Consider the following 467,896-nt stretch of genomic DNA (forward strand, 5'->3'; position numbering starts at 1 on the left):
ACGTTTACGCTTAAACTTTATATGGACTGCTAAGCGTCAAACTTTAAATACACCTCTAAAATTACTGCGCATAAAATTTGTACTACTAAATTTCAATACGCATTGTACTCAGATGTAACTGAAATATGTGTCTATGTTTCACCTCTTCAAATGGTGCGTGTCCACAATTCATCGCAACCGATTCAGCTATATGTTATACATTTTGGCCACCAGAGGTGCGTGTCTCCGATTTTCGATACGCCCTTTTCTGTAGCTAGTTATTTAACCACTTCCGCTAGATGGGTCTCCTCAGCATTATCTAAGCGAGGATAAGCGTTTTTTTTACGCGCAAACGTAAACGTATGCGCTTGTAAAAAAAAAAACACGGAGAATAATAATGAAATATCTATTTGTAGTTTTGTAAAAACAATGGCCTTTAACGCATGCGCATAGATGGTCATAGAATTATCAATCAACTATTGATCAACACTTGTGTTCGCTAAAAGCGCCCATCGATTTCGAATAACTGACATATAATTGTGCCGTGATATTGCTTGGAAGTTATTAAGAAGAAGCAATCAGCTGATGGCATAACACTACCTGGTACTGAATTCGCATTGCGCTTATGATACAAGAAACTAGGTACATAATTTCTCTTTGGCGTATCAGACATAAACAGTGTTACTTGCAAGGCGAGTCTATACAAGGTGGTGGAAAAGCGAATTCAACCCCCAAGAGAATGTCAAATCAAAAGAAAATTTGTGTTGATCTCGACTAACTGACCAAGGCATTGCTTGGAAATTATCAAGAAGAAGCAATCAGCTGATGGGATAACACCACCTGATACTGAATTCGCCGTGGTTATTTGTTAGAAATACAATTAAGGCGAATTCGTTACCAGGTGTTGTTATCCAATCAGCTGATTTCTTCTTGTTGATTATTTTCCAGGCAACGCCTGGCAATACTACATGTCTGTTAATCGAAATGAAAGAAAATTTTCTTTTGACTTGCCATTCTTCTGAATGGCGAATTGGTTGAATGCGCTTTGTCACCACCTGGTATGGTTTCGCCTTGGATACAATTTACCTAATTCTGAAGAAGAATTGCTCCTCAAATAAATTAGGTTTTGGAAATTTTATAATTTTAAATTGGGTATTTTTATTCAACTATCAATATTTAAAAGACTCACTTTTACAGAGCTGTTAAAAGGTATGAACTGATTTTAATATAACTAAAATGCCGCATCCAAAAAGTAAAGCCAAATCTTTAGACACCTTTTAAAAGAGTAGTGCTTCATAAACTGTGACCTCTCAATTGGGGAAACCATCCTATAAATCATTGCTAAGAAGCTTGTTTGTATCCTTCCAACATTTCGTACAATGCGACCACGTCTTTTCTTGCTTTTGGTTCAACAAATACTCCAACACTTTGCATTTTATTTGAATGGATGTATGCGGAGTACCTTTCAATATCGTGTCGGTAAATTGCAACAGGTTCATTGCGTCCTCAGAATTCACCACACCTGGGACTCTTGTACTGCCTTGTGAAGTTTTGGAAAAAAATCCTTTATATATTTCAAAGGTGTTACTACTTTAAAAACCCTTCTCAACTTAACTCCATTGTTTCGATAGACATCTGAACATAGGAGTTCCTACATTTACTAGCGTCACAGTCAGGAACGGATTCAACGCTCCGTCCATCTTCGTATGGACAACTTGACTCGCAACATTTAGCTTTTTATACCCAGCTGTATTTGTACACAGGGTATTACAACTTTGATTGAATAACGGTTGGTTGTACACGTATAAAGGAATCGAGATAGATATAGACTTCCATATATCAAAATCATCAGTATCGAAAAAGGTTTGACTAAGCCATGTCCGTCCGTCCGTCCCTTAACACTATAAATAAAAAAATAAATGTAAGGCGCGATAACCTTCATTTCATGGCAGAAATACACCCGGAGCGCTTGCCAAACACTGCCGAGGGGCGACCCCGCTTAGACAAATTTTCTTCCTTAACACTATAACTTAAGCAAATATTGAGATATCTTCACCAAATTCGGTATACGGGTTTATCTGGACCCAGAATAGGTTGGTATTGAAAATGAGCGAAATTAGACGATAATCATAACTTTTCGATATCGAAAATTTAGAAAAATGAAGAAAATGAGATAATTCAAAAACGAGTACCGCTAAGCTAATGAAATTTGGGTGGATTGGTTTTATGACGTAAAACAAACATTCAGTTCACTATTAACACTATTAACCGCACAAAGCAAACAATAACAGCTTTTCAGGTGCACAGCTGGGTAAGACTAAGACTAAGACTTTCTTATTTGTTCATAATGTTGTTCAATGTATGTTATTCAAAGGGCGCGACCACGCACAAACTGCCATCAAAGTCCTCTAACGGAAGTTCAAAGAAACTAGCAGTTTCAATAGGGGTTGACCACAGGGAGGTTGAATTTAAAAGATAGTTGGTGCCATGTGGGTACACGAGAGTAAAATGGGAGTCTCTGTATCACCACATTTTAGCTTATCAATCACTTCGTACTAGCAGAGTCCTATGCCACGACAAGACCATCGTTACTTCGTAAGGCGGCGAAATTAACATATCCAAGCGCCTAAGCCAGTAAGCTAAATAGTAGATCTAAGCCCTAACAAAAGTGACAAGCTGCCCGTCTTAGCAAGGCTTAAGATCCAACGGGGAAAAAAAATTATGTATGCTTGTGGTAGGGTAAAGTTCAGAGCAACTACTAGTTTGATCAGAATACGAACGATCTAGAGCTGTTTATGTCGGCAGATGAAGTTGCAAGAAGAAGCAATCAGCTGTTGAGATAACAGGAGCGTTCCATTGAGTTATCGGCTCTGGTTCACGTTCAAATCTCATTGGAACGATCTGGATCAACTTTATGAGAGCTGGCAACACTAATATAAACGTCTGTTTTGTTGATGGTGGTGGTCCACATTCTCTTTTCCATAACAGTGAAATTTGTTATATTAACATCTAAATAGTTTCACACGTAAACAAACTATTTATTTCCTTACATTTTCTTCAAGTTGTTTACTCTTTCCGTGTTTTTATACTCAGCTGAGCAGAGCTCAAGGAGTATATTAATTTTGTTCGCATAACGGTACCCTGTAACGGCATAAGCTAATCGAGATAGATATAGACTTCTATATATCAAAATGATCTGGGCGATAAAAGAAATTCATATAGACATGTCCGTCCGTCCGTCCGTACACACGATAGCTTGAGTAAATTTTGAGGTATCTTGATGAAATTTGGTATGTAAGTTCCTGGGCACTCATCTCAGTTCGCTATTAAAATGAACGAAATCGGACTATAACCACGCCCACTTTTTCGATATCGAAAATTGTGAAAACCCGAAAAAGTGCGATAACTCATTACCAAAGACGGATAAAATGATGAAACTTGGTAGTTGGGTTGACCTTATGATGCAGAATAGAAAATTAGCAAAATTTTGGGCAAGGGGGGTGGCAACGCCCACTTTTAAAAGAAGGTAATTTAAAAGATTTGCAAGCTGTAATTTGGAAGTCGATGAATATATCATGATGAAGTTTTGCAGGAACGTTACTCCTATTACTATATGTGTTCTAAATAAGAATTAGCAAAATCGGATGAAGAACACGCCCACTCTTTAAAAAAATTGTTTTTAAGGTAAATTTAAACAAAACTTGATTATCTTTACAATGTATAAGCAAATTTTGTCAAAATTCAATGCCAGGAATGATATGGTGCAAGAAAATACAAAAATAAAAGAAAATTTCAAAATGGGCGTGGCTCCACCCTTTTTCATTTAATTTGTCTAGAATACTTTTAATGCCATAAGTCGAACAAAAATTTACCAATCCTTGTGAAATTTGGTAGGAGCATAGCTTCTATGACCATAACTGTTTTCTGTGAAAATGGGCGAAATCGACTGAAGCCACGCCCAGTTTTATACACAGTCGACCGTCTGTCCTTCCGCTCGGCCGTTAATACGATAACTTGAGCAAAAATCGATATATATTTACTAAACTCAGTTCACGTACTTATATGAACTCACTTTATCTTGGGATTAAAAATGCCATAATTCTAAGCCAAATACGAAAAAAGAGATGAAACATGGTGATTGCATTGGCTTTTTGACGCAAAATATAACTTTAGAACAAACTTTGTAAAATTAGTGTGACACCTATCATATTAAGTAGAAAAAAATGAAATAGTTCTGCAGGGCGAATTCAGAAGCCCTTGGAATCATGGCAGGAATACTCTTCGTGGTATTAAATATATAAATAAATTAGCGATATCCGACAGGTGATGTTCTGGGCCATCCTGGTCCACATTTTGGTCGATATCTCGAAAACGCTTTCACATATACAACTAAGGGCCACTCCCTTTTAAAACCTTCATTAATACCTTTCATATGATACCCATATCGTACAAACGCATTCTAGAGTCACCCCGGTCCACCTCTATGGCGATATCTCGAAAAGGCGTCCACCTATAGAAGAACTATGGCCCACTTCCTTTTAAAATACTCTTTAGTATATTTCATTTGATACCCATGTCATACAAACACATTCCAGGATTACCCTAGGTTAATTTTCCTAAATGATGATTTTCCCTTATTTTGTCTGCTGAGTATGTAATGTTCGGTTACACCCGAACTTAGCCTTCCTTACTTGTTGCTTTTAAATATGGCGAAATCTTTTATGTATACACATATGCAGGCATTAGGCCGGGTCGATTTGTGGGGAGGCAAAAAAATCGCCCATTGCTCTGTGAAAATCATATTCTAGGGAAAATAAGAAACTTTGCCGAAGGAACCATAAAACGAATTCTGATGACCCCCTTTTGGGTCGTAGGGGCAAATTTTGAAAAATCCCACTTTGAAATGCCTATGTTTTTATACTCAGTTGAACAGAGCTCACAGAGTATATTAACTTTGATTGGATAACGGTTGGTTGTACAGGTATAAAGAAATCGAGATATATATAGACTTCCATATATCAAAATCATCAGTATCGAAAAAAAATTTGATTAAGCCATGTCCGTCCGTCCGTCCGTCCGTCTGGCCGTTAACACGATAACTTGAGTAAATTTTGAGATATCTTGACGAAATTTAGTACGTAGGTTCCTGTACGCTCATCTCAGATCGCTATTTAAAATGAACGATATCGGGCTATAACCACGCCCAATTTTTCGATATCGAAAATTTCGAAAAATCGAAAAATTGCGATAATTCATTACCAAAGAGGGATAAAGAGATGAAACATGGTAGATGGGTTGAACTTATGACGCAGAATAGAAGATAAGTAAAATTTTGGACAATGGGCGTGGCACCGCCCACTTTTAAAAGAAGGTAATTTAGAAGTTTTGCTAGCTGTAATTTTGCAGTCGTTGAAGATATCATGATGAAATTTGGCAGGAACGTTACTCCTATTACTATATGTATGCTTAATAAAAATTAGCAAAATCGGAGGACGACCACGCCCACTTTAAACATTTTTTTTTTTAAGTGAAATTTTTACAAAAACTTTAATATCTTTACAGTATATAAGTAAATTACGTCAACATTCAACTCCAGTAATGATATGGTGCAACAAAATACAAAAATGAAAGAAAATTTCAAAATGGGCGTGGCTCCGCCCTTTTTCATTTAATTTGTCTAGGGTACATTTAATGCCATAAGTCGAACAAAAATTTACCAATCCTTGTGAAATTTGGTAGTGGCTTATATTCTAGGACGGTAACTGTTTTCTGTGAAAAAGGGCGAAATCGGTTGAAGCCACGCCCAGTTTTTATACATAGTCGACCGTCTGTCCTTCCGCTCGGCAATTATCACGATAACTTGAGCAAAAATCGATATATCTTGACTAAACTCAGTTCACATAATTATCGGAACTACCTTTCTATTGGTATAAAAAATGGCCGAAATCTGACTATGACCACGCCCAAAAATGAAAAAAGTGCCATAATTCTATACCAAATACGAAAAAAGGGTTGAAACATGGCAATTGGATTGGTTTATTGACGCAAAATATAACTTTAGAAAAAAACTTTGTAAAATAGGAGTGACACCTACCATATTAAGTAGAAGAAAATGAAAAAGTTCTGCAGGGCGAAATCAAAAGCCCATGGAATCATGGCAGGAATACTGTTCGTGGTATTACATATATAAATATATTAGCGGTACCCGACAAATGATGTTCTGGGTCACCCTGGTCCACATTTTGGTCGATATCTCGAAAACGCCTTCACATATACAACTACCACCACTCCCTTTTCAAATTCTTATTAATACCTTTATTTTGACACCCATATTGTACAAACACATTATAGAGTCACCCCTGGTCCACCTTTATGGCGATATATCGAAAAGGCGTCCACCTATGGAACTAAGGCCCACTCCTTTTTAAAATACTCATTATCACCTTTCGTTTGATACCCATAATGTACAAACGCATTCTAGAGTCAACCCTGGTCCGCCTTTATAACGATATCCCGAAAAGGCGTCCACCTATAGAATTAAGGCCCACTCCCTTTTAAAATACTCGTTAACACCTTTCATTTGATACCCATATCGTAAAAAAATTCTAAAATCACCCCTGGTCCACCTATATGGCGATATCTCGAAAAGACGTCCACCTATAGAACTAAGGCCCGCTGCCTTTTAAAATACTCATTAACACCTTTCATTTGATACCCATATCGTACAAACAAATTCTAGAGCCACCCCTGGTCCACCTTTATATCGATATCTCGCAAAGGCGTCCACCCATAGAACTAAGGCTTACTTCCTTTTAAAATACTCATTAACACCTTTCGTTTGATACCCATATCGTACAGACAAATTCTAGAGTCAGCCCTGGTCCACCTTTATGGCGATATCTCGAAATGTGCCCACCTATAGAACTATGGCCCACTCCCTCTTAAAATACTCTTTAATACCTGCCATTTGATACGCATGTCATACAAATACATTCCAGGGTTACCCTAGGTTCATTTTGCTAAATGGTGATTTTCCCTTATTTTGTCTCCATAGCTCTCAACTGAGTATGTAATGTTCGGTTACACCCGAACTTAGCCTTCCTTACTTGTTTCTTTTTGGAGTTTATTTTTCTCTTTAGAAATTTATTTAGTCAGAACATATGTAAATGAAAAAATGAATTTAACTTAGTAATAGAAAAGAAATTAAAAAAAATTATTAGAAATTAGCGTTTTTACAACCCCCTTTTAAAACCAAGGCATCACTGTGACACAACTGCAGATCGTAAAATTGCTTGTGTTGTTTTTTTTAAGCCACCACAGGACACAGCAGGTAGAATTGAAATTGCCCCTACCTAAAAGTTCGACCCAAAGGGGGGGACATCAGAATTCGTTTTAGAGGCAAAAGTTTCTTATTTTGATCCCTAGAATACGATTTTCACAGAGCAATGAGCGATTTTTAAATCGACCCGCCCTAGTACGCATATTTATTTCAGTGCTACCAACTCAAAAGTGGTTAGCTTTCAAAAATCACCTACATAAAACAAAACGATCAGAACTGCTATACGGATCAGCATTCAATCAGATCAATATCAGGATCACAACGATGTTGTTGCATTTGCATGTTAAATTTCTATCCGTATCTGGTTCATGCTTCATTGGAACGTTACTAACAACACCTGGAACTGAATTCCCCTCAGAGTAATAGCGGCATTGGCGGGGAAGAAGAAGAAGGGATGGAACTGGCTCTTTATATTTGTATCATGATTATGACTATAACAGATTTCGAAAAGCAATAAAAAACTTATTAAAGCAATAAAAATACAAATTTATTCGAATTTTATCTAATTAAAAAACTGTTGTTAACACAGATTTTCTATCATAACTTGAAATAAGGCATAATTGCCAAGAATAAAAATAAATTAATAAAAGAAAGTTACATAAAATGTGTAACTGTGTTTCAAACTCAACGCAAATAACTGTACTTAACTGAGAAATTTGATAAGATTTTTCAAGGTCATCTCACTAAATTTGCAAATCAATAGCGCTCGTGTCAAAACCTGTTATGTTTGATGACAGCAAATAAGCCAAAAAAAATTATAATTAATAATATTTGTGGAGGTATGATGTACACACATACCCACACACAAGCCCGTCGAAGTTGTTTTTGGAATTTTACTTATGGTAGTCAAGTTTTACTAAAAAAAAAAATTATTCTACCAGTAACTTATTACTGATTTGGAAGTAATTTATAAAATCGTTTCTGAGAGCGAACTTTTGCTTAACCTTACTCTGTCTTTTAATAACGATAAAACAATCGATAGGTGATCTTATTTCGTTGCTTGGTTAAACTTATCTTGAATTAGCTTCATCATTAATTTGGCCTTTTCGTAAAAAGTCACGCCAACTATCCTTGTTTCGCGATAACTGACGCCAAGTAGGAGCATAAAGGGAGATCAACTTTTCCTCCACTTGCCTCTCCTAACTCAGTGGAGGCGTCCCCTTCCGCTGCTTCCAAATGTCGGTATCAACTGAAACACTTTCTTAGCCGACCATTTTAGTCCATTCGCATAACACGACAAAGCCAGCAAAGCCTTTGGGGCTTTATTCGTTTGTCTGCGTAAATCTCATGCAGCTCGTGATTATAACTCCTACGATACCCATGGTTTGGATCGTGGACAGGATCACAAATCTTCCGGAGAATTTTTTTTTATCGAGCACTCTAAGACATATCTTATCTTCTCTCGATACCGTCCATGATTCCTAGCCAGATATCAGGACAGGTATGATGAGGGACCTGTAGAATGTGATTTTTGTTCGTCGAGAGAGGACTTTACCTCTCAATTGCCTACTCAGCCCAAAGTAGCACTTGTTGGCAAGAGTGATTATCCCTTTGATTTCTATGCTGACATTATTTGTGCTCTTGATGCTCCTTCTAAGATACATGAAGTACTTCACAGTCTCGAATTTTTGTCCGTTTACAGTGATGTTGATGTCGAGGCGCGAATGCACCGATTCTTCCTTGGATGGCAGCAAATACTTGGTCTTGTCTTAATTTATAGCAAACCCCACTTTTTTTTACTCTTTTCCTAACCCAGAGTAGGCAGAACTTACGGCGCGTTTGTTAAGGCTAACGATATCAGCAATTGCAAGCTCTTATAATTGATTGGACCATTGCGGTTTAGATCTTCTGCTAAAATTACCTTCTCCAGCATTAGTTAAAAGATGTCGCATGAAAGGAATTTGCTTTGTCTGAAGCCTCGTTCGGTTTATAATAGCTCAGAGAAATCTTTCTCAATTATTACGGAGCTGGTGGTGTTGCTCAACGTCTCTTGGCAAAGCTTATTAACTTATTAACGCGAAAAGCTGCTTTGAAGTCGACAAAAAATGGTAAGTAATATTTCTCTTTTTGTTAGACTTATGTAGAATCTGGCGCATTGCAAAGATCTGTTCGTCAGTATATTTACCAGAGCTAAAACCGCAGTGATAAGGTCCAATGAATTCGTTGATTTTGGGATCTTGTCTTTTGCACAGTACTCTAGCGCGGTTTGTGGGATCGAAATTCTTATGGATTGGAGGAAGCGTGCACTCGCCCGATTATATTTTGTATGTTAACTGATTTATGCTCGTTACCAACGCTTAGCCTCCCTGTTTGAAGGGCTTGGTGGGTAGCCCGTCATTACCCGGCACTTTATTATGCTTTAGCCGTGACATTGCTATTCTCACTTCGCCATGGTCGGATGCCATTTTTTCGAATTAGAGAACCAATATATTTTCAAAATATCAAGTCAAGCCCCTCTTAGTAAAATACAAACTGCAATTGAAAATATACTGTTGAGTAGAATATCACCCTATCTTAGCTGTCCTTTCGAAGCACTCAGGCTCAGAAAATGTTTCAATAACCCCCCATCTCGGAATTAGTTTCAAATACACCCTATCTCGGAATTTGGTTGAAAAACGCACTATGGCAAAACATTTTTTCACAAGCACCCCATCTAATGTCAAGAGGTATTGAATTTGAGCTCAGATATATTGTTTTTCCACCGAATTCTGAGAAACAAATTCTGAAATGCAGCGTAATTTAAACGTTTTCTGAGATAGGGCGTTCATGAACAGGCAGCCAACATAGGGGTATATGCCACTAAGCAGTCGAAAAAAAATGTCAATTTTGATTAGAATAGAACAATCTGAGCGGGGTGAGACTGAAAAATATGTTTATTCCATTGGTAAGGACCACCCTTTGCCGGTGCTCGAAACATGGTAATATCCAGTACGAGGTTCGTGCATAAAAAGATACATCAAGTTACTTGGCTGTCCTCCGATCGAAATACTCGCAATCAGATCGATCACGTTGTGATAGACGGACGGCATGCCTCCAGTGTTTTAGATATGCGCACGGTCCGAGGACCTAACATCGACTCGGACCATTATCTCACCGCAGCCAAAATACGCACCCTCTTCTGCGCGGCTAAAACCAAGGAACAAAAAACAGAAGGAAAGCTAGACGTAGAAAAGCTGCAATCGTACAGACTGTCGATGATTTCGCAACTCGGCTCTCACGCCTGCTTTCTGAGAGCTCAATCCAGCCTGAAGGAATGCAGGAGCATTCGGAGCATATCTCCAAAACACTTCGTACTGCCACCGAAGAAACAATCGAATGCCGCGTTGCAACTGAAAGAAAAGACGCTGCCTACAGGGCTACGTTAAAAGCGAACGCAAAAAGTGGAGTGTGTGAACGCTATCGCGAGTTAAAAAGGCAAGCGATATGCCTTTACAGGAAGAAAAAAGCAGAGGCAGAAAGGCGCGAGTGTGAGGAGCTTAAGCTGCTAGCCACCAGGAATAACGCCCGAAAATTTTTCGAAAAATTTTTGCCACAGACGGAAGGTTTTAAGACGGGGGCAAACTCCTGTAGGAACGAAAACGGGGACCTTATAATTGATGTCCAGAAAGTACTTAGATTATGGAGGGAACACTTCTCTGCTCTCCTAAATGGAGACAGGGATTTACCGCACAGGGATGACGAACCCGATCCCGTAATCGATGATGATGGCATAAAAGGAGCTGCCTATATGCCGCTATGTCTGAATTTGGTTTCCCCGTAAAACTTATACTGCTGTGCAAAATGATGTTGAGGAACACGATCAGCTCAGTCAGAATTGGGAAGGATCTCTCCGAGCCGTTCGAAACTAAACGAGGTTTTAGACAGGGTGACCCCCTAGCGTGCGATTTCTTTAATGTGATGCTGGATAGAATTATACTAGCTGCAGAACTTAAACGCTCTCGAACAATCTTCTATAAAGGCGCGAAATTACCGCCATATGCTGAGGAAATTAATATCATCGCCCAAAACATCGGCGCTGTTAGTTCTGCTTACTCTAAATTGGAAAAAGAAACGGTAAAGATGGATTAGATGGTGAATGAGCACAAAACGGAGGACCTGTTGTCATCGAGCAAAGAGGCAGCGCATATGCGCCTTGGCAGCCACATCACTGTTGGCAGCCATAATTTTGAAATAGTAAAAAACTTCGTTTATTTGGGATACAGCATCAACACTAGCAACAACATCAGCACTGAAATCCAGCGAAGAATCACTCTTGCCAATAAATGCTACTTTGGACTAGGTAGGCAATTGAAAAGTAAAGTCCTCTCTCGACAAACGAAAATCATACTCTGCAAGTCACTTATCGTACCCGTCCTGCTATATGGGACAGAATCATGGACCATGACAACAGCAGATGAAGCGGCTCTGGGAGTGTTCGAGAGAAAAGTTCTTCAAAAGATTTATGGACATCTACACGTTGACGATGGCGAGTACCGAAGAAGATTTAACGATGAGCTGTACGAGCTATACGCAGACATCAACATATGAAACAAATGAAAGATGACGCTCCGGCCAAGAAGGTGTTTCTATTGGAATCCGCCTATGGAATCAGAGGAAGAGGGCGGCCCCCACTCCGCTGGGAGGACCAGGTGGAAAACGATTTAAACCCCCTTGGTGTGACCAAACTGGCGCCGGTTGGCAGAGAGAAGGAGCGACTGGCGCGCCTTGTTGGATGGCCATAACCGTTTAAACGGTCAGCGCCAATTAAGTAAGTAAGTAAGTAAGGCCCATCCTACTGTATAATTTTGCCTTATATTTTGAAAAAAATTAAAAAAAAATTTTAAATTAAATTTTTCGATAACGTGAATAACCCGAGAAGATTTATAACTTAAAAATTTTAAGAGAACCTGATATAAAAATTTTGTGAATTTGCGTGCTTAAGAGAGCAACGAACTATGTGCTCTTAGCTTACCAAACCTTTTCAAGCATTACAACATTAAAGCTTTTCTGCGAAACTCTTAAGAGCGAATATTACTAAGACATAACAAAAAATCTCTGTCTACTTACACGATTGTCTTCTTCTACGGCTCTCCTTGCAAATGCTGATTGTTTCTTTAAGCAATACTCCATCTATTTCTATTACTTCTTATGCACTTCTTTTACTTTACATCCCTGAGTGTAATGTGCCGAAAGCTACTGTAAACAAAATCAAAAAACAATAAAAAAATATAAACTACACGAAGGAAGTTTGTGGGTGACGACGTGAAACGAAGCTTTGATTGCTGAGCGAGGTACAACAACATTTTTTTGAACATTTTTCAGCTCGACACTAATCCATAAGCGAAACGAAGCGTAGCACAAAACATATGCAATCAAAAGTATTTAAAACAACACGACAAACACGGCGATGAAAGAAAAATACTTAAACTAAAGCATAGCTGCAAGCTCCATGCAACTTAGCTCAGACCACAAATCACAGCTGTTTGTGGCTATGCAAAAAAATTAAAGAAGAAGTAACAGCAGATGTAGGAAAAAAAAACAAAGCAACAAAGCTTAAAATCTTAAAAGTTTGCATTAAGTAAGACGATGTTGTCGGTGGGGGTGATGGGGGCGCAGCAAAAAAAGCTCTTAATGGCCGAAAGCCAAACGAAACGTAAGACTTAAGCAACGAACGTGGCCTAGTATGCGAATTAAAGAAACACGCCAAGCACCTAATATAGGAACACATATACCGAATTACATACATATATACATACATGTATGATATCAATAGCCAACGGTAACAGCAATACTTGTAATTGTACGTATTTATGTATGTGTGTGGTATTGCTTTGTAGGCACATTGTTGTTATTTGGTATACCCAGATGTACCTACTGTGGCACTGAGTATCAAAACGTGGTTCACCTAGTGACCCTCTCCCTTTCAGAGTCCAATAGCAAAACAAATGGAATTATATCTCTTAATTTAGTGGCAATGTGGGAAGTGGTATACGTGGCTCAATATATTGCATACAGTCGCTTAACGAACAAGTCTCTCGGTGCACCACAATGGTGATGTGGGTTCCGGGCCACAAAGGTGTACGTGGGAATTACATTGCTGATGAACTGAAAAGATGGAGGTAATTCAGTTAAGGCACATAGCTTCTCCTCTTTTCATGTGCAAATATTTGCTCATGACTGCATTTAGCGATGGGCGCTGGAACCCATCTTTGGGTGCCTCAACAAACCTGCCCTCGCATGAATGACAACCGAACTAGATTCCTAATCAATATCAATCGCTTCTCCTTAGGTCCATTGATCGGGATATTAAAGGGACACTGTCTGATGGGAGTACATGGCGAACAGTGGGAGGAAGAGTTAGAAAGTGTTCGAAATTTCCTTTGGACATGCCCAGCTCTAACGAGAATACGCATAGAATGTCTCAAAAAGCCTTCATCGGCTATTTGGCGAAGCTTGGCTGAGTTGAAAATGAAGGCATCCAGCGCTAAATATGGTGCACGAATTGGTTCAAATATTTTCGTACAGCAGGAAGGGCTTAGCGCATTTAGTAGACCACAATAGGTGTCAGCTGGGCTAGTAGTAGTACGTATTGGTAATAGCCCGAGGATCAGCTATCGGGTATGTGGATCTTATCACCTCTTACATGCTATTCGCGGCAGTATTCTAAACTCCTTAATCCTCTATGTAAAGTTTCCTTCGAAGGTCGGTAAAATGGCTCATGGGTGAAGCGATTAACATATACTCAAAACTACAGGTGTATCGGAGAATCGTTGAGTGGTGAATAAGTAGCTGTATGCTGGTAGTTGATACATGGTCGGACGGTGAGCGATGAGTAGATGAGTATTGTTATTGGAAAATTTTTAAAAGGAGTCGACAACACGGGAGCAATTATCAGTTTCGACACAGTGTATTTGGCCGACTTCCACAGCCGGGTATACAATTTTCAGCTTTACGCAAACTCAGACTACTTCACTTTTTTCCTTTACTGCTGTTTTCCTTAATTATGCTTAGCTTATTTGTTATTTGTATGTACATATATTCTTCTTATTGTTGTTTTTTATTGGCGGCTTTTTCGGCGGTGGTTTGCTGGTTTTACTGGCTTATACATACATACCTACAAACACATTGACGACTGTGTGTGTATGTTTTAACTTTGGTTAGTGGTCGGCCACTTGCTGCAGCTTTTGGCCAACAGTTGAGTCGCGTAAGTCGTCGAGTGCGTTTGTTGAGTGTGGTATTCGGTTGCCTGTACCGTTAGTTATTGGTCGAATTTCTAATTAACTACATACACACATACTTGTGTATTTTTGTTTAGATATTTTTCATTTGTTGCTTTAACTACAAATTAACGGTACGACGCACCACTCATAATTCATATTGACTTATAGAGCAAATAGTGCGTGGTGAGTGCGTATGTGCGTGTATGCAAACATTACAATAATAACAACTGGAAAAAATAACAACAACAAATAAGTGTACGTATGCGTGCAACAACAAGTGTATTTGATTTATATTTATATTATATAATTTTGTAAATTTTATTTCGCGGAATATTTAATTTGGAATATAGAACGATTTGTAAAACGCAAAAGCGTTTTAACAACAAAGAAAGCTGCAATAACAAATTTTCGGCAGCGCAGCTTTGCCAAAACAATAACTGTTTGTTGGTAATAAATATTGATGTTGCTGCTGATGTTGCGACAACAGGTGTTGCTGAAGATAAGATGGAAAGAAACTTATTTGATAAGTTAAGAGAAACAAACAACAAAACCATTAAAAATAATATATATCTTAAAATAAAAAAATAATAATAATTAATATTGTAATGTAAATTTTTTGTCAGTTATCAACACAAATTTTCATTTATGTTTTATATTTCAATAATTTCTACAAATTTGACAAAACAAATTCATCAAAAATATTATTTATTTTAATTAACTTTAAATTTTACAAATACGATGAAAAAAATATATAAAAACAAATTCATTTGGTTAGCTGAGCTCAAAAAAAAATTATAAAAAAAATGCAAAAAATTTAATTTTTTTACTATAAAAAAAAAAATTATCAAAAAAAAAAAAATGGTTTTGCTAAAAGGAAAGAAAACGTAAAAATTCTCGCTTTTTTGAATCTGAAACGGAAAAAATGCAAAAAAATTCCTTCTGTAGTATTTCAAACTATCACAAAACAAAGAGAAAATATGCGAAAAAAATATAAATATAAAAAACATTACTGAACTCAATTCTAGCTTGTTGAATACGACAACAAACTATCAAAATAAAATTTGGTCTTGCTGGATTAAAAAAAAAAAATGAAAAAAGAATATTTTACTTAAAAAAAAATGTTTCCTTTTTTTTCCTTAACACATTAAATATTTCCAAAGCAGAAAAAATTTTTTGCGGCACCAGAAAAACAAAAAAAAAAAAATTTGATAAAATTAAAAAAAAAATAAAAATGATTTTTTGTTGCATATATGTTCATATACATAAATTGTTAACAAAATTATTTTAATAAATTTTGTTGAATTGAACAAATATTATAAAAAAATTATGCAAAAAGTATCAATAATATTTTAATTTTTTAAAATCAATTTCAAATATTTTTTGTAATTCTGTTTTCTTAGATACTAAAAAAAAATTTCGAAAACTATTTCCTATTTTTAAATATTGAAAAATATTTTAAAACTTCGTTGTTTTGAGCGTGAGGAACATACTTCGAAGCAAGGTTTTTTCAAATGTCAAAGAAACATGGCAATATTCATTGTTAAAGAAATTAAAATTTTATTTCTAAATTTTCGTTGTTACCAAATTTTGCTTTTTTTTCTTGAATATTTGCAAAAATATCAGAAAAGGTTTGTTTTCTTAAATATAGAAAGAGATATCAAAAAAACTTAAGAATTTTCATTTAGTAAAAAAAAAAACAAAAATTATAAGAAAAAGTTGAGAGTTTGAGTATTGAAAAAACAATTTAATGAAAGCTTTGAGTTAAAAAATATTGCAAATCATAAAGTTCTCCACAATATTTTGTTTTAAGTAAAAAAAAAATACTGCAAATTTCCTTTTCAACAAATTTTTTGTTTGTTGAATACAAAAATATGTTTTAATTCCATTTCCTAAAATATAGAAGAAAATTATCAAAAAATATTAAAAATTTCAATATTTTTTTTTTTCTGATACCGAAGCGAATTAGTTAATAGGTATTTTCTGTTGTTGATTATAAAAACAAATCATCAAATTTCCATATCTTAAGTATAAGAAATTTCACAAAGCTTTTTTCTTGAGTTCAAAAATATTGAAAATTTCAATCTCAAAAAAATTTTTCAAACTTTTTAACTATTAAATAATTTTTTTTCTTAATATGAAAGAGAAATATCAAAAAATCTTTAAAATTTGTGCTCTGAAGAAAAAAAAAAATATTAAAAAAAAGTTAAGTTATAATCAAACTTTTTATTGAAAGCCATGAAAACAACTCATATCATAAAATTTGACATGAATACGACACTTTTGTGAATTGCCCAAATATGGTTCCGATTTTAAACGAAAAGCTTATTTTGTTTTGAATTTTTGATCTTCAAAAAACAAAACGAAAATTTGTTTCATAATTTATTTTACTACTCAACGAGTTTTTTGATATTTTTAGAAAAAATACGAAGCATATTTATAAAAAAGAAAAAATATTAAATAGCGCTGGAAATTTTCTTCAAAGCAAAAAAAAAAAACTATTATTGAATGGAAACTATGCACACCTCTAAAAACACTTGCAAATAACACGAAATTAAACAAAATTTAGAAATTTTCGAACAAAAAAAAGTTGTGCTTTTCCTGAGTAGCCATTTTTACTTTTATATCTGGCCATTTGTCCATTTAAACGACTTCACACAATTCGGTAATACCAATTTTTATATATCAAAGTTACCATTCCGGTTGTTTGTGTTGCGCTGTGAAAGTTGCATGTGTTCAGTGTCATTGATGCCAACAACAACAACAACAAAGTAAAACAGAGCAGCAAGAAAACTAACGAAAGAAAAGTGAAATATTTGAAGAAAAAGATGAAAAAAATGGATAGCGTGTGCCAAGTTAATATAACAAGAGAAAAGCTTAGAGTGGAAAAAAACTAATTAAACGAATTAATTGTTCGAAGCGTGAAAACAAAAAGAAATATAACAAAAAAAAAAAAGCAGAAAAACGTTTGATTAATAACAAGCACGGAAAAATGAGGAGATCTAAAATGAAAATTCAAAAAAAGCCAAAAATTAAATGAAACAAAATTTAGTCTCAAATAAATCAAAGCTAAAATGACTACAAATTCAAATAATAAAACAAGAAAAGGAATTAAAGCAAATGTTTACAGGACTGAAAAAACTAGTCTTGAAATGGATTAAAATTACCTCAGAGAAAACAAGTGCCTGCGCCTGCCAATTATATAAGTCTTTTTTTTAAATTTTTTCCTTAATATATTTTTTTAAATAAACAAAATCGGTTCAAAAATATCAGTTTAAAAAATTTTTATTTTTCAACGCCATCTAGTATCAATGTTTTGATGGTTCTTTCTCCAAACAAATACCAAATCCTTTAATAAATATGTTTTTTATTATGAACTTCGATCCTTGCGCCAATTTTCAACATTTTTTCTATGGTTGAATCCAATTTTTAATAAAAGAAAAAAATTTTAACAAAAAATAATTTACCAATCCAAAATATTTAATCTGGCACAATTTTCTTTGACCAAAACGAGCACAAACCAGACACTTGAAAAAAATGTTATAAAAACAAAATCACAAAAATTAGTACCTGGTGCAGAAAATTAAAATATGCACAACCAAAAAATAGCCAGATAAAATGTGTAGAGAAAAAAATTTACCAGCCAACACATAATTACAACAAGACAGACAAACTCCTTCAAGTAACTCCGAACAACAAACAAAAAACCAATAATGAAAATGTAAAATTTTAGTTTTATAAATTTAACCAGCAACAGAAAATAGCGAACCAACAAAAATCCATAAATAAAAATCAAAAATTACAATAACAAATAAGCAGCACGCGAAAATTGTAGTTTTGCTTTCAAGGAAAAAAAGTGAAATTAATTGTGACTGCATGCGGCAGCAACCGCACTAAAATAAGAAAAATAACAAAGAAAAAGAGCAATAAAAAGTGAATACAAATTTATTATATACTAAATACAAACAAGAAACAAATGGAAAAAATAAATTTTTACAACTTTGTGCGCTAAGAAGTACGAAACACTCATCGTCACTGTGCATAATTTTTGATGAAATCGCTTTGCTTTTTTGTGGCCTAAAAAAATATAAACGAAGAACAACTATGAAGAATCGAATATATTATGATATTGTTAAAATCACTCTAATACACTAATGAGCGTTAAAAACATATAGCATGGAGAAAAAAACACAAATTGCTTTGACTGCAATCATTTCATAAATTTTGATTCAAAATGTGTAAAAAAAAAATTATTAAAAAAATTTGCAAACTTTTAAGAAATGCAAACTGAAAGTTATTTAGCCTTTATTATATAACGGGATTTTTACGTCCAGTGTTGCCACTAGAAATAGATGATATCTCCAAAATGCACCAAAGTTTATTAAAATTATAAATTTGTAGGGTAAATTAAAGTACAAAAGGGTGAGACTGAAATATGAGCGAATTGCGATAGTACAGGGTGTCGAAATTTTGTTTACTTTTCTTGGGTTTCCAAATTTCAAGGTACAAAAATTAAGATAATTCTTATATTACGGTTCCCGAACTTTAAGAAAAAAGATCAATTTTTGAACAATTTTTTTGATACTTTTTTACATTTTGCTCTTTTTTTGTATTACGAGGCGACGTCGATTGTTGTTTTTTAGTGTTGCTCAATTTTAAGCTTTTGGGTTCCATCGCGCCATTCCGCCGTTTCGAAGCGCAAGAAAATATTAAAATAGAAGTAACGTGAGCCTTTTTTGTAGTGCAGTAAAAAAGTGTTTATTTTAAAAAACACCAAAATAATCAAAATTGGTTCATTTTGAAAAAATTAAAAAAAGAAGGGAAATTTAAACAAATAAAAATTTATATAAATTCAAGTAAAAAAAAAATTGCTTTATCCAACATGTGTAGGCCGGTTCGAGTTTTTTTATTATTTGTCAAACAAGAGTTCATGTATTGAATACAGTTACATGTCAGTTTATGAGGTCACATCAATCTTTATGTTTTATGGGCTTTGAAGAAACATTGACGATGGCACTTTAGAAAGAGGAAAGAAGTCTTCTCAAGTTTAATTTAGTAAAATATTGTTGTGCCCTCACAAGACTTACTTTTGATTTCTAGTCTTTACTCTTCTTCTGACAAACTTCGTTCATCTATAATTCATATTAAATATTATAAAGCATTATTTTATCTTTTGTAGTAGCTCCTTGTATCCTTTTGTGAAAATGGAATGGTATATTTATATCGCTACGAATCTCAAAATTGTAAGTCCTTAAAGGAAAATAGATAGATCCACCAATAAGTATACCTTCTGTCCGTCTGTCTGTTTGTATGCAAACTAGTCCCTCAATTTTTGAGATATCTTGATAAAATATGGATTGCGGGTATATTTCGCTGTCCGATTAGCCATTTATCGGAACCGTCCGGATCGGACTACTATAACATATATCCCCATACAACCGAGTTTCCAGAAAAGAGGTTTTTTTGTCATATCTTCCTCAATTTATCAGATTGGGGCTTCGAACTTCACCATATGGTTTCGTATATTACATATATTGTTGTCTGAAAAATTCGAAGAGATCGGGCGTATATATAGCATATGTCCCGTACAACCGATTGTTCAGATAAGAAACTTTTCGTAATTTTTGCCCCATTTTAACAGCTAAAAGCTTCAAATTTCATCAAATACTTACGTCTACGTTATGTATTGTTGAGATAAGTGATTTATTGTAATAGCTATTTTTTATACTTTCTCTACTGTACCATGCACCTTACGCTTTCTTTGCCCCATTTTCCATCCTCTGTTGTTCATTCATCTCTCTCTCTACGCTATGTCCTGTGCTTCGTTTATTTTATATGGGGATCTGTGATAACAAATTTATTTCGAGGCATTTGCAAATTTGTTCAACCCACGTATATCGCAATTATTTCTAGTAGTATTATATAAGTAATAAAATGTATTACATTTAAAAAAAATCTGTCAAACTTCTATTGCAAGAACTTCAAATTTACAATTGCATGTTTGACAATGCATCTGTATTCTATGTCCTTAATCTAAGTATTTGCCAACTGCCATATATCATATTTTATCTTTTACATACATATCATCACAGACTCGGTTCCGGCTAACTAAATAAAGTCAAATTCAATTCTTAAAAACTAACAAATCGATTTTCTTCGCACAGATATAAAGTAATGATAATTTAGAATAAACCACCTGGGCGTATGAGCAACTATTTTAACTACCGACTCTATCAAAAATAATATATTATGCAATAAAACAGAAACTACTAAATATAAACAAATTAAAAATTGAAACAAACAACTAAAAAAAAAAAACAATACAAAGAAGTGGACAAACCGCTTTATCCATATCAACAAATATAGTAGGGGCAGTCAAAATAAGTTAACGGAGTGAGAATAATAATCCATACATAAAAGGTAAGTTTAAGTTAAATAAGTTCTAGAATAGATTAATACCCATATGCTGGCTTGCAGTGATTAACAATTGTTTAAAAAATACCAATTGTTTCTAATATTTCAAAGGAGATAGAACTATAGAAATTGACAATCACTTCAAGCCAGCATATGGGTGTAAATTTCTGTTTTAAATAAAGTTCTAAAGTAAGCTTTCATATGGCTGAGTGGATAAACACATATGCCTTTACACTACTATAAAGTATGAATGTTGGAAATTTCGAGTTCAATACTCAGCTCCCGAGAAGCTGGCTGTTGAAGAAGTGAAATTCAGAAACATGTCCTGGTAACCATCGCCGTTTGTAAACTTTGCCAGTTTTCTCTAATATCAATAAAAAAACAGTTCTAAAGTAAGTTTAAAAAAATTTCAATAATTTTATTAAAAATGTTTTCATTGGGGAATGTAAACCAATTTTTTAACACGCAAAGTAAACTAATAACTAAACCACAATAAATTATTTAGGTGATAAAATTGCTAAATTAAGAATGGTAATAGTCAAAAGGGTAGAAAACCTAACAATAAGTTAAAAAATTTAAAATTTGCGAAAACGAAGTAATAGACAGGGTGATAAGAAATTGCATTTAAATTCCATATTCCTTGGACCATGACAAACAAAAAATATTAAATACATTTATTTATCTTTCATACAAGTTTTTCGATAAAGCGGAACACAAAACTATTATTTCAAATGATTTTGACTCATTACATCTTGGTCGATGGCGATCGTATATTTCAACGCAGCAAGATCCGATATGGCGCGCTGCAAAGAATTTTTGATTATTTTTTGCCTCCTGCTATCGGAGCGAATAACTCCTGAAATATTAAAGCATTCGCTCATGTCACTTACAATGCGTTAAAACCAAACTGATTACTCAAACTTTATATTGTGCTCCTTACATACCACTTAGTTGCCTTGTTATTATAACTCCCAGGGTCTAGACTTTTCGCGAACAACTTTCCCGAATAGTTGTTTATTTATTTCTTTTCTTCTGCGTATATGGACTTCCCCTTTATTTGGTGTCAGGTAGACATATTATAACTCACATAGCACTCCAATACCAGTGTGAAAAATATAGGTTAGTTTGAACTGGCCGGTCAATAAAGGTAAAAAATGTAAATAAACATTCAAAAATTTCGAGAAAAATTAAGATGTTGTAAAAATTAATGTTTTTTCAAATTTTGGGAATCTTTTTGTGATCATCGAGAATATATTTAGATTTAGGAATCTTGGGGGAAAATGTGTTTTTATTTTATTTTTGATGTTGCTTTGCCCGGGGTGTGAACCCAGTATCTTCGGCGTGAATGGCGGGGCACGGCGGCTGCCGTGATAGAGATTTTGTTATTATTTAATTTACAGATTCCTTTTTTTATCAAACAAAAAACTTTAATCTTGCTATATACATATATTTCTGCTGTACTTTGTTTATGACCGAACTCCTTCTAAAATACTGAATCGATTTTGATAAAATTTCGGGTACGTGTTCAAGAGGATTTGGGAGTTATTTCAAATTTCAGTTTGGCCTGTCTCGTTCTTATAAAAATTTCTGCAGGGATTTCCTTAAAATTTGGTACAGAGGTTCTTTTGCAAAATTTATTAGTTATTCAAGAAATTTTTTTTTCGGGAAGTGAACAAGAAGCTGACCTATTTCAAAAATTCTTATTCATGGTGCGATTTGCTTAAAATTTAGTACGGGGGCTTCTCTTTGAAAGGCTTTTAATTTGGGCTCCTTTCTTTCCGGCAAGTGGACCAGGGGTCGAGCAATTTTTCGGAAACAAATTATTTAGGCAGCCTTTCGAATATATTGATCTTATATATAAAATCCCATCTCAAATCTGTTGACAACTTTATAACGCAAGATCGTGGATGGTTTGTATGTATAAATTTAGTTGCATATTTTAACCTTTTTCTGAGATATAGACCATATTAAGGAGAAAGGTGGCCCTAGAATGTATTTTTACAAAATTAATATAAAATTGGATCTATTAGTGAGGGTTTTTAGAAGGGTTAAAGAAGAAGAGTGAGAGGGTAAGCGAGAATTTGTCGAAAAGTCATAGGTAGGAAAAAAGAAAAGGGAACAGTTGGCAAAAATTTATACGAATTTTGATAGAAATATATACTACATATACTTTGTTAGACTAAAATTGTTTGGGCTTCAATGCTGCATACTAAAAAAAATCAGAAAACTCTAAATAAAAAGTTCAAAACCCTCTTAAATGTATTGATATTGCGAATTTTCGAAAACATTTTTGCGATTGGTTTGCACAGTTTTAGTTAAAAGCTTATGGAAGTTGTTTCTAAATTAGTGAAATTAAAAAAAGAAGTACTCAATTACGAAATTTCACAGAAATTGCCACTGCTATTTTTATGCTCGCTGTTGTGTGTCTTTAAATGGTTCATTTCATTTTTTCTCTATTTTTAAGCTCTTATTTTTTTGAAAATGTATAAAATCTCTCCTAGCTTTTACTATTTTTTATATGAATATGTAATAATACCAAATAAATTGACATAAGCAACAAGTTCAGATGAATATAATGAAATAAATATTATTTCCGAAAATAACTCCAACATGAACACAAATGCTAATTCCCATTACATGTATGTACATATATCAGCGTTACCTAATATCCCGGCATTAATAGCATATTATGAGAATTGTATTCAAATCCAACAGATTTCATTTAATTCACAGTGAAATAATATGAAAGAAAAACAACTAAGGAAGGCTAAGTTCGGGTGTAACCGAACATTACATACTCAGCTGTGAGCTTTGGAGAAAAAATAAGGGAAAATCACCATGTAGAAAAATGAACATAGGGTAACCCTGGAATGTGTTTGTATGATATGGGTATCAAATGGAAGGTATTAAAGAGTATTTTAAAAGGCAGTGGGCCATAGTTCTATAGGTGGACGCCGTTTCGGAATATCGCCATAAAGGTGGACCAGGGGTGACTCTAGTATTCGTTTGTACGATATGGGTATCAAATTAAAAGTATTAATGAGGGGTTTAAAAGGGAGTAGCCCTTAGTTGTATATGTGAAGACGTTTTCGAGATATCGACCAAAATGTGGACCAGGGTGACCCAGAACATCTTCTGTCGGGCACCGCTAATTTATTTATATATGTCATACCACGAACAGTATTCCTGCCAAGATTCCAAGGGCTTTTGATTTCGCCCCGCTTTTTCATTTGTTCTACTCTTAATATGGTAGGTGACACACCCATTTTACAAAGTTTTTTCTAAAGTTATATTTTGCGTCAAAAATCCAATCCAATCACCATGTTTCATCCCTTTTTTCTTATTTGGTATAGAATTATGGCATTTTTTTCGTTTTTAGTAATTTTCGATATCGAAAAAGTGGACGTGGTTATAGTCTGATTTCTGCCATTTTTAATACTAAGATAAAGTGAGTTCAGATAAATACGTGAAGATATTTCGAGTTTTGCTCAAGTTATCTTGTTAACGGCCGAGCGGAAGGACAGACGGTCGACTGTGTATAAAAACTGGGCGTGGCTCCAACCGATTTCGCCCATTTTCACAGAAAACAGTTATCGTCATAGAATCTATGCCCTGCCAAGGATTGGTAAACTTTTGTTCGACTTATGGAATTAAAATTATTCTAGACAAATTAAACGAAAAAGGGCGGAGCCACGCCCATTTGGAAATTTTCTTTTGTTTTTGTATTTTGTTGCACTATATCAATACTGGAGTTGAATGTTGACATAATTTGCTTATATAATGTAAAGATATTCAATTTTTGTTAAAATTTGACTAAACAAAATTTCATCAGATTTTGCTAATTTTTATTTAGCACAGATACAGTTATAGGAGTAAAGCTTCTGCGAAATTTCATCATGATATCTTCAGCGACTGCCAAATTACAGCTTGCGAAACTTTTATATTACCTTCTTTTAAAATTGGGTGGTGCCCCGCCCATTGTCTAAAATTTTACTAATTTTCTATTCTGCGTCATGAGGTCAACCTATCTACCAAGTTTCATCGCTTTATCCGTCTTTGGTAATGAATTATCGCACTTTTTCCGTTTTTCGAAATTTTCGATATCGAAAAAGTGGGCGTGGTTATAGTCCGATTTCGTTCATCTTAAACAACGATCTGAGACGAGCGCCCAAGAACCTTCATACCAAATTTCATCAAGATACCTCAAAATTTACTCAAGTTATCGTGTTTACGGATAGACGGGCGGATGGACATAGCTAAATGAATTTCTTTTTTCGCCCACATCATTTTGATATATAGAGTCTATATCTATATCGATTAGTTTATGCCGTTATGGATTACCGTTAAGCGAACAAAATTAATATACTCTGTGAGCTCTGATCAGCTGAGTATAATAACAAAAACTACAATTGCAGTCGCAGCAAACATCAAATGCCACAGCAGGCCAATGACATGTTATGGGAAATATAAGCAAACAATATTCAAAAGACTTAAGAAGCGAACTTCATGCATATGCATACAATATACATACATATATACATAAATAGGTATATGAATATTACGTATGACTTTACCAATATGAGCTAAGGTGGGTGTTAACTTCAAAAATAACACATGCTGTGATAAATTACAGCAATAAGCATATTTAAGGCAGCGGAGGTGGAGAGCACCAAAAACAAAAACAAAAAATGCTGTAGCAAAAAAAGTATTAATAATAGTAATATTGAAGGGCGGAGGAGGCATTTAAATACTTATTTTTATTATTTTTTTTATTTTAAAACAAAGAAATAGACATGTAATTAAATAGTTACGAGATGAAGAATACCAAAAGATGACACAAACGTTTGTGCTCTGCGTGAACGTAATGACTTAAAAGTCGATTACATTTTGACGTCGATATTTATTCAAAACTTAAGATGGGGGTGTCGAAATACCACAACGAAACAAATGTTTGTATATGTAAAAATAAACAAATAACGTCACTTGTATATACCACAAATGATGACAACGACCTTGCACACTACAGCCTCAACTGGTGTAGTTAATGTTGTTGCTGTTGGTCGCACAAACTCAAATTGGCTATGCGTGTTTATAGCGTGGTTTCTTCACCAAATACGCTAATTATTTACCTACAGCGACAAACATTTTAAACAACATCACTTCGTCATCAAAGCGGAAGTAGCTACTTCAACGTATATAATATAGGTATTTTATTCTCAAGAACTTGGTAATTTATTTTTATATTAAAACAAAAATGTGTTTTTCTTTTCGATTTTTTTTTGTTGAAAATGTATTAAGAAATATGTTGAAATTTATTACATATTCTACAATTTGGGAAAAATTTAAGCAAAATGACATGAGGACGGACAAAGGGACAGCTGTTTTGTCCGTCCTGATGTCTCGTTGTTTAAAATTTTTCCCAAATTATTAGAAAATTTAAATTGAAAATTGCTTCAAATAAATGTGTTCATACATTTAAAGCAATAAGGGCAACCCCGGATTAATTCATACCAATAATAACAAGTAAGGAAGGCTAAGTTCGGGTGTAACCGTACATTACATCCTCAGCTGAAAGCTTTGGTGACAAAATAAGGGAAAATCACCATGAAAATGAACCTAGGGTAACCCTAGAATTTGTTTGTGCGTTAAAAAACGAATCAGAGCACTATGTTTCATCCCTTTTTTCGTATGTTGTATAGAATCATGGCATTTTTTTTCATTTTTCCAAATTTTCGATATCGAAAAAGTGGGCGTGGTTATTGTTGGATTTCGCTCATTTTTAATACCAAGATAAAGTGAGTTCGGATAAGTACGTGAACTAAGTTTAGTAGAGATACATCGATTTTTGCTCAAGTTATCGTGTTAACGACCGAGCGGAAGGGCCAACGGTAGACTGTGTATAAAAACTGGGCGACACTTCATTCCATTTCGCCCATTTTTACAGAAAACAGTTATCGTCATAGAAGACCCCCAGCGGGTAAGGGGGTTAGAATATACCCGCGGTAGGTATGCCTGTCGTAAGAGGCGACTAAAATACCAGATTCAAGGGGTGTGTAGCGCAACCCTTCAGGTTGCCAGCGCAATATATAGCTTCTCCGAACCTAATTGTCAACCTCACCTATCCGCGGCGAATCCTGTTTCACTAACAGACGAGGCTCTGGCGACCCGAAGCTCCTCATGGAACTTGGGGGTGGGGAGGGAGGTGATGGCCTGAAGGTTTAATGTGGCCACATAAATCGTTCCCGTGATGGTCGGGCTAGCACCTTAATGGTGCTGTGGTACCGGAGCGCACCGTATCTGTATCCGGCAAAGGACCATCACATCGATAACACTCCCCAAAGCCTTCGGGGAGCAACCTTATCGCTACAACAACAACAACAACAACATCGTCATAGAAGCTATGCTCATACCAAATTTCACAAGGATTGGTAAATTTTTTTTCCGCGTATGGCATTAAAGGTATTCTAGAAAAATTAAATGAAAAAGGGCGGAGCGACGCCAATTTTAAAATTATCTTTTATTTTTGTCTTTTGTTCCGCCATATCATTACTGGAGTTGATTGTTGACATAATTTACTTATATACTGTAAAGATATTAAATTTTTTGTTAACATTTGACTTTTAAAATTAAAAAAAAAAAGTGGGCGTGTTCGTTATCCGATTTTGTTAATTTTTATTTAGCACACATATAGTAATAGGAGTAACGTTCTTGCCGAATTTCATCATGATATCTTCAACGACTGCCAAATTACAGCTTTCAAAACTTTTAAGTTACCTGCTTTTAAAAGTGGGCGGTGCCACGCCCATTTTCCAAAATTTAACTAATTTTCTATTCTGCGTCATAGGGTCAACCCACCTACCAAGTTTCATCTCTTTATCCGTCTTTGGTAATGAATTATCGCACTTTTTCTGTTTTTCGAAATTTCCAATATCGAAAAAGTGGGCGTGGTTATTGTCTGATTTCGTTCATTTTAAATAGCGATCTGAGATGGGTGTCAGGGAACTTACATGCCAAATTTCATTGAGATACCTCACAATTCACTCCAGTTATCGTGTTTACGGCAGACGGACGGACATGGCTAAATGAATTTCTTTTTTCGCCCAGATCATTTTGGTATATAGAAGTCTATATCTATCTCTATTAGTTTATACCGTTACGGGGTACAGTTATGAGAACACAATTAATATACTCTGTGAGCTTTGCTCAGCTGAGTATAAAAATAATTTTAATATCCTGAGAACAGAACTTTTATACTAGATTGTTTATAAAAGTAATGACAAATATATTTTTGTGGTCGTTTGTAAGAATTACTTAGCCGCCTAGGCGATTATAGCCAGTGAGTAACAAGCTAGGCACACTATCCCTGATTGCGATAAGTGACGCCAAATTGGAGCACCAGGCGAGTTCATGTCTTTCTTTATCTATATTTCCCAACTGAGTGAAGGACTCCTCCTCTGCTTCAAGTAACTACATATTGTATTCAAGTCATGAAAAATTTTTGAAGGATCGCAGAGTCATCCTAAAAAGATCCCTAAGTGCTTCTAACAAAAATGGTCACATTATTTTGAAAACAACTGAAAAAATCAGAAACTGATTTCGTGGTGAACTTCCACTCTTTCCCTTTCACATACTTTGCGTGAGAAAACTGGAATCGCCAGAGTGATGCATGTAACCCAATAGTTCAATTTAAATAACTAAAAATGCTTCAGTTATGTGTCAAAATTAACTATCCGTCAAACTTGACTACTTAAGTACAACATTAACAACAAAAAAACGCTTTTACTACAAAAGCATAAACGTAAATATTTCTAACAAATATTATACAAGTTTTAGCAATAAAAATTGACGTAGTGTAAAAAATAAAATAAAAAAGGCGCTGCTGTCATTCAGAAATAAACTCCAAGTCTTGCATTTAATTGACCCAATTCCATGCGCTAACCACACGCACTCCAAGCCTTCATTTCAGTGTAAAAACGCACATACTCACACACACGATTTTACTAAAAAAAATTTTTTATTTATTTTTTTGTGTAATATATAACATAGAAATCAATATAATGAAGAACATTCAACTACGTTTTATGCTATATTGTAGACGCAATTCTGATTTGCTGTTATAGCAATTCTTTCTTAAAAACTATATATAAATTTTTTTTTCTAGGCCGAAACAGGCGGCTTAAATGTACAAAACTACAAACAAATACACATACATATTTATAATATCATCACTATTCCACAATACCTAATCAACAATGCTAAGCACATAGTCGTCCAACCACACAATGGCCATTAAGTTTCAGGTTATGGCACGGACAACGTCATTCAAACACACACACACACACAACATAGTTTAAGCAAACGTCAGCTAGACAATCATTAACTGGCTAGTTTGTTGGTTAACTCGCTGGCTGTCCGTCTGAGTCAAGTCAAGTCAATTTGTTTAAAGTTGAAAATGACCCATTCCTTGCCAACGGCAAACCAAATACCACAACTCACAAATTAGACTTAAAATAGAATAATAAGTAGTTGAGTAGCGGTAGTAGAAATATTTATGTGTTTTTTTTCTTAATTTAATTTTACTTGAAATAAAATAAAGAGCGGAGGGGGGGGGGGTAGTCAGAGCGCGCGCTTCTTTGTTCCAAATACAAATTCGTTTGTTAAGCAAAATATTAAGTTAAAGATAGCAGATAAATTTAAACTTCTTTCTTATAATTGTCAATGACATAACTTTTTAATAAAACAATTTTGGGAATTTAAGCAAATGTGTGTTTATATAATAGAAATGATTTTATGTATTTATTTATATATTCAACACACACGCTTAAAGTAAAAATATGGAGGGCACTGTCGAGATTTACATCATCACATTTGTAGTCATGCTGTGTTCTTGTGTTAGCTGCTGTTGGCGCATTAAATGTGTCATAAAATAACAAATTTCAAATAGAAATGATTTAAATTTGTTGTCGGTGATTTAAAGTCACATTATTAATAAAAGAGCTCTGACAAAAGTTTTGACTTTTACGCGGCTATGTCAAGCTGGTACTCCGAAATACAACTTTTTCTAATAAAAGCCAAAGGTTGACTATCCCGAGCCATTCTTGGGCAAAAGTTTTTATTAAAAAATTCGCATTTCTGTGGCAAGCTTCAAAAACCTTGAAAATTTTTTTCCGATATTTTTTTCTAAGCAATCCCAACCTGTCATGTCACTAAACTTACCGAAGTGCAAGTTTATGTATTTTACTAGGAAATCTTTTAAATCCCATCATTGCTTGATAGGCGATTATATCATTAAGCAAGTCACAAACTTTACTGATCTTGGCGTTATAATGAACCCTAAACTGGACTTCAAATTACATATCTAATCGTGTATGAATAGGTATAGAGGGACTTTGGGTTTCGTAAAAAGGTGGGCAAAGGAATTCAATGACACTTATATCAGTAAAACTCTTTTTTTTATCGTTAGTGAGACCTATATGTTCCATTATCTGAAACCCGCGTTATCAGATTTATAGCGAAAAATTGGAATCGGTCCAACAGCAATTATTGCTTTTTGCTTTAAATCATTTGCCCTGGGATCCATCAAGAAATCCACCGTCCTACTGCAGCTGGTTAAAACTTTTACAGCTGCCTCCACTACAGAGCCGTAGGGAGATGCTTGGTGTTTTATTCATGGCAAAACTATTAAGAGGGATGATAAGCAGTCCATTTCTGCTTGGCGAGGTGATGTTTAATGTCCCCTTTAGACCCTCTCTGTATTTCTAACCGCTATATTTAATTACATGTAGATCGAATTTTCAAATGCTTGAACCTCTTCGTTGTCTGCTGTGTCAAGATTTCAATAATCACTGCAATAATATTGATACTTGTGTAGGGTTCTTATTATCTTTATTTAACTTTGTATTTTAGTTACTTTGAACTTTTTAATTTTTAAATGTATTATCAATATTTTTAAGTTTCAATATTGATTTTCAATTTTCAAAAATTTTCATTATGGTGAAAAATATAAAAATAAAATAGACGCATACTTTTAGGCGTGTTTAAAAAAATATAATTTAAATTTTTATTATAAAATAAAAACGTAGTTTCAATTACTACATTGGCGATCTCTGCCTATTTTAAAAATTGTGTTGTGTGCAAATTTAAAAAAAAAAGTTCAAAAATTCGCAACAAAAGTTGTTTACAAAACAGCAAAAATTAACGTGACTTTGGAAGTTAGACGGAGACAAGTGAAAAATAGAAACATAGAAAAATAGAAAAGTGAAAGTAGAAAATTCACAAAAAAGAAAAACTTGAATCAGTGCAGTATTCTGTTGGAAGAACTCAATAAAAAGAAAAGTGTTTTAATGTAAAACCAACCAAAGGCCACATAAAGAGCTTACAACACAGAAACAACTTGATGAAATCCAAATCAAACGTCGAAAATGTGGCTAATTTAAAAAAAAAAATTAAATATTGAACGATGTGACGATTTGTGACAACTTCTAACCTAATTGCAATTTAACAGAAGTAGAAAGTGAAGAAGTAAATAAATATGCAAGTGAATCCAATAACAACAACGATAAATAAAATCTGACATAATCAAATCAATCAGATTGTAATGCAAATCAAGTTGCTGGAACTATTGGTTATTGATATATAAACAGAATGGCGTCTGCTGGGTTTTCCTGTATTTATCAGTTGGAAATACTTGTTTAGTATTGTGTGAAGCTACATATTATATATCATCAGCTGACCAAAGGAATTGTGATTAAATGCATATACATAAAAAACTGGTAAAACAAACAGAGATCTCACAGATCACAATATCGGTTCATATATAGACTAAATAGTCAATAGACTAGACAATAATAGATAATCAAACATCAAATCAAATACGAGGTGTGCTACCCAACGCTGTCTATTATCGGTGCTATTTGTGATGCAACTCTACGACGTATTATTTTGAAGTCTCTTGGTGTGTAGAAACGCAGCGTGAGGAAATTGGAACAAATAAACAAAAACACTTATCAGAGCGTATACAAAAACTGCAATAAAAACAGCAATCATTAAACAAATATCAACCAAAAAGAGCTGGAAGCAGCAGCAACAGTATCAACTACAAACTCAACATCATCAACAGCCATGGCATAAATAAATAAATATTCGCAAGTATTTGAATAATAATATCACCTTTTATGTATGCATATTAAAATATAAAAATATTATTCTTATTATTATTGTAAACTCCTTTTTTATAGAATTACTAATTTATTTTACTCTTTAGTTAGTGAACTCTCTTTTTATTTAATTCAAAATGTTTCGTTCAGCACAACAGAATACACAAACATCTACACTTACTAATAATTTAAATGACTCTTTGATAGATTTATCAAATGACACTTCCCCACAACAAATTACAAATCCGTCTGCAAATATTACTCAAAATGAAATCTTGTCAGTTTCCGTAAAACTTCCACAATTTTGGACTAATTGCCCGGAAGCATGGTTTATTCATGCAGAAACACAATTTAGTACTAAAAAAATTACACAAGAAAACATTAAATACGAACACATCATTACAGCACTTCCGCAGGAAGTGGTAATAACTATTTTGGATTTTGTTCAAAATCCCCCCATTAATAACAAATTTACTGAACTTAAAAAAGTGTTGATAGAAAGATACTCACTTAGCGAAAATTCGAAACTTGATAAAATTTTAAACGATTCTGAGATGGGTGATCGTAAGCCATCAGAATTTTATCGTTCATTAATTATATTAGCCGGATCAAATTTTAGTGAAAATATTTTAAAGAAAATTTGGATGCGTAAACTTCCTAAAAATTTGAGTATGATTTTGGCTAGTTCGAGTTCTAATAATATTACCGAATTAACAAAATTAGCAGATAATATTTGGGAAGTGATAAACAAAAATGAAGTATTTTCGGTTAATAATTTTTCGGATACAAAAGCACAAAATTCTGTTGTTGAAAACTTGGTTAAAACCACTTCTTAATGTTTCAGAAACTTTCTCTGGAGTTAGCTGAAATTAAAACAGAAATGTATAGGAATCAATCTAGGTCGCGTTCCAATTCTAGGAACTATTTTACAAATTCTTTTAGGCGTCGTTCTAGCTCGCGTAATAATCCAAATTGGTCGTGTAGATTTCACTACAAATTTGGAAATTATGCTAGAAGTTGTGAACAACCTTGTTCTTATAACAAAAAACAAAGATTCAGCAAACAAAATTCTTCCGATGTTGCAGCGACGAACAATGGAAATTTAGAATTTTCGACGCGTCGCTTATTTATTTTTGACAGAGAAAACAAACAAAATTTTTTAATTGATAGTGGAGCAGAAATTTCGGTATTACCCGCGTCTAAATTTCCTCATACGAAACGTTCAGACATAATTCTCACTGCAGCTAATGGATCAACAATTGCCACTTACGGGAAAAGGCTTTTAAACGTAAATTTGGATTTAAGACGTGAATTTCCCTTTACATTTTTGATTGCGGATATAGCCAAGCCAATAATTGGCGCTGATTTTCTTTGTAAATATGGTCTTCTTATAGACATTAAACATAAACGTTTAGTAGATCCATTAACCAATCTCTCAGTTAATACAGTATCTTACTTTTGTGATATTCCATTACCCAAATTATTTGTGATTGAAAATAAATTTACAAAATTATTAAAAGAGTTTCCGTCACTTATTTCAGAGCCAGATTATACTAAACCTGTTAAACATACAACAGTACATCGACTTGTAACAGAAGGTAGTCTTCCATTTTCTAAGCCCAGGCGCTTAGATCCGGTAAAATACAAAGTCGCGAAAACGGAGTTTGATTTCTTAGTTAAAACAGGCATTTGTCGGCCTTCAAATTCTTCAGTAGCATCACCACTTCACCTTGTACCTAAAAAAGAGTTGAATGATTGGCGTCCATGTGGTGATTTTAGAAGATTGAATATTGTAACTGTTCCCGATCGTTATCCCTTACCTCACATTCAAGATTTTAATATGAACCTTCATAATAAAAATATATTTTCAAAATTAGATTTAGTTAGGGCATATCACCAAATTCCTATGGCTGAAGAAGATATTTACAAAACTGCTATTACAACTCCTTTCGGTATGTTTGAATTCATGAGAATGCCTTTCGGACTTAGAAATTCTGCACAAACCTTTCAACGATTCATAAATGAGGTAGTAGGTGACTTAGATTTTGTATATGCTTACATCGACGACTTACTTATTGCAAGTACAGACGAAGAACAACATTTAAAAGATTTACGTATCCTTTTTCAACGCCTTACAGAGTACGGTTTAAACATTAAACCAAGTAAATGTACTTTTGGTGTAACGAATATAGATTTTTTAGGACATAACATTTCTGGAACAGGTATTCGACCTTCCGATGAAAAGGTATCAGCTATTCGCAATTTCGAACGTCCAAAATCAGTTAAGCAGGCACAGAAATTTATTGGTATGGTAAATTATTATCATAGATACATTCCAAAACTAGCAGAATTTACAAACAAAATTTATGATCTAATTAACAAAGTAAATAAGAAACGTGACACAACTTTGGTATGGGATGAGAATTCGAATGAAGCTTTTGAATGCATTAAAGATAAATTTGCATCTACGATATTGTTAAATCATTTTAACAAAGATGCTAAATTATCTTTAACAGTAGATGCATCTAACACATCGATTGGGGGCGTTATACAACAAAATTACAATAATAAAATTGAGCCCATTGCATTCTTTTCTAAAAAACTTTCTCCAACTGAAATTAAGTATAGTGCTTTTGATAGGGAATTATTGGCGATTTATTTAAATATAAAACATTTTAGATATCTTTTGGAAGGACGACAATTTACAGTTTATACGGACCATAAACCTTTGACTACTGCTTTAAATTCAAAAACAGAACGAAGTCCTAGACAAACGAGACACTTGGAATTTATAGCACAATTTACTGATGACATACAATATATTAAAGGAGAATCCAATGTTGTAGCAGATACGCTATCTAGAGCTTTTGAGGTTAATGCAATATATAATACAGAACTGAATTTTAAAATTTTACAAACTGAACAACAAAAAGATGATGACTTAAATCAACTTGTATCTGATTCTCAATATCTAAATTTAAAGTTAATTAATATTCCTATTTTAAATTTTAATATTTGGTGTGAAATTTCAGGAGAAACTCCTAGGCCATTTGTACCGAGTAATTTGCGAAAGACAGTATTTGATATTTTACATGGAATAGCACATCCGAGTACAAGAGCTACACGACGGCTCATAGTTAAAAAATATTATTGGCCTAACATGAATAAGGATATTAATATTTGGTCAAAAGAGTGTCTTAATTGTCAAAAGTCTAAAGTTTATCGTCATACAAAATCCCCTGTTGTCAAAATTCAAATTCCTAAGAATAGATTTGAACACATCCATTTAGATATAGTTGGACCATTACCTATTTCAAAAGGACATCGCTATATTTTAACGATTATTGAAAGATTTACTCGTTGGCCTGAGGCATATGCATTAAAAGATATTTCAGCAACTACAATTGCATTTTTTAGAGAATATATTTCTCGGTTTGGAGTTCCGTTAAAGATAACAACTGATCAAGGTAGCCAATTTACATCGAAATTGTTTTCAGAGTTAACTAAATTACTTGGTAGTCACCAAATTACAACATCCGCATATCACCCTCAAGGAAATGGTATGGTTGAAAGGTTTCATAGACAATTAAAGACTACTATAATAGCTAGAGAGGACACAAATAATTGGTATGACGAGTTACCTGTCATATTACTTGGTTTGCGATCTATTTACAAAGAAGATATTTCGGCTACACCAGCGGAAATGGTTTTCGATCAGAATTTACGTTTGCCAGGGGAACTTGTTGTGCCATCAGCTAAAAATTTCTCATCAACTGAAGTTTTAAGTAATTTACGTGAAAATTTTCGAAATGTTAGATCAAATTTAAGTCATCATAAAGATGCTGATACTGGAATTTATGTTCCAAAAGATCTTCAAACTTGTAAATTTGCATTCGTTCGAGTCATTAATAAACATTCATTACAACAACCATATGAAGGACCTTACAAAATTGTGGAAAAAGACCAAAAATGTTTTAAATTTGAAATAGATAATAATATTAAAACTATTCCTATTGATAGATTAAAACCGGCAATAATTGAGACAACAGACACAAACAACACCAAGAATTTACATAAAAAGAGAGTTACATTCAATTTGTTTAATGATAAATTTTCTTGAAGGGGGAGTAATGTAGGGTTCTTATTATCTTTATTTAACTTTGTATTTTAGTTACTTTGAACTTTTTAATTTTTAAATGTATTATCAATATTTTTAAGTTTCAATATTGATTTTCAATTTTCAAAAATTTTCATTATGGTGAAAAATATAAAAATAAAATAGACGCATACTTTTAGGCGTGTTTAAAAAATATAATTTAAATTTTTATTATAAAATAAAAACGTAGTTTCAATTACTACAACTTGTGACACATTTTAGAGTATAAACAAGTAAGGAAGGTTAAGTTCGGGTGTAACCGGACATTACATACTCAGTTGAGAGCTATGGTGGCAACATAAGGGAAAATAACCATGTAGGAAAATGAACCGAAGGAAACCCTGGAATGTGTTTGTATGACATGTGTATCAAATGAAAAGCATTAAAGAGTATTTTATGAGGGAGTGGGCCATAGTTCTATAGGTGGACGCCATTTAGGGATATAGCCATAAAGGTGGAACAGGGTTGACTCTGGAATTCGTTTGTACGATATGGGTATCAAATGAAAGGTGTTAATGAGTATTTTAAAAGGGGGTAATCCTTAGTTCCATAGGTGGACGCCGTTTCGAGATATCGCCATAAAGGTGGACCAGGGTGACCCTAGAATTTGTTTGTACAATATGGGTATAAAAGAAAGGTGTTAATGAGTATTTTAAAAGGGAGTGATCCTTAGTTCCATAGGTGGACGCCGTTTTGATATTCGCAATAAAGGTGGACCAGGTGTGACCCTAGAATTTGTTTGTACGATATGGGTATCAAATTAAAGGTATTGTAACGAATTTTACTTGCAAATCCTCTTATTTGCCCTTCTGCTAAGTTCAAATCACTAAACTGTTGAATAAATAACTCCAATATTGAATAATGGAAGAATGGCCTTTATTAAAGTACTTCACAATGACACTCAAACTGTGCAACGAATAGCTTGCTTAATAACCAAACTGATTGATAGCTCAAATGAAACTCTTCTATTCAAAATAATATTGCTCTTGCTCGCTAGATAGCGTTTTAATCGAAATCTCAAATCAAACTAAATTTTAGCGCCTCTACAATTGCCGCCTTTTATACTCTTTGATTTCAACCTTCGCATCTTCTAGGCGCTTCCAGAATCTGCTAGTCCAGTAGCTCTCAAACTTCTCAGCTGTAACTATAATTGCACAATTTTATAGTTTTTCTCATTGCATACTTATAGGAGTATATCTGATATATGCATGTGTTTGTGCATTGACTCTCCGCTGCTCGTATACGTACATGATACATATGTGTAGACGCAATTATTGTTTCGTTTATGTAGATACATAATGATTGATCTATGGATGTGAATTCGCGTCACTACTTAGCATCGGCTTAGATATAGCAGCACCCCTTAGTTTTGCTAATATTCGTAACACTGCCCCTCCACCTAAGTCTGATCGTCCCGATCAGACAAATCTCTCGATCTAAACGCTGCTAGCACTGCCAAATGTACCACTCTTCTATTTCGTGATTTCCCAATTGTTTGTATGCGGTAGACGACATCACTGATCGTCTTCACAACTCTGTACGGGCCTTCCCATCTGCACCGATATTTGGATGGAACACCTTTCCGCCGGTGAGGGTTGTATAGCAGTACCAAATCTCCCCCCCCCCCCCCCCCCCCCCCCCGGAAACCTTCCAAATTATTTTCCTTGTCGTACCTGTGTTTCATCTTACTACTCATTATCCTGGATCGTTCCCTCGCACTCTGTTGTTTGGCCAATTAACTACTTCGTAGAGCTTGCTCTTGACGGATTGGCTTCGCATAATCAGTATCGTTCCCACATTTCACAACAGTAGGGCGCTCCGGCTTGAAACTACCCTCGCATTATTTCTCGGAAATTCGTTGCTTCGTTTTCCTGCGTCTTTTAGGTTTTGTCAATGCCAGTGTTTCTCTCGCAGGTACTTTTGGTTTTGCTTTATTTGGCCCATTCGACCTATTAACCTTTGCCTTTGACTTCCGTGGTTTTTGTCGAGTGGTTGTTGTTGTTGTTGTAGCGATTAGGTTACTCCCCGAAGGCTTTGGGGAGTGTTATCGATGTGATGGTCCCTTGTCGGATACAGATCCGATACGCTCCGGTAACACAGCACCATTAAGGTGCTGGCCCGACCATCTCGGGAACGATTTATATGGCCAGATTGAACCTTCAGGCCATCCCTCCCTCCCCACCCCCAAGTTCCATGAGGAGCTTGGGGTCGCCAGAGCCTCGTCTGTTAGTGAAACGAGATTCGCCGCTCGAAGGTGAGGTTGACAATTGGGTTGGAGAAGCTATATATTGCGCTACACAACCCCTTGTCGAGTCTTCTCCACCAGTACTCGATTATTACTGAACCTTTTCTCCAACTTGAAGTTAAGTGGTATGTCCTGGTTCTTATAGCGCATAATTTTTCTCCGCATATCGATCCTGATGTCATGGTCAACGAAGAAGTCCACTCCCAATATGACTTCATCAACGATCTCCGCCACAACGAATTTGTGTAAAACCATGACCTTCCCAATTAGGACTTCACATATCACTTCTCCCTGGACTTGGTCCTTGGATCGAATCAAGGAATGCGATGCGCCCGTATCTACAGTCTGTACATGCTCTTTGCCATCCACATTCCCTCTGACAGTAAGACTGCTCGATTTTCTACCAATATGCGACACAGATATCACAGGGCATTCAATAGCTGGATCTAGCTCTCGATCTCTACCTCTTACTCGCTCTTGCTCATCTCCTCCAGCTTTGCGTTTACGGCCACCCACATTGTTGGAACTACTAGGATCAAGATCGCAATGACGTGCCATGTGACCGGACTTCCCGCATTTGAAGCATTTGATAACTTTTTCACTCCGCTTTTGCGATCCTTTCAGCGTCTCCAATATTGCGTCTACCCACTGTGGCCTTTCTACTTCCACACGGCGTGCTTTGAAAACTGGCTTACACAAAAGTGAGGCTGTTTCCTGCACCGTTTGCCAGCACAGAATATATATGTTTGCGACATCCGCCCAATGCAGCTCCTGCCATGGACGGTGCCACTTTCCTAGATGTTCTGGTCTCCGCGACGGCAACCCCCCGATGGGTTTCATTGCGCCATGTTGGCAGGCCCGCATAACCAAACACACCGGGTACCCCAATGCTTACCCAAGGACGTCTAGTCCCAGGGCCATAACAGCAATCGCGTTTTGGCCTTCCACAACCCAGGCGTAGTCACCCGTCACTTACTCCCAGAGTGACGATCGCGAGAGCGGAAATGGAGGCGGCCTCGCGTTTATCATACACCACACAGCGCAATATAATATGTTTGATCCCGACATCGACCGCAGGGACAGTGTCTTAGAACGTCAAGGATTATCTGTCCGGTCGGACGATGCAAGCCTAGAAATCATCAACATCTACATCCCTCCTGTCACCTGTTGCCCCAGTGGACACTGCCTTGATATCAGCGGCGTTACTGCCCTTCCTTCTTTGTGTATGTTAAAAATTGAAGTGCCTATTTAGATACTACTTACGTATCCTTGCTGAAGCCGAGAATCTGAAGGGGAAACGTTCAATACTTTCTATCTTCTCCGCATCTCTTCAGCTCCGAAAGACCAAAAGAGAGACGATTAAGATTGATAAGGAACCTAGGTCAGGTCTCATTTATACGAGGTCACCTCACAAGTGGGTTCCAGTGCCCATCTGAAATTTCGGTGCTCAGTAAATGCAGACATGAGAAAGTGATGTATATTGTTCTTCGAACGATAGTTGACACTGATAATGGCACAACGCCGAAAGCTGTTTGTCTCGAAACCAAATTTGATGACGGAAAATCGTTTCAATATACATCAATTATCCACCCTGTCGGAAAATCAACAAAGCAAAACTAGTCACATGAGGAAGTGTTTGCACACGGCAAGAGTAGCAGCGGGGGAGGGATGTGCCTTAACAAATTTACATCAGTCTGTTCAGTGGCTTTCCTCGCTGGTGTGTCTGCAACACAGTCCTCTCTGACCGGGGACACACATTACCATTGTGCTGCATCTTAGGGCTACTTTATTTAGCTACTATCTGCAATCTATTGCAACCTTTGAGGAAGTGCTGCTGTCTGGAAGAGCCTAATTGTCGGAATACGTGAGTGAAACAGAAACAGAAGTGATATTCTTGAAAAGTAGCCATGACGCACAGTGCAATTGCTCGGTAGTCTAATACTTTAGAAAAGCGAAATATGTGTTGACTATATACCACTGCACACATTGCTATTGAATTTGGAACCATCCGTGAAGACGGCTGTATATTCTGGGTGTGGAGTGTATATAGCAACCAATATATGTCTCTCTGAAATTCTAATGCAGAATGTGTTGTCTAGAAGGAGGGACGGAGTAGTGCAATCTAGTTGACAAGAGTTTTGCTAAGTGATTCCCATTAAGGACAGGGATTCATACATGTCTATTGTGAAAAGTCTGAGTATTACTTCTAGAACCTTTGTGGCTGCCCTAGTGTTCCTGATATAAGCATAGCGGCTGACTGCTGCACTATAGTCAACTTACTGGTTGCGCTGTTTCTTTCGAGCGCCGACCATCAAACCGTAGTACCATAGAGTTTTATGGGTCAAAGACTTTAAACCTCACTAACTTCCTAAGACTGCATTAGCACGTAGAAGGCTGTAATGGCCCTAGTAGATATTTTCTTGATGTTATAGTTTTATTTACTGTCTACTCAGGTATTTAACTTGTGGCGAATCGAGTTTCGCCCGGTTTAATTTTGGTGGTTTGAAATATGGTATTTGAATATGGTGAATTTCAGTCCACGCGGGTTCATTTATTCCTATTGGTGAAGCAATATTTGAGATATACGCCAAATTGTGGTTGCAATAAAGGTTCAATTTCCAAGCACAATATTTACATCTCAGCGAGTGGATGGTAAACTTATAATAATACCGCGAAATATTTATTTTTAACTATGCCAATTGATGGCGCAAACATTGCAAATTGTGACTCACCCATTGCTGATAGCTCAAACACGTTTGATTAATTCGATCTTTAGATGTAAGTATACAATATTGCTTTTTACGTTTTAGTGGGCGATATGTCTGAGTTATATTCTAAGGTAGATGAGTTCGCATTATGGCCCACATTATTTAAAAAATAAACTGTAGCCAAGTTACTTAATTGATATTTAAAAGCTACTAGTAGGGTACACGGCTTTCCTCGGTTTGGCAAGATACTAATCTAAAGAAGAAGGTGTATTTTAACGCATCCCGTTACTCAAAGTCAAGCAATCAGTTTATAAGATTTTATTGATCTTCTTCAAAATGTATCTCCCAATTATTCTCATGCTTATCCTTTATAATTTCCTTATCCCTCCCTCTGCTTTTTTTACACCCTCTACCTCTCTCCTTCTTTTTTCTTAGATCCCTCATTCCTCAAAAAATTAAAATTAATATAAACTTTTAAATCACTCCATGCAATCGCTTTAACTTTTTGTGAATTCAATGCTATGACCAAACAAAAGTTCTGCACTTAAGTACGTACAGGGCGTATGAGTAACTTTTGCTGATATACAAAATTTGTCGCACCACCTAGTGGCGCGAGTGAAATTGAAAAAAAAATATTAAATTTAAAATTCTTAGTTCTGAAATTTAGAAAATCTCTGTCTTGATCGACGGAACCTATAGCCAAAATTTGGTGATGATTGCAGTGCGGAAGTGCATTTTCATAGGGAACACACGCACACACACACAGAACTTGATTTTTATATATATAGATTAAATTTATTGAGCCATCCGTCACAGCACCGAGTCAATAAAATCATAATTTGTGGAGCCGAGTTGCGAAGGTTCCCAAAACCACTAGTCAGAGGGTGATTCCCTTTACAAATCTGTTCAAGTTTTATGCTACTTACGCCAAAGCTTCAACCTATGAAACAAGGTTGCAGCTACCAGTCAGTTGCATAATAAAAAGTTTATAGTGTTTAAACTGTAGCTCCCATCTAAATGTTGGAAAATTATAACTAGTGCATCACATATTGTAGGAGCAGCCCCCATCAGGCTATGTGTGTATATTTATAATACCTCATATGCACTTTTGTTCATTTTCTTAATGCAGTACCAACTCGTACCAACTTGCCTATTATCAATAAATTTCAGGCACATAATTTAAACTCAACCATTTTTTTTTTGCTTGCTCAATTTCCATTTACAACTTCCCCTATCACATCAGTGTTAATGTATGCATGTTTGTATGTATATAATTTGCAAGTAAATTGCCGCCCACATGTAAACAATACAGAAAATGTAAACGCACAGATGATTGTCAGCTTGGAACAGCAACATGAGGTAATAAAATTTAATCAGCAACAGAGCTTCACATTGTTGTAAAATAATGTGAAGCTAAGGTAATGCACAACAACAATGCCATCAATATATTAACGTAAATGGCAATCAACCGGCACGACGCGTCACCAAAATCAACAACAAAAACGCAGCCTGCAATGCGAAAAAAACGTTAAGAACGGCTGTGCATCAATTTTTGGTTTGGTACGCTACGCTGTAAGTAGTAATTTTGACGCTTCTGCAGCTGGCGTGAGCATCGTTGAATGACGCCTCTGCGTAAATTGTTATTAACAAAAAGAATGTAATCTTTTTTTACTGCTGCAAATAAATGCCGCGCAAGGTGTAGAATTTGGTGTTACATCGTGACGTTTTTTGTGCTGTTTTGTTCGCTTAACGGCAGAATACTGAAAAAGTTTTTGAACGGCAGGAATTTTCTTCTCTGGATATAAATATAATATGTTCTTGTTTTTTTTTTTTTGTTTTATTTATTGCAAGAAAAGTTTTTCATAAAATGCTTGATTTTTAACAATTTGTTTACGATTTTCTTCCATATAAAAAATGTTTCTTTACATTTTGTATGGAGCAAATTCTAAATCAGTCCTCACGCAAAAAATTGTTAAAAATCGAATTTTTAGTGACCTGTAAATTGTGCTTTGTTAGACTTAAACTATTGAGGTACAAACCCTAATACTAAAAATAAGTCAAACAAGTAAGGAAGGCTAAGTTCGGGTGTAACCGAACATAACATACTCAGCTGAGAACTTTGAGGACAAAATAAAGGAAAATCACCATGTAGGAATATGAACTTAGGGTATTAATGAGGGTTTTAAAAGGGAGTGTCCCTTATTTGTATATGTGAAGGCGTTTTCGAGATATCGACCAAAATGTGGACCGGGGTGACCCAGAACATCATCTGTCGGGTACCGCTAATTATTTATATATGTAATACCATGAACAGTATTCCTGCCAAGATTCCAAGGGCCTTTGATTTCGCCCTGCAGAACTTTTTCATTTTCTTCTAATTAATATGGTAGGTGGCACACCCATTTTACATAGTTTTTTCTAAAGTTATATATATATTATTTTTTGCTCAAGTTATCGTGTTAACGGCCAAGAAGAAGGACAGACGGTCGACTGTGTATAAAAATTGGGCGTGGCTTCAAACCGATTTCGCCCATTTTCGCAGAAAACATATCGGCATAGAAGCTATGCCCTTACCAAATTTTATCATGATATCTTCAACGACTGCCAAATTACAGCTTGCAAAACTTTTAAATTACCTTCTTTTAAAACTGGGCGGCACCACGCCCATTGTCCAAAATTTTACTAATTGTCTATTCTGCGTCATAAGGTTAACCCATTTACCAAGTTTCATCGCTTTATCCGTCTTTGGTAATGAATTATCACACTTTTTCGGTTTTGCGAAATTTTTGTTTCGAAAAAGTGGGCGTGGTTACAGTCCGATTTCGTTCATTTTAAATAGCGATCTGAGATGAGTGCCCAGGAACTTACATACCAAATTTGATTAAGATACCTCAAAATTTAACCAAGTTATCGTGTTTAGGGGCGGACAGACGGACGGACGGACATCGTTAAATGAATGTCTTTTTTCGCCCAGATCATTTTGATACATAGAAGTCTATATCTATCTCGATTACGTATTACCGTTATGCGAACAAAATTAATATACTCTGTGCGCTCTGCTCAGCTTAGTATAAAAAATTCAAATAAAAAGTAGATCTTTCTCACATTTTTTGAATTTTTTGGAAACGGTTTAAGATTAGTCTGCATGCTTTTGTTAATAAAGTTTATAGATGCCTTTTCCTCAAATAACGAAATAAGAAAGTTGCATTTCTTTCTGTTTGCTGTTATATTTTTATTTCTTTCTCTGGCATTGACTGGCATCATGAAAGTTTCATCTTGGAAATTTTACGCCAGCCAACTCCCTTCTTATCTTCTTAATAGGCCTAGAGCTAAGCACACTATTTCAAGCTCTACTGGGTATGGAGTTCTCTTCCGCGCTCTTCCAGGTTTCCAACTCTAAATAAAATACATTTGTGAGAAGCTCATGTGTGCATACAGAATACAGCAGCGAACAGTAAAAATACCTTTTTTTGTTGTTATATCGGCCTATTGAGTTGTAAGATCGCGGGTTCGAATAGTGCTGAAAACCTAACAATAATTATTTTGTCTTATTATTGTTATGATAAATTTTTTCTTAAATGAAAAACTTGTTTTAAATCGCGATCGTCAAAAAGACCTTTATGATTTATGTAACCGGAGCTATACAAATCAATCCTAAAAACGTTTTCGAAAAAATTCGTTAGTTTGGAATTGGGCTAAAAATCAATTTTAGTTTAACAAAGTACAAGCTAAAGGCCTCTCAAATTTCGCATTGATTTTTCACTATTTATTTATTCCGAAGGGTGTTTTGCAGTGCCGTCTATACAAAGTGTGAAATATTTTTGTATATTAAAAGAAATCTGAAGTACCTTTCGGAAAAAATCAATGAGAATGTTGAAGTAAATTTTTTTTGTTATTACAAAACTGCATTCTCAAAGAAAAATCGGAAAGCTGCAAATACAAGATTTGGAACATTTTTGAGATTGCTTTGTTGGATGTGGAGAAGCGACCGTTTTCAGGAATTTCGCTAACTCGGTAAGATTGTTCCATTCATGTAGTTAACTGTTTGAGAAACGTAGTCAAATAGTTGATGTTAACGCAATATTAACATCTCGCATACTAGGACTACTAAACATATTTATGTTTTGAACCGTGGGCATAAGCAGTTTGCATAGTTTTAGCTACAAAACGCATATACATTTTTTCTCGATATATCGAACAGTTTTGACTAATTTTCTCCGACCATTTGGTAATTCATAAATAATTCGCATTATCAACAACTGCCTGTATTAAGCAACTTACCTACAATTTTGAATTGGGAATTTCCGTTGTCATTAATGCGAAATGTACAAACAAAATATTTAATAGCAAACGGCAAATGCAATCAACAAAATTTAAACGAGCCACTTCCGATACAAAACAAAAAAAAAAGCACACATTTTCTGCGAATTTTGCGTGGTTGCCAAAATTGGCATTTAAGTTGGCTTTGCAAAATCACAGCACCAAAATAGTAAAGCACTGTAAGCGAGTTCGTTGCTTAAGTCTTTTGTTCGCATTTAAGGGCTTTGCTACTAAATACTCACTGGTATTAAATTTTTTTGCAAAAAGCTATTTCAATGTCCAATTCGTTGGTTTTACAACCAAAATAACCTAAATATGCTTAAAAATAAACAGTAGTATTAAAAAAGTTACTTTACACTACTTAAGCACTGTGCCTTCATAGTATGCAACAAAAACATATACATATGTAGGTATAATTATAAATTTTATATATTCAAAAATATGAATTTTGGAATTTCTTGTTGTGTTGCGCGTCAATTTATTTAATCTTTACGTGCAAAAAAAAATCAAAAGATTGGGTGTTGCAAACAAAGCAAAGCAGCACACACAAAATACAACGCGCTTAATTACGCACTAACCGCCGCAGCACCAATGTCAGCAGAGGTCATCTACTTTGTTGTTTAGTTTTTGTTTTGTTGATTTTTATTTATGCAAGTGTTTGTCGTTTTTGTTTTCGTGTATATATTTCCAAGCTTCTCCGTTTTTCTGCAAATTTTAATTTTCTTCTCTTAATTGTTATTGAAATTTTGCATTGCCCCTGAGAAATTGGCGAAAGTTTTTGTATATTATGCAACTTGTGTTCGTTATATAATTTCGATTTATTGTCGTTTTTTAGCAGTGTGCGTTATCTGTGTATTGCATAGCTTATGTTTATGCAAATTTGGTTTGCAACTATTGTTTTGGAACTTAAAGCAAAAATGTGTGTCAACAAAATTTGACGTTTGATGCTCGAAAATCGTTCTAAAATACCTCAAATTCGATTGAAAAGTTCTTTAATCCATCACTGGTCAAAGCGGAATTGATGTGAATATTATTTGAGTGAATAATTGAAAGGAAAAATTTTAGATGATACAACAAAAAAATAAAAAATTTAAAGAACAATTTGACAGCATTTCAGAGGGGTTGTAGCCAAATTGGTACAGTGGATACATACCGTAAATTTTCAGCGGCTTCTATTTTGACAATTGTTAACATTTCCTGCTTAGATTCTGTGTTGCATTTGTTTAATCTCGAGTTGGTTGGCTGGTTGCTGTGCTGTCCGCCGCTCTGGGCACCCCATATAGATGCACGTTCTCCCGGAACCAATTCATTATGTACCCTGTGCGTTAACTTTAAACATGTGGTAAGATCAATAAACATTCTGATATACATTGTGGAGCATTTTGACACTGCCCCTAGGTCAGTTAGCACAAAACTCCTTAGAGTTCGGAACCTAATGTTAGCCAGGGCTGGGCACTTGCAGAGGAAATGAGTTACGACTGTTCACACTACAGCTCCTGTACTTGTCCTTAAAAGGGATACCAACTTTAAGCGCGTATAAGCCAAATGGCCAGTGTCTAGAATAACTCTTTCCTAGATATATTGAGTAGAAAGTCGATTCTTTTCTGTTTGCAGTCAGGCAATGTTTGCTTGATGATTTTGCAGGTAACCGTAGAGTAACAATTGCGAATTGCAGTTTTATTGAGATTGACAAGAACGTCACTTTCCACAGATGCCTAAGGATGCATCGGCCTTTGCCCGTTCAAACGCTTTTTCATTGCCATGAACGCTACTCAAGTGAAGATGATGTACGCTGGGTTTGCTGGTTCACCTAATGCCCTGTTATAGTTTTCGATGCGCATGCTGGCCGCTATATTTCGTTTATTATTTAATTTAGAGTACAGTGACGATATTTGAGGTATAAGATATTTACTGTGGGCTCCTCTAGTCGACAATGGCTCCAGATATCTGCTGTGGGCTGTATCTGAAATATTATCAAAAATTTAAATGCATTCCGAAATCAGCAGGAATACTAGATTTAGCGTTTGCGTCAACAAAACCCACTTCTACTTCAGCAGTAAAACTGGTTTTTGCCATATCTATAGCCAATTCGTATTCCAAACGGGTTATCAGAGTATTTTACGACGGTTCCTTCAAACCTTGAAAGTTCTTACTAGAGTTAAATTTTCGCTTACGACTTATTTTGAAACTATGTAATATGGGGTAAAATTTAGTACACATTTGGCTTCTCTGTCCATATTGAAGCAGTCATGTTTTAAATAAAGCATACAATTATATTCTCTTCCTACGGTACTGCAAGATATTTTTATTGATTAGTTATTTATTGAATTGAATAAATTATAAGAAAAATTATTTAAAATATTTATTTTTGAATAACTATAATTTAAAAGCAAAACAATCTGAAATGTGCATTTTTTAAGAAAATTCAGAAAATAAAAATACTAAGATCAATATCACTATATAATATAAAAAGGAATCACTGAATATGTTGCTAAGTGCAAAACTCGAGAACGTTTGGACCGATTTCGCTATTTCTTTTTTCTTAAATATTCCATGAAGTGCGAGGGTGTTTCTTATGGAAAAAAATTGTAAAAATTTCCTGGAAAAGTCTAAGAATAACACTTTTCGATTCTCCCATACAAAAGATTCGTAAGCATTTGCCAAAATGTGATAAAAAATCATAAAAGTTTGGCTTACGCAGCTATAAATTCCAATCGGATGGATCGATCGGAATATTTCTTCTTTGGCAGTTAGGTCAGGTTAGGTTAGGTGGTAGCTGCCCTAATAAGGGGAGCTCATTTGGACAACATGAAGGTCCGTTGTGATACCATATGCAATAAAATAAAGGTGACGTAGATCTAGCTACTTAGAGAATTGTTGGATGACAACGATAAAGCTCCGAATGATACCGATCTCAACTTTGGATGAATCCTCGGGAGATCCAAGTGAGTCGCGACCGAAGTACTTTCGCCTAGTTCTGGCAAAAGCGGGGCGATCAAGCATAAAGTGATTTGGTGATTCCTCATCATCCACCATACGTCTGCAGCAGGATGGAGTTTCCAGTATATTGAGACGTGCCGCATGGATACCCATGGGACAGTGCCCTGCCAAAATCTCAATAACCGTTGATAGGTGAGCCTTAGTGAACCCAATTATTTCAGCAGACCTCCTGCCATCCACTTTCGGCCAGAAAGATCCTGCTACCCTGCAAGACGTGGTGTCCGCCTAACGTTTGCTGAGCTGACTCGAGGCCCAGCTATGAAGGAGCAATCCACAGGTGGCCAGCGCAATCCCGAAATGCCTACAGCCCTCTTCATCCGATTCAGTTGTACCGATGCGGGCTAAGAGATCCGCTTGACAGTTACCCTGGATATCACTATGGCCCGGAACCCAGATATTCTTAATTGTAAAATAATTCGATGCAATCGCAAGCGAGGTCAGGCACTCCCAGACCACCCTCGATGGCACTGTAGTTGAGCTCAAGGCCTTGATAGCTGCTTGGCTATCAGAGTAGATGTTAAATTCCCTAACCGTAATAGCACTGGATAGCATGTCATCCACTGCATCCTTAATCGCAGCAACTTCTGCTTCGAATATACTGCAGTGATCAGCCAACTTAAACTTGCGGCTTACATTTAGCTCTTGACAAAAGACCCCCACCAATCTTTTCGTCCAACTTCGACCGATCCGTGAACAAGTTTCTCTTCCCCTTCCTCTCTCGGTGGAATGACTGGGGTGAAGGTTGTATGGGAGCAGTTATCGGCATACAGTAGTCCGTCCTGCCCGGGACAAAGTCGAAACTGGTAAGGAGGCTAGAGTGTACGAAGTCAGGAAGCCCATAACCCATATCACGAAGCCTGACTAATGACCGGGCAGCGGCCACCTTTCCGGCAATATCTACTGGATATATGTTCAGCATGACATTCAGTGCCAAGGTAGGTGTTGTTCTGAGAGCGCCACTGATACCGATCAGCGCCGTCCGTTGCATTGACACTAACATTTTGGAGGTGCTCGCCGTGTCCAGTGCTTTTCACTAGACCAGCACCCCATGTGCCCGAACGAGTGATCAATATATGTCGTAAATAACATTTAAGTTATCGCGTACATTTATCAAAATAATTGCAAGATGAACTTTTCTGAAATGAAAAAGAAAGAAAAGGAAAGGAAAGGAAAAGAAAGAAATGAAAGGAGAGGAAAGGAAAGCAAAGAAACTGAGAAACCGATTGAGGTAAATGAAGTTAGAGCGATAGGCCATTTGGAGCGAGGGAGGGGAAGGAGAGGGGCTAGAGAAAAAATAAGGGAAGGAGAAAGAGAGAAGGGCGGATGGAGGAGTAAATAAAATGTTGGAGAAAACGGTAAAAGGGGGAGGGAGAGTAAGAGGTAAAAACTTTGTAAAAGGTATGCAGATAAACCAAAGTTAGGGAAGAACAACGTCTGCCGGGTCTGCTAGTTTGTTAAAAAATACATACATAGTATTAATCACTACCCTTCTGCCTACCCTAAACTGAAATTACTTTTGCACTAGCACCAACATTTTACTTTTCTTTGATTTTGTGTTCAGAAATTGGCACACAGTAGATCGCAAATCTCATTTAAGTTACTTAGGCATCTTCATATTTTGTGTTCTTTTCATAGCTTTAATTTATGCCTGATGTCATTTATCTCTTAAAGAATTTTTGATGTGTTTTTGCAAATCGAAATATCTTTGCTTAAAATAACTAACCTCGAAGCTATTAATTTTAAGTCATTACACTTTTTTTGTTATAATTTTATATAGAAAATTATATACATCTTCTTGCTGTTGGCGTATAAATACAAATTATTCCAAATTATGTTCAATTATCACTAATAATTGCTTAGACTAATACTCATACTATATCAAGATTTTAAAATATCTTTAACGAAATGAAAACGTGCTTCGTTATGTATGATTGAAAAAAATCATTTAATTTATATGTTCTCAAGCACACAAAAGCTTTTTTTTTTTACAAACTTTGTAGAAAATGTCAACATTTGTGGATGGTTTATAATAATGGCTATAGGACCTGAAAGGTCGAGAATGTTTCACTAAAGTTTAATAGCCCAATCAACTTTGATCCAAGAAAGGCCGAAAATCGCACTTGTGTTTGATACATTTTTTACAAGGGTGTTTGTGCTGTGGTTATGTTTCACACTTTGAGTAGATGAAAAGCTAACACAGTTCAGAAAATTATTGCCACATATCAATGTGAGAGACCCATAACTTGTACTTCTTTAAATCAAAATTTCCAGGGGCTAATTGTGGGGGATGTGATCATTTGGCGCCGGCTGGCAGAGAGAATGAGCGACTGGCGCGCCCTGTTGGACGGTCATAACCGTTAAACGGTTAAGCGCCAATTAAGTAAGTAAGTAAGTAAGGGGCTAAAAAACTGCATACTCTAAAAAATTCAGAGAACTCCACTAAACTTTCGAATTTTTTCAAAAACGTTTTTGAGATTGCTTTGCATAGTTTCTATAAAGAACATTATAGAAGTTTTTCTTCAAATATCGAAAATAAGGAAGAATTTAATTACGGAAATTTGATAAAAATAACCACTGCTATTTTTCTATTCATTGATGTATATATGTAAGTATTTCTTTGTTAAGAAATCTTTCGCTGTTGTTCAATTTTAGTTTAATAGACAATTGAATGATTTTTTGTAATTCTACGCCATCGTTTATGCATACAAGGTGGTCCTTATAAATCAAATAAACGATTTGCTTCAGTCTCACCTTAAAGAGTACCAAAGTCAAAAATATTGCATATAATTCTTTGGCCTTGCTTGGTCATGGTTAAAGGGTATCGAAAAGTGGTCAAAGCTAAGAGTTTTTTATTAAGACTCAAGAATAAAAAAAAGTGAGTACTATGTACTCGCCTACTCAGGTGTACTTTAGTCTATAATTTGATGTTTTTAAGTCCCCTAGAGGCCGCCGTGGTGTAATGGTAGCGTGCTCCGCCTACCACACCGAGGATCGTGGGTTCACTCCCCGCGCAAAGTAACATCAAAAATTTTAGAAACAAGCTTTTACAACTAGAAGAAAATTTTTCTAAGCGGGGTCGCCCCTCGGCTGTGTTTGGTAAGCTCTCCGAGTGTATTTTTGAAATGATAAGCTCTCAGTGGAAAATCATCTTCTTTGCAGATCCCGTTCGAAGTCGGCATAAAACAAGTGGGACCTACCCGCCAAATTGTAAGATATATTAAAAGGCGCACGACGCAAATTGAAAGAGAAGCTCGGCCTAAAATCTCTTCGGAGGTTATCGCGCCTTACATTTATTTTTTTTTATTTCTTAGAGGCCGTCAAGTCAAGCCATAAGAGGGGTAACTTTAATTCAACAAATTATTTCGGATTTTTGAGAAAATATTCGTCGGCTTCTTATCGGGAACAATCGATACCGACGAGTTATACTAAATATTTTAGTTACTATTTTATCTGCTTAGTATCGCCGGGTAGCCAGCTTTTTATTAGTTCTTATCAGAATAGAAACATTTAAAGTTTCAATATATGAAACTTCGAAAATAATTCGGATTTCGAAATAGTATAGAAAAAGCTGGTTTCTTGATTTTTATGAAAACTTAAAATTACTTAAATTTTGGTATGAATAAAAATGGATTCTGTAATTTACTAACTGTTTAAGGATCTTAAAAGGGAGTTACCGCTTCCCAGTAAACTAAAAATAAATTTTTCAAATTTCTTATTTCGTAACTTCAAAAATAGTTCAAAATTGAAAAAAAATAACGAAATTATATTTTTTCCTTTCATTATAAACTGCAGTTTATAGAAAAATTGAAAAAAATGCATTTATAGAACTTCGAAAATAACTCGAATATCGAAAAATTATCAAAGTAGCTTGTTTCTTATTTTTTATTATTATTACAATTTATAGCTTCAGAACCCACGTAACACTAAAAATTACTTGAATCACGATATGTATCTTTACTGTTACAAATCTTCGAATCAGACGTCCAAAAATGGAAACAGTTATGTACATACATATATATTTAAAGATGTATATTCTACTTCCTAGTTAACTCAAAATAATCTTTTTCAAGATCAACTCGATCTATACATACATTTTCCAATGCAGTCTTATTTCGTAACATCGAAAATAGTTCGAATTTCGAAAAATTGGCAAAATTGTTTTTCCTTGTTTCAATATACAACAAACTTTATGGAAAAATTAAAAAATTAATATTTATAGAGCTTCGAAAATAATTCGAACTTCGAAAAAATTTCGCAGCCTTGAATATCGAGCTACGCTGTAGTGAACCTTTTTTCTGATGCAGAACTCGCCTCTGCCAGGAAAACAAATCACGCCATATATGTTCATAGGTGCATCTTGTGCGTCTAGCGGCTTGCGCATATTTTCGAGAGATACTTAATCTTCAAGATTTGTAGTTACATTTTCCAAAATTTCTGCTCTGTTCCATTTCTACAGAAACAATTAACACCTTGTACTTATTAATGTCGATTTTTTTTAACTACATAGGTTTGCTTTCTTTTTTTTTTTTAATTGCCTTGGAACAACTTATGAAAATGTGTGCAAAACAATCAAAAACAAAACGCCTAATCATACTCCCCAGCTGACTTTGGTGGAAATTTAATGGATGAGCGCTTGCCAAAGTGGCTGCCACTTTTCTGCAATTTATCTTGCGATGCGAATGCAATAAAAAAAAACAATTTCAGCTTTTCACTCAACAAAAAAACCACGCAGACTGCTTCAAGCCATAATTTACAGTTTGAGGTGTAATGCATGTTTGTTTGTTTGTTTGCCTACATATGGGATGGTGTTGAAAATCTTTTGGCAAAATATTTTCATATAAAAAAAAATTTCAATGAAAATGTGAAAGAAAAGAAAAATTGTTTATTATAAGCCACGGTCATTGCCGTTTTGCCACTCTGCGTTTAGCTTCCAGCTATGGGTGGGTTCATATGTGAGTATACTTAATTGCGAGGTCTTAACTCGCTTTGTTGCACTCGTAATTTTTTTGGGGTCTGTTTTTTATCTTTCGAATTTCTTAAGCTTGTTGTTAACCTATGTTTACAAATAATTTGATGCTACAATTTGCATAAGAAAAGCATGAAAGTATTTTACATACGTATGAAAATGTTATGGATTTTGAAAAACTTAGATATGTATATACAAATATATAGGGTAATTCGTAAATGAATGAGTAGAGGAATTTAAGTTAGGATGTACAGTAATATGATGCCATTATTTATGCAAACAGTTGATGCTTCACAGCGCCATGATATGAAATTAATAAGCCATTTTACAGGTCTGTTTTATGCTTGCGAGACGTGGAAAAGCTCAACTTCAATTCAGAAACGTCTACAAGTTTTTATTAATAAATGTCTGCGCCGAATCCTGAAAATTCGATGGCCGGAAAGAATTTCAAATAACGACTTATGGTGTAGAACAAATCAACCTAAGGCTGCCACAGAAATAACCAAGCGTAAATGGTCGTGGATTGGTCACACTCTAAGAAGACCTCCAGTAAATATAGCCAGACAAGCATTGCGATGGAATCCACAAGGAAGCCGACGACCTGGTGCACCTGCGAAAACTTGGCGCAGAACTGTGGATAAAGAACTCGAAGACGCAGGATATACGTGGAATGACATCACAAGAACTGCACCTAACAGAATAAGATTTAAGTCGGTGGTCGAGGCCCTATGCTCCAATAGGAGTTGAGGAGGATGATGATGATGAAGCCATTTACTTAAATCTGTATATATGCAAATGATTAACAAAAGCCGGCAGAGAAAAGTTTCTTTCACAACAATTATAACATATTTACATAGTGAATTTCAAATTTTTATTTTTTTGCATAATCTCTAATACAAAATATTAGTTTCAAAATTTTAGTATTCATCCTATAAATGTATACCCCATTTTATATACATTCATACAAATACATAATCCACTTGGAATTGGCATAATTTAAACATTTATAAAATTTACCTTTAATTTAAAATTTTTTATAAGCATATACATAATTTAAAATCGGTGCAATTATACATTCCTTACCTATTTCATATCTTTCAATAGTTTAAAAACTTAAAAAAAAAACTCTGATTTTAAATCTCAGAAACGAAAACAAAATTTTTGGTCGCAAAAACTATTTTTAAATTGAAAAGTTTACGGCTTTTTTAAATACATATATATGTATGTAAATAAATTTCAGATTTTAAATCAAAAGTCAAAAAAAAATAGTTTTGTATGACATAAAATAAAATTAAAAATCCTAAAATATTTCAATAAAAAATTGTCTTGTTCAAGGTTTCAATAAAAAAGCCGTAAAGGCAATTTTTTAACCTATAAAAAAAAGCTCGAATTCGAAAAAAATAATCTATTAAAAAAAAAAAAAAAAATAGAAAACAAAAAATAAAATTATAAATTAAAAATTGGTTCAAATAAATGTTTTCATACATCTATTGACATATTGGTTAATTCTTTGCAGTTCTATAAATAGAACAAAAGCAAAAATACCAGTTTCATTGAAACCGCCAACAAAAAGCGTATTTTTAGCACATGATCACATACAAAGTATGTACTGTGTAAAAAGAATAAAATGTGCAAGGAAGGCAATTGGGATAAAGTTTACAACAACTGAGGTACGGCGTGGCTGAATGCACTTATAACAAACACTTAAACCATCGTAGGAAGGCATAATCGAAACAGCTATCGCCTTGTCCGTCCTGATGTCAGGTTGTTTAAATTTTTCCCATCTTATTAAATAAATTGTTAATTAAAAATTGCTTCAAATAAATGTTTTCATACATTTAAAAGCAATGAGGGCAGTCCCTCTTAATTCATAAAAAATACATTGCCTGACGATGATGACGTTGCGGTTTTCGGCATTGGACCATTGCAATATGCCAGTAAATGTTTCTTTATTTTCAGTTTTCTCCAATAAACAGAAGGTATATTTAAATAGCAATTATAATTTCGTTCTTTTGTGAAAATTGTTGCCTGTTCGCAACGTAACCTTCTACCCTGTGGCAGTGCAACTCTGCTAAATCAGCTGATCGTGACAATTCATTTTCGTAACTTCACATATTTTTAGCGAAGAAAATTGAAATGAAGGAAATGATTGCTAATGAATTTTTATTACCAATGACAGCGCATTTGTGAAAATCAGCCAATACACGGAGTATCCATTTATGTCCTTTGCAAGCACTACAAATGTTGAAAATTACCTGGGGTAGGAGTAACTCTATTAAGGCTTTAACATTTACTTAGGTAACAATTTATTTCAGAAAAGAAATCGCTATAAGTGTATAAAAACTGTTTTGTATCGCAAAACAATCAAAATTTAAATAAAATTCCGAAAAAAAAACATATTTGTAACTTATAAAGTAAAAATAAAACATTCTTAATTTTTCGTATTCAAAGCCTTAATCATAAAAAAAAAGAAATAAAATACCGAAAACTTTCAATTTAACCATATTTTTTTATGTAAAATAAAACTTGTTTCAATTACAACGTAGAATAAAACGAAAATAAAATAATAATTTAAATTTTCCAATTAAATTTTTTTTTTTTAATTTAAAAAGGAACAGTAAAAACTATTTTGAACACTAAAACAAGTAAAAAAAATTCGGAACTTTTTCAGCTGAAACCTTTTTCTTTTAACAATTATAATTAAAAAAAAAAAAAATAAAAATTATAATAATAATAAAATCAGTTCTGCAAAATTTAAAGAAATAATTTAAATTAAATAAAGAGAAATAAAGAAAATATCGGAAATTTTAACTGAAATTTTTTGTTACAAATTTTAAATGAAATAACAATAACATCAGTTTTGTAAAAGAAAAGAAAATAAGGAAAACAAAATAAAAATTCAATTAATTAACAATTTTTTAAAAATGATATGAAAAAAATTCGGAAATTTTTCAATTGAAACACTTTTTTTTTACAAAGTTTATATTAGAAAAACAGTTCACCCAGATGCATGAAAGAAATAAACAAAATTAAATTAAAGGTAGGAAAAAATTAGGAGATTTTACAACTGAAACATTTTTTCACAAATAATAAAAAAACCGTAAAACCAATTTTCTTAAATGCAAAGAAAGAAGAAAAACAAAATGAAGATAATTAAAACAAAGTTGAAAGTTTTCCAATTGAATTTTTTTTTGTAAATTTTAAATTAAAAAAAAAACAGAAAAATCAGTTTTGTATTCTAACGTATCAAAAAAAAATACTTGTGTACAGCTTTTAATAAATTTTGTTTGTAGTCCAACAAATTTTAGCCTGAAGAAGAGCAACTTTTAGGTAGTTGATATTTATATTTTTTATTGCCCTCAAAAAAATTTGTTTTGTTTGGAATGATGAATAGTGAAAAAAAAAAAATAAAATAAAAATATTTAAGCACTTCCTTGACATATTCTTGCTGAACTTTGATTTTTAAATTTTGACATAGAAATTGTAAAAATATTTATGAGAAGTAAAAATATAAAAGTGTAACGCACATTACTTGGATTGGAAAGTTGGAAGGAAATTAGTAAATTAATTGCGCTCCACCTTTATATTTTTAATTCTCATAAATATTTTTGCAATTTCTATGTCAATTTAAACATCAAAGTTTAGCAAGAATATGTCTTTATATAAGGAGATATTTTTCAACAATTTTTGCCCATTTATATAAAGGGAGTGCTTAAAATTTTTTTATTTTATTTTTATTTTCTTCTTTTCTTACATTTTCTCGTTGTCTTAACCTACCTGTTAAGTCTTACGCTTGTAGCTCAATTAGAACAAACATAAAAATCAATCGCAAAATTCCCGCGGTGCCGTTTGATTCTTTTAAATATCTCAGTCCGTACGCCCCCTAGCGAATCATATTGTATCGTGTCATCGTGTATCGTGTATCGAGAAGTTACCTAAAAGCTGGTTTGAAAATTTAAAATTTCTTATCTAATTATTTCGATCCGTAGGCCACCTAAAGGATTTTTTTTCTTTTGTTGCACTGTCACGGTGTTCTAAACTATGTGTAAAGTTTGACGTTTGTAGCTCAATGAGAAGTTACTTAAAAATTGATTGCAAGATTTGTATGAAAAGCGGACAATCATTCAACCGACCTAATAATATAAAAGAAGTAAAATGGTTAAGAAGGAAGAAAAATATAATCGAAAATATTTGCATTAAATTTCGCGTATAATCCCTTTCTTGACAAATTTGGTTTCGGACGGTATGATGAAAAAAATAAAAAAAAAGCACAAAAGGAGTAATAAAAAAAAACAATAAAAAATAAACAAAAAATAAGTAAGGAAGGTTAAGTTCGGGTGTAACTGAACATTACATACTCAGTTGAGAGCTATGGTGACAACATAAGGGAAAATAACCATGTAAGAAAATGAACCGAGGGAAACCCTGGAATGTGTTTGTATGATATGTGTATCAAATGAAAGGCATTAAAGAGTATTTTATGAGGGAGTGGGCCATAGTTCTATAGGTGGACGCCATTTAGGGATATCGCCATAAAGGTGGATAAGGGATGACTCTAGAATGTGTGTTGTACGATATGGATATCAAATGAAAGGTGTTAATGAGTATTTTAAAAGGCAGTAATACTTAGTTCCATAGTTGGACGCCGTTTCGAGATATCGCCATAAAGGTGGAACAGGAGTGACCCTAGAATTTGTTTGTACGATATGGGTATCAAATTAAAGGTATTAATGAGGGTTTTAAATGGGAGTGGTGGTAGTTGTATAGGTAGTCGCTTTTTCGAGATATCGCCATAAAGGTGGACCAGGAGTGACTCTAGAATACGTTTGTACAATATGGGTATCAAATGAAAGGTGTTAATGAGTATTTGAAAAGGGCGTGGAGCTTTGTTCTATAGGTGGTCGCGTTTTCGAGATATCGCCATAAAGGTGGACCAGGGGTGACTCTAGAATGTGATTGTACGATACTGGTATCAAATTACAGGTATTAATGAGAGTTTTAAAAGGGAGTGGTGGTAGTTGTATATGTGAAGGCGTTTTCCAGATATCGGCCAAAATGTGGACCAGGGTGACACAGAACATCATCTGTTGGATACCGCTAATTTATTTATATATGTAATACCTGCCAAGATTTCAAGGGTTTTTTATTTCGCCCTGCAGAACTTTTTCGTTTTCTTCTACTTAATATGGTAGGTGTCACAACCATTTTACAAAGTTTTTTCTAGAGTTATATTTCGCGTCAATAAACCAATCCAATTACCATGTTTCATCCCTTTTTCGTATTTGGTATAGAATTATGGCAGTTTTTTTATTTTTCGTAATTTTCGATATCGAAAAAGTGGGCGTGGTCATAGTCGGATTTCGTTCATTTTTTACACCAAGATAAAGTGCGTTGAGATAAGTACGTGAACTAAGTTCAGTAAAGATATGTCGATTTTTGCTCTAGTTATCGTGTTAACGGCATTGCGTAAGGACAGACGGACGAAAGACTGTGTATAAAAACTGGGCGTGGCTTCAACCGATTTCGCCCATTTTCACAGAAAACAGTTAACGTCATAAAATCTATGCCCCTACCAAATTCCAAAAGGATTGGTAAATTTTTGTTCGACTTATGGCATTAAAAGTATCCTGGACAAATTAAATGAAAAAGGGCGGACCCACGCTCATTTTGAAATTTTCTTTTATTTTTGTATTTTGTTGCACCATATCAGTACTGGAGTTGAATGTTGATATAATTTACTTATATACTGTAAAGATATTAATTTTTTTGTTAAAATTTGACTTTAAAAAATTTTTTTTTCTAAAAGTGGGCGTGGTCCTTCTCCGATTTTGCTAATTTTTTTTAGGCGTACATATAGTAATAGGAGTAACGTTCCTGCCAAATTTCATCATGATATCTTCAACGACTGCTAAATTACAGCTTGCAAAATTTTTAAATTACCTTCTTTTAAAAGTGGGCGGTGCCACGCCCATTGTCCAACATTTTATTAATTTTCTATTCTGCGTCATAAGTTCAACTCACCTACCAAATTTCATCGCTTTATCTGTCTTTGGTAATGAATTATTGCACTTTTTCGTTTTTCGAAATTTTCGATATCGAAAAAGTGGGCGTGGTTATATTCCGATATCGTTCATTTTAAATAGCGATCGAGATGAGTGCTCAGCAACCTACATACCAAATTTCATCAAGATACCTCAAAATTTACTCAAGTTATCGTGTTAACGGACTGACGGACGGACGGACGGACATGGCTCAATCAAATTTTTTTCGATACTGATGATTTTGATATATGGAAGTCTATACCTATCTCGATTCCTTTATACCTGTACAACCAACCGTTATCCAATCAAACTTAATATACTATGTGAGCTCTGCTGAACTGAGTATAAAGATAAGAAATATATTGAAGTCGAATATATACAATGTGATGGCAAGACGAATGCAACCAATTCGCCGTGCAGAGGAACGTCAAGTTAGAAGAAAAATTTCATAATTTTCGTTTAACTGACATATTGTTGTATAAATGCGTTGTATGGGAAACCATAAAGAAGTCGCAAATAGCTGTTCAGATCACAACACCGTGTACTGAATTCGCCGTGAATATATTAAAAAAATCCAATATTTTTCTGCTGAATTTTGCGGACGACGGATATTGCCGCAGAACAAAATTCAATAAATTCAAACCTATTTCTGTGTAAGGTAAAAATTGAAATTTAAAAATCTTTTTAAGTTTGTGGACTTTTCAAAAACATTTGGATGCATACTAATTGTTAATAAGATTTCGATAAAAAAAATTTTGGAATTTAAATAAAGTTACATAATTGCTTAAAACATGACAATTCTGTGTTTGTTATATCTATGCATTTGGATATATATGTATTTCTCTAACATTGGTTAATAACATAGTCTGTGTTCATTATGCATATTTCATAACACATATACGAAGGGTAATTAACTAACAGCAATTTGCAGGCCTTCGACCTTATTTATTGCTCATCACCTTATTAGTAATACAATTTTAATAAATCGTTAATAAACTGACGTTTTGCTAATTATGCATGCGTGTTGCATGTCTCTTTATGCTATTCGACTTTATATTTGCCCTGTGGATAGACTAACACATTTTCATTATAAACTAAGATCACTATACAAAAACAATTTGCTCGCTTAAGTCTTTAGATTTGTATGGTATGTTTCCTTGTTTTATTAAATGAGTTTGTAAATGAAAGGTAGGTAGGAGTAGCTAACGTAGAATACTGCAGCATTTCAGCTAAATGATAAAAGAGCTGAAATAACAAACCTATGAAAGAATAACGTAATGCATAATACAATAAATTTACTGGATGTCATTCCAGATGGCAATTTAGTTCGTACATTAACAAATCTTAATGCAGTTTATCCTTAAGTTAATAAACTTGTAAATGAATTCGAGGAAATTAAACTGCTTTTTGATGACCCCAAGTTTTTCATGATCATCTCGCTTAATCAATAAATGTCTCATTTTCGTTAAATTTCATAACTTCGAAAATTGTTCGAATTTCCGAAAATGTACGTAATCTTATTTATTATGTTTCATATTTAGTTATAATAATTGACAAAATTAAAAAAATGTCAAACTTCGAATATTATTCGAACCTCAAAAAAATTTCGAAGTGATGTTTTTTGTTGACATTATTAATCAAAATAACGTTTATCAAAATCATGTCGCTCAATCAAACAATTTCTCATTTTCGTCAAATTTCATAACTTCAAAAATTGTTCGAATTTCCGAAAATGTACATAATTTTATTTACTATGTTTCATGTTTAGTTATAATAATTGGCAAATTAGAAAAATGTAAATGCCAAACTTGGAATATTATTCGAACTTCAAAAAATTTTCGAAGTGATATTTTTTTGCTGACTTATAAATCAATATAACATTTTTCAAAATCATCACGCTCAACCAAAAAATATTTCATAACTTGGAAAGTTGTTCGAAGTTGCAAAAATTGATGAGATTGTATTTTTTATAGTGCATTTTTAAAGTGAGACACTGGAAAAATTAAATATACCAAACTTGGAAAATTATTCAAACTGCGAAAAAATTTCACACTTTTGGCTGCCACCGTGGTGTGATGGTAGCGTGCTCCGCCTATCACACCGTATGCCCTGGGTTCAACTCCCGGGCAAAGCAACATCAAAATTTTAGAAATAAGATTTTTCAATTAGAAGAAAATTTTTCTAAGCGGGGTCGCCCCTCGGCAGTGTCTGGCAAGCGCTCCGATTGTATTTCTGCCATGAAAAGCTCTCAGTGAAAACTCATCTGCCTTGCAGATGCCGTTCGGAGTCGGCATAAAACATGTAGGTCCCGTCCGGCCAATTTGTAGGGAAAAATTAAGAGGAGCACGACGCAACTTGGAAGAGAAGCTCGGCCTTAGATCTCTTCGGAGGTTATCGCGCCTTACATTTATTTTATTTATTTTTTGGTTTTCAATATATACCAAAATTAAGAAAAAGTAAAAATTCAAACACAAAAATTTTAACTTTCATGCAGCGCAAATTAAATAGCAAAATATTAAGCCTATCTTATATACTACAGTTCAAGCGTAGTTGCAAAAAAATCTTATATTTTGATTATAAATAAAAACTGAAAAGCGTCTCAAATATACATACACACATACATAAATCCATATAGTAGTACGATATGTTTTCCATTCGTTGGTGCGTTTACTAGCTAAAATTAATGCATGTTATAGAGTATTCACTGCTCGCTCGCGCCATATAATCAACGGCTTTGTACAATTACGTTTTGTGGCATAGCATTATTTTCCATTTTTGCTATACATTTTATAAACTACACCTGATTTTTTAATTTACTTTTATTATATGAAACTTTGTTGAAATCAAAAATTGTTGGTGTTTTATAAAATGTTCAACAACAATATCGAAAAATGTGCGCGCAATAGCTTTGCTAGTCTGGAGCTTATCTAAAACGTATATTGCTTTTGAATGATCATATTTGCTTATATGGTAAAAACATGAAAATGCGGCAAGTATGCGGAAAACAAAAATGTGTGTGTACGTGTGTATATGTAAAATTTGAGCGAATATATGTAAACATATATGTTTGTTTGTCGGTATGTTTAAAGTCAGTGGTTTATTGCGTGAAGGAAACAAAAATAGGTGGGGATTGTTGTCTATTATTTGAGCAAATCATTTGTTCGCTGTTTTACAGAGTTGTTGCATGCCTATACATATAAATATTTTAAATTACTTAATTTTCTACTACCTTTTTTAGGATTATGTAGTAAGTTTTTATTCAAAAGCCATTAAAAAATATTTTGAAAGTAAAACCATTTGTAAAATTATACAAAAACATCAAAATATTCATAACTTTGAAAGTAGTTAGAATGTAAAAAATAGGCGAAAAGATATAAAAATGATAACAACCCTAAAAAGCTCTTATTTAACATTCTGTGGTAGCTTTAAACTAGTGTTATAGTAAAGAGAGGCAAATATTTAATAATAATAACATAAGAAATATATATTGTTTTTTACTATTATCTAAATTATAATTCAATATGAAAATCAAAAAATAATTATAATTTCGAAATTAATTCGAACTTCAACAAAAAAAAAAAAAAACCCCGAGGAGGCTATTTTCTTTTTCATTAGTAAAACATTGATAAAAAGTGAAAAAAAAAATTATATGTTTTTGAAATTAGGTTTGAAGTCTTTTTGAAATATATCGATATAAACGCAAATTTTTTTTTACATCAAAATATGTCCAAAATAAAATTTTTTTCAAAACAATCTTTCTTTTTTTTAATTACTAGTTGAAATATAAATTTTATGTGAAAAAACTGTCCTTATAACTTCGAAAACTATTCGAACTTCGAAAAAGCTTCGAGTTACCTTTTCTGCTTTAAATTTTTTTCATTAGTTATAGTTTAACATAAAAAGTTTATTTCGGAGTATTTTTAAAAGTATATTATGATAATTGCTTAACGTGAGCACCTGTTCACGAAAACTCCATCCCACGGTGTCAGACACGGATCTAATTGCATTATGAATGGCCCTACTATTAGCTCCATGTTGCCTTCCCTCAACACTTTCTAGCCGAATCATTGGTATCACATTGCTTGTAATCGAGCGATTCAATTACAAGTCCTTACCTAGGTTAGATAGGAATCAATCAAGCTCCAACCATTTTGCATCCGATTGCTGAACAACTCCACACTGAATTCTAATACGTTTTCTCTATGTACAAGTATTTCGCTGTAACATGATCTGACTTTGGCGAAAGCATCAGATACATGATACAATCCCACAATTTTAATGCAAGTATTAATACTAGTATTAGGGAAATGTGAGCAACCCTTTCTGAGCACCAGGAATCTGAACACCTTTGTAAGGCCTTATGATCCATAACGTCCGTTCGCTGTGAACTAACTATCGATGTCATATATCCGTGCAAATGTCTTTCCAGCATGAATAACTACTTAAATGTTCAATGAAGTGAGAGCGCCAATTCCTTGTGAATAAAACTATCTAATATTTGGTATTAGCAGACAGTGATGCTCACAAGTATTTAACCCATTCACTCGCAAGATACATCTTCATCAATCATAAGTACTAACACACCTCACTCAAGATACATCTCATCATTCACAGGTATAAGGGCACATATTTGATCATATGCTTGGTCCAACGAAGTTTCCAAAAATTTCAAAAATAAGGGTGGGCACTAACCCAACCTTACAATTACCATGTTGCAACTGAACTACCAGCTAAACGTTCTTCATTCAATTTTATCTGCAACATTCGACCTGCATTAATTGCTACTTTTATATATAATTCCAATAAACTCGCTATTGTATAATCTTTGTACAATCTTGGGTTTTGACCTCCCGCAGAAGCGTCCTTGAATTACTTGTGCACAGACCAACACGTATTGAAGCAGCTTACTCCATGTGAGAAGAGGGCCATGAGTAAACCTTTTGCCTTCCTCCCACCGAAGGAGACAGCATAACTCCGCAGAGAATGCTATAGTGTCTGGTTCAGTGATAGAAGCGACCGCATTACTCCGAAGAGAATAATTTATTGCCAACTCCAGCAAAGAAGCGACCGCATAACTTCATAAAGCATGCTTTATTGACAACTTCCATGGAGTTAATTCGTCGCATTAAGGGTCCCAATCCAAAAATACGACCTGAAACCACAGGCACCGCGATTTTCCTACAAGGGGTCGAACCCATAGACAGGAAGGTGAGACATGAATATAATGCAATATATTTAGATCACAACTGTCTTTTCCTGCTCCCGCGGTGACAGTTTTTAAAAAATCTTGTTTAGGGTCCCGCGGATGGTACACAGCGTCCATAACTGCTCCCTTTCGAGTAATTGCTACTCATGGATTGGTTAGCCATGGTATTATGGTCGCCCCTTAAGATCGGTACACTTACCGTGGGCATATTCTTGACCCCTAACCGACAGGGGGGTTTTAAAAGTATAGATGGAAGACCAAAATATTGATAACTATGATATGCATTCAAAATATCAAAATGTTTGAAACAGTTTTTCTTATTTTTTGTAATTAGCTGTTATGATCGTTTTATGTAAAAATGAAGCAACAATTTAAAACTTCGAAAATTATTCGAGCCTCGAAAAAATTTCGATTTCATTTTTTATTAGTGATAGTTTGACAGACAAGATAAGAATTATGTTTCAAAATATTTTCGAAATATATCAAGAAAAACAAAATATCGATAACTTCGAAGCATTTTTAAAATTCAGTCATATTCCTAATTATTAGCTTAAATAAAAAAAATTTATGTTAAAAGTAAAAAAAAATTGTTTTCTTTCTCATTATAACATAAAATAATGATTTGAATAACAATGCAAAAATTTAAAAAATATAAAAGTTAGTTAAAAACTGTTCTAGCTCGCGACTTTTTTTGCAGAAACAAAACTTGCTTCCCATGCACTTACTCAGATCTTTGTTGGAAAGTGTTTATTTACGTTCCGTTAAAAATTAAATGTTCTACAAGAAAAATCAAATTTCTTTGATTTCGTGTATGAATTCAATTTCGAAAACTTGTCGAAGTTTTATTCCTATATTTACTACTACGGAACTAAACAATGTTATGACTTCAGAAAAACTATTTAAATATTTAACTCCGCAGACAAAAAAATTGTTAGACAATAAAAAAATGTAAATGTGCTGATCTTTATAGTTAACAGTAGGAGCCGGACCCGTGTGCATCTTTTGCAACCAATCTAAAAGTCTCTTATCAAATATGAACAGAAATCAGCTGTTCTATCAATGAATTAAAACTTACAGCTTGCGCTGCCATCTGGCGAATGGTAGCAACTGCCGGTAGTGCAGTGCCAATATTCACAATAGTGCCATAGTACAAATAGATGCTCACAATCGTTTATTTTAAAAAAATCATTTTAATAAAATATAGCTAAACAAAAGCTCTACGATCAAAATTGCCCAAAGCTCGCTAATAGCCCGAATCTCCGTCTTTACAACCAAAACTTTATTTATAGATTTGGATTCCAAATAAAAGCGAAAAAAGGACCCGTACATTAAAACAGCGATTAGAAATAATATATAAGATGATTTGGTTTAACAGCGTAAAGTTCAAGAAACCTGTTAACGTATTTAGTCTTAGTATTAAATCGAAATTCGAAAATTCTGAAAACTAATAGCTCTCAGTTTTATAATACCCGGTATAAAAATAATCAACTTGTAAATAGTGAAAACAAATGTTAATAACTTCGAAAGTTATTTAAATGTGTAAAACTAGCCGGAGAAGTTTGTCTAAACGTATTACCAAAACAAAGCTTCGAAGACAGGAGTTTTCCAATGAATCGTGCTTTCGTGTACACATACATATAAATAATAAAGAAAATATTTCCCATAGCACTTTTCCGGTTGATTAATGCTGTTTTCCTTATTTCAAACTTGCATGAACATTGAAGATCACGAAAGAAATTTGCAAATGTTGGTTACTTTTTCTTAAGGAAATGAAAAAATTATGAAATTTAATATGAAATTAAATCAATTATTAGTTTCAAGTTTTCTGTTTACCGAATTTAATTATATTATTAATAAATGAGCCAAAATACTTTGACATGCCTCCACATAAATTAAGTAATAAAAGTGAAAGATAAAAAATGTGCATGTGGCATGGCACACGATAAACTTAAGCATTGATGTGGCTGCTCATGCGGTGCAAGTTTTGTATTAATCGCGAAAAAATGTCTGCTTGAGGATTTGTGGAAAGTTGTTATTTGATCAAACGAAAACATTGGCAGTACTGATGACATTACTAGTTCCAATAACGTAAATGGATCCAAAAGTAATTTTTTAAATAACAATAACTGTTCCAAAAAAGTAATCGGTTTAAAAAGACTCAGTTAAAAACAGCCGCTTCACACAAAGTAAATGGGTAACTGGGTTTGAAGAGTAAGTGTGTTCAAAAAAGAGCCGGATTCAGAAGAATTATGGGGTCTAAGAAAGTAACCGGGTTTAATGAACAAGTAACTGGGATTAAAAATGAGCCAGGATTTGATTAAAAGGGAACTGGGAATAAAAATATACCCGGGTTTGATTTAAAGAAAACTGGGATCGAAACTGTACCAGGGCTTGATTAAAAGGAAACTGGGATTAAAAATATTCCCGAGTTTGATTAAAAGGAACTGGGATTAAAGATGTACCAGGGCTTGATTAAGAGGAAACTGGGATTAAAAATTTACCCGGGTTTGATTAAAAACAACTGGGATTAAAAATGCACCAGGGCTTGATTAAAAGGGAACTGGGATTAAAAATATACCCGGGTTTGATTAAAACGTACTGGGATTAAAAATGTACCAGGGCTTGATTAAAAGGAACTGGGTTTAAAAATGTACCCGGATTTGATTAAAAGGAAACTGAGATTTAGAATGAAACCGGGTCTAAAAAAGTTACAAAGTAGCTGGGTTTAAAAACGTCACCGATTCCAAAAGTATAACTGGTTTTTAAAAAGTAACTGGGTTTAAAAATATAACAGCTTCCGAAAACATAACAGGTTTTTAAAAGGCCCCTGTTTAAAAATTCGATTCAAAAACCAACAGTTTGGCCCCGAAAAATTAACCGGTTCCAATAAGTTGGCTGTTCCAAAGAGTAACCAGTTCCAAAAAGTAACCGGTACCAAAATAGTAAACGGTTCCAAAAAAGTAACCGGTACCAAATAAAGTAACCGACTTTAAAAAGTAACTCGTACCAGAATGTAACCGGTTCCAAAAAGTAGCCAAAAAAATATGTAGCCAGGTTTAAAAAGGCAACCGGGTTTAAGAAGTAACCGGGCCTTAAAAGTAAACGGTACTGATAAATAACCGGTTCAAAAAAGGTGCTGGTCCCACATAAGTATAATAACTAGATCTTTAAAAAATGTGACTGGACCAAAAATAGGAGCTGGAAATTATTTGTGCCGCACAAAGTTTATAGAACTACCATGAACTTAACTTTGTCAGTTTTTGATTTCTGTCTTAAAGACGAAAGATCCGATGTTAAACAAACTATATATTTTGAAATTGTAGATATTAGGACCAAGTGATTGGTTAAACATGTTTTTATATAGGTTTAATGGTTGGTTCGAAGTTTTAGTAAGACTTTTATTTTTGACAAAAGATAACAGTCGAAAAAAAATTAAATTTTAAAACAAGTTCGCGTTTAACCGAACATTACATACTCAGTTGAGAGCTATGGAGACAAAATAAGGGAAAATCACCTCGTAGTAAAATGAACCTAGGGTAACCCTGGAATGTGTTTGTATGACATGTGTATCAAATGGAAGGTATTAAAAAGCATTTTAAGAGGGAGTGGGCCATAGTTCTATAGATGGACGCCATTTAGGGATATCGCCATAAAGGTGGACCAGGGGTGACTATAAAATTTGTTTGTACGATATGGGTATCAAATGAAAGGTGTTAATGCGTATTTTAAAAGGGATGGGAGTTAGTTCTATGTGTGGATGCCTTTCGGGATATCGCCATAAACGTGGACCAGGGGTAACTCTAAATTGCGTTTGTACAATATGGGTATCAAATGATAGGTGTTAATAAGTATTTTAAAAGGGAGTGGGCCTTAGTTCTATAAGTGGTCGCCTTTTGGAGATATCGCCATAAAGGTGGACCAGGGGAGACTCTAGAATTTGTTTGTACGATATGGGTATCAAACGAAAGGTGATAATGAGTATTTTAAAAGGGAGTGGGCCTTAGTTCTATAGGTGGACGCCTGTTCGAGATATCGCCAGAAAGGTGGAACAGGGGTGACTCTATAATGTGTTTGTGCGATATGGGTATCAAATTAAAGGTATTGAGAGTTTTAAAAGGGAGTGGTTGTAGTTGTATATATGAAGGCGTTTTCGAGATATCGACCAAAATGTGAACCATCGTGACCCAGAACATCATCTGTCGGGTACCGCTAATTTATTTATATATGTAATATCACGAACAGTTATCCTTCCAAGATTCCAAGGGCTTTTGATTTCGCCCTGCAAAACTTTTTCATTTTCTTCTACTTAATATGGTAGGTGTCACACCCATTTTACAAAGTTTTTTTCTAAAGTTATATTTTGCGTCAATAGACCAATCCAATTACCATGTTTCATCCCTTTTTTCGTATTTGGTATATTATTATGGCATTTTTTTCATTTCTAGTAATTTTCGATATGGGCGTGGTCATAGTCGGATTTCGGTCATTTTTCACACCAATATAAATTGAGTTCAGATAAGTACGTGAACTGTGTTTAGTAAAGATATATCGATTTTTGCTCAAGTTATCTTGTTAACGGCCGAGCGGAAGGACAGACGGTCGACTGTGTATAAAAGCTGGGCGTGGCTTCAACCGATTTCGCTCTTTTTCACAGAAAACAGTTATGGTCATAGAAGCTATGCCCCTACCACAAGGATTGGTAAATTTTTGTTCGACATATGACATTAAAAGTATCCTAGACAAATTAAATGAAAAAGGGCGGAGCCACGCCCATTTTGAAACTTTCTTTTATTTTTGTATTTTGTTGCACCATTACCATTACTACCATTACTGGAGTTGAATGTTGACATAATTTACTTATATACTGTAAAGATATTAACTTTTCTTTTAAAATTTGACTTTAAAAATTTTTTTTTTTTAAAAGTGGGCGTGGTCGTCCTCCGATTTTGCTAATTTTATTTAGACATACATACAGTAATAAGAGTAACGTTCCTGTCAAATTTCATCATGATATCTTCAACGACTGCCAAATTACAGCTTGCAAAACTTCTAAATTACCTTCTTTTAAAAGTGGGCGGTGCCACTCCCGTTGTCCAAAATTTTACTAGTTTTCTATTCTGCATCATAAGTTCAACTCACCTACCAGGTTTCATCCCTTTATCCGTATTTGATATTGAATTATCGCACTTTTTCTATTTTTCGAAATTTCGATATCGAAAAAGTGGTTATAGTCCGATATCGTTCATTTCAAATAGCGATCAAAGATGAGTGCCCAGGAACCTACATAACATATTTCATCAAGATACCTCAAAATTTACTCAAGTTATCGTGTTAACGGACGGACGGACGGACGGACGGACATGGCTCAATCGAATTTTTTTTCGATACTGATGATTTTGATATATGGAAGTCTATATCTATCTCGATTCCTTTATACCTGTACAACCAACCGTTATCCAATCAAAGTTAATATACTATGTGAGCTCTGCTCAACTGAGTATAAAAATTGTAAAATTGCTTTAATAGATATTTTCCTTCATCATAAGCAAAAAAGTACTCCCCGCTTACTAATACAAATAAACATTCATTGATTAATACTTTGTGTTTTTATACTTAGTTGAGCAGAGCTCACATAGGATATTAACTTTGATTGGATAACGGTTGGTTATACAGGTATAAAGGAATCGAGATAGATATAGACTTCCATATATCAAAATTATCAGTATTGTAGCATTCACTCATTAAGTTATTCACTCATTTGTACAAACATATATTTCGACCTGTTTTGGAATGTCTTAAAATACATTGACTCTTACATACATATTAATACATTTGTACATACATATATTTTGGCTCGCTTTGGTACGGCGTGAGATTCAATTGACACATTCATTCATTTGTACAAACATATGTTTTGTACACCGTGCACCGTGCTAACCTGAACCTTGGTATGCGACTGTTTGAAGCTTCGCCCGCGACAAGCCTTAACCTATAAACAAATTATTAACATGATTTATTTATGTTTGCTTTGCAGATTTTTTTTGTGTTTAGAATGCAGTTCCCACGGAACTGAATTGAATGCATATGTGTGTTACAATTAGTTTGTAAGTATTAGTGTAAGTAAGTATTTTAGCTCATTGAAATTTTGTATAAAAGAAAACAACTTTTGAATGAATTCAATCGGCTGCCGCTTCATTGGCAGTCAATTCTATCTGGGCACTGCAACCTAATTTACGGTATTCTCATTATCCTCAAATATTACAGTATCGAAAAGAAATTTGATTGAGCCACGTCCCTCCGTCCGCCCGTTAGCACGATAACTTGAGTAAATTTTGAGGTATCTTGATTAAATTTGGTATCCTGGACACTCATCTCAGATCGCTATTTAAAATGAACGATATCGGACTATAACCACGCCCACTTTTTCGATATCGAAAATTTCGAAAAATCGAAAAAGTGCGATAATTCATTAGTAAAGACGGGTAAAGCGATGAAACTTGGTAGGTGAGTTGAACTTATGACGCGGAATAGGAAATTAGTAAAATTTTGGACAATGGGCGTGGCACCGCCCACTTTTAAAAGAAGGTTATTTAGAAGTTTTGCAAGCTGTAATTTGGCAGTCGTTGAAGGTATTATGATGAAATTTGGCAGGATTGTTACTCCTATTACTGTATATATGCTTGATAAAAATTAGCAAAGTCGGAGATCGAACACGCCCACTTTTAAAAAAACTTTTTTTTTTTAAGTCAAATTAAAAAAAAAAGTTAATATCTTTACAGTATATAAGTAAATTATGTCAACATTCAACTCCAGTAATGATACGGTGCAACAAAATACAAAAATAAAAGGAAATTTCAAAATGGCCGTGGCTCCGCCCTTTTTCATTTAATTTGTCTACGATACTTTTAATGCATAAGTCAAACAAAAATTGACCAATCCTTGTAAAATTTGGTAAGGGCTTAGATTCTAGGGCGATAACTGTTTTCTGTGAAAAAGGGCGCAATCGGTTGAAGCCGCGCCCAGTTTTTATACACAGTCGACCTTCTGTCCGTCCGCTCGGCCGCTAACAAGATAACTTGAGCAAAAATCGATATATCTTTACTAAACACAGTTCACGTACTTATCTGAACTCACTTTATATTGGTGTGAAAAATGACCGAAATCCGACTATGACCACGCCCACTTTTTCGATATCGAAAATTACTAGAAATGAAAAAAATGCCATAATAATATACCAAATACGAAAAAAGGGATGAAACATGGTAATTGGATTGGTTTATTGACGCAAAATGTAACTTAAGAAAAAAACTTTGTAAAATGGGTGTGGCACCTACCATATTAAGTAGAAGAAAATGAAAAAGTTCTACAGGGCGAAATCAAAAGCCCTTGGAATCTTGGCAGGAATACTGTTCATGCTATAAAAAATAAATAAATAAATAAATGTAAGCCGCGATAACCTCCGAAGAGATCTAAGGCAAAGCTTCTCTTCCAATTTGCGTCGTGGTCCTCTTGATTTTCCCTACAAATTGGCCGGACGGGACCTACATGTTTTATGCCGACTCCGAACGGCATCTGCAAGGCAGATGAGTTTTCACTGAAAGCTTTTCATGATAGAAATACACCCGGAGCGCTTGCCAAACACTGCCGAGGGGTGACCCGGCTTAGAAAAATTTTCTTTTAATTTAAAAACTTTATTTATAAAATTTTGATGTTGCTTTACCCGGGGTGTGAACCCAGGGCATACGGTGTGGTAGGCGAAGCACGCTGCCATCACACCACGGTGGCCGCCAATGCTATTAAATATATAAATAAATTAGCGGTACCCGATAGATGATGGTCTGGGTCGCCCTGGTCCACATTTTGTTCGATATCTCGAAAACGCCTTCACATATACAACTACCAACACTCCCTTTTAAAACCCTCATTAATACCTTTAATTTGATACCCATATCGTACAAACACATTATAGAGGCACCCCAGGTCCACCTTTATGGCGATATCTCGAAAAGGTGTCCACCTATAGAATTAAGGCCCACTCCCTTTTAAAATACTCATTAGCACCTTTCATTTGATTCCAATATCGTACAAAAAAATTCTAGAGTCACCCCTGGTCCACCTTTATGGCGATATCTCGAAAAGGCGTCCACCCATAGAACTAATGCCCACTCCCTTTTAAAATACTCATTAACACCTTTCGTTTGATACCCATATCGTACAAACAAATTCTAGAGTCAGCTCTGGTCCACCTTTATGGCGACATCCCTAAATGGCGTCCACCTATAGAACTATGGCCCTCTTAAAATACTCTTTAATACCTTCCATTTGATACCCATGTCATACAAACACATTCCAGGGTTACCCTAGGTTCATTTTCCTACATTTTGATTTTCCCTTACTTTGTCTCCATAGCTCTCAACTGAGTATGTAATGTTCGGTTACACCCGAACTTAGCCTTCCTTACTTGTTATAAATAGAATAGAGCAAAACCAGGCCATAAAATTAACCGCCAACAGCAAGCGGCGTTTTGGTCCAAGCAAACATACAAATTATGACTGTCTAAAGAATAAATCTACGCAAAAGAAGGCGATTGTGAGAAGTTGCACAACAACAAAGGCATAGCTTTGGCTGAATGTGTTTTTCAACAGTTCAACCATCGCAGGAGTGTAGGTTCAATTCGCACTCCCGCAGAAAAGCCTTTGAAGAGATTAACAAGTTATAAAGGGTACCGAAACAGCTGTCGCCTTGTCCGTCCTGACGTTCCTTTTTAGTAAATAAAAAGAAAATTAAAAAAAAAAACGTCTTTGAGACTGCTGTAAGAATTGCTGAACCTTATGAATCCGCTACCTTAATCCAACTGGCAGGTATGTCACCATAACTAAGTACAGAAACCTACTATTAAGTGATTCCAAGGGGACTAGTAAAAAAATTGGCTTCTTGTCTATTTATTTGTATTTTGTAGCACATTAATACATATTACATCATTTATTTTTTAACATATATTTGTTTAAATAATTTTAACGCCATCCGCATCATTTAGCCATTCATGCATTTCTTGTATTTTTTTAAAAATATTTTTTAGTTCTACCAATTTTGACTTTAGTAACTGAGTGGGCTGAAAATTATCTGACTTCAAATCATGTTTGGCATCTGTTGCATGATTTGCCTTTATTTGGTATTTGAATGGTAATTTTGTATGATTGAGTTGACAATTTATTCAATTTTTGTTGAGCATATGTCAATTCTTAAAGTATCCAATTACATGAGTACTTACGTTCGCCCACGTAAACACTTATGCAGACATGGCTAGAAATATCTGGCTATTGTGAATGATAAACAAAAATAAATAAAGATATTTAAACAAGTAAGGACGGGACTATCTTTGCCTGAGCAGAAGACCTCATGCCTTTCATTAACGTGTTGAAATTTCAAAAGCTCGCAAAATCTGACCAATCAGTTGAATGGGATATATAATATATATATGACCCATCGTAACGATTTTTCAAGGAAATAACATATGCAATATTTGTGAGCACCTGAGAAAATTTGAAGCTTCTAGTGATTAAAGTCAGATAGGAATTATGTTGAATTTCTTATATGAACAATCGGTTGTATGGGACATATATTAGTACTACTGAGCTTGACAATTTTTTAAGAAAACAATGTATGCTTTATATGTAATCATCGTGGGAAAATGAGGAATAAATGGCAAATATGAGATATATGCTTTAGTGGTCCGTTCCGCTAGGTTAGGATCAATGATCAATAGGACACTCAAATATACCAGCTCACCGCTTTATTATATCGCAAATATTGAGGGACTAATTTACTTTCAAACAGACAGACAGACAGAGGGACATAGGGACAGACGAACTTGGCTAAATTAACTCAGCTCGTCATCCTGATCACTTCGGTATACTTACTGGTAAGTCTATTCCTTCTCCTTTAAGGATTTACAATTTCGACATTCGTGACAAACTTATTACACTGTGAAGAATTTGAGCAGCTTCGATAAGTTAATATACTTCCAGTAAATAAATACAAAACAACAGTAAAGTAAGCGGCCAAACATAACAAAGCTAAGAGCGGAGAAGAAAGAGAAAACAGACACACATGCGTGTACACTGCAATAAACGACGAATGTAACTCAGTCATATACACACATACATATGTATTGAACGCAACAATGACAGGGCATGCGAGTAACATATCGTTAGCCTAATGTGAAAATGCTAAGTCAACTTTTACGAATTTTACAGAAGACGAAATAAAATGAATAACTTTTGAAATAACCTTCTTTTTTCAAAACTGTGAATGAAGATACATTGAAATGCCTTTGAGTGTGGAAGCTTTGAAAAAGATAAATTAAAATCATGTATGCCAACCCAGCAGCTATTTTATCAATTAGCACAATTTCCGCACACATAACAAATTTTTCTCCTGACTTAGCACTTTTTACTCAATATGTTTGCCCATCACTCCTCACCTTTAATGATTGAAATAAAACACTAAAACTATATATTTCACAAAAAAATTAATTATTTGTCAAACTATTTCTAACGGCTCTGATCTGGACTCTTTTGCCGGATGGTGCGCAAACAATAATTTATATTTAAATTCAAACAAATGCTGTGTTGTGTCTTATTCCAAAAAAATAGCTGCCATATACTTTATATACAAACTAAATACTAAATTTCTTAATCGAGAATAAAGACTTGAGTGTAATTTTTGACTCCAAACTCTCTTTTTCTAGTCACATTGACTTCGTTGTTTCAAAATTTGTTGCAGTGGTTGGCTTCAGTAGACGTAACACCAGTGACTTTAAGGACCCTATGATGTTGAAGGCACTTTATATATCCTTGGTCAGAAGTCGTCTTGAATATTGCTCAATAATATGGAATCCTTTCTATGAATATAACTCCTATAAAATTGAGAGTTCAAAATTTGTTTACAAAAATTGCTTTACGTAGGCTACGTACATGCATATATCTTATCTGAGATACTCCCAAAAGTAGGCAATCATCTGTGAAAGTATCATTCACATATACACGCGCATATATATAGCTATGCGAGAAGCTATAATAATTGTGCATCTGTGTTATAGCTGATAAGGTTATAGCTGGTAGTAAATTCTCGAAGTAGAAACGCCTAGAAATATTCGAGGAAACCAAAGAGTAAAAAAACAGCACCAGCTGAGGCACGACGAATCAGTTTGATTTAAGCACGCTATCTGTCGAGTAGTAGAATTTAGTTGTGAAGTACTTTAATAAATTATGTATATTGGAACGATTTTCCGTCATCTCTTGTCAAATTTGGTTTTGAGACAAACCGGTTTCGGCATTGTGCCACCATCATGTCGAATTTTCGATTTTAATAAAGACCATTTTGCATTATTGAATATTGGAGTTATTTATTCAACAGTTTAGTGATTCGAACGTTAGCAGGAGGTGGCAAATGAGCAGAATTACCCTAAATTCGTTACAATGTAATAAACGCTAGAACGAATTGCTCCGATTTATCTAATTTGTTCATTCCATATATTCCAATGCGTGATCTTCAGCATAATAGATTATTTATCGAAATAAGTTATAAAACTAATTATGCAATGAATGAACCTATAACTAGGACTATACCTCTAGCAAATCGATTCAGTAGTGCTATTAATTTTAATAATAGCTTATATAAGTTTAAGCTTGAATTGTTTTCAATTTTTAACTAGTCTTTAACAAAGCATGTAGTTATCGACATGTAAGAATTGAAGTAGATTATAGTCAGCGCAAAGCATTTATCAAACACCAAAGGTATGTATGTCTCAATTGGGTGAATCCTATTTCAAGGGGTTGTGTAGGCAACCCTCTCAAGGGTTCCCAGCGTAATTTATGGCTTCTCCAACCCAATTGCCAACCTCAACTACCCGTGTCGAATTCTGTTTCATTGACAGCCGAGGCTCTGGCGACCCCAAGTTCCTCATGGAACTAGGGGGTAGGGAGGACGCGATGGCCTAGAAGGTTTAATGTGGTCATATAAATCGGTCACGAGATGGTCGGACTAGTACCTTAATGGTGCTTTGTTACCGATACGTACCGGATCTATATGCGCCAAAGGACCATCAACATCGGCCACAAGCCTTCGGGGCGTGTGTTTATCGTTAATACTACAACAACAAAGCATGAATTATAAATGTTACGTATACGCACCGGCAGTCACATTTTCAGGTGGTGCGGATATACTTCCGTGTAATTGGTTGGTGTTTAATTAAACAACTTGCTTATCAATAAAAAATATTATAGCGAATGATATCAAGCATAGCACATCACCAGGCGCGCCGAGAAGGGGGGGGGGGTTTAGCCCCAGGCCCGGGGTTTCGGAGGATGCCCGCGATTTAGAGGACTATGACATTTTGTTAATTCAGCAGCGTCTTTAGTTGTTCCATGTGCAAGTTTTAAGCCGAATTTCAAAAGCAACGAAAATCTGCATTTCGTTTTAATATTATAGTGAAGTGTGAAAAATAAAAATCTATATATATAAAAAGAAAGGCTAAAATGTGTTAGTTGGTCGCCGGTGTTTGAAGAGATGCGTCGGTCGATTTTGTTCAAACTTTCACAAAAGTTGCGTAAACCCCACGCGGTTGGTACTACACAGGTTTGGTTGCGATTGACGTACAGGGTCTCGAGATATAGGCCGTAACGTAGACCCGAGTACTCCTAGAATGTGTTTATAGAATATGGATAGCAAAAGAAAACTGTAGATGAGTGCTTTAGTAGAGGGTAATTTTCATACCCCTGGGTGACTAGAGTCTCGAGATATAGGCCAAAACGTGGGCCAGTGAATGCCTATACAGTGTTTATACAATATGGATATCAAATGAAAGCTGTTCATGAGTGCTTTAGTACAGAGTAATATATTATCCAGAGACGGACTGGGAATAGGACTAGGACTGGGACTGAGACCCGGGGTGGGACTGGAACGGGGAGTGGAATAAAATACATACCACCCTCTGGAACAGGCAATAAGGGATGCAGAAGAATGAGAAGAAATTGAGAGAAGAGAAAAGAGAGAAGGAGATTGAGAAAGAGATATAATGAAACGAAGATGGAGATAGCTGAAGCGAAAAAGACGGAGGGAGGAGTGAATAAAAGTATTAGGAAAAAGTGAAGAGGGGGGAGGGCAGAGTCAGACGGAAAAAGCTTATTAAAACATATGCAGATAGGCCAAATTTAGGGCAGGACAACGTCTGCCGGGTCTTCTAGTAAGTAAATAAAATGCGCGCACAAAGAAATTACTAGTAGTTCACATTGATATTATTGACTGGTTGACTTAGCACATTTTTTTTGAACAGTTGACGACTTAGCACATTTACACATCAATGCAAACAGCACGTAAAAATTAAAAATTAAAATATTTTTTTCTTGTCATCGATCTATTTTGAATTCAGTTTTAAAACTGCATTAAAATACAATTTTTCAAAAAAAAAAGTGACTTAGGCTGTTCGTGAAAAGGCTAGAACGTAGGAGAAATAGGCGAACGATTCAAGAGAGAGTATAAAAGCAGCGCAAGGTGAGGAATCAGTTTGATTTTAACACGCTGTTAGTACGTTAGTAATTCAATTGTGAACTACTACTACCACAATAGTTTTGTGAATATAAAACATTTTGCTATACTGAATATTTGAGTTATTTATTCGACAGTTCAGCGATTTGAACTATAAAAGAAGGTGCAGAGTAATCAGAATTTCCCAAAATTTCTTATAATACCATTGTATTTTCACGAAAGGTATAAATATGTCATTGTACAGCAAATATAAAGGAATACGTCAAAGTACGTCAAGTTTCTTCAATTGAGTGAAGAATTGCAGATTTGTTACTGTAACTAATGTGAATGCATACTGATTTCATACTTTCCTTTTTTGTTAGATATCTGCGCTGATACGCATAAATTTGTAATAAAAAATTATGTATTTAAGTAAATTTAGTAGTTTTAAGCACTCACATGTGGGCGAATTATGTAGTTTTCTATCAAAAAGTATTGCGCGCCTGGATTTTATTTGGCAGCTGCACCCTCCGACATAGCGTAAACCTGCAATTGTCTGCCATAAAAATTGGCATGTGTCAGCAATATTTGGCAATAACAGCAACAAATATGCAATGCAATGAGCATTTGCGCTCATGTTAGAGTTATGTTATTATTATAAGACTTATCACAAATGGAATAGCTGCGACATATAATAGCAGTAGTGACAGATTTTGGTTTGAAATGTTCAAAAAGCTCTCGATTGCTAAATTGTGTAACACCCACATGCAGCATGCAAGTCAATGTACCTACACTGCCGTGCAAAAAAACTGTAATTTAAATTTCTGCATTGAAGAAAGTTTGATACCAATAATTTTTTGCGATGTATATCCGTTACGTTCCGGTAACATGCACTATTAAGGTACTATTAAAACCATCTTAATAACGATTTAATATGGCTACGTTGAACTTTCAAAGTCAAAAAGAAATAACAAAGTTAATTGGAAGAAGCTTAAAGATCATCCCTTATCATATTCTTATCATCAAATATTGGTTCTTCATGTATCCCGAAGTTCTCCGTCCTTTATCATGGATAAGTCATTGTTCCATAATTGGTAAGACGTAATTTTGGACCTCTGCTCTGACAAAAAAGTCAGATATATCTGTGGAACAGAGCAACAATGGCAAGCAGTTTTGGCTTTTGTATCATTATGAGACTAAAATTGTTTTTGTTGGGATTGTTTTAACATCCTTTCGGCCTAACTATTCAAAAGGAGTGGAACTCAGCTGACTCTCATTCATATCTTCGAAACAAAGACTAAGCAAAAAAGAAGAAGGGAGTAAAGGTTTTGAAGAGATTTACAAGGTATAATCGAAACTGTTGTTGCTGTCCTGATGTCACTATGTTAAATTTTTTCCCTAATTATTGAAGAAATTAGTTTTACAATATTTGCGCAGTTGTGAGGCTGTTATTAACACGCTTATATTAGCTTCACTTGTATGTTTGTAGCTCTATAGGCTAGGCGCGCAAAGAGGCCCATCTAGCGGCAATTATTGGCGAATGCAGTGGTTAAATAACTCGCTACAAAATGAGTTGTGCTTAATAGCGGAGACACGAACCTCTGTGCTACGGACGGTTTGTTGTTTGCCTTTTTTAGGCCCGGTTTTTCTGTACAAGTTCAACTCAGTTTGTCAGTTAAACTACGCTTAAACTTATTCTGCAATTTTTCAGTCACCTTTAACTAAAGTTTAAGCTGAGCTTAAACGGCGAGTTAAACTCTAGTTAACCTATCGGTAATTTGCGTTCGTTCGAAATGGCGTCGAATAAACCAACAAGCATTTGGGCTTGCAGTCCATTAAGGCTCATGTGGATAACTAGGCATACTTCTAAAATCTCAAGAGTTGTTTCGAAATAGTGGCTGAACTCAAGAATCATTGCGTACTCATCAAAAGAGGGAATTTTTTATAAAGCAAAAAATGCTATTACTTAGTTGAAGAACTTTAATTAACAACTTGTGGTTCTCTAACTAGACTCAAATGTAAGATTCTATAATACAGTATTTTCACGAAAATAAAATGAAATATATATATATATATATATAAATGTGACGCTCTAACCACCGAAGAGATTTTAGACCGAGATTCTCTTCCAATTTGCGTTGTGCTTCTTTTAATTTTCCCTACAAATTGGCGGAACGGGACCTACTTGTTTTATCCCGACTCCGAACGGTATCTGCAAGGCAGATGAGTTTCCACTGAGAGCTTTTCATGGCAGAAATACAATCGGAGTGCTTGCCGAACACTGCCGAGGGCCAACCCCGCTTAGAAAAACTTTCTACTAACCTTGTTTCTAAAATTTAGATGTTGCTTTGCCAGGTGCGTTCGGTGTGGTAGGCGGAGTGCGTTACCACCACACCACGGCGGCCGCCTATATAATTTATTTCTGATTAATTACGCTTCGTTACTGCTATCAACCAGGTGGTTATTTCTAACAATAAACAGCTGTTGGTTTTGGTGGTACCACCTTGGAGATTTTTTTCAACTCCACCTCAAATCGATTTGCAATGTAGGATATCAACTGGAGAAAGGTGTTGAATGGGATATTAATTGGAAAATATTAATGACGTCGGAGATCAACTCGAAAACTTTTAATTTTACAAAATTTCTCAAAGGTTGGATAGTGATTGGAGAATGAATTTGGATATCAACTCGAGAACTGTAAGAACTATTAAGAATAAATAAATAATGATGTTGGATATCACTACCGGAATCTATCTATAAATGTTATAAAATAAAGTCACTAAATGCCATGTGCGCACATAACTTCACACAGAATGCTCCAATTTTAAAACGGTTGTTTGCATTTGGAAGCTTAGCTACGTGAGATGGTACAGTTAATATAATTTGATGGTATATATTATAGGGGCGTGAAAAACTGCCAAAATGTAGTAAAAAATCATAAAATTTTTGTTTACACAGGTATAACTCACAAACGGAAGGATGGGTTTGAAAAATTCTACTTTTCAGTAAAACCTTGAAATATTTACCTTCGTTCTACGTCAAACAAAATACTTGATTCCTTTCTTATATCAGCCAAATTGTTTAAACAAAAGCAGCATTTTTACCAAAAAAATTCTTTGGGTGATTGTTCGTTGTCAACTGTGCGCGCTAATTGCTTTTGAGTGAGGCATGATGCGACACATACGTACATATGTCCATAGCATTCGCTGCGTTATTTAACTTCGGGCGTAGGCTTATAGGCATGTATGAAAGAATGTACATATGTATGTATTTTCATATCATATCAGCTTGACATAGGTATGTACATACATATTTATGCAACATAAATGGTTAATTGTTAATGCAACATAAATGGTTAAGAATGCAGACATCTATTGCAAAATAATCTTTCTTTAAAAATATTAAACATTTCCTTAAATCACTATCACTACATAGTATAAAACAAAGTCGCTTTTGCTGTCCCATGTCCCTTTGAATGCTTAAACCTTTAAAACTACGCAACGGATTTGCATGCGCTTTTTTTTAATAGATAGAGTGATTGAAGTTTCTAGATTGTATAATAACATCCATTAAATAATGGAGAAATACTGTTATTTTTGAAGTTTCTAATGCGATGTATATACATATGTATATAAGAGAAAGTGGTGTTAGTTACACTATTTATAACTCAAGAACGGATGAACAGATTAGGCTGAAAATTGGTGGAGGGGTAGCTTAGAACCAGGAGACAGACATAGGATACTTTTTACCCCGTTTTGTATAGGGTCTTGAGATCAAAACGTGGACCTGTGTAATCCTGGGATATGTTTGTACAATGTGGGCATCAAATGGAAGCTGTTGATGAGTGCTTTAGTGCAGGGTAGTTTTCATACCTATAGGTGACTAGGGTATCGATATATAGGCCAAAACGTGGACCCGGATACCCCTAGAATGTGTGTGTAATATGGATATCAAATGAAAGCTGTTGCTCGGAGCTTTCAAGACATTTTCATTGTGATATTCGATTTAGTCGCATCAACCTGGCAAAACTGATAAATATGCATGCGAAGCCCAAAAAAGCATGAAGTGATAACACCAACATACCTATTTACATACGTCCTATTCGATTTGCCTGAAATTTGTTATATACATTTGCCTATTTTAGTATTTACGATCCTTTTTTCGGGGAAGTAGACCAGAGACGGGCTGGGAATGAGATTAGGACTAGGATAGGGACTGAGAATCGAAATGGGACTGGAATTCGGAATTGGACTGGAACAAAAAAAAAACCACCCTCTGGGACTGGCAATAAGGGATGAAGAAGAATGGGAAAAACTTGAGAGAAGAGAAAAGAGGGAAGGATAAGGAGACTGAGAAATAGATATAGTGAGACGAAAATAGAGATAGATGCAGCGAAAAAGACGAAGGGAGGAGTGAATAAAAGGATTAAGAAGAAGTAAAGAGGGGAGGGAGGGCAGAGTTAGACGGAAAAGCTTATTAAAATGTATGCAGATAGACCAAATTTAGGGCAGAACAATGTCTGCCGGGTCTGCTAGTTGTATATATAATTTCGCTGGAGAATTTTTTCCATGTTTTTTGGGTAAACAAAATCCAGCTGTGTGCTCCTCTACAAATTACCTAGATAATAAAAACCAATGTTGCCGCATAAAAACCATACCCCAAAGTGGCATTAAACTGTGACTGAAAAACTGCTTAGTAGTTTAACTGGAGTTTAAATTTGACTAGAGTTTAAGCAAACTTAGTTTAAGCTTAGCTTAACCAACTACTGAAAAACTGGGCCATAAACAATATTTGTGTTATTTCAATAATTGGTTTCACAGAAGTACTGAAATCGTACATCGGAGTTTAGTCTAGTTAGTTAGATAAGGAAAGGCAAGAAAAAGGGAAATATGGGAGAGGAAAGATAGGTTGGGAAACCAAAACCGAAAGCTTACACGTGTTATAGGTATGTTATCGAAATTGTTAACGATTTGTTATCGATAGCAATAGTGATCAACGAGCTATCGCCTTGTTACCTATTTTTGATCTATTTATTGTCGACTTGCTATAGACAAGTTGTAGATGAGTTTCCGACTTTTTCAAATGAGTGTATATCTGTTATCGATAAAAAAAAGTTTTAGATGAGCTATAATAAAATTTTATATTTTTAACGAAAACTTATCGGGTTGATACCGAAACATATCGATTTTTTATCTACTTATTAACGATTACATTATCACATCGATAACCAACCGATCACTTTTCGATAACATGTCGATATTTATTCAAAACAAACTTTTTGATAAGCAACTGACAGTTTTTTGAAAACAAATCGAAAAACTATCCCCTTAAGAAATACAAGAGAGTCGTAGTATAATTTTTCTGGTTAAAATTTTGAAACAAAAAACAATTATTTGCAGATCCTGAAAATAAATTAACGTAATGTGACCTCTAACAGTGCAGTCCATTCCTATAACTTATATAGGACATTGTGGATACGACAAGTGTGATAACTTCTGTATAAACACCAAAATTACAAATAGAATCGATTACCTGATTTTTAATTGACTATCGTGGTCTCATCCTGTATCTCTTTCTATCACCCGCTGAATATAGCCGGCCAATATTGAACATCCTGTCAAAGCGCTACCAAAACGCTAAAAAGTAGCCATCTTGAACATTCTGTCAGGCAGTTGACGGACAAGATATCACACTTGTTTTATTCATAATGATTTCGGATGCAAACTAACAGTTTTAAAGATTTTTTTTTTGGCAATAAATCACACTAAACAGGTATAGTGAGAAAATACTTGAAAATAAACATAAATCACTTTGGAAAACCGAAAAATTCAATAATATACATATCTTACTGAAAAAGCAGTTTTTTGTGCTTGGAAATCGGTTGTTATCCGCGATAACCCGGTTGCTTTCTGTGGTTAATAAGAAAATCTGGTTTAAGTTAAAAAGTGTCAAAAAAGTAAAATGTTAAATCCTAAATCTTTCCAAATTTTAACTATTCAGTACTAAGTACAGAAATATACAAACTTCCCTGCGAAAAATCGTGTGACTAATCTCTAAAAAGATTGGTCTCCGATTGATCTCTTTTGTCTACATCTGGGCATAATTGATCCACTTTTGTCCCTTTCGGGTACATTTGGGATTAGCGGTTTGATATCTATGTAGTCCATTTTAAGAAATATAAAAAAAACTGCAACGAAATGAGTAAAATAAAAAGATTACAGGTGATTCAATCGAATTATTTAAGAAAAATTCGGAGCACTATACCGAACCAAAATTACTAGGCCGGAGTTAGGGTTAAATTTTCGAATAATCTTTTTTATTCCATTTTGAAAAGCAGGCGGAACAACGTACATCAAGTAGATTTGATGAAAAAGGTGACTGGACGCTATTTGAGTTCTTATTGAATCGAAAAGGGACAGGTCTTTTTATGTTCTCATATGGGTGCAAAGGGGATTGGTTCTATCGATCCCTTTCGGGTATGAACGGGTACAATTAATCTCTTCATAGGACATGCTCAAACAAGAGGGAACAGCTCAACTCATACAAAGAGATTAAAACTGGCATTAGTCATACACTCCTTTGCGACTCATGCCGGATTTATACTAGACTAATCGTATTTTTTGCAGGATTACGTTTACAACATTACAAGCCGTTTTATATCACTCTTAAAAGCACGTGCAGCTCATAAAAATTATCTTTGTAGTAAATTTGTACTTATTTAGTAAATAGCAGTTATAATAAAAAAAAACCTATAAATGAGAAGAAAGCAAACAATTTAAACGTCAAATGACGCATGCAAAGACAACATTTCTGTAAGTGCGGTTGATATATAAATGTAAAGCTCTCTGAATAGTGAAGTAGATATTGAATAGCTTTCTTACAACAAAAAACATTGACACCAGTCGTTAAACAGCCTAAAGAGATAAATGCGTACACACACACACATACTTACACACAATCGTAAAAGTGCACGAGCGCAGGTGATTGACCGTTTAACTTCGAATGTTTCTAATAATGTAAGGAAAAAGCAAAACAGTTACAACAACAAGGCATCTGATGAATTGATTATATGCGCATATCTGTGTGTGTGTGTGTTTACGTTAAATGCATTTGCAATGGAATATTATTGCTGCTTGTTAAATATAAAAAACAAAAAGTCGTTAGAAAATAATTGAAAAAAGTTTAATATAAACAAAAATGTTAAAGAAGAAGCAGCAAATAACAATAATTGCAATATATAAATTTATGCTTAAAATAAATATTTATAGGAAGACCTAGCATTTACTAAAAACACTTCAAACGACACAGTAAAGAAAGCTAAGCGTTCAACAAACTTCATAAATAAGTGGTCAAATAGTAAAGACTACGTCCAACTTACTGACAGTCGCCCAATTTTCTGAATAACTCAACGTTTGAAAAATATTGACAATAAATTATGTATGCAACGAGCATAAAAAGGCAAGAAAGTTTTTGTGAAGACAAAATTGTTCGTAGTACAAGAATAACACAAAGGTAGTATTACACATCAAGCCTTATTCTACGTTTTCACCAAATCCAAATGACGTGTTTCAGAATTGTTTTGTGCAAATTACATCTGAATAGAAGTTAAATTTTTTATTTTCGCTTTAGAATTTCTGATACCGAGGCTATAACGCGTCTTTTGATATCTCTTACGATACATGTATTTGGGCGTGTTTTAGCAGATGATCGAGGCAAGCAACATGGAGTTTGGATTTGGTGGAAATTTAGTATGATGCAGGTGCTTATATGAATTGGCAAGGGCAATTGACGCTAAATGAAACCAGAAAAATGCTAAAGGATTAGCTTGCTTACTTTCTTAAGAAAACGTGAAAATCAAGATGACTACCTTTCAATTGAATTGAACAAGAACCCCACCATAGAACAGTACCCGTATCGGTAGAATTATAAAAAGTTTTTGGCACAGTGAATATCAAAACACGTGACTGGAACTCTTGTAAGAGCCTTCTTCTCCACCTAGTCTTGAAAAGTGGAAAACAAGTCAAATGTGTGGCCGATAGGAAACGGTTCCATTCAGGAGCGTAATATCAAAACCAAGAAGAGGCGCAAGCTGTGCATTTACTCAGATAGTCAAGCAGCGCTCATGGATTTTAATTTGATCAGCAGCTGCATGAGGTCACTTCAAGCCGCAGGGTATATGGGTACCTGTTCACAGGAACATCGTGGGCAATGAGAAAGCAGACTAACTTGCAAAGGCAGCAACTCTGCTGTGGTTACGGTGGCGGTCCAGATGCATCGTCCACTTACGCCAATCAAAAGAAACATGCATAGCAGATTTAAGAAGTTAGCAGTCTCAAACTGGTACTCCTCGGACACTTAAGGTAAACCAAGCAAACCTCGCGTAATTACGGCAGTAAGAGAAAGGACCTACTAAATAATTAAAGGAAAGAAATCTTTATGATCACTTTCACAATCACAGGCTGCTGGCCGTTTGGCCTGCTTACTGAGAGAATGGGGATCCTTTTTGACAGCATTTGCAAGACCTGTGGCTAGGGAGCAGCAAAGAGACATGCCCAGTTCTAGCACACTGTAATGATGAGAGAGAGAGAGATAGAGAGAGAAAGAGAGGTGTCATTGATCAAACGTTGTTTTTCTCTTCAGTTAGATTTGAAGGATGGCTTGCAAGATTCAGGTTTTTGTGAGTGCATGATCTAAGTATAGCAGCGCTCCATATTTCTATCCGTCCAAGGATTGCCGCTCCAAAGTATTCGGGTGATCCGTTGGTAAAATTCGTACTAGTACTTGAGGGTAAAGGGGACAAATGTTCTCTCAGGGTATCAGAAAAAAGTAAATATTTATCGATTATTTACATTATTTAATCATTAATGAAACTTTTGCTGTATAATGCCAATAATATCAATGAATCTTAAAAGCAGTTAGGCAATGTTAGGCTTATGAAGGTTTCACACTACGAAGAACTTCTGCTAAGGAAACGTTATAAATGTTTTACCTGTCAAGTTTGTTACTTAAGTCTTTTGTGTTTTTGCTACTTGTGACAAGCAGTTAGATTTATAATAAAATTTGTTTGGCATTTATAGCTGTCGCTTTCATTATTATAAAAAAATGTAAATATATATAACTTAGCTAAAAAATACCGTAAACAATTCGCATTCAAAAGACTGAAGACAGAAACTTGCAACCAGAAATATTTGCAAAAAAGTTGATATATTACGGAAATCATGCAGCACGATTTTTTTAGCAATCGAATACCGTTTGACAACGACAGATGATTGTGATTTGTGCGTCAGATAAGCGCATCTTCGTTGTTGTTGGCGCTGTTGTTGTCGTTACAGTCTTCGTCACACGCTACAAATACTTTCTATTTCATATGAACAGCCAGATTTCTGAGAGCAATACAGAGCAATCAATAATGCAAACATGCACATGCACGCAAACAAATATACTTTTTACTTGCTGCAATTACATCAGTATCTGCAGTTAGGAGCTAAGCAGATTCGTTCAAAATTGCTGTGCTAGCAAAAGGCGCTAAGAAATTAATGCAATACAAATGTGCAATTCATGAGAATTTGCAGCAAATACTAGTACTTTAATTCATATAAATATACATATATGTGTGTGTGTGATCGTACACATACACCCTGCAAAAAATGTGACTAGTCTGGGGTGAATCTGGGATGACTCGCAATGGAGTATGCGACTATAGCCAGTTATGATCTCTTTGTATGAGTTGAACTGTTCCCATAGTTTGAACATGTCCTATGAAGAGACTGCCCATTTGTACCCGAAAGGGGTCGGAAGGATCAATCCTCTTTGCACCCATATGGGAGCATATGAAGGCTAGTCCCATTTCGGTTCAATAAGGACTCACATAAGGCCCATTCGCATTTTTCATGGCAGAAACAAAATCTAAGAGTTTGCCAAGCCACCAAATATATTTGATGTAAATTGTTTGCCCGCTTTTCAAAAAGGAATAAAAAATATTCTTGGAAAATTTAACTCTAACTAAGGTGTAATCGTTAAGTCCTAGTAATTTAGGTTCGGTATAGGGCTCGGCATTTTTCTTAAATAATTCGATTCAATTACCTGGATCTTTTTTATACTCACTTCCTTGCCGTTTGCTTAATATTCCTTAAAATGGGCTATATAGATTTCAAACTGACTAATCCTAAAGGTCCCCGAAACGGACTAAAGGGGATCAATTATGCCCAAATGTAGATAAAAGAGTTCAATCGGAGATCAATCTCTTTAGGGATTAATGGCACGATTTTTTGCAGCGACATGTAAGTATCAGCATACACTAAACGTTTAACACACACACCCTCCTACATCAAAGCTCATACAGCTTGTCAATCGTGCTTTGCGTGCTTTGTTTTCTAGTAATCCTCGCACCATTATTACGATTACTACGTCTATGTTCTTGCTTAACGTTTTTTTTTTTTATTAGCACTGTTTCTTTTTTTTTTTGCTTTTGTTTTAACTATGTTATTTAGCGTTTGTTGACAAAATGTCAACAATACGATTAGCTGCAGTAATTGGACTATAAAAAGGGGCATACAAATATGTATGAATGTGTGTGCTTTTGGCGTGGGATTTGGCGACAAGGCGTATTGTAATGCACAGTGTCGTTGTTAACTCAAAATATGCAATACATTATTGAAGAGCTTACTTACATCGGATGCAATTGTTTGCCATGAAAATGCACTTTTTTATATAAAAAGTAGCTTAAAGGCTCTCTACAAAAATTTTATTTTAAATATTACATCAATTATCCGATGACCTAACAGTTGGCTTTTTACATTAAAAATGCTCAAAGCCTTGGGCCTCAGGAAATGGTAGCCCTTAATAACATAAATCGAGAGGTAGCGGTGTAGTGAACATGGAAACTTCTGCATAGTATTATGATTGATGTTACGTATTTTTTTATAGATACCAAATCTGCATTCCCCAGCAGCTAGGTTAGATGAGGTTGAACTGGGCGGTGAACAAAGAACTCACATAGAATGAATGTGCCCATATTAATACCAGAATTTGTTTGATGGCTATACGGAAGAGCCCCAATCAGGTACCAGGACTTATATAATTATAGAACAACCCCTCTTGACAAATAATATGAATTTTCTAAGTCCTAGCTCTAGTGCTGCCTCAAGATCTGACAACTCTGCCACCCCTAATAGCTGGAGACGAGACCTGACCAGCACAGGATAGGAACACAGAACGTGCTCAACCGTGCTGTTACTGACAAGGTCTAACTTATAAGCAGGCGACGACGCCAGAAGGCAGTGCCAGTTAGTTTGCACATCGTGAGCCTAAAGTTTTCTGTCTTCAGAGAGATGAGTGGCTTTATGAGTATAATATCGTAGGATTTGATTAGGCTACTCCTGTTTCCTTTTGATTTCTTTCAAACAGATTGGAACGTCTATTAAGCGAGTGCTGCATCCTCTTTTGCCAACTTATCAGCTATTTCGTTACTGTGTATCCCTTTATGAGCGGTAACTCGAATATAGTCCGGCCTGAGCGAAGTTTTCCCAATGATTATTTGCATTCCAGGACACTTTTTGATGAAATACTGTGTGAGGTTATTGCCTTCATCAACGCCTGACAATATTGACATAACCACGCTTCCTACAGAATTTCTGCTGCTTTCTTCCTAAAGCATCTACTTTTTCTGAAACGCCACAGTACGTGCTCAGCAGACCCGATTCTTTGCATTAATTAAAAACCATCGACATTGAGTACCTACTTTTATTCCAAACTATTAACCTGGTGTGATGGTAGCGTGCCCCGCCTGCCACACCGTATGCCCTGGGTTCGCATCCCGGGCAAAGCAACATCAAAATTTTAGAAATAATGTTTTTCAATTAGAAGAAAATTTTTCTAAGCGGAGTCGCCCCTCGGCAGTGTTTGGCAAGCGCTCCGGGTGTATTTTTGCCATGAAAAGCTCTGAGTGAATACTCATCTGCCTTGCAGATACCGTTCGGAGTCGGCATAAAACAAGTAGGTCCCGTCCCGCCAATTTGTGGGGAAAATCAAGAGGAGCACGACGCAAATTGGAAGAGAAGCTCGGCCTTAGATCTCTTCGGAGGTTATCGCGCCTTACATTTAGTTTTTTTTTTATTAACCTAACAGTCACATTTTAGCAAAAATTTTTTTATTAATAAAAATTTTGATCGTTTTTCTTGCAGGTAAATACAGTTTTTAAGGAAAAGGTTACTATAACATCTATCTCGTGGTAAGTACGTTTAAAAAATTATATTGTTTTCATTGACTGGGATCGGCCGCCATAGTGCGGTGGTAGCATGTTCCGCCTACGGCGGCGAAGATCCTGGGCTCAAGTCACGGGAAAAGCAGCATCAAAAATTTAGAAAAAATTTTTTTTAATTGGACAAGGATTCCATAGTACAGAATTGGCTGTACAATCGTAGTTAATACCCAATGAGAGAGAGAGGGCGATAAACCCCATATACACCCAAGCGTTCTTTTGCAAGGAAAAAGTTCCGTCGAGGCCTTTTTAAATATCTCTTCCACGTTGAGCTTCCATTATAACTTACTGTCTGGAATTACTCCCAGATGTTATTTGCAAGGTTTTTCCTGCAGAGTCAACCCTCTTAGTAAACAAGCCCATATCTGTCTTCTCTGCATTGGCTATCAGTACGACATTAGACAAGCATGCCCGATATGTATATTCCAAAAGCGCCCGATCCCACAAAGAGCTAATCATTGGAAGGCGATTGGAGAAAGTTTTGACTGCTCATTCGTTCTTGGTAACGGTCATCAGCCCGGCACTACTCGCTCCGTGATCTAAGTATAAGAGCTGACTGATGGCTCCTCTTAATCATCTCCCGATGAGAAATATGTGTCGAAAAGCACCTCTAGGACTCCTCACTATCACGTGACCATTCTCCATTCTCCTTCTTTATAGGTTGCTGGACTATGTTTCCCCTTGCTTTTGACTTTCCTCAAACACGTTATTTCGCTGGAGCACTCGATGTCCGCACAGAAATTTTCCCATGCGATCTCTTCTCTTGGAAATTTCACGTTTGAAGAGTCTCAACAGATCCCTATACTCAACCTGGCATGCTTCATTTGCCGCGGTCTTTGCCAGCCCTAACATTGCTTTTACCTGCCTTCTTAGTAGACTCAATTCATTTCTCCACCATGGCGGCTTTGCTTTTCCTCTGAATCTTCTTAGAGAGCAAGCTCTGTTAAACACAGTCTTTGTTCTGAAGTCGTTGGACTCCTCCAGTTCCTCCACATTGGCAACCTCTTTGGGTTGTCCCAGTTTTGTTTCTACATGTTTCTGGAATTTCCGCAGTTCGTTAACCTAAAGTTTCTTAGGGTTTCTCTCTTCTCCACCCTCTTTAGGGCGATGCTATTTTGTTTTTACATATTTCTGGAATTTCCCCAGTTCGTTAACCTAAAGTTTCTTAGGGTTTCTCTCTTCTCCACCCTCTTTAGGGCGATGCTGAAACTGATATACGCATGGTCGCAGAAGGATGTCCTAGCAAGAACCATTCAATCATACCTTGATATATCACGTTCAGAGCTCAATGCAATATCAAGAGCATTGCTGCGTGTTGGCCAACATATGCAGGAACACTTCCTCTGTTGGCTATCTGCAAATTGGTTTGCAGGTTGTAACAAAATAGGTATTCGCGTCTCTCATTCGCATCTCCTCATCCCGACGCATTATGGTGCGCATTTGCATCCGCGCCAATGACTAACCGCCCTTTGCGCCCATCCTCCTGCACTAGCCTTTTGCACTCCACCGGTGTACACTAGTCGATCTTATATGGAGTTGGTGGCCAAAAATACTTCCAGTAGAGATATCAACGGGAAGCTTTGGTCACGGCTTTACAAAGATGTGAGAATTATTTTTGCATAAAATTGGTGCGGGTGATACCTTCATACCGACCCACAACCACCCAATTTCACCGCATGCATACACATGCGCGATAGTTCGCATTGGTAAGATGTGTCTATCTCAAATACAATGTTTAATAGGATTAAATAAAGACATTAAGGCTTTTAAAAGATCTTGCATACATAAAAATAATAAAACAACAAACACACACTAAAGTGTACATTTGCATATCGTCGACTGCATAAAATAATGTAGTATGTTACATGGGAGGACATATAACATACGACAATAATTTATCTTTGTGACGCTATCAGAAATCTGTCGCAAAACATAGTTAGTGGCAGAAAGTGGCAGCTGATCTTAACACTTAAGAATCTTAGAACTTTGAATAATAACAAAGTATAAGTTCCAACGTGATGATCGGTGAGGAATCCAACTAAAACTTTAGCTGAAGTTGAAATATTTGTGCAAATAAATACTAATAAAGGCACTGGTGAAGTTTTAAATAACAAAAAAGAACACAACAAGCTAGAGACACTAAAATTATATCAAAATGAAGTAAATACCTTTGACTTCAATATTCATTTTTACCTATTTCAATATAATGATATTTTATGTATTTGTAAATAGCTTAAACTTGGACTTTATTTTTAACTTGCTCACACTGCAAAAACCAACTAATACCATAACCTCACTTTTGAAGCTATGCTTAAAAAGTACAGTTCGAATACAACAAAAACAAGTATACCTTTTAAAAGGCTGTTCTAATAAGATATACTAACGACACATTTTGTGACAAACTTTTCAGTTTGATTTTTTATTTTTGGCCTACGGATCCGACCACTGTGCGGTGGCAGTATGGGCCATATAACAGGATGCCAGGATAAATGCCTGCTTATTATTCTGCTCGACGACTACCACTGCGAGGTCCCGGGCAAAGCAAAATCGAAAATTTTGAAACAGGTTTTTTCAAGTTGTTCTAAGCGGGATCGCCCGCCTTGCAGATGACGTTCGGAGTCGGCGTAAAACATGTAGAGCCTCCCCGCTAATTTTTAGTTAAAACTAAAAGGAGCACGATGCAAATTGGAAGAGAAGCTCGGCTTAAAATCTTTTCGGAGTTTATTGTGCCTTACATTTATTTATTTTAGGAGGTAAATTTCCAAAACTATAAAATCAAATTTAACAAAATTGTTAATAAGCAGACAATATTTTGACAACTGCAGTTGCCAAAACTAACTGTATTACTTCAAAGCAAATAATAAACAAAAAATTCAAAAAACACAACGCATCGCCTACAAAATATCTGCCGACATTCTTGCGTGTATGAGTTTGATTATATTCACATTCACGCACTCAGGGATGCACCTTAATGTTAAGCTAATCGTTTATCAAAAAATTTCCACCGTTTTCGTTGAAACACTTCGAAATATTATCGATAAAGAAATTATCAAGATAAATTGTATCTCGTTTTTAACCGAAACGAAAAACGTTAACAAAAACGTGATACTTTATGTTTGAAATGTGCTGGCAATGCTATAGCCATGGTGAAGCCGTAAGGTGGTAACAGCGAGGGGACATACACACAAACTCCTTGTAATTTGTTTGTGTAATTCGTTGGTGGTAATGTCAAAAATACTCTGAGAAATGTTTAAACTGTTACAATTCATCAGAAAAGTTGCAAGCAGCTTGGCTAATGCTTTCACCGTTAATGACTCCGCCATCAATCAGCTTTGCCAGCATAGTTTGAAAATAATAATCAACATAGACGATTTGATTTCGTTTTGATATGGCAGAAAACGAAAAAAAATCATATCGTTAATTTGACGTTCTTAACGTTAGTAAACGAAACGAAATTACTTTGTTTCGTTTATTAACGTTACTTATCGTAACGAAATGATATAGGTTCGTTGGTTAAGCATACCTGCACGCACTTTATTTATTTTTTGCGAAAATTGAAAAAAAAATATTATTACTATTTTCTTATTTGTTAAACACAAATATTATTTGTTTTGAATGTTTACGAGTCTCCTTTTTGTTTTGCTTGTAAAATTCGCACTTAGCGAGAATAAAGAAAAATATAAATGATTTGTCATTTGACAATTGGAAATGGCAGTTAGTTAGTGGACGTCGATGTGAATGTACACACAAGTGTTTACATAGTAAAGTGGCAGATAGTAGCCGCATTTTTTTGTAGACGAGCTGGAAAAGCACGCCGAAAATAGCCGTGTTTTTTTTTACACGTAAACGTCTACACGCTTAAACTTTATATGAACTGCTAAGCGTCAAACTTTAAATACACCTCTGAAATAGCTGCGCATAAAATGTGTACTACTAAATTTCAATACGCATTATACTCAGATGCAACTGAAATATGTGTTTATGTTTCACCCTCTACATTAATTCTATGTGTGTCCACAATTCGTCGCAACTGATTCAGCTATATGGTATACCCTATGGCCATCAGAGGGTTGTGTCTCCGCTTTTCGGTACACCCTGTGGCTGTAGCTAGTTATTTAACCACTACCGATAGATGGGTCTCCTAAGCATTATCTAAGCGAGGATAGGCGTTTTTTTCACCCGCAAACGTAAACGTATACGCGTGTATAAAAAAACACGGCCAAAATTATGAAAGTATTTATTATAAGTATCACCTAATAAATAACAGGACTCTACAAAAAAAATGTTTCTGTGTCCTAAAGTTTATTTCATGATTTTCTGTTTTATTGTAAACAAAAACAAAAAGAAAATACTTTTTTTCGATATAAAGTTTGCTTTCATAATATGCTTTTGCTGATGCCACCGAAAAAATTATCGCGGAGAAATGGATCATCTCTTAGTACTTATAAAAGCAATGCCGATAAGGAGTTTCTACCGACACCCGAACAACCAATACATCATTTCATCACTACTGAAAATTTTAATGATTTGATTGGAGATTCAAATTTACCAAAAAGTAAAGCAGAGCCTTTTAGGCTCTTGTTCGAACAACGTTGTCATGGCCAATATAATGAAAACATGATGGGAGACTATATTTGCGGTTTATTGAGGGATAGTACTTATGAACATAAAAGAAATGGTAAAAGTGTACACTTTTATATCATTTTCCACTTTTTTGTAAGTTATTTCGATATTAAAATTTAATAAAAATATTTATTTGAATTGTTTCATTTTCAAGTAAAAATTAAAACCACAGATTTTGAAAAATTTCGTTCAAGCGGTTTCCTAAATAGGAAAGCAAACTTTTTCATGCCATATATTTTTTTTTTCGTCAAATTACGACCTAAAGTATTGAAATTTAATGCTTTGAAGTCAAAGTCCAATTTTGTGTTGACCCGTGTAATAGAGGTCACCTTATTTTGCTCCACCTAATATTTTTGCATTACACGTTGAAAATAACAAGGTATTCCAAATCCTGAAATCAACATAGATATGGTCCAATTCATCTCGTTAACCCAATTTGCTGTTGCCTCAGCGAACGAAACCGCAGCGGCTACGCTGGATAGGCCTGTTGTGCAAAGGAAAGATGATGCTCCGTCTAAGAAACTATATGGCGCCAATTGGCGCGCCTTGTTGGACCGTCATAATCGTTTAAATGGTTAAGCGCCAATTCACCTCGCGCAACCTGGCATTATTACCGACAAAACCCACGGCCACTCTTTTTACGACGTGGAAGGAACAGATGTCGTAAATATTTGACGTACGTGTCGATGGTGTCATACTACCGATTTTCAGTCACCCAAAGATCTTAGGGGCAATGTGCGATAATACTCTAACCTCATGCCTTGCCAAGCACGTACAAAGCAATTGGCCGGCCGCTCCTGAGCTAAGCATCACCAGTTTGGTCGCCTGGTTGTAAAAATACACACTGGAAAAGGTTACATGCCTTTAAAAATGCTGCAATCAGAACTGCCACCTGATGTCTCCCTATGATCCCCGAACACCACCTATATAGTGAGGCACCGAAATGCTGAACAGGCAGTTTTTGCTAAATTGCCACAAAGCAGGACATCCTAGCAAACAACTGCTTGATATAGTACCGCCTCCACGTGGATTAATGGAGCATCTCTATAAGCACTATGACGAGACCCGGCACCTGCCAACACAGTCGTTTGATCCAGACAAGCATAAGTAGGCCCTAAGCCAAATCCTCACAGAATCGGTAAAAGCCTTTGCACGGACGCGCCCGATGAACCACGTTTTTAATATGCAATATCCCACAGTTGCAGAAGAAGAAAGCGCATTACCAAGGGAGACACGAGTCAGCCTGGCCCAACTTCGTTCTGGACACTGTAACAGGTTAAACTCCCACTTGCCCAGAATCAACCTCGACAAACATAATGTATGTCCTGCATGCGATGTGTTCCCACATGACAACAGCCATCTTTTCAATTATAATGTGGAACCCACATCTCTAACACCTATCTCCCCATGGTCCGCCACTGTTGAAACAGCCAGTTTCTTTGGGCTACCGTTAGAATCTTTGTGAGTGGTCGTGCCCTTTGAATGGGACGAAACACTGTTAATACAAAAACAACAGCGCCAACTGAGTCAGTTAATACCAGGGGATCAAATAAGGCTAAATATCTGGAATCTTAATATTTTGGCTTAGGACGTTTACGGACTTGTAGCATCTAATATCGTCGGATGCATTTGTTTTGTAGGTGAGGCGAAAGGCAATACTGCTGATTAAAAGTAGTTTTCGTGAGTTTTTTTATAGCCAACATAGACTTCGCAGGTCTACTGTTGCCGTTATTTTCGACAAATCTAAAAAGGAGCTTCTTCACATTTGTAACAGAGCATAAGCATACACAGAGTTTCCGATGCATTTATTTTCTGAACCATTTAGCAATATCCTCTTTTACTTACAATTATGATGAGTAAACAATTGAAGAGAGTTACTCACTAAGGATCTTATTGGAGTTATTCCTTTTTGTCGCACTAACTTATAAGAAGGGTATTTTTTTGTTAGCCAACGTACTCAAAAATGCTTTCTAGTAGATTGTGAAAGTCCCTGAATGTGGCGTATGATATATAGGATTCCTAGAGATGTAAATTAATTCTATCCCTTCTGTCGGTTACCTAGATTCCAGCTCCGCTACGGGGACGTTTACGACTTGAGCGGTAATGACTGCACCATTGAAAATTGCATCACAACTTATGTGCTATCACTCCAATGAATAACTGTCTACTCTGTATGTAACTTTCATTATCTGGCCACGATCAAAAGTTTGGTGTATGAGGTTTTCCTTTCTAAGATAGCTTTCGCCAGCTTTAGGCTGTCAGAGTATCTGCCCATCTCCCGGGGTTTAAATCTTACTACTAAGCTTGCATGGAGGGAATTTGCTTGAAGTTGGCATTTCTTCATTCTGCTACTTCTAAGCTTGTCCGGCTGCACAGCTATAGTTATCCTTCCTATATTACGGTGGCTAAAACTCGTGACTTTAGGAGCATTCCAAAAAGTTTTTCTTTGGTATCGCGCATGCATAGTGGTGGTTATGTTGATGTCATATTTGGACTCCCTTTACTCTTTGCAACTCACCCAAGCTGTTGCTTATTCCATGTGACAGAAATATAAAACACTTATCCCACAAAATTTCCTTTTGCATTATTGAAAATTCTTTAATAGGTTCTGTGGAATGCCGTCAATCTTTGTGCTTCATTGGTTTTCAGGCTCTTTGCTGGAAGTTCATCATTCATGATATTCTGGTTGCATTTAAGTTTTATCTAACACTGCTGCTATCATCCTGGTTCTGGTCTTTTATAAAAGTATCTTGTAGCCCACGTCCCATGAATAGCAGTTGGAATCTTCTGGAAGCTTCTCTCATTTTTGTTTCCTAATATTCATGATAGAGGCCTTTAACTGCCTTTTCTCTGTTTGTATACCTGTTTTTCGATTTTGGAATGTACTTTGTGTATTCATTTTGTCCCGTCTTAAGCGAAAGTAGTTTCATCCTATTTCTGCTTTGTTTCACAACAATTCCTCTCGTGGAGAGTTAGCTCAAAGCGAGAAAATTATAGCAATAAGTGCATTACTGTTTAGTTTCGACATGCTTCATCTACGGGGACGTACTAAGCTATTTCTATATGCCTTCTATGAAACAATTATTGATCGTAGTCAGTGAAGTCTTCCAGTATTTTAAAATTTTGAATGGATTCGAAGATGTCATCATCATAACAGGTACTGATTCTTTGCAGATTTTTCTCCCGAGTGTGATCAATAATCAGATATTTTTTGATTATTCATACCAATCTAGTCGCCATGTCAAGAATTCGCTTTCCTCTCGTGCTAGTTGTCGACATTCGTCATTCACCATTCGTTGTATTATGAGTTAATAAACAAATAAATAAGTACAATTCGCAATGTACCTCCGTGAAGATTTAGGCGGATCTTCTCTTCCACTTTGGGTCGTGCTACTTAATAATTTGTCCTACGAAATTGTGTAGCGGGATCTTCATGTTTGATGCCAAACCCCGACGGCATCTTCAAGCAGAACAATTTCCGCTGAGAAACGTTTCATGGCAGAAATACACTCAGGGTGTTTACCAAAGCCTCGCCGAGGGGCGGTGCCGCTTTGAAATATTTTCCTAATTGAAGAATATTTTTCCCTATAAAATCGCTGAATGGTAGGCATGTCAAGATCCCGTTGGCTCCTCCAAATAGCGCTGATGCGTCTCATGTTAATCCAGTTAAATTTAGATACCTGAGTTCATACAGGATCTCTTGTAATCTCCCATCCTCTGCATCCATTTTCAACAATGTGCTGAAAAAATTTAAATATTTGTGCAGCAGATACTTCACTGTTCTATCTGCTTCCAAAAAATTTGCAACTTTAATATGAGTAGAAATGGCTGAAGATTGTTTGTCGTCATAACATGTATACATACATTTGTATTTTCAATAGCTATTTATTAATAAGTGGACCCTTCGAATTTCAAGAATTTCCGCTTATACTGCTGGTACTTAGTTAGGCATTCAATGGGGCTCGTCAAACTAAGAATCCAATTTCTTGTATGCCTCGTAGACCAAATCAACGGTTGATCGAGACATCTAGATACAGATATGCAAATTTCTTTGTCAACAACTGCAATTTTAGTTCATGAATGAGGTACGCATATCTAAATGCTTACAAATATTTAAGGGTAGAAGCCCTGTAGAGATAATCAATCCTTCTGAGTTGGTGTGCTTCTCGTGCTGCTGGTGTCGAACCAGAATTTTTGGTTCAAAAGTTGAGAATTTCCTGGCAGGTATACTTACAAATCAGTTCTTACTTATAAACGCAAAATCTCCTACGCATGGTAACCTATATGTACGCATACATATATGTATGTTGATGAAGTTTTTCACTCACTTCAATTGGCAACATTTTGCCTCATTTGTATGCTTGAATACCTTGAGTTCTGAATGTTGACATTGTATAAAATTATATTTTCTTTTGCTTTTTTTTTCACAAATAAATATCTCAACTTATGGATAACTGTTCTGCAATGCAAATGTATATATTATATGTATATTAGTGTGTGTGAGCATTCTAGATGCAAATTTAGTGTAGGTGTTTCACTACACACAATAGTTGCGCTAATTGACTAGCTGCTATGTTGATTGGTTGTGATAGCGGTTTTTAGTCTTCTGTTTTGGAATGCGCCTTCGCATCAAAGTCGTATCAACTATTTACATGTACATATTTATATATTGAAAATAAAAATACTTTAGGTTTTTAGGTTTTTAGCTTTAAGCTTATCTTAATATGCATTACGCATATGAAAACTACATCATGTTTCTGCCTGCAAGTTTGTTGCTTAAGTCTTCAGTTTTTTTTTTTAATTACTTCAGAAAGGACAGCATGCTAACACATGTTTTAATTTAATTATGCCAGTATCTTTTCCTTGTTATTATTCGTTTATTTTAAACGTGATTTCAATAAGAATATGATACTCCGGATTTATGTTAGCAGATAAGTAAGTTAACTGCATTTCCGTGCGACTTGTGTGTGGTATTACACTGCCTAGACTCGGGAAAAGGGGGTATTCCGGTGAACGTGGGCAAGACAAAGCACTTGATGTCATCTAAAAAAATGAATACGCGTTTTTTCATATACGTCACTCTTGGTAGATAAAAAATCGAGATGCGAAAATAGCGTCAGCCCAGAAATCAAAGAGGGAACCATTGTAGATAACAAGTGCTAATTTGGGCTGAATAAAAAATAAGAAATAAAATTTTGGAGCGCCGCCGAGGCACGACCATGCTTAGAAAAACGTTTTTCTAATTGAAAAAAAAAAATCAGTTTTTAAATTTTTGATCTGGTTTTGACCGGCTCTTTGGTGTGATAGGGGGACCACACTACCACCGCACTACGACGGCTGCCAGTATTTGGAAGTAGAGAGAAATTAAGAACTCCATTAAGTTCGGAGGGACAGATAGAGGATGATCTAGTCTCCCTTGAAATAACGCAACGTCCAGAGTCGTCCGGGCGTTTAGGCGGAAATCAATAAATAGTGATGACCTTTGAAAAAAATGTTTTCTCTTCCATTCAGTTCTTCTTCTTATTCCCGTGTTTCTTCCATTCTTCCTTCCCATTTTCCTGCCACATTCTCAGTCTCACTCCCACTCCTACTCCCACTCCCTTTCTCTCTTCAAATTCATCTCCCTATCCCACTCCAAAGCCAATCTAAAAACCTACGTACATTGGCTTTCAACTATGAGTTTGAAAAAACGCCGTCTTAAAATTATAATAAGTTAAAATAATTACTGAGCCATAGAGTACATCTCCAGCATCTGGGTGGTATCATCATCATTTATTGGCGCTTAAGCAGCTGGGTGATTTTGCTATAACTGCCACTAGTCGGTAGCATCAAGATTAAATTTTTTCCAACTGCCTTTTCCAAGTCAGAAAAGCTCATCTACATCTGGGCTAGAAAGTCATAATCCATTCCAAAATTAAGACCGTCGACCCTGTGTTTGGTATCAATTGTTACAAAGCTGGATACAAGGCAAATAGCACTTCAAAAGTGAACTTCCGTTAACTTAATGGCAAAATATGTTGATATGAAGCATAACCGAAATATTATATTTCAATTAAGAAGGAGAAAGCACTTGAAAGCCTGAAGTAGGCAAAAAATCGTAGAGTAATTATCTGAATTAATTCCTTCTTGCTTGGTGGTAAGCAAAACTGCAGTCTTTCGCAACAAAATATCCATCCATGTTGAGTGATTCGTTTTATTTATGCAGCCCACTTTGAGGCTGAAGAGCCCTTGAAGAAAAGGTTAATAGAGCAAAACTTAAGGGCGACTTCAAGTGTCATAAGCAATAAATTCTAGAAGAGAAATCAAAAAAAAATTAAGTTATCAAGAAGTTGTATTTATTTTGCATTTTGATTAAATTTTCAGAATTTGCGTACGTGTGACTTAAGTAGTCAGCCCGCAACTGAAGTGCGTCGATGAGCCCTTGAAGGCTGAGTGTAATTTTCAGATGCACTAAAGCAGTTACCCTTTTTAATTATGCATGCAGCAAATGCAAATAAATTCTGTTTTATATACAAGACTGTAATTCCGAATAAAGTTCTTTAGCTCAAAGAATGATTCGTTGTTCATGTTTAAATGAGACTCATTTAATTGTTTTATTATTTTATGTTCAGTTTTTTGTTGATACAAGAGTTTACCTTTAGTGGCCAAAGAAGCCTTTTGTTCTGCGAGTAACGTCCAAATTCATATAAATTGCTTAAGTGGGTGTTTTTTCTGGTGCTTATTTAAGCTTTTTTGCAAATACGTATAAATTCCGTATGATATTTTTTTTTGTGACAAATCCTCAGAGACCTTATAATATAAGCCTTCACTTTAAAAATTCTTTCTTTGGTTTTACAGGCAGCTTTATGCAAATTTGTTTTTTTTTAGCATGTGCTCATAAAATTCGATGTATTTTCTTTGTTGCAAATATTTAATGAAGTATCATTTGTTTGTACTAATTTGTCAAATTTTATTACTAAGAAAATTTATTGAGAAATAAAAAGATTCCTACAGCATATATATTTCAAGTATTTCTGAAGAAATTGTAGTTATAAGTTTTGATCCTCAAAATAAACTCATAAGATAACACTTCAATTAGGTGCCCTAAGCCCGCTTTTATGCAAAGGAATAACTGAGTGCGAAGTAAAAAGTGTGAAAAAGGACCAAATATTATTCCAGTCGACATCATAAAAAAGCTGGCAGACTCCGTGTCTTATGGCTGTGTCTTCTCAGTCACAGTGATTTTTTGTCATAACTATTATTAAACGAGTCTCAAAAAGTAATATGGTCTTAAGCGAAGCATAAATACTCGGTTGCTTATAATAGCTATCATAGACCTTATCACAACGCTACACTCTGCAGATTAATAAGCAATGACACAAAGATAACAAAAGAGTACGTGATTTGTGTTTCCACCCCCTTCTAGATGTCGCAGTAAATGGCCACAAAGGGGGGCTATGCAAATTCCATCTCTAGCAGTTTTCTACGACATCTAGCATTGTACTGCAGGACGCATCGTGGGTTTGTCGATTGGAGGGCGCTTACTTAGGCACCTATGTAGCCGCTCGCTGCGACATCTAACGCGTTTTAGTCACAGCACAAATTACAAGTCTATTAGTATTCCGGCTAAAGGATTCTTTGAAGACAGCTGTAGTTGAGTCTGTAAATTGCATTAAAGTCACAGTCAATGCTGTGTGATGTTTTCCCCTCAGCTTTCGCTACGAGTGATCTTTCAATTACTTTGAGAAAACCACGGGGCTGTTGTTATTGGTAAATTCTACATCGTATTTAACTTTTATAGCTTTCAGTTTTCGTGTTGATAGGTTTAAAATATCTTGTATGGATTCAGGTACGAACATTAAATGAGAAGAATGTAACAGACAGGTAGCCAGATAAATGTCTTCCAGAACCGAAACATCGGACTCCTTGCAATAAATGTATACTGTTCCTGTACTACGAACCAGAAATAATACAAAAATATATAAAATAACAATTTCCAAAACATCTTAAACCCTTCGTAGATATTGGGTGGAGAAAGAGTCGGATATCTACAGGTGCTTGTTCAGCTCACGCTGAGGCCAATGGTGTAACGACAGACCGCCAATGCACATATGCTTGGTTATAGCGACCACCCAGTGAACGATTATATATTGCTGGGATAATCTGAACCCTCTATCTTCCTTATAGAATGTGCCTCGCAAATCCCTCCCCTCTTGTCCCTTTACGACTACATTTCACCATTTCACTCTATTCTACTTTATCTTTATTATTTATTTATTCTTTTCATTCTTGCGATACTTTCTTTTATTTATCTCCGTACAAATCCCTCTCTTACTCCCCTCTCCCCTCCCCATCCCACTACTACTCGCATTTCTACTTATTCCTACTCCATCTACCGCCTCCACTTCAGTTTCACCATATATATTGTAACAAATTTAGGAAAATCCTGGTTAATGTGCACCTTCTGCAAACATTCGAATCACTAAATTGTCGAATAAATCACACCAATATTTAGTATAGCAAACTGGTATTTATTTAGATTACTTTGAGAGTAGTGCTTCATAAGTATACTTTACAGCCAATAGAGTGTTTAAATCAAAACTGATTAATTATTACTCAGCTGCCCTGCTTTCATACCCTCGGTTTCTTCGCTTACCCATTTCTCCTAAAGTCTAGTAATTTCGCGAACAGTTGTCGCTCATGCTTGGTTAGTTACCAGCTATATAAATTCATTTATTTGTAGTTTATAGCCATATGCGAATGTGTGTGCGAATAACTACTTCGGCTGATGACTACATCTGTGTGTGTGAGATAGCTCTTCGTTGATGTCTACATAAGTGGTGCTAGCTTTAATGTGTACACATACATAAGAGTGGCTGTTTCAGGTTTTTTTTTTTTTGTTTGTTGCGTGATTATTTATTAACAGCTCAGTGATGTTAAAATTCGTCACAATATGTAGAATAATATTATGTGCATACCAAATATTGAATACCTGGCTGAATATATACATATAAAAAGTGGGATTTATTATCGTCCGTTTTTTCTGATTTAACGATCGGTAACGAGTGCCAACGAACCTATATAGCAAATTCTATTGAGATACCTAAAAATTTGCTTAGGTCATCGTGGTTTGAAGAATATATGTAACCTGAGTATAAAATTTTAAAAACTTATTGGTTGATAACACGAAATGTAAACTCCCCCGTACTTAGGCTCAAAAACAAGTTTTCAACCAGCAAAGTTGCCTACAACAGTTCGTAAGCACTTTCTTTATATGAGCATTTTGATTGTACTTTGAGGATTTTATGATCTGCATCAAATCAATATTCCAGCAAAAGCATTAAGACTATGTAGTCTACGATATATTATTTTAGATTCTTACATATTATTATCTAAAAATAAATGGATTTAGTTTGAACAATCTTGAATTTCGAAGATATGAAACTTTTTTCACAAAGCTAATCTCACCATCGCAAAATAGAAAAAAAAGAACGAAGCGGAATAATATTCGCTTCTGTGATATATATATTGACGAGTTATGTCAGCTTAAAATAAGATTTTCGAAACCTTTAAAAAAATTTTACTTGACAAAGTGTTTGAACATGGTCTGGATTTTGTAACTATCGCTTTTCAAACAAATAATAAAAGAAAATGTTACAATTACACGTTGGTACCCGTTTATTAAGGTTGTATGGATTGATTTGTGTGTAACTTGTAACTGTAACAACGTGCATCTTAGACTTTCATCGGATATTTCGTCTGCTTATATTCTCGGTGATTCATATTTTCATTCATAAAATTTTTGATAGTAACGCTCACCTTCAGTTAAACGTTGCTTCCATAGAAAAAACGCGCGGGAGTGCAATGCTATTATTTACTATATTTATATAAAAGTAGTTAGATATTTTTGTACAGGAAAACACAAATTTACATGCTAACAGATAATAGCCTAGGGTGGTCCTCAAAAATCAAATGAAAAATTTATTGAAATCTTTAGGCTCCGGTCTAAGATATTACGTACAAATTTTGTGGTCCCTATTTGTGGCGGTTAGCTTATATGGTAGGGGTCTAAATTCAGGCTACGTAGCATTAATTAACTAGAGCTCAGGCAGGAGCTGCAGTTAAAGCTCAATGCAGGTAACTTCACAAGAAAAAATAATTTCGGGCTTTTTAGGAGGAGCTTCGTCGGCTTCTTACCGGTAACCAGTGATACCGACAAGTTATTGTTTCATTATCATCTTATTCTCGATAGCAAAATATTATCGTTGAGTTATTGGTTTCTTATCGACTTGCTGCCACCCAGTCAGCGGCTCCTTATTTGCTTCTTATAGGCGTTAACAAGTCGATAACACGCCGATAAGAAATCGACAACTTGTCGGTAGTAAGACGATGTCTTTCGGATTCCAAATCTGATGAATTTTCGATAAATAAACGACCACTTTCGATAAAAAGTCAAATGCTCGCCGATAACAAATTGGTAACACTCCGATAATAAATTTATAAGTTTTTCAAAACATATAGGAAATTTTCAAGAGGTTTTCGACGGATAATCGATAAACTTTCGATAGATAATCGAATACCTTTGAAGACATAGCATATCGATATTGATAACAAATCGTTAACTTTTCAATTGATTTCGAATTTTCGATAGCTTTTTGACAATAAGTTGATAAATTTTCAATAAAAAACTCATAACTCTTTGCAAAATCAGCGGCTCACTAAAAGCCTTTGGTATCTCAGGAAAATTAGCAACACTTCGATTACAAATCGACAACTCCTCCTAAGAACGCCGATAACACACCTACATATGTATACCGATAGCTCGTCGATAAGAAATAGATGACTCACCCATCAATGACAAACCGATAACAAATCGTTAACCCTTCGCTAACAAATTGATTATACGCCGTCTGGTTTCTGTTCTGGTTCGGATTTTTGACTTCTCATCTTTCCTTTCTTACGTATTTGTGCCTAATTCAATTTGATTTTGCTCCTCCCTAATGCATGTCCGTCGTCATAGCATATGTGATGTACGGGAGCGGTGAATTTATTTCTGCTTCTATATTGCATTTATTAACAAATACATAAGTTGAAGGTTGGTCTTGCACATACTCATTTGGGCGGACGATGCGACGTTAACGCTTTCCTTCTGCCTCTCCTTTAACGCCTTCTATGCGTTGTTTTTTGTTTTTTCTATGCACATTTATGGGCAGGCGGCCAAAACTTTACTCAATTTTTTGCTATGAGTATTCATTGAACAAATGCCACATAATACAACTCATTGACTGTCAGTTGGTGAGGAACGCGTACGCGTTTAACGTTTCAACGCAGCGGAAATTGATTTTAAAACTAAAAATTAAAAACTTTTACTACGAAAAGTTGCATTGCCAGCAAGAATTCTTAATTTGATATAAGCGATGAATATATTAAAAGTGCATAAAAATCGAATAAAGCAAATATCCTAGCATTCCTGTTTATATAAGTGTGCGAGTATGTGTGTGTGTTTCTAATAAATATCCCGCTTATGCATTAAAAATGGAGAAATAATAAAAGAAAGTGCTTAACAATTTCCAAGCAAGTGCCATCTGTTTATATTTGCTTTGCGCTCAAGACTGTAAATTTTTTCCTTAATTTCCGCGTAAATTTCGTTTATTTATTACTTTGCTTTTGCCTCAAATTACAAAAAAAATTCCTTTACCCACTTTTGCTTAAAATTCTACGTGCGCCGGTTCGTCGCTTTAGTCTTTTGATTTGTCTACTGATTGTGAAGAACATTGCATAGCTTTTTTTCGTCACCACAATCGGCCATTAAACATCAACGTTCTTGTTGTTTTTAGTGATTTATTACCTTTGGCTAGTCGAAGCTTCAGTTTTTGCTTTGCCTTGTCACCGTCAACGAGAAATGGGAGTGCTATGGCTCATCGCAAAGTACCTGCCATGTTTTGGGTAAAGCTTTTTATAATATGTTTATATACCCAGCTGTACTTGTACACAGGGTATTATAGCTTTGATTAGATAACCGTTGGTTGTACAGGTATAAAGGAATCGACATAGATATAGAATTCCATATATCAAAATCATGAGTATCGAAAAAAAATTTTATTGAGCCATGTCCGTCCGTCCGTCTGCCCTTTAACACGATAACTTGAGCAAATATTGAGATATCTTCACCAAATTTGGTACACGAGCTTACCAGGACCAAGAATAGATTGATATTGAAAATGAGCAAAATGGGATGATAACCCCGTCAACTTTTTATATATATAACATTTTGGAAAACACAAAAAACCTGATTAATTTGTAAATAATACACCCAGAGTGTTTAAATTTGACGTGTGGATATTGAGACTCTTAATAAAAATGTTTCAACATTTTTTTATATGGGCGTGGCACCACCCACTTGTGATAAAATCAATTTTACAAATATTATTAATCATAAATCAAAAATCGTTAAACCTATCGTAACAAAATTCGGCAGAGAGGTTGGCTTTACTATAAGAAATGCTTTGAAGAAAAATGAACGAAATCGGTTAAGTGGCACGCCCACTTTTATATAAAAGATTTTGAAAATGGTCGCGGACGAATAAAATAAGCTATATCTTTGCAAAAAAGAGCTTTATATCAATGGTATTTCGTTTCCCATGTGGATTTATAACAATGAATAGGAAAAACTTCAAATTAAAAAAAATGGGCGTGGCACCGCCCCTTTTATGACTAAGCAATTTTCTATGTTTCGGGAGCTATAACTCGAAGAAAAATTATTTCAGAATAGAACCATATGTATATGTATTAGTGCGCAGCCTTGTAACACTATTAAGCAAACAAAACAAACAACAAAAGCATTTCAAGTGTACAGCTGAGTATGTAATGTTCGGTTTCACCCGAACTTAGACTTCCTTACTTGTTTTATTATTATCTTTACGTTATGTGTTTTGCAAATCATTCTTACTGTAATGTTCTACATATGCACACCTGCTCGAAGCGGGTGATTGACTGATGTGTATTCATACTCATATACATATATATGCACTTGCTCTCTTTAGGGACAACAAATATTTTACTTTGACTTCGTTGAGTATTTTTGGGCTATAGAGCCAACTTTCACCGCATTCACAGGTGTTTCATAGCTAACGGTAATTTTTTAAATAACGCTTAATATGCATTTATTGAGTATTTTCTTTGTAACATTTCATTGATAATAAGCAAAAGTTGAAGCAAACAATATATACCCAGCTGCAAAATTTTTTTATCGTTTAATCAACTGAAAAAAAGACGTGAGTACCAATTACTCGTGAAGTTCGATGTCTCAGCATACAGGTGTGCATATAAAAAAATTAAGTTTTTAAATTAACTAGAGCTCGCTAAGGGGTTGAAGTTAAACCACAAGAGAAGTATAAAATTGTATTTTTTTATGAAACATCATTCAAAAATAGGTACAACGCTCAGGGACTGGGATCGGGGCTGGGAAGAAGCAGAGGGAGCTGGAGAGAAAATAAGGAAAATAAAGTACGAGCAGGGAGAAAGAAACGCAGAGAGAGGAGTGAATAAAGGATACAAAAAAGGAAGCCAAAGTAAGAGGTAAAAACTTCTTAAAGTTTATGCACATAGGGCAGAACAACTTCAGGCGGGTAATACAATTGTTCGCGAAATTACTAGACCTTAGGAGAAATGGGTGAACGAGGAAACCGATAGTATAAAAGCAGCGCAAGCTGAGTAATAACTAATCAGTTTTGATTTAAACACGCTATTGGTTGCGAAGTATAATTGTGAAGTACTACTCCCAAAATAATATAAATAAAGACCAGTTTGCAATACTGAATATTGTAGTGATTTATTCAACAGTTTAGCGATTCGAACGTTGGCAGAAAGTGCATAAATATCAGAGATACCCAGAATTTGTCACAATGTATAATGAAGGATGTACGTATTTTTTTATACAACTTATAGACTCCTATACCACTACGCTGTATTTATTGGAACATGCAGGATAGCTTCACAGTGAACCGGAGAGTGTTACTGTGAAGTTTCTCTCCGGAAAGTGGCTCGGGGACCAATCTTTTCGAACAAGCTCTATTCACGGACCGATCTGCCTGAAATTTGATAGATAGGTAGCCTTTTGCGCATAAAATAGTACACATACGGTTTTTTCTAAAAAGAAGTATGTATATGTTAAATATGAAATATAAAAACACACTTTCGATTTGTGAACAAGAATAAACCCGATGAATACGTGAACCAGGATGGAGACGTAGACAGGGACGGATATACCGACGGATATAGATGGACGGGGGCGGAGATGAGATGAAAACAGATACGGATATGGGGACGGTGATGAAGACGTGGGCCCAGATGAAGTAGTCAGAAACGTTGATGGAGACAGAGACGGAGATGAAAATGGAGACATGGGCAGAGACGGAGATGAAAAAGTCGATGGATACGGAGATGGAGAAGTGGGCGGAAATGAAGACGTAGACAGAGATGTTGACGGAGGCAGAGATGACGATGAAGATGGAGATGTGGACAAAGACGGAAATGAATAAGTCACTTGTAAAGTATGGTTTCGTCAAACTCTTTTTTCGATCTAGATCTCACCCGACGGTAGCCCCATAAATTCCAGGCACCACTAACATTCACCGTGGTTTCGCGCTTCCCAAGGCAGCCGGTTCTATGTACCGGAGCGACTCGGGATTTTTCCCGACCAAGGGCTGTCATTTCAGTGTGACCCCATCTAATTTGTTTCGTCCCTCCCACAAATTGTCATTCTCCCAGCAGCTCCTTGCAGCAGGACTGCTCCATATTCTCTTACTCCGGGAAGGCATCGAATCCAATCCGGGTCCGTCTCCTGACCCCGGTCCTGAGAAATGGTTTTGCTGCATCTGCCGGAAAAGAATCTTTTTAGGACGGTCATACTCTGTTCAGTGTGTCTCGTGCAAGGAATGGTTGCATCGGACAGGTTGTTCTGGGCTTGATCCCAAAACCCGACGTCCACGTAACTTTTATAAATCTTTTGTGGCCCCTTTGCTGTTCACGCCCAAGGGCGTCCCGTAGTCTACGCCTTAGCGCCCCCCCCCAACTACCTCCCAGCAGCCCCGCTACTCAGCAAGCCACAACAAGTACCCGCTGCTGCTCGCGCCCCACGGCGCCAACAACTCAAACAGCTGATACCACTCATAACTACTACCGTCGTAGTAGAGTTGGTAGCAATGCTGAGCATCAGACCCTGCCCCCGCCCCCGTCTTCTCCCCCCCTTTTTTCCGGCAGCAATCGTGCAGGTCAGGGAAACAGACTCTTAGTCCCTACCTCCGTTTGCACCGTCTGCCAGCACAGAATATATAGGTTTGCGACATCCGCCCAATGCAGCTCCTGCCTTGGGTGGTGCCACTTTCCCAGATGTTCTGGTCTCCGCGACGGTAACCACCCGACGGGTTTCATCGCGCCATGTTGCCAGGTCGCAAACCCAAATCATCCGGGTACCCCAATGCTTGCCCAAGGACGCCCAGTCCCAGGGCCACAACAGCAATTGCGTCCTGGCCTTCCACAACCCAGGCGTAGTCACCCGTCAATTACCCCCAGAGTGGCGACGTCTCCCCTTATGCACTTCAGAATCCTGCAGTTAAACTGTAATGGACTAACTTTGAAGATTACGGAGATAGTCGATTTCATGAAGCGGCACAACATCCGCATTGCTGCGATTCAAGAGACTAAACTCACAGCAAGATCTGCATTGCAGACCTGCTCTGGGTATTACGTCCACAGGAAAGACCGCGAGAGCGGAAATGGAGGCGGTCTCGCGTTTATCATACACCACTCCGTGCAATATTATATATTTGATCCTGGCATCGACCGCAGGGACAATGTCTTAGAACGTCAAGGCCTATCTGTCCGTTCAGGCGATGCAAACCTAGAAATCATCAACATCTACATCCCTCCTGCCACCTGTTGCCCCAGTGGATACCGCCCTAATATCAGGGCCTTACTCACTGGCAACAATCGCATTATCTTAGGTGATTTCAATGCCCATCATGATCTATGGCATTCAAACTTGCGGGCGACAGTAGGGGTGAGATGTTGGCGGATCAAATAGAAGAAACGACGTTCTGCACAATAAACGGAGACGCCCCCACACGTATGGTAGGAAGCTGTCATAGCTCGCCAGATATCTCAATCGTGAGCGCAGAACTCGTAAACTGCGTCAACTGGCAGCCGATGGTAACATTGGCATCCGACCACCTGCCCATACTTATTTCGCAGACTTCATCGTCACTGAAAAACGCACTTTCATAAACTTCAAAAAAGGAAAGTGGGAAGAATATAAATCCTTTACAGACAGCCGCTTTGCTGCCCTCCCTATCCCGACTGATGCCCGCCAAGGGGAGTATGCCTTCCGTAAGGTCATTAAATCCGCCTCGGCACATTTCATTCCCGCCGGGAGAATTCCCGAAATTCGGCCCCACTTCCCGGCGGAGGCCGCAAACTTAGCGAGAGAACGTGACCTTATAAGACAGCTTGATCCAGGCGACCCCCAAATAAGGGATATAAACCAACGCATCAGATTGCTTGTGGATGAACACAAGCGGGCGAAATATGAGGAGCACCTAAGAGGTTGTAACCTCTCTACCGGTGTGGGTAAACTTTGGTCCACCGTAAAGTCACTATCGAATCCGAATAAGCACAAAGACAAAGTTTCCATCACCTTTGGCGACAAAGTGCTGTCGGACGCGGAAAAATGCGCGAGCGCTTTCTGCCGACAATATATAATGCATCCTACGGTCGACAAAGATAGATGGAGAGCCAATAGACACGCACATAAACACAAATTCAGGGCGTCACCAATCACAATGACCGCTGAAGAGGTTGAGGACGCCATTGGTCGTGCTAAACTATCCAAAGCAGTGGGCCCAGACGGCATAGCCATGCCGATGCTTAAAAGCTTAGGGAAAGAGGGTTTCAAATATTTAGCGCATGTCTTCAATCTGTCTCTTTACACCTTTGTCATACCTGAGAAATGGAAAATCTCCAAGGTGGTCCCGCTACTAAAGCCTGGGAAACCAGCTAACATAGGTGAGTCGTATCGTCCGATATCTCTCCTATCGCCAGTGGCAAAGTCGCTTGAAGCCGTTTTGCTCCCTTATTTCCAAGCAAATTTGCAGCTAGCCCCTCATCAGCATGGCTTCAGAAAACTCCATAGCACTACCACCGCGCTAAATGCCATTAGCACCCAGATAAATTGCGGTTTAAATCAATACCCCACCATAGAACAGTACTTGTAGCGCTAAACCTATCAAAAGCTTTCGATACGGTCAACCATGGCTCGTTACTGCAGGACCTGGAAGGGTCTACCCTTCCCCCATGTCTTAAAAGGTGGACCGCAAATTATCTGGGTGGTCGGCAGGCATCGGTGCAATTTAGAAACGAAGCATCAAAACCAAGGAGAATTAAACAAGGGGTGACACACGGTGGTGTCCTATCCCCACTTTTGTTTAATTTCTACATATCTAAGCTACCTTCACCACCGGAAGGAGTCACAATCGTTTCCTACGTCGATGACTGCACAATAATGGTCACAGGCCCAGGCCCAAAGATCGGTGCGCTATGCAATAAAATAAACGGCTACCTCCCTGATCTCTCCAGTTTTTTCGCCTCGCGAAACCTGGCATTATCACCTGCTAAATCTTCCGCGACCTTATTTACAACATGGACGCCCCAAATGTCGACCATTTTGAACATCCACGTCGATGGCACTACGCTACCGACTGTCCTACACCCCAAAATCTTGGGTGTGACGTTTGACAGGGTCTACATTTTGGTGAGCACGCAGCCGCAATTGTTCTGAGAATTCAGAGCCGTAACAAAATCCTCAAATCCCTCGCTGGCAGTACTTGGGGAAAAGATAAGAAAACGCTCATGACTACATACAAAGCAAATAGCCAGCCGATTACGTACTATGCGTCACCCATATGGTCGCCAAGCCTAAAAATCACCCACTGGAAGAAACTACAGGCCTGCCAAAATACTGCTCTCAGAATCGCCACGGGCTGTCTTCTTATGTCCCCAGAACACCATCTGCATAATGAGGCGAGAATACTCCCCATCAGGGAGAGAAATGAGATGCTGACCAAACAGTTCCTGTTGAATACCCAGAAACCTGGGCATCCCAACAGACATCTGATTGATGAACCAGCACCGCCTAGGGGCTTAAGGAGTCATCTCCGTAAGCATTTTGAGGAAATACGGCACCTGAGAACCCAGCCGTATGAAGTGAAAAACACAAGCAGGTCCTTGGTGAACTCCATAAACAGGCGTCGGACATTTATGCCGGGAATTGCCCGGTGAATCCAGTGCTTAACGAAAATTATCCAAAACTTGCGGAAGAGGAACGCATACTCCCCAGGGAAACGCGTGTCACTCTTGCTCAACTTCGTTCTGGATACTGTAACAGGTTAAACTCTTACCTATCCAGAATCAACCCCGACATACAAAATGTATGCCCCGCTTGCAACGTGTCCTCACATGACACCAACCATCTCTTCAATTGTAATGTGGAACCAACGCCTCTAACACCCCTTTCCTTATGGTCCACCCCTGTTGTAACGGCAAGTTTCCTTGGACTCCCGTTAGAGGATATTGATGACAATTTGTGATCGGTCGCGGCTATTAGGTGGGGCGAGCATTGCTACAACAACAACAACAACCGCGGTTTCGCATAGATGAAATCTCTAGAATACGGTTTTTGGCCTATGTGTGCCGGATTTCCTCCAAATCCGTTTCACTTTCCTGCGCGATTAAGTCACACGAGTGATCACAAAATTTTTAAAAAATAACTGTTCCCAGATGGCTTCGGTTTCTTTTATTTAACAAAAAAAAATTCAGCTAGTTGAATCCTCCAGGCTGTTGGGGTTCAAATTTCATCCAAATCGATTGTTTGTTTTGAACCAGGTCTGAAGATTGATTGTTCGTTATTCTGGAGCTTTTCGGTGGATTCTAATAATAAAACAAGCGTATATTATTTCTACTACCAGTTTCAACGTATTTTTGCATCTTATTCAAGGGAAACTTGTTTGATGAAAAAGTCTGTTAGAAAGACAAGCATCAGGGCAGCCAAATATTCAGACATTAAATAGCAAAATAAAAGAAATGGCTTCTTGTGAATCAGAAGGAATAAAGCGCTTGGCTAAGACCTATAGTAACACAATGAATCACACCTTCCATGAATCAGTCACCCTATCCTAAAACTAGCCATGGGATTTAAAAAGACATTAAGTTTTAATTTGTTAACACTAACAAACTGATATTGAACTAATTTTACTTTACAAGTCTGTTTGTAAACAAAAGATATCTCCCGTTTCAAAAATTACAACAAGCTCAATGACATCTCGTCGAATAATAAACGTATCAAATTACCAGCAGCAGGCGCTTGAGCGTATGTATGTGTTTGAAGCTGCACGCATGTCAGGCATATATATTCCGAAAACAGAGCGTTTTCTCACTCCAAGCTTAGGCACACTTCATTGGTTCACTACTACATATATGAGCAAATGTACTACGGCCAGCAGATGGGGCAAGTACGTGCGTGTTGAACGTATGTCACATGAGCTGTGCAATACCTAAAAATGCACGGCATAAATTGAAATAGTTAAGTTGCGTTGATTTGCGATATTTTGGTAGCCTAAAATTTACTTAAATGCTGTTACTCTGTTGAAAGCCTAATCGAGCTGCGATGACAGTACTACTATCGAACTAGTTGTTATTTGGTACATTAGGTCTAGTTCTGTACAAGAAATTTGTATCACTAGTTACCGACATTCCTACGGGGACTTTAACGTTACATAAACCAACATTATAACTTATACCTAATCATCATTTTAGGTTGATGGTTTAAGTGAATATCAAACACATTCAACACATTCTTCATAAATAAGTATTTATGCACATATGCACATAAGTATATAGTTATGTAAGTCGCAACTGCACTTTCTCACAAATGTTAAATTGTCATCAGAAATCTGTGTGGCACGCTCATGTCAACAGTAAATCATCAAAATTGGCGGCATACACTTTGATTATTTATTTTCTACAAAATAACAAAGAAGGATAACGCTGCCGCGGTGTACGAGCATTGGACTTTCCGGTGCACACATACCTAAAAGTTCAATCACCTTTACAATTCAGTTAATGCCAACTTCGTAAGGGGCAAATGTTTAAAATCAACGAAGATATTTCACAAAATAAATATTTATATTTTTGTTTACATCTTAAGCAACGGTCAAGCAAATAAATTTAAAAAGAAAAAAAATGCGTTAAAAAGAATGGCCAACATACAAAACTGTGAAAGAATATCCACTTTTTTTAGTATAAAGTTCTTTTTGAATATGTAGAAGAGATTATATTAATAAAGGCCAGCAAAGAACTTTGCAAGAATTTTGGTTGTATTATTTTTTGGGTTTTTTTTCGTTTCTGTATTTTTGCAAATTTCTTGTGCTGCTTTGGTGTCTGCAGAATTTATTAATGCGCTCAATAAAAAAATAAAATAAAAACAAGTAAGGACGGACTGTCTTCGGCTGTGCCGAAGACTTCATACCTTTCATGAATGGGGCTGAACAATAATATTATCCCGATCGTAATCTCCAAATAATCGGATGTTTAAGATAAGAAATATACATATAGTGAACAGATGTACATACCTAAACGATTTTTAAGATAAATATAAAATAAAAAATGGCGAAAAACCCTCTTATCTGAACAATCGGTTGTATCGGATATATATTATATATAGCTCCGATCGAAATGATTTTTACAGGAAATCTTCTATGATATATTAGAATATATATCATCAAGTTTCACGTTTTTATTATGGAAACTAAGGGAGAAATGACCAAAAATCTTTCTATCTGAACGACCGGTTGTATGGGATAGGTATATACTATATACATATAGCTCCGATCAAAGTTATTTTTTCAGGAAATCTTCTATGATATATTAGAATAAATATCACCAAGTTTAATGTTTTTATAATGGAAATTAAGGGAGAAAATGCCAAAAATCTTTCTATCTGAACGACCGGTTGTATGGGATAGGTATATACTATATACATATAGCTCCGATCAAAGTGATTTTTTCTGGATATCTTCTATGATATATTAGAATATATACCACCGAGTTTCACGTTTATACTTTCTAAATTCGTCTTATCTGAACGATCGGTTGTATGGGAGATATATGTTATAGTGGTCCGATCCTACCCGATCCGACAAATGTCTAATATAATATAAAAATACATCCTTGTGCCAAATTTCATTGAGATATCTCAAAATTTGAGAGACCAGTTTGCGTTCAAACAGACAGACGGACAGACGAAAGAACGTGAATTACGGGAGTCCCTGTCGTGAAGACTTACCTCCGGTGTAAAACACAGATCAATGTCCGTTGATCTTCGGCCCAACAAGTTGGTACCAATGCGGTGCGCTGGGGTGTTCAAGTCAACCAGCCTTGGTTTGGCCGAGGAGGACTATCCATCCTCCTCTTCCATTTTCGGGTAATGGCACCCGGTTGCACGGCAACTCCACCGCGAGTTCCGTGCTTGCCTCAGGGTCCCTCTTTCATTGATTTTGATATCTCAGTATCTGGTTAACAAGTTAACCAGATTGAGATATTTAGCGGCGCTTGGTTTTGCTTAGATGTTGCTTAAGGGCCGCACTACGTTGACAAACGAAGTGAGCTTGGCATCCAATTATGCGCCGTCCTCAACACCAACACCATCACAATTTAAATCAAGGGATGTGACCAACCTTTTCCGCACACAGACCTGTGAGTGCCGAGTGCCCGCCTCAACAATGCCCCTCGACATCGCTTGAGGCCACACTACGTTGACAAACATTGTGTGCCATATCGTCTTCTATTGGCTTCCATTTTCGCTACTAATTTCGCTCCAATTTCCACTCAATTACACAACAATTATGCACCAATTTGCCTCCAAATACACTCCACTCCTTCCAAATACACTCCTACCACAATTAAGGGATGTGGCCAACCTTTTCCGCTCACAGACCTGTAAGTACCGAGTACCTGCCCCAGCAACATCTTTGCATTGCAGTCCGCCACACTGCAGTGATTTGACAACGTCAAACCTTGCCACATATAGGGTGTGGCCAGCCACACAGCGAACGCCTTCTATTCGCTTGCGCAGTCTAAAGCAGCCTCAAAACATCTCAAAAGACGAGATGAGCACCGGCCCACTCGTACAATTATCGATTGCTTTTTGGCTCATGATAGACATGCGCTCTTACACCATCTTTCGTCAACTATTTTTCAGCATTTGTCACAATTTAAGGGATGTGACCAACCTATCATCTGCCCCTCAGGGTCAGCTTCTCAATGAAATTGGGACCGCCGTGGCAAGCATGAGACCGAATTCCCTTGGGTCTTGGGTCCCCAAGGGAAAACAAGTATACTCAGAGCGTGTGTCATAAGTGAACTCTGTTTGAAACCACAGCCACCGCGATGCTCCCACAAGGGGGCCATCCCAGGACAGGAGGTGAGACCTGAGTACAAAGCATCGTTCGATGCAGTGCAACAGATCACACTGGCTTCTCCTGCTCCCGCGGTAGCACTTTTTATAAAGACCTTGCCTAGGGTCCCACAGGGTTATACACTGCGTCCACCCTGCTACCTTTCGAGTAAAACACCTTACTCATGGATTGGGTACCCATGGTATTATGGTCGCCTTTTACGACCGGTATACCTACCGTGGGCATATTCTAACCCCTAACCCACAGGGGGAAGACAGACGGACAGACGGACATGGCTATATCAACTCAGTTCGTCGCCCTGATGAATTCGGTATACTTAGTGGTGAGTCTATCTTCTATATTTCTCAACGCTACAAACATCGGATCAAAGTTAATATACCATTTCATAATATAAACAAGTAAGGAAGTCTAAGTTCGGGTGAAGCCGAATATTACACACCCAGCTGTACACTTGAAATGCTGCTGTTATTTGTTTTGTGTTCTTAATAGTGTTACAAGGCTGCGCACTAATATATATACATATGGTTCTATGCTGAACTAATTTTTCTTCCAGTTATGGCTCTCGAAATTTGGAAATTTCTTAGTCATAAAAGGGGCGGTGCCACGCCCATTTTTTTTAAGTTTGAAGTTTTTCCTATTTATTGTTATAAATCCACTAGGGAAATGAAATACCATTGATATAAACCTCTTCTTTGCAAAGATATAGCTTATTTTATTCGTTCACGACCCTTTTAAAAATCTTTTATATAAAAGTGGGCGTGGTCCTTAACCGATTTCGTTAATTTTTCTTCAAAGCATTCCCTATAGTAAATGCAACCTCTGTGCCGAAAGTTGTTACAATAGGTTTAACGATTTTTGATTTATGATAAATAATATTTGTAAAATTGATTTTATCAGAAGTGGACCGTGCCACGCCCATTATAAACAATTTTTCAAATTTTTATCAAGAGTCTCAATATCATTTCAGACGTGAAATTTCAACATTCTAGGTGTATTATTTACTAAATAATCAGGTTTTTTTGTGTTTTCCAAAATGTTATATATATAAAAAGTGGGCGTGGTTATCATACGATTTTGCTCATTTCCAATACCAATATATTCTGGGTTCAGATAAGCTCGTGTACCAACTTTGGTGAAGATATCTCAATATTTACTCAAGTTATCGTGTTAACGGACAGACGGACAGACGGACGGACGGACGGACATGGCTCAATCAAATTTTTTTTCGATACTGATGATTTTGATATATGGAAGTCTATATCTATCTCGATTCCAACCAACCGTTATCCAATCAAAGTTATAATACCCTGTATACAAGTACAGCTGGGTATAAAATATCAAAATATTTATAAATTGTCATTAGCGTTGCTGCGCCATTTTTACCGTTATATGATATTTTTATAAAGTGTCACATTTATTGCAATAAATGTTATTTGGCACAATCGCAATTTAAGTAAAATTATTATTTTCATTTGTTCTCGTTCTGGGAAAATTAGGTCACCGTTATTTTAATTTTTGGTTTTTGTATGGTTGATACTTTTTGAAACAATTTTTTAAATGTTTCTCCCTTTTGTTTTCAGCATCATGGTGTCACGGCGTAAAATACTTTCGCGTTCTAGAGATGATCTGAATTTGGATCAAACTTTTAGTCCACAGGAAGAGGAAGAGGATGTGTGGTATCAGAAAGAGAAATTATATAAGGTAAGCAAAAAAAAAAAAAACAATTGGTGCTTTTACTTAGGTGCGCGCGGGAGAAGCTATACTTATTTTTCTTTAAGAAATGTTTTTAATTGTATGCAAATAATTAATTACAATAAACTAATACAGGAATTGGAAAAAGATAGTCAACATAGTCAATAACGCTCAGTTTACATTTGAAAAATTAACTAAATAAATATTTATTTTCTCACATTAAGGCCAGATTATGCATAAAGCCGTGACACTTTGCTTCGAAGTCACTCACATTCATAGTCATCACTATATAATACCAAAAATTTCATAAAGGCATTCAGGTTTACTCTCACTCACAGAAGTGAATTAATTCTCTTATTTGATAGGAAGTTTAGTTCACACGAGAATGAAAACCCTCGTTGCATTATACATAATTTCCCCCTTAAATAAAAAAAAATAAATGTAAGGCGCGATAACCTCCGAAGAGATCTAAGGCCGAGCTTCTCTTCCAATTTGCGTCGTGCTCCTCTTGATTTTCCCTACAAATTGGCCGGACGGGACCTACATGCTTTATGCCGACTCCGAACGGCATCTGCAAGGCAGATGAGTTTTCACTGAGAGCTTTTTCATGGCAGAAATACACCCGGAGCGCTTGCCAAACACTGCCGAGGTGCGACCCCGCTTAGAAAAATTGTCTTCTAATTGAAAAACCTTATTTCTAAAATTTTGATGTTGCTTTGCCCGGGAGTTGAACCCAGGGCATACGGTGTGATAGGCGGAGCACGCTACCATCACACCACGGTGGCCGCCCCCCTTAGTGTAGCATAAATTCGCTAATTAATCGAATGTTATTATTTTTGTATTATGTCCACTGCTATCACATCTTCCTGTAATGACTCACTCGGGACATGAGTTATCAGTGGCTTATGATACAAATCATACCACATACCAAATTTCAGGCAAATCGAATAGTGAATAGAATTTGAATGAATAGATCGGTGCCTGGTACACTTCCCCGACAGAAACTTCACTCTTCAGTTTCGCACAATAAATATGAGTTATTATTGTAAGGCCAGACCCTGGTCCACTTTCCGAAAAGAAAGGAAGTAAGGGGTACCGAATTTTAAGCAAATCGCTCTATAAATTGTTTTATGTAGAATAGGTTGGCCCCTGATCCACCTCACGTAATGAAATATTTCCCAAATATCATCTTTGTCAAAGAGGTACTCTGGCATCAAATTTCGAACAAATCGCGCCATATATAAGAGTTTTTTGAATAGGACGATCCCTGGTCCACTTCCTGGAAAGAAAAATATCACAAATAAAGAGCTGGTCACCGAAATATCACTATACTCAATTTTAAGCAAATCACACCATACACTTTTTTATTTAGGAAAATTCGGCCCCTGGTCCACTTACCGGGAGTAATAGTCTCTCAAAATTATCTGTGTCACAGAAGTACCCCCGTACCATAAAGAATAGCACCATAAAAAAGTTTATTTTGAATTAGTCGTTTTTGGTCCACTTCCCGAACCAAATTGTGAATCGAAAGCATCCTCAAACCCTCTTGAACATACACACAATATTTTATGAAAATCGGCCCAGTCTTTAAAAATCAGTTCAGTGACAAACACACGTACAGAGGAAATACATATATATAAGATAGATTAGTGCACAAACAATATACATATTCATACACACATACAAACATACCAAAAATAAACGAGCTATTTGTATTTAGTTAGTAACATTTTTCGAATAAATACATAAATCCATATACGTATATACATTCATCCCACTGAAAGCAAGTTTGCTCGTACACTCAGGGAAAAAACATTGTAAAATCAATGAAAACGTGCTTAATCCAAGCAAAAACGTATTTAAAAGTGACGTAAATATGAAAATTTTTATTTTAAAAATGTGCATTATAAAGTTGTAAAATCAAGTAAAAAGATATTTGATTTAAACATTTTCCAATTTCATTTTAAATACATCACGATTTTGAATCAAAAATGATCACATTTAATTTAAAAATTGTCCTTTTTGATTCAAGCATGGGTTTTGTTAATTTAAATAACAAACGCATTTGATTTAAAAATATTTATATTTAAATCAAATATGAGTTATATCGAATCAAATACCTAAATTGCTGAATTAAAAATGCACGTATTCGTTTTGATAATGAAACATTTTACTTTTCGACTTCACCACACTTTATTTATTCACCTTTTTTAAGCCATACAAAAATTGTTAGTTATAATCAAAAACTTAAATCTAAAATCGTACTATCAAAAATGCCTTATTATAATTTTATCATATTAAATTCGGCATTTAAATGAAATGAGCTACATATATATTTATATATAATAAAGTTATGTGTATTATTCAAACAAGTTAAGATAATCAAAACTGATCAAAACATCACATGTCTATTGTTTTGTTACAGAATAAATACATGATAAATACAACGTTTAAAGATATTTTGGTTTTGCGTATGATTTGCCATTATTTATAGAATATAAATGTAATGGTTGACTTGTAAACATAGATATATTTATAACTTTTAAAACGTCTTATTTCAAGCCAACTTCATAGGAATGAAAATGTTGGTCGAAGCTTTTAATATATATAGGATAGCATATAATATAAAGATTATTATTTTGATACAGAAATGATTTAATTTTGAATAATTCAGAATTATTTTGAGAACATAAATAATAATTGCTTTTATAATAAGTGCCTTTATAATGTATTTCATTTAACAACATTACAGTTTTAAAATTAATGGGTTGATTGATATTTATTTTTAAAAAAAAATTGATTCAAATGATTTTTCATTATCTAACAAAAATTTAGAAAATTTTATACTTGACTTTATTGTTATAGAATATGGAGGATTAACTCTCGAAGTAATGCTGTTAAAATATACTTTAGCTTCTTTATGCTTCGCTTCGAAACGCATACTCCAAATATATTTAAGAGGTCCGCAGTTTTTAATAGCTGTGGGGTAGTGCACAAGAAAATGATGTTTGGGCTTTAATGTCCCAAAAAGCCGAATATGAATAGAGTGATGCGATTTAATTAGCTCTTCCAAGACAACCAGCTCTTCAGTAGCTATTTGAGGTTTTAATATGTATTCTATTATTTGCGTTAAAATTAAAAAAAACTCCCAGTGCTCGTTATCGCGTGGTATTAAGTCGCCTATCATTAGGGGTAAAAAATGAATAAAACATGCCACTTCAGATGCGGACATTTTTAAATTATAATTACTTAATTTTCCGGCTTCTAAAGGGGGAGATTTATTGCCTATTTCTATTTCGCCAAACTGAAAAAATTGTTTTCTACTGTTAATAATATCGAGTGTTATGACTTCGTCTTTAATCAAATTTAGCAAAACATTACAAATATCATATATGCAAACTCCTTCGAAAACAACACGCATTAAATCAAATGTAAAATTTTCAGTCACACTAAAATATTTTAAGTTATCAAAAACGCAAACTTCCCTTATTCCTGTTTCCTGATAATTATTTTCTGATAAGTCTTTGTAATAGTTCTCTTCATTTCTCAAAGCTTCTTGCTCCTCTGACACATCGCTTCTCATTTGGTCTTTTGTTCTAGTGCAAACACGACAGAATCTCTTAGAATTGAATGATTGAACAAACCCCATTATGCTATTAACGGCTAAATTGTCTCCTATTACTAAACCTAGCACAAAATGAACTTTTTTACTTCCATTTTCCGTCACAATTTCAATACCTTCTTCAAGGAGCTTTAACTCATGTACAAGGTATAGAAATGAGTTCTCAACACCGCTGGATTTAACTGTTTTTGTTGAAATGAAAGCTCCATGGAAAATGTACTGTAGTTTGGACAACAGGTGTTTTGGCATTGATGGAAAACTATAATAACATCCACATATCGAGTACGTATGACTGCCGAGACCATTGTTGATTTGGAAATCATCAAAATAAAGAATGTATGGTATAACTAATTCAGATTGAATTTTATCTTTTCGTGCTTTAAATATTCTGCCGCTGACAAAGTTTTGTATACTACTTTCTTTTAAGTATTTTTCTGTATTCTGTAATGTGCTCTGCAAAAGGCATGGAATCTCAAAAATAGCTTTGAACTGAAAATTTAATGGCATAATGTATATGTCGAATGATTTAGGAGCTAAGGTTGGGATACCGTATTTTGTTGTTTCAGTAACAGATTCTTTGATGGTGATAGTCTTTGGATGTTCATATAAGTTAAGTTCCTTTAATATCTTAAAGAGTCTATGCTCAGAGCTTATATCCTGAAAAGGGTTTTTACAAAATTCTAGTAGTAGTTCCAAGTCATCATTAATATCACTAATAGCCTCTGACTTTAATACATTATGTATAATAAAGGATATAGACGAAAGTAGAGAAGATACCATAGACTGAATATCGATTACTTGTTTTCGTGGCAAATTGTTTTGAGCATACAAACTTAAAGATAAATACAGCGCCTTCTTCTTTAGATTTTTAGTTTCATTAGCAATATTTTGCACTGATAAATTAGCACCATCTTGTGTACTTGAACTATTACTTAAAATCGGTAACAACATATCTTCCGTTGGAGCTACGTTTTATGCGGATGTGCTTTCAAATTTTGTATGAATATTTTGCAAATGATTGCGAAAAGAAGAAAATTTTGTGAATAATTGATTGCAGTTATCTTGCTTACAACGCAGTCGTAAAAGTTTCGTAGAAAGCTTATGATATACTTTAAAATGTCATATTAAGGCGTCAGCTTCTGAAAAATTTTTGTGACACTTAAAGCAAAAAAAAATTTTGAACGAATTAATTATTTGTCATAAAACTCAAAAGGAACGTCAGGTTTGCCGACTTGCAGTCATATGAAGTATAAATTTCAAAAAAAAAGTGTTGTATGAAAGTTCAAGAAGTTTCACATGCCTGACGATATTTTAGAGAAAGTGTGTGAAAGATTTTGAAACAGATATCTAAACATTCTAGAAAGGACTCAAATTTATATAATGTTTTATCAAAATATATATAAAATCCTATAATATCTTCCTCAACTATTCCTTCGACAATTATGAAAGGCTGTATTGTCATTCGTACAGAGTAGTACATACTTATTAACTCAGTAATTTTTCTTTCGTAATCGTTGATTGAAGTTAATAGCAAAACAAAGCTTTCTTGTGCGTCTGCTATTGTGGCCTTTTTCCTTATTTTCCCGCACGAACTTTGAAACCTCGACGAAGGTGGAAGAACTCCATTTAGAAGCGTTGTAAGAATGTAGTCTTGTGTATCTAAAAAAAAAACATAAATTAACGTAAGCGCATGGATTTTGTAGTGTTTTGTTTTTGTTTCATTACACTTGATCAGCGTTTATGTACCTTTTTTCGTTGAAGCTTTAGCGAGAGAAAAGAGCTGCTTGCAAAAATCGTTGTGTAGATTAACTTCATAAAAGCGTTGTATTTTTTCGGTAAAAATTTCCCATTTCGAATATAAACAATTCTCCTTACCAGGATACATGATCTTAAAATCAAGGTATATCTGCAATGTGTGGATGTGTTGCTGGGAAATTCAAACTAAGTATGTATGTATGTATTTTCATAGTTACCAGTTCAGGAGCCCGCGAATCAGTATATTTCGGCCAGGTTTGGAGAAAATCAATATTTGTTAGTTCTTTTAAGTCATTCTGTCTCAAGTTAAATGTTTTTTGCCATTTATCTTTGACTTCATTCCAATCAGCAATGCTTCTACTGAGAGATGTTTTCAATGCTCTACATATAGTAACATCAATTTCAGGAACTTCGTCATTTTCGGTGGGGGCCCCAGTATTATCACTAGCAGGTGATGGTGTGTTTTGCTCAAAGCACATGCTCTTCCTTTTCTTACTGCGTTGGTTAACATATTTCCCATATAACTTTCCACTAGGGCATTTTTTACCCTTGCGCGGAATATAATAGTATTCCTGGCAAATTAGAAAAACAGGTGGCAGAATTAGTTATATTTTTTAATCAATTTTATAATAAATATATTACCCGAGCACCATTTTCGTTTGGAAAGAGATTTATAATCTGCTCGAGCAAATTTGCAAAATCCTTGGCTTTTAGTACAATGTCATTTGCTATAACTTCGTCAATAACTATGCTTATGAGGTCGTCACGGTTTCTGTTGGTCAAATGTTGATTTTTTTTGTAGGATTCTAATAAAAGCTTCCCCTTGCAAGTTTGTTGGAGTAAACTTAGTAAATCCTTGTTCAAGAAAGGATAGTTATTAGGGGTATTTAGATCGAAAATAATTTATTAAACTTACTTCGTTGAGACAGTGAGGCGAAGAAGATGATTGACTTGACGGCATAAAGTTATTACTTTGTAACCATTCAGTTACTTTGCTTGGCATCGACATGGTTTCATCATCTATTCCATACTATTAACAAAATAAAATATGTGAACGGATAAAGATTTTTTAAGAATTTACCAATGTACATACGCACCTCTTTTTTCTTCCAAATAAATAATTTCTCTCTAAACTCTACACGTAGACCCAGCGGCGGAATGGCTTCCTGTAGGTCAGCAGCCTTTAGAAATTGCAGGCTTCTGAAAGTTATCTGCGAAGCTGCAGGTCGTTGTCAGATATATGTAATAATAGCAAGTTATTAGCTCGATACAAATATTTATTTGTTAAGTAGTTACTCACCTTTTAGGAATGGCAAAACGTCGACCAAATCAAACTCTTTCAGCAGCTCTACCAACTTCTCCTCATCCTGATTGTCAACAATTTGTCTGGTAGTAACAACTACTCCTTCTAAATTTGTACACACTTCAGATTCCACGTTCTCGAAATTATAAATAAAATCATCAATTTGCAACGAGTTGTTCATTTTGTTCACAATATATCAAGCAAAATCCACAAAATAAATTTTTTGTCAGAACGGACAGCAAATAAAATCAACTAAACTCAGCAAACTGCTTCTTCTTACTTATGCATGAGCCATACTTTTAAATATGAACATGTTTAAAATAAAGACGTTTATGTTTGAACTAAAGTGGTACATTTTTGATTCAAGTATGGAACGTTGTAATCGCACGCAATTTTTAAAATGAATATGTCAATATTAGAATTAAAAATGCAACATTATTAATTCAAATATGAAACATTTTAAAATCTAAAATACACTTTAATTTTAAAAATGACATATTTAATTTAAAAATATTTTGATTTGTTTTGAAAATCTTCATTTTTAAAATAATAATGTCCTCGTTAAAAACGTGCATATTAAAAATAAAAATTTTATTTTTGATTTTAAAATGCAATTTTTCTCTGAGTGTACAATTAACAGCAAACATAAACACGAACTGCATTTTCAACCTGTGAATTTTTTGTCACATTTTTTAAAACTTCACTCTCATCACTTTTTCATAATGCGCCTGAGGAAGTATGGCTTCAAAAATCTCTTTGATTATTTTCAATAATTGTGCTCAACTAATTTAGTACTTTGCTAATAATTGCACGAGAAGATGAAGTACGCTTCATTCACTTGGATAGCATGCAGGTCTGTTGTGATACCACATAAAAATAATGGCGACATAAGCTATAGCTAACACCTTGGTTAAATCCCCTGGAGATCCAATGGGATCGAAACCGAAATACTTTTGCCTAGTCTTGGCAAAAGCTCTACAGTCAAGCATAAAGTGACTCGATGATTCCACTTCATCATCGCTCATACAACTGCAGCAGGATAGGGTTTTCAGTATACTGAGACGTAGCACATGGATTTCTATTGCACCGTATCCTGCCAAAACTACAAGGACCATTAATAGATATATCAAAAACAAAAAGATTAATTGTATAAAGAAATATGATCCCGCCTCGCTAATAAATGACTTTCCATTTTCTTGCTTTCTTCTCTTGTTGGCTGATCAGTTTAAGAAAAAAACGTAACAAAAGTTAGAATAGTAGCAATGTTGCAGTTTATTCAACATTTTGCTCGAAACAGATGTGCTATAAATAATTTCTAGACAAAGTAAATATGCAAAATTCAATGGTTTTACTATGTTTCAAAGGCACCTTATATTTAAATTTTAAAACCGACGTACATACTATCATTAGAGATAACGGATCCTCCTATCATTCGCCGATATAATATTAGAATGATAAAAGTATTGTGATGAATATTAGCATCACTAAGCGATACTATCATCACTAAGCCGATACTAAGCAGCCACTTATATGTACGTAAACAAATCAATCATCATTTACACACATACATACAAGGCAGCGGAGAGATACTCAAAAACGAATGTCAACATCAGCTGACATAGTACTATATACACACGCATATAGCTACAAACTACAAATATTCAGGTATATGGTTGGTAACCAAGCATAAAGTTCACAAAATTACTAAACCTTAAGAGAAATGGGTGAACGAGGAAACCGAGAGTATAAAAGCAGTGCAAGATGGCGCATGACTAATCAGGTTTATTTAAACACACTATTAGTTGCGAAGTGAAGTATAATTGTGAAGTATAATTGTACTACTCCCAAATTAGTCTAATAAAGACTATTTTGCAATACAGAATATTGAAGTGATTTGTTAAACAGTTTAGCGATTCGAACGTTAGCAGAAGGTTTCAAATAAGCAGAATTGCCCAAAGTTAGTTACAGTATGAAATTGTGTGGTGCTTTACGTATATTTGGCCTATTTGCTTAATATCATGAAATACAAAAATCAAAAATTCACACACATATACATATATAAGTATATTAATATATTTAAGTATTTGAAATGTGCTTCAACACTATTGACCTCATTAACGATATGTCACGTTCATAATAAAAAATGGCATAAAATAAATAATGAATTGGTGGATTTTTGAAGCTAGAAACTGGATGCAATTAGTCAATAAGCGAGTTGTAAAAATTTACAGTCATTTTACAATTACATTTACAATCAAGGATTGTACTGCCACAGATATATGTACAAACGTTTAACATATTACATTTTACCTCTAAGTTCAGATGTACCCAAAATTCTGCGTGTGTAGATGATGTCTTCCTTAACATGGCTTTTCACTGGCATGACGTGCTTTTATGGCACAAAGTTGAATGCAAAATCAAAAATCATGTAATCTTCTAATCATAAAATCAAGGCTAACTCTTTTTAAATTTAAATATAAATTCCAATGAAATGTCAAAAGATTTACAAAATAATAATGGTTGAATGTTAAAACCCGTCTTTTGTTAAATATGCAGCGGACGTAACTTCCATACTAATAATATTAAGCTTAAATGCAAAAAAATTACTGTAATTTATTTAAAAATGTATTTGAAAATATTTAATCATGATTAAATGTTATAATCAATACAACTTTGCGTTAAAAATCACATACGCGTAGATGGAGCATTCCATGCCAGCTCATGCTACCGATGTACCTCTCAAAAAACCTTTATTCGCATGTGGTTGATTTGTTTTCATAAGCGGCGCGAATTTCATTTTTAATAGTCGAACAAAGCAGGTTTTTTTTATTCCTCATCGGTGGCAAATACTTTAGTTATTGTTATTGGTTTTTAACAACCACTCCTAAATGCTTTTAAATTGCTTTTAGCAATAAAATACAATATTCTTGTTTTTTAAACGGTTTTATTTAGCTTGACTTGACAGGCCGGCCGGCCGTTGTGAAAGAATTTTGTGATTAAAATAGTAATTTCCCGATAAGCTACAAGCTTGAATCTTGGAATATAACTCAGAACCCGATGACAATGCAAAAATAAGATAAAAAATCCGATAGGGGGCGCATGGCTCGAAATATTTCAAAAAATCGTATTTTCGATCCGATTTGTTTCATATTTGGAACACATAATACATACTTGTATAGAAAGCGACATATGAAAACAATCGCCGCTAGGTGGCGCAAGGATCGAGAAATTCAAAAAGATCGTATTTGTGCTCCGATTAGGCCCATATTTGGAACAAGTATTACATACAGTCCGGTAGAAATGACATCAAAATACTTTGGAGTTCGAGGAGGGACAAGCATACGTGGCGCCGAGTTGAGTAAAGTCTTTGGAAGGATTATGTATTGAGGATTTAGATTGTAACAAATTGTCAGAAAAGAGTTCATGTAATAATGAGTCACTAAACGAAACGCCGTGGTGTGATGGTAGCGTGCTCCGCCTAACACATAGAAGATCCTGGGTTCACGCCCTGGGAAGAGCAACATCAAAAATTTTAGAAACAAGTATTTTCAATTAGAGGAAAGTTTTTCTAAGCGGTGTCGCCCCTCGGCAGTATTTGGCAAGCTTTCCGAGTGTATTTCTGCCATGAAAAGCTCTCAGTGAAAACTCATCTGCCTTGCAGATGCCGTCCGGAGTCGGCATAGAACAAGTAGGCCCCATCCCGCCAATTTGTAGGGAAAAATGGGAGCCCAGGACATTCGGTGTGGTAGGCGGAGCACGCCACCATCACACCACGGTGGTCGGCCACTGTTACTTAGAAGAAATAGATGCCAATCACAAAGCGAAAGAGAACGACGGGAAGGCCCTGGCGAAAATTGTTGAGTTTTGATTTTTTGTATTATTTTTAAATAATAAACATTAACGCAAAAACTTATTTACTTATTACAATGTTTTTCCTTCGAAGTTGAAAAGGTTAAGGAAGATTTTAATATCGTTTGTGTTTTTAATTTTTCAAAAATAAAATAAACATTTAAATCAATTAGATAAATTACTTTTTGCCTCGAATTTTTTAGTTTCTCTAAATACCTGATAGGTTATAAGTAATGGACAAGAGTATTCATTTTGCGGGACTAGGGTTAAAGTTGGCATTTTTGTTGAAATTACTTTTGAAAATGTTTATAAAAAAATTATTTAAAAAAAAGGTGGCTTATGCCACCTTTTCATAGACCGGGTCACATATAACAAAATTTCTAACTAAAAATTATTTCCTTTTTTATTTTATTTAGCAACTAAAAAAAAATTAATAAAAAATAAAAAGTATAAAAACAAAGAACACAATTCCAATAAAGACATTAAACAGATGTTAAAAAAATCGGAAGTTCCACCAAATTCATAACCTTAGATTGGTGGCGAGAAAGAAAGAAACTTTTGTCAGAGATTTCAAAATGATGTCTTTATTACTTCAAAATCTATTATGCTAAGCACAAAAGAAAGCTAGGTTGTCATGGAATGCTCCATGTGTATGTGATAATTGCATCATTAATCACCTCTGTGTGCATGCTTTGTAGTAAAATTGGCAATTTTAAACTTAAAATTTGTCATTTCAAATCGCGCAATACAAACAAGTTCACAAGTTTTACGAATTCAGTATGGAAGTGTAAAAGAAAAGAGCTAAAAAATTGAGAAAAAATGTATGTAAAATCGATTAGCAAATTTAAAACAAGCGACCAAACTTTTGCCTTTTTTTATACACAGCTGAGCAGAGCTCAGAGAGTATATTAACTTTGTTCGCATAACGGTAATCCGTAACGGCATAAACTAATCGAGAAAGATATATAGACGTCTATATATTAAATGATCAGGGCGAAAAAGAAATTCATTTAGCCATGTCCGTCCGTCCGTCCGTCCGCCCGTAAACACGATAACTTGAGTAAATTTTGAGGTATCTTGATGAAATTTGGTATGTAGGTTCCTGGGCGCTCATCTCAGATCGCTATTTAAAATGAACGAAATCGGACTATAACCACGCCCAATTTTTCGATATCGAAAATTTCGAAAAACCGAAAAAGTGCGATAATTCATTACCAAAAACAAATATAGCGATGAAACTTGGTAGGTGCGTTGACCTTATGGTAAAATTTTTGACAATGGGCATGGAACCGCCCACTTTTGAAAGAAGGTAATTTTTGCAAGCTGTAATTTCGCAGAAGATATCATGATGAAATTTGGCAGGAACGTTCCTCCTGTTACTATGTGTTTGCTAAACAAAAATTAGTAAAATCGGATGACGAACACGCCCTCTTTTAAAAAAAAATTGTTTTAAGTAAAATTTTAACAAAAAATTTAATATCTTTACAGTATATAAGTAAATTATGTCAACATCCAACTCCAGTAATGATATGGTGCAAGAAAATACAAAAATAAAAGAAAATTTCAAAATGGGCGTGGCTCCGCCCTTTTTCATTTAATTCGTCTAGAATACTTTTAAGGCTATAAATCGAACAAAAATTTACCAATCCTTGTGAAATTTGGTAGGGCCATAGATTCTATTACGATAACTGTTTTCTGTGAAAATGGGCAAAATCGGTTAAAGCCACACCCAGTTTTTATACACAGTCCACCGTCTGCCTTCCGTTCGGCCTTTAAAATGATAACTTGAGCAAAAATCGATATATCTCTACTAAACATAGTTCACGTACTTATCTGAACTAACCTTATCTTGGTATAAAAATGACCGAAATCCGACTATGACCACGCCCACTTTTCGATATCAAAAATTACGAAAAATGAAAAAAATGCCATAATTCTATACCAAATATGAAAGAAGAGATGAAACATTGTAATTGGATTGGTTTATTGACGCAAAATATAACTTTAGAAAAAACTTTGTAAAATGGGTGTGACACCTTCCCTATTAAGTAGAATAAAATGAAAAAGTTCTGCAAGGCAAAACCAAAAGCCCTTGGAATCTTGGCAGGAATACTGTTCGTGGTATTACATATATAAATAAATTAGCGGTACCCGACAGATGATGTTCTGGGTCACCCTGGTCCACATTTTGGTCGATACCTCGAAAACGCCTTCACATATATAATTAAGGGCCACTCCCTTTTAAAACCCTCATTAATACCTTTAATTTGATACCCATATCGTACATTCTAGAGTCACCCCTGGTCCACCTTTATGGCGATATCCCGAAATGACGTCCACCTATATAACTATGGCCCACTCCCTTTTACAATACTCTTTAATACCTGCAATTTCATACGCATGTCATACAAACACATTCCAGGGTTACCCTAGGTTCATTTTCCTAAATGGTGATTTTCCCTTATTTTGTCTCCAAAGCTCTCAGCTGAGTATGTAATGTTCGGTTACACCCGAACTTAGCTTTCCTTACTTGTTTTGTATATGTACATATACGCACAGACATGCATATATGCTCATGTATGTGTTTCTTTCTACTTGTATTCACATTTCTTCATATTTTCGCATTTTTGTATGCGAATTGCGAAATTTGTCATTTCACCTGCCAATAAATATTTTATTCAATCCGTTTTATCGCCATAATCATCATCATCGTCTTCAACCAAACTTGCTATTGTTGCTTCTATAAATGCGAAAGAAACGCGCAAGCTTTGTTAGTCTGCATTAACGCTTTTTAACTTTTTATACTCAGCGTGCTTTGCACACAGGGTATATTAACTTTGGTAACATAACGGTTGGTTGTACAGGTAGAAAGGAATCGAGATAGATTGGACTTCCATATATCAAAATCAACAGTACTGAAAAAAATTTGATCAATGCCTGCCCCTCTGTCCTTCCGTCCGTCCGTTAACACGATAACTTGAGCAAATATTGAGATATCTTTATCAAATTCGTTCGACATAAGCCCGTATATATCGAGCCAGAATAGATTGGTGTTTAAAATGAGAGAAATCGGATGATAACCACGCCCACTTTTTATATGTATAACATTTTGAAAACACAAAAAACCTGATTATTTGGTAAATAATACACCTAGAATGTTGAAATCTGACGTGTGAGATGATATTGAGACTCTTGATAAAAATTTGAAAAATTGTTTATAATGGGCGTGGCTTCACCCACTTGTGATAAAATCAATTTTACAAATATTATTAATCATAAATCAAAAATCGTTAAACCTATCGTATCAAAATTCGGCAGAGAGATTGCCTTTACGATAAGAAATGCTTTGAAGAAGAATTAACGAAATCGGTTAAGGACCCGCCCACTTTTATATAAAAGATTTTTAAAGGGGTCATGTACGTATAAAATAAGTTATATCTTTGCAAAAACGAGCTTTTCACCAATTATATTTCTTTTGCCAAGTGGAATTATAACAAAAAATAGGAAAGAATTAAAATCTTTTAAAATGGGCGTGGCATCGCTCCTTTTATGACTAAGCAATTTCTATATTTTTTTTTAAACTTAACAACACGCAAATATCGGGCAGTTTTACTATCTACAATCCACTTAGATATTTGATGTTGATAGCACCGTAGCACAGACAGAGTTTCGTGTCCCCACAATTAAGCACAACTCGTTTTCTATCAAGTTATTCAACCACGCGAGTCTTCAATAATTGCCGCTAGATGGGTCTAACTCTCCTTTGCGCGCCTAGCCTAGAGGGTTACAAACAAGTGTACATACAAACGAAACTAATATAAGCGTATTAAAAATGGACGGGATCGGTTAAAAACACGACCACTTTAATGTTTAGCGGGTCGTAAACTAGAATAAAAAGCCATATCTTAGGCCCGGTTTTTCAGTATTTGGTTAAGTTAAGCTCAAACCAAGTTTTCTTAAACTCTGGTCAAATTTAAACTCCAGTTAAACTACTGAGCAGTTTTACAGTCATAATTTAAGGCCGCTTTTGGGGTTGGCTTTTTTGTTCGCCAACATTGGCTTTTTTATTATCTAGATAATTTGTAGATACGGCAACAGCTAGATTTTGTTTACCCAACACACTTGGAGAAAAAAATTCTCCCGCGAAATGTATATCTAATTTCGGAGGTGATATCCAACATCATTATCTAGTTATTCTAGTTATTTTTATTCTTACAGTTAGTTCTCAAGTTGATAACCAACTTCATTCTTCAATCACTATCCAGCCTTTCAAAATTTTTGTAAAATTTATAATTCTCGAGTTGATCTCCATCATTATTAGCATTTTCAAATAATTATCCAATCTTTTGGAGATTTTTAGAAATGTACAGTTATCAAATGAATATTCAAAGGTGAAAAAAAATCTCCAAGGTGGTACCAACAAAGCAAACAGCTATTTATTGTGAGATATAAACACCTGGTTGATAGCAGTAATGAAGCGTAATTAATCAAAAATAAAGTATACATACTTTATGCTCAAGATTGAATAATGACTTAACATCCATATTTGAATGGGCTAGGAAAAATGGCTTATGCATGAACAGTGAGAAATCATACGTGTTGCCTATATCTAAAAAACGAATAAGTTTCTCAAGTATTCCGCCCTTGCGCGTTGCCAGTAAATGTCTCAAACTCGTTTCAAAATTGACTAATCTTGGTTTTGTTATTAACACGACGCTGTCCTGTGATGATCATGTAAATTCGGTGGTTAAGAAAGTATACTATATCTTAAGAAACTTACGAATGTCTGCTATTTATACTCCGGTCAATGTTAGAAGAAAACTTGCAATTCAATTGATTATGCCGATCATTTGCTACTCTGAGCTAGTGTACAGTAAACTGAGCTCCCAGTCTGCTCATAAAATTGATGTAGCATTTAATCATGTTACACGTTATGTATTCGGCTTAGCTAGATTTGATCATATATCCAGCTGGAGAGCGCTTCTACTGGGCTGTGAAATCTTGGAATATCTGAAAGCTAGAACCAGCATTTTCCTTTGTCAACTTATCATGTATAAGGAGCCTAGTTACCTATATGATAAGCTAATATTCCCCAGGTCTGCTCGAATCAACGACCTAATAGTACCAACTTATAACTATCTAACATCTGGACGGCTATTCTTTGTCAGTGCCATTCGCCTATGGAACTCTATTCCAGTATCCGTACGTAGTAGTCTAAATAAAAGCAACTTTAAAAATGTTCTTTATGCTCATTTTAGTTGAAACGATTATACTTCTTGAGTTTTCGCCATCAATATGTATGAGTGTATACAATGTTTTGTTATTGAATTTAATTATTTGTTTATTTTAGATACTAGTAAATTACGATACTTCTCTATGTTTGATGTGATAATTTAACATACATAACCCTCTGTTATGACTTTTGTTCTTTTTTACATTGCGATTTATCTTTTTGTTGTACTACAAAAGATCCTAGATCTTATTGTACTAATACTATTTTTGCAATAAATGATGAAATGATGATATAGTAGTATGGAGTTTTACATTTGAGTCCAGTTAGAGAACCACAAGTTGTTAATTAAATTTTTTCAACTTCTGTAATAGCATTTTTTGCTTTGTAAAAAATTTCCTCTTTTGCTGATTACACTATGATTCTCAAGTTGAGCCACTGTTTCTGAACAACTCTTTAGATTTAAGAAGTATGCCTAGTTATCAACATGAGCTCTAATAGTACTCAACAACAAATCGCTCATTTACTTCAATAGTGTCATAACCAAAAAACACAATTTTCCAGTAGAGCCATTCAAACATTTTAACTGCCATATGTTGCGCATATAAAGGCATATTTTCAGTTTTATAGCACGTGGTAAATTTTTAACTGATCACAAAAATTTTTTTATACAACCTGAATCATGATATTGGGTACGTTTATATGTTATTAACCCAAAATTCATGTTTTTTGAGTTATGATACTATTGAAGTAAATGAGAGAAATGCTTGTTGGGTATATTGGACGCCATTTCGAACGAATGTAAACCACCGATGGGTTAACCCTGCCAAATCGGCCGCTTAAGCTCAACTTAAACTTTAGTTAAAGTAGACTGAGAAACTGCAGAATAAGTTTAAGGGTAGTTTAACTGACAAACTGAGTTGACCTTGTACTGCAAAACCGGGCATTAGGGAAAAATTGTTTCATATGGCTGAGTGTATAAAGTATGAATGTCGGAGATTTCGAGTTCAATACTCAGCTCCCGAGAAGCTAGCTGATGAAGAAGTGAAATTCAGAAACATGTCCTGGTAACCATCACCGTTTATAAACTGTATAATTTTTCTCTAATATCAATAACGAAAAATAATTTCGTATCAATGGTATTTCACTTACCAAATTTTAATGTAAGAGAAAATTGGGAAACATTTTTTTTTAAATGCAGAAAAGTTATCTGAGATGAACTTTACAATTGAAGTTCGCGCTGAGTATATAATGTACGGTTACACCCGAACTTAGACACTTTTACTTGTTTTCTTTTCTATTTTTCTAAATTCGTTATCGTGAAGGTGTTTTGACTGCAGCATTAACGTTAAGTTATTGTTGGGGAAGCTAATTTTGTGTCGCTTCGTTTTATCGTGTGATTGTTGATGAAAAAAAGAGCGCATCGCTTTCAATGGCATAACGGATTTCGTAGAGCGCTAATAAATAAATATTTCTTACGTAATTTAACTTTGTCCACAAAGCTATAAGTGCACAGACCCTTGTTCACTTATACACTTTGTCAATTGTAGATTTATTTTATTTCTTATTCACGACCAATCACTCAGCCATTCATTGGCTTAGCTAAGCTTCCGCTTCATGCTCAATTCCAGGTATTGAGTATGTAATGCCTAAATATTTCACTCATTGTATTCACTAAATGTGAAAAAAATTTAATATGCGCTCTTAATTGCAATTTTGCATTTTCCGCCAAAGTCTGCGCAAGCGCATAGCTCGCTCACATTCATTGTTTAGATTGTTTTATTTCATTCTTTTAAATACTTTTGGTATACATTTTTCTTTTTTTTAAATCAAGTTTTTTGTATTTGCTGCGTATTTTTAGTTTTTGTAACAATTTTCTTCTTTCAATTCACGCCTTGTGCTTATTTGTTAAATTTCGTTTATTGCCATCTAATGATCACTCTGATTTTTTTTTTTTATGTCTTACTTTTACCATTTCACATTGTCTTTTAATTCTTCTTACTGTTTATGGTCATGCTTTGTTATAATTGCCTGTAACAAACCTCTAAATCGATGCAATTAATTTCACTTAATTGGATTTGATTAACGATGCGAAACAGGTGGCCAAAAAGACATTGACAATCTGCTTGTCAGTGCAGTGATATGCACGAAAGATTATCGAAAATATTGTTATCTTTTTTTATTACGAAATTTCATGCACATTTTCCTGGAACCAATTCTTTCTACGCATACACCTAACGGCCAAAGGCCTGTTAGGTTAGGTTAGTTTGAACTAACTTGTTCATGAGGAACTTACATAGACTGAATGAGTCCGTAGTGTTACCAGAAGTTTATTTTAACGACCAAACTGGAAAATCCTATCAAAAACCAGGTCCTATATTATAAAATAATTCCGTCCTCTTGGCAAATACTAGACGCTTTCTAGGATTTAAGCCACTTGCTGCTGCTAAACCTGACAGCTGTACCACTCCTAATAGCTGGAGCCTTAGCCTGGCAAGCGCAGGGCACGAGCACAAAACGTGCTCGATCGTTTCCTCCTCCAACCAGCACATCGTAAATCTGCTATCATTAAAAGGCATGTGATGCCAGAAGGCAGTGTCCAGTCAGAATACCCGTCATAAGTCTTCAGTCCTGTCTTTTTAATGATAGAAACAGCTTTGTTAATCTAAGGTTGTTAGAATTACACATAATCTTCGACACTTTACAGCTCCGCGCTTGAACCCACGCCTTTCCCGCTTGTTCGAACATGTGCACCTATCGCCTTCTCTTAATCTCGCCCAATCTAATTGGGACATCTACGGAGCAAGCTTCAAGGGATGCGCCCTTTTTAGCTAGTTCATCTGCTTTTTCATTCCCATCAATTCTCATATGCCTTGGGACCCAATATAGATGTATGCTTCTCCCTGTCTCGATTCTTTCCAGAGACTGCTTACACACCAACATATCTTTATATGCGGTGCTATGTGAGATTATTGCCTTAATTGCTGCTTGACTGTCAATATAAAAGTTAACACGGTTGAAGTTTAAGCTATTCTCTCCTAGTGTTGCTACTGCTTTGGTTACGACTAATATTTCCGCACAGTATACTGCAAACCCTACTCCTTCCACTACTTTAGAACCATGTATCGCCTCATCCACCATTTGAGCACCCTTGGGCAAACCATCCACCACTATTGTGACTTTAAGATCTCCCACGATGCGCAGATAGGGAATCAGGTAGTATGTTCGTCCTGTAATTGATGACGGTATACTGTCATGGCCATAAGGTCGGCGATCAAGCTGCACCGAGGCACTGAGCCTGGTTGCCGTTGTTAACACTATGTTCTTCATGCATAAAGTGCCGTTGAGGCCTTCTTCACCCTCTCCTCCACGTTGAACTTCGATGACAGTTTACTGTCTAGGATGATTCCTAGTTATTTTGTGCAAGGTTTCTCCTGTAGGGTCACCCCTCCTAACTTAGGCCTGATCCAATTTTGGACTTTGCACCTCTTTGCAAACGATACCATATCCGTCTTCTGGCTATCAACCCGATATTAGGTGCCTGTAATTGTGTATGTGATCCTGAATATCTGGACATGTTCAGTAGAAAACACCATTTTTTTCTGGTTGTAATCAGGCTGACCAAGTAACATTTTACAGTGTCCGAAGAACACCAACTGTGAATTTCGGTTTTAATGAGTTTGGTAAGAATGTCACTCTTTCTTAATGGAATTAGCAGATGCATCGTGACTGTCTCAAAAATGTCTAACGATACACCGGTTCTTGCCAGTTCATCCGCTTTTTCATTGCTATCAATGTTCCTGTAACCGGGTACACAAGTGAGTGTGCTGCACGGAATGCTCGCTGCTACGCATAGAACTCTCTTACAGTATTTTACAGCCTTTAAGCACGTATATGACGAATCTAGCGCTTTGAGCTCGGACAATTCTCTAACAGGAAATTACAGACCTAAACCTAGTAGCTCAGCTAGGAAATACTAGCTGATTTTTGAAAACGTCAAATAACCCCAGCGGGTTAGGGGGTCAGAATATACCCCCGTTAGGTATGCCTGTCGTAAGAGGCGACTAAGTTCCGGATTCAAGAGGTTTGTGCAGAGCAGCCCTTTCAGGTTTCCAGCGCAATACATAGCTTCTCCAAACCCAATTGTCAACCTCTCCTATCCGTGGCGAATGCTGTTGGATTAACAGCCGAGGGTCTGGCGACCCTGAACTCCTCATGGATCTAGGAGGTGGGAGGGCGTTATGGCCTAGAAGGTCGCATGTGGTCATAACAAATCGTTCCCGATGTGGTCGGGCTTGGTACCGGAATGTAGCGAATCTACATTCGGCGAAGGACCATCAACATCGATAAGGCCAACATCCCCAAGGCCTTCGGGGAGTGTCCTTATCGCTACAACAACCATAACACAAACAATCCCGGTGAATTTAAGCTGTTCGTAGAAAACCTACGCGCCAACAACGAAGCCTTTTTTGAACCCGCCTGGGTAAAGCGAGGTAACGCCCTCCTTGCAAGCTATGACGGTTGACCAAACCGTTCGTGAGGGAAACATCATCTTGAAATCACTATCAAAGTTTAAAGTGAGTGAAAGATAATCTGTTGTTATATCCATGATGAGGTGCGTTCGAAGGACACCACTGCGCCCACACAGCTTTTCGTTCCAGCTACTAGATCCCCTTAGTCTGATGGTTGCGCTTGTAGCAGGCAAGCGTATGTGCAAATACAAGGGCAGCTAGTTACCTCTGCACAGTTCCCTACTGCATCTTGCTTGTCCAGTGCTGGCCACTACACTAATGATCCGCCAGCTGGGGTGGGCCTTATGACAGCTGTCCATCAGTCCATCATACAAAAAATATTTCACAGCACAGGGTTTACGAAGTAGCTAAATCAAAACGTGTTAGCTTTTACACCAAGAAAGTTATGGCCAACCGTGAAAGCACTTTGCTTTTTGGTCTTAGAATTTTCCACAACGGGTACAGGAGCTTAAAATGAAAGGCATGCTTGTCCTAAGAGACGACTTTAATCCATAGGTCTGCGGGTTGAGGAGTTAAAAAAAATCGTTCCCATGTACGTCGGGTTGCTACCAGGACGTCTAAAAACCGGAGCGTACCGCATTCAATCATGCAAGGGACTTCCCACTTCCGCAATACTTCTGAAGACTTCCGGGAATGTTTTTGCGATTCCAATTAACAACAATTCTAAAGCCTTCTTTCCTGAAATATGCAAGAAGAGAGTTTATTATGCGTTATCTCTGGTGTAAACAGTTAGGCCCTAAACCTGTTTTAAACATTTTTTTGTTCTTTGCAAATACTTCAGTTCTAGAACATTTACAACCAGGAACGTTGGGGCTGACATTAAATGCCGCGGAGGCTTTCTTCTTCCCCTGCCTACACGGCAGGAGTTACTGAGTACCTTCCTGGTAGGGGCATCTTCTTTATTAGCAAAGCGTTTCTCACTTTTACAATACCATTTACTGTCTTTTTGAAAAATACGTACCTAAGCGGATTTGTGTACACTCCGATACAAGCCAAGTATGGTTCACTAAAGAGCTGAAAATTTTAAAGAATAAAAAATCTCGATCTTTCAAGTTGTTCAAAAAGACGGGTTTACATAACCATTATTTACAGTACTCGATTCTACGCTGCAAGTATTTTCAATTGAACAAAAAGTGTTACAAAGCTTATCTTTGTAAAATGAAAAGAAATATAACTTGCAACCCGAAGGCATTTTACGGATTCGTAAACTCTAAACGCAGGGTGAAAGGGTTTCCATCATCCATGAAATTCCAAGATAATATTTCCAGCGATGATCAAGAGATCGCCGACTTCTTTGCGGAATTTTTCAAATCAAATTACTCTATTGAGACCAACGTTTCACCTAATGAATACCCATACCATATTGATTCATGTTATTCAATCAGAGCTTCATTTATATCTTCAGAAGATGTATTATCTTATTTAAAAACTTTAAAAGTATCATATTCATACGGCCCCGACAGGATCCCGACACACTTTCTTAAAAAATGTGCTGCAAGCATCTATCAGCCGCTAACAGATTTATTTAATTTATCTTTAATTTATGGCGTTTTCCCAACAATATGGAAGGAATCTTTTCTTATTCCGCTTCATAAAAATGGAAGCAGGTCTTCAATAGAAAACTACCGGGGCATAGCAAAGTTATCCGCTATCCCAAAGTTATTTGAGGCTATTGTTACCCACCACCTAACATTCTCTATTTCCCCCATAATTGCAAGCTCGCAGCATGGGTTCTGTAAGGGCAAATCACCTATCACCAATTTACTAGAATTTACCACCCACGTTTCTAATGGATTTAGAAAAGGCCTTCACACTGATGTAATTTACACCGATTTCAGTAAAGCTTTCGACAAAGTATCACACCCATTACTTATTCATAAGCTCAGTCAACTCGGGTTTCAACCCCGTCTTATATGTTGGATTTCTTCGTATCTTGGTTATCGTACGCAAAAAGTAATCTTTAAAAATACACTTTCTGGGGTCATCAATGTTTCTTCTGGTGTTCCTCAGGGCAGCCATCTTGGTCCGATTCTGTTCTTGTTGTTCATAAACGATATATCTGGTACAATTAAAAACTCAAAAATCTTGATGTACGCAGACGATGTAAAACTTTTCAAATCATGTGCCTCGGTTGAGGAACATTCCTTGCTTCAAATGGATTTAAATCACTTGGTTACCTGGTGCAATGTAAATTATATGCCGCTCAATCTCAAAAAATGTAAATTCATGTGTTTTTCTCGGAGAGTTTCGCCACCAGCTTCATATACAATTAACAACTATATTCTAGAAACTGTAAATAATTTTATTGACTTGGGAGTCATGATGGATTCCAAACTTAGTTTCAATCTTCATATTAATGCTACAGTGAATAAATGCAAAGGTGTTTTTGCATTTGTTAAACGGTGGTCAAAAGAATTTAATGACCCTTACATAACTAAAGCACTTTTTACAACATTAGTTAGGCCAATATTAGAATACGGCTCGATAATTTGGAATCCGCGTTATCAAGTCCATGCAGTCTCGAATCAATACAAAAACAATTTTTACTATTTGCCTTAATAAATTTCCAATGGGACTCTTTAACTAATCTTCCACCTTATACTAATCGATTAAAGCTTATCAATCTTCCAACTCTTGCTAGTCGAAGGGAAATGCTTGGTGTAATATTTATGACAAAACTTTTAAATGGATCAATTTCGAGCCCATTCCTTCTGAATGAAGTGAACTTTTGCGTTCCCTCTCGGACATCGAGACACTTCAAACCTCTTCTGCTGAAACAACGTAGAACGAATTTCGAACAAAATGAACCTTTTCGGCGTTTATGCCAAGATTATAACACTCACTCAAACACATTTGATATCTCGGACTCCCTTTTTTTATAAAAAAAGATTGTTCTCACCTCTCTAAATTAATGTATAATACGTTTGCTTCTGTTCTCTTTAAGTATTACGCTTGGCTGATGAAATTTCTTCTGTAGCTGAGCAGTCTCAGATCGTGACGCTTGACAAACCGCTGCCCATCAAAGACTCGGCAAAATAAAAAAAAAAAAAAAAAGTTATTATATATATATATAAATCGATCGCGTGAACAGGATTAGCCTGGTTTCATTGGGCCACTTGAGGGCAGCGCGCTGCCACAACGTCCATTTAAAAAAAAAAAAAAAAAAGATGTCTGACTTGTTGAGTCATATTTTTATATGCAGAGACATGACTCTATTTCTGAATTGCCCACTTTTTCTAAAGTAGTATTTATAGTCAAGAGTATAAATAAAGCGGAGGCTATTTCTAAAATTCTTCTCATTAATTTTCGTACGGTTCGGAGGAGTCCTTCACAATTCTGATTAAACTGGAGGTGTTCCTGGACATCATCTTGCACAGCCCCATACGTTTTATGGCGAAACCAAGTACAAGCTAAGGCGGCTTTGAAATCGAAGACATGGTGATGAAGGCAGCATACACAAACTCCTTTTATAGCGATCGATCTCAACGCGTTGCGAATATAGCGTCCATTTTTACTGTTCTTTATCTGCCCAAATGCTCGCATTCCAAAATTTGGGTATGAAGCTGAATCACCGCTGAAGTTCCTAAGTCCATTAATAAATATGTGGAATCGTTGTTTTCATTTGTTTAAAAAAAATATATTTTTTCTCAAATTCTCTTGCACAGCCATATAGGTTTCGCAGGGAAACCAAATTCAGACATATAGGCGTATAGGCAACTTTAAAATCGAAGAGCGGTGATGTATGTCAATTATTTTTTCCCGGATTATTTTCTAAGATTTAGCGCATAAAAATCTGGTCGACGGAACATTTACGTGGTCTGAAGCCGTACTGAATAGGTCCAATTCGCACAATACGCGTGATAGGACCTTATATGCGACACGAAGAAAGCTGATTCCGCGATAGTTGGCAAAAGTTGGGCAACGACCACTTAGAATCCAACTGCCGGGCATGCGCCTACCCGACCATATTTTGCACAGAAATTGATGCATGTGCCTCACCAACTCCTCGGCGCTGTATTTGAATAGCTCCACATTAGCGCCCGCGGCCTAATTGCTTTTAAATTTAGCTCTCGTTATTCTTACTTTGTCAAAGTCGGGTGGGGAATAATCGATTGCGGTCTCGGGTTCATTATCTTCCTAAGGTGTTTATCGAATGCATGGAAGTGTTTCCTCCCTAATCTCAGCACTCTCTTGGACATCAGTTACCAGGTCGGAGACAACAGCTGCTTATTGATGCAGAGCGGGACATTTGGTACCCACAATTGTACCAACAATTTAAATAAAGGAAAATCATTCCAATATACGTCAACTTCCTTATTTCGACCCCTGAGTGGAATATCATGTAATATATGGAATTTGAGCTCAGATAGGGCATTTTTGAAACAAATTCTGAAATAGGGCTTTCTTCAATCGAATTCTGAGATAGGGCGTTTTTGAAACGGCTGCCGAGATAGGGTGATGTCCTTTCAGCAATCGATTTGCTATTGCTTAAGTTCATATAAATAATAAAAACATTACCACACCCACCCAGTAAAATTCCCATCATAACACCACCATCTCAAACCGATTCCTCCCTTCGGGTAAGGGGGAAAACAATATGCCCGCGGTAGGTATACCGATCGTAAAAGGCGATCATAATACCATTTAGCCGATGTCCGTCATCTTATTAGTGTCACTTAAAAACGTAGAAAAGTTTCTTCATTTTATTAGTAATGCTTAAAACGTGATGCCTATTATTACAAAGGCTACTCAATCCTGGATTTGTGTTTGCTCAAAAGAGAGCAGTGTGGACGTGGTGTATTACCTGCCCGATCCTATCACGGCCGTAAAAAACTGTACGGCGTGGAGCAGGATATGCCAGTAGTGACCTTATATAATGTGACGCATTGTCTTGTATTCAGGTCTTCACAACTGCCCTTAGGATTCGGATGTATTGCGGGGGTTGTAGTTTCATATCGCATCTTGGATTCCTTGTTTTTTCCTGAATGCGAAGAAGTCACTTTCGTGGATATTGACAATAATGCATACTTAATGAAGCTATGCAGTCTCTATTTCACTTGAGTTAGCAATAAAGGACTCTCTTCTTTCTTGAGTCGGACAATAAAGCATTTCTTTTTGGAGTAATGTTCTATTCTTCGTTGGAAAATTGGCCCACAAGGGTAAACTGCCTCTTAACTTATTCTAACCTAAGCATAAATATCTCAAAGACTCGTATGCGGAAAATGAAAGAAAATGTTGATCACATCCCAAAATGATGACACTGTTAATAAGCCCGTTGTAACCTGTTGAGAAATTTGTGGATAACAATTGATAATTGTAAGAGAGAGTTTTTGCTCACTTCTCTATTTGAAATGTTTGAAACTAAGTTAGGCTATGCTGACCGATGGTATCTGATCTAGGGTAAATGTGATCAGCGTCCGTGATTAATGAAGATGTATCATAGATAACGTCGAAGTAGTTATTCACAGTGAAAAGGACATAGTAAGGGCATAGTAATGGAATTCAAGGTAGAGTTCCCTTGCAACCAGATGCTATAAAACTTACTTAAAATGGTGAGAGCTTGGGTAGACTCTATATCATACCAAGGTAAGACCGTGTGATCGAAAACCCCGATTACAAGCTAATTTGGTACCAATAGTACGGCTGCAAAGTGTTGAAGTTGGCTGCAAAAAGCCAATAGTTGGGCAAATGATCATGCAATTAGATCCGTGTTTGACACTGTGGGGTTGAGTCTTCCATTAACAATTACTGACGTTAAATCATATTAATTCTCAAAGCGATTCAATTACACAATACACAAATCATAACTTTCGTGCTGTCCATCGTGTTGATTTTGATTGATTTGAAATTGAATTCATTGCATTCAGATAAACAACGTGAGGGTGAAAACAATAAATTTTCCAAATTTTATAACTCATACAAATGTTCACCTTTAGCACCTAAAGTGAATAACATAACTGTTCATGCATGATCTGCCAAAATTTGTATTGTATTGAGTTGAATGATTTTTATTAATATTAATTGAAAAAGGATGCAGCTGCAAAGCTTTGAAGTATCTAAAACACTTTGATTTAGTATTTGTTCGAGTGTCTGCATGTGTATTAGTGATGGTGATTGAATAAAACCCAGTGTGGTTATATATCTGAAAAGACAAAAATGTAAAAATTTACATAATGATTACATTAAAGAAATATGCAAATGTAAGCCGTTTTGCATATGTGTGTGTTTGTGCCTGACACCCTGAACTTTTGACGCTTTCCTTTTTAGCTTTTTTTGTTTTTTTTTTTTAATCAAAACCAAATTGTTAGCCATGGATTTTATGCCTTCATTTGTTGTTGGGTCAAAATGTCAAAAGCTTAAAATTTCTTTGTTTAAAAAGAAAAATACACTTACCAAATAAATTGTATTGCGCCACTGCATCTAGTGATGAAATATTGCTTTTATAGAAAGAAAATATAAAATTTTTTGTATAAATTTATTAGTATTTTGTCTATTATTTTTAACTTTGTTTGCAAGCATTTTGAGCAAGGCGAATTCAGTACCAGGTGTTGTTATCTCAACAGCTGGTTGCTTCTTCTTCATTATTTGCCATACAGCACCTTGTACTTTAATATGCCAGTTAATCGAAATCAATTCAAATTTTCTATTGGCTTGACCTTCTTCTGCACGGCGAATTGGTTGAATTCGATTTGCCACCACCTAATATGGATTCGCCTTGATTTTGAGCATAAATTTCTTTACCTGCTAGCGCGGTGAAAAATAGTCAACATATTTTTGTGGCTTAGTAGTTTTTATATTTGTCAATAGGCGTTTCATTTTCTGTCATTTTTTTTCGAATACGATCATAATGTAATGATAGAAGGTGGCGGAAGATTTGACAGCTTCCCACGCGCTTCAGTGCGCTCCAGGTTGTATTTTGGAAGTACAAGAGAATGGGGGCATAAAAAAGGTCCCCTTTTTGAAATGGTGCTTAAATTGCTACTTTTTCAATAACGATGAAAGGAGTGTATTTAGATTGATTTTTGCGCACGTTAATCATAAAAGTTATGAAATGAAGATTGCGTTTTTAAATTTTGAAACGTTCGCAGCATATATATTTCTTTTGAACGCATCAATTTTGCTGGTATAATTCGAGTACAGTGGTCGAATGCTAATAAACGACCAAAAATGCCGGCAGAGGTGTCAAAATACATGTTTTTACTTCGGTATCAATAACTTCAAAGATTTCACTAATGCCAAAAGATATTTGCAAAAAAAAACGTTTAAATTTTTATGCACAAAAGTGTTCTGCGAAAAAGAGACCTGGATCTTATCCCCGGTTTTGAAGCGGTCCGGGGTCATTGTCAGATTATTTGTACGGAGGTCAAAACGTATCTTTTGAACACTTTCTCGATATTTTTGGACGTGACTCTTCTGGAGTATTAACTAAGGTAGTTTTTAATATATTGCATTATGGGAAAAGATATTCAACACACAACAGGGGGACGAACAAGGCAGCAGGTATACTAATTTGGTGGAATATTAATTGAGGTTCTGGCGTTAGTCTTGATCACTTAATCCTGAGATGTTTGAGCTGTGAAAGATCCGTTTTTGGTCACCTAACATTGAATTCGACGCTGCGGTGAACTGTAGGCAGGGGCTCCGGAGCCGAATAGATCGTGTACACATCTGAGCAAGCCTTCGCTGACAGTAAAGATATCAAGCGAGCTGCTACAACTTTTCAGATGTCCGCTCGGGGCATTGTCATTTGTATGTTCTAATGAGCATAACGTCTTTATTATATAGCGCACGTGAATTAGCAAATACTCCGATTGTATTTCTGCAATGGAAGTTTCTCAGTGAAAACTCAACTACCTTGCAGCTGCTGTTCGTTGTCGACATAGAAAAAAATTGAAGGTGTCGTCCTGCCTATTTGTAGGAAAAATTAAATAGGAGTACAACGCAAATTAGAGGAGAAGCGTTTGTTAAAACTAGAACTACGTCTACATTATATAGCGAAAGTTGTGGTTCTTTTGATGATAAAGACATTCCCCGAATGTTTTGGGGAGTAATATCCTTTGCAGGATGTAGTTCCATTTCAGTAACTACTACCATTAAGGTACTAGCACGATCATCTCGGGAACGATTTGATATGAGCAAGTTGGTCTTTATAGGTCCCTCCACAAAAGTAGAAAAGTTTCAGTTCGTCATTCACATGGAAACACCACCATGGGTGGCTGACTTATAGATCAATCGGATCACTATACAAAGGTATAATGTACTGGGCGTGGGGCCCGCCACATAAAAGAACATTAAAATAACAACAAAAGAAAAGCTACTTGGCTTAGAGAGGGCATATAATATCCTATTAGAGAATCATATAAGCATATCTCACGCATATATTTGGACAGCCGTCGATAGATGTAAGAACTATTACACTCGCTTGGTTACTCGGTCACAGGAACATTGACGGCAATGAAAAAGTGTATGGACTAGCAAGGGCCCATGCTTCGTTAGACATTTCTGAGGCAGAATCGGCGCACGAAGTAAACTTGGCCCTTCAATGCGAGGTGTAGGAGCTGTAGTGCGGAAAGTCACCAATTTCATCTGCGAGAGTCCAGTCCTAGGAAAAAGTAGGTGCCGAACTTTAGGCAGTATGTGCTACCTGATTAAAGGGCGGAATCAAAATGCCCCATAAAGAACATCAGAAGGTATATTGACCAAACCAAACAGTTTGAGTAAAACAGTAACAAAGTATATTAAGCATGGTTTCTTAAACCACCACAGAAGCCCCGGCTACTTCCTCTTTTGAATAAGAAGGAATGTGCTGGTATTTTGATTAGGTCATGATTAGTTCGTTATTTACTGATGCAACGGTATGGTGTTTAGCGTTTTCGCTACAGACAAAGGTAGGAGTATCTATCGATTTGATTCAGCTGAACAGATACAAGTAGAAAATATTCGTTGATAATTTCCTCACAGCCAAGAAGGTCGGGGACGTCTATCTTTACGAAACAAGCACATACATTTCCGCGAGAGTATATCGCAGTGTTAATTTCAGTGTTGAGTTTGTTATTTTGAAGATCACGTTGACTGAAGTGGGAAGGGTAGCGAAGATGATCTTCGTAGATTCTAGGAAGCTATCTCAGGGGACAAATATGGTTAGCCGATCAATTTAGAAAGCCCGATGCAAGAGAATGCACTTGTAGCCAGTAAACGCAATACGCATTCGTGGTCCTGGGTGCAAAGCGCGTCCTTGGACACCACTCCCGATATGTTTGGACCAGTTTTAGTAGTTGTAGCAAAACTAAAGAATTACCGCAAAACCTAAAAGGAAACCAACAAAAATATATTTAAAACATTAATCATCTGTTTTATATTGTGACGAATATTCGCATCACTAAATAAATGCACAACAACAAAAACCTTAAAGCAAGCTATATAAAAACATTAATCATCATGTACACACATACATACAAGCAGCAGAGAGATACTCACAAACGCATGTCATCATCAGCCGAAGTAGTACTCACATATACACGCGTACTTGAGTCTTGGCAACCACGTCACTGTTGGGAACCATAATTTCGAAAGAGTAAAGGACTTCGTTTATTTGGTAACCAGCATTAACACAAACCACAATGTCAGCCCTGAAATCCAGCGAAGAATAGTTCTTGCCAATAAATGCCACTTTTGAATAATTAGTCAATTGAAAAGTAAAGTTCTCTCTCGGCAAATGAAAATCATGCTCTACAAGTCACTCATCGTACCCGTCCTGCTATATGGTGCAGAAGCATGGACCATGACAACATAAGACAAGGCGGCACTGGTAGTGTTCGAGAGAAAAGTTCTTCAAAAGATTTACGGACCTCTACCCCTTGAAGACTGCGAATAGTAAAGAAGATATAACGATGAGCTGTACGAGCTTTACGCAGACATCAACATAGTCCAGCTAATTAAAATGCAGCGGCTACGCTGGCTAGGCCATGTTATGGGAATGAAAGATGATGCCCCGGCTAAGAAAGTATTTCTATCGGAACCCGCCAATGGAGGCGGAGAAAGAGGTTGCCCGCCTTCGCAGGAAGGATGAGTCGGAAAATTATTTGAATTCCTTTGGTGTGGCCAATTGGCTCCAGTTAGCCCAACGATGAAGCGACTTATTGGCGCGCCTTATTAGCCGGTTAAAACCATTAAAGCGGTTAAGCGACAATTTAGTAAGTAAGTAAGAATATGAGAGAGCTTCCAAAGGTTTGCAGCGACCAAGTTTCAACGGCCCTTGAAGCTTTGTGGTAATGGATCTAAAGTTATGCAGGATTCCTCCTTAAGTAGAGCCTTAACTATATTTGCTAAAAGGAACTGAGAAAATCTCCCAAAGTGTTGGAAAATGGGTTCTTTCGAACGAAACCGTAGTCCCAAAAAAAAGAATAGTGCTGGCGTGTCCTACTGGGAGCAAGTTAAGGGAGCTTATAGGCCTTTTTATGAGTAGCCGCGATAGCTTTACAAAGAGAGCAGAGAGAAAGAGGAAGAGAAAGTTCTAGGAATTTCTGTGAAGAGTTTTTTCAGCACACATGCGGCGTAAACACAATTAATATAGTATAAACATAACAAAAAAATTCTAAATTCATTGCAGATAAACACCGCAATATTTATTTTTTTTTGTGTTTACAAATTATAAATACATACATACATATATTTTTATGTATGAAGTACATTACAAAACCCTGCCAGCAGTTTTATGATAATTTTATCGTCTATCGCCAAGAAGTAACTAATTCGATACATTTTGCAGTTAATAAGGCGATAGAAATTCGTTTGATTCATTAATTTTTTCTCCAAGAAGATATTTTGGCGATGGAGATCTGTAACGTTTTGAATTTTCCTTTTTTCAATTATTTTGAGAACTTTTGCAGATTGCTTTCGTAGTTTCCTTCTATTCAATAGCTATATTAGTGATATTATTCCATTGCGATATTTTCTCATCGTCGGTTCACTGCCAGATCTAGGTTTTTCATGTAAATATTTTATTACCGACGGCTTTTGCACGGTAGTTGAAGACCTAAGCCTCTGTGCCACTGATGTGCATGAGAAGTTGTTGTAAAATTCGCAATATAACATTAACTTGATTAGAATAGAAAGAAGATATGAAAACACAATGCAAATAGAAGTGTACCGTTAGGTTATTCCCCATCATTTTACTTTATGCTTATATATTTTATCATACTTAAATAAAAATAATAATAAATGTAAGGCGCGATAACCTCCGAAGAGATCTAAGGCCGAGCTTCTCTTCCAATATGCGTCGTGCTCCTCTTGATTTTCCCTACAAATTGGCCGGATGGGACCAATATGTTTTATGCCGACTCCGAACAGCAGCTGCAAGGCAGATGAATTTTCACTGAGACCTTTTCATGGCAGAAATACACCCGGAGCGCTTTCCAAACACTGCCGAGGGGCGACCCAGCTTAGAAAAATTTTCTTCTCATTGAAAAACCTTATTTCTAAAATTTTGATGTTACTTTGCCCGGGGTGCGAACCCAGGGCATACGGTGTGATGGGCGGAGCACGCTACCATCACACCACGGTGGCCGCCATTTTATTTTACTTACATATATATAAATACGTAATTATATTTAGACGCGACATAACTTTATGATTTAATTAAAATATTTGTGATTTTGTGCTCGAGGTTTTTTGATATTTCCTCAAAAAAGGTTTGGGGATTTAGCACCAAAAAAGTGCAGGGATTTTGTGTTTGGGATTTTGGTTATGGGATTTTAAATTTGGGGATTATGCATTTGGGATTTTTGTTTTTGGCTGGGGATTCTGTGTTTGGGGATTTTTTTCTGGGATTTAGGGGCACTCCGCAATTTCAAACCTTAAATAAAATAGTATTCAGTGGAACGCATCTTTTAGATAAATGAAAGGTTTCAAAGCATAGGCTTCCAATGATTCGAGCTTGAAAGCCTAGAAGAAAAAACAAGCTTATATTTTTCAAAGCTGAATAGCTTCAATGTATTTATAACCAAAAATTTGCTGTCGATATTTAAATATATTAATAATTTTTATCAGCTGAACTTCATAAATTTAAGTTAAATATAAGCTCTAGCACCTTCGAGCGCATGCAAATCCACCAACTTGAAACAATTCGACAACGTGTCACGAACATTGATAAGGCCTACATGAAATGGGGTCAACCAGTTTATTAATATTCACGCTTTTGCAAAACTTTAAAAACCATTTTGGGTTTCGCTATACAGACTATCATCCAACAGACGGACACAACAATCTTTTTTCAAAATAAAAAATAAAAACAAAATTAACAACTGTTAGTTGAATTTACAGGTTTTCGGTTTGTACATTAGGCTGGAAAAAAAATTCCTCTATTTTGCATAGTAATCCCGTGCCAGAGTTTCGAAAGAGATATTGGGGCCAGAATTGATCCAGAGGGTTGGTGCCGGGGTGCGGAAATGGCAGAACATACTATACACGTCTATACGTATGGTTCCAAATTAATGAAGGGAGTTGGGTGTGCTGTTTACTGTGTCGACGAAGAAATAAGTAGATCCTACAGGTTGCCAGATTACTGCAGCGTTTTTCAAGCGGAAATTATAGCAATGAAGAAAACAGCAGAAATTCTGAATGAAGCATGCATAAGCTGCGGTCGCGTCAATTTATATATTGATAGTCAGGCTGCGATTAAGGCAATAATATCACACAGTACTTCATCAAAAAGAGTTTTGGAATGCAAAGAAGCATTGGAAACACTTCGCTCAGGCCGTACAATACATCTTTACTGGGTTCCCGGTCATAAAGGGATAGAAGGTAACGAAAAGGCCTATGAGTTGGCAAAGGAGGTTGCAACACTCGCTGAGTTGACGATAAACGTCCCAATTCGCTTGGGAGAAATCAAAAGGAGACATTGCATAGGATCCATCAAGCATGGCTCATACCTCTGAAGAAGGAAGACTTAAGGCTCACGATGGGCATACTGACTAGACACTGCCTTCTGTCGTAGCATGCTTATAAGTTAGGACCCGTCAGTAACAGCAAGTGCAGGAAGTCTGAGCTGCTGAAAGAAATGGTTGAGCACATTCAGTTGCCAGATCTCGAGGCAGCAATTGATCTTAGTCCTATAAAACTACTGGTATTTGCAAAGAGGACGGAGTTATTCTATAACGTATGTCCTGGCACCTGATTGGGGTTCTTCCATTTGGTCGTCGAACAAATTCCGGTAACACTATGGGCACATTCAGTCGATGTGAGGTCTTTATTGACCGGTCAGTTCAACGTAATCTAACCTTGGTATAGTGATAATATTGCTCAGGACATCTAAAAAGTAAGCCTATAAAAGAGTCAGTTTTTTATTTTAAAGTTGCCTAATCGCCGCTTTGTGTTTAACATACAAATCGGAGCCTCTGACCCTTATTACCCGAAGCAATAGCTACATATAATCTAATAGATAATTGGCCAGTCTATAAAAATTGTCCCAAAACATGTTTTGCTGCGTTGACACGTTTAGCAGTTATACGAAGTTAAAGCTCAACCTCAAAACGTATGGAATCACGATTGATATTTTTTTTTTTTTTTTTTTTTTTTTGATATGGTGGCAATATTTCTCCGGACATCCAAAAGGAAGCCTGTAAAAAGTTCAGCTTTTCATTACAACATTAAGAGTTAACACATCGCGACTTCAGTTTTTCTATATGGAAACTATGGGGAATTCAATTTGAGATTGAATCCTAACCTCGAATATCTAATTAACGAGCCAACTTAGCACAGCATCTTTTTAAATTTTTTTTTGTATACCGTTCAGTTTTCTATAAGAATATGCATAGCTAGTTATTTGAGTACTAAGGGTTAGAGCTCTCTTAATTTTTTTATAAAAAACTTTAAAACTCCCGGCGGCAGAATTGTCGCAGCGGAGTGGGGAGGGACCATAATTGAGAGGAAGGTGTGCGGGGCACGCCACAGGGGGTGTCCAATCTCCTCTGCTCTGGGTTGTGGTAGTCAACGATCTTCTTGTGGAGCTGGAAGCCAATGGTTGTCGGGTGGTTGCCGATGCAGATGACTTCGCTATCCTAGTCAGAGGGAAATTTCTGGGCACCCTGCGTGATGTTCTGCAAGGCTACCTGGATACTGTGGTTAGGTGGGCTGAATCATGTGGATTGGTGGTCAACACGGGAAAACGGAATTGCTTCTTTTTACAAGGAGATACAAGATGCCCGATTTCAGAACTCCCTCGATTGGAGGGGTACCGTTGGTACTTTCTGATAGGGTTAAATATTTGGGAATTGTTTTGGGCAAGAAACTGTCCTGGAGACCCAATGTGGAAGATAGGGCCAGGAAGGCCATGGTTGCCTTGTACTGGTGCAGAGGGGCTATCGGAAAGGGATGTGGACTCTCGCCAGGAGTAGTACACTGGCTTTATGAGATGGTGGTCGAACCGATTCTGCTATATGGGGTGCTGGTCTGGTGGAAAGCACTGGACACGGCGAGCACCTCAAAAATGTTAGTGTCCGTGCAACAGACGGCGGTGATTGGTATCAGTAGCGCTCTCAGAACAACAATTACCGTGGCACCGAAGAGCTAAATGTATGCCGCAAATTTAAGTTGGCTGATCACTGCAGTGTACTCCAAGCGGAAGTTGCTGCGATTAAGGATGCGGTGGATGAAATGCTACCCAGTCCTACTACGGTTAGGGAATTTAGCATCTACTCTGATAGGCAAGCGGATATCAAGGGCTTGAGCTCAACTTCAGTGCGATCGAGGGTGGTCTGGGAGTGCCTGACCTCGCTTGCGATTGCATCGAATTATTTTACAATTAAAATTATCTGGGTCACGGGCCATAGTGATATCCCGGGTAACTGTCAAGCGGATCTCTGAGCCTGCATCGGTACAACTGAACCGGAAGAAAATGGCTGAAGGGATTTCGGTATTCCGCTGGCTACCTGCGGATTGGTCCTCCATAGCTGGGCCTCGAGTCCGCTCTGCAAACGTTGGGTAGAAAGACCTTTCTGGCCGAAAGTGGATGGCAGGATGTCTGCTGAAATAATTGGGTTCACTAAGGCTCACCTATCAATGGTCATTGGGGTTTGGACAGGGCACTGTCCCATGGATATCCATGCGGTATGTCTCAATATACTGGAAACTCACTTGGATCTCCCGAGGATTTACCCAAAGTTGAGATCGGTATCATTCGGAGCTTTATCATTGCTACCCAACGATTCTCTAAGTAAGTAGGTCTAAGTCACCATTTATTTTTATTTTTTAGATATAACGTTGCTTGTATGTAAATATATCTTGTACTACGTACATTCATTTTATAGTTGATTGCACTTTTGTAAATAATCTTTTTTACAATTTATATTTCGTTGTTGCTTTTTGACAAAAACAACTTTCGTTTTCATATCAAGTTGCGCGATTGTGACTGGCAAACTTTGAAATATTCAATCAACTTAATAGTTCCTTGGTTACCACATACACACACACATACAACAAGTACTACAAAGCGGTAAGTGGCAATTGCTGAGATAGTAGCAATAAACAGATATGTGTAACAACGGTAGCAGCAACAACGACAACCAGGACATATGCATACAATTGTCATAAATTTTAAACTTTTATAGCAAAAGTCATAAATTGTAAAGACTGTGGTGTAAGTGACTTTTATTACAACAAAATAAACAAAGCAAAAGATAAAATTTATTTATGAAACTAAATGTGGTTAAAAAGTAAATCCATCAGACAAAGTAAAAAAATTTGAATTGCAACACAAAGTTTGGCGCTTAAGTCTTTCGTTTATTGCATGCTATTAGAACTTGTCTAGCAAATATGTATTTATATGGCGAAGGAGTGTTACAGCTGCAAGCAGGCTGCGTTCACTGAGGAATATTTTGCATATATTTAACGTTGCTTGTATATATATTAGGGCGTTGCTTTTTGAGGTGACTATTTTTATCGAAAACAAGTAAGGAAGGCTAAGTACGGGTGTAACCGAACATTACATACTCAGCTGAGAGCTTTGGAGACAAAATAAGGGAAAATCACCATTAAGCAAAATGAACCCAGGGTAATCTTGGAATGTGTTTGTATGACATGTGTATCAAATGAAACATGGTAATGCTTATTTAAAACGTAGTGGGCCTTAGTTCTATAGGTGGACGCCTTTTCGAGATATCGCAATAAGGGTGGACCAGGGGTGACTCTAGAATGTGTTTGTACGATATCGGTATCAAGTTAAAAGTATTAATGATGGTTTTAAAATGGAGTAGCCCTTAGTTGTATATGTGAAGACGTTTTCGAGGTATCGACCAAAATGTGGACCAGAATGACCCAGAACATCTTCTGTCGGGTACCGTTAATTTATTTATATATGTCATACCATGAAGAGTATTACTGCCAAGATTTCAAGGGCTTTTGACTTCGCCTTTGCAGAACTTTTTCATTTTATTCTACTTAATATGGAAGGTGTCTCACCCATTTTACAAAGTTTTTTCTAAAGTTATATTTTGCGTCACTAAACCAATCCAATTACAATGTTTCATCCCTTTTTTCATATTTGGTATTGATTTATGGCATTTTTTGATTTTTCGTAATTTTCGATATCGAAAAGTGGACGTGGTCATAGTCGGATTTCGGCCATTTTTCATACCAAGATAAAGTGAGTTCAGGTAAGTACGTGAACTAAATTTAGTAAAGGTATATCGATTATTGCTCAAGTTATCGTGTTAACGGCCGAGCGGAAGGACAGACGGCCGACTGTGTATAAAAACTGGGCGTGGCTTCAACCGATTTTGCCCATTTTCACAGAAAACCGTTATCGTCATAGAATCTATGCACCTACCAAATTTCACAAGGATTGGTAAATTTTTTTCGACTTATAGCCTTAAAAGTGTTCTAAACGAATTAAATGAAAAAGGGCGGAGCCACGCCCATTTTGAAATTTTCTTTTATTTTTGTATTTTGTTGAATCATATAATTACTGTAGTTGAATGTTGACATAATTTACTTATATACTGTAAAGATATTGATTTTTTTCTTAAAATTTGGCTTCAAAAACAATTTTTTTTTAAAGTGGGCGTGTTCGTCATATGATTTTGCTAATCTTTATTTAGCATACATATAGTAATAGGAGGAACGTCCCTGCCAAACTTCATCATGATATCTTCAAAGACTGCGAAATTACAGCTTGCAAAACTTTTAAATTACCTTCTTTTCAAAGTGGGCGGTGCCACGCCCAAAAGATTACTAATTTTCTATTTTGCGTCATAAGTAAGACCAACTGAAGCTTAGTCAGGTTATGCTACGCCTCACATTTTCAGAAATTTCACGCGCCCAACGCTTTTATTTAGTTGTCTGGTCAACGCCCTAAATTGATGAGGAGTGTGATGACTAGTACCTAGGACCTACCTAATTATTTTCTATCTTTTAGTATTATTACTACTTAATGTAAGTATTGTTTTCAATAAAACCGTTTAACTTAAAATTTTTTTTTATTTATTTTATTATAATGAAATTTCACTAGCAAAGTTTGAATTTATGTGCTCCAAAGCATTTTGACGTCTCTTCTAACGGGACTAGAATTTTTATACTGAAACTTCACTAGCAAAATTTGCACTTATGTGCTCCAAAGTATTTTGATGTCACTTCTACCGGACTGTATATAATATTTGTTCAAAGAGCCAAATCGGACAGACAAGTACGAGGTTTTTGAATATCTCAATTTCTGCAACACCTAGCGTGAATTTTTTTGACTAAAGCGGTTTCTATTTCTGTATGTCAAATATGATTTCCAAATATGAGCGAAATTGGACCACAAATACGATTTTTGAATATTAATTTGTGAATATCTCGATCCGTGCGCCACCTAGCGACAGGTCGCTTTCTAGTCTGGTATGTATTATGTGTTCCAAATATGAGCGAAATCGGACCACAAATACGATTTTTGTGAATATCTCGATCTTTGCGCCACCTAGCGGCGATTTTTTCTTATTATTACATTGTCATCGGGTTCCGAACTATATTCCAAGTTTCAAGCTTGTAGCTTATCGGCCGGCCGGCCGTGCACCCTGTCAAGTCAACCTAAATAAAACCTTTCGAAGTAATATTTTGACAGCAAAGTTTTTTTTAAATTCTTAACATTTCTTTTTTTTTCAGTTTTTATAAAAACTTTCACTTAATTCCATCTCACTCATCGTGCAAATATATATAATTAATAAATTGAAATTAATATTACTTAGTATAATCATAAGACCTCAATGCACAGCGAACTTTATTATGATCTAGTGTGCTTGACTTTTCAGCCTATTACCCTATGTGGAGGCTTTAAAAGTGCTTAAATACCTCTTCAGGATTTTTATTCGATATCACGAAAGGATTAACAGAATCACGTCAGCTAGATGGCAAAGCCTCTGCCTTGCCTGAGCAACGTATTCGCAAGGCATGTGAAACGGTATTTCATCCTCCAACTCACAAAAGCGACAGACTTGTGTGTCAGATAGATTTAACTTAAGTACTTAGGTGATTGTAGACAACAGTGTCCCGTATGGTACAAAGTGCCTTTGTGGGTCCATAGAAGAGCTCTGGACCATAGAATACCGCTTAAGCACACTTATTGGCTAGATAGTATGCCTCTTCATTACTTGCCTGTTCCTGATGGCCGGGGAACCCATCCCAAAAAACTTCGTTTTTGGTTCCCAGATCATTTAGGACACCAATGTATTCATCCAGTAGCTAAAAAGTAATTGTGTAAGAGTGCAAGGTACGTGAGGATACCTGGCTGTCTGACATGATGAGCATACTCCTCGAGGATAAGCCACTTCGTAGACATTTTCCTCCGCAAACTTCTCTTGCGAGGATTTATCCTTAAAATATAGTGGGGTTGCGTCCCATTGCTCCTATCGATTTCTTGAAGTTCAGATCATAGATGCCAGCTCTCGTTCTTCGTCATCAAATTTTGATCCAGCCATGAAACAGACCTCTGAGTCAGGGTTGGTATATGGATTCCCTGTTTCCCAAAGAGTTCCTTCTACAAAGTACACCTCAAAATTCCGTGAGATTCTGAGCACATTGGCCTTATTACTTTATACCTTGTCATGTTTCCGCTCTTGAGCTCAGAGATATTCTTAAGTCCTAGTGCAGCAAATGTTCCCTGTTCTCTATTAAACTTGGGAAGTGAGGTATGCCCAATAAGGCTCTAAATGCGTTAGCATAGAACATTCTCATCGCACCCGTAATGTCAATGCAAACTAGTCGATGTAGTTTGCTAAATTTCGTTATTGTTGTACTTTGCATGATCTTCGGTCACCAAACAAAGGAAGCATAGGTGACTACTGGCTCCACAGCCGTATTTTGTATGTCCAGTATTCAATTCAGCGAGATAACCGCCTTATTTTGTCCTAGATTCGAGAGCAGACGAAGAAACCGTTTGTTGCTTTGTTTAAGGTAGCATCTAGATTCCATGTGAGAGTTCTGTCTGTATTTTCCTTCCATCGAAAATCGGATTTAGGTGCACCCAGGGATGGTTATAGCATGAGTAGTTTTCCTCTCCTAGATCAGTTTTAGTAGAATTGATCCTTTGGTATCACATTTTTGAGGCGCAGGGCTTGTTGCATGCGATGGGATATTGTTTCCTGGTGCATTCCTGTGATGCAGATTACTAAGCCATCAGCATACCCTTATGGGTCAAATGCATTAGATTTCAGTAACTGAAGGAGGTCATTTATGACTAGGGCCCACAAAAGCCCTGAGAATTCCTTGGTGGCCATAATTGACTCAGTTTTCGCTCCCAGCGCAAATATAACTCAGCGAATAATCATTGGGCTTATATCCTTGCCAGTCATAGCTTGTTCGATAACTTGATGTATCGTGCTATGGAAAGCCCCTGAAATTTCAATAAAAGCGCTCTTTGAAGAAGAAAAATTACACCGAATTTTTTTATCGATTTTTTTTTTCATGTTTATAACTTTTATTTACTTTGAAAATTAGGGTTTTTTAAAGTTTCAACCAATTTTTATGGATTACTTTTTCTACCTTTATATTAAGTCGCTTTCATGTTTGTCCCCTCATTTCCATACGAATTTTTGACCCACGGAAAAGTATTTTTCGGTAACTTCCCGTTGAGCTAGACACTTGATACTTAGAACATAGTTCAGATCAGGGAGACATTACAATGCAAGTGAAAAAATCCGCTAGGTGTCGCACGGATCGAGATATACAGAAATTTAATTTTAAAATGGAAATTTTGCGATCAACTTTTAACTAACTTCTCGATGATCCAGAGACTTGAAACACATAGTTTGCGAGTCGATGGCACTACAATTCGTGGAAAAGAAAATGCCGCCAAGTGGCAGACGAATCGAGATAAACGAAAATCCCTCAAAATCCCTGAAAAACCGCAGGGAATCGTGCAATCGATTTTTAAGTAACTTCCCGGTGAGCTAGAGACTTGAAACTTGGGCCGTGAGTCAGAACCCGGTGACAATGCAATATTTGATCAAAAAAATTTCGCTAGGTGACGCATGTATCGAGATATTAGGAAAATTAATTTTAATTTGGGAATCTTTCAATCCATTTTTGACTAACTTCCCGATTACATAGAGACTTTTAACTTTCATGTAGATCGAAATCTGGTGACTATACAATTTATAGAGAACAAAGTTCCGCTAGGTGGCGTGCTAATTGAGATAACTACTACTAACTTATCACGTAGTTCGAAATCCGGTGACAATATAATTTATAGAAGACAAAGTTCCGCTAGGTGGCGTGCTAATTGAGATAACTACAAATCCCTGAAAAACGAGGGGAATATTGCGATCTATTTTTGAGTAACTTGCCGGTGAGCTAGAGACTTGAAACTTGGGCCGTTAGTCAGAACCCGGTAAAAATACAACATTTGATCAAAACAATTCCGCTAGGTGGGGCATGGATCGAGATATTAGGAAAATTTATTTTAATTTGGAAACCTTTCAATCCATTTTTAACTAACTTCCCGGTTACCTAGAGACTTTTAACTTAGCACATAGTTCGAAACCCGGTGAAAATACAATCTACAGAAAACAAAATTTCGCTAGGTGGCGCGCTAAGTGAGAGAACTACAAATCCTTGAAAAACGAGGGGAATCTTGCAATCGATTTTTGAGTAACTTCCCGGTGAGCTGGAGATATGAAACTTGAGCAGTAAGTCAGAACCCGGTGACAATGCAATATTTTATCAAAAAAATTCCGCTAGGTGGCCCATGGATCGAGATATTGAGAAAACTAATTTTAAATTGGGAATCTTGCCATCGATTTTTAACTCACTTCCTCGATATCTAGAGACTTGAAACCTGAAATATAGTTTATAACTCGGTGACAGTTCAATGTTTGATCAAAAAATTTGAGCTACGAAACGCACAAGTCGAACTATTTAGAAGATTAGGCCATACCTCATGGCTAGCCTCCTGAGTGTTGCAGGCGTTGTAGAATTTCACCTCGTTGAAGGTCCAACTCAATGCACGTTCTTGTATACTTTTAAGCGTACGCGACTTTCACCACGATACTTTTAGACTTTCAGGCGTATGCGAATTTCAACACGATTTTCAGCTGTGAAAATTAAGTAGCTGACAAACGAGATGGAATTCTCTTGTTATGATGCGAGGTGGAATTCTGTTGTTTTCGCCAGTGTTGTCAGCGAAAATTCCACTAATTCTCTGAAATCTTGCTATTTTGAACAAATAAATAAAGATAAGAATTTTCACTTAGGAATTACTTAAATTACTAATGAAAGATGGTAAAAAAATTTTAAGGACTACCTTTATATAAATGGACCAAAAAATTGAACGTAATTTTCTTTTAATACAGACATAGTCTTGTTGAATTTTGACTAAAAAACTTAATAGCACTTGTAAAAAAATTTTGGGATTTAAAATTATAAACGTAGAGCGCGTGTTTTAATTTTAAATAATCAATTAGTTAATCCCAAGTACATGGTTTTCCTTAAATTGAAAGTTTGCGCTCCATCTTTATAATTTTAAATCCCAAAATTCTTTTACAAGAACTATTGTTAAAGTTTTTTAGTCAAAATTCAACAAGACTATGTCTGTATTAAAGGAAAAATTACCTTTTATTTTTTGGTCCATTTATATAAAGGTAGGCCTTGAAATTTTTTTATCATCTTTTTTTTATTTTATAATGAGAAACAGAGTTCTCACTTGGCAAAAAAAAAAAATTGCACACCATAGAAAAAAGGTCCTTATGTAAATAATTGTTTGCTCATAAAAATAAAGGGGTAAATTTTTGGAAATTATTGTGGCGAATATAAGAAGTTTCGAAAAGTCACTATGCTGGTAGTAAATAAATGCACAACAAAAGCGCAGCAAACAGCCACACATACATGTACACAGCAATAAACGGCGCCTTTTACTCAGCCATATACACACATATGCATAGAAGAAAACAGTTAGGGCACATAAGAGCTCCGAGGTTATAGCACATGCATGTAAACGACAGCTAAAACGTAGAGGTTGTCACTCACACATACACATGCATATAACAAGAAGAAAAACGCGACTATGCGTAAAGAACTGAGTAATAAATAAGCAACTGTTCGAAAATGATGTTCGTGAGAAGTATAGACCATTGGAAAAATATACTAATGAGTGAACAGAGTGTATAAAAGCAGCGCAAGCTAAGGAAGAATCAAACAGGTCGATTTTAACACGCTGTAGCTGGAGTACGCGAGTATTCTTATAGTGAAGTAATACTACCACAGTAGTGTTGTCAATAAAGAACATTTTGCTATGCTGAATATTTATGCTATTTATTCGACAGTCCCGCGAATCGAACTATAACGTAAGGTGCAAAATATTCAAGAATTTTTAAATGTCCTAAAATTGGTGTTAGAAGGGGAATTGTTGAATAAATTCCAGAGTTGCAGAGGACAACAAGGGCCATGCCAAGTTGAGTGAGTTGAGGATCCAGCAACTGAAAAAGGAGTTGGACAACCGTGGATTGAATACAACCGGCAATAAACCCGAGCCTCAAGCACGACTACGATTTTAACGCGCTGTAGCTGAAGTACGCGAGTATTCTAATAGTGAAGTAATACTACCACAGTAGTGTTGTCAATAAAGAACATTTTGCTATGCTGAATATTTATGCTATTTATTCGACAGTCCAGCGAATCGAACTATAACAGAAGGTGCAAAATATTCAAGAATTTTTTAAATGTCCTAAAATTGGTGTTAGAAGAGGAATTGTTGAATAAATTCCAGAGTTGCAGAGGACAACAAGGGCATTGCCAAGTTGAGTGAGTTGAGGATCCAGCAACTGAAAACGGAGTTGGACAACCGTGGATTGAATACAACCGGCAATAAACCCGAGCCTCAAGCACGACTACGATTTTAACACGCTGTAGCTGAAGTACGCGAGTATTCTAATAGTGAAGTAATACTACCACAGTAGTGTTGTCAATAAAGAACATTTTGCTATGCTGAATATTTATGCTATTTATTCGACAGTCCAGCGAATCGAACTATAACAGAAGGTGCAAAATATTCAAGAAATTTTTAAATGTCCTAAAATTGGTGTTAGAAGAGGAATTGTTGAATAAATTCCAGAGTTGCAGAGGACAACAAGGGCATTGCCAAGTTGAGTGAGTTGAGGATCCAGCAACTGAAAAAGGAGTTGGACAACCGTGGATTGAATACAGCCGGCAATAAACCCGAGCCCCAAGCACGACTACGCGAGGTTAGTAGTCGGAAGGAATTAATGTGAAGCAGTATGTTTTCCACCTTGATGTAGAACAGGCAACATCAAAAATGTAAGAGAACAACGAAATGCCGCCGACAGTGACGAACACAGACTTGTTGAACATGATATTGGCAGCAATATCTGCACAAACGTCGACAATGGCGTCCCAACTGGAATCACAGGAGATTCGTATAACAACCAAGATGGAAACCAACTAAAAGTATATATGTGACATCTCAACTTTACGAGTTTTTTATGTAGCAGAATTTTCAATTTGTTGTGTGTTTTTTTGTTTTTTTTTTTTTTTTTGAAGGCGTTTCTGTATTGCTCAATAATTGTGTAGACTTGAGAGCGTTTTGAACCAAGTCTTTAATATGTTTACCTTTTTACGCTAGATTTCATCTCAAAGCATAACAAACTTATGTTTTCACACATAAATCTTTTAAAGTGATTTTTTTTTATTTTTCAAGAAAATTAGAAACGGTAAAATATCTATTTAAATGAACTAAGTAGGAAAAGACTTGAAAAACTAAACAAAGGCGAAGCAAAACAAAATGGCGAGAAAAATGAAATCGAAACCAAAGCCGAGTTGAATGAACAATAACAAAAGCAAGAACTTAAACGAAAAAACGAACAAAAAATCAAAAGTTATAAAGCAGAAACGTAAAATCGGCGCGGCGAAATTACTCAATCAGCAGTTGCTGGGCTGACGTTAAATGACAACGCTTTCCACCAAACAAAAAAATTTGCAAAACCTACAATAACAACAGTAAGAAAAAGAAGCACGTTGTATTAGAGCAGACAAAAGCTGAAGGCGTGCAAAATTTCCAAACAAACTGAGACACAGTTCTCAGGCGCAAATGTTTACGATGGGAATAAAAAGGGCAAGCAAAACAAAAATACAAAAACAAACATGATTAAAACAAAACAAAAAAACTTAAGAAAAATAGTACATAAGAAACTAAGTCAAGCACGAATACAAAAGGAAGCAAAAAAATACGCAGATAAAAATAAATAACAAACAGGAAACAAAGCACTGACAGTCAGCTGGGAAACACAAAACACACACAAGCTCAAATAAACCTAACAAAATACGAAAGCTAAACAACAGTTAACAAAGCCCTTTTAAGTCAACGAAATTAGTGACTGCATTTGGTGCCACAATGGCTGTTCGTGAATGCGACACAAATAATGGAAGTCAATGAAAAATATAGATAAAATTAGTCAAGCGGGCTTACAGATAGACTAACCGAACAACATACATGCATATATCTTATCTGAGATGCTCACAAAAGTAGGCAATCATTTGTGCAAGTATCACTCACATATATACGCGCACATTTGAAGCTATAACGTGTATCTGTAGTTATAGCTCGTAACTGAGTTAAATTCTAGAAACGCCTAGAAGTATGCGAATGCGGAAATCACAGAGTACAAAAGGAGGTAAAGCTGAGAATCAGTAATCAGTTTGATTTAAGCAAGCTATCTGTTGAGAAGTAGAAGTGTTATTGTGAAAGTAGTCTAATAAAGACCAATTTTCATTATTGAATATTGGAGTTATTTATTCAACAGTTTAGTGATTCGAACGTTAGCGGAAGGTTGCAAATATGCGGAATTGCACTAAAATCGTTACAATACTTAGTAACTCTATCATATCCTTATACTTGGAGTTGAAATGGGACATACATTTTTGTATAATGGTGTTAATTTTATTTTGTTGAAGTTCCTTGGTCTTCCCCGACAAGGTAATAAATCAAGTATTTTGAACTCTTTATCCACTTCCATAGCTTCTTTATAAAGCATTTTATAGGGTGCAGTTTTTATAAATCGCATCCAACGTATCCTCAGCTAATTTACACGTTCGCCACTAGAGTTTTTTAATCTTTTCTGAATTGCTTCTTCTATATAATAATTAATAATAATAAATCTATCTTAATATATAAAAAACACATGTCACACAATTGAGGCCAATGGACTCCTAAACTACTGAACCGATTTTGAATTTGTTTTGCACCCCGTGTGTAGTTTGATCTAACTTGAAATATAGGATAGGTGACTGGGTGACTAGGGTCTCGAGATATAGGCCAAAACGTGGACCCGGGTACCCGTAGAATGTGTTTATAGAATATGTAAATCAAATGAAAGCTGTTGATGAGTGCTTTATGAGAGAGTAATTCATACCCCTGGGTGACTAGGGTCTCGAGATATATGCCAAACGTGGACCCGGGTACCCCTAGAGTGTGTTTATAGAATATGGATATCAAACAAAAGCTGTTGATGACTGCTTTAGAAGAGGGTAAGTTTCATACATACCCCTGGGTGACTCGGGTCTCGAGGTTTAGGCCAAAACGTTGACCCGGGTACCCCTAGAATGTGTTTATAGAAAATGGATATCAAATGAAAGCTGTGGATTAGTGCTTTAGTAGAGGGTAATTTTCATACCCCTGGGTGACTAGGGTCTCGAGGTATAGGCCAAAACGTGGACCCGGGTACCCCTAGAATGTGTTTATAGAATGTGGATATCAAATGAAAGCTGTTGATGCGTGCTTTAGTAGATGGTAATTTTCATACCCCTGGGTGACTCGGGTCTCGAGATATAGGCCACAACGTGGACCCGGGTACCCCTAGAATGTGTTTATAGAATATGGATATCAAATGAAAGCTGTTGATGAGTGCTTTAGTAGAGGGTAATTTTCATACCCCTGGGTGACTCGGGTCTCGAGATATAGGCCAAAACGTGGACCCGGGTACCCCTAGAATGTGTTTATAGAATATGGATATCAAATGAAAGCTGTTGATGAGTGCTTTAGTAGCGGGTAATTTTCATACCCCTGGGTGACTAGGATCTCGGGATATAGGCCAAAACGTGGACCCGGGTACCCCTAGAATGTGTTTATATAATGTGGATATCAAATGAAAGCTGTTGATGAGTGCTTTAGTAATATATTATCTAGAGACGGACTGATACTTGGATTAGGACTAGGACTGGGACTGAGACTCGTAGTGGGACTGGGACTGGGACTGGAATAAAATTCATACCACCCTCTGGGACAGGCAATAAGGGATGCAGAAGAATGAGAAGGAATTGAGGAAGAGAAAAGAAAGAAGGAGAAGGAGATTGAGAAAGAGATAGAGATAGAATGAGACGAAGATGGAGATAGATGGAGATAGATGAAAAAGACGGAGGGAGGAGTGAATAAAAGGATTAAGGAAAAGTGAAGAGGGGGGGAGGGCAGAGTCAGACGGAAAAAGCTTATTAAAATGTATGCAGATAGGCCAAATTTAGGGCTGGACAACGTCTGCCGGGTCTTCTAGTATATATATAAAAATGAATGTCCGTTTGTGTGAGGCTTATAGAATCAAAAACTATCCGGTCGACTTTGTTCAAACTTCCACATAAGTTGCGTATACCTCACGCGGTAGTTTGCACATAGGTTTGGTTGCGATCGATGTGCAGGGTCTCGAGATATAGGCCAAAACTTGGACCCGGCTACCCCTAGAATGTGTTTATAGAATATGGATATCAAATGAAATCTGGTGATGAGTGCTTTAGTTGAGGGTAATTTTCATACCTCTGGGTGACTAGGGTCTCGAGATATAGGCCAAAACGTGGACCCGGGTACCAATAGAATGTGTTTATAGAATATGGTTAACAAATGAAAGCTGTTGATGAGTGCTTTAGTTGAGGGTAATTTTCATACTTCTGGGTGACTAGGGTCTCGATATATAGGCCAAAATGTGGGCCCGTGAATGCCTAGATAGTGTTTTTATATTATGGGTATCAAATTGAAGCTATTGATGAGTACTTTAATACAGGGTAGTTTCCATAACTATTGGTGACTAGGGTCTGCAGATATAGGCAAAAACGTGGATCAGGGTAACACTAGGATGTGTTTTTACATTGTGGATATCAAATGAAAGCTGTTGCTGAGAGCTTTAAAGTAATTTTCGTTGTGATATTCGATTTAGTCGCATAAACCTGGCAAAACTGATAAATATGCATGCGAAACCGAAATAAAGACATGAATTAATAATACACACATACCTATTTAGATAGATAGATAATTAATTGAGGATCGCACTGCGACCATTGGTCTATTGTGCCCTCAACTGCTTCACAGCACCTCATCCAAGCCGACTTCTCTGATGAACCCTAGCAGTTCACCTGGCTTGAGGGATTTGATGTGAGAGTGCTCTGGCCATGGTGAGCCCAAAAACTTAGCCCTACGTCTTGAGATTGCGTCACATTCCAGGAGTATATGTTCCGCCGTCTCCGCTGATCGATCACAAAATCGGCATGTGTTGTTCGATAGGATGCCCAGCTTCTGCATGTGGCTGTTCAGTCTGGTGTGTCCTGTAAGAATAGCTGTTAGGATCCTCAGGTTATCTTTCGACAGGCCCATTAATGCCCTATATCGAGTTGGGCTGTAGCCCCCCAGTAGTAACTTAGATTGCCTCAAGCCTGGCATATTGCGCCAGTGTTCTTCCCTCTTATCCCTTTCTTCTAATAGTAGATGCCCTCTGATTTCCTGCGGGCCTACTGGCAGGAACGGCTCAGGACCAATAGGTCGTGTCATTGCTGCCTCCCTTGCCAGGCTGTCCGCTTGCTCATTGCCCTCCACTCCCCGGTGGCCAGGAACCCAGGCCAACAACAGTTTGTTGTGTGCTCCTAGTTGATTTAGCTTTTCAACGCACTCAAGTACTAGTGCTGATTTTATTTCAGACGCCGAGATCGCCTTGAGGGCGGCCTGACTGTCACTGAGTATGGCAATTGTCTCGTTGGAGTATTCGCGCTGAAGGTTCAGGCCAGCACACTGGCTTATAGCGAACACTTCCGCTTGGAAAATGCTCGGGTGTGCTCCCAGAGGCGTTGATATCTTGGCTCTGGGTCCAATGACTCCAGATCCAATCCCCTCTGGCGTCTTCGAGCCATCTGTGTACCATACTATTTTATTTAGCTGATGAATGTACACAATTCTGCTTTCCTCCCACGTACCCTTGTCTCCCAATTCTACTTTGTACCTTCTCTCATAGACTATCTGCCTGAGGATATCATCCCTCGGGAGTTGAGAGATTGGGATCTTCTCTCTCAATTCCTCCATGTTTCGGGACGATATAACTTTACCTATGCCCGAGCCCTCCTTAGCAATATTCAGGTGGGTTCTCTTGGCTGACTGCTCTATTGATATATGCAGCGGGGTCAGATCAAGGATAGCCTCCAGCGCTGCTGTAGGGCATGTGCGCATAGCTCCCGTGATGCATACACATGCCAGTCGCTGAAGTTTTGACAGCGCTTGCCTCGTCGTCGCCCGAGTTGTTTTCGATGCCCATTACATTACGATACCTATTTACATACGTCCTATTCGATTTGCCTGAAATTTGGTATATAAATTTGCCTGAATTAGTATTTGCGATGCTTTTTTCCGGGAAGTAGGCCAGAGACGGACTGGAACTAGGACTGGTGCTGAGAATGACTCAGATTAGGACTGGGACTGAGACTCGGAATGGGATTGGAACAAAATACATACCACCCTCTGGGACTGGCAATAACAGATGAAGAAGAATGAGAAAAAATTTGAGCGAAGAGAAAAGAGAGAGAGAAGAAGACTGAGAAAGAGATAGAATGAGACGAATATGGAGATAGATGAAGCGAAAAATACGGAGGGAGGAGTGAATACAAAGATTAGGAAAAAGTGTAGAGGTGGAGAGAAGATTTAGACGGAAAAAGCTTATTAAAATGTATGCAGATAGACAAAATTTAGGGCAGAACAACGTCTGCCGGGTCTGCTTGTTTTAAATAAATATTAAATAATAAGTTTTATTTCAGTGGACTTAAACCCGTTTCAAAATAATTTTTTTTTGGATTTTGTTAGCTAAGTAATTTTCAAGTCCCCAAAGTCATAGCGATTTTAATAATACTAGATTTAAATTGTTTATAAAAAAAAAAGATTATATACTATTGTGATTATTGTTATCATTAACTCCATTTTTTTTTTAATGGACTTAAACCACTTTCAAAATAAACGACTATATATATGTGCGCACTTGGAAAGCAATGATCTGTGAAAAAGTTTAAAGTTTGTGTGCTAACGTACTTATTTAGTAGCATTTTCAGAAAAGACAGTACTTAAAGCACAACTACAGCAACAACAACTACTGCTCGTGCACGTTCTCGCATGTAGGTTTCAAAATTGAAATCGAATGACATAGTGAGTACTTGTATATGTGTATGTGCAGCTTCAGCGTTTAGTATGTCAAATTAGAGTTGACACCACGCAAAAAGAGGATTGATTTGATGTAATTCCAAATAACATACACACGCAAAACAGATATTAGCAAATGGAGGCATAACGAAGTGATTTGTTTTGGGGGCGTATTTTATGTCAGATAAAAATCAGCGTTGACTGCAAGTATAGCAAAAATCTTTCTAATTGCTGCTACGATAGATTCAAAAACATTATACAATACCTATGTATGTATAATAATTCAACATAAAGAACTTAGCTTAGATTTAATTTACCTAATTTAACATAACCTTAGAAACCGAAAAATAACACTGAGGATGACACAACGCACAAACCGGTTTGTTTCCAAACCAAACTTGACTAGGCAAAAAATCGTTCAAATATACATACATACATCAACTTGACTTGGTTTTACTTGACTTGAGTTGGGTTGACTATTTTCAATTTTTTTTTTTTTTACATTGCGGCATCGATGTTTTTGGTGTTGTAGCAATAAGGACAATCCCAAATGGTCTATGGAAGTTTTATCGATGTTGATGGTCCGTTGCCGGATATAAACCCGTTACGTTCCGGTAACAAGCACCATTAAAGCACCAGCCCTACCATCTCGGGAACGATTTAGAATAACCACATGAAACCTTCTAAGCCGTACCGCTCACCCGCGTCCTAGATTCATGAGGAAATCGGTGTCCCCAGAGGCTCGGCTGTTAAAGAAACAGGTTTGGCCACAGGTAAGTGAGGCTGACAATTAGGTTGGAGAAGCTATATATTATTGTTGCGCTCCACAACGCCTTGAATCAGTTTGGCATTTCCGTCTCCTTTTACGACAGGCGTACCTTCCGCGAGTATATTCTAAGCCCCATAAACCTGCTGGGGGTTGTTGGACACTGCCCTCAAGTGGCCCAATGAAACCACGCTAATGATTTTCATGTACCCACACCCAGCGGTACCACCGTTAGGCATAACGTCACAGGGAGGAAAGGCGATTTAGTCGTCACTGCTTCGCATGCTCATTTCTCTGCATCCGCCATAACTAGAACCGCTATTTTACTCATAGCAGTCCAACAGTGTACATCTTTGCACATATGGGGAACTGATTTCCTAATGGAAGGCTCTTCTCCAAAATCTCGGTGTACAAAGATTATTTCGCTTTGAAAGAGAGGGCAACGAAACATTACGTGCTCTGCGTTTTCCAATTAGGTGGGATAGTGTGGAAAGAAAGGAAAAACCGCCGCGCCCAATATCTGCATGAGGTGGTAGTTTAGTTCGCCGTTCTTCCGCTCGTACCATTCTGCTATATTCCGAACCAAAATGAAGGTACGGGCGCTTTTCCTCGATCCTTCCTACCGTTCTTGCCACCTAACTTTTGTTCGTGACCTTGCGCTTTTCTTGGCATCTTCAGATGGTCGGATGATTCCAATGCCATACAGATAGGCCATTTCACTCGTCAGTGGATCTACTCGGATTTGCTTTTTGGTAGATTATTTTAGATCCATGTCATACTAGTGCTGTATACAATATTATCGAGTTGGTAACGTTGGAAAAAAGTTGACGGGTACCTTCGCCCAGGCCGCCAATGCTGGGCATTATTCGCGTTAGGGCTCACTAACTCTAGAAAGTGCTCGCATAAAGTTCGTTTTGAGTCAGGGTTTACTCTTAAATAAAATCAAGAAGTGCCTTTAATTTATTTCATAATCTCCTATGGTTAGGACAAACTTATACACAGTCTGCCTTGAGCTCACTCAAACCACTTCTGTCTTGTTGCTTTGCCATCTTCAGTCCCATGTTCGTCAGTCATTCCTTTATTCTTCCTACGGCGTCATTACAGAATGCTTGGAGCAGATCCAGTTTCTTGGCCACTGCTACTATAATATAATCTGCATAGCCGACTTGGCTTGATTTGACTCTTTTTTACTCGAGTTTATTTAACTTGATTTGAGATAACGTTTTCTTTTTTTTTTAGTTTCGTGGAAGGGGAAATGCTTTGTGCACTGACCTGGATATTTAAGCCTCACTGGATAACTATCCGAGGCCAGGATACTTTTTCTACCCACTTAAACCTAATCTCTCACAGCCCGCGCAATTATCCGTACCTGGGACCGCGTTTGGCCTTACTTCGGGTACGAGTGCGCGCTTCGTGGCTAATGGCGTAGACATTCATCTTCTCGTTTTCTTAGAAGTATATGCTTGACATATGTACTGACCTTATCCCATATGTAACTTCGGCAGAGCATCCTATTATTGACAGTGCTTGGGGATAGGTTGCAAAGTACCTATCCCTTCTACCCTCCTTACCTTGACTTGACTTGACTTGAATTGAGTTGAATTGACTGGTCTTTTTGGGTTTTGTGGAAGTGGGGAATGCTTCGCGCAATGACCGGAAATTTTATGAAATGGGAGACTGTCTGGGTGTAGGAATCTCTTCCTCATTTTAAGTGCTTTCCAATAAAAAGAAGATACTGAATAAAAAATATGGGAAACATTTCGGATGTTTTGCCAAATGTCAAATAAATGTCCTGAAGTAAGAGTGTTCCACACCGTCACGGCTAATTTTCATTTCGATGGGCAAAGCGATCTCTGACCTACCGTAGCCTGTCCACGCAGTGTGTGCGCTGGACATTGTATTGCTGCAGAGCCGTTCGCAGTATTGAACAACGGTAACAATAGAGGATGGGGGGAGGGCCCCACTGGTAGCATCAGCATGCAACCTACAATACTGATAGTCTTGCTGGTCACGCTGTACGCCAAAAATGTTTTTTGGTATGACATGTTAAATATTATTTTAAGACACCATAATAAGCGTGTCAGTTTAACATGACCTTACTGCTTTTGTCACAATTCCAGAAATTGCGGTTTTAACCTATACTAGCTCCAATATTTTGTTTTTGCTAGTGTCAGCTCCGTCTTTCTTAGGTTTATATCAAGCCCACTTTTGGAATCACAGACATGTAGACGAAACTCTTTCTAACCCAGAAGTTACCTCGAGAGGAGGCCTCAAATCCCCGCTAGTCCACAAGCAGTTTTTTGTTTAAACAGTTTTTTTTTTTTTGTAGAATGTGAAATTATCAATTTGGCGCAAAAATCAGCATGGCTCTATATAACATTTTAAGAAATCTTTCAATTATAGCTTTAATTTGACAAAACACGCTTACGAAATGGCACCCATACACCAAGAGTATTTCACAATTACTAGAAAATTCGTAACGCAGCATCAGCGCATAAAAGGTGTGTCTGTAGTTTATGACAGTTTGCGTAATTCTCGTACTGCGCAGTCGCACAGAATGACGCGATTTGTCAGCAAATTTCCCAAAGGCATTCGTTGTGGTATTGTAAGTAAATGCGTGAGTACGATGGCTGTTGTCATCTAACTAACTGTTTTCAATTCTACACGCAATTTGACAATAGTGACTTCGACAATATGTTGAAATCACAAAACTTATGCACTTATACAAGCCCGAGCACAAGCACACTTCCGCGTGCAACACAAGCCATAGAGGAGCTGAGGAAAAAAAGTTGGAAAAAACCAACTCGATGTGTGGCGACTTTGATGCCGACAACAACTGATTTGGCGCGTGGAATGAGTGGCTAAAGTAGTATAAATTTGCAATGCGTATTGTTTTTGTTATTTCTTCTATTTAATTCATGTTTTTATACCTGTTTGGCTATTATTGGTCATGGCTTCTCTTGTCATACTATCGCTTTTGTTTGAGAAAAAATCTTGGCAATCAGGCAATAAGCGAAAGTTGTAAAACTTATTGTTATTTTTTTTACAGCTGTATGGCTTAAAATCGTATTAGTGCTAACAAGCAGCATAAGTATATGGAAGATTTTGTGAATTCTTAACTTAACCGCCTACATAAGTGCTGGCACTAAGAAAAATTTTACAAGGTTGCCACAAGTTTGAATTTGTTAAGAAATTAGAAAAGAAACAAATAATAGAATTTGCAATTGGGTTGCCCTCTGCTTACTGGTCTTTTTATTTATAACATCGACCAATTAAATATTTTTAAAACATGTTTTAGTTGCTTTATGGCCTCAAGCTCATCAAATATACATATCTCTTGTAAAAGTTCTAAATTTTCTTCTCTTAAATAAAAAAAGCTAAAATTTGTTTCCTGAATTATCCAGGACGAATAGGGGCAGGAAAACCTTAAAAACCTGTTCGACCGATCACAACAAAATTTGCACAAACCACTAGAAACCTTCCAAGGATGGTAATAGGCTAAAAATAATACCGATATAGAAAAGGGGCGTGGCACCTCCTATGCAAAATAAATATTTGGTACTACATAACTCTGAAGGTATTCATGCTAGAACATTGAAATTCAGTAAGGAGTTATATGAGGTCAATCCCTAACACCCCCAAGAAAATGTGGGGTTGAGGAGAAGGGGGCGTGGCACCTCCCATATAAATGTAATTTATCATACTGCATATCTCTGGATGTAGTTATGGTAGTATAGTGAAAATTGGTAAGGAGCTACATGAGGTTAAGTCCTAACACCTCCTGTAAAATGTGGAATTGGAGAAAAGGGGGCGTTGCACCTCCTTAAATGGGATTTTTCAGGACTATCGACATCTTCTATCTATATATATATAAAGTTAAAATTATGAATGGTTGTATGTAGGTATAAATCGGGATGCGCCCTAAACGTATCAGCCGATCACAACTAAGTTTGAATCACTCACTAGAAACCTTCCAAATATGGTCATAGGCTAAACATAACTTCAATATAAAAAAGGGGATGGCACCTACCATACAAATGGATTCTGTGATACAGCATAACTCTGGAAGAGTTCATGCAATAACATTGAAATCCAGTAAAGAGTTAAATTGGATCAATCCCTAACACCACTAAGAAAATAAGGGGTGAATAAGAAGAGGCATGGCACCTCCCATACAAATGGAATATCGAAAATTGGTAAGGAGCTAAATGACGCTAAGTCCTAACAGCACCAATAATATATGGAAGTGAAAAAAAAACAAGACAAATGGGGCTTTCAGAACTATGGCTGCTTTAAAAACTTCGGTTATTTCAACATGTAAAGTTTGATTGCAGTTTTGGGTTTGGCTGTTATTCTTTTAGCATTCTTTTATGCTACCTTCAGGGTTGGTATTTTTGGATACGCCGGAGGAACCGGAAAAAAACATTTCTGTTTAGTTTGATATTAATTGATGTAAGAGCAAAAAGAGAAATCACTATTGCAGTTGCTTTCTCAGATACCGCGGATACCCTTTGTGTGGTGGACGTACAACTCCGCATTTAAATGACCACCGTCGGCAAACATCTGATAAACCGATGTGCAACATAAGTAAACGGTCAGGCCAAAGTGAGGGTGTGCGATGTGTGCACCATGACTCATAAGCAGTCGGTGCAAGTTTTAGACCAAACCCCTAAGAATTTAAGGTGTAATCACCGTCCTAAAGGTGGTGCCTTCCTGCTACTTGCTGGAACAGCCGTAGTTGAAGTAAATGCGTGCTTTTTCGTCTATAGATGGGTTTACGTACAAAAATTTACTCTCTTTAGAAATATGAGATGGCGATTTGGCGGAAACACTTCAGAAGCAGCTTTTGCTAAACAACTTCTTGAAATTAATTATGCCAAAATTCCTATTTCCTTAATAACAGATTTGATTTATTTTCCTGCAAGTTTTTGAAAAATTATGACATCACCTGAAGCTTTAATAGCTAATGTTCCTTCCAAATATTGAATCTATCTTTACAAACTATAAATAGCTTTGAGAAAAGGCATTTTAGGCACCTTAAAATGTGGATGTTAATATCACTAGAACCAAGACAACTTATCACTCTATTAACACAGTCATGGAAGAGTCCCAAGCTGTGCATATCCGATTAAGTCTATTTTCTCTTTTGGAGCATCAGAAATTTCTTCTCATCGATTGATCCTTAAAAAAGCGCCCATTATATCATAATATTTATGCTTCGTTATTTCGATTCTCCACGCTTATGTAGTGAGAAAGGCTTTTCATCACAAAACTATTACGAATGTCATTGAAGCAATTAATTTTATCGGAAAATTTCGAAAACAAGAAACATAAAATTAGAAAACAAGAAAGTTTAAAACCAAGGATTCCATTGATACCGATAGATTTGTCTTTTCATTTTTAAATGCCTCAAATTTCCTATCCCTTTCAATGAAGCTCAAGGACGATCATTAGCTACGAATCAAGGGATTGATGAGCGCAGTATAAAGCTTTATAACTTCAGGGCTTCTGCAACTCAATTGTCAACCTCACCTACGCGAGGGGAATCCTGTTACAAATATGAATATATCACACAATAACAGTCATTAGCTGTAGCAGAAATTAATCTTACCAACTCACGTTTTATCCATGGCCAGTTACGCGTAGCCCGCAAATGTTTATAGAAATGTGGGGTAAAACCCACGGGCATAAGCTAGTTCTTTAATAAATAACTAAAATATACGAAACATTTTGTTCAGAAAGTTGCAATTGAAGTTCAAAATTTTCAATTTAAATTGAGAAAATTACACTAAAGTGCGGGAAATTAAAATTGAAGTTCTGAATTTCTTTTTGTAGTTCAATTGTAATTTTCTGAACTAAAACTGAAAAAGGTGTAGTCTTGATTGCAAATTTCAGTGAAGATTCGTTAAAAGCTTAAAAAATATTTATAATATATAATTTAAAAGAAATTTAAAATTTTCAAGTTCTTTTTTTAAAAATGTTTTCTCAAATTTGTTTATATACTTTTCATTACAAATCATTAATGTATAGCTTCAAACATATTTTATATTCTCGAATTTTAAAAACGTTTTTGAAGTTGATTTATGTAGTTTTCATTATATAATTTTTTTCCTAAATTAACAAAAAGAAATAATGAAATGAATTTTTAAAATTTTCAAAGTTTCACGTTCACGCGATTTTTTTTTTTTTTTTCAAATTCGTTAGCATAGATACTTAATTTTCACTATAAAATTAGCTAATTTTCTTTATATGGTTAACAAAAGCAACAATTTTTGAAAACTTTTAAAACTAACATTTTTTCTAAAACATTTTCTAAAATTGATTCACATTAATTTCGCCATATATTTAAGTACAAATTGTTCTGCAACTAAAAACAATGAATTAATAAAATGAATTTGAAAAATAATTTATAATTCGCAAAGTTTTTTCAAAAATATTTTTGAATTTGACAGTCATTAAACAATTTATTAACGTTTTTGTCCTAAAATTTACAAAAATCTAAGAAAACGTTTTTGAAATGAGTTTTATTGCTTCCATTACACATAAAAATTATTAAAAATCCATAGCAAGGCGAAACCATAAAATGTGATGGCAAAGCGAATTCAACCAAATCGCATCGCCGTGTAGAAGAATGTCAGTTCAAAAAAATTTGCTTTGATTTCGATTAACTGACATTTTGTTTGGATAACAACACCTGTTACTGAATTCGTATTAATCTAAAGTTAGAAAAATACAAAAAAAAATTCAAATTTTTAAGTTTTTCGAAACATTTTTCATTACTATCATTTCAAAATTTTTCATAAGCTAACAAAACAAAGCAAATAAAGCTTTTGAAAATTAAATTTTTTACAAAAATAAATCAGCGACCAATTTTAGAATTTTTTTTTTTTTTTTTGAAATTTCAAGTTTTTTTTTTTTTACTTTTCCATTATTTCTATTTCAGAATTCTAGAATAAACAGAAGACTGAAAAAAAATTAATTTTTCAAAATTTGGAATTTTTTTCAAAACCTTTTTTAAATTGGTTTACAAAGTTTTTTTTTTAATTTGTTTAAGTTTTTATTTCTAATATTACCAAAAATAAATGAAAAGTTGTACTTTCTCAAACTGTCAAGTTTTTGTTAGCTTGAAAAACTCTACAAAATTTAAAGAAATTTTAAATCATTCAAGTTTTTTCGAAAACGTTTCTGAAATGAAATTTGTTCTTTTTTCACTATGCAATTTGCTAAAAATACAAAATTAACAAAAATAAAAAAGTCATACTTTCAAAATGTTCGAAATTTCAAGTTTTTCGAAAACGTTTTTGAAATGTGTTTACATTTTTTTCATTAGCCAACAAAACAAAGCAAATGAAACTTTTCAAATTTCATTTTTTTTTACAAAAGTAAATCAATGAAGCAATTTAGGATTTATTTTGAAATTTCAAGTTTTTTATTTCACAATTGTACTAGAATAAACAAACGACAGAAAAAAAATTGATTTTTCAAAATTTAGAATTTTTTCGGAAAACCTTTTTTAAATTGGTCCACAAAGTTTTTTTTTAATTTATTTAATTTTTTTTTCTAATATTAACAAAAATATATAAAAAATTGTACTTTCTCCAATTTTCAAGTTTTTGTTAGCTTAAAAAGGTCTACAAAATTTAAAGAAACTTTCAATCATGCAAGTTTTTCGAAAACGTTTTTGAAATTAAATTTTTTTCACTATTCAATTTGCTAAAAATCCAAAATTAACAAAAATAAAAAAAGTTACACTTTCAAAATGTGCGAAATTTCAAGTTTTTCGAAAGTATTTTTGAAATGTGTTTGCATTTTTATCACTATGCAATTCATCAGATTTTTCGACTTTCCAATTTTTCCTAAAACTTTTTTGAATTTGCTTACATAGTTTTTACCTATAATTCAGTATAATTTCTTCTTGAGTTCGTAAAAGCAACTAAATGAAAAAAACTGTATTTAAATTTACAACCTTTCAAGTTTTTTCGAAAACGTTTTCGAGGCTGTTTTTAAATATTTTACTGAAAAACTCGTTAAAATATATTCTATAGTTATTAAAAATAAAAAAATAGACTTTTAAAAAATTCAAAATTTCAATTCTTTTCGGAACTTTTTTTGAAATGGATTTATTTTGTACTCTTAATGACACAATTATCAACGCTTTTTCTATAGCAAACAAAGGTAAATAATTCAAAATTTTTTTTTGTAAGATTTTTTGTGTTTTACAGTTTATTCGAGGTGTTTTTGACATTTCCAAAATTAAAAAATTTTGGTATAGTAGCGGTGACGCACTAAGTTAGGTTAGGTTAAGAGGGCGTGCCCTCAGTATGTGCAGGGTGGCGGCACATTCGTTTAACCTCGTTACCTCCTAGTGGTCCTCAATGAACCACTTGCTTTCCCCGATGAACCCAAGAAGAAGCGAGACGTCCACCTTCCAAACCTCTGTCAGGCTGTCGAAGGACCGTGAGCCCAGAAACCTGGGCTTTGTTCTTTGAAGCGCCGGACATCGGCATAGAAAGTGGTACGTCGACTCCTCTTCTTCCTAATCCTGACAGCTTCTGCAGAGGAAGGTATTCGCCACCGTCGTAGCATTAGTGCGATAGCTGTGATGACACCCCTAACTACCCTCACCGCAGATTTGTTCAGTTTGAGAAGAAAGCTGGTGCCTTTCCTATCCAAGCATGGCCATAAGGACCTTGAGACTTAGCAGTCAACCCTTTTGGTCCATAGCAAGTCCGTTGCCCTGTTCTCATATTCTTCGATTCTCCCAGGAGATAACTCAGTGGTGGTTGGACGGAGCTGTCCACCTCACTTATGTCCAAATCGGAACCTTGACTCAATTAAATACACCGGATTATTTTGTGACTATATAAGGGATATTTTAGCATCTTTTCGAAACTATCTACGGATCATATCGTTGTTTTTTTCGTTATTATTTCAACACTATTTTGCAAAAGTTTCGAGTCTTTCAGGATAATTTCCGGATATTAAATATGATATTTTTAGGCTTTTTTTTAGTTTTTGGTATGATTTCAGTACTCTCGGCGAATAATCCTGGAATTCGCGGTACTTATCGGAATAACGTAGCGGTAATTTTGTAACTGTTACTTCCGGATTATTTCAAATTGATTTCTCAACTTTTTCGGGATTATTTTAAGCACAATATTGAGGCTATATTTGGTACGTGGGTTAGTTATTGGTCCAAGAAATATTGAAATATACCAAAATTTTATGTTCTTATAGCAGACGGATCTGCGGATGTGATCTTTGATATATTAAAATTGAAAGCCTCCTCAAAAATTTTGGTTTGAATTCACAGCGCATCTTTTCGCTTACTATTACTTTGGGTTATAAATATTTATGATTGTAATAAATAGTTAATTAATTAAATATATTGCATGCGCACTTTCACATCAGCATCTCAAAATATATAACATCAATAATCACATAATAAATTATTTATTCGAAACACATCTCCATGAACTGTGAACTATCAAATATTTAATGAAAGATATTAAAGTTAAAAAAATGGCAATTGCTACACAAATAAATTTATCTCATCTCTCACATTCGCACACGTCAAATATTTCATAAATTTGTGTTGCATTTTTCACATCAAATTTTTAAGCGGCTATTGCACTTTACGCTACAACATTTAAACGCGCTTAACTATCACAAATGGCATAATTCGAAAAGCAATACATCAAAATTTGTGAGATTGTGAGAAAATCTGGCATTTGAGTTCAACAACATTTGTGGTTTTATATATATGTATGTATATTGCACGTGCCGCCTAAATATGCATATGTATGTATGTGAGTATGCTATTGTGTACCTGCAGATGATTACTTACAACTGCTGCTGCACTGACAACAACAACAACAACGTTGAATACCTTGTGTGGCTGCAACAAACAAAATTGCACACAAAACTTCAAATTAATTTATGCAATGTGCTTATATGTACTTAGCTATGTGTATATGTGTGTAAGTGTGCATACACCTGTAGGTTTTGACTCTTAAATGGTGTCAATTACTTTGCTTGAAGCATTTTCGGAAGTAAAAAAACTCGTACATAAATAGCCGTATTAAATACAAAAAAATTACAAAATCTATACAAAACTTAGTCTAGCGCATGCATCATTAAAATATTTGTAATTAATTCCCATTGATTGAATATTAATAGCCAGACCTTATTATTAGCTCACGCTAGAAGAAAAATCGGCAAAATTAAAATTTTTACATTTTTTTTTGTTCGCGATGTTTCGACATTTCTTGTATTTGAATAGAAACAGAATTAAGAATTGGCAAAAGCCAGCTTTTTTTACTGTTATTGTTGTTTTTGTTTTTTCTTTAATCCGTTAATGTGCAAAGTTTAACAAACAAACTAAGCATTTTCGATGGAGTAGTCGTCGATGGAAAATTAAGCTCTTAAAGACTTAAATTTTTATTATAATTTTTTTAATGAAATTCTTTAAAAGGTTTTGTCTGCGACGCACTGTGGTAAAAATTGCAAAAATGTGTACGAAAATTATATTATTTATCACCAAATATATTTAGAAGAAAATCGTTTTTTAATAAAAAAAAAATGTAAAATAAAATCTTCAAAAACTTTCTTAAAATTAAAAAAAAATTGAAACTTTCAAAGAAATACTTTCAAAGAATTTAAAAATTTGCGCTAAAAATGTTTAGAAACTTTAAGAGAATCTATCAAACTAAATTTGGGAGGACTTTGAAAACCTTAATTTGAATTTCCTAATCTAAAAATGATTACAAATTTACACTTGTGTGCGAAAAAATATCAGCAAACATTATTAACAAATATCTGGTTTTTTACTATTTGTTTTAGTTAGTTTAAAGAAAAACTTAAACATTTATGTAACATATGTAAAGTTTTTGGAAAATTAAAAATAAAATTGAAATTAAAAAAAATTTTAATTGTCTTATCTTTAAAAATTCAAAAATCTAATATGGGTTTGAAAATTTTAGTGGAATTTTTAATATTTATACGATGTATTTTCAACACTTTTTTTTGGTAGCATGTTAGTCTTCTTATTCCTGTACTTTACAAATTTCAAAAACGCCTTCTGACAAATTTTAAAAATCTGAGAGGTCTTTCAGCATTTCAATATACATAAAAAGTTTTTAAATCAAATTTTATTAATTTTCCTAAGTATGCAGTTTTGTAGTCCATTAAATATTTTTCTAGCTAACTGCAATCGATTTCAAAAGCGTTTTTTTTAAGTTTTTTAAGATTTAATAAAATTTTCAACATTTTTTTCGTTAATTTAAGAATTTCAACGAGTCTTCAAAATGTTCGAAAATTTAATATGAGTTTGAAAATTTTAATGAAAGTTTCAAAATTTAAACGGAAATTTTTCAATGTTGTTTTGAGTGTGTAGTTTTGTAGTACAATCATTTTGTCTAACAAAGTAATAACCACTTATGAAAACGCGATTTTCAATTTACGCCGATTTTCAATTTACAAACTGGAATCAATTTCAAAAACTGTTTTTGATAGTTTTTTAAGATTTTAGAGAGTTTTGAAAATTGAAATTTAATGGAAGTTACAATATTCAGAAATTTGGTTGAGTATGTAATTTTGTACTTAGTCCAATGAATATGAGTTAAACAACACAAAAAATTTCAACGTTTTCTGAAAAATCTAAAAAATAAAAAAGGGGTATTTGAAAGTCTTAATAAAATGTTTCAAGTTTTTCCATAGAATTTTCAGATTTTTTTTTTTGAACATAAAAAATATTCAAACACTTTTTTTTTGAAAAATTAAAAAATTTTGACAGGATTTCGATAATCTATTGAAAGTTTCAGAATTTTCAAAAAATTTTCGAGCATGTAAGTAAATGTATACATTTATGTACTGTAGGCTAATTGCAACTAAAATGTTCTCAAAAATAAAATAATTTTAATGTATTAATGTAAGTGTCTTACTAAGTGGTGTATAATTTTATTTATAAAAAAAAAAGAAACAATTGTAAGGCGCCATAACTTCCGAAGAGATCTTAGGCCGAGCTTCTCTTCCAATTTGCGTCGTGCTCCTTTTAGTTTTTCTTACAATTTGGAGGGACGGGACCTACTTGTTTAATGCCGACTCCGAACGGCATCTGTAAGGTAGATGAGTTTTCACTGAAAAGCTTTTCATGGCAGAAATACACTCGGAGTGCTTGCCAAACACTGCCGAGGGGCGACCCAGGTTAAACAAATTTTCTTCTAAAAACTTGTTTCTAAAATTTTGATGTTGCTTTGCCCGGGGCGTGAACCCAGGATATTCGGAGCGGTAGGCGGAGCACGCTACCATCACACGACGACGGTCATTGCTGTTGTTAATAACTGTGCTTTTAAAATGAAATTGTAAGACTCCCTGAAGAAGACGCGAAAGCGTCGAAACGCATAGCAGAGTAAAAGAAAACTTAGCCTTGCCTTCTAGTATGCTAAAATTTCTGGCCCAAAAATAAAACATTACATGATAGTATTAGATTAAATAAAACTAGATTAGAATATGTAACATTAATTAAATAAGGTGATCTATCAGTTCTAGTTAGGTATTCAATATTCTGACTTATCTTTTTTGGTTTATTTTCCGACAGGGTGGATAAATGATGTATGTTGGAACGATTTTCCGTCATCCCTTGTCAAATTTGGTTTTGAGACAAACCGGTTTCGGCGTTGTGCCATCATCAGTGTCGATTTTCGTTCTGATCTGTTGTTTTCGTTTGTCCTGTATTTATAGTTCGTAGGTATATGAGCAGGTATTGTCAAATTGATGCTTGTGTATATTTAGTTATGTGTATGTGCTGTGTGTTCATTCAGAACCGAGGGTGGTTTACTAATCGATTTGTGTGGCTGACTGGGGTAGGTAGAAATCTGTGATTTTAGTCGTTTGACCTTCTTTGTCGGTTTTTTGTTTTGGTGTGTTAATTGTTTTGTGTTTATTTTTTGTTGTGTGTTTGTCTGTTGTACCTGTGTGATTAAGTTGTTTCCTGTAAACAAGTTTTAAAAGCTCGAATATTGTGTCAGAAATTGTGTTTATCTGTTCGTTTATTATTCTACCGTCGAATGTTTTTTGTTTGTAGATTTCCATGTTTTCGAGTACGTTGAGACGTCGGCCCTTTTCTTGTATGCGAAGAACCCTAACTGTTTTATTGATGTTTGCTGGGGAACATTCATTCTCGACCATGTGATTCGCGAAGTTAGACTCGGGTATAATGTTTGGATTCCGTATTTTTTTGTTGTAATCTCTAATATGTTCTCTGAACCTCGTTCTTATTTGCCTTCCTGTTTGTCCTATGTAACTATGCTGGCATTCGCAGGTAAGCTTGTATACGCCGTGGCTGCTAAACGGATCCTCTGAGTTAATGTTAGTTCTTAGTTTTCGCCCTAGATTGTTCGATATTTTGAATGCTGTGTTAATGTTGTATTTTTTAAAGAAGTTTGCCAATTTATATGTTGCTTTTCCAGTATATGTCATAGTCGTCCAGCTATTATTTTCCTTTTCATTATTTCTTTTTGGTTCTCCATTTGTCCTTCTGAGCTTATCTACTAGTGCTTTTTTATATCCGTTGTTTGCAGCGATATTATATATGACCTGAAGTTCTCTCTTATATGCCTCTTGTGTAAGAGGTGTTCTTTCAAGTACATGTATCAAGTGCCTTAATGCTGCATTTTTATGCTGTTGAGGGTGATTTGAGGTATTGTGTATTATTGTGTCGGTGGCCGTTGAATTTCTATATATGTCATAGTTAAATCTTTTGGCTTCTTTATCAATATTTATCGTGAGGTCTAGATAGTTGATTCCTCCGTCTTTTTCGGTTTCCATTGTAAATTTTATATTTCCGTGCTGCTTGTTGAGGTACTCCAGTACAAGCTCTTCGTTATTAGTAGTTAAAACGCATATTATATCATCCACGTATCTAGAATAAAATGACACGCCTAATTTGGACTTCAGCTCCTGTATGTACCTTTCTTCCAGATTTTGCATGAACACTTCCATAAGAATTGCTGATGTGGGGCTTCCCATTCCAAGACCATTTGTTTGTCTATATATTTTGTTGTTGAATTGAAAATAGTTTTAACGTAAAGTGGTTCTTAGCGTATTTGTGATTTGCATACTTTTCACTTTGTTTTTTGTGTTATGAACTATTGTTGAGCTAACTATGTCCAAAGTCTCCGATAGTGGTATAGATGGGTATAAATCTTTTATGTCAAAAGATACCAATTTGCTGTTTCTTGTTAGCTCTACGGTCTCGAGTCTCTCAATTAGTTCTGTTGTGTTAGCTATTGCATATTCGTTCCTTAGCTCCAGAGTATCTATCAATATCGTTTTTAAATATTTGGATAGTTTGTAACATGGTGCGGATTTAAAATTAATGATGGGCCTCATTAGCGTGTCCGGCTTGTGGATTTTTGGTAGCACGACTAGTGGAGGAGCCGAAGGGTTCATTTGGACCAATCTATGTGCCATGTTAGAATCTCCTATATTTGTTGCACTTTTTATAGCAACTTTGATTTGTTTTTGGTATTCATCTGTGGGATCCTCTCTCATTCTACGGCATTTCATTTCCTCTATGAGATCCTCGGTTTTGGATATATATTGCTCTTTTTCGATTAGCACAGTGGTGTTTCCTTTGTCCGGTTTCGTTGTGACAATATTGTTTCTTAGTTTATGCTGTAGGTTCTTTATTGTTTTCTCCTCTGTATTCGTTTTTTGTCCTTCCTGTGCTTTCACCTCCTTTTTTATGATTTCCCTGCACATGTGTCTTGCGTGCTCCTGTTCTTCCTGTGGTACCAACGATATTGCGATCTCCGCATCTACAATCGCTTGCTCCGTTTTTCTTACTGTATTCTGGTCCATGATATTGTGCTTCAGGCCCTTTTCGAGAAGTTGTGCCTCTTCCTTGGTAATGGCCACTGTCGTGAGGTTAACGAACTTGTCATGAAACTGGTGAGTGTTTTGGTTTTGGTTACCCTCTCGTCGTCCTGCCAGCTTGTCCAATTTTCGGTTCAGCGACCTGTATTTTTGTTGTAGTTCCTGATCGACCTCTGTCTTAATGCGGTCGAAACATTCCATTAATGCAGTCGTAGGTAGTTGTTCTGCCAATCTTAAATGGATAGATAATAACTCGGCATTTATCTCATCCTTCTTCGAGTATAAGCTTTCCAACTCATATTTTAAAAAATCCTTTTCCGCTTTTCTAACTGTTTTCCTGCTAGATTTGGTATTTGCCTTTATTGTTATTTTTGCGAATTTCGGAGTAACATTCAATTCCAGGCATTGTTTGTTGAACCAAATGCTCGCCTTTGCTTTATATATTTTCAGTAGGCATCGCTTGTAAATTGTTAGTAGTCCGTTCGCGTTCAAGTTAAAAGCCTCACAAGCAATAACTGACTTATCTTGTTTGGTTGATTTTCCGACAGGGTGGATAAATGATGTATATTGGAACGGTTTTCCGTCATCCCTTGTCAAATTTGGTTTTGAGACAAACCGGTTTCGGCGTTGTGCCATCATCAGTGTCGATTTTCGTTCTGATCTGTTGTTGTCGTTTGTCCTGTATTTATAGTTCGTAGGTATATGAGCAGGTATTGTCAAATTGATGCTTGTGTATATTTAGTTATGTGTATGTGCTGTGTGTTCATTCAGAACCGAGGGTGGTTTACTAATCGATTTGTGTGGCTGACTGGGGTAGGTAGAAATCTGTGATTTTAGTCGTTTGACCTTCTTTATCGGTTTTTTGTTTTGGTGTGTTAATTGTTTTGTGTTTATTTGTTGTTGTGTGTTTGTCTGTTGTACCTGTGTGATTAAGTTGTTTCCTGTAAACAAGTTTTAAAGGCTCGAATATTGTGTCAGAAATTGCGTTTATCTGTTCGTTTATTATTCTACCGTCGAATGTTTTCTGTTTGTAGATTTCCATGTTTTCGAGTACGTTGAGACGTCGGCCCTTTTCTTGTATGCGAAGAACCCTAACTGTTTTATTGATTTTTGCTGGGGAACTTCTTTAAAAAATACAACATTAACACAGCATTCAAATATCGAACAATCTAGGGCGAAAACTAAGAACTAACATTAACTCAGAGGATCCGTTTAGCAGCCACGGCGTATACAAGCTTACCTGCGAATGCCAGCATAGTTACATAGGACAAACAGGAAGGCAAATAAGAACGAGGTTCAGAGAACATATTAGAGATTACAACAAAAAAATACGGAATCCAAACATTATACCCGAGTCTAACTTCGCGAATCACATGGTCGAGAATGAATGTTCCCCAGCAAACATCAATAAAACAGTTAGGGTTCTTCGCATACAAGAAAAGTGCCGACGTCTCAACGTACTCGAAAACATGGAAATCTACAAACAGAAAACATTCGACGGTAGAATAATAAACGAACAGATAAACACAATTTCTGACACAATATTCGAGCTTTTAAAACTTGTTTACAGGAAACAACTTAATCACACAGGTACAACAGACAAACACACAACAACAAATAAACACAAAACAATTAACACACCAAAACAAAAAACCGACAAAGAAGGTCAAACGACTAAAATCACAGATTTCTACCTACCCCAGTCAGCCACACAAATCGATTAGTAAACCACCCTCGGTTCTGAATGAACACACAGCACATACACATAACTAAATATACACAAGCATCAATTTGACAATACCTGCTCATATACCTACGAACTATAAATACAGGACAAACGACAACAACAGATCGGAACGAAAATCGACACTGATGATGGCACAACGCCGAAACCGGTTTGTCTCAAAACCAAATATGACAAGGGATGACGGAAAGTCGTTCCAATATACATCATTTATTCAATATTCCATTTTTATGAAACTGCTTCTTTTGCATGCACACTGTAAGAAATATACATCGGATCACATACTAAATCTTATAATAATTAAATGCATAACTTTGATATCTACTTTTGCTTTTAATCAAACCTTTTAATCATTGCAAGTAAGAGATCGTTACCATAACAAGTTTTACAAACAAGTTTCCTACTGGATCGAATGAGCGCGCATGGCGGTAGTGGTTGAGATATATTTTTAATAAAACCAAACTTTTAAAACCACAATAAGAATGTCATACAGTCATATAGCTTGAAATGGAAAAACATGTTTATTATTTTTTTTTTACTTACCTTTTGTTTGCATTTGTGTTAAGAACAAGAGAGAGAATTTATGAAGCGCTATAATTATAGTTAAAAGGAGAAAAAATATGGTGATAAAATAATTTCCTAAATAAATAAATAAGATTTAGTATGCATATTTGGATACATAAATAATTTATGGATAATTCAATTACATAAATTTATTTTTTATATTTCCTTGTAATCAAAAATAAAATTTGTGTAAATTCGTAGTTAATATTTTCAACATGTTGGTTGTTTAGAAGAAGATTGCAGTTTAAATGTGTAGTGACTAGAGGTTAACGCCGATCACTTTATCGGTGGCGGCGGCGTAGGAACAATTTTATACTGGCGGCGGCGGCGAACCATCGTGGCGGCGCACAGTGGACCGAAATTTAAAAGTTGGGACTTAGGACTTTAAATGTACATTTTCGTATTCTGTGATCTTTTTCCATAATTTATTGTTATATAACATTTTTTCGTAAAACCTAATTTAAAAAGTTATGACACTTTTAGTAACCGGGTTTCATATCGACATACCCTAAGGAGCATATGTGTACATCTAGGTATTTTTTCCAATTTCCAGCAATTTTGGCTTCACTAAAATAATTTTTACTATTTATCAATAAAAATATGTATCAGAAGCTTTCGATTTTGTTTTAAAAATGTGTACGAAATTCGCGAAAACTCGACGAATCTTAGAGGTTATACAAAGTTAATAGTTGGCCATGAAATCAAAGTGACGTTTAGATTTAGTTGCTATAAAAAAGGTTGCAAAGAGTTGATAGTAGACCATGAAACAAAATTTGAGAAAATTATTGAATTTTTTTTTTTTTTTGGTTATATACCTATATGCATGTTTGGAAATTTCATGGACTATTGACCGATCGAATAATTTTTGCTTTTAATTACTCTTTTGGTACTAACGAACAAGCTAGTAAGATAGTAAGCATCATATAAAAAAAAAAAAATTTACGAACTAGCTAAATTTTTGATTTGAACCTTTTTGGATTGTTAAATGAAAATTCAATATAAAAAATTAAATGTATAATATGAATTATCAAACATTTTTGTTTGTAAATATTACCCAGAATTAAAAAGTGATTCGCAATACTAACATAAAAAAAAAAACAAAAAACAAAAAAAAATATTTTTGTTTTTAAATTCTACCCAACATTAAAAAGTGATTCGCAATTCAAAAAAAACACGCGAATCTTTTCCAACCATGAAACCGAGTACATTGCATAGTATAAAACCCTAACTAAATAAATAAATTAATCAAGTTTTGAGGAAATGTGAGGAAAATGAGTTAACAGTAAAAATATGATTTTTTCCATACATAAAATTTTTTTATTTGCTATAACTTTTTTGTTTAAGACTTTATGAAAAAATACTCATATATAAAAACGTCATTTAATGAGACTTAAAATCGATCCCCATCAAAGTTTTTGTGTTATTACCTAATATTTTTTTCATTTCCCTGAGTCCACTGAAATCCAAATCCAGAGCACTATGCGGCGCGCCAGCATTCTTACTTTAAAAAACTTGATTATTCTATTTAAAATAATAATATTTTGGAAGGGTTTTCTTTAGATGTATTTAAGGAAATCAACGTTTTGATCATTTCGGGAAGATCTGGGGTTTTTGCTTCAAATTTCGGCGGATAGTTCAAAAAATTTCACGAGTAGCTCCTTGCGGAGTTCACACTTACTCCACGGAGGCTTCGAATCTAACCCCGGTCTGAGGTACTGATATTGCTGCGTCTGCCGAAAAAAATTGATATACTTAAAATGATCACAAGTTTGTCTGCATATCTCATGCAAAGCGTAGTTTCACCGAAGGAGATGTTCTGGGCTAACATCTAATATTCGTTGTCGACACGATTTCTTTAAATCATTTGTAGCTTCTTGTTGTCCCCGAACTACGGTTGCTGTTTAATGGTCTTTTAATACTTATGACTCTCGTGGCACAGTTTTAATGATTAGCATCAACGCTGGCCTGTTGTTGATCGCGCCAAAGGGCGCATCCAGTTTTCTCGGCTGTTTTACGAGCTATAATTTCCGAAGTGCAAACAGTAGGTGTCCTGACCACCAAACACTACCACGTATTCGGGCACTCACACCATATGCCAGCACAGAAGCTATAGGACAGCGACATCGAACTCATACCTTCGTCGACGTCACTTTCCTAGAAGCTCTAGGTGTAGCTCCTAAGACTTTCCAACGGATGATTTTTGAGGCGCTATACTGCGGATCAGTATCAGAGAAACACCTTGAAACGTTAGAGAGTAATTATTCGGCCAAGGATGCCGCCCTCGAAATCATAAGCAGTCCAAGTTGTATCATTGCGTACCGCATCTAGCACCAAATCCCAAATTATCCCGAATAAGACTACGAAATAGATCTGAAATAGTCCGGAAACAGCCCCAAAATTATCTGGAGATAATCAACAAACTATTCGAGAAAAACCGCAAAATGCTCGAAATAGTTCCGATAATATCACGAAAGTTATTCCGACATTATCCTGAAATAGAAAAGAAATGATCTCATTATGAAACGAACAGGTGACTGCTGGAATTTAGCTAGTTTGTACTTTTTTAATATTATTTACACTTCAGTACTAACATTAGGCCATCGATTTACAAAAACAAACTACATGGTTGCTGTTGTTGTTGTAGCGATAAGGACACACACCGAAGGCCTTTGGGAGTGTTATCGATTTTGATGGTCCCTTGCCGGATACACATCCGGTACGTTGCGGTACCAAGCCTGAACATCTCGGGAACGATTTGGTATGATCACATGCAACCCTCTAGGCCATTCCGCCCTTCCACCCCCTAGATCCATGAGGAGTTTGGGGTTACCAGAGCCTCGGCTGTTAATGAAACAGGTTGACAATTGCGTTGGAGAAGCTATATATTGCACTGCCACAAAAGTTCAGGATTTATCCCAAAATATTCCAAAAACTATTCTGAAATAACAACGAAATGATGCAGTGAATCACAGAAAGATCGCGAAGCAGTTCCAATTATATCCCGAAAACCATTGCGAAATGGACCCGAAAAGATCTCAAAATTTTTTCGGGAAAATCTCGAAATAAGGGCGAAATGAGTAAGGTATCATTCTTAAATGGGCACAAAATAGTTCCGATATGATCCCAAAAACGATTTCGTGTGCTGTGTTACTTTTCAAATTTGTTCATACCTCGTTCTATATTTATTACCCATATACAAAATGTTATTGGACTAGGTCCAATATGCCAAGGGTTATATCGATTGAGAAAAGAATATGGTGGTGGTTTTGCCGAAGTAAAGTGGTTTGGCACTGCTCATTTTGCCAGAAAAGTTAGACCTGAATTTGCATGACCCATAAACGAATCATTTATGGCAAAGTCATTTTAATTAATGGTATAACGAATAAAAATTCTCGCTGAGGGCCTTTGACTCTCTCCCCTTCAAAACTATATGTATATATATTAGAGTGGGTCGATTTGTATAGACGAAAGTTAACCGATATCGCCCCATCGATTTTTCGATAGGATTTAGGCTCAGGAAAAAAAGTTCGACTACGCATACCCAAAAATATAATTTTCGAGCCTGCGAAATTTCATTTTTTTTTTACTTTTTTACGACTTTGATTTTTAAGGTTTTTTTCATGACCTACTAAAAACATTTTCATATTGTAACGAATTTACTGCAAATCCTCTTATTTACAACCTTCTGCTAAGTTCGAATCACTAAACTGTTGAATAAATAATTCCAATATTGAATAATATATTAATGGTCTTTATTAGACTACTTGAAAATAACACTTATAATTAGCAACTGATAGTTTGCTTAAACGAACCCGATTTTCAAAATAATACTGCTATTGCTCGCTAGGTAGCGTGTTAAATCCAACTGATTATCGCGGCTCTACTGTTGCTGCCTTTTATACTCTCTGATTTCCTCGTTCGCACCTTCTAGGCGCTTCCATTTCCAGAATCTAGTAGTTGGCCATCAGCTATCAAATTTCTCAGCTGTAACTACAGATGCACGATTTTATAGCTTCTCTCATTGCATACTTTCGGGAGTATCTCAGATACTCTGCTGCGTTGCTTCTCTGCTGCGTGTACGTACATATGTGTAGACTTAATGATTGATTCGTTTATGTATATACAAGTGACTGTCTGCATTATTGTTGTTGTGACTTCATTTACTTAGCATCAGACTAGGGATGTGAGTATCACTTAGTGTCTTTAATATTCGTCACAATATGTATACCCTGTCCCATCCAAAAATGTCCGCTAAAAACGTTGGTGATAACAGTTTTTTGAAAAAAAAAATATTATCGACAAGGTTTTTAGCGGACATTTTTGGGTCGGACAGGTTATACATGAAAAGTTTACAATCAAATGAAAACTTTTTTTAGTAGGTCATGAAAAAACCTTAAAAATCAAAGTCGAAAAAAAGTAAAAAAATGAAATTTCGCAGGCTCCAAAATTATATTTTTGGGTATGCGTAGTGGAAATTTTTTTCCTGAGCCCAAATCCTCTCGAAAAATCGATGGCGCGATATCGGTTAATAAATCGACCCAGTCTAATATATATTTATACATATATATGTAGGAACGGATAATACTGTACACGGAAATACTGTGATTTTAGATAGAAAAGCAACACGAACAGGAAAAAACTATTAAGAAAATATTGTAGTTTTGAAATTTAATTATTTATTGTCTTGGATGTGAAAAAACGTTTTTGTTAAAAATCTTAAAAAAAAATACTTAAACATTAATTTACATTCGTTAAATCACATAACTGTTTAATTGTAACATGAACAATTAACTAAAAAATAAACGAGATTTAATAACTTTAAACTTTAAACAATTATTTGTGTAAACCCACAAATAAATTGGGGGCTCAACCGGGATAGTGCCGTCAAGCCAACATTCCCAACGGAAGACTATGCAAATATTTGCATGTGTCAAACTTTGTACGTAAAAATTGTGAAAAAATGTCTTTAAAAGTTGTAAGACGAAATACGTGTGTGGTGCGAAATACCACAATTTTCCGGAATAACCAAATAGCAGCTGGAAATGTGCAAAAAATTAATCGAAAGCGAGTGGGCAAGCATGTTCTATATGTGAAGAAAAAGGTGGTGGCAAGAAATAATAAGTAGAGACGATAGCTAAATTGATAGCTGAAAGAAACGAAAGTAACAAATAAAAATGATGTCAAACTGAAAACATAAAGAAGCAAAAGAAGTAAGAGGAAAATGAAAATATAAATCCAAAGAAGAGAAAAGGCATGAAACATCAAAGGAGGTAAGAAGAAAAGTAGTTAAAAATAAAGGAGTTAAAAATCGAAAAAGCATCAAGGAAGTTGAGAATAAAAAACAAAGAAAAAGTCGCAGTCAAGCGTTATAAGGAAAACGAATCCAAAGAAGAATTAGCAAATTTGTCAAGCTGAAAAGAAGAAGAAAGAATGTTTCATAAGCCCTTGGCAACAAAAGAAAAAATTTAGATAAGTACACAAACGAAAATTTTGTTACAATTTGAGAGAAAGAAAATTTAAAATTTGAATTTGAAAAAAAAAAAAAAAAAATTAAGATTGAATGAAAGAAATTTTCAACATTTCAAATTTGATTAAAAGAAAGTTTTATTATTTTTTTTCTTCCTCTCGTTTGTGAAAGTTGACGTTTGTCAGATAAAATTTTGAAATGTACATTTCAAAGAGCGAATGAAAAAAAATTTACGACATTTAAGCATATGTATGTATACACGGATCATACAAATATTTGCAATTAACAGCATATGAAACATTGAATTATACACATACATACATATTACTCTCACATTATTGCATATATTCGTCATTATACATACATATATATACATTCATTCAATTCTTTTTTTTTTTTTTTGTTAAAATGGACAAACATACAATCTTAGATATGAATTGCGAGTCTCTAAGGAATACGCTTAGAGAGCTTAACTTAGAAACCACAGGATTAAAAAAGGTTTTGCAAGATAGGCTAATGCTACATTATGGTATTAATAATGATGATGATGATGTGGTCTCAAATGCTTCCGTTTATGAAGATGTCCCTGTCGGCAGTCACCCCAACCTGACAAGATCGGTATTCACTTTTAAAGATATTGAAGAGAGTTTATCTAGATTCAATGGTACAGATACAGTTGATATTAGGCAGTGGATAAAAGAATTCGAAGAAAATGCTTGTGCGGTTGGGTGGAATGAGGTACAGAAATTTATTTATAGCAAGCAATTGCTAAAAGGTGCAGCAAAATTATTTATAAGAAGTGAAAGAGGTTTGGTGGATTGGGAATCTTTGAAAAACGCTTTATTGGATGAGTTTGGAGCGCAAGTTTGTGCGTCGGAAGTCCACAAAAAATTACGTAATAGGAAAAAGAAATTTGGTGAAACTTTGCGAGAGTACTTGTACATATTGATGGAAATTTCAAAACCAATACGATGAAAGCATTATTGACTACTTTATCGAGGGCATACCAGACTCGAAGACAAACAAAATTGCGCTTTATCAGTCCAAATCTATTGCTGCGCTAAAAACTCAAATTAAGGTCTATGAGAAAAAAAGGGAGCAAGAGGTTTTTCGAGTAATTTTAATAAACAAAGTAATCAGGTGGCTGGGAAAGAGGAAGGAGATGAGCGGGTGGTTTCAAACCAAAATGTAAAAAATTGTTTTAAGTGTGGGTTAAATACTCATTTAGCCAAAGAATGTACAAACCGTCAGTATAAGTGTTTTAAATGTAATGGTATGGGGCATAGATCATTTGAATGCAAAAAGGAAGTGAAGTCAATGCAGGAACAGAGTAATATGATGGACGGAAGTAGTGTACTTAAATTTAAGAAAATATTTATTAAAAATTTTGTTTTTAACGCTTTGGTGGATACGGGCTCCAGTTTGTGTTTATTGAGGGAAGATGTTTTAAAAAAGATAATGTTGAAAGAAGGTGTGCAGGAAGATAAAATTGTTCTCCGTGGTTTATGCCACAGCGAAGTGGCTACTATAGGGTTCGTTATAATAAAAGTCAGGATTGATAAGATGGAGCTATCTATGAAATTTTATATTTTGAATGCAGGTACAATCGACTACGAGGTTATCTTGGGAAACACAATACTGGAGCACGTTGATATCAAAGTAAGTCAGAAGGGAGTCGAGTTTATTTTTAAAAATGATGTGAGTGTAGATTTAGGGGAAAAACAGTGCAAGGAAGTTACCAATGAAACAATTCTTGCGAATGAAAAAGATATGAATTGTGATTTGTTTACGGAGTTTGAATGTCTTTGTGCCGAAGTTCAAATGGGAGATTTAGCGCATGAGTTTGTTGATCTAATCCATTTGAAGGAGAATCATTCGTGTATAGTTAAAGATCTAATCGATAAATATAACCCAAAGCAAGATATTAAAAGCCCAATAGAAATGAAAATTATTGTGAATGACGAAATACCTGTTTATCAGCGACCTAGAAGAATTTCTTATGAGAGCCAACGCATAGTTGATAAACAAATTTCGGAATGGTTAGATGAATGTATTATACAGCCAAGCTCATCATGCTATGCGTCTCCAATAGTTATAGTAAACAAGAAGGATGGAAGCAAGCGTTTGTGCTGCGATTACCGTAAGCTTAATCTAAAAATTGTCAAAGACAACTTTCCAATGACATTGATGGATGATGTTGTCGATAGATTGCAGGGGGCAAAGTTATTTTCGACCTTAGATCTGAAGGATGGGTTCTTTCATGTGCCGATGCATAAGGATTCAAAAAAGTACACAGCTTTTGTTACGCATGCTGGTCAGTATGAATTTTTATTCGCGCCTTTTGGTATAAAGAACTCTCCTTCGAATAATGAAGACGAAGGAATAGAAAAGCTGAAGAGGGTTTTAAGTGTTGGTGAGGCACATGGCATACGATTTAAATGGAAAATATGTAAGTTTTTACAAAAAAGTGTAGATTTTTTAAGGTATGTCATAAAAAATGGCACAATTCAACCATCGGAAGAGTAGATAAAGGCGATAAAAAATTATCCCATGCCAAAGGACAGGAAAGCAGTAGAACGGTTTTTAGGATTAATGTCTTATTTTAGGCGATTTATTCAAAATTATGCGTTATTAGCAAAACCGTGGTCGGATTTGTTAAGGAAAGATGAAGTTTTTAAAATCGGAGATGAGCAATTAGCATCATTTCAGCAACTTAGGGAGGCACTCATAAAGAAGCCAGTGCTTAGACTTTTTAATCCGAATGCGGAAACAGAGGTACATACGGGCGCGTCAAAATATAGCTATGGAGCAGTATTGTTGCAAAAATGGTCGGAGGATCAAAATTTTCACCCAGTCCAGTTCTTAAGTCGTAAAACAAGCTCTTCAGAACAAAAGTATAGTTCGTATGAGCTCGAGGTTTTAGCTATAGTCGGGGCACTTAAAAAGTGGAGAGTTTATTTGTTGGGATCTAAATTCAAAATCGTAACTGATTGTAACGCTTTCGCAATGACCATGCGCAAAGACGATATTCCTTCTAGAATCGCAAGGTGGGCAATGTTTCTACAAGAGTTTGATCATCAAATCGAGCATCGATCAGGGTCTCAAATGAGACACGTAGATGCGCTAAGTCGGGTACATTGTTTGCTTGCTGAAGACACATTGCGGCATAGGTTGATGAAAGCGCAGCAAGAGGACAGTTGGACTAAAGCAGTTTTAAAAATTTTAGAAAATGACAGATACGATGATTTTTATACGTTTCGTGATGTCCTCTACAAGGATCCAACAAGAGAGCTTATTGTTGTTCCGGAACAAATGGAAGAAGAGATTATGAAACTAGCTCATAGGCAGGGTCATTTTTCAGCACGTAGGACACAAGAGGTTATAGAGAAGTCATATTTTATACCGAAACTGTCCTCAAAAGTAGGGAAGGTAGTATCTAGCTGTATTAAGTGCATCGTAGTTAATGCAAAAGCAGGTAAAAAGGAAGGTTTTTTGTCACCAATTGATAAAGACGGTGAACCGCTTTCTACATTACATGTAGATCATTTAGGTCCCATGACAACAACGAACAAACAATATAATTATATTTTTGTAGTAGTAGACGGATTTTCAAAGTTCGTTTGGTTATATCCAACTAAATACACAGGAACTTCCGCGGTGGTAGAAAAATTGAGGAGGCAAACTAGTATTTTTGGAAATCCCAGAAAAATCGTTTCGGATAGGGGTTCGGCTTTCACATCTAATTTGTTCAAGGACTATTGCGAGGAAGAAGGTATACAACATTATACTATAACTACAGGTGTACCAAGAGGAAATTGGCAGGTCGAGAGGATGCACCGTGTAGTGGTGCCAATGTTGGCGTAACTTAGTCAGGAAAACCCGGAACAATGGTACCGGCATGTGGATAAAGTCCAGCAATTTATCAACAGTATTCCCGCAAGAAGTACTAAGTACTCTCCATTTAAAATTTTAACCGGATGTGACATGCGTTTAAGGGACCTACCAGCACTAAATGAGTTTATACAAGAAGCAAGTTTTGAGGATCTAGATTTTGCACGCAACGAAATTCGAGATGAAGCTAGAGAAAATATACTGAGAATTCAGCAAGAAAATCGGGAAAACTTTAACTCTAAACGTAGGTCTGCAATAAATTATAAAGTGAATGACTTAGTTGCTATTAAACGCACTCAGTTTGGTAGTGGTCTCAAACTTAAGGCAAAGTATTTAGGTCCTTATAAAGTAATAAAAAAACTTCATCATGATCGATATGAAGTAGAAAAATAGGTGAGCATGAGGGTCCAGGGTGTACGTCGACAGTGGCAGAATTCATGAAGCCGTGGGGATCATCATTCGGGACGAATGAATCGTCAGAACGGCCGAATGTAGGAACGGATAATACTGTACACGGAAATACTGTGCTTTTAGGTAGAAAAGCAACACGAACAGGAAAAAACTATTAAGAAAATATTGTAGTTTTGAAATTTAATTATTTATTGTCTTGGATATGAAAAAATGTTTTTGTTAAAATCTTAAAAAAAATATTTAAACATTAATTTACATTCGTTAAATCACATAACTGTTTAATTGTAACATGAACAATTAACTAAAAAATAAACGAGATTTAATAACTTTAAACTTTAAAACAATTATTTGTGTAAACCCACATATATATCAATATAGCGTTCCAAACTACTGTCTATATTTGTCAACATTCATCAAAATCCCACGGATTCTGTATCACAAAAAATTTATAAACAATTAAAAACTAAGTTCTTCTAGGAGGGCAAAAAAAAAAAAACATGTACATCCATAAATCTTTAAAATTCTTTTATGGCCCTAGTCTTGCACAAAACACTTGGAGCACAAATTTAAACGAATTTTTTTTTGTATGAATACACATGTTTCTAGCGTATTTTGAAGAAAAACAACAGAACATATATATTTTGAAACCGTCTAATGTGCTAACGCTCATATATATGCACGAATATCACTATCGCGCTTGCAGTTATGACACTCTTTTGGTTCTTTGTATGGCATATTCAACTCACTCAATGACATTTATTTCTGTAGTATTAATAGCATGTTACATTGTTAAAATCTTGAAACTAGGGTTTTCCGCTTTTTTTTTTTTTTTGCTTTTTGCATATTTATTATGGTATTTGAATTTTTTTTAACATATGTTATTTGTATGTTATTGTAATTGCGGTTTATCTTTTTAATTGTTGTTAGTTGTATTCGTCTGCAATTCTGCGCAATTCTTCATTTATTCTCAAATACTGGAACAGGTGTTTAAATTCAATTAACATTTTTAATTACATTTTTTATTAATATTCATATTTTATGACTTTTTTTTAGTTTAAGAATTTTTCTAAGGAGTGGTCATTTTACTGACAAATGCTAAATTTCATGAATATGGTGAAGGTTAAACACAGCATTCATCTTTTTTTAATACATGGTGTGATTGTCTGAGATCTATTTTACACATAACGAGATTACCTTCATTTGTACTTAACTCTTAATCGATATGTGAATAACTACATAGATTCCGTATATAAATTTTACCCTTCGATAATCGGTAATTAAGAAAAAAAATTAGATGGCGATTTTTTGTGTTTTATCCTAATAAAAATAAATATAGTTTAAAAAAACTAAAAAAAACACGCACGCAGATTTTTGATTTATCGAAGAAGCATTTCCTGAAGTAATAAGTTTTTTGAATAATTTTGCAAAATGAAATATGTAATTCATGCAGTTAAATTATTAGTTACCTATTTAGCATTTAATTTAATGACAATGTATCCGATCGCGATCACAAGAACCAATTTCACATTATACAAAATTTATTTCTTTTTTTAATATTTCAATTTCGTAGCATTTGAATGAGCGTCTTTTAATTTATTAGTTTCAAAATTACTTATGTCATTTCCAGTTTTGATTAATCTAAATCATGGATATTCAAGCAATCTCTAAATAAAACAGTTGCACAATTAATTGAATGAAGACAAAGTCCCAGTTTTTTCTTATATTAATTTGAAATTTTTAATAACGGATATATATATATATTTTTAATAAGCTTATTATTTTATATGCCTTGTTTTTTCAAATAATTTCTTTTTTTTTTTAGATTTTAGTAATTCATTTTTTTAACCAACAATAATTGCTTTCATTATTATTGTAATTATTACTATACAATATACTATACTACCATTACGATTATTACTATAAATTATATATATAATTAAGCAATCAATTACTTTTATTACTCATATTTCTTAATTAAATATTGGCTATTTTTAAAAATTCATTTACTATAATAAATTCTTTATTTTATATATATACTAGAAGACCCGGCAAACGTTGTCCTGCCCTAAATTTCGCCAATCTGCATACATTTTAATAAGCCTTTTCCGTCTGACTCTCCCCTCCCCCCTCTTCACTTTTTCCTAATCCTTTTATTCACTCCTCCCCCGTCTTTTTCGCTTCATCTATCTCCATCTTCGTCTCATTCTATTTCTTTCTCAATCTCTTTCTCTCTTTTCTCTTCTCCCAATTTCTTCTCATTCTTCTGCATCTCTTATTGCCTGTCCCAGAAGTTGGTATGTATTTTATTCCAGTCCCAGTCCCACTCCGAGTCTCAGTCCCAGTCCTAGTCTTAATCCCAGTCCCAGTCCGTCTCTGGATAATATATTACTCTGTACTAAAGCACTCATCCACAGCTTTCATTTGATATCCATATTCTATAAACACATTTTAGGGATGCCCGGGTCCACGTTTTGGCCTATATCTCGAGACCCCAGTCACCCAGAGGTATGAAGATTACCCTCTACTAAAGCACTCATCAACAGCTTTCATTTGATATCCATATTCTATGAACACACTGTAGGGGTACCCGGGTCCACATTTTGGCCTATATCTCGAGACCCTAGTCAACCAGTCACCTATCCTATATTTCAAGTTAGATCAAACTACACACGGGGTGCAAAACAAATTCAAAATCGGTTCAGTAGTTTAGGAGTCCATTAGCCTCAATTTTGTGACACGTGTTTTTTATATATTAAGATTTTTTTCTAAATTAATTATTACTTTCACATAATAACGATTATAAATTATTAAATAACTATATTAAATAATTTAATTACTCTTAATCAATTGCTTATCTTATGCAACTAATTTTTTTAATTAACTATTTCTTTCATATAACACAACAGCTCATTCACTGTATTGCTTTCGTATAATGACGATTATTAATAACTATAAATTATTAATTGATTGTTTCAAGCAACGGAATTAAGATTAATCAATTGATTATTTTATATCACTCACTCTTCTTAGCTAATAAATGCTTGTACATGTAATAATAATTTTGTAATTAATGATTTCTAATCACGAATAATATCAAATTTTTGTTAAATTTTTTTATAAAATAAAAAATTACAATAATCAATAATAAAGATTTGAAATGATTTACCATTAATTGTTCAGTTAATATTATTATTTATTTTATGTAACTAATTTTTCTAAATCAGTTGTGGTGATGTCACGTTGTTTAAATTTTTCCCCAAATTATTAAATTAATTAAAATAAACAAATTTTTTCAATTAAATGTTTTCACACATTTAAAAGCAATTAGGGTAATCCCCGCTAAATTCATATTAATATTTTTTGATTATTTATGTTAACCGGTTTTTTTTTATTTATTAAGGAATAATTTTAGTTAAAAAAATTTCAAATCATAAAAAAACTCCCTGATTTATTTATTTTTAATATTTTTCACTATTTTTATTGACTTATACTGAATACTTTGAATATTTTTGGTTATATATTTTTTCATAAAAAAAATAAAATCAATATGTTAAACGATTAATATAATTAATTTAATTTTTGTTATTATATCGTCCTACTTATTTGTAAGATCGCGGGTTCGAATCGAGCTCAAGGCCTAACAATAATTTTTATCATTATTATTGTTATGATAAATTTTTTCTTAATTGAAAAAATTTTTTAAATTAGAATAGTAGAAAGAAAAAATGTTTAGACAACTGCCAAAGCTCGTTGTATAGATCCATTTCGGGAACTGCTAAATTCCTTCATCGGCAACGTTTGGGCGCCACTGCTATAACAATTCAGCCATCACAGCGGTTTTTTGTTTGTCTTCATTAATGCTACTTCTATTCTGGTTCGTGCCAATTGATATTCACAACACTGCGACATCTGTTGCAGAATGGATGTGAAAATTGGACTTGTTTGATGGCAATGCTGCCATAGTGTCATATTTTATTGACACTTTTTTTTCCCCGTGCTCTGGGATGTATTAACAATTTTTGTTATTATATCGGCCTACTTATTTGTAAGATCGCGGGTTCGAATCGAGCTCAAGGCCTAACAATAATTTTTATCATTATTATTGTTATGATAAATTTTTTCTTAATTGAAAAAATTTTTAAATTAGAATAGTAGAAAGAAAAAATTTAGACAACTGCCAAAGCTCGTTGTATATATCCATTTCGGGAACTGCTAAATTCCTTCATCGGCAACGTTTAGGCGCCATGATAAAAATTATTGTTAGGCCTTGAGCTCGATTCGAACCCGCGATCTTACAAATAAGTAGGCCGATATAATAACTAAAATTGTTAATACATCCCAGAGCACGGGGGAAAAAAAAGTGTCAATAAAATATGACACTATGGCAGCATTGCCATCAAACAAGTCCAATTTTCACATCCATTCTGCAACAGATGTCGCAGTGTTGTGAATATCAATTGGCACGAACCAGAATAGAAGTAGCATTAATGAAGACAAACAAAAAACCGCTGTGATGGCTGAATGGTTATAGCAGTGGCGCCTAAACGTTGCCGATGAAGGAATTTAGCAGTTCCCGAAATGGATCTATACAACGAGCTTTGGCAGTTGTCTAAATTTTTTCTTTCTACTATTCTAATTTAAAAATTTTTTCAATTAAGAAAAAATTTATCATAACAATAATAATGATAAAAATTATTGTTAGGCCTTGAGCTCGTTTCGAACCCGCGATCTTATAATTAATTTAACTTGAAACAAACAAACTTAATTATTTTATCGAGTGAAAATCCTGTATTACTGTTATAGATATTATATTTAAATACCTGTGGGAAAGCTTACAATATTTTCAATTCAATTTCATAATCTTTTCAGGTTGTAATACCAACAAATATTTTCATTGCGCAATAACTAATCCACTTTAACAACACAATCTGCAAATTTATTATCACCAAAAACTTAAAGTGTTATATTAGCCACAACATCGTGTTTTTTTAACACAATCAGTAAATATTCATGACATACTATTTACGGAGCATCCGCCATCATTCTTAACTTTAAAAATCGACAACATCGCAACACTTGCTTTGCCTTGCCTTACCCTAAAGCCTAACGTTAGCTGCACAAGCAATATTTTTTTTCATCCATTTTGATTAGCTATTTGACAGTTTAAGGTGGTCATCTTTTTATATTATTATTATTCTTTTTTTTTTGTATAATAGATTACCCTTCTTGCTCTTCTGCGCTTCAAATGTCTCATCTCATTTATTTGGCTCAAAAATTAATAAAAATGTAAATAAATCAACTCAAGCAAAACTAGTTAACCTTTTCATATAATTTGATATTATTAGAAGAAGTTGAAAAAATTTGATACTTTGTTTATGTTGTTGCTTCAACTACAAGCAGGTGTGCAAATGGAGCATTCCAAAGTTGTTATAAGAAAAATCGTACACATTTTTTACAGTTTTCAGAACATAGCTAAAAATAAACTATAACTTTGCCGAACTAAGTATTAAATATCCATAGAAAAATATAAACTTGCTTTAGGATTATGTGCCTGAGAATTAAAACAAAAAAAGAAATACATGCCTTTGTACGGGACAGCTTCAGAGCACATTGTCTCTTTGTAATTGTGAATCAGATGAAATTTTGTTATAATTAAAAATACTTGAAATAACATTGTCTTAAATATTAAGTTTTTCAAAGTTGACTAGAACAACTCAAAAATAGCATTGTATTCATAAAGAAGTCTCAACGCTGCAAGAAATTGTTTGTACGGAACAGGGGCATTTTTGAAAGGGACACGCAATTAATTTACTTCTTAAGTTTTTAAATTTCTTTTTATTATTATAATTATGAGGCCTCTATGCACTGCGACCTCTAATAATAACTATTGTGTTTGACCTTTCAGCTTATTACTGTATATGTAGGGTTTTAATATATTTGAGTACCTCTTCAAGCCTTTTACTCCATACCACGAAGGGATTAACAACACCTTGAAGCGAGAGTTTTTGAATCGGCGTACCACGGCTACAGCTCACAAAATCCACAGATCTGTTTATCGTATAGATTTAACTTACGTAAGTGTGCCGTATAGTACCCAGTGAGAGCGCTTAGAGTAATCAGTTTGGCTAATATTCTCGTTGCAGGAAGTATAAACAATTTAAACTGTTTGCGCCGTGGGCACTCAAATCATTGTTGTCTAAAACGCTTTGTTCCCCAGTTACTTATGGTTTCCATAGTGTGTGCCTTTGTGAGTCCACAGAACGGCTCTGGGCTATAGAATGCTCCTAAAGCACTCTGCTTGGCTAGGTTGGATTCCTATCTTTCGAAAAAGTTAATGCTATAGGTATCTTAAGCATTTTTATGCACTGAACTCCAATCTCAGGGGTTTCCTTAGTCAAATTTAAAGGCCTCGAACTTTTTAGTTGTTTGGCATTTAAAACTACAAAAAAAAAAGCTGTTAAGAATGAAACTAGGATGGTTGATTATGCGGGTTTAAGTATTTATACCAATTTTTTTCTTTTTATAATTTTATTTTCTTCTATTGTTTTTATAAATGATAAAATAAATTTTTATATTTTTTGTTATATAAACTTAAAATTTTTTTTCTTCTTTACAATGAGATGTTGTTATTTAATTTTTTTTTTTTTTTCTTATATATTTTTTATATTTTATTTTTTGCTGTTCTATTTGTTTATAATTGCTTATCTAATTATATTTAATTATTTATTATTTTTATTTAAAATGCCTCTTCTTCTATATATTTTTTTATAGTTTTGTGTTTTTTATATTTTTTCCGGTTTTTATTAAATAAAATTTCTTCTGTACATTGAGTTGTGATATTTTTCTTTTCCATAAATTTTTCTCTGGTTTGGGGTGTGTTATATTTCTTTTCTTTTTTTTTTTTTGTACAGTAATATTTTTTGCAACTTCATAAATTTCAATGCCAAAAAATTCCGAAAGAATAATTTATTTCTTATTTTTCAGGAATATTTCCTATAGTTTTTGATTGTCTCACTACGTGTTTGTTGCTGACGTTTGTTTTGGCATTGCTTTTGTTGCGATAATTAAAAAAATTATTTGTTCGAAAACTCTGGATGAATAGCTAATTCTTTTTTTGCGTTCTTATTATTACGAGCCGGACCCGTGCGCATTTCGCGCAACCAATATAAAAGTATCTTATCAAATATCAACATAAATCAGCTGTTCTATCAATCAGTTAAAACTTACAGCTTGCGCTACCATCTGCCTTACGATATCAACTGTCGGCAATGCAGTACAAATATTCACAATAGTGCCATAGTACAAATAGATTTCTTTGTGTGCCCACAATCGTTTACTTTTAACAAATTATTTTAATAAAAGGAAGCTAAAAAATCCAAATCTCCATCTTTACAACCAAAACTTTATTTATAGATTTCGATTCCAAATAAGAGCGAAAAAGGGACCCGTACATAAAAACAGCAATTAGAAATAATATATATGATGACTTTTAATTTTTTCTTTTTTTTTTTTTATTTATATTCATACATTCTTCCTTTATTTTTTAAACTATATTTAAATAATTCTGCTTTTGTGCATTTAGTGTGGCGTGTTTTGTTTTTCGACAAACACTTTATTTCGTTTTCCTCTTTTTATATTTAAATTTTTGTTTTATAATTTTTTTTTTTTTTTTTTTTTTTTGTTGTTGTACTGTACTATTTTCAGTTTGTTGTTGTACTGTACTATTTTCAGTTCCTCTTCGTCAGCGCGTTGACTGGCGGCAAATTTTCATGTTTACTATTCTGTCACATACATGTTTTTCTATTACATTTTTCAAAGAAATTTTGAGCATTCCATTGTTTTAATTTTCTAATATTTTTTTTCTATTTTTTTGTTTTAATATAAAACCTGGAATTCATTTCATTTTCATTTGAAGAATTTATGAGGCAACTCAAATAAGTAAGTTTTGTTGCTATTTTTGTTTTTATAGTACTTTGTAAGCACCAGCAACAGCAACATCAAACAGCAACAATGACCATTAAAAAAAAATAATAATAAAAAAACAACAACATTAATAGCATTAAAATAATAATCTTGCTATCTATCTTGTCGTTGCTCTTCTTCTTCTTGTTTATGTGATTGCTGTTGTTTGTTTTTTTTTACACTTTACTACTTGTTAACAACAAAACTTGAAACTGAAAACAAAACCACTTTTGATTTTTATGAACTGAAGATGAGCCATCAAGCACATTAATGGTTCATATATATAAACATGTATCCATACATACAATATAAGCCATGAACAAACATACAAATATATATTAATACATGAATGCACTGTAGCCGCTTCTTTCAAGTGTCTTCTATGGAAATATGCCGTTTTTCTTGTTATAACCGTTTTTTCTTCCATATCTCAATGTTGTTTTTGGATATAGTACAGCTTATTGTTTTTGTTGCACTCTACATATACATAGTTGTTATTCTTATCTTTTTGTTATTTTTGATTTGTGAATGTGGCAGCAGCAGCAGCAGGTTTTCGTTCGTTTTCATTTTCGTTTGTAATTTTTTTTCTTTAATAATATTTTGCGTTAAAAGCAACAGTAAAACTTGTACTATAAAAATATAAGTTTGCATAAATGTTTGTTTGTGAGTATGTACTACATGCATTTATGCGTAAGAGCGAGGATTTATAGCGCTTGGTATGTTTGGCTATTTCAGTTGTTCTTCAGTATTTTTTTCTGCTGCTGCTGTTGGTGATGCTTCTCTTATTTTGTGGTGTTAGCTTTAGGCCTGTTTAGTGTTCGTGTTAATACAACAAAATCGAAAATTCGTTTTCGTTTATGATTTTTTCTGCTTCAACGCTTGAACCCGTCGACCTTCTTTTCGAACAAATTTTTTATTTCTTTTGTGGTTTCTGCTTTCAGTTTAATGTGTTTTTTCGGTTGGTATTTTTAAAGCTATGTAGCGCCTTAACCGCACTTCCGTTGCCCGCAAATGCTGCAAGTGCAAACGTTGATATATATAAATATACATACATATTACAATTATTATTTTCGATTTTTATACTCAGCTGTGCATAGTACATCCTCTACTAAAATTCGAATTCGCAACATTCAAGTTTAAAGATTGAAAATTAAAGATGAAAGATTACAAATTAATATAAAATATATATTATTATTAAATATATAATTTCAGAGATTAAAGATTTAAGATTAAAGACTGAAAAATAAAGATTATAGAACTGAGATAAAATTTCAAATTCTAAAGATAAAATTGAAAGAATTAAGAATTTTGGTTTAAAGACTAAACAATAAATATTGAAGATTTAAAACAAAAGTTTAAAGACCACCGCCCAAAGATTGAAAATTTAAAAATTAAATTTTATGATTAAAGATTTATGATTAAAAATTAAACGTTAAATGGTAAATATCAGAGATTAAAAATGAAAGATTAAGGATTAAATATTAAATATCAAAGATTAAAAATAAAGATTTAAAATTTAAGAAAAATTACAGATAAAATATTAAATATATATTAATATTACATGTATAATTTCAGAGATTAAAGATTTAAATTAGAGACTGAAAAAAAAAATATTAAAAAACTAAAATAAAATTGTGAACACTAACGATTTAAGATTGAAAGTTAAAGACTAACAATTTTGATTTAAAGACTAAACAATAAACATTGAAAATTTAAAACAAAAGTTTAAAGACAAACAGCCAAAGATTAAAAATTTAAAACTACAATTTTAAGATTAAAAATTAAATGTTAAATACCTAAAATTAAAGATGAAAGATTAATTTTAAATATCAAAAATTAAAGATGGAAGATTAAAGATTAAAGTTTAAAGATGAAAAATTAAATATTATATACCAAAGATTAAAGGTTTAATAGCAAATGATAAAGATTAAAGATTAAATTAAAAGATAAAGATTAAATATTATATTTTGTAAACTAAAGAATAAAGGTTTAAGAAAAAGGATAAAGATTAAAAATTTTAGACTACAGATTAAAAATTAATGGTTCAAGGTTAATGATTTAGAATTAAAGACTAAGATCAAAGACCAAGGATTGAAGATTAAAAAACCAATATTTAAGATTCAAAGATTAAGGATTAAAGACAAAAACGAAGGACTAAAAATTAAAGAATTAAGATAAAATATTCATGAATAAGAATCAGAACCAAGAAACATACAACATAGGACGAAAGATTAAAATTACTGAGTTCTTAATAACTCAATTTTCTGTACAGGTCAGCCGACGGTTTCTCCACACAGAAGCCTCGAGTTTTATCTTATTCCCTTACTATCTAATCTAATATCTATCTAATCTAATATCTAATCTAATATATATTATAAATGGGAAAGTTTGGATGTTAAGATGTTTGGATGTTTAGATGTTTGGATGTTTGGATGTTTAGATGTTTGGATGTTTGGATGTTTGGATGTTTGTCCAGACGTTTGTCTTTGTGACTCAATAACGCAAGAACGGCTGGACCGATTTGGATGAAATTTTGCATATAGCCAATAGTCTAGAAGGATCTACTAGCTATATATTTTTCAAAAGGGGCGTGGTCCCCGCCCCCTAGGGAAAAGTTATAATTTAATTATTATATTTTTTCGTCTTTGCGTCTGAATCACGCCAGAATGGCTACACGGATTTTGATGAAATTTGGGACACAGACAGTAGTCTACTAGCGAAATTTTTTTCGAACATGGAAAGAGGGGTGGGGGTCCCACGACCCTTCGAGAAATTATTTTTCATAATTTTTACACATTATAACTTTACGTATACTGGCCTTCACCAATATCACAGACTCAAGGGGTCAAATAAGTCGAGGGCTTACAAAGTAAGCAGTGACACCCTCCGCCCGCCCCCCTTTATCACCACCTCTGGTGTAAAATCCATAAATTGTTATAACTCAATCTAAATTTTCTCCTAAATCAATAGTTTTTGGTATCTGGTACATACAGAACCAGATCTAGACAATTTTGGAGGAACGATCAGTGGTCCTCTCCTCTACTCCCGCCATCCGCCCTCCATCAACTGTTTTTATTAGCACGCTTTTATTAGCTTTACCTGTATGTTTCTATCTAACTTTTTATTCGCTCCTATGCGCCTGCTGCCTTATTAACATGGTTTTATAATTAGCTTCACCTTATTTGTAATCCCGTAAGGGTCATATCGAGACCCTTCCGGGATCATTTCTGGATGGTTTTCGGGATCGGTCCGGGATTACGCCGGGGTAATTTCGGGACTTTTTCGGGACTATTTCGGGATCATTTTGGGACCCTTCCGGGATCATTTCTGTATAGTTTACGGGATCCGTCCGGGATCCCGTCGGGGTTATTTTGGAACATTTTCGGGACTATTCCGGAATCATTTCGGGACTATTTCGCGATCATTTGGGGACCCTTCCGGCATCATTTCTGGATGGTTTTCGGGATCCGTCCGGGATATCGTCGGGGTCATTTGGGGACTTTTTCGGGATCATTTTGGGGCTCATCCGGCATCATTTCTGGATGGTTTTCGGGATCCGTCCGGGATCCCGTCGGGGTCATTTCGGGACTTTTTCGCGACTAATACGGGAACATTTGGGAACCCTTTCGGCATCATTTCTGGATGGTTTTCGGGATCCGTCCGGGATCCCGTCGGGGTCATTTCGGGACTTTTTCGCGACTAATACGGGATCATTTGGGAACCCTTTCGGCATCATTTCTGGATGGTTTTCGGGATCCGTCCGGGATCCCATTAGGGTAATTTCGGGACTATTAGGGGATCATTTGGGAACCTTTCCGGCATCATTTCTGGATAATTTTCGGGATCCGTCCGGGATGCCGACGAGGTCATTTCGGGCCTATTTCGGGATCATTTGGGATACCTACTGGCATCATTTCTGGATGGTTTTTGGGATTCGTTCGGGATCCCGTCGTGGTCCTTTCGGGACTTTTTTTCGACTAATACGGGATCATTTGCGGACCCATTCGGCATCATTTCTGGATAGTTGTCGGGATCCCGTCACGGTAATTTCGGGACTATTAGGGGATCATTTGAGGACCTTTCCGGCATCATTTCTGTCCTTTCGGGATCCCGTCAGGGTCATTTTGGGACTTTTTTGGGGCTAATACGGGATCATTCGGGGATCCTCTAGGGATCGTTTCGTGACTTTTTCTGTTTTATTTCGGGATCATTTGGGGACCCTTCCGGCATAATTTCTTGATGGTTTGCCGGATCCATCAGGGTCATTTCGGGACCATTTTGGGATCATTTGGGGACCCTTCCGAGATCACTTCTGGATCCGTCCGGAATGCCTTAGGAGCCATTTCGGGATTTTTGGTTACTTTTCCGGGATAGTTTTTGGACCCTTCCGGGATCATTTCTGGATCTGTGCGGGATCCCATCTGGGTCATTTCCGGACTATTTCGGGATCATTTTGGGATCCTTCCGGAATCATTTCTGTATGGTTTTCGCGATCCGTCGTTGATTCCCTCAGAGCCATTTCGGAACCTTTTCTGGAGTATGTCGGGGTCATTTGGGGACTTTTTCGGGATCATTTGGGGCTCTTCCGGCATCATTTCTGGATGGTTTTCGGGATCCGTGCGGGATCTCGTCGGGGTCATTTGGGGACTTTTTCGGGATCATTTGGGGGCTCTTCCGGGATCATTTCTGAATGGTTTTCGGGATCCGTCCGGGATATCGTCGGGGTCATTTGGGGACTTTTTCGGGATCATTTGGGGGCTCTTCCGGCATCATTTCTGGATGGTTTTCGGGATCCGTCCGGGATCCCGTCAGGGTAATTTCGGGACTATTAGGGGATCATTTGTGGACCTTTCCGGCATCATTCCTGGATAATTTTCGGCATCCGTCCGGGATGCCGACGAGGTCATTTCGGGATTATTTCGGGATCATTTGGGATACCTACCGGCATCATTTCTGGATGGTTTTTGGGATTCGTCCGGGATCCCGTCGGGGTCATTTCGGGACTTTTTCTCGACTAATACGGGATCATTTGCGGACCCTTTCGGCATAATTTCTGGATAGTTGTCGGGATCCGTTCGGGATCCCGTCACGGTCATTTCGGAACTATTAGGGGATCATTTGAGGACCTTTCCGGCATCATTTCTGGATAGTTTTTGGAATCCTTTCGGGATCCCGTCAGGGTCATTTCGGGGCTTTTTCGGAATCATTTCAGGATTCGTCCGGGAACCCGTCAGGGTAATTTCTGGACTTTTCCGAGACTATTTCGGGATCATTTTGGGACCTTCCCAAGATCATTTCTGGATGGATTTCGGGATTTGTCCGGGATGCCCTCAGGGTCATTTTGGGACTATTAGGTGAGCATTTGAGGACCGTTCCGGCATCACTTCTGGATGGTTTTCGGTATCCGTTCAGATTCCCGTCGGAATAATTGCGGGACTTTTTCGGGATCATTGGGGTCCCTTCCAAAATCATTTCTGGATGGTTTTTGGGATTCGTCCGGCATCCCGTCGGGGTCATTTCGGGACTTTTTCTCGACTAATACGGGATCATTTGAGGGCCCTTTCGGTATCATTTCTGGATAGTTGTCGGGATCCGTTCGGGATCCCGTCAGGGTCTTTTCGGAACTATTGGGAGATCATTTGAGGACCTTTCCGGCATCATTTCTGGTTAGTTTTCGGGATCCTTTCCGGGTCCCATCAGGGACATTTCGGGACCATTTTGGGATCATTTGGGGACCCTTCCGAGATCATTTCTGGATCCGTCCGGGATGCCGTAGGAGCCATTTCGGGATTTTTTGTTACTTTTCCGGGATAGTTTTTGCACCCCTCCGGGATCATTTCTGGATCTATGCGGGATCCCATCTGGGTCAATTCCGGACTATTTCGGGATCATTTTGGAATCCTTCCGGAATCATTTCTGTATGGTTTTCGCGATCCATCGTGGATCCCCTCGGAGCCATTTCGGAACTTTTTCTGGAGTTAGTCGGGATAATTTAGGGACCCTTCCTGGATATTTTCTGGATGGTTTCTGATATCCGTCCGGGAGCCCGTCAGGGTAATTTCGGAACTTTTTCGGGACTATTTCGGGATCAATTTGGTACCCTTCAGGCATCATTTCTGTGTGGTTATCTGGATAAATCTAGAATCGTGTCGTTGTCATTTCGGGTTTTTTTGGGACTACTTCGGGAACTTTTGGAAACACTTCCGGGGCGTTTCTGGATGGTTTTCGGGATCCGTCCGCGATAGCGTCGGGGTCATTTCGTGGCTTTTTCTGGATAATTTCGTTATCATTTTGGGATCCTATCAGGTTATCAGCTCATAAAGTTCTTTTTTTTACTCAATTACAAAAATAAAATGCATTAGACAGAAAAAAATTTTAAACAGATAACTTTATAAGCAAGCTAACGTGAATAGCCCACATATTTCATTTTCTCCTTGCGGACGGGGCCGCGGGTAAAGGCTAGTATATTATAAATGGGAAAGTTTGGATGTGAAGATGTTTGGATGTTTGTCCAGACGTTTGTCTTTGTGACTCAATCACCCAAGAACGGCTGGACCGATTTGGATGAAATTTTGCACACATCTAGCCAATAGTCTAGAAGGATCTACTAGCTATATATTTTTTAAAAGGGGCGTGGTCACCGCCCCCTAGAAGCAGTTATAATATAATTATTACATTATTACAGGCTACACGGATTTTGATGAAATTTGGGACACAGACAGTAGTCTACTAGCGAAATCTTTTTCGAACATGGAAAGAGGGGTGGGGGTCCCACGACACCTTCGAGCAATTACTTTTTAATAATTTTTACACATTATAACTTTACGTATACTGGCCTTCACCAATATCACAGACTCAAGGGTTCAAAAAAGTCGAGGGCTTACAAAGTGAGCAGTGACACCCTCCGTGTCCCTCCCCCTTCTATCCACCTCTGGTGTAAAATCTATAAATTGTTATAACTCAAAATAAATTTTCTCCAAAATCAAGAGTTTTTGGTATCTGGCACATACAGATCGAGATCTAAACAATTTTGGAAAAACGATCTGTGGTCCTCTCCTTCTCCTCCCGCCATCCGCCCTCCTTCAGTTGTTTTTATTAGCACGCTCTTATTAGCTTTACCTGTATGTTTCAATGTAACTCTTCATTCGCTCCAACGCGCCTGCTGCCTTATTAACATGGTTAGGGTCGTATCGAAACCCTTCCGGGATCATTTCTGGATGGTTTTCGGGATCCGTCCAGGATCCCGCCGGGGTCATTTCGGGACTTTTTCGGGACTATTTCGAGACTTTTTCGGGATCGTTTTGGGACCATTCCGGGATCATTTCTGTATAGTCTTCGGGATCCGTCCGGGATTCCGTCGGAGTATTTTCGGGATCATTTGCGTACCTTTGAGAGATAAATTCCTGATGGTTTCCGGGATAACTACGGGACCTTTCGGGGTTATTTTGGATCCCCTCCGTAATCATTTCTAGATGGTTTTCGGGATCCGTCCGGGATCCCGTCAGGGTCATTTCAGGACTATTAGGGGATCATTTGAAGACCGTTCCGGCATCATTTCTGAATAGTTTTCGAGATTCGTCCGAGATCGCGACGGGGTCATTTCGGGATCATTTGGGGCACCTAGCGGCATCATTTCTGGATGGTTTTCGGTATCCGTCCGGGATCCCGTCGCGGTCATTTCGGGACTTTTTCGGGATCATTTGGGGTCCCTTCCGTCATCATTTGTGCATGGTTTTCGTGATCCGTCCGGGATCCCGTCGGGTTCATTTCGGAACTAATTCGGGATCATTTGGGGTACATTCTGGCATCATTTCTAGATGGTTTTCGGGATCCGTGAGGTTTCCCGTCGGGCCATTTTAGGACTTTTTCGGGATCATTTGGGGTACCTTCCGGCATCATTTCTAGATGGTTTTCGGTATCCGTCCGGGATCCCGTCGGGGTCATTTCGGGACTTTTTCGGGATCAATTGGGGCCCCTTCCGGCATCATTTCTGGATGGTTTTCGGGATTCGTCCGGGACCCGTCGGGGTCATTTTAGGACTTTTTCGGGATCATTTGGGGTACCTTCCGGCATCATTTCTAGATGGTTTTCGGGATCCCGTCGGCGTCATTTCGTGACTTTTTCTCGACTGATACGGGCTCATTTGGGGACCCTTTCGGCATCATTTCTGGATAGTTTTCGGGATCTGTCCGGGATCAGGGTCATTTCGGAACTGTTCAGAGATCTTTTGAGAACCTTTCCGGCATCATTTCTGGATAGTTTTTCGGGATCCGTCCTGGATCCCGTCGGGATCATTTCGGGACTATTTCGGGATCATTTGGGGTATTTTCCGACATCATTTCTGTATGGTTTTCGGGATCCATCCGGGATCCCGTCGGGGTCATTTCGTGACTTTTTCGGGATCATTTGCCGACCCTTCAAAGATCAATTCTGGATGGTTTTCGGGATCCGTCCGGGATCCCGTCAGTGCCATTTCGGGAATTTTTCGGGACTATTTCGGAATCATTTAGGACCCCTCCTTGATAATTTCTGCATGATTTTCGGGATCAGTCCGGGATCCCGTCGGAGTTATTTCGGGACTTTTTCGGGACTATTTTGGGATCATTTTGGGACCATTTCGTGATAATTTCTGAATGATTTTCGGAATGCGTCCGGGATCCCGTCGGAGTTATTTCAGGACTTTTCCGGGATCATTTGGGGATCCCTCCAGATTCATTGATGGTTTTCGTGATCACGTCAGGGTCAAATCGGGTCTTCTTCGGGACTATTTCGAGATCATTTGGAGACCCTTCCGGCATTATTTCGGGATGTTTTTCGGGATCCATACGGAATCCCGTCAGCGTATTTTCGGAACTTTTTCAGGGCTATATCGGGTTCCGTCAAAAACATTTTGGAACTTTTTTGGGAGTATTTCGGACCATTTGAGAATAGATACTTCAGGGATAATTTGTGGATGACTTTCGGATTCCTGCAGGATCCCGTCAGGATCATTTTGGGACCCCTCCGGGATAATTTCTGGGTCATTTTCGGGATCTGACCGGGATCCCGGCGGAGTTATTTCTGGACTTTTCTGGGACTCTTTTCCGGATTATTTCGGGATCATTTTGGGACCCTTCCGGGATAATTTCTGTATGATTTTCGGGATCTGTCCGGGATTCCGTCGGAGTTTTTTCGAGGCTCTTTCCAGACTATTTCGAAATCATTTGCGGATCCTTCAGAGATCAATTGTGGATGGTTTTCTGGATCCCGTCAGGGTCATTTCACGAATTTTTCGGGACTATTTCGGAATCATTTTGGGACCCCTCATGGTTAATTTCTGGATGATTTTCGGGATCTGTCCGGGAATTTTATTATCATCTTGGGACCCTTCTGGGATCATTTTAGGTCTCTTCGCAACCGGTAGTTCAGCACACATGCCTTTTTAAATTATGAGCTTTTATGGCCGTGGATTTGTTACTAATTATTCGTAATTAAAATTCGGTATGTTTCATCTTCAATCTAAAACAGCTTTTTCGTTCTATTTTTGAGTTTTTTAAATGAATCGTGTAACGAAATGTTATAACTATGATTACGCTTTTTGTAATATTTTAACCAACTAAATACCCCAAAAAGTAACACTATTTTCATCTAAAAATTCTCTTTGGTTTTAGCTAATTGTAGTTTCACTCCTTTGTTCTATGAGTAGTAATTCTATTTTTTTAATTCGAGAAAACTGTATTGTGCTATTCATGAAAGCGTGCCGTTCAGCTTATCTTCTAATTTAGTTCTTTTTTTTTACTAAATTACAACAATAAAATACATTAGACAAAAATAATTTTTAAACCGATAACTTGATAAGCAGGCTAACGTGAATAGCACATATATTTTATTTTCTCCTTGCGGACGGGGCCGCGGGTAAAGGCAAGTTATCTATAAATCTTATAAAATAAAGTCGCTAAATGCCATGTATGCACATAACTTCACACAGATTGCTCCTATTTTAAAACGGTTTTTTGCATTTGAAAGCTTAGCTACGTGAGATGGTACAGTTAATATCATTTGAAGATATATATTATAGGGGCGTGGCAAATTTCCAAAATGTAGTAAAAAATCATAAAATTTTTGTTTACACAGCTATAACTCATAAACGGATGGATGGATTTAAAAAATTCTACTTTTCGGTAAAACTTTGAAATATTTACCTTCGATCTGCATGAAAAAAATACTTGATTCCTTTCTTATATCAGCCAAATTGTTTAAACAAAAGTAACATTTTTACCAAAAAATTCGTATGTGTGATTGATCGGTGTCAACTGTTCTCGCTAATTGCTTTTGAGTTAGGTATGATGCCACACATACGTACATATGTACATAGCATTCGCTGCGTTATTTAAATTCGGGCGTAGGTTGTGGTGTTAGTTACACTATTTATAACTCAAGAACGGATGAACAGATTTGGCTGAAAATTGGTAGAGGAAAATTGGGTAGCTTAGAACCAGGAGACAGACATAGGATACTTTGTATCCCGTTCTGGATAGGCTCTTGAGATCACAACGTGTAAAATGTGGGCATCAACTGGAAGCTGTGTATGGGTACTTTGATACGGGGTATTTTTCGTACCCGTGGGTGACTAGGGTCTCGATATTGAGGCCAAAACGTGGACCCTGATACCCCTAGAAAGTGTTTATACAAGAAGGATAACAAATGAAAGCTGTTGATGAGTCCTTTAGTACAGGGTAATTTTCATATCTGTTTGTGACTAGGGTCTTGAGATATAGCCCAAAATGTGGACCAGGGTAACACTAGGATGTGTTTTTACATTATGGTTATCAAATTGAAGCTGTTGATGAGTGCTTTAGTGCAGGGTAGTTTTCATACCTATAGGTGACTAGGGTCTCGAGATATAGGCCAAAACGTGGACCAGGGTAACACTTGGATGTGTTTTTACATTATGGGTATCAAACTGAAGCTGTTGATGTGTGCTTTAGTACAGAGTAATTTATACCGCTGGGTGACTAGGGTCTCGAGATATAGGCCAAAACGTGGAACCGGATACCCCTAGAATGTGTGTGTAATATGGATATCAAATGAAAGCTGTAGCTGAGAGCTCTAAAGTTCATTGTGATATTTGATTTAGTCGCATCAACCTGGCAAAACTGATAAATATGCATGCGAAGCCGAAATAAAGACAAGAATTAATAATACCCACATACCTATTTACATACGTCCTATTCGCTTTGTCTGAAATTTGGTATATAAATTTGCCTATATTAGTATTTACGATCCTACGGGCTGGGAATGCGATTAGGACTAGGATTGGGACTGAGACTCGGAGTGGGAATGGAACTCGGAATGGGACTGGAACAAAATACATACCACCCTCTGAAGGGAAGTTAAAGGAGACTGAGAAAGAATATAGTGAGGCGAAAATAGAGATAGATGAAGCGAAAAAGACGGAGGGAGGAGTGAATAAAATGATTAAGAAGAAGTGAAGAGGGGAGGGCAGAGTTTGAGAGAAAAGCTTATTAAAATGTATGCAGGTAGACCAAATTTAGGGCAGAACAACGTCTGACGGGTCTGCTATACTTATATAAATTGAAAATTTATTCAGACATTTTCGCTTAATCGCTCTGCAAACTGGCGCCAATTGGTCACACCAAGGGAGTTTAAATCATTTTCCAGCTGGTCCCACCAGCATAGTGGTTGGCGCACTCTTCCTCTACTTTCATAGACGGATTCCGATAAAAAAAATTTCTTAACAGTGGCGTCATCTTTCATTCGAATAACATGGCCTAGCCAGCGTAGCCACCGCGTTTTAATTCGCTGGACCATGTTGGTGTCTGCGTAAAGCTCATCATTAAATCTTCATTTCATCATTTAAATATACATACATTTCACATTAATTAAGTATTACTTAATATAATTTCGTTACTAATCCTAAAGTTAATTTTACGACTAAGGTTATACTACTCAATTATTTATGGCATATATGTTTGTAAATATATGAAATACGCTAGACGGTAATAACAAAGCTATAAAAAAATCTTTGCGAATAACATAAAATATTTGGCGAAAACAAAATTGCTTAAAGCGCATAAATTTTCTGGGCGTGCTCATAAAAATCGTGCAGCTGCTGCACCTTAAAATCCACGCTTCTAGCTTAGATGTGCCCAAATTGATGCTTACGAAAAAGTAGAACTACTACAGGCAGAGGTTAAGCAAAAAGTGCAATAATGTTAGACAAGTCATCACTATAGTAAATCATAGAATTCATAGCAATTTACAAAAATCAAATAAAATGAGTTAAATTTGTTGAAGCCGATTTTTTTAGGTGGAATTTTGTACATACAAATAATTTAAAATTTTTTATGGGCACGGTATGATAACCATGTTTAAAAGCGTCTTTTGAAAATCGTTTTATTTTAATTTATTTAATTTGAAAACTTTTAGTTTTATTTATTTTTTAATTTTTATTTAATTCCCAAACTAGTATTGATAAGATTAAGTGCCCCTACTGCTTGAGCTCATATCGACATTTTCATTACAACGATGAAGTTCGTTTCTTAAGTCTAAAGCTTGAGGCAGCGCAGTACGCACACAAAGTACTAAGAAGAAAAGGAAAAATATCCACACGTACACCATCCAACAGTGAACATTTTAGCTAAAATAAATATTTTTCAACTATTATATTACAATTAACAATAACTAAAAAAAGCAGTGAAGTAAAATAAAGCTAAATAAATAAATTTGTGCTACGAAATCCTGCAAAAAAAACTTTACTTAACAAAAAAAGCGGCATAAGTAAAATAGAAGAAATGAAAATGAAATGAAATTAGTGCAGCTGAGCATGACGAGTACTTAAATATCTGCCGCATGCATTTTATCTAACAGCTGCTACAAGCCACAACTGCAAACTTTTTCACACTCAATATATTTAGTAAAAATATTTAACTTGACAGACTTTTGCTGTGATCGCTGCGAAAAGAAAATGAAAATTTTACAGGTACGAAAAAGTGAACTAAAGTTTGTATAAAATGAGAAGTAAACGATTTTGGTGGGCCGTCAAGGAAACACAAGCGTTTAATTTCAACGTACAGGTTATATGAAGCAATTAATTTATATGACATTTTGTTGATTATTTGTCGCGAGCCACGTTAAATTTACATACATATTCAATTCATATATTTTGTTGTTTTGTTCTTGCTATATCTATAAAATATTAATCGGATTACAATTCAAATCTATAATATTGTCCTATCTTCGTTCATTTTCCAATTTCATAGGCATTTATAAACTTTAATGGATTTTCGATTATAACAGCGAATAGATTATAGATAATCTTCTATAATTTTCGATTACCTACCAATATTGATATTCTAACCTGCAAGCATGGAGTACCGTAACTACCCACACAATAATAAAAACCTCAAAACCACTAACACCATTGAACTGATAAAATACATAATCTTTCACCTTGTTACTTTACAACGTTCATATTATCTTTATTTCTACAGACATTTATATATTACAGTTAGTTTTTAATTATAATGGATATTCTTTCATTATTTTCGAGTGCATCAAAATTTTTCTTTTCTATTTGGCTTTGTCGACATGTCTACGTTTAGTCGCTTTTCAGCTATTGAAGACATTTAGATAATTTAACTATACCAAACATTTACGACCGGGCCGCAGCCGCCTTTCTCGCAATTTCTACTGGATATATGTTCAGCATGACGTTCATTGTCAAGGTAGGTGTTGTTCTGAGAGCGCCACTGATACCTATCAGCGCCGTCCGTTGCACTGACACTAACACTTTGGAGGTGCTCGCCGTGTCCAGTGCTTTCCATCAGCCCAGCACCCCATATAGCAGAATCGATTTGACCACCATCTCATAAAGCCAGTGTACAACTCTTGGCGAGAGTCCCCATCTGTTTCCGATAGCCCCTCCTAGCAGTACAATGTTACCGCAGCCTTCCTGGCTCTACCTTCCACATTGGGTCTCCAGGAAAGTTTCTTGTCCAAAACAATTCCCAAATATTTAACCCTATCAGAAAGTACCTACGGTACCCCTCCAATCGAGGGAGTTCTGAAATCGGGCATCTTGTATCTCCTTGTAAAAAGAATCAATTCCGGTTTTCCCGGGTTGACCGCCAATCCACATGATTCAGCCCACCTAGCCACAATATTCAGGTAGCCCTGCAGAACATCGCGCAGGGTGCCCAGAAATATGCACTAGAATAGCGAGGTCATCTGCATAGGCAACCACCCGACAACCATTGGCTTCCAGCTCCACAAGAAGCTCGTTGACTACCACAAACCAGAGCAGAAGAGATAGGACACCCCCCTGTGACATGCCCCTGTACACATTCCTTTCAATTATGGCCGCTCCCTACTCCGCTGCGACAATTCTGCCGCATAGAAGTTTGCTAATAAATTCAACCAGAGCCGCCTCGACTCCTAAATCCACCATAGCTCTTTCGATTGCCCCCCGGTAAGACATTGTTAAAACCCCTCGATGTGTTGAAGGGCACCCAGAGCAAACTCTTTGTGTTCAAGGGACCCCTCTATTTGCTTTACAATCGAATGGAGAGTCATTTCCGTCGACCTGCCCCTGCAGTACGCATGTTGTGAAGCCGACAGTAACCCCCGAGAAATCTTCTCCCGTAGGTACAAGTCAATCAACCGCTCAAACTTCTTAATAAAAAATGACGAGAGACTGGTTGCCAGGAATCCTTAGGTGATACATGAGATTTAAAGTTTATAAGATACAAACAGTTTTTTTTTTTTTTATTTACTTTTGTACATCAAGTTTTGTCGATTTTTATTTAGCGTTATCATAGACACATATATTCATCGATAATACTTAAGCTTGGCATTCACTTTATTCCTCGATAAATTTTCCATTTTTCTAGGATGAGTCGCAAAAAAGAATGTGACTATAGCCACGTTTGACCTCTTTATATGCGTTGGAGTGATCCCCTTTGTTTGGTCATGTCCTTTGCGGAGACCAATTGTACCTATTTATGCCTGAATGTTTAGTTTTATTTTACTTGTTGTCGGACAAATTCTTTTTTATCTCTCTTTTATACTTCTGCAGGTAATATCCGACACCATCTTCGCCAGGTTTGCTCTAATCTAACTTTTCCAATTTTTATCGAATTTTTGCAGTTATTATCGAATTTTTGGCAAATTTGTGTAATTGTTGTCAATTTGGTTTGACCAAAAATAGCATTCATCTTTTTCGTATAAAATTTCGGTTATTTGCAATTACTTTTCATAAACTTTTATTGGCTGCAAATTCGTTTTCGACTATTAATCATACATTTCGATTCGCATTTGTTCAACTCGTGTTTTTTCCATTTTTATCGGATTTAAACAAATTTTAACAATTTCTCGATTACCATTAATTAATCGAGTCGCTTTGAAATTTCTCCAACTTTTTGAACTAGTTCGCTTTTATCGGTTTCGATGGATTTCAAACGGGTTTTCTATCGAGCTTATGCGCTTTGTACATTATTTTATCAATTTCTATTGACCTTTATCGTTTATTACAAATTTTCCAAGCTTAATCGACAATTATCGATCTTTTCATTATCATGCCAATTATTCAGTTTTTATTGATTTTTTCGGATTATTTGTTTATGTCGCACAATATCGATTTCTATCGATTTTTTTTATTTTGCAGTACTTTATCAATTGTATCGAGCTCGTTTGCTCTATATCGAGACTAGCAAACAAACTGAAACGTTAAATGCTTCTTTCTTTAACTTCAGGCCACACCTATCGATTTTAGAATAAAGTTTTCGCTTTTGATGGATATTTCTAACCTATTTTGTTTTGTTGATTTTCCGACAGGGTGAATAAATGATGTAGATTGGAACGATTTTCCGTCATCCCTTGTCAAATTTGGTTTCGAAACAAACCGGCTTCGGCGTTGTGCCATCATAAGTGTCGATTTTCGTTCTGATCTGTTGTTGTCGTTTATCTTGTATTCCAATATACATTTCTCGATTTTTTCATTATCATTATTTTGAACTTAACACAATTTCTTTCATTGATTTTAGATGACATCCATCGAAATCTATTAAACCTATCGATTTTATTGTATGCTTATCTTTTTTAATAGATAATAATCAATTTTTCAATTATCGTGTCGATTATTGAATTTTGTTCGCTTGTATCAATATGTATCGAAATATTTGCCGAACTAAATTGTTGTAAATAGATTCTCAATATAAACTGAACATTTACCGGCTTCTTTTCTCGCTTTTAAATGATATTGTGAAGAATATTAGCATCACTAAGCTGTTAGTAAATAAAGGTACAACAACAATAAAGCAAGCTGCCACTCTTGTGTACATAAACAAATCAATCATCATTTACACACATACATACAGGGTAACGAAGAAATACTCACAAACACATGTAATCATCATCCGAAGTAGTTGCTCACACATGCACCCGCATATGGCTATAAGATAAACATAAACTACAAATATACATGTATATAGAAATTACCAAGTAGGAGATACAACTATTGTAGAAAGCCAAACGGCTATACCTTAGTAGAAAAATGCAGATGATGCAACAGAGAGTATAAAAGCAGCGCAAGCTGAGGTATGACTAATCAGTTTGATTTAAACATGCTATCAGCTGCGAAGTGAAGTATAATTATGAAGTATAATTGTACTGCTCACAAAGTAGTATAATAAAGCCGATTTTGCAATACAGAATATTGGAGTGATTTATTAAACAGTTTAGCGGTTCGAACGTTAGTAGAAGGTTTCAAATAAGCGGAATTTCCCAAAATTCGTTATAATCTATATATTAATACGCTAACAAAATTTCCATACAATCAATTGACAGGCTGTTTCGCATACTTAGCATACGTAAAATCATATTAAAGTGAATTGATTCGTATTGATCAGCCGCAGTGGATAGGCCTATTTTTGTTAAAAAATATTACTCTATTTCTTTATAATTAATAGAAAAAGTTTTTTTGTAAATTCGAACAATTCATACAAATATCGTACATCATTTTCGTGCACAAGGGCGCCATCTTTGGGAACAATTATCTAAGTGTTCTAATGCGAATTTCAAAGACCTAAACCTTTATGCACAAGCGCGCCGTCTTTGGGAACAACTATCTAAGTTTTCTTATGTGAATTTCAAATTTTATGTATACTCGCTAAATTCGAAAGCACAAATGTTTCACCTACATACAAATATGGTTCCCAATTATTGCCGCTTACCTATAATAGTCTCTACCAAAATTGTTCCAAAATAATTTGTAGCATACCAAAAAATCTTAAATAGAATTAATTTTTGACCGGCCCATTTTTTGTGGCAAATTTCACTTAAACGTAAATACATAAGTCTTTATTTAACAGATTCTTTGTTTTTTATTTTAGCTGTTTTCAAGAAAACATGAAATCACAAATAATGAGTTAAGTTTTGTTGAAACTAACTAATTTATTTATACAAATTAATGGCAAATTTTCCCGAAAATGTTTTTGAATTTGCAGATTTAATCCTCATTTTAGATAAAGTACGTCTTATACTGAACAAAAAAAAGTTACAAAAATATAACATAAAATTTTTTATATTGCCTTTTATGCTAATTTATTTTAGTTCTTATTTTATTATACTCAGTTGAGCAGAGCTCACAGAGTATATTAAGTTTGATTGGATAACGGTTGGTTGTACATATATAAAAGAATCGAGATAGATATAGACTTCCATATATCAAAATAATCAGGATCGAAAAAAAATTTGATTGAGCCATGTCCGTCCGTCCGTCCGTCGGTCCGTCCGTCCGTCCGTCCGTCCGTCCGTCCGTCCGTTAACACGATAACTTGAGTAAATTTTGAGGTATCTTGATGAAATTTGGTATGTAGATTCCTGGGCACTCATCTCAGATCGCTATTTAAAATGAACGATATCGGACTATAACCACGCCCACTTTTTCGATATCGAAAATTTCGAAAAACCGAAAAAATGCGATAATTCATTGCCAAAGGCGGTTAAAGCGATGAAACTTGGCAGATGGGTTGACGTTATGACACAGAATAGAAAATTAGTAAGATTTTGGACAATGGGCGTGGCACCGCCCACTTTTACAAGAAGGTAATTTAAAAGTTTTGCACGCTGTAATTTGGCAGTCGTTGAAGATATCATGATAAAATTTGGCAGGAACGCTACTACTATTACTATATATGTGCTAAATAAAAATTAGCAAAATTGGATGAAGAACACGCCCACTTTTTAAAAAAAATTTTTTTTTAATTCAAATTTTAACAAAAAAATTAATATCTTTACTGTATATAAGTAAATTAAGTCAAAATTCAACTCCTGTAATGATATGATGCAACAAAATACAAAAATAAAAGAAAATTTCAAAATGGGCGTGGCTCCGCCCAGTTTCATTTAGTTTGTCTAGAATACTTTTAATGCCATAAGCCGAACAAAAATTTACCAATCCTTCTCAAATTTGGTAGGGACATAGATTCTATGACGGTAACTGTTCTCTGTGAAAATGGGCGAAATCGGTGGAAGCCACGCCCAGTTTTTATACACAGTCCACCGTCTGTCCTTCCGCTCGGCCGTTAACACAATAACTTGAGCAAACAACGATATATCTTTACTAAACTTAGCCCACCTACTTATCTGAACTCACTTTATCTTGGTATAAAAAATGGCCGAAATCCGACCATAACCACGCCCACTTTATCGATATCGAAAATTACGAGAAATGAAAAAAATGCCATAATTCTATACCAAATACGAAAAAAGGGATGAAACATGGTAACTGGATTGGTTTATTGACGCAAAATATAACTTTGGAAAAAACTTTGTAAAATGGGTGTGACACCTACCATATTAAGTAGAAGAAAATGAAAAAGTTCTACAAGGCGAAATCAATAGCCCTTGGAATCTTGGCAGGAATACTGTTAGTGGTATTGCATATATAAATAAATTAGCAGTGCCCGACAGATGATTTTCTGGATCACCTGGTCCACATTTTGGTCGATATCGCGAGAACATATTCACATATACATCTAAGGGCCACTCGCTTTTAAAACCCTCATTAATACCTTTAATTTGATATCCATATCGTACAAACACATTCTAGAGTCACCCTTGGCCCACCCTAATGGCGATATCTCGAAAAGGCGTCCACCTATAGACCTAATACCCACTCCCTCTTAAAATGCTCAGTAACACCTTTCGTTTGATACCCATATCGTACAAACATTCTAGAGTCACCTCTGGCCCACCCTAATGGCGATATCTCGAAAAGGCGTCCACCTATAGACCTAATGTCCACTCCCTCTTAAAATGCTCAGTAACACCTTTCATTTGATACCCATATCGTACAAACATTCTAGAGTCACCCCTGGCCCACCCTATTGGCGATATCTCGAAAAGGCATCCACCTATAGACCTAATGCCCACTCCCTCTTAAAATGCTCAGTAACACATTTCGTTTGATACCCATATCGTACAAACATTCTAGAGTCACCCCTGGCCCACCCTAATGGCGATATCTCGAAAAGGCGTCCACCTATAGACCTAATGCCCACTCCCTCTTAAAATGCTCAGTAACACCTTTCGTTTGATACCCATATCGTACAAACATTCTAGAGTCACCCTTGGTCCACCTTTATGGCGATATCTCGAAAAGGCGTCCACCTATAGAACTAAGGATTATTCCCTTTTAAAATACTCATTACCACCTTTCATTTAATACCCATATCGTACAAACACATTCTAGAGTCACCCTGGCCCACCCTAATGGCGATAACTCTAAAAGGTGTCCACCTATAGACCTAATGCCCACTCCCTCTTAAAATGCTCAGTAACACCTTTCGTTTGATACCCATATCGTACAAACATTCTAGAGTCACCCTTGGTCCACCTTTATAGCGATATCTCGAAAAGGCGTCCACATATAGAACTAAGGATTACTCCCTTTTAAAATACTCATTACCACCTTTCATTTGATACCCATATCGTACAAACACATTCTAGAGTCAAACCTGGCCCACCCTAATGGCGATATCTCGAAAAGGCGTCCACCTATAGACCTAATGCCCACTCACTCTTAAAATGCTCAGTAACACCTTTCGTTTGATACCCATATCGTACAAACATTCTAGAGTCACCCTTGGTCCACCTTTATGGCGATATCTCGAAAAGGCGTCCACCTATAGAACTAAGGATTACTCCCTTTTAAATTACTCATTACCATCTTTCATTTGATACCCATATCATACAAACACATTCTAGAGTCACCCCTGGCCCACCCTAATGGCGACATTTCGAAAAGGCGTCCACCTATAGACCTATTGCCCACTCCCTCTTAAAATGCTCAGTAACACTTTTCGTTTGATACCCATATCGTACAAACAAATTCTAGAGTCAGCCCTGGTCCACCTTTATGGCGATATCCCTAAATGGCGTCCATCCATAGAACTATGGCCTACTCTCTCTTAAAATACTCTTTAATACCTTCCATTTGATACACATGACATACAACCACATTCCAGGGTTCCCTAGGTTCATTTTCCTACATGGTGATTTTCCTTATTTTGTCTCCATAGCTCTCAACTGAGTATGTAATGTTCGGTTGCACCCGAACTTAGCCTTCCCTACTTGTTTTATTATATATTCTCTTATTTCAAATTGGTTTGTTATTATTTAAATGCAACTTGACTGAATCGGAAAATTTCACGTTGTATATTAAACGAAGCAAAAAAACGTCCCAAAAACGTTTTTGATTTTAGGTCAAAACGGCAACCGGCATCATATCGTGCATAGTCAGTATATTACCCACTATATATTTATTATTAGGCTAACTTTGTTGGATTATATATCCATTAATCGGATGCTTAGATCCCATAACCCTAATTTTTTTATGTCGCTTAAAGTTATGAAATCAATTTTATTTTAGTAAATATGTTTGCGTGAAAACTTTAATGTTTTTGTTTGTTTTTCTTTTCTTTCTAATTTATTCTGCTTTGTTATATCTTAGTATTGCATTGCTCACAGCCGATATTTTGTCGTAGATATGGTCACATATATTCATGAAATTGAGTGTTTACAAATTTAATACAAATTAATTACGTACATAGATCTCAATGGGAATCCCAACATTAAATATCCGAACATTAGAATCTTCATATTTCCACAATGATCACATTAAACCCCGGAAAATGTATATGTGCACTTATTGCGTTTTTATATGGAACTGTTTGTTCACTTCACTTAATTTTTTCGCAATTTAAGTACTTTATTTTTTTCTTTAATTAAACATTTTGTAGTAAACTCTGCTTTCTTTCTCATTACATAATTTTTGTATATTTTAATTTTATTTTTTATGAAGGTATCCGCTATTCTACTCGAAATTTTTGTTTTGTGTCACACTTACATATTATATATGTATTTATACAAAATAAAACGGGTGGCGTGAAATAGTCTAAATTCCTTTAGCAAATTTCTTCGTTTTTAACTAAAAGTTGGTTTTTTTTTTTTTTTTAATTATGACACAATTGAAGTAAATGGGCGATATATGTATATGGGTTATATAGGCCTACTGGGGAACCGAGCTCCCAAAACTAACTTCGGTAGCGCGTCAACGGGGAACTTCCGGGTGGTGTGGAAAAACCTATTTTTCAATTCAATTTCAAGTAACTTCACCAAAATTCTATGTCAATTTCATTTGATTTTACATAATTTTTATATTTTTGTTGGAGGAACTCCATACCAAAATGTTATAATTACACGCGAAAAGTTTGTAGAAAATTTAAGAAAATACAATCAAAAAGTACAAGGTCTTAGATCAAATTCAAAATTTTAAGGAAAAAGTTAAGTAAGTTAGACCAGTTTGCTATATTTCCAACACTTGATGCATAGACTGAGTTGAAAAAAATACACGTTGGTCGAATTTCGACCACAGGCGATACTAATATCTATTGATTTAAGTTTTTGGCCATCTATTTTAGTGGATGCTTATCAATTTACTACATACTTATCGACTTTTTAATATTTGTACGGATTATTGGGTTTTGTTAACGTTCAATGATATCCATCTAGATTTATCGATTCTCATAGATTGTTTTCATTGAATCTTTATTAACGATTGGTATCAAGCTTTAACTACTATATGTTCCAAACTGTTTGTTTATTTTTTTCAACTATTATTTCTATCAAACTATTTTATGAGCTCGAGGCCTTATCCAAATAAAAACGCAGTATAAATATTTTATATTTGTATTTTTATTTTGCATGGATATTTCGACTTCAGTCTGAAGTCAACATCAGGAACAATTGAGTATGTTATACAGAAATATCGAATTCAAAATAAGAATACAAATATAAAATATTTATACTGCGTTTTCATTTGGATAAGGCCTCGAGCTCATAAAATAGTTTAATAAATTTTAAAGATTAAAGGCCAATAATAACTTTTAAAAAATATTATTTCTATCGATTTTTTTAAATTTATTAGTGCATATTATTTCCCTCATCGGAATACTTTTCAGTTTATATAGACTTCACAGTATCTCTGTGGATTTTTATTGTTTTTGGTATTTTGTAAGTTATCGACAATAAGTTAGAGATAAACTTTTTTACTGTTTTCTATTCTAATTGATTAATTTCGAATAAAAATAATATTTGTTTCTGTTATTCTTTGGACTGCGGATTTTAACGGTTTATTGTCTTTTTGTACCCCTTCCCTTCTTAGTTAACTCATGTTAAGCATATTCTACGTCGAAACAAATATCCACCACAACAACAATATCATTTCAAACATTGAACAGCTGTAGGCGCTGTATCGTAGATACATCATACAAACACATGTTTGCAATTGGCTGCTTAGACAACTATCAAACGGTAATAGCGAAAACTTAAGCAAAACTAGCAACAAAACAGGGCACGTAATGCATAACGATCGAAATAAAAACAAACCGAACGAAAAGGTGCAACAAAGGTGCAAGCTGGCACATTTTGACATACAAAAGTATTTGATATCATTTTGCAACGACTGATTGGCGGCATTTCGTTTGTCGTTGGTTTTTTGATGCTTTTTATTTTGGCTACACCTACAGACAACAAAAAAAAGTAATGTTTTTATTTTCTTAGGAGCGAGTAAAAGTTAGCTGGCACTCACAAGGCCGTTCACGGCAATAGAAACAACAACAATTTGAACGAATTAATATACCATAAAGCGCTGCAAGCACAGGTCTTAGGTGTGGCTTGGGTTTGAGTAAAAATTTTTTGGTATAAATTTAATATTATTTGCCATGCAAATGAAAACGAAAATGAAACTTTTTCAGTTTTTTTTTACTTTTATAAAACGAACACAAAAAAACTATAAGTATAAGTATTATAACAACAAAAAATAAAAGCAGTTTGTTTCCTAAGTCTTTCATATTAATGTGTTAATAGCCGTGTTTTTTAACACGCGTATATCCGTTTACGCTTAAACTTTATATTGACTGCTAAGAGACAAACTATAAATACACCTCTGAAATTGCTGCGCATAAATTTTGTCCTACTAAATTTCAATACGCATTATACTCAGATGTAACTGAAATATGTGTCTTTGTTTCACCCTGTACACTAATTCTATGTATTATATGTGTGTCCACAATTCATCGCAACTGATTCAGCTATATGTTATACCCTATGGCCATCAGAGCGTTGCGTCTCCGCTTTTCGGTACACCCTGTTGCTGTAGCTAGTTGTTTTACCACAGCCGCTAGATGGGTCTCCTAAGCATTATCTAAGCGAAGATAGGCGTTTTTTAACACGCGCAAACGAAACGTATACGCGCGTGTTAAAAAACACGGCTAATATATCGAGTTTTGTTTCCACACGTGCTATCTTTTTGAAAAACGTTTCGTTTGTGTTTTTTTTTCAGGAGCATATACAAGAAGTACTAGACAAATGGACACAAATCGATGATGAGATTTGGGCAAAAGTAATTGTCTTTGAACGCAATAGGCGTGTAGCAAAAGCCTATGCACGCGCACCAGTGCTTACGATAAATGGCTCCGATGATGGTTTTGATGGAATGCGGTAAGTGAATAAAGGCATTTGTTTATACCAATGTTCTTTAATCGATTAATAAGTTTAAAAGGAATGAAATTTTAAATCTTAATAATGAGTGTAAAAATTTTCTTATGAAAGAGAAAAGCCAAAGCCTCTCTAGAAGGAAATTTGAATTTACGAAAAAAAAAAACTGAAAAGATGCTGACATAGCAAACTTTTGTCTAAGAAAAACCCTTTAACAATGGTAAACAGTTCTGCTCAAAAATATGACTATAATCTTAAATTTCTAGCCTTGCAATAAAACTCCACCTTGAAATCTGCTACTTCCGGATTGGAAATAAGCAAGGCGTTGAGTATGCTACGAGCCGATACAAATTGCTTTTCAAAGCTCAGCAAATCAATACAAGGTGCTCTAATATCCCTCGTAAATTCTTATCCAAGATCAGAATGGACAAAATGAAAGTTTCTCTAAATGTAAACCGCTTCCTAGAGGAATTTGAGCCCAAATTTTCAAGTGACATTAAATTCCTGTATATTTCTTGGGTCGTCAACTTAATTGGACATATCGATTTCAGTGGGTGACGAAGTTTATAACGTAGCTTGTAGCTGTTCGTCCAAAAATTTTAGTACAAAAATTTCCAATTTTGTTCTTATTTTTGTGTTTTTTACTGCCATTCTCCAATCGTAAGAAACAGCTACTTCACATCAAATAAAATTCCAATTTACAACATGATGAAATGAGTAACACTTTGATTCATTAATCCACACGGAATATATTGAAGGTACACAGGAGTATAATACACACATTTTCTACAATACCTTGGGATTTTGCCCAGCACTCAGCACAGATGATTGCTTACATAAGTTTAAGAAGATGAAGTGATAAAATTTCAAAAAAAAAACTTCCTCAAAACCAGGTCATACTACACTCCACACACTTTGATAAGTAATTTACAGCGCGAGTAATACGTAAAGTTAGGTTGAACTGGCCGGTCCATGAGGACCTCACATAGACTGAATGAATCCGTAGTGTTACAAGAAATTTATTATAATGACCAAACTGAAAAATCCTATCATAAACCAGGACCTATGTTATAAAATAACTCCGTCATCTTGGCAAATACTAGAAGCTTTCTAGGACTTAAGCCACTTGCTACTTCTAAATCTGACAGCTGTATCACTCCTAATAGCTGAAATCTAATCCTGGCAAGAGCAGGCCATGAGCACTAAACGTGCTCGATCGTTTCCCCCTCCATGTGATGCCAGAAGGCAGTTTCCAATCAGAATACCCATCATGAGTCTAAAGTCCTCTATTTTTAATGATAGAAACAACTTTTTTAGTCCAAAGTTTTAAGACCTACACATAATCTTCGACACTTTACAGCCCCGCGCTTGAACCCACGCCTTTCCCGCTTGGTCGAACGTGTGCACCTCTCGCGTTCTCTTTGTCTTGTCAAATTTAATTGGGACGTTTAGGAAGCAAGTTTCAGGGGATGCGCCCTTTTTAGCTAGTTCATCTGCTTTTTCATTCCCATCTATTCCCATTTGCCTTGGGACCTAATATAGAGGTATGCTTCTCCCTTTCCCGATTCTTTCCAGAGACTGCTGAGTTAGAGTGTAACACACGAGTAATAAAGAAGGGCGAATCTAAAAACATGGGACATTGAACCTAATTCAATCAGAATGAAGGGTAAAGTGCGCTTTTCACCGTAAATATTTGCCTATAAGGCTATTTGAGCACTTTAAAACATCGACTCATAGTTTCATTACGTGCTTTTATTTATTTTCCAGAAACGCTCATTTTATGGACAGCTATGCTTCGATCTTCAAAAGCTATTAACCTCGTTTTGTTTCGATATTCGAAGGCATATAACTTCATTTAGAAAGGGCCAAAGACCTCGAAAAAATACTGTGATGATATAAGTTACCTCCCACTGAGATCGGTTACCTTCACTGACTCTGGTATATTTTGAAGGATCAACCAAATTCCATGATTTATTACGAAGAAATAAGGAGGGAGAAATAAAAAGCTCTAAACACCACTCGTTGTTGACCTGGTATTTATACTCAGTTGAGTAGAGCTCACAGAGTATGGATAACGGTTGGTTGTACAGGTATAAAGGAATCGAGATAGATATAGACTTCCATATATCAAAATCATCAGTATCGAAAAAAAATTTGATTGAGCCATGTCCGTCCGTCCGCCGTCTGTCCGTTAACACGATAACTTGAGTAAATTTTGAGATATCTTGATGAAATTTGGTACGTAGATTCCTGGGCAATCATCTCAGATCGCTGTTTAAAATGAACGATAGCGGACTATAACCACGCCCAATTTTTCGATATCGAAAATTTCGAAAAACCGAAAAATGCGATAATTCATTGCCAAAGACGGAAAAAGCGATGAAACTTGGTAGATGGGTTTACCTTATGACGCAGAATAGAAATTTATTAAGATTTTGGACAATGGGCGTGGCACTACCCACTTTTAAAAGAAGGTAATTTAAAAGTTTTGCAAGCTGTAATTTGGCAGTGGTTGAAGATATCATGATGACATTTGGCAGCAACATTGCTACTATTACTGTATATGTGCTAAATAAAAAGTAGCAAAATCGGATGAAGAACACGCCCACTTTTTAAAAAAAAAATTTTTAAAAGTCAAATTTTAACAAAAAATTTACTATCTTTACTGTATAGAGTTAATTAAGTCAACATTCAACCCCAGTAATAATATGATGCAGCAAAAGACAAAAATAAAAGAAATTTTCAAAATGGGCGTGGCTCCGCCCATTTTCATTTAGTTTGTCTAGAATACTTTTAATGCCATAAGTCGAACAAAAATTTACCAATCCTTTTTAATTTGGTAGGGGCATAGATTCTATGACGGTAACTGTTTTCTGTGAAAATGGGCGAAATCGGTTGAAGCCACGCCCAGTTTTTATACACAGTCCACCGTCTGTCCTTCCGCTCGGCCGCTAACCCGATAACTTGAGCAAAAACTGATATATCTTTACTAAACTAAGTCCACGTACTTATCTGAACTCACTTTATCTGGGTATAAAAAATGGCCGAAATCCGACTATAACCACGCCCACTTTTTCGATATCGAAAATTACGAAAAATGAAAAAAATTCCATAATTCTATACCAAATACTAAAAAGGGATGAAACATGGTAATTTGATTGCTTTAATGACGCAAAATATAACTTTAGAAAAAAATTTGTAAAATGGGTGTGACATCTACCATATTAAGTAGAGAAAATGAAAAAGTTCTACATGGCGAAATCAACAGCCCTTGGAATATTGGCAGGAATAATGTTCGTGATATTGCATATATAAATAAATTAGCAGTACCCGACAGATGATTTTCTGGATCATCCTGGTCCACATTTTGGTCGATATCGCGAAAACTCCTTCACATATACATCTAAGGGTCACTCGCTTTTAAAACCCTCATTAATACCTTTCGTTTGATACCCATACCGTACAAACATTCTAGAGTCACCCTTGGTTCACCTTTATGGCGATATCTCGAAAAGGCGTCCACCTATAGAACTAAGGATTACTCCCTTTTAAAATACTCATTACCACCTTTCATTTGATACCCATATCGCACAAACACATTCTAGAGTCACCCCTGGCCCACCCTAATAGCGATATCTCGAAAAGGCGTCCACCTATAGACCTAATGCCCACTCCCTCTTAAAATGCTCAGTAACACCTTTCATTTGATTCCCATATCATACAAACACATTCTAGAGTCACCCCTGGTCCACCTTTATGGCGATATCTCGAAACGGCATCCACCTATGGAACTAAGGATCACTCCCTTTTAAAATACTCATTAACACCTTTCCTTTGATGCCCATATCGTACAAACACATTCTAGAGTCACATTCTGATCCACCTTTATGGCGATATCTCGAAAAGGCGTTCACCTATAGAACTAAGGCCCATTCTCTTTTAAAATGCTCATTAACATCTTTCATTCATACCGATATCGTACGAGCACATTCTAGAGTCACCCCTGGCCCACCTTAATGGCGATATCTCGAAAAAGCGTCCACCTATAGACCTAATGCACACTCCCTCTTAAAATGGTCAGTAACACCTTTCATTTGATACCCATATCGTACAAACACATTCTAGAGTCACCACTGGTCCACCTTTATGGCGATATCTCGAAAACGCCTTTAGATATACAACTAAGGCACAGTCCCTTTTAAAATACTCATTAACACCTTTCATTTGATACCTATATCGTACAAACAAATTCTAGAGTCAACCCTGGTCTACCTTTATGGAGATATCCCTAAATGGCGTCCATCCATAGAACTATGGCCTACTCTCTCTTAAAATAATCTTTAATACCTTCCATTTGATACACATGTCATACAACCACATTCCAGGGTTACCCTGGGTTCATTTTCCTACATGGTGATTTTCCTTATTTTGTCTCCATAGCTCTCAACTGAGTATGTAATGTTCGGTTACACCCGAACTTAGCCTTCCTTACTTGTTTTAAATTAACTTTGCAAAAATCGATAACCTCTCAAAATATGCTAACCTAATCCGATGACTCAGTTTCTATTGTCTTTGATAAATGTGCCAAATTTGGGCACGATCAAGCAAATTACAGCAGCAGGGCACACCTAGACCAAACTCAAATAATTTTTGTACAGCTCTGAAAATCCCTTCATTTCCAAACAATTAAAAAAGTCATCCAAAGCTTAAGCGGCCGCCGCTGTGTGGTGCTCCGCCTACCATGCCGTATATCGTGGGTTCTACTCCCGGCCAAAGCAAAATCGAAAACATAGAAACAAAAATTTTTCAACTAGAAGAAATATTTTTTCTAAGAGGGGTTGCCCCTCGGCAGTATTTCTGCCATGAAAAGCTTCTCAGTGAAAATTCAAGAAAATTTAAGAAATTCGAAAAAATTTTACGAATAATTCGAATTTTTTATTTGGTTTTTTATTTTTTTTAATTATGCGGTTTTATAAACCAATCTATTTTAGTCCAACAAAGCACAAGTCATTACTTACTTACTTGATTGACGCTTAAGCATTTAAACGCTTCTTCGCTCTGCCAACTGACGCCAATTGGTCACACCTGGTCCTTCCAGCGGAGTGGGGGCTGCCCCCTTCCTCTGCTTCCATTGGCGGGTAGCCGGAGCGTCATCTTTCATTCGCATAACATGGCCTAGCCAGCGTAATCGCTGCGTTTTAATTTGCTGGACATTGTTGATGTCTGCGTATAGCTCGTACAGCTCATCATTAAATTTTTTTTGTACTCGCCATCGCCAACGCGTAGAGGTCCATAAATCTTTCGAAGAACTTTTCTCTCGAAGACTCCCAGAGCTGTTTCATCTGCTGTTGTCATGGTCCATGCTTCTGCACCATATGGCAGGACGGGTACGATAAGTGACTTGTAGAGAATGATTTTCGTTTTCCGAGAGAGGACTTAACTTTTCAATTGCCTAACTAGTCCAAAGTAGCTTTGATTGGCAAGAGTACAAGTCATAGGTCTCCCAAAAGTAGCATTGGTTTTTGCTAATTTTTTTACCGAAGACTATTTTGGATTTTCTTCCATATAAAAAAATTGTTCAGACTCTGTATGGAGAAAAATATAAACACTATTATTGCCATGTTACCATTTTTTATCGGCTTGTTATCGCTGTTGTTATATGCAAATTGCAGACGTGTCATTGATTTTATATTAAAGTTTTCTCAGTATCAGAGGCACATAAAGTCAATAAGAAGTCGATAGCAAATCGATAACAGGCCAATAAGAAATTGGTAACGCTCCGATAAAAAATCAAAATTTTTTTAACAAATCGATAACACTACGATAACAGAAATCTAACACCCTGACAACAAATCGATGACCTTGCGATAACATATCGATTAATTAACGATAACTCTTCGATAAATGATCGATGAATTTGCGATTATAAATCAATAAATTTTATATAACACATACTAGAAGACCCGGCAGACATTGTCCTGCCCTAAATTTGGCTTATCTGCATACATTTTAATAAGCTTTTTCCGTCTGACTCTGCCCTCCCCCCCCCCCCCCCCTCTTCACTTTTTCCTAATCCTTTTATTCACTCCTCCCTCCGTCTTTTTCGCTTCATCTATCTCCATCTTCGTCTCATTCTATATCTTTCTCAATCTCCTTCTCTCTTTTCTCTTCTCTCAATTCCTTCTCATTTTTCTGCATCCCTTATTGCCTGTCCAAGAGGGTGTTATGTATTTTATTCCAGTCCCAGTCCCACTCCGAGTCCCAGTCCCACTCCGAGTCCCAGTCCCAGTCCTAGTCCTAATCCCAGTCCCAGTCCGTCTCTGGATAATATATTACTCTGTACTAAAGCACTCATCAACAGCTTTCATTTGATATCCATATTGTATAAGCCCTTTCGACTATAAACTAACCTATCCTATGTTTCAAGTTAGATCAAACTACACACGGGGTGGAAAACAAATTCAAAATCGGTTCAGAAGTTTAGGGGTACATCGCGGCCGAAAAGGTCGTGACACGTGTTTTTTATATATTAAGATTTGATGTCAAATCGAACGCTTGTCGATAACTGTCGTAATATATCTATAACTTTTCAATAAAAAATCTGTATCTCATTATTTATCTCCATAACAAATCGGTAACTTGTCTATATCTCGTCGATAAATTACTTACAGCTAGCTATCGATAACAATGAAACCAGGCTAAGCTTGTTTTTGTTTTTTTTTTTAATTCATACATACTTTTTTTTTTTGTATCCTAATTCTTATTTATGTGGTATTTATCATTTTTTTGTTAGAGGCAGTGGCTTCTTAAGCGCCGAGATGTAAAACCGCTCAGCTACAGAGAAACTCATCAGCGATTCACAAAATACAATAGATTAAAAGTATAAATATAATTTTTTAATTATTAAGAGAAGATAGAACTGTCTTTTTTATGGCAAAGAGCGAGTCCGAAACATCAATTATTCTCGAGTGAGAGTTATAATCTTCACACAAATATAGAAAAGGTTCGTGTAGTTGGAAATTGCTTCTGCATTGTTTAAGAATTATAGCTTTATAATGCCTTGAAACTCGGCATGGAACATTCAAGTTTACTTCGTTCACAAGAAATTGGCTTGAAATCGATCCATTTAAAAGTTTAGCCATAAATAGTACACCTAGCATTTCTCTGCGACTTGCAAGGGTAGGAAGATTTATTAGTTTTAATCGATTAGTGTAAGGAGGAAGATTATACGGAGAGTCCCATTGAAGATTTCTCAAGGCGAAAAGTAAAAACTGTTTTCGAATTGGTTCTAGTCTATCCACATGAACTTGATAACGCGGATTCCAAATTATTGATCCATATTCTAATATCGGCCTCACAAATGATGTAAAAAGGGTTTTTGTAACGTAAGGATCACTAAACTCTTTTGCCCATCTTTTCACAAATGCTAAAACTCCTCCCGCTTTATTGACTGTGACATTAATATGAGGGTTCAAACTAAGTTTGCAATTCATTGTAACCCCCAATTCGACAAAAACATCAACGCTTTCCATTGTTTGGCCATTAATTGTGTAGGAAGCTGGCTGTATGTTCCCACGTGAAAAACACATGGATTTACATTTGTCTATGTTGAGAGGCATAAATTCGCATCACACCAAGTAACTTAACGATTTAAATCCGCCTGGAGTGCAGAACGTTCTTCAACCGTCGCGTATGACTTAAAATGTTTTACGTCGGCGGCATACATTAAAATTTAAGAATATTTTATAGTTGTGGAAACATAGTTTATAAAGATCAAAAACAGAATAGGACCGAGATGGCTGCCCTGAGGCACACCGGAGGGAACATCGATGACATTCGAACAAATGCTTTTAAAAATGACTCTTTGAGTTCTACCGCAAAGATAGGAGGAGATCCAGCGAGTTAGGCCGGGTTGAAAACCAAGCAATTCGAGTTTATAAACAAGTAATGAGTGGCGTACTTTGTCGAATGCTTTGCTGAAATCAGTGTATATAACGTCGGTATGATGATTGTTTCTAAACCCATTAAAGACGTGAGTTGTAAATTCAAGCAAATTGGTTGTGGTTGATTTGGCTCTACAAAAGCCATGCTGAGAACTATCTATCAATGCAGAAATCGAAAATGTAAGGTGATTAGTAACGATTGCTTCGAAAAGCTTAGGGATAGCGGAGAGCTTTGCTATTCCACGATAGTTTTCAATAGACGACTTGCTTCCTTTTTTATGGAGTGGGATAAGAAAAGATTCCTTCCAAGCCGTCGGGAAAATGCCATTTTTTAAAGAGAGGTTAAACAGATCAGTAAAGGGGCTGGTAAATGTATTCCGCACATTTTTTAAGAAAACATGTTGGGATCACATCGGGACCGTATTTGAAGGATTATTTTAGGGCCTTTAGATGTAGTAGAACATCTTCAGGCAACAAATGTGGGGCATATATTGTGTTACTAGAATGGAGCTCATACGGATATTTTGTAGGTGATGAATCAAACACAGCAGAGTAATTAGAGTGAAAGATTTGAGCGAAGAAGTTTGCAATCTCTTCATCGTCGCTGGAAATGCTGTTTCTAAACTTCATGGCAGAAGGAAACCCGTTAGTTCTGCGTTTAGAATTTACGAAATCATAAAAAGACTTCGGGTTGCAAATAATGTTTCTTTTAATTTTAAATATGTAAGCTTTATAACACTTTTTATTAAGTTCAAAATACTTATGACGGAAAATAGCGTACTGTGCATAATGAGAATGTAAACCGGTTCTCTTATATAATTTGAATAAACGTGATTTCTTATTTTTAAAGCTTTTAAATCTTTAGTAAACCAGGCTTGCACTGGTTCAGTGTACGAGCATGTGCGTTTGGGCACATGTTTTTCAAATAAAGTATAAATGGTTTTATTAAAATGTAAAACGTTTTCCTCTACATTCTCTTTATATCGAGGCCACGTTATCTCAGAAAGCTCTTTATTCAAATTGTTGAAATTAGTTTTGGAAAAATCAAAGCATCTGGTAGAGACACGTGTTTTGTTAGGGCAACCGACTTCGTTGCTTATGATTTCGTAAGTTATCTCAAGAGAAGGATGGTAAACGTCTTCCGGCAAAACAAGAGGTTCACACAGATTTATAGAGAATTTAGATATGTCGTCAACAAATGCTAAATCTAAGAATTTTTCATACTTATTCGGAAAGAAGTTGATCTGATTAAGGCAAAGATCAGTAATTCCATCCAAAAGGCATTGTTATGCCTCTTGGATGATACGGGGAAAATATTGTGATCAACGGTATTCCAAGATATATGTGGCAGGTTAAAGTCGCCTAAAACAATCATTGAGTCCGTGGGCTTTATCATCGAATTGACTGATTTTAACAGTGAAATATGGTGCATATACACTGATAGATCAGAAGACGGTGGAATATAGCAAACGGCTAAGTAAATATGACCCCGCCGTAGTAAGATTCGGATGCATTTAAACTCGATGGAATCAGCTTCTGCTAAATTAACATCTTGAGATGGAATTGAAGAATGTACAGCTAGAAAGACACCACCTCCGGTCCTATTTAAGCGATCATTTCTATAGGTCTGATACTCACCGCAAAAAATTTCGGAAAATCAAAAATAACATAATATTTTTATTGGAACAGATGATCAACTCATTCCACATTATTGTATGTATTTAGCGCAATAAAATCAATGCCTTTGTATTTTTGGATTTATTTTTATTACTTTGATGATTTCACTCGTTCGGCTATTAGGTAGCTTTTAGATCAATTAACTTATTAGCTTTAATCACATAACACTTAACAACAAAATAACATATCAAAGCTAAATATGCGGCTATGTCACGTGCTTGTGCTTGTGAGGCTTGGCTGCCATGTTTGGAGCATTCAGTTCCTTGAACTCTAATTCTTCAAACAAGTCCTATAAAGTATATGTTTTGCAATTGCCGCGCTTTAAAAATAGATTAAGCTGCAAGCATTTTCCTTCATGAAACGATTCAAACTCAGAATGTCTTATGTTAGAGCTGATATGATTATGTGAATCAATACTACAGAACGTCAAACTGGAAGAAAATTTGCATTATAGCAAGTACAAGCAATCATCCAGCATTTAGAAGAAATTCATATACCAGTGATTTCGCCAGAGTCACTAAATTATCAAAGTAAAACGCAGCGACAAACCCGAAGCAATGGGCGTGACTGATTGACTGTGATCTCACCCTAACTTGGCTCGAAATCAAGCTTATCAATAATGGAAACCAAATCACGGCTTTCATCACAGACACAATTAGCGGCGATAAAATGAGCCGAATTCTAATGTGCTTGTTATTTGTGCTGCATTAAATTGTGGTAGATGTCGCAGTCAACCACGACTACGACATCCAGCAGTTAATAGGAACATATTCCAAGATCTAGCAGTGAAAAGCTACACAAATCACGGATTCACTTGTTCCGCTGTGACGAACGTTGTGATTGTATCTGTAATCACGGAATTACTGATTAGCTTGATTGAGAACTGCGATTTAGATCACATTACTCTGCTATCAATGTATAGTCACAATCACGGAGAAAAATTTTAGTGCGACTTAGAAATCACAATCTCTAATCACATGTTCTACTCATCTACTTGGACGTATGCTTTTTCTAAAAATCGCAGTGAGAGGTGGAGGTATAGTGCCGAGATAAGCGTCCCCGAAATTTTGCCAAACGTAGGTGCCAACTCCACAATCATCTGATGGCATTCCATCACCTCTACTTAATAAGGGAATAATCGAACAAAATACCTTTTCTATCAGAAATGCTGTTGTCTAGTGTATTTATACCATTTTTAGCATTGAAATAAAAATGTGTTTAAAATTTTGATTTTTTAAAATTGCTGCAATCACATATTTCATCCGAAAGCAAACACGTTCGGTTTGAAAAAAAAAAATGCTACTGGACTGGTTTTTGGTTTCGATTTCATAATGCTCGTACATAATAAGTAAGTAACTGACTTGCAGCAGCCAAATGAAGTTGACGTCAATGCAAATGAATTGTAGAAGTAGAAATAAGTCTATAGAGCTATATAAGTATGCATATATAAAGTAAATGTTGAAGTATTAAACTCATTAGCAATCTAATATATTCTTAGCTAAACCTTCACGAAGCACATGCTTTGGTTTCTCCAGATCAGGCTATTTACTCATTTCAAATATTAAATATTAAAATCATTCGCAGAAACATTTCACCTTTGATTTGTGGCATTAGTTTTTTCTTCGTGTAAATCAAAATGTCTTCCATCTAAAAAATATACCGTAACCCTCTGATAAGCTGCAGAATTATCACTTTGCAATGGGTTTTTATACGGAGCCGCATAATCTGTAAACAGGGCAACGCAGCAGGATGTAGTATTATTACCAATGCCGTGGACGGTGACTAATAGGCGGTTGCACAGTGGACCAGTCAAATTCATGGCGTATGCAGATGACGTTTCAGTCATCATAAGCGGAAGATGTCTACTAACAAACAGCTCTCTGATGGATCAAGCGCTTCGGGATGTATAACCCTGCGCAACTGGATTTGGGTTAACCGCTGAGGCAGAAACAACTTATCTGGTACTATATACTAGGAAACCTAGTACTATATATAGGTGTAACCCAAAGATATAACTAGGAATAACACTAGATAATAAGTTGTCATGGAAACTTCATGTAGAATAAAGTGCGAAGAGAAACTCCGTGGCACTGTATGCATGGGAAGGGATGTTAGGTTGCATGTGACTTTGGATATTCACGACAATTTTCAAGCCCATACTTTACTAGGGGGTCCGTATTTGGTGCACCGTCTCACAAAAAAAGTACGTTTTCAAAAAAGTTGAGCGAGTGTGGGGTTTATCAATGATTGCAATAATGGGAGCCCTTAAAACTACTTTGACAGTAGCATTGCATGCCATTCTGTACCTCACATCTGCAGACCAAATTATAGCGCTATTTACTGAAACAATGCTTAAGGCCGCGGGGCAGCTTTAGCGCAATTCGTACAGCCACAGTAGTATAACGCCATTAAATATAGGGCGAATAGACTACTTGGTATAGCGCCTGCGCTTCAAAAGAGAAATCGGAGTCACAATGGAGCCGGAGAGTTATAGCAAGAGTGTGAAAGTGGCAGAACATACTATACACGTGCATACCGATAATTCCAAATTAACAAAAGGGGTCGGGTCTGCTGTTTACTGGGTCGATACAGAAATAAGTAGATCCTACAGGCTGCCAGATCGCTGAAGTATCTTTCAGGCGAAGATTGTAGCCGTGCAGAAAGCAGCAGAAATTCTGGAGGAAGCTTGCTTAAGCTACAGTCGCATCAATATATATAATGATTGTCAGGCGGCAATAATCTAACACAGTACTTGATCAAAAAATGTCCTGGAATGCAAATAAGCACTGGAGAGACTTCGCTTAGGCCACACCAACATCTATACAGAGTTCCCGGTCATAAAGGTATAGAAGATAAGGAAAAGGTTGAGTTGGCAAACGAGGGTGCTGTATTCGATTAATCGACGGTAAACTTCTCAATCCGTTTGTGAGAAATCAAAAGGAGACAGGAGTTGCATATGATCCAACAAACTTAAAACTCACGATGGGCATACTTATTGGACATTGCCTTCTGCGTTTAAGGCTTATAAGTTAGGTCTCGTCAATAACAGCAGATGTAGGAAGTGCAAGCGATTAGCCGCGAACTATTTCGGTATAATTTTAAGACACTCCAGCCTTTGAAAACATATTCCCATAGATCCTTTCTGACTGGGTATAACCTATCCGTGAGTCAAGTGATTTATTTCATTTGTTCTGGTGTGATTAAAAAACGAAGACAACATCTGGTCATTTCGACATCGAAACATCATTTATATTATATGTACATATGTGTGGTTTATGGTTCATCGCGATTTTAGTCTTAATAATTTTGAATTGATCGGAACAATTGGGCCAGTTTTAGACTATATTTGGACTCATTTCGAGACTCATATCTAGAGTACTGGAGGATTATATCGAAATCATTTCAGGATTGTATTCGAAATAGTTTAGGGATTATTTTTAGATTACTTCCGGACTATTTTATAGCCGCTTTTGTATTGTTTTGGTGACCTTTTTGGGATAATTTCAAAACTTTTTCGAAGTATTTCGCGACCCTCTGTTACAGATCAATTTATTGGTTGTTTTCGTAATGATACCGCCGAGACTATTTCTAGATTATTTGCGCTAAGTTTCAATATTATTTTCAGTATTATTTCGGCATAATTTCCGATTGTTTCGTTAATGGTTTCGGAAAAGTATCTAGATTCGTATCCAAAGGATTGTTAAGAAATATTTTTTAGTAATCTCCGGATTATTTCGAGATTGTTTGCGCAACTCTTTTAAAACCATTTATTTAAAAAGAATTTTAGGGGAATATTGGGATCTTGCTATTTATTTTGCGGGTGGGTGCGCTAACATGTGGGGATCTTTTCGTTCGTATTGTCTCCGAACTGTTTTCGGGATAATATTGGGGGTATATCGCAATAATTATACCTTTCATGGAAATGAAATGGTATATTAAGTTTGTCACGAATCTCAAAATTTTAAGTCCTTAAAGGAGAAGAAATAGATCCACCGATAAGTCTACCGAAATGATCAGGATGAAGAGCTGAGTTCATTTAGCCATGTCCGTCTGTCTGTTTGTATGCAAACAGTCCCTCAATTTTTGAGATATCTTGATAAAATTTTATGAGCGGGTATATTAAGGTGTTCAATTGGACATTTGTCGAAACCGGTCGGATCGGACCACTACAGCGTATATCCCCCATACAACGGATTTTTCAGAAAAGAGGATATTTGTCATATCTTTCTCAATTTATCAGATTAAAATTTCCAACTTCACTATATGCTTTCGTATATTGCACATATTGTTGTCTGAAAAAATGGATCAGATCGGGCGTATATATAGTATATATCCTCCATACAACCGATTGTTCAGATAAGATGCTTTTCGTAATTTCTGCCCCATTTTGGTAGCTAGAAGCCTCAAATTACGCCAAATGCTTTCGTATATAGCATATATTGTTGTCTGAAAAAATTATAGAGATCGGTGGCATATATAGCATATACCCAATATAAACTTTAACTTCTATACCCTTTTTAACGGCACAGCCGAAGACAGTCACGTCCTTACTTCTTTTATATTATTTTTTCTTCGTGCGGACTGGTTTGCGGGTTAAGGCTAGTAAACATAAATCTCAAAGAGTATTATTCAGACAATAGCTTTATTAAAAAAAGTTGCAAAATTATCATTTTACCCCAAATTATTTTCTTATAAATCATATTTATTTCCTTTATATTAGGTCGGTTGAATGTTTGTCCGCTTTTCATACAGATCTTGCAATCAATTTTTAAGTAACTTATCTTTGAGCTAGAAACGTGAAACTTTACACATCGGTTAGAACACCATGACAATGCAACAAAAGGAAAAAAATCCGTTAGGTGGCGCACGGATCGAAATATTTAGATGATAATTTGGAAATTTGGAGTTTTGAGATCGATTTTTAAGTAACTTCTCATTGAGCTACAAACATTAAACTTCACAGAGAGGTTAAGACGCAGTGACAAAGGAACAAAAGGAGAAAAACATCCGTAAGGTGGCGCACGGATCGAAATAATTAGATAATAGATAAGAATTTCGAAATTGGGAATTAAGAGATCGGTTTTTAATTCTAAGTTAATAAAAGTAAGTTTTTCACCTTGCAAATCATAAGGCAGTACTATTTTCCAGCTAGAACTAAAAAGGGGAAAATAAAAATAAAATAAAAAAAATTTGAGCACTTCGTTTATATAAATGAACAAAAATCAGCGAAAAATGTCTCCTTATATAAGACATATTCTTGCTAAACTTTGACTTTTAAATTTTGACATAGAAATTGCAAAAATATTTATGAGAATTCAAAATATAAAGGTGTAGCGCTATTGATTGACCAATAATATCTCCTTTCCTACCAACTTTTCAATCCAATTTCTATGTCAAATTTCAAAAATCAAAGTTTTGCAAGAATTTGTCTTTATATAAGGACACATTTTTCGCTGATTTTTGTCCATTTATATAAAGGAAGTGGTTAAAATTTTTTGTTTTATTTTATTAATTTTTATGCAAAAAATCTATAGCGCGTTTGAATACTTTTTCACAGTTATTGAAATGTTTTTTTTTTTTTCAAATCATTTAAACCAGCAGCACTCAAGTCACTTGGGCACTCTTTCAATCAGGTGTCTACTCTTAATGCTGTCAAAGGCTGTTTACTAATTTTACCAATTGAGGTAGCTACGATAAACAACTCAATTAAAGGAAAGAAACAAGATGCTTTTTATTAAAAATAAATTTTAAAACATAAAACAAATGTGAATATCACTAACGCTCAGCAGTCATCCTTGGCCTAGAAGATCCTAACAAAAGAAGTAAAATATGCATAAAAAATTAAAACAAACAAACTTAAGCCTCACGCAACAAACGGACAGCAGCTTGCCTTATTTGCGTATATTTATTACCAGTTTTTGGTTTAGTAACTTTTTTTTTTTTTTTTTTTTGATATCTAATAATATTTTATGATTTTTGCGACCACTTCTATGGTTTCCTAAGCATTTCTTAGATAATCAGTGATGCCTTTTGAATAGCCATCATTAGTTGTACACTCTTCAATTGGCATTTCACACATACATATGCGAGTAAATCTAGGACATGCAATGCAGCTTAGCACATTACAGGTTAACATGAAATCACAGCAAGCAAGCGCGCTGGACACTAACAACGAGCTGCCCAATGAATGCGTGCCATCAATCCATCATTCGGTCGACCGCATAAAAACTGCACTTGACCAAAAAAAAAAAGAAAAAGATGGGCAAGCGTACATAAAGCGCGCGAGCAGTTCAGTGACAAATATCAACCTCGGCCGGAGATTTATTTTACATTTAACTTTTTTTAATTTTTTTTTTATTTTTTTTTTTTTTATAATTTCTTATTTTTCAATAATTTGTTTATTTTTTATCAGATTTTTCAAAGTCACACAAAAGTCACTGATGTCGCTTTATCCATAACTGCGACATAACGGCGATAGCAGAGCAATATGCTCTAAATCGCAGCTCAAAAACCGGGGTTTTCAGTACAAGTTGAAGCTCCAGTTAAAGCTCCGTCACATAAGCAGTTTTTCATATAGATGCGTTTAACTCAATCTTATGCATTATGAGTAGATTGTATGTATTTTTATGGAGAACGGTATATTGAGCGACACTGGCGTCATCTGACAGGAAAAATTAGCCAAATTGCGAATTATGATGCAAGCAAAGCATAAGAAGCAGAATTTGACATTTGCTTTGGCTAAGGGTGCTGGCACACTTTGCAAGTGAAATTATTTTTCCCACTCGTTGGTAACTTTTCCAACATTTTTCGCAATTAAAAACTGCAATATAATAAATGAATACGACACAAAATACGTTAGCAAGAATTTTTGTTGTATAGGCAGAATGTTTATAACAGTGCTTCGCGAAATTTTATAAGTGAATAGGCAAGGCGAAACAAACTTCAATCGCCAAGTCTGAAGTTCCTTCATATTTATAAACGCAATATCTCGGTTGATTGTAGCGATGTTACTGGAATGCATAAGCTTATGTTAAAGACATCTATATGAAAAATTTCAGTGTGCCGCGGCCTTTAAAATTGACTACAGTTTAACCATGCCACTGCGACCGCTTAAGCTGAGATGAGCAGCAAAATTTTATATTATCGATTAAAGTGACAAGGTTAAACTCTATTCAAATTTAACTTGAGTTTAAAATCGCACTAAAAACCCCCGCCAAAATCACGTAACTAATAATCGCAATCACAGTCCAAGTTAAAGCTTTCCACGCAGCAAAGCAATTAACTGCAACAATATGAATCCGTGATTTCTGATACTACCTAGCGGTAGATGTCGCAGTAAACTGCTATTTGCAAGACGAATCACGGATTCATTTATTTATAGTGCCACATTTGCATAGCCGCCTATGCGGGCAGCTTGCTGCGACATCTAGTGATATTGGTAAAGAGTCGCAAGACAGGGAAGATATCGATAAAAGCGATAAGTCAGAGGGACGTAACGAATGCAGCGAAAAGTCATTGAGCTTGGTGATCGGTTCGCAAAAGAGAAGAATAGTTGAGAAGGCACGAAGTAAAAGGAGTAAGAGAGTCCTCTTACAGCAAATGATATCAATGAGAATTGTAAAGTGCTTAGAAGCCAAAGTCGACCAAATCGACGTATAGAATCCGAATATTCTGACACAGGATTGAAAGGTATTGCGCTTATCTCGGCCTGCAGAGGAAGGTGCCAACAATTGGTCTTCCAAATAAACACAAAGACAAAGGATTAGCCCAGCCTTGAAAAGTATTCTGGCACACAGACACAGTTTATCTATCGCCAGGAAAAGAATTTCCAAGGACAATACTCATAGCATGCCAGAACGGAGTGAGGTAGAAAGGCACCCTAGAGCAAGGCGTTATAGGGGGACTAATAGCTCACTGATGCTGTGGGTTCTATAAATGAACCTTCAACCAAGAGCCATAGCTCTCGTCGAAAGGTAATGACGATCACATTTTCTTCTATATAGAAAAGTTTGGCAAAAAAATTCAGTAAATATTATCAATTACCGTTAAAATATCCACAAAGAAAAATTAAAAAAAAACGATCCGATTGCACACCTGCAACTTAAATATTAAAATATTAAATATCTGCAAACTCATTTTGTTTTAATTATCTTTTTCTTCGTCTCATATTCGCCATAGACTTCTTTTTTCATCTCATTTTTCATTTGTGATTATTCATGCGTTGACGTCCATCAATTATGTTAATCAAAATCCAATTTCGTACATGTCTACATTGGACACAGTTACTAATTGAGTCCGCCCTAAACTCTTGAGGTGTTAAAAGAAAGGCCTTGGTTCATTCTAAAAAATTCAAAAAATTAAAAAGTTCGTAACAACAACTAAGCTAAATACTTGTAGACGTGTTGGCCTTCACTTGTTAAACTGTGGAAAAAAATCTTAAGTATGGGTATATTAAGGTGGGTCAGCTTTTTATTAAAATTCAAATTAAACACAAAGTATCGGTCAGAACTAACCTCTGCATAAAATAGTTTTTTCGATAATTCTTTCATTTTAATCAGTTTTCTAGGGGTTTTAAATGATAACCAATTTTATTATTTTTATTTTTTTCCCCTTAAGCTTCAAAATTTTTCTGCTCGCTTAGAAAAAAGTTTTAACTGGAAAACAAAAACAAATTAATCGAGTTTTCTAATTGCTTTTTGCTTTTTAATTAAACTTTTTTCTAAGCGAGCAGAAAAAATTTTGAAGCTCAAACAAAGCGAATTTATACAAAGCGATTGCAAAGCGAATTCAACCAACTCGCCGTGCAGAAGAATGCCAAGTGAAAAGAAAATTTTCATTGATTCCGATTAACTGACATATTAAAGTACAAGGCGCTGTATGGAAAATAATCAAGAAGAGGCAATCAGCTGTTGGGATAGCACGCCTGGTATTGAACTCCTTGGGGAATTGTAGATTAGACTAGATTAGATTAGATTAGATTTGATTATATAAGATTAGATTAGATTAGATTAGATTAGATTTGATTAATTTATATTAGATTAGATTAGATTAGATTAAATTATTTTAGATTAGATTAGATTACATTAGATTAGATCAGCTTAGATTAGATTTGATTAGATTAGATTAGATTAGATTGATATTTATTATTAATAGGTTTTTTATGGAAAATAATCAAGAAGAAGCAAACAGCTGTAGAGATAACAGCACCTGGTACTGAATTCGCCTTGCCTCCAACTGTCAAAATTTTTTCATTAATTCCGATCTTTTTTTTCAGCTTTAATTTTTTATAATCGTTTTTGTATGCTCATGCATACTAGTTAACCAACTGTTGTTGATTTTTATAGAGAATTAAAAATTGTAGACGATTTTTTAACATCGATCTTTTTTCGATTATTTTTTATCAATTTTTATCAATTTTTCTACCTTCTATGTTCCTTTTTCGAATTTGGCTATGGAATAATTATCATCGCTCATTTGATACTTATGTAGTTCGAGGTTGCACTTAACTAATTGTATTTTTTATACCTTTCATGTCAGTATAATATATGGGCGATTCCCCACGAGCTCTCAGTTTTACTAACCCAAAATTTTGGAAAAAAATATTCGATTTTCAAATATTTTCAATCATTTTTCTATGAGTTTTTATAGCTAAAAACATTCCCAAAGTGGACGAGCTACAGCTATTAATTTCTGTTCTTGATACTGAAACCTGGCACGGTTGTGACATTTTGACAATAAATTGCTCATTAAAAAATGCTAGTATGACTCGCAATATTTTCCGTAAAATTTTAAGGTTATGTCAGCAAACTTTAAAGAAAAATGGAACAATAGACGGTACTTAACTTAAAACTACAAAGATACAAGTACCACGGTTGTGACATGATTTTTTGATACGTAGCGTTTTTCCAGTTCTTCAGTGTTTAAGAATGGATATTAGTTATTTTAAGACTGCAAACATTAACATGGAAATATGCGGGGACACTTGCTGATTAAAATTCACAGTCACATGTCACAAACCAGTGTGCAATAAAGCACTACCAACCTAACGATTTGAATAACATGCTTTACTCAAAACTCATGGACACTTTTCGAAATCAAACTACAAAGCGAAAACAGAAATGTTGTCATTAAACAACATTTAATATTACAGATTAAGTCAAGTAGTTAATATAATGACGGTTTATTACTCGTGTAATTAAAGATTAAAAAATTTGCCACCTAAAATGTTATGAAAAATGTGGTTGTGACATTTGTAGGGTATTATGAACTGTAACTTCATAAAACTGATGACCAGTCAATAACATTCAATATGAAACTTTAAAATAAACATAATTTCAACTCAATTACATAATTTAATTCATAGAAAATGCTTCAATATATTTCAAATTTCGAAAAGACACAAAACTGTAAGCTCGCGGAGAATCACCTATATATCCCATACAACCGATTTTTCAGATAAGAAACTTTTCGTAATTTAAAAATTTAATCAAATACTTACGGTTACGCCATATATTGTTGAGATAAGTGATTCATGGTCACAGCTATTTCATGCACACCACAAAAATCCTGAAACTTTCCATCCTCACACAAGGTACATACCTATTTTTAATTTTTTATTTTTTATTTTATATATATCTTGAAAATCGTTTAGGTATGTACATCTGTTCACCATATATTTTTTGTTAACTATTATCGACTTTTCTCTTATCCTACCCTGGGTCACCCAGTTCCTACGAAATTTTTACTATTTTTCTTATTTGTACTGGTTCTTCCGAAGCTATTGAAATTCTTGATAGTATCTAGATTTGTAAATTTAAATATGCTTTAAAAATATACTTATCGATTTTTTTTGCTTTGCTTCAATATTAAACAAAATTTTTCGATTTTAACTGTTTTCTATCCATTTTAGTCGATTGTTATTGGTTCGTACTGATTTTATCGGGTTTTAGCACTTCTCGCTTTTTACTGCACTTGCATCAATTTTAATCGATATTTAATGTTTTTTGCTATTTTTTATTGAATTTTTTCTTACTTGCCTAACTTAATATTTATCGATGTTAAATGTTATTTGCATCCGATTTTTGCTCATGTTTTATCGAACTTTCGATTCTTTGCTATAGTTTATACTTATCGATTTTATTGTTTTCCATGCATTTTTTGTTGTTATATCGGCCTACTGATTTGTAAGATCGCGGGTTTGAATCGAGCTCAAAGCCTAACAATAATTATTTTATCATTATAGATCCATTGCCGGAACTGCTAAATTCCTTCATCGGCAAAGTTTAGGCGCCGCTGCTATAACCATTCAGCCATCACAGCAGTTTTTTGTTTGCCTTCATTATTCCTACTTCTATTCTGGTCTGTCTTCTTCTTCTAATTTAATAATTCTTTCAATTAAGAAAAAGTTTATCATAACAATAATAATGATAAATAATTATTGTTGGGCCTTCAGCTTGATTCAAACCCGCGGATTTCCATATATTTTAGTCGACTCCTGCCGGTTTGTGCGGATTTTTTATCGATTTTTTCCTTCTTTGCTTTAATTTATACCTTTCGAGTTTTGCTACTGGTTTTAATCGATACTTATCAATTTCGATTAATTTTAGCCAAAACTTTTGCTTGCTTTGTTGATTTGTATATATTTTATTCAATACCTCTCGATGTTTTCTGATCGCATTTTTGCCCACTTTAAATGAAACTTATCGTCCTCTATGACTTCCATTTTATTGTAAACATATTGACTTGCGTTCATTTTAATCGGTATTTATGGTTTTTTAGCTGATATTTTATCTAATTTTCACTTGCTTTCTATAATTGATTTTTATCGATTTTTATTTTTCTCCACTCATTTTAATTGATTGTTATCGGGTTTTTATCAGTTTTTCTGATTTTCCCTCAATGTTTTCTTTAATTGATAATCATTTGCACAAGCATTGTAATCGACACGCATTAATGTTTACTGACGAGCATTAACAGAGAGATGTGTTGAGACTTTTATTCTCAGCAGAAAAAATAAAAAACCGGTCATATTAATTATTTATGCACTTGAAAAACAAAAGTATTCGTTTAACTGTTATTTTTTTCTTCAAAGATTGAAAAAAAAAACAGAACAGTTGGAAAAAACTCAATGACAAACATACAATACAATAATGTTAAAGACAAATACACTACACTCGCCATTGAGAAAAGCAACCACATAAGAGCGATACGCTTCGCTCTTACTTATCTGGAATGAACCCCGACATACCCAATGTATGTTCCGCTTATAATATGTCTCCACATGGACCAACCATCTTTTCAAATGCAATGTGGAACCAACGCGGCGAACAGCCTTATCTTACTGGTTCAATTCTAATGAAGCTGCAATTTTCCCCGGACACCCGTTTGAGGATATTGTTGACAATTAGTGAGTTATCGCATCTTTTGTATGCGAAGAAGCACCGCTACAACAACAACACCAACAACAGTAATATTATGACAAAAAATTTGATCACATTATGCAAAAATTATGCTACCTTAATAAAACTTAATGGTAAGGAAATGATCGCATGTGAAGTCTTTATAAATTACAAGAAAAATAAAATGAAAATAAATGTAAGGCGCGATAACCTCCGAAGAGATCTAAGGCCGAGCTTCTCTTCCAATTTGCGTCGTGCTCCTCTTGATTTTTCCCTACAAATTGGCCGGACGGGACCTACATGTTTTATGCCGACTCCGAACGGCATCTGCAAGGCAGATGAGTTTTCACTGAGAGCTTTTCATGGCAGAAATACAATCGGAGCGCTTGCCAGACACTTCCGAGGGGCGACCCCGCTTAGAAAAATTTTCTTCTAATTGAAAAATCTTATTTCTAAAATTTTGATGTTGCTTTGCCCGGGAGTTGAACCCAGGGCATACGGTGTGATAGGCGGAGCACGCTACCATCACACCACGGTGGCCGCCTCAAGAATAAAGCTACAAGAATAAAGCGAAAATTAACTATTTCCGTTGTAAAAAAAAAAATTTTAAATACAACTAAGGCATGTCTGCATTCTTCTTTTACGTGCTTATGTAAACATTTTCATTTGGGCTATTGCTATCATCATTTTTGTTTACTATTTTTTTTTTAATTTGAAACCACTAAAATAATGTTTGTGTCATTGAAAACGCTTCTCACTCAAAACAGAAAAAAACGAATGACTGGGCAGATTTTGGTTGCAATGAAGTGCTAACAACGGAACCAGAAACCAATTTGTAAAATGATATAACAAAATTAGCTGCAACTGTCAAATTAAAGACTTAGACAATATTCAAAAAAAAAAAAAAACAAACGGCAGCCGAAATATTGTGTGGACATGAAAATCAAGCTAATCAGTGAAGTTATGAAAAAAATTTAATATTTTAAAAATTTATTTTGTAAGTAATTTTGCTCTTCAGATTTTGAGATTTTGGCACATTTTCCTCCATAACCAAAAAATTATATTCTTAGGTTCGAAAATTTCCCATTAAATTAATGTTTTCTAGTAACACAGCTCCACGAGATCGCCTTTTGCTATGCTTCAATAAAAATGACTTAGTGGCGCTGGTAATTGTAATTATAGTAATTTCAAAATGCACATTAAGATTTGAGATAGACTTTGTGGAGAGCAGATTTGCTCACATTTTGTTGAACTAAATTTTCAATGTCGTTGTTACGAATAGTTAAATTAAGTGATAGTGTAATTTGTTTTTAATAATACTTAATTTTGTAATTAGCATATTTTTCAATCACTAGTACAGCACTTAGTTATTTATACTTTGAAGAGTATATCAAGACTTGAAAAACCATCAAAAATATGTTAATTGAAAGAAACTCGCTGCAAGCAAATAACAAATGAGATTAATGCATATTTAAATAATTTTGACATATGGAAAATATATTGCCTTCAATAAAAATAATAATAAATAATGGAAGACGGACAAGGTAATAGAAAGGTACGGAGGAATAGAGGTATTGGCCAAGTGAGAGAGGTTGAGTGAGTAATGAGAGGATAAAATCAGCTGGAGAGAAATAAGATAAAGGAAAAGATTAAAACAAAAAATTATGTATACCGAATAAGAATAAGTAAGAGAAAAAGAAGTAGAGAAAGAAGGTGAAAGAGAAAGAGGGAGAAAGGTCGGGAGACAATAAGGGGAAATTTTCAAATAAATAACATGTTTAACTTTGACTTTTATTATAGAAGCCAAAAATAGGAAAATTTTGACATTATTATTATTAAACATTTTTAATTAGATTTGTTGAGCTGAAAGGCCGCGGTACTGAATGAGACTTCCCTTTGGCTTGTTTTATATTCATAAGTTTTAATTTTGGTCGATATTTCCACTTCAATCTGAAGTCATCATCAGGGACATATGGACATGTATGATCGACTCACATTTTTGACATTTATTGCAGTAATTGAAAATTAGTCGAATTTCGACAGTTTTTGAAAGTAAGATGAAGCAGTAACAGTTTGATATATAATAAAAAATTATTTAAGAAAAGTAGTAGCATCTTCACATTTATTGAAAAAATTAAGAATAGTAGTAAAATTTTAAAAAATATGGAAGACTTCAAAAAGTAGTAAAATGTTGACTTAATCTTATTACTAAAGTAGCACAGTATTTACAATTTTTGTAGAAGTCAAAAAAAATATTAGTTTTTATATAAATGACAAAAGTCAAAATGTATTAAAATCTTTACATTTTTTACAGAAAGGAAAAATAACGTCCAATTTTGTAATTTCTTGAAAAGGTGAAAAAATAGTCAAATTCCAAAGTCAGAAAATAGTAATACAGTAGTAAAAACATTATCAAGTCGCGAAAGATTTCGAAAAAGAAGAAGTCAAAGAAATGTAGTTGCATCTTGATATTCATTTAAAAAATCAAAAAGAGTAGTAAAGCTTTTAAAAATATCAAAGTATCAAAAAGTAGTAAAGTTTTAATATTTTTAAAAGTACCAAAATAGTTATTTCTTATAAAAAATCAAATATATTTTCCAAAATTTTGTATTAATATAAAGAGTTAATAAGTAATAAAATGTTCGCATTTATTGTAGAAGTCATAAATGCTAGAAAAAATGTTTAGACATTCATTTAAAAAATCAAAAAAAGTAGCAAATTTGTGAAAAATATGGGGTCAATTTTTTTTATATTTATTGAAGAAGTAGCAAAATAGTTACTTTTATTGAAAAAGTCAAACAAAGTCAGTCATTTTTTGGCAGAAGTGAAAAATGTTGTAAAATTTTTAAAGGTAGTAAAAAAACTATTAAAATTCAGAAGTCAAAAAAGTGGTACTGAATAAAAAAGTCAAAAAAAACACACACTCATTGAAAGGGTCAGCATTATTAAACTTTTAATAGTTTTAGAAAAATTAAAAAAAGTAGTAGAATATAAAGGTATAAAGTTTTGCCATTTATTGCAAAAGTCAAAAAACGCTGGTAATATTTAAAGCTTTTACATGTTTTCAAGGAGTCAAAAAAGGAGTATTATTTGAATATTTGTTGAAAATATCCTAAAAAGTAATAATAAGTTCCTATTTATTATACGAATCAAAAAAAGTAGTATAGTTTTTAGTTATATGGAAAACGTTAAAAGGCAGTAAATTTTTTTTAAATGTACATTATTTTTTACAAAATTTTACCACTTATTAAATAAAATAAAAATACAAGGAGCGATATACCTCTTAAGATATTTGAGTCGAGATTTTCTTCCAATTTGGAGTGATGGGACCGACAAGTCTTACGCCGACTCATTTTTTGATGCTGCTTTGCCAGGGGCTTGAACCCAGGATCTTCGGTATGGTAGGCGGAGCACGCTACCACCACACTACGGTAGTCTCCCAATAAAGGAGAAAGTTTCGAAATATATAGAAAAAAAATAAGAAGCAGTAAAATTTTTAGACTGGAGTAGTAAAAAGTACAATTTTGACATATGTGTGAAAGTGAAAAAGTGGAAAGTGAAGACAGTCATAATATTTTAATATTTATTGAAAAAGTCTTAAAAGGTTAGTAATTGGTCAAACGTTGACAACTTTTGAAAGAGTCAAAAGTGTAGTGAAACCTCAGGATTTATTAAAAAAGTAGTAATATAGTAGTAACAATCAAAAAAGTAATAAAATGTTTAATATATCGGTCAAATTAAAAAGCCAGTAAAATTTTGACATTTATTGCAGAAATGAAAAAAGTAAATAAATTTTGACATTTATTAAAAGAGTAAATAGTAATATCTTCTACACACAAAATAAAGACACTGACTTTCTTAAAGCTAAACAGTGGACTTACTAGGCCGATTTTCCCAACTGAGTCTTAGAATGACATATGTCAGCCTCAGAGTTATATAGGGATATTTTTAAATAGCAGGATGAGGGGCAAGGCCGGGAAGAGGTAGTGAAAGAACTATATGCAGGCAGGAAGTAAGAGTGAGGGGAAGGGAAGATAGATAAGGCGAGGGAGGGGAACTCAGAGAACTAAAGGGAATAAAGGGGTATATGGATAGATTGAGAAGAAGAAAGGAAGTGGGTGAAAGGAGAGGGGAAGAGGAGAGTAGAAGGGAGAAATGTATGTATCACAAGCGTTGCCAAATGTCCCGTATTGGCCGGAACATTCCGTATATTCCAGAAATTTGAAAGTGTCCCGCCGGGCAATGCTATGTCCCGGCATTTTCACAATATCAAAATTAATAAATTATAATCTGCTACGAAACATGGCCATATTCGGGTTCGATTGTATTCAGGTCATTAGCATATTGCATGCAATTCTATAAAGAAGAAAAATTCATCCTTACTGTGGTTCTGAATATTGTAAGTGTTTGACATTTCGCACACCTAAATAATCATTTTGCAAGACAAGTATTGTGTTTTAAAATAACGTTTGCTAAATGAATCCATAGAATATTGAATTTGCAATAAACACAGTAAACGTATTAATTGTTGGCCTGTTTCATAAAAATAGTTGTTATAAATAAATGAGTTTAAAAAGTTTAATTCTATCTAAAAATTATTTCGCCGAAATGAGCAACGCATACAAATATATAGTGTTTCTTATTTTTCAAATGTCCCGGCAATTTTTTAAAAATTCTAGGAATTTTGCTCAAATTTGAGGTTTGTCCCGGGAACCCGAAATAAAAATCTGTCAACCCTAGTATTCACCATAAATAACATCTAAGCCAAATAGCTTTCCCAAAAAAATATAAATTTCTAAAATAGCTTTTCCGCGTCAGCAACGCGTGTAATAGATAGTATGTACATAAAAAAATTATACAAACATTTTGCCAGTTCCCAATAAGTTGAAATCTTAGTTTAAAATCTAAAAATTGGGCAGATTAATAAAAACTGCGCAATTATTTTTGTTCAAGTCTCAAACCTTTTAAGTTCTCTTTTAAATTTCCTTCATAAAAATCTACGTGAAATTTTCGAAATATGGTCCAATGTTGGATTTATTGCATGCTACTCTGGAAATACAGCTAAAGTTAGATCGAGATAACAATGCTGTCTCGCATTTGATTTTCATAAATATGGTCACCATTCCACATACTTGTACAGCAAGTTCGTGTCTTAAGTCATTTGATTTGCATGCCTGAAAATGCTCATAAATTGTTACTAAATACAAAAGTGGCAATCCACCTATTTTATCACTCTAATTGCAAGGTTTATTTGCCAATTATGTACACAAATAGTTTATCATTTAGATTTTATGCATACGTACATACATATTTACCTAAATTAGATATACATATCGCAACCCACAAGCAAACAATTATTGAGTCTACATATGGATATGCTTATGTGGGTCTGCATTACCAATAAATACTAGAGATGCCACGAATAGTGAATTGGCCGAATACCGAATACCGAATATTTGGCAACGCTGTCGGCCGAAGCGCCGAATATTCGGCACGAAATACATGCTTGTCGGGGCGCGTTAGCTGAATTAAGACAAGTGGACACCTGTTTTCCTGCTTATACATAACAGATCATGAAACTTTAATAAATCTGACAATGGGAACTATTGGAACAATGTATCAAACTCCTCAAACCATTCGAAGAGATTACAAAAATAAGGAGCTCAGGTATCTGTTGCATCTCTGAAGTGATTCCACATGCAGTAAATTTATTAAAATATCTGGGAAAAGCAAAGACAGCTGAGAAAGTACCAAATTTAGTAACAATGAGATCTTCACTGCAAAGCAAGTTTGAAAGGCGATTCAGCTTCGATGAAAAAAACAAATATCTGGTTGCTGCTTTTCTGGATCCTCGCTTCAAACCGTGTTTCCTAAGATTGGTTCAAGCAGAAAGAGCAAGACAAAAAATTCTTCTAGAAGCTCTGAAAATAGTACCGATGACGATTCTTCTCCAATTTGTAAGAAAAGAAACCTGAATGAAAATGATAGGACTACTGAAATACACGACAGTTTCTGGAACTGCTTTGAGGAAGTCGCTACAGATAATATGCGAAATGCTAATAATGAGGAGGACGTGGAGAAGAATGCTGTGGCAAAGTTTAAAAGTTTGCTAAAGTTTATCTTTCTTCTCCTGCAAGTAGCGAGTATAATGAGACCTTATTTTCTGATGCTGGTAACATTTACGATGAAAAGCATAATCGTTTACTACCCAAAAATGATTAAAAGCTTATTTTTATCTAACATAACTTACCACTGATCAATTTTAAATACTAAGGTGTTGTAATTTGCAAATAAGTACATACTTTTGAGTAATATAGCGTGTCTTTTTTACATGATTTGGTATTCGGTATTCGGCCGAATAGTATAGCAAAAAAAGTGGCCGAATAGGCCGAATACCGAATAGTTGCCGAATATTCGTGAAAACTCTAATAAATACTACCAATAAAGTAAAACTTTGTTCTACAACATTTTGTCTGCATTCTAAGAAACTCTTCCACATTTCATATTTATCTGATAGAATTTTGTCCTTTTATGAATTTGCATGCTTATTTACCGGCAAATATGCGGTATTGCTTTTGCCCTGCCACCAACAACCTTTATTTTTTGGTTAGCATGATCACGCAATTATTTTTCCACTAACGTTGGTTCGGAAGGGGTAAGAGTGCCAATATATCAACACACAGTTTTTGAAAAATAAGTTTGCGCTAAAAATAAGTAATCGATGGTCTTCACATTTAACTCTTAAGAAATTGGAGTATAATAGTAAGAGACCCGATGTCCAATGAGAGCACCAAGGGAGCTCAAATCTATTTCCGTCTTTCCCTTAAAACTAGGCGGAGGCTTCCCCTTTCGTTTATGCTAATGAACTATTCTCATATTTGCTCATAAATATCGCTATTAAACCTCCTTTCTTACCAGTTCTCTGAGCTTTAAATCTTCCATATAACTTTACTCTCGATTATCTCAATCAAACTAGATTCCTTATTAAACCAATTATCTCTCCTGAAATCCATTAAATGGGATATAAGTGGGTCATTGAGTGATTGGATCACCGTGCATGCATGGAAATTCCAAAAAACTATTTCTGTCGGAGATGTAGGACAAGTATGAGCTAGATAGTTTTGAATATATTCTTTACAGGTGTGCAGGCCAGGTCACATAAGCAAGTTCCAAGCAAGCACTCGATTCACTTATATTGGCACGTTTTTCCGCCATAACTTGTCGAATTCGGTTAAAAGACTAACCGGGTTCGGCGTTGTACCATCGTCATTACCATTTTTAGTTCACGACTCTAAAGCTTTTTGCCATCTTTGCTCCATTTTCCGTTCTTGACTGTTTAGCCCAGCTTGGATCTCGAGGACATTCTGCGCTACATTCGTCGGAGTAACTGGCTTCCCTTTAAGGCTTTTTGCCATCTTAATTGCCATTTAAGTGCTCTCGTCTGTTTTGGTATTGCTGAAGAAACTGAAGATATTCTAAGCCATATTGAGCGGAGAAATTATCACAACTTTTGTGGCGCTGGGACATCATCAGTGCAATATTTTGCTCGCTATTGCTAAGTAAAACTAAGCTCTGCTGAAATCGAGAACATTATGCATTTAATAATTATTTGATTTTTCCATTTCTAAAGGAAACCTTTCATTGATCCAAGCGGTCTAAATTTGTCTCTTAGCTTTGCTGCGGCACAGTCTCAGTAGGCTGATTTAACCTTAACAATATCTCACTAGCACACAAACATAAAATTCACCTGCTTTGTAAGGCAACGTTTGAAAGAGAAAATCCACAAAATGAAAAAATATTAAATTCCGCCTAGAACAACATTCACAGCCTTCAAAATCTTCAAAGACTTCCGTCTGCCACGTTGCTTTCATCGTGCCACAAGTAGCAATGACAGCCGCAAGCCGTAACCTGTCTGCCTAACAAACCATTGCATAAAAACAATAGACAATACCAGGCTAAAACAATAAAGCAACTAAAATAAAAATATACAAATCATCATTCTCATCAAAATAGATACTGCTGACGCAACAAACAACAACTACAACATTGAAAAACAAGAACTACACTGCTTTGCCTCTTCTGACCTCGTCAACGTCCGCGTGACTTTCGATTTTTTTCCAAATACTACCAAGACTAAAAAGACAAAGTTGAAGAAGAAGAAGCTGCAGTGGATAAAGAAGAAGAAAATATATATCTGAAAATCTAAACAACAAAAGCTAATATTTTAAGATGCTCCAATCCTCATGTTTTCAACTACGGAATATGCAAAATAATTCGTGCACTTTGTTGTGACCACAGAAGTGCCATGACAGTCAAGTCAATAAATGGCAGCTAACAAAGTGCACTTTTGCTTTTTTTATTAATAAATATGTGTTGGTTTATTTTGGGTGCATTTATGCTGGTGCAAAGTTCATCTAGCACTAGCAACAACAACAATTTTAAAAAGGTAAGGCAGTCAATCAGACAAGTAGCCAGTAAATTCTTGTTAGTTACAAATATGCTTGCATTTCAACATTCGCATGCATATTAGGGTGGGGCGTAATTAACATTCGTGGCCCAAAATCAATTAATCAAACAATTTTTTTTTCTTGGAAAATATTTATTTTCCATCTATTATTAGCTTAATGCTGAAACAATGTGTGTCGTTGATTTCTAGACGAGTTGACGCCTTGTTAGCGAAGTGTTTTAATTTGTTATCGCTAGCAAAGATTATAAATGAGTTCGCGAGTTTTAAGCGACGAATTATCGGTATGTTATCGAAATATTTTCAATTCCTTTTCTAAAAGTTATCGTTTTGCCATCGGAAATTTATCGATTTGTTACCAAAGGGCTATTCATATATTATTAACTGCTTATCGACAACTCATCTGGTAGCTGTACAACAGTTACCGATAAAACTTAAGTGTAAAGTCGTTACATATCTGTAACCCGTTCATTAACAAGCCGATAAATAACCAAAACGGAGCCGAGAGCAAACCGATAAACTGTTGGTCTCATTGTTGCCGATAAGAGGTTGACGAAGCTCTTCTCAGAAAGCCCAAGATTATTTGTTTCTGTTAAAGTTACCTCCTTTGTAATCAAACTTGCGAGCTGGAGTTAACTTAAAAGCATTGTTTTACTAGATTTACACTGAACATCGAACTTCGCAAGTTTTTGGTAATCCTGCGTTTTTTTTGTTTTTAGAAACCTCCATCCCACACACTGCAGATATTAGATTACACATTTTCCATATAATTTAAAAGCGTGTTTTTAATTTTTTTTTAACTATATTTGCCTTATTTTTTCCTAAATCCGATGCTTATGACTCACCAATGTTCAAAAATATTCGTACATATTTGTTACTTGTTTATTTGGATGTTTATCGATTATTTGTTTATTTAAATTGTTATCGATTTTATCAATTTCAATAGATTATTTCTCGATTAAGGACCCAATGATTTGTAAAAACTTTTTTTTTTATCTTACAATTTCTTCTAGTTTTATCGATACTTCTCGGGCTTCGCAACCTTTCATTTCAGACTTGCAATAATCCTTTTAACGCTTAATCGATATTTATCGCTGGAATTAATCAGAGCTTTTTCTTAGTTTCGTCAATTTGATTTATTTTAAACTACAAATTTTATTGATTGTTGGCTTGCGTTAACTTTTATAAATTGGTATTAATTTAATCAAGCTCTCTCTCGATTTTTTCAGCTTTAAATTGTGTTTGTAGTTAAGAACAATATTTATCGTCTTCACGCACTGTTATATTCTTAACGCCTTCCGCAGTTTTTGTATTGGTATACACATAAGAACATTTTGCAAAATCAGTTTCAGAAATAATAAATAAAATTTTTCTCGCTCAAGGATTCTTCCTCTCTACTCCTACCTCTCAAAACTTATTCAGCATCCTGGGTTACAGAGTCGCGGAGAGATGGTAGGTGTGTTATTCTTAGCAAAACTTATTAGTGGGTTGATAAATAGCCGCTTTCTGCTTGGCGAAGTTTTATTCAGTGCTTCCTGGACATCTTCAACCACTTCATATAAGCACATGCAGATCGAAATTTGAAATGCACGAACCTCATCATTGTCTGTGTACTGATTTCAATAAGCACAACAAAAGCATTGATACGTGCGAGAGAGAGAAGTGTCTATTAATAAAAAATATCTACTGGCTACCTTAAATACGCCATGTTTTATGTGGCTAGCTTGGAATCACGTCCTTTCTAACCTCTCAGACAATGCAGTCTTCGTTACTCGGAATCACAGTTCATCCCGAGAACTGATTTAATAATATATGCTTCTGTATAGTAAATCCCTAAATATATTTAGTCTGATTAATTGTTATATTTTTAGACTAATAAGTAAGTAAATAAATAAAAAAAAAAACTGGACCTATTCTTCCGATTGGGTTGTCTTGCACAAAAAGGGAACAATAACCCATAAACCCTTCTTACAAACAACTCCTCAATTTTTATCGCTTCAAACTCTCTTTTTTGCACCTTATCGATACTTATCGCATTAGTCCATTAATATAAATACTGTAACGAATTCTGGAAAATTCCTGATAATTATACCCCTTATACTAACGCTCGAATCGCTGAACTATCGCATAAATAACCCCAATATTTAGTATTGTAAAATGATCTTTATTAGACAATTTTGGGAGCAGAACTTCACAATTACAAATATACTTCACTAATAGCGTGTTAAAATCAAACTGATTCATTATTCCTCAGATTGCGCTGCTTTCATACCCTCTGTTGCCTCGTTCACATATTTCTCCTAAGGTCTAGAATTTTCCCGAACATGTCTTCTAGAACAGTTGTATCCCATACTTATTTATTTAGCTATGTATATGAGTTTGTATGTGTGAGTAACAACTTCTGCTCTTAGCTGATGATAACGTGATGTGTATGTGAAATAATTTTTTTGCTTGAAGCTGCTGGTTATGTGTATGTGTGGCTGCTTGATTTAATATGTACATATACATAAGTGTGGCTCCTTGCTTTGTTGTTGTTGTGCATTTATTTACTAGCAGCATAGAGATGTATAAATATGCCACAATACTTATCGGTTATAGTGAGCTGTCCATACATTAAAGACTTTCGTTGACATGTGGCGAAGCTTTAAATTAACTTACTACTTAACTGTGAGCCCTATTTTTTGGTTTATTCGACTTGTAACGCCTTCATAATTTTTATAAACTTATAATATTTTTCCCAATTATATTAGTTTTTACCTATTTTTATTGATTGTTATCAATTTTAATCGATCCCCATATATCATCCCATCCTAATTAAAACAAATATATTGCTCACATTAGTACAACAATAATTTATTTGGAATCATAATGTCATATTGTCAGTTTTACTACATTGACATAGCGATATTGTAATGCGCTTTTATATGGCATGTGCTTATGCTTACAATGCTAGATACAAGAAGACAAGCACACACACACATAAGTGTGTACCTTTGCTTGTTTGTGTCAACTAAACAGGGCCAGTTTGACATTTTGTGATTTGATGCTGTGGTTATCCCTAGCCTAACACTGCATTGGTGTGCGCTATTGTGATGCTGTTCATCAAAGCATTGGAGGGCTGTTTTGATTGTACTTTAGTGATTACTTTAATGAAATAAAATGACAAACGAAAACAAAGTGAAAAAACAAATGTTTTGTTGATATGTATGCTATTCTTTTTAATTGGAAAAAATGCATGCGCCAAGGCTTGGTCTAAAGGTGCGTTCGCATTGTTACAAAAAAGAAGAGCCAATGACTAAAAGCAGCGAAAGGAAAGCGATAATTGTGCAGAGCTTCTGATTTTAACAAAAACATAGGCAAATTATGTCATTATAACCTTCAAATTTATTGTTATGTATTTTAAATTATAAACACGTAAAACTGCCTACATTATTGTTATTATTATTAATAGGTCTGGAAGCACAGCGACCTTTGTGCACATCTATTGTGCAATACCTTTCAGCCTAATTTTGTATCTGGAGGCTTTTGTATGTATCTAGGTACCTCTGCAGGCTTTTTACTCCATATCACATAGGGATTAAGACTCCCACCACCTAGATGGGATAGTCTCTGCCTAGCTAGAGAGAAGTATTCGCAGAGATTGTGAACCGGCGCTTCATCATCCAGCTCTTACCTCCTCCCTGCTTAGATTAATGAGTTCAATCCAGTGACGTCTGAATTGTTTAGTTTCCCAGTTACATATAGTTTAACTGGTGTGTGCTTTTGTAAGTCCACAAAAGGGCTCTGCACCAAAGAATGCTGCTGTAGCACCCTGCTTGGGCAGGTAATCTGCATGTTCATTACCTTCATGTCCCTGATGTCCGGGAACCCATCCTAACAAAACCTTGTTTTTGGCTCCCAGGGCATTATGGATTTCAGTGTATTCCCTATCATATTTACTTGCTTCAACTCAGAAATACTGCCTACTATTTAGCTATTTACCAAACCGGCGTAGTGTAGAGGTAAATTAAATGACTCAAGGGACGGGATGAATAAAATGCTGTAAACTTATTTTTATAAAATCAAGTCGCCCCCCAGCTTCTCTGCAAAATTCAACAGTCTTCGCAGATTTTATTATACTATGATGCTATCAATGCAAAAGTAATGTAACCCCAGTATAGGGCATTTATATCGAGTACTGGTGTCAATAAAACTAATATTTTTTAAGTTAACTAGAGCCCGCCCAGGGGTTGAAGTTAAAGCACAACAGAGGTTACTTTACCAAAAACAAATAAATTTGTGTTTTTGAGAAAAACTTCGTCAGCCTCTATTCGATAAATTTTTGTTTTATTATCGTCTGATTATCTACAAACAATTATTATCATCAAAATATCGGTTTGTTATTGCCAAGTCACCCGCCTCCCGATTTTATATGGAACTTTTATTTAACAGATACCGTTTCATAACAACCCGATGAGTCGTTGAAAACAAATCGGTAAAACACCATTAGAAAATTAATAAAACTGAAACTTTTTGATAACAAATCTATAGCTTTTGATAAAAAAAAATCATAACTTCCCGATAAATTTCCGATTAAAAAGCCATAGCTCATTCATAATATTTTGATTACTTATGGATTTATATTTCGATAATAAGTCGTTAAAAATTTGAAAATTTTTGAATTCATATAGATGTTTTTTGATGAATACTCAATAACTTTTCGAAAATAAATCGATAAATTCTCCATAACAGACTGATAACAAATCTAATATTTTTTGATAAAAAATGCATAATGTTTTGATAACATCGCGGTATATAATTGATAACTTTTTGAAAATAAATCGGTAACTTCTCGATAATCAATCGATTTTTTCGATATTAAATCGATAAATTTTCTATAAATATTCGATAACTCGCGTATGAACATTCTATAACTCAACGCTAAACGTGTTTTCAATAGAAAATTCACAACACTTCGATAAAACGATAACTCACCTATGCCCCATCGATAACACAACTTGTACAAACCGATAATTCATCGATAAGTAGTGGATAGCAGGCTAATAGCTCGTGGATGACAAAGCGATAACGCATCGATAACAAAATATTAACACTTATAGCGTTTTCTTTTCTGGCAAAAAAGTTACGGTTTTTGTACGCTGCGCAAGGGTTGTAAATATATTTTGTTCTATTCTAAAAAAACAGGCAGTGTAGGAGTAACTCTATTAAGGTTTTACCATTTATTAGGTAACAATTTTCTTGAGAAAAGAAAACGCTAGGAGATAATACTTAGATAACAAATTGATAACCCGCCACCAGGTTTCAGTTTCGGTACGAATTGTGTTTACTTCTAAAAATTGCTTCCCTTTCCCCATCTCCTCCTACCAGAAACCACAGAAGTTCCAAAAATGTTTGACGTAAGGAACCAATTTTTATACAACATTATTTTTATGTTAAATTTTAAAGAATGAAACTGAAATACTTAATAATTTGGGAAAAATTTAAACAACGTGACATCAGGACGGACAAGGCGACAGCTGTTTCGATTATACCTTGTAAATCTCTTCAAAGCCTTTTCTCTCGGGAGTGGGAGTCGAACCCGCGCTCCTACGATAGTTGAAGTGGTTACAAACGCATTCAGCTCCGTCATGCCTTAGTTGTTGTAAAGTGTTTCCCAATTGCTTTCTTTCGCATATATGTAATTATGTGTTGAAGTTATGCATGTTTGTAAGGCGGCTTCAGAGAAACTTGGTATTTTTGCTGTTTTTGTTCTATTTATAGAACTACAACGAACCAAATATTGTCTGTTTGTATGAAATTAAATAAATTATAAAATCAAAAATTGTTAGAAATAAATGTTTTCATGCATTTAAAGCAATACGGGCAATCCCCGATTAACTCATACAAACTGAAATACTTTTCAACAAGAAAACTAAAAACGATAGATTTTTAATAAGTTTCAGAAATCGGACTACAACCACGCCCACTTTTTCGATATCGAAAATTTCGAAAAATCGAAAAAGTGTGATAATTCATTACCAAAGCCGGATAAAGCGATGAAAGTTGGTAGGTGGGTTCACCTTACGACGCAAAATAGAAAATTAGTAAAATTTTGGACAATGGGCGTTGGTCCGCCCACTTTTAAAAGAAGGTAATTTAAAAATTTTGCAAGCTGTAATTTGGCAGTCGTTGAAGATATCATGATGAAATTAAGCAGGAACGTTACTCCTATTACTATATGTATGCTTAATAAAAATTTGCGAAATCGGATGACGAACACGCCCACTTTTTAAAAAAAAATTTTTTTAAGTCAAATTTTAACAAAAAATTTAATATCTTTACAGTATATAAGTAAATTATGACAAAATTCAACTCCAATAATTATATGGTGTAACAAAATACAAAAACAAAAGAAAATTTCAAAATGAGCGTGGCTCCGCCCCTTTTCATTTAATTTGTCTAGGATACTTTTAATGCCAAGTCGAACAAAAATTTACCAATCTTCGTGAAATTTGGTAGGGGAATAGATTCCATGAGGATAACTGTGAATTCTGTGAAAAAGGGCGAATTCGGTTAAAGCCACGCCCATTTTTTATACACAGTCGACCGTCTGTCCTTCCGTTCGGCCGTTAACATGATAACCTTAGGAAAAATCGACATATCTTTACTAAACTCAGTTCACATACTTATCCGAACTCACTTTATCTTGGTATAAAAAACGGCCGAAATCCAACTATGACCACGCCCACTTTTTCGATATCGAAAATTACGAAAAATTAAAAAATGTCATAATTCTATACCAAATATGGAGAAAGGGATGAAACATGGTAATTGGATTGGTTTATTGACGCAAAATTTAACTATAGAAAAAACTTTGCAAAATGGTTGTGATACCTACCATATTAAGTAAAATAAAATGAAAAAGTTCTGTAGGGCGAAATCAAAAGCCCTTGGAATCTTGGCAGGAATACTGTTCGTGGTATTGCATTTATAAATAAATTAGCGGTACCCGACAGAAAATGTTCTGGGTCACCCTGGTCCACATTTTGGTCGATATCTCGAAACCGCCTTCACATATACAACTAAGGGCTACTCCCTTTTAAAACCCTCATTAATACTTTTAATTTGATACCCATATCGTACAAACATATTCTAGAGTCTCCCCTGGTCCACCCTTATTGCGATATCTCGAAAAGGCGTCCACCTATAGAACTAAGGCCCACTACGTTTTAAATAATCATTAACACCTTTCAGTTGATATCCATATCGTACAAACGCATTCTAGAGTCACCCCTGGTCCACCTTTATGGCGATATCCCGAAATGGCGTCCACCTATAGAACTAAGGCCCAATCCCTTTTAAAATTCTCATTAACAGCTTTCATTTGATACCCATACTGGTCCACCTTTATGGCGATATCCCGAAATGGCGTCCACCTATAGAACTATGGCCCACTCCCTTTTAAAATACTCTTTAATACCTTCCATTTGATACCCATGCCATACAAACACATTCCAGGGTTACCCTAGGTTAATTTTCTTTGATACCCATACTGGTCCACCTTTATGGCGATATCCCGAAATGGCGTCCACCTATAGAACTATGGCCCACTCCCTTTTAAAATACTCTTTAATACCTTCCATTTGATACCCATGTCATACAAACACATTCCAGGGTTACCCTAGGTTAATTTTCCTACATGGTGATTTTCCCTTATTTTGTCTCCAAAGCTCTCAGCTGAGTATGTAATGTTCGGTTACACCCGAACTTGGCCTTCCTTACTTGTTACGTATATATTTGCCAAGGAATGCTTAAGTTGAGTTAAGTATGTGTAAGCTTCTTGCGAACTGTCCGAACTTACATAATCTCTGCGGTGGATGCCAGCCGGCATACTGCCATGGCGCAATAGCCTAAGTGAGTTCAGTTCCATTCATTATTTGTATTTAAAGAAAACTCCGAAAACTTTTTATTTTCCCACAACTGTTTGCAATCGTTGCCACCTTCTTCATTAATTTTTACTTTTGTTTTTTTTTTTTAACAAAAATCACGTTTTAACTAAAAATAGTTCGTCTTCACCACATAACTAACTAATAATGATAATATACGAAATTTAAGTTGTTGTTGCCCTCAGACGCGTGCTACCACCTCTGACCTGTAGTTTTTGTTGTTTCGTTTACCACCATAACTTCATTCATCTTGCACAGTACAAACAACAAAAGCCAGTAGTTAAAAACAGTTACATCTTCCTAAGTTATACAATTGGCAAAATTAGCTAATAAACGTGAGTCAATCAATAAAATTTTATTTTTTTTTTATTTAGAGAATTCAATCGATCATAATTCAAGTCGTGATGGCTTTTACTTTCATAATTTTGTGTTGTGTATGTTTTTTTTTTTTTTGTGGTTTGTATGACCGGAGATTTTTGGCAGATTATACAATTAAAATGTATGCCATTTCTTTTTCTTTTCTTACGACAATTAGATGTAAAGTCTTTTGAATATATAATTGATGACTTTAGAAAAAATTAGTGGTTAAATAATGAGCATTTGTACTTATATGGAACTAGCCTTTAGCTTCACCCAGTCCACACAAAGAAAATAACACATAAAATTACTGCGATATACCCCGACATGATCCTCAAAACAGTTCTTAAAATAATTTTTAAACAATCCGGAAATAAGCGCGCAATGATTCATAGAAGTAAGAATATTCTAGATTTTTTTAAATGGTTGGGTCAAGCTTTCCTAAAATACTTTTTTACCAAATGACCTTAACTGCTCTTAGAAAGTTCTGAAGACAACCAAGAATATACCGTTGCAATCCTCTCGCTGTAATTCCCGAACAGGCGCGAAATAACCTCGCCGAAACAGTATGAAACATTTCCGAACTAATTTCGAAACCATAAGCAGATAATCCCATAATAGTCATGAAATTATCTTGGCGATATTTTAACGAAAACAGCCAAGAACCCGATCCGAAACAGTGCCGAGAAATTCTGTATCACAATACCAAAACGGACCATAAATTGCCGAAAACCTCTTAAATTAGCACCGAAGATTTTCGTTAAACAATCGCCAAATTGCTCCCAAATAGTCCTGAAATAATCCAGAAATAGTCCCGGTCCAAAAAGTCCCCAACTTATTCCAAAAATAGTAATCAAATGGTCCGGAAGCAGCCATTTGCAAAACAAGCAAAAAATGCAAGGCACGATATACATCCGTGGAGAATTTAGGCCGAGCTTCTTTTCCAATTTGCGTCATGCTCATTTTAATTGCTCCGAGCGGCATTTGCAAAGTAAATAAGTTTTGACTGAGAAATTTTTCTTGGCAGAAATACATTCGGAGTGTTTGCCAACTCACTGTCAAGAGGCGGAAACTTATTTCTAAATATTTGTTTCGGTGTGGTAGCCGGAGCAAGCTACCACCACACCACGGCGGCCGCAAATACGAAAAACAATCCGAGATCTATTTCGAAATTGATCCCAAATAGTCCCGTTTCGATCCATAAATAGCTATAAAATAGCCAACAACACGGAATGATCCCGAACTATCCTGTAAGTAACCCAAAAACTGGTAACTTTCCAAAATTATTTCAACCAAAATCTATATGAGTCATGAAGCACACATACATATATTATAAATAGAGGATGTATGGATATCTGTATGATTCATTGTCGGGAAGACAAGTTTTTGCTTTCTCACTAAATCACACCAGAGCGGATGAACTTATTTCAATGAAACTTAGCTCACAGACAGCTTATACTCAAGATGGATCTACTACCACAAAAACAAACCCATAATGAGACATAAGGTAGTTTCGAAATAATCGCAATCATCTTGAAATATCAATGAAATAATCCAGAAAACAATCCTGAATGATGACAAAAACATACCCAACATTATATTCAAGAAGTTTCGGAAATATTCTTAAACAATTCCAAAGAAGTTCCCAAAACAATCTAATCAAATTTCTCTACAAATGATGTCGAGCTTGCGAACCCGCCGAATGTATGAAGCTATCAGCGCGAAAGTGGTGTAATCCATCACCGAAATCTTTCGGTTTTGGTTTTCATATTTTTGCAATGGGCTTGAGTTTCTGTTTTATTTTGATTTCGGTTTCCTGTTTTGGAATCAGTTTCGGTTTCTCATTTACTCCGGATTATGCCGGCCATTTTTTTTTCTTGAAATCTGTTTCGGTTAATGTTTTGTTTCGATTTCGGGTTTAACGATTGGAAACAGTTTCGGTTTCTTATTTATTACGGACTCGAATTATGTACCCGGTTTCAGTATTATTCATATTCCGTTTCTCGTAATCGGTTCAATTTTGTTTCGATTTCAGAATCACTTACGGTCTCTTTTTTTGTTTTGGATTCAAGTTACCCGTGATGTGATGGTAGCATGCTTCGCCTACCACACCGAAGGTCCTGGGCTCAAGTCCCAGACAAAACAACATCAAGAATAACAGAAAAGCATTTTTTCAATTAGAAAAAGTTTTTCTACGCAGGGTCGCCACTCGGCAATAGTTCTGAAAGCACTCCCTTACATAGGGAGGGAATGAAAAGCTTTTCACTGACAATGCATCTGCCTTGCAGGTGCCATTAGGAGTAGACATAAAGCGAATGGGACCCTGTGTTGTCAAATTTGAAGAAAATCATACATACTTTAGCGACCGCCGTGGTGTGATGGTAGCGTGCTACGCCTACCACACAGAAGATCCTGGGTTCACGCCCCGGGCATAGCAACATCAAAATGTTAGAAACAAGTTTTTTTCAATTTGAAGAAAATTTTTCTAAACGAGGTCGCTCCGCGGCAGTGTTTTCCAAGCACTCCGATTGTATATCTGCCATGAAAAGCTTTTCTTGTTTTTTTTTCTCGGACGCACTACATACATACTTTTTTTTTTTTTTTTTTGTATCCTAATTCTTATTTATGTGTTATTTATATTTTCTTGTAACCGAGTCTTTGAGAGGCAGTGGCAGATCTAAAACCGCTCAGCTACACAGAAACTCATCAGCTGAGAAATATAGATTCACAAAATACAATAGACTAAAAGTATAAATATAATTTTTTAATTATTAAGAGAAAATAGAACCGTCTTTTTTATGGCAAAGAGCGAGTCCGAAACATCAGTTATTCTCGAGTGAGAGTTATAATCTTCACACAAACATAGAAAAGGTTCGTGTAGTTGGAAATTGCTTCTGCATTGTTTAAGAATTATAGGTTTATAATGCCTTGAAACTCGGCATGGAACATTCAAGTTTACTTCGTTCACAAGAAATGGGCTTGAAACCGATCCATTTAAACGTCTAGCCATAAATAGTACACCTAGCATTTCTCTACGACTTGCAAGTGTAGGAAGATTTATTAGTTTTAATCGATTAGTATAAGGAGGAAGATTATACGGAGAGTCCCATTGAAGATTTCTCAAGGCGAAAAGTAAAAACCGTTTTTGAATTGATTCTAGTCTATCCACATGAACTTGATAACGCGGATTCCAAATTATCGATACATATTCTAATATCGGCCTCACCAATGATTTAAAAGGGTTTTTGTAACTTAAGGATCACTAAACTCTTTTACCCACGACTGTGGCATTAATATGAGGGTTCAAACTAAGTTTGCAATTCATTGTGACTCCCAAGTCGACAAAAACATCAACGCTTTCCAGAGTTTGGCCATTAATTGTGTAGGAAGCTGGCTGTATGTTCCCACGTGAAAAGCACATGGATTTACATTTGTCTATGTTGAGAGGAATAAATTCGCATCACACCAAGTAACTTAACGATTTAAATCCGCCTGGAGTACAGAACGTTCTTCAACCGACGCGTATGACTTAAAAAGTTTTACGTCGTCGGCATACATTAAAATTTTAGAATATTTTATAGTTGTGAAAACATCGTTTATACAGATCAAAAACAGAATAGGACCGAGATGGCTGCCCTGAGGCACACCGGAGGGAACATCGATGACATTCGAACAAATGTTTTTAAAAATTACTCTTTGAGTTCTACCGCAAAGATAGGAGGAGATCCAGCGAGTTAGGCCAGGTTGAAAACCAAGCAATTCGAGTTTATAAACAAGTAATGAGTGGCGTACTTTGTCGAACGCTTTTCTGAAATCAGTCTATATTACGTCGGTATGATGATTGTTTCTAAACCCATTAAAGACGTGAGTTGTAAATTCAAGCAAGTTGGTTGTGGTTGATTTGGCTCTACAAAAGCCATGCTGAGTACTATCTATCAATGTAGAAATCGAAAATGTAAGGTGATTAGTAACGATTGCTTCGAAAAGCTTAGGGATAGCGGAGAGCTTTGCTATTCCACAATAGTTTTCAATAGACGTCTTGCTTCCTTTTTTATGGAGTGGGATAAGAAAAGATTCCTTCCAAGCCGTTGGGAAAATGCCATTTTTTAAAGAGAGGTTAAACAGATCAGTAAGGGGCTGGTAAATGTATTCCGCACAATTTTTAAGAAAACATGTTGGGATCAAACCGTGACCGTAGTTGAAGGATTCTTTTAGGGTCTTTAGATGTAGTAGAACATCTTCAGGCAGCAAATGTAGGGCATATATTGAGTTACTAGAATGGAGCCCATACGGATAATTTGTAGGTGATGAATCAACCACAGCAGAGTAATTAGAGTGAAAGAATTGAGCGCTGGAAATGCTATTTCTAAACTTCATGGCAGAAGGAAACCCGTTAGTTCTGCGTTTAGAATTTACGAAATCATAAAAAGACTTCGGGTGGCAAATAATGTTTCTTTTAATCTTACATATGTAAGCTTTATAACACTTTTTATTAAGTTCAAAATACTTCTGACTGTGTATAATGAGAATGTAAACCGGTTCTCTTATATAATTTGAATAAACGTGATTTCTTATTTTTTAAAGCTTTTAAATCTTTAGTAAACCAGGCTTCCACTGGTTCAATGTACGAGCATGTGCGTTTGGGCACATGTTTTTCAAATAAAGTATAAATGGTTTTATTAAAATGTAAAACATTTTCCTCTACATCCTCTTTATATCGAAGCCACGTTATCTCAGAAAGCTCTTTATTTAAATTGTTTTGTTTAAATTAGTTTTGGAAAAATCAAAGCATCTGGTAAAGACACGTGTTTTGTTAGTGTAGCCAACTTCGTTGCTTATGATTTCGTAAGTTATATCAAGAGAAGTATGGTAAACGTCTTCTGGCAAAACAAGAGGTTTACACCGATTTATAGAGAATTTAGATATGCCGTCAACAAATGCTAAGTCTAAGAATTTTCCATACTTATTCGGAAAGAAGTTGATCTGATTAAGGCAAAGGTCAGTAACTGCATCCAAAAAGTCATTGTTATGCATCTTGGATGATACAGGGACAATATTGTGATCAACGGTATTCCAAGATATATGTGGCAGGTTAAAGTCGCCTAAAATAATCATTGAGTCCGTGGGCTTTATCATCGAATTGACTGATTGTAACAGTGAAATATGGTGCATATACACTGATAGATCAGAAGACGGTGGAATATAGCAAACGGCTAAGTAAATATGACCCCGGCCTAGTAAGATTCGGATGCATTTAAACTCGATGGAATCAACTTCGGCTAAATTAACATCTTCAGATGGAATTGAAGAATGTACAGCTAGCAAGACACCACCTCCGGTCCTATTTAAGCGATCATTTCTATAGGTCTGATACTCACCGCAAAAAAATTTCGGAATTTAAAACATTCGGTTTCAGCCATGTTTCGGTAAAAGCAATAATATTATAGTTACAGTGAATGGTTTTTCAAATATAAGTCAGTTAATTGAGTATTTAAGCCTCTAACGTTTTGATAGTAAATGATGTTAAATTAAGTTTTTTGGATCGGTACTTTGAGGAGGAATTTTTGCTACATTTTGAGTAATCTCAATAGTCTTATGCACAAATTCGCGAACAAAAGCCCCTGGCGGCCAAAATGCGCTGTCCAAAAGTTTACCAAAATCTTTTGAGTAGACATCAATTCTAAATGAAGAAATGTTTCTTTCGTAATTAAATTTAAATTTTCTTAAAGTCATGCCGTCAGCCTTAATTTTCGAAGTGACATAAGACTTGATATCCTCAACAGAAGTGTCTTTGTCAAAGCGAGATACAAAAATCGATTTTTTGAGCGGGACTACAACCAGTTTCTTAGGCGGTGCTTCTGAATAAGAAGTTACAGTTTCAGAAGTTACAGTTTGAGACTGTAAGGTTTTTTCCGCGGCCTTAGAAATGGATGGAACCACAGCTTGCGGATTAGGGGAAGCCAAGTCTATGAGCTCCACTTGCGGAAGATTAATGTTCTGAGCAGGATTAAGATTCAAATTGTTAGGTGAGTCTTCAGAGTGTTTTTGTTTATTATCGCGGTTGCCTTTATTTCTATTTAAACAATGCGGTAACTAATCCAAACACTTGAAGGATTTGAACAAGCTATCGTATTGATTGAACCTTTCCGTGATTATGGAAAACTCTTTGGCAATTTCAGAATACGCATTTCATATTTGTCTAAACAGTTTAAATAGGTCAACCTCAGTTGATCTGCATTTAATGCATGACCAACTTACTCCCTTCTCCCTATCATTGACAGTGTCAACAACTCTAGCCGTCAGTCCCGCGCACTTTCCATGGGCGAGCCCATCGCAAAGCCAGCAAGAGACAAAACGTTCGGATTCGCTTTTTACCTGACAGTTTTTGAAAATGTAAGTCATTTTTTATAGAAAGGTGAAAATAGACTAGTATAAGAATATAGAAATGGTAAAGATATGTTTGTAAATTACAAAGAAAAAACAGTTAAAATAGCACTGAGAATGAGAAAGGTTATATATAAAGCAACTCTGAAAGTTTGGGAGCTTAGCGGTAGCTAGCAGTTTTAGAGTCACTGTCACTTGACACTTAAAAAGCAACGCAAACAGCTGCGAAGACAGTAAATTGCGAGAAAAACAAAAAGCGTGTGCACAAAAAACAATTGCAAGGTGAAAAAGTGCCAACCAAAATTGCAACAAAAATACAAATGCACAATGACTCGGCAAACACAAAATGAATAATAAGAAATTGATTAAAAACTTTAAAAATTCCCAAAATCTTAACTTTTCAAAGCAAACCAATTGTATAAAAATGAACTCTAGGTTTTCGCACTTAATTTTGTCACAAACTAGTATTACAATTTATATATTATAATTTAAAACTCCCAAAATAAACACAGCAAAATAAAATGCAACTTCACAGCTATAATGACGTTTGCGTCATTTTCAATGGAAACTCATCTGCCATGCCATTCGGAGTCGGCATTAAACAAGTAGGTCCCAAACCGCGAATTTGTGGGAAAAACTAAAAGGAGCACGATGCAATTGGAAGAGAGCTCGGCCTAAAATCTCTTCGGAGGTTATAACGCTTTACTTTTATTTGTTTATCATACATACTTTGCCATCTAATTCCAGCTCCAAGTTTTGATAAACTTTGGATAAATGTATGTTTCATAAGTAGCAATTAATCATGGGACTTACTCTAAAAGTAAAGGGCTCAACTAAGCTAATGTGTGAGTGTTGTATATATGTTTTTATATCAAATGCATTCAAAGCCCAAACCAAGTACCATACATGGGCACATTGCATCATCCTTGCAATGGTATTTGAATTAAATTGTAATGTTAACCATGTAAGAGTATTTAAAAATGAAATTTACGCCAAAAGTGTCTAAAGCGTTTTGCAAATAAAGTTTCATTATCAGGGGTTAGTGTACTACATATCTAATATAATATGCCTTTGTATGCTAAATATGTAGGAATAAAAACTTAAGTACTTAACAAATAAATATTGTAACGAATTCAGTGAAATTGCGCTTATTCCAAATCTTCTGCTTACATGCGGATGACTAAACTATTGAATAAATAACTCCAATATTCAATAATGAAAATTGGGCTTTATTAGGCTACTTTGATAGTACTTCACAATACTTCACTTATACTTCACAACCAATAACGTGTTTAAATCAAACCGCTTCGTCATGCCTCAGTTTGCGCTGCTTTTATACTCTCGGTTTCCTCGTTCACCCATTTCTCCTAAAGTCTAGTAATTTCGTGAACTTTATGCTTGGTTACCAGCCATATACATGTATATTTGTAGTATGTAGCCATATGCGGGTGTATATGTGATTACTACTTCGGCTGATGATGACAAGGGGTTGTGTAGCGCAATATATAGCTTCTCCAACCCAATTGTCAACCTCACCTTCGAGCGGCGAATCCCGTTTCACTAACAGACGAGGCTCTGGCGAACCCAAGCTCCTCATGGAACTTGGGGGTGGGGAGGGAGGGTTGGCCTGAAGGTTTAATGTGGCCATATAAATCGTTCCCGAGATGGTCGGGCCAGCACCTTAATGGTGCTGTGTTACCGGAGCGTATCGGATCTGTATCCGACAAAGGACCATCACATCGATAACACTCCCCAAAGCCTTCGGGGAGTAACCTAATCGCTACAACAACAACAATAACAACATGACACGCGTTTGTGAGTATCTCTCTGCTGCCTTGTATGTATGTGTGTAAATGATTATTGATCTGTATATGTGCATACGAGTGGCTGCTTAGTATCGGCTTAGTGATTGTAGTATCGCTTAGTGATGATAATATTATTACCTAGCTCGGACAAGCCTCTAGCGCAAATGGCGCCCAAGTTGTGCCCAATTATTAAACGCTCGCTCTTTTTTTTGCTTGCACATTTAATCATATTGCACATTCTGTGACAATTTCAATGCAATTTTAGTTATCTACTATGACCAGATAAGGTATTGATTGTCGTTGTCTGTCGCCGTCGCCGCTAACACCGTAACTTATTATGATCAAACTTACAATAACAATTTGAGGTAGTGAGTGGCAGCATAACGTAACTATGTCACAGCAAAGCATTGATAGCAAAAGTAGTAAAGTATATATGCTTGTATGTGTGGGTTATGGCAATAGTACGTACGTGTGTACAGATGTAATTACCCTATTTGGGAGCGGACTTTGATTTATGATTTTACAGTTAGCAGCCATGTGACGCCCATGGCAACATGGGCTGAACCGGACTACATTAACGGGCTAACTGAACGAACAGTGGGGTAGAATGAATTTGAAGGGACTTGTGATCTCGTTTTTTGTACCAAAAACCTAACAATTATGTATTCTTAAAATGGCAAGGCTACGGGATAGTAATACAGGACTTGTCTTTGATACACAGCTTCAGAGTTCAGCTCAGACATTTACAACGACGCAGTCAAAGATGAGCGCATACCCAAACTGCACTTTTAGAATTTCCATAAGCAAACTCCTTCGGCAATGCTAGAAAAAGTTATGTAACGGAATCATTACTTAAATTCAATACCACTGCAGAATTTGCCTTTACAAAGGATTTTAAATATATGGGTCATATAAATCGAGATCTAACAATTTCAAAACTGTGGGAAGTACTATACCCTCTCCTAATAGTCAGGGAATAGTTTTTTGGGCAGAAAGTTCTAGTCAATTTGAGTCTTTTTTAAAAGATATTAGAGCAGAAGTATTGTCCGGACTATTTTACAAAAGTATCTCCCCGAGGCACTCAAAGGCAAACGAGGCTTCAGACAAGGCGTTGGAGAAGATAATTCTAGCAGAGGATCGAACCTACTAAGTATGAAAAGTATTTACCCTCAGCGGGTTAGGGGGCTTAGGATATACCCGCGGCAGGTATGCCTGCCGTAAGAGGCGACTATAACACCAAATTAATTCAAAGGCTTGTGTAGCGCAACCCTTTCAAGGGCTTGCCAGCGCAATTTCTAGCTTCTCCAACACAATTGTCAACCTCGCCTAACCGTTTCTTTAGCAGCCGAGGCTATGGCGACTCCATGTTCGTCATGGATTTAGGACGGTGTGGCCTAGAAGGTTTTATGTGGTCATACTACATCGTTCCCGAGATAGTCGGGCTAGGACCTTAATTGTGATTGTCACCGGAGCGTACCGGATCTATATCCGGCAAAGTACTATCAACATCGATAACACTTTCTACAACCTTCGGGAAGTGTCCTTATTTCTATCTACACCCATATTTCGAATCATAGAAGGAGGGAGACTTCCATATATTTGGAAGAAAGAAGATCTAATCTTCCTAAGTGCTCCCAACTGTAGTCTCAGTTATCACAAAACAGGGATAGCCTTGCCTAAAAGCAGCTAAAGTCATACTCATTTCTATACCTTTTTCTCTTGATTCACCTAAATAACTTCGCTGCTGGGTTCAAGTCATGGGCAAAGCAACAACAAAAAATTTCAAAATAAGTTTTTTCAATCAGAGGAAAGTTTTTTCCAAAAGCTTTTCAGTAAAAATGCATCGGCTTTGCAGATTGCGCTTGGAGTCTGCATAAAGCATAAGGTTTCCTTCCCGCCCGCCAATTTGTAGGAAAAATTAAAAAGAAACAGTACGAAAATTGGAAGAAAAGCATGGCTTAAGTCTACTCGGAGCTAAATCGCACCAAGTATTTGTTTTTTTCCTTGAGCCTTTATCTCCATCTTTTTTTCAGTATCAATCTCTAACTCTTTACCTCTATCTTCATTTTCATCTATAATTCTTTATCTGAATTGTGGCGAATGTTGACATCACTAGGCTGGTGTACATGAACACATAAATCATCATTTATACACATACATACAAGGCAACGAAGAAGTGAAGGATAAGTGTTATTGTGAAGTACTCTCAAAGTAGTCTAATAAAGGCCATTTTGCATTATTGAATATTGGAGTTATTTATTCAATAGTTTAGCGAATCGAACGTTAGCAGAAGGTTTGGAATAAGCGGAATTTCCCCAGAATTCGTTACAGTATTTATCTCTATCTCTACCTATATCTCCACCACGATATCTCCCTCTATTTACTACCGTTTCTATCTCTATGTCATTACTTATCTCCATCCCTATCACTGCCGATATCTTTTTCTCCATCTCTGTCCTTATCTCCATCCCTATCACCTTGTTCATTTCAATCTCCTTCACCATCTCTATCTCTACATTCATCCTTATCTCAACCACTATATCTATATCCATATCTATATCTCTAAATCCACCTCTATCCTGCCCCATCCTCTACTTGCATTTCCATGTCCTTCTTCATATATGTATTTATCTCAATCTCTCTATCTCTTTCTCTCTCTCTCTATCCACTGTGCAGCAGGGAAACTGCAGAATTATGCATACATATATTGATTTAGCTAAGCCAAAAAAAGTAGTACAGCCGCCCTAATATTTAATTTATATTGAGATTATGCAAAATCTATCTGCATGCAAGATTTGATTCTATTCCTGCATTTTAAAGTTTATGTGAAAATGTCAATTTCCGGCGTCTAACTATAATTTAGACAGGCGCCAGTGGCATATTAATGAATTTGATTGATAGGCAAAATATTGATTTAACAATAAGATAGCATTTAACAAACAGAAAAAAAACCAAAAAAATAGCAAAAAAATTAAACATCACTTCATGTGCTTTATGCAAGTACACAAAAGACTTAAGCAACAAACTCGCTACTATAATAGAGAAGCAGAGTGGAAAAAGTGGCCAATATTTTCGCATAACACAAATTAATTGTTATGCATAAGGCGCAATATGCAATTGCAAAACATTAAATCAAATCTAGCGCAAACATAAAAGCAAAAACAACAACAAAAACAACAAACAACATCTCTGTAAATATAATTTGCAGACAATCTATCAATTGGCAACTGTTTGCTTTGGCTGTTTGCTGCTGCCTGCTGCTGTAACTAAAGATTATCGTGTGGCAGCGGTCAGCACACAAGTCAACAACAATTGGACACGACATGACATATGTGTGTTGTTTGTAGACGATGGTGTTTTTATAATTTTTTATTTTTTAGTGTTATTCTTAATAGTTTTATTATCTTTTTTGTTGTTGCTTTGAAATAGAAAAATCAATATTGTATTGTGCCTTAATTTCTGAGGATTTTCAGTTTTTAGATATAATACCCACTCAGCATTTAGGTTGTTAAATTTTTTATTTCCCTACATATTAATACAATTTGATTACTCTTTCTGAATAAATAATGAGCTATCATACAATTCAACAAAAGAAATAATCAAATATGTATACTTTTGATGATCAAAAACTGAATTTAAAAACTATATATTTTGGAATCATATTTGAATCAAATGTGTTTACTTTAGGTGATCAAAAATCTTTAATGGTTTTTCGTTCATTTTTCTGAATCTTTTCTGACTATCTTTGTTGACTGAATAATGAATTTTATACTTGTTAAAATTTTACTTTTCATTGAAGATCTTATTTTTTCACATGCACACACTTTTTCAGTCATGAAGTTCAGAAAAAATATACATATTAATATTTTATTCTTCAAGACAAGAAATAATGTAAATACTGTTCGTAACCGAAGATATCCCCAACCATTTCTCCACTTTCGGCTTCCCAGAAAATACAAATCCAACCATTAGACAATACAAAGGTTGTGAGCTATTTGAACAGGTAGCTGAAACTCTCTTGACATATGTACCTGGATATATCTACAACATCCCGTACCGTATCTTATTTTAAGATATTGATGCTCACAGCTGATGTTGGATGTTTTATTCGCAGGTGTATATCGGTCAAGCTTATTTGCGAATAACCTTTGGTTCAAATAGCTCACTTCTACATGCTTTCGTCCCCTGATGAAATAAGATTATGATGTACATAGTATCTTATTTTGTGTGAGATATGAAGAACAATTGTATGATAATCGTATCCGAAAATCATTCAAAACTCTCAACCAAAACGATTGAAATATGTTCATGAATATGATCAGAAAATGACTGTGAAAAGCATTATTACTCTAAAACAATTAAAGTTCAATTTTACAATGATATCAATTATGAATAAAAAGCGTCACGAAATATGAATCATAAATTATTATTCAAGAACAATCACATTAATGGTACATTTTTCTCCCGACGACACATTAATTTTCGAATAGAATATAAAGTATATTCTGAACGTTGGGGTATAATATTTAAATATTTTTTGCTCAAAATTTTCAAAAAATGCTGGCTGGGTAGTTGTTTAGTATTTGTTGTTGTTGACAAATGTTATTGGTTTGAGGTCTGTGTATAAAATAATACAACATCTTTAATTCTCATACTTTGTTTATTTGTTGCTCTTACGACTCGTTTGCCACGAAAGCGTTTACTTAATGTGCTTAAATCAAACAAAATATCTGATACACACAAACCCAAGTTTGTATTCGAAATCATACAAATACACAAGTAAATTTATAAGCAAATCAAGCACGCAATTCCAGGATATGCAGCAAAGGAAGCAAATAAACCGATTGGCATCTAACCTTTTGCGAATTAGAAAAAACATTTTTTTCAAATCACCTACTCAAAGGCGAAAACTTTGTAGAGCGATTCTTCCGATTTTCAATGGAAAAAAAATACATAGGGGTTATACTAAACAGAGCTCTCAGGTGGAATACTCATCTAGATGCTACCCTTAAAGAAAGCAGCAACAGCTTTCTTCTCCTATCCACGACTCTATAGCAAAACATGGGGATAACTCCCACAGTGGTATACTGGAATTTTAATATTGTTGTGAAGCCATTAGTCATAAACATTTCCTTAGATTGATGGTCGGAGATTATGCAAAGAAGATCAATAACAAAATCAAGCACACTACCTCAACTACCAATACATCGCGAGTGCGATGAGAATGATCTCTTTCGATGCACTTAGTGCTTAAGTGGGAATACCTCCCTTCCCTATTCTAATAGAGAAAGAATTAACAAAATCTGCACGAAGACTGCAATAGATATTTACGGTAGAGTATGTCTACGAGGAGGCTTATCCTCGAGGAGTATCCTCATTATGTCAGGCACCCAGGCTGCCTTACGTGCTTTGTAATCTTACACAAATACTTCTTAGCTAGTGGATGAATACATTTTGTGTCCCAAATGATCCAGAAATTAAAAACGAAATTTGGTTAGGATGGATTCCCGGGCATCAGGAAAATGAAGGTAATAAACAGGCAGAGATTACCTAGCCAAGCGGGTGCTTTAGCAATATATTATGGCTCAGAGCCCATCGTGAACTCACAGAGACACACATTAGAGGAACCATAAGTAACTGGGTTGCAAACCAGTTCATACATCACTGGATTAAATGTCCAGCGCAAAGACAGGTTAAGAAGAATATCGACCAAACTCATTAATCTAACATAGAGTAGCCACGAACTCTCACTGGGTACTGTATGGCATACTATAGTCTACGATATAGTCTAAGTATGTTAAATATATGCGATACACAAACCTGTCGCTTTTGTGAGCTCGAGGTTGAAACACATTCTCTGCGAACGCGTCGCTCTGGCAAGGCAGGGACTCTCCCATCTAGATGGTGTCACTCTTAATAGCTTCGCTACATGGAGTCAAAATCCTGAAGAGGTACTTAAAACATTAAAGGCCTCGATATACAGCAATATGCTGAAAGGTATTGCATAATATATAACTATATACAAGGCACGATATACCTCTTAAGAGAATTTAGGCCGAGTTTCTCTTTCAATTTGCGTCTTGCTCCTTTTTGCTTGGTCCCACATGTTTTACTATATTCTATATTATGGATTTATTGTTTGGTGGAAAGCCACACAAAAAACAACCTACCTCAAAAAATTAGAGGGGATATGTAGATTATCAATGCTTAGCATTACGGGAGCCCTGAAAATAACCCCGACGGCTGCACTGTATGCCATTCTGCATATTCGACCTGGTAGAACTGGTAGCAAAGAACATAGCGTTAACAACTGCAACCAAGCTCAATGCCTCGGAGAAGCTTGAGCGCCATAGTAGTATAGCGTCATCAGTCACAAGACGAACAGACTATCTGATTCCCCATCTGCGCTTCGAGGGCGATCTTAAGGCCACAATAGAGGTGGACGGTTGGCGAAAGAGTGCTCAAATGGCGGACAAGGCGATACATGTGTACACAGATGCTTCCAAAATAGTGAAAGGAGAAGGGTATGCGATATACTGTGCTCATCCTGAAATAAACAGATCCTACAAGCTGCCAGATCACTGTAGCCTCTTTAAAGCGGAAGTATTAGCCGTAACCAAAGCAGTAGAAACACTGGAAGAGAATGGCTTAAACTGTAGCCGTGTTAACTTTTATATTGACAGCCAAGCAAAAATTAAGACAATAATCTCGCATAGCACAGCACCTAAATGCGTATTAGGGTGAAAGCAGTATCTGGAAAGAATCTGTACAGGGAGAAGCATACATATATATTGGGTCCCAGGGCATATGGGAATAGATGGGAATGAAAAAGCGGATGAACTAGCTAAAAAGGGTGCATCCCTTGAAGCTTGCTCCGTAGACGTCCCAATTAAACTAGGAGAGCTTAAGCGAAGGCGAGAGGTGCACATGTTTGACCAAGCAGGAAAGGCGTGGGTTCAAGCGCGAGGCTGTAAAGTGTCGAAAATTATGTGTAGGTCTTACAACCTTAGACTAACAAAGTTGCTCCTATCATTAAAAAGAGAGGACTGTAGATTCATGACGGGTATTCTGACTGGAAACTGCCTTCTGGCGTCACATGCCTGTAAATTAGGCTTGGTCGGTGATAGCAAATATAGGAAGTGCGGGTTGGAGGAGGAAACGATCGAGCACATTTTGTGCTCGTGCCCTGCGCTTTCCAGGCTAAGACTCCAGGTTTAAGTCCTAGGAAGCTTCTAGTATTTGCCAAGTGGACTGAGTTACTTTATAACATAGGTCTTGGTTTTTGATAGAGTTTTTCAGTTTGGTCGTTAAAACATACTTCTGGTAACACTACGGACTCATTCAGTCTATGTAAGGTCCTCACGGACCTACCAGTTCAACCCAACCTAACCTAATCTAAATCAGCATCTACAAGACAGATGAGTTTGCACTAAGAAGCTTTTTTGATTTTGCTTTGCCAGCCAGTTGAACCCGGCATCTTCGGTGGGCGACGGAGCACGCCACCACCACATCATGGCGGTCATACACAATAGATCTACATAAAGAACACGCAGTGCATCGTGGCCTAATAGGCAGATCTGATTTCACATATAATTTTGCAGTTGAATCATCAGAAGAAAACTTTTGGTAACACTATGGATGTGACAGTATGTAGGTGTTATAAGAAAAAAGTTAACTAACAGCTAAGAAGGTTTCTTTTTCAGTTGCTTAATTCTTGTTATTTGTATTTTTATTTTTTATTTTTTTGTTACTCTGTTGCTTAATTTGCATGACAAAAGAATTTAGCCATGCCTGTATAATTTTATATAGTTAACGTTTTCCCTACATGTAACTTCAGTCTTATGTTGTTCTTGTTTTTTTTTCAATTTAAGCAAACATACGTCACTAATTAAATTACATGGCTAGTTAGCACATTTAACATTGTTAAGCCAGCAGATGAGCTACACAACCACAATGTAATCAAAAGTTGTGGCCAACATATGAAATTAATGAACTTTGATTAGTTTTGTGATACGAAAGTCATTTGAGAACTAACATTCAGGAGGACTTTTGTGCTTACGCGAGTTAATTTTGTATTGTGAAAAAGTAAAAGTTCAAAAAAAATGTTTCTTTTGTTTTTTGAAAAATTTTTAATGAGCTGATATGCGGAAAAATTAAGCAATTAAGCCCCACAAAATGTTATTACACAAATCAGCACTTGCCTTCAACACTTAAAGTTCACGTTTTTACAAGAAAAAAAACTATTTTCCCTGAAACAATAGTCGATAACTATTAATAACAAAATTACAATGCCATAACATCATCATCAACACGCCCATTGCCTGTGGCTTTGCAAACAAATTATTTTAATCTTACAAACGCTTCAAATGCGTTCAAACGCTTCTCTTCGACTTCATCACTTCATTTCATTTCTGCTTCAGTGCACCACATTTCCGGTCTGCCATCATCGCTTTGTTGTTGTACGTCATTCACTCACAGATCATTGCATCGCTTCATCATTAGCTTATTTGCAATTAAATTAATCAAATTCGGCAACTTGCCACACTTGTTGTTGAGGGATGCGGTGTGCATTTACTCAGATAGCCATGGCGCTTAACGCCCCCATCACTTCATCTAAGGCCATCAGCAGCTGTAAATGGTCGATGATTCAAGCCTTCGCGAACTTCGCAAATATAACTTGTATACGGGTGCCTGATTACATAAACATCGAGTGCAACGAGAAGCCAGACCGACTTGCAAGGGCAGGGGCATTGCTGAAGGCTGGCGAGATGTATCATTTACTTACTTAAATCAATCAACATACATGGCAGACTCAAGAAGTTAACAGTTTCCAACTGGCACTTCTCACACAATTGTAAGATAATCAAGCAAATCTGGCCGAATGACGATAGTAAAAGCACAGAGGACCTGCTAAATAGTTGAAGGAAGAAACGCTTTAGGACCACTGCCACAATTACGTAATACTGTCAGCTTGTCCTGCAAGATGAGAGAATGGGCATACATTTTAACAGCATTTGCTGTAGTTGCGACGTGCAAATGAGCAAAGAAATCGTCGCGCACCATCTGTGTATATACCCATCTCTAGCATACACTAGGTTTCTAACTATGGACAGTTAGATACTGATGCAACTTAGGGAAGTAGCTAAATGCTCTGTAAAAGATAGCAGCAAGCTCACTTTCTGTATCGAATGTTTCAAACGCAGTACCGACTAGCCAAACTAAAACAGCAGCAATTGGTTCCAGGAGAAATGCACTACTTGGGCTCGGATCAACCAACCAACCAACCAACTAGGTGACCGAACTTAACTTGACGTGGCTAAATTTTGCGTCAGAAATTTTTCAGCGTCACTGTATACATTTATACAAAAATATAACAACGGTTAGGTGACAGTCCTATATTTCTTTTTGGAAAAGACTGGTAAATATCTTTCGTTTAATATAAGTATGGTTAGGTTAAGAGCATGTGCATGAAAACTTCCTACACTTCGAAGTGGAGACATTTTTGTCAGCGTGGGGCTTTAATTCCACAAAACTTTGTGTCTTAGTACTATTTCCTTCCGGTTGGGGGGTCACGTTGTAAGTAAACTGGGGTTATAACTCGTATGTGTATACGCCCGTTTAATCCCACCCTTGCACACTGGTCGGTCTTATATGGAGTTGGGGGCCAAAAATACTTCCAGTAGAGATATCAATGTGAAACTTTTGTCACTTGTGAGAATTATTTTTTCATAAAATTGGTGCGGGTGATACCTTTATACCGACACACAACCACCGACTTTGCCCACACGCATGCATACAAAAAGTAAGTAGATGTGGGGGGAAAAGTGGTAAGATGCGTCTAACGCAAATACAATGTTTAATAGGATTAAATAAAGAAATTAAAGATATGAAAAGATCTTGAATACATAACAATAACTAAACAATAAACACACACAAAAGTTTACATTTGCATATCGTTGACTGGATAAAGTAATGTCGTATGTTACATGTGAGCACGTATATTATACGACAATAATTTATCAGGGTGACGCTATCAGAAAACTGTTGCAAAACATAGTTAGTGACAGAAAGTGGCAGCTGATATCAACACTTTAGAATCTTAAAACTTTGACTAATATCAAGACATAAATCCCAACGTGGGGATCGGTGAGGAACCCATATAAAACTTTAGCTCAATTTAAAATATTTGTGCAAATAAACACTAATAAAGGCACTGGTGAAATTTTATATAACAAAAAAAACACAACAAACTAAAGACTTTAAAATTATTTCAAAACAAAGTAAATACCTTTGACTTCAATATTCATTTTTATTTATTTCAATACAATAATATTTTATTTATTTTTAAATAGCTTAAACTTTATTTTTAACTTGCTCACACTGCAAAAACCAACTAATACCATAACCTCACTTTTGAAGCTATTCTCAAAGAGTACAGTTCGAATACAACAAACAAAAATATACCTTTTAAAAGGCTTTTCTAATAAGAGATACTAACGACACATTTGGTGACAAACTTTTCACTTAGATTTTTTATTTTTGGCCTATGGAACCGACCACTGTGCCTTACTGGCTACATGCCTTCATGTGCCTGTTTCCTACACTATTAACCAAGTGTGCATGCTGGGAACAATTCTCCTCATTGCTAGCTAGCTGCATTAAAGCTAGCAACACTTATGTAGAAGGCGACGAAGAGATATCTCTTACAAACATAGATGTAGTTATCAGCCGAAGTAGTTACTCACACATACACACGCATATGGCTATAAACTACAAATATGCGTGTACTCAAATAACTATTTACCAAGCAGGAGATACAAGAGTTCTAGAAGGTGAAACGTCTAGACCTTTGGAGAAATGTACGAACAAAGCAACGGAGAGTATAAAAGCAGCGCAAGCTGAACAATCAAGTCAGTTTGATTTAAACATGCTATCAATTGCGAAGTGAAGTATAATTGTACTATTCCCAAAGTAGTCTAATAAAGGCCATCTTGCAATACAGAATATTGGAGTGATTTATTCAACAGTTTAGTGATTCGAACGTTAGCAGAGGGTTTGAAATAAGCGGAATTTCCTGAAATTCGTTACAATATGTTGCTTGTATGCTGCTGTGACTGTTAAATGTTCCCTGCAAAGTTAATGAGGCTCTACTAAATGACCTCCCCAAACCATTGGAAACCAAAACGATCTTGAGACAAAGCGACTGCCTTTCGTGCGATTTTTGTAACCTTATGCTGGGGAAGATAATTCTAGCAGCGGAACTAAACCGTAATGGCGTAATTATTATAGGAGCGTTAAATTACTGGCGTATGCTGATAATGTTGAGAGTATTGGCCTTAGCAAACGCGCCTTGAGTACGGCCTTATCTGGATTAGATAAAGAGGCAAAAAAAGAGGGTATTGCGTTTAATAAGAACAAGATGAGTCACTTGATGTAATCCAAAAAATAATCGGTGCATTCGCACCTTAGCAGCCACGTCACTGTTGACCGATTTAAATTCGTGGTTGTGAAGGACTTCGTCTATTTGGGAACCAGCGGCAAGAACGAAAACAATTTCAGCTTCGAAAAAAAATGGCCAATAACATTTGCCAGCAAGTGCTACTTTGGGCTGAGTAGGCAATCGAAAAATAAAGTCCACTCTCTACGAAAAAATAACGCTTTATAGGCCGCTCATCCTACTTATCCTGTTTCATGGCTCGGAATTATGAACGGTGACGACTGTTTATGAGATGGCTCTTGGAGTGTTCGAGAAAAAAGGTTCTCCGGAAAATGTATGGTCCTGCTCGTGATGCCGACAGCGAGTATCGAAGAAGATATAATGACGAGCTGTGTGAGACCCCCAGCTGGTTTTGGTACTTCGAGTATACCCGCAGCAGGTGTGCCTATAATAACAGGTAACTAAAATACCAAATGTATTCAAGGGGTTGTGTAGGGCAACACTTTGAAAGGGTTGCCAACGCAATTTATAGCTTCTCCAACCCAATTGTCAACCTCACCTACCCGTGCCGAATCCTGTTTCTTTAGCAACCTAGGCTCTGACCACTCCAATTTCCTCATAGATCTAAGAGGTGGGAGGCCGGTATAGCCTAGAAGGTTTCATGTAGTCATACTAAATCGTTCCCGAGATGGTCGGGCTAGTACCTTGATGGTGGACAATGAACATCGATAACACTCCCCAAAAACCTTCGGGGAGTGCCCTTATCGCAACAACAACAACATAAGCTTGTGTAAGCTTTACGGAGATATATGAAGATAATGCAGCGAATAAAAGCCCAAAGGCTTTTGCTGGCTAGACTATGTTATGGGAATGGAAGAAAAAGCTCCGGCTAAGAAAATATTTCAGTCGATACCGCAGTTTGGAAGCGGACGAAGAATCTCCGCTGAGTTGGGAGAGGCAGGAGGATAAATACTTCACCTCAGTTGACATGACTTTTTAGAAAAAAATAGCCAAAACGCTCAGACGGTTAAGCCCCAATTACTGATGATGATGATGATGATATCGTTGCTGTTGCATTCACGTGCAAAATTGTTTATCTGGCCTCAAATCATTACCACGTGATCCTTCAGGATGAGAACGCAATGGTCATATACAAGTAAATACTGGAAAAGAGAGCTACCGAAAAAGTGAGGCTATGTTGTTGACATCACCATTATTATTACATCATTATGGATTCATTTATAATGTACTTCTTAGCCACATTCTGACTGAATAAATTATTCTTGCTAAATATTTTAAAATTTATGTTTCAATTAATGTGAGAACTAACTAATTATTGCAGTTGTATTTGAAAGTTGCTCATTATCTGCTGAGTTGTAAGCTACACTGGTGGCTACACACCAAACGGCAAACGGCGAGCCCCTACTGTTCGATGAGGTCAAAGGCCTACATAATCGTATATTCTGAAGGTAGTGGTTAAAAAAAATTGCATGAAAAAAAATTTGCTAATACTAATTAAAAATCAATTTTAAATTCTGTTCGTTTTAACACAAAAAAGTTTTTAATAAATAATTGATTTTCCATTTCAACCAAATAAGGAATTTTCTTACCAATTACTTGGCATACAAAATTTTTTAAAGTTAAGAGTTTTTCTTTTAAATATTGCTACAAAAATGATGAGAAAATCATGAGCAAATTTTGTTTAACAACAATCCTGAATATAAAAACAAGTCCAATGAATAGAATTGGAAAATAAAATATGCAGCTTAGCGAAATTTTTTGTGCAGTTATGATTTGTTTTTTTTTTTTTTTTCTGAAGCAAAAAAGTACGAACTTAATAAATAAAATTGCAAAAACTGATTTTTGCGGCAAAAATATTGCAAACAGCCTTTTTAGGCGCGTCAAAACAAGTTTAAGCTGTTTTTATTATACATTTTTTTAACGAAAAGTCAAAATTTTTCAAATAAATAAAATTATATACCCAATAGTACCAGAAAACAAACTATCTCAAAACTTTAAGTGAGCAGTTTTTCTTATATTTGTTTATCCACTAGTGGCGGAGCTGAAAACTATCCATACCAAAACTATCCCTGAGTGGCACCATTATCCGATTTTCAATGGAAGCAAAATATATGTGGGTTACACTGGATAGAACCCTCACATAGTTGTAGTATTAACGATAAATACACTCCCTGAAGGTTTTGGGGAGCGTTATCGATGTTGAGGTTCACGAGGAACTTGGGATCGTGAGAGCCTCGCCTTCTAAATATGTGTATGATATATTAATATTTGTAATAGGATTCCCCTCGCGTAGGTGAGGTTGACAATTGGGTTGCGGAAGCTTTGAAGTTATAAGGCTTTGTATTACGCTTATAAACCCCAACCCTCACGTGGAATGGTCATCTAGATGCGACATGAGCTTTCTTCGCCTACACACTGCTCTATAGCAAAACATGGGGATATCTTCCAAAATGGTATACAGGATATTTAATACAGTTGTGAAGCCAATAGTCAACTATGCTGCATGGGCTAGTTTGGATTGGCATAACGGATGCGATGAAAATGTCCTCTGCTGATGCACTTAGTGCTTTAGTGGAAATACCTCTCTTCAAAACTTCAAAATATCTCTAGGCTTCAGAGCGGAAATATGACAGAGCATATAAAAATTCAAAGGAAACTCCGTCTTGCAACTACGTCATCCAATTGCCCCCACGCTGAGTATCTCACGATTTTTGAGATATTCATTGTGGTCAGAACTCTTATGAAAACAAGCCAAACATATACTGACTCTGACTCAGAGGTCTGGTACATGGATGGATCCAAAATTTATTATGGAAAAACGGGAGCTGGTATCTTTCAAGAAAAGAAATCGAGTCCAATGATATACTACCCCACTATTTTTTAGACAATATAAGTTTGTGGTAGAGGATGCCTACACTGAAAGAAATGGTGCTAGTAAAATCAACAATTCGGTTCTGTTGTTCTTGACTTAACGGAGATTCGGTGAAATTGATCGAATTATGGTTAATTCGACCGAGTTCTTTGTCAAGCGAATAAATTAGTTTAGTCTTTTCAACAGAAGAGAAATGTTCGTTCTTAAGTTAACAAAATTTTGTAAAGTTGACAGATTCCTAATGAATCTAACTGATTTTTCTGTTAACGCAACTCATCTTACAGGTCATTTCAACGGCGATCAACTGTCAATACATGAGCACATTTCAAAAAAAATTTTACGCTCACTGCGCTCTCTATTTTGTACTTATGACGATGGTGCCACTTTAAAAAAAAAAACACCAAAATAAGAAAACCATCAAATCTAAAAAACACACAAAATGGGAAAACAATAAAAAACTAGTTTTTCAGTTATCAATACAAAACGAAAAAACCCTTTTTGAATTTACTGTGCAAAAAATTATTATATACCGGGACACCTATTTATCGGGTACAATTTTGCAACTTCTTGTCCAAGCGAAATGCAAAATTGCGCCCTCTTGTTGCAAAAGTTTTGCTTGAACGAACAGGATTTTTCCAAAGTTTTGTTCAATTTTCACTCGCGCGAACGTATCTAATAAGATAATAAAAAACATCCTTTTTTAATGTTGATGTTTCCGACAAAATAAAAGTTTGAGTTGTTTTGGAATCGTTTCAACTTGAAGTGTTACGAAAATTAAACTTGCCGAATTCCATGTAAAGTTATTCCAGTGGTGAATTACCTTCCTGCGATTTGATTCTTTACTTTTCCATAACTTACAATTCTCTTTTTAAAATGTTACGTCAAACATTTATACTACAAGTTTTGTTCGAAACAATCAAGTGTGGCAACTACATACGAGAGAAGAAATTGAGAATGAGCTCAGCTGCAACTGAAAGAATTGAGAATCAGTTTTGTGACTACTATTTTCATTTCTATATTCATATATGTGTAATGTAGCAATCATGCGTATTTATGTATTCACATATTTACGTATTGATATAGCGGCCGCCGTGGTGTTATGGTAGCGTGCTCCGCCTACCACACCGAAGGCCCTGGGTTCCCACCCCGGGAAAAGTAACAACAAAATTTTAGAAACAAGCTTTTTCAATTAGAAGAACAATTTTCTAAGCGGAGTCGCCCCTCGGCAGTGCTCGGCAAGCACTCCGAGTGTATTTCTGCTATGAAATGCTCTCAGTGAAAGCTCATATGCCTTGCAGATGCCGTTCGGAGTCGGCATAAAACAAGTAGGTCGCGTCCCGCCAATTTGTAAGAAAAATTAAAAAGGAGCCCGACACAAATTGGAAGAGAAGTTCGAAGTTAACGCACCTTACATTTATTTATTTATATGGCAAAATAGATACTAAAGCGGTCAATTACGAATCAACGATTTGTGCGTAGTTGATTCAACATCTTGTTGCGATAGACAAAAATTCACAGAAATTTCGGTCGAATGAACCGTATTTCGGTTGATTTTACTAGTATTTTTCTTTCAGTGTACGAAGAGCTTTATTCACGAAGAGTATCTTCATTATGTTAGACAGCCAGGCAGCCTTACATGCCTTGCAGTCTTACGCAATTACCTCTAAGTTAGTGGAAGAACGTATTATAATCCAAAATGATCTCAGCGCCAAAAACAAAGTTTTGTTAGGATGAGTTCCGGGCCTCAGAGATACGAAGGTAATGAGCTAGCAGGCAACCCAGCCAAGCAGGGTGCCGTCCTGTGCAGTATTTTGCCGTCCTGTGCCCTTCTGTGCACTCACAAAGGCACACAATGGTAACTGAGAAACAAAGCAGTTCAGACGACTCTTGACTGAATACCCAGGGCAAAGATAAGTCAAATTGTTTGTACTCCCAGCAAAGACAGTATCATCCAAACTTATTTATCTAAGCAGAGCGGACCTACGAACTCTCACTATCAAATCCATCCAATACACAAATCTGTCGCTTTTGTGAGCTGGAGGAGGATCTAGTTGGCGTGGCCCTTAATCGCTTCGTCATATGGATTAAAAGGCCTGAAGAGTTATTTAAATACACTAAAACCTTCTACACACAGTAATGCTATAAGGTCAGGCACAATAGATCAGTACATCGGTGTTTAATAATGTAACGAATTTTGGGAAATTCCGCTTATTTGCAACCTTCTGCTAACGTTCGTATCGCTAAACTGTTGAATAAATCACTCCAATATTCAGTATTGCAAACTGGTCTTTATTTTGATTACTTTGAGAGTAGTACTTCACAATTATACTTCACAACCAATAGCGTGCTTTAATCAAATTAGTCATTCCGCAACTTGCGCTGCTTTTATACTCTCTGTTGCCTCGTCAGCATATTTCTCCAAAGGTCTAGACGTTTCACCTTCTAGAATCTCCTGCTTGGTTACCAGCGATATACATGTATATTTGTGGTTTATGATTATCTTATAGCCATATTCGGGTGTATGTGTGAGCAACTACTTCGGCTGATGATTACATGTGTTTTTGAGTGTCTCTTCGTTGCCTTGTATGTATGTGTTGCTAGCTTTAATGTGGACATGTATATAAGCATGGCTGCTTCATGTTTTTGTTGTTGGGTGATTATTTAATAACAGCCTAGTGATGTCAACATTAGCCGCAATAATAATAACAAATTAAAGTTTTTTCAGTTAGAAATAAGTTTTTCTAAGCGCCAATTTCTAGGAGAAGTTATATAGGAGCACGATGGAAATCGAAAGTGAAACCCGTGCTAAATCTCTTCGCAAGTAAATTGCGCCAAGTGTTTTTATATTTTATTTTTTTTTAGACTTTAGTGTTGTTTGGTATATAATGTCAGGCTTAACTGAACTAAGACTTCCTAGCTTGCTTTTTATAGCATTACCAGTCGCTGTCATACAGTCCAACAATTCGCATTTTATTGCCAAACGGAAACGTTTATGCGGCCATACGTGCTGCACGCTGGTTGTTAACAGCAGTTTTAATAGTACTACGCTACGCCATCGCTCGTTCCATGAACTGCTCAACTGCTTACTTGTATTCCTAGCCTAGCTAGAGCAGCACGAACATACCTACCTTAATATAACTTAGTAGATCCGTCAGCAAGACTGCGCCCACACTTTAGCTAATTTATATATGTATATTTTTTTAAAAGTATCAAAATACCTGCACGTATGTATGTATGTATGGCGCGCACTCGCTCTCACTTCCATTTAATACTGGACGACCTTGCAACCAATCCATGATATTGTTTTTCTTTCATTACATACATAAGTATAATACACCAGGTGATCCGGTCAGCCAAGATAGTTCATATAGGAATCTACTTTATGCTGATGGACTTTGGCAGTTCAAGTTACTCTGCTTGAAGTTGTTTTTGTAGTAATCGTGTTGCAGCGTTGTTAAAGCGTTTGTGTTAAACTCAAAGCTAATTTATATTTCAGTGGTTGTTTTTGTTACTTTATACCTTAAGTATGATTTTTTCTTTGTTTTAACCAAACTGCTGCAATTCAGCGTCAAGCATCGGTCAACAGCTAAAAGCTTGAAGCCTCAAGCCATCAAAAAGCTAACCACCAACAGCGGGGTCCGCGAATCGCCAATCACTAGCCGATAGCCGCCAGCGTAGCAACACCACAATGGCAGTTTGTGGAGTTTTAGTTTTGGGCCAGGTTTATGCTTCGCTGATGTTCTCATTTTGTCATTTTTTTATGGCCATAATATGCTCTGTGCTTTTTCTGTTTTTTTTTTTAATTTTTCTTCTTCTTCTACTGACAATTTTCTTTGCATTTTGCAAGTTTCGTGCAATCACCTTCTGAAGTGCATACATTTTTTTGTTTTTGGTGTAAATTTATTTGAAAAGTAAAAGTTGTTTTTACTTATACACACAGAGGGTAGTGAATTGTTTTATTTTTGACTTCTCTTAACCCATATTGCGTCCTTGTGTAAATTGAGATGTAAATAGACGATCTCGCTCCATGTAGGAAGATTACTTTTTATACCTTTCATGAACATGAAATGGTATATTAACTTTGGTCCGATGTTTGTAACGTTGAGAAATATAGAAGATAGACCCACCATTAAGTGTACCGAATTGATCAGGGCGACGAACTGAGCTGATATAGCCATGTCCGTCTGTCTGTTTGAACGCAAACTAGTCCCTCAAATTTTGAGATATCTCAATGAATTTTGGCACTAGGATGTATTTTTGTATTATATTAGACATTTGTCGAATCCGGTAGGATCGAACCACTATATTATATATCTACCATACAACCGATCGTTCAGATAAGACGATTTTGGTAATTTCTGCCGCAATTTAGAAAGTATAAACGTGAAACTCGGTGATATATATTCTAATATATCATAGAAGATATCTTGAAAAAATCACTTTGATCGGAGCTATATATAGTTATATCCCATATAACCGATAGTTCATATAGAAAGATTTTTGGCCATTTCTCCCTTAATTTAGAAAGTGTAAACGTGAAACTCAGTGATATATATTCTAATATATCATAGAAGATATCCTGAAAAAATCACTTTGATCGGAGCTATATATAGTATATATCTCATACAACCGATCGTTCAGATAGAAAGATTGTTGGTCATTTCTTCCTTAGTTTCCAATATAAAAACGTGAAACTTGGTGATATATATTCTAATATATCATAGAAGATTTTCTGTAAAAATCATTTCGATCGGAGCTATATATATTATATATCTCATACAACCGATCGTTCAGATAAGGGGGTTTTTCGCCATTTTTTATTTTATATTTATCTTAAAAATCATTTAGGTATGTACATCTGTTCACTATATATTTCTTATCTTATACATCCTATTATTTGGAGATTACGAACGGGATAAGATTATTGTTCAGCCCCATTCATGAAAGGTATGAAGTCTTCGGCACAGCCGAAGACAGTCCCGTCCTTACTTGTTTTTATTGCTCTTTTACGCTTGTAAAAATGTGTAGAGTATCAGATTTAGTGACCTCGATTCTAACATTTTCTTAAAATGTTTCCCGAAAGATCATAACGTTGCAGCTTGTTCATTCAGCCCGTTGCTAATATAGGGTTTCCATTTCTTCGACCGGAATGGATAAGATTTAACATTTTGCTTGTGATTTCCTCGTGATTTCTACTTCTCTGACGAAGATTAGGTCAGGTAAAACTGGCCGTTCAATGAAGACCTCACATAGAATGAATATGTTCATAGTGTTGTCAGAATTTGTTTGACGACCAAAAAATATAAATCCCAACTATGTACCAGGACTTAAGTTATAAAACAATTTCGCCCTCTTGGAGAATGCTAAAAGTTCTTCTAGGACCTAGCTTAACAGCTGACTTGAGATCTGACAACTCTGCCACTCCTTGTAGCTGGAGCCTTGATCTGTCGATCGCAGGACATGAACACAGAACATGCTCAACCGTTTCGTCCTCCTGCTCGCACTTCTTACATCTGTTGTCACTGACGAGGCGTAAGTTATAAGCATATGACGTACAAGGCATTATCCATAATTAATATGCCCATCGCGAGCCCTAAGACTGCTCTTTTTAGAAATATAAACAACTTTGTCGGTCTAAAATCGTAGAATTTGTTCATGATCCTAGCAATTTTGCAGCATCGCGCTTCTGTCCACGCCTTTCCTGCTTGGATCATATGCAACTTCAGTTTGCTTTTGATTTCTCCCAAACGGGACATCTACCGGCGAATTATCCAGTGCTGCACCCTCCTTTGCCAACTCATCCGCCTTTTAGTTACCCTCTATACCTTTATGGCCGGAAACCCTGTATAGATGTATGAACCGGTCTCCCTAATGCTTCCTTGCATTTCAGGACACTTCTAGATAAAGTAATGTGTGAGATTATTGCCTTGATCGCAGGCTTATTGACCTGTAAACCTTGGGGTGCAGATGAATGGTTCCGCCCGCTTTTGGAATGATGAATAGTCGAGCCGTTCACCAACGTTGCGGGACGTGGTACAGTGTTAAGCAACCTTCAAATAATATCCTAAGCAATTCTACAATCGTTCCATCAGTCATATGCAACATACCAGGAAATATCTCATCGGGACCCTGCGACTTGAAATTGGTGAAAGTTTTTATCGACCATTCAATTTTGGTATTTGTCTTGAACTCTGCTACTGCTTGCTCCGTATTTGGAGTGTAGATGTTGTTACACAACTCTTCCATATCATCTCCTGATGGGAAGTGTGTGTTAAGTATCGCCTCAAGGGACTCTTCACTACTGTGTGACCATTCCTTGTCGTCCTTTGTTATCAGTCTTCTCTGACGAAATAAATACGAAAAATATTGCAATATTGCAAAAATAAATTCTAAATTTTCGATAATGCTTTGCCCGGGACTTGTGCCCAGAACCTTCTGTGTTATAGATGGAGCACTCTACCACTACTCCGTGGCAGCCGCCTTGATGGTTTGAGCTTTAATTAGATTAATAAATGAGTAGTGACACAACTCCTCTTCAAATTCCTTTTGGTATATACAGCTGCGAACAGAAAAATAGCAGCGTTAACTTTAATAAAATTTCGCCAATTACATCCTGACGTGTGTAAGTGAAGTTATGCAAATTAATCTCAAAAACGTTTTTTGTTGAAAACTCAGAAATTCGAAAAAATTTTACGTAAATTTTGAAATTTTTTTAAACTAAGCACTTCTGGCGCCCAATAAATTTCAGTGTGACAAAGAACAAGTTACAGGTATCCCGAAATTCGCATTGATTTGATTATTTTTTTACGGAGGTTCTCTACAATGTGGGAATTTTTCATACGGGAGAAAATGCATGGAAGAAAATTCCGCTTATTCCAAACCTTCTGCTAACTCTCGAATAGCTAAACTGCTGAATAAATAGCTCCAATATTCAATAATGCAAAATGGTCTTTATTATACTACTTTGACAGTACTTCACAATAACACTTATACTTCACAACCAATAGTGTGCTTAAGTCAAAACTGATGACTGACTACTCAGCTTTCGCTGATTTTATACTCTCCGTTGCTTCATTCGCAAATTTCTACTAAAGTCTAGACGTTTCGCTCTATAGAACTGCTGTATCTTCTGCTTGGTAATTGAGCTACATATATGTATACCTATTTGTAGTTTATAATGTTTCTGCATAGGCGTGTGTATGAGTGAGTAACACTTCGGCTGGTGACTACATTTGTGTGTGAGTTATCTCTTCGTTGCCTTGTATGTATGTGGGTAAATGATGATTGATTTGATGTACACAAGGGTGGCAGCTTGCTTTATTGCTGTTGTGCCTTTATATAATAACCCTTAGTGATGCTAATATTAGTCACAATATTTTGTATGTGAATAATCAATATGTGTGGAATATTTTTAAGCACAATCAACACAACTGTTTTGGGGCATTTCTCCAAAACAAATATACTTACAATATTCATATATTGAAGAACAGCGTAAGCAAAATAAAAAATTAATATTTTTCTTAATTTTTCTGTTTTGCTAACATCAAATTAATTAAAGATTTTAACTGTCGGTTCATTTTCAAAGCGTATTCCATCAACAAGTTGTCCTACGTATTATGCTAATTTTGTTAATTAAACGTTTACAACTTTGATTGTTTTCATTATGTGAATGTATTTGTGTCGATGTGTGTTGATATTCTGTTGCCACAGTTTTTTTACGCCATTGGCAATGCCACTGCTGTGATTACTGCTAATACTGCTACTGTAGCTATCAGGGCCGGGTTAACCATGAACGGGGCCCTAGGCAATCATCAATTTGGGGGCCCTTTTTTCACGTCCGTTTCCTTCTTTTTTTCGATTAAAGAATGCAAACTTATATCTTGCGTAAACATTTTATTGTCACAATGTAATAATTTCAATAAAATTACTATCTACATTTTAAACATGTCGTTTTCTACATTTTTTTTCAGCAAACTCATCAATTATATCATCAATATAGATTTTGTTCAATAAATCTGACTCAACGCAAAGTATACCTAACATCTCTAGTCGCTCTTGTCGCGTTGTAGCAGCTTTGATTCTTTTTAATTGCGAGTGGGGTCGTTCGGCAGAACAACTTGTGATCATTAGTGTGAAAAAAATCCGAAGAGCTATTTCTGTGTTAGGAAATACATCGGCTAATTGATCCTCCATTGGAATCTTATACAAATTACTATGAGTTTTTTGTGCATCAGTGTATCTGGAGTTCACGTAACTTTGGAATTGTTTCATTTCAATGAAAATTCTTCCAAATCTCTAGAACAAAAAAATAACTAAGCTATTTATAGCTTCGTGGAGGTCTCCATAATTTAGAGAAATGTTTATGAGAAATGCAAATCTCTCTGAAACTTCCATATACACTTTCGCACGTCGATTGATTTCACTGTGAAGGTTGTCGATGATTTCCAGGAAAGTTTTTGTTCTCAAATCATCGCGAGGCGAAAATTCTACTTCTTGAGCTTTTCCGTCATTAGGTAGTTTTTTTCTACGACGAGTGCGTTTTACGATTTCTATATAACTTACACCAGGTAATAACTATTTTATTTTTCCTCGAAATCACTGAACTTTTCATGGAATGAAACTAACCTCTTCTCCAACGATCCGTACAACAAAGCACACGTTTGCAAATCTGGTTTCTTACTTTGCAATGACTTAATCACTGAACGCATAGCAGTCAAAATAGAGTTGAAAGCTTCTACACCCCCTGTTCCAAAATAACCGAAATTTTTCAAAATAAAAACAACCGGTGTATATTTTGAGATAATTCTTTTTTATTATTCAATATACTCTCCTTTCACTTCGATACACTTCTTTGCATGCTAATACAACTTGACAAATTAATCGGAACCTTGTCTAGTTCGGCGATCGTCGCCTTTTGAATGCGGTCAATTGAGTTTTATTTATTTGAGTAAAAATTATTTTCAATTCTGATTATATTTTTCTTTCGCTATCTAGAATTTTGTATTTGTAAGAAAATTTTAGCAGTATTTTTGATTTTTCGGGGCCCCTTAAAATCGGGGGCCAGACGCAACTGCCTATTCTGCCCACTTGTTAATCTGACCCTGGTAGCTATGAATGTTGCCACTCTTTATTGTTGCTACCAAATCTAAATCTAAAAATCTAAATCTTAACTGCATTTGCATCAAAATATCTTTGCTTGTTTGTGTGTATCTGCATGTTTGGTCTGACATCTGAATGCCGCGCTTGATTTATTGGCTAAGCACAATTCTACAGCGACCACAACGCGCCTCATCACTTTAATGATACTGCTGTTGTTGTTTTTTTTTATTATTGTTGGTGTTGCTATTGCTTTCAATTCTTGTGTTTTTAGTGATGATGATGTTAATGGTATATGTTTATGCAGCCCACTTGCTTTAGCTTTTGTTGCTGCTGTCATTTTATTATTGTCTATGTTCTAGGTACTCATTCTATTTGTGTTGGTGCTATTGTACTGTTATTTCGCCTGCAATTACCTCTTTTTTTGTGATTCGAAGTGGCGAGTGGCGAGTGGCAAGTGGAAAGCAAAACATTGAAGAGGTGCGCTGGAAACTGTGTCAAAGTTGTTGTTAATTTTATTGCTGGTTTTTTGTTTTGTTTTTGTTTTTATCTTCTGTTTCGGTCTTCTTCATAATGTTTTTATTTTTTTTAGAATTTTTTCTGAAATTGTAACTCAGCTATTGCTGGATTTGTTTTTGTTGAATTTTTCAGTTAGTTTTCAAGGTGTTATTTTTTATGCTAAATACTATTAATAGCTAGATCTAATACGAAAAATATCAACGCGCTGAAAAATGAAGAGTACTTACTGATTTATTCGCGAAGATACTCGTATTAGTACTCTAGTTGACACAGCAGACAATGTTATGCCATATAAATTACTGATTAATTTCAAGCTGATGTTCCTTTACTGCTATGTATAATCGATATTTGTTCGAAAACAAATCGATAGCATCTCAATAATAAACCGAAAACACGTCGATAACTCGCCAATAATATACCAATAACACTACAATAACAGTTGTTAGCGATAACAAGCCAATATGATGGCATGCGGAACCCAATACTATAATAATAACAGTCCGATAACTTTTCGTATACATTTTCTCGAATCCTGCTTAATGATTCCAAAATGGTCCAAAAATTACGCGGAATTAGCTGATAATACAGTCCCATAATTATCTCGATATGACACTGGAATGCTCCCAAGATAATCTTGCGACGATCTAAAAAATAAAAAAAATAAATGTAAGGCGCGATCACCTCCGAAGAGATTTTAGGATGAGCTTCTCTTCCAATTTGCGTCGTGCTCCTATTGTTGTTTCCTAAAAATTGGCGATACGTGACCTACTTGTTTTATGCCGACTCCGAACGGCATCTGTAAGGCAGATGAATTATTACTGAGAGCTTTTCATGGCATATATACACTCCTAGTGCTTGCAAAACACTGCCGAGGGGCGACCCCGCTTAGAAAAATTTCCTTCTAATTGAAAAATACTTGTTTCTAAAATTATGATATTGCTTTGCCTGGGGCGTGAACCCAGGATATTCGCTGTGGATGGCGGAGCACGCTACCATCATACCACGGCGGCCACCTAATGATCTAAAAATAGTACCAATATAATCCCGAAATTACTACGAAATACTCGTGCAAATAATCCCGATATGTTCCATGCCACCTTCCCAATATGATCTTGAAATAGTACCCAAAACGATACGGAAGAAGCCAAAACAATCCCGAAATGATTTCAAAGAAGTCTAGGAATGATCCCGGCCTTACTATAAAAAAGTCTTGAATTGATCCCGAATAGTTCAGCAATTGAATTCTAACAAAATATACGAGATATAATTACTGTGAAAGACCGAAAGTATTCAAAATTAAAATTATCACACTGAGGAAGCCCCTTTTTGTTCTTGGTTATTGGTTTTTATCCGTGAAAAGCCGAATCCTTGAATGCAATATTTGCCCCTTAGTATTCAAATAAAATTTTCCAACTAACCCGGCGATTAAGGAAATAATCTGACACAATACCACATCAAGAAGCTTTCTGGAATGCAACAAATGCATTGGATAGACTTCGATCAGGCTGGATCATGCATCTATACTGGGATTACGGCCATAAATAGATAGAAGGTAACGAAAAGGCCGATGAGTTGACACAAAAGAACACCGCATTTGATGAATCGACGTTAGGTGGAGAAAAAAGTTGCATATAATCCATGAAACAGGAAAGGTGTGGACAGAAGCGCGGGCCGGAAATTTTTCTAAAATCACGTGCGAGTCCTACGTTATTAGACTTGCGAAGCTGCTCATATTTCTAAAGAGAAAAGACTTGAGGATTATGATGGACACTGTCTTGTGGCGTCAGATGGTTATAAGTACGGCCTCGTGAGTAATAGTAGATGTAGGAAGTACACAGGTCCTGTGTTCGTGTCCTGTCCTAGCCATGTCAAGGCTCCGGCTTTTAGGGATGGCAGAAATGATAGGTCTAGAGGCAGCAATTAAGCTAGATCCCAGAGTTATTTAATATAAGTACATGGTAGCTTATTGTGTTTCTTTAGTTTGGTCATCCAACAAATTTTGGTGACACTATGGACATATTTAGTCTATATGAGGTAATTATTGACCGGCCAGTTACGCCTAACCTACTTATTTTTTGTACCTGTTCATAAAATTAGGAATAGGTTAGGTTTAAGTGGCTGCCACCCACATCGGAGCGGCACACCTAGGCCTTTATAGGCCCATTGTAAAACCACACGGATTTGTTCCTAACTCTCTCAATCAAACACTTCGTTGAGTTTGTGATGCTAACTAAGCGTCGTGTATTGATCTCAGTTATATCAGTCAGATCTACGAGAAACATCTTGCCCATAAAACGTTACCTTCGCTGGACTTTCGAGCGCTGGACATTCGCAGAGTAGATGCCTAACGGTTTCAGGCTCTTCTTCGTTGCCGCAGCTTCTACAATAATCATTAAATGGAGCGCCAATCCTTTCCGTATGCGGTCCAATACAAACGTCCTCACTGGTCACCTACAACTAAGGAAAGATACCTCTTACGGAATGTGAGAAGCTTTCGCGATCCCTTCTCATTCCATTCCGGCCATGTAGGTTTTGCCGTGTGGCATCTATCATGATGCTTCCACGTAGGAAAAATAAAATTAAAAAATTTCCATCAAAAGCCACACTCCCCCTCCACAACAGAACACTTCATTAATAGTGCTATTTTATTCTTGTATTGATTCGACGTCGTTGTTGCTTTATGCCTATCGAAATGGGAATACCGATAACCGTTATCCATATATTCCATATTATTAGCTGTCTCAGATCACGAACAACCGAAAGCAACGGACTTAATTTTAATATAAATTTTATGTGAAACAAGCTAATTGGGACATAAAAACGTTCCCATATGACTGGTATTTAACGGTAATTTTAATTAAGAAGCCAATAAAAAGTGTAATAAAATTTTGTCTACAAAAAAAATGTTCTCAGTAAAGTAGAATATGCAAACCATTTTCACTTTGTTACATATTTGGCAAAAGGCTGGTTTAAGATAAGATTTTACGATTGAAACGCCTAATTGACTTTTGCATGAATATCAAGCCCCATTTACAACGGTTTTAATCGTAAAATAATTCACAGTTCATTGCAAACATTTGAGTTCCAAGAACTCTTGTTAAGATGCTGATCAACGCACTCAGGGCCGCATTAACAAGTAAGGTAGAATAGGCAGTTGCCGAAAAATTAAAAAGACTTCTAAAATGTTTTTACAAACATAAAATTCTAGAGAGTGAAAGAAAAATATAATCAGAACTGTAAATAAATTTTACTCAAACAAATAAAACTCAATTGACCGCATTCAAAAGGCGACGACCGACAAACTAGACAAGGTTCCTAAAAAGCACATTTCCAACTCATTTGACAAATTGTATGAGTGTGCAAAGAAGTGTATCGAAGTGAAAGGAGAGTATATTGAATAATAAAAAAGGTTTATAACTTTTCTTCAGTTGGAAGGTGGTACTGCTAAAAGTCAAGCGCATCAAACTTTAAAGTTTCTTACTGAAGACTGTGGTATAGATATTCAAAATTGTAGAGGACAATAATATGACAACACATTAAACATGTCCGGAAAGTATAAAGGTGTGTAAGCAAACATATTGAGTTTGAATGAGAATGCGATCTATGTTCCCTGTTCCGCGCATTCCCTTAATTTTGTTGAAGAGCATGCTGTGAAATGCTGTTTTTATACAGTAGATTTTTTCGCCATTATGCAGATATTATATAATTTTTTTCGGCTTCCACCTATCGTTGGGGTGTACTAAAAAATAAAATAAACAATGAGAAAACTTTGAAGACAATGTCAACTACACGCTGGGAAGCACATTCGAATGCGACGAATGCAGTTAACGATTCATTTCATATCATATTAGAGGCTCTAGAAATCATTGCTGATGATGAATCACATAATACTGATTGATACTCGTTATGGGGCGACGTGTATCGCGAATTAAGTGCAAAAATTCGAATTTGGTTTCATGTTGATTTTATGGAACTCTATTTTGACTGCTATGCGTTCAGTGAGAAAGTCATTGCAAAGTGAAAAAGCAGATTAACTTGTGGTTTTTTGTACGGATTGTTAGTTTTCATTTGAAAAGTTAATAATTTCGAGGAAAAAACAAAACAATTATTACCTGGTGTAGGTTATACAGAAATTGCAAAACGTACTTGTCGTAGATAAAACCAACCAAATGACGGAAATACTCCCGAAGTCCAGAAGTATAATTTTCGAATCGTGATGATTTTAGGACAAAACATTTCCTCGAAATCATCGACAATCTACACAGTGAAATCAAACGACGTGCGAAAGTGTATATGGAAGTTTCAGAGAGATTTGCATTTCTCATCAACTTTTCTCTTTCATTGAAATGAAACAATTCCAAAGTTACGTGAACTCCAGATACACCGATGCACAAAAAACTCATAGTCATTTGTATAAAATTCTAATGGAAGATCAATTAGCGGACAAAAAAAGCTCTTCGGATTTTTTTAACATTAATGATCACAAATTGTTCTGCCGAACGACCCGAAATTTGATAAAAAGTTTGCCACTGCTATTTTCGCGTTCGCAATAAAATGAATGAAGAATAGCTGCTAGAATGCTTGCTAAAATGTGGCAAACAATCATTAAATTGTATTTCACATAGCCATAAATCCACAACGACTTACTTAATTGAAATATAAGCTACTAGAATAAACTTTCAAATTCTTACTTTCATTCTGCTTCTTATATAACCAAATTTAGTCAAGAAAATTACAATTTTTTAAAATACAATAAAATAAAATAAAATAAAATAAAATAAAACAAAATAAAATGAAATAAAATAACATTAAATAAAATAAAATTTTAAAAAATTTCAAAAAATAAAATTAAATAAAACAATATACATACATAAAAATAAAATAAAATGAAGTTAATTAAATAAAATTAAATAAGATGTAATTTCAAATGAAATAAAATAATATATGTATTAGGCCGTGTCGATTTGTGGGGAGGCAAAAAAATTGCCCATTGCTCTCTGAAAATCAAATTCTAGGGATCAAAATAAGAAACTTTGCCGAAGGAACCATAACTCTAAAACGAATTCTGATGTCCCCCCCCCCCCCTTTGGGTCGTAGGGGCAAATTTTGAAAAATTCCACTTTGAAATGCCTATGTTTTTTCTTTTTGGAGCTTATTTTTCTCTTTAGAAATTTATTTAGTCAGAACATATGTAAATGAAAAAGTGAATTTAACTTAGTAATAGAAAAGAAATTAAAAAAAAATATTATAAATTAGCGTTTTTACAACCCCCTTTTAAAACCAAGGCATCACTGTGATCCATTTGCATTTTAAAAAATGAAGGTATCACTGTGACACAATTGCAGAACGTAAAATTGCTTGTGTTGTTTTTTTTAAGCCACCACAAGACACAGCAGGTAGAATTGAAATTGTCCCTACCCAAAAGTTCGACACAAAGAAAGGGGGGGGGGGGGGGGGGGGGGACATCAGAATTCGTTCTAGAGGTATGGTTCCTTCGGAAAAGTTTCTTATTTTGATCCCTAAAAATCGATTTTCACAGAGCAATGAGCGATTTTAAAATCGACCCGCCCTAATATGTATATATATAATAAAATAAGAAAAAAAAATAAAAAAATAAGAATAAATTGAATTAAATTAAACTAAATTAGTATGAATTAAGCAGGGACTGCCCTCATTCCCTTTAAATGTATGAAAAGATCCTTTTAAGCAACTTTTTGTTTTCAATTTATTGAATAATTTGGGAAAAATTTAAACAACGTGATACAGGACAAATAAGGTGAGAGCTGCTTCGATTACACCTTATAAACCTGTTCAAAGCCTTTTGTCCCGGGAGTGGGACTCGAACCCTCCTAACGTGGCTGAATGCATTTGTAACACTGAACTTACTTGTATTTTAATAACTATTTTAATAACTAGCTATCAATAATTGTTTGGGTGACTTGAACTATGAACATTTTTCGTTCGTTTGTTCCATTGCTCATTGAGGGTGCTTGTAATTCTCAACTGGTTAGTGAAATATTCTAAAGACATAGTTTAAATTTTTTATCCCAAAGCGGGGTTTTTCAAGGCAAAACAAGGTGCCTCAACCCGCAGCCAATGCCTTGGAGCCCCCCGGTGCTCGCCCCCAATGAATAAATACAAGGTGTAACGGATCCATAGCAACCCCCCTCTCTCTAAACAATAAAATAATATACAGTGCACTAAAAATAACAAAATGGTATAATGGCAGGAAACCGATTCGCCCGTCGAATCACCAAAGCTTAGACAATAATAAACAGATAAGAAAGCAATAACTTGTTATTATCGGGTCTTTCCGATAAGAAACCGACGAAGCTCTTCTCAAAAAGCCCGAAACTATTTGTTTCTGGTAAAGTAACCGCTGTCGTAGGTTTGCTTCAACCCCTGATCGATTTTTGGTTAACTTAAAAATATTATTTTCCTAGACATATTTTTACTAATCGAACTTTACGAGTCCTTGGTGCTCACGCCTTTTTTTATTCTCAGTATTTTGCACACAGAGTATATAAACTTTGGTAACATAACGGTTGATCGTAACGGCATAAACCAATCGAAATAAATATAAACTTCTACATCTATATCTAAATTCTCAGTTTGAATAAAGTAATTTAAAAAAATAATTTTAAGTTAAACGGTTTTATTGAAAACAATACTTACGTTAAGTAATAATAATACTAAAAGTTAGAAAATAATTAGGTAGGTCCTAGGTACTAGTCAGCACACTCCTCATCAATCTAGGGCGTTGATCAGACAATTAAATAAAAGGGTTGGACGCGTCAAATTTCTATTGATAGTCATAAGTAAGACCAACTGAACCTTAATCAGGTTATGCTACACCTCACACAATATCTCAAGTTATCGTGATCACAGACAGACGAACGGACAGATGGACGGACGGACGGGCATGGCTAAATTAATTCCTTTTTTCATCCTAAGCATTTTATTTTACCAAAGTGCATAATATTGAAACATATCGAAAGCTTTAAATTTTAGGTGGGTTTCTTTATAAAGCAGATATATAAATAAATATCTAAAATGAACAGCAGCGTTAATCCAACATCGGTTACACCCGAATTTAGACACCCATAGTTTTTAAACGGTTTTATTTAGCTTGACTCTGTGTAGCGAGCGAAGAGAATTTTGTAATTGGAATTTAAATAACTTCCAGATAAGCTACAAGCTTGAAACTTGGAATATACATAGTTCAGAACCCGATGACATTGCAATAATAAGAAAAAAACTCCGATAGTTGGCGCATGGATCGAAATATTTCAAAACATCGTATTTGTGGTCCAATTTGGCTCATATCTGGAACACATATTACATACGGGAATAAAACTCCCGCTAGGTGGCGTAAGGATCGAGATATTCAAAAATATCGTATTTGTGGTCTGATCTGGCTCATATTTGGAACACATATTACATACGGGAATAGAAATCGCTTTGTGAAAAAACTCCCGCCAGGTGGCGCAAGGAAGGAGATATTAAAAAATCGTATTTGTGGTCCGATTTGGCTCATATTTGGAACACATATTACATACGGGAATAGAAATCACTCTGTGAAAAAACTCCCACCAGATGGCGCAATAATCGCTATGTATATTAAAAAAAAATCGTATTTGTGGTCCGATTTGACTCGTATTTGGAACACATATTACATAAGGGAATAGAAATCGCTTTGTGAAAAAACTCCCGCCAGGTGGCGTAAGGATCTAGATATTAAAAAAATCGTATTTGTGGTCCGATTTGGCTCGTATTTGGAACACATATTACATACGGGAATAGAAATCGCAACAAATCGTATTTGTGGTCCGATTTGACCCATATTTGGAACACATATTACACCCTGGAATAGAAATCGCTTTGTGAAAAAAGCTCCCGCTAGGTGGCGTAAGGATCGAGATATTCAATAATCGTATTCGTGGTCCGATTTGGCTCATGCTTGGAACAAATATTACATACAGTCCGTTGGAGGTGACATCAGAATACTTTGAAATTCGAAAAGGGACAAGCATACCTAGCGCAGAGTCGAGTAAAGTCTTTGGAAGGATTATGTATTCAGGACTTAGATTGTAACAAATTGTCAGGAAAGAGTCCTTGTAATAATGAGTCACTAAATGAACTAAATAGAATGAGAAATAATAGTCAATTAAATAAAGACTAAAAACTGGAGAATAAAATTTAAAAAAAAATGTTTAATTTTACGGTTTTATTAAAAATAATACTTACATTACGAAGTAATAATACTAAACTAGAAAATAATTAGGTACAGATGGTGTTACTTATGAATATCAATAGAAATTTGACGCGTCCAACGCTTTTATTTAATTGTCTGATCAACGCCCTAGATTGGTGAGGAGTGTGTTGACCTACCTAATTATTTTCTAACTTTTAGTATTATTATTACTTAACGTAAGTATTCTTTTCAATAAAACCGTTTAACTTAAAAAATGTATGTTTAAATATTGTCTAAATCCTTCGGTGTAAAAAAAGATAATCCTAAAAACCTAGAAATTTACCAAAAATGGGTAAGCGTATGATGCTACGATGACTTTACTCGATGCAACCTAGACGTCGTGGTAATTGTTAGAAATAAGATACAAAGACGTTAGAATACAGAGATGTTGGATGCGTGAAATTCAGTGTAAAGCAGCGAAGCGTAGCCAAATTCTAGTGGAACACTTTCACCATATCAAAAATTTTACACAATTTTTAACATAATTTAAGCTTACAAAATACACTAACTGGAGTTTTAGAGAGTGAAAACGAAAATTCTGCACATATTATATATAAATAATAAATACAGATAGTGGTAGTTTAACATATTTTACTGTGGTGTGTGGTGAAAGTGTTCTACTAAAACTTTTGGAAGCTTGCCTCACACGATTTTTCGCGCATGCAACATCTTTGTAAGATACCTTAAGGACCAATTAATGGTAACGTAGTCATAACGCCATAGTCATAACCATATCTTTACTTCTCCGTATCAATTGGCATTAGTTATTGGTGCCTTAACCTAAAAATCGCGAACAAAAAATGAAGAAAACACAAAAATTACAAACATATACCACAAAAAATAAATCTCTTAATCAAAACGTATACAAAACAATAAATAAATCTACAAAAAGTTAATAAATTCTCCAACTCAAATATTTTTAGGTTTTGGATATGGCGAAAAACCAATTGGTTGGCTATGGTATGGTTATGGCTTTAGCGTTATGGTATGGCACCATTAATCTATTACATTGATTTCCATAAGGTTGGTTCGATCAGCTGTTTTATCTGGTTATAGTTGTGTCACCATTAACTGGCCCTTTACCCACTCGTGCAGCACTCTAGTCCTTATGTACTTATTTGTTTTAACAAATTACTCATACGCCCTTTCTGATGTGGATAAGCATGAACCACTTAAATTTTGACACACAAACTATGAACTGTGTTTCATATATGTCACATATAACTGTTTTCAACTATGTGATAAACTCGCGTATGCATGTGTGTTCATTTATCCCTTCACTATGACTCATAAAATAAAAAATTAAAAAAACATTTCTAAATTAAAAACAAACAAAAAACTATGCCATCATTTATAGTCAATTGGTGAATAGAACGAGCGTTGCACTGAATGTGAATGTATGTCTATATATGTACATTGGGTTGGGTCGATTTTTATTTTTTTGGGTATGCGTAGTGGAACTTTTTTTTCCTGAGCCAAAATCCTATCGAAAAATCGATGGCGCGAAATCGGTTAATAAGTCGACCCAGTCTAATATACAAATAGACAGATATTTATATGACAAACTGCAAATTACAAAAATTTGCTACAGTTTTAACACTACTTACAATAACAACGACAGAATCAACAAGCCAAACAATGTCATGTATAATTAATACAATTTATGCTTGCAATAAATTCGATAAACTCGCCCACAGTGCCGAAAGGAGAACTTGCCACCATTTTACATAAATGGCGAGTAAATTTAACTTAATAATTTTTTTTTTTTACTACAAGGCAGTGCTCATTGCACGTGCAAACCTTTGACTTCAATGGAAATAAGATAAGATTTACACATGTGCTTGCGTGACTAGATATTGTCGGTTTCTCGAAAATTTTTAAACAAATTTGCAAAAAAAATTAATTTTTCAAATAAAAAAATAGGTGTCGCTTCGTTTAGACATTTTGTTCCATAGTCACATTAATCATTCACACTGCATAAAAACGCTTGCGGTGGCGCAATCGGTGGCGGTGGTACTCAATCAAGGCTTATATGCAAATTTTGGTTGTGCGAATAAAACAAAAACATATTTTTAAATTTAACTGGAAAAAATTAAATTTGTATTTTGATTCTTTTTTAAAATATATACATATTGTAACGAATGTTAGCAGCACTGAGCGATGCTATCGTCTCTAATGCGGCAGTTACCCACCGACGTGTGCCGTACGTAAGGACGTTTGTCGTACGAAGCTCGTTTGACCGAACTCTCAAGCCCGTAGGAATCAATGTGTGCGTCTGTGTACATGTACATAACATATTTGTGTGTGTATTGTTTACAGATAAGCACTGTTGCCATTGACCATTTTGCATGTATGCTTATGGAAACATCAACTTTTTCCAATTTAATTTTTGATATTGTAAAAGGCCGGAATACATATTAAATAAGTATAAATAGATTAAATATTTATAATCAGCACTTTTACATAATTATTTCGAATTATTTCCACAATTTTTCAATCTTGAATTAGGCGTTTTTGCATAAAATTGCAAACGGTCAAAAATTAGCGCACAAAAGTTTACTAGGCAACTCTGTCTAGTGAGAGGGCGATCAGCTGACACGTTCTTACGGAAAAAATCAAAATTGTTTTGATTTCTACGTTCCGGGCTACGTACGTACGGGCGTTGCACGTCGGTGAGTTTTCGTTTACATTGCACACTCATAAGATAGGTCGTGTCAGCTGACACGTTTTTTCTACGTACGTTCGTGGGTAACTGCCGCATAAGCCGATGCTAACCAGCGACGTGAATGCACATCAATAATTCAATCATTATGTATCTACATAAACGAATAAATAATTGCGTCTACACATATGTACGTATACGAACATCGGAGCGGCAATGCACAAATACATGCATATATCTTATCTGAGTTGTCACAAGAGAGAGCAATAATTTGTGCACGTAGTTGTGGCTGGCGATTTTGTAGCCGAACTAACTAGTAACTTCTGGAAATCGAAGAGCCTAGAAGTATGCAGCGTAAACTATAAAAGCGGGGCAAGCGAGTAAGAAGTAATTCAGTTTGATTTGAGTTGTCAAGCAGTTGCGATTAAGACGATATCTAGCGAGCAATAGCAGTATTATTTTGAATAGTAGAGTTTCATTGAGCTATCAATCAGTGTGGTTATTAAGCAAGCTATTCGTTGCACAGTTTGAGTGTATTGTGAAGTACTTTAATAAAGGCCATTTTTCCATTATTCAATATTGGAGTTATTTATTCAACAGTTTAGTGATTCGAACTTAGCAGAGGATTGCAAATAAGAGGATTTGCAAGCAAATTCGTTACAATATGTATGTACAGAACATTCATTTTGTAGCATTTAGTGTAGCAAAAATTAAAATTTTGAAAACTCGAAAACAAAAACAAAATCATTTGCCACATACCAATATGTGGCTTTGTGTAAAAGCCGCTAGCAGCTCATGTTGCAACATGTGAAATGATAATGTGCAACGTGCCAAGTGGTAAATGCACAAGTGTTGTTGCACCAATTGCATTGGCGTTGGTGGCAGCTGCAATATTTGCAAGTAAGGCGGCTGGCTTTTTATTTTTCTAAGCCAACTTTGAAAGTTTTATTAATAAGTATTTTTAATATTTTTTTATTTTGTGTTAAAATTTTTTTGTTTTTTTTTTTTTCAATTTGCGTACATATATATTTTCTTTTATTTTTTGAAATATTAAATTTTTGTAGTTCTGTTTAAAGTTAACTTTTTATGAATCATATTATACTCTACCGACGGCTCTGTCCGCAAAGAGAAAATAAAACAAAAGATTTCTTTGAACTTAGAATCCAAAATTACTTAGAATTCGATTTTGGTCAAATATACTCACAGTTATATTGCTTTAAGCGAAAAAACAGTCTGAGAGAGGCCCCAAAAGCCATTTCAAAATATCGTTTGAAAAAGTTAAAAAATCTTCACAGTAAATTTTACAAGAAGTATAAGGCAACCAACAGTCAATGCCATTATAATACCTATAAGCGTTTGCTGAAAGAGTTTAACTGTCTGGATAAGTTTTTGTATAGAAATTATATTCTTAATATCGAAAATAGCATCAACCCTAATCCCAAGACCTTTTGAAACTTTTTGAAGTCGAAAAAGTCCTGTTCTATAATATCATCAACCGTTTTTCTTAATGACAAATCAGCTCCTACTCCTGCAGATGTGGCAAATTTGTTTGCCGACTTCTTCAAGTCTAATTTTGATAACAATTATTCTGAGTGAGACCTTGATCTCATTTTTCTTCTGATGCAAATTTATCGTCAGGGTTTGGATCGCTTTTTCTCACATATGGAGATGTTTCTAATGGTATTTCGAAATTGAAGCCTTCCTCACGTACTGACGTAGATGGAATATCTGCAGTGTTATTAAGGAATTGTCCAGTTTTGATATTCCCTTTACTAACTATCTTTAACAGATCGCTATACACGGGTGTCTTTATAGATGCTTCGAAATTGGCATCCATAACCCCGGTTTTTAAATGTGGTAGCAAAAACCATGTAAGCAATTATAGACCAATTTCCAAACTATCTACTGTTTCAAAGCTATTTGAATGCATTATTAAGGACGAAATGTATTTTTCAGACAAAAGTTTAATTGTTCCAAACCAGATGGTTATATTCCAGGACGCTCTACTGTTTCAAATTTGACAGTGTTTAGTGAGTTTTGTCTATCGGCTTTTTCTAGCAGATGTCAGGTTGACTGTAACTACACGGACTTTTAGAAAGCCTTTGACAAAGTGTTTCATAGCATTCTGATTGCGAAGCTTGCGTGCCTTGGCTTTCATTGTGGATTTTTAAATTGGCTTAAGTCGTACTTATGTCATAGACCATGCGTGGTTATGATTGATAATGCCTCCTTTTATACGTATGTTGCGACATCGGGTGTCCCACAAGGTAGCATTTTTGGTCCATTGCTCTTTGTGTTGTTTATAAATAATATTTCCTCCTTTTTAAGTTCTGTTACTTTTTGCTATATGCCGATGACTTGAAGATATTTTCGAACGTTACCAATCTAACTGGCATGGCTAAAATTCCATTAGACCTTAACAATTTATACTGGTGGTGCGTGAAGTCGCACCTTTCGCTTAATATCAGCAAATGTTTTCATGTTTCTTTTTCAAAATCTAATAATCTTTTAGCATCATCTTACAGTATTTCAACTCATACTCTGCAAATATCTAGTGAAATAAAGGATCTTGGCGTTATTTTTGATGCCAAGCTCTCTTTCAACAGCCACATTGATTTTATAATATCGAAGTCATATGCTATGCTAGGTTTCCTTAGAAGAAATAGCTCTGAGTTCTCAAATCCCTATACATTAAAGTTGCTTTACACCACTTTTGTACGTCCCTATCTGGAGTATGCGGCCTTCATCTGGCGTCCATTTCATCAATTTAGGATAGACAGGATAGAACGTGTTCAAAAAGTGTTTCTTAAATACGCTTTGCGTTGCCTTCGCTTCTCGGAACCAGTTCCTTCCTACAGGTCTTGACCATTGTTAATAAATCTTAAATCCTTAGAAAAATGAAGGTCTGTCCTCTCGCTAACTTTTGTTTTTGGCATTATACAAGGGACTGTTGACTGTACTTACCTTCTGGAGCGCATTTATCTTAATGTCACGCAAAGGACACCGCGATATTCAAAAATTTTTTATTGCGAAAACTTTAAGACAAACTATCTTCGGTATGCCCCTTTGTCAAGGGCTTTTAATGAATTCAATATAATCTCTAATTCTATCGATATTGATTTTTCAGTCTCGAAATCATGTTTTCTGTATACTTTAAATTTAATATAATCTATTAATTTGCTAAATTTTAATTTTCTCATAGTCTGTAAGAATATTTGTCATGTTCGTAGACTAATTCGAATAAATAAAAAAAAATAGTCCTAAAATGTTCTTAAAATCATCCCCAATTATTTCCAAAATTTTCCCTAAAGCAATCCCGCGATATATTCGAAATAGTCCAGAATCGATCAATTTCGATATATATCCGAAATAGCACTGAGATGATACTTAAAACAAAACCGAAATGATTCTTAAATAGTCCAAAATGATTTCAAAATAGTATTAAAGTGATACTGAAATAGCTCCGAAAGATTCTTTGAAATAGTCTTAAATATATCCCGAACATAATCCTAGAATATTCCCAAATGATTCGGTAAAAGTCCGAAAACTATTCATAAAACCATGCCGAAATATTTCCAAAGTGATCCAGGAAACACCTAGAAATAGTTCGGAATCGGTCGTGGAAACAATCCTAAAATGATCTCAAAATAGTCCAGACATAATCGTGGAAGCAACCGCAAAAACGCTCCGAAACAGTTCGACACGATACCAAAACCGAAATCGAAATCGCAGAATTCGAATCGATTTCGAAATGGTATCGAAGTCATAATGAAATACCTTCGAAAACAATCCCGAAATAGCGTCGAAATAATCTATAATCGGTGGCGAGAGCCATCTAGAAATAAATCGAAGTTGAACTACCTTGATTTCGATTTCGAAATGGCACCGAGGCGATGGCGAAAGAGTCCCGAAAACAATCCCTGAGCTCACCAGAGATAGTCCCAAACAGTCCGCGGCCACAATCCTGAAACGATATCGAAATGGTATTAATAATCCCGAAATTGTGCCAAAATGACCCCGAAACAATCCCGAAATTATCCCAAAAACAACCCCGAAGGGATTTTCTCCACATTAAACCCGAAATGATATAGAAATGGTCCAGAAATTTAGAAAAATCCTTGGTGCAGTTAACCTCCGAGGATACTTAGGCAGAACTTTTCTGCTAATTTGCGAAACGGAATCTACATGTTATGCCGACTCCCAACGGCAGCAGCAAGGCAGATGAATATTTCACTGAAATGCCTCGCATGGCAGAAAAGCACTGAGAAAAAGCAACTTCCGACGAGCGACCACGCTTATAAAAACTCTCTAATAAAAATTTGTATTTAATAAAGTAAATATTTTGTTTTGTCTTTGCTTAATTAATATAATTTTTTATTTCAGCATCGGCTTATGTGGTTTTGATAATCCAATGCGCGATCAGAAGACCGAGGAATATAAACGTCACATCGGACAGGTGAGTAAATTAATTAGATAAGTGTTTTCAGACAAAATCTCTGTAAAAAGATCGTGAGAGACTAGAAGGAGTAGAAAAGAAAGCATATCCCTCTAAAAAATGCAACATATTTGCCAGCTATCGCCGGAATGAACTTTTGTTTAAAGTAACATTGCAGCAACGTTTTTTTGCACTACAAATGCGCGATAAAACAAAAAAATTGTTCCCTATATGGCAGTGTTTCGCGGGTAAACACAAAAAAAACTCCTCACAGATGCAAGCGTGATAGAAAGGTTGGGTTAGGTTATTGGGGCTGCCCGAGAGTACACATAGGCTTATTGTGGTACCACAAAAACACCATTACCTTTCCTCTTCGAACCATTTTGAAAACCTGATAAAGGCTACCAAGTGCTTGATGTCATGCCCCGCAACCTGGCGCAGATTATCTAGAAAAGGAGCTCCTAGGAAGCGCTGTCTCGCACAACTTAGCGCCAGGCAGTTTTAAACGGAGTGAAGCAACGCTTCATCCTCAGACACTCTGGTTTTAGTCGCCGTCTTTCGATAGCTTGACTGTAGATGTACACTTTTAGCGTAAGCTTACATGTGGAAAGCGTTGTTTGTCAAGAAGGATCTGCATAGTTTTACTTTGCCTAGCTAGCTTTTCTGCAATGCAGTTTTCCATTATGTCCTTGATCGGCGATAGTTTGGCGTTAGTTCAGAATTGAACGAGTAAGAGCCATATATATTTGATAGACGAATAGTTGTATACGAAAATAAAAATTTCGTTGCCAATATTATGTATCCCCATTCTAACTACCCTGCAAAAATCGCGAGTACTCCATGCATGCATGTATGGAGTACTCGCTATGGACCAAGCGAGTGCTCCAAAATTAACCACAATTCATACAAAAAATATGGTCCAATTAACATTGCGATGTCCTAGGACCGGACCATATACTCCAGCTCCGCATTACGCAGAGTAATCCATGGAGTACCCACAGTCCAATAAACATCGTGTAGTGATTACAATCGTTAAAAACGAGCAATGATCGGCTTACAACATGTTCGTGTAGAAAAATGAGTTGGTCCATCGCTGCATTACGGTGGAGTAGAATGGTAAGTACTCCAGTGGACCACATGGTCCAACGATTTTTGCAGGGTACGGCTAATGGCTGATACTTCTGCCTAAAATACTATGGCGAATGTCGACGTCACTAAGCTGTTAGTAAATAATCAACAACAACAAATACAGTAAGCAGCCAAACTTATGTACATGCACACATGACCGGCAGCAAAAAGTGAAGAGATATCTCACACATATACACATGTAGTCATCATCCGAAGTAGTTACTCACACATACACACTCATATGACTATGATAAACTTTGGGAAATATGCTGACGAGGCAACAGTTATTGAAGTGTAATTGTACTACTCCCAAGTAGACTAAATAAAGACCATATTGCAATACTGAATATTGAAGTGATTTATTCAACAGTTTAGCGATTCGAACGTTAGCAGAAGGTTTGGAATTCGTTACAATATGTTACACATGCTATGGTCGCACGGAATCTGTTCTAGGAGGAAGAACCCCGTATACGTTTATCTTAGAGTAAGATGTCAAGAACGATCTGAATATCTTCGCTTGGCGTTGCTCTTAAAGTACCATTTATACTTATCATACTACATCTTGGCCTAAGAAGTTTGGGTTTAACGCTGATTACCATACGACTAACCCATACAGCAGTAGCGTCGGATAAACTCGGTTCAAACCACAAATTGTTTCTCAATGGCTCATTCGCAAGTGGAATGTGCGCTTTCATTTGGCACTGAGTGACCCCTACAGGTTAGCGTTTTGTACAAAATTAAGCCTAGAAATGTGTCCCTATCTGCCATTCAGTCCTGGTAAGTTCAACGATGGTATTTGTTTCGTTTGGTATATTAGAAAGCTCAACTTTATCGAAATTGACGAAAAGTCCGCATTGGGAAACTCAAAAAGAAACCTCTCGAAATGCTATCTGCATCAGGTACCATAAAGTTTAAGGGAACTTGCCTCTGCAGGTGATATCTAGGTCATCAGCATATGCCACAAACTTTGTCGCTGCTCCACTTTGTATCTTTTAATAACGAGAAAGAATACCACCCAGGAAAAGAGGTGTGCCCCTTGCCACATACATACGTATAGCAATAGTTTTTTGATGTGATCACTGGTGGTACACTGGCATCTAGTGTGTTAAGCAAAGTCTGACCAATTATTGCATTTCTTAGGCGAACAATTGTTTCCTAATTCTCTGTGGTCTGAGTTTTTGTACAAAGATTTTCTTCTAAAGCAACTCGGCAAATTTTTCTGGTAAATAATATTCTATACATCTCAACCCTCTAGCTAATTGCATTAAAAAGTCGTTTTTGACAGAAATGATATTTAGCAGGTTTACTCTCTAACCGACGATATGGCTAAAAGCCGGACGTAGTTTTTTGATGTGAATAGTGGTGATAAAATTGCAGCTAAAGTGTTAAACTTAGACTTTCTAAGAAATTATTGCATACTTTCCAAGTTTTTTTTTGTACAATGAGCCTCTTCGCAAACAACTCAGTGAATACTTCGAGCAAATTAGTTTTCTAAAATATTTCAAGCCTATAGCTAGATTAGGTTAGGCTGAACTGGCCGGTCCATGAGGACCTCACATAGAATGAATTAGTCCGCAGTGTTACCCGAAGTTTGTTAAACGACCAAACTGAAAAACCCTATCAAAAACCAGGACCTATGTTACAAAATAACTCCGCCCTCTTGGCAAATACTAGAAGCTTCCTAGGACTTAAGCCACTCGCTGCTTCTAGATCTGACAACTGTATCTCTTCTAATAGCTGGAGTCTTAGCCCGGCAAACGCAGGGCTTGAGCACGGAACGTGCTCGATCGTTTCCTCCTCCAACCCACACTTCCTACATCTGCTATCACTGACTAAGCCTAATTTAAAGGCATGTGACGCCAGAAGGCAGTGTCCAGTCAGAATACCCGTCATGAGTCTACAGGCCCCTCTTTTTCATGATTGATGCAACTTTGTTAGTCTAAAGTTGTAAGACCTACTCATAATCTTCGACACTTTGCAGTCCCGCAGTTGAAGCCACGCCTTTCCCGCTTGGTCGATCATGTGCACCTCTCGCCTTCGCTTAATCCCGCTCAGTCTAATTGGGACGTCTACGGAGAAAGCTCAAGGGGCGCGTCCTTTTGAGCTAGTTCATCCGCTTTTTCATTCCCATCGATTCCCATATGGCCTGCGGCCCAATATATATGTATGCTTCTCCCTGTCCCGATTCTCTCCAGCTTACACTATAATACGCATTTAGATGCTGTGCTATGCGAGATTATTGCCTTATTAATCAATATAAAATTTAACACGGTTTCTACTGCTTTGGTTACGGCTAATATTTCCGCTTGAAAAATGCTACAGTAATCCGGCAGCCTGTAGGATCTGCTTATTTCCGGATCAGCACAGTATACCGCGGACCCTACTTCTTCCACTACTTTGGAACCATCTGTGTACACATGTATAGCCTCGTCCGCCATTTGAGCACCCTTGCGCCAACCGTCCACCTCTATTGTGGCCTTAAGATCTCCCTCGAAGCGCAGATAGGGAATCAGGTAGTCCGTTCGTCTTGTGATTTATACTACTATGGCCGTATGGTTGCAGTTGTTAACGCTATGTTCTTTTCTACCAGGTCTACAGATGGAATGTGCAGAATGCCATACAGTACAGCTGTCGGGGTTGCTTTTAGGGCTCCCGTAATGCTAAGCACTGATAGTCTGCATACCCCCTCTAATTTTTTGAGGTAGGTTGTTTTTGTGTGTCTTTCCACCAAACAATAACTCCATGTATAGAATAGGGCTTACAATCGCTGTAAAAACATAATGAGAAAGAGAGGGCGATAAGCCCCACGTACACCCAAGCATTCTTTTACATGCATAAAGTCCCGTTGAAGCCTTCTTCAACCTCTCCTCCACGTTGAGCTTCCATTACAGCTTACTGTCTAGGATGATTCCTAGATACTTTGTGCAAGGTTTTCCCTGTGGGGTCACCCCTGCTAACTTGGGCCTGATCCAATTTGGGACATTGTACCTCTTTGTAAACAAGACCATATCCGTCTTATCCGCGTTGACTTTCAACCCGACATTTGATTCCCGATTCATCAAAGAACTAATCGTCTGAAGGTACCTTCCACTTATGACAATTGCAACGTGATAGCACCCCTCCCTGCGGCGTTCCCCTGTCCACTGATTTCTTGGGCTCGTACAATCCCCATTGTGGTGTGATCTTCCTGCAATTTAACATGCAGCCGATCCATCTGGTTAAGGCTGGATGTACTTTAATGTAATTAAGACCATCCTTAATCGCCCATTTAGAGACATTATTGAAAGCCCCGGCAATGTCTAAGAAGACTCATAGAGCATATTCCTTATATTCCAGGGCTTTCTCTATGCTTATTACCACCCTATGCAATGCGGTATTTAGCAAAAGAACATTAAACAGTGGGTGTTTAGAAAAAATGAATATGTTATTAAAGGCTTGTGCAAAAAAACAGAATTCCATAGCAAAAGCTACAAACGCTAAATTAGGTCAGCCATGTTCAATTAAAGAAATACAAATATTATCCATTAAGCCTAAAAATTGCTTTGCTATCAAACTTTGATTTTGCAAAATCGAAGCCGCATTTAACCTCACAGCAAACATAAAAATACATTATTAGATTTTTTAAGTTCTAAATGAGTTTATTTACTTGATATTGACAATATCTTGTAGTTGTACAAAAAAAACAAAAATATTTATGTAATTATTGATCATAAATGCGAGAGTTATCGTACAGCAGGAGAGCTTTAGTGTGGTATAAAAAAATTTTAGCTGAAAGCTATATTGGCAGTTAAGTGTTAATCAGTTTCCTCATAATAGCATCCCGTTAGAACGGTATTTGCTTTTTAAATAGATATTTAGAATATTTTATGGCGATTTCTATTTCATGACCTAATTGTTTTCTTAAGAGAATAATGTGCACTGGTGTAAGAAAAAAATTGTTAATAATTCATAAATTAATTTATGAAAATATTTTATTTTAATAAAATTTTTTTTATATGGGAGATAAATATTAGTTTTAGCGGTGGCCTTAAACCACTTTTTGATATGTAAACATCTTTTTTCACGGTATGGGGGAATGTTGAATGCAAGGGTAAAGACTTTTAAAGATGTACGAGCCGTACTCGTGCGCATCTTGCGCAACCAATCTAAAAGTCTCTTATCAAATATCAACAGAAATCAGCTGTTCTATCAATCAATTAAAACTTACAGCTTGCGCTGCTATCTGGCGTATGAGAGCAATTGCACTTAATGCAGTGCAAATATTCTCAATAGGGACATAGTACAAATACATTTCTTTGGGTGCTCACAATTGTTTATTTTTAGCGAAATTAATTCAATAAAATATATATATATAATATATATTTACAACCAAGACTTTATTTGTAGATTTGTATTCCAAATAAGAGCGAAAAAGAACCCGTATATAAAAACAGCAATTAGAAATAATATATATGATGGTATACGGGGATACGAGTATGTGTAGAATATAAGTGCAAGCGTAGTGTGGCGTATTGGTTTACAGTATGCAGTACTAGAGAGAGATTCATCACTACACTGTAGTGTAATGTGGGAACATGGCCCGTGATAGAGTTGAAATGAGCGAAATCACTCAGCAACTCAAGATAAATCTATCACTCACTTTTGTATAAACTAGTGTTCGAAGAGATATATACACTGCTGGTTTGTTGGAATAAATGTTTTTTTTTTATTACTGATGCACAAAGTGTTTACAAAAACAAACCACGATTCGGGATTCGAACCCGCTCTCCTCTTACTCCCAGCAGAAAGGCTTTGAAGAGATTTACAAGGTATAATCGAAACAGCTGTCACCTTGTCCGTCCTGATGTCACGTTGTTTAAATTTATCCCAAAAATTGCTTGAAATAAACGTTTTTATACATTTAAAAGCAATGGGGGCAATCCCCGCTTAATTCATACAAAAAAAAATATTAATAAAACCAAATAAAATAAAATTAAATTAAATTAAATTAAACAAAACTAAATTAAATTATATCGATTAAACTATATTAAATTACACAAAACTAAATTAAAATAAGTTAAATTAAATTAAAATATATAGAATTAAATTAAATAAAACAAAATTAAATAATATAAAAAAAATTTTAATTAAAAAAATAATAAAATAAAATGAAACAAAACAAAATAAAATTAAAAAAATTAAGTGAAATAAATTAAAACTGAAATTCAATTAAATTAAATTAAATTACATTAAAATAAAAAAAATCAAATCAAATTAAATTAGATTAAATCAAATCAAATCAAATAAAATAAAACAAAGTGAAATAAAACTACATTAAATTAAAGTAATTGAAATCAATTTTTAATCGACGAGATATCGCCTTGAAAAGCTGTTGATTTATTAAATAAAAGTTATAGATAGGTTACCCAAATATGATCGATTTGTTATAGAATTTTTACCAATATCTTATAAGAGTGTTATCGAAAAGCTATCGATTCCTAAACAGAAAAGTGATCGCTGTTTCATCAAAAAGCTCATATCTTTGTTCCCGGAAACTCATATGTTTGTTATCGGAGTGTTACCAATTTCATATCGGCGTGTTATCCTTATTTTATAAACTTATTGCCGATGACTAATCAGTTTGTTTTGAAACAGATACCGATAAAACCTCAATACAAAATCGATGACATACCAAAAACAATACGATGAAAAGCTAAATAATAAATCAATAATAAACAAATAGAAAACTGGACAGTAATAATTCGGTATTAATAAATCGATAATAAATCAATAACTTGCCGGTAACGGTTATCACCAATAAGAAGCCAACGGAGCTCTTCTCAAAAAACACGAAACTATTTGCTTTTGGTAAAGTTACCTCTGTTGTGGCTGAACTTCAACCCCGAGATAACTTAAAAACATTAGCTAACTATCTCCAGTTAAATTAAAAACATGAGTTTCCAAGACGTACACCTGTATATTTACACATCGAACTTCTCGAGTAATTGGTACTGACTCCCTGTTTCATATCGTGCTGGGACCATCTCATTCAATCTACGTATGTGATATCTTTATTGATCCCGGACAGCCAACAAGAAGCGGATTGTTCCAATCTAATATACATGTGCCTATGTAAATTCTAAAATATCTTCAAACTTTTTTGCAGGGTGTCAAAATAAAAATGGATGACGCTGGCAATATACTCATACGTCGCTATGCCAAAAGTAATGTTTTCATTAAGAGCACAGCAAGTAATCCCAATGAGGAGACATCAATTAGTGCCGATATACTCAAATTGCCAAACCAAGCATTGGAAAGTGAAAAAATAGTCAAAGTGAGTAATGCATATAATTTTTTCACAATTACAATTACCAGTACATTTACCATTATAATCTATATATTAATACGCTAACAAAATTTCCATACAATCAATTGACGGGCTGTTTCGCATACTTAGCATACGTAAAATCATATAAAAGTTATATGAATCGATTCGTATTGATCAGCCGCAGTGCATAGGCCTATTTTTGTTAACAAATATTACTCTATTTGTTTATAATTAATAGAAACAGTTTTTTGTAAATTCGAACAATTCATACAAATATCGTAATTAATTATCATGCACAAGCGCGCCATCTTTGGAAACAATTACCTAAGTTTGCTAATGCGAATTTCAAAGACCTTAGCCCTTATGGACAAGCGCGCCGTCTTTGGGAACAATTATCTAAGTGTTTAATGTGAATTTCAAATTTTATGTATCCCCGCTAAATTCGAAGGCACAAATGTTTCACCTGCAAACAAATATGGTTTCCCATTGTTGCCGCTTACCTATAATAGCCTCTACCAAAATCCTAAAAAATTGTTCCAAAATAATTTATAACGTACCAAAAATCTTAAATAGAATTAATTTTTGACCGGCCCATTTTTTTGGCAAATTTTACCTACACGTAAATACATGTCTTTATTTAAAAGATTCTTTGTTTTTTATTTTAGTTGTTTTCAAAAAAACATGTAATCATAAATAATGAGTTAACTTTTGTTGAAACTAACTAATTTATTTATAACAATTAATGGCAAATTTGCTCGAAAATGTTGTTGCATTTGCAGATTTAATCCTCATTTTAGATAAAGCACGTCTTATACTGAACAAAAAAAAAAGTTACAAAAATATAACATTACATTTTTTATATTACCTTTTATGCTAATTACGAAACAAAAAAACGTCCCAAAAACTTTTTTGATTTTAGGTCAGAGCGGCAACCGGCATCATAGCGGCCGTCTTTCATAGGCAGTATATTACCCACTTCTATATATTAATACGCTAACAAAATTTCCATACAATCAATTGACAGGCTGTTTCGCATACTTAGCATACGTAAAATCATATAAAAGTTATATGAATCGATTCGTATTGATCAGTCGCAGTGCATAGGCCTATTTTTGTTAACAAATATTACTCTATTTGTTTATAATTAATAGAAACAGTTTTTTGTAAATTCGAAAAATTCATACAAATATCGTAGTTCATTATCGTGCACAAGCGCGCCATCTTTGGGAACAATTACCTAAGTTTGCTAATGCGAATTTCAAAGACCTAAACCTTTATGCACAAGCGCGCCGTCTTTGGGAACAATTATCTGAGTGTTTAATGTGAATTTCAAATTTTATGTATCCCCGCTAAATTCGAAGGCACAAATGTTTCACCTGCAAACAAATATGGTTTCCCATTGTTGCCGCTTACCTATAATAGCCTCTACCAAAATCCAAAAAAATTGTTCCAAAATAATTTATAGCGTACCAAAAATCTTAAATAAAATTAATTTTTGACCGGCCCATTTTTTTGGCAAATTTTACCTACACGTAAATACATAAGTCTTTATTTAAAAGATTCTTTGTTTTTTATTTTGGTTGTTTTCAAAAAAACATGAAATCATAAATAATGAGTTAACTTTTGTTGAAACTAACTAATTTATTTATAACAATTAATGGCAAATTTGCTCGAAAATGTTGTTGCATTTGCAGATTCAATCCTCATTTTAGATAAAGTACGTCTTATACTGAACAAAAAAAAAACGTTACAAAAATATAACATTACATTTTTTATATTGCCTTTTATGCTAATTACGAAACAAAAAAACGTCCCAAAAACTTTTTTGATTTTAGGTCAGAGCGGCAACCGGCATCATAGCGGCCGTCTTGCATAGGCAGTATATTACCCACTATATTTATTATTAGGCTAACTTTGTTGGATTATATGTCCATTAATCGGATGCTTAGATCCCAAAACCCTAATTGGTTTATGTCGCTTAAAGTTATGAAATCAATTTTATTTTAGTAAATATGATTGCGTGAATAATTTCAATGTTTTTGTTTGTTTTTCCTTTCTTCCTAATTTATTCTGCTCTGTTATATCTTAGTATTATATTTTTCACAGACGATATTTTATGGTAGATATGGTCATATATATTCATGAAATGGAGTGTTTACAAACTTAATACAAATTAATTACCTACATAGATCTCAATGGGATCCCAACATTAAATATCCGAATATTATAATCTTCATATTTCCACAATGATCACATTAAAAACCGGAAAAAAGTATAAGTGCACTTATTGCGTTTTTATATGGAACTGTTTGTTCACTTCACTTAATTTTTCGCAATTTAAGTACTTTATTTTTTTTTTCTTTAATTAAACATTTTTTTAGTAAACTCTGCCTTCTTTCTCATTACATAATTTTTTTATATTTTTATTTTTTATTTTATTTTTTATCAAGGTATCCTCTATTTTACTCGAAATTTTTGTTTTGTGTCACACTTACATATTAGATATGTATTTATACCAACTTAAAGGGGTGGCGTGAAATAGGCTAAATTCCTTTAGCAAATTTCTTAATTTTTAACTAAAAGTTCGTGCTTTTTGAATTATGACACTATTGACGTAAATGGGCGATATGTGTATATGGGTGATATAGGCCTACTGGGGAACCGAGCTCCCAAAACTAACTTCGGTAGCGCGCCAGCGGGGACCTTCCGGGTGGTGTGGAAAAACCTATTTTTCAATTCAATTTCAAGTAATTTCACCATAATTCTATGTCAATTTCATATGATTTTACATAATTTTTATATTTTTGTTTAAGGAGCTCCATACCAAAACGTTATAATTACATGTGAAAAGTTTGTAGAAAATTTAAGAAAATACAATCAAAAAGTACAAAGTCTTAGATCAAATTTAAAATTTTAAAGAAAAAGTTAAGTAAGTTAGACCAGTTTGCTATATTTACAACACTTGATGCATAGACTGAGTTGAAAAAAATACACGTTGGTCGAATTTCGACCACAGGCGATACTAGGTTCAATTAAAATAACTATTAATAAAATTACAATTACGACTAATAACAGTGACAAGTTCAAAGTAGGTACTGTACTAATCCAAGTAGTTGTAGTTATAATTACAATTTCTATTATATCTACCACTGGAATTGTAATTGTAATTACGGTTACTATATATTACGATTACGAAATAATAATTACAATGAAAATAATGGTAACGATACAATTACTATTCATATAGAACGAAAAAAGATTTCCGTATAAATAGCCCCTCTGCCATGTTTATCACAATGGAATTGATTGCTCAAAATATAGATATTCACATTTTCAATAGCTCAGCTTATTGAATAAATTTTGTTTTTGATTTATTTACTTAATCGAGTAATCATTATACCTTTCGTGAACATGAAATGGTATATTAACTTTGGCCCGATGTTTGTAACGTTGAGAAATATAGAAGATAGACTCACCATTAAGGATACCGAATTGATCAGGGCGACGAACTGAGTTGATATAGTCATGTCCGTCTGTCTGTTTGAACGCAAACTAGTCCCTCAAATTTTGTATCTCAATGAAATTTAACACAAGGATGTATTTTTGTATTATATTAGACATTTGTCGGATCCGGTAGGATCGGACCACTATAACATATATCTCCCATACAACCGATCGTTCAGATAAGACGAGTTTGGTCATTCCTGCAGCAATTTAGAAAGTATAAAAGTGAAACTCGGTGATATATATTCTAATATATCATAGAAGATATCCCGAAAAAATCACTTTGATCGGAGCTATATATAGTTATATCCCATACGACCGATCGTTCAGATAGAAAGATTTTTTGCCATTTCTGCCTTAATTTAGAAAGTATAAACGTGAAACTCGGTGATATATATTTTAATATATTGTAACGAATTTAGTGCAATTCCTCTTATATGCAACCTTCTGCTAACGTTCTAATCACTAAACTGTTGAATAAATAACTCCACTTTTCAATAATGCAAAATGGTCTTTATTAAAGTACTTCACAATAACACTACTATTGCTCGCCAGATAGCGTCCTAAATCAAACTGATTGTCGTGCCTCTACTGTTTCTGCCTTTTGTGCTGTCCTTCTGCTAACGTTCGAATCACTAAACTGTTGAATTAATAACTCCACTTTTCAATAATTCAAAATGGCCTTTATTAAAGTACTTCACAATAACACTACTATTGCCCGCCAGATAGCGTCTTAAATCAAACTGATTGTCGTGCCTCTACTTTTGCTGCCTTTTATACTGTCTGATTTCCTCGTTGCATGTTTCTAGGCTTTTCTATTTCCAGAACTTACTAGTTAGTTATCAGCTATAAAATTACTCAGCTGTAACTACAGATGCATGATTTTATAGCTTCTGTCAAACCCCATGGGCTTGTATGTGTAAGCGACACTTGCACAACCATTGCATACTTTCGGGAGTATCTCAGATTTATGCATGTGGTTGTGCGTTGCTTCTCCGCTGCGTGTACGTACATATGTGTAGACATAATGATTGAATTATTGATGTGCATAAAAGTCACTGCTTAGTATCGGCTTAGAGATGATAGTATCCCTTAGTGCTGCTAACATTCGTTATAATATCATAGAAGATTTTCTGAAACAATCACTTTGATCGGAGCTATATATAGTATATATCCCATACAACCGAGCGTTCAGATAGAAAAATTTTTGGGAATTTCTCCCTTAATTTCCAATATAAAAACGTTAAACTTGGTGATATTTATTCTAACATATCATAGAAGATTTCATGAAAAAATTATTTCGATCGGAGCTATATATAATATATATCCCATACAACAGATCGTTCAGATAAAAAGATTTTTAGCCATTTCTCCCTTAATTTCCAATATAAAAACGTTAAACTTGGTGATGTTTATTCTAATATATCATAGAAGATTCCTGAAAAAATCACTTTGATCGGAGCTATATGTATATAGTATATACCTATCCCATACAACCGATCGTTCAGATAGAAAGATTTTTGGCCATTTCTCCCTTAGTTTCGAATATAAAAACATTAAACTTGGTGATATTTATTCTAATATATCATAGAAGATTTCCTATAAAAATCATTTCGATCGGAGCTATATATAATGTATATCCCATACAACCGATCGTTCAGATAAGGGGGTTTTTGCCAATTTTTTTATATTTATCTTAAAAATTGTTTAGGTATGTACATCTGTTCACTATATATTTCTTATCTTATACATCCAATTATTTGGAGATCACGAACATGATAAGATTATTTGCGGTCATCCAGTGAGTTTTACAGCTCCGCCTCACGCTCATTTCTCACGAGAATACTCTGGATCATTGAGAGACTTGAGAAGCAGATGTCGTGATATTTTCGCACACGTGAAATGTGATAGGCAGATGTCGCCGGTGTTTTTCATTTAACTCATACGGCGAAAGACTAAGCAGCGACATCTATTTTTGAAAAAGGAGGTTTATTAAAGGCAGCGTTGCCAAAATAAAGACAAGTAATTAACACATCATCTGGCTCACAAATTGAACCAGACTTCAATCTGGATTTATCTGGCTCAAATTGTTGTTGTTGCATTTACATGCAAAATTATTTATTTGGCTCAGGCTCTTTGCCACCGGAAGATGGCTATTGTTCAGCCGAAGACAGTCCCGTCCTTACTTGTTTTTTATTAATTTTTAATTCAATGATTAATTTCATTCCGTTAGTGATTTTCAGTCATCAAACAAATAAGCCATTGATTGTGCAACTGATTATTCCAATTAATCGTTTATTCGATCTTAGATACACCTCTTTTAAAATCCTAAAATAAATGGTTCTTCGCAATTATTTATAAATTTAAAATGCGGTTAATCGAATAATCATTTTTTCATTATTTAATTGAATAACCTTTTTGATTAATAAAAATTTTGAATAAATTGATAAAACTCATTCGGAAAAAGTGTTCAGTGATTGATTGAACAAGCGAGTAATTGCGCAGCTAATTATTCCAATTAATTGTTCATTCGATCTAAGGCATATCTTGATTAAAATGATATTTCATAGTACTTAACATTTTTAAAAACAAATTTTGAAATTTCCGAGTGATTTTTGTATTTGTAAATAAATTTTTGAGTTTTGAATAAAAAAAGTTAATGCTATAAAATACGAAAGCTAATGCGAACGCTTAGTAGGAATAAAAATAATAATCCAAATATTAGAAATATTAATTCGAACACGGATACAATTTTTTTACAAAAAAAAAACAAGAACGAATACACCTAGATATACCATTACTAATACTTATAGGCTCAAATACGAACGCGGCCGCGAAAAACGAATACGAATGATAATATGAATACGAACTCTAATAGAAAAACGAATGTTAATACGAATAAAAATTTGAGCACGACAATGATTCAATAGAGTTGGCAAATAAGCTCGTACCCATGTTTTTATTCCAGTGACTGAAAGATTACAGTAAATCGCAGTGACAGCTTGACATAAATAACCGTGGCTGAAGTGACCACGACGTCATCTGCGCCCTATTGGACATCACACTTACCAGTAATGACACTCACAAAAGCATTTACAGCTCTCAATTAACTATAATATGAACCAACGAGCCTATGGTATTTGTTGCGACTAAATAGAACTAGATTTCGCAGTAAACTGCTGCTTAGGGGATTTTGCAAGCACTCTCGAATCTCGAATCTTTGTGACTGTTCTACTACCTCTAGCCGCGTTTTGGTCGGGGACTACGCGATTACTGGTAAGCGTAATTGTGTGCTGCGATGTATGGCATACTGCTCCTCTGTCACTGTTCAGTCACAATAACGAAAAAAATCACTTGCGGTATCTGCAAACTGTAATTTTATTATTTTTTTTTTATAATCCAATTCTAAATGTTTCCTTCTCTCTCTCTCTCTCTCTCTCTCCTACCCACTAGTTATTCGATATGAAAAAATTTCAATCAAATGTAAATCGTGAACTTCGACGTGCCTATCCCGATCGACGTCGCCTAGAGACACAATGCCTATCCGTAGTCGCGTTTGTCAAATCGGAGAACGATATATTAGATTGTCCCATTTGGGTGCTAATTGTAAATGTTGTAGCAATGGATATGCTCAAAAGTAAATTGCCGCCAGGTAAGTAAGAAGTGAAATTTTTATTTTTTTTTTCAAAGAACGTTAAAAAAAATTTACGTTTGGGTAAAAAGATTTCGATGTTTTTAATAATGTTTATTTTTTATGTGAATAATGAAGCTCTGTATATAGAAATTTGTACATGTTATATAATTGGTTTTGTTTTTGTAAACATTAAACCAACAATGCTGCATAAATTTTGTATTGAACTATTCATTTATTATGCTGCAAAATGTTAGTAATTTATTAAGTTGGGCTGCGCTTTTGTCTTGCCTTTAAATCGAGTTGCTGTTGTTGTATATAAGTAGTTATGTATAGCTGTCGAGGTTAAAAGTGCATGTGCATAGAGATCATGCATGTATACGAGGATTTTTTTATTGTAGCGGTACTGTGGATACTTATAGGCTCCATAGCTAGGCATTTTGCATAACTAGTAAAAATTATGATGAACATGAGACTGATTTTACTTAGCAATGTCAAAATACATTTGAATACCATTTTTCAATTCAGTAAGTGCTCCGACTACCACACAGAATATCCTGGGTTCAAATCCTGCCCAAAGCAATATCAAAAGTTTAGAAACAAGTTTACTAAAAAACAAAAGAAACAAGTTTTTCTAAGCAGGGTCGCCCCTCAGCGATGACTTGGAATTTCTTGAGAAAAATTAAAAGAAGCACGATGGAAATTGAATGAGAAGCTCAGTTTAAATTTTTTTGTTGTTTAAGCAATAAAAATTCATTTGTAATGCAAATATTGGGGAAACTCCGTTTATTTTTACACCTTCTGCAAACGTTCGTATCGCTAAACTGTTTAATAAATAACTCCAATATTCAATAATCCAAAATGGTCTTTACTAGACTACTTTGAGTGTACTTCACAATAACTTTTACTTCACAACTAATTGCGTGTTTAAATCAACTGCTTACTGACTACTCAGCTTTCGCTGCTTTGATACTCTCTGTTGCCTCGTTCACCCATTTCTCCTAAAGTCTAGTAACTTCGCGAATTTCATGCTTGGTTAACAGCAATATATGTACATGTATATTTGTAGTTTATAGTATCTCGCATAGCCATATGCGTGTGTATATGTAAGTACTACTTCGGCTGATGTTTATGAGTATCCCTCCGTTGCCTTGTATGTAAGTGTATAGATGATGATTGATTTGTTAAGGTACATACGAGTGGCTGCTTAGTATCGGCTTAGGGATGCTAGTATCGCTTAGTGATTATAATATTCGTCACAATATTAGTACTAGGCTTGATATGTACTGCAGCGTGCCCATGCACGATGAGCAAAGATAAAAGCATATTAAAGTTTTGATGTAGCATTGTGTATGCATTCTGCAAATTTTAATTTATTTTCTTTTTATTTTTTGTTACTTCTTTACGTTTTACTCCCCATTTGCTAGACAAGCAGTTCAAGGTTGCCACCGTTCACAAGTAGTTTTGGTGTGCCGTTTGTGGCACCAATTCTGCTGTTAGCCTTTTCGCTTTTGCCACGGTGCTAAAGTGAAGCATATGTGCATGCATTAGAGTGGAGCGAAAATATGTACGCATACATACACTTTTAATTAAAGGAGGATTTCGTTATGCGCTAATAGTCTAACTTCGAAAATTTTCAAGAAATCGCCATATTTGATTTGAGTTTAAAAAAAATATAGACATGTTGTTAAAATTTTAAAAAGTTGAAAAAAGCTTTAAATTTAATTTTTTTTAACTATTGCAACGAAAGGGCGATTTCATATGTGTGACAAAAAAAGTTAGTTATTTAATTAGTTTCTTTTTTTTTTGAATTTAATATGTTTTTTTTTTTTTAATTGGTTTTTTTTTATTTATTTATTCCCTCTCTTAAATTTTTATTTCAATTATATATTTTGTTTACCATTTGATTAATTTCTTGTTTTCATATGCATTTTGAAGTTTTTACTGACACAACTCTTTATTTTATTTATCATTATTATTATTATTATTTTTTTTTTTTTTTCAATTAAAAAACACCTAGAAAAAGAAATTCTAATATTCATATTCATTTTCAACTTTTAGTTTTTAAAAAAATGCAATATTACAATTTTTACACCATTTTTTATATGCAGGTTTAAAACTGAAAAGAAAAAAACAGGTATCTACCCTAATATATATACATTCATACATAAGTACATATGCTCCTTAAAAGGCATTTATACTTTTTTACGAACAAGCCCACAATCTATCAGTTTGGTGTAGTTTTTTAATTAAAGAATGGCGTATTTATGAAAAAAAATGTTTAATAAAATAAAATGTTTTAATAAAAATAAAAATTTAAGATACATAAATGAAAAAAGAAGCTCAGCCAAGTCTGCTGGGATGTAGAGCGAGCCAATGTGTTTTTTTTTTTAATTTGAATTTATAAGTTTTTAATTCTTAAATCTTACATTTTTCTATTGTTAAAAACTTACTTTTTAACACTTATTTAATTTTCTAATTTTACTTTAAATTTTAGGTTTAATTTTTTTATCTCTTATTTTGATAAAACCTTGAATTTAAGCTTTGCTTTACTCTACAAATTTCGAACAAACAAATTTTAAACTATAAAAATTAAAAAAATCTTGCCTAAACTTTTTGCGAGGAAGCCTACCACTTCACAATTCCGTAAACTTAAATTTTTTAATTTTTTTGTTTTAAATTTTTAATATTTCTAATTTTAATATTTTTTATTATTTTTGGGATGGCACATAACTTCTCAGTTTGGTTAGTTTAAATTTTTAGTTTTCGAATTCTTAATATCTCTAATTTAAATTTTTTAAATTTTTGTAATTTTAGATTTTTTAATTTTTATTTTTAATTTACATTTTTGGAACTTTTTTAAATAAATATGTGACTACAATTTTTATTTTTTATTTTTATACACTCACTGATTTATTTTTGTTGAAGAAAAATTTGATGGTAGGTACATACATATGTACCTATGAGGAAGCCCACAATTTCACAAATTTGTAAAGTTAAATTTTTATTTTTTTTTATTTTTAATATAGCAAATTTCACATTTTATAGTAAATTTCACACTTTTTTTATATAATATTTGTTTTTTTTTATAAAACTTGGAATTTTATTTTAAATTTTCTATGAGTCTATAGTTTGGTTAATTTTACTTTTTTAAACTTTTTAAAATTTTTAAACTCTTTATTTTTTTTTTTTATTCTACATTTTTTAGTTTTTTAGTATTTAACCTTTTTAAACCTGTAATACTTCATATTTTATTTTTAATATTAATTCGATATTTTAATTTATAATTAAAATATTTTTTTTATATTTCTACTTAAAAGCAAAAAAATGTTTAACCCGTTTAATATCATTTAAAGCCTGGTTAGTTTAACTCTTTATTTTGCTATTTTTTTTAATTAAGCATGTTTCAATTATTTTTAGTTTTTAAGTTTTTATAAAAAAGTGTTTATAAAACTTATAATTGTATCTAAATTTTTTATGAGGAAGCCTTGAAAGAGCGTATCCAAAAACGTTTGGATGTTAGGGCAGGACAAATATTTATTTCTTCGGTTGAAATTTGTTGAGTATAAAAACACAAACTCATGCTTTCATTACTTATTTATTTATATTTTTGATTGTCAGAGAAAACAAAACTGTAAGGAAATGCCAATTTTTTGAAATCTTTAACTGGAAATTGTAACATATTGTCACGGATATTAGCATCACTAAGCTATACCATCACTAAGGCCATGCTAAGCAGTATTTACGTCAATAATCAAATCATGTATACACATATATAAGGCAGCCGAGAGATGTCACACACAGATGCATTTACGCCTATGTGTGCGCGAGAGACTGTAAACTACAAACATTCACATCAATAATTCAATCATTATGTATCTACATAAACGAATCAATCATTATGTCTACACATATGTAGGTACACGCAGCTGAGAAGCAAGGCACAACCATATGCAGACATCTTATTTGAGATGCTCCTAAATGTAGGCAATTATAATTGTGGAAGTGTCACTCACACATACAAGCATGGGGTATGAGAGAAGCTATAAAATCGTGCAATTGTAGTTACAGCTGAGAAGTTTGAGAGATACTGGACTAGTAGATTCTGGAAGCGTCTAGAAAAGGCGAACGAGGAAACCAAAGAGCATAAAAGGCGACAGATGTAGAGGCGCTGTAATTCAGTTTGAGTTGAGCTATCAATCGGTTTGCTTAAGCACGCGATCTGGCGGCCAATAGTAGAGTTTCATTTGAGTTATCAATCAGTTTGGTTATTAAGCCAGCGAGTAGGAAAGTATAAGTGTTACTGTGAAGTACTTTAATAAAGGCCATTTTTCCATTATTCAATATTGGAGTTATTTATTCAACAGTTTAGTGATTCGAACTTAGCAGAGGATTGCAAATAAGAGGATTTGCAGCAAATTCGTTACAATATCTAAATAAAGGTTTAGTAAAATAAAAAGTTTAAACATTTAAAAAATTTTAAAAATTTCTAACTAAAATCAACATTTGGAGGTCAACAACTTTGCGTTTTTATTAAAAACTTTTTATTTTTCGATTGTCTTTGTTTTATCGGCCTAGTGATAAAGTATTCAAGGTTCGAAACGAGCTCAAGGCCAGAACAATAATTTTTTTTTTTTGTAATTATTATTGTTTTTTTAATTTCTCTATAATTGAAAAATTTTTATTTTGTTTTTGGAATAGTAAGTAGAAAATTTTTCAGACAGCCTGCCAGAGCTGCGCAGATAGATCCATTTCGAAGGTGCTAAGCCTTCATCATCGGTTCTGGCCTTGAGCTCGTTTCGAACTTTGAATACTTTTTATTTTTCTTTCGTGAATTTTTAATTTTTATAATTTGTTCTTTATTTAACTTTTTTATCTTTTACGTTTTTAATTTTTTTTTATTTCACCGATTGTATTTCTTTGTTTTTTATAAAAGTTTTAATAAAAGAAAAAATTTAATTAAAAACTGTTTTTAATCAAATGGCTGAAATTTTTACCCAATACGAAAAAATATCGATCCATCCTAATGTACATAAATTCTAAAGTAGATTCTTTAAAATGCATAAATAACTTTTTATTCGGTGAGTTTCAAATGCTAGCAGCCACGTATATTTCTTTTTTTTTTTTAATTGAAATTTTTTCATAGAAACTAAAATGAATAGGTAAAAAAAAACGAGAAGTTTAAGAATTATAAAAATAAATATAATAATTTAACCAAACCACAAATGAATAGGCTTTCGCGCTAAAAATTCCAACATTAAATTGATGAATAAATTCAACCCACCCTAATGTATATTAATGCACAAGTATTCACTTTAAAATGCAAAATTTACATTTTTTGCGGTAAGTTTCAAATGCCAACAGCAAACATTTTCATTTCGCTTTTTAAATGTCAACGTGTCAGCTGATGGCCTCTGTTCAGTCAGCCTAAATAAGATAAAGGGCGGTAATAAAAAGGCGCGCGCATGCGCCCCACACGCACTGCTACTTTTGAATATTGTCTCAAATCGTTTGCATCATAAATCAAAAATACATGTATGTATATAGTACATATGTAAATGCTTCTATTCGTAGAACGCATGTCAACGCATTTTTCAATAGCAAAATATGTAACAACAACAGCAGCAACAATAAGCAACTGGCGCGCGCTTAAAAATTTACATATCTCTTTATAGAGCAAAGAATAAATGACAAAAAAATTTAAAAAAGGTGAAATGTTCCAACAAACAATTGGCAGCAATACTTAAGTGATTTATGTATGTAATAAGCGATTTTCAAAACAATCTAGAATTACAGAGTCTCACCATTTTTCATATAAATGTACTTTACAATTCAAGCAATTCATACAGCCTATATTTACCTAAATGTTTATTTGCTTTCTCAACTCTTTCCTATGTTTTCACAACAGTACAACGCCCAATTGTTGACATTAAGAATCGTCCCAGAATTCCAATACCCGATGAGGATCCCTACAGCGTTGCCGGTAATGGTAGTGGCGGTAGTTCGGGTAGCTCTGGTTTCGGTGCTGGCAGCAGTTCCGGTCATCAACAACAGGCAGCAATTGGTATGGGCAGCGGCGGCGTCGCTTTGCATGGTATGAATGGCGTCGGTACCATTAATGGTGGTTCAGTTATCGGTGGTGGTCATGTTGCAGCAACGCGTGAACAATTGTTACTGCAGCCGCAGCAATTGGCACATAAACGTAGCGAAAGGCCACCAAAATTGCCACCACGCGATAATATCTACGCTCATGATGTAATACCGAAGGTAAGTACTTCATACAAATTTTAAAACGGCTACTTCTAAACTTTAAAAATTACGAAATAAGGTTTGATAAGTGTAGAATTCGCAAGTATTAATGTGCTTGCGATTTTGTCACAGCGACTGAAATGTCACAACAAATCGCACTGACAGCTTAGAAGAAATCGCAGTCACTAACCGACTCTGATCTGCGTCCCGTTCGTGATTACACTTGCCAATCACAGCTCTCAATTAGCTGCGACAATATTGTAACGAATTTTGCGGAAATTCCACTTATTCCAAACCTTCTTCTAACGTTCGAATCGCTAAACTGTTGAATAAATAACTCCAATATTCAATAATGCAAAATGGTCTTTATTAGACTACTTTGAGAGTACTTCACAATAACACTTAACTTCACAACCAATAGTGTGCTTAAATCAAAACTGATTAGTTTCTTCGTTCATCCATTTCTTCTAAGGTCTAGTAATTTCGTGAACTTCATGCTTGGTTACCAGCCATATATGTACATTGTACATGTATATTTGTAGTTTGTAGCCATATGCGTGTGTGAGTGCTACTTCGACTGATGGTGAGTATCTCTCTGTTGTCTTGTATGTACATGTGTAAATGATGACTGATTTGTTTACTTACATACGAGTGGCTGCTTAGTATCGGCTTAGGGATGCTGGTATCACTTAGTGATGTTAATATTCGTCACAATATGAACCAATGTGCCTGTGATTTGTGCTGGACTATATAGCACTAGATGTCGAATCTATAAAGCACGGCTGCTTGATGTCGCAGTAATCTGCGTTTGCATAGCCGCTTACGTAGCAATTTACGGTGCAGTGAAATAACTCCCAAATGCAATAACTCCCAACAAAAAAATGAAATAACTCCCAAATATTTTCCATACAAATTGGGACTTATTTCATTATCAAATAGCTCCCAATTCATTGGGACTTATTTCATAATTTTTGCTGGTAATTATTTCATAATGAAATAACTCCCAAATGAAATAATCCCCAATAAAATTTCTTTGGGAGTTATTTCATAATTTTTTGAGATTGGGAGTTATTTCATTTTTATTGGGACTTACTTCATTGTTTGTAATTCAGGCATTGGGAGTTATTTCATTTTTGTTGGGAGTTATTTCATTTTCTTAAAAACACAATTTTATCAAACTTTGACGTTCTTCTAACAGTTCCTATAACTGGTGTAAAGAAATCTGTATCAAAACAATGAGTTATTTTTCAATTATCAATCTGTACGCCATCAGTTCTTGTTAGAATTTTACTATTATAGATCGGTGCTTAGTGAGAGTGCAAAAAAATGTCAAGTCTTGATTTTGAAGTAGTGAGTGGAAAAAGAAGAAATAGCAAATTATTGTACATAAAAAATGAAAAACAATTTTATTTAAAAAAACCTGAAAGTAATGGTAAAATATTCTATACGTGTTACGAAACAAATTGTAAATCGCGAGTATCTTTGGAAAACGGACAGTGTCGAAAGGTCCGAAACTTCATAGAGCATAACCATAATGACCAACATGAGCTATATGAATAACTCAAAGCCCTTAATGAAATAAAGGATAGATGTTTACATTCCACAAGTACTTTTGGTGCATCTAGTACTGTCAGCGCAATCCAAGAGAATTTTCAAGAAATATGCATGAGGTAAGTTAATAGTGTTACATGCATGTGTAAACTCGCATTGGGTGTTAAAAAATGTCTTTTGTTAATAAAGCCAGCAGGAATCGACGAAAAATATTGATACGAGCTAATACCAAACCACTTGGCGAACACTGTAAAATACATAAAAACACAAACAACGTCCGAAAGAGTAAAAACAAAAATTGAAAAGACCAAACAGAAATTTCTCTCGAAGATATTAAACATAGAACTCACACAAACCAACATCAATATCAAAACAACAAAAGATCTAATTTTTCACGCACAACAACAATTAAAACATGCATTAGGCGAACAGGAGTTTGACCAGTTCATCACCAAACAAAACATTCTGAGTAAGAAGATAGCAAAAGAGAAAGAAGCAACACTAGAAGCGAAAATGAAAAAACTTAAATACGAAAAAATAAGAAAACTAGGGATCAACATAAACAGCAATTGGTTTGTGAACAAAACCAACATCGAATTTCCCGAAGATGTGATGTGGCTGCTATCCCTGGGACGAAAATTCACACTACCTACAACAAATACTAATTTTTCACCCATACATACAATTGCAGAAATAGAACAAGTAATTCAAACTATAGATAACGAAAAAGACAAAGAAGTCGCGAGAAGCCAAGTTAGCCACAGAATCTTACAGTTCAAAAGTAATATAAAACAAAACTCAGGCGAAAAATTTATCATAGAGACATGCAACAAAACTAGAACATTTCTACATTTACACATAGACAACATAGTTATTACGGATGCAGATAAAGGAAATAGAACTGTTGCGCTATACAAGACAGACTATATGGAGAAAATGAACCAACTACTAGGAGACAAGAACACATACAAAGTCGTCAGAGTCGATCCCACAACAAAACTGCAAAAGAAAAACAATAGCATTGTGAACGAATTATACAAAGGAAAGCACATAAACTACAGAGAAAAACAACAGCGCGCAAGCTCGGCAGCAACCGCACCGAGACTTTATGGTTTACCTAAAATCCACAAACCCGAATGCCCCTTACGTCCAATTTCGTCTTCTATAAGTGTTCCATGTTATGAATTGTCCATATATTTAGGAAAAATCTTGACGCCACTAATATCAGAAGACTACAACATTAAAAATTCATTTGACTTGAAAAATAGATTAGTTGATGTAAAGTTATGCAATGATGATGTGTTAGTATCGTTCGATGTCTTCTCGCTCTTCACCAACATACCGACGGCTTTAGCAATAAAGATAGTCATGAAAAAATGGGAAAAAGTCCAACAACACACAACCATACCGAAAAACAAGGTTTTATTTCATGTACAATAACAATAACAATATTTATCAACAAACATTTGGAATGCCGATGGATAACCCACTTTCCCCCACCATAGCAGACATTGTGATGGACGACCTTATACAAAATATGTACTCTGAGCTGAACCAACAACAAAACACTGGTATCAAATTTCTTGTCAAATACGTAGACGACGTATTTGCAATAATAAGACGAAGCGACACGGAAATTGTCTTAAGCACACTCAACAAATACCACAATTTACGATTGAAATGGAAAAAAACAACAACATCCCCTTCTTAGCCACCCGCTTATATAGAGCTAACAATAATATTATACTTGACTGGTACACAAAACCTACATCGTCTGGTCACCTAATAAATTTCTTTTCATCACAACGCTTTAAGTATAAATTAAATACCGCCAAAAATTTTATACATAAAGTACTGACCATCAGCAATCAATGTTTTCATAACGCTAATATAGAAAAAATCAAAATGACGGTAAGAAGTAACAATTATCCCAATAAATTAATATGTAATCTAATTGGCCGTAAACAACAAGAATTAATAAATATTCCCACACAAACCACAACGAACGAGTCGCCGAATGAGCCAAAACAATATTTCAGTACGACCTATATTCCCAGGCTCTCAGAAAATCTAGCGCAACACATAACAAAAAACCCAAAAGTAACACTGGCTTACAAATCCAACCACACTCTGTCAACATTCTTTACAAAAACAAAAAGCCCGATCGACATACAACAACAAAGTAACGTGGTATACCAAATAGAGTGCAAAGGAAATGAAACTGAACATTGGAACAAAATATATATTGGCACTACGAAGAGGGCGCTAAACACACGACTTGCAGAGCACCAAGCCGATATCAACAAAGAAAAACACAGCACGGCATTATCACAACACACGGTAAACAACAAACACACAGTAGGTTTCACAACAACAAAAATAATAGACAAAGAGGCGAGAGAAAGAACAAGGTACACACTCGAGAGCCTAAGAATAATGCAAAACAAAGAAAAGGCAATGAACAAGAAAGAAGATACACAAGACATAGCCGCGACTTACTTATTATGCCTATGACACAGATAATTAGTTTTAGTTTGACAAGTTTACCATATAGTGATGGTAGCATTGAAATTTTTTTGTAAAGTAATAATAAAATCGTTTCTTAAATACCAATGTGAGTGAATATAAATAATTGTTTGTGGAGTAATATTTCATGTAAAATTCAAATTTATAATTGTGCAATACTTTGTTTGAAACTATGTAATTTAGATCGTGTAATTTTATTTCTAATGTTGTTTTTGTCTTTTGTATTTTGTTATAAACAAATATAGACCGCCCCTGAAGAAGATAAGGATAATTATCGAAACGTTGGGCTAAATGGTGGAATAAATCGCATTTTATTTGCACTTGACCCTAATAGATCAGTAAAGCTGAAAAACTACATAAAAATATTGATTTTAATAAAAATCAAGCGTGGTCTCCAATATTTGACAGCCAAAGTGTTTGCAGCATCTCCGAAAACCCCAACTGATGTTGTTAATATGTTTACAAAAGAACCGCCAGGATGCTGCGCGGCGCGTTACGCCCGCGCCGCCCACCCCCTTCCTCACCCTTTTTTATATATTAATTAATAAGGTACCAAAATAATTTCGAGTTACTTTTACTAGGTTTTTCCAGTATTTTTTATTTTGACAAATAAAAAGTCAACAAAATGCTATACACATTTATTCAACTACATAAATTCAAATCTTTTGAACTTAAATGGTGCGACCTTCATCGCCGATTATGAAGCGGGCCTATGGAAGGCTATTAAGGCCTCATTTTTAGATTCAAAATTGTACGGCCGTTGGTTCCATTTTTGCCACGCGGTACGACGCCAAATAACTACAAAGCATAAACAACTTGCTCAATTGATTCGACAAAACAGTAAGGCGTCATTGGAGTACCACAAGCTTCTGTCACTTCCTCTGTTGCCCGCCGAGCATATAGTGGCCACCGTTCTAAAAATTAAGGACGATATTAGAAATTTATTGAAAAGCTGAACTGATTGCGAAAGCCAACGAAAATCTACGTTCTGGAATCATAACAGCTACTGCGTTTGTTAATCGAATGGCGTATCCAAAAAATAAAATTGTCAGTGAAATGGAGTCAGAAGAAGATTTTTTTGAAGATCAACCGTATCTTGAAGAAGAGGAGGAGGAAGAACAAGATTCCGCATCAAAGCCATCAGAAATACCGCGCTCTCAAATTTTATGCGTAATTTGTTTCGAGGTTGAGCCCAATGTACTACTGATGCCGTGCAAACATTTAAAAATATGCATCGCTTGTGTTCTAATGCTGCAAGCTAAGAGTATTTCCGAAGGACTAGAAAGCTTTAACTGTCGAATTTGCCGTGAAAAGGTCGATGAAACTATTAAAGTTTTCTTGTAATTGTAACTTTTACATATGTACATAATAGTTTGCTGTATTTTTCAAATCTCATTGTAACTGATTATATAGTATAAAGATACCATTTCAAATTTTGATTTGGGATTTGTTTCATTTTTTGGGACTTATTTCATTTGGGAGTTATTTCATTTTTTCTTTGGGACTTGTGGTTTCATTATGAAATAACTGGCAAATATTGGGAGTTATTTCATTTCCTTCTTTGGGAGTTATTTCATTTATTAAAGTTGGGAGTTATTTCATTTTTATTGGGACTTATTTCATTGGGACTTATTTCATGGGAGTTATTTCATTTAGGAGTTATTTCACTGCACCGCAATTTACTACACCCTCTAGCAGTAGAAAGCAGCAGAAACAGAAATTCATTGATTCATTTGGTCTTAGCTAACTCTACTGTGATGAGAGCTGTGATTTGGATTTTTGGTTAGCGTTATTGTATGTATCGTATTGCTAAGCTATCACTTTTTAGTCACACTCTCGACTGAAAAACCAAAATCATAGATCGCATTGTTTTTGAAAACCGTGGGGTCTGACAACTCTGCTGTTGAGTGCTTTCTGGAGCAGGAATTCGATTTGCTTATCGTGGGTACCAGGCCCGAGGACGATAAGGTCCAAATAATTCGTTGACTTTGAACTTCAATCTTTTGCTTCAATATGCACTTGTTCTCCTTATCATTCTAGCAGGAATCTGCCACGGTCTTGAAACCATCTACAGATATGTGCGATATGTGCTCTTTATACTCGATTACATGGACAAGTCATATAAAAAATAAATAAATAAATGTAAGGCGCGATAACCTTCGCCTGCTCCCATTAATCTGTGCCGAAGCGTCTGCGTATCTACGCTGCCCCAAAGTAGTGGTTCGAGCGTCCTATCATGCTTACAACCAAGAAACTGATGGTATTAGTGTCCCCAATCACGAGGTGATTCATTAAGTTTCGAGGGCTTCGAACAGTACAACATCATAGTGAGGAAGACATCGCTCCACGAAGTTACAAGTACTGAGAGACTTCATATTTCGCTCAAAACTGTATTCGATTTCATTTTAAGCAGCTCGAAATTGCTTTAACCAAAGAAGGGGCATGCTTCGATTAAATCCGAAGCACTAAAATTTAATACATGCAAATATGATCGCAATTCCATTGACAGTGCAATAATTTATTTGTTAATGCAAAGCTCGATTTTTCAACTATATTACATACTAGCGCGAAGTATATAACTTTAATATATGGTATTTAATACATATTTATAAAGTTGTTAGTATGTCAAAATAACTGCGTTTTCCGCTTGATGTCGCGTGTAATTAATATGCGAAGAATGTTGTATTTTTATTGCGCATGCGCGCGCACATACAAACCCAAACCTACAAGGTTTTCATAACCAGTGCACTGTAGACGTATAAGAAGTAGCCCACATGTATGGTTGTACTGGCTATTTTATTGCATTTTAAAATTATTGGTGCTATTGCTTCAAGCTAAATATGTATAGTTAATAATAAAATAACTGATGCCTTGTAACCACATTTACTCTTCGCCCATTGACACACTCCAGTTGGAAAATGTGAAGCCAAATTATCATTTCACTATGATAAGTGAATTTTTTTCTTTGTTTGGTCAAGTGTTGAATCTCTTTTTCTATAAACAACTTCCTATTTGCTATTAATTTTTTTCTGTTGTATGCTTTTAAAAATAAATAAAAGATGCCCCTGATGAAGGTACAAAATGTACCGAAACGCGTAGGAGCAAAAAGCAAACACTGTTTTGCTTCAACCGCCACCAGCCAAAAATCTTCAATAAAAAACTTGAAACTTATTTGTTTTGCTGTTTTTCGATGCGTTTGCTTTTCATTGCAAAAGATAAAGTTTCAAATTTGTGATTGTAGCTTTTAGAATCTCCTCCGTATAGGTAAAATTTTAACCTTCCATATAACTCTTACAAAAAGGGTTCAAAAAGGGTTCCAAAATAACTGTTATTGAAAGAGAAATAAATTTCGCTCTGCAAGTACTTGTTAAACTTTTCAAAATTATTTTACGGTTAGGCTCAAACCCGAGTATCTCTTGAGTAAAGCGAGATAGGAGAGAGTAATATAAAATAAATCTCCTGCAAGGAGAGAAAAACTATATAAAAATGTTTAAATCCCATTTTTAGCAGCACATAAATTTCTTTTTTTCGTTTTTTCGCTTATAGCCTGATTATGATGACATCGAAATTGATACTAGAATCAAATTAGCACGTGGAAAATCAGACAAAGGCAAAGATAACAATAAATACGGTAAGTAATTACAAATACCGGCGTTAATGTAATGAAATTCTTTAAAGCATGAGAAACATTGTTTTTGTTATAAAAAAGGAAACTTTGAACATTTTAAAGTTATCTTTTGATTTTTGAAAAATTATGTTATTTTGTTTTTTACATTTAATTAAATTTATTAAATAAGTTTGGTGTGTCCGAAAAGTGGTTTCCGTACATTCAAAAATTGATCTTTGCTTCCCCTCTTCTGGCTTTTCACCTTTATCGTCTACTTTATCTTAAATTTTTCTTGTCCATCCTTGTTTCATTTAACTTTCGCCAAATCCTACTCGGACTTCCACTGCCACCCCATTCTCACTCCATTTCCAACTCCAACTCCCACTCCCACTTTTTCGAGCCTAAAATTGGAACACATTTTTTTTTTTTTTTTTTCACATGAGAATTTTTACTTCAACTTTAATTGAAAACATTTAAAATAAATACTGTCTTAATAAATAAAGTTATATATATTTTTTCAAAATGCGAACAATAATCAAATCTCAAATTTTATCTTAGAAAAAAAATCTGAAATTTGCTTAATCCTAAATTATTTTTTAATTTATTGAAAAGAATTACAAATTCTGTTTTGAATTCAGAGCTCAAAGTAAGAGCTGAAAAAGCTTTTTTACTTGCTTGAAGCCTTGACAAATATTGTTGCTTGAATTTTTATTTTTTTTTTTTAAATCCAAAATTCGAAACTTTGAAAAACAAATATTTTTGATATATATTTTTTTTAATCTGAACTTTCTTCTTAAAAGGCAAAAAGTTTTACTATAACATTAATTAAAAACACTTAAAACGAAAAATATAGTGTTTTCAAATTAAATTATATTCATATATTTTTTTTCAGATCTGAACAAAAATTTATTAAATCTAAAATTTTGTCTTAAAAAGCAAAATAACAAATTCCATATTTTCTGTCAAAAAGTTCTTAAATTGTTTTTATCCTAAATTATTTTTAATTAATTTAAAAAAATCTTTTTTTTATTGAAATGAAAACTCAAAGCTAGGGTTGAAAAATCCTTTTTTATTTGCTTGAAGTCTGAACAAATATTGTTGCTTGAAATATTTTTAACCCAAAATTCAAATTTCTTTTTTTTTAAATGAGAACTTTTTCCTTAAACTGCAAACATTTTAATTTTTCATTTATTTAAAACATTTGAAACGAAAAATATTGTCTTAATGAATCAACATAAATTTTTTTCAAAAATTGAGCAATAACTTTTTAAATCTTAATTTTTATCTTCTAAAAAATATGCTATCAAAAAAATTAAAAAAAAAAATTTATTTGGGTTTTTATTTTTTTTTTTCAGTTTTATTTACAAAAAGAAAAAAAATTTTTTGATATAACATTTTTTTAAATTCTCTTTTCTCCTCCTAGATGACCCCTACTATTGTGGCTTACGTGCACGTGTACCAAACTTTGTAAAATCATCAAAGTCTTCCAAGGAACACAAGGATCATGCCACAAACGGCGGTAGCATTGCTAATGGCAGCATTAGCAACAGTAATGGCAACATAAACATGAACACACTCAGCCAAAAGAAGACTTCAATGATTCATATGTCAATGACAGCACCTAATTTGCAACACGCCATGCATGTGGCACCGCCGCCACCACCACATATGCATCCGCATCATATACAGCAACAACAAATGATGGCCGCTGCTGCAGCACATGCCGTACATCATCATCATCCGGCAGTGAATCATCCAATGTGGCAAGCGCGCAGCTACGAAAGCGGCATAGGTATTTATAGTAATAGTAGTGGTATTGGTGGTAATAAGGTTGGTTGTCATCAGCAGCAGCAACAAATGAATGCAGCTTTGGCTGTGAATTATCTATTGGACCATGCACCACCACCAACGAAGAATGATAATAACAAAAATCAACAACTGAATCATATACATGATGCAACAACAACAACTACTACAAAAACATTACAAGCACATGCACAGTCACAACTTCATGCACAACAACAGCAACTGCACAATGCACCGCCACAGCTGTTGTCTGCTGCTGCGCTACCACAGCGCATGCATGCGGACGCAGCCTATGGCAACGACGGACATAATAACGTAACTTGTAACAATAAAACACATCACTTACGACATCATCACCATCATCACAATCATGAACATAATGCTAATCGTCATCATCATCGTCATCATAATCACAATTGTACAGCGCGACGTCATATGTCATTTAATATGCACGACAATTATGGTTTACTACCAGCGCCACGGCGCAATTTCAATAGCAAATATGGACCAGATGATTTCGATTATCCTAGCGATGCGTCCGACCAGAAGCTAAATGAAATTCGCGCTCGAACACAGCTCTTAAATAAACGCGTTAGCCGCTCGCCGACGCGTCATATCACCCGTCAACTGCAACAAACGCTTTCACCGCATCGTTTGCAATCTGCGACGCGTACTCAACGTGACACCATCAGCAGCGCGATGGGTGGCGATTGTAATTGCGTTAGCTGTTATACGCTAGCCCCGCTATTTGGCGTCGCACAGCCAAAGCGCCCACCGCGTAGTCTTAGTCAACAGCAATTGCGTTTGCATCAGGAATTAAGTGGCAGTTTAGCTGATATACCGCCGCCGCCACCGCCACCGCCCCCATTGCAGCAGGCAACGCGTATGCATACAGCAAAAAGCATTGAAAATGCAGGCGCTGATAGAAGCGTCGCACACGCTGTGGACAGTGGGGGCGGTTGTATACAGCGTTTGCCCGATGCATTGGGCACGCGCAGTGGGCGCTTAACGAAATGGTGTAGCGAAAACGATATATCATTGTTTAAGCAACAACGACGCATGCGTTATATGGCGCCAAGCGATTGCTTTACATTTGATGAAGGCTTTGGTGAGGCTGAGGGCACCGATGACTTTTATGACATTGGTGGCAGCGACGCATTTCAAAATAACAATGATGAGTATCTTTATATATCACATGAAAGTGTTGGCGCGCCGCTCTACGCCAATGACTTAAACTTAGGTTACGATGATTATGTTATGCACTACGACATGCGCAGACCACAAAATCAATACAATGCGCACGCACTACAAACGCCACAAGGTACGTATGCATACAAAGATGAGATGGAGCTGGACGCGCCACACTTGAAACGTCACACAAATCGGTTGCGCCAAATGCGTTCGCCAACGCCACCACATTCACCGTATGAAAAGTGCACAGCCAACGGTGGCTTCTCACGCTCACCCTTGCAGTTGCGCCAAAAGTCGCTTTCAAACGAAAGCTTTTTCGAGCAACCAAATGAGGAGGGTTCGTTATACCTGTATGGCGGTCGCAAACGTATCGTCAAAACGCCGTCAACAACAAATCTCTACGATCGGCTAAAATGTAAAAGCACGCATAAAATTGATACAATAATGGATATTGAAAATGCGCGCGCCGGAATTAGAAATGAGAATCGTGTTGATGCGGCAAATGAAAAGGCGCGCTTACGTGAAGCGGATGACCGAGAACTGCTGAGCTTTCAACGTCATAAACTGGGCTTACGCATGTCAAAAAACAACAAACCGACAGCCGATCAGCCAAAAACGAAATTTAAAATGCATTCAACAAGCATTGACGAAAAACCTGTGCTGCCGCCGCCGCGTTGGCGTGACAGAAAAAATTTGGATGATAAAATGCAAGTTCAGCATGCTAAAGATGAACAAAATACAAGCGCTGCCAAAAAAACTATACCAACAAATAATAAAACAACAACAACAGCTGAAAGCGGGGCGCGCTCAACGGCAGCCACAAAACAGCTAAATGCCAGCAAAGTGGCTGCTGCTAAAGCGGCTTTCGAAATGAAAATGCAGCATGAAAAGCGTCAAGAACAGCAGCAGCAAAAACCAAAACAACAAGCAGAAGCGCAACCAGTGCAAAAACAAACGCAAAAACAAAAACGGCATGTGAAAAGTGATGTTTCCGCGGCGAACGAGACGCATAACATGAAAACAAAAGTAGGTACTTTAGATAGCAACAACAACAATAAAAGTATAAATAGCAACAACAATAAAGTCGAAAATAAAGAGTTTACTTTAAATAATAATAGGCGTGATAATAACAAGAACAACGTTGTTAATAATACAAGCTATGATACGCCACAACAACACCAACAACATGCACGTGAAGAACGCATCAGCCGCCCTGCAAGTTGCGTGGAAGTTAGTGATATGGAATCGATTTACGGCTATTTGAAGCCACGCAAACCACGCAGTCTTAGCCTCAAGAAAATTCAAATAATGGATTATTAAATAAAAATACAACAAAAATGATATTTAGACAGTATTTCCCTTCGACAGCACACATATAAAGATATACAATAACAACTACTTAGTAGTGCGCAATATTTACCGCTTGAACATCCTAACAGCACTGTTACCTGACTGCCTAAGGCCAAACAACCATGGAACGTCAATTTAACGCAAAATCAGAAATAATTAAAACATGGTATCAATTAGGTTTGACTTTATTACTAAAAAATTTACAATAAGAAAGTAAATGTAGGGTTGCGGTTTTGGTAGTTGGATTACAATTTTTTTTTAAGAATATCCCACTTATGTAAGTATGTCTTATCAAATTGTATTCTAATAGACCTCAGTATGAACAACTAGAATCCTTTTAAGCAAAGTAAAATAGAAAAAGATGATAATTCAATTAGCTGGGTAATCCAAATTCACGCGGCACCTGTTTTGGGACGGTAACGAAAATTTTCAATTAAATTAACGGCCGTCTAACATGGCCATAACGAAAAAGTTTCAATCAGCTGGGTAATGGAGATTAAAGGGCCAATTAATGGAGACTTATAATGTGATCGATTAATGGTGCCATACCATAACGCTAAAGCCATAACCATACCATAGCCAACCAATTGGTTTTTGGTTTCTCGCCATATCCATAACCTAAAAATATTTGAATTGGTGAATTTAATAACTTTTTATAGATTTTATTCATTGTTTTGGATACGTTATGACTAAGAGACTTATTTTTTGTGGAATATGTTTGTAATTTTTTGCGTTTTCTTCATTTTTATGAAATTTTCACGATTTTTAGGTTAAGGCACCATTAATCGATCACGTTGGAGATGGTTATGGATATGGGTATGATTACGACTATGGCATTAGGGTTAAGGAAGTTTAATTGGCCCTTAGCGCGCTGTGTGTCAGGGCTAATACGAAAATTTTTATAATGTACGGTGGCATTGTATATCTTGTTAATATTAGCTGTGTTTTTTTTTACATCTATATACGTTTACGCTTAAACTTTATATGGACTGCTAAGCGTTAAACTTTATCTACTCTTCTGAAATTGCTGTGCAGGAAATTAGTATGTACTCCTTAATTTCAATACGCATAATACTCAGATGCAACTGAAATATGCGTCTATGTTTCACCTCTACACTAATTCTACATATCACCTCTAAAATGGTGTGTGTCCACTATTCATCGCAACAGATTCAGCTATAGCTTATACACTACGGCCAATAGAGGCTTGTGTCTCCGCTTTTCGGTACGACATGTTCTGCAGCTAGTTGCCGCTAGATGGGTCTCCTAAACATTATCTAAGTGGGAATAAGCGTTTTTTTCGCGCAAGCGTAGACGTATATACATGTAAAAAAAACACGGCTATGTATATGTACATCAGATTTCACCAAAATTATATGCTTACATTTTTACTGATATGTCCTACAAATTCTTACTTACATTTTAGAAGATCGGCTCAAAACTCGACAACTGCTCAATTCTTGCCAAATATACAAATAATTCGAATAAAATGCACTGTTAGTTACTGTATGTATCCATTACATATTGCCGAAAATTCGCTTAGAAAAACAATTATAAAAATCATGATTTGATACTCACAACCAAGTTTACTTCCTTCCTTCAAATATGTTGTTCGTTTCTTTAAGCTAGCTGTGGTTCCACTGTTGGGAAATTTCAAATAGGGTGACGTTCTATCGTATTAAGCAGAGTTGCTATTAATTACATAATATTTCGATGCTGTTAGCACTCGGAAATTTGATCTGCCCCTAAATACCAACAATCGCTAACGTTAAAACTCCATCACCAAAAAATCTAAAACAGTATGAAGTGCGCAAAAAAGTATGCAACATTTAGAGCCATATGATAATAAGGAATAACCGCTTAAAGGGCCAATTAATGGTGACTTATCCATAACCAGATAAAAGATTTATTAACTTTTTATAGATTTTATTTATTGTTTTTAATACTTAACTAAGTTACGACAATGTCGTTAGAATTAAGGAAGTTTAACTTGCCCTTAGGTCCTATGTACAAGTAAGGAGTTAAGCTGGAGTCATTGGCGCCGTTTGTCGTATCGCTGTAGTCGTATCCCTAACGTAATCAGCTGTTTATCTTTACGACGGTAAACCAAAACCCAATTGGTTGGCTACGATACGGTTACGACATTAGCGGCACCAATAATCGATTGCATTGATTCTCATAAGGTTGGTCGAATCAGCTGTTAAAAGGTTACCGATATTTTTAGCGAAGGAGTTTTAGCGTTAGCGAATGTTGGAATTCGGGGGCTGGACAAACGCATACTTTAAAGCATGGCGGAACGATACCTACGAACATAAATAAAAATTCCATGTACTTTGTTTTTGTAAATTCAACGGACAAATGTCAAAATCGTACTACGCCGGAAGTTGATGTATCAAATCAAATTAAAAAAAAGTTTATAATCAGCTGTCCCATGCTGTCACCTTGTATCGTTCCGCCATGCTTCTAAGCAGGGATGCACCTTAACGTTAAGCTAATCGTTTATCAAAAAATTTCCACCGTTTCCGTTGAAACACTTCGAAATATTATCGATAAAGAAATTATCAAGATAAATTGTATCTCGTTTTTAACCGAAACGAAAAGCTTTCGTTTGCGTTAAAATCGTTAACAAAAACGTGATACTTTATGTTTGAATTGTGCTGGCAATGCTATAGCCATGGTGAAGCCGTAAGGTGGTAACAACGAGCGCACATACACACACAAACTCCATGTAATTTGTTTGTGTAATTCGTTGGTGGTAATGTCAAAAATACTCTGAGAAATGTTCGTACTGTCAAAATTCATGAGAAAAGTTGCAATCAGCTTGGATAATGCTTTCACCTTTAATGACTCCGCCATCAATCAGCTTTGCCAGCATAGTTTTAAATTAATAATCAACATAAACGATTTGATTTCGTTTTGATATGGCAGAAAACGAAACGAAATCATTTCGTTAATTTGACGTTTTTAACGTTAATAAACGAAACGAAATGACTTTGTTTCGTTTATTAACGTTAATTATCGTAACGAAATGATATCGGTTCGTTGGTTAAGCATGCCTGCTTCTAAGTGAAACGATAAGTAATTACAAATATATTTATTGAGTAATATAATTTCGGAAGAAGTTCTGTCTTAACAAAAAACAACTGATAAGGCAACTTTTACATTTTTCCTTAAGTTTTTGGGGATAACACAAATAATAAATATAAAAATAACACAAATTACAGATGCAGTCAATACATATTAGGGGGACTCATGAAAGCATATAAACTTATAAGGTGTAAAATTATATCCATTTACACACGCTGTTATATGAACGCACCTAGTAATATTCTTGATAAACTTAATTGTTTATCATCTGTATTATTGGCAAAAAAAATTTTTTGATATACAAATTAAAAAATTCCAAGATTAAGTGAAAAAAAACTAAAACGTCTTTAATAAGATATACTTGTAAATGGCTTGCTGATGTTGGAGATTTCTGATGAAAATGCCTGCTGTAATGTCTGCAAGGTTGCATTCCTTGAGTTTACCGCGTTTACACAATGAAATGTGCGCGTAAATGTATACAAATTGTGTAAATGATTTTTCATACAAAATTTGACAGCTCGTTTACGCACTAGATAAATTTACACGTTTACACACTTTATAAGGCATTTATAAGGTTACATGAGTCCCCCTATTATCTTAAATAAAAGTAGTTATAATCTTATTATTATTAATTGTAAATATATTTTAAACAAATTATTTTGTAACCCTGTTATGTTTAATTTTAGGTTTAAAAAAGTATATATTCAAGAAATAAAAATTAACAAAAAAAATATTTATTTTGCGGACCAAGAACGAAACCTGGACAATTGTGGTTGCTGAACATTTACCCCCCTCCCCCCTTTTACAACAATTACACATGTTTACGCTTACACACTCCAAAGTACTGTTGTTGTTACATGCATTACATGTATATTGCTTATAAATATTTTTTTTTGAACAATTTTCTATACAAATTCAATTAATTGTGATGTTTACCGTTTTCAGATGCCGATTTAGTTGAATCCCCATATAATCACATCTATGGACGTTTACCTTTGCCAACACGCGGTTATGTGCCGACTCCTCGTACCATGTATATTGGCGAATGGGATTGATGAGTAAAACGAGCAATAAATATGATGGAAATAGTTAATCTATGCATAACTAAGGCATAATGATTTTGTGTTTGTAGTATGTCTTTAATAAATTATAAACAAATTAAGTATATAACTAGTATTGTATTTACATATGTAGATGTTTTGCATACACACATGTATATTTTTGTATAAAGAAGGTATGCTGTTTGTAAAAATATTTTTATTATTAGTACTGTTCTTTTATCAAACCTAAGTAGCCCGATGTTAAACAAGCTATGTTTTTTATGCGAGAATTATTGAAAAAGATACAATTTTTGGCTAACTCATTGCGGTTTGGAAAACGAAAATAGAAATTATTATTAAATAATTTTAAGTAAATTAAGCAAAACAACTTTAAATTTAATTGCACATATGTATATGAAAGTGTGAGTGCAGAATGGAAAAGCTAAAAAAAAAATTTGCGCAACTTTTTATGACGTAATTCAAACAATTTTCTACTGCACGGTTTACATCTATAATTTCTTTACACTTACAAACTAAAAATTATTGGGCCTGATTCAAAAAATCTAAATTCTAAATAAAACTGCTCTTTTTCCATCTTACTTTCTACAAACTCGAACCTGAGACAAATGTTAGTGGATCTTTCTGGAAGGTATTTAAACATACCTGAAAAGGGCAACCTAAATCCCCTGCACGCTATTGATAGAATATAATTGATTTTTTATTCTCAAAGTACTGTCCTTTATACAAAATATTTAGATTTTACTAATACGTATCTACAATAATACTTACAATCTAGAAGTACATATAGCATATTATAATGCCCCATTGATGTACATATGTATATAGTTCGACAGTCAATATGACCACTAGACAAATATGTCGATCAGCGTGACTGATCAATAAGTGTGTTGGTCAATGTGGCGGATTGACAAATGTAAGCAAATATGTGTCGTGTGTGTTGGCATGCACATATGATGTTGAACTCCTGCTGAGTTCAAGTAATTATGTGGGTCAGTATAACTTGACTACTTGTGTGGTCTATATGTGTGTATGTATATTATACCATCAAATACATTGAAAGTGAAACGCATTCCAAGTAACGCTAAACTTTCAATTTTATAAGCAATCAAAAATGCTTCAAAATGTAGTTATGCCACATTAGTTTTCCGTAACCAACCAGTGTTTTTCTAACACGTAAACACTCTCAGAAAAAGATCATCTGCCGTTCGAAGTCGGCATAAAAACCGGCAGTTTGTAGGAATTTGAATGTATAGTCAGCAGATGTAAATATCTACATAAACCAAATTTAAATAGATACAATTTCTCCGAGAAGATCGAGGCAGAACTTCTCTTCCAATTCGATGGTGTCACTTTCTTCAATTTTCCATATAAATTGGAAATGTGATGAATTTTCGCTGAGAAGCTATTCATGGCAGAAATACACTCGCTTGGAAAAACTTTTTCTGAATATTTTGATGTTGATTTTCATGGGACTTGAGTCCAGCAACTTTGGTTTAAATGCGAGTTTAAGTACTGGCGTTTAACCTGCCACTTTGGCCAATTTAATTGAGAATAGCAATTAAATAATCTGTCACAGTGTAATGCCGGAACTGACAACATAAATTTTTTCAGGCGGAAAATTGTCACTAATGGCTACGCCACATTTTTCATATAGATGCATTCACATCAATCTTATGCATGCTGAGGAGGTTGTATATTTTTATGGAAAACCACAGATCGGGCGACACTAGCGTCATCTCAGATACAAAAGTTGGCAATCCTCAACTTTTGCTACATGTAAAGCATAAGAAGAATAATTCGACAGTTGCTTTGGCTATGGGTGCTTTCACACTTTGCAAGGAAACTTATTTGTCCCACTCTTTGGTACTTTTCAACGTTTTTTACATATAAAAACTGCATTTTAGCAAAAGAATAGAAGACAAAATACGTTAGTAAATATATTTGTGGTATATTGAGAATGTTTATAACAGTGCTTCGCAAAATTTTGTATGTTAATTGGCAAGGCGAAATAAGTTTCAATTGCTAAGTCTGGAGCTTATTTTTATTTACAAACGCACAAACGCACCACCTTGCGAGATTGTGGCGATGTTACTGTCATACATAAAATTGAGTTGAACGCACCTACATGAAAAAGTTGATTGTGACCCGGCCATAAGAGGTTACGGAATTCACTATTATTGGGGCCAATTAATGGTGACTTATGACCATATAACCATAACAAGATAAAACAGCTAGCTGATCGAACCTACCTTAGGGAAATAATGTAATCGATTAATGGTGCCATACCATAACGCCAACGCCATGAACATACCATAGCCAACCAATTGGTTTTTGGTTTCTCGCCATATCCATAACCTAAAAATATTTGAGTTGGTGAATTTAATAACTTTTTGTAGATTTTATTCATTGTTTTGAATACGTTATGGCTAATAGACTTCTTTTTTGTGGAATATGTATGTAATTTTTTGCGTTTTCTTCATTATTATGAAATTTTCACGATTTTTAGGTTAAGGCGCCATTAATCCATCACATTGGAGATGGTTATGGATATGGGTATGGTTACGACTATGGCGTTAGGGTTAAGGAAGTTTAATTGGCCTTTAAAGTAGAGTTAAGTTTAAGATTTGATTGCAACTGTTTTTCAAATTTTATTTATTTTATCTACTTCCATGCGATTCTAGAAAATCCCCTGCATCAAAAAAAATATACGCCCTACATAGATAAAGCGCATTATATTTTCTTAACATCAAATATTTACATTATTAATGTACACTACGTCTGCATAACGAGATTAAACTCATAGGCCCATATTATAGTCAAAATAAAATTGGTTTTACATTTAGTTGCAACTTTTTTGTCAGGTAGCTCATTGAAAATAATGTCAAAATGCTGCAACTAAATTTAAAACCTATTTATTTTGACTATGACTACGCGCCATAAGATTTAGGCAACGTTTACACAGTCTCTAATAAATCCACAAAAGTTTATCAGCTCGTTCACATATGGCCCATTCCTATGAATAAATATCTAGACTTCTCAAATAAAGCTTCCACTTCCATACTCGGTAATATGCTGTTCTTACCCAGAGATGGTTTTCGTGTTTCATCTTTAGTACGAAGCACGAAATAAAAGAAATGCGTCAAAAAATTAGTTTGAGAGCTAATATTATAGTTACTGGGGGTGGAACACATGCGAACGTGAATATTAACTTTTATGGATTTATTGTAGATTATTGGATGTGTAAATATGGTCTTGAACTCTATTCAACTTAAGCTCACATTGAAAAACCTGGCCTGAGTGTGGTATTGTTAAAGGACCAATTAATGGTGACTTATAACCATAAAACCATAACCAGATAAAAGAGGTTATAGAACCTACCTTATGGAAATCAATGTAATCGATTAATAGTGCCATACCATAACGCTAATGCCACAGCCAACTAATTGGTTTTGGTGTTTCGCCATATCCATAACCTAAAAATATTTGAGTTGGTGAATTTAATAACTTTTTGTAGATTTTATTCATTGTTTTGGATACGTTATGACTAAGAGTCTTATTTTTTGGGGAATATGTTTGTAATTTTTTGCGTTTTCTTAATTTTTATGAAATTTTCACGATTTTTAGGTTAAGGCACCATTAATCGATCACATTGGGGATGGTTATGGATATGGGTATGGTTACGACTATGGCGTTAGGGTTAAGGAAGCTTAATTGGCCCTCGAGTAGATAAACTTCAAGGTTACAAGCGCAACTGCCTTAAATATTTTCCGAAACCTAAATCTCTATTAAACCTATTAATTACATAAATATGTATAAGCCAATATATATGTAGGTATGAACGTAGCATTAGCTAATCGCCATTGTTTTTATTCAATAATATATATAAGGTAAACAAATATAATACAATTTTGTACATTAGACGGTATCGAAAAAAATATTACACCAAAATGACACAATTTGCAAAAAATCTTTTAAGAAATGTACGGCTAGATTGCCCACAAAAAAATTGGACTGCATTATAAAATTACTACATATTGGGTGTATACGTTCTAAGGAACGTATTTATTTTTTTTATTTTTATATTAACTTTAGGTGGTTACTTACTATATTCTTCCATACAACTTTGTAATTAATCATTTTTATTATAAAAACAATTTTTAAAAGTTAAATAAACAACGAAAGTCAAAAAAATACATAAAAATTTATGTTCCCTTAAAAAAAAGTTGAAAAAAATATAAAACTAACTGTTGAAATTCGTCCTCATATTACATACATTCATTCATATTCAGTTGTGAATATAACAAACAATTTGCTTGAGTAATGCAGCATTCACACTGATGACTGTTTGAGTTTTCAAATGCTTAATTGCTTATAATGATCATACTTTTATTACTTAAATTTAAACAATTTTTTTATTTAATCTCAAAGTATATATAAGATACACATATCTAGCTGATGACTGCCTAAATAATGATTTGAAATATTATTATAAATTTAACTAAAGCAAGAGTTATAAAATGTAAACATTATTTCACTAGAAAATTTTAGATTTAAGTTAATTTTTGTATGTTGATAACGATCAATGTGGATTCCTACAAGTGGTGAATGTTTGCAAAAACGTTCACAATAGTAAACAGCCTGGATCACCTGTTAAATCGCTGTTTGATTTTTGAGATAATTTGCTCGCTTCCCACGGCAACCGGAGTACCGGAGCGACTCGGGATTTTTGTTCCCGACCAAGGGCTGTCATTTCAGTGTAACCCAATTTAATTTGTTGCGTCCCTCCCACAAATTGTCATCCTCGAAGCAGCTCTTTGCATCTGGATTGCACCATACCATTGAATCTAGCCCCGGCCCCATGATGTGGTTCGACTGCATAAGCCGGAAAAGGATCTACCTGTAAAAGATAGTTGTTCTGGGTTAGAACCCAACGTTCGTCCTCTCTGCAATTTCTACAAAACTTTTGTGCCTCACTGCTGTTCGCATCCAAGGACGCCCAGCGGCCCACGCTCAAGCGTACCGCCGCCACATCTAGCAGCAACGCTGCCCAGCAAGCCACATCAGGCTCCAACCCATCACTACAAACTACGTAGCATGGATAGAAGCAATGCTGTGCACAAGCCCTTACCCCCGTCCCGCCCTTCTTTTCCGACACAGGCACTCGCACATCATGTGCCAGCTAAGAATATCTATGATCGCGACATCGGTACAATGTAGTTTATGCCTTGGATGATGCCACCTTCATAGATGTACCGGGCTTAGCAATGGCAACCGTCCGACGCATTCGTTGCACCGTACTGCCAAAATATAAGTACCAATCCACCAACACCAGGTACTGCAGTAGAAGTCGGACAGCACACAGGACAAAGCCTAAAACCTTCAAGGCGTGTCCACCCATCTCTTACCCACAAAGTGACGACTGTCTCCCGGTTGCACTTCAGAATTCTGACACTAAATTGTAACGGGTTTACCGTAAAGATCGCGTTTAGCCGCAATTCAAGAAGCACAGCTAACTGCCAAATCGGGCCTCCGAACTTGGGATGGCTACAACATATACAACATCAGCCGCAGGGACAAAATTTTAAAAAGTCAATGCATAACTATGCGGTCAGGTGATGTTGACCAGAAATAATTAGTATCTATATTTCTTCTGCCACCTGCTGTCCTAGTGGCTATCGCCCTGATATCAGCGTGCTACTTAGTGGCGAAAACCATCTGTTTCGTGGCAATTACAGCGCACACCACGACCTCTGGCTTCCGAGCCTGCCAGTCGAGGTCAGAGGCAGGCAGCTGGCACAATAATTTGACAATATGACTTTCTGCATGACAAACGGCGATGCTTCCACTCGAATCGCAAGTAACTGTCACAGCTTGGCAAACATTTCCATCGTCAACATAGGGCTCATAAAATGCGTCGAAGTGCAGCCGATGCTTACTTTAGATCTGACCACCTTTCCATACTTCTTTCAATACAACGACCAGCTAATTTTATCGACAATTTGTTTTGCATCCTTCAGTAGACAAAGCCAGACATCGTGCAAACAGACGGGCACATAAACACAAACACGACGTGTCGCCAGTTACCATTTCCCCAGAGATTTTGAAGAAGCCATCAAAAAGGCCTTCTAAATCAATAGGCCCAGAAGGAATAGCCATGCCAATTCTAAAAAACATTGGTGCTAACGTACGCTTTCAACCTTCCGTTAAATTCCTTTGTCATTCCCGAACAATGGAAAATGGCAAGGATAATTCCACTACTAAAGCCTGGAAAACCAGCTAACAAAGGCAACTCATATCGACTTATATCACTCCTTTATACGGCAGCGAAGACATTGGAAACAGTCCTGCTCCCTCATTTCATTGCGAATCTTCGCCTAGGCACCCATCAACATGGCTTCCGCCTCACTACCACCGCGCTAAACACCATAAACACTCAGATAAATTACGGACTAAATCAGGAAAAATTCCATCACTGGACAGTGCTCATAGCACTCGTCCTGTCAAAAGCTTTTGACACATTCAACACTCCAAGACGTAGAAGGTTCACCCCTTCTCCCTTGCCTAAAAAGATGAACCTCAAATAATCAGAATGGTCGGCAAGCGTTGGTTCAATTTAAGAACGAAATCTCAAAGTCTAGGAGAATTTAACAGGGGTACCACAGGGTGGTGTCCTATCTCCACTTCTGTTTAACTTCTACACATTAAAGCTCCCTTTCCCGCCAGAAGAATTTACAATAATTTCCTATGCCGACGACTGCATGATAATGGCAACGGGACCTGACCCTCCAAAAGATGAATTCGTTTCTAGAATAGCAGCTATCTCCCCAGTCTCTCTAGTTTCTTAACCTCGCGCAACCTGGCATTATTACCAACCAAATCCAATGCCACTCTGTTCACGAAGTGGAAGGAACAGATAATGCAAATATTGGACGTTCACGTTGATGGTGTTACGCTACCGACTGCCATTCACCCAAAGATCTTAGGGGTAAGGTTCGATAATACTCTCACCATTAAGGCGCGTGCCACCGAAAGTTGAAATCCGAAACGAAATCCTCTAGTCGCTTGCCGACTCAAGTCCTTGGGGAAAAGATAAAGAAGCGTTGATAACCATGCACAAAGCAATTGGCCGACCGCTCATGTGCTACTGGTCACCAGTTTCGTCGCTTGGTGTTAAAAACACATACTGGAAAAGACTACAGGCCTGTCAAAATGCTGCAATCAGAACTGCCACGGGATCTCGCTTTTGACTCCTGAACACTAAATAGTGACCCCAAAGAGCTCAACATTGAAGAGCATAACGAAATTCTGAACAGACACTTTTTACTTAATTGTCAAAGGCCTATACACCCTAGCAAACAACTGGTTCATCTAGCCCCACCTTCAAGAGGGTTAAGGGAATATCTCCATAAGTACTATGATGAGATCTGGCACCTGCCAACACAGCCGTGTGATCCCGGCAAGTATAAGAAGGCCCTAGGCAAAATCCACACAGAATCGGTAGACGCCTTTGCCAGGACGCACCGGGTAAGCTCCGTTATCAATACACACTATCCTACTCTACCAAGGGAGATACGAGTCACCCTGCCCAAACTTCGTTCTGAATATTTTAATAGGTTAAACTCTTACTTTTCCAGAATTAACCCCTACATGCGTAATGTATGTCCTGCATGCGACGTGTCCCGACATGACTCCATGATGAGTTTGATGGTGAATAAGAACAAAACGGAGTACCTACTGTCATCGAGCAAAGAGTCAGCGCCTTTGCGCTTTGGTAACCACGCTACTGGTGGCATCCATAATTTCGAAATAGTAAAAGACCTCGTTTATTGGGGCACCAACATTAACACAAACAACATTAAATAAGTAAATGCTACTTTGGAATAGGTGGCAATTGAAAAATAGAGTAATCTATTGACAAACGAAAATAATTCTCTTTAAGTAACCGTCCTGCTATATGGTGCAGAAGCATTGACCATGACAACGTCAGAGGAAGCGGCTATACGAGAGTTCGTTCTATACTTTTATCAGAACCGGCCTATGGGAGCAGAGGAAGAAGGCGGCTACCACTCCCCTAGAAGGAGCAGATGGAGAACGACTTAAATTCCCTTGGTCTGACCAGTTGGCGCCAGTTTACTCAACGAAGCGTCTGGCGCGCCTTGTTGGACGGCCATAACCGTTTAAATGGCTAAATGCCAATTAAGTACAAAAGTAAAGTGTGAGCAGCCAAACAAACATTTTAAATTATATGTATAAGGCCCGGTTTATCAGTGGTTGGTTAAGCTAAGCTTAAACTAAGCTTGCTTAAACTCTTGTCAAATTTAAACACCAGTTAAACTACTGAGCATTTTACAGTCACAGTTTAAGGCCGCCTTTGGGGTATGCTGTTTTATGCGGCAACATTGGTTTTTTATTATCTAGATAATTTGTAGATACGGCACAGCTGAATTTTGTTTACCCAAAAACATGGAACAAAAATTTCCGGCGAAATATATATCTAGTTCCGGAAGTGATATCCAACATCATTATTTAATTATTATGATTAAACCAGATAGTTCTAGAATTGATATCCAACTTCATTCTCCAGTCACTATCCAACCTTTGAGAAATTTTGTAAATTTAAAAGTTTTCCAGTTGATCTCCAACGTCATTAATATTTTCCAATTATTATCCTAATTTCGAGAGATTTTGAGAAATGTACAGTTCTCAAATGAATATTCAACCCATTTCTCCAGTTGATATCTTACATTATATATCGAGTTGAGGTGGAGTTGAAAAAAATCTCCAAGGTGGTACCACCAAAACCAACAGCTGTTTATTGTGAGAAAAAACACCTGGTTGATAGCAGTAATGAAGCGTAATCAATCTAATCTAATATCTAATCTAATCTAATCTAATATCTAATCTAATCTAATATATATTATAAATGGGAAAGTTTGGATGTTAAGATGTTTGGATGTTTGGATGTTTAGATGTTTGGATGTTTGGATGTTTGTCCAGACGTTTGTCTTTGTGACTCAATAACGCAAGAACGGCTGGACCGATTTGGATGAAATTTTGCACACATATAGCCAATAGTCTAGAAGGATCTACTAGCTATATATGTTTCAAAAGGGGCGTGGTCCCCGCCCCTTAGGAACAGTTATAATTTAATTATTATATTTTTTCGTCTTTGCGACTGAATCACGCCAGAATGGCTACACGGATTTTGATGAAATTTGGGACACAGACAGTAGTCTACTAGCGAAATTTTTTTCGAACATGGAAAGAGGGGTGGGGGTCCCACGACCCTTCGAGAAATTATTTTTCATAATTTTTACACATTATAACTTTACGTATACTGGCCTTCACCAATATCACAGACTCAAGGGGTCAAATAATTCGAGGGCTTACAAAGTAAGCAGTGACACCCTCCGCCCGCCCCCCTTTATCACCCCCTCGGGTGTAAAATCCATAAATTGTTATAACTCAATCTAAATTTTCTCCTAAATCAATAGTTTTTGGTATCTGGTACATACAGAACGAGATCTAGACAATTTTGGAGGAACGATCAGTGGTCCTCTCCTCTACTCCCGCCATCCGCCCTCCATCAATTGTTTTTATTAGCACGCTTTTATTAGTTTTACCTGTATGTTTCTATCTAACTTTTTATTCGCTCCAATGCGCCTGCTGCCTTATTAACATGGTTTTATAATTAGCTTCACCTTATTTGTAATCCCGTAAGGGTCATATCGAGGCCCTTCCGGCATCATTTCTGGATGGTTTTCGGGATCGGTCCGGGATCCCGCCGGGGTAATTTCGGGACTTTTTCGGGATCATTTTGGGACCCTTCCGGGATCATTTCTGTATAGTTTTCGGGATCCGTCCGGGATCCCGTCGGGGTTATTTTGAGACATTTTCGGGACTATTCCGGAATCATTTCGGGACTATTTCGCGATCATTTGGGGACCCTTCCGGCATCATTTCTGAATGGTTTTCGGGATCCGTCCGGGATCCCGTCGGGGTACTTTCGGGATTATTTGCGTACCTTCGAGAGATAAATTCTTGATTGTTTCCGGGATCATTACGGGACTTTTTCGGGGTTATTTGGAGTCCCTTTAGGCATCATTTCTGGATGGTCTTCGGGATTCGTCCGGCATCCCGTCGGGGTTATTTCGGGACTTTTTCGCGACTAATACGGGATCATTTGGGGACCCTTTCGGCATCATTTCTGGATAGTTTTCGGGATCCGGACGGGGTCATTTCGGGACTATTTCGGGATCATTTGGGGTACCAACCGGCATCATTTCTGGATGGTTTTCGGTATCCGTCCGGGATCTCGTCGGGGTCGTTTGGGGACCTTTTCGGGATCATTTGGGGTCTCTTCCGGCATCATTTCTGGATGGTTTTCGGAATCCGTCCGGGATCCCGTCGCGGTAATTTCGGTACTTTTTCGCAACTAATACGGGATCATTTGGGAACCCTTTCGGCATCATTTCTGGATGGTTTTCGGGATCCGTCCGGGATCCCATCAGGGTAATTTCGGGACTATTAGGGGATCATTTGGGGACCTTTCCGGCATCATTTCTGGATAATTTTCGGGATCCGTCCGGGATGCCGACGAGGTCATTTCGGTCCTATTTCGGGATCATTTGGGATACCTACCGGCATCATTTCTGGATGGTTTTTGGGATTCGTCCGGGATCCCGTGGGGGTCATTTCGGGACTTTTTCTCGACTAATACGGGATCATTTGCGGGCCCTTTCGGCATCATTTCTAGATAGTTGTCGGGATCCGTTCGGGCATCATTTCTGGATAGTTTTCGGGATCCTTTCGGGGTCCCGTCAGGTTCATTTCGGGACTTTTTCGTGATCATTTAAGGATTCGTCCGGGAACCCGTCAGGGTAATTTCCGGACTTTTCCGAGACTATTTCGGGATCATTATGGGACCTTCTCAAGATCATTTCTGGATGGATTTCGGGATCAGTCCGGGATGCCGTCATGGTCATTTGGGACTATTAGGTGTACATTTGAGGACCTTTCCGGCATGACTTCTGGATGGTTTTCGGTATCCGTTCAGGATCCCGTCGGAATCATTGCGGGAATTTTTCGGAATCATTTGGGGTCCCTCCCAAGATCATTTCTGGATGGATTTCGGCATCTGTCCGGGATCCCGTCAGGGTCATTTAGGAATGCGATCGAGATCCCGTTAGGGTCTTTTCCGGACTTCTTCGGGACTATATCGGGATCATTTCTGGATGGTTTACGGGATCCGTCTAGGATCCCTTAAGGGTCATTTCGGGACTATTAGGTGATCATTTGAGGACCTTTCCGGCATCACTTCTGGATGATTTTCTGTATCCGTTCGGGATCCCGTCGGGATCATTTCGGGAGTTTTTCGGGATCATTTGGGTTCCCTTTCGGCATCATTTCTGGATGGTTTTCGAAATTCGTCCGGGATCCCGTCGGGGTCATTTCAGGACTTTTTCGCCACTAATACGGGATCATTTGGGGGCCCTTTCGCCATCATTTCTGGATGGTTTTCGGGATCCGTCCGGGATCTCGTCATGGTCATTTCGGCACTATTTGGGGATCATTTGGGAACCTTTCCGGCATAATTTCTGGATAGTTTCCGGGATCCGTCGGGGATCCCTTCAGGGTCATTTCGGGACTATTAAGAGATCATTTGAGGAACTTTCCGGCATCATTTCTGGATAGCTTTCGGGATCAGTCCGGGATCCCGTCGGGGTCATTCCGGGACTTTTTCTCGACCAATGCGGGATTATTTGAGGACCTTTCCCGCATCATTTCTAGATGGTTTTTGGGACCCGTCCGGGATCCCGTCGGGGTCATTTCGGGACTTTTTCTCGACTAATACGGGATGATTTGGGGACTTTTCGGCATCATTTCTGGATGGTTTTCGGGATCCGTCCGGGATCCCGTCATAGTCATTTCGGGACTATTAGGTGATCATTTAGGACTTTTCCGGCATCATTTCTGGATGGTTTTCGGTATCCGTTAGGGTCATTTCGAGACTTTTTCGGTATCATTTGGGTTCCCTTCCTGCAGCATTTCTGGATGGTTTCGGGATTCATCCGGGATCCCGTCGGATTCAGTTCAAGACTTTTTCGGGATCATTTGAGGACCTTTCCGACATCATTTCTGGATAATTTTCGGGATCAGTCCGGGATCCCGTCGGGGTCATTTCGGGACTATTTCGGGATCAGTTGGTGTTCCTTTCGGCATCATTTCTGGATAGTTTTGGGGATCCGTCCGAGATCCCGTCGGGCTCATTTCGGGACTTTTTCGGGACTATTTCGGGATCATTTCTGGATGGTTTTCGGGATCCGTCCGGAATCCGTCGGGGTTATTTCACAACTTTTTCGGAATCATTTTGGGTACCTTCCTTCATAATTTTTAGATAGTTTTGGGGATCCGTCCGGGATCCCGTCGGGGTCATTTAGGGACTTTTTCGGGGACAATACTGGATCATTTTTGGACCCTTCCGGCATCACTTCTGGATGGATTTCGGGATCTGTACGGGAACCCATCAGGGTAATTTCGGGACTTTTTCGGTACTATTTCGGGATCATTTGGGGACCACTTAGGGGTCATTCCATGACTTTATCTGTATTGTTTCGTGATCATTTGAATACACTTCCGGCATCAATTCTTGATCGTTTGACGGATCCATCAGGGTCATTTCGGGACCATGTTGCAATCATTTCTGGATCCGTCCAGGATGCCGTAAGATTCATTTTGAGATTTTTTTTGTTACTTTTTCGGGATAGTTTTGAAACCCTTCCGGGATCACATTTGGATCCGTGCGGGATTCCATCGGGGTAATTTTCGACCTATTTCGGAAACATTTTGGGACCCTTTCGGAATCATTTCTTTATGGTTTTCGCTATCCGTTGTGGATCCCTCGGGGTCATTTCGGAACTTTTTCGGAGCTTTTTCTGGACTATGTCGGGATAATTTAGGAACCCTTCCTGGATGGTTTTTGAGATCCGTCCGGGAGCCCGTCAGGGTAATTTCGGAACTTTTTCGGGACTATTTCGGGATCAATTTGGTACCCTTCAGGCATCATTTCTGTGTGGTTCTCTGGATAAGTCTAGAATCGTGTCGTTGTCATTTCGGGTTTTTTTGGGACTACTTCGGGAACTTTTGGAAACATTTCCGGGGCGTTTCTGGATGGTTTTCGGGATCCGTCCGCGATAGCTTCGGGGTCATTTCGTGGCTTTTTCTGGATAATTTCGTTATCATTTTGGGATCCTATCAGGTTATCAGCTCATAAAGTTCTTTTTGTTACTCAATTACAAAAATAAAATGCATTAGGCAGAAAAAAAATTTTAAACAGATAACTTTATAAGCAGGCTAACGTGAATAGCCCACATATTTCATTTTCTCCTTGCGGACGGGGCCGCGGGTAAAGGCTAGTATATTATAAATGGGAAAGTTTGGATGTTAAGATGTTTGGATGTTTGGATGTTTGTCCAGACGTTTGTCTTTGTGACTCAATAACGTAAGAACGGCTGGACCGATTTGGATGAAATTTTGCACACATATAGCCAATAGTCTAGAAGGATCTACTAGCTATATATTTTTCAAAAGGGGCGTGGTCCCCGCCCCCTAGGAACAGTTATAATTTAATTATTATATTTTTTCGTCTTTGCGACTGAATCACGCCAGAATGGCTACACGGATTTTGATGAAATTTGGGACACAGACAGTAGTCTACTAGCGAAATATTATTCGAGCATGGAAAGAGGGGTGGGGGTCCCACGACCCCTTCGAGAAATTATTTTTCATAATTTTTACACATTATAACTTTACGTATACTGGCCTTCACCAATATCACAGACTCAAGGGGTCAAATAAGTCGAGGGCTTACAAAGTAAGCAGTGACACGCTCCGCCCGCCCCCCTTTATCTCCCCTCTGGTGTAAAATCCATAAATTGTTATAACTCAATCTAAATTTTCTCCTAAATCAATAGTTTTTGGTATCTGGTACATCCAGAACGAGATCTAGACAATTTTGGAGGAACGATCAGTGGTCCTCTCCTCTACTCCCGCCATCCGCCCTCCATCAATTGTTTTTATTAGCACGCTTTTATTAGCTTTACCTGTATGTTTCTATCTAACTTTTTATTCGCTCCAATGCGCCTGCTGCCTTATTAACATGGTTTTATAATTAGCTTCACCTTATTTGTAATCCCGTAAGGGTCATATCGAGACCCTTCCGGGATCATTTCTGGATGGTTTTCGGGATCGGTCCGGGATTACGCCGGGGTAATTTCGGGACTTTTTCGGGACTATTTCGGGATCATTTTGGGACCCTTCCGGGATCATTTCTGTATAGTTTGCGGGATCCGTTCGGGATCCCGTCGGGGTTATTTTGGAACATTTTCGGGACTATTCCGGAATCATTTCGGGACTATTTCGCGATCATTTGGGGACCCTTCCGGCATCATTTCTGGATGGTTTTCGGGATCCGTGCGGGATCTCGTCGGGGTCATATGGGGACTTTTTGGGGATCATTTGGGGGCTCTTCCGGCATCATTTCTGGATGGTTTTCGGGATCCGTCCGGGATATCGTCGGGGTCATTTGGGGACTTTTTCGGGATCATTTGGGGGCTCTTCCGGCATCATTTCTGGATGGTTTTCGGGATCCGTCCGGGATCTCGTCGGGGTCATTTGGGGACTTTTTCGGGATCATTTTGGGGCTCATCCGGCATCATTTCTGGATGGTTTTCGGGATCCGTCCGGGATCCCGTCGGGGTCATTTCTGAACTTTTCCGAGACTAATACGGGATCATTTGGGAACCCTTTAGGCATCATTTCTGGATGGTTTTCGGGATCCGTTCGGGATCCCGTCGGGGTAATTTCGGGACTTTTTCGCGACTAATACGGGATCATTTGGGGACCCTTTCGGCATCATTTCTGGATGGTTTTCGGGATCCGTCCGGGATCCCGTCGGGGTCATTTCTGAACTTTTCCGAGACTAATACGGGATCATTTGGGAACCCTTTAGGCATCATTTCTGGATGGTTTTCGGGATCCGTCCGGGATCCCGTCGGGGTCATTTCTGAACTTTTCCGAGACTAATACGGGATCATTTGGGAACCCTTTAGGCATCATTTCTGGATGGTTTTCGGGATCCGTCCGGGATCCCATTAGGGTAATTTCGGGACTATTAGGGGATCATTTGGGAACCTTTCCGGCATCATTTCTGGATAATTTTCGGGATCCGTCCGGGATGCCGACGAGGTCATTTCGGGACTATTTCGGGATCATTTGGGATACCTACCGGCATCATTTCTGTATGGTTTTTGGGATTCGTCCGGGATCCCGTCGTGGTCCTTTCGGGACTTTTTTTCGACTAATACGGGATAATTTGCGGACCCTTTCGGCATCATTTCTGGATATTTGTCGGGATCCCGTTACGGTCATTTCGGGACTATTAGGGGATCATTTGAGGACCTTTCCGGCATCATTTCTGTATTGTTTTCGGAATCCTTTCGGGATCCCGTCAGGGTCATTTTGGGACTTTTTCGGGGCTAATACGGGATCATTTGGGGATCCTCTAGGGGTCGTTTCGTGACTTTTTCTGTTTTATTTCGGGATCATTTGGGGACCCTTCCGGCATAATTTCTTGATGGTTTGCCGGATCCATCAGGGTCATTTCGGGACCATTTTGGGATCATTTGGGGACCCTTCCGAGATCATTTCTGAATCCGTCCGGGATGCCGTAGGAGCCATTTCGGGATTTTTTGTTACTTTTCCGGGATAGTTTTTGGACCCTTCCGGGATCATTTCTGGATCTGTGCGGGATCCCATCTGGGTCATTTCCGGACTATTTCGGAATCATTTTGGGATCCTTCCGGAATCATTTCTGTATGGTTTTCGCGATCCGTCGTTGATTCCCTCGGAGCCATTTCGGAACCTTTTCTGGAGTATGTCGGGGTCATTTGGGGACTTTTTCGGGATCATTTGAGGCTCTTCCGGCATCATTTCTGGATGGTTTTCGGGATCCGTGCGGGATCTCGTCGGGGTCATTTGGGGACTTTTTCGGGATCATTTGGGGGCTCTTCCGGCATCATTTCTGGGTGGTTTTCGGGATCCGTCCGGGATATCGTCGGGGTCATTTGGGGACTTTTTCGGGATCATTTGGGGGCTCTTCCGGCATCATTTCTGGATGGTTTTCGGGATCCGTACGGGATCCCATTAGGGTAATTTCGGGACTATTAGGGGATCATTTGTGGACCTTTCCGGCATCATTTCTGGATAATTTTCGGTATCCGTCCGGGATGCCGACGAGGTCATTTCGGGATTATTTCGGGATCATTTGGGATACCTACCGGCATCATTTCTGGATGGTTTTTGGGATTCGTCTGGGATCCCGTCGGGGTCATTTCGGGACTTTTTCTCGACTAATACGGGATCATTTGCGGACCCTTTCGGCATAATTTCTGGATAGTTGTAGGGATCCGTTCGGGATCCCGTCACGGTCATTTCGGAACTATTAGGGGATCATTTGAGGACCTTTCCGGCATCATTTCTGGATAGTTTTTGGAATCCTTTCGGGATCCCGTCAGGGTCATTTCGGGGCTTTTTCGGGATCATTTATGGATGGCTTTCAGGATTCCTAGACTATTTCGGGATCATTTTGGGACCTTCCCAAGATCATTTCTTGATGGATTTCGGGATTTGTCCGGGATGCCCTCAGGGTCATTTTGGGACTATTAGGTGAGCATTTGAGGACCGTTCCGGCATCACTTCTGGATGGTTTTCGGTATCCGTTCAGATTCCCGTTGGAATAATTGCGGGACTTTTTCGGCATCATTGGGGTCCCTTCCGACATCATTTCTGGATGGTTTTTGGTATTCGTCCGGCATCCCGTCGGGGTCATTTCGGGACTTTTTCTCGACTAATACGGGATCATTTGCGGGCCCTTTCGGTATCATTTCTGGATAGTTGTCGGGATCCGTTCGGGATCCCGTCAGGGTCTTTTCGGAACTATTGGGAGATCATTTGAGGACCTTTCCGGCATCATTTCTGGTTAGTTTTCGGGATCCTTTCCGGGTCCCATCAGGGTCATTTCGGGACTTTTTCGGCATCATTTAAGATTGGTTTTCAGGATTCGTCCGGGATCCGTCAGGGTAATTTCTGGACTTTTCCCAGACTATTTCGGGATAATTTTGGGACCCTCCCAAGATCATTTCTGGATGGATTTCGGGATCTGTCCGGGATGCCGTCAGGGTCATTTTGGGACTATTAGGTGATCATTTGAGGACCTTTTCGGCACCACTTCTGGATGGTTTTCGGTATCCGCTCAGGATCCCGTAGGAATTATTGCGGGACTTTTTCGGGATCATTTGGTGTCCCTTCCGGCATCATTTCTGGATGGTTTTTGGGATTCGTCCGGCATCCCGTCGGGTTAATTTCGGGACTTTTTCTCGACTAATACGGGATCATTTGCGGGCCCTTTCGGCATCATTTCTAGATAGTTGTCGGGATCCGTTCGGGATCCCGTCAGGGTCTTTTCGGAACTATTAGGTGATCATTTGAGGACATTTCCGGCATCATTTCTGGATAGTTTTCGGGATCCTTTCGGCGTCCAGTCAGGGTCATTTCGGGACTTTTTCGGGATCGTTTAGAGATGGCTTTCAAGATTCGTCCGGGACCCGTCAGGGTAATTTCTGAACTTTTCCGAGACTATTTCGGGATAATTTTGGGACCTTCCCAAGATCATTTCTGGATGGATTTTGGGATCAGTCCGGGATGCCGTCAGGGTCATTTTGGTATTAGGTGATCATTTGAGGACCTTTCCGGCATCACTTCTGGATGGTTTTCGGTATCCGATCAGGATCCACTCGGAATCATTGCGGGACTTTTCGGGATCATTTGGGGTCCCTCCCAAGATCATTTCTGGATGGATTTCGGGATCTGTCCGGGATCCCGTCAGGGTCATTTAGGGGTGCGTTCGAGATCCCGTCAGGGTCATTTCGGGACTTCTTCGGGACTATATCGGGATCATTTCTGGATGGTTTATGGGATCCGTCCATGACCCCTTAGGGGTCATTTCGGGACTATTAGGTGATCATTTGAGGACCTTTCCGGCATCACTTCTGGATGATTTTCGGTATCCGTTCGGGATCCCGTCGGAATCAATGCGGGATTTTTACGGAATCATTTGGGATTCCTTCCGGCATCATTTCTGGATGGTTTTCGGGATTTGTCCGGGATCCCGTCGTGGTTATTTCGGGACCTTTTCGGGGCTAATACGGGATTATTTGGGGATCCTCTAGGGGTCGTTTCGTGACTTTTTCTGTATTATTTCGGGATCATTTTGGGACCCTTTCGGCATAATTTCTTGATGGTTTGCCGGATCCATCAGGGTCATTTCGGGACCATTTTGGGATCATTTGGGGACACTTCGGAGATCATTTCTGGATCCGTCCGGGATGCCGTAGGAGCCATTTCGGGATTTTTTGTTACTTTTCCGGGATAGTTTTTGCACCCTTCCGGGATCATTTCTGAATCTGTGCGGGATCCCATCTGGGTCAATTCCGGACTATTTCAGGATCATTCCGGAATCATTTCTGTATGGTTTTCGCGATCCATCGTGGATCCCCTCGGAGCCATTTCGGAACTTTTTCTGCAGTTAGTCGGGATAATTTAGGGACCCTTCCTGGATATTTTCTGGATGGTTTTTGAGATCCGCCCGGGAGCCCGTCAGGGTCATTTCGGAACCTTTTCGGGATCATTTTGGAACACCTTCAGGGATCATTTCTGTGTGGTTCTCTGGATACGTCTAGAATCGTGTCGCTCTCATTTCGGGTTTTTTTGGGACTATTCGGGGAACTTTTGGAGACCCGTTCGGGGCATTTCTGGACGGTTTTCGGGATCCGTCCGCGATAGCGTTGGGGTCATATCGTAGCTTTTTCTGGATAATTTCGGGATCATTTGGGATCCTATCAGGTTATCAGCTCATTTAGTTCTTTTTTTTACTCAATTACAAAAATAAAATGCATTAGACAGAAAACAAAATTTTAAACAGATAATAAGCAGGCTAACGCGAATAGCCCATATATTTAAAATTTTCCTTGCGGACGGGGCCGCGGGTAAAGGCTAGTATATTATAAATGGCAAAGTTTGGATGTGAAGATGTTTGGATGTTTGTCCAGACGTTTGTCTTTGTGACTCAATCACGCAAGAACGGCTGGACCGATTTGGATGAAATTTTGCACACATATATCCAATAGTCTAGAAGGATCTACTACCTATATTTTTTTGAAAAGAGGGAGGTCCCCGCCCCCTAGGAACAGTTATAATTTAATTATTGTATTTTTTCGTCTTTGTGACTGAATCACGCCAGAACGGCTACACGGATGTTGATGAAATTTGGGACACAGACAATAGTCTACTAGCGAAATTTTTTTCGAACATGGAAAGGGGGGGTAGGGGACCCACCACCCCTTCGAACAAATACTTTTTAATAATTTTTACACATTATAACTTTACCTATATTGACGTTCACCAATATTACAAACTCAATGGGTCAAATAAGTCGAGGGCTTACAAAATGAGCAGTGACACCCTACGTCCCCCTCCCCCTTTCTCTCACCCTCTGGTGTAAAATCTATAAATTGTTATAACTCAATATAAATGTTCTCCTAAATCAATAATTTTTGGTATATGGCTCATAGAGATCGAGATCTAAACAATTTTGGAAAAACGATCGGTGGTGCTCTCCATCTCCTCCCACCATCCGCCCTCCATCAATTGTTTTTATTAGCACGCTTTTATTAGCTTTACCTGTATGTTTCTTTGTAACTTTTCATTCGCTCCAACGCGCCTGCTGCCTTATTAACATGGTTTTATAATTAGCTTCACCTTATTTGTAATCCCGTTAGGGTCATATCGAGACCCTTCCGGGATCATTTCTGGATGGTTTTCGGGATCCGTCCGGCATCCCGCCGGGGTAATTTCGGGACTTTTTCGGGACTATTTCGGGATCATTTTGGGACCATTCCCGGATCATTTCTGTACAGTTTCCGGGATCCTTTCGGGATCCCGTCGGGGTTGTTTTGGGACATTTTCGGGACTATTCCGCGATCATTTCGGGACAATTTCGCGATCATTTGAGGACCCTTCCGGCATCATATCTGGATGGGTTTCGGGATCCGTCCGGCATCCCGTCGAGGTATTTTCGGGATCATTTGCGTACCTTTGAGAGATAAATTCTTGATGGTTTCCGGGATCATTATGGGACTTTTTCGGTGTCATTTTGGGTCTCTTCCGGCATCATTTCTGGATGGTTTTCGGCATCCGTCCGGGATCCCGTCGGGGCCATTTCTGGGCTATTTTGGGATCATTTGGGGTATCTTCCGGCATCATTTCTGGATGGTTTTTGAGATCCGTCTAGGATCCCGTCGGGGTAATTTCGGGACTTTTTCTCTACTAATACGGGATCATTTGGGCTCCCTTCCGGCACCATTTCTGGATGGTTTTCGGGATTCGTGTGGGATTCCGTCGGGGTAATTTCGGGATCCCTGACGGATCCCGTTAGCATCATTTCTGGATGGTTTTCGGTATCCGTCCGGGATGCCGTCGGGGTCATTTCGGGAGATTTTCGGGAGCATTTGGGGTCCCTTACAAAATCATTTCTGGATGGTTTTCGGGATTCGTCCTGGATCTCGACGGGGTCATTTCGGGACTATATCGGTATCATTTTGAGGTACCCACCGGCATCATTTCTGGATGGTTTTCGGGATCCGTCCGGTATCCCGTCGGGGTCAATTCTGAACTTTTTCTCAACTAATACGGGATCATTTGGGACCCTTTTGGCACCATTTCTGGATGGTTTTCGGGATCCGTCCGGGATCCCGTCAGCGTCATTTCGAGACCATTAAGGGATCATTTGAGGACCTTTCCGGTATCATTTCTGGATAGTTTTCGGGATCCGTCCGGCATCCCGAGGGGTCATTTCGGTACTATTTCGGGATCATTTGGGGTACCTACCGGCATCATTTCTGGATGGTTTTCGGGATCCGTCAGGGATCCCGTTAGCGTCATTTTGGGACTATTAGGGGATCATTTGGGGTACCTACCGGCATCATTTCTGGATCGTTTTCGGTATCCTTCCGGGATGCCGTAGGGGTCATTTCGGGACATTTTCGGGAGCATTTGGGGTCCCTTCCGGCATCATTTCGGGATGGTTTTCGGGATTCGTCCGGGATCCCGTCGGGGTAATTTCATGACTTTTTCGGGATCATTTGGGGTTCCTCCCAGCATCATTTCTAGATGGTTTTCGGCATCCGTCCGGGATGCCGTCGGGGTCATTTCGGGACTTTTTCGCTACTAATACGGGATCTTTTGGGGACCCTTTCGCCATCATTTCTGGATGGTTTTCGAGATCCCGGGATCCCGTCAGGTTCATTTCGGGACTATTTGGGGATCATTTTGGAACCTCTCCGGCATCATTTCTGGATAGTTTCCTGAATCCGTCGGGGATCCCGTCGGGGTCATTTCAGGACCTTTTCGGGATCATTTGGGGTCCCTTACAAAATCATTTCTGGATGGTTTTCGGGATTCGTCCTGGAACCCGACGGGGTCATTTCGGGACTATATCGGGATCATTGTGGGGTACCCACCGGCATCATTTCTGGATGGTTTTCGGGATCCGTCCGGTATCCCGTCGGGGTCAATTCTGGACTTTTTCTCAACTAATACGGGATCATTTGGGACCCTTTTGGCATCATTTCTGGATGGTTTTCGGGATCCGTCGGGGATCCCGCCGGGCTAATTTGGGGACTTTTTCGGGATTATTTGGTGTCTCATCCGGCATAATTTCTGTATAGTTTTCGGGTTCCGTCCGGTATCCCGTCGGGGTCAATTCTGGACTTATTGTCAACTAATACGGGATTATTTGGGACCCTTTTGGCATCATTTCTGGATGGTTTCCGGGATCCGTCGGGGATCCCATCGGGGTACTTTCGGGACTTTTTCGGGATTATTTGGTGTCCCATCCGGCATCATTTCTGGATGGTTTTCGGGATCCGTCCGGTATCCCGTCGGGGTCAATTCCGGACTTTTTCTCAACTAATACGGGATCATTTGGGACCCTTTTGGCATCATTTCTGGATGGTTTCCGGGATCCGTCGGGGATCCCGTCGGGGTACTTTCGGGACTTTTTCGGGATTATTTGGTGTCCCATCCGGCATCATTTCTGGATGGTTTTCGGGATCCGTCCGGTATCCCGTCGGGTCAATTCTGGACTTTTTCTCAACTAATACGGGATCATTTGGGACCCTTTTGGCATCATTTCTGGATGGTTTCCGGGATCCGTCGGGGATCCCGTCGGGTGCTTTCGGGACTTTTTCGGGATTATTTGGTGTCCCATCCGGCATCATTTCTGGATAGTTTTCGGGATTCGTCCTGGATCCCGACGGGGTCATTTCGGGACTATATCGGGATCATTTTGGGGTACCCACCGGCATCATTTCTGGATGGTTTTCGGGATCCGTCCGGTATCCCGTCGGGGTCAATTCTGGACTTTTTCTCAACTAATACGGGATCATTTGGGACCCTTTTGGCATCATTTCTGGATGGTTTTCGGGATCCGTCGGGGATCCCGCCGGGCTAATTTGGGGACTTTTTCGGGATTATTTGGTGTCTCATCCGGCATCATTTCTGTATAGTTTTCGGGTTCCGTCCGGTATCCCGTCGGGGTCAATTCTGGACTTATTGTCAACTAATACGGGATTATTTGGGACCCTTTTGGCATCATTTCTGGATTTCCGGGATCCGTCGGGGATCCCATCGGGGTACTTTCGGGACTTTTTCGGGATTATTTGGTGTCCCATTCGGCATCATTTCTGGATGGTTTTCGGGATTCGTCCGGTATCCCGTCGGGGTCAATTCCGGACTTTTTCTCAACTAATACGGGATCATTTGGGACCCTTTTGGCATCATTTCTGGATGGTTTCCGGGATCCGTCGGGGATTCCGTCGGGGTACTTTCGGGACTTTTTCGAGATTATTTGGTGTCCCATCCGGCATCATTTCTGGATGGTTTTCGGGATCCGTCCGGTATCCCGTCCGGTCAATTCTGGACTTTTTCTCAACTAATACGGGATCATTTGGGACCCTTTTGGCATCATTTCTGGATGGTTTCCGGGATCCGTCGGGGATCCCGTCGGGTGCTTTCGGGACTTTTTCGGGATTATTTGGTGTCCCATCCGGCATCATTTCTGGATAGTTTTCGGGATTCGTCCTGGATCCCGACGGGGTCATTTCGGGACTATATCGGGATCATTTTGGGGTGCCCACCGGCATCATTTCTGGATGGTTTTCGGGATCCGTCCGGTATCCCGTCGGGGTCAATTTTTGACTTTTTCTCAACTAATACGGGATCATTTTGGCCATTTTGGCATCATTTCTGGATGGTTTTCGGGATCCGTCCGGAACCCCGTTAGGGTGATTTTGGGACTATTAGGGGATCATTTGAGGGCCTTTCCGGCATCATATCTGGATGGTTTTCGGTATCCGTCCGGGATCTCGTCGGGGTCATTTCGGGACTTTTTCGGGATTATTCGGGGTCCCATCCGGCATCATTTCTGACCCGTCAGGGTCATTTAGGGATCCGTTAATACGGGATCATTTGGGGACCCTTCCGGCATCACTTCTGGATGTATTTAGGGATCTGTACGGGAACCCATCAGGGTAATTTCGGGACTATTTCGGGATCATTTGGGGGCCCTTTAAGGGTCATTTCATGACTTTTTCTGTATTTTTTCGGGATCATTTGGGGACCCTTCCGAGGCCATTTCTGGATCCTTCCGGGATGCCGTAGGAGTAATTTCGAGATTTTTTTGTTACTTTTTCGGGATAGTTATGGGACCCTTCCAGGATCAATTCGGGATCCGTGCGGGATCCCATCGGGGTAATTTCTGTATGGTATTCGCGATCCGTCGTGGATCCCCTCGGGGTCATTTCGGAACTTTTTCAGGACTATGTCGGGATAATTTGCGAACCCTTCCCGGCTATTTTCTGGATGGTTTTCGAGATCCGTCCGGGAGTCCGTCAGAGTCACTTCGGAAATTTTTCGGGACTATTTCGGGATCATTTTGGAACACCTTCAGGGATCATTTCTGTGTTGTTCTCTGGATACGTCTAGAATCGTGTCGTTGTCATTTCGGTGTTTCTTGGGACTATTCCGGGAAATTTTGGAGACCCTTCCGGGGCATTTCTGGATGGTTTTCGGGATCCGTCCGCGATAGCGTGGGGGTCATTTCGTAGTTTTTTCTGGATAATTTCGGGATCATTTGGGATCCTATCAGGTTATCAGCTCATTTAGTTCTTTTTTTACTCAATTACAAAAATAAAATGCATTAGACAGACAGCAAAATTTTAAACAGATATCTTGATATGTGAATAGCCCATATATTTAAATTTATCCTTGCGGACGGGGCCGCGGGTAAAGGCTAGTCAAGAATAAATTATATAGGCGGCCGCCGTGGTGTGATGGTAGCGTACTCCGCCTACCACACCGAAGATCCTACATCAACATCATTGAATCTTACATTTGAGTCCAGTTAGAGAACCACAAGTTGTTAATTACATTTTTTCAACTTAAGCATATTTTGTTTTATAAAAAGCTCCCTCTTTTGCTGAGTACACTATGATTCTCGAGTTGAGCCACTGTTTCGAAACAAATTTTGAGATTTTAGAAGTATGCCTAGTTATCAACATGAGCTCTAATGGTACTCAAGCCCAAATGCTTTTTGGGTATATTCGACGAGTTTAACCCTGGCAGATCGACCGCTTAAGGTTAGCTTCAACTTCAGTTAAAGTAGACTGAAAAACTGCAGAATAAGTTAAAGCTGAAAAACCGGGCCTAAGTAATGCAATATACCAGTCGTTTACCAAAAGTTTCGAAGGATACTATTGAGCAAAATGATTTAAGTAATCGAACAGCAATGTAACAGGTGATCAAGGCTCTTGGCTGTTGTGAACGTTTTTTCCAACATTCACCACTTGTAGGAATTAACAATGGGAGGATAAAAAAAAGATTCTTCACTTGTAAGAATTCATAATGTTAACGACGAGTAAATTAGTTTTTTAGGAATATAAATATAATGCATAATGCAAAGGTACATTAGATCGTTTCAAAAAATGTTTGTTTTATGAAAGCGTTTAATCTCCCTACAGGAGAAACCTTGCACAAAATATCTAGGAATCATTGTAGACAGTAAGCTGTCATGGAAGCTCAACGTGAAGGAGATTGTGAAGAAGGCTTCAACGGTACTTTATGCATGTAAAAGAATACTGGGGTGTACGTGGGGCTTATCGCCCTCTCTTTCTCATTGGGTTTTCACAGCGATTGTAAGCCCTACCCTTTACTATGGAGTTCTTGTTTGGTGGAAAGCCACACAAAAAGCAACATACCTCAAAAAATTTGACGTGGTATGCAGACTATCAATGCTTAGCATTACGGGAGCCCTGAAAACAACCCCAACAGCTGCACTGTATGCCATTCTGCACATTCCACCTGTAGACCTGGTAGCAAAGAACATAGCGTTAACAACTGCAACCAGGCTCGGTGCCTCGGGGCAGCTTGAGCGCCGACCATACGGCCATAGTAGTATAGCGTCATCAATCACAAGACGAACAGACTACCTGATTCCCTATCTGCGCTTCGGGAGCGATCTTAAGGCCGCAATAGAGATGGACGGTTGGCGCAAGGGTGCTCAAATGGCGGACGAGGCGATACATGTGTACACGGATGGTTCCAAAGTAGTGGAAGGAGTAGGGTCTGCGGTATAATGTGCTGATCCGGAAATAAACAGATCCTACAGGCTGCCGGATTACTGTAGCATTTTCCAAGCAAAAATAGTAGCCTTAACCAAAGCAGTAGAAAGCCTGGAAGAAAATAGCCCAAGCTGCAATCGTGTTAACTTTTATATTGACAGTCAAGCAGCAATTAATTAAATGATCTCGCATAGCATAGCATCTAAATGTGTTCTAGGGTGTAAGCAGTCCCTGGAGAGAATCGGGACAGGGAGAAGCATGCATCTATATTGGGTCTCAGGGCATATGGGAATAGATGGGAATGAAAAAGTGGATGAACTAGCTAAAAAGGACGCTTCCCTTGAAGCTTGCTCCGTAGACGTCCCAATTAGACTGGGCGAAATTAAGCGAAGGCGAGAGGTGCACATGATCGACCAAGCAGGAAAGGCGTGGGTTCAAGCGCGGGGCTGTAAAGTGTCGAAGATTATGTGTAGGTCTTACAACCTTAGACTAAAAAAGTTGCTTCTATCGTTAAAAAGAGAGGACTGTAGACTCATGACGGGTATTCTGACTGCAAACTGCCTTCTGGCTTCACATGCCTTTAAATTAGGCTTGGTCACTGATAGCAGATGTAGGAATTGCGGGCTGGAGGAGGAAACGATCGAACACGTTCTGTGCTCGTGCCCTGCGCTTACCAGACTAAGACTCCAGCTATTAAAAGTGATACAGCTGTCAGATCTATAAGCAGCAAGTGGCTTAAGTCCTAGGAAGCTTCTAGTATTTGCCAAGAGGACGGAGTTATTTTATAACATAGGTTCTGGCTTTTGATAGGGTTTCTCACTTTGGTCGTTAAGACAAACTTCTGGTAACACTACGAACTTATTCAGTCTATGTGAGGTTCTCATGGACCGGCCAGTTCAATCTAACCTAACCTAGTGAAAAATCGGTAAAAAACTGGCCCGATGAGGTCCTCTCTGTGACAGGACTTATTTAACTAAAAGTTTGGAGAAAATATAGAGGGTATGGTCTGGGACAAGAAAGCATAGAAAACGTAGAAAGATTTCCATTTCAGTGTCAAAAGTTTTCTATACGCAACAACAAAATACATTTGTGAAAACTTTTCTACGGTTTTCACATTTTCTATATTCCCATGTAGTATATTTAAATAGCAAATTTATAATTTTGACAAAAATCTAAAAAAAAAAAATAAAGAATTTTTGTGCGGGCCAGCTTTTAGAAATTTTTCATTGCAGAAAATATGCATTTAATATCTGTTGTTGTTGGCGGCAGCCGTGGTGTGATTTTAGCGTGATCCGTCTACCACACTGAAGATCCTGGGTTCACGCCGCGGGCAAAGCAACATGAAAATTTTAGAAACAAAGTTTTTCAATTAGACGAAATTTGTCTAAGCGGGGTCACCCCTCAGCAGTGTTTGACAAGCACCCCGAGTGTATTTCTGCCATGAAAAGCTCTCAGTGAAAACTCATCTGCCGTTCGGAGTCGGCATAAAACAAGTAGGTCCCGTCCCGCCAATTTGCAGGGAAAATTAAAAGGGGCACGATGTAAATTGGAAGAGAAGCTCGGTCTAAAATCTCTTCGGAGGTTATCACGCCTTACATTTATTTATTTATTTTTTGTTTTTGTAGCAGTTAATATCTCATCTTCGCCGCTAAATATATTTTTAAATCGAAAGGAGTGTGCTTGTATAAATGGTGCGTTCTCCTAGAAAAGGCGTTTAAGCCTAGAAAATGTGTAAAATATTCTGTCCTTTTTACGAATACTAGACTAAGTGAATTGCCCTAGAGCATTTTTGAGGTATTTTAAAACCCGGGTAATTAAGTATAAAAAACTAAGTTTTCTTTTCCACCTGCGCGTTTCGATACTATTCGTACCCTCTTCAGGGAGTCAACTTTATATACCAAAACATAAAGCAATCAAATAAAGGATTTTTGTTTTTTGAAACGGTCTAATATAGCGATGTTCTACTTATGTAAATGAATACGCATACAAATTTAAAAGATGTTTTATAAAACAAAAAACGTACATATCTAGCGTCCCATATTATCTAGTATCTATTGTAATATCCTTAATTAGTGAATCCGTCTAATGTTCAAATAATTTCATACAAACATGTTTGTATAGCTTATGTATTCCTAATGATATTTGTATCTTAAATTTCGCAATAAATCATATATTTAATAAAAAAGTATTTTGCTATAAACTATTTTTAGTTAAAAATTTTAATTAGACCAAGTTTACATAAGGCAAGATTATCTTAATTTTCGTACTTAACCCTAATCGGTTATTAAATAACTATATTTCCCATATAAATTTTAACCTTCGGTAATCGGTAATTATGAACATGTTTCAGAGATGGCGATTTTGTTTCATAAACTTGGAACCTTCTCTAGGGTGCCATCTCTAACTGGAAGCAAGTGAAAACTTTGTCTCGTACACTTCCCCACTCTTTTTCTCTGTTGCTGTTGTTGTTGTTGTAACGCTAAGAACACTTCCCGAAGGCCTTGGGGAGTGTTATCGATGTTGATGGTGCTTTGCCGGATGCAGATCCGGTACGCTCCGGTAACAAGCGCCATTAAGGTACTAGCCCGACCATCTCGGGGACAATTTGGTATGACCACATGAAAACTTCTAGGCTAGTTCAGCTCTAGAGCAATTTTTTTCTGTGGGGGGCCACCGTTATTTCCCGAAACGGCTCGGTGACGAGAACTCTGCAAATCATCCAATAACCACTGGCCGCATGACACTCAGCTTTCCATCGCGTTTGGAAAATAGATAACTAAGTTGTGTCAACCCGAAGGTTCGAGAATTCAAACATATTGTTCCCCGGCAATTGGAATAGTATCAGAAGCTGAGGATGAGGTTATCGCCTGCTCTCAGCTAAGCTCGATTTCTTGTTGAAGAAAAATTTCGCCCCTCTTAGTCGGCAGGTTCAATTCTAGGTGGTACGTGATGGACGAATCAGGATTTTACTGTAAAGATAACACTATTTACAACTTTTAACTGAAAATTGTTTCCTTATGTGACTCCTCAAGCCGACGGATGGCGTGGTTCACACTACGCCATATATGGAGAATTTTTCATTTCTCATTATGCGATCAGTATCCGGCAAAGGTCCATCAACGTCGATGAAACTGCCCAAAACATTCGAGGAAGCTCCTTATCGCTACAAGAGAAAAAAGAAGATAAACTCGGCAGTGCCAGCAGCATAATGCATGTCTGAATGGAAAAAGGCCACTGCAGCTGATTTATACTATCGCGCAGCCTTCTTGTTCTGTTGGTGTTTTGATTGACAGTACTTCGTCCATTCAATAGGTGCGGCCACTCACTAAATTGACATGAAAGTCCTCTGACGGGAGTCCAAGGAAACTAGCAGTTTCAACTATTACCGGCGACTGCACGATAATGAAAACAGAACCTGGCCCTGCAATAGACGAATTAGTTTCTAGAATGAGCAGCTATCTCCCCAGTCCTTCTGATTTCTTCACCTCGCGCGGCCTGGTACTATCACCGATGAAATCCACGGCCACTCGGTTTACAACGTGAAGGGAACAGATTGCGGAAATATTGGACGTTTACATCGATGGTTTTACGCTACCGACAGTCAGCGTTCGATAACACTCTCATCCTCAAGACGTATGCCTCCGAAAGTGTATCCAAAGTACTAGGCCGCATCGACCAACTACTCCGCCTCATGGAATCAGAAGGTCACCAAGTGATCGCGGATGCAGATGACATCTGCGTCACCATGCGGGGGAAATTTCCGCAAACTCTTTGCATCAGCGGGGGCTCTCGGCTCCACTCCATCTGAAGAACTCAACACAATGCTATACCTTCCACCTCTTGACCTGGTGGCGAAGGAAATAACGGTCATCGCCGCTCTACGCATAAGGGAAACAGGTCTCTGTCAAATGGATCTAGTGGACACGCAACAATCCTGGGCACGAGCGCCCCAGTCCCAATACCGGTGCGCACTGACTACTGCACGCCAAAAAACGTCTTCGTTAAAAATTATAGTATATATATACCATCGCGACGGGACTGGAATACCAGACAACATACGGCACCGGGTGCCATCAACATATTCACGGATGGTTCTAAGCTTGACGGGAAGGTGGGAGCAGGCCTCTTTTCGCCGAATCTGGGTCTAGAGGTCTTTTTTCGCCTACCAGATTACTGTAGTGTTTACCAAGCGGAAATGCTGGCGATACACAGGGCTGTGAACCATCTTGAGTCTATGCCTAAGGAAGGTAAACGGGTGTTTATTTTCTCAGACAGCCAGGCCGCTTTAAAGGCCGTGGACTCATTCGTCGACAACGCAGTCGGCCACTGAATGCCGCAGATCTCTTAACGATATGGCTCAGCACTTCAGTATCAGCCTTATATGGGTACCTGGGCATAGGGATATCGAAGGCAATTGCAGAGCAGACGAGCTGGCCAGAAGAGGCACCACCGACGATATCCTTCCGGGAAATGATTCGGTAGGCATACCCATGGCCACTTTCAGGCTTCGTGTGAACACAAGCACTATAAGAATCGCAAATGGACTATGGTCAGCCATATCATCGTGTGAGACATCCAGGCAAACCTGGCCCTCATATGACAAGGGGCGCACAGAAGCGCTTCTGATTTTAAACAAATCAGTTCTATCGTCCCTGATAAGGGTTCTAACAGGGCATTGCTTAATAGGCACGCTCGAATGGGGGTAACGACCTTCGACTATTGTCGCAGCTGCAGATATACAGAAGAGGAAGAGCACTTCTCTGTCAGTGTCCAGCGCTTAGTAGGCGTAGGATGGCTATCCTTGGTAAACCTTTTCTACATGACCTCGCTGAGGTCTCTTGCTATGAAGTAAAGGATCTGGCAAAATTTATAATTTCCACGAGGTGGTTTGACCCGCTTTAGGTAGGGTAGGGGTCCTCTTTTGAGACCGTATAGGGTATTATAATGGGCCCACTGGTGGCCTAAGTAGTGAGCTGTTATCATAGTGCTCAGCTCAGCCCTTGCAACCTAACCTAACCTACTAGGCCGCAACAAAATCCGCCTGGTCTCAAAAACAAACACTGGAAAAGGCTGAAGGTCTGCCAAAATTTTGCACTCAAAACTGCGACGGGATGTCTTCTTGTGACCCCTGAACATCATCTGCATAGAGGCAAAAGAGCTCAACACTAAAGAGCATAACGAAATGCTGAAGGGATTCAAGGGGTTGTGTAGCGTAACATATAGCTTCTCCAACCCAATTGTCAACCTCACCTTCGAGCGGCGAATCCCGTTTCACTAACAGACGAGGCTCTGGCGACCCCAAGCTCCTCATGGAACTTGGGGGTGGGGAGGGAGGGATGGCCTGAAGGTTCAATGTGGCCATATAAATCGTTCCCGAGATGGTCGGGCCAGCACCTTAATGGTGCTGTGTTACCGGAGCGTATCGGATCTGTATCCGAAAAAGGACCATCATATCGATAACACTCCCCAAAGCCTTCGGGGAGTAACCTAATCGCTACAACAACAACAACAACAACAACACGAAATGCTGAACAGAAAGTTTTTGATAAATTGTAACAAACCGGAACACCCTAGCAAACAACTACTCGATGTAACATCATCTGCATAGAGGCAAAAGAGCTCAACACTAAAGAGCATAACGAAATGCTGAACAGAAAGTTGTTGATAAATTGCCACAAACCGGAACACCCTAGCAAACAACTGCTTGATGTAACCCCGCCTCCAAGGGGGATAAGGAAATATCTCCGTTTGATACAGAAAAGCATAAGGGGCCTAGTCCACACAGAATCGGTAGAAACCTTTGCTAGGTCTCGTCCAGTTAACCCCCTTATGAATACACACTATCCAACACTTGCGGAAGAAGAAAGCAAGTCACGAGTCACCCTGGCTCAACTTCGTTCTGGATACACTATAACAGGTTTAACTCTTATTATTTCCATGCGATGTGTTCCCACATGACACCAATTATATTTTCAATTAATTTTAATTAAACAACAATGAACTTCTCTATGGTCTACTCCTGTTATGTGTATGAAATGCGTTATTTTTCCGACAATTTGAAACAAATTCGTCACAAGAATAAAGCTTTGGTATTGTTTAACAAAAACAGATGGGCAATTCACAAGAGTGTCGTACTCACGTAAAATTTTAAGATTTCAGTTTTTTCCATGGTTTTCAGTATAAAATTTGAGTAAAGCATAGCATATTCTGCGACATGGACGTCCCAAATGTTGACCATTTCGAACATCCACGTCGATGGCACCACGCTACCGACTGTCCTACACCCCAAAATCTTGGGTGTGACGTTTGATCAGGATCTACATTTTGGTGAGCTTGCAGCTGCAATTGTACCAAAAATCCAGAGCCGTAATAAAATTCTCAAATCTCTTGCTGGTAGTACTTGGGGAAAAGACAAAGAAACGCTCATTTCCACTTACAAAGCAATTGGCCAGCCGATTGCATGCTACGTCCCCTATATGGTCGCCAAGCCTAAAGCATATGTCCCCAGAACACCATCTACATAATGAAGTGAGAGTAGTCCCCATCAGGGAGATAAATGAGATGCTAACCAAACAGTTTCTGTTTAATACCCAGAAACCTGGACATCCCAACAGACATTTGATTGATGAGCCAACACCGCCCAGGGGCTTAAGGAGTCATCTCCGTAAGCATTATGAGGAAATACGGCGCCTGAGAACTCAGCCGTATGAAGCCAAAAAACACAAGCAGGCCGTCAGTGAACTCCACAAACAGGTGTCGGACCTTTATGCCAGGAACTGCCCGGTTAATCCAGTACTCAAACAACAGTATCCAAAACTTGCGGAAGAGGAACGCACACTCCCCAGGGAAACGCGAGTCACTCTAGCTCAATTTCGATCTGGATACTGTAACAGGTTAAACTCTTACCTATCCAGAATCAACCCCGACATACAAAATGTATGCCCTGTTTGCAATGTGTCACCACATGACACCAAACATCTCTTTAATTGTAATATGGAACCAACGCCTCGAACACCCCTCTCCTTATGGTCCACCCTTGTTGAAACAGAAAGTTTCCTTGGACTCCCGGTAGAGGATATTGATGACAATTTGTGATCGGTCACCTATTGGATGGGGCGAAGCAGTGCTACAACAACAACAGCGAACTTGTGTACCTTTTGAATTGTCTAAGCAATGCGCAAGAATGCCATTTGGTAAAACAGCTCACATTGAAAATCTCGAAATTTCTATACACCAATTATTGTTCTCCCCGAATATTTTGAATTAGGCTGTATATATACCGATTTTGTGAACGCTACCTATTTTTTGTACAATTTATGCTAACCCTGACAGTTTTGAGTAAAAGAAAAACTCTCTAAAAGCTCTGTTAAGGAGTTACAAAACCAAACTATTTTATTAGAGAATAATAAATATTAATTTCAATCCCTTCAAATGAAATACATTTCAAATGTTTAACCGTATCCGCTATAGATACATATGCGAATTGTTTATAAAAGCCTTCTAACATAAACTTTTGCTTCTGCATACTTAATTTGGTAATGCAATCGATAGTTAAAGCCACAGTCAAACAAAATTTAATATCGAATGCGAAGCTTGTAAATTTTAATTTTACAAAATCTAGCTATAATCAGTCAACCCGTTACTTTGGAAAAAAAATTAAAAACGGCCTTAACGCCTTTTGTAACAATTTCATTTTATAAATTTATTAGGCATTTGTATAATAAGGTATTATTTTCGAAAAAAAAGTAAGTTAATTTCTTTGTTCGCATTCCTTGTTTATATTATAGTTTGTATGAGCTTTAACAATTGATTCCAATATCCCTGTCTCGCATGCCATTAAGTTTCTTCTTATAAAAAATGTACGCGATTTTTGTGCTGCATTCTTTTACATATAATAATCAAAACCAAAATTTGGTGGTTGGAAATGATCCGGATTAGGATCAGGTCGTAAAATACGTCCGTCCGGACCAACAGGATCGAAGCGCGGATTTAAGCCGGCATTGATGTCGGGACGTGAAGGCATTGGAAAGAGATTACCAGGACCACCACGACCCAAAGGATCTAAGTCTCCACGGCCAACGTCTGGAAACCCAAATGGGCGTGGTTCCATTGGAAATGAACTGGAATTATGGAAAAATACAATAACAAATTAGTTTAATGCATTCGAGATTTTTTTTGTCTCGTTATTTAGCTACATACTTCACTGATTTCAGCAAATGAATTTAAAAAATGACTACTCCAATTTTGTTGTTATTGATCATTATTCAACTGACAAATGAACTGAGCACAAGAAAAATGACAAATAGGTATTTACTAAGCAAACACAGGACGTACATATGTGTGAGACTTAAATAACACTATACAACAAAGTCACTGCTTTTTGAACCAACCGAATATTTTTTTGAGATTGACCCATAAGCACAAAAAGTAATTTCTCCATTTTTCAAAAAATACTGCCGTCCATAGCAAAAAGGCTGTTAGGTTGACTTACTCCCTTTTAGAAAATTTTAGGCAAATAAATTTCTACGATTTTAGTTTACTCACTAACCAGTTTAAGTTCAGAATTTCTAATTTAAATTCAGAAATTTAAAATTCAAGTTCAGAGTTTCCAAATTCAAGTTCAGAAAATTACAATTCAAGTTCAGAAATTCCATTTTAAATTCAGAAGTTTACAATTCATATTCAGTAAGTTACAATTCAAGTTCAGAAATTCCAATTTAAGTTCAGAAAATTACAAATCAAGTTTAGAAAAATACATTTCAAGTTCAGATATTTACAATTCAAGTTTAGAAAATTACGATTCAAGTTCAGAAAGTTTGTCAGGATTTTTTTCTTTCATGGAATCTGTTAAGATAGCATTGGTCTTCTTAACTCACTTAAATCAATTTTGCTCACATGAAGGAGATAGCGAAAAAACCCGTTTCCTCTCTTCTCTCTTCTCCTCTCATAAGAGGTCAGTTACAAGGACACCAAGCTATATTCTACATAAAGGCGGAGCGTTAACAATCCCGCACGTAACGTATAAGTGCTGTGTGCACAGATCAAGTCTTCCTCCACCTGCCTCTCGCAACTCTGTGGAGGTCTCCCCCTTCCACTGCTTCCAAACTGCGGTGTCGACTGTAGTACTTTCATGGCCGTAGCGTCCTCTTGCACTTATTGTAAAGAGTTATCCTCCGTTTTATTAGCTCGGGATGTACACGCCTTGGAGAAAACTTTGGGTACAGTATATCCAAGCCATCATTGTCAACGAAGCATCAACACTTCCGCAAATAACATATTATGTAGTATTGCATTACGTATTATGAATAGGAATAACTTTTGAAAAATAACACCCTACTTATAATTTTCCAAATTTGAGTTGTAATTTTCTGCGCTTGAAATGCAATTTTCTGAAATTGAATTGTAATTTTCTGAATTTAGATTGGAAAATCTGACCTTGAATTGTAAATTTCTGAACTTGAATTGTAAATTTCTGAAATTAAATTGGAAATTCTGAACTTGAATTGTAATTTTCTGAACTTGAATTGCAATTTTCTGAACTTGAGTTGTAAATTTCTGAACTTAAACTGGAAAAGGTGTAAACGAAATTGGGCCTATCCTTATATAATTTGTTTATTTATTTGATTTCAATACATTATTTGAGTTCAATACATTTGAAAAGAATTTTAAGCTTATACAACAGGTATTATAAGGGTAAACAGCTTCACAAAAAAAAAATGGCAGATCTGGTAATGCGACGCGCCTACTCACATTTGGCTGCTCGACTCCGCCGGTAATGTTCTTGGGTGAGTCCCCTATAATCGTCTCGAAATAGAAATCGAAGATGTGGGGGGTATTTCCGATAACCAGTTTGGATTTAAGAAAGGAAGATCTACCATCCAAGCTGCGAACATGGTGAATAAAGTGGTCCAAGAGGCCATAAGTGGCACTCGATGGCTCGAAGGCTCTAAGGAATATTGCCTTATCGTCACTTTAGATGTGAAAAATGCCTTCAACACCCCCAATTGGCCAAACATTCTAGATACGCTGGACCAGATAAGCATATCTTTCCCTTTGCCTACGTAGGATCATAAGCAACTACTTTGAAGGTAGAGTGCTGGAATATGAAATGGCTGCTGGCGTAGAAAAGCTTCACGTCACAGGCGGTGTTCCTCAAGGCTCCGTGCTCGGCCCACTGCTTTGGAACGTTATGTACGACGGAGTATTGCGCCTCCAGGTACCCAATGGGGTGAAAATTATCAGATTGCCAAAAAGTATTTGGGGGGGACTCCTGTTTGGCACCAGGCCACGGAGTATAAATCATAATTCCGCGGGGTAAAGTCAACCTACCGCCTATGCGCGCTACTCGTCTGTAGCTCCTTTAAAACTGTGTCTGACGACGCAGCACTAATCATCGCAAGAATGTGTCCTATAGACATATTAGAAAAAAAAGCAGCGACGATTTATCAGGATCAAAACTCACGTGATGGAGCACGAGAGCTAAGCGTGCAGAACTGGCAGCTCAGGTGGAATGCCTCAACAAAGGGACGCTGCACATACCGATATATCCTAGGTATTAATATATGGATATCGAGTAAGCACGGCGAGGTAGATTTCTACCTCACACAGTTTCTGTGTGGTCACGGATGCTTTAGGGAATACCTGCACCGATTCAATCATAAGCCTAACAACGCATACAGAGTTCCTGCTATAAGCAATGCTAGGCGAGAACCGATATTGTTTTCGGTATACATATATCAAACTTGAAACTTTGCAGGCACTCTGAAAACTATTACATTTTTCCATAAGAAATAATGTTCATAGAGATTCAAGGGGTTTTGTAGCGCAATTTATAGCTTCTCTAACCCAATTGTCGACTTCACCTATCCGTGGCGAATCATGTCTCGGGCGAGAAGGTTCAATGTGGTTTTTGTAGCAGTGGTCATATTAAATCGTTCCAGAGAGGTCCGACTTGTGCCTTAATTGCGCTCGTTACCGGAACCATCAACATCGATAACACACTCGAAAACCTTCTGTGAGCGACTTTATTGCTACAACAACAAACAAATTACAACATTCATAGCTTTCTACCTTTATATTATACCCACGCTTCCCGCGGCCCCTCTGTCTTTAGTCTTTCGAAACGACGTGTGAGGGTATGCCATAAGAAAAGTTAAAAGCTTTGACCCACACACTACTGGGCATAAACGTTTTTATCGCGATGCTTCCCTTTGACATCGCCATAAAGGCGCTTGGTCGCGTTGCTTTCCTTTCACACATTGTCAGCGCCATAAGATAACAATGAAACGCATCGTCGCTTTTTTCGTTTTGAAGCTACCAAATCGTTTTTAATGTAAATCCGTCTTATATGTAATTCCATGTCAAGTCAAACAGTTTAAAAAAAAAAACTAAAAGAACTTATTATAAGCTAACTTGGTCGTTTCAAACAAAAATCAAATTCTACTTACTTTCTTGGTCGCAATGGCGGTCCAATCGCTAATGGATCTCTGTAGTTTGAGGAGCGTGGTTCTTGATTTGCAGTTGTTTGTGTAGTTACCTCGCGTGTATTTCCTGTAAACACCTGCAAATTTCAAAACGAGTGTGAGAAACGAATTCGTCATTAAGTTCAGTACTACTGGGTTTATAATTACCGGATCAATGAGTTCTTTACGATAACGATCAAATATTGATGATGCTTCAGGCATTAATGTGCTCAGTGATCCTTTGAGCCCCTTAACCCATTCTTGCGGATTTAAAGTTATGTTAGTCACCTTGGTATCTTTGACATCAAGCAAATTCATTGTTATAAAATCTTCTGTATTATGTCCTATTAGAAGATATAAACGACCATTGTGCAAATAGCGTAAGGCATATCTCTTGCCTCTTTCATTCCAACCATCTGGTAAAAGTTCGGAGCCAATATCATCTTTCGTTAACGTTTTCTGTTGGAAAAACAATACAGTTACCATTTAAAACTATTAACTATAAGATTTTGCCATTTACTCACATCCTCACCAACTCCAAGGCATCGCATCTTATATTGCTTTACAAGCAGAAAATGTACCAATGCTATTAATACATCGGTCTTTTTATCAACAGTTTTTTCAATCGTTTTATATAACAAATCCCAACCGAAAAAATCATTGGCGTTTACGCCACCAGTTGACGAGGATCCTGCTCCTCCAAACGACATTTCTGCGAAAATTTCCGAATTTTATTGCTTGCTTTTGTACTTTTTTCTGTAGTTGTCAACTTCTGTAGTTTGTTTATCTGTTTAAAAGGAAATTAAAAATATTTTCGGCATTTTAGTTTTAATATTATGAATTTCGAAAAGTGGCAAAGTGAAATGTTTATTTTGATGGTTTGATGAAGTTTTTGCTATGAATGCGAGTTATTACATGTAGGTATGTGTGGTATTCATAGCATTTCCATTTATGCATTGATAAGCATGTTTAAGTACGTGGGAGGCAATTGGAAGTTTGTTATAAAAACATGTATGAATGTAACAAAATTATACTTTTTTGTTTTCTTAGATCTAGTGAACTCGCTGTCACTTCGTTTGAAGTTTGATAAGCGAAATATCATAAATGCATATATTAATATATATAATTCTTAGATAATTGCTTGAATTTCAATGTAGTATAATCCTTAAAATTATTAAATAATCAGTAGAATTAAAACAATAAATAAAAAAAAAAAAAACAACCTTACGCTTTTTGCCTTTCCTGCTGTTTCTTCAATCATTCACAATGCACAAAACGTCATCGTTGTCAGCTAGTGCTGTTGCCAAGGCGAATTCATTAAAGGTGGTGTTATCCCATCAGCTGATTGCTTCTTCTTGATAATTTTCCATACAAAGCCTTGTACAACAAAATTTCAGTTAATAGAAATCTATGAAAATTTTCTTTTGACTTGACATTCATCTGCACGGCGAATTGATTGAATTCGCTTTGCCACCACCTGATATAGATTCGCCTTGGCTGTTGCCCACATCACATACACAAGCATTGTGAATGATAACAAAGTGTGATATCATCTGCATAGACGTCAAAATTCCAAAGTGATTGGATGACCTGATTTGTAATTGACTATCGCTGTCTCTTTCTATCACCCGCTGAAGATAGGCGCCGCCATATTTAACACCCTGTCAAAACGCTAAAAAGTAGCCATATTGAACATCCTGTCGGACAGTTGACAGATAAGATATCACACTTAGTTATCATTCACAATATACACAAGATTGCGCATTGCGGATGTAAAGAAAAGATCAGCTGTTTTTTATGTGTAATTTTTACCATTGTAAATTATACCAAGTAGCGCAACTAACAGCTGATCGGTGAAAATTCGCACAATCACACGCACAGTTCTTGGATCAGTTTCAAAAAAAATTGATATTATTTAACTCAAATTTTAAAGTGAAATAATCCTTTCGAATTTATGTATATAGAATATATAAGGCATTTTTGTTGTTATAAAAACAATATTTTTATTTATATTAAAGCTTTTATCATTTTTTTTTTAACTTGTAGTTGTGCAGAAGCAATTTTGAACTCGTAAATGCGCAATTTCTGTGTGTGATTTGTGGTCGAAACCATAACCATAAAAGTGCGTACACACTAAGCGACGCGACACGTTCCACAAAAAATTCGCGGCATTTTTGCCTAATTGGCCAACTTTGTCGTGTCGTGTCGTCCGACTGTCGCTAAGTTTGAGAACACATTCAAAGAATATTTTGTCGGTACGTGTCGCGTCGCTTAGTGTGCACGGACTTAACCCTACAGCCAGAGGTAACTACCCTACAAGAAACGCTGATATTTTTACTAATACATTCACACTTGTAATTGACAATGCTGATCCTGCGATGACGTAAACATTGATACTCAAATTTATGTATGTTCCTTTGTTCGCTCACGCATGTCCGCATGTTCCCAACGACAGCCTATAATCATGAAAAAGGACTCAAACTGAACGGAATTTTATGCATGCGAGAACAGTTTATCCGATTTAGTCATGTTGTCACTACTGACTGTGATATGACAATGAAATGATTATCACGGTTGTTTTGTTATTTTTTAAATTCCGCCATTTTGAACCGACGAAAACCATATAAAAAATAAGTTTAAAAAATGAAAAAGAGAGTATTTCAAAGCTCCATGCTAAAAGAAAAAAAATCGAAAATAATATTAAAAAATACAAAAGCTGTCGGAATGTATGGGGCGCACTCAAAAATTGATACGCGAAAAATAATTGTGGTTAGTGGTGATTCATTTTTAAATGTGTTTCCGCACGAGGAAAGCGCTCTTCTGTTGGTTTATATTTTCTGAATTTAAATTGAACATTCTGAACTCGAATTCTTATAAAACTATTTGTTTAAAAAAAAAAACACGTATGCTTTTATCACGTACAAAATTAAAAACGTAATGAAATAAAGTAAATAAAAAGCAAAAAGCATTGTTTCATTTTTGGCGGAATATAACAATGGTCATTTATGATAGTATAACAGTCAAACCGGATATCTACAGTAAAATATCATATCAAGAAAAGGAATGATAGTGAGCAGTACGGCTATATACTTCATCAGTAGGCCATGTTGGTGTATAAGAAGGAGACAAAAACTCACACGTACACAGTTGTTTACATCACATTTGCGCAAGTCCCCTTAAGTTCGTGATAGAAAGTTTGTATGAGGCGCTGATCGTTAGGTTGACATTGCTGACAATCAGATGATAGTCATATGATAGTCAGTGTTCTTGTAGGGGCATGCGTTACCTTTTTCACGACAGCAATGTAAAAGTCATTAAGTCGATAATTGCTGACCAAGTTATTGGTGACGATTAAGTAATCGATTAGGTAACTGGTACTTGTCTTGTAGAGTAAATTGGTCAACTTGGTCGTGTCGTGTCGGCCGACTGTCGCTATATGTGCATGGTTCCATAAGAATACATGAAAAGAATATTTTGTCGCTACGTGTCGCGTCGCTTAGTGTGCACGCACTTTAAAGCGGAGTCATTGGTGCCGTTTGTCGTATCGCTGTAGTCGTATCCCTAACGTAAACAGCTCTTTATCGTTACGACGGAAAACCAAACAGCTTTAAGCTGCAGACATTGGTGCTTTATCGGTAACCGTATCGGTAACCTTATAACAGCTGATTCGACCAACCTTATGGGAATCAATTCAATCGATTATTGGTGCCGCTAAGGTCGTAGCCAACCAATTGGGTTTTGGTTTACCGTGGTAACGATAAACAGCTGATTACGTTAGTGATACGGATACAGCGATAAGACATACGGCACCAATGACTCCGGCTTTATCCGTCACAAATCACACATACAATATTGCGCATTGCGCATGTAAACAAAAGATCAGCTGTTTTTATGGGCAATTTTTACGTCATTTTCCTTTAGCTATTGTTTTTTCTCTTTCTTTCATTCGCTCAAGCAGTCAAGTGTAACGTAGTTGCGCAGAACGAAGCAATTTTGGACTCGCGAATGTGCAATCTTATGTGTGTGATTGTGCATATCCATAACCATCTCCATTGTGATCGATTAATGGTGCCATAACCTTAAACATCTGACGTTCGCGTATTTTTCCAACAGAAACTTACAAACAGCCAAAATCCTCTCAACTATCAGCTGTTTCCTCTCATAGAGAAAAATATGTAAAAAAGTACGCAAACAGAAATTCATCAAAAACTATCATAATTTGCGAACAGCTGATAAATTATTTAGCGGTTTGTTTGTCCATCTTGTTCCCGCGAGAGTCACCAATTCATCCAGATGTTCGCCCTGATTATTTTCATTATATATACCTTTCCCATGCTTTACTTTCCGGCTGCAATACTTGAATTAAATTTCGCAATTTGCGTAAATTACAACCAGCAGTTTTACGATCAGATATTTTTCTGTTTTTAAATTCCTGTTGGCAAAAATTTTACCAACAGAAAATTGCAGCTCTCAGCAAAATGAAATGTCACTTTACTCTCTCTTTTTCTTCATTTTTTGTTGGAGAGCCGGGTACGCGAACAGAAAAACCTGCAAAATTTGCAAAATCAACAGAAAACTAGAGTACCCGAACGAAGCTATTTTCATAAAAATGAGGAAGACGCAAAAGATGACAAACATATTCCACAAACAATAAGTCTCAAAACGTATCCAAAACAATAAATAAAATATACAAAAAGCTAACAAATTTACCAACTCACATATTTTTAGGTTATGGATATGGCAAAAAACCAAAAACCAATTGGTTGGCTATGATATGGTTATAGCTTTAGTTTTATGGTATGGCACCATTAATCGTTTAAATTGATTTCCATAAGGTTGGTTCGATCAGCTTTTTTATCCGTAGTGGAATTCACTAACTTATAACGATGCGATTTGTCGAGATTTTAATTAACGATTTTGTCGCTTGCCTTATCGATTGTACTATTCATTAACTTAGTTTTAACGACTGGAAATAAATGACATTTAATTTCGTTTTAGTAGTATAAAGGTGGCAGCACAGCTTAACGAAAGCTAAAAAATTCGAAAAGCAAAAAAGGAAGGCCCAAAATAAAATAAATTCTGTATACTAACTGCTTTTAAGTCATTATTGTTCAAGTTTTTACATATTTTAACAAAAGGTAAGTACATGCGGTATTAATTTCAATTTTTTCTCTGTTGATATCTCAGTTATTCCTGTACCCCTTAATTGACCGTCAAGTAAAGCAGCTTTTCGTGTTTGAAAGTGTTCTTTTTTTTAACTAAAATTTCCAGAAATATTAATTTCGTGATTTTTAACGCAGCCAATTTACTTGCCGTTTATTTAACAACACAGCTCGTCGATAAACAAATACCGAAACAAAATAGTAACGAAATCGTTATAGTTATCGATTCGCAAATAAAGCAATGGCAAACGTGGTTAAAAAGTTAATGAATTCCTACTGGTATGGCTTGCTTTTCTTCCATTGCCATATCTACCTGTCAAATAATTGGTGACAGGGAGAACGGCCAGAGAATGGAAGAAAGGTTTGTTTTTTGCTCGCCGCTATTAAATTGTAGTATTATAAATCGCCCATTTGTGTTTCAAATCAGCTTTTCTTTTAATTGTTTATACAGAAAGTCAGACTTTATATTGGCGAATTGTCATAGTCAATAGGGGGACTTATTAAAGCATATAAATTTATAAGGTGTAAAATTATATCCATTTACACACGCTTTTATATGAACGCACCTAGTAATATTCTTCATAAACTTAATTGTCCAAGATTAAGTGAAAAATCAAAACTATAACATTTTTACTAAGAAATTTTTGGGTAATTCTTTACTTTAGCTCACAACTGCTAAAACTCGACCACAAATATCGGGAGGGGAGGAAATTGGAAATTTTAATCCTTTTCGGAGATATTTGCAAACAAAATTGAAAATTTTCATGTGGTTCTTGTAATTTTGATGATTTTGTTTACCCACAAGAATAACTGGGTAAAAGTGTTTTGCGCGGATATAGTTTTGGTCTCCAAACCGGTGTTGGACACACCCAGGGTATTTTTTATAAGCGCGGCCGAAGACCGCCAATGGTGTTCTGCGCAAAAATACTATGAATCCCAGCCCCGGTTTCGGAGCGCTCCGGGGCCATTTTTTAATTTTTTGGAAATATCTGTTGACAGAAATAAAATTTTGAATTTTCGGATTCGTGGTCCTGGGATCAAAACGCGTCTTTTGAAACATCTCCCGATATTTTTGGACGAGTTTTAGCAGTTGTGAGCTAAAGTAAAGAATTACCAATTTTTGTAAATGACTTGCTGATGTCGGAGATTTCTGATGAAAAGGACGGCAATTGTGTTTGCAAGGTTGCATTCCTTTGAGTTTACCATGAAATGTGAGCGTAAAGCTGGAGACATTGGTGCTTTATCGGTAACCGTATCGGTAACCTTTTAACAGCTGATTCGACCAACCTTATGAGAATCAATGCAATCGATTATTGGTGCCGCTAAGGTTGTAACCGTATCGTAGCCAACCAATTGGGTTTTGGTTTACCGTCGTAACGATAAACAGCTGATTACGTTAGGGATACGGATACAGCGATACGACATACGGCACCAATGACTCCGGCTTAAGTTTCTACAAATTGTGTAAATGATTTTTCATACAAAATTTGACAGTTCATTTACGCACTAGATAAATTTATACGTTTACACACTTTATAACGCATTTATAAGGTTAAATTAGTCCCCCTAACTGTGTTGCCAGGTTAGCCTTTTCGAGGCTAGATTTAGCCTTTTTTTTTTTGCCTTTAGCCTCGAAATTTTGTGTTTAGCTTCGTGACTTTTTTCTAGCCTTTTTTACTCCGAATATATTTTTAAAAATTTCTAAAATAAAATAATTTTAATAGTTCCTGTGAACACCTAATACCTAATAATATGAGTTATCTACAAAAGATTAATTCTTTTTCTGCTGAAAATTCGTTGAAAATTTCAAAGCCAGATGTATATTCTTACTTTGAAAAAGAGAAGTATAGTTATTCTTCAAGTCAAATAGCATTAATAGAGCTGCAGTGGTGAAAACTTGTAACTATACAATGGAAAAATATACACTCCACCATGGAATTTTGGTCGGAAGTCGGAGAACATAAAAATGCATTAAACGAACCTCCTTTTTAGAACTTGTCGAATTCATATTTAGTTTTTTAGTATTACCACTCAGTAACGCGGAGGTTGAAAGAGTTTTTAGTGGCATGAAAATTCTGAAGACTAAATTAAGGAACAAACTAAAAATTTAAATGCTTAATGCGCTGCTTAATATTTTATGCTCGTTAAAACGCTTATCTAAATGTTGTAATGACTTTGAAATTACCTATGATCTCATATCTATGGTAAATAGCCAAACTTTATACCCAGACATAAGCTCTTCTGATTCTTCAGACGGGGAATATTTTATATAAATAATTAGTTTGTAATATTTTTTTTATGTATATACACATATGCAATCATTTAAAGTAATTCCATGTGCTAGTCAAAGAAAATGTACCTGATATGTTTTGAAACAGGAAGTTATGCTTAAGTTATGTTTATAAAATTTAATGAATTAACCAAAAAATTTCTGGCCTTTTTTTAGCTTCTTCTTTTTCTAAATTTAACCTTTTCTAACCTTTTTTTTGCCAATCTAGCTTCTTTTTTTTGCATCACCTGGCAACACTGCCCCCTAATATAAAATGGGTTATGTATTTAGTTTTTTTTTTTTTTTTATGTATTTAGTTACAGCTTTTTTGACAGATAGCTTATAGAAATTTATGGCAAACAGCTGCAACTACATTTAAAACCTATTTCATTTTGTCTACGACTATGTCAACTTTCACAGGCTCTTGGTTAAGAGCCAATTAATGGTAACTTATCCATAAGCAGTCTGAGGTCTCTTATTATATCTATCCTCTTTGATTGCAGTTTTTAATTGCGAAAAATGATAGAAAAGTTACCAACGAGTGGAAAACATAAATTTCACTTGCAAAATGTGCCAGCGTCCTTAGCCAAAGCAAATGTCAAATTCTTCTTCTTATGCTTTGCTTGCAACAAAATTTGCAAGTTGCCTACTTTTTCATATCAGATGACGCCAGTGTTGCTTATCTACCGTTGTCCATAAAAATATGTGCAATCTACTCATAATGCATAAAGCGGCAGTTACCCACGAACGTACGTAGAAAAAACGTGTCAGTGACACGACCTATCTTATGAATGTGCAATGTAAACGAAAACTCACCGACGTGCAACGCCCGTACGTACCTAGCCCGGAACGTAGAAATCAAAACAATTTTGATTTTTTCCGTAAGAACGTGTCAGCTGATCGCTCTCTCACTAGACAGAGTTGCCTAGTAAACTTTTGTGCGCTAATTTTTGACCGTTTACAGTATTATGCAGAAACACCTAATTAAAGTTTGAAAAATTGTGAAAATAAATCGAAATAATTATGTAAAAGTGCAGATTATAAACATACAATCTATTTCTATTTATTTAATATTAATTCCAGCCTTTTACAACATCAAAAATTAAAGTGGAAAAAGTTGATGTTTCCATAAGCATGCATGCAAACTGGTCAATGGCAACAGTGCTTTGCTCTAAACAATACACACACAAATATGTTATGTACATGTACACAGACGCACACACTGATTCCTACGGGCTTGAGGGTTCGGTCAAACGTGTTTTGTACGTCAAACGTCCGTACGTACGGCACACGTCGGTGGGTAACTGCCGCTTAAGATTGAGTTAAACGCATGTATGAAAAACTGCTTATGCCTTGAACACGTCGTTCATTGTGTCCTTACCTTAACAATAAAGACATCACAAGAGAGTTTTTAGAGAGAAGTTTAGATAACTTTCGCTGGGAAACTTTCACAGGATCTTCATACGGCATATGATTCCATTGTGGATAAGTTTTATCCACAATGTATGATTCTCTTGTAGCCGATAATTAGCACTGAAATAATAATAGTTTCGGTTCAAATGTAATTGCAGGCAAACAAATTATCGGGGTGGATAATATCTACCGGGAGTGATATTTTGTTGTTTCAACCGTAAAAACACTTATCGAAGGCTGAGAGAATGTCTCGGATATTGCTAGTCCGATTGAATGCGGTACCATCGCCTTTTGGTTCTAGCTTGACTGCCTCGGGAAGGCTGCTTTTGTGCATGTTTTCCACGAAAACATTTTTTGCCCTTAACCCGTCGAAGTTAGCTGATATTCGGAGAGTAGAATAGAGGTCCACCGGCATTGTGATCGACCTCTAACTACCCTGCCCATAATACTTTGTAATATTAATATTGCTAGTCCGATTGAATCCGGTACCATCGCCTTTTGGTTCTAGCTTGACTGCCTCGGGAAGGCTGCTTTTGTGCATGTTTTCCACGAAAACATTTTTTGCCCTTAACCCGTCGAAGTTAGCTGATATTCGGAGAGTAGAATAGAGGTCCACCGGCATTGTGGTCGACCTCTAACTACCCTGCCCATAATACTTTGTAATATTTGATCCTGATACTCCAGTTACCTTAGTCTAGATCATTTTGATCTTTATAATGGATCAATTCTAATTCTAATTCTAGGTTAAATATCGACTTACCACACTTTGTATATATAGATAATAGATATATTTGCCTTCCAGCTGATCATTCAAAACAAAATTTTATTTCAAATTTTTTCAAGTAGGTCCCCATTTTTCTTGTGTATGTATACATACATAAACTTGATATGTGCGGCTCTACACGATTGCTACCTCCGATGGTTCAACAATGACATCAATATGGCGCTTGCAACGAATTGCACACGAATGCCATCGGACATATGACGTTTCCTATGCGCTTACTCACTCGCACCCAGTTTTTTGTTTTCTTCCAGCACAAGACCGGCTATTTAATTAACCCAAGCGAATACTGTCGAACCAAGTCGAACAAGGTTTGGCCAGTTTCGCCACGAACTGATATGAATTTTTTTATTCATGTACGACAAAACGAAGCATTATTCGTAGTCGCCATATTGAAATCTAACTGAGTCGTGTTAAGTTGTTTGCTGTGTACAGAGAAAATTTTGCAGTTTTCTAATCATTTCGATTTTACATAAAAAATATTAAATATAAACAATATAAATACACAATAAATTTGTGTTGCTGCATTTGGTATGTGTGAACGTGTGCTAATCCACATACAAAACTATTTGTAAATTGTAGTCACAAAGCAGAAAGAATTGTACGTAAAGCATTTGTGTGTGTGTTTATGCAAAAAAATTAACACCGGAATTGTGTTGGGAGGTAGTGTTATAAGGCTTGACCAGTGAATATCTAGACCCTTGTAAATTGATTGTAGTGATTTGGCATTAAGATTGCCCTGGAAAACAACAGTGAAAAATATTTGTGTCTGAAACATAACCTATAATTGGTGTAAGGCAAGATGGAGGCAGCAGGCACCACCTCGGTGGCGGCGATGGCGGTAGTTCCAACAGAGACACCTTCCACAAAGGACTACGATGGTAAGTAGCTAAGTAGGGGTGCCAAAAAATTTACGCATTTATGTTAAGCGATTTTGATTTAATGGAGGAACACTGAATGGGTTTCTTCGTAAAAATTGTTTACCATACTATTATTTACTATTTAAATCGCTTGTAATATTGACTATCATCACTGCTATAAAAATTACAAAAACCATTAAAGTGGCAACTACTCCAGTGCATTGGTTTATGCATTCCACAACTTCCAAGTTTCTAGCAAGTTTCTAAACCTATGAAAAGTTCGTGCAAAAACATGGCTAAAAGGCGAGCTTAATTTTTCACTCTGTATATTTAGCCGGGAAACTTAACTTTTTCCACAGACTGGTTCACATGAAAAAAGTTCACTTATATTCCCTATAGATGGTGCTAATGAGTCGCTTTTTCAACCGTGCTTTCGTGCGATTACCGATAAGTTTCATACGATTGAGGTTATTATGGATACAAGGTGTCAAATTAGTCGTTCTGTTCAATGTTTGTGCGATTTCCGATAAGTTTCATGTGGATGAGAGATGCTGATACAGGGTTGCAAGTTTGCCGTTTTATTAAACAGTGAAATAATTTTAATCAATATTTGATTTAAAAAAAAACGTACCAATTGATATCTCGATAACCATAGATAACTCGATAATTGGTAAAAATTTGTTATTAGTTGATAATTTTTAATTTATCGATTTTGGTTAAATTTTATCGATTGTATTTCCGATTTCAAATTTTATTCATGATATATTTTTTATATGTACATATGTATATATATTTGAATATATCGATATGTGGACGTGAGATTATTTAAGATTTTGTAGTTAACCATTTCTGCTCAGTCTTGAAAAAATTTTGATTGTTATAGCAACTTGATTTGAGAAATTGGATAAAAATGAATGAATCGATATATTGGGAAACATAAATGTTTTTATTTATCGACTATTTTGTTAAACTGTTGTAAATATTTAATATTTGTTTATCGGTTTTCGAAATCGATAAATTTTAATACTCGATAAATATTACTCTACATAACTGCAAAGGACAGCACAAATGCTTTCACATTGAAACTAGTTAAGCAAGGTAACACAAATCGTCGAAATAACAGAATATAAATATGTTTTAATCAATATATCGAGACAGGGGCTCCGATTATACATATATAGTCCCCGATTTCGATTTATTAAAAAATGAAGTACTTTATAGATGTTTTTCTACATCTATTTATGTATATACATACATGTTAAGGCATTGAGTCCCGAGGATATTTTACAATCCCGGGATGTCGGGATTTGAAAATGACAATCTCGTGACCCCGGGATTTTAGCGATTATGCAGAGACTGTTGTTTTTGAATTTGATTAAAAAATAATGTAACTTAAATGCTTACGAGTTTTTAAACATAAATTTTGATTATTTATTTATTTGTTAGTCTACAAATTTTACAATCAATCAGACTAAATATGAATTAATGAATGAACATAAATGCGGATTACAGTGTAAAATTAACAAGCATACATAGTGAGCAAAATTATATTATAAAATATGTATATACATATATGTATATACATATATTATTGTACATATTTATTCAGTCCAATGTTATACAAATAATTTAAGACAATTTTTTTAAGTTTTTTGTTGTTGTTGTTGTGGTTGTAGCGATAAGGTTACTCCCCGATGGCTTTGGGGAGTGTTATCGATGTGTGATGGTCCTTTGCCGGATACAGATCCGGTACGCTCCGGTAACACAGCACCATTAAGGTGCTACCCCGACCATCTCAGGAACGATTTATATGGCCACATTAAACCTTCAGGCCATCCCTCCCTCCCCTCCCCCAAGTTCCATGAGCTTGGGGTCGCCAGAGCCTCGTCTGTTAGTGAAACTGGACTCGTCGCGGATAGGTGAGGTTGACAATTGTGTTTGGAGAAGCTATATATTGCGCTGGCAACCTGAAGGGTTGCGCTACACAGCCCCTTGAATCTGGTATTTTAGTCACCTCTTACGACATTTCATTTATTTATTACGGCAAAAAAGCCTAATTCATGAATTAAATTATATTACAATTTACTATCTTATTGCTAAGGTTTTACAATATTCATAAAGTTTTGCTTTAAAAGCTACGATTTCATTACAACTTTTTATATCTATAGGCAGATCATTGAAACTTTTTAGACCTTTATAAAAAATATTTTGCTGATCTATTTCAGTTCTGAATAAAGGCAGTTTGAAATTGTGTTTATTCCTTGTATTAATTTTATGTGTTTGCTTAACTAATACTACGTTTTTACTTAGATATTCAGGTACATTTTCACTTTTAATATTAAATATAAACTTCATAGCGTGAAAAAAAATCTTTTGCTTGACACTTAACCAGCTCAAATTTCTCAGCATATCAGCCGTACGAGTATCTAGGTTTTTTAAGAATATATCTCATACATCTGTTTTGCATCTTTTGAAGTTTATCTATTTCTTTGTCTGACACAATGAATAGAATAGATGGGCAGTTTACAAAGTGCGGTTCTATAATGGACTTATATATAATTATTTTGTACTTTTGTACGGCGGGTATATTCTGACCCCTCCCGGGGTCGTGATCCATAGTATTTTCACGCATAACTACTGCGTTGGCGGCCCCGGGTCGCTGTTATGAAAAATAACCCTGTCCGATCCACTAATGGGAAGGGATCAAAATTAAATCAGAGCAAAATTCCTTTGTACGCAAAACTTTCCTCTGTGTATAACAACATTACAACAACCACCTGAAAAGTATTTCAGCCCAATTCTAAACGAAAATTCCGTGCGAGTTTTTTCCCTTCTCCCATTCCTCGTATTCTAAATAAAAATTCCTTGTGAGTTTTTTCACTTCTCCCTTTCCTCCTATTCTGAACAATGTTCGAAAAAGCGGAAACCAGTTATGGGAGAAAAGTAGGTATGAATGTGAGGGAGAGGGAGATTTCTCTGCCATTTCATAGGAGTTTTTTCACCAGTTAAATTAAAGGGAATGCATCAATGCATAAAGGAAATTGGTTATTTTAAGAAAGATCACTTATTTGTACAAATTTGTGCTAAAATATATATTTACATTCTACCACAATATTCTCACTTTTAATACAAACAACAACAACCACAATGTTCTTTATTTTAAGTCGAAAAGTATATCATAAGCAACGGAACAACTCTTCGCATATTTGATGCAGCCATCCAGAAATAGTGCAAGGATTTTTAAGAAGGCTTAAATAGATTTTGGCATATGACGAAAGGCGAACTCAACTCGACTTGGCCGCCAGAAATTTGCTTTGCAGAATGAATGCAGGCAACTCCGGTGGATTTGTGTTATCCCGCCGGTCTTCTTCTTATGCTACTCTGTTGATGTTGCTGTGGCACCAATTCATCACTCATTTCAGTGAATACCACATGAAATGCAATAATGTGCATTGTTTATAGCTTATTTCTTAATTTCAAACAAATTGGCAACAATAATTAAACTTTAAAATTTTTTTAAACAAAATAAGAAATGCGCAACGAAATTTCAATTGACAAAACAGCTGACTTCGAAAATTCGAAATTCCTATTCCCCAATTATTCTTCTCCCTAGGAGTAAAGAATTGGAGGAATTTTTCCGCGGGAGTAAAAAAATCCGCGAGAACAAAATTCCGCGAGAATATTTAGAATCGGTATGTTTGTATTTGTATTTATTAGGAAATTCATCCCAGCACAACAATTTGGCAAAAAATTATTTTATAGTGCTAGTCGGCAAAAGGCATAAAATAGGAACAATTTAAACTTGAAACTTAAAGCTAATGACTATGACTAAGAAAAGGTTACAATAAATAATATATTTAATAAATAGTAAATAAACGAATGATAGAGTACATTTGCTTAGAAGAAATCAGTATTTTAATTGTCTAGTTTATTATAGAAACTTGTTAATTCTTTATTGAAGAGCAGAGCATTGCTTATAAGCCTAAGTCTAGAAGGGAGCGAGTTCCAAAGACGTATGGAAGTAATGAAGAACTGGCGATAATTCCTGCTCCTCGAATTTTACATTTTAAAATGGTAAAACTATATTCAAATACTTTTTAAGAATAAATAATGTGTGAGACAGAGACTCAAAAAGCGTACTCAGAAGATGGTTTCAAGAATATTATACCAAATAAAGTTTGATTTTTTAAATTTAATATATTTGCGAGAAAGTGACTCTAAATAAAGAAAGCAAAACACATACACTTACAAAGTTTGATACATACATATACATACATATATTCATTGTATATAAAAAATGGAGAGTAAATGCGACAAGTGCAAAAGTACAATACGTGGAGAAGTGTCAAAAATTCGTTGCGAAGGGGTGTGTGGGAAACCAAAATTGCTCTGGCATAGACCAATACAGTGTTAATAAATTAGAAGAATGTGAAATGCTTATACTGTTTTCACACAGAAACTTAATGATCTCATTTCACCTGCTAATGAAATCGTAAATTTTTTGCTTTCACACAGAAGTAACTGCTCGATTAGTATGAAGGATGAGACAGACAATCATGGCGGAACGATACAAGGTGGGAGCATGGTGACATACCTACAAACAAAAAAATTCCATGTACTTGTAAATTCGATGGACAAATGTCAAAATCGTACTGCGCCGGTAGATGATGTATCAAATCAAATAAAAAAGGTTATAATCAGCTGTTCGATGCGGCCACCTTGTATCGTTCCGCCATGCAGACAATGACTTTTGATTTCATTGTAAATTTTACCAAGTAGCGCAACTAACAGCTGATCGGTGAAAATTTGCACATTCACACGCACAGTTCTCGACTCAGTTTCAAAACAAAACTTTAGATTATTTAATTCAAATTTTAAAGTGAGATAATCCTTACAAATTTATGTATACAGAATATGTATGGCGTTTTGTTGTTATTAAAACAATAGTTTTATTTATATTAAAGCTTTTACCATTTTTTTTTAACTTTGAAATCTCCGAACACCATTCCTTCATTATATGACATTCGACTGCCTAGTACACTGCCTTCCACTCTATTCGCAACATAACCTCTACTTAAGCTGCCAAACTATATAGTAAACAATGTTTGCTTTGAAAACTAAGAAGCGGAACGCTGCCAACAGAGTTGCATTGTGCTTTTGACTTCATTAGGCATTCGATTAGCTACTAATGAAATAATAATAGATTTGAATTTTGTAGGGAAGATTGAGCTCAATAAGCGTCTTAATGTAGAAAACTGCCTTTATTATTCAATAAGCCGTCTGTGTGAAAACAGTATTAGATTTATGTGTATTGATTGTGTGCAGTATGTTCATAACGTAGATGACATTCTAAAAGATATGCAGATGGTAGTGAGCAAAAATGGCAAACAACTATCTGAGTACAGGAATGAATTTGATAATGCTCTCAAGAAACATGAAAGAGAAATAAAGCAAGTTTTAAAAGCAGTGGAAGTTGCATTTAGCGACAGAATTAAGGCAATGCAAAAAGCGCAAGAATCATGCGAAAAGAGTGTTGTAGAAGTGAACAAAATACGGGAAATTGCTGAAGACTTCAAGCGAAGCAGCGAGCAGGTCTGTGATGAATTGAAAACAAACAAGGATGACAATAAGAAAATGATTGAAGAAATAAGTAAAAAGAATAAAAAAATGTGCAATGAAATAAAGAAAAATGTTAATAGTGTTGAAGCCAAAGTGTCATACGCAGCGATAACAAAAAATGGTGGACAAAAAAAAGAAGTGTTGCCAGACATTAGAAAGAATCATCCCTTAATTGTCAAGCCGAATAAAAGGCAAAATATAGAAATACCCAAAACTGACCTAAACTCGAAAGTTGATCCTAAAGGGCTGCAAATAACTAATATAGTAGCAAGGCAAAGCGGAGTTGTTATTGTTGAAAGCGAAAATGACCATGAGCGTGACAAAATAAAAAATGCCATTGAGAATAATCTGGGAAATAACTATGAGGTTAAGATTCCCAAAAAAGTGAAACCAGCAGTCATGGTGACTGGTATAAATTTTAAATATAGCGACGAGGAACTGGTGCAAAGGATTAAACGACAAAATATTTGTTTAATTGAAACGGACATCAAAATTGTTAAGCAATATGAAGTGAAAAAGAACGCGAAAAACTATTATAATGCTGTGATAGAAATGAATGTTGAAGCGTTCGCAAATGTACTAGCTGGAGAGAGGCTTAATGTAGGTTGGGAACGTTGCCGAGTATATGATGCAGTGCAGGTTTTGTATTGTTTTAAGTGCAAAGGTTTCAATCATAAAGCTAAAGACTGTAAAGAAACGGAAGTGTGCAGAAAATGTCATGGCGCACATTTTTCCAAAGAATGCAATGAGACAGCAATTAATAAATATATCAACTGCATTAGAGCAAACAAAGATCTGAATATGGGACTAGATATAAACCACGATACTATGGATAGATTTTGCCCTGTATATCAGCAGATGCTGAATGTTAGGAAAAAACATATGGGATACCTTCAACAAACCAAATATAATGTGACTATATCACGGAAAACTAAAGCGTATACTACACGTACTAAGGAAGGCTGAATACTGCAGTGCATATATCTTAATATTAATAGTATTGTTTCAAATAAAGTAGAACTAGAACGTCTTATTGAAGTTAAACAACCAGCCTTAGTAGTGTGCTCCGAAACCTGTACAACAGATAATATAATGGACTCCGAGTTAAATATTTCTACATATAAATTAATCCGTTGTGATTCACACAGTAGGCACACGGGTGGTGTGTTATTTTATATACATGAACAAGTAGAATTCAACGTTGTATGCAATAAGTCTTTCGACATGAACATATGGTGTATTATTATAAAAATTAAAAAATGCACTCTAAAGTGGAAATTTGTAGTAATCTACCACTCACCTAGTAGCAGCGATGCAGATTTTGTTAAATATTTAAATGAGATCGTCACAGAGCATCTTAAAGATTCGGATAATAATCTCATTATTGGGGACTTTAATATAAACATGAATATACCATCCACGTACTCTAACCAGCTTAGAAGTGTGTTTGCACAAATGGCCATGGTACAAAAAATTGATTTTAATACGAGATTAACGGAGCACTCAGCCACAAATTTGCCAATAATGATCAGATCAAAATTGAATGTGCCAGCGAATATAAAATATCTGATCATGAGACAATCTGCTTTCAAATACCTACTTCAAAATATTGCAGAATGAGAAAATATGCTAATGCCGTCTGTTGGGAAAATTACAGCGCGGAGAACCTGATAAATCTGCTGCGGATATGTGATATAAGTTCTATATCTAATATAGTGTTAGAAAATAGGGTCAGGCTTTGAATGATATCTTGTCTGAAGCCATGCAAACGTTGACATACGAGAAGAGGATCAATATAAAATTGCAAAATAAGTGGTACGACCGTGAATTAACAGTACTACATAAAAGAAAATTTGAATTATATAAAATTGCGATTAGCACAGGTCATTGTGATGATTATAATGCCGTTAAAAAAATATATAAAAAATCTATAATACTTAAAAAGAAGAAATACATGGAAGATCAAGTGATTATTAATAAAGGAAATATGAAATCCATGTGAAAATGTTTGAAAGATGCTGTGGAACTTGCAGATAATAAAGAGCATATTAAAAAAATAGTATTTAACGGTGAATGTCTAGAAAATAGCAACGATATAGCTAAGGTTACTTTGTTCAGAGTATAATTCAAATCAATGATAGTATTGAAACAATTGAACTTGTTGATGAAAGTGAAACAACCAACTCGGTAGCAACATTTGAACTCACCAGTATCGAGTTAGAGATATAATGAACATAACAAAATCGTTTAAAAACAAATATAGCGGTAAAAACCTATTGTCAGAGGGTGTTATCAAGGACTCTATGGTTTACATTGCACACTTATATAAGGACATTATAAACGAATCGTTTGATAGTGGCATTGTTCCCAGCTGCTGGAAGATATCCACAATAATAACAGTGGAAAAGTAAAAAATACAATGAAACCTGACGAGCTGCGTCCGATTAATACCCTACCTATTGATGAAAAAATTGTGGCAACAGTGGTGAAAAAGCAACTAGTAGCATACCTAGACGATCATAATATAATCATACCAGAGCAGTCAGGCTTCAGTTCAGTTCAGGAAAGGCCACTCCTGCGAAACAGCATTGAATATGGTAATTGCAGAGTGGAAAGAAGCTGTTGCTGATAAAAAGGTAGTAGTATCTTGCTTCTTAGACTTAAAGAGGGCGTTTGAAACAATCGATCGAAATGAATTGCTGAAGTTAATGGATAAAATTGGGATCAAGGGAAAAGCTTTGGAATGGTTTCGTAGTTACCTGAGTAACAGAAAGCAGAGGACGGTAATTGGAGACGCAGTTTCATTGGTTGTTGATGTTAACATTGGGCTGCCACAAGGCTCAGTACTTGCTCCGATATTGTTTATAATTTACATCAATGATATAAAAACTTGCTTGAGAAATTGTAAAATGACTGATTGACAACTGTCAAAGAGTGAAGACGTGTTTTTTTACTGCTCGTATTCTTTTATTGTTTTTGCGTTTAATTTATCGTTTTGCTTGTTATAAACAATGGATGATTCCTGTGGAAAGTGCAATAAAGGTTTCGGTAGATCTGATTCTATGATTGTCCCATGTAGGAGCTATTGCAAACAGCTCTTCCATCGCGCCTGCTGTGCAGGGCCTATCGCCGAATATGACGTGAACCTGATGAAATCTAACCATAATATTTGGTACCTGTGCCCAGACTATGCTAATGGGCCTGAAAAACTCTGTAAACTATTTGAGTCTGTGATTGCTACACAAAAAAGTGTGTTAGAAGCACTGATGACTGCCTTTGAAATTAAATTCAAGAAATTGATACTCTGAAAGCTAATATGAACATAGTGCCGTTGCATTACAACAACTAAACCAATAAAAGTAATGTGACTGACAATAATGGTTCAAAAATAGCAAAAAACACCAAAAAAGAGCAAAACAACACGAAAATAATATTAATACGGCTTTATTAGCCGCAGAAATAAATGCCCCAAAGACAGATGTAGTTAGCTCTCGTACTTTTAGTGCTAAAAGCAATCATAATATTAATTCTGATAGTTGTCGCTCTGCAGATGTCGATTTCTTGGCATTCTCGCCTTTGCCCAGTACCTCACACACTCTCCCTACTCCACATCTGGCTACCACTCCTGCTAATAAACCTGTTAACACCGATCCTAAAATTAATGCTGCTACAAATACAGACAATACTAATACTGCCGCGATCAGTAGTGCGCTGTCAATTAACCATGCTACTAATACGGTTGAATCTATTTCTGCTGCTCCGTCTGCAGGGCCTTCTGCAGTTTCTACTGACGGCTGCCCTGTCTCTCCGGCTGCGTCCCGACGAATAGACTCTGGCACTGCTGGCATTTTGGGCCAAGATCTTAATCATTTGGCCTCCATTTCAACACAGCCTGCTGTTTTTCAGAATGTTCGAAGGGAAGTGACAGCCGTTCCGCCTCGTAAAGTGATCTTTGTATCAAGGTTGCATGCATCACTATCGGAAGAAGACATTTCTAATTATATCTGCACTAAGCTTGGAGTTGAAAATAGTGGCATCAATGTCTTCAAGTTTACTTTTAAATAAATATGCGAGAGATATATCTTCCTTCAAAATATCGGTTCCTGATAAATATTTTGATAAGGTACTGGATACTTCCTTTTGGCCGACTCATTCTGTGGTTCATGTATACTCTAAAAAGAATGTCAATACGTCAAACAAGTAAGAGTCCTTGCTGTGAGAGCAGCACATACCTTGATAGCTGTCTACCGTTCTGTTCAAAAGGTCAAGGAGTTGATAATATTTCCATAAATGGCACCCAAATGCAATTGAGTGTCTACTTTCAAAATGTCTCCGGAATGCGAACTAAGTCTAACGTAATGTACAATATGAGTTCGCTTGTGTACTATGACGTGTTCGTTCTTATTGAAACCTGGCTAAATCCTGAGTTCCTTGATGCTGAGTTTTTTGACTCTAATCTGTACACTGTCTATCGCAAGGATCGCGTTTTTTCCAAAACTGGACTCTCTAGAGGCGGTGGAGTTTTAATTGCCATACGCCGGCACATCAACTCGTCGCTTGTGGAGCTGAAGGATCAAGACTCGCTTTTGGACCAACTGTTTGTCTCAGTTCGCGGCATCTCTCAAATTTGTATCTGTGTGTCATACATTCCACCGTCTAGTCTAGACTCACTTTATAAGTCTCATATAGATAATATTACTGATTTAGTTCGTTCTTGTGATAGTGGTAACCTTTGCATATTGGGTGACTTTAATTTACCTAATATTGAATGGTCTTACGTCGATAATGACTACTCATTAGTTCCGAACAATGTAAACACCACTTCTGAGATTTACCTTATTGACAGTTTCTCAAGTGTTAGTCTTTCTCAGATCAACGGCTTCACCAATCAACTGTCGAGAATTCTTGATCTTGTCTTTCTTATTGATAATTTTAGCTGTACGGTCAACGAATGCCTGGAACCGTTGTCGTGCTCTGGTTTGCACCACATTCCGCTTATCCTCGAAGTAGAATTCTATAACTTCGAAAGTATTGGATCTCTGAATGAGGATCCTACTTTTTCATTTAGACGTGGAAATTATGACTGTATATATCAGGAAGTTTCTTCCGTTGATTGGGAAGCCCTGTTTTGGGGATGTGATCTTGCTCGATGCTTCAGCTTATTTAAAAACGTTGTAAATCAAATATGCATAAACAATATACCTCAGAAAATGAAGCGGTGTTACAGAATAACATGGTATACTAGAAAACTAAAGAGGCTTAGAATCAAAGGAATAGGTTTTACAAAAAGTTCAAGGCCACTAAGCTAATGGCGTATAAAGAAAAATACCTGCATTATTCCAAATCGTTCAAAGCGTTAGGCAAGAGGCTCCATGGTAACTATGTTCGTAATTTTGAATCCGACATTAAGGAAAACCCTAGGGCATTCTGGACTTATGTAAAATCCAAAAAACGATGCTCAAGTATCCCTGCCTCAGTCATCTATAATTCTGAGCATGCTTCATCAACAGCTGAAGCGGCCAACCTTTTTGCAGCCTTCTTCTGCTCCAATTTCGTGACACCACCGGAAGACCCGCAGGAGTTGCCCACTGTGGTTGACAGTCCCATTAACTTTGGTGCGCTGACTCTATCAATTGAGGATATGGTCGATGGAATCCAGAATATTAAATCATCTACCCATACTGATATTGACGGCTTATCGTCTTATCTTTTGAAAAATTGTTTGGCTCTGGCATTTCCCCTCCTTTTAATTTTCAACAAATCTTTAGAGTGCGGCGAATTTATTGATGCGTGGAAGATAACCTTCATCAGCCCTATTTTCAAGTGTGGTAGCAAGAACAATGTCGCGAATTATAGGCCCATTGCAAAATTATCATCTGTTTCAAAATTATTCGAGTACGTTGTGAAACAAAAAATGTACTTTGCTGTTAAACCTCTAATCACTGAAAATCAGCATGGTTTTATGGCCGGTAGATCCACTGTAACAAACCTATCTATATTCTCTGATTTTTGCATATCTTCTTTTAATGACCGTTGTCAAGTTGATACTGTGTACACCGACTTCTCAAAAGCATTTGATAAAGTTAGTCATTCTATCCTGATTTCTAAATTGACTCGCGTGGGCTTCCACTCGATGTTTTTATCATGGATTAAATCATACCTCCACCAGCGTAGCTGTGTTGTGGTTATTGACAATAACTCTACAAACACATTCACAGCCACCTCCGGGGTGCCCAATACTTTTTGTAATTTTTATAAACGATATTTCCACCTGCTTCCAGCTCTCTAATTTTCTATTATACGCCGATGACCTAAAGATTTTTAATACCATCGCAAACAGACGACGTGAGTAAAATGCAATTTGATTTAGATAACGTTGCTGTTTGGTGTCGTGCCAATAACTTGTCACTAAATGTTAGCAAATGCTTTCTTGTAAGCTTTTCTAAATCACGTGGCCTCATTCCCACTTCCTACTCTCTCGATGGTACCCACCTCTCAACTCTTAACGAGATAAAGGACTTGGGGGTTGTCTTCGATTCGAAATTTTCTTTCACGACTCATATAAATTCTACTATTGCTAAGGCGTATTCACTTCTGGCTTTTATTAGGCGTTCCTGCACAGACTTCACGGATCCCTACACCCTCAAGTTATTGTTCACTGCACTAATTCGTTCGAAGCTGGAATATGCCTGTTTTATTTGGAGGCCGTATCATGAATGCCATATTGTTAGGCTTGAACGTGTGCAGAAAGCGTTTTTCGGTTCGCGCTGCGCTCGATGAACTTTTCTGAACCGATTCCATCTTATGAATCCAGGTGCTCACTTATCAAATTAGAGTCCCTGGAATGCAGAAGAACTGTCCTATCGCTCACGTTTGTTTATGACATCATTAATGGTGTAGTTGATGCACCTTGTCTCCTCAGGAGTCTCCAATTCCATATCCCTATAAGGCCTCTTCGCAATATACCGATTTTCTATACAGATTGTGTCCGAACCCTCTATGCCTCAAACGCACCTTTGCTTAGAGCTATGACCGACTTTAATCGCATCTCTGATTCTTCAGCTATTGATTTTGCTCTTTCTAAGTTTACTTTTAAAACTATACTTACTGATATCTTTTCAAACAGATAAATGTACTGGTCAATCTCCTATAGCATGTAAGTTTTATTGTGTCTATGTTCAACTTATGTACTATACTATTAAATATTTATCTAATTTTAATTCAACATTGTTATCTAGTCTGTAAGGGCTTTAAATGCCATAGACTGAAATAAAGAAATAAATATGAAATAAAAAAATAAGTCTTTTTGCGGATGATGCATTAGTTAGCATTAGTGACAAAAATGTAGATTGCGCTGTCATGAAAATACAAGAAGACTGAAATAATTTATTTAAGTGGCTATGCAGTAGAAAGCTAAAACTTAATATTGATAAAACTAAGTATATGATATTTAACAAGAACCATAATAACTTAATCCAATCTATTCTGAAAATAAAAACCAATGCAATTGAAAGAGTAGATCAAATGAAGTACCTAGGTGTAATAATTGATTAGAAACTAAGTTTCACAGAACACATAAATCATTTAGAGAAGAAAATTGCACAGAAAAGAGGATTTATGTATCGAACATGTAAGCATATTAGCCAACATCACAAAATATTAGTATATAGATCAATTGTAGAACCACATTTTATTTACTGCCCATCAATACTACTAGTAACAAATGATACGTTAATTAATAAGCTCCAAATACAGCAAAACAAAGCAATGCGATTGATACTAAATGCTCTTATAGAACATCAAAAAGTATTATGCTTCCTATGTTAAATTGGCTTAGTATTAAACAATCTGTTATTACTCTTTGAAGTTTATACATTACATAACACAGGGAATGTTACCAAATTATCTGAGTGATAGGATACAGTACAATCATGAGATCCATAACTATGGAACTAGGAGTAGCAGAAATTTAAGACTGCCCAAAGTAAGAACAGAGTTCGCAAAAAAGACCTTAGAATACGTAGGCTATAAAATGTATAACTACCAGCAGAGATAAAAGACTGGGAATACGTTGTTAAGTTTAAAGAAAAACTATTTCTATATTGTAAAAATTTAAATACTTAATACTAGTTAAACAATAAATTTACTCATTTCTTTTTGATGAAATAGTTTTAAGAAACTATTATGAATTTTGTAAATCGTACTATACAATGAATTAGGCTTTTTTGGCCGTAATAAATAAAATAATAATAATAATAATAATAACTTGTTAACATGTAACAGGAAGCTCAGAAACATCTTTCAGACTCCCCTTTAGAAAGGAAAATTGTTGATAGCATGTTATACATCAGTTCTAAATTTATAACACGATGATCTGATTTCAAAGGAAATAGAAATTTTTCTTTCCTGCGGATGAGCTAATAAAAGCCGTGTTTTTTTTACAAGACGTTTCGTTTGCGCGTGAAAAAAACGCCTATCCTCGCTTAGATAATGCTTAGGAGATCCATCTAGCGGCAGTGGTTGAAACAATTAGCTACAGCTACAGGGTGTACCGAAAAGCGGAGACACAACCCTCTGTTGTATTTCTGTGTATAACATATAGCTTAATCAGTTGTGATAGATAGTGGACGCGCATAGAATACATGGAATTAGTGCAGAGGGTGAAACATGGACACATACATATTTCAGTTACATCTGAGTATAATGCGTATTGAAATTTAGTAGTACTAATATTATGCGTAGCAATTTCAGAGGTGTATTTAAAGTTTGTCGCTTAGCAATCTATATAAAGTTTAAAGCGTAAACGTATATAGATTGAAAAAAAACAGCTAAAGTCAATCGAAATTCGATAAGATCAAATCTATGTACATATGTATATTTCGGAAAACATTTCGGGTTTAAAAATTTATACTTTTTTACTTTTGGATAAATATTTGACATACATATATCTGACTGAATAAATATCGGATATCCAATACAAAATTCTATAAATTGCATCTTAAATTGCATAATTTATTGTTTTTTTTTTATATAATACAGCCCAATTCTAAATAAAAATTTCTTGTGAGTTTTTTCACTTCTCCCTTTCCTCCTATTCTGAACAATGTTCGAAAAGGCGGAAACCGGTTATGGGAGAAAAGTAGGTATTATGAATGTGAGGGAGGGAGAGGGAGATTTCTCTGCCATTTCATAGGAGTTTTTTCACTAGTTAAATTAAAGGGAATGTATAAAAATAGTTAAAGGAAATTGGTTCTTTTAAGAAAGAACAATTATTTGTACAAATTTGTGCTAAAATATGTATTTACATTCTACCACAATATTCTCCCTGTTAATACAACAACAACACCAACAACAACCACAATATTCTTTATTTTAAGTAGAAAAGTATATCATAAGCAACAGAAGAGCTCTTTGTATATTTGATGCAGCCATCCAGAAATTGCGCAAGGATTTTTAAGAAGGCTTAAATGGATTTTGGCATTTGATGAAAGACGAATTCAACTCAACTTGGCCGCCAGAAAATTGCTTTGCAGAATGGAAGGAGGCAACTCCGGCGGATTTGTGTTACCCCGACGTCTTCTTTTTCTTATGCTCCTCTGTTGATGTTGCTGTGGCACCAATTCATTACTTATTTCAGTGAATACCACATGTAATGCTATACTGTGCATTGTTTATATATTATTTCAAAATTTTATTGAGCTCAATAAAATTTTAAAATATTTTATATTAACGGCCGAAAACATTTTACATTATATATTATTTCTTAATTTCAAACAAATTCTCAACAATAACACTGTGGCAACAGCCAGCAGGGTATTGGGCCAAACCCACTTTTTTGTAGAGATTGAGGCTTAAGTAGACAATGTACTATCTCCGTTTTTCGAAGTTATCTTCCAAAAAATAGATATCGGCTTTCTACATTTCGAAAATATGAAAAAAAAAAAATTAGTTCTAACGTTTCACCTCGTATAACAGCTGTTTTACTAAATTTCTCAAAAAAAGAATTCAGCCCTTCAAATAAGGGAAAAGAGCGGACCACGACAACATTTTTACTTTTTTAATTTGCTGAACGCGTTAACAAAAAAAATTTTTTTTTTTTGAAATGTAAAATTTCGAATTTCGAAAGCCGATATCTGTTTTTTGGAGGCTAACTTAGGAAAACGGAGATAGTACTTTTTATACCTAAGCCTCAATCTCCTCAAAAAAGTTGGTTTCGTCCAATACCCCAAAAAAGTTGATTTTGTCGCATAGTGTAATTAAACTTTTAAATTTTCTAAACAAAATAAGAAACGAAATTTCAATTAACAAAACAGCTGACTTCGAAAATTTGAAATTCCTGTTCCCCAATTATTGTTCTCCCTATGAGAAAAGTATTGGAGGAATTTTTCCGCGGGATTAAAAAAATCCGCGAGAACAAAATTCCGAGGGAATATTTAGAATTGGGCTGATAATATTTATCGATTTTCAAAAAAGATTTATCTATATTTAATTTGCTTAAAATTAACGAGCGGACCTTTAACTTTTTTTTATCGCAGACGCTCCAGTTTTCGATCCTAGCTTATCTGAAGAAGAACGCCGCTTTTACGTTCGCGCCTATCCAAATGTGGATTTGGTGCGTGAACGCAAAGTACATTGTACTACCTGTAAGATACATGTTGGCACAGCACCGTCCCAAGAGGAGAATATACGAATGCATCCAGTTTTGCGTGTTACTCATTGTTTGAAATGCCACGATTTTTATAATAGCGGAGAATTTAGCAAAGGTGAAGATGGTTCTGAACTATATTGCCGTTGGTGTGGTCAAGGTGGCGAGGTTTACTGTTGCTCAAGCTGTCCCTACGTCTTCTGTAAGTCGTGTATAGTAAAGAATCTTTCACGTGGTGTAGTGGTCGATATCGAACAAAATGAAAATTGGAATTGCTTCAGTTGTGCACCAAAAATTCTTTGGCCATTACGAGCACAACATTGGGCATTGATACGTTACATAGACAAACAAAAAAAGTAATATAAATTTATAATTAAAACTGTTTTAATATTTACATTTATCTTTTTTTTTAATTTTAAGGTACATTGAGTCAGGATCCTATAGTGAGGCTGAAAAGAAAAATCTTTGGTCACAAGATCGTTCCACTTGCTGTCGTCTAGCCAAATCCAAATGTGGTAATATGTCGGATTCTTTGGAGAGTTTAGATTCAACGGCATCGCGTCGTAGTCATGGCAGTGCTAGCGCAAAGAAGCAATCGAAATCACCTGGTTCATCCAGTCATACACCACCTGCGAAACGTGCAAAAACTTCAAACGATGAAGTCGTCTGCACACCAGATTTAATGAGCATGTTAGAACCAGACTGTCAACTAACAGTACAGTCAAAATCACGTCCTTCCGCACCTACAACATCGACACCAAAAATTATATCATTGCAAACACATCATGCAACATATAGTGGAGGTGTCCAAATTAAAGCTCACACCAATACACCACCGCCATTAGTTTTACGCAATACCGGTCTACCCATGCGACATCCCTCACCTACTCCAGTTGTACGTCGTACGGTGATTGGTGCACGGAATAATACTACACCAGTTACTGGTAGTAGTCATACACCTGTTTATCATACGATTAACGGTTATCGTATTGATTTAAATTCAGCCGCTCAACAAGAAACATTCCGTTTACCAAATGGCAAGCTGATACAAGTTAAACGCCAAGGTACGAACTCAAATCTAGCATCGGGCAATCAATCCCCAAATAATCCATGGATGCGCCAACCAAGTCCAATAACAACTATACAACATGCTGCTGCAGGTCGACCCATACAAATAGCGCCAGCAAGTGCTCATGCCACACAACATTATTATACAGTGCAACAACAACAACAACAAAATACAATGCATCAACCGCAAATGTTACGATATAGCAATACGACAGTAACACCAGTTGGTGGACAAAACGGTGCTGTAAGAAATGCACAAATACAGCTAGTTAATGGCATACCTGTAGCACCAACGGCTCAACCTACAGCTGTTGCACAAGCACCTAATGTGGCAACAACAGTACGTGCACCACTTATGGTACGTCATGTATTTCCCGACACTGCCATCGGTCAGGCACGCACCCAGTTACAAGATCAAGTCTTTAATGCTATGGAGATATGCCAACATTTAACTGGCAAAGTGCAAACGTTAACCAATTCGAATGCGTATAAACAGGCACGCAATTATCTTGAAGTAAAAGAGCTCTACATACATTTGTCTTATTTGTTGACATATGCAATTGGACGTTTTAAGGGCTTGCAAGATAAATGTTTAGGAGATATGAGACAATTGGGTTTTGTTAGTGATGCAGATAGCTTGGAGAATGGACAATTAGCAGCAGGTATGTTAACGTTACTGTAAAATTTGATATTGTGTAAAAAAGAAATTTACGAACTATAGAATAGTATTGTTTAAATGTTTATGTTAAACAAGTGCAATATTTAAGCACACTTCCGCTAGAGATAGAATGTCAAACCTAAATATTCACTTTAATGTGAGCTTTTCAGTCTTCTTGAGTTATAAATTTTGTACGACTTATTTAAAGGAAATCGGTTTTTTACGAACATTTTCGCTTAAGACAGATTACTCTTCTGTCCAGAGCCCTTGTCTTGAGTCATTTTTTGTGCACATGGACTGCGTATTCTTTTTTTATTTAGTTTTCAAGTGTTAAATAAAAAACAGTGAAACTATGCATAAATCAGAAATGCAGGGCTTTATTGCCAGTGAAAAATGTAAGTACGAAGCATTGGCGAATATTTGATGCATTTTGAGTACAATTTCATTGTCTTTCAGCAGAGGCACAACTCTTTTATCGCTATAATTTTCACACGAAGGGTTTAAACATGGACTACTTTTATTTTAAGTACGCTAACATTTTTAAATTAGTTTAAAAACGTCTTGCCGAAAAATATTGAATGCAAGATGCCAAGCATTATTAATGCAGAAAAACTTGTTATTAAAAAATTATTTGCAAGGGATTCTAAAGTCTTTTGTATCTTTAAATAATATGATATGACGTGGTATGAATTTTATTATAATGCAACCAAATTTATTAGTACGATGTACATGTATGCTTGTAAAATTAAATAGAGAAGATGCACTGTGATACTATGGGCTATTATAAATCGTAATTCTCTACAGCGGGTTAGGGGGCTTAGAATATACCTCCGACAGGTATGCCTGTCTCAACAGGCTAGGGCAAGCTAGGCAAAGCTAGACAAAGGCAAAGCTTCTCCAATCCAATTGTCAACCTCACGTACCCATGGCGAAGCCTGTTTCTTTAGCAGCTCTGGCGACCCCAAACTCCTCATGGATCTAGGGGGTTGGAGAGCGATATGACCTAGAAGGTTCCATGTGGTCATAATACATCGTTCCCGAGATGGTCAGGCTTGTACCATAATTTTGCTTGTTACCGGAAAGTACCGGATTTGCATCTGGCAAAGGACTATCAACATCGACAACACTCCCCAAAACATTCGGGCATAGTCGCTATCGCTACAACAACAACAACGTAGTTCTAAAGGTTGATCTTCCCAATACTAATGCCTTATGGATGACGCCAGACAAACGGCAAGCAAGATGCTCCACCATGGCAGTCTATTATATTGGAAGGCACTACGCAAGCATGACTTGGAGTCTCAGCTACAACAGCAGCGTTTTTTAGGAATAGAATTCGAGGGGTTGATAAGCGCAATTCAGAGCTTTCGTACAAGAGGCGAATATGAATTTATTATACAAATATTTAGCGAGGCTCTGGCGCCCCTAGGTTCCTCATGGAACTAGGTAGTAGGGGGTAGGATGGCCTATAAAATCGATCTCGAATTGTTGTGGTCCCTAAATTGTGCTTGTTACCGGATCTATATCCGGCAAAGGACCATCAACATCGATAATACTCCCCAAAACCGATAACACTCCCTGCAAACACAACAACAACAACAGGAATTGCTAAACTACATCCTTTTCTTGTTTTTGCAACTGCTAGTAAAGACTTTAATTGCGAAGAGGGCTCTCAGACTTACAGAATTCAATATGTGAAAACAAGCTGAATACGGGCACGCGTCGATGTTATGAGACAGGGAAAAATGTAGAATAAACGGTGTCGAAACTCGCCTAACTTCCAGTTCGTGCTATATTACGATAGCTTGCAACTTCCAGGTACAGTACATAAGGTATGCTTCGGGGAAGGAATGAAATGGGGATTAGATAAACAGTGGTAGAAATTGTTGTCTTCACAGACGGCTCCCAATTTTAACGCAGGCTGGTCTACACTCGAAATATATGGATCAGTCAGTCGAATCGATTTTCTGGCTCTTTCTGTATCAACCAGACTTCTATGCCATAGCGAGAGCAGCTGGAATGCTTTAGAACAGTGAATAAATCAATAAAAAGGCGGACATTACAACCTAGCTTGACAATGTAAGCCGACTCTCCAGCGTCTATAGGGCACCTCGAATGTTTTCCTCTTTGAAACTCGGAGCGTAGCAGTATTGCTGAAGATACGGCTAAGGAAGGTTCCTACCCCAGCGGGTTAGGGGATCAGAATATACCCGCGGTAGGTATGCCTGTCGTAAGAGGCGACTAAAATACCAAATTCAAGGGGCTGTGTAGCGCAACCTTTCAGGTTGCCAGCGCAATATATAGCTTCTCCAAACCCAATTGTCAACCTCACCTATCCGCGGCGAATCCTGTTTCACTAACAGACGAGGCTCTGGCGACCCCAAGCTCCTCATGGAACTTGGGGGTAGGGAGGGAGGGAATGGCCTGAAGGTTTAATGTGGCCACATAAATCGTTCCCGAGATGGTCGGGCTAGCACCTTAATGGTGCTATGGTACCGGAGCGTACCGGATTTGTTTCCGGCAAAGGACCATCACATCGATAACACTCCCCAAAGCCTTCGGGGAGCAACCTTATCGCTACAACAACAACAACAACAAGGTTCCAAAATTGATATAAAGAAGTGAGTTATCTCCTGAGGAAAATCGAGGAGTACACTGTACGGGCAACGAAATTTCTGTAGAGTGTTTCTCGTAATGTGGCTCTTTCGCTTTTCCTTAAATTCATATAAAAAAGCAAGTTTTCTGTTGAAGACTAGGAAGCACTTGCCAAGAGCATTCACAATAACTTGGTCAAAAATGTATCCGGGTGAAAGTGTGGAGTGCTTCTATGCACGCCATCTAAACTTAATCTAAACTATATGTGTTATGTCAACTTGGAATTATATCCCCTTGGTTAGGTTAGGCTGCAAGGGCTGAGATGGACTCTATGGTAACGGCTCACTACTTACGGTCTCAAGAGAACCCCTACCCTGCCTAAAGCGGGTCAAACCACTTCGTGGAAATTATATATATCTTGCTAGAGCCTTGGCTTCATAGCTAGAGACCTCAACAAGGTCATGTAGAAAATGATTACCAAGGATGGCCAACCTACGCCTATTAAGCGCTGGACAATGACAGAGAAGGTGCTGGACACTCTCCTCCTCTTCTGTATATCTGCAGCTGCGACAATAGTCGAAGGTCGTTGCCCCCATGCTAGCACCATGCGTGGCTATTAAACAATGCCCTGTTAGAACCCTTATCAGGGACTATAGAATTGATTTGTTTAAAATCAGAAGCGCTCCTGTGCGCCCCTTGTCATATGAGGGCCAGGTTAGCCTGGATGTCTGACACGATGATATGGCTGACCATAGTCCATTTTCATTTCTTATAGTGCTTGTGTTCACACGAAGCGTGAAAGTGGTCATGGGTATACTTACTAAATCATTTCCCGGAAGGAAATGGTCGGCGGTGCTTCTTCTGCCCAGCTCGTCTGCTCTGCAGTTGCCTTCAATATCCCTGTGCCCAGGTACCCACATAAGGCTGATACTGAAGTGCTGAGCCATTTCGTTAAGAGATGTGCGGCATTCAGTGACCGACTTTGCGTTGTTGACGAATAAGTCCAGGGCCTTTAATGAGGCCTGGTTGTCTGAGAAAATGAACACACGTTTACCATCCTTAGGCATAGACCCGAGATGATTCAAGACCATGTGTATTGCCAGGATTTCTGCTTGGTAAATACTACAGTGATCTGGTAGGCAAAAAAAGAGACCTCTAGACCCAGATCCGGTGCTTCCCGTCAAGCTTAGAACCATCCTGAATATGTTGATAGCAACTGGTACCGTATGTTGTCTGGTATTCCAGTCTTGTCGCGATCATCATATCTCATAAGGCTCATGCATTTTTATTGATAAACCTTTCATGGAAGAAAAAATACTAGGGTTGCTAAACTACTGCCGTGTCGACCAAGTCTAGAATATTCTGATGTATTGAAATAAAGCAAATGCAATTTTTTTCCTCCCACGCGCCTCTAAATATGTTTGGAATAACTTATATGGAAAATCGTTTTTATTCACAACCCGTATTCTTTAAGGGCGCATTTCAATTCTTTATGAATTTTACCAGCCCAACGGACAAATATTACAAAGCTGGTTCAAGTTATTTATACAATTATGTTATAATTTATACATTCAAACATACTTAATTTTTTTATGTTGAAGTGGTCCATGTGTTAGCAAAATGTCTGAAGGCAAATGAAATTCGCAACTCGATTGAGCACTTGTTGCAGCATCAAATATGATCGTTTAATTACAGTTGTATGTACTCACTATGTTTAACAATAATTTTTCTAAATAAAAATCTGATTCCAGGCGTCGATTATGTACGTTATGGACAACTTGAAGATATAGACCTTTTCAATATCAACTCCAACAGTTTTCATAATCAAGTATATGAGTATCGCAAAAGTTTATACGCGAATTTGGAAAAAGGCGAAGGTGCTGCTGATAAAAAACCACCACTATCACCACTCATGCCATTGGGACAACATAAACGAAACGGTGCTGATGCCGTTGACGCTGATGAAGACGATGATGATGAAGATTTTAGAGGTGGTGGGGATGAACTAAATGAGACGTGCGATAATAGTTGGATTCGTGGTAATAATGATACAACAAGAACACAACAAATGGACTCGACAACCTACAATGAAGCAGAACAATCCTTTTATGACGATAGTAACATAAATGATGCAGATGATGCTGATATGGATGATGATGATTTTGACAATGATGGCGGTGGTGGTAGTGGTCACGTCGGAAGTTTCGAACAATTCACATCACATCAATCACTATACTATGCGAACAAAGCACATTATGGAACTGAAGATTACATGAGCCAAGAAGAGGAAACGCATGCGCGGGATCGCAAACTGGCACGTCTCATAGAAAAATATCCAGCAATTTGGTGTACACGCCATCCAGATTATGGTAATTTCGAAGTGACACGCAAACATTGGAACACCGTAGCATCACATTTCAAACGTACCGAAAATATCAAATTACGTTGGAAGAACATACGTAAACGTTTTGTACGAGTGGAGAGGCGTGTACGCGAGGGCAAACGTTTTAATGGTTACTTTGATAAAACAACTAATTTTCTAGCGAATCGTGAACTGCCCGAAGATCAATGGGTTGAAGTTGATTGCGGCAGTGATAATGAAGCTTTCAATCGTGCAGATCTTGATGAAATTGAAAAGAAATTGCATAATCTTGTTCAAACACAGAATGACGATGCGGGTAATGGTGATGATAACTTCAATATACCCTCGGCAGATTGTGAAAAACCAATTGAAATACGTCCTCTGGATTTAAAAATTATAAATTTTGTTAAATGTAATCCAGTGTTGTGGCGTAAATCTTGCGATTCACAGTATAATCACATCGATGAGCAATCACGCAAATCACTTTGGACTCATTTGTGGAGAAGCACGCGTTTGCAAGGTAAATAATATAGTACATGCTGCTAGGTTAGGTTAGGTTGCGAGGGCTGAGCTGAACACTATGGTAACAGTTCACTACTTAGGCCGCCAATGGGCCCATTGTAATACCCTATACGGTCTCAAAGAGGACCCCTACCCTGCCCAAAGCGGGTCGAACCACTTCGCGGAATTTATATATTTTGCTAGAGCCTTGACTTCATAACTAGAGACCTCAGCAAGATCACATAGAAAAGGTTTACCAAGGATGGCCAACCTATGCCTACTAAGCGCTGGACACTGACAGAGAAGGTGTTGGACGCTCCTCCTCTTCTGTACATCTGCAGCTGCGACAATAGTCGAAGGTCGTTGCCCCCATTCTAGCACCATGCGTGCCTATTAAGCAATGTCCTGTTAGAACTCCTATCAGGGACGATAGAACAGATTTGTTTAAAATCAGAAGCGCTCTTGTGCGCCCCTTGTCATATGAGGACCAGGTTAGCCTGGATGTCTCACACGATGATATGGCTGACCATAGTCCATTTGCATTTCTTATAGTGCTTGTGTTCACACGAAGCCTGACAGTGGCCATGGGTATACCTACAGAATTATTTCCCGGAACGATCCGGTCGGTGGTGCCTCTTCTGGCCAGCTCGTCTGCCTGCAGTTGCCTTCAATATCCCTGTTACCGGGTACCCATATAAGGCTGATACTGAAGTGCTGAGCCATCTGGTTAAGAGATCTGCGATATTCAGTGACCGACTTTGCGTTGTCGACGAATGAGTCCAGCACCTTTAATGCGGCCTGGATGAGAAAATAAACACCCGTTTACCATCATTATGCATAGACCCGAGATGATACACAGCCCTATGTATTGCCAGGATTTCTGCTTGGTAAACACTACAGTGATCTGGTAGGCGAAAAGAGACCTCTAGACCCAGATCCGGTGAAAAGAGGCCTGCTCCCACCTTCCCGTCAAGCTTAGAACAATCCGTGAATATGTTGATGGCACCCGGTACCGTATGTTGTCTGGTATTCCAGTCTTGTCGCGATGGTATATATGGGGTATTCCATCCCATTTCGACCAATTTTGAACCCGACCCCTTTAGAATTGGCTGAAAGTTTTTCTTCTTTTTCTAGCTTACGAAAGACGTTTTTCAGAATTTTTTCAAATTTTTTCATCCAACTCAGAAAAAGTTATGAATTTTAAAAAAAAACACCGTTTTTGTCTTCAAAATGCTATAACTTTTTCAAAAATTGACCGTTTGGGATCTTTTTTTTTTTTTTAAAATTTGTTTTTAAATGTACTTTTCGGAAAAAATACAAAAAAATTTTTAAAGTTTTTTTTTGTAATTTTTCAGTTTTTCGAGATTTTTCGAATTTCGCCATTTTTTTTTCATAAAAAAATTTCAATCAATTCTGCAATCATCCCCACTAATCCCGGAGTGGACCGATTTTTTTTTTTTATTTATTTTAATTGAAAAAAAAACTTTAAAAATTTTTTTGTAGTTTTTCCGAAACGTACATTTAAAAACAAATAAAAAAAAAAAGATCCCAAACGGTCAATTTTTGAAAAAGTTATAGCATTTTGAAAAAAAACACGGTTTTTTTTTTTAAATTCATAACTTATTTTGAGTTGGAAACGGGTGTTTTTTTCAAAATGCTATAACTTTTTCAAAACATAGCTAAAAGTGCCTATCTTAAAATGCTTCAAAAGGAGTTCGGAGCTCTGCATTACCGGATCTCTCAGCTCCACTCCGTCTGAAGCACTCAACATAATGCTATACTTTCCACCTCTTGACCTAGAAAAAAGCGGTCATCGCCGCTCTACGCATAAGGGAAATAGGTCTCTGGTGAAATAGATCTAGTGGACACGCAACAATCCTGGGCACGAACGCCCCGGTCCCAATACTGGTGCGCACTCACTACTGCACGCCAAAGACCGTCTTCGTTAAAAACTATAGTATATATGGGGTATTCCATCCCATTTCGACCAATTTTGAACCCGACCCCTTTAGAATTGGCTGAAAGTTTTTCTTACAAAAAAATACAAAAAAATGTTTAGTTTTTTTTTTTCAATTCAATAAAAAAAAAAAATCGGCCCACTCCGGGATTAGTGGGGATGATTGCAGAATTGATTGAAGTTTTTTATGAGAAAAAAAAAAATGGCGAAATTCGAAAAATCTCGAAAAACTGAAAAATTACAAAAAAAATTTTTTTTAGTTTTTTTTGTATTTTTTCCGAAAAGTACATTTAAAAACAAATTTCACTAAAAAGAGATCCCAAACGGTTAATTTTTGAAAAAGTTATAGCATTTTGAAAACAAAAACGGTGTTTTTTTTTAAATTCATAACTTTTTTTGAGTTGGATGAAAAAATTTGAAAAAATTCTGAAAAACGTCTTTCGTAAGCTAGAAAAAGAAGAAAAACTTTCAGCCAATTCTAAAGGGGTCGGGTTCAAAATTGGTCGAAATGGGATGGAATACCCCATATATACTATAGTTTTTAAAGACGTTCTTTGACGTGCAGTAGTCTAGTCAGTGCGCACCAGTATTGTGACCGGGGCGTTCGTGCCCAGGATTGTTGCGTGTCCACTAGATCTATTTCACCAGAGACCTGTTTCCCTTATGCGTAGAGCAGCGATGATCGGTTTTTTCTAGATCAAGAGGTGGAAGGTATAGCATTGTGTTGAGTGCTTCAGACGGAGTGGAGCTGAGAGCTCCGGTAATGCAGAGCTCCGAACTCCTTTTGAAGCATTTTAAGATAGGCACTTTTGGCTAGTGCAGGCCACCTGACCAAGGCACTCTAAAGAAGAATCGGGCGCACAATGGCTGTGTAAATCCAGTAGGCCACCTTAGGGGAGAATCCCCAGGAGGCGCCATTTGCCGTCTTGCAGGTGAACAGCGCTGCTGCTGCCTTCTTGGGTCGCTCCACTATATGGTCACTCCATAATAGCTTACTATCCAGAATTACTCCCAAATACTTGATCGCTAAACGCTAAAAACGTACCCCCAATTCTTGATGGTGATAGATTTGGTACTTTTTACCTCCTCGTGAAGAGGACAAGCTCGGTTTTATCCGGGCGTTTTTATCCAAACCTGTGGCTGTGGCCCAGTGCGAAATTTTGAATAGTGCCCCTTCCATTAGGTTGCAAAGAGTTCGCGGAAATTTCCCCCGCATGGTGATGCAGATGTCATCTGCATACGCGATCACTTGGGGACCTTCTGATTACATGAGGCGTAGTAGTTGGTTGACGGTAACCACCCAAAGTAGCGGAGAGAGAACGCTTCCCTGCGGAGTGTCTCTGCCGACCGGTCTGCGGATCACGCATCCACCTAGCTGAGTTTCAATTTGCCTACACGTAAGCAGATTGTATATAAACTCCATCAGGCACGCGTCGACCCCCAGATCGATCAGCGCCGAGGTGATTGAAAGGTGTCCATCTTAGACACCAAAAATGTTCTGCACACACACACACGCCGCTATGTGCACACTTACTTCCTTTTGAGTTTCCTTTTTTAAATAAATGTTTATTTTAATGTTTTAAATTTAATTGTTTTTATTTACAACTTGGTTCTTTACACGTTTTAGTTTCTTCTTAGTTTCTAGTTTTAACTTTAATTTAATTTCTCTAGTCACTTATTTTTTTCACTTTAATTTTCGTGCCTGTCATTTACCGGTTCTATATCAACTCTAAAAATATGTACCCACGCTGCGTTGCCATTTTTCCATCTCTCTGAATGCCATTGCCACTGCTGAGTGCAATTGGCATTGCTGTTCAGCAACAGCTGACGGCGATGCCACTTGCACGCAGGGGTATGTTTTGTTGCGTAAAGGCGGGTAACGCAGTGCGGTTATATGATGGCCTCCGGGAGAACGTTCTTGAAGGCACCCGCTATGTCTAGAAATGCCACCAATGTATATTCCTTGAGGTCTAGTGACCTTTCGATAACGGATACCAGTCAGTGCAAGGCCGTGTCAGTTGACCTGTCCTTAGTATAGGCATGTTGAGATTGCGAAATCACATACACATCCCTTTTATTCAGGGCCTTTTAAGTTCGGCAGTATACTGTAGCTGAGCCGGAATAATTCCATCCGGCCCCGGCGATTTATAGGGCTTAAAGATCCGTAAAGCCCAATCTATGCTTTTATCATCTGTGATTTCGCTTATTAGCTAATCATTAGGTGACCCTCCGCTGTCAATATTTGAAGACACGCCCGCGCTTGCTGGGAAGTGTGTATCCATAAGCAAGTTTATGGTTTCAACGCTAGAGTCCGTCCAGTGCCCATCCGCATTTTCGATGTAATTTAGCTGAGTTGGAGATTCTAGGTCTTTTATCCTATTTAAAAAAAAATATGACTCCAAACAAAACCGCAGACAATGTTGCCTTATCTGGCTAGTAGACATAATAATCTATTTTTCAATTTTTTGTTTTGTTTTTCAGACATGACTTGTGAGGACATAATTGATCGTTGGACGAATTTATATGAAATGTATAAATCTTTTCGGTTAAAAACTATCAAAGACGAAACAAAGCGCGCCAATATGGAAGTAAAATATTCAAAATATTTGGCAAAACTTTATTTTCTCTATAAGATACTTGAAGAAGAATTACGTAAAGAAGATTTGAATAATATTGATATTGATTTAACAAAAGATTTTCCTGAGAGTGAAAAACGTTTGCAGGATGAACCAGACGATAAAAAGTTTATGGTGCAATTAGTGCGTTCTATACAACGTTATCCAATGCTATGGGATAAATCAAATATCGACTATTATGATACAATATTACGTGAAAATATTTGGCAAGACATCGCCAGTGAGCTGAAAGATTACAAGCGTAAGCTGTTTGTTAGGTTCCAAAAACAAAAAAAAAATAGTGAATTAATTTTTATTATTTTTTAGGTGGTGCCGAAACTATTAAAATGCGTTGGCAGTTGGCTATGTTCAGTCATCAACGTTACTGTCGAGAGCGTCGTACATTGCCGAAGGATGAACCATTACCGAAATATTGTCGAAATTTACCATTAGATGAAATGTTTTTTCTTCATAATAAATAAGTGAATACATCTCTTTAATTTTTTTTATAAGATCAATTTTTAAGGAATAAATAAATTAACAATTCATGTAATGATAGTGCTGGCATTAAATGTTGCCATGCGCATTTCGCTAATTGAGCTGCACTTTTTTAACAAAAGCTATATCGTTATGCTAGAAACTGGCAGGCTGTCTAAAAATGCTTTGACGGTGCCAAATTTGGTTAAGCTTAAAGTTTTCATAATTATGTATTTTCAAAATAAAGTAAATAAATTTAAGGCGCGATAACCTCCGAAGTGATTTTAGAACGAGCTTCTCTTCCAATTTGCGCCGTACTCCTTTTTAACTTTTCCTACAAATTGGTGGGACGCGACTCACATATATTACGCCAGATAAGTTTTCAAGCTTTTAATGGCAGAAATACACTTGGAGTGCTTGTCAAATGGCGACCCCGATTGGTAAAACTTTTTTTCTAAATTTTTGTTGCCCGGGGGTTGAAGCCAGTACCCTCGGTGTAGTAGTCGGAGCACGCTACCACCTATACATATTGAAAGTTAAATAAAACGATAAAATTGTATTTATTTTATTTGCATTGCGTGCTCCGCCTGCCACGGCGAAGATTTCTGTGTTCACCCCCCGGGCAAAGCAACATCAACATTTTAGAAGAAACTAAAAGCACAACAAAAATTGGAGGAGAAGCGCTGCCTAAATCTCTTCGGTGGTTATTGCGCTTTGCATTTCTTTATTTGTTTATTATTAGATATTACTACAATGTTGAAACCAGACCTCTTAAATAATGATTACTAATGGTAATGATTAGCCGTTCCATTGATTATTTTCTTTAAACGCCATGTAATGATTACTTGCCATTACTTTCTATTTTTAATGATTACTTTTCAATTGATTAAAAAATAATCAAAAAAAACATGATTTTTTACGATTATTGAAAAAAATCAAAAATATTCAAAAGTAATCAAAATTTTTTGTAATGGTAATCTATTAGTAATTGCTCTTTTCGGAAAACAATTGAAATAATCATTGGCCATTAAAAGAGGCATCTAATTAATTGATTACAAATGCTAATTCAAATTTAACAGGTCTGGTTGAAACTAAGAAATATCTTGTTAAGTTCATAAGCCAAGTAAATCTCGTAAGCTTATAATTGAATTTTGTTGGGCAAATATATCTAGTGTTTTTGAGGAGCTTTAAGCTTACAATTATAGGCAAAAAACAAAGTTTACCTTTTTCTCCTTGGCGTTTCTTCGCAACCATTCGTTCTTTCTTCAAGAAGTCTACCGTATTTCGCAAATTACTTATAAAATGTAATGAACTCCCTGAATAGTACTGAAACGCGTAGGAAATAAATTAAAGCTTTGAAGGGCTTCAAAACTTTTCTAAAATACTATACTCGTAAGCTTATATGAAGAAATTCAACGAAAAAGTTATGTCTTTATCAAAATTTGTAATCAACTATGTGTTTACTATTATGTTTCTATAAAACATGCATATGTATTATCATCATCTATATATATATATATAATTATGAGCTATTGACTTGTAGAAAATAATTTATACGCAATAAATTTCTTGATTTTAGAATGTAACCTTTTTGGTATTTGAAAATTATGTAGGTCTTTTTACTGCAAGAGTCATGAACGGTGTTACCCGGGAAATAGGAATCGGATTAGGAAAATTTTGCTATTCTCATAATCGATCGACAAAGCAGTTCTCGTATAAAAATATGTGAATAAAGCATTTAACGTAATCTTTTTTTTCTATAAACGTAATAGAAATGCTTAAGTTGTCGTTTGGAGATACTCACCTACGCGAGGGGAATCCTGTTACAAATATGAATGTATCATACACACATTTAGCTGACGAGGCTCTGGCGACGCAATGTTCCTCATGGAACCTAGGGGTGGGGGGCGGCGCGATGGCCTAGAAGGCCATCAACATAGACAAAACTCCCCAAAACCTTCGGGGAGTGTCTTTGTCGTTAATAAGACAACAACAACATACATTCATATTTGAAACAAGACTCCCGTCGCGTAGGGAGGTTGACAATTGGGTAGCGTATGCTGTGAATTGCGCTTGTCCAGCCCAACTTATACGCATGTGAAGCCAGAAGGTCGTGTCCAGTTAATATGCCCATCGTGAGCCTTAAGTCGTCTCACGATAGAGATATAAGCAACTTTGTGAGTCTAACGTCGCTGGATTTGCACATGATGCCAAAACTTTTTCTTGAATACTCGAAATTACTGCGCCACTAACAAAAACAAATATTTACTTTTTATTTTCAACAGATAAACAAGCAAGTGACGACGAGGACAACGAAATAGAGATTGTTGAACCCCAAACTGATACCATAACACTCGACTCGGACAATGAAGAAGACGGGACAACCACCAACAAACAAGTAACACCCAAAAAGCCAACAACGGTCCCCAACAACAATGCAACAACTAATGCAGCCTCATTGTTACGACAAAACTTAACTGAAGGCAACATTAACCAAAGCCCATATGGAAATGAACTACTTATGTTACCCAATAGCACAACAGCAAGTGCAGCAGCCATTTCCACTATGCCAGGTTTATCAAATCTAACTTCATTTGCCAACACCAGAGGCATAACGGTAAATAAACCAGCCGATAAAATGGAGGAAGTGGATATGATGACAGCAGCGCGAACTTTTCTTGTTAGTCTATTAGAAGTCGATTCAGATCAGGCAGATGGCGGCAGCGATTCACAACAAAAACCCAAACAACCACGTAAGAAAACGACAAACAAACCAAATCCGACATTGCTTAAGCAAAAAGAAATGCTCGAACGTGAACGTTTAGAAGAAATGAAACGCAATGATCAAAAGTTAAAAATGAAATGCGCAATTTCGTTGAAAAAGGCTGAAGAAGAATTTCCCTTTGCCAAGGATATGTTGGAGAAGCACGAAAGTTTAACAAAGACTGATAGAGAAGCAGCAAACAAGGAAACTGATGAAAAAATGGAAATGGAGAATGCAGAAGATGCAAAAGAAAAACCGAACAACCAAGAGGAAGTTACAGAAGAGAATAAGAAGCAAAATGATTCGGGTGAAGTAGAGATATTAACTGTAGAGTTAGAGAGTTCTGCTGACGATGGCAAGGAAGATCAGAAGTCAGCGTCAACAGAAAAATCTGAAGCGGATAATAATAGCAAACAATATACGATTGTCATGGGTGGTGATGATGATGATGACGATGATGAAGATGTTAATAGTGGCAACAAAAGCAAATCCTTAATTATAGAAGTTGAAGGTGGTAGTACTAGCAATGAAAAGGAACCACTCAAAGTGGTAATCGATGCCGAGTCTGTAGACGCCGATAATGTTGATAAGGTAAGCGCCGCCAGCGAAAAGCCTGCTAATAAAGAAAAATTCGAAACAGTAAGCGAATGTGCAAAACGTGTAATTGAGAGCGTAAAAGCTAGTGAGAAGAAAGCAGAAATGGAGAAGAAAGAGCAAGCAATAAAAGTGGCAGCTTTAGTAACGCCTACAACAACAACAACGACGACGCTAACATTATCAACTAACGATAACAAAGCAAATGGTGACAGCAGTGCCGACATACCTGCCGATGATACGATCGAGCCAATTATGATCGAGGAAACAGATATATCAGATTCTATAGAATCCCCCATAAAAGTAAGGCCTCAAACCGGTTGTGATAACGTAGAGAAAGCATTTGCTACTAAAGAGAAAGAAGACAACATAGCAAACATTGAAAAGAAAGATGATGCTGCAGCATTTGCTGAGGATAAAACAAAAACTGAATTGCCTGCAGTGTCCAATATTGGAGAAAATAAATATAGTACCAGCGTGGTAGCTGCTGCTGAACAGCCAACTCCTGCTGCGGAATTGAATGAACCGGAAATTGATGTTGAAAAGGAAATTGAAAAACTTTTGAGTAAAGTGCCGGAAGAAACGGCGGCAGATAATGGAGCGTCAGATGCCAAAACAATAGACGCGGTTGAAATACAAATCACGCAAAATGAAAGCGCTGCGTCACAAGACACAGAAATGGCAGAAACGCAAGACACAACCACGGCTACTGCCACAACTACTATTACTAGTACAACAACAACGTCTGAAGCAGAAGCGCCTGAGCTTATAACTGAACTAGTAAATGATTTAATAGAAAGCGCAAGCGCTGCAACGGCGCCTTGAGCGGAGCAAAGTTAAATTGATGATTTTGCAAAATTGCAGTTTCACAGCCAGCTAATTTTTACTTACATATATAGGTATTCAATATTTGTAATATTTCGTATCTATATACATAGAAATATATGGATTAGCTTGTATGAATGTATGTACATTGAATGCATACGATTAACTTAAAAAAAAATATTAAGGTTTAGAATATATACGTTTGCGCATATATGCATATACCACGTAAATATATAAATACATACATACCACCTTAGTTAACCGCTTTGCGTTATAATCAATATGAAAACTTTTGCCAAGCATATTTTTTGCTGAATTTTGTATTGTATGTATCTATTATAAGCACGTAGCTTTTATGTATGTTATATAATAGTTTTTTTTTTTTTTTTAATTATGGTGTGTACAAACTGACGGCCTCGGGTGTCATATTAAAATCGTCTGATCTTAGCAAATGCTAAATTTTACTCATCTTAAAGCTATCATTCCCTAAGTGAGATTAACAGGCATTTATATATATCCCGAAGTGTGTGATCCATCGCAGAGAGCTACTTGTTGACGTACATTTGCTAACAATGATAACTGAAACGCCCTAGGGCGTTTTATTATCGCACCATTAATAACATTTTTGTACGTCGGTCATACATCCTATGTCCGAAAATAAAGTTGCTATATTTTAGGCCAGAATCGACTTAAAATCATGCATTAAGTAATTTTTGTTTGAATAGGTCGCGCACCTCTTCTCACTTACTTACTTAATTAGCTCACTTTATTTACTTAATTGGCGCTTAACCGTCTAAACGGTTATGGCCGTCCAACAAGGCGAGCCAGTCGCTCCTCTCTGCCAACCGGCGCCAATTAGTCACACCAAGGGAGTTTAAAATGTTTTCCACCTGGTCCTTCCAACGGAGTGGGGGCCGCCCTCTACCTCTGCTCCCAAAGCCGGGTTCCGATAGAAACACTTTCTTGGCCGGATCATCATCTTTCATTCGCATAACATGGCCTAGCCAGCGCAGCCGCTGTGTTTTAATTCGCTTGTTTATGTTGATGTCTTCGTATAGCTCGTACAGCTCATCATTAAATCTTTTTCGGTACTTGCCATCGCCAACGCGTAGAGGTCCGTAAATCCTTCGAAGAACTTTTCTCTCGAACACTCCCAGAGCCGCTTCATCTGCTGTTGTCATGGCCCATGCTTCTGCCCCATATAGCAGGACGGGTACGATAAGTGACATGTAGAGTATGATTTTCGCTTGCCGAGAGAGGACTTTACTTTTCAATTGCCTACCTAGTCCAAAGTAGCATTTATTGGCAAGATTTATTCTTCGCTGTATTTCAGAGCTGATGTTGCTAGTGTTGATGCTGGTTTCCAGATAAACGAAGTCTTTTACTATTTCGAAATTATGGCTGCCAACAGTAGCGTGGTTGCCAAGCGCATATGCGCTGACTCTTTGCTCGATGACAGCAGGTACTTCGTTTTGTCCTCATTCACGCACGCGCACCACTTCACTTACCAGAAAAACAAATTACGTCAGTACCAAATTTCAGCAATAAAGATTTGTTTTGGATTAGGTCGAAGCATTTTTTTTCAACTATTTGCTAAGATGAACGGATTAAACTGGAAAGCGAGGGAGGACGATTTTCTAGTCAGCGGTTTTGAAAATATTTCAATCATCAGCGTGTGACTAAAATGAAGTTTGTTTTATTTGCCTCATTTATTCTCATTTCTTCAATTAAGGTACTGAATTCTATTAATTAGGGCTGGGACTATCCGCATACTCGAATATCCGGATATCCATACGGATATCCGTTGACACGGATAAAATCCGGACGGCATGGATATCCGGTTAATATTCGTTTGGGAAGCTATCCGGATTTATGAAGATCCGGTTAGTAACCGTATTTTTGGATATCCAGTGAAAGCAACAAATTGATGTACCATATATGTTTATTTAACATTAATAACAATAAATTCGTGGGGCATTTAAATCAATTAACAGCGTTTTTTCACAATATAAACAAATGGCACTGTTCTTATTTTCACTTGTTTGTAAAATTGTAGCTTTTTAATTTTTGACGTTAATTTAATAATCTATCATGGTTCAATTATATGGTTGGCTCATCTCATCAGCTGTTTTTATTTATTTCATTGCATAGCCGATGGGATCGTCAAAAGGAGATGGCAAACTCAAAATGAAACCAACACATTGGCAACATTTTCTTACACATACAAAATCTGCTAAGTTTTATGTTTCCAATCCATACCATTCGCACTAACACCAATATACAGATTTTGAAAATTTGAACAGACATATTTTGTTATTGCACAGATTGTCCAACCATATAGTTGAACCGTGTAATCTACAAACATATTTTGTGAATAATTTTTCGATGTTTACTTCGTTCAATTCTGATATGCAGATATTCAACTTTTATATTCCAGTATCCGGACATACCGATATCCAGATTTTCCGTTTACGTATCCGGTTAGCCGAACAGCGGATATCCGGATTTCCCATTTATGAATCCGGATAGCCGTTTTTTTGCTTAGCTATCCGGTTATTCGAATATCCGGTTTATCCGGATAGTTGAAAAATCCGGATGCAGTTCACAGCCCTACTATTAATGATTATTCATTTATGTATGTCATATTATAAAATAATTATTTGGTCACATCAAGTTTTCGATTCCGCATACATGTCTACGAATGTACGTTTTTATATGCATTGAATTGAGTGTTTGAGATTGCGAAAAACCCTATGCAATTGTAAATAAGGTGGCATTTAAAATTCAAAGTGTGCATCTTCAGGCCTTTGTATTGCTTCTTAAAACATATATAAATTGATGATTTTTGTTTCGAATCTGTTGCTTTTCATTCTGCAAATGTTTGGTGTTGAGCTGTCATGGCATCATATTGTAACATAACATATACAGTAGAGAATAACAACAACCCGAATTCAACCAAATAAGTTTTCGTATCGATTTAAAGCCACATTTCGTATAAGCGTAGTTGAGTGCAATTATTAGGTGGGCAGCTTGCTTTTGCAAGTTATTTCCAATTCAACCACAATATAATTATTGTTAAAAAATTGCATTATTATTTAACATATAATTTCAATTAAAATTTTTTAATTAATAGCATAGTATTTCCTGAATGAAATCAAAAACATAAAAATTCTTCAATAAAATAAATAATAATTACAGCAAAAAGTGTATTTTTTTTACTACCTCTATATTAAGTACCTCTCATGTTTGTCCCCTCATTTCCATACGAATTTTTGACCCACGGAAGTCTTTTTCGGTAACTTCCCGTTGAGCTACACACTTGATACTTAGAACATAGTTCCAGATCTGGGGGACATTACACTGCAAGTGAAAAAAATCCGCTAGGTGGCGCACGGATATACAGAAAATTGATTTTAAAATGGAAATTTTGCGATCGACTTTTAACTAACTTCTCGGTGATCCATAGACTTGAAACTTAGCACATAGTTTGCGAGTCTATGGCACTACAATTCGTGGAAAACAAAATGCCGCCAGGTGGCAGACGAATCGAGATAAACGAAAATCCTGAAAAAATGCAGGGAATCTTGCGATCGATTTTTAAGTAACTTCCCGGTGAGCTAGAGACTTGAAACTGGGCCGTGAGTCAGAATCCGGTGACAATGCAATATTTGATCAAACAAATTTTGCTTGGTGGCGCATGGATCGAGATATTAAGAAAGTTAGTTTTGATTTGGGAATCTTTGAATCCATTTTTAACTAAGTTCCCGGTGACCTAGATACTTGAAACTTGGCACACAATTCGGGGCTTGGTGACAATACAATTTACAGAAAACAAAATTGCGCTAGGTGGCGCACTAAGTGAGATAACTACAAATCCTTGAAAAACGAGGGGAATCTTGCAATCGATTTTTGAGTAACTTCCCGGTGAGCTGGAGTTATGAAACTTGAGCCGTAAGTCAGAACACGGTGACAATGCAATATTTTATCAAAAACGTTCCGCTAGGTGGCGCATGGATCGAGATATTAGGAAAATTTATTTTAATTAAGGAATCTTTCAATCCATTTTTAACTAACTTCCCGGTTACCTAGAGACTTGTAACTTAGCACATAGTCCCAGACCCGGTGACAATACAATTTATAGAAAACAAAATTCCGCTAGGTGGCGCGCTAAGTGAGATAACTACAAATTCTTGAAAAACGAGGGGAATCTTGCCATCGATTTTTGAACAACTTCCCGGTGAGCTGGAGATATGATCCTCGAGCAGCAAGTCAGAACCCGGTGAAAATGCAATATTTTATCAAAAAAATTCCGCTAGGTGGCGCATGGATCGTGATATTAGGAACATTAATTTTAATTTGGGAATCTTTCAATCCATTTTTAACTAACTTCCCGGTTACCTAGAGACTTGTAACTTAGCACATAGTTCGAGACCCGGCGACAATACAATTTATAGAAAACAAAGTTCCGCTAGGTGGCGTGCTAATTGAGATAACTACAAATTCCCGAAAACCGGTTAGATTTTTGAGTAACTTGCCGCTGAGCTGGAGACTTCAAACTTGGCCCGTGGGTCAGAACCTAGTGACAATGCAACATTTGATCACAAAATATTCGCTAGGTGGCACGCGGACCGAGATAGTAAGAAAAAAAATTTTAATTTGGGAATCTTTCAATCCATTTTAACTAACTTCCCGGTTACCTAGGGACTTGAAACTTGGCACTTTGTTAGAGGCCTGGTGACAATACAACTTATAGAAAACAAAGTTCCGCTAGGTGGCGCGCTAGTCAAGATAACTGCAAATCCTTTAAAAACGGGGGGAATCTTGCGATCGATTTTCGAGTAATTTCGAGACATGAAACTTGGGCACTAAGTCAGAATCCGATGACAATGCAATATTTAATCAAAAACATCCGCTAGGTGGCGCATGGATCGAGATATTGAGAAAACTAGTTTTAAATTAGGAATCTTGCAATCGATTTTTAACTAACTTCCTGGATGTCTAGAGACTTGAAACCTGAAATATAGTTTAAAACTCGGTGACAGTGCAATGTTTGATACAAAAGTTTGATCTACGTAACGCACGAGTCGAACTATTTAGAATATTAGGCCATACCTCGATGGCTAGCCACCTGAGTGTTGCAGGCGTTGTATAATTCCACCTCGTTGAAAGCCCAACTCAATGCACTTCCTTGCATACTTTTAGGCGTACGCGACTTTCACCACGATTCTTTAAGACTTTCAGGCGTATGCGAATTTCACCACGATTTTCAGTTGTGCAAATTAAGTAGCTGACAAACAAGGTGGAATTCTCTTGGCCCAAGTCCTTTCAGGCGTTCGTAACTTTCACCACACGGAGGGAAATCTATGGCTCGATCACATACAACTATTGATACTACATTAAACAAAAATTGTTAATCCCGAATGATGAATCAGTATTGAACTGGTATTCAAACAAAGTATACGTAAGAAATCAATTAACTATTGACAAATTCGGTATTCTTTAAAAAAAAGTTAAATTTGACATCTGGCTTCAGCATGATTCGAACGCTGTTCGTCTGGGCTATGAGCCCAGTGCTCTACTATTATTCAAATATATGAAATATAAAAAAATTTTAAATCCAAAAAGCATTTCAACAAGTTGTAATATTGCTCTCACGAATATGAAACAGTACAGTGCCGTATAAGATATGGACAAATAAAAAAAGTAAAGTCATAAAAAGAAATTTTAAATTGCGATATGACTTTTTATTAGTTGCAAATAAGATTTGATAGTGGATCCATTCCAAATAGATATCGCACGAAATACGTCGCTATGAATAGCAAAAATGCTATAGCAACCCAAGCATTTACCTCAGTTCACGATTTTTAAATGTGTATATTTAATAGCTGAAAGCTGTGAAACTAACCATAGCAATACAAGACACAACCCCTTCTGGTTAAGCCCTTATATCCAACAGATGTCGCTGGGTGATGCACCACAGCCAAGAGAATTACGGTGACATCTGCTGGATATAATGGTCATATACATATAACCAGAAGGGTTTGTGTCTTGTATTTGCAGATTTAGCTATTTTGAACAAATACATAAAGATAAGAATTTTCACTTAGGAATTACTTAAATTACTAATTTGTAGGCAGTACTAAAAAGTTTAAAATAAAAGGATGATAAAAAAATTTTAAGGACTACCTTTATATAAATGGACCAAAAAATAGAAAGCAATGTTTCCTTTAATACAGAGATAATATTGTTGAATTTTGACTAAAAACTTTAACAATAGCTCTTGTAAAAGAACTTTGGGATTTAAAATTATATACCGGTAAGGGCCAACACCTACCGAGCACTAACTTCGAAGGGGAAAAACTCGATGAAAGTGGGCTATCGGCAGGTGCCGCGGATTTTTATTGACGACACTCTTCTTTTTTGCAACGTTCACGAGCCAGCAGCTATCCCCAGGTGGATTATCCTACCACACATATTTTCTCATTTACAGTGTAATTAATTTCACAATTTGTGATTATCTTAAATTAACTTGCCGATTGTATTTGCAATAATTAATTCCTATCCCACACAGCAATTATTATTAGTGTTTATATCTTTCAATAAACACGAGCAGGACCTGTGCGCATCTTGCGCAACCAATATAAAAGTCTCTTATCAAATATCAACAGAAATCAGCTGTTCTATCAATCAATTAAAACTTACACTTGCGCTGCCATCTAGCGTATGATAGCAACTGCCGGTAATGCAGTGCAAATATTCACAATATTGCCATAGGGGAGCGTGTCATTATTCTGTATTACAAAAGTCTGGGTGACAAAATTCTGTAAATTGCAAAAAAATTCTGCTTGTTTTTTTTTAAATTCTGCTTTTTAAAATTCTGCTTTTTCAAAATTCTGCATGTTTAATTCTGGAAGTCAAAATTCCGGAATCATGGAATGGCGTAGCCGGTGTTGGATCGGGTAAGGGTTATTTTTTTAAAGTGCGGCCGAAGGCCGCCTACGCAGAAGGGTATACTACGCAGAAGGACATCACCGTGGCGGTAGCCACGGTTATACCACACACCCGGACTTGGCATGGCATAGCCCAGGGTTATTTTTTATAAGCGAAAGGTGTTCTACGCAGAATTACTGTGCATGGCGCACTTTTTCAAAATAATTACATGACCTCTTTAACATTGTTAACATTATATTTTAATACAGAATTTTGTAATACAGAATTTTGAAAGCAGAATTTTAGAAAGCAGAATTTTGTTTTTAGAATTTTGTACATACAGAATTTCGACACCAACCATGTGCCATAGTACAAATAGATTTCTTTGTGTGCTCACAATCGTTTATTTTTAGCAAATTATTTTAATAAAATATAGCTAAACAAAAGCACAACGCCCAAAATTGCACAAAGCTCGCTAATAGCCCGAATCTCCATCTTTACAACCAAAACTTTATAGATTTGGAATACAAATAAGAGCGAAAAAGGGACCCGACCATAAAAAAACAGCAATTTGAAATAATATATATGATTGTTACTAGTTACTAATTCTTGTTTCTATTTCTTTTTATTTGCGTGCACCGCGCCCGATTATCCTGGGTGCCACATCCCCCGCAAACAGTATGAGTTCGAAGTCGCAGTCCTATAGTTTCTGTGCTGGCATGTGGTGCGAGGACCAGGAGGAGTGGTTGTTGTTGTAGCAGTGCTTCGCCCCATCCAACAAGGTGCGACCGATCACAAATTGACATCAATGTCCTCTAACGGGAGTCCAAGGAAACATGCAGTTTTAACAGGGGTGGACCATAGTGATAGTGACAACAACAACAAAACATTTTGTATGTAGGGTGATTCTGGATAGGTAAGAGTTTAACCAGATCGAAGTTGAGCTAGAGTGACGCGTGTTTTCCTAGGAAGAGTGCGTTTCTCTTCTGCGAGTTCTGGGAATTTTTCTTTAAGAACTGGATTCGCCGGCAATTCCCGACATAGAGGTCAGACGTCTGTTTGTGGTTATCACTTAGAACCTGCCTGTGCTTCTTTGCTTCATACGGCTGTGTTCTCAGGTGCCGTATTTCCTCATAATGCTTACGAAGATGATGAAGCACCTGGGAGGTGTAGCCTCATCAATCAGATGGCTGTTGGGATGCCCAGGTTTCTGAAGAGAGACATACAGACAAAAGTGGGACCATTTCAAGTACTTAAACTTTTTTCGGCAGACGCAGCAGTGCCAGCCCCTTAGACCGGGATTAAGTTCGAAACGTCCCTGGAGTAAGTGAACGAAGGACAGTCCCTCCGCAAGGAGCTACTCCTGAAACTTTTTGAACGATCCGCGAGATTTTGAGGCAAAAACCCGTGATCTTTCCGGAATGGCCAAAACGTTCATTTCCTTAAATACATACAAACAAACCCTTTTCTAAATATTATTATTTTTTAAATAGAAAAATCAATCTTTTTAAAGTAAGAACGTCGGCGTACGACAGCGCGCCGTCACACCGGCCACGCCACCGGCATATAATAGTGCCGCCGCGCCGAGAAACTGATGGGCGTAAACTTCTAGTTCAGACCCTGGACGTGCTTGGGGCTATAAATAGCTTTTCATCCTACAAATCACCTCGGGTAGATTGTATTATCCACATAATGCTGCGGGAAGCCCGGGAATATTTGGTTCTTGAACTAGGAGATCTGCACTGCATGCCCTTTACATTGCAGATAACATACAAACCTCCGGCTGGCTTAATGAAACTGCCCTTCCTGGCTTTCTGAATAACCTCATAACAAGCACAATTAAGGCGCTAGTCCTACCATCTCGGGAACGATTCAGTATGACCAAATGAAACCTTCTTAGCCATCCCGCCCACCCACATTCTAGATCCATGAGGAGCTTGGGGTCGCCAGAGCCTCGGCTGGTAAAGAAACAGGATTCGCCATGGGTAGGTGTGGTTGACAATTGGGCTGGAGAAGCTATAAATTGCGCCGGCAACCCCTTGAAAGGGTTGCGTTACACAACGCCTTGAATCAGTTTGGTATATTAGTCGCCTCTTGTGACAGGCATACCTGCCGCGGGCATATTCTAAGCCCCTAACCGATGGTTCCAAATTAACGGAAGTGGTCGGGTTTGCTATTTATATAAGCAGATACTACAGCCTGCCAGATCAGTGCAGTGTCTTTCAGGCGGAAATTGTCGCCGTGAAGAAAGTAGCAGAAATTCTGGAGGAATAGTGTTTAAGGTGCAGTCTCGTTAATATATATATTGATAGTCAGGCGGCGGTTAAGGTCGTAATCTCAAACAGTACTTCATTAAGAAGTGTCCTGGAATGCAAAGAAGCATTGGAGACACTTCGCTAGGCGGAACCATACCTCTATACTGGGTTTCCGGTTGTAAAGGAATAGAAGGCCGATGAGTTGGTAAGGGAGGGTGCAGCACTCGATGGAGCGACGGTGGACGTCCCAAACCATTTGCTTATACATATATGTAAAGAGCATTGTTCATTGCTGGTCAAGATAACCAGTGTAGAGCATATAAAACCACCTTCTATGGGCCGCTTAAGACTACTAAAAATAAATAGGCAGATTGGAACAACATTTGGATCGAATTTTAGCAGATTACCGTAATAAGCTGCTGCCTGACACCCAGTTTAGGTTAGGTTGAACTTGCCGGTCCATGAAGACCTCACATAGACTGAAGGTGTCCGTAGTGTTTCCGGATATTTGTTGACGGGCAAACGAAAAAACTCCAATTAGGCACCAATACTTATGTTATAAAATAACTCTGTCCTCTTGGCAAATACAAGTGGTTTTCTAGGACCAAGCCGAATTGCCTTGAAATCTGGTAACTCTGTCGCCCCTAGTACCTGGAGCCTTGACCTCGCGAGCGCAGCACTCGAAGACAGTATACTCGTCGTGAGCCTTAAGTCACGTCTCTTTAGAGATATGAGCAAACGATTTGTGACGTCCACCGTCAACCCATCGACTTTAATTTCAAAACCATTGAAATAGGAACCAAGAAGAAGAGTAAGAAAGCCCAACGACGAAGCCAAGAGAAAGGTTATCACTTAACATGGTAGCTAAACTAATGTTCGGTTTTTCAGTGCAAGTTTAAACTCCAGTTAAAGTTGACTACAGTTTAACCCTTCCATTGCGGCCGCTTAAGCTGAGATGAGCAGACAAATTTTATGTTATCGAACAAAGTGGCAAGGTTAAATTGTAGTCAAATTTAACTGGAGTGTAAACCGGGGTACAAGTCTAGTTGAGGGGGCGACTGCTAATATGCTACCAAAAATATCGAGAGAGGTGTCAAACGACGCGTCTTGGCATCAGTATTAATAATCCGAAGGCAAAAAACAATTTCAACTCGTTCAAAAGATATTAAAGAAAAACCGAAAAAGACCCCTAGGTCCCTCCAAAGCCGGGGGTGGGATCCATAGTATTTTTGCGCAGAACACCTTTCTGCATTGGCGGCCTTCGGCCCAGGGTGGGTTCAACACCGGTTTGGAGACCAAAAATATATCCCCGCAAAACACTTATGTTCACAATTTTTTTGTGGGCACAACAACATTACACAACCACGTGAAAATCGCCAACTTCCACTGCACATATCTCCGGACAGAGATAAAACTTTTCTTTTCTGCCTTCGGATGATTGTTGTCGAGGTCAATATGGTCTTTTCACACCTATCTCGATATTTTTGGTAGCGTATTAGCAGTCGACCCCTCAACTGGACTTTTACCAAAACCGGGCATATGACTAACATTCATAAACCTCGACTCATGCCGACACCATCAATATATCGACTAGGCTCGACAAAAAAGCGGAAAAAAATCTCTTGAATAATTAGAAATATGGAATGCCCCTCTGAAGCATTGCGAAGGCGCTTTCAAAACTGACGTTTTTCATAATATCCAAGAGAAATGTTTTCTTTTGTTTACAGAAATGTAACAAAATTTAAATTCGTGTATAAAAAAATATTTTATTTGTAAATTTAAAATCATTAAAACTGTTGACATATCTGTTATACAATCCACGCGGTTACTCAACGACATATATTGTTGCGAACACAGAAGATCCTTGCTTGAAATCGTACTGCCGTTAGGTATTAATTGCATCCCTTTGGAAAAGACTACAGCCGATTTAGTATCGCCTCGGATTAGTGTGCTATGAGCAACAATTTAGCAGGGATACCCGGCACACGAGCTCAGTAAGACCATATGCTGTTGAGTTAAAAAAAAATTTATTCTAAGCTTGTATTCGTTACCCATAGCGTGGACGTAGAAAACCTTTTCGATGTCTATTGTGAGCTTCAACGGCCTGTTGTGGCTAATAACAAAAATTCTAGCAATCAAAATTTGGGTTCCGTTACCGAAACCTTCCCAACCAGTTTTCGTGATGATAAAACAATAAAAATGCTGCAACTGTTCGCGACTATTCCCAGTGAATTTGAAAAGTGAGTTTGCGTTGATTGCTTCAAGACCGTATCTAGATAAGCCAACTTGCCTTTCATCAACGCCTTGTAGTTTGTAGTGGAGGGAGACGTGGAGAGGCCTTTTTAGTAGCCGTCATGTGAAACAAAGTCCTCGAAAAGGCGAAATTCAAGGGAAGAAATAAAGAAATAAATAAAATAATAAAAAAAAAATTGTAAGTTAAACGGTTGGGCGTTGGGCGCGTGAAATTTTTAAAAATGTGAGGCCTAGCATAACCTGATTCAGGTTCAGTTGGTCTTACTTATGACTATCAATAGAAATTTTACGCGTCCAACGCTTTTATTTAATTGTCTGATCAACGCCCTAGATTGATGAGGAGTGTGATGACTAATACCTAAGTCCTACCTAATTGTTTTCTAGCTTTTAGTATTATTATTACTTCATATAAGTATTGTTTTCAATAAAACCGTTTAACTTAATATTTTTTTTAAATTATCCAACTCCAAAATATTTTGATGTCAACGATGAGCCAAATCGGACCACAAATACGATTTTTTTGAATATCTCGATCCTTGCGTCACCTGGCGGCGATTTTTTTCATAGGTCTCCTTCTATTCTTGTATGCATTATGTTGTCCAAATATGAGCCAAATCGGACCACAAATACGATTTTTTTTGAATATCTCGATCCTTGCGCCACTTATCGGAGTTTTTTCTTATTATTGCATTGTCATCGGGTTTTGAACTATATTCCTAGTTTCAAGCTTGTAGCTTATCGGGAAGTTACTTAAATTTCAATTACAAAATTCGTGTCAACCAACCAGCCTGTCAAGTCAAGCTAAATAAAACCGTTTAAAAAGTAGCAGCATGACGCAAATTGGAAGAGAAACTCGACCCTAATCTCCTTGAACGTTTTCGCACCCTTTTTTTAAGTTTTCTGGAAGGTTTATGTACGTTCCGTAATGCCAACGGCGTGTATCGAAGGAAATTTAATTATGAGTTGCACGAGTTTTACACAGATATGAGTATAATATAGCGTATAAAAGCCTAGGTCTGCGCTGGCTAGGACGTGACATGTAAATACCCGAATTTGGCAGGACGAGAAAATAGATAGGGAAAAACTCGTTCTCCTTTGGTATTTTAAATTGGCGTACATTTGTCTGCCAACGAGTTGTCATATCTGGACTCGGTCTTATGGAGAGCTAAAATAAATAAAAATATTCTTGTTTGCAGTAACGAAGTGATATTTTATTCATTTGTTTTAACTTCGGAGGACCCTCATTGGAGGTTTTGTTTTTGTCGTTCGGAAGGAAAATCAATAATGCTTGTATTCTCTCGTCTGCCTTGGCATGACATCTTTTACAAAATGTTAGCGGCACTCGCAGATGTAAAGGCACAAACTCCAAATGACTTTAAAACGTTCCTCGCGAACTGTTATAGGGCAAAGGTGCCGGTAAAAGGCCAGATTACCAGTGTACAAGTAGGCGGCCGAATTCAAAAGGTAAGAATGCAGTTGTTTTAAATTAAGATGTGTTTGATTATTTGTGAGTTAGAGTAGCGAAAATGAAATTTTTACAGTAATTTCTATCTTCCTATATTTCTAGGTATTATCGTTAGAGCAACCGTCTTTTTACAAATTACCCAGTATTCCTGATAATGTAAGTATGATCCCGATATATTTTGATATATATTTATTTATTTTATTTTTTATACCGGTACTCGAAGATCGAGTATACTCTATACAAGTGAGTACTTCGAATTATTTAAAGAGAATAAAGAAACTGTACTTTTTTCCATGAGATCGTATATTTTAAATTTATTGAGTAGTTGTAGAATTCAATTACTCTGCAGAAATCGCGAGTACTCCATGCATGCATGTATGGAGTACTCGCTATGGACCAACCGAGTGCTCCAAAATTAACCACAATTCATACAAAAAATATGGTCCATATATGGACCATATACTCCAGCTCCGCATTACATCAAAGTAATCCATGGAGTACCCACAGTCCAATAAACATCGTGTAGTGCCCTGTAAAAATCGTTGGATCATGTGGTCCACTGGAGTACTTACCATTATACTCCACTGTAATGCAGCAATGGACCAACTCATGTTTCTACACGAACATATTGTTAGCCGATCATTGCTCGTTTTTAACGATTGTAATCACTACACGATGTTTATCGGACTGTGGGTACTCCATGGATTACTTTGATGTAATGCGGAGCTGGAGTATATGGTCCAGTTCTAGGACATCGCAATGTTAATTGGACCATATTTTTTGTTTGAATTGTGGTTAATTTTGGAGCACTCGGTTGGTCCATAGCGAGTACTCCATACATGCATGCATGGAGTACTCGCGATTTCTGCAGGGTGATTACAATCGTTAAAAACGAGCAATGATCGGCTAACAATATGTTCGTGTAGAAACATGAGTTGGTCCATTGCTGCATTACAGTGGAGTATAATGGTAAGTACTTCAGTGGACCACATGATCCAACGATTTTTACAGGGTATCTGAAGTTTTTTCGATAGCATTCACAAAGTTTGAAAGGAAAAAAATATATGCGCAAAAAAGACAGAAGAGATCTTTACAATCATTAGCTGAGATAGGGAGTTTTCAAACAGACATTCATAATGTTTTCATATAATGTTTTTTTTTTGTTACAGCAAAATTTGACTATATTTCACAATCTCGCAACACCTTACATTGTGTTATCGATAATCGCATCACTTATATTTGAGCGACGCGTCATAATCACATCACGATATCCCGATAGGCATTCCGCTTGCATACAAGCGGTTAATGCACTACTCTATCCTATGGAATGGCAACATATTTTTATTCCAATATTGCCTGCACAATTGCGAGATTACCTTATGGGTCCTATGCCATATTTAATCGGTGTGCCTTTATCGATTTTGGAAACGGTAAGTTTAACAACTTTTTATAAATTAAAAAACCTGCTATGTGAGAATCTTTGAATACTCATTCCAATATAAAATTTCCAAATGTAACCGAGTATGAAAGCCAAGTAAATCAAAGGCGAACAGTTTACGGATTTATCTTTTTTTATTAACGAATGTGCTGAGATATGACCTTAGTAACAGAATATCTGACATACATCCGTGTTAACAAAACTTTCAAGCTACGATCTTTCTATTAGGAGAGATCAAAGACCCTAGCAGCTCAATGCAGCTACAACTGAATAACGAGGGTAATGTGATTGAAAGTTGATGTATATTGTAACGGATTTCCAATATACATCAATTATCCACCCTGTCTGAAAATCAACAAAATAAATGAATAAATTTTTGTCTTGTGGAAAGTTACTTCAAGAGTAAATATGGAAAAGCTTTTAAAACCGGGTCGCCTTTCGTAAAATGATTTGTAGACGAACTAATTATTTTTACTCATTTTATTTTGCTGATTTTCTGACAGGGTGGATAATTGATGAATATTGGAACGATTTGCCATCATCTCTTGACAAATTTGACAAGGGATGACGGAAAATCGTTCCAATATAGATCTAATTACTTCCCAAAATTATCCCTCACTAGGGTAGGCACCTTATCGTTGGTGTGAGGGCTTAGCCGAACTCCATAGCGCCCGACTATGAGGCGGAGCTGTTTAGGACTGACATCTACGCGGTTTCGCATCATACTAGGGCGGCGGGATGTCGGTGACCAAGAACTGCCAACCCCCTAATCCAGGGTGTTATGTGGACCGTGCCTATTGGACGATTTGCAGCCAGGGGATAAATTCGGCTGTATTCGAACGGAGACTTCCCGATACCGGGCCACCTCGGGAAGTATTAATGGCCTTACCACAGTAAGGGGCGCTGCTGTGGCGTACGGTTCTTTCCCCGTATATAATACTGGACCGCTGAGCCCGCCTTGTCGGGTGGTCGTACGACCAAGATGAACGACTCATTACCTGACTGTAATAAGGACGATGTAAAGAGGAGGACTAAGTCGCAATCCAAGGACGACAAATACGAATTAAGCGATGCGTCGGACTCGGGGAGCGAGAGTAGTGCTGATTCAATGAACTCCGTGTTGGAGAAGCACACAAATGAAACCGGGGTAGAAGAGTGGAGAAGGGTACGGAGCAGAGGAAGTAAAAGAGCTCTCTCGCACTACCGTGCAGCACTAAGAATTGTACAACGCTTAGGAGCAGTGGTCGACCCAACAGAAGTGGAGATCGAGCGCTTGGAATGGGCCCATGAAGCGGTAGAAGTAGGTCGAAGGCAGTTCAAAAGGTTTGCTGCGAGAAACCCTCGGTTCTGCAACCGGTACGAGGAGGAAGAAGCGTCGAATGGCAGAATGAAGAGGCAGCGTTCGGCGGAAGGCGACAAGCCTGCTTTCAAGAGGCAGAAAGGACCCAGTCCTAGAGCCGCGAGGCAGGGCAGTCGCATAGACAAGACAAGTAGGCCCAAAGCTGTAAGACAGATGGGCTCCAAAGCGAGGTAGCAGCTACCTCGAAAGCTGCGAGTCAGAGGGAAGTTCCAATTAAGGAAGTAGGAGATAAGCCAAAGGGAGATAACGCTAAGACTCCGGCTTTCTCGGAGGCGCTAAAGGGAGTTAACGCTAAGACTCCGGCTTTCTCGGAGGTGCCAAAGGGAGATAACACTAAGACTCCTGCTTTTCCCGAGAAGATGAGTGATGTGTCAAAGCAGTCACTGACTGTGGCGCTGGTTGATCGTAGCAGTCCTTTCGGACAAATGACTACTGAAAGGTGGAGATCTGTGGAAAGGGAGCTTATTAGCTTAATGCTTAAGATGATGCGGGAACAATCAAGTAAGCCCCTTCCAACCTTTGATTCGGGGGGATGGTATAATGGTGTGAAGATGATAGCGTGCGACAACATCGCGAGCTTGCGGTGGCTGGAGGAAGTGGTTCCAAACCTCCAAAGGCAAGGCACGAACGCGCGGTTTGAGGTGGTGGATAAAGCGCAAATCCCCACGGTACCAAAAGTTAAGGTATTGATACCATGCGTGATGAAGTCGGAGGATACACTGCGACTTCTGCAGAATCAGAATCCGAACATACCGACACAGGATTGGAAGGTACTTACTGTATCTCGGCCTACCGAGGATGGTCAGTTCTACATCTTCCAAATAAACAAGCAGGCGGAGGATATTTTGTACACGCAGCTTGGTAAAATGTCCTTTGGCACTGGCAGAATTTACATGCGACTCAGGAAAAGAAGTCTCGAGGATAAAAACCCTAACACGCTAGAGGTGGGCGAAGTCGAAAAGTACCTCAAAAGCCTAAGGGAAAAAAGACAGGTGGAGGTCCCCGACGTCACCACGAACGTGCTAGAAGATGACCAACCGCTAAATGGTGCTGTGACTCGCACAGAGGAACACCCTGCACAACAGTCACGAGAGGCTGAAGGGGGTCTCGAATACTCTAAACCAAAAGGGCAAGGGGAGGACGACGACGTCAAGACGAAGGTGCTGGAGGGGGACAAACAGCCCAATGGTGCTGCGAGTCCTACAGATAAACCTCCAACACAGTAAAGTGGCGTCGAGCAAACTCCTCCTAACCCTTGAGGAGGGTTCGTTTGACGTGGCGCTGATCCAGGAGCCGTGGCTCTCATCGGGAGGAAAGGTCTCTGGACTTAGCGCGCGCGGGTTTGGCGTTTACTACGCGCAAACGGAAGGACGGGTGCGAGCTGTAGTAATGGTAAGGAAACAGCTGCATTCATATATGCTGCCTAATTACACCACTGAGGATCTCGTAGCGGTGGCCGTTGAGCAAAAGAATAAGCAGGCATTTATCCTGGCGTCCTGCTACATGGCCCATGCTGCGGAGGTCCCACCGATGGAGTGCAAAAGGCTAGTACAGGAGGAAGGGCGCAAAGGGCGGTTGGTCATAGGCGCAGATGCAAATGCGCACCACAATGCGTGGGGAAGAGCAGATACGAACGAGAGAGGCGAATCTCTGTTTTGTTACATCCTGCAAACCAATTTGCAGATAGCCAACAGGGGAAATGTCCCTACATACATTGGTCCAACATCCAGCAATGTTCTGGATATTACATTGAGATCTGAGCGTGATATATCAAGGTATGATTGGATGGTTCTTGATAGACCATCCTTCTCCGACCATGCGTATATCAGCTTCAACATCCCCCTAAAGAGGGTAGAGAAGGAAGGAACCTTTAGAAACCCTAGGTCAACGAACTGGACTAAATTCCAGAAACATGTAGAAACAAAACTGGGACAACCCAAAGAGGTTGCTAATGTAGAGGAACTGGAGGAGTCGAATGAATTCCTAACAAGGACGCTTATGACTGCGTATAACAAAGCTTGCCCTCTAAGAAGATTCAGAGGAAAAGCAAAGCCGCCATGGCAATGAGCTGAGTCTTCTAAGAAGACAGGTAAAAGAAATGTTTAAGCTCGCAAAGACCGCGGAAAGCGAAGCGTGTCGAGTACAGGGATCTACTGAGGATCTACAAGCGCGAAATTACCAGGGCGAAGAGAAACTCATGGAAAAGTTTCTGTACGGACATAGAGCGCTCCAGCGAAACAGCACGTTTGAAAAAAGTCCTAGCAAAGTGAAACATAGTCCAGGGACTAATAAAGAAAGAGAACGGGGAATGGTCACGTAATAGTGAGGAATCCCTTGAGGTGCTTCTCGATACACATTTCCCATCGGGAGACGGTTTAGAGGAGCCAGCAGACGTCACCCACACTCCGATCACGGAGCTAGTAGTGCCGGGCTTGGTGACCGATACCAAGATCGAGTGGGCAGTGAAGACGTTTTCTAAGTTTAAATCGCCGGGCCCAGATGGTATATTCCCGGCCATGCTACAAGTCTCAAGTAGGGCGGTCGTGGAATGGCTTAAAATAATATTCGATGGGTGCATACGACTGAATCATGTACCGCACTCTTGGAGAACTGCTCGTGTAGCTTTTCTACCAAAGGCGGGGAAGATCGGTCACATGTATTCCAAAGACTATAGACCCATTAGCTTAACATCATTTCTGCTCAAAACCTTTGAGAGGCTGATAGATGTGCACATAAAGTCCAACGTGGATGAAAAGCTGCTCTCCACAACACAGCATGCGTACACCAAAGGCAAGTCGGTAGACACCGCATTGCATAGGGTGGTAATAAGCATAGAGAAATCCCTGGAATATAAGGAGTATGCTCTAGGAGTCTTCTTGGACATTGCCGGGGCTTTCAATAATGTTGCAAAATGGGCGATTATGGATGATCTTAATTACATTAAAGTACATCCTGCCTTAAGCTGGAGACATTGGTGCTTTATCTGCAACCGTATCGGTAACCTTATAACAGCTGATTCGACCAACCTTATGAGAATCAATGCAATCGATTATTGGTGCCGCTAAGGTCGTAACCGTATTGGTTTTTGGTTTACCGTCGTAACGATAAACAGCTGATTACGTTAGGGATACGGATACAGCGATACGACATACGGCACCAATGACTCCAGCTTTAATCAGATGGATTGGCTGCATGTTAAATTGCAGAAAGATTACATTAAAATGGGGATTGTACGAGGCCACGAAATCAGTGGACAGGGGCACGCCGCAGGGAGGGGTGCTATCACCTCTGCTGTGGACGCTGGTCATCAACCAACTGCTCAGGCAATTCGATGAGGGACCCGTAAAACTTACGGCTTACGCAGATGACGTTGCAATTGTCATAAGTGGAAAGTGCCTTCCAACGATTAGTTCTTTGATGGATCGGGCGCTTCGCGATATTCATACCTGGGCATCTAATGTCGGGTTGAAAGTCAATGCGGAGAAGACGGATATGGTCTTCTTTACAAAGAGGTACAAGGTCCCAAATTGGGCAAGGCCTAAGTTAGGAGGGGTGACCTTACAGGAAAAACCTTGCACAAAATATTTAGGAATCATCGTAGACAGTAAGCTGTCATGGAAGCTCGACGTGGAGGAGAGGGTCAAGAAGGCCTCAACGACACTCTATGCATGTAAAAGAATGCTGGGGTGTACGTGGGGCCTATCGCCCTCTCTTTCTCATTGGGTTTTTACAGCGATTGTAAGCCCTATTCTATACTATGGAGTTCTTGTTTGGTGGAAAGCCACACAAAAAACAACATACCTCAAAAAATTAGAGGGGGTATGCAGACTATCGATGCTTAGCATTACGGGAGCCCTGAAAACAACCCCGACGGCTGCACTGTATGCCATTTTGCACATCCCACCTGTAGACCTGGTAGCAAAGAACAAAGCGTTAACGACTGCAACCAGGCTCGGTGCTTCGGGGCAGCTTGAGCGCCGACCATATGGCCATAGTAGTATAGCGTCATCAATCACAAGACGAACAGACTACATGATTCCCTATCTGCGCTTCGAGGGAGATCTTAAGGCCACAATAGAGGTGGACGGTTGGCGCAAGGGTGCGCAAATGGCGGACGAGACGATACATGTGTACACCGATGGTTCCAAAGTAGTGGAAGGAGTAGGGTCTGCGGTATACTGCGCTGATCCGGAAATAAGCAGATCCTACAGGCTGCCGGATTACTGTAGCGTTTTCCAAGCGGAAATATTAGCCGTAACCAAAGCAGTAGAAACCCTGGAAGAGAATAGCTTAAGCTGCAACCGTGTTAACTTTTATATTGACAGTCAAGCAGCAATTAAGGCAATAATCTCGCATAGCACAGCATCTAAATGCGTGTTAGAGTGTAAGCAGTCTCTGGAGAGAATCGGGACAGGGAGAAGCATACATCTATATTGGGTCCCAGGTCATATGGGAATAGATGGGAATGAAAAAGCGGACGAACTAGCTAAAAAGGGCGCATCCCTTGAAGCTTGCTCCGTAGATGTCCCAATTAGATTGGGCGAGATTAAGCGAAGGCGAGAGGTGCACATGATCGACCAAGCGGGAAAGGCGTGGGTTCAAGCGCGGGGCTGTAAAGTGTAGAAGATTATGTGTAAGTCTTACAACCTTAGACTAACACAGTTGGTCCTCTCATTAAAAAGAGAGGACTGTAGACTCATGACGGGTATTCTGACTGGACACTGCCTTCTGGCGTCACATGCCTTTAAACTAGGCTTGGTCAGTGATAGCAGATGTAGGAAGTGCGTGTTGGAGGAGGAAACGATCGAACACGTTCTGTGCTCGTGCCCTGCACTTGCCAGGCTAAGACTCCAGCTATTAGGAGTGATACAGCTGTCAGATCTAGAAGCAGCAAGTGGCTTAAGTCCTAGGAAGCTTCTAATATTTGCCAAGAGGACGGAGTTATTTTATAACATAGGTCCTGGTTTTTGATAGGGTTTTTCAGTTTGGTCGTTAAAACAAACTTCTGGTAACACTACGGACTCAATCAGTCTATGTGAGGTCCTCATGGACCGGCCAGTTCAACCTACCTACCTTCCCAAAATTATACCAGTTCAAGTTTCAAACGACCGCTGTCGTGTGGTGGTGGCGTGCTGATTCCCGGGCAAAGAAACATCAATCAGAAAAAAAGTTTTTCTAAGCGGGATCGCCCCTCGGCAGTGATTTGGCAAACACTCCGAGTGTACTTCTGCCGTAAAAAGCTTCTCAAAGAAAACTCATCTGCTTTGCAGATGCCGTTCGGAATCGGGGTAAAACGTATAGGTTCCGTCCCGCCAATTTGTAGGAAAAATTGAAAGAAGCACGATGTAAATTGGAATAGAATCTCGGCGTAAACTCTCTTCCAAAATATTTGGCGCCTTGTATTTTATTAAAACTTTAATTAGATACATAACAAACTTAAATCTCGAATCCAGCTTGGGTCTTTAATTCGAATTCATTGAAAAGATGTACCTTGGAAAGGTTGCTCAAATACCGAATTTCAGATTTCCTACCGACTAATGCTATTTTAATGAATTCGGTTTCAGACTTGCAGAGCTGAAATTGGCGATGCGATAATATTCAATTGTGATGCTGGGACATATGAAACCAGCTATAATGATGCACAACGCTTACCAACACGTATAATGGCGAATACGGAAAAGCAATTACGTATTGGTTACCATAAAGGACACGAGCATATTTCATATGTTTTTCTTTTAATGATGGTCCGTTTAATGGGTCAATATCGTGATGGTATACAATTTGAATCGAACACCCCGTATTTTTGTGATTTTGCTTTTTTGTCCAAACGACATGCGAGCAAACGATCATTTTTGCTTCAATTTTTATCCACTTCCATGTGTGTTCACTTCATAAACGTACGTTTAAACATGCTGAAGCAGGAATCAATGGTATGGGATCGTTTTGAAATGGAGAGTGTACTACATTCACGACGTAAACGCTGGCCAAAAAAAAACTATAAAGAAACTGACGAAATATGTGTGCCTCGTAATAGTCTTCAAGATCAATTATTCAATGCTATGGGTGTAACTGAGTCGATTAAGATGCAATTAGAACGTTTTCAAAAATCTCGAGATTATAAGAATGCGAAAACGCATCAGGAAATGAAGGAGTTGTTTGGAAAATATCGTTACATACTTAGCTTTGCAACAGCTGCATACAACAGTATACAAGCACAAAGTATCGAGGAAATTAATAATATAGGATATGTTGAAATAAGTTGGTGTTTTTTAAAGAATTTTACCGAAGGTATTAATTGTTCACTCTTTCTTTTATTATTATAGGCTCTCGGGTGCGAACAACGGATGTAACAATGAATGACAAGCAGCAAAGTTCTAATAACGCTCTAAATAAGTATTTTGGATAATTGATAAATAAAATTTTAATAACTGTATTGAATTGGTAAATAATGTTTTGTAAAAAGTTTCTCTATTTTCTTAGTTATCTGAAATCAAAAATTACTTGTTTTCTAAATGCTTGCGCGTAAAAAACGCATATCCTCGCTTAGATAATGCTTAGGAGACCCATCTAGCGGCAGTGGTTAAATAACTAGCTACATCACAGGGTGTACCGAAAAGTGGAGACACAACCCTCTGATGGCCATAGGGTATAACATAAAGCGGAATCAGTTGCGATGAATTGTGGACACGCATGGAATACATAGAATTAGTGTAGAGGGTGAAACATAGACACATATTTCATTACATCTGAGTATAATGCGTAATGAAATTTAAGCAGCAGTTACCCACCGACGTGTGGCGTACGTATGGACGTTTGTCGTACGAAACACGTTTGACCAAACCCTCAAGCCCGTAGGAATCAATGTGTGCGTCTGTGTACATGAACATAACATATTTGTGTGTGGATTGTTTAGAGCAAAGCACTGTTGCCATTGACCAGTTTGCATGCATGTGTATGGAAACATCAACTTTTTCCATTTCAATTTTTGATGTTGTAAAAGGCTGGAATTAATATTAAATAAATAAAAATAGATTGCATATTTATAATCTGCACTTTTACCTAATTATTTCGAATTATTTTCACAATTTTTCAAACTTTAATTAGGTGTTTTTGCAAAAAACTGCAAACGGTCAAAAATTAGCGCACAAAAGTTTACTAGTTTACAGGTTCTTACGGAAAAAATCAAAAAATTATTAAATAAATTACAAAATTGTTTTGGTTTCTACGTTCCGGGCTACGTACGTACGGGCGTTGCACGTCGGTGAGTTTTCGTTTACATTGCACATTCATAAGATAGGTCGTGTCAGCTGACACGTTTTTTCTACATACGTTCGTGGGTAACTGCCGCTTTAGTAGGACAAATTTTATGCGCAGCAATTTCAGAGGTGTATTTAAAGTTTAACGCTTAGCAGTCCACATAAAGTTTAAGCCTAAACATCTATAGATGTAAAAAAAACAGCTATACTACCGAAGAATGAAGAAATATGATAACTATAGTTAAGTAGTCACGAAGTTCCACTACAGGTTACGCTGGAATGTGTATTGGGAGGGGGGGTCTTTGATAGCCACTCCTTCTCAGAGAATGCTTAAACATACCCTAAAAAAGGGACGGTGTTCTAAGAAGGAGACCCAGAGAAAAAGCAAAGGCCTCATGGAGGGGCAAAGAGCTTAGAGGAGCATTCGAGGGACACTTTTAAGCCAAGGAAATTCGTGAAACGCAAAGAGTGTCAGGGAAAAATTCTATGAGGACATAGAATACTTCACCGAAACGGCGGAGCAAAAGAGCTCAGCATTGTTCAGAAGCATTTGAGGGATACTTTTAAGCTGCCGAAATTGGTGAAACGCAAATAGTGTCATGAGAAAAATTATGTGAGGGCATGGAACTTAATAAAGACCTATATAGGGCTGAAATAATATAAAGATTGATAAAGGTAATGTAATGAATAGTCTCATAAGACCTCACCTATCCGCGGCGAATCCTGTTTAACTAACAGAAGAGGCTCTGGCGACCCCAAGCTCCTCATGGAACTTGCAGGTGGGGAGGGAGGGATGGCCTGAAGGTTTAATGTGGCCACATAAATCGTTCCCGAGATGGTCGAGCTGGCGCCTTTACGGTGCTGTGTTACCGGAGCGTACCGGATCTGTATCCGGCAAAGGACCATCACATCGATAACAATCCCCAAAGCGTTCGGGGAGCAACCTTATCGCTACAACAACAACAACGCTAGTTGACGCGCGTTTTCCATCGGTAAATTATTTGAAAGTTCGCATTAAAAAAATAATAACAAAAGATATTGTCTTGATGCTAATAAGCGAATAAACTGCGCAAAACGATGCATCAAGTGATGTGCGCGATCATCGCGCTCTCACTAAAGGACCCATTACTGATACTTAGCATATACTTGACTTGACTTGGCGTAAACTTGGCAACTTAACCCCGATTATACTCCACTTAGCGCATACAATCAATTGTTTGACAAAATGTCAAAATGAAATGGAAACAAACAAATGGCATCTCAAAATGTAAACGGAATCATCAAATCAAATAAAAAAAGTTTATAATCAGCTGTTCCATGCTACCCCCTTGTATCGTTGCGCCGTGATATGAGCATGGTACAATTACCAGGCAAAAGCATCAGAGTTGCATTTTACATGTTTTTTCATTCGAAGTTGTTATAAAATGTCAAACTTTGTTTATGTTTACATTTTTTGTTTATTTACTTTTAGTGTGAAAATTTATTACTACGCAGTTTTTTGAATGTTTTGCAAATTTTTGTAAAAAAAAAGAATTTTCTTATGCTTTGTATGTATTAAAAAATTGGAAAGTGTTGTTTGTGCAACGTTAGAAGGGAGAAAGCGGGTGTGAAGCTTTTCACAGTCCCGCAAGAGGTAATTTTTTACTTTAGCTCACAACTACTAAATTCGTCCAAAAATATCATGAGGGGTGTCAAAATACGCGCCTTGGACCCATGACCACGAATCCGAAAACGGAAATTGAAAATTTTATTCCTTTCCAATTATATTAAACAAACAAAATTGAAAATTTTCATGTGGTTGTGTAATTTTGAGGGGTTTGCGTACCCACAAAAAAAACTGTGGGTAAACGTGTTTTGCGCGGATATAGATTTGGTCTCCCAGGGTCATTTCTTATAAGCGCGGCCGAAGGCCGCCAATGCAGTTCTGCGCAAAAATACTATGGATTTCACCACCGGTTTCGGAGCGCTCCGGGCCATTTTTCATTTCGTTTCGGGAATATTTTTTGACAGAAATAAAATTTTTAATTTTCGCTTTCGGATTCGTCGTCCTGAGTCCAAAACGCATCTTTTGACACCTCTCCCGATATTTTTGGACGAGTTTTTGCAGTTGTGAGCTAAAGTAAAGTATAACCCCGCAAGATCAAGGAAGAGGAAAAAATTTGAAAAAAGCTTGTGGCGTTCAGCTTTCCCAAAATGGCTTAATTTGCTCGATCCATTTGCAGGCCTGCGCCCTTATGGTCTGGGTTAGTTTACAAAGAACACCATTAGTTTACAAAGATCAAAAATATGCTATACAAATATACGCAAAACGGTCCTTATCAGGGCCACCACTAGTCAACAAAGAGAAAAAATTTGCTAAACAATTACTTACTTAATTGGCGCTTAACCGTCTAAACGGTTATGACCGTCCAACAAGGCGCGCCAGTCGCTCTGCCAACCGGCGCCAATTGGTCACACCAAGGGAGTTTAAATCGTTTTCCACCTGGTCCTTCCAACGGAGTGGGGTCCGCCCTCTACCTCTGCTTCCATAGGCGGGTTCCGACTTTCTTGGCCGGAACATCATCTTTCATTCGCATAACCTGGCCTATCCAGCGCAGCCGTTGCGTTTTAATTCGCTGGACTATGTTGATGTCTGCGTATAGCTCGTACAGCTCGGCATTAAATCTTCTTTGGTACTTGCCATCGCCAACGCGTAGAGGTCCATAAATCTTTCGAAGAACTTTTCTCTCGAACACTCCCAAAGCCGCTTCATTTGCTGTTGTCATGGTCCATGCTTCTGTCCCATATAGCAGGACGGGAACGATAAGTGACTTGTAGAGTATGATTTTCGTTCGCCGAGAGAGGACTTTACTTTTCAATTGCCTACCAAGTCCAAAGTAGCATTTATTGGCAAGATTGATTCTTCGCTGGAATTCAGTACTGATATTGTTTCTAGTGTTGATGCTGGTTCCCAAATAAACGGTCTTTTACTATTTCGAAATTGTGGCTGCTAACAGCAGCGTGGATGCCAAGGCGCGTATGCGCTGACTCTTTGCTCAATGACAGCAGGTACTTCGTTTTGTCCTCATTCACCATCAAACCCATTTTTATCGCTTCTTTTTCCAGTTTGGAGTAAGCAGAACTAACAGCGCGGGTGTTTAGGCCGATGATATCAATGTCATCAGCATATGCCAGTAATTGCCATCATATGCTAAACAATTATACCTACGAAAAACGGTCCTTATCAGGGCCACAAACAGTTTACGAAGAGAAAAATTTGCTAGACAATTATGTTGTACATATTGTTACGAATATTAGCAAAACTAAGGGGTGCTGCTATTTCTAAGCCGATGCTAAGCAGTGACGCGAATTCACATCAATAATTCAATCATTATGTACCTACATAAACGAAACAATAATTGCGTCTACACATATGTACCATGTACGTATACGAGCAGCGGAGAGTCAATGCACAAGCACATGCATATATCTGAGATACTCCTATAAGTATGCAATGAGAAAAACTATAAAATTGTGCAATTGTAGTTACAACTGAGAAGTTTGAGAGCTACTGGACTAGTAGATTCTGGAAGCGCCTAGAATATGTATAAAATTGTGCAATTGTAGTTACAGCTGAGAAGTTTGAGAGCTGCTGGACTAGTAGATTCTGGAAGCACCTAGAAAAAGCGAAGGTTGAAATCAAAGAGTATAAAAGGCGACAATTGTAGAGGCGCTGAAATTCAGTTTGATTTGAGTTGTCAAGCAGTTACGACTAAGACGATATCTAGCGAGCAATAGCAGTATTATTTTGAAAGTCAGTTTCATTTAAGCTATCAGTTTGGTTATTAAGCAAGCTATTCGTTGCACAGTTTGAGTGTTATTGTGAAGTACTTTAATAAAGGCCATTTTGCATTATTATAAATTGGAGTTATTTATTCAACATTTTAGTGATTCGAACTTAGCAGAGGATTGCAAATAAGAGGATTTGCAGCAAATTCGTTACAATTGGTGTCAGAAGTGGGATTGTTGAATAAATTCCAGAAGACAACAAGGAAATGGCAAAGTTCAGTGAATTGAAGATCCAGCAACTAAGGAAGGAGTTGGAGAGCCGTGGATTGAATACAAGCGACGTTAAACTCGAACTTCAGGCACGGCTACGAGAGGCAATGGAAGCAGAAGGAATTTATGTGGACGAGGATGTCTTTTATCCTGATGGGGACGGAACAACAACAAAAATTGAAGAGAAAAACGAAACATCGCAGACAGTTAAGAGCACAGACTTGAATATGATTTTGGCTGCAATATCTGCTCAAACATCGACAATGTCATCTCAACTAGAAGAACAGAAAACGTATATGACATCTCAACTAGAAGCACAAGAAACGCATATGTCAGAAATGTCGACACAGATAACATCCAAGATGGAAGCACAGGAGGCACATATTGCAGAAATGTCGTCAGAAATAACATCGAAGATTGAAGCACAAGAAACGCGTATGTCAGAAATGTCGACACAGATTACATCCAATATGGCATCCCAACTGGAATCGCAGGAGACACGCATAACATCCAAAATGGAAGAACAAGAGGAGCGCTTATCATTACAGGTGGCACAAATGTCTTCACAGTTAGAAGCACAGGAAGCAAGGGTAACATCAAAGCTGGAAGCGCAGGATGCAAAAATCGTTCAATTTCAGGCAGAAGTCGATGATTTGAAGGGTCGTATGGAGCAGTTACAACTAAATCGCCCAGCTGTTTCAGCGAGTAAACCAAAGGTAAAAACACCACCCTTTGACGGTTCTGTTCCTTTCCAGGTCTTTAAGCTACAATTTGAAAAGACCTCAACAGTGAACAACTGGAATACTGAAGATAAAGTTGCTGCATTTTTCGTAGCTTTAAAAGGACCAGCTGCGGAAATCTTACAGACCATCCCAGAGTACGAGCGGGACAACTATGAAACATTGATGAGCGCTTTAGAGAGACGTTACGGAAGCGAGCATAGGAAACAGATATTCCAAATTGAGTTGCAAAACCGTCACCAAAGAGCAAATGAGACTTTGCAGGAGTTTGCCTCGTATGTTGAAAGGTTGGCTCATCTCGCAAATGCGGACGCACCCGTGGAATACACCGAGAGGGTAAAAATCCAGAGTTTTATAAATGGCATACGGGACGTGGAAACGAAGCGAGCTACATACGCAAACCCAAAGCTGACATTTGCTGAAACGGTATCACATGCATTGACTCAGGAAACGGCCTCACTTCTGTGTAAGCCAGTTTTCAAAGCACGCCGTGTGGAGGTAGAAAGGCCAGAGTGGGTAGACGCAATATTGGAGGCGCTGAAAGGATCGCAAAAGCGGAGTGAAAAAGTTATTAAATGTTTCAAGTGCGGCAACACAGGTCACCTTGCACGTCATTGCGATCTTGGTCCTAATAGTTCCAACAATGTGGGTGGCCGTAAACGCAAAGCTGGCGGAAATGAGCAAGAGCGTGTCGAATGTAAAGAACGAAAACTTGCCCCGGATATTGAATGTCCTGTGATATCTGTGTCGCAAATTGGAAGGAAATCAAGCAGTCTTACCGTCAGAGGGAATGTGGATTAGAGATATACGCCGCCGATAAACGCCGCCGCCGCCGCCGATTTTGGTCGTTTTTCGCACGCCGCCGCCGAATGTCAAAAATATCGGCGCGTCGGCGCGGTACTATATTTTGTACTTATTTTAGGCTATATAATGCTGATTATCTACATCGAAAATGGGTTCGATGTTATAAAAATGGGTATCAAATGACTCGTGTTGCTATCAGCATTAAGAACACTAATACCAAAATAAATTTGTTTAGATCGGCTTAAAGTTATTTTCTAAAAACAACATATATTAGGTATGCATTTCAAACCCAGAGGTCTGAATAAAAATTTAAAATATAAGATCTCTTTTAAGTGGAATTTAGTGGAAAAATAAATGAACAATTTCTTGTCACTTTCTTACATTTTTTATTATAGTACTTAAGTAAATTGTTAAAGGTAAGGTAAAAGTATACAACAGCGGTCGACTGCAAAATCGCGTCCGAAAATATCGGGAGGGGTGTCAAACTGCCCGTCTTGAACTCGTCAACAACAATCCGAAGGTGGAAAAGAAAAACTTCAACTCTGTCAGGAGATAGGAGTAAACCGCTGTTCTAGACATTAACAAATAAATAAAATTTAATTTTACAAGAACTAGAAGCATCCGGAAGGTGAAGCATTTGATTTTGTCATCTGGGAGGGTTTCTCTACCAAATATTGGTAATTTTTTACGACAGCATGACACTGCTAATACGCGTCCAAAAACATTGAGAGAGGTATCAAACGGCGCTTCTTGACATTAGTATTAATAATCCGAAGGCGGAGAATACAAATTTTAACTCGTTCAAAAGATATTAACGAAAAACCGAAAAAAGACCCACGGGTCCCTCCGAAACCGGGGTTGAAATCCATAGTATTTTTGCGCAGAACATCTTTCTGCGTTGGCGGCCTTCGGCCACGGTGATGCACAATTTTTTTTGTGGGTACGACACAACAAAAACCACATGAAAATCGCCAACTTCAACTGCGAATATCTCCGGACAGAGATACAATTTTTCTTTTCCTTCGGATTATTGTTCTCGAGATTAATGCGCGTCTTTTGATACCTCTCTCCATAGTTTTGGTAGCGTATTAGCAGTCGACCCCTCAACTAGACTTTTACCTTGACCAGTTATAAATAATATATTAGCAATTTGTTCCTATAGTTACTATGTAAATAGCATCAGTTTTCTTTTTTGATCGAACTATTCAACTAGATGTTTTTACATAAATACAAAAGTTAGTATGAATAAAAGAGTTATACTATTTTCACACAGACGGCTTATTGAATAATAAAGGCAATTTTCTACATTAATGCTATTTTCACACAGACGGCTTATTGAATAATAAAGGCAATTTTCTACATTAAGACGCTTATTGAGCTCAATCTTCCCTACAAAATTCGAATCTATTATTTCATTAGTAGCTAATCGAATGCCTAATGAAGTCAAAAGCACAATGCAACTCTGTTGGTAGCGTTCCGCTTCCGTTTCCGCTTCTTAGTTTTTGGTGTGTTCAGTGCTTAAAAATGTCATTTGTCAAAGCAAATGTCATTGCATGGCGGAACGATACAAGGTGGCCGCATCGAACAGCTGATTATAACCTTTTTTATTTGATTTGATACATCAACTACCGGCGCAGTACGATTTTGACATTTGTCCATCGAATTTACAAGTACATGGAATTTTTTTTGTTGGTAGGTATGTCACCATGCTCCCACCTTGTATCGTTCCGCCATGATTGTCTGTCTCATCCTTCATACTAATCGAGCAGTTACTTCTGTGTGAAAGCAAAAAATTTACGATTTCATTAGCAGGTGAAATGAGATCATTAAGTTTTTGTGTGAAAACAGTATAAGCACCGATTTCAAATATTTTAGAAACTTATTTATGTATATATACCGCTGGACAGTGAATAAATCAAAATGAATCTGAATACTTTACTTTTCGCAAACCATGAATGCAGCCATTTTCCTAGTTCACCAACTTCTTTGTACCACCAAATAACGAATTGAAATTTTTTATTCAAAATCTTCGGATGTAGCTATTTTCTCACATAAATTAGATGCATTTGGCAAAAAACAGAAACTTTTGGCTTTTAGACATCAATTTTGGCGCCTTGTTTACAAAAATCAGGCGTGTTCTTTTTTAACCAAAAGCAAACCAATGTTGCCCGAAGCATTTTCCTCTGTTCTTTCCGTTGGGTTTTGGGTAATTATCAAGTTCGAGACAACTGCTAAATGTCGGGAATATTTTAATAAAGAGTATTAAGCAAGATGTTTGTTTTGAAAAAATTACCTAAAATATGGGCCTAGAATTTACACCAAAAGCTCACTTCAGATAGGGCCCATTTATATTTGACTTTTGCGTTTCTGTCATTATCGTTAATTGGAGAAAATAAACATGATATGCAAATTAAAATATTTTTTAGAATAAAGCAGATGGAGGTAAAAATTATAAAATTTTTCATGGCTTCCAGAAATTTGAAATTTTTAATGACATCGCAGGACAAAATGTAAGTTTTTTTAATTTTTGTGTGTTGCTTATAGCAATTAAAGCGGGAGTCATTGGTGCCGTATATGGTATCTCTGTAGTCGTATCCCTAACGTAATCAGCTGTTTATCGTAACGATGGTAAACCAAAAACCAATTGGTTGGCTACGATACGGTTACGACCTTGGTGGCACCAATAATCGAAAGCATTGATTCCTATAAGGTTGGTCGAATCAGTTGTTATAAGGTTACCGATACGGTTACCGATAAAGCACCAATGTCTGCAGCTTAAGACGTGTGTTGTCAAAGCAGTATACGCAGCGTAAGCGCCAAAACAAAGCAAAATGCAAATGTGTTCGGTCCTTTGTTTGTTAAGTTAAAGACTTTAATTTTCTATATATTGGAATTATCAATTAAATAAAATCCTTTTTCTCGAAAGACAGCGTGAAAAGTTTTTAGTTTTATTATCTAAATTTTTTCTAAACTTGATAATATTTTACAACAGAAGTCGCCTGCTAAAACACAACAAAAATTTACAACAAGCCCATCAAAACTTTCAATCGGTTTTTGAAAATATGATCTCTAGTACACGAATCAAGTGTTTACCGTTTAACCAATGGGTGTCAACTCTTGACAGAAGCGAAACTTCAATTTCTCGACTTCGCATTATGCATATAAAGGTCAAAGTGCACCTTTTCGACATTTTTAGACGTATTGTAGCAGGCCAACCGGTTGTTGTTCTTGTAGAATTGCAGGCCAACCGGACGTAAAGTATTGCGGCGACTTTGACAGATAAGCGCGCTTCAATGCTTCATATTCCACAAACAGCCAGACCGGGTCTAAACAATACATTTAACACATCTGTCGAGGCAAATGTAAATCCGTCATGAATGATTCAACTTCAAAGTGAAATAAAAGTTGAAGCAAATTTAAACTTTTGATGAATTCGCATTTAATTTCCCTTCCATAAATACCTTTTACAAAATATAAAAAACCATAGTTCAGGCACCCCGTGCTATTATACATTATGGTCGATATTTTGACACCAACCAAAATTACAACGCCATTGATGGGGTTACACCTGTTGGATGGTTCAGCGTCGAAAAGTAGCCTCTACAAATTCCAGTAATGTAAAGGGCGCCTTTACGTTGAATATCTGGCGGCATCCACTTACTAAAGAACAGTCATATAACGCCCCTATTGTAATTAAAACAACCTAACTTTAAGACAACTCAACTCCTGTTTGGTATTACGAATTGCAACTTATTTCAGTTGAAGTTGAATAGATGTTGTCAACCTGAAAAAGTGATGATTTGACAGATAAATGAACAGCTGATCAATTTGTGGCTGAAATGTAAGCATTTGCAAGTGATTTTTTATTAATAGCAAAATGGATATTAGCATACAATTATTTTGTGACGAAAATGTTGGTGACATGTTGCGATTAAGAAAAAATTTACGTGATCACTCCAATCCCTTGGAATTACCAAGTACCAAGTAAGGAATCATTTTGCTCCTTACTAAACGAAATGAATGGCCATTTCTGCAATCGCGTTATGCACTACACTCCGATTTCTTGCTGGCGGCAGCTATCAAAAATTCTGTGGAAATGATTTTAGTGTTGGACTGGCACAACCTACAACATCTAAAGTTATTAAAGATGTATTAGATATTATTGAGGAGCATATTTGTGCGAAGTGGATTAAAGCCCAAATGACTGCAGAGTAGCAAAGCGGTTCAAAAATCGCGTTTTCCTCTAAAACAGGATTCCCAGGAGTAGTTGGTTGTATCGATGGGACTCACGTTCGCATAATTTCACTTATTTTAGCTGCATCCGAACTGCGGCTGGCCTCGTCCGACTTCGGGATGTTGCTCCATAAGGTCAATAAGATTTTCAATGCAATCTTTCGTTGAAACTTTGTTTTTACTAAAAATTTGCAGAACTGCTGATTATAAAATTTATTTAAATTAATTTTACAAGGCCTAAAAACCCGCTTTCCATTTTTTATAATATTCTTTCCAAACAACTTCAAAATTTTCTGAGACAATCATTAATCAGTTGTAAGATTTTGATGCCTTTGACATCTACACCAACACAAGGAAGTAAACGGTAATGCCACAAAAAGTTGTTAGAATAGACAACTCAACCGACATTTTTTTTGACAGGTGAGTTGTAATCATCTGTAACACCAAATTGCGAAATTTGAACCCAATGAGAGTTGAGTTGTATACCGTAATAGGGGCATAAATTTCAGTGAGATTTATCGATTATCTGAGAGCTATCACATCCCTACAAATATAATTTAACTTGTAAATCCAAATAGTGTAAATCCCTTGCGCATATAATTTTCAGTTCAGTTGTGGGAATAAAAGTAAGTTTTCGGTAAGAGACTTGTTGAGGGGTCGACTGCTAATACGCGTCAAAAATATCGAGAGAAGTGTCAAAAGACGCGTATTAATCTCGAGAACAATAATCCGAAGACCAAAAAGAAAAATTTTATCTCTGTCCGGAGATATGTTAGTAGTGCAGTTTTGGGGCCCCACCCTAAAGTTGGGCCAAGAGTTTCGAGTGAGCTATCAAAATACGCGTATTAATATCGAGAACAATAATCCGAAGGCGGAAAAGAAAAATTGTATCTCTGTCCGGAGATATTTGCAGTTGTAGTTGGCGATTTTCATGTGATTGTTGTAATCGTACCAACAAAAAAAATTGTGAACGCAGAAGGACATCACCGTGTTCCCGTTTCGGATTATTGTTCTCGAGATTATTACGCGTCTTACGACACCTCTTTCGATATTTTTGGACGCGTATTAGCAGTGCCATGCTGTCGTATAGAATTACCCATTTTATTATTAGTAGATAGTGCAAGTAGCTTTTGTTTGATGTACCAACATCTTTAATTAATGAAGACTTATAATAAAAATATGTTATGTAAGAAAGCGTTTATTATGTGAAAATGCATAAAAGCTAACTAATTTGTTCTTAAATTTTATGCATTTTCGTTCTGCTTTATCGGCCTGTAACTTACAGATGGAAAAGGCAGTGAAGGATTACATAATCAAAATACAAATTGCAAGTAGCCGACGTAAAAGCAGTGTTTGACAATTTTTCGGAACGTTAGAAGAGGCTCAAGTTGGAAAAACTATTGAAAAAGAAAAAGTTATTTGCAACCTTTGTCTAACAAAACAGAAAAATGAGGATTCATCCATAATTTTTTCTTGGTAAGTTTTGAGCCTAGTACTTTTCTATTTCACAAGTAACAAATATTTCAGTTCCAAGATCCAGTAATATGGCAAAAACGTTTCTACAGGGAATCTAACTAACCTTCCTCTAAAATATTGAAGCTTGCGCAGAGGTATTTCACAAATTCAAAAAATATGAATTTATCAACAGAATGCCATTTGCTGTTGAGTTTGTCATCAAACCAAAATGTTTTAAATTTCTGGAGGGAAAAGGCTGCTGCAATGCCACTATTATCTAAGTTGGCACAAAAAGTTTTGTGTATTCCGGCAACGAGTACACCCAGTGAGCGGGTTTTTTCTATTGCTGGCCTTACTATTACAAATAAACGGTCACAGCTCAGCCCGCACAACGTAAAAAAAATTATTTTTATTCACAATAACTATGGATCTTGCAAAGAAAATTTCAAATAGGTATTTTTTATATGAATACTGGAAGTATATTTTTAGTGGCCTAAAATATAGACATAAAATAGCTGTTCTTACAAGATGTATTCGAATAAAAACGCCATTAATAAATATATTCATTTTAATCTTTAAATTCAGGAAGTGTTAAATCTAAGCATTTGGGAGAAATTTGCTGGATATAAATTTGAGAACCATAAATTTTTCAAAATTTCTGTAAGGTCAGAGAGTAATTGAAAAAACTTGTGGAAATCAAAATTTATTTACCACGTACGACGGCGT

General features: G+C 36.5%; 5 protein-coding genes across 17 annotated transcripts; 3 read left to right on the forward strand and 2 right to left on the reverse strand.

Moving 5' to 3' along the window:
* The first annotated feature begins 14,500 nt into the window (after nucleotides 1–14,500).
* On the forward strand, nucleotides 14,501–353,101 carry exp (expansion). 10 transcript variants are annotated; one of them, XM_067774671.1, is made up of 12 exons: nucleotides 14,501–14,796; nucleotides 17,206–18,936; nucleotides 20,607–20,934; nucleotides 119,221–119,341; nucleotides 229,122–229,279; nucleotides 315,474–315,546; nucleotides 322,799–322,966; nucleotides 329,918–330,116; nucleotides 336,004–336,362; nucleotides 343,968–344,052; nucleotides 345,452–345,820; nucleotides 352,408–353,101. In XM_067774671.1, the coding sequence occupies exons 4-12, from the start codon at nucleotides 119,225–119,227 to the stop codon at nucleotides 352,515–352,517; spliced, it is 1,638 nt and encodes a 545-aa protein (XP_067630772.1). In that variant the 5' UTR covers nucleotides 14,501–14,796; nucleotides 17,206–18,936; nucleotides 20,607–20,934; nucleotides 119,221–119,224; the 3' UTR covers nucleotides 352,518–353,101. The 10 variants fall into 10 exon arrangements, with proteins under 10 accessions (XP_067630772.1, XP_067630775.1, XP_067630776.1 ...); XM_067774674.1 differs by having other exon boundaries at nucleotides 20,679–20,934; XM_067774675.1 differs by having other exon boundaries at nucleotides 20,701–20,934.
* LOC137243579 (uncharacterized) lies at nucleotides 124,237–126,193 on the reverse strand. Its single transcript, XM_067771405.1, has 7 exons — nucleotides 126,010–126,193; nucleotides 125,807–125,928; nucleotides 125,626–125,739; nucleotides 125,352–125,564; nucleotides 124,928–125,281; nucleotides 124,701–124,860; nucleotides 124,237–124,613 (listed from the first exon to the last, which is right to left on the reverse strand). The coding sequence occupies exons 1-7, from the start codon at nucleotides 126,191–126,193 to the stop codon at nucleotides 124,237–124,239; spliced, it is 1,524 nt and encodes a 507-aa protein (XP_067627506.1).
* Nucleotides 353,102–385,677: 32,576 nt separating the features above from the next.
* On the reverse strand, nucleotides 385,678–391,098 carry PI31 (Proteasome inhibitor 31 kDa). Of its 3 annotated transcripts, none has more exons than XM_067774701.1 (5): nucleotides 391,002–391,098; nucleotides 390,303–390,565; nucleotides 389,947–390,237; nucleotides 389,764–389,876; nucleotides 385,678–386,436 (listed from the first exon to the last, which is right to left on the reverse strand). In XM_067774701.1, the coding sequence occupies exons 2-5, from the start codon at nucleotides 390,486–390,488 to the stop codon at nucleotides 386,202–386,204; spliced, it is 825 nt and encodes a 274-aa protein (XP_067630802.1). In that variant the 5' UTR covers nucleotides 390,489–390,565; nucleotides 391,002–391,098; the 3' UTR covers nucleotides 385,678–386,201. The 3 variants fall into 3 exon arrangements, with proteins under 3 accessions (XP_067630802.1, XP_067630803.1, XP_067630801.1); XM_067774702.1 differs by lacking the exon at nucleotides 391,002–391,098 and adding an exon at nucleotides 390,694–390,852; XM_067774700.1 differs by lacking the exon at nucleotides 391,002–391,098 and having other exon boundaries at nucleotides 390,303–390,855.
* An 8,522-nt stretch (nucleotides 391,099–399,620) lies between these two features.
* Nucleotides 399,621–436,140, forward strand: ADD1 (ADD domain-containing protein 1). Of its 2 annotated transcripts, XM_067774689.1 has the most exons (6): nucleotides 399,621–400,284; nucleotides 416,418–416,883; nucleotides 416,948–418,257; nucleotides 422,600–423,730; nucleotides 428,150–428,545; nucleotides 428,611–430,346. In XM_067774689.1, exons 1-6 carry the CDS (start codon nucleotides 400,206–400,208, stop codon nucleotides 428,763–428,765), a joined length of 3,537 nt encoding a protein of 1,178 aa, XP_067630790.1. In that variant the 5' UTR covers nucleotides 399,621–400,205; the 3' UTR covers nucleotides 428,766–430,346. The 2 variants fall into 2 exon arrangements, with proteins under 2 accessions (XP_067630790.1, XP_067630789.1); XM_067774688.1 differs by lacking the exons at nucleotides 422,600–423,730; nucleotides 428,150–428,545; nucleotides 428,611–430,346 and adding an exon at nucleotides 431,046–436,140 and having other exon boundaries at nucleotides 399,632–400,284.
* Nucleotides 436,141–443,869: 7,729 nt separating this feature from the next.
* LOC137246910 (DENN domain-containing protein 1A-like) lies at nucleotides 443,870–455,102 on the forward strand. Its single transcript, XM_067777937.1, has 7 exons — nucleotides 443,870–444,122; nucleotides 444,186–444,368; nucleotides 445,578–445,845; nucleotides 445,949–446,002; nucleotides 447,016–447,276; nucleotides 454,209–454,902; nucleotides 454,968–455,102. Exons 1-7 carry the CDS (start codon nucleotides 444,082–444,084, stop codon nucleotides 455,048–455,050), a joined length of 1,584 nt encoding a protein of 527 aa, XP_067634038.1. The 5' UTR covers nucleotides 443,870–444,081; the 3' UTR covers nucleotides 455,051–455,102.
* Nucleotides 455,103–467,896: the final 12,794 nt, after the last annotated feature.

The sequence above is a fragment of the Eurosta solidaginis genome, chromosome 3 (assembly GCF_040869045.1).
Source record: "Eurosta solidaginis isolate ZX-2024a chromosome 3, ASM4086904v1, whole genome shotgun sequence".
Classification (NCBI taxonomy): domain Eukaryota; kingdom Metazoa; phylum Arthropoda; class Insecta; order Diptera; family Tephritidae; genus Eurosta; species Eurosta solidaginis.

What these genes read in the sequence shown, in the direction of transcription:
- LOC137243579 (XM_067771405.1), bottom strand. Translation starts at nt 126,193, where the DNA reads ATGAACAACTCGTTGCAAATTGATGATTTTATTTATAATTTCGAGAAC. An exon ending in TTATTTGGAAGAAAAAAGAG is followed by an intron (nt 125,740 to 125,806) that starts GTGCGTATGTAC and finishes TTTTGTTAATAG; the next exon opens with TATGGAATAGATGATGAAAC. An exon ending in CGCCTCACTGTCTCAACGAA is followed by an intron (nt 125,565 to 125,625) that starts GTAAGTTTAATA and finishes TTCTTGAACAAG; the next exon opens with GATTTACTAAGTTTACTCCA.
- LOC137246910 (XM_067777937.1), top strand. Translation starts at nt 444,082, where the DNA reads ATGAGCAACAATTTAGCAGGGATACCCGGCACACGAGCTCA. An exon ending in CTTTATCGATTTTGGAAACG is followed by an intron (nt 447,277 to 454,208) that starts GTAAGTTTAACA and finishes ATTCGGTTTCAG; the next exon opens with ACTTGCAGAGCTGAAATTGG. An exon ending in TATAGGATATGTTGAAATAA is followed by an intron (nt 454,903 to 454,967) that starts GTTGGTGTTTTT and finishes TTATTATTATAG; the next exon opens with GCTCTCGGGTGCGAACAACG.
- ADD1 (XM_067774688.1), top strand. Translation starts at nt 400,206, where the DNA reads ATGGAGGCAGCAGGCACCACCTCGGTGGCGGCGATGGCGGTAGTTCCA. An exon ending in TTCCACAAAGGACTACGATG is followed by an intron (nt 400,285 to 416,417) that starts GTAAGTAGCTAA and finishes TTTTTATCGCAG; the next exon opens with ACGCTCCAGTTTTCGATCCT. An exon ending in TACATAGACAAACAAAAAAA is followed by an intron (nt 416,884 to 416,947) that starts GTAATATAAATT and finishes TTTAATTTTAAG; the next exon opens with GTACATTGAGTCAGGATCCT.
- exp (XM_067774671.1), top strand. Translation starts at nt 119,225, where the DNA reads ATGGTGTCACGGCGTAAAATACTTTCGCGTTCTAGAGATGATCTGAAT. An exon ending in ATAAACGTCACATCGGACAG is followed by an intron (nt 315,547 to 322,798) that starts GTGAGTAAATTA and finishes ACTTTTTTGCAG; the next exon opens with GGTGTCAAAATAAAAATGGA. An exon ending in CTCATGATGTAATACCGAAG is followed by an intron (nt 336,363 to 343,967) that starts GTAAGTACTTCA and finishes TTTCGCTTATAG; the next exon opens with CCTGATTATGATGACATCGA.
- PI31 (XM_067774701.1), bottom strand. Translation starts at nt 390,488, where the DNA reads ATGTCGTTTGGAGGAGCAGGATCCTCGTCAACTGGTGGCGTAAACGCC. An exon ending in GCCTTGGAGTTGGTGAGGAT is followed by an intron (nt 390,238 to 390,302) that starts GTGAGTAAATGG and finishes TTTTTCCAACAG; the next exon opens with AAAACGTTAACGAAAGATGA. An exon ending in CCGCCATTGCGACCAAGAAA is followed by an intron (nt 386,437 to 389,763) that starts GTAAGTAGAATT and finishes CCATAATTCCAG; the next exon opens with TTCATTTCCAATGGAACCAC.